This window comes from Pogona vitticeps, chromosome 3 (genome assembly GCF_051106095.1).
Source record: "Pogona vitticeps strain Pit_001003342236 chromosome 3, PviZW2.1, whole genome shotgun sequence".
NCBI classification, from domain to species: domain Eukaryota; kingdom Metazoa; phylum Chordata; class Lepidosauria; order Squamata; family Agamidae; genus Pogona; species Pogona vitticeps.
This window is the reverse complement of record NC_135785.1, coordinates 254,678,745-255,198,544: the sequence shown is the minus strand read 5'-3', so window position 1 is coordinate 255,198,544 and position 519,800 is coordinate 254,678,745. Positions and strand designations below refer to the sequence as shown.

Sequence of the window (519,800 nt, the reverse complement as noted above, 5' to 3'; positions counted from 1 at the left end):
TTTTTTTTCTTTGACCCAAAACAGTCAGCTTCTTTGGGGACCTTTCATTTACTCTGTTCATTTTCTGGTGCTAAAGTCTCAAAAGAACCTTTCTTTTCCTGCCACAATATCCCTAAATCAGGGCTGGGCAACCTGCAGCCGAAGTTTTTGCCACCAGTACCCTTCAGGGGCCAGACAAAGCACTCACTCTAAATGTGATGAAGCAAAACTACAGTTTTGTGGTTTTGAAAAACTGGGTCTGTTTGGTTTTATAGTGAATACAGAGGAGGCTGGAGGAGGCTCTTGAGAGTCCCCTGGAATGCAAGGAGAACAAACCTATCCATTCTGAAGGAAATCAACCCTGAGTGCTCCCTGGAAGGACAGATCCTGAAGCTGAGGCTCCAATACTTTGGCCATCTCATGAGAAGAGAGGACTCCCTGGAAAAGACCTTAATGTTGGGAAAGTATGAAAGCAAGAGGAGAAGGGGACTAAGGATAAGATGGATGGCCAGTGTCACCGAAGCAACCAACATGAATTTAACCCAACTCCGGGAGGCAGTGGAAGACAGGAGGGCCTGGCGTGCTCTGGTCCATGGGGTCACGAAGAGTCAGACATGACTAAACGTCAGTAAGGGTTGGGGAAGGCTGAAACCTGTTTAAGAAGTGAATCATTGTTCTTTCAGGCTTCCAGATTCACAATATTGCTTTCTTTCTTTCTTTTCTTATTTATTATCTCCATTAAAAAGGATTCAATGCTGCTTACATCATTGCAATATTTAAAGCTGTAAACAATTAGTAAACAAGGGTGATTTCCATCATTAAAAGACAATACTTAAAAGTAAGAACAATGAGCATAAAGAGGCAGCTTACATCATTACAAGACAATGTTAAAGCTAAAAACAATAAGTATACAGATATTTAAAAAAGAACCAACAAAGGGCACTCTGGGAAATGGTGAATACAAGTAGAACAAAAAATCCAGTTAATGCAGTAATGCATAAAAATCCAGTCCAAGCAATAATGAATAACAATCCATCTGAAAACCCCACTCAGGCAGGCAGTCACTGAGGGTGGCCTCCTGTGGGAGGGAGTTCCAAAGTCTGGAAGCAGCCACTGCGAAGACCCTTTCCTGTATCCCCATCAGATATGCCTCCGAAGGTGGTTAGGAAGATCATTTTCTGGTGGAAGGATGGGAAATTCGGATGGGGCTGCAAAAAACAGCTGGCGTGGGGGCACAAACAGTCACAGGGCAACACTGCCCCTCATCTTTGCCCTAAATGGAATAGTTAAGGAAGAGTTCGGCCCTGTCCCACTGAACCCCCAGTGTGAGAAGACATTTCTGCTATTCACTAGCACTAAGACTTGCATTATAAATATCCAGGAATCTAAATCCGAGTAAGACCCTTGGGTGATTCTAATGTAGGGAAAGAGTTAGCACAGAAGGAGGCTGTTCAATCCAACAAACAGCAACAGAGCACGGACAGAGTTCCTACTCCAGTCCTCTGAAGATGCCGGCCACAGAGACTGGCGAAACGTCAGGAAGAACAACCTTCAGAACACGGCCAAAGAGCCCGGAAAACCCACAACAACCACGTTCAATAGTTCTTTGTCTCTCCTTGATGGAAATCCCCCACACTGGACAAAGAAGGAAAGACTGGCTATGAGGGGCAGGAATCCCTCCTTCTGGCTGATGCCAAAGGTGTGTGTGCAGGCGTCACAACTGACAAGACACACTTCCTATCCAATCTCAGACAAGGCCCATATCCAACTGATACAGTGGAGCTTGGTTTTATGGAGGCAGTGGATCTCCTCTTAGTCTGGACTTGACAGGAGCGAACACCCTAATTTCTTTGTTCAGTATGACTGCCAGGCTTCTTCTTTGATTATAATAATAATAATAATAAAAACTGCAGAGCTGGAAGAGACCCTAGGGATCCCTGAATCCAGCTCCTATCAAGGAGGCAGAGTGGGGAACTGAACTCCTAACTTCTGGCTCTGTGACCAGTTGTCTAAACCGCTGAGCTCTCCAGAAATTGTGGCGACGAAGTACCCCCGTTTTCCTTCACCAGTGGGAAGTAAATGAGCACAGTTGGAAGGAAAACGCCCACCAAGAAAACTGGCTTCACATCAGCCCCTACCTGATCCCCAGGATTTCACTTGCCGAAGCGGCTTTCATTATTTCTCTGTAATTGCTTCATGTTAGGAGACTGCAAGGGATTTCTGGACTGAACCGCTAATCCGTGGAAATTGCAGAGGAAGGAGCTGTGATCCTTCCCAGCTCCTTCTTTGAGAACACTTTTCCTTCGACGTATTTGAAGACTAGTCAATAGATGAGCAGGGGAAATAATTAGGCTGAACTGCTCTGGCTCTTCCACCCTGTGTTCTTGGATTACCCAGAAAAGCCTCATAAAAAGATACCCTGGCCACTCTAAACATAGATTTAGCATTCAAAACAATGGGAACTAAATGGAATGATATCTTTTAAAAAACAACAACAAACAAACCAAAGAATGAAACTGCCGGCAGTAATGCCTTCTGTAATCATATCTGGAATATGTTATACAGTGGGGTCTTGACTTAAGAACGGCTCGAGTTAAGAACATTTTGACTTAAGAACCGCTCTCATAGGAAAATATTGACTTGACTTACGTACTTAGATTTGAGTTAAGAACTAAAAAAAACCCACGTGGGAGGCAGGGAAAGTGCAAAATTTGAACTGTCAGTTAACTGTTGGCCAGTGAAAAGGGTGCCTGTCTGCTTCCTCACTCCTCCCAGCGTTTAGAGAGTGGATTGGGAGACAGTCTTCGGACTGCCTGGTACTGGACTGCCTGGACTGTATTTTCCCTGCCTTCCCTGAACCTTTCTTGACCTAAGAAAAAAAAGAAACAAAATATCCCCCCCTAGTGGTCGAAGGCAGAATAGCAGCTTCCCATTAGTTTCTATGGACAGAAAAGAGCAGATACGGATCAAATGGTTTTCAATGCATTCCTATGGGAAATGCAGATTTGACCTGAGAACTTTTTGACTTGAGAACCGCCTTCCAATACGGATTAAGTTCTCAAGTCAAGACCCCACTGTATACCAGGGGGAGGTGTGAAGTGCTTCATCTTCATTTTCTCTGACCTGATGGCATCAATCCAGTCACTTGACTCACTGTTGTTGTATTCCCTCCCACTTCCCACTGTGGAAACGGCAACAAGATGCTTGCATCTCCTCTTCAGTGGAGCTCTACAATCTTCTAAATCACCAGCTGAGGAATCTTCTCCCAGGGGACCTTATTTAGCCTTGCTGAGATCCTCAGTCTGGCTCGGGGTGTGTGTGTGTGTGTGACTACATTACTACCCTCTCTCCCAGAAGCCCTGACTCCCTCAAGCAGGAGCTGTGAAATGGGTTCAAACAGACCAATCTACTCCTCCTGTTCATCCATTTCATCATCCTAAAACTGAAATGATGGAAGGGACCCTACGGATCATGAAGTCCAGCTCCTATCAAGGAAGCACAGTGGGGAAGTGAGCTTCCCATTTCTGGCTGTGCAGCCGGACACGTAAACCGCAGAGTTATCCGTCCATTTTCTGGTGCTGAGTATGCTGAGTCCTTATTCTGCTCTCTGTGAGGATTAGCATTGTTCCTGTAGTTCGTTTTTAAAGTCCTTTTGTACTTCTGCAAACTTTACACATTTTGGTGCCTCCCCAGTGATGTATGGCACTCGGCACCCTAAGCGGACAGCTGCCAATGCTCAACACCACCTCTTTATGACTTCTCTTCCCCTTATGTTGGTGGTGCCCACAGTTCCATTATTTTCCCATTATATTCCTTCCCAGTTGCTTTCTGATGCGTCTAAAGGGTGGAAGAGCAGAAAGACGTCTGTTACCAGTACCATGGAGTAGATTGGATATGTGGAGAAGGTAGTAGGATCCAAGACAGACAGCCTGTATCAGTCCGGAGCTGGTCTTGTAACTCCTCCTTTTGTGGCTCTGTTTTGCTGCTCTTTCCCAACTGCAGAGGTGGGAAAGAGTGAATGGGGAGGTTGAGAGAAAATAGGCAACTTGGCTGAGTCAAGTCAGGATGGGGCAACATTTGCTAGAGCAATGGTTTCCAGTCTTGGGAAAACCAGGTGTTCTTGGACTGCAATTCCCAGAAGCCTTCACCACCAGCTGTGCCATCCAAAGTTTCTGAAAGTTGCAGACCAACAACATCCGGGTTACCCAAGGCTGTTGAAGAGCCTTTAATAAGTAGTTTCTGATTGACAGATAGTTTAAAGTTTGCACTGAAGACTGGAGTGGGTACATGTGCCCCAGTGGCACTGGATTCCCAAGACTCCAGCAGGCCAGTCTTTTTGCTTAAATTAGTTTGAAAAGGCTGTCTAGGAGCCGCAGATCATGCCTCATTACAGGTATTTAGCCTGAGGTCATTTAGACCTCTGGATCTATATCTTCTGTTTCCTAATTGAAATTCTACCCACTAGCTAGCAAACGGCATTCTATAAGGAATGAGTAATACATAATCCAAGGTCATTTTTTTGGCTGCTGCATAAAATAACTTACTTGAAGTGTCACCCTGATTAGAAACATTTCACAAAGCACACATGTTCCCCTTCATGGCTATGATCTGTTAAATGAAGGACAGTTTGCTCCCATTGTCAAACACAGCCTGTCAGAGGCAAGGCAAGACTAAGGAGACGGCCATATAAGCCTCTGCAAATTCCCAAATGAGGAAGACAGCCAACAGAAGTTTGAAGAGCACAAGGTGGAGGAGACAGGCGTAGTCTCCTCTGGCAGACAAGAAGTGCTCTACAAATCTCTGTTGAGCTGAAAGGGGAATTAGCTCCTATATTTCCAAAGCACTGCTTGTATATTGTGTGCCATAGTTATCTGTTCTCAAGGAATCAACTCTATGTTGTTTCTATATGAAATGCTGTCTGTTTTTTCTTGCATATTGGAAGTCCCTCTTATACTGCTGAGAGCGATTTGTTTAATAGCTAGGGTCAGGTTAGGGAAAATGTGGCCTTCTAGATGTTTTTGGACTGAGGTTTCCATGCCAAGTGGAAAGTGTTGTGATAACAGCAATCTCACACTAACACTGGGCATAAGGGGATGGGCTTTACAGCCAAATTTGATTGTCCTTTGCCACTAAGTTGACTGGTAAAATTATTTTTCCCACCTTTGGCATTTGAGGCAAGCCCATGGTACCTCTTCCCATTTGTTTGTTTCCATTTTTGTTATTGTTGTTATTGATAGCCTTCTTCTTCCTCTGACCATCCTGCAGGCAGGAAACATACAGAGTCTCCGACATGCTGGAGACTCCAATTTTCCTCTTTTTCCTTCCTTCCGATTGTAACTATAAATGGTAACTGTAAGCAAAGATAATTTAAATGTTTCTTTTATCATGCAAAGTGCTAGTTTGTGTGCAAAAGAAACCAAGCAGGGTAGGGAATTATGAGATTGAGATGACATCTCCATGTTTTTGTGTTGTTTTTCTTTCTACCTTATGTTCTGTTAACTAAAAGGAAGAATCAAAATTCCCCAATAAAAAATAAGGCCAACCTTTTTGCAGGAGTTCCATGGTCCCAGAGCTGGCATACCAGTGCCACCAGAATGCCCAGCAGAATAACCTAGAGTCAGTGAAGATACATGCTTCTAGTCCAAGTACTTCCCCTGAAAATTCCTCCCATTCCTAGCCAGAAGCAAGAAGAAAGTTTTAGGTCCTCATCCTTGGATTGTAAATATTCACTTACCTCATCCTTGTCTGCAAAAAAGAGATAAGTGAATATATTTACATCCCCATCAGACATTGGCTGGATAATAGGTATCTGGTAGTGGAGCCAAAGGTTGGGAGTTTGATTCTGCATCAAACTCCCAACCTCTGTGTCTTGTGGGTGGAACAGCTGTCCTGCATAATACCATGATGGTCGCCCAAGAATAAGGGAATAGTTCATTCATTCATTCATTCATTCATTCATTCATTCATTCATTCATTCATTCATTTATTTATTTATTTATTTATTTATTTATTTATTTATTTATTTATTTATTTATTTAACTTATATGCCGCCCACACTACCCGAAGGTCTCTGGGCGGCTTACAGCATTTAAAATACAATAAAAAGGCAATTAATCACTTCTGTGTATTCTCTACCTAGAAAACCCTACAAAGGGTCACAATAAGTCAGCATCAACTTGTAGACACATATTCATCATCAGATGAAGCAGGGAAACTCTTGAGAGCTATCCATGGTCCTACATTTTTCTACCTTCTTGCCCTGTGGGTTCTCTGGTTCAGGCTGAACACAGTGCTGACTTTTCAGAATCCATTCTTCTAGTCAAATGGGTTGAATAGAACCATAAGAACCCATGCAATCTGGGAACATAGACCATCTAAACCAACCAAAATGATGGGATGCCTGGAAAGAATGAATCTTATGAGGAGAGTTTGAAGGAATTAGGTATGCTTTTCTTAGAGAAGAAGCAACTAATAGGAAATATAATAACCATCTTCAAATGTCTGAAGGACTATCATATGGATGTTGAAACAAGTTCATTTTATCTTGCTTCAGAGAGTGGGATTTGAACTCATTAATTCAAGTCCTAAGAGGAAAGTTCATAGGAAGAACTTTCTCATGGATGTTATTCAACAGTGGAAAAGACCAGCTCAGAAGACACGTGGGTCTCTTTCTTTGTCCGTCTTTAAGTTAATGGTTCCCAGCCTTGATTCCCCAGATGTTCTTGGGCCAAAACTCCCAGAAGCCTTCAGAACTAGCTGTGCTAACCAGGATTTCTGGGAGTTATAGTCCAAGAATATCTGAGGACCCACGGTTGGAAACCACTGTTCTAAGTGGACAACGGATGAACTGTGGGTGTGCTACCTCAATAGATTTCCTGTAGCAGCAATGTGTTGTCGTAAGCAAGATCCAAGATGCTGACAAAAACAAAGAGGTTCCTTCCAGATGCCACCTCCTCAGGATACCTTCAGTGTTGCAGCCTCTTTTAAGAGCATGGTGGTATTTCAAGAGCATGAAAGAAAAGTTACATGGGCATGATGCCAGCTATAACGAGATGTAATGCAATGATGTGAGCCAAGCACTCAGAGGTTATTTATAAAATGCAGTAGGAGGAGGGAACGAAACCCTGATAATGAGGTCTAGACTGATGAAGGCCATTAAACATGCGGGTGCAGGTGTCATGCACTTGCGAGTGTGGATGTCTTACCGTGATCCCTATGCTTGTACACACCCATGTGACTGTGTACAGTAGGGCATCACCATGCCCGTACATTTGTTCTGATGTCCATATTATTTTGGGCATGACAACCAAATCAATGGGATACTGCAAAGAAAATAGTACAGTTATTATGTGTTGGCAGCCGGTTTGTGGGTTGTAGTAATGTCAGAGAAGACGCTTTCATTATAAGTCCACTCTTCCTCCAATGAAAATTTCCAAGGCTTGTTTTCACCCCACATGGAGAGGGATAATTTAAAGAAAGGTGTTTACAGGCTTACATTTCTCGTTTCATTATGCTTTATTCCTGATCAATACTGCTTGTTTTTCTTTGGGTCAGGAACTGTCCTTTCCGCCCCCTCCCCCATATGGTAAGTCCTACGCTGTGTTCTTGTACCGCGCTCTCCTTCTGTTTCTGCGATGCCCTGTTATCTTCCTGTTCCAGTTCCTCTGTTCTAACATCTCCCAAATGTCCTCTTTCCTCTGTCCCCAATCACCCCCTACCATTAATTTTAAGTTCCCATCTAGCCTTCATATAGCCAAAGACAGGAATACATAATGTACACTGCCTCACAAAGGGTACACACATGTGCGCATGTACACACACACACACACACATATGCACATGTACACACACACACACACACACAGACACACACACACAGACACACAGACACACAGACACACAGACACACACACACACACACGTGCTGTAGCACTACTCTGGGTGGTTCACATTAAAATACATAGTCATAATAAAATAATAAAAAACCGTATCACGAACTAACCACACGAAGACAGAAGGCACCAGAACATATATGAAGCTAAGCAAAAGATAAACCATGACAATAAAAATAAAAGTAACAGTAACTGGAGGCAGAGGGACGATCAACCTCAGCTCAGTTAGGGTCGGAGTGGAAAGCTTCCCGGAAAAGCCATGTCTTTAGTTGCCTCTTAAAGGTCAGCAGGGAGGGAGCCAGGCACAGCTCCTCCAGGAGCTGGTTCCAGAACGATGGAGCCACCGTGAAGAAGGCCCTACCTCACCTAGAAGATTGATGGGCCTCCCTCAGAGTGGCTACCCAGAGGAGCCTCATCTGCGATGGGTTGGGCATTTGACATTGGGGAGAGATAGTCTGACAAGTAACATGGGCCCGAACTATGGAGAACTTTTTATGTGAAAGTAAGAACTTTGCACGTGATCTGAGACTCAACAGGCAACTAGTGGAGGTGAGCCAGAACTGGAGAGAAGCAATCAAATACGCTTACACCAACCACCAGTCTGGCTACTGTATTCTGGACCCACTGAAGTTTCTGGGCCATCTTCAAGGGACGCTCCATGTAGAGAGCATTGCAGTAGTTGATCCAGGAAATGACCAACAGCTACACCAAGATCCCGAGGGAACCATCATCTAAGTCCTATTTTATTATTTGTTTATTTCATACTGGGTGGTATTTATTATTTCTTTGTTCATTTCACCCCATTGTAGGAGTTGAAAAACGTGCCATGAAAATGATAGTAACAAGGATTCCTAAGGGTTTTGCATCCACAGGATTCCATATTTGCTCTGGCAATCTCTGACATGCCGTTGCACAAGCTGGACACCAACCCATTAAAAACAAGGCAGCTATACTTTGCAAAGGGTACAACATCCTGTACAAATGATGGCTGGATTTCCTTGGCGCATCGTGGAAAGAAGACCCACACATGGAATGCGACCGCAGAGTTTCCCTCAAACAAGATAATGGACAGTAAGTAATAAAACAAACACCTCATATAATAATGGAGTTGGAAGGGGCTTATAAGGCCATCGAGTCCAACCTCCTGATCAGTGCAGGAATCTGAACCAAAGCTACCAACATGAATTTGACCCAACTCTGGGAGGCAGTGGAAGACAGGAGGGCCTGGCATGCTCTGGTCCATGAGGTCATGAAGAGTCAGACATGACTTAACGACTAAACAACAAGGTCCACTGAATCACTGGGGATTTGATGAGTCAATTCCTCTATAAATTCCATTGATTCAAATGGGCCCACTCAAGGTGTGACTTATGAAGCTAAAGTAAATGAACAAACACAAATCAATTGAAAACAACAACAACAACAGTGTAGCACCTGAAATGTCAACGGGTCTGTTTCAGTCTGAATGTTTGCAGATTATAACCCAAATTCTCAACTACATGAATCATAGAAATTAGAGTGCAGCTTGAACTCAGAGACCACAGCCGTGGGGTGGAGATCAAGTGAGAAGGTGGTGGGACAGAGACAGTGACATTGGTGACTTCCAAAGTGGCAATGATATTCTTGACACCAGTAATGAACATTCAAAGTACCAGTTGTGCAAACATCATAGAATCATAGAATCGTCGTAGGGTTGGAAGGAACCTTGGAGGTCTTCTTGCCCAAGGCAGGAGACCTCATACCATTCCGGACAGATGGCTGTCCATCTTTTCTTGAAAACCTCCAAGATCTCTCAAAGATTTCATTCAATGGTTCTGAGATCACATCTGCCAGTTCTTTTAGTACCTTGGGATGTAAACCATCTAGTCCAGGAGATTTGAAATCCAAAGCAGCTAGGTTTCTTTTACCAGAAGTCTGGTGGAGCACAGTTGCGCAAATCCAACTCTATATTATATCATTTGGAAATTTACCTTTTTAAAAGCTATTGCTTACACTTCTAGTTCTGGGCACCATGTTTGCACATACATGTTGTGTGTGCCTATAGAGGGTTGTACACATCCATCACAGGATTAAGCAACTGAATAGAGTTATGGTCTTAGAAACAAAACACATAAGCAGCAATTATGTGAAATAATGAGCACAGAGTGCTGTCCTCTGAAGATGCCAGCCACAGAGACTGGTGAAACGTTAGGAAGAACAACCTTCAGAACACGGCCAAAGAGCCCGAAAAACCCACAACAACCATTATGTGAAATCTGTTTAAAGCTGAGTTGTACCAGATTATTTCTGATGCTTTTTTAAAAGATGTGTGTTTTTCTCTAAGCATGTACTGTACACATTGTATGTACATTGTTGCTTGCCGCCCTACTTCCCCAGAAGGGGAATGCATTTTTGGTGCAAATTGGAAATGTTCACACTTCTCTCCATGCACCCGTCAATTGTGTCTATTTTATAAACTATGCATGAAGCTCTCCAGCAATGTGTAGATTCCAGAAGGGAAGGGGTGTCAGTTCTGCATCTGGTCCAGGTGGACTGGAGGATGCTCATCTGAAAAGCCCATCAGAGCCCAATCTTCACACATCTCTAATCACACGGTCAGTTGCAATCCACAGCTCTGGTGGAGAGTCATTAATTCTCACCTGTAATGCCCTGTAGAGCAACTGCAGTATTAAGCTGAGCTACAGACAGGCTGTCCATCTACGTTAAAGAAGAACAGCTTCCCTTAGCAATGAATTTCACAGCCTGACGAGCATCACAGTTCCACAGAATGCCTCTGAGTTGGTGCTCTTGGATTTCCTGATTTCCCAGAGCAGCTGAGTGCTGAGCAGGAATGTTGACATCCTAAGTACTTTTTCCCCTTCAAACAGTGATGCAGATACCGTGTTTCCCTGAAAATAAGACAGGGTCTTATATTAAATTTTGCTCCAAAAAACACATTAGAGCTTATTTTCAGGGGATATTTTATTTTTTTTCATGTACAACAATCTACATTTATTCACATACAGTCCTGTCCTCTTCTTCTGGTTGCTGCAAAATGGTGGAGGATGGGGTTTCACTTAACTGGGGCTTATTTTTGGAGTAGGGTTTATATGACGAGCATCCTGAAAAATCATACTAGGGCTTATTTTCAGGTTAGGTCTTATTTTCAGGGAAACAAGGTAGTGGTGTGGGGGACAAAGAAGGAGCCTGTTTTGCACAATATCCGTGTACCCCTTTTCATGTGCAGATCCAAAAGTGACCTAAATGAATATGTAAAGAATATCAACAAAATATCAATGCATCTCCCTGGAGTGAGGAAGACGGTGCCCATGTCAGTTGAGGGGTAGGTGACTTCCCGTTCCATTTTTCACTTGTCTATTTTATTTCTAACACCACCGCCCTGTTCAGATGTGCAGTACAAGAAGTAATCTTAACCCATGTGCAAAGAGAGCAGGCTAGCCCCTCCACTCTCTGGGCTACCTCTTGTGGAATGAAGTTTATGTCAGGAGAGAGAAAAAGTTGTCACGCTCAGTAGAACTGTGTATTGGTTTGGGCCCAATCCGCAATCTCAGACCCATTTGCTTTCATCCAAGCCAATTTGTTTGGGGTCCAGATTGAACCACATGGGTGCACTTAGTGAAATGAAGACCATTCAGATGGATTCAGTGATCTGAACAACTGGAACGAAGAGAGAAAAACTAGTTTGCAGAGAAGAGTGATGTGAATGAGTCGCCAGGAAGGAAAGAGAAAGCTGAGCTTTGCTCTGTGACAGTGAAAACATGCAATCTAAAGCAGAAATTTCACTTCAATCACAGTGATAGCAAATGTCAAAGGTGTTCAGTGCACAACCCTCTAAAGCTACCTACATGAATTCTGGCACATTTGCTCCATTATTGTGTGGGCCACAGCAAACTATGGCCAGTTCTCGCTGCAATTGGTGACAGCAGCCACGAAATTAAAAGACGCCTGTCCTTCTAGTGATCACTCAGGGTTGATTTCCTTCAGAATGCATAGGTTTGTTCTCCTTGCAGTCCAGGGGACTCTCAAGAGTCTCCTCCAGCACCACAATTCAAAAGCATCAATTCTTTAGTAGTCAGCCTTCTTTATGGTCCAGCTCTCACTTCCATTCATCGCAACTCAAAAAACCATAGCTTTGACTACGTGGACTTTTGTCAGCAGGATGATGTCTCTGCTTTTGAAGATTATGTCTAGGTTTGTCACCACTCTCCTCCCAAGAAGCAGGCATCTTTTAATTTCATGGCTGCTGTCACCATCTGCAGTGATCATGGAGCCCAAGAAAGTAAAGTTTTCTTGGCAAAGATACGTTTAGTCGGAACTCTCCACTATGACCTGTCCGTCTTGGGTGTCCCTGCACGGCATACCCCATAGCTTCCCTGAGTTACTCAAGCCCCTTCGCCATGACAAGGCAGCAGTCCATGAAGGGGAAGAGTCCATTTACCACATGCCAATTCACCATCCATCCCAGACCACTGAATTGGCTTCCAAAATGAATCAGTGGAATCTGTGCACTTCCCTCGTGCTCAGTTCCCACTTTACTAGATTAAACCCATTGACTCCGTAACATTCAGCGACGGATTTAACGTTTCTGTAGATGAAACTAACAAAAGGATTCACATAAAATAGTAAAATTGTCAAAGTAAGCACAGTTTAGAAAAGCTATGGGATATCTTCCTTTGACATACCATGGGACCTAAATATATTTTTACCTGACCCTGCAGATGAGGCAAGGTTGTTGTTACGTTGAAAGGGTGGGTGGGGAGGTTACAGTGCTTACATTTTTATGCAGACATCTTTGTGTCTTGTATGTCAGTTTCTGTTCCTCTTTGCTAATCTCCCTGAGAACACTTGAAGGGCATGAGGCTGTGGGAAACAAGCCAAGATCATAAACTGCTGTTGGAAATTAGCTAGTTTCCCTTGAACAAAGAGGGAGGACTGTTGAAAGATATATTTCACAAAATACGTGAGGAGAATTCCAGAGCTTGGAACACCTCCTCCCTTTTTTGACCACAATTGTGCTAGCCTCTGCCAGACAGAACAACCATCCTAACGAAGAGTCATAATCCAAAAAGACTCAGAGAGTTTTCAATCAATCAATCAATCAATCAATCAATCAATCAATCAATCAATCAATCAATCAATCAATCAATCAATCAATCAATCAATCAATCAATCAATCTTTATTTGTGGTCTCCAACCCATTAGGATACATACATGTAATATTTAAAATAAATGGAGGCAATTAAAACATTTCAGAGAGTTTTAAATCCTAGCATGCCTCGGTGCTCATCCACCACAACACATTTAGAATGAAGGTGGCCACTTACACCATCACCAGAAAAGAGGTCAGCAGAGAACAATCATTTGCATAAAACCCTAAAGGCAAAATTATATGTCCAGGCACAGAATAAGAAATCATTTTTAAAAATTCAATACGATAGGACCATATCCGCAAGTAATTGGTCTTTTTCCTGTGGACATTTATATCTTTTTCTACAGCTTTTATTCAGCTGCCATCAGTTTTCTCCGTTTTTTGGTCATGTGATTGCTTAAGTTGACCTAACGAGGCATTTGTGGGTGTGTCCGATAGTACCAACATGAATTTTAAAAAACTGAAGCAAAATTAATCTTCTTCCTTCTGTAGCTGCACCCTCAGATTTGGACTGGACATCCCTTCAAACAGAGGCCACTATCAAGACTATTTCGTAGTAGCTGTTCAAACAGAGGATTTGCCCTTTGGCCCATGGCCTCTTTATGAGGAACAGGGAGGCAAACCACCACCCCCTCAACCACAGGTTACTCACTTCCACTCAACACACAAATTCAGGGTACTTGATCCCTAACTCAATTTTCTCTGGCACAGCGGCAAACTGCAAACAGTGAATTCAAAATTTAGCTACCATTGTCAACTATTGCATGACGGTGAGGGGTGATTAATTTTAGGGAAATGTGTGCTGTTGAAATTGTGATTGATTAGTGGCACTGAGGGTTAAATCACTGAAGCCTCTGTGCTGCAGGGTCAGAAGACCTGCAGTCGTAAGATCAAATCCACGCGACGGAGTGAGCCCTTGTCGCTTATCCCAGCTACCGCCAACCTAGCGGTTCGAAAGCATGCAAAATGCAAAAATGTGAGTAGATAAATAGGTACCACCTTGGTGGGAAGGTAAACGGTGTTCCGTGTCTAGTCATTCTGACCACGTGACCACGGAGGATTGTCTGTGGACAAACACTGGCTCTACGGCTTGGAGACGGGGATGAGCCCCGCCACCTAGGGTCAGACACGACTAGACAAATTCGCAAGGGGAACCTTTACCTTTTTATGTGTTCTCTGGCAAACCCCAGCATTGGGCAAAAATTACTGCTCTCCTCAAATATGGATCACCTTGAAGAGGACACATTTCTAATGAAGAGGCTTTATTTATTGGCCAAGGAAAGAATAATCTTTTAAAGAAAAGAAACACTTCCCCTTTAATGCAGAGTGGTGCCCTGGCATAAATTTTCTGTCTTCCAAATTACCAGCTGTGAATTCAGAATGCCCTAATATGTGAGGGATGTTTTCTTATCCTCTCATTTACCAAGCTAAGGTACCGTGATGTAATCCTTTCCCCCATTACTTAATACATCATTTTCTTCTTTCTTCTTCTTTTCCTCTACATTTTACTTTCCTGGAAGTTGTCATATTGACTAAAAGACCTTTAAGGTATGCCTGCGAGTGGCACACAAATGATATAACATTGTGAGGCTAATTGCCTTGAGTTAAGAAATCATGGTCGACGTTTAACTGTTGAATGACTCTGCAAAGAACAGATGAAATGAACAGCAATTTCTTAAGAGACGATTCCCAACTTGAGGCATGACTCGTCAAACAAAAATTGTTTCTTAGCTGTAGGCAATTTGCTTCCAAACATCATGCCATCTGCACTAGGCTGGCATGCAATCCCAAAAGGATCTTTGCCATTTTGTTATGCTTCTGTCATGCAAAGCTGACATATTAACAGCTATCAGCGATCTCTCTCTCTCTCTCTCTCTCTTATCTGCATCAAAGTGGGATATAACAGCTTTATAAAATGTTTTCCAGTAACCTCCAATTCTTGGGAGTTCCTGTTAAAGCAGTGGAGCCCCAGAAATCCTGGTGAGCACAGCTCGTGGTAAAGGCTTTTCGGGGATATAGTACAAGGCCATCTAGGAATCCAAGGTTAGGAACCATTGTGTTAAAGGAATACAAACAGTCTGAAACGGGAGCTTGGAATGCATTTCAGACCAGGAAGAGTGCCTAGTTCCAATCATGAGGAAGGAGAAATGGTGCATTTTATTTTTCTCCCATTCCCTTAAAATGAGCTTAGAAGTAGCTAATTATAACTATATCTAATTGGTTGTTGTGGGTTTTTTTGGGCTCTTTGGCCATGATCTGAAGGTTGTTCTTCCTGACGTTTCGCCAGTCTCTGTGGCCGGCAATCTTCAGAACAGAGGAGTCAGAACTCTGCCTGTGCTCTGGAGAAGTTTTTTTTGATAGTTTATTTTTAGCTGTGGGATCAACTTTTGTCCTTTTCAGGAGATTGGGTGATTATAGTGATCAGCATGTTTTTTTTGTTGTGGGTGTATTGTTTTGATAAGGGGGAGAGATGTTCCGTTACTGCAATTCATGGGTGTCGTTAGCTGGTCTTTTGTGTGCAGATTTCTATTTCTAATTTCCAATTCATTCCTTTTTCCAGCAACAAAGAAATAGCTAAATTGTACTGTCACTATAACTCAATGAAAGATACCTTCACTCCTTTCACTCCTTTTGCAGCAGCAGTATAACTTTAGTACTCCTCACAATTCTGGGAGATGGCCTCATTCAATGTTGGAGGAGGAAGATCACATGGTGCAAGTGCTAGCTGATACAGTGCCTCGTGCCTTTGTCTTATGTTGTCTTGCAGATGCAACAGCAAGAGAGATGTGATGCAAGTTTGTGTTGTACCTTGGGCTAAGCCCATTTTTAGTCCTGATTGAAAAGTCGCATTTATTTTCCAAATATTGCGAATTGCATCTGATTGGCAAGTTACACTTCTGTGAGTGAAATCATGAAAGTTATGGTAGCAAATTGTCATCAATGAATGATATCCTGGGTGTATTCCTGGGTGTGTGCTTCTTACACCAACTGCATATGCCCAGGAATACAACCACTACTTTGCTAATTACAGCAGTTTGCCAAAGCAAATTACACAATTCATTTATTGAAATGTAAATGCCCAGTTGCATACTGGCTAATATAAATTTGTTGACTAAGATCCATTCATTCCAACTCTTCAACACTATAAAAGATTATGGACTTATAAAATTTGCTGCTGTCCTTCTCCAGAGCTGCAGATTTTTGGTTGAATTTCAAAGGAGACAAAGCCACTGAAGGAATCAAAAGAATAGCTGACCTCAGGGCAGTGTGTCATCCCCACCTCTTTTTAATATATACCTGAATGACCAACCTATAACCTCAAAGACAAAAAGCATTATCTATCATCATTGATCTAGCTCTTTGAGCTCAGAGTCACGATTTCAAAGATGTGGAATGCTTACTTAGTGTTGCTGTAGGAATTCTTCGGGTGTACTGGAGGGACATTCAAACATAATCCCTTAAAAACTCAGTTTTAAGTTTTTCACTTAAATAATAGAGAAATTGCAAATAAATTGCAATTTGTGCGTGTTTGTGTGCACAAGGGCATGAGCGCATTCAGCTATAGCATTGTTACTCTGTGAAACCTAACATGGACCAATGAAACACATTGCTTAAACATCAAACATAAAGTCACTCTCAGGAATAATTTAAAATATGCTGCTTATATTGTACCTCAGTGCTTAAAGCTCTTTTTGGGCAGTTTACAATTTAATTATGTAGGGTATACTCTGCCCTCCACCCAGCAAGCTGGGTACTCAATTTAGCAACCTTGGAAGGATGGGAGGCTGGATTGAACTCAGATCGTGAGCAAAGTCTCTACAGCAGTTCTGCAGTTTAACCACTATGCCACGAGGCTCAGTGGGTCTACTAAGAAAACTTCCTGGAACTAGTCAGACCCAATCCTTGTGAATGTGTATTTTTATGCTCCTGAATATGCTTGTCTTGTTGTTGTATAGTCGTTAAGTTGTGTCCAACTCTTTGTGACCCCATGGATCAGAGCATGCCAGGCTCTCCTGTCTTTCACTGCCTCCTGGAGTTGGGTCAAATTCATGTTGGTAGACATCGCATCCTCTGTCATCCCCTTCTCCTCTTGCCTTCGCACTTTCCCAACATCAGGGTCTTTTCCAGGGAGTCTTCGCTTCTCATGAGATGGCCAAAGTATTGGAGCCTCAGCTTCAGGATCTGTCCTTCCAGTGAGCACTCAGGGTTGATTTCCTTCAGAATGGATAGGTTTGTTCTCCTTGCAGTCCACAGGACTCTCAGGAGTCTCCTCCAGCACCACAATTCAAAAGCATCAATTCTTTGGTGGTCAGCCTTCTTTATGGTCCAGCTCTCACTTCCATACATCGCCACTGGAAAAACCATGCTTGTCTAGTGCGGTATAAATCTGTGGGTGCTAAACATCCAGGCACAGCAGTGAGTGAGATATATAGACTTATTCCTGAGTGTATGGAAGCAACCCCTGTAGATAAGATATGCTTTCTCTCTGGCAAGCTTGGTCCTTCCAAAGTATGACAGGAAGTGACCTAGCAAATGATGAACGAAGTAAGGCAGCACCTCATCTTTCATCTGAGCTACAACTTCCAGACACAAGACTGAAATCAGGGAAGAGCTACTTAGCCACTGCTACAGCACTTAACCATTTGACCAGGAAGTCAAGCTACGTCTATGGACGGCTAGAGCCACCCACCCAGTAGAATGTAGGAACCAACTGAGCAGATAATGTGATACAGGATGGAACGCGTGGAAGCCTCTGTCCCTAAAATCGTGTCAGATGATCCAAGAACAATTCAGAAGTACAGAAATACAGAAATGTCCAGGCACATTTTGTGGTAGTCGTTGCATCAAAAAGAAAGAATCATGTGTCACCATAAGAATGGCATAATCTTTTCATGGGCTGCAGCCCAAGGGAGATGTGAATGTTTATGATGAAGGTAATACTATCTACAGCACCACTGGAAGGAAGGAAGGAAGGAAGGAAGGAAGGAAGGAAGGAAGGAAGGAAGGAAGGAAGGAAGGAAGGAAGGAAGGAAGGAAGGAAGGAAGGAAGGAAGGAAGGAAGGAATTTAGACCCTAAAAAGTCTAATCAAAATATATATCATCCAAAACTCAGAATAGAAAACATAACAATGCTCCAGGCTCTGAGGTCTTCAATATTTAAAAAAGGGGGTGGAAGATCTCCATAGCAACTCTTTTCTGGAATAGAAATAGAAAAAGCCAATATTACACAAAGATGAAACCATGTGACAGGAGGAGAGAAAGAGTATAATTTCTTTTTAGGCCACTGGTGTTTTATGTTGAAGAAACTAAACACAGATTTGCAGAGAATAATCATAATGCTGAAGGACCTCTGCACTTTCTTCGGGTCTTGTTGTCCGATTAGCCCAATTTGCAAAAACAAAGCCCTTTCTCCTCTTGTTCTGATTTGGAAGCGTTAGTTACAAACTCAGGATTCTTCTGGCACATGTTACGTGTCTACAGGGCCTTTCAAATGTTGTGCTTAGGAAAACAAACTCAATGCCAAGGAAATGCAGAACCTCTCCAAAAACTAGTTCCATTTTCCAATGTCCTTAGGACGTCTCCAAAGTTGCCATGGTGCTAATTACAACACAGTATCCTGTGGCTGGCAGACAAAGCTTTGGTAGGCAAGCCTTGAGGGAGTCAAAGGCTCATTTGCAAAAGTCATTAAGGGAGACAATTGGTGAAACACTGGTTACCAAAAAAAGGCAAGTGTGATTTTAGACTGCACTAACAGAAATCAACCCTGAGTGCTCACTTGAAGGACAGATCCTGAAGCTGAGGCTCCAATACTTCGGCCATCTCATGAGAAGAGAAGACTCCCTGGAAAAGACCCTGATGTTAGGACAATGTGAAGGCAAGAGGAGAAGGGGACGTCAGAGGATGAAATGGTTGGACAGGGTCACTGAATTTGACCCAACTCCAGGAGGCAGAGGAAGACAGGAGGGCCTGGTGTGCTCTGGCCCATGGGCTCACAGAGAGTCGGACACAACTTAATGACTAAACAACAACAACAATAACAAAAGAAATAGAGTCTCCAAACCGCATGAGGTACTACTCACCCTCTATTCAGCACTGGTTAGGCCTAATCTAGAGTACTGTGTCCAGTTCTGGACACCACACTTTAAGAAGGATGCCAAAAAACTAACCAAGCCCTATGAGGAAAGACTGAAGGAACCGGGCATGTTTAGCCTTGAGGAAAAAAAAAAAGACCGAGGGGAGATAGGATAGCACTTTTCAAACACTTGAAAAGTGGACATACAGAGGAGGGGTAGAACCTATTCTGGATCATCCCACACTGCAGGACACGTAACAATAGGCTCAAGCTACAGGAAGCCAGATTTAGGCTGAATGTCAGGGAAAAACCTCTTAACTGTTAGAGCAGTATGACAATGGAACCAATGACTTTGAGCGGTGGTGAGGCCTTATAGGCCTCTTCCAACTCAATTTTGTAACAGGTGTAAACCCCAAGCATCCTGCACATTAATATTTAACTGACTGAATATAGAAAGAGCAGGTGTGGGACTTTAAATTCTTTGACCATAGGAAAATCCAAACTCCCCCCCCCCCCATAGCATGGACATGAAATGGTTCCTCATCATTTAAGGAGAAAGCTGGTGACAGTCAGATCCAGGGAAATGATTGGTGAGATACAGGCCAAAATCTCATTGCACAACTTGAGTAGTTGCACTAGCACTGAAGCAGAAGTGCTATCCCTAAGACACTTCTTCTGGCACATTGCACAACTGGTCATGCCAAGGGCGTATGTCCCGTTGTCTAATTGCACAGCACAGTTCCTTATGTCGAGGCACAGCTGGGCATAATGCCTGCAGCATAACTTTATGTTATGCCAGCATGAACAGGATACTGCCCCCCTGGCTATTAAATTTCATCACAATTGAAGTGGTAAGTGCTGTGGTCACTTATCAGAGGAATTCACTGATCAACCTTCATGCACCAAGATGGAATATTTTACTGCTCTTGAAACCAGATGCTGTTGCATAACCCAGGCAGAACTAGATGCTGGTCTAGGCATTTTTCATGGCATTGCCACCTCAAGAGTTTGGAACAAGGCCCCAATTGCATCTTCAGTGAAATTAAAAACAAACCACCGTAGTTTATGAATGCCTATTAGAAAAGTACTAAAGGTGATGTTGGTGGCATGAGAATAGACTGTAACAAGGAACTGGATGGTCTAGTGCAAATTAACCAACAGAAATGTGCCCTACTTTCAATACCTAACATCTCTTTAGATCTAAAAGCATTCTTGGTTCAGCAAAATGGATGTTTGGGGCATAATGGACACCACTTTATTTACAAAGAAATTGGCCATGCTAGCTAAATCTTGTTGCTGCAGCAGAGCCTGGAGGCCTATGATGTGGTCATATTCAATGTATTGCATCCAATAAATATTGCATTAGAGACATCCTTTACATTCTAAACCATGTTCCTGAATTTTGGGATTTAACTGGAGGCTAGCACGGTTTAGGAGCAGTTACCACCATCAAGAAACTTACACTTCAAGGCAAGAGAAATGATCTACACGATCAATCATTAAGTGCTCAGAAGAGCTCATGAATTTAGTTCCATATGGATGTCTGTGCTTCCAACACCAGTTCCAAATAAAATATTTTTGGACATATACAGTGGACCCTCGACTTACAGACGGCTCGACTTACAGACTTTTCGAGTTACAGACTTCTCTGGCTGCAAAATTTAGATTCGACTTGCAGCCGGAGAATCGACTTACAGACCAGAAAAAAACCAAAATGGAACAAAAATAGAATAAAAACTGCCAGTTGTGGGATTAATCAGTTTTCAATGCATTGTAGGTCAATGGAGATTCGACCTACAGACTTTTCAACTTACAGCCACCATTCCAATACGGATTAATTCCTTAAGTAGAGGGTCCACTGTACTCAGCTTACATTTATTGCTTATATTTTGTTTATTCCTCCCTTGCACTGCTCCTTCCATTTTTTCTTTTGATTTAATTATTTTTTTTAAAAAAATTAAATACACAACAAATAAACAAACAAAAAAGCCCACATTTTACACTTCAGCTGCTTTCCTTTTAAAATTATAAAAACCAGGTAGGAGGAAAATTAAATCTATTGCATTTTGTCACCTTTTCAGACATGATGGCTACTATTATTATTCACAAACCATGCCAGTTTTCACATTCTTATTCCTAAATCAATATTTTCATATTTTTGACTCTAGTACTCTTTTCTAGGAGTATGTACCATGTGATGTCTGCAGTATTTATATTTAGCACTATGCCTGAACAACTTGTGCTGAGGCGTCCACAATTTCATTCTGTATCTATGGAGAATGCTCCCTCGAATTTCCTGGAGTGTATTTAATTTTTACATTGTTTTTCATCATTTTTGAGAGTTTCCAAACTGTATTCCAATGCAATTTTGAGTAAGTTGGGTTTTTCATTGTGGTCTGTTCTATGCATAGTTAGCTCTTTGATACTTATAAAGGACATAACATCAACAACTGCTTTTTAAATAGTATCTGTTTAAATAAAACTGTAGTATTCATGAAAGTGGACACAGAGCTTGCCTAAGACTTGCTTTTGTTTCTTGTACTACATAGAGATTGCTGAAATATGGATCATCAATTAAATAAAAGTATAAAACATTCTTGATTTTCAAAGTTTTTTTTCTCAAAACCTTGAGTAGGAAAGAAGGAAGGAAGGGAAAGAGAGGTCAAAGGAGTACAGCTTCACCTTCCAAAATCAAACTACAGCATGGATCTGCTTTATATTTTATAAGTCTCTTTGGGTAACTATGAATTAATGTCATGTTCTTTGGGAACCTAATGAAAATAGGCAGTTAATGGATTCTATACCTGAACAAAGAGGCCTCATTGATTCTGAGGTCAAATAAAAGCTGGAAACCATTAGTATTTTTTTTTTACTAAAACTCTCAAGAATATGCCAGTCGATGGCAAATGCTGGCCAAAAAATTCTGGGATTCTGTCATTAAAAAAAACCCTGCTTCAAAGTTCTGAGTCAAACAAATTCAGATGAACGAGCAATGAGAAAATAGCAGAAGAATCATTGTGATCTGTGGATTAAGTGCCAAACAAAGAATAATAGATTTCCAAGGCTCTTTTTTTAAATTAATAGCTCTAGTCAATAGCTGGCAGACTGGAGAGAGTACTTTATATACACATCCGCTGTTCCACACAGGGACAATGCATTTTATTCAGCTGAAACTCTCCCTCTGTAATGCTCAATTCTTTTCCTCAATAAATGGCGCTTGGTTATGCAATCTCATGTAGCCAGCTTGTTTGCTTTTGATAGTTTAGATTGAAATCCACATTTGGAAACTCACCATGACAGTTTACCCAAGTACACATGTCTATCAAACATTGTTACCAGGGGGAAAAAAACATTGCCACCACACTGGAGTCAAATCTTCATTTTGCTGTCTATGACTGGGTAGGAAGTGAACGCAGAGTATAAATCTATGATGAACAGCCAGTTGTGCTGTTAGGTAATGATAGCCTCTGGACTGAGTGGTTTTTATGGGAGAGTCCATTTCAAAAGGTGGTATATATTCATGTGATAACCCAGAACTGTGAGCCTGCCCCATTCATGCTTGTGTGATACATATTCATCTAGTACTCATGGGGTGACTCAGATAGCCCGGTGGGTACCTTCATACTAATGGTTGTTGTGGGTTTTTCGGGCTCTTTGGCCGTGTTCTGAAGGTTGTTCTTCCTAGTCTCTTGCTAGTCTCTGTGGCCGGCAACTTCAGAGAACAGCACTATGTGCTCTGGTGTAGTTGGCTTGGGAGTGCAGTATTTATGGCTGTGAGATAGGCTTTTGTCTTTTTCTGAAGATGGGCGATTAGTGTGTCTTATTGTGGGTGTATTGTTGTGCTAAGGAGAAGAGATTATCTGTCACTGTGGTTGATGGGTGTCACTAGCTGGTCTTCTGTGTGTAGTAATCCCCTGTCCTTGTGGGTGGGTAGAGTTTTGATTTGATCTGGAATAGATCAAATCCACGCAATGGAGGGAGCTCCCATCGCTTGTCCCAGCTCCTGCCAACCTAGCCGTTCGAAAGCATGTAAAAATGTGAGTAGATAAATAGGTACCACCTCGGTGGGAAGGACCACAGTGACAGATAAGCTCTTCTCCATAACAACCATTAGATCCCGGCCATGAAAGCCTTCGTGAATACCTTCATACTAAGTTTACTAAGTGGAAAAGGGCTTTCCTCCAGGTCTCAAAGCAGTTATCACTGTGTCACTCACTAAGGAGCATGCAAGGAAGGGTATGGTTGGTTCATACCTTGCATATGAGCGTCCTGTAGGCCATCAAGGTTGATCCCAGTCTGGGGAGAAAGGTGGGAGAAAACTAAAATAAATAAATCATAAATAAACCAGTTGCCCATCATGATGCTGGGCTGAACTAATTTTTGGTCTGTTCAAGCAGTTATGGGGGGATTGTTTTTGGGTCTGGAGACCAGGTTATCTAAGGAGGTTTTGGGGGCAACACTAGGTCCCCTGGAGGTGTTGTGACCTATAAGCTGCATTTTGCCCCCCTCTGCTTTAGTATGACATGGCTTTAAGACACAGAGTGTCTACAACAGTTTGGAACAGACAGGCAAGCAGACAGAATCTTAGAAATACCCACAGTGCCCTTTCCCCCTCCAGCTTCGACAACTACTATCAGGTCACAGGAAATATATTTTTGAAATTTCTGAAACGTGTGGAAGTGTAACTTCTATGCTAATAGAACAATTATGTGGTGATGGTTATTAGAAAAAATCTGCTGAGGTGCATGACTGATGACATGTTTCACTGCCTTAACAACCCCTTCTTACTCAGAAATCTCCATTTTTCATGGGTGATGGGACACAAGGCGCTGAAATTAACGTTGAAAAGGAGCACCATAAGAGAATAAATTAGAAATATATAGTGATGAAGCTGACATGAATCTGCCACAGCCCAAACTATTTTTGGATACAGTCCTGAAAGCAAGCTTAAGCTCAGCTGGTCTTACAGCTGCCTTCGGAAAAGTCCAACAGTTTGCTTCCATAAAACAGGGTTATTTAAAAAGGGGAGAGGCTTGATCCAAATTGCATTTTATTTTTAAGGGGGGGGGGTAATTGCTCATATTATTGGTTGGGCTTTGGGGTACACCAAAGACCTTCAGAAGAAAATTGGTTTGCACTTTATAGATGACGGAAAATCTCTTGTCTGTGTGGATAATGTAAAGATGTGAATCATTATAAAATAATGAAACATTAGATTATCTTGATGAATAATTTATATTCAGGATTAGGAAGCTACTATTGGAAGAGAATACAGTGCTACTGTGTGGTTTTGCATCACCCAAGGTTTCAGACAAGGGTGGATTCTATCTGTCTGTTCAGTCTATACACAGAACATATTATGCAAAAAGATGGGTTACAGATAATGGAATGGAAATTGGTGAACCAGATCATTTAATATCATCACATGATACTATATTCACCGGATTAGAGGCAGAAAATAGCAATGATTTGAAATGACTCCAGTTGGAGCTAAAAGAAGAAAGTGAATGAGCAGGATTACAGTTGAATATTAAGACTGAAGTAAAAAATACTGATTTCTTGTCTTCACTCTCTGTTTGGATTAAAGAGTGAACCTAGGTTTAGATGATATTTGACTATTTCGGTTTGTTCATTGTCAACATTAATTGTAAATTTCCAGTTTACTTTTACTCATACTTCTCACATTCCTTTTTCCAATTGTCTGTGTTGTGCAGCATTAGATTATCCTTTTACTTTTGTTCATATCAGCCACTGGATATCTTTTTGGTTTAAATTTAGTTGCATCATTAGCAACAGCGGTATGCATACTTGTTCTTTGCTCTTCCCCAGGTCATTGATTTAGTGCTTTCTGACTTGTGAGTCTCATCTTCCAGCACTGTCTCTTGTTCATTTTGGACTGTCTCATAACAGAGTTTTCAAGATAAGAAAGGTTTAGCAGTGGTTTACCATTGTCTTCTTTTGTGCAATACTAGCAAACGTTGGTGGTGGTGCTGCGGGTTAAACCACAGAAGCCTCTGTGCTGCAAGATTGGAAGGCCAGCTATCATAAGATCGAATCCACGCGAGGGAGTGAACTCCCGTCACTTGTCCCAACTCCTGCCAACCTAACTGTTCGAAAGCATGTACAAATGCAAGCAGTTAAATAGGTACCACCTCGGTGAGGAGGTAACAGTGTTCCGTCTCTAGTCGTGCTGGCCACGTGACCACAGAAACTGTCAACGGACAAATGCTGGCTCTACGGGTTGGAAACGGGGATGAGCACCGCACCCTAGAGTTGGACACGACTGGACTAAATGTCAAGGGGAACCTTTACCTTTACCTAAGAAAAGTTAGCTTCGGTGTCACTGTTGTGTTTGAAATAACCTCTCCCAGGGTCACCTTCAGCTGCTGTCCAGTAGCTGCCCTCCAGATGTTTCTTCACTCCCATCACTGTTGGAATTAACTATTCTGTTCTGTTGATGCAGCTGTTTCTCTTGATGAGGGTGGATGCCTCTGAGTCTGGTGTCTCAGTTGTGACCATTCTGACTCCTACACCGCTAGGAGTCCAGGCTCATCATGGAGTCCAGCTTCTTGATGGCTTTGCTCTCGGCTTCTCTGACACACTCAACACATCACCAGCACTACGTCTCTCATTCTGGTGCAGTTCACTGTGGATGGACAACTTCCAGATACCAAATCTCATAGAATCATGAAGTTGGAAGGGGTCTATCAGACCATCACGTCCAACCCCCTGCTCAAGGAAGGAATTCAAATCAAAGCAAATCTGATAGAGACGGGTGTCCACATTTCTCTCGAAGACCTCTAACACTGGAGTGCTCACCATCTCCCAAGGTAATTGGTTCCATTGTTGTACTGCTCTAACAGTTAAGAATTCCCCCCTGATATTCAGCTTAAATCTGGCTTCCTGTAACTTGAGCCCATTATTATATTTCTTGCACTCAGAGATTATTGAGAACAGATTCTGGCCCTCCTCTGCATAACTACTTTTCAAGTATTTGAAAGTGCTATCCTATCTTCCCTCAGTCTTCTTTTCTCAAGGCTAAATGTGCTGAGCTCTTTCAGACTCCCTCTTTGGGATCCCTTATCAAACTTCAACTGGATAGGCCACGAAACAGAAGACACTGTCAGAAAGAGGACCGCCCCCTGCCAGCCCTTAAATTGGACAATTGGGCTCCGAGAAAGAGAGCAAGGGACCCACCTGCATACTCTATAAAGGCATTTTCTTCTCTGTCAGTTTGGATTCCATGTGTTTTAGAGTAAAATGCAGTGTACCTGTAAGGAGTGTCCACTGTTGTTCTTCTGGCATGTGTAGACTGGAACCAGGAAAACTCAACAGGGCCCAAGGTCAATTTTTGAGATTCTTGAGTAGCTCAGGGGCTCCACACCCAAGCAAGCACAGCCAAAATAAGGCATATGTGGCCGAGCTGTCCAATCAGGGCTTTGAAAAATGCTAACTTATAGTGTTGTAAAATTCTTACTTAGGTAATAAATGATTTTAATAGACAGATAATTGTCCCATTGATGTTTGTGGAAGCTTTGTGCAGCTTACCGACTGTGGCTGATTGACGAGGTGCCAGGGTGTCTCTAACACATGCCTGGTCATGTGACTGGACAACCAAGGTGCATCCCAGTAACTCAACAATTAGCTGCAATTAGCTGTAGCAAGTTATTAAAAAAAATCAAAGACTAATAAGATTCTGGCCATACGATATGAATAATAAGATTATAATATTAAATTATTTAACAAGATTTAACCATGTATAATTAAATAACACAATATCCCATTTTAGTAGAATTTAGTATTATGAGTTCTGTTTCTTTTCTAGCAGTGGAGAAATCAGCACCGGCTGCTGTTTCCCAGATTCTTTCCATGCTTTGCAGTAGCAATTTACTGTTCATTTTATCTTATCTCAACTTTTCCAATAATTCAGCATGGTTTATCTCTTTTACTGTAGACCAGACCTGCACAAAGTGCGGTCCGAGGGCCACATACAGCCCGCGAGCCTCTCCTGTCTGGCCCACAGACAGTTTTGAACATCAAAACCTTTCATAGCTTTTTCTCTAAAGTTGATCAGTTGCTTATCTTCAACATACCTCAGAAAGCCTCTTTAGTATTTGTGAAGATTAACAAGTTTAAAATAAAAACAATCATAACATCCCTGTTTCGTTTTACTTTTAAGTAAAGTTGGTTTGGCCCCCGAACACAGTTCAGATTTTTCATGTGCCCCCCCATAGAAATTAATTGCCCATCCCTGCTGAAGACCCATCCTTTAAAACAGTGTTTCCCAACCTTGGGCCTCCAGAAGTTCTTGGACTACAACTACCATAAGCCTTCACCACCACCTCTGCTGGCCAGGATTTCTGGGAGTTGAAGTCCAAGAACATCTGGAGGCCCAAGGTTGGGGACCACTGCTTTAAAACACAATATGATTCTTGAGGAATTATTAAAAAGGGAACTTTCTTTGATTTTGTGCCCCACTTTAGACCAGGGCTCCTCTTCCGAGCTCAGATACTTCTGCTTTCTTCTTTATGAGAGTCGTAATCCAAAAAAATAACTCAACCAAGTTCAATCTGGGCAATTGCTAAGAAACTGGGCCATCCACCCACACCCTCTTAAAAAAACCTGGGCATTTTATTTGTGAAGTCTTGCACCTTTAATTAATCCTCTCAGCTCTTTGTAAGCTCTGTGTTCAGTGTACGTTCTCCAGGGTCTAATGATTTCCTAGTATAAAAATCCCCAAAGGACCTTGAGAAGGCCCTCATAAGACTGAAAGAGTTGATACAATTGTGCTGCGTAGACCACTAATTGCTGCAAAAGGGTTTTGAAGACACTCTTGGTTGCCAAGGGAATAGCATCCATAGCTTCCACCTTGGTTCATCCATACTAGGGAGAAATAATCAAAAGCATAACAATGCCTTAAGGGAAGAGTGGAGTGCTTCCAGTCAGACTTTGGTAAACAGTCGAAGTAAAGTCTTTTACAGAAGAAAGGAAAGAGAACCCTTCTTTATTCACACAGAACAAGCATCGTGTATAGTACAGGCTTACAAACGACCTGGATTAGCTTTGACAGTAACCTTAACATTCCATAGCCTTGGGCTCTATTGTGGGTAAGAGCTGTTCCTATAAAGCAACTTGGCGAGGTGCCGGCGGTTTCCATTCTGGTGGCTCTTCATTTGATTTGATTGTTGTGTTTGTCATTTTCTTTTTTGACTGGCTATCGTCTTATTTTCCCAGGTGCTTAGATTAGGCATGCTTCATTCTCGAGAGACTATGGTATCATGCTCTGCATGGAGGACTTGGAACAGCGTCTAGTGTGGCTGAGAAGGCCAATTCGAGTTGATGCCAGCCATCGAGTATAAGAGGAGAGCTCTAGCAGCATACAACGCCTGTCCTTCGAGCTGCTCGTAGCCAAGTCCAACAGGCTGCCAGGAAATGTTCCAACGATTATTGGTTTCAGCTCTGCTCTCAGATACAGATAGCAGCGGACACAGGTGACATCAAGGGAATGTATGAGGGTATCAAGCAGGCTTTAGGTCCAATACAGCCGAAATCTGCTCCCTTGAAGTCTGCTACAGGCCTGAACATCCAGGACCAAGCACAGCAGATGGACCACTGGGTGCAGCACTACTCTGAGCTCTATTCCAGAGAGAATGTAGTAACCGAAGAAGCATTAAATAACATTGAGTGCCTGCCTGTCTTGGAAGAGTTGGACAGCGAACCACTGTAGCTGTCAAGGTGAATACAAGCAATTATTGGGTTGCAGGAGTCAGCAGGGGCAGAGTGTAGTGACTGAACAAGGGTGTGCCATCAAATGGATTCTGACTCATGGTGGTTCTCCCAAGGTTTCCTTGGTCAGAAGTACTCAGACGTACTTTCCCAACCCATCGTTTGGTGGTACTCTGGGGCCATACAGATTGCCCAAGGCCACATAGGAGAGAGGGCAAGTAAGCCCAGCAGGCAAATGCTGTTCCCCAAGAGACCTTGACTGCCTACTGTCCTAGGAAGGACAGCGAGGATTCAAACTCAGTGTGGATTTGAACTCGTGGACCCTGGCTGAGCGGCTAGGTGCTCCGATCCACTAAAACGGACCTATTCTTAGTGGTGAATTAAATAGACTTCACTGCAGGAGCAGTTTGTAAGTTATTTCTAAGTTGGTTAAGTTATGGCAGCACTGAATGTTTGCAAAATTGGGTTCATATCCTCCAATGATGGAAAGACAGTCCCAGCACAGAAAGCAAGAGTGGACAATGAACAGCCTGTAGTAGGCCATATGTGGCTCTCAAGGCCATTTCTGAATCTTTCAGACCCTGGCCACACCGCTTTCACTCTAGAAGAGTTTTTTTTTTCTGAAAAGTTGAATGAACATTGTTTTTTTTTCCCACCCTTCCAGTGGTGGGTTTTGCTTTAGATAGGTTTGAAGGTCCACAAGCCCACCTGAACTGCAGGGGTGGAGGTGGGGAAACCCCTCAAAATCAAAAGTAGAAGTGGATGCTCAGGATGGTTGTTGTGGGTTTTTTGGGCTCTTTGTCCATGTTCTGAAGGTTGTTCTTCCTAATGTTTCGCCAGTCTCTGTGGCTGGCATCTTCAGAGGACAGGAGTAGCACTCTGTGCTCTGGTGCAGTTGGCTTGGGAGTTGAGTGTTTATGGCTGCGGGATCAGCTTTTGTCCTACAAAAGCCGAGATGCTCAGGATCTTTTTATTTCTGCATTGTCCACAAAATTGGGGTCATTTCTCATACTGGTACAGTTAGCGATGGAAGTTAGGGGTGACATTTTTGCCTGCCAAAATTGTCCACATCTGCTGCTTTCAGCTTTCCAGCAGTCAAACAACAGTTCTGTCATCTGTCACTCTTGGCTATGGTGGCTGGGACTGATGGGAGTTGTAGTCCAAACACAAATGGGCCAAAGCTTGCCCACCTCTGCATAATCCAAAAATCTGCAGATTTAAAAAAGAATCAGTGGATGTGAAGGGCATTTATTTATTTACAATATTTCTACCCCACTTTTCTCCTCAAGGGGAACCAACGCAGCGTAGGTACTTGTAAAATTTCACATTCTCAGCAGTTACCCCTGCTGAGACTTTGACCTGCGTCAGTTGGATTTCTTGGCATCCCTCTAAAATAAAACCACTCTCTCATTCCCCACCCTACCACATTTTGATTTATTTTTCACCCACTGTTTTGCATGGAAACCTGTCTTGATGCCCTTCCTGAGTGAATCTTGTGATGGAAAGATGCCAATCTTTTCAAGAAGGGTAGCAGCCCTGCATTGCTTGGTGTTTCCTCTGCCCTTTCTGGGTCAATCCTGTATAGGAATTATGCCAATGACTGAAATCCTGTTGTTTAGCATGCTAAGACATAGCTAGAGTTGGCCTCTTGAATCAGTGGGGATTTGGTGAGTCAACAACTTCCATGGATGCAAATAGATCTCATGGAGGAGTTGATTCACCAAATCCCCATTAATTCAAGAGGCCTACTTTAGTGCAATTTTTTGTGCTAAGCCGCAGGATTCCAGCTATTGTGTGCAAGAATTGCAATGATCTGGAGTGACTTCCAAATTTCCCATGAGAGAAGAATCTTGCACACAGAGAAATCTTGTTACAAGGGGAAATAAGACCCAGGCACCCAGTTTCTCTCTAGGAATAAAAGGGCATGAGATTAGCTGTGCCCAAGTGGAAAGAAAGGAATCCAGTTGCACTTCATGCTGTAGGTCACTCATTAGTGGAGATGGGCATGAACCTGAACAATGGTAGTTTGTGATGGTTCACGGTTAGAGGTTTGGTTTTCAGTTCATGCCCAGTGGTGTGTTTAGGCTACCTGCTCTTGTCGTAATGCCAGCAGTAGCATCGAGGCTTGCCTTCAAGGAGTCCAGGTGCTGCCTCTGTGCAGGTGCTCACTCTCCAGTCAATCGCTCTGATCAGGTGGGAGGCTGGCGCACGCGCAGAAGGCAGCAACCAGCTTCTCTGTAAGGAGCCCCGGGTGCAGCTTCTGCGCAGGCACCTGCCCTCCTGCTCATCACTCTGATCAGCTGGATGGAGGGTTGCATTGCACAGAGGCAGGAGGTCCACCTCTAGAAGGGAAGTCAGCCGGACTTCTTTGACCATAGCAGCAGCGGCAGGACCAAGGAGGGGAGGGCACGGGGCAGTGGGAAGAGGGCAGGTGGGCATCTGTTTTGCCAAACCAAAACAAAGCACTGAAGAGGGGGGAATAACTGCATTGTGAATTGAGCCACTTATTGCTGTTGTTTAATCCTTAAGTCATGTCCGACGCTTCGTGACTCCATGGACCAGAGCACGCCAGGCCCTCCTGTCTTTCGCTGCCTCCCGCAGTTGGGTCAAATTCATGTTGGTCGCTTCGATGACACTGTCCAACCAACTCGTCCTCTGTCATCCCCTTCTCCTCTTGCCTTCACACTTTCCCAACATCAGGGTCTTTTCCAGGGAATCTTCTCTTCTCATGAGATGGCCAAAGTACTGGAGCCTCAGCTTCAGGATCTGTCCTTCCAGTGAGCACTCAGGGTTGATTTCCTTTAGAATTGATAGGTTTGTTCTCCTTGCAGTCCAGGGGACTCTCAAGAGTCTCCTCCAGCACCACAATTGAACTGAACCACTAATTTGTCAGTTTTTCTGGTTTGTCCTTTGGTTCACTATCATCTCTACTCGTGAGTATTTTCCTGGTGAGTTCTATAGGGGTCTGGCTAGCAGTGCAGCTTTTTAAAAACACCTGACCATTCACATAGAGACGATATTAAAGAGATGCAGCCTGACACCACCGTGTACTTGGTATAATGCGTTTCTTTTAAAAAATTGAATCCAATCAAAGTAGGATTGCTTTTTTTTTAAACGAATGTAATCTGTATCCCATTCAGGATGAGGAGATGTTGGATTCCAGGCCTTTCTCCCCTTCTGCTAGAGAAAGTGTTATGTGCCTGGCTAGATGATGAAATTACCCTTATAAAAATTCATCTTTTAGTATGTATTCCTCGTATTTTGGAGGAATTACTTTTAAAGATCCTAGCTCCCAGAATCAGGTAACATAGCCATGTCATAGCTGTTGTTCGGAAGACATTTCTTTACAGAATTAGACTTTTAAGTACAGAACTTGGGAAAGTAAATTCTTCTGAACTATGGATTCCCAGATCCATCAGCGACCAGGCTGGCTGAGGAATGTTGAGAGACGTAGTCAGGAAAAAATAATAATAACTTTTCCAAAATCTGTTACTCCTGACTTTCAGCAGCTTGTGATCTTGGTACCTAGTCTTGCAACATGTCAGAAACAACAGAAGAGGGCACTCTTTGATTTTCCAACGTTTGGGATTTTAAAAAATGAACTCTTTCTCAAACAAGATTGGGAGAGAGATTCAAATTAACACCATCAGAAGTAGAAATTGAAAATTCTCCTTCTGACCTGAGTATTCACCGCCTCTATTCTGAAAGTTACTTTTAATTAAGGATCTTGGTCGGTACATCTGACCATGATTTTTGGAAATGTTTTGCGATTTCTGCGCCATCCACAGCTCTGTGGTGCCCATCCTGATGAAGAGCTGCCCGGAGTTGAAAGCCAGCTTATGATGATGATTTTCTTGGTGTTCCAATAAAGCTATCACCTACCTTTGCTTTTAGAAATGAACCGGGTGGCTGCTGGATGTAGACGCGGGCCCCATCTTAGTGGTGGTGTGGTGGGGAAGCATTTTATGAACCTGTCTCTCATTAGAATGAAATTGCCATGTTACTGCATTCTCATTAAATCTATTGCTTCCATGTCGGCAGGCCTTAATGTGTGCGCCGTCTGCTCCTTGCTCCCCTGCTCTAAACTGCAATGCTGCGCTCAGCCACTCAGCGGTGTGATTCTCATAAGCTCAACCAGTCTCCTGTTTTGTATTCTCATTATATGGTGAGAGCAATCTTGTTATTAAGGATTGGGGGGGGGCATTTACACAATCAGCTTTCTTGGGAGGGAATCATATTAATCACTCAACACCATTTGTAGTATCGGTACTTTTATGGGAATTTCCCCAAGAGAGGAAAAAAAACCCAAGATGTAGCATCTCAAGACAACTTGCAACAGTACAAAACCCAAGATGTAGCATCTCAAGACAACTTGCAACAGTACCACCTGCTGGTGGGAGGTGATTTTCTACAACCCACCTGTGGCACGTAGCACAGTGGTTAAATTGCAGTACTGCAGTCAAGACTCTGCTCACAACTGAATTCAGTCCCAAAGGGCTCAAGTAGCTGGCTAGAGGCTGACTCAGCCATCCATCATACCCAGGGTGGTAAATTAAGTATCCAGTTTTCTGTGGTGGAGGCAATATATAGCCTGCATAATTAAACTGTAAACCACCCAGAGAATGCGTTAAGCACTATGGGTTGGTATACAGTCGTGCCCCACTTTACGATTGCCCTGCATTACAACGAAACACATTACGACGACATTTTTGCGATCACAAAACAATGGTCTGGATAGGCTTTTTTCGCTTTGCAATGATTGGTTCCCTGCTTTGGGAACCGATTCTTTGCAAAAAGATGATTTTCCTACAGCTCATCGGTGGTTTCAAAATGGCCACCGGGTAAATAAAATGGCTCCCCGCTGTTTTCTGGGACGGATTCCTCGCAAGACAGCCACTGAAAATGGCTGCCCTATGGAGGATCTTCGCTGGACGTTCAGTTTTAAGCCCATTGGAACGCATTTAACAGGTTTTAATGTGTTTCAATGGGTTTTTTATTTTCGCATTACGATGTTTTCATTCTACAGCGATTTTGCTGGAACGAATTAACGTCATAATGCGAGGCACCACTGTATAAGCAGCACACTTTGCTTAGCTTTGTATAATGATTCCCATGGAATTACTCAGAAGAGGGCAACAAAGAATTATAGGACAGAAACAAGAGAAACTATAGTAGTATGTTAGTAATGTACTAGTAAACAATTACTTTATTTTTCCATGTATAAGACACCCCTGCACTTTTCTAACCCAAAATTAAGAAATCTAAGTGGGACTTAGCAAGTATAGGGGGAAAGAGATCAAAGCAATCCCACAACTGCATGATCGTTTTGATCCTCTTCCCCCTTATACAGCCACGGGATTGATTTGATTCTTTCCCCCCTCCTTTTGTTCAACCCCATGGGACTTAGCAGTAAAGGTAAAGGTAAAGGTTCCCCTTGACAATTTTTGTCCAGTCGTGTCCAACTCTAGGGGGCGGCGCTCATCCTGCTCTTCATCCTGCAGCGCTTTGATCCCTGCTTTCCTTTTGCTAAGGATTAGCAAGTGGAGGGGAAAGCAGGGATCAAAGCCCTGCAGGAACAATTTGATCCCTGCTTTCCCCTCCACTTGTTTTTGTACTCTCCTCAGCTTACTTCCATGTATAAGACAACCCTCAATTTGTAGTCTAAAATTTTTAGACAAAAGTATAGTCCTATACATGAAAAAAATACGGTACATGCTGTCTAATTGGAAAGTGTCATCAAGTTATAATGACACTTTCCATGATTTTCTAAGCAGAGAGTGCTCATAAATGAGTACTTCTTCTGGTGGGAGGTACTCAGGGACTAAGCAGCTTCGTGCCCAAGGCTACAGAGGCTGGCTTGTTTCCTGGTAGGCTCAGTGGGGAAACCAACACCCAAACTCTGGCTCCACAGCCAAAGACTCAACTTTCCCCAGATTGGGAGTAAGTGTATTATTGGTGTCATGAAGATTCTGTAGTTCAGCATGGGTTTAAAATACCGTCAATACACCCTAAGCAACAGAACTGTATGTGTAGTGCTTTGCTTTGCTCTACCTTACCTTGCTTTGCTTTGTAAGACATGGTATTATTCACTCATATTTCTTTCTTCAGGCTGCCTATCTGAGCGGAGAGATAAATAGAACTTTTCTGAAGCCAAACGGTTTTTTATAGAATCAGCATGATGGGAGCCATTGTCATCCCATCTCTTTAATTCAGCTCTACCTGTTCAGCATTGTATGAGAGCTGCTTATCCTTGCGAAATGTTCAAGCGGCAGATCCTTTTCATTTGAATAGCACATAAACTCACCGACTCCCGGCTGCAAGGATTCCCCAAAATTCTCTGAGTTGGAGGGTGACATGTGCACGTCCCCAGGCCTGATGAAGGTTTACAGAAAGGACACCATAACTGGCACCAGGAGGTGACCAAAGCAGAAGCAGGCAAAATGTGGCTTGCCGGGCCCCGAAGAACTTCCAGGGTCCTCTGGTATTTTTGTTGTTGCTTAGTCATCAAGTCATTTCCGACTCTTCATGACCCCATGGACCAGAGCACGCCAGGCCCTCCTGTCTTCCACTGCCTCCCGGAGCCATTCACAAAATGAAATAGCCTGACACTCCCCCTACAGGATGAAAAAGGCATTTTTTAAAAACGGCTTTTTGCATGGGGAGGAGAGAATCCTTCTGACCCTCATAGCTCCCAGGTTTCTAGAACTTGCTCACGCCTGCTCTAGGGGTGGTGAGAAAGATGCGCACTCCTTGAAAATTTGTTCTTGTTCAGTCATGTCTGACTCTTCATGACCCCCATGGACCAGAGCACGCCAGCCCTCCTGTCTTCCACTGCCTCCTGGAGTTTGCTCCTTGAAAATACTGAGCATTAATCCCGTAACTTGCCCCAGTTGTGTCTTGTAGTTTTATAGATAACACGTGATCCTGGCTCCCCTAATTAAGGTTGTAACCCTCCCTCCTCTCTCCCATCTTCTGGAGTCAGCCTCAAGTACATGTTGTACTAGTTGTTCATTGGGTATATTATTTTTTTCTAGGGAATCTGAATCTAAAAGGAGGGAAGGGACAAGAAAAAGCAAAGAAAAATTCACTTTCTTAAATTCTGTTTCTCATCTACCCTAGCAAATCTTGCTGAAGGTGCAGCATATGGGAACGGGTGTAGGAAAAGTTACTTATTAGACTACAACTCTCAGAAATCTACTAGTCGGCCAGGCCACAGTGCTATCTTGTTGATTCTGGGAGTCGTTGTCCAGTTATAATAACTTTATAATAACTATAGTAACTTATAGCAACTATAGTAACTTATAGTAACGTTGTCCAAAAAGTAACTTTTCCAAGGTCAAGGTGGAACTTGTATTTCATGAAAATATGGAGTGGTAGAGATTCTCCACAACTGCTCAAGAAAAGGCAAAAAATGCAGGCAGATAAATCAGTCCTTATCAATTGTGTTGTAAGATGCCATGGGTCCTTCTTAAGAGTGGAAGAGCAAGTCTTTTGTATTGTTAATGGCTCTTGTACATTCAAGATCAAACCACTCTTAAATACTTTGCATGACAGCAGGGATATCTTTATTTATTATCTTTTTGTTTGTTTTATTGATGAGCTGTCTTTCTTTCCATAAGGGGAGAAAACACCATTTTATTTATGGGAATATGCATTTGTGACCCAGCTACTATGAAGATAATAGCTAAGCCCACAGGGAGCAGAGAAGTCTGAGTAGGACGGTGGGTGATGTCAGAGTCTCTGATGATCAAAAAGTCCTGGGCCGTTGACCTTTTGCTCCCTGTGGGCCCTTGTTCCACTACATCACAGCATAAGGTGTTAAATCATGCAGACACCATGGACTAAATCCAGTTATTAATCCCAACTAACAAGACTCATGGGGCGTGTCATTAGGAATTAAGTCCCACTAAGACTCGTGGGATGTAAAGTCAATGGGACTTGCCTAAGTGCCCGCTTTAAAAAGTACCAGTGGGTCTCCTCCAGTAGAGGCTAATGTTCAAATTCAGCCTCATAACTTTGCCATCAAGTCTACCATCTCTCGGACGGCCTCCCCCATCTACATTCTGTAATATCATTTCTGATTAACAGGATCTAGAGATCAGGAAACCTACACCATGCTTTGACCTTTGAGTTGGCCTAATCAAGATATTACATGAATGCAGATTTTTGGAATATAGCAATATGCTGATTTTATGGTGCTTTCTCTCATTTACCACAATGAGGATGATTGAGTTCCTCTCTCCTCCACTTTTCTTCCCCCTTCTACAGTGAAAAAACCTCCCCTGAGAGTATATATCCTTCGTTGTACACCTTCTCTAAACTCATTAAAATCTTGATTCCTTGCCTTTTGAGCCCAAAATGCCTCTCTTTTATAGAGCGGATGGCCTTACCCTGCATATTTTGGCCTTTCAAGTGGAAGGCTCTGGGGAATAATATTATTCATATGTGGATAATCACAGTTCCCCCCCCCCACCTCAAAGCACAGCCCAGCCTGGGAGGGCATCCAGGTACACCTATCGTTTCAGAGAACGACTCTTCAAATCTTTTCATGAAGACCCAAGAAGATATATAGTAATTAACCTTCATTCCTGGGGTCTCCATAATTTTTTTCTTCCCCCTTTCTTTTCCGAGTGGTTTTTTTCTTGGCTTTCTCTCCCCTCTCAACTCCAGATGACCTTGCATCTTTACAGTGCCAAAAAGAGAGAGTCTCTTCCCTCTCCCCTTTTATTAGTTTTCATTATTAACACCCTGAGTCGAAAGAGAGAGTGAGAGCTAGTAAATATTTGAATACTAAGGGAGATTTCTGCAAACAGTGGTGTTTCTAACACCTTAGCAATTCCCAGCTTCTAAATATTTCATTATCAGGGAGAGTAAAAGAAATTCTCCCAAACAGCCAGCCAGCTGCCAAATTCCACTGAGACTGAACGGGACAGAAGAAAAGGCAGATCCAGAGTTTTAGTTCCTCTCTTCCTCAAAGCTGGCTGGATAGCAGAGTGGTTTAAACATCTCAGTGATTTAAGCTGTGTAGAGCTGGAGACAGGGAGTTCGATTCCCCACTATGCCTCCCGTGAGTTGAGCCAGCCTGTGTAGCCTTGGGCAAGCTGCACCATTCCAAGGCATTCCCAGAAGAAGGGAATGGTAAAGCACCATTCTATGTTCCACCTAGAAAACCCTAAAAAGGGGCACCGTAAGTCAGAATGGACTTGCCAGCAGGCACATTATTATTATTTATATTTATACTAGAACTTTAACAACAACCAAAATTCCATATATAGTGGTACCTCGCTTAACGAGCGCACCGTACAACGACGAAATCGCATAGCGATCCCTTTTTTGGGATCACTAATGAGATCGCTCAACGACATTTAGATAGGGCGAAACTCGCTTTGCAAAGATTGGCAAGCGTTTCGCTTACCGATCTTCACAAAACGAAGCCCCGACGATCAGCTGTTTGGCAGACAAAATGGCCGCTGGAAGCCCCGAAATGGCCGCGCGCAGCGTTTTCACCCCCTCCCCTCCCAGCGAAAATGGCTGCCGGCCATAGGAAGCATCGCTGAACTGTGAGTTTTTGGCCCATTTGGAATGCATTAAACGATGTTTAATGCGTTCCAATGGGTTTTTTTGATCCGTTCAGCGATGTTTCACTATAGCGAAGGTTAATCCAGAACGGATTAACCTCACTATACGAGGCACCACTGTAATGATTTTAGCTGAAAATGTTCTTTTTCTCAAGTCTTCTTCCTAAAGTAACTTTTCTTTTAGCAGTCTCAATGTCTAAATGAGTTGACTGGATAACTCAGTGTTTTAGGTATCTGGCTGCAGAGCCTGAGGTTCGATTCCCCACTGTGCATCGCAGAAGAGCCAGCCTATGTGGCCTTGGGCCAGCTGCATAGTCCCAGGATGCCCCCAGAAGAAGGGAATAGTAAATATTTCACTTTTCAGTACTCTGTCCACGGAGAACACTGAAAAGGGTCACCATAAGTCAGAACTGACTTAATGGCACACTGTGATTATTATTATTCCTCAAATCAAAAGTTCATAGAAGGGGAGAATCTTACTGAATGGATTTCCTTGCTTATTTATTGAAGCCTCATTAACCATAGCCTTAATGAGTGTCAGCGTTTCAAATATATTTGTCTTGCTTTGCAATTTGGTATTAGAGGGGGGAGATGGTTGGACTGTTTCACCAAAGCTGCCAACATGACTTTGACCCAACTCCGGGAGGCGGTGGAAGACAGGAGGGCCTGGCGTGCTCTGGTCCATGGGGTCATGAAGAGTCGGACACGAGTTAATGACTAAACAACAACAATGAGAGGGAGGCAGACAAATAATAAGAAACAGGACACAGTTTTTCTTTTTGATTTGATCTGAATTTAGTCTCCCAACCTCTGTGCTGTTTTCCTCCTATAACTTCCTGGAGCAGCTGGAAGTCTGTTTTAAAATAAATGATTGCAGCAAAACCGCCATAAAGCATAAATCTAACACATGACTGAAAATGCCTGGAGAAGTTATTTGGTGTTCAGAAGTTCATTGCCACTAGTGCATCAACAATACCCAACTCTATCTCTCTCTTTCATCAAATCCCAAGCAAGATTGGATAGTTTAAAAACAAGTGCCTCACGTCAACAATGGACTGGATGGGAACAAGCAAACAGAAGCATAATGCAGACAAGAAAGAGTTGCTCCTGGTCATACAGAAGACTGATGACGGGACGGGCATGCAACCTGTACTGAGCAGGATCACATTCATCTTGAAGGTGCTGGCTTACATGTGGATGTACCCCTGAACCTGGATGCTCCAATTACAGCTATGGTGAACACCTTGTTTTAAACCATGTACTTGAACAAGCCAGGAACTTGGGTGTTCATAGAGATTGATACAAAAGAGTGCTATATCAATCTACCCTGGTTTTAAGTTTTTTCAAGGGAGGATTTTGTTTCAATTGTGTCAACTTCAATGGTGGGGACACAGAAGCAGACCTTTGTACGAGAGGCCAGGTGGGCTTTCTCTTTGCTGTCCTTCTGCCAGTGGAGAATGGTCATTCTCTTTAATCTCTCTAGGTTGAGAGCAAAGACCAAAGTCCAACTGAAATGCAGGCGGGACTTCCTCTTTGCTGATGATGCAGCCATTGTTGCCCACTCTGCTGAAGACCTCCAACATGCATCGTTTTAGCAAGGCCTGCCAAGACTTTGGATTAACAATCAGCCTGAAGAAAACACAAGTCATGGGCCAGGGCGTGGACTCATCTCCCTCTATTACCATCTCCATGCAAGAATTGGAGGTTGTTCATTACTTTGAGTACCTTGGCTCAACAATCTTTGACACTCTCTCCCTAGATGTCGAGCTGGATCAACGCATTGGCAAAGCAGCTACCATGTTCTCAAGACTCACAAAGAGAGTATGGCTTAATAAGAAGCATACACCAAGATCCAGATCTATAGAGCCTGTGTCCTGAGCACACTCCTGTATTGCAGTGAATCCTGGACCCTTTGTGCATGGCAGGAGAGGAAGCTGAACACGTTCCATATGCATTTCTCCGACGCATATTTGGTATCACCTGGCAGGACAAAGTCCCAAATAGAGTAGTCCTAGAACGAGCTGGAATTTATAGCATGTATACATTACTGAAACAGCAATGTCTACGTTGACTTGAGCATGTCATGAGAATGGCTGACAGTCTGATTCCAAAAGATCTCCTATATGGAGAATTAGTGCAGGGAAATCACCCCAGAGAGAGATCACAGCTGCGATACAAGGATATCTGCAAGCAGGATCTGAAGGCCTTAGGAATGGACCTCAACAGATGGGAAACCCTGACATCTGAGCGTTCAGCCTGGAGGCAGGCAGTGCATCATGGCCTCTCCTAATTTGAAGAGACCCTTGTCCAGCAGGCCGAGGCAAAGAGGCAGTCATGAAAGCAGAAAAATCAGGGAGCTGGACAGAGGAGAGATTGTATTTGTCTTCATTGTGGAAGGGATTGTCACTCTCGAATTGGCCTTCTCAGCCACACTAGATGCTGTTCCAAGTCCTCCATACAGAGCATCATACCATAGTCTCTCGAGACTGAAGGATGCTTTATCTAATACATGAGACTACCATTGGGAGGGGAAACATACAATACATGATTCAAGCATAGCACCTGCACACCTGTTTGTCTTATTTTACAAACCACCAGGCAGCACTGTGTGTACTTTATTCTCTTTTCTCTGGATTAAGGACTGGTCAGATTATGAGAAAGTGTCTAGTCACGCTGGCCATGTGACCACGGAAACTGTCTTCGGACAAACGCTGGCTCTATGGCTTGGAAACGGGGATGAGCATTGCGCCCTAGAGTTGGACACGACTGGACAAACTGTCAAGGGGAACCTTTACCTTTACTAATACTGCAGATGGAGGATCACTGCAGATGGAGGATCACTGCAGATGGAGACAGCAGCCCTGAAATTAAAAGGCGCCTTCTTCTTGGGAGGAAAGCGATGACAAATCTTGACAGCATCTTGAAAAGCAGAGACATCACCTTGCCAACAAAAGTCTGAATAGTCAAAGCTATGGTTTTTCCTGTCGTGATGTATGGAAGTGAGAGCTGGACCATAAAGAAAGCAGACCGCCGAAGAATTGATGCCTTTGAATTGTGGTGCTGGAGGAGGCTCTTGAGAATCCCCTGGACTGCAAGGAGAACAAACCTATCAGTTCTAAAGGAAATCAACCCTGAATGCTCACTTGAAGGACAGATCCTGAAGCTGAGGCTCCAGTACTTTGGCCATCTCATGAGAAGAAAAGAGTCCTTGGAAAAAACCTTGATGTTAGGAAGGTGTGATGGCAAGAGGAGAAGGGGACGACCGAGGATGAGATGGCTGGACAGTGTCTGCGAAGCAACCAACATGAACCTGACACAACTCCGGGAGGCAGTAGAAGACAGGAGGGCCTGGCGTGCTCTGGTCCATGGGGTCACGAAGAGTCGGACACGACTAAACGACTAAACACACAATACTTACATTATTTTCATAACTTGACACCTATACACACCTTGGAATATGTCCAATGGAACTCAGTTGTGCTTACTTTAGAGTAGACATGCATAGTATTTTGGTAGAATAGCCATTATATTTTTTTAATAACCAAAGACGTTGAGTCATACCTGTTTTGGGCTACCAAAATGTTTTTAAAAGGAGAGAAAATCAAGCTTTTGTGTTGCACAGAAATCTTTACAAGCCTAGACATTCTGAAATGCTGTGGTGGAGGGAGGAAAAGTGCAAAATGACTACTAGCCATATGCTGTACACCAAGGAAGTGGCTGTTACTTAAGCCCCCAAAAGCAGATTTTGGTTTAGCTGGAAGAGTGGTCTCTTCATCTTGCGCCTTCAGGAATGTAAAATTAATCATCTGTCTCCATTTCTCTTGGTAAAGGACTTAACAGGGATGCAGCACTCTGTTTTGGAGAGAGACAGTACTTATTTACATCTATATTTTATTACTGAACCTAGGTACAGTAATCAAAAGGGGAAAAATCAGCTAAAATTACTGTAATTACACCGAGATTCAATTGCACATTCAGTCTCACTCAACGTTCTGAAAGCTAAGGTGCTTCTATGCTAGTTTACTTTCTAAAAAACAGCATTTATTTAGTTAGTCCTCGGTTTGAAGGGAAATCAATTTAAGGAAGGTAACAGAAGAAAAGTTCCTGTTTTCCAGAAAATTTTCAGGGGCACACATTAGTGTGTTTGGAGACAGGCTAATTCTAGAGTCGTGCATCAGATATGGATAAATCACACACTAGTAACCAGATTGGACTGATTCAAGCCAATTTATCAGGTCTAAGTTGTATAAGGTCAGATCCAAGTCAGATCCTGGGCACATATTAAATTGGATGGCACGCCAATTGCCCAACCAAATTTCAGCAACAATTCTTGTTCTGTAGGTTTGACGAAGAAGATTTACTACAGCACCTAATTAATGGCTTTCTATTAATGTCAGTAGTGTACTTCTGTGAAAAAGTCCAGGGGGGGGGCTTTTTGTGTTGTTGTTGTTGTTTTGGTCAGCCATACTGCATTTAAGATTCTTTGCTTCTGTACTTCAGGTCCTGTACTGATATAGGTAAAGGTAAAGGTTCCCTTTAACAAATGTCCAGTCTTGTCCGACTCTAGGCTGCAGTGCTCATCCCTGTCTCCAAGCCATAGAGCCAGCGTTTGTCCGAATACAGTTTCCGTGGTCACGTGGCCAGCGTGACTAGACACAGAACTTCCCATTGTGGTGGTACCTATTTATCTACTCGCATTTTACATGCTTTTAAACTGCTAGGTTGGCAGGAGCTGGGACAAGCGACAGGAGCTCACTCCGTCACGTGGATTCAATCTTACGACGGCTGGTCCTCCGACCTTGCAGCACAGAGGCTTCTGCAGTTCAACTCGCAGCAGCACCTCGTCCCTGTACTGACATACAATATGGTAAATTCTGTTGCTCTGTTATTTCTAAACATATTGATAAATTACTCACTCCATACCCTAATTTTACCCTTGTCATCCAACATTAAAGAATTCCCGTTATCTATCAGAGGTGGGCAGGGTCTTCTGAATAGGCTTGCTACCTCCTTGATCTTTTCTTGCCCATTAAAGAGGTTGTAAATCTCATTCCCGAATGCTGGTTGAACCAGCATTTCTCTAGGAGTTGCCAAATTTTTGATTCCAGCCATCTTATGGAATTCTAATGGGCCTTCACTGCCCACTCAGGAAGTTGCCACCCAAAATGTTTTGCTAAAGCTTGGAGGAAACAGAAGAAGGTGGCAGATGATGCTGTCATCCCAGCTGACCAATACGTCTGCAGTCCTCCTCCATGAGCGCCAGCAATGTCCCACCACTGCTGCAGAGGCATAAGAGAGAAAGCTCTGCTAGACTCCAACCAAGCTATTCCATATCCTGCGCTTTGTCACTTGGCCAAGCAAGTAAGATGGCAGCCAATACCTCTCACATCCTGGAGTTAAGCAAGTAAGGCTTCCAGTCAAAGAAATATAGAAGTCCAGCTGTGTGAAGCTGCAGCACATAATCAGGACCCATTGTGAGGTCCTGGAATATCGTTGCAATAGCACTAAATGAGATTCTCCCCCCCCCCTTCTGACAATAAAGTGCCAAGCAGAGGAAGGAAGGAAGGAAGGAAAAGTAATTTGGAATCAAGGACATTGAATCAGAGCATGATGTTGACAACTCTTGCCAACTATAATTTCCTTGTAATCTCAAATTCAACATAAAACATGTTTTGAAAAGAGTGTGTCACTAATTGATTTCCGGTCATTTCTCGTGCCAGTAAGAAATCATCCCAGAAACAACGTACTTCCAAAGGATGATATTCTTGTGATCCAGAGCAGCGTTGAGAAATAAAATGACCTTGTCGATGTTTCACACATCCTCCTAAAAACAGAATGGGCAGTCTTGGAAACGGACACCTCGAATATTTGTACTTCCATCCAAACGAGATTTGGACGCAGAGACTCAGTAACGCTCACAGACAGCTTTCAGGCCACGTCAACAGCGGCTGTTTGGGCGAACACAGGAATGAATTTGGACTTGCTCTTCCAGCAAGCAGCCAGCTTTCACACATACTGTTGACACACACACCCCTTTCTGTATGCCTAAGCCCTGGTATTGTGATCACATGGCTGCTATTTTTTAAAAAAATCCTAGGCATCTGGTCCAAACCTTGGCACTGAATCGTTTTGAGGCATAAGTCCTACACACCGCCTTTGCTCAGCCTTTGGGAATGTGCTTCTTCCATTGTATCATGTGGCCTATGTCCATCTCCTCCCATTGGTGTCTCATAAAGATCTTAGAAAATTCATTTTTGGGTTGCTGCTCTGAAAGGCACCCATACCTGCTGAGGCTTGATAGGGTTCTAAAAGGCAACTTGGTCAGACATTGGTTTCCCACCTGAGAAGAGCTGGTCTGAAGAGCTTTGAGCAGGTTTTGCGCAACCTCTTGAAAATCACAGAAACACACGCACCCAAAGGCACCAACACGCACCGGTTCCACTTTTCCTTTTCTTTCTTTTTCATTCTACGTGTAGCTCTGAGATTGGGGAAGGTTGTTTTTCTTGGAAAGCACACAAGCAGTGGTATAGAAGCAATGTTTTTTGGGGGTTCTCCTCTGCTCCTGTGGGGCTTCTACATTTTAAAACTGGAATGACTTCTTAAAGCAGTGCAACAATGGAACCAATGACCTTGGGAGGTAGCAAGCACTCTAATGCTGGAGGCATTCAAGAGAACATTGGACCACCATCTGTCAGATCTGCTCTGATTTGGATTCCTGCATTGACCAGGGGTTTGGACTCGATGGTTTTATAGGTCCCTTCTGACTCAATTATTTCATGATTCTATGATTTAAATGGGCTTTTTCTTATGTGTTTAGTTGTGACACATTCTTTTAAAGACAGGAGTTTGTGTGTGTGGCATTTCAGTGATGTAGGCAGTTGGGATGTGATGTTCAGGACTAAAAGAACATGGCCTCACATCCCTCTTCTTTCCCCAATCATCCTCTGAATTATATTTTAAAATTTCTTACATATATGAGATTTGCAGATCACCCTATCACCTTATCATTAGTTGTTGTTGTTGTTGTTGTTGTTGTTGTTGTTGTTGTTGTTGTTGCTTAGTCGTTAAGTCGTGTCCAACTCTTCGTGACCCCATGGACCAGAGCACGCCAGGCCCTCCTGTCTTCCACTGCCTCCTGGAGTTGGGTCAAATTCATGTTGGTTGCTTCGGTGACACTGTCCAACCATCTCGTCCTCTGTTGTCCCCTTCCCCTCTTGCCTTCACACTTTCCCAACATCAGGTTCTTTTCCAGGGAGATTCCTCTTCTCATGAGATGGTCAAAGTATTGGAGCTTCAGCTTCAGGATCTGTCTCACCAAACAGTGAGCACTCAGGCTTGATTTCCTTTAGAATGGATAGATTTGTTCTCCTTGAAGCCCAGGGGACTCTCAAGAGTCTCCTCCAGCACCACAATTCAAAAGCATCAATTCTTTAGTAGTCAGCCTTCTTTATGGTCCATCTCTCACTTCCAAACATCAGTATGGGAAAAACCATAGCTTTGACTATGCGAATCTTTGTCGGCAAGGTGAGGTCTCTGCTTTTTAAGATGCTGTTGAGGTTTGTCATCGCTTTCCTCCCAAGAAGCAGGGGTCTTTTAATTTCGTGGCTGCTGTCACCATCCGCAGTGATCATGGAGCCCAAGAAGTTAAAATCTGTCACATTATGATTATTATTTCCTCTATCTACACCCCCTTTAGTTCCCTGCCAGATCTGCAGAGGCAGGACCAGAACAGGGCAGGAAAGAAGCTCAGGCTATGGGCAAACTGCATCACATCCAATATGAACAGTAGAGTACCTGAATGAAACTGCAGCCTCTGTGTGACCACTGACTGCGATTTCAGATGCAATATGGGCATCAAATCGCAGCAAAACCAAATTGGAGCTTTCCAGTGTAGCTGCACCCTACGTTATGGAAACTTCCAGCAAACATCAGAAGAATTCCGGCCAATATTTGCACATTTTGGAAATTAGAAAAGGGAAAAGCAAAGAAAATTCTCACTTTGTAAGAGCAAAGTGTACAACAGGACCTCCCTATCTGCAGGGGATTGGTTCCTAGCCCCCTCCCCATGGATGCTGAAAAATGTGGATTATCATGAACTCCATACATAGCATGATTTCTAGCTCTCTCCAGTGTCCGTTTCTGGTAATGACATTCTAGCAAGTGCTATACATTGCACGGCTTGGGCCCTGGATACCTGAAGGACCGCCTCCTTCCATATGAGCCTACCCGGCAGTTAAGATCTAGCCAGGGGGCCCTTTTGAAAGAGCCGTCCCTCAAGGAGGTAAGAGGGACGGCTTGTAGACAAAGGGCCTTTTCGGCAGCTGCCCCCAGACTATGGAATGCCCTCCCGACTGAGATTCGTCTGGCGCCGACACTGATGACATTTCGGCGCCAGGTCAAAAGCTTCCTGTTCCAGAAGGCTTTTAACTGAAATAATATTAGCTGTGGGTCCGATGGCAATTTTATATATATTTTAATTGTATTTTAATTGTTACATAACTTTATTGTATTTTAAATGCTGTAAGCCGCCCAGAGACCTTTGGGTAGTGTGGGTGGCATATAAATTAAATAAATAAAATAAATAAAAATAAAATAATTGTACGGTCTATGTCTCCCTCTATCAGTCAGTTCTGGTAAATCCATCATTAAATATATACATACAGTATATTCTGTAATTTTTCTTTTAACAGTTTACGTATTTTCAGACTGTGGATAAGTGAATCAGTGGATACTGATCCTGTGGATAATGGGGTTCCACTGTACTTTGGAATGGAATCCAGCTTAAATCCTGAAAACCTGTGCCTTCCTCAGCTCTCAGAAATTTGGACAACATCTCAGGTAGACCGCCTTGTGATAGAGGAACTTTTGAACCGTTAAAAGAACTTTTGAACTGAATCAGCAGCAACTATGTCTGTCTGTCTGATGCTCTGTTAGCCACATTTCGCATCAGCAAAATGTGTGGTTCAAGCTCTTTGTCTTAAGATCTTGAACCAGACAGTGCTGGTCACTGGAAAGTCTCCAGTTTGTATTCTGAATAAATTCAGATGATTTCCACCTCCCCAGCGTTAGCTTCTCTGCTTGTATCAACAAATTATGCCTCCAAGTTCATAAAGGGAGACAACACATGTGATCTCCTAACTGAGACTTATGAGACTACTGGACATTTTGGGCTGTCTTCCAGAAAATGAGGTAGGTAAGAAATGGCTAATATCGCTCATAAAAGTCTTGCCCTTGGCTTCCAGATCTCCTGTCCTTTGGGCACCATAAATCCCCTTCTTGTTTTAATCATTTCCAGACTTCCTGTCTTATGGTCTGTTAGATTCCCGCCCCCACCCCACCCCGCCTTGTGCTTCTGTCCACCACGGGCCAATACTGAAAAATCCCACACCGTCTCTTTTGAAGGAGAACAGCCACGACTCGTAAAACTGGAGCCCATTATTTTGTGAGTCAAAGAGCATTAATCTCTACAATCGTAACAAGGTTAAAAAAACCCCAAGGCCTATTTTATCGCCATTGTGAAATCGGAGTATGGAAGCCAATGGAAGAATCAAGACCATGCTGGTTTTGACCCACATCAGTGATAAGCATAGTCCAGTTTGCCATTATGGACAGAATTTATCCCCGACGTATGGGATCCAGAGAAGCAAATAAACAAACAATGCTAGCTTGCTCTATGAATGAGTGATCTCCAAAATGTCCTTCAAGAAGAGCTCTGTCCAGCTATAGTTTCACTTACGGAGTCAATCCATCTCATACTGGGTCTTCTGCCTTTCCCAGCCTCATCGTCTTTTTCCAGAGAATTCTGCCTTCTCATGATGTGCCCAAAGTAGAACAGCTTAAGTCTCATCATTTTTACTTCCAGAAAAAGTTTGGGCTCAATTTGATCTAGGGACCACTCGTTCGTCTTTCTGGCAGTTTGGGGTATCGGCAAAGCTCTCCTCCAGCACCTTATTTCAAATGAATCCATTTTCTCATGGAGTGGCACTTGAACTAATTCTAGAAATGGGAAACTGAAGGACTGAGGTAAACGTGTCCAGAATCTGCCTAAACGCCTGAATCATCAGCTACTGTGACAACTCAAAGTCAAGGGGGGGTGGGGGAATCAGTAGCCTGGATGGTTTTACACATGACAAGTGGGAAGGTTTTCCAGCCTCTATGTTGCTAATCACCAGTCCACGAGGAGCTTTTTTTTTTTTTTTGCCCCCAGGGCCACTGAAACAAGAAGGGTCCCCAGTCATGATACTGAAACTCCACTCCCACAAGTGCAGGGCTGCCCAACATAAACTGACCCCATCCCACCCCAATCTATGTCAAAATGCACACAGTGTCCAAAGATGGCACTTGGGACAGAATATGATAGTTCTGAGATGCACAGGAAGAAAAACAGTCCAGGAGCCGGCAATAAGCCATTTCGATTGTTTCAAGCGATCGTTCTATTCATACACGTACAGCAGAAAACATAAATCCTGGGGCTGCTATGAATTATTGTACCTATGATTGTTTAGAACTCAGCCTTCTTCATGCAATATGCAATGAGCTTTACTCTCAGGTATGTGTGTGTGTAAGCCGGCTGGATAGTTCAGTGGGTCAAGTGGGAGTTCAGTTCTCCATTGTGCATCTTAGGGAAAGAGCCAGCCCGTGTGGCATTGGGCAAGCTGCACAGTTCCAGAGCTGCCCCCAGAAGAAGGGAAGGGTGAATCATGCCTGAGTATTTTCTACCTAGAAAATCCTGGAAATGGCTGCCACAAGTCAGAATAAGTCAGCACTCAGGGTTGATTTTCTTCAGAATGGATAGGTTTGTTCCCTTTGCAGTCCAGGGGATTCTCAAGAGCCTCCTCCAGCACCACAATTCAAAAGCATCAATTCTTCGGCGGTCAGCCTTCTTTATGGTCCAGCTCTCACTTCCATACATCACTACTGGAAAAACCATAGCCTGGACTATGCGGAGCTTTGTCGGCAAGGTGACGTCTCTGCTTTTTAAGATGCTGCCTAGGTTTGTTATCACTTTCCTCCCATCCTTCATGGGTAAAAGGTAAAAGGTAAAGGTTCTCCTTGACAATTTTTTGTCCAGTCGTGCTCGACTATAGGGGGCAGTGCTCATCCCCGTTTCCAAGCCATAGAGCCAGCGTTTTGTCCGAAGACAATCTTCCGTGGTCACATGGCCAGTGCGACTTAGACACGGAATGCTGTCACCTTCCCACTGAGGTGGTCCCTATTTATCTACTTGCATTTGCATGCTTTCAAACCGCTAGGTTGGCGGGAGCTGGGACAAGCGACAGGCGCTCACTCCGTAGCGTGGATTCGATCTTACGACTGTTTGGTCTTCTGACCCTGCAGCACAGAGGCTTCTGCGGTTTAGCCCACAGCGCCACCACGTCCCTCTTCCTTCATGGGTACCTATGTCAACTGTTGCTCTTGTTTATTAACAAGATCATTTCCTTTTCTATGTAGCTCATATGTTGAAACTGAGGCTGTCCTACCAGGGCAAGTAATGAGACGGCAGGATTTTCTGGAAAAGACAATAATGCTAGGAAAGGTGGAAGGCAACAGGAGAAAGAGGAAGACCAGATACAAGATGGGCTGACTCCCTAAAGGAAGTCAAAGGCGTGCGTTTACAAAAGCTGAGCAGGGCAGTTGAGGACAGGACAGCTTGAAGGCCTCTCATTCATACATAGGGTCACCATGAGTCCGAGGCAACTTGACAGCCCACAACAAGAACTGCAACAACAACTGGCATTGGAAGGAGCTGTTGAGATGGGAAGAGCCACAGAGCTTGCCCCATGATCTGCCTCATCAAGAAACCCCCCCCCCAAAAAAAGGAAGCAGAGGAAAAACGAGGAGGTAAGAAAAACTACATAATCTTGCTCTCTGGGGGACCTCTGTTTCCTTGGAGACGTGAGGAAGGACAAGAGAGAAGTTGAGATTCGCAGCCCTCTCTGAGGATGGCAAAGATCCGTCAGAATAGCTGTTTCTGGGGAGCGATTTGAAAGCAGAATGTGAGACAAGTGTTACTCCCGGCTGTCATCTGAAAGATGACCTTAGTTGAATCTGAAAGTAATTAAGTGATGTTGCTTGAAAAAGGATGCTTGAAAGGCGGCTTCTTTTGTTCTACTCCCCCACAGCCAGCCCTTGGCAGTTTCTCTCACAGCTGTCTCCCTTTCCAAACCCCTCACATTCATTTATTTTCTCTTTATTCTTACAAATGCTGTGGCATGTTATAAATATAAACCTTGCAGGTGTCCAAAGCTATGACACATCAAGTCGCTACCCTATTTGCAGGGCCTACAATCCTGCCTAATTATAACAGAATCCTGGCACATAAAAACTTAGCACATAGTTTTTTTTTTCCCCCATTCCTACTATGGGTGGGGAGAGGGGGAGAGAGATGTGGCCACATTTTCAGCCACTATGGGAAATGAATCTTATCTTTCAAAATCCAGCTGCTCCCCATTTTGCCATCGTGTCAGTCAAAATATTTATGTGAAAACTGCATACATCAGGAAAAACGGCAGGCGAAAATATGTATATTATTTAAAATCATGTTAAGACATGCACTTGGAAAGCTTTGGGTATATTGCATGTGGGGAAAAATATGTGTAGTAGTAGGAGGAGAAGAAAGTCCACAAAGATTTTGATGCAAATATTTTTTAAAAAAAATTCCCAGGATTTTGGGACAAAGTGACAGACTGAAAAATGATCAAAATTCAACACAAATAGAATTTAGGATTAGGACTGGGGGGAGGGGAAATGAGAAATTCTAAGTCCTTGAAAAGTGTTATCTTTCATTTAGTCGGGATTCTTAAGTAAGGACATCGTTTGTCCCTTTTCAGATTTCATATTTTCAGAAAGGTGTTTAAGAACACAGCAGTCTTGCTAGACCAAAGCCCAGTATCAGGGGTGGGCAACTTCAGACAGGCCCGGGGTCATTTTCTCCCAGGATTGAAACAATCTACAACTGTCCCCTTTTAAGACTCAGCCCTGCTGTGGAGAGTTTGGTCATGGTTCACCAGAAAGGCACAGAAATGGATTTGAGATGGAATCAAGCCTATACCTTCCCTAGAAGCCAAAATGACTATGTTGAGGCTATTTATTTTGGAAGTGTCATGAGAAGACAAGACTCGCTCAAAATGGCAATAATGCTAGGAAAAGTAGAAAGGGTGCTCTCAAGTACAGTGGTGCCTCGCAAGACGAATGTAATTCATTCCACGAGAATCGCTGTCTTGTGAAAAAAAATCATTTTGTGAGGTTCCCTATGGGAACCTCGCAAGACGAATGAAATTTATTCGTCTTGCAAGGCATCAGTCTAAAAAATAAGTCTTGCAAAGCAAGGCCATAGAAGAGACTGTCTTGCGAAGCACCATAGCGATTGCAAAAACCAATCGTCTTGCAGTTTTTTTTGTCCCGCGAGGCAATCATCTTGCGAGGCATCACTGTATTTTGTTACCAAACTTGTTTTTCCTGGTTGTGGTGTAGTCTAGAGTCACACTTCATTCACATTTGATCCATACAGCCTAGCATCTTGTTCTTCCCCAATTCCCTGTCCAATGTCAATGGAGTGGATAGCTCATTGGGAGTTTGATTCCCTTCTGTGCCTCCTGCATGTACAGCCAACCTGTGTTGTCTTGGGCAAGCTGCACAGTCCCAGGGCACCCCCCAGAAGAAGAGAATGGCAAAACTACTTTTGAGTATTCTCTACCTGGAAAACCGAGAAAAGGGCCGCCATAAGTTGGAATTGACTTGAAATCATGCAGTGATGATGATGGGAAATAGAGAATCAGCACAGAAAATAATCTATTCTGATTGCCGTGGCATAAACTAAACTAAACAAAACAAAAATAATTATTTTTTTAAAAAAATGCCCTATTCTATTTCTGGACAGAAAAAAAAACATTCAAGAGAAAAACTCAAAACAATTTCTTGCCATTACAATCCAGCACGAAGAAGAAATAACAATGAAGACTCCATTCTTGGCATTTTCAAATTTGGAGTGGACAGATCTGTAAGTTGCACATTCCCTTACATTCTTACTGTATTTCTAGAATCTCATATTCTTTCCATCCTGTTTCTGAAAGAATGTGTAAGCGCCGGGAAGTTGTCATCGAAAAGGAAACTAACAGAAAAAGCACCCATCGCCACCTGCTAAATTCAATTGGTATGGTGTTGGCAACCATACCAAGTAGCTGTTGTCATGTAGCTGTTGTTCATGCCTGTCACGTCGCTGCTGAGGAGGAGATATAAGAGTTGGCAATAAATATGTTAAACTTTAATTGCATCCGTGGCTTCAGTTCACATCAACCACAGCCTAAGAAAAAGACAGGCTGAAAAAGCAGCAGTAACACATAGGTGAAGGTGAGTTTTTGAATTCCCTTTCTGCAGAAGAGTGAAGTGCCAGGGTGGAAAATACACAAGGCCTGGCAACAACACGCACAAGATGAGTGAGGTGATGAATAAATGCCGCAACAGGAAAAGGGATGGCCCGGCTTCAACTCAAGCAGACGTTTCCAGTATGTCTGAAGTCTGCTTATGGGTTAAGAAGCCTCTCTTGGAAAGATGTGGGCATAGTTTTGATAACCAGAGCAGATGGTGTATGTTGGCTTTAGCAGCCTGGAAGCCAGGAAAAGCCAAAGATTCTATCTAGCTTTGTCCAACTTCAGTTCTCCTTAAAAACATATTTTATGGAACCGAGCACACCAATAGAACATTCTCCCTTCAACACCCTGTCCTATCCACTGGGTTGCCAGGTCTACAGCATCCCTTGAGATTTCAAGGACCAGAAAATCTGACACCTGCTCTGGTGATGTGTAATGCAATATTTCTCCTTGGGAATATACCTATATTGGCATCTGCCTGTCAAAATTTCTTAGTGCATCACTGATCCACTCAACCTATGACTATGTCTGGCTCTAAGCCACCATTTTTCTCAATTTCTAATGATGTAAAAATTCACAGTTATCCATACAAATGGATCCACATGAGCTTCAGACTATGGAACTGACTGCCACAAGAGGTGGTGATGCTGGCTGATTTGGGATGTAGGGAAATTCACAAAAGACAATTTATTACACTTGGACTAATACATTTTATTCTATGCACAATCAAGCATGTATTTATTTATTTAACATATTTTTACACACACACACCTTTCTTCTTGAAAAGGACCCAAGGTAGCTTACAACATTGACAATGTTTAAGACCGAAAACAATGAGTGTACAATGGTGGTTATCATTAAAAGAAAATATTTAAAGCTAAGAACAAGGAGTATAAAGAGGCAGCTTATATCATTAAAAGGCAATATTAAAGCTAAGAACAAAACTATACAAGTACCAAAAAGAAAAAAAAATGCCACTCTGATAAATGGAAAATACACATATACAAAGAAAACACAAGTAGTACTGAAAATCCAGTCAAGGCAGTAATGCATTTGAATCCACTAAAAATCTCACATAGGTTGCTAGTTACTGAGGGAAGGTTTATATATTCATATATGAATGATGGAGTTGTATAATTTACATATTAGAATTTCTGTAACCGATCAGAAGAAATATCAACAACCTCAGATATGCAGATGATACTACTCTGATGGCAGAAAGTGAGAAGGAATTAAAGAACCTCGTAATGAGGGTGAAAGAGGAGAGCGCCAAAAATGGTCTGAAGCTCAACATAAAAAAACCCCTAAGATCATGGCCACTGGTCCCATTACCTCCTGGCAAATAGAAGGGGAAGATATGGAGGCAGTGACAGATTTCACTTTCTTGGGCTCCATGATCTCTGCAGATGGAGACAGCAGCCACGAAATTAAAAGACGCCTGCTTCTTGGGAGGAAAGCGATGACAAACTTCGATAGCATCTTAAAAAGCAGAGACATCACCTTGCCAATAAAGGTCCGCATAGTCAAAGCTTTGGTTTTTCCAGTAGCAATGTATGGAAGCGAGAGCTGGAACATAAAGAAGGATGACCGCCAAAGAATTGATGCTTTTGAATTGTGGTGCTGGAGGAGACTCTTGAGGGTCCCCTGGACTGCAAGGAAAACAAACCTATCCATTTTGAAGAAAATCAACCTGGAGTGCTCACTGGAAGTGCTCACTGGAAGTGATCACACCGGGGTGCTCACTTTGGCTATCTCATGAGAAGAGAAGACTCCCTGGAAAGACCCTGATGTAGGGAAAATGTGAGGGCAAGAGGAGAAGGGAATGTCAGAGGATGAGATGGATGGACAGTGTCATCGAAGTGACCAACGTGAATTTGACCCAACTCCGGGAGGCAGTGGAAGACAGGAGGGCCTGGCATGCTCTGGTCCCTGGGGTTGGACATGACTTAACGATAAACAACAACAACAAATCCATCAGATTCTGTCTAGTGTTAGACAATAATTGTTAAAAGGTTTAACTGCCAGATAGATAAAAGTTGTCTGTTAGAGATATCTATTAGAAATATTTGAAAAAAGTCTGTTTGGTGCTCTCTGTTAGGAATCTGCTTATTATACCTGATAAAGAAAATCATATGAAACCATTATAAGCGGTTTCACTATTAAGGTGTTTCAGGTACAAATCTGTACCAGCCCAAATGTTTCAAGCACTGTTAGATTATTCTATATATATGTTTTGCAGTAAATGTTCTCAAAGTTTTTACCATGACCAAATGAATATTATTTCAATTGCTAGCACACATAAGGGAGAATACGATTCACAATCGATGTGGGTGTTTATACTATGTTTGAACTGTGTACTAACTCTCATCAATTATAGAATCATAGAATCATGAAGTTGGAAGGGGCCTATAAGGTCACCAACGCCTTGCTCGATGCAGGAATACAGATCAAAGGATATCAACCGGGTGGTTGTCTAAATTTCTCTTGAATGCCTCCAGTGTCGGAGCGCTCACCACCTCTCGAGGTAATTGGTTCTATTGTTGTACTGCTCTAACAGCTAGGAAGTTTTTCCTGATATTCATTCGAAATCTGGCTTCCTGTCACATGAGCCCATCGTTGTGTGCGTGCTCTACTCTGGGATGATGGAGAACAGATCCTTCCCTTCCTATGCATGACAGCCTTTCAGTTATTTAAAAAATGCTATCATATCTCCCCTCTGTCTCCTTTTTTCAAGGCTAAACATGCCCAGTTCTTTCAGCCTTTCCTCATGGGGCTTGGTTTCCAGTCCCCTGATCATCCTTGTTGTCCTCCTCTGAACTTCTTCTAGTTTTTTGGCATCCTTCTTGAAGTGTGGTGTCCAGAACTGGACAAAGTACTCTAGATGAAGCCTAACTATGGTGGTGCTGCGGGCTAAACCGCAGAAGCCTCTGTGCTACAGGGTCAGAAGACCAGCAGTCGTAAGATCGAATCCACATGACGGAGTGAGCTCCCGTTGCTTTGTCCCAGCGCCTTGCCAACCTACCAGTTCGAAAGCATGCAAATGCAAATAGATAAATAGGTACCACCTTGGTGGGAAGGTAAAATGCCGTTCCCTAGTCACGCTGGCCACATGACAACGGAAAGTGTCTTCGGACAAAACGCTGGCTCTATGGCTTGAAAACTGGATGAGCACCACCCCCTAGAGTTGGACACGACTGGACTAAAAATGTCAAGGGGAACCTTTACCTTTACCTTAGTACATCACAGGATTTGGAGACTATATTGTACATCTGTTAATGCAGCCTAAAATAGTATTTGCCTTTTTAGAAGCCATGTCACACTGTTAGCTCATATTCAGCCTATGATCTATAACAACTCCAACGCCTTCTTGCTCGTAGTATTGCTGCGCCAGGTATCCCTCATCTCGTAACTGTGATTACATCTTGTAACTATGATTAAGGTTATGAAACCTCCAGATGCAGAGATAGTATCTTGCATTCACATTTATTTGTTTGGATCAGTATGCTATTGCATGATAATTGCCGGGAAGCAACTGCAGGTGACGATGTCTTACCTGGAGGCTTCCGAAAGGCTTCTGTTTGGCCAGCATCAACAGCCAGACACTGGATTATCTGGACACAGGATTCTTGCTTTTACAAGAGGCAGAATACATTTCAGGAAAGCTTCAACTCAATCTTTTCTGTTGTTAAAAATCAGGAATCTACCATCAACCAGACCAGTACAGTTTGTTTTTTCACCCTATCTTTTCCATTTGAACATTATAAATACTTTTCACATACACGGATCTTTCTTGTTCTTGCATTCATTTTACAGCGGTTGTCGTAGCCTTCCCTTGAAACAACCTGAAAATCCCTTATCTTTTTTCTTTGGGTTAATAACACTAGACCTCTTTTAGAAAGTCAACATTTTTCCCATTGCTTTCCTGCGAGCAATACACTCAGCATTATCAGAAGCTGGCAGGGTGCTACAAGCCTCAGCAGAAAGACAGTGGCGTGTTTTCTTCAGCTGTTCCTCTGAATCATTATCTTTCAGAGGCTGTATATATTTTTTCCCACAGAAGGGAGATATCAGTCACTCCTCCAAAAATGTGGCCATACTGAGGATTCTCTCACTCTCCTGCAATCTCTTCAGCATGCTGTGACAACTTGTTTAAGGTAATTCAAACTAGCATGTTGCATCAATCAGTCTCAGGGAATATTAGAAACAAGGCTAGCTTCTTCAGTCCCTTGACAGCTCAAATAAGAGGCCCCATGATAACACAAAGCAGAATTCTTCCCTGAGAAACAAGGAGCTACTTAAGATGGAGCCATAACCCACTTCTAACGATCACTCGATAGCTAATACATCTTATAGGCAGGATAGGACACATGTCACCATCCTATGATTTAGTAAGATGCCTTAATTACATCCCTGCTGGATTACTGTAATATGCTCTGTGTGGGGCTGCCATTGGAAGGTGCTTGGAAACTTCAGTGAGTCTAAAACAGTGGTTCTTAACGTGGGCAATAATGCCCCCCAGGGGGCGATTTTATTTTTCAGGGGGGCAGTAAAACGAAAAGGGGCGGCATGGGGGCGCTGGAGCAGAAGGGGGGCGGTAGGGGGGGTGCTGGAGCAAGCCAAACCTGTGAAGATGGCTGCAGCCTTTTTACAGTGTGCATGAATATATATTTTCCTCCAATCTTAATTTAGTTTCAGAGTTTTCGTCTTGAAATTTTTAGTTCCTGCATTGCAGTTTGTTTTTATGCCCTTTTAATATTTCTTTTTGTGTCTTAAAATTCACTTGCAACTAAATCATTAAATGTTACTTTTGGGGGGCATTTCATTTTCTTGGAATTGAATTTTGTTTTCAGGGGTCATTGGATTTAAGTATCTTAAATAAATAAATAAATAAATAAATAAATAAATAAATAAATAAATAAATAAATAAATAAATAAATAAATATCAGTGCGGGGAGGGGGGCGATGATAACTTCCTCAATAGCTCAAGGGGGCGTTTCTTTCAAAAAGGTTAAGAACCACTGGTCTAAAACACTGCAGCCAGATTGTTAACTGGGGCCGAACACAAGGATCATACACGCTCCTGTTACAGCAGCTCCACTAACTACCATCTGGTTCCGGGCACAATTCAAAACACTGTGTTTTTTAAATCAGTCTTTAATAAGCTACTTGTTAGTAGCTGCCTCAGTAGTCATTGCTAAATTTTAGAGGCATTTTGGCTACTATTTGGTACAGCAAAATATGGCAGATTGTACTTCGGGGGGGGGGGAATTAACACATAAGTTTCAGGCAGCAAAAGGAATAAAACCTCCAGATTTATTTATTGAAGGGTAGCGAACAACCTTTCATAGATGTTATGAAGCGGAAGATAACATCAGTCTCCAAAAGTCCTCCAAAATAAAAATAAAAAATTGGGTGACAGGAATCATATTGAAATGTCACCTATTCTGAAATTGTTATATACCTTTGCTGCAGAGACTGAGGTGGGGGGTCAAAGAATTAAAAAAAGAGAGTTATGCCATACAAGGCTACTGGCAGTGACAAGTATGGCAAGCACTTGACAATATATTTTTAGAATACTGTGTATATTTTAATTGCATTTTAATTGTTTTGACTTTTTATGGTATTTTAAATGTTGTAAGCCGCCCAGAAACCTTTGGGTAATGTGGGCGGCATAGAAGTTAAATAAATAAATAAAAAAATAACTTAGTTATTTCTGCAGCTTTTATAAGATGGGCTTAATCTCTATAAATCTTCCTTTTCACCTCTCTCTGGTGCTCACCGTGTAGAGCCTAGTATCCATTTATCTGAGATGCAGACAGAAACCATGGGAGGACACGTATTTTCTCACCTAAGCGTGCAATTCCCTGCCTTTCTCTCTGCCAAGGTCTGTTGGCTTCTGAGCAGACCCAGCGACTGGATCTGATGTTAATGAGACATGACAGCTCCCCCCAATGCTTGGGCTCATGGCGGTTCCCGCAAGTGTCAGGAGCGCCGCGCATCACAGTGCGATCCCTTCAGCTTTGACAATAATGAGCAGCAAAGGCGGCTCGGATCCGATGAAGTGGTTGGGGCCGCATGTGGTACACACCAGGTTCTAATCTGACAGGACACACACCATCTTGCTGAAAGGAGCAAGGCCTTTCATGGTGCCTCATCCTCTAAGGACAAAGAGGTCCAGGGTCAGCAGCAGCGTGGCCATGCATGGACACTTAGAGACGGACAGTGGTGGAAGGCCTTGGAGGAGCAGTGAGACTAAGCTGCCAGCCCCATTGTCACCAGGAAAGCTGGCAGACAGAGCTGCGTCTCAGTAGGGGAAACCTACGAAACAGCATCAGAGAGAGAGCATGCTTGGAATTCATAAGTATTTCCCAGGGACCTTTCTGAGTTCAGTGGCTAACACTTTTTCTGTTTCATTCCAGAGTTAGGGGAAAAAAATCGGGAAAAAGCTGCATTGTGGTAGAAACTACACAAATGCAGGAACAGGCGATACCTTTAATTGACCATTAAGAATACAAAACAACAACAACAACAAAGCAGCAAGCTTTCAATGATAAATCATCTTCTTCAAGGCTGTGTATCAAGGTCTTGTGGGTAGTTCCAAACTTATATGCTGTTATTAATGCTCCAAATTCACACAGTGGATGGTATTGAGGCCAGGTTTGTTTCTGAGATGGAGGTGGCTGCAGGATACAAGTTAGTTTCAAGCTCCGCCTCAGCCAGCAGTTTGGAATTTATGACGTCTCTTAAAACAGAGGGCAGTCCATTTAAGCTAAATTAAGCCAAATAAATAGTTTTACCTAGTGGATGCGTTCTTTAGCATGCCGTATTGCTTGTTTGGTGTGAAGAGTCCAAGATGTTCAAGAACTCAAGAACTCACGTTAGTCTTCAGTTGATCAGCCATTCTATGGTATCTTACAGTTCAGGAAAAATCAGGAAAAGGCTGCTTGGTCATGGAAACAATACAAATGCAAGAACCGGCAATACCTTTAATTGACCCTTAAGTGTAAAACAAAAGGTTCGTTTTTGACATAAGAATTCCCAGAATCCCCCAGCCAGAGTTCTCCTGAGGTCTGATCCAGGCTGTCCAGCCTTTTCCCTGTGACATTGGGGGGGGGGGGGTAGAAGAAAGAAACGCTCACAAGTTGCAAACTGCACCCCAGCATCCCAACCATTCGTATCATGAAAACTTTTTCTCAGTCTCTTGAAAAGCTGTATTCAGTTTTTGTTGTTTAGTCGTGTCTGGCTCTTTGTGACCCCATGGACCAGAGCATGCCAGGCCCTCCTGTCTTCCACTGCCTCCCGGAGTTGGGTCAAATTCATGTTGGTCGCTTTGGTGATAAGTGCTCCTCCACTACTTTTATGGTACATTGGCTTTTATTTCCACTTGTGCCCCATAAGCCTGATGATGTCATCAGGTTTAATGGCTCTTGGAGATTACCGCTTTCCGATCCCATCATCTTCCTTGAAGATGCTTTGGGATCGCTTTCATTGTAGGGAAGCCATTGTAGGTTTTTCGTAGACTGGCCGTGTTCTGGAGGTTTTTCTTTTCGCCAGTGTCTGCAGCCAGCATCTTCAAAGGGCAGGAGTTAGAATGCTGTCTGTGTTCTTGTGTAGTGTGTGGGATAGTTCCTAGCACTGAAAAATACATCCTGCTAAAAGGTCAATGAACTTTACCCAGCCAGCAGAGTAGTGATCACTGCACACAAAAGACTAGCTAAAGACATCCATCAGTCACAGTGATAGATCATCTCCACCCTTATCACAATACACCTATAACAAAAAAACATCCTGATCACAATAATCAACCAATCTCCTGAAAAGGACAAAAAGCTGATCCCATTGCTGTAAATATTCAACTATCCCACACACTACACCAGAACACAGACAGAGTTCTAACTCCTGTCCTCTGAAGATGCCAACCACAGAGACTGGCAATACATTAGGAAGAAAAATCCTCCACAACACGGCCAAACAGCCCGAAAAACCTACAACAACCATTGGATCCCGGTCACGAAAGCCTTCGAGAATACAGAAAGGTCTTTGCTTGTGGAAGGAGCAAAGATGGGGCCAGCCTGATCTCTTGTGGGAGGGAGTTCCACAGTCTAGGAACAATGACAGAGATGTCCCTCTCCTGTGTCCCCACCAAACACACCTGTTTAGGTGCTGGGACTGAGGGAAATGCCTCTCCTGGTAATCTTAGTTCCCCTCCATACTTTTAATTCTAGGTGTATGGAAATCTGAACATTTACTCCAACTTCAGTGGATGCCGTCCAGTCCCTTCAGCGCTGCCTGGACACCGTACTGGAATGGATGCAGTCAAATGGATTGAGGCTGAACCCGGACAAGACGGAGGTCTTGAGGGTGGGTGGCCCTCCCGTCAGTGGCATAGGTGACTCCCTTTCTTTTGGAGGGACGACCCTTGCCACAAAGAGTGAGGTCCGCAGCTTGGGGATACATCTGGACCCGGCACTAACCATGGAAACCCAGGTGGCGTCCGTGGTCCGTTCTGCCTATTTTCATCTATGGCGGATTGCCCAGCTGCAGCCATATCTTGATCGGGGGGCCCTCACTACTCTAGTCCACGCGCTCGTAATCTCGAGACTAGACCATTGTAACGCACTCTACGTGGGGCTGCCTTTGAGGCTCTTGCGGAAACTCCAGATGGTCCAGAATGCAGCAGCCAGGCTTATTAGTGGGGTGAGAAAATATCAGCACATCTCCCCCACTCTGGCTGCGCTGCACTGGTTACCTATTCGTTTCCGCATTGACTTCAGTATTAATGATTACATATAAAGCCCTAAACGGTTTGGGACCTCAATATTTGGCAGATCGCCTCCTCCCACCCAGATCTACCCGAGTCACCCGACATAGCCAGCAGGGACGGCTGAGGGGACTGACGCCGAGGGAGGCCCGGAAGGAGAAAACAAGAAACCGGGCCTTCTCGGCAGTTGCCCCTCGGCTGTGGAACACACTTCCCACTGAAATTCGGCTGGCACCCTCGCTGGGTGTGTTCAAAAACCAACTAAAAACATGGTTATTCAGACAGGCCTTCCCCCCAGTCACCTAAGTTCCTTCCCCCTTTTTTCTGGTTCTTAATGTTGCCATCTTGGATAATATTAATTATAATAATTGCATTATGTTAGTTATTTTTCTACATTGTTTTAATGTGTTTTAATTTTTGTAAGCCGCCCCGAGTAGACGTTGTCTAGAGGGGCGGGGTAGAAATTGAATAAATAAATAAATAAATAAATAGCCTGAATCGGGGCCTGAACTACATCAGAGGAAGCCCAGACTGGGTTGGGTTTAATTGTGTCCGAATGCCACGTGCCAAATCAGCACCTTGTTTTGATTGAGGGACCTCTGAACAGCCCTTATTCCAACATATAACATTGAAACTCACCAGTCCTTGCTAAAAGGCCACCTTGTTGAATCGCTGTCATTGTTCAGACGTTTCAGTGGAGTCTGCCTTCCTGTAACTTAAGCCAATTAGATCTAATCCTGCCCTTGTTGTGTGGAGATGCAACCACAGAGAGAAGCTGCCGCAGTGTCACTTTGTGCAGAGGTTTAAATATATCTAAGGTGACTTTTTTCCCCCCTCATTTATCCAAAGACTTTGCTCTGCAAAACCGCATGCTTCTTCCGGCTGTAGGAGCTGTACTGTGTGAGAGCCACAATTTGCAAGAGAGGAACATGAGAAAGAGAGAGAGAGAGAGAGAGGTAACTAGCCATTTCCGATGCCAGAATGATTGCTGAAGCTAGCAGTTAGGATAGGGAGGGAGGGTTTCCACCACTTGGCTTCTGAAGCGGGCACAGCTGCAACAATTTACACCCTATCGTCACTGTGGATCCTCTCCACTTAGCCAAAGGAAATAGTGGGAACCAGTTCGTAGGAGCATGCAGGTTGCAGCCACCGTCTGGCCGATCACTAGGCAGCTGTTGCAGGATGTGAAAGATTGCCCAAGGTCATTTCACAGAAGCGGTGGGCGGCTGATCCAGTTTCCTGCCTTCTCATCAATTCAGTTTCATATCACCGTGTAAACTGAAAAAGGGCATGACAGGAGTCTGGCCGTGCTGCCAGGGTGGCTTCTCTATTTCCTGGTACAGAAATAAACAGAACAATCTCTCCTGTGATGAAGATGAAGAAGCGTCTGTCTTTTCTTTTTTGGACTGAGGATTTTGTCGGGCTTAGCTGAGGAGCCTCATGGTGCAGTGGTTCAACTGAAGTACTGCAGCCAAAACTCTGCTTACACAACCCGGGTTCAGTCCCAAGTAACTGGATTGAGGTTCACTCAGCCTTCCATCCCTCTGAGGTCAATAAATAGAATACCCATACACTGAGGGTGCAACATAAATTGTCCAGAGAGTGCTTTAAGCACTATGGCATAGTATATAAACAGCACACTATTTTTGCTTTTTAAATTGGCTGTAACACCAGAAACTTGAAAGGGGAAATAGAAATGAAAGAGGCTAAAAGATTCGGGCATTTTTGAGTTTACTGAAAGAGTCTTCACCTGAAATAACCTGAAACAGAAAGAGATTAAAATGAAAACAATAGGAAAGTTTCTCTCTTGCACATTCATAGTAGAGTACTGGGTCTTTCAGGTATCTGTGAACAGGACCATCTCAATGGCCGATCATGGGGGCTCACCTACTAAGACAGGTGGGGCTTTTCCCAGGGTTTGAAGTTGTCCCTATCGATTGCCACTGAGTGCCATATTTTTCTTTGGTCTTCTCTTTAGGGAAAGAAATCTTTCAGGATTTTAGGATGCCTCCCTTCTTGCTCAGGCTATTTTGAGAAGAGCCTTCCTCTGTGTTCTACAGAAGGATGCAGGATCTATGACTCACTGGCCCGGTCCTCTACATGTCTCCCATCCCAGCGTGGCTGACGGAGACAGATAATCAAGACAGAGCATTGTTTATCTCTTACTGCCAGAGGACACCCGAGCCACACTGACTGCCCACAAGTGGAGTTCATTAGCAAAGAATGAAAATGCACATCAGACCCAAGTACCTACAATGGATAGAGATAAGCCACCACTGGAAGCGCGACAGCCTTCCCTTTGAAATCCCCCTACTTCCTGAGGCTTCATTAGACACATGGCTACTGCCAATACTCAACACGGGAGATCTGCTTTGTGACTGTAATTAAGATGCACAAGAAGGTCAACGTCCCTTAACTAAAAGACGGCATTTTGAAGGATAGCACAATGATATGTTTCCTCTCAATCAATTCCAATGCATATCTAAGGCTGCCATATATGCACGTGTATGTATGTATGTATGTATGTATGTATGTATGTATGTATGTATGTATGTATGTATGTATGTATGTGTGTGTGTGTGTGTGTGTGTGTGTGTGTGTGTGTGTGTGTGTGTGTGTGTGTGTGTGTATGTATGTATGTATGTATGTATGTATGTATGTATGTATGTTATGCATCTTAAAAAGCAGAGACATCACCTTGCCAACAAAGCTCCGCATAGTCAAAACTATGGTTTTTCCAGTAGCGATGTATGGAAGTGAGAGCTGGACCATAAAGAAAGCAGACCGCCAAAGAATTGATGCTTTTGAATTGTGGTGTTGGAGGAGACTCCTGGACTGCAAAGGGAACAAACCTATCCATTTTGAAGGAAATCAACCTCGAGTGCTCACTGGAAGGACAGATCCTGAAGCTGAGGCTCCAGTACTTTGGCCATCTCATGAGAAGAGAAGACTCCCTGGAAAAGACGCTGATGTTGGGAAAGTGTGAAGGCAAGAGAAGAAGGGGACGACAGAGGATGAGATGGTTGGACAGTGTCTGCGAAGCAACCAACATGAATTTGACCCAACTCTGGGAGGCAGTGGAAGACAGGAGGGCCTGGCACGCTCTGGTCCATGGGGTCACGAAGAGTAGGACATGGCTTAACAACTAAACAACAACAACAACATGATATCTTCCCTTAGTCTTCCTTTCTCAAGGCTAAACATGCCCAGTTCTTTCAGTCTTTCCTCATAGGGCCTGTTGTTCTTGGACTACAGTCCCCATAAATCCTGGCCAGAACAGCTAGTGGTGAAGATTTCTGGGAGTTTCAGTCCAAGAACATCAGGGGACCCAAGGTTGGGAACCATTGATGCATAAAACACATGAATAGGTCCAGAGTAAGACCAGAATTTTTGCAGCAAAGCCCATTGTTGCGACTTTGAATTGAAGAATATTTTCCCCTAAAGCTCAGATGATCTTCCAGCCCTCCATGTGTTTGGACTTCAATACCCCCTCACCATTAGCCATGTTGGTCAGGGATGGTGGAACATCTGGAGGGCCAGACCAACATCCAAACCATCTGGAGGGCCAAAGGTTCCCTCTAGCTCAATAATTCTAAAATTTTGGTCCTCCAAGTCTTCTGTATTTCATCTCCTGGAAACCTCTGCAAGCAATTCTGAGAGTTACAGTCCAACAAAATCTGGTGATCCAAGGTTGTGAACCACTGCCTAGATGTTCTAAAGAGGTTATTTTGTAAAAGTGATCGCAAAAAAACAGGGCCCTCCTGCCGGGCCCTCCTGTCTTCCACTGCCTCCCGGAGTTGGGTTAAATTCATGTTGGTCGCTTCGATTACACTGTCCAACCATCTTGTCTTCTGTCGTCCCCTTCTCCTCTTGCCTTCACACTTTCCCAACTTCAGTGTCTTTTCCAGGGAGTCTTCTCTTCTCATGAGATGGCCAAAGTATTGGAGCCTCAGCTTCAGGATCTGTCCTTCCAGAGTTGATTTCTTTCAAATGGATAGGTTTGTTCTCTTTGCAGTCCAGGGGACTCTCAGGAGATATCATAGCACTTTTCAAATATTGAAAGGCTGTCATTCAGAGGTGGGGCAGGATCTGTTCTTGATCATCCAAGAGTGCAGGATACACAATAATGGGGTCAAGTCACAGAAAACCCAATTTTGCATGAATGTCAGGAAAACCTTCCCAGTGGTTAGAATAGTACAACAATGGAACCAATTACCTCAAGAGGCGGTGAGTCATCTAACACTGGAGGCATTCAAGAGAAATTTAGACAACTACCTGGCAGACATTCTTTGATTTGTTTTTATTCCTGCCTCAAGCAAGGGTTTAGACTCAATGGCCTTACAGGCTCCTTCCAACATAATTATTCTATGAATATTCTATGAACATATGGGGATTCGAGGTAGGGAACCACAGCTATAAATAGATAAAAGGGGGCAATTAAATGCATAAGGAGAAAAAAACCTATCAATTCTAAAGGAAATCAAGCCTGAGTGCTCACTGGAAGGACAGATCCTGAAGCTGAGGCGCCAATCCTTTGACCATCTCATGAGAAGAGAAGACTTTCTGGGAAAGACCCTGATGTTGGGAAAGTGTGAAGGCAAGAGGAGAAGGGGACGACAGAGGATAAGATGGTTGGACAGTGTCATCGAAGCAATCAACATGAATTTGACCCAACTCCGGGAGGCAGTAGAAGACAGGAGGGCCTGGCGTGCTCTGGTCCATGAGGCCACAAAGAGTCAGACATGACTAAACGACTAAACAACAACAAATGCATAAGGAGGGGGACTTTTGTCTGCAGTTGAATCTAAGGTGGAGGCTTTGGTTGCATCCAGTTCAGTACTTCCTAACTGGATATTTCAGTGTTTTAGGTATCTGGCTGCAGAGCCACAACTTAGGAGTTTGATTCCCCGCTCTCCCTCCAGATAGAAAAGCCAGCCTGTGTGACCTTGGGCAAGCTGCACAGTTCCAGGTTGCTCCCAGAAGAAAGGAATGGTAAACTACTTTTGAGTACCCTTTACCAAGAAAACCATGAAAAGGGTTACTAAAACTCAGAACTGATCTGATGACACACAATTGTTATATTTTATTTATTTATTTATTTAATTTATATGCCGCCCACTCTACCCAGATGTCTCTGGGCGGCTTACAACAATTAAAAGTCAATACAATAAGAGATAAAATGATTAAAAGACAATTAAAATACAATTAAAATTGCCATCCGGCAATATATGAATGCTTCATGAGAGAATTTGGAAGTCTTTTGGCTGGAAAATGAAATGGAAATACTGTATACGATCACATAATAAAGCATTTTGTATACTTGTCAGGTTGCATATTTCCTGGGCAACCCTACTGTCCCATCCTGTTTACACCTCTCCTTCCCCCCTTGCTATCAGTCTCTCCTTTTTATATATCCAGTGAGTAGTGGGTTGATCCCATTATATCGATTCAATTGACAAATGGCTGAATTTGAACACTATAACAGCAGTATTCATCAATGTAACCCAATGACTTCTTTTAGCATATTAGCCCTCTGGGAGATCCTTCATCAAATTAGAGGCTCATGGTAATCTCTTTCAAGCACTCAGTTCCGCTAAACTTTCTGCTACCAAAATAAATATTAATTTCTTTAGAAAACAATTATTTCCATTTAATGTAATCCCATTTTTAAAAGAACCATTACCCTGAATCCCAGAAAATTAGTATGGGTTGGAAAAGAATAGTTATACTTCCCCCCTAAAAAAAAAAAAACTTACAATGTGACAGGAAACTCATAACACGATATGATAGTGGATCCACAGACCGAGAATGCTGAACCTTCAGGTTCGTTGACATCTACCAATTTTTATTTAGCCCTACACCCAAAAACCCCACAAGCAACATCAAGACAGGTAAACAGATACTGAGACTGGCCATGTTAGTTGGGGTATTCTGGGATGTAGAACTCAAATAAGTAACTTTTCCAAACACTGGTTCAAACTGGAATGAACCACTCCTCTACGGACAGAGAACTTCCAGTCTGGAAGGTCTCTCCGTCTGGTATCTGAACATCTTGTGCTCTTATCTTAGATCCAGTCTGAGAGATAAGAAATTATTTAAAGCCAGAAAGGTATTCCATGGAAATGAGTTGTAGTTTGTAGCCCAGGAAAGTATGGCAAGGATCTGAACTCTGCTTTGCCATGTAGGAGGCTGTAGGCAAATTCTTGCACTGGGGTATATATCTGCATTGGAGATAGGCATGAATTTCAACCCTGGAAATCAAGCCTGAGTGTTCACTGGAAGGACAGATCCTGAAGCTGAGGCTCCGATACTTTGGCCATCTCATGAGAAAAAAAGAGTCCTTGGAAAAGATCCTGATGTTGGGAAAGAGTGAAGGCAAGAGGAGAAGGGGACGACAGAGGACGAGATGGTTGGACAGTGTCACTGAAGTTACCAGTATGAATTTGACCCAAATCTGGGAGGCAGTGGAAGACAGGAGGGCCTGGCCTGCTCTGGTCCATGGGGCCACAAAGAGTCGGACATGACTTAACGACTAAACAACAACAACAACAATGAATTCCATTGTTCCCCTCCTTGAGGAAATCCGTTGCAGAGCTCCACAGGATCTACACAGCCCTTCTCCCTACCAGCTGGGCCACTTACCGGTCATCATGCCTCAACAGGGTCCTTCTGCTCTGGCAGTGCACCAATCTGGGAAGGAGCCTGGCCAGGCTGGCCCCTCGATGGAGGGGTCAGCTGCCAGAGGATGCAGGGTTGAGCCAGGAGGGCTCCTCCCCAGATTGGTGCACCACTGGAGGAGAAGAACCCCAGTGATGGATAATGACCGGTAAGTGGCCCAGCTGGCCTGTAGGGTGGGGAGAAGGGCTGGACAGCACCTGTGGTACTGCACAACAAGTTTCATCAAGGTTTGGACAATGAAATTTGTGCCTATCTGAAATGTGAATCAGCATGCATTGACCTGCTTTGGATGTTTGGAGTAAAATGTCTTTCCCTTTGCTTTGGCCCCATCCTCTTCTCTTAGACCCATCCCGCAAGGTGTTAGTCCTCCTCTATTCAGCACTGGTTAGGCCTCACCTTCAGTATTGTGTCCAGTTCTGGACACCCCACTTCAAGAAGGATGCCGACAAATTGGAACAAGTTCACAGGAGGGCGACAAGGATGATCAGGAGGCTGGAAACCAAGCCTTATGAGGAAAAGCTGGAAGAATTGGGCATGTTTAGCCTTGAGAAAAGAAGACTGAGGGGTGATAGGATAGCACTTTTCAAAGATTTGAAAGGCTGTCATACAGAGGAGGGGCAAGATCTGTTCTTGATCATCCCGGAGTGCAGGAGATGCCACAATGGGTGCAAGTTAAAGAAAGCCAGATTTTGGTTGAATATCAGGAAAAACTTCCTAACTGTTAGAATAGTACAACAGTGGAACTAGTTACCTCGGGAGTTGGTGAGTGCTCCGACACTGGAGGCATTCAAGAGAAACTTAGATCATCCCCTGGTAGATATGCTTTGATTGTATTCCTGCACTGAGCAGGGGGTTGGACTTGAAGGCCTCGTAGGCCCCTTCCAACATCACTTTTCTATGATTCTATGATTGCTGAAATGTAACCCTAAATCGAACTTGGGTCCCTGAGCCAAATTTTCCGCATTCCTGTACTAAATCTTCCACTTTAGAAACCAAACAGTGGGTTAGATCCAACCATGGTAGTAGATCGAAGCATTGCAATCAGTGGAGTGTAAGGTGACAATCTATGTTCCATTCTTTTTAAAAAAAATCCCATCGTTTACAACATGAACTTTATGTGTGTACTCAAGCTTGCAAAGTTATTGTGTCTTAGAAATAGGCCTCTGTGAAAGGAAACCTTTCAAGAAAAATTATCTAGAGAATCAAATTAAAGTGCGAATGCAGTGTATTTTTCTGCTAGTAAAACAACTCTGCACATTTTATTTTTGGTATAATGAACCAGAAAGGATTAAGAGGTATCTGTACGGCAGTAGGGTTTTTTTTTCTACACTTGAGTAACCACCCTGCCTCGTCTGCTGTTGTAAAATTTAATGGATTCTTCCATGAATAAAGGAAGAATGATGTTCACATCAGTGTTTTGGCAGTGGTTATGTGCAGAACACACACAAAACAGCTGATAGCGTTAAGTGGTTTAACAAGTTGCATTTGAAACATAACAGCGTTAATTCTGCCTTCACTTTGAGAAACCTATGGGGAATCCTCTGCTTCTTCCTTTCTAAAAGACAACCCTTCTTATTAGAGCATTTAGTACACCCATTAGTTTCCCAAGTCTTCCTCCTTCAAAGTGTGACTGGCAATTCCCACCCGCTCAACTGTCTGCTTTTTATCACATATGTTGTTTCAGAACCAAAGGTAAGCAAGAGGGAACAACCTTCCAGATTTGTCTTCAAATATTTCGTTGCCGTGTATTTCCTGTATTCCTTTGGAAACAAGTTGAGCTCTTTATGTATAAGCAATGGATCTTTCCAATATCAGTCTGATATCTCAGTCCCCAAAACCACATTACAAGGTGTTTCATTTTCCTTCACCTTGAAATACAAGTGCGGGAGCAATGCTCCGATTTGAGACATTCATATTTTTGGATTACGGATCCCATAATTCTACATTCTGGCAGTTCTGCCTGACAGATGGACACCTTGTTGTTGTTTAGTCATTTAGTCGTGTCCATCTCTTTGTGACCCCATGGACCAGAGCATGCCAGGCCCTCCTGTCTTCTACTGCCTCCCGGAGTTGTGTCAAATTCATGTTAGTTTGTGTCGGAGTGCATCCATAGTGGATTCATGAATTTCAAACAATTCTGTTATTTCATTTTTGTCTCACTTTAAAATCAACTTGAACTTTGCTAATTCTACAAGCAGCTCCTGTGTTGGTGCTGTTGCCAAGGGCCTGTTTGCACAAATTGTAACATTTTGTTGTTATAATTGCTCAGGTTTTCTGTTATATAAATGCAAATAAGAAAATACTCATTTTGTGAAATTGTGTTTGCAGCATTAATCAAAAGTAAGCAAGTAGCCCCAAGCACACAGTAGTGCAAGAGGAAGAAAAATCATCATATGACCTATGACGGCACCCACATAGCCAGGTAGCACATTGATGCAGTCAGGAAGTATCCCTCTCTAGTCCCAAATCTGAAAGAAACAAACAAAAGAGTCCACCCCCAAATCAATCAAAATATATACCTTTAGCAAACTATTTGCTAATTTTTGAAAATAATATTTTTTTTAAAAAATCAGTAAAACAGGGAAAGAACACCTCCCCACACACAAAGTTTAAAAAGATAAATACAATATCCTCTCTGAAAAACCAAGAAAAGCTAGCAAGTACCAAGGGGGTTGTTATTGTTAGTCATTAAGTCATGTCTGACTCTTTGTGACCCCATGGACCAGAGCACGCCAGGCCTTCCTGTCTTCCACTGCCTCCCGGAGTTTGGTCAAATTCATGTTGGTTGCTTCAATGACCCTGTCCAACCATCTCGTCCTCTGTCGTCCCCTTCTCCTTTTGCCCTACATCAGGGTCTTTTCCAGGGAGTTTTCTCTTCTCATGAGATGGCCAAAGGATTTGGAGCCTCAGCTTCAGGATCTGTCCTTCCAGTGAGCACTCAGAGTTGATTTCCTTTAGAATGGATAGGTTTGTTCTCCTTGCAGTCCAGGGGACTCCAAGAGTCTCCTCCAGCACCACAATTCAAAAGCATCAATTCTTCGGTGGTCAGTCTTCTGTTCTCATGAGATGGCCAAAGTATTGGAGCCTCAGCTTCATGACCAAGGTGGTAGGGAAACACTATCAAAGCCTCCCCTTTCCACTAGAATATGGAGAGAAAGCTCTCTCCTCATCACCCCCTGACGCCTTCTTTTCTCTTATTTGAGTTCAGCAGGTGGTGACAGGCAGTCCAGGTAGGAAACAAAATTAATCCCAAAAGAAGAAAGAACTAAAGAAGGGAAAAACCCTCAAAGAAATTGTGGGTGGGATGAGAAATACATTCAAATATAGCTAACACATGTAAAGAGTGGGAGAAATCATTGTTTTTATTTCCATTGTAAGCAAATAGTTATTTAGTTCTAATGTAACCTCACAGTTAGTCTGATGTTGAAACAAGAGGGTGGAGAGGGAATAATAGTGTAAAAATTTCATGTACAGACCAGTGCCCAGACAACTGTCATAAAACATACAACCATTGGGTAGTAATACAAACAAATTTACATGGATGGGCTGATTAACATATATAAGGAGATAAAAAGCCCCTGTTCCTGTTCAAACCAAAGGAGTTGGGATTGCGTCACTTGAGACATTCTTGTTCAGCTGGTCCCTACCGGAATCTGCATTTGAAGTTCTCTTGTCCAAGGTTGGCCACCACATGATCAGGGAATGGGTGCTCAGAAAGCCTGTAGATGTCCTCGGTACCCATCAACAGTGTCTACTAAATTTCCTAGACTGTTTGTATTCTGCTTCCTTCCTCGTGTCTCCATAAATGTCTGCAGTCAACTGAGGCCACAGTGCTTTCCTCTGACAAAGTGGGTTATTGTAAAGAAGTGGGTTACTTTCACATCACTCTTTGTTCTTTTTGCTGAAACAGAGGAACACCCCTTGACAATGTATGTAGAGTGTGTGTATCAAGACGAAACAGTATAAAAACATGATCTTCTGGTTAGAGAAGAGACTCAGAAGTCTGTACTGTATATGAATCTATCGAATCAATCTTTTATTTAACCACTCATCTGGTCACCACTAGTGACCTGGAATTCCACATAGGCCATATATTTAATGCATGATGAATCTCAAGAGGAGGGTAATGTTTCAACAGGCACCAAAAACTATGAGTTAGCTAATACATTGTGACGCTTTGCTTTGCTTTGCTTTAATAACAAGGCAGCACTTTCTTTCTTCTTGAAATTGAGTACATATAACATCTTAACCACAAAAGCACCATATTGTTCAGTTGACAAAACAATTTCATTTAATATCCAGAAATATGATAGTAATAATGTGTTAATACATATGTTGTGGGAGTGCCTTCTGATTAAACTACTTGTGTTGAGTGGATGGCATTCAGTATTATTTTTGACAAGACTGGAACTAAACTGAGACTTAATCTCCTGATATTGCTGCATTGAAGGAAAAAGAGAGAGAAAATTTCTGATGTGGATAGCTATAAGGTTCTTATTGAGATTCTGTTAACAACGGCATAGATTGTTATGGCACAGCACTGAAAATTTAATGGGCCATCCATCGTACTTTAAGGAATAAACACATCTAGGGCTGAAACGGATAAGTTAACTGGATTAATGTGACTTCAAAGCAGAAATGGAAATTGTAATGAACTGCTTCACCAGTTTATGGATGTTAAAAAAATTATCTTACAGTGCTTTCAGTTTACAGTATATAATCGGGTATAATGGTAATAATAATAAAGTTTCTGCAAACAAAATTCAAAACAATTCTCTGCACTTTTTTTGCTTCTGTTAACTCTTGTGGATGTGATATATCTTTTGAAAGCTATGCTCCCAACATCTCTGTATGCAATTGGAAAAAAGAAACCTTATGGTACACGGCTCATATTACATCCTATTTTGCTAACAACTGTGGGTGCCATGGAAAATGGTGTTTGGTCTTAAAGTAGTGAGTAAAGGTACATGCATGCCTCTCTCAGATGTACCCAGTTTTTTGAAAGCCATGTATAGTGACAACATGGGCTAACTAAGAATAGAATGCTAAAGATATTTCTTCCCTAACTTATGTTGCATTGGCTGAAATTCAGTAGTCAGTCACAACTAGCATTGGCCCACAGAATCCAAACAGCTTGCAGGGGAGTTGACTCACCCAATCCTCACTGATTAAATGGGCCTACTCTAGTTGTGACTCACTACTAGATTTCAGCCATAGTCTGGCATTCATCCTTTTAAAGCCTCAAGTTCTTTGCCTTTGAAATTGTGGGTAGCTGGGTGGCTGGGAAATCATGCATTTGGGTGAACTCATCAAAAACAAGCGAAAGTGAAATTCTGCCTCACCTGCACCAGCCAAATTCAGTAGGTACAGCTATCCCTACTGGATATGAAATTCCATTTCAGAACACAGAAGTACTGGACAACACCAGCAATCATTATGTTAGACTACGCAGGGAAGCCATTGAAATCCGCAAACACCAACAGAGCTTCAACAAAAAAGAAGAAAGTCTAAAAGTCAACAAAGCCTGGTTCCCACCACTGAAAAATACAGCCTGCAAAAGGTCAACAAACTTTACCCAGCCACAGGGACCGGTGATCACTGCACCAAAAAAAAAAAAAACAAAAAAAAAAACAGCTAACAACACCCATCAATCATAGTGACAGATCATCTCCCCCCCATCACAACAATACACCCACAACAAAAAACACATTGATCACCATAATCACCCAACCTCCTAAAAAGGACAAAAAGCTAATCCCACAGCTATAAATACTGAACTATCCCACAAACTGTACCAGAGCACGGACAGAGTTCTGACTCCTGTCCTCTGAAGATTCTGGCCACAGAGACTGGCAAAATGTTAGGAAGAAAAACCTTAAGAACATGGCCAAACAGCCTGAAAAACCTACAACAACTATCCCTACTATTGCTAAGATTTCAGGGCCAAAACTGGAAAGCTGGGATAGGCCCCTATGATGACACAGGAAGCAGTCCCTTGCATTTCAAGTGCAAAATAACATGGGTGCCTTCCAAACAAATATTATGTTCGTAGTACACAAACACCATCATGCTGATCTTAGGAACCCTAGTGCAGGTGGCAGAAGGCAGTGCTGCTCATCCTGAAATTTGGCTCCTTACCTGAAGTCCCTGGGAAATGTAGCACTGAGACTTCAGCCATTGTCGTGAGATCGGGCAGTCTTGAATGTTGCACCTCTTTAGTACATAACCATTAAATTATGGTGAAGCTGCTTCCTTATTCTCAGTTCCCTGTTCCTGATTTAGATGACACTTCAAAATACAGCTCAGCCCTTCTGAAAGCTGGAAAAACTGCCTATGGTTCAATTATATTTAAAACTGAAAGCTGGAGTTCAGACCTTTGGGCATTTTTACAGCATTGCACATCTATACAGTGGGGTCTTGACTTGAGAACTTAATCCGTATTGGAAGGCGGTTCTCAAGTCAAAAAGTTCTCAGGTCAAATCTGCATTTCCCATAGGAATGCATTGAAAACCATTTGATCCGTATCTGCTCTTTTCTATCCATAGAAACTAATGGGAAGCTGCTATTCCGCCTTCGACCACTAGAGGGGGAATATTTTGTTTCTTTTTTTCTTAGGTCAAGAAAGGTTCAGGGAAGGCAGGGAAAATACAGTCCAGGCAGTACCAGGCAGTCTGAAGACTGTCTCCCAATCCACTCTCTAAACGCTGGGAGGAGTGAGGAAGGAGACAGGCACCCTTTTCACTGGCCAACAGTTAACTGAAAGTTCAAATTTTGCACTTTCCCTGCCTCCCACGTGGTTTTTTTTTTCAGTTCTTAACTCAAGTCTAAGTATGTAAGTCAAGTCAATATTTTCCTATGAGAGTGGTTCTTAAGTCAAAATGTTCTTAACTCGAGCCGTTCTTAAGTCAAGACCCCACTGTAATAGGTGTGGCTAGAAGGGATTTTTCTAGGCTGGGGTGACTGTCAATTTATCCAGCACTAACAATCATTTCTTCCCGCCTCTGAATTCAAAGAGAGCCCCGCCTCTCTACTCTGCGTCTCTTTCCCTCTGTTTTTTTTCCTTTTCGAGTCTCCTGATGATCTTAAAACTCAAGTAGGCTCATAAAGGGAGATGCGGTCCTTGAGATAGCTTAGACCAGTGGTGTCGAACTGTGGCCCTCCAGATGTTCTTGGCCTTCAACTCCCAGAAATCCTGGACAGCAGAGGTGGTGGTGAAGGCTTCTGGGAGTTGAAGTCCAAGAACATCTGGAGGGCCACAGTTCGACACCACTGGCTTAGACCCAAGCCATTTAGGGCTTTATGGGTTAGAATTTAAAGGTTAAAATTCAAAGCAGCTGCCAGCCAGCCAGCTATTCACACATCAATATCCCAGTTTCAAAAGTGCCAATGCCAAACATCTAATGGATAACAATGTTTGGATCTAGAGCAATGAATTTTTGTGAGCGCAGGATAGAAATTTGTCTAGCGGTAACACAGAGATCAATAAATCAGACAAAACCTTAAGAAACTGCATTCCAATGATACAAAAGGCATGTGATGGGAACACTGTCAATATAGCCCTTAATAATAGAGTTCATTCCCTCAGGATTATTCTGTCAGTCTTCCAGCCATGGCAAATAGTTCTGTAAATATTTAATGCAGTGCCTTCAGAAATGTTCTTTATATTGTGCCTCGAGTTGAATTACTGAAGACTGACGACTCAGGTTGCTGAACCACAAATTTGGTTCAGACCCTCATTTAAGGACTCAAAGAACAGGCTGCTTGATTCAATTTGCGCTTGAATCTAATGTTGATTTGCAAAGCCATTTTCCTTCTCCCCGTCAGATAACATTAAGGGGGAAAGAACAGCTATAATTTTTTTCTCTCTTCCCTAAAAATGGATGAAATATGAAGGCTTAGTTAGCACCTTAAGGGGGGGGGGTGACGAGAGGACTTCCGGTAGACATCGGAAGCCGCTGTTTTCTCCTGAGCTCCTTGCTCAGGGGGAGGATTTTTCTCTGGGCAGGGCTGTTACAAACAGCTATGATGTCACCTGTCCTTCAAGGTTTAGGCTGGAGTGTTAACATCCAATGGTGGTCGGAAGGCGGGACATCAGGGGGGAGGAGCTGGGATATATATATGGGTGTGTATGTGTGTGAGGGGCAGATCAGGATCTGGGGGTGTTGAGATGAGATAGTGATCAGATTGTGTGGAGATATGAGTCTGTGGAAGCTAGAGCCTTTCTTAATGTGATTACCTGATTTATTTGTTTTACCAATCTTAATTTACCAATCAATAAACTTTAGTTATTTTGTTTGAAATCCATTCTGGCCTGAAGATACTTATTGCAGGGAAGGGTTGGTGGCAGACTACCAGAAGAGTAACAGTGGAGTGACGTAGCGACCTTCTTTTGTGAGGTAGAAGGAGGCCGTTACAAGGGCGTCTCAGATGAGACCAAGGGCAGCCTGTTGGGCTGTTTGAAGAAAAGTATCTACCTTCGAGTCGTGGGACAAACTGACAACTTGTCCTGGCTTGATTCAGAGGTTATGCATGTTCTTGGACTGCAGCTCCCAGAAATCCTGGCCAGCACCACTAATGGTGAAGGCCTATGGGAGTTTAAGTTCAAGAACATCTGGGGATCTAAGGTTGGGAACCACTGTCCTAGCCTCCGTATGCATCTCATGCCTATTCTTGTCCTGCTGTCCTCCACATGGCAGCATCCAGACATGTTGGCATACAACTTCCATAACCCCCAGCGTGCACGAAATATTGGAAATTATAGTCCAACACATCTGGTGGGCACTAGAGCCTTGCTTATTCATTCAGTATACAGGTGAGCTAAATGTGCAAAGAGAGAAGGCACTTTGACATTTCGCTCACGTGGTGCGACTGATTTGAAGGAGGGGGACCCTTCAAACTGTGAAGGCTTCCCACCACACCCACAATTTTGATTTCCCTCTTCTCTGGTTCATATGGAGGAAGGAGAAGTCTCTTTTCAGACCTATCACTTCACACAAGCACAGCAAGGACACGGGGAAATGAGCTCGGTTCCCTTCCCCACGTGTTTATCCTATTCATATACCGAATGATGGAAGAGGGCTTGGGGTTGAGGAGACCTGTTCTGATCCAAGGGGATTTGCTTCCAAATAAAGCACATTTGGCACTGTCGCCTTTGATAGATGTTCCTGGAGACACTTTTTGGCAACGGTTGACTTGTCCTTGAGAATTCATTCATGGATTTCAGGAGGTGATCTTTGTAAAACTCATTACCTGAATGGAACTTGGATCGTCCCACCAGTTTGTCATAAACACTTCTTACTTTCAATACTGTGTGCCTTCTATTGTTCGGTTCAATGTCTCCATGAAGCGCTTGGCAACAACTCCTGTCATCCCTCCAGTTTTCTTATGATCCTGTAGTGCAATTCTTCTTCTATATTGAAATAGACATCATTTAGAAAATCAGGTTCTTTTTCATCCTCCACAAAGCCCCATTCTTTCTTGTCATCCCTTAGGCACCTTCCGAAAGCCTACCCCATAATATTCTAAGCGATATCCCATCTCTCCTATATATACGCCCTAATCTTCCCATCAAGGAAATGTTTACTAATCTCTGTTGTAGTCTTAACTCTTGTATCTTTTAACACATTTGAAAGGCATTTTGAAATGGCTTCTCTTATTTTATCCTTTCTAATTATAAATCCAAATAAGAAACACTGTCTTTTTTTCCCAGTTTCTTGGGAAGATGTACCCAAGCTATACTGTAAAACATTAACATAGATCGTTATGGTGGGGATTGGCTGTGTTGTGCTAATAATGGGTTATGCCAAGCTTAAAGGAATTTATCTGTTATGTGGATAGTGTCATTACACCTCTTTAGCCTCTAGGTGGCACTGAATTTATTTATACCTGGATGAAGTCAGATTATATTTTTTTTCTGGGTCTGTTGTGTTCCTGCTTAAGGAAAGCAAGAAAACGCAAACTGGCATCTTCTTTAGTATTTCCTGACAACTACTCGTTCAACAGTTCAGTCACTTCTGAATGAGATCCTTAGAAACAAAGAAGAAAAGGACAACTAAAACAGTGTGAAAAATAGAGGCTGAAATTTGAGTGCTAGGGTCAGCTGTAGTGAAATGTCAATAAGAATGCAAAGGCAATGGGTTGCAAGAATGTGCTCTTTGGAAGGCAAGGTAATTTTTTGTGTTGTTGACTCAACGTTTTCATGCAAATTACATAACTTGTGTAATTTGGCCCTGTGCACAAAGCATGCAAAACGAACATCACTGCCCTCTTGCTGTATGGATTTTGAAAAATTGGAATGGTTGGTTGCATCTATTTGTGACAATCAGCCAGACCTCCTGAGCTCAAAATGTGCTCTTATGCTCTTTGTTTCTTACAGGAAACACCAGGGCTACACAGAGACATAACACAAATTGCACAAATCTTCATGAAGAAAGGAAGCATTCTCCATGTTCCTGTCATTCTAGAAATGACAAAGCTTGCAAGACTTGGGCATTGAGGTATCACTGAGGTATCCCATCGTGTCCTAGGAGCCTAAATTTGGCATGGCTAAGGTTTTCTTCCCATCCTTCATTGTCAGGAGATAAGCCCTCTGCTGGAATTTGGATGGCCATGTTTGAGCTCCTTTAGTCCTTGGAAAGATAATGATCTTTGGCAACTGTGCAAAATAAGGTGAATAAGTTCATGCACAGTTCTGGCCAGCCTTCACTGGCTGCGTGTTGGTTCAAGGTATTGGTTCTTACTTACAAAGCCCTTCATGGTTTGGGACCTTGGTAACTGTAAGAGCACCTTTCCCTAAGAACTTCCACTTGTGCCACCCGATCCTCCCAAGTTGCCACGCTGAGACAGCCAGGAAGTCACCAAGCAAAAACAGGGCCTTCTCGGTCATGGCCCCTTTTGGAATGGGCTCCCAGTGGAGCCACACCTGACCTCCTCCCTCACCGTTTGTAAGAGGATGCTCAAAACAAGACTGCTTACTGAAGCCTTTGAAATCACCATCACTTAATGAAGCACGAATCGACCATTATTATGTTGCCTGTCCACTGTCAATTGAGTTTGATTCGTTAGTTGTGGGTTGCTTTGTTTGTTCACTTGTGGCATGAGTTTGTAGTAAATTATTTAAGATTTATTTTATGCCGTGTCTGTTTCATTATGGATGTAAATTGTCCAGAGTAGTGTTTACCGCTTATCAGTTTGGTATTGCTGGCTAATCTCAGAGAAGAGACAAAAATGAGTGTGAGAAAAGAAACACAAGTTACACCAGATCTGAATCTTCTTTAGCTGTTGTAGAGTTTTGAATTTCAGGCAAAATTCCTTTGTTGTATGGAATAAATGTACAGCGACTCACATAATAGCCAGAAGTTCCTCAGAGCCCACAGCTATCTCATCAACTGGCACTTACAGTCTCAATAATTCACTCTGACAATTAGTAAAAGAAAGAACAACTTACTTACAGTCGTGAAAAGATGAACAGCAAACTAACGGACCAACTGGCTTCAACATACTGAAGAGAGGGAAACAGATACAGAACATAGAGGCTGGAACAATTGGTTAATGCTGGACAGATTGACAGTCGTCCCAGTCCAGAGAGGTCCTTCCCAGCCAAAGCTGCTAAAGGCAGCATGAAGCTGCAAAAACTCCAACCATTACGGCAGCACAATTATGGTGGCGAAGATTGTCCAAAGTTATTTGTAGCATCCCATGGCTGTTCAGCACAGCTTTAGTTGACCTTGTGTTGCCTCCATCGGCCCTCATCCAATTGCTTCATTAGGACTGCACTCATCTCATCTGAAATCTTAAACTGCAACTTACTTGTTCTGGATACCACCCAAATGATATATATACAACAGCAAAGCACTAGCAATCATAATGTTCTTTTTTCAAGGGTTCTTCTCTGAGTGTATATATATATATATATATGCAACTTACTTGTTCTGGATACCACCCAAATTATTATTTATATATAAATAATTTGGGACAAGTAAGTATGTATGTATGTATGTATGTATGTATGTATGTATGTATGTATGTATGTATGTATGTATGTATGTATGTATGTGTATACATATACATATACATCTATATATACATACACACACATTTATATATATACATATACATATACATCTATATATATATATAAACTGGACATGCCTGTCGCTTGTTTTTCAGCTGTGTGATTTCTGTATTTCCCCTTTACAGGAAAGGCTGCAGAGTATCAAAGGATGATTGTAGGAGAGGCGGATTTTCAGAAACATGCTTTTAATCTTCATTTTGGAAACTGCCCAATCACACGGTGGAACTCTTAATTCTGAGTTATGCAGCATTCATTCAGGGATCGCAAAATGATCCTGGCATGCAGAAATGGCTAACTAACTACCCCAGTTCTGTGCATTTGTTTTATTGTAAGCTCACAACCAATTAGCAATCACTTACGTGGCATGAAAACTGACCATGCTGTCAAGGTGGGCCTGTGTGTGTGTGTGTGTGTGTGTGTGTGTGTGTGTGTGTGTGTGTGTGTGTGTGTGTGTGTGTGTGTGTGTGTGTGTGTGTGTGTGTGTGTGTGTGTGTGTGTGTGTGTGTGTGTGTGTGTGTGTGTGTGTGTGTGTGTGTGTGTGTGTGTAAAGAAAACTGTAGTTAGCTCAGTGGCTTAGGTCTCTGGCTGCAGAGCCTGAGGTTGGGAGCTTGATTTCCCTTCTGTGTGTCTTTGACAGGGCCTGGGATTTCCCTTCTGTGTGTCTTTGACAGGGCCTGGGCTCAATAATCCATCTGGTCCTTTCCAGCTCTGCAGTTCTATGATTAAAAGCTTTTAAAAAGAATCCTCAATGCCTCCATTTCTATGGCCTTATTCAAATGCTTAGTCGGAAACTGTGCAGGGCACAAAGCATACTTAACGTATCTCATATGGATAAAAGACCCAGACTTCAGCTCACTGAGCATGAAGAGCTGAAGGGGCTTGCCAGTGTCATAATCTGAACACACTTACGGTGCTCAAGTGGGAAGGAACCCTGCTTTTTTCCACTGCTTCTAATTCTATGCACACATTCACATGAGCGCACTTACACGCCCCACTTGAGCCCTTTGCAATCAATGCATAAGGATAAACACAGAGCCCCCTTCGAAGAATGTGAGGCCTGGGAACACACCTGAATTTCTCCTTGGCCATGAGAGATGGTCCTTCGAATCCAGAAGCACCCCTGGGTTGCTTCCTACATACTCATAGATGAAGAAAGGTTGAGTGATGACATGCCTGGGGCCTTTACTTCAAATTCAAATAATTTATTGTCATTGTAAGTATATACAGTGGTGCCTCGCTTAACGGCAATAATCCGTTCCAGGAAAATCGCCGTTAAGCGAAAACATCGTAAAGCAAAAATAAAAAGCCCATTGAAACGCATTGAAAACCTTTCAATGCATTCCAAGGGGCTTAAATCTCACCGTCCAGCAAAGATCCTCCATACGGCGGCCATTTTTGCTGCCTGTATAGTGAGGAATCCATCCCTAAACACAGCGGGGAGCCATTTTATTTACCCGGGGGCCATTTTGAAACCGCCAATCAGCTGTTGAAAAGTCATCGTTTTGCGAACAATCGGTTCTCGTAGCAGGGAACTGATCATCGCAAAGCGAAATTCTCCCATTTAGACCATCGTTTTGCAATTGCAATTGAGATTGCAAAAAGATCGTCGTAAAGTGGTTTCATCGTAATGCGGGGCAATCGTAAAGTGAGGCACCACTGTACATGGTATATCCATATAACGAAATTCACACAGGCACCCAGAGACCAGACCCACATGCACACATATTAAAAAAAAAATCCCCAAACACTCCCCACGCACTAAAAATCCCCCACTAAGAGTACAAACATCTACACCGCAGGCTGAGTAACACTGTCCAACTAACTAGTCACTACTGGTGATCTTTAAGCTCATTATTAAGTGCAATTATAGCTCTGGGATCAAAACGCCCCAAGTAGACGTTGTCTAGAGGGGCGGGGTAAAAACCGAATAAATAAATAAATAAAATAAACTATTCAGAAAACGTGTGGTCCACATCTTTATTGTTCTGTATCTTCTGCCAGATGGCAACAATTCAAAAAAAAAGTTGTAAGCAGGATGGGAAGAGTCTCTCAGGATACTGTGTGACTTCCTCAGACAGTGGGGTGTGAAGATGTCATCCAGGGTTGATAGCTGGAGCCCAATTATATTATGGGCAATTTTAATATTTCTCTGCAGAACTTTTTCGTCCACTACAGGGCTACTCCCAAACCATGCCAGAATGCCATAGGTTAGGACACTCTCAATGGTGCTACGATAGTATGACAGAAGTAAATGCTGAGATAAATTTAACTTGCCAAGCATTCTCAGGAAATACAGCCTCTTCTGTGCCTTCTTCATTAGCATGTCAGCATTTATAGTTCATGAGAGGTCCTCTGAGATGTAAGTGCCCAGAAATTTAAAACTACCAACCCTCTCCACTTCCTCGCCATTTATGTACAGTGGTAAATGTACATTTCTCTTCCTCCTAAAATCAATTATGAGTTCTTTAGGGTTTTTTTATGTTAAGTGTAAAATTATTTTCTTTACACCAGAGTACCAACCCTTGTACTTCCTTTCTTCCTTACTGTATCCTCACATTTCCATAACAGTTTCAAACTACAGGGCTTTAGTGCAAGTTTCAGATTCAAAGAACACCCCCCCCTTTTTTTTAAACATTCAGCAACAGAACCATCACCATCATCTTAATTCTATGGATCATCGTGTCCAGCCCCTGTCAAAGAGGGACACTCCCAACTTCTGGCTCCACAGCCAGAGACCTAAACCACTGAGCCGTCCACTCGTGCAGTGGTTTACAGGGACGCGACCCCATTGACCCCAACCTTGCAGGGAAACAATTGTATTTAACCAGGATTCACCTTTGCATTCCAATGGATCAAGGATAAGGATGGACCCCTCAACACTCACATACCTTGACATTGAGGAGCCTTGTGTGTGCAGACTGGCAAATGAATGAGGGATTTTCTCATAGTCACATGGCAGTGTTTTTCCCTTTCCTGCCTCTGGGGGCGCTGTGGGACTGTGCAGCTTGCCCAAGGCTACACAGGCTGGCTCTACTCACAGGAGGCACCATGGAGAATTGAGTTCCCAACCTCTGGCTCTGCGGGCAGATACCTACACCCCATAACTATCCAGCCTTGAAACCCGGAATAAAGACACACATTTTGTGGGCACTGCAGCAGCCTTACCGAGCCCCGTTGATTCAATTGGGCTCCTCTAGTTGAAAGTAACAATTAATGGTGTGTGTGTGTGTGTCTGTGAGTAATAAACAAGATGCAACATGATTAGGAAAAAAATTGTTTATTTCTTTGGGCCCATGGACGAATGTTTCTATACAAGAAACACAGAGAGCTTTATTTCAAGAAGCACACTATCAAGCTATCTAAGGCCATTTGTAATCACATTAAATAACATGATTACACGGGACTTCTTCTGTTGCAATCTTAGCCTTAAAAGCTCCAATACATTTCAGAGCAGAAAGCCCCGGACCTCTCTATGACCTGTTGAGCCAAGGATTATAATTGTTGGTTACCAAACCAGGGGAAAAACGAAGGGGGAAGCATTAAGCATTAATCCTAGACACACTCTTTACTTCAGTAGAAATACGATATTTTGAACTCTGTGGCCAAAATCATATTAGTTTTTTTTTTCTATAGACCTATTAGTGCAGTCAAAGAAGTTGCAGAAGCGAATTGAAGTTAATTAATAAGATGTTTGCATACCTGGCTGTGTGCCCTGTCATATAACTGGGCACACTAGTTGTGCGACTGGCACATTGTTTAATTAGCCTCCGTGTGCTGTTGTGATTTCTGCAACAGTGTTCATGGCACCCTGAAAAAAATGAACCCAACAGGATCTGGGTCTCCAAAGTCTACATCTGAGCAATGCATAGGCTGTGACTCCCTCAAGAAGTTAATGCAAGTCAGTGAAACCAGGGTGTGGGAGGTCTAAGGATTCATGCCCTGCACAGGCACTTTCTGTAGGCATCTAGTTGGTCACTCAGGGAGACAAAGAACGTGGACTACTAAGTCTCTAAACAGGCTGCAATCTCAGCATGATTACTTGGTTACTTTTTAACAGGCCCTATCCACAGAGCCACACTGAAGGTCTAAATAATGGTACAGTGGTGCCTCGCAAGACAAATGCCTTGCAGAACAAAAAACCCGCAAGACAAATGGCTTTGGCAATGGGGTTGATGACTTGCAAGACAAATGTTCCTATGGCCGTGCTTCACAAGACGAATGTTTTCTGCTTTTTTTGTTCCTGCCTCATGTTTGCTGATTTTTAAATGTTTTTCTATGATGTTTAAAAAGTTAAAGTTTTTTGATTGAAATTTTTTAAATCATCTGCACAATATGTATGGCTTTAAAGAGCACTTAATAAACCCTTTGTAAACCAAATTTGACTTTGTTCTGACTTTTTTCCCCCCATAGGAACACATTAATTAGATTTCAATGCATTCCTATGGGAAAACGCATTTCGCAAGATGAATTTTCTGCAAGATGTTAACCGTGGAACGAATTATATTCATCTTGTGAGGCACCACTGGACTTAGTACCAGGCTGATTGTGAGAAACATATAGTATGGCTTCATTTTCCTTTAACACAGTATTCTTGAACTTGGCAACCTGCAGGGGGACTGGACGACAATTCCCACAATGCCAAGCTACTCTAGTGAAGGAATGATGGATGTTGTAGTTGGAACCACCCAAAGGATGCTTGCTGGGTTAAGGAAGGGTGCTTACAAGTCAGGTGGGAGGCAAATTTTTGCAAAGGTTTGTCTCCCCCGCTGTGTGTGCGCGCTTTCAAACAAGGGACCTTTCCAGAGATATGGCACGTCCTATTGATCTTTTCAGTGGTGCTCATATTCTTTGTATGCAAAAAGATAAAGGAGCGGCCAGTTCTAGTCATCTCCATATTATATCAAACACACGCCCAGAAATAATGCTCAATGCCTAGTTCTGTATGAGGTAGTCAACCTGTGTAAGGGGTGTGGGTCATCAAACCATAGAAGGCCTACATGAACACTTCTTCTGCAATGGAGAATTCTCAGTGCCTCCATTTCTATGGCCTTACTAATTCTGTATGGAGAAGTAATCACAGAAACGTAAGTGGCAGTTCAAAGTAATAAGAAACCTATCGTATTTACTATCTCCTCAGCATAAACAAAGCCCCATTATGGCAGAATCATGCTCATTCTTTCTTACAAAGGTCCATCATGTGGGCAGCCGGATGGTTTCCAAGCTTGTGCAGGAAGATAGCCAACAATATACTTCTAAAACTGCCCACCTCGTTGCATGGATGAATTGTTGTAAAAGCCAAAGGAATGGACAAGATTTTGCCCTCAGATTCAGCTCAGAATTCATGCCAAACTATGGTGTGGTGTCACACGGGACCAGCTGCTATCTGAACAGATGCCTCTTCTCAAACACAGCAGGGTGTGCTGCCTCTTCTAAACTTTAGGTTGAACACAATGTTGATCCAATGTTTCCTGTCTTTGTCAAATCGCCTTCCCCTCAAGTACTCCCTTGCTTGCTAATGTCCAAGTCGTGGGGCAAACTACGGTTTATTGTGGCACTCACAATGGCAAATCATGGTTTGCATATATCTGCACACACACACACACACACAAACTAGGTAATATGTGCCTCATTTTTTTTTCCTTTGCAGAGAAGCTCTAGTTTTCTCACAACAGGCCATTTTCTCCACCTCTGTAGCTTGCATTTAGTGTGTTTTGTGATTGGTCCTTTGTATATAAACATAGACTCCACTTGCAAGGCGGGTTGCTGAGGAACATACCTTTCAGAAAATTCTGTCGGGGGATGGGGAATGGTTTAATGGTTGAAAATACAGTTGTATCTCGCTAAACGACGACCCCGCTAAATGACAAATCCACATAACAATGACTTTTTAGCGATTCGTAAAACAGTCATTCCAATGGGGGATTTTCGCTGGATGTCAATTAGGTCCGTGCTTTGCGAACTATTTGTTCGCAAGACGACAATTTTTTCGGCTTCACAAAATGGCTGCCCTGTGTTTTCCGGACCCATGCTTCACAGGGCAGCCATTTTTACAGCTGATTGGTGCTCGCAAAATGGCTTCCCTATGGGCAATCTTCATTGGACGAGGAGGTATTTTCCCCATTGGAACGCATTAAACCGTGTTTCAATGCATTCCAATGGGGAAAGGGTTTTCTCATGACGACGATTTCACTAAACAGCGATTTTCACGGGATGGATTATCGTCGTCATGCAGGGCACCACTGTACATAATCCTTTTAAAACTGTAGTCTGACTATGAGGTGCCTCTGCAGAACATTTCCAGACTCTCTAGAGCCTTTTTTAAAAAAATAATGGTTATCACAGCTTTTCTTTAGGGAAAGAAAAGCAAAAATAATACCTTGGCTGAACTACAAGGATTTAACTCAGTGCTTCCCCTCCTTGGGTCCCCAGATGTTTTCAAACTACATCTCCCAGAAATCCTGGTCAGCACAGCTAGTGATGAAAGTTTTTGGGAGTTTTAGTTCAAGAATGTCTAGTGACCCAAGGCTGGGAACAATTGATTTAACTGAAATAATCCCACACACTGTATTGCTGGATGACTCTGAAAACTACCCACAGAAGAATGACAACCATGAACAACAGCAATAGCAATAATAAAAAAAAACTTTGGATTTTCTTCTTTGAAGTTACATGTTTGGAAAATACATCCCATTCATGCTTCTGGAGTTCAGGAGCAGCAAAATGCATTGATTCCAGGGCCTGAAGGTATTTTTCCCTCCGAGTCATTGTTTGGCCGGTTGTACGGCGCAGAAACCGCTTAAAGACTGCTTAGGATCTGAAGCAACTTGAACAGCTGGTGGGCTTGGAGGAATTCAAGTGTGGCTTAACGACATCGGCTTCAACCGGCTGCACCGGGTCACTCTCGCTGGCAATGATGTGCCTCACTAAACACCTGGAGGCTTCGTCAATGTTGATGTTTTCCTGCAGGTGCAAGGACGGAGGGACAGAACATAAACAGGTTTAGAAATAAATGGCAAAGATTCTCCAGTCTTACTGAAAAGCAGGGGCAGGCATAGTGTAGCTGGGGGGGAGGGATTTCAGGAAGCAACATTTTGGTTTGAGATCAGGGATGTGGAGTCGCAATTCGCACCCAAACCCAACTCTGGGGTTTTGGGGGGGGATGCAGCTCTCCACTCAGCCCCATTTGTCCAAGGCACGGCGTCGAGTCCCTATGGGCCTATCTGATGCCAGCCTCTTCAAAGTCAGCAGGCCTGGCTTCCTTTCCAGGGGACAGCTGCTATCTCTGCCCATGCATGTGCTGCCCAGCTGATAGGCCAGCGCATGGGCACAGGCCAGCTCCAGGAACAGAAGGCAGACTGGCTTCTCTGTGCATGCATCAGCCTCAGCTGGGTGGTGCACATGCAGTCCAGGTCCTGAGTCTGATGCCTCCGTGGCAGAGCGAAAGGACTCAAGAAACTCCGACTTGGGACTCTGGTGCCAAGACTTGCCAACGTCCATGCTAGAGATGCATGTAGAAAACATTCCCTCAATTTTAGCCATCATCTAGAGCAGACTTCAACTCCCAGAAATCCTGGCCAGCAAAGGTGTTGCTGAAAGCTCCTGGGAGTTGTAGTCCAAGAACATCTGGAGGCCGAAGATTGGGGACCACTGGATCTAGAGGGTTGGCATCCATGAAGGGGATAGGATGGGTTCCATATTACCTTATTTCATGCATTGTTTATTAACACCTCTTGACGTACTTCTGGAGGGGGCAATGCCAAATAGCGACACAGTAATAATAACTGTGCTTGTGCCAGGAGAGCATTAAAGCATTAAAGTCTTAGAAGTGAACAGCTTAGAGGCTGGCACTGAAAGGCAAGGAGGCACCAACAATTTATGGCCACCGAGAGTGGTAAGTCGGTCATGCGACATTCTGAGCACTCCTGCAAATTCCTTGGGTTTGCAAGAAGTTATTTTCAGGATGCTGTGAAATGTCCCTCAAGCAAACAAGCCAAGCTTTTGAAATGCCTTTAAAACCCTGTCTAGAATGCCAGAGAGAAAAGAGATAGAATCACCGTGGTGCAGAAGGTTGGCATCCCACACCATCAGCTCTGGCAGCTGCTTGGGGCAAAACTTTGGTCCTCCCTGTTGGCTCAAAGCTGTCCATCCCTGTCTCCACAGTTACAAGCTACAGTGGTACCTCGATTTACGAATGTCCCTACTTGCAAATGATTCGAGTTACGAACAGCTCCATTCGCAAAAAGTTGCTTCGACCTACGAACGGAGCCTCGGCTTATGAACCAAAAAAGAGGGGGGAAACCCTTTCCTGACCATTTTTTGACCTAAGTGCACCTTAGGTCAAAAGAAGAAAAAAATTTAAAAATTCACCCCTAGTGGTAGAGTATGGATTAACCGGTTTTGCACTGGTTCCTGTGGGAACTAATGCCTCTACCTACGAACAGCACCTCGACCTACAAACGGAAAACAGCAGATACGAATTAAATGGTTTTCAATGCATTCCTATGGGAAAGTTTGACCCAACATGAACTTTTTGACATACAAACTTAATTCCAATACGGATTAAGTTCTTAAGTCGAGGTACCACTGTACCAATGGGGATTCTGAACAGCTGATCCGACAACCGCCTGAGAATTGGTGTCAACTGCATATGTCAGCATTGCAAATGATGAACTGGCCACAGGAATCATGAACACAACAGCAGTGTGAAACTGTTGAGATAATTGGAGGTGGGATCACTCGTACCGATCAATGCATGAATTTTCATGAGCATGGGGAGAAAGGTGGCATATTCCTGCCAAGAAAGGATGACTGCAGGTAGGGATGTTCATGTTAGATTGTTTTGGACAACAAATCCCAACATTCTCTTTTCTGGGAGTCCCCTTTGCAGGCTTAACAGATACGGAATTGTGCTCACCTGGAGGCACAGCTGACCAGCTTCATGCCTTGGAGAGGCCTAACTTCCTGTTTGAAAAGGAAGCTGCCCCAATGTTTGCTGCGAAGCTTTCCTTCCAAACAGGACAAGTCTGGCAGGTGGGACTCACAGAAAGGAGAATTGTGGGATTTGTAGTCCAAAGAATCCAAAATGCACATTCCTAAATTGCAGGATTGCCCTGACTTTTTAAAAAATTCTCTGAGCCAACCAAAATGTAAGTTTCATTTTCTGCACTATGCCATGGAGAACACCCGCCAGACCATCCTGAACGACTACATCACCTCCCAGCAGATGGAGGTCAACCTGTGGCTAGATGTAGCCTGAGGATACTCTCCCTGGGAGCAGATGCTCACCCTGCCCTACACAGTAGCCTGAGAAATAATCACACTAGTATTTTGCACCCCCCAATCTTTCATTTATATTTGTCAGTTGAAAAGCTGTCCAATTTGAACCATATATACTTGAAAGGAACAGAGAAACTGAAGGGAGGGGCCATTTCCTCTGCATCCCTCTCATCAAAGACCTTCCTCTTCAGGCAGGCTCTTAAGGAGGAAGTTGTCTCAGGAATGCACTGGTTATTAACCCACAGATTTCTAAATGCTTTTAATTTTTTTAAAAAATCTTGGTTTTAATCCTGATATACATGCAATTGTATTTTAATCTCTCTTGATCGATCGATTGATTGATTGATGAATAGCTATATGTATGTATGTATGTATGTATGTATGTATGTATGTATGTATGTATGTATGTATGTATGTATGTATGTATGTATGTACGGGCGGGCGGGCGGACGGAGGGAGGGACGGAGGGAGGGACGGAGGGACGGACGGAGGGACGGAGGGACGGACGGAGGGACGGAGGGACGGAGGGACGGACGGACAGACAGACAGACAGACAGACAGACAGACAGACAGACAGATAGATAGATAGATAGATAGATAGATAGATAGATAGATAGATAGATAGATAGATAGATAGATAGATAGATAGATAGATAGATAGATAGATAGATAGATAGACAGATAATTTTTAAAACTGTTGGATCACTTAATAGTTTTAGTTGTTGGAAGCTGCCTCGGGTCCCCTAAAGGCAATATATAAATAATATAAACACGCATACACTCACTCACGTATACACACTGCTCTCCCACTGTACGTTTTTCTGAAAACCAGTTAAAAAAATTAGAGAACGGACTTTTGAAAAGAGGATCATTTGAAAATCAGATCAAAACAGACTTGATTGTGGAACCATCAGATCTAGGACCTGGCCACTAGAAAGGAAAACTGCAACATGACAAATCGTGGTTGTAGTCTACAGTGTCATTTCTGCAAACAGGACTGTACGGAGGGAATATAAGTCAGCATGCCACAGAGTGGAAATAGACTAGTATGTACATTCCTAAGCTAGCAGCAAGGTAAATATACAGTTTACTAACACATCTCCAGGCAGTCTCCAGAAACACCTCAGAATCACGATGCTACCTGCATTTTTCATTTTCCCGCAGTGCAAAAGCACAACATCAAACTTTCATAGTTCTCAGTCTTAATGGTAGAATAAATCCTTTAAAATTAGGATAGCTGGCTTTCTTTGCTGACATAATGTACTTTTATTACATTTTATGGCCCCTTTCCCACTTCCAAATGAAACGTTTTTATGATTTTCCATGTAAATCTCTTAAGGTTTACAGTTCTTGTGGTTTCAAGGATGTAAAGCTGCTTCTCAGTTTATACAATCAAGTAGTTTTAATTTATGTGAAATGTTGCAGCATGCGAAACAGAAAAGGAAGAGAACGGATTTTAATTATTTGGTGATATCCAAAATTGGTACTCCACTAGGATGAATCCATACTATCACCAATGCAACTTGAACTGGGTTGCATTCCCCCAATAGATCGTCTTCTGTAGGTTGTCATTAAGGATGTATTATAGTCCCCAGTGGATCCATCCATGTCTGACTAAGGGCCCACATATTGGTGACTTCCCTGTACTCTTTTAAAGACACTCCAACCTAACCTTTGCATGTGCCAGGATTTGTACACTTCTGGATCCCTGGGAAGAGAACTGTTCCCATAAATTGGGAAACACAAACAGCTATGACAAGGGGTGGGGAGTTACATGCCATCACAGTTAGTTCTGGCTGAATTATTTGCTCACCTTGAGCCCAGAGAACACAAGTAAAAGTGAAGAAGGAGATAACTTTTATGAACTTTGGCAGTGGTACAGCGGCACTACCAGACCATGGTAGAGAAGGGGCAAAACACAGACCCCCAGGATCCTAAAGGGAAATTCTGACCTTGCCACTCAAACCCCATACAAGAATGCAGGCATTCATCCACACACAAACACATTCAAACCCAGTAGTTCTTAAGAGGAAGGTGGCTCGGGCATGTTGTGAGAATGGCTGATGGTCGGATTACGAAAACTCTCCTGTATGGAGTATTAGTGCAGGGAAAGCGCCCCAGAGGGAGACCACAGCTGCAATACAAGGAGATCTGCTAGCGGGATCTGAAGGCCTTAGGAATGGACCTCAACAGATGGGAAAACTTGATATCTGAGCGTTCAGCCTGGAGGCAGGCACTGCATCACGGCCTCTCCCAATTTGAAGAGACCCTTGTCCAGCAGGCTGAGGCAAAGAGGAAGTTGTAAAAGCAGCAAAATGGGGACAGATTGTATTTGTCTTCAGTGTGGAAGGAATGGTCACTCTCGAATTGGCCTTCTCAGCCACACTAGATGCTGTTCCAAGTCCTCCATGCAGAGCATGATACCATAGTATCTCGAGACTGAAGAATTCCTAATCTAAATGATGATGATGATGATGATGATGATGATGATGATGATGATGATGGTTATTATATAGCAGATATATGTTTTAAAATAAAACTTTAAAATCTGTTAAATATCAGCGCGGTATATATGCTATTTCACAACATTGTCATTTTTTTCGTAACTCTGATGATGTTAGAGTGGGCCTTCTAATGAAAGAGGGCCTTCTCTGTGGCTGCTCCCAGACTCTGGAACTCCTCCCACGGGAAGCCAGCCTGGCTCCATCTTTGGTGTCCTTCCGCAGGCAGGCAAAGGCTTTTCCTTAGTGAATGGCAGTCCGAAAGGGGTTTCCAGATGAATGGTTGTGTTCTGTTGTTTTAAATGTCTTTTACTATTGATTGATTACTGTTTTTAATCTAATACTTGTTTAATTCTTTTTAAATATTTATATATCTACTGTTTGTAGCTTCTGCATGTTGTCTTTTTAATGACGTAAACCACCTTGGCTTCTTTTAAAGGAGAAAGGCGGGTAAAAGAATATTTAAATAAAGAAATAAATAATTTATGATCATCATCATCGTTATCATTATGCAGAAGTACTTTATTTTGTCTATCTCAAACTAGCCCAGTCTCATCATACCAGTGACAGGCAGGCTCAGAGAACTGAACGCCAAGAAAGGGAAGAAAAAAAAAAATAAGGCTGGTCCCCTATCCATCGCAAGAGAGTTCCCCAGCTCTGAAGCTGCTGGGATCACAACGCTATCAGCCAAAGCACACCAGGGGGACCTGATACAGTTATTTAAAAACTTGATGTGATTAAAATTTCAGAAATTATTGTAGTTAATTTGCAGGCTCATTCTCGTCAAGTCTGGAAGCACGTCTGCAAGTATGAACACAGAGAGAGAGAGAGAGAGAGAGAGAGAGAGAGAGAGAGAGAGAGAGAGAGAGAGAGAGAGAGAGAGAGAGAGAGAGAGAGAGAGAGAGAGAGAGAGAGAGGCATGTACTCTTTGGCTCCATTCTGGCTGGCTAGATCATTCTAAATGTGGAAAGCTAATCCTGAATGTCGTTATGTGCCTTGCTGCTTATATTCTGCCCCTGGCTAAACAGCACCGAGACAGTGACTGCAAACTAATTTGTTCAGAAAGCGTTATAGTCCATGACTGGGAAAGGGGGAAAAATAAGTATAGCATTAACAGGTCCAATCTAAGTATACTGGAGTTATAATTTGGACTGGAAGTCAATGGAGTGCATTGGTTAGCATTCTAAAAATGAAACTTGGGAATTCCATGATCTAGTTTCCAATGGGCCACATGGAAATTACTGCAACCAACTTTGAGCCTGTTATTCTCTCTTTGTTGTCATGATAATGGAAGATTTATAGAGCTACATAATATGCTTACTGCCAAAACATGGGATATAAACATAGCTAATAAATATATCTGAGGGATAAGGTCTGATTATTCTTAGCACTGAAAATAAGTATCAACTCTCTACATCGGCCCTGCATGTGCATCACCCAGTTATAGGTTGAAGGGACAAAAATAAGTTACGGTAATTATAATTAGATATATTTAAAAAGATACATTCCCATGGCTCAACAATAAGTAAAATGCTACCCTCTCTTTTTTAGTTACACGGTGGTGGTGGGGAATCTGAATGCTACAAGCTTCTTGTTACAGTGGTTGAACTGCAGTACTGCAGAGAAGACTCTCCTCACAACCTGAGTCTGATCCCAACTGACTCCGCCTTCCATCCTTCTGAGGTCAGTTCATTGAGTACCCAGCTCTGTTGGGAATGGAGCAATTTGTAACCTGCATAATTAAATTGTATACTGCCTGGTGAGTGGTTTAAGGCTTCTGGGGCAATCTATAAGCAGTACACTTTATACTTAGTGATTGCTCCGTTGAGCGAAGAAATCGCTTAGCGATGGACTTTTTGCTATCGCAAAAGGGATTGCTTAGCGATGGTCCCTATGGGGAAAATTCGCTTTGTGATGATCGCGGGGAAGCGATCATGGCAAAGCGACCCTTTTTAACAGCTGATTGGCGGTTTCAAAATGGCCGCTGGAAAAACAAAATGGTCGCCCGCTGTTTTGCCTCGCTTAAGAGGCAGCGAAAATTGGAGGATTTTCACTGAAAGGTAAGTTTTTAAGCCCATAGGAACGCATTAAACACGTTTTAATGCGTTTCTATGGGCTTTTTAAAATCGCTTAGTGATGAAAGGGATTAACGTCGCTAAGCGAGGCACCACTGTACTTTTTTGCTTTGCTAAGGCCTCTGTACAAAACACACACTCCCCTCATCTACCTTGCTGTTGCCTCCTCACTCACGATGAAAGTGAACCATGCGATATCCCTCCTCCACCCTTTAGGGTGGCCACACCCCTTGTAGCTACAGAAGGAACTGAAGAGTCACAGTTACCATGACAGAATCTGCCCCATCCCCCTTTAAAGGCATCTAGGCCAGATGCCATCACCACCAAATCCCTTCTACAAACACCACATTGAAGGCACTCCTTCATACTAGTTGGAATCCTGTTGCATAAGAAAGAATGGGGCACTGGACTAGGCCTACTGAATCAGTTGGTGAGTCTTTTCCTCTTTATTCAAATAGACCTATTCTAGTTGGGACTACTATGGTAAGCAACAGGATTTCAGCCCAGATAGGCACAGCGAGTCACCACGACCCAGCACACACTTCCATATATTTTCTCTGTAACATCTCATCCACCTACTTCATCAAAGATTCTCTCTGTGATTTTGGAGCCTATCTTGAACAGGAAAAAAAAATGAGAGGAAGCCTCCACGTGATTTTCCATTCCTCATAGCTCCCTACCTCTTGCCTGAAACTAACCTCTAGGTTACTTATGGGTTTTGCGGATTATTTATAAGGTGACTGGATTGGGGGGGGGGGGGAAATCACACACACACACACACACACACACACACACACAAATGGGGGGGGGGTTACAGCCCATGGAAATTCTCCAATGGGCAAAACTGGCCCCTAAAGAACTACACCTTACTCTACATAATTGAAATTCTAGATTATGTTCCACGCATAAATTGGGTGAAAATCGATGCTGGTCTCGAAGGTCTCCCAAAACTGTTGTTTTTGTTGTAAAATGCCTTCACATAGAGATGGGCATGAACTGGACTGGTGAGCAAAACAGAATGCTGAGCTATCACATCCAGCCTCACATCCTAGCCCTTCAGAAGAGCAAGAACAGGTACCTTAGCCGACGTTTCGAACCACCCCACAAAGCCCTTCTCCTGGCAGAACTGCTCCATCTTGATGCCGTTGTTCACCAGAACCTCATTGGTTTGGTCACATTTGTTTGCCAAGAGAATTGTAGGCACCGGTTTCCCACTGGGAAGCGTCAGCTTCGCATCCAGATCCTCCTTCCATTTGGTTACTGCTTCAAATGTCGCCGGCCTTGTCACATCAAAAACAATGAACGCTCCCATGGCTTCTCGGTAATAGACTCGGGTCATGTTCCCAAATCTTTCCTGACCTGCAATCATAATAAATAAATATATAAACAACATTTGTAAAACCGTGGCCGCGTACACAAAAGGCAGCCTCCTGTGGTGACCAATTTCAAAAGCTGATGTTTTGAAAAAAACTTTCAGTCCAAGCATTTCCTGGGTTCAGACTGAAAGCCAAATGATTGGCTTTGCTTGAGAACCAGCACTTGGAAATACTGACATTTTTACTACTATTTTTTTGACATTCTAAAAACTTTAATCCATAAAAGCAAGTTTCATGCTCTGCTGAGAATTTATAGTGACTATAAAAGGTAAAGGTAAAGGTTCCCCTTGACATTTAGTCCAGTCGTGTTCAACTCTAGGGCGCAATGCTCATCCCTGTTTCCAAGCCGTAGAGCCAGCGTTTGTCTGTAGACAGTTTCTGTTGTCACATGGCCAGTGCGACTAGACACGAAATGCCATTACCTTCCCACCGAGGTGGTACCTATTTATCTACTTGCATTTGTACATGCTTTCAAACTGCTAGGTTGTCAGGAGCTGGGACAAGTGATGGGCGCTCACTCCGTCACGTGGACTCGATCTTACAACTGCTTGGTCTTCTGACCTTGCAGCACAGAGGCTTCTGTGGTTTAGCCCGCAGCGCCACCACGTCCCTAAACTATATTCAAATATTGTTATATTGAAGCAGACCTTTTCTCCCTAAACTTAATGGCCTCAATGCACCTGGCAGTCTCAGCTAGAGTGTGTATCCTGTGCCCTCAAATCAGCAACCCTAAAAGTGCTTTCAGGGTTATATTTAAGGAGTGGTTTTACCTGTGAGATATTTAAGGAGTGGTTTTGCCTGTTCCCCTCCCAGTGAGCTTCTGTGACCAAGTGGAGATTCGAATCCTGTGCTCCAGAGGCCTAGTCCATCACTCTATCCACTACACCACACTGGGAATAACCCCAGCTAGAATAGACACACTGGATTGATGGAGTTTACACAAATATTGACTCATCACTCATCAGCTGATTCAATGGGACTACTCTGTCTCAGACAAACAGCTGCATTTAGGCCCATCTTTTTAATTGTTTCTTACTTAATCATTAAATTTAGATCTAGCAGTGATGGTCCAGGTGAACTCACACTTTTTTTTTAATTCCAGAGGTTAAGGATTAAATGGCTACCTATTCCACATTCAAAAGCAAACTGGACTTGTGAACTTTTCTTTTAAACACAACTTGTATATAACAACTGAAATAGCTGTTTACAACATACTTTGGGGGGCAAGGATGTACTGGAGGCTGACAGCTTACTGTGCTTTGAGTTTTAGTGTGAACGTTATAAGAAGTATCCAAAGTGCTGAATCTATTGTAGACTTTCGATTCAGTACACCGGACAGCTCCTGTGAAGTCTAGACTAAAAGCCAGAGAGTAATTGCACTGCTTCCATATAATCAGCATCGCAAGCATTCACTGCAATGAGTTGCTTTAAACAAATGTTGATGTTAATGGCAATGATTTCCAAAGCAGTACAACAAGTCACGGAGATAGGTGACTTTTTAAAAGTAACTCCCCACAGTATCGTTTTTTAAGTCCCAATCTAAATCACTATGTAGAAACCATTTTGACCAAAATGATTCTACCGCTAATAATAGTACTTATTGTGAAGAATATAAATTAAAGATGTAGCAAACAGGGATGCATTGTTTGGCATGGGGAAATCATGTCATTAAACATGCCAAAGCGTGCACATTCAGAGATGAGCAAAAAAGTCACTTCACTTATACAAAGTTGCAGAGGGGGGACAACAGCTATGACTGCCACTCTGGAGGAATCAGAGTCACGTAAGACAAGCACTGCAAACAATCTTAGAGATGTCCGTAAGATCTCTCAGAATTGTCAGTGTTACATCGTGTTGAGATTTTTTAAAAAAATAAATCTCCAGCATTTGGAAAATGGAGCTGTTCTGGTCTGCTCTTTTTGCTGGGGAAAGAGGCGCCAGCTGAGCATTGAGGTGGTGGTGGGCAAAAACAACCTGGAGGCCATACAGTGATGCCTCGTAAGATGAAAATAATTTGTTCCGTGAGTCGTTTCATATTGCGAAAATTTCATCTTGCGAAGGGCAGTTTCCCATAGGAATGATAATTAATGTGTTCCTATTCGTCTTGCAAAGCACAGCAATAGAAAAATTTGTCTTGCGAGACACACACACACAAAATCGCGGAACGCTTTCATCTTGCAAGTTTTTCGTTGTGCGAGGCATTCGTCTTGCGAGGCATCACTGTATTTTGCCTGCCCTTGACATTGGACTCTGGGTGGGAAAACAGCAGAGATTGTTCCTCTCTCCCCCACCCCTGTTCCTACTGCCTGATGCAATCACTTCAATCTGTCCCATGGCAGAGCCAACACATATTCGGGGAGCTGTGGTGACTCCAGGTTCAGGGGTATTGCTAATCTACTGTTCCTATTTGTAGAAGAGAGTTCAGAACCTTGGACAGCTCATACAGATTACAGACTAAAACCCAAAAGGGATTCATAGCACTCGCAAATCTGAAATTATCAGTTGCCCCTGGGCTTTGGGCCCATGAAACTCCACTTCAGAAAAATCTAGCAGCAGTTGTTTGTATGCACAGATATATTTCATCTCTGAGTTCTTCTTGCACAAAGCAAAGCTTGCTTTAACACTTGCACCACAGGCCAGAGAACAATGAGAATGGGTGGACTCCTGGCACTCAGATTTCTTTGGATCTTGCCCATGGCCCCTATAGAACTTGAGACTCACAAAGGGAAATTGGATCACTCCATGAACCTGTAAAATAATGCAACATGGTAGAACATGCTGGGAGATAGGAAGTGAGGGGAAAGATACAGAAAACAAGAACAAACTCATCAAAGCACAAACATGTCCCATCTTGAAGCGGCAAATTATTGTGATGTGGCCAGGTTTGATCACCCGGCAGATCAAGCTGTGAACAGACATTCACTCTAAAACAGATCGCTGAAAAAGCTATTACTTGGCAAACCTCATCTTAAAATCAATTCTATTGCTTGATTTTTTCTTCTTCTATAAAGCAAATGAACCCATCAACAAAGTTTCTTGGTGAAAGAACGGTAGGCGCACCGAAACACTGATAAAAATGAATCAATGCTTTTTATGAGGGAAACAAAGGTAAATAGTAAGTGCTGGCGTGTGGTAGGATGCAGCAACTGGAATGGGAGGGGCTCAACTGGGTGGTCCCAAGAGCATCTGCCCTGGCAATGTTGGCGTCCCGGGTCAAAGTCTGAGTCTTTGGTACCAAGTGCCAAGTCCCTATTAAAAACAAGCTTTTTCCCCCAGGAAAAAAAGGGAGAGGTAGGTGGATTCCAAGTTGCGAGTAGGATCTGAGTCAATGAACAACAGCAACTAAACAAGTTGAGTCCGAGTCAAGTTGCTGATGCAACTTAAATCCAACTTGATTGTGAGTCTTGTGACTTAAGTCTCCATCACTGGAAGACTTAAGTCTCCATAAACTGGAAGCAGCCATTAAAGCAGTAATCCAGTACTGCCAAGCACCTTGGGAGAAGAGTTAAAATCAATCCTTAACGCGCTTGATACGTACAGATCATAGGCCAGACTCAAGCCATAACTTGTGGTCATCTGACAGGCAAACCATGACACACTACAAACAGGCAGCCACTAAAAGGAGAAAACACTGAATTGCTTCAGTCATGAAATCCCTTCCTAGCATCATGTCCTCAAGGCGCAAATTAAGCTGGTTTTCAATCCCTGTTGATCAGTCAAGAAAACAAAGTGCCTAATCTGCAAAATAAGGGAGATCAGAAGGATCAGTATCAAATGGATTTAACATTCTAGGATAGGATAGGAATGGATAGGATAGGATACAACTGTACAGCTGGAAGGGACTCCAGCCGGGGTCATTTAGTTCTGGTCACTGCACCTCAAAAAAGATAGCATGGAACTGGAAAATGTGCAAAAGAGAGTGACAAAAATGATGACTGGTCTGGGGCACCTCCCTTATGAGGAAAGGCTACAGCGTTTAGGGCTCGTTAGTCTAGAGAAAGAAGGCAACTGAGGGGAGACATGATGGACATGTATAAAACTCTGAAGGGAATGGATAAAGTGGACAGAGGGAAGCTCTTTTTCCTCTCACACAACACCAGAACCAGGGGACATCCACTCCAATGGAGTGTTGGGAAAGTGAGAACAGGCCAAAGAAAATCTTTCTTGGCTCAGAGTGTTGTTAGTCTGTGGAACTCCTTGCCACGGGATGTGGTGATGGCATCTGGCCTAAATGCTTTTAAAAGGGGATTGGACAGATTGATGGAGGAAAAGTCCATCACAGGTGACAAGCCATGATGGGGATGTGTAATCTCCAGTCTTAAAAGGAAGGGACCTCCAAAAGCCAGATGCAGGAGAGGGGAATCGGGCAACTGTTATATCTAGTTGTCACGCGTGCTCCCAGAGGCATCTGGTGGGGCCATGGTGAGATACAAGAAGCTGGACTAGAAGATAGAGCAGCACTCTTCTTATGTTCTTATGTCCATTTAGTACATCCTGAACCTGGAAATCCACAGCTGGAGCATCTCTGAAAGGTGGCCACCTAACATCTGTTTTAAAACTTCCAATGAATAGAGATGCGCACTTACTGTGGTTCAATGTGGTTCCGTCAATCAGGTCCACAGGTTTTCTGCAAGTGTCCTGGATCCCATGGCAAGTGAGACAGAGAAGGAAGGAATATGCATCTTTGGCACAGCTACTCCAACAAAATGGAATCTCATATAGATGGCTAACACCAGAAGGGCTATTTTTTCGAATTGATACACAGAGATACAACATAACATCCTTGATGAAAGCACAAAACTTCATAGAAAAAAAATGAGAAGAAGCTAAAAAAAACTGACAAAAAGGAATCAGAAGAAAGATCTCGAGAGGAACAAAGCCAATTATCACAAGCAGAATCAGAAACAGAGACAGGAGAACAAGAAGCAATAGAGCCAAGATGTACTAGAAGCATGATGAAGAAAAACCAAAAGGATAGTAATTTAAATCAAGATGACTAGAAAAGAACTGAAGATTTTATCAGTAAACGTAAACGGCCTAAACTCACCCCAAAAGCGAAAAAAGATCTTTCTACAACTGCAGAAACAGAAATCTGATGTTATATGTCATGGGTTTGGAGGGAAAGTTCCATCCTATGGGGAGTGGAAGGCGGGACATCAGGAGGAGGGGCTGTACTGTATATATATGGGGATCCTGTGTGGAGAAGTTTAGAAGCTGGAGGAGAGCTGAGAGAAGAAGCTGGTGTGGGAGTCTGTGTGTCAGACAGGGTACTACTGTGTGTCAGTCAGGGCCAACCTGATAGGTTCAGGTGTCTGTATGGTTAGCCAGAACTGATAGGTTCAGGGTCTGTGCTTTATTTAAAAGGTGTTCTGTGTGAACCAACCTGGTGTATGTATGATTGAGACTAAGCCACGTTACGGTATCTTATTCACTTGATCATTTTATTTTCCCTGTGTGTTATGTAAATAAACCTTATTCCTTTATTTGTTAAAAATCCATTCCTGGTCTGTGTGACTCCTTACAGGGAATGGTTGGTGGCAGCTTAGTGAAACTGTGGTATATCCCAGTAGGTCTGGGGTTGTCACATTGATTGGTGTCCAGCGTGTGGGATACGACTGGTCCAGTTGTCCAGTGGTCCAGCAAAGCCTTGGCAAGTGTGCCCAGAGCAAGTGGGGTCTAGTCAGGGACAATCTGAGAGCGCGTAGGTAATCTTCTAGGCTTACCTCACGGGGAGGTACGCTAGTGGAAGAACGTGTAACCTCAGATTGGGGACCAGATTAGGGAGCTCTGAGGCAACCTGTTTTGGCGGGAAAAGCTGAGGCAAAGCTGAGTGAAGTAGCAGTGATCTAGCTTGTCTGCTGAGAGGCCTAGCAGAGGGGGGTAGACTCTGGCTGGCAACAGTTGCAAGTTAGTGCTGAAGAACAGCAGCAATCTATAGAAGGCTGGTTCTGAGGCAAAAGAAAAAAAAAGTGGTCGCTTTATTTTGAGGCTTGACTTTTGAAGGCAGCCTGTTCTGGGGGGGATTATGCCCTTGACTCGAAGCCAAATGGCAGAAATGGGTGAAGCGAGGGAACCCCAGGTAGACCAAGGTTCTGAGGATGAATTTGGCTCAGTGCAGGATGAGAGCACGGGAGAACAGAACCCAGAACTCAGAAAAATGGTCCTAGCCCAACAGCATGAACTGAGGATGAGGGAAATAGACAGGGAAGAGAAACAGAGGCAATTGGAAATGGAGGAAAGATTAGAGAGAGAAAGAATGCAGGAAAGGGAGAGGCAAAGACAATTTGAACTGGAGAGAGAGAAAATGGCGTTTGAGTTAAGAAAATTGGAACTGATGAATCAGAACAATAATAACAATAGGGATTCTGAGGTAGGCCAATTGTCTAAAACTGACCTGAAGAAATTCCCTGTATACCACAAGGGAGATTGCCCTGAGGTGTTCTTTTCCCTCGTGGAAAGAGCGTTTGTGGACTTCTCAGTAAGGGAAACTGAGAAGATGACCATCATGCGATCTTTAATCAGTGGCAGCCTGGCAGAAGTCTACGCAGAGATGCCAGAGGAGCTACTAAAAGATTTCGCAGAGTTTAAAAAACTGGTGTTTGCCAGACATGGGATAAATGCGGAACAGCTGAGGCAGAGATTCAGGTCACTCACCAAGAAACCAGAGCAGACTTTTACCCAAGTGGGGGCCCAACTGGTGAGGCTGCTAGAGAAATGGCTATCTCAGGAGGGAACAGAGACCTTCCAGCAGCTCAAAGACCTGATAGCGCTGGAACAGTTTTATTCAGTCCTGCATGGGGAACTGAAGTTCCAGGTGAGGGAAAGGAAACCGAAATCTGTGGCCGAAGCGGCCGAAATCGCAGATTTTATTTCCCAAATAAAAAAGCCCTTAGGTGAGGGGAAATCTATAGGTAAACCTAAAGAAACCTACAGCAAGTACTCTCAGGGACCAGGGAAAAACCAGCAAGTGGGAGGGGCCCATGGTGAAGGGAAGCCCTCAGACATGAAACAAAGACCTCAGATTTTGGAGGGAAAACCAAAACAAGATGAGAAAGACTCAAAATACAGCAGAAAATGTTATTTCTGTCAAGGAAAGGGCCATCTAATCTCAGAGTGTGAGAAATTAAAGCAGCTAAAAGGAAATGTGCCTCATGATTTGAGTGGAACCAAGCCAAAAGCTGTGTTCTGTGTCCAGAAAGAGCAAAGCTCCTTGTCACTGAGGGAGCCTGTTGCCATGGCTACTCAATCTGGAACAGTTACATTTGCTGATCAGGCTGAGGAAAATGGTCCTCTTGTGGAGGTCAAGCGCTGCTTACTAGTGAGAACAGATTCGCAGTTGTTTGAAACCGCAGGGGTGGACGTAGGAATACTTGACCATCAGTATAGGGGGCTGAGGGATACTTGTTCCCAGGTGACCCTGTGCCATCCAGATATTATTCCTAGGGAGTATATAATCCCGAATGAGAGCATAAAGGTGGCAGGGATTGAGGGACAGGTGATCTCGCTGCCAGTAGCTGAGGTACCTATGAACTTTCAAGGCTGGAGGGGAGTTTGGCGGCTAGCAATGTCATCGACTCTGCCAGCAGCCGTGCTCGTGGGAAATGACCTGGCTGAACATGTGAAACGGGTGCTAGTGATTACACGCTCACAAGCTAACACAGGGACAGTTCAAGGGGGTACTGATGAGCCCGAGACGGAAGCAGAGGGGAGTTCCGAAGCTGTGGTGGAAACCTTAACCACAGACAGCCGATTTGGCCAAGAGCAAAAGGCAGACGCCACTCTCCAAAAGTGTTTTGAACAGGTGACAGACGCTCAGCTAACACCTGAAACCCCAGTGAGATTTCGCGAGGAAAAGGGAATTTTATATAGAGAGACCCTCAGGAATATCTCAAAAGGGGGAGATGAGATCAGAAGTCAGCTAGTGGTACCTGAAAAGTATCGCCCCATGATCTTAAAAAGGGGGCACTCTGACATGTTTGCTGCGCACTTAGGGGTGAACAAAACACAGCAGAGAATCACACAGAATTTTTACTGGCCTGAAATAGGGAAGCAGATCAAGGAGTTCTGTAAACAATGTGATGTGTGTCAGAGGCAGGGAAATAACCGTGACAGGACCAAAGCAAAGTGGTGCCCTTTGCCTGTGATTGACACTCCGTTCAAATGCGTAGGGGTGGATATTGTGGGACCTTTGCCCAAGGCCACAAAGAGGGGGAACCGGTTCATTCTCACCATTGTGGACCATGCCACAAGGTACCCTGAAGCCATTCCCTTGACTAACATTGAAACTAACACAGTGGCAGATGCCTTGGTGGGGTATATGTCCAGGATGGGATTTGCCTCAGAAATAATCACAGATTTGGGCGCATCGTTCACATCGAAGCTCATGAAACGCTTATGGCAAATCAGTGGAATTAAACACAAGGAAACCACTGCCTATCACCCTGAAAGTAATGGGTTAACGGAGAAGTTCAATGGGACTCTAATGCGCATGATTAGGGCTTACTTGGCAGAGAATCCAAACAATTGGGACCAGAAGCTGCAATCCCTTTTGTTTGCTTATCGATCAGTGCCACAAGCCAGTACCGGGTTCAGTCCGTTTGAACTCTTGTTTGGGAGAAGGGTGAAAGGGCCCCTTGATTTAATCAAACAAAATTGGGAGCAGATCACCCAGGATGACCCACAAGACGTTGTGACATATATAGACTCTTTAATGACTGACCTGAAGAGAAACCTAGAGCTAGCAGCAGAGAACCTGCAAGCTCAGAAGGTTAGACAGAAAACCAGGGAGAGGCACTTTAACCCAGGGGAGGAAGTGCTTTGGCCTAGGCCCTGCAAAGAGAACAAACTGCAGCTGGGTAGCCCAGAAATAAAATACTTGGGTCACATAGTAGGGGGAGGAGTGATCAAACCCCTAGAGGCCAAGATAGAAGCCGTTCGTGATTGGCCCAGACCCAACACCAAGAAAAAGGTCAAATCATTTCTTGGGTTGGTGGGCTACTACAGAAGGTTCATCCCGAGGTTTAGCGAGATGGCGACTCCGCTGACCGATCTGACGCGGAAGAAGACTGATGACCGCATCCCGTGGACCAGCGACGGTGAGGAGGCGTTCCAGAGGTTGAAGGAGGCCCTCATCAACTATCCAGTGCTGCGTGCTCCAGACTTCGACCGGGAGTTCATCATCTACACCGATGCGTCTAACAGCGGGGTAGGAGCAGTTCTTTGCCAGGAGGATGAGAATGGTGACCAGCATCCAGTGTCCTACCTGAGTAGGAAACTCCAGAAAGGTGAGAGACATTTGGCAACCGTGGAAAAGGAGTGCCTGGCCATAGTATACGTGATCCGGAAGGCCAAGCCTTACATCTGGGGAAGACATTTTATTCTGTGCACTGACCATTCACCACTGCAATGGTTAAAGACAATGAAAACCCACAATAGTAAATTTATGAGGTGGGCTTTAAACCTGCAGGACTATGACTTTGAAGTGAAGGTGGTCAGAGGGTCAGTGAACTGTGTTGCTGACGCCTTATCAAGAAGACCTGAAGAATGAAGACGGTGAAAGAACATGGACTATGTATATATTTTGGTGACCAAAGGTTAAATGTACTTGTTTATTAAACATGTTTGGTTTGTATGAATAAAGGTAACTTGATGTATTGTAAATGGTAAATGTTTAAATGCCTAATAGATATGGTTATCCTAGTGTAAGTATAAGTAAGTATGGTATTGTATGTTATTGTATAAATGTTTTTGTATGTTTTGGATCCAGGTTGTTTTTTGGAGAAAAGCACTTTTAGCTTTCCCCCTACAAAACAACTTATAAAGAGGGGAGGTGTTACATACAGCACTGATGTTACCTGTCTGTCATGGGTTTGGAGGGAAAGTTCCATCCTATGGGGAGTGGAAGGCGGGACATCAGGAGGAGGGGCTGTACTGTATATATATGGGAATCCTGTGTGGAGAAGTTTAGAAGCTGGAGGAGAGCTGAGAGAAGAAGCTGGTGTGGGAGTCTGTGTGTCAGACAGGGTACTACTGTGTGTCAGTCAGGGCCAACCTGATAGGTTCAGGTGTCTGTATGGTTAGCCAGAACTGATAGGTTCAGGGTCTGTGCTTTATTTAAAAGGTGTTCTGTGTGAAGCAACCTGGTGTATGTATGATTGAGACTAAGCCACGTTACGGTATCTTATTCACTTGATCATTTTATTTTCCCTGTGTGTTATGTAAATAAACCTTATTCCTTTATTTGTTAAAAATCCATTCCTGGTCTGTGTGACTCCTTACAGGGAATGGTTGGTGGCAGCTTAGTGAAACTGTGGTATATCCCAGTAGGTCTGGGGTTGTCACAGTGGCCACCTAACATCTGTTTTAAAACTTCCAATGAATAGAGATGAGCACTTACTGTGGTTCAATGTGGTTCCGTCAATCAGGTCCACAGGTTTTCTGCAAGTGTCCTGGATCCCATGGCAAGTGAGACAGAGAAGAAAGGAATATGCATCTTTGGCACAGCTACTCCAACAAAATGGAATCTCATATAGATGGCTAACACCAGAAGGGCTATTTTTTCGGATTGATACACAGAGATACAACATAACATCCCTGATGAAAGCACAAAACTTCATAGAAAAAAATGAGAAGAAGCTAAAAAAAACTGACAACAAGGAATCAGAAGAAAGATCTCGAGAGGAACAAAGCCAATTATCACAAGCAGAATCAGAAACAGAGACAGGAGAACAAGAAGCAATAGAGCCAAGATGTACTAGAAGCATGATGAAGAAAAACCAAAAGGATAGTAATTTAAATCAAGATGACTAGAAAAGAACTGAAGATTTTATCAGTAAACGTAAACGGCCTAAACTCACCCCAAAAGCGAAAAAAGATCTTTCTACAACTGCAGAAACAGAAATCTGATGTTATATGCATTCAAGAAACGCATGTGAAAAGAAAGGATTTGAAATTATTAGAATGGCCAAGATTAGGAAAACTATTTGCGGCTTCAGATGTGAGCAAAAAGAAGAAAGGAGTAGCTATTTTTATTAAGAAGGAATGGGAACCCTCCCTGATTTTTGCCTCAGAGGATGGAAGGATAGTAATGGTGGAAATCCAAAGAGAATCTAAGAAATTCCTAATAGTCAATATTTATGCACCAAATGGAAATCAAGAAAACTTTTATAAACAATTGCAGCGAGAATTGGCAAATAAAGAGTATGATCATTACTGCATAATTGGAGATTATAATGCTGTTTTCGACAGAGAACTAGACACAAAAACAGAAAAATCTAGTAGAAAGAAGAGAAGCACAATTCCAAGAAATTTCCTACAATTAGCAGAAGAATTAAATATTGTGGATGCATGGAGAACATGTAATCCAAAGACAAGGGATTACACTTTCTACTCTAACAGGCATAAATCGTGGTCAAGGATTGATACATGTTGGATATCAACAAACCTAATGAAAGAGTTGGAACAAATACATATCTTACCCAATACATTTGCAGACCATAACCCAATTTTGTTACAAATAGGAAGTAGAACAAGAGAATTCACTTGGAAGCTGAATATATTACATCTAAAAAATGAAAAATTTAAGAAACAAGTAAAAGAAGAAATGGACTTTTTCTTTAAACAGAATATGAGACCAGATATCTCAATGTTTATGATATGGGAGGCAAGTAAGGCTTTTTTAAGAGGAATAGCCATAAGATTTGCAGCTAAACGAAAAAGAGAAAGACAGAAAAAATATGAGACTCTGGAAAGTAGATTAGCCATAGAGGAGAGGCAGTTGAAACAAAACCCAACAAACAAAGAACTTATAGAGAAGATAAAACTTACACAACATCAGATAAATATATTGCTCACTGAAGAAACCGCAAAGAAGTTCAAATTTGCAAAGCAAAATTTTTTTGAGAATGCAAATAAACCGGGAAGATGGTTAGCATACAAATTAAGGAAAGAGAAGGAGAAGACAATAATCCGAACTTTGAAAGACGAAAAGGGAACAGAAATATTCAAACAGAAAGAAATAAAGAAAATTGCTGAAGATTTTTATAGGAAGTTATATGAGAAAAAAAGAAGTGGACAGAGAAGCCCAGGAAGAATATCTGTTGAAGCACAATAAAATGAAATTGACTAAAGAACAAATTCAGTCCTTAAATGAGCCTATAACGTATGCAGAAATTACAGAAGCCCTTAAAAAACAAAAAAATGGGAAAGCACCAGGCCCAGATGGACTACCAGCAGAATACTACAAAGAACTGGAAGAGGTGCTTCTCCAGCCATTTAAAAAGCTTCTAGAATGCATTGAAGAAGAAGGGAAAATACCAGCAACATGGACTGAAGCGACAATTTCTCTTATACATAAGGAAAACACGGAAGGTAAAGAAATACAAAATTATAGGCCGATTTCATTGTTGAATGTGGACTACAAAATATATGCGACTATCCTGCCAACTAGATTGAAAAGAATTTTAACCCACTTGATACATCAAGATCAGTCTGGGTTTCTCCCTAAAAGACAGATGAAGAATAATATAAGGATAGTTTTAAATGCCCTGGAATACTATGAAGCACACCTGGAGAAACAGATAGCTATGATATTCTTGGATGCGGAAAAAGCATTTGATAATCTTGACTGGAATTTTATGATGCACACATTGAAAACACTGCAGGTTGGAGAAAGATTTATGAAACTAATTAAAGCAATATATACGGAGCAAAAGGCAAAAGTAAAAATTAATGGCGAACTATCAAAAGAAATCCAAATACAGAAAGGTACTAGACAGGGGTGCCCACTCTCCCCACTCCTGTTTATTTTGACTCTGGAAATACTAAACGAACAAATTAGAAACAAAAAAGAATTGAAAGGATTAAAAGCGAAAGGTCAAGTCTACAAACTCCAGGCCTTTGCGGATGATTTAGTTATCATATTGGAAGAACCATTGGATTCAATAGAGGACCTGATGACAAAGTTAAGAATTTTTGGTGACTTGGCAGGAATGAGAATAAACCAAAAGAAGACTAAATTACTGACCAAAAACATGAGAGAACATGAAAGACAAGAGCTAATAGAGAAGACGAACTTTCATGAGGAGAAGAAAATTTGATATTTAGGAATACAAATTACAAAGAAGACAAGTACATTATTCAAAGATAACTACATGAAACTAATGAAGGAGATACAGAACAATTTGGAGAAATGGGACAAATTACAACTATCGTTGTTGGGAAGAATTGCAGCAATTAAAATGACTATTTTACCAAAAATCCTATTCTTATTTCAGTCAATCCCTATAATATTAAAACAGTCATTTTTCAAAGAATTTAATAAGATAATCATGAGATTTATATGGCAAGGTAAAAAGCCAAGAATTAAAATTAAGGCAATGCAAGATGCTAAGCAGAGGGGTGGCTTTGGTCTTCCTGACTGGGTTCTGTATTATAGAGCCTGTATTCTAGATTGGATAAAAGAATGGATAACTCTAGAAAACGATAGATTACTTAGCTTGGAGGGACATGATTTGCAATTAGGCTGGCATGCCTATTTATGGTATAAAAAGGACAAAGAACAAAATTTTTTTAATTCACATATGATAAGAAGAGCTTTACTGGGAATGTGGAGGAAAATTGTACAACAAATTTATTATAAAATACCTGTATGGGTGTCACCGTTAGAGGCCTTTATCCAACCCAGTCTTATGACAAAAACAAACTTTTTAAAATATCAAGATCTATTAAAAAAGGATGGTGAACTAAAGTCTAAAGAAGAGCTAGAGTCACAGAATATATATATAGAGTGGTGGCCTAGAGCACAGCTAGAATCTAGATATACAAAAGATAAAATAGAAGGCTTCTACTTAGAGCAAACGATTTTTGACAAACTTTTATTAGGTTCAAAAGAACAACCTGTTAAGAAAATGTATAATTATATGTTGGAAATTAAGATGCAAGATGAAATGGTTAAGGAATGTATGATTAAGTGGGCACAAAATATAGGGCATAACATTGATATTGATCAATGGCTGAAAATATGGCAAAATAATATAAAGCTTACAAGATCGGTGAACTTTAAAGAGAATATATATAAGATGTTTTATAGATGGCACATGACCCCAGAAAAATTGTCAAAGATGTATACAGATGTATCAAATAAGTGTTGGAAATGTGAATCACAAGTGGGAAGCTATTATCATATGTGGTGGTCATGTGGAGTAGCGAAACAATATTGGAAAAGAGTGCATGTAATGTTGGAACAAATATTGCTCTGTAAAGTGCCATTAACCCCAGAACTGTTTTTATTGAGTATGATACCTGAAAATATAGATAAGTCAAAGAATTATATAGTTATATACTTAGTTACGGCAGCTAGAATTTTATATGCTAAAAATTGGAAAAGATCAACGGTACCGAAACAAGAAGATCTTATTGAAAAGATACGGGAAATAGCCGAAATGGACATTTTATCAGAAGTCATGAAGGACTATCCCTTGCAAAAGGCAACAGAAAGATGGGATCTATTTAACAAGTGCACAGCTGGAGCATCTCTGAAAGGTGGCCACCTAACATCTGTTTTAAAACTTCCAAAGAATAGAGATGAGCACTTACTGTGGTTCAATGTGGTTCCGTCAATCAGGTCCACAGGTTTTCTGCAAGTGTCCTGGATTCCATGCCCCTCCTCTTCCCATCAGAAGCAGGCTTCCTTACCTCACCTCGTCCTCTGAGTGGGCACCCATGGGAGGAGGTGGGGGCAAAATCCAGGGTGCCTGGGCAACATCTGAGTGCCCGATTGGCTGGACCATACCAAGCCACCAAACCACAGTAAATGTCCATCTCTGAAGGAGAGTCATTGGAAGCAGTCAAGAAGCTCTGCCCAAGGTTAAGTCAAGTTCTCCTTTCGTGTAATTTAAGTCTGCTACTTTGAGTCCTAACTTCAGCATGGCACATAAAAAGTGCACACCGTCTTTTGAAGATGGCTTTCATACTGCTTCTCCACCTCCACCAGGCTCTCTCGGACCTTCCTCAGAAAGCGTGGTTTCCAGACCTTTCCAGAACTGGTTGCCTTCCTCTGGATGGGTTCTAGCTTGTTGAAATCCTTCTTAGACTGTTATAGGTGGCAACAAAATAAAAATGTAAAATGTAAAAAAAAAAAAGACAAAAACATGGTGACACCTTAAGGACTAACTTTTATGTTTGTTTTTTTTAATGTGAGCTTTCGTGGACCTGTCCACTTCATCAGACATAAGAGAAGGAGATACAACATGGCAAATATTTATACATGGCATCAAGGTATAAATAGCAAAATACAGAGATTGTGGTTGGTTGGTGAGAAAGTCAGTGGGTGTTAAACATTGTGATGATAGTGTCTTTAGTAGAAACCTGTGCTGTGAAGAATGTGAGAACCTCTGCCATAAGTTAACGATGGTAAAATAATAATGCTATCAATCACAATGTTTAACACCCTCTCCCAAGGTAATTGGTTCCATTGCCCTAACAGTTAACAAGTTTTTTTCCTGATATTCAGCTGGCTTCCTGTATTATTATGTCTCTTGCACCTTATTCTGTTCCTGAACTCCGGGTTGACCGAGAACATATCCTGACCCTTCTCTGTATGACTACATTTCAAGTATTTGAAAAGTGCTATCCTATCTCCACTCAGCCTTCTTTTCTCAAAGCTAAGCAGGCCCAGATATTTCCATCTTTCCTCCTAGGGCATGGTTTCCAGCCCCATGATCATCCTTCTTGCCCATCTCTGAAATTGCTTCAGTTTGTTGGCACCCTTCTTAAAATGTGGTATCTAGAACTTGACACAGTACTCAAGATGAGCTCTAACCAGTGCCAGTCAAGATAGTTCGCATTAATGATGCAAAACTATTCATCTTCAGCAAGAGAACAAGATAAAGAATGTTTATTTCTCCCTTAGGATATCTAAAATTTCTCTGTACAAACCTGGGAACCAAAACACACACATATGGTAAGCGCAGAAGAGATGGCTGATGGATCAGAAAGAGGCATATCATCTAAATATGTTTAGTAGGGCAATATGGTTTATGTAGTCAGAATTATATGCTAGATGGATATGGAAATTATCATCCCATGTATATTTGTGTTTGTCTTGTATGTCTGTGTTTATAATTAAAAAGAAAAAAGAAAGAGGCATACCATCCACTTCACACTTCCAGTTTCCAAAGTCACTGCAACATTCCACTACTTGCTATTATTTGTCCCAACTCGAAGAAGCTGCACAGTTGGTTCACTTTATATAGTTCTATGTAGTGGGCATCCTTCAGTCTCAAGAGACCATGGTAATGTGCTCTGTATGGAGGATCTAGTGTGGCTGAGGAGGCAATTAGAGAGTGGCCATCCCTTCCACACTGAAGACAAATACAATCTTACCCCTGTCCAGCTCCCTGATTTTGCTGCTTTTGGGACTTCCTCTTTGCCTTGCCCTGCTGAATGAATGTCTCTTCAAATTGGGAGAGGCCATGATGCAACGCCTGTCTCCAGGCTGAATGCTCAGCTGTCAGGGTTTCCCATCTGTTGAGGTCCAATCCTAAGGCCTTTAAATCCCGCTTGCAGATCTCCTTGTATCGCAGCTGTGGTCTCCCTCTGGGGCACTTTCCCTGCACTAATTCTCCATACAGGAGATCTTTCGGAATCCGACCATCAGCCATTCTCACGACATGCCTGAGCCAGAATAAATGTCACTGTTTCAGTAATATATACATGCAAAAAATTCCTGCCGTGCACAAAGGGTCCAGGACTCACTGCAGTACAGAGGTGTACTCAGGACACAGGCTCTATAGACCTGGATCTTGGTATATGTCATCAGCTTCTTATTGAGCCCTACTCTCTTTGTGAGTCTAAAGAACATGGTAGCTGCTTTGCCAATGCGGTTATCCAGCTTGACATCTAAGGAGAGTGTGTCAGAGATCGTTGACACAAAATCATGAACAACTTCCAGTTCTTTGTGAAGAGATGGTAATAGAGGGAGGTGAGTCCACGCCCTGGCCCATGACTTATGTTTTCCTCAGGCTGATTGTTAATCTGAAATCTTGGCAGGCCTTACTAAAATGGTTCATATGTTGTTGAAGGTGTTCAGCAGAATGGGCAACAACAACTGCATCACCGGTGAAAAGGAAATTCTATGAGACATCTTTCATTAAAAATTTACATGAAAAACATTGGCATTCTACGGATGTTTGCAGACAATTTATTTTCCTTGCTGTGGCTCACTGCAGCTTGTTGACAAGGTGCTAGGATGTGTTTCTGTTGTACAGTCAGGTGCATGACCAAGCATCCAACCACAACATGCTCTGGCACCTCATCCTTTAGCCACATTTAGGTGCAGCAAGTTACACCACCCTTACAGAAACACCAATCAGATTCTGGGCACACTTGAAGAATTATTCCAATGTCCTTTTGTGGAGGACATTAGAATACATTTCACCATCTTGCAGGTGAGAATTTTTTTTGAAAAAAGTTATCACTTTCCTAAGCAAGGTGGATTTGATTTAAACCACAATTTCAATCACAATTTAAATTAAAAACTGGATTTATTTTACTATTTAAATTTTAAAAGCAAGAGTGAGATAAAGAAGGACCATCATTTATGATGCAAGATCTAAGCCAGCTGAGTTCCATCGACTGAGTTAGTTTTCCCAGTACAGTCGTGCCCCGCTGGACGATTACCCCACTCTATGACAAATCCGCATTAAGTCGACGTTTTTGCAATTGCTTTTGTGATCGCAAAACGATGTTTTAAATGGTGGATTTTCGCTTCCCGTTGATCGGTTCCCTGTTTCGGGAACCGATTTTTCACTTTACAATGATCAGCAAACTGTTTTCTAGGATGGATTCCTCGCCTTACAGGCACCGAAAATGGCCGCCGTATGGAGGATCTTCACTGGACGAGCAGGTATTCAGCCCACGGGAACGCATTAACCAGGTTTTAATGCATTTCAATGGGTTTTTAAATTTCGTTTGATGATGTTTTCGCTGGAATGAATTAACATTGTCAGGCGAGGCATCACTGTATAGTCAATTTGAAAACAGGATTGAGATTAAGCACCAAGATGAGCCAATGGAAAGGCACCAGGGAGACAACAATTCAGGAACACAGATGGACTGTACCTCATTCTACCTGCCGTCCATTCCCCTCCCACATTTTAAAACGCACGCCAGGCTACTCATTACGCAAACAATACTACCAGTTTTCAAGCTTTTGTTAAATAGGACTGCCTTTCTTTGCTTTTCATATTTTTTTAACAAGGGAGAAATTAGTCCACATGATTCGGAAACCGGAGGAGTGACTTCCTTCTGTGCGATACACACTGCTGTCCATTGATAATACTAGACTTGAGCCTATTATTTGGGTCATTGAAATGACAGATGATTTCCTGTAAAAATGCCTTATGATCTGTCTCAACAGACTAATCAGATGAGCAGCTGCGTCATGCGTTATTCAATCGTCTCCTTGTTGAGGCTTCTTTGTGTGCCAGTCTACCTCTATTGGAAAAAAACTCAATGAGTTTTCAGAGCAGTTGTTCAAAAGGAGATGTCCTTAAAACTTATTTCAGTAACATTCCAACGCAATTTAGTTTAGCCACAAGTAAGTCCAACTAGTTCACCGATAATTATTCCCAGATAAATGTTTATAGCAGCAGCGTGATAAAGGTAGACTTTGATGTACAGAGACAACTGGGTGATTTGCAGTAGTAGTAGTAGTAGTAGTAGTAGTAGTAGTTGTTGTAGTTGTAGTTGTAGTTGTAGTTGTAGTTGTAGTTGTAGTTGTAGTTGTAGTTGTAGTAGTTGTAGCAGTAGCAGTAGCAGTAGCAGTAGCAGCAGCAGCTTTATTGGCATAAAGAGAGTAAAGTATAACCAAACTGGTTCAATAAGTGCCCCACACATACAAAATCCAGGAGGGATGAAAGCAGAAGACCAAACCCCTTAAAAAAAATTAATTAAAAGTGAGGCTTTGCTTTCTCACAATTGAACTGATGAAATCTGCAATTCTTTCCAGGATGCCGGGCACCTCTGCAGATAACATAAGACGGACTTTATCCGCATCAGATTTTCCCTCCAATTTTAACAGGACCGGTGCCACAAATTTGGAACGATCACTCTGGTGGAATGGACGGTGCAGAAACATGTGAGCAAGCGTTTCCAAGGCACCCTGCTCACATGAGCAATGTCTTTCGAGGTATGGAATTCCTTTGAACCTACCATATAGTAAAGCGGCATGCATGAAATTACATCTGGCTAGGGAGAATGCCCTGCGTTTTTGTGGAGACATAAACAGGGAAAGGAAGGCGCCTGATTTTTCAATCTTACAGAGGATATGGGAAAACAGTAGTGAAGAGGTCTTACTGGCTGTGTTCTATAGATCCTGGAATTCAGTGTCCAAATTTCTTCTTTTGATCATCTGGAAAGCTTGCCCTTGATTTAGAGTCACTATCTAAGCCATTGAGAAGAGAGGACTCCCTGGAAAAGACCTTAATGTTGGGAAAGTGTGAAGGCAAGAGGAGAAGGGGACGACAGAGGATGAGATGGTTGGACAGTGTCACTGAAGCAACCAACATGAATCTGACCCAACTCCGGGAGGCAGTGGAAGATAGGAGGGCCTGGCGTGCTCTGGTCCATGGGGTCACGAAGAGTTGGACACGACTAAATGACTAAACGAACGAAACTATCTAAGCCAATCCATTTCAGTTTCTTTAAAAGGGCAGTAGTCCCAAAGGGAGGTTTGGAGTCCAGCAATAGTTGGTATGATAAACTATCTGGGGCAGAGTTATAGAAAAGTTTTAGCCAGAATTTAAATGATCTCAGCCAAGCCATCATTTCCAAAGAGGAAAATCCGGTCTCTAGACAAAGCACTAAGAAGGGAGCACAGACTGCTGTCCTCTGAAGATGCCGGCCACAGAGACTGGTGAAACATTAGGAAGAACAACCTTCAGAACATGGCCAAAGAGCCCGTAAAACCCACAACAACCATCAGATCCCTGCCGTGAAAGCGTTCGCGAATACAGCTTGGTAACCTTAGCACTTTACATAAGAATTGGGATTGTATCTGTTCAATTGACTTATCCATGGCATTTAACCAGATTGGGATGCCATACAAAATTTGTGGGATAATTTTGGATTTAAAAACCTGTAAAGCTGCCAGAATGTAACAATTGCCAGAATTATAATAGAAACAAAGTATTGCCTGACCAGTCAATCTAACTACATTTATAACCATTTTGTGATGTTCGTGATTTGCAAAGATTCCTTTCCTGCACAGTGTCACAATGTGGCTGTGGAGACAGAGGTTGGGACTTTGATTCCCTACAGCAGCGGTCCCCAACCTTCTTAACCCCGGGGACTAGTTGAGGAAGGTGGGGCACTCCCCGCGCTGGTGTGCATGCGAAAAGGAGCAAGCACACTCGTGCGCATGCATGAAGGAGCGGGAGGGTGCGCGTGCGGGTGCATGCATGCGCAAAGGGTGCTTGGGGGGCACTCATGCTCATGCGCTAAGGGGTGGGGGAGCACTTGTGTGGGTGCAGGCACATGTGTGCATGCGCAAAGGGGCTGTGTGAGGTAAGTGCAGGCAGGGGTGGGGGGGAAGGTTTATCTCCACGACCTGGTGTAACTTAGGCCATGGACCAGCACCGGGCTGCAGACCAGGGGTTGGGGACCTCTGTCCTACAGCACATCTAGAGAGAAGTGCCATCCTGTGTAGCCTTGGGTCAGCTGCACACCCCCAGAAGAAGGAAATGGGAAACCACTGTGTGTCAAAATTGATGACACACAACAACAACAACGATGATGATGATATTTGACTATAGCAATAGTTTCACCCCACTGTAAACCATACACCCCTGGTCAAACTGGGAGTGGGTTTTCTGTGCATAAGGATTATGAGTTCTGATTAGCACTGGTACTCAAAATGAGTATATTGGATTAGAATTATTGAATCTGAAGTGAGTATCCTTTTTGCAACAGCCTCCAGTCAGTGGATCTTAGCATTATAAGAAAAAACAACAACAAATGCAGACCAAAAGTCTCCCTGCCCCTGGTGTATAACTGTGGTTCACCACCTGTCACTTCTGATTTTCTCACCAAGTTGTTCCCCAGTATTTTAATACCAATATGCAAAAAACCTCAGGAATACATGACCCATGGCAGGTAGGGTAAGTGGAATACAGTGTTCCATACCAACAATGAGCCATGGGTTTTGACACACAAAATCCCTAACAGTTGTTAGGAAAACGTTGTGTGCCATGTAGACTGCTTTTCTGTGCCATGTGTCAAGAACCATTGATGTACAAGATGGTAATATAAATGCTGGAATCCCTATATGGAGGATAACTAAAGATATCACTTTCAGCAATCAGAGCTGAACAATAAGAGTAACAGGAATAGGTAACAGGAACAGGAACAAGAACAAGACAATAATAATAGACACCTTGAACATAACGTACCAGACATAGTAATGATAGAATGAAGAAATGTCTGGATCATTGACATTGCAATTCCAGAAGATGCCAGAGTTCAAAATAAAGAATTGGAAAAACTAACGAAATACAGAGACCTGGAAATCGGAACATCTCGCTTGTGGGCATGAAACATACTTCAGAGGTCCCTGTAGCCATCAGGGATTTGGGAACAATATCAAGAAATTTCACACATTATCATAAGCAATTGCAGATCTCAGAAATAAGAACATCTGAGCTACAAAAAAACAGCAAAATTAGGAACAGCATACATACTGTGCTGATATTTAATAGATACTAAGGATTTGGGTTAAAACTTGTATCTGTTAAATAATACCAGCCAATATTTCTATAATTTTGATGGTCTGTGCCTGGTATTCTTTTTAATAATAGTAATAATGTGCCATCAAGTCAATTCTGACTTCTGTTGATCCTTTCCAGGGTTTTACAGGTAGACAATACTCAGAAATTGTTTACTATTCTCTTCTACTGGGAGCAATTCTGGGATTGAGGAGCTTGCCCAAGGCTACCCAGGCTGGCTCTTCTCCCCAGAAGGCACTGTGGGGAACTGAACTCCCAACCTTTGGCTCCACAGCCAAATACCTAAAACACTGAGCTATCCAGCCAAATCAATAACACTATTATTGTTAATGAAGCCTCCCAAATTCCACGATCTGTAACTCACGCATACAAGCAAAGAGGGCTCTGTATAATTCCTCGGTGGGGATGCTAATCCTTGCTCATCTCATTTTCATGCACGAGAGAACAAGAAATGGCAAAAGTTTTATCCTCAACAGTGAGAGGAAAGATATTTCTGTCACTTCATATGATGTCAGTCTCAACAAATGTTTTTGCATTTGCAGAAATAATTTTTGGGCAAATTTCACAAACGTGCTCAAAACTGCTGTTGATTTGTTTTGTGTACTTTTAAGGATCAGAAGTATGGGAAGAGTGAAGGAAGAATTGGCCAGTCTTTCTGTACTTGGTGTGTGTGTGTGTGTGTGTGTGAGAGAGAGAGAGGGGGGGGGGAGAGGGAGAGGGAGAGGCTCCAATAATAACAAATTGTTTGTTTGTTTGTTTGTTTGTTTGTTTGTGTGTGTGTGTGTGTGTGTGTGTGTGTGTGTGTGTGTGTGTGTGTGTGTTGCTTCTCAAAGGAAGAAGGACTCAAGTTTTTTTTAGAGCCATTCTGTAGAGGGCACAGCCCTTTGTGTCAACTTTATATCAGATGCAACACATCTCATAGGGCTTCAAAATTCCATGCTGATGTATCGCTGTGTCCAGACAGTCTAAACTAATATAAGTGAGGAATTTAGCAGGCATTTGTCACACACCTACGATGGATGAGATATTTGTATCTTTTTGAACCACAACACCCAGATGTCTTCTAGAATTCTGAGGGCTTTACTCCCTCTCCCCCCCCAAAAAAAACCCCCTCACATGTTTGATATAATACAGAGCTGGTACATCATTGTGGGGGATCTCTCCATTTCTGAGTTCTGAGGCAGAGAAACTGGTTAGGTGGGACTAAGCATTGTGGCATTAGGGGAATTCTAGTATCTCTGCCCACTGTATAGAATGCCTATCTGGAAACTAAAGGAAAGTTGTTCTTAACTTGGAAGGAATTCGCGTTACAGGAAATAAAAGTCTGATTGAAGACCTCCTTATACAATTAAGCCAATGAATGTACAGGAAAGCAATTTTAAACAAAGTGAAAAGGAGTAAACAATGCTATATTACTATACAGGTTAAAATAACTTGAAATAAACATTAAACAGCAGCCAGAAATCTGAAGAAGTAGCCAGTGAGCCACCGCACGTGATTTCTGGAGACAGATCGCATTGCTGATTTTCAACAGCTTTTTTAAAACTCTGTATACGTGAGCAATTTTCAGCAGCTGCAAAAAGCAGCTCAAGAGGTTTTCGGTGATTTTCATTGATTTTCAGAGGTTTTTTTTTTCTTCCCAGCATTTCAGGGGCAGTGCAGTTCCCAAGCTGCTGGGCAAAATGAAACTTGGCCCTCTGCCCCTCAAAGATGAGCCCATCCCAGTACAGAATAAGGCTGAAAGAATACTAAGTGAAGCCGAGTGTTACACACCCACTCCATCAATAAACGTCTTTATGGCCCTTAAGGCACTGCGAGACTCACCATCACAGTTAAAAACACTTACAACAGAAGAGAACATGGAAATATCCAGGGCTGCAACAATAACTGCATCATTAAGACTAATGTAGTATTTACAGTGCACTTCATGGGTACCTTGCTTTTCACATACAGTACTATGAATTGTCAGATAGAAAAAAATAGGTGAATGCTAAATCACATCAAGCCACATCAAAAATGACCAAACTGAGGCTACTATATTTTGGACACATTATCAGATGACAAGACTCACCGGGAAAGACAATATTGTTGGGAAAAGCTGGAGGCAGGAGGAAAAGAGGAAAACATGAGAGGGTTTGACTCAAAGGATGCAACAGCTTTTTGTTTGCAAGACTTAGCCAGGGATGTTGAGGGCAGAGCCTTTTATTTCTTTTCTTTTTTTTTAATTTATTATTAGACTTTTACCCCACCCGCCCTGGACAATGTCTACTCGGGGCGGCTTACATGGATTAAAAACACAACAATATGACAAATATAAAAATCATCTAAGGCACAGGTTTTTTGGAGGCTTCAGAGGCTTTGCAAAGAACTGCTCTCTCTTTTTAGCAACGACTCTCAGGAGCATCTAATTATATGAATAAATAGATCAGAATCCTGTAGTATAAAACTATATGACACAGACCGGGGATGGTTGAAACAGAAGTTTCTTAATTGCAGAAAAACGCCTGATTGTCACAGCACAGATTTTTCTACACCTCTTACAGTTTGCAAACTACTTGCTTTGCTTTGTGATTGGTCATTTGGGAGAGTAAACACAAGTTTTCTCGGTCATTGACTGCTCCCACTGGCGCAGGTTCTGAAAGAATCAGGCAGGAATTTACCTGGATGTGTCATGGATTGAATCTGAGACCTCAACACAAAACATGCTCTGCACACCGAAGTACAGATCTTCTCATTTTGTTGTTTGGCCACTACAGTTTTAGCTGCATTCCTGCAATCAAAGGGTAAGAAGGAAAATTCTCCTCTTACAAATGATCTGGTTTATTGCTGAGGGAACAAAGCCTAGAAACCACCATGATAGTTTTGCTTCTGCATGCAAATCCAGTTTGCATTCCAGCAAGAGTGTGCTCTATCAATTATACTCAGCACTGGAACCTAATACTCATATTTTTTACAGCTTTTAAACTGCTTGAATAGTATATCCAGGTTCATGAAAGACTGTGTTTCTAAGAGAGAACTGGCAGGCATGGAAAATGAATCTATCCATTCATTACAGCTGCTGTCTTCAGTGTGAAATGCAGAGTTCAGAATATTGTTGCAAAAAATGGAAAAAATAAAGAAGATATTGCCAAAATTCAACTAAGAGTATACTTGGTAGTAATTAGGGTTCTAACTCAACCTAAGCTCCTCCTAAGTTCCCCTGGACTGCAAAGAGAAAAAGCTATCCATTCTAAAGGAAATCAACCCTGAGTGCTCACTGGAAGGACAGATCCTGAAGCTGAGGCTCCAATACTCTGGCCATCTCATGAGAAGAGAAGACACCCTGGAAAAGACCTTGATGTTGGGAAAGTGTGAAGGCAAGAGGAGAAGGGGACGACAGAGGACAAGATGGTTGGACAGTGCCATTGAAGCCACCAACATGAATTTGACTAAACTCTGGGAGGCCATGGAAGACAAGAGGGCCTGGCTTGCTCTGGTCCATGGGGTCACGAAGAGTCGGACATGACTTAACAACTAAACAACAAGCTTCTGAAATGACTCCACGATCCGCCCATATGAGCATCACTGAAAAACTCTTCCTGTATGTTTAGATTTCCCCAAGGCGGCTCCAGAATTGGATTACAATTTCTATCTTCCCTAGCTTGACACTAGAAGTGGAGATAGAACTATAGCTACGATGTGATACTCTAGTTAATCTGCCACAAACAGTAGTTGGCCATTTCATTTCAATCAACTATTCCTGACTTTGTTTGGCCAACCCATTTCCAACTGTAATCGATCATTTCAGACATCACTTTAAACTACGGTTATATTTCTTCAACAATAATTCAGCATGGGGTCTAAATGAAGCTACTGACGCAAGAAACGTGGCAGGGATGTGGTGTCCAATGAGGCCAGATATTCTGAGCATTTTTCAGCACTGTGAGGGGAGCATGCTGATAAATTAGCGAAAGCTCGAAGCAGCAGAATAATCAGATAAAAAAAATTGAAGTACTAATATATGATACAAAACTAAAATGTCTTCCAGGCATCTATCAAGATGCAAGATTTAATCTAAGAATCAGAGCCCTCTGGGACCCCGCCTCTTTCCTACAAGCTAATATTGAAAAATGAAAGTAAGATTGCTCTTTTACTCTAGGAGTTCCCATTCCTGTCGACATCTTCCAGAGGAGCCCCACATTATCTGATCCAAAGAACCACTTGGATGTGTTGCAAGGAACCTTGAAAATATCCTAGCAGACATGTTTGGCTCATGTGAGCTAATCTGCCTGCTTCACTTTACAGTGGTGCCTCGCTTAACGCCGATAATCCGTTCCAGGAAAATCATTGTTAAGCAAAAACATCGTACAGTGAAAATAAAAACTCCATTGAAACGCATTGAAACCTGTTCAATGCGTTCCAATGGGGTAAAAACTCACCATCCAGTGAAGATACTCCATACGGTGGCTATTTTCACTGCCTGTATAGTGAGGAATCTGTCCCTAAACACAGCGGAGAGCCATTTTAATCACCCGGCTGCCATTTTGAAACCGCCGATCAGCTGTTCAAAAAACGTCGTTTTGTGAAGAATCAGTTCCCGAAGCAGGGAACCGATCATCGCAAAGTGAAATTCCCCCATTCAGACCATCATTTTGCGATCACAATTGCAATCACAGAAACATTGTCGTTAAGCGTTTTCATCATAATGTGGGGCAATCGTAAAGTGAGGCACCACTGTAGACCTAAGGGATGGGTGGGCATGGCTGGTCTTCAGCCATATGCGCATCCCTGAACCTTGGAAGATAGCCTCTTCCTGTATCCATGATTTCCCTTACCAAAATTCTAGGAGGCTATGGGAGAGGGGGTAATCGTGTGATTCATCTCTTCCGAACTAGTTTTGGAAGAGATCCTGGAAGTTGTAGTCAAGATATATAACATTTTGAATCTCTATCTGTAGTGGAGCTAAAATGAAGGTGTCCCAAGTGACGGTTTGGCTGTCCCCCAAAGTGATCCCTACCCAAGTAAATCTTTAGAGGGTTGCTTCCTCATAATAGCCAAAGACCCCCCAACCTATGTTTTCTTGACTTAGGAGCATAGGATAACTTATACTGAGGTTGGGTCATTAGTCCACCTGGCTGCAACTCTACAGTCTAATAGAGGCTATGATTTCATGATAAAGTCTTTCCTAGCCCTAGAAGAGACATCACCTTGCCAACAAAAGTCCGAATAGTCAAAGCTATGGTTTTTCCTGTAGTGATTTATGGAAGTGAGAACTTGACCATAAAGAAGGCTGACCATCGAAGAACTGATGCTTTTGAATTATGGTGCTGGAGGAGACTCTTGAGAGTCCCCTGGACTGCAAGGAGAACAAACCTATCAATTCTAAAGGAAATCCAGCCTGAGTGGTCACTGGAAGGACAGATCCTGAAGCTGAGGCTCCAGTACTTTGGCCATCTCATGAGAAGAGAAGACTCCCTGGAAGAGACCCAGATGTTGGGAAAGTGTGAAGGCAAGAGGAGAAGGGGACGACAGAGAACGAGATGGTTGGACAGTGTCATCGAAGCTACCAACATCAATTTGACCCAACTCCAGGAGGCAACGGAAGTCAGGAGGGCCTGGCGTGCTCTGGTCCATGGGGTCACGAAGAGTCGGACACGACTAAACGACTAAACAACAACAGCCCTATTTGGGAAGGACAGATGCCAGGAACCAAACCTAAAATCTTCTGCATGTTAATCTCAGTGCTTTAAGTCTCTGGCTACAGAGCCAGAGGTTCAGAGTTCGATTCCACCTCTGTGCCTTTGGACAGGGGCTGAATTCAATATGATCTACAGGGTCCCTTCCAGTTCTGCAGTTCTGAGATTCTCTAAGTACTTTGCTTTCAAAATCTTATGATCCTTCCCTCCTGAAATAGTGTCCTTCCTTTCCAGGATGAGATCTGATTAAGAGATGAGAGCATCTTTTGCCTATCTGTAAAACAGAACTGTCTCCGTAGGTCTCAACCCAAAAGTATCTTTCCTTTGCTACTGATCTGCATCGATCATGGCTTTGGAAGACTTTGTCCTAGTAAAAACAGTAAAGCCATTCTCTCTTCCCTGTGGCATAATTCAGCAGTTATGTTACTCATTAAAACCCACCACTTTGGGGGTAATTACTTCCAAATCTTCAACAGTCTGCCTGAAAGCTACATCATATGATCTTACAGCACATGATTTGTGATATAACTTTTCCTCATCCTAGAATGTTTGTGACATGATGGTGCTGTTCTTTTACACACTGCCCAACTTAAGAACAAACGAATCAAGAATTAGGAAAACTTGTGCTTCAATGATTTCTAGACACTGCCTCTTTGCTACTCTTCCTCAGCACAGCAAGCATTAATAATTATGCTTATTATAAAGTTGTTGCTGTGTGATGTCAAATCAGAAATGACTTACAGTGACCTTCATAGGGCTTTCAAGGCAAGTGAGATATTTAACTGGTTTTACCAGTTCTGCACCCCCAGGAAGCTTCCATGGCTGAGCGGGGATTCGACACCACATTGGGTATCCGTTATAAAAATCAGAGTGTTTTTTTTTAAAATATCATAGCAAATTAAAATGGTTGTCCTCTACTTTGTCATGCAGAAATAACTGCAAGTCTCCATTTACTTTATACTAGAAGTATGGAAGCTAGCAGTGTGGCAACACTCTTCTTTATGAAAATCATAGAATAACTTAGCTGGAAGGCGCCTATAAATCCATCCCCTGCTCAGTGCAGGAATCGAAATTAAAGTATATCCGACAGATGTTTGTCCACTTGAATGCCTCCAGCACTGGAGCGCTCACCACCTCCCAAGCTAAGTAGTTCCATTGTCGTATTGCTCTAACAGTTAGGAAGTTTTTTTTCCTGATATTCAGCCAAAATTCTTTCACAGCTGCAGAGAAGGACCCTTAAGATATGAGGGAGGAGCTTCAGAACATGAATAGACACTGTCTAGATGGCCGGGTTACAAGTCCAATCAATTAACCAACCAACCAACCAACCAACCAACCAACCAACCAACCAACCAACCAACCAACCAACCAATCAATCAATGTAGTATACAAGTTTCTTGTAGAATGTGAACAAAAAAGCGTCTATGTGAGTTCCTCATACATGAGCTGAGATTTTTGTTAACTCAGTGCGATTTATGAAGGAGTGCCAAGGTATTGCCTGCCATGCTACCAGTGTAACAAAATAAGGCCAAGGTCTTTTAACATCTTCTGAGTAGTACCAGCAGAGGATTCTGGAGCTGTACCAGCAGTTTAATCAGCTACAAGTTTTTATGAAATACAAAGACATTTTTTGCATGGTACTAGCGTCAGCTCTGCCAAATACATAGTCCAAGCATCCAAAATCTCTTAATTCCAAAAGAGTCTGAGGAATTTTATTCCCCTGGTCTCATTTTATGTAATTCACAAAAGAGAGAAATCAGTAATAGTCGAGTTACAAATTAAGTTTTAAAAAAATATTTCACATACGTTTTGTCTCAGGAACATCAATATACTGTAGATGCAATTAATGCACGTTTAGTGGCAAAAGAGAAAAAGATCTAATGGTTGTTGTGGGCTCTTTGGGCTCTTTGGCCGTGTTCTGAAGGTTGTTCTTCCTAACGTTTTGCCAGTCTGTGTGGCCGGCATCTTCAGAGGACAGCACTCTGTCCTCTGAAGATGCCGGCCACAGAGACTGGCGAAATGTTAGGAAGAACAACCTTCAGAACACGGCCAAAGAGCCCGAAAAACCCACAACAACCATTAGATCCCGGCCATGAAAGCCTTCGCGAATACACAACAACCATTAGATCCCGGCCATGAAAGCCTTCGCGAATACACAGAAAAAGATCTAGCATGTGTTTTGTCTTATAACTCATAAAAAGCAAGAGCTGATATTTAATTAAAAATTGTCGGTGAGGTATGAGTGAAAGAATGTAAAAATAAATGAGCAAGTAGCCTACTAAAAAAGCTGAAATTGCAATCTGTATCTATATTAAAGGTTTTTTTTGAAAAACTGATCTTCCTTCCTTCCTTCCTTCCTTCCTTCCTTCCTTCCTTCCTTCCTTCCTTCCTTCCTTCCTTCCTTCCTTCCTTCCTTCATTGTGTTCCAGGCTCCCTGTGGATGCTGAAAACTGGAGAAGTAGCAAATGCTATAACCTCTATGGTCTCTCTAGTCGCCAGTTCTCATAAATACATCCTAGAAATACATATATATTTTTAAAATTGTTTTTGATATTCTGTAAGCCGCCCAGAGTGGTAGAATATACCAGATGGGCGGGATATAAATCGAACAAATAAAATAGAATAAATAAATATAAATCAGTATTTCTGTGTTTTAGCATTTTCAGGCAGTGCATAAGTGAATTAGTGGATACTGATCCTGTGGATGGGAGAGGTCTTACTGTATATTGATTTGGCTCTTATTAATAACTGGATAGTACAAGGAGGTTAGGTTTGCGGCTGTGGGGCCAGAAGTTGGGAGTTTGATTCTCTGCTGTGCCTTTTAGGGAACAGCCAGCCTGTGTGGCCTTGGGCTTTTAAGGTTTCCTAGTAAAGAATACTTAGAAGTATTCTAAGTATTCTTTACTAGGAAACCTTAAAGGGGTCGCCGTAAGTCAGAATTGACTTGGCAGCACATGATGATTCATAACAACACTGCTCTACTATCATTATTAAAAAGGAAATAAATCCACATAATTTGGCAGGCCATTCTTGGCATAAGCATGCATTCAAAGGAAGCCATTCTTTTTTTAAAAAAAAACTCACCTTATTTCTACCATTAGATAGGGGGGGAAATGGATGATACGGGAATCAGAAACTCATTCCAAAAGAGGACAAGATTTAAACGGTTTGGTTTTTAACCTAATTCACTTTAGCAATTGATGTTTAATTTTTAAAAAGAAGTCGGGTAGATCCCGCTAAAGTTAAGCTGCTCTAAACCCGGCTAGTTTTTCTGGAAGAGCTTCAACTGAGCTGCAACAGTTCGAGGTGTTCAGTAATCACTCTTTTTTTAAAGCAATTCAAAAGAATGGGTGGAATGATGGCTCATGTTAAACGCTTTTAAGTACTGCTTTGAAAGAGTTTTCCAGGATTTTTGTTACAAATAAGTGTGTGTGTGTATGGGAGGGGAGCAAGAGGAGAAACAAGGAAGAAGTTTAACACACCCAAGGGGCAATCAAGTGAACATCAAGAACTGAGCAGCTATGGGAGTGGGGGCACAAATTTTTTTATTTCCACCAAAATTTGTGCCTTCTCAGCATGAGCCCTTTACCTGCAAGAGGCTACATAAAACTGTGCTTTTTAAAAGAACATTTTAGTGGCATTGTTCAATGTGTTTGCCAAAACTGTCCTGTCTCCGTTCTTAGGGTGTTGTTTTACTGTATTCTGTTTTAATAATCTTAATAAATAATAACAATCTGGAGGCATGATAGCAAAAGGGATATCACGCGGCTATAATTCTGTAATGTAGATACACCCACCAGCACAATTATGTGCAATCTGTGTACTAATTGATTTTAATTGATTTGATTTAAATTAAATCCACTCCACTTACAAGGCACAACAGACAAGGATCCGCGTGAATATCCGTATTGTCTAGATTTCCATCTTCTATTTTTTGGGGGGTGTTTTTTTGCATACAGAAAAGGGAATACAGCCTACAAGCGGATCACACAAGATAACTCTACAAATACGGATTCTAGTTCAACAGCTTCACTTTTCAAGCCTATGTGAAGGGAATGATAGTAATAAATTGTGTGGCATCAAGCTGATTCCAGTTTTCCCAGCATTTTCTAGGTAAAGAATACTCAGAAGTAGTTACCATTCCCTTCTTCTGGGGTTCCCTGGGACTGTGCAGCTGGCCCAAGGCCACCCAGGCTGGCTTTTCTCCCAGAAGGCACAGTGGGGAATCCAACGCCCAAACTCTGGCTCCGTAGCCAGAAACCTAAACCACTCAGCTATCCATTTACATGCACTCAATTGCAGGATTCACATTCAGCTTATACAGTGGACCCTCTACTTACGGAATTAATCCGTATTGGAACGGTTGAAAAGTCTGTAGGTCGAGTCTCCATTGACCTACAGTGCATTGAAAACTGATTAATCCCGTAACTGGCAGTTTTTGTTCCATTTTTGTTCCATTTTGGGTTTTTTTTTCCTGGTCTGTAGGTCAATTCTCAGGCTGCAAGTCCAACCTAAATTTTGCGGCCAGAGAAGTCTGTAACTCAAAAAGTCTGTAAATCGAGCCGTCTGTAAGTCGAGGGGCCACTGTAACTCTTTCACTGAAATTCAGAGATGTGCTTAACACTGCAGTGCTATACCTACCTGCTTGAAGTAATCGCCACTGTATTCCATTGACTTCTGCCACTATAACTTTGTTTTCATTACACTCAGAGTTGAGAAGAGTTTTTTCATAGCTTCTGAAAACGCTTAAAACTGCAATTCCATGGCACACACATTAGGATAAATCTTCCTGGTATGACTCGGATTTCCATGGAAGCATGGATGAGATTGTGTAGTACAATTCAGAAACTAGCTTCTGAGTGAGCCTCCCTTCGGACTATACATTGGAACAGAACCACATTACACTGCTTTGGGCTGCCAAGAAAACTTGTTCCAATCCGCCACAATTTCGCCTAGATTGCACTCCTAATCTGGAACATGTCTCCTGAGTGAGATTTAAAGTGAAGTCTTATACAACTCTCACATGGCATCAAAAAGCCCCCGTGAAAAGTAATGGGATGCCAAATAAACACGCTTTAAGCATCCCTTCCTGGAGTCTGAACAAAGCTTCTGAACAGAGATACCTTACTTTTAAAGACTCTTGGACTTAATCCCGTTTCAGTCCCAATTAGAATAGGACTCATTCTGAAATGAATGGGATCGACTTGTCATCACTCACCCAAATTCCTCTGCTTCTGATGGGTCTACTCAAGCCAGAAGAACATTTTGATTAAACCCTTATTATATTAAATTGTCTGGTGTGTGAATAAATAAAAAAAATCACTACTTTAAAACAACAGGCATATTAAGCACATGTTCTGCAAATACCTAAAATGTACATTACTTTAAAAAGGTACGGTTTTATTGAAATGTGTGTGTTTTAACCTACAGAGAGAGAAATATTTATGTACAACTACAAATACCATCGGAATATATCAAAAGTACCGAAGAGTCTTGGGGACTAGTAACTTTAATGGAAGTTTTTAAAGAGGGCAGCCCACTATTTCAGATGCGTTTCGCCACAGCAGACTGCAGACGCTTCTGCCTCTTCGGAAAGTGATGTTAAGACACGGAGGCAATACATGGAAAATCGGAGCCCCCGTGGCCATTTGGGGGTCGGGGGCTCCTTTCTGAAGGCAGTAAAAGGGACGTATCCTGCCTTTCCCCGTCCCTTTCTGCCCTTGGATCAGTCCCCCCCCCCCGCTCCCCATCGCCAGCCCGCTCACCCGCAATGTCCCACAGCTGGAGCCGCACCACCGTCTCGGGGTCCCAGCTGAGCACCTTGAGGGCGAAATCCACCCCGATGGTGGCCCGGTAGTGGGGCGAGAAGTTCTGGTGCACGTAGCGCTTGATGAGGCTCGTCTTGCCCACGCCCAGGTCGCCGATCACCAGCAGCTTGTAGAGGCGCTCCTTCGGGCCGGGCGGCGGCGCGGGTGGCGCGGGCGGCGGCGGCGGCGGGAGCGGCATCCTCGCCCTCGCCCCTCTCCGCGCGCCTCGGCCGCCCGCCGGCTCCCTGGGCGCCCCGGGAAGCCCAAGCCGAAAGGGAGGGAGGGAGGGCGGCCGCGGAAGGGAACGAGGAGGGAGGGAGGCGGGCCCCCGGCCGGGGAGGGGAGGGGAGGGGGTGTCCGAGGCGCTCCCTCCCTCGCCAACCAGCGCGCAAAACAGCGGGCGGCGCGTGCAAGACTGTGTGTCTGTCCGGCCGGCTGTCGGTCTTCCTTCCTTCCCTCTCCTTCCTTCCTTCCCTTCTTCTTCTTTCTCTGTTTCCTTCCTTCTTCTTTCTCTCTCTACTTCCTTCCTTCCTTCTTTCCTTCTTCTCTCTCTCTTATTTCCTTCCTTCTTTTTCTCTCACTATTTTCTACCTTCCTTCCTTCTTTCTCTCCTTCGTTCCTTTTCTTCTTCTCTCTATTTCCTTCCTTCCTCTTCTCTCTCTATTTCCTTCCTTCTTTCTTTTTTTCTCTCTCTATTTTCTTCCTTACTTCCTTCTTCCTCTTTATCTCTCCTTCCTTCCTTCCTTCCTTCCTTCCTTCCTTCCTTCCTTCCTTCCTTCCTTCCTTCCTTCCTTCCTTCCTTCCTTCCTTCCTTCTTCTCTATCTCTATTTCCTTCCTTCTTCTCTATCTCTATTTCCTTCCTTCTTTCCTCCCCCCAGCCCCTTTCTGAAAAGGGATAAAGACTTGGAAACAATTCATTTCGGACTCTCATCCCAAACCAGGACAAAAAGTAGCCATTGGTGGGGGAAGGGGGGTTGCAAAAGTTTATTTCTTGAACTACAGTTCCCAGAATTCCCAGCCAGCATGGGGGTTGGAGTCAATGGGGGATAAACTTTTGGATACCCTACAAAATGGAAAGGTTGCTCCTGGACAAACAATTCTGCATCCATCTCTGCAATTTAGGTGGCTGTATAGCTCCATGCTTTAGGTCTCTGGCTGTGGAGCCAGAAGGTGGGAGTTGGATTCCCCCACTGTGCATCTTGTGAAACAGAGCCAACCTATGTGGCCTTGGGCAAGCTGTGCAGTCCCAGGGCACCCACAGAACAAGAGAATGTTAAACTACGGCTGTATATTCTGTCTGCCTAGAAAACACTGCGAAGGGTCACCATAAGTTAGAACTGACTTGACAGCACATGATGATGATGATGATTAATCCCCTTGGTCAGAAGTACAGAGACCAAGTAAAGGGAAGTTAATAGCAGCAGTCCATTCTGTGTTGAACAGACCTTACCTTCTGGGCAATATACAGAAGAACTCCCTTATCCACAAGATCAGGTATCTGCTGATTCACATATCCATGGTCTGAAAATATTAAAAACAGTAAAAGAAAAATCACAGAAATATATATTTCTCAATGTGAAGTTACCAAAACTGGCTACTAGAGGGAGAAAGATCATGCTATGTATAGTGTTCACCATTAAAATAGTGTTCACTCTAATCGATATTTTCCAGTATCTGTGGGAGGGAACTGATACTCTGTGGAGATATAGGGTCCTTACTGTACTCTAAGAAGTACAGCTAACTGGTATGTATTCAGAGCAGAGAGACCTACAAAGGCCCTATGGATCTTAGCTGAGGGATCTGGGCACATTTAGCCTGGAGAAGACTTGAGAAGCAATATGAGAACCGATCTCAAAAATCGGAAGGGCTGGTGTGTGGAAAAGGCAGCAAGCTTAAATTCTGCAGCTCCTGAAGTGGTGGATTACAGGAAGGGAGATTTCAACTCAAGGTTAGGAAGAACGTCTTGACTGTAAGAGCTTCTTGACAACTGGGCTGCCTCTGAAGGGGGTGAGTTCTCTTTCATGGCAGGTTTTTAGATGGCCGTCTTGTCAGAGATGCTTCAGCTGTGGATTTCCAGCTTCTGCAAGGAGCTAGACCTGATGACCAGCTCTACGAGTCTATCATTCCATGAACCAGTCCTCCGAAAGAGAGAGAGAGAAAAAGATACCTGTACATTTCTTTCAAGTCTGCCAAGAAACAATAACATTATCAGAAGTTCCTTCCGGGAGGCCCGGAAGGAAAGAACACATAATCGGGCCTTCTCGGCGGTGGCTCCTCTCCTCTGGAATAACCTTCCTCCAGTGATTTGTGCGGCCCCTACGCTGGGCATATTTAAGAATCAACTAAAAACATGGTTATATGTTCAGGCCTTCCCTCCTGTCAATACTTAATTTCTTTTCTCCTTCTATTTATTATTTGTTTTATTATATGTGCTGTTGTTTAATTTGTAATTTTATGGGTGATTGTATATTGTATACTTTTATGGAAGCCGCTCAGAGTGGTCGATTTGATCAGATGAGCGGGATATAAATCAAATAAATAAATAAATAAATAAATAAATAAATAAATAAATAAATAAATAAATAAATAAATAAATAAATAAATAAAATTTAATTGCAGACAACACACAAAAAATCCTTGCACCTATTTGTCTGGAAATTGTCAGTGTCACACTCCCCTCTGAAGGGGCTGATGTTCCTGTAATTTTCATCCAACCCTATTATTGTCCCAGGCCTTTTAGATCTTTACTAGTTTAGTATCAGCTACTTGTTGATGGGTTTATCCAGTGCGTTCCTGCTCAGCTAGTTTTATCTCATTGTTACTATACTTCATTGATTTGGCTTTGCATCATATTTATATCACGTTGGCTTTGAGGTCTATATCTGTGCTTTTATGGTGTTTTTTAAGATCCTGTATTTTTGTTCTGTTTATTTTAAAATAGATATGCCGTGCCTGCTAGCTGGAATGCTCAGCAGAGCCTAAGATTGGAAGTTCAATTCTTCAGCATGCCTCTTGGGGGGGGGGGGGGGGAGGCAGCCTGTATGACCTTGGGCAAGCTGCATTCTTCCAGGATGCCCCATGAAGAAGGGACTACTAGACCCCTGTTGAATCTTCTACTCTAGAAAACCCTGGAAAGGGTCACTATAAGTCAGAACTGACCTGATGGCACTTATTTGATGATGGTGGTGGTGTTGATTCAATGCCTAGAAGATTTATCAACAACATACAAATACTAATGATCAATATATAACTTAAGTCATATTTATTTCAGTGGGACCATGCTGTCTTACTTAGACCTTTCTCCCGTATGCATAAGACAGCAGGTTTTCATGTAACAAAGGTGTAGTGGTTATAGCATCACACTAGGTTTTGGAGACATTCCAGTTCAAATCCATGCTGAGCCACAAATCTCATCAGGTAAGCTCAGGCTATTCGTTGTCTTTTAGCCTCGTTGTACAAGCTCAGCCTAACGAACTTCATAAGCTTGATATTGGAAGGTTAAAGCAAGGGAGGAAGCCCATGGACATTACATTGAGCTTCTTGGTAGAACAAGGAGATATACATGCAATGCATAAATATGCAGCAGGAGAATTCTTAAAGAACTGCCTGGACCAGACCTAATATGGGTTGGAAGCAAGATACTTCAGTCTTACTCTGTGTACCAATAGGATGTGTGGTGGCTTGTTTTTGTCATGTATGGCTGATATCAGCACCAGTCCTGGAAGGCCAAGAGATGTATGTACCAAGTCGTCCGTTCTCTTTAAGCAGTGGGCAGCTAGTTAAAAGAATCTGTGGTGACCTAAATTGTTTCACATGATGTTCTACAGACTGTGTCCATTCCTGTTGTTCTTCCTCTCTCTCCAGGCACGGAAGGTGAATGAAGGAATGAGATGAGGAGGCGGAAAACAGCCTGCTGCTAAAAGTCTGGCAGGGTTCTGGTGACAAATCCCCAACACTGTCCAGCTATTGTTCTGGCAAGCAGGACAAGCTTCGTTCTGCAGCGGTGGACTTCACAAGAAGCAGTCTGGATCTTTAACGTTTCGAAGAGCACTTCCACACCTTTCTACTCCCATGATGTTTAAGCCCTGACGGGGTCGTCTCTGGGTTGAGTTCAAACAGCAATAATATGCCCGTTCCCAGTTCCCCATTCTTTATTTGTCCCAAATGGGGAAACTGAGTCAATCATTCCGCTGAATCCCAAATTCAAGTTATAATTATTATTATTAGTTTCATTTATTTATATGCTGCATTTCTCCCAGTCACATAAGGTTTGCTCAAGAAGAGCTTTTAGGAAGAAGAGATAAACGGCGAATTTCTTAAGCCAAGCAGCTATTTTATAAATAATTCAGCATAAAGGTAAGCAGCTGATAGAACCGAGACATCTTTGCACTTAAAACAAACCATGATTACTGATTTTTTATTTTTTTTAAAAAAATAATCTTTTTAGATGTATAAAGAACATTGGATCACGACCTTTGGAGGGTGATTACAGTTTTGCTTAACAGTTTGGCCTGCCTGATAAATCTTGATCAGAATGTGTACGGTCCAAGGCCAGGAATCCATCATTCACCTCATTTATATAACGTTCATCATGTATTAATGGATTTTTGAAATTTTCAGGATGCAGCCCACATGACTTCTGGCTGCGAAAGCTGTCTTAAATAAGCTTCTTGTGGAGGAAACCCATTGGAGGGAGACAGAAAAGCAATTTGTACAGAAAGTAGTCTAGAGTTTCTATAAGACAAAAGGATATTGTCCAAAATCTGTATTCAGATACTGATTTTACTGGTAAGCTGACCACACCTCCTCTTTTAGGCAGGATAGTCATCTGAAGTGTCCACCATTGGAAGAGCTAACTACTCCCACTCTGAAATCCTGTATGAGAAAAGATAACCTTTTTTTGCATCTCTTTAGCTTTGTTGTTGTTGTTTATTTGTTTAGTCGTGTCCGACTCTTCATGCCCCCATGGACCAAAGCATGCCAGGCCCTCCTGTCTTCCACTGCCCCCCGGAGTTTGGTCAAATTCATGTTGGTAGCTTCGATGACACTGTCCAACCATCTCGTCCTCTGTTGTCCCCTTCTCCTCTTGCCCTCACACTTTCCCAACATCAGGGTCTTTTCCAGGGAGTCTTCTCTTCTCATGAGATGGCCAAAGGATTGGAGCCTCAGCTTCAGGATCTGTCCTTTCAGTGAGCACTCAGGGTTGATTTCCTTCAGAACGGATAGGTTTGTTCTCCTTGCAGTCCAGGGGACTCTCAAGAGTCTCCTCCAGCACCACAATTCAAAAGCATCAGCGGTCAGCTTTCTTTATAGTCCAGCTCTCACTTCCATACATCACTGCAGGAAAAAACCATAGCTTTGACTATGTGGACCTTTGTCAGCAAGGCGATGTCTCTGCTTTTTAAGATGTTGTCTAGGTTTCTCATCACTTTCCTCCCAAGAAGCAGGAGTCTTTTAATTTCGAGGCTTCTGTCCCCATCTGCAATGATCATGGAACCCAAGAAAGTAAAATCTGTCACTGCCTCCACATCTTCCCCTTCTCCATATCTTCCCACCTCCCCAGGTGATGTCTCTGCTTTTTAAGATGCTGTTGAGGTTGGAAAGGGATAATTACAAGAGAAATTGGTAAAGGTTTATAAAAATACAGTAGGAACCCTGTATCCATGGGGGATCACTTCCAAGCCGCCTGTGGATGCTGAAAAATGCAGATTATAGCAAACACTATTTTAATAGTGAACCCTATACATGACATAGTCTCTGACTCCCTCCAGTAGCTAGCTCTGGTGGCTTCATCATTAGAAATATTTGCAGGGAGGATTTTTATTTTAATATTTTTGGTAGCTCCAGACTGAGGATAATCAGTGGATACTGATCTCAAGATAAGGGGGTTTTACCTGTATACATCAGATGAAGAAAGTGAGTAAAGTTTTTCTCCTCCGTCACTATACTGGAAACTGGGGTCATCTGAAGTTGAAAGGTAGGAGAGCTGGAACCTGATTATGACCATGAATGACCATGATGATGATTTCTGTTTGTCATCTGTTCTGTTTCCTGTTGATGACTTGAGGAGGAGGGAAAGAATGTTGGTGTGATGGTAAACGTGAACTTTAAAGTACTGTTAGTGCCTGCACTGATCTGATCATGATGGACCTTTCGGAGGTCTTTAATGCATGGCGTGGTCATATGTCAGAAACAGTGTGCAGCTTGCTGGCCTTTGCATCCATACTTCTCTTTAGGAAAACTCACTGCTTTTCTAATTTAAGAAAGCTATTCCTCTCTTTTAAAAAAATATTTAAGAAAGTCATCACTCTCTCTGTTTTTTTTTAAGTCCTGCATGCTAATTTAAAGCTTCTGATCAGAGCCTCTCAGCAAATAAGAAATGCAGATCAGACTCTAACCTCACGACCAAGCAATGCTGGAAATAAACCATGCATTCAGAAGGGATGGAAAGAGGCTGAAAATCACAGGAAATAAACAGTGGGTGAAGTAAGATAACAGAAACATCATCTGTTGGTGTTCTTTCAGCCTCGTATGCTGCCTTTAGTAGGTCTGACTGTGAGAGGGACCTTTCTGGGCTGAGGTGACTGTCAGGCAATCCAGCACTAACCAATTGTTCCTTCCCTGCCTCTGATTTTAAAGACAGCCATGTGTCTTTTCTTAAGTGCTTCTCCCTTCTCTTTTAGTCTGTTTTGCAGTTAGTGTGCAGTTACAGTGTAGTCTTCAGGAATCTGCTGGAAGCAGTCAGTGAGACTGTTGATATCTGTTGCTCAGAGCAGTCATTTTTGTACAGTGTGCTGTTTTTGATCTGTTCGACTGTGAGTAAATGAAACCTTTTATTCTTTCTTTTACCAATGTCTCAGAGTGAGTTGTCAAGACTGTAAGTGTCAGTTGATGAGTAAAAAGGGGTGGCCTGCTCTGCGGAATCTTGAAGCTAATTCTTCTCTGTAGGTCCATGCACTACTGCTGCACAGGTAGAGGAGTTTTAACCAAAATTCAAAACTCTGCAACATCATATTGATGTCGGGAAAAATACTGGTAAAGTAAGTACATTGTTTAGTATTTCAAGGAAAAAGAAATGTTCTATCCAGAACATCCCTGAAAGTTGCAAATTTCCTCATATATTGGATGGGGTCGGGGAGGGAAATAGGAATGTCTGGTTTCTTAAAAAATGGGTGGTGGAAAGAAAAAATATTTTGTGTAAACCTGCAGTTAATTTTTAAAAAGCCCCCCTCCAGCTTTTTAAAATTTGCTCAGGGAAATAGTGGAGGGAGAAAAGAAGAAGGGGAGAAGAGGAAGACATGGGTCCTTCTGTCACCTCAGCTTGCCTCTATAATGGCAATTCTTGGTTTACAACCCAACAAAGCCTGGCTCCCAGCACTGAAAAATACAGCCTACAAATGGTCAATGAACTCTACCCAGCCACAAGGACCAGTGATCACTGCACACAAAAGACCAGCTAATGACACCCATCAACCACAGGAACAGATCATCTCTCTCCCTTATCACAACAATACACCCACAACAAAAAAACACCATGATCACCATAATCACACACTCTCCTGAAAACGACAAAAAGCTGATCCCACAGCTATAAATACTCAACTGTCCCACAAACTGCACCAGAGCACAGACAGAGTTCTGACTCCTGTCCTCTGAAGATGCCGGGCATGGAGTCTGGCAAAATGTTAGGAAGAACAACCTTCAGAACATGGCCAAACAGCCCAAAAAACCTACAACAACCAACAATTCTTGGTTTATTGTGAAGTTCAAACATGGGTAGTTTATGGGACCCAGGCAAGGGCAATCCCCCTCATTATATAGGGCAAAGCAGACGTCTTCTGTTCAATGCACAAGTTGCCAGTGTCTGACTCTCACCTGATCCACAGCTTCCAAGATATCACCACTTCCAACACAATTCAGAAACATCATGACAGCTTTTCATGGTGCAGTGGTTAAACTGCAGCACTGCAGTGAAGACTCTGCTTGTGACCTGAGTTTGGTCCCAGGCCCTGGTAGACAGCTTGAGATTGATTCAACCTTCCATCCTTCCAAGGTAAGCAAACTGAGTACCCAGCTTGCTGGATTGAGGGGGTAATGTGTAGCCTGCAGAATTATTTTATAAACAGCCCAGGGAGTGCTTTCAGCACTATGGGGTGGTAAATAAGCAGCCCACATTACATTTTTTTTCCTTGCAGGAGAAAGACTAAGAAAGAAAGGGAGGATTTTGTACCTGTGGAGTTGATGGCTTTTTGATTCCTCCCTCTCTGCCCTGCAATGTGGAGCAAGAAGCAATTTAGTGCTTTTTTAATTCAGATATCTTTCAAGCACCTGCAGTTAAGTAAAAATAACCTCCCTGTGAGCTGTGTTTCGAACACGGATTATCTGTGCATTTGCTAGTGACACGAAGAAGACAGAAACTGGGGAAGAAGCTAACTGCTAATAAGGATCGGCGGACAATACCAAGCAGAAATAATTAAACCTCTCTTGCTGTAGTCTGGGAAGATATTCTCTCAGAAGTCATAAATGTTGTACAGGCAGGGAGTCAAGCAAGCGCAGGCTGTAGAACCAGTGGGGTGTGAGTGGTAGAACTTGGGAGATGTGGGTTAGTCACCACTGACCTATGAAACCCATCAAGTGACCTTGGGCCAACTACTGTCTTTTAGCCTGACCTTGGACCTGGGACATAACTCTGGGATTTTTGTTTTTCAATGATTCGGAGTCGACCCGTGGATTGGAACCCACCCACCCGTTTTTTTTCCTTTTGTGGGAAAAAGCTTGTTTTTAGAGATGGGCACGAACCGGTTCGTCCCACTCTGTCAAGGCAGCAGTAACAGGTGCTGCCGCTCCCTCTCCCACACCAATCGAGCCATTCCCCAGGCCCAACTTTTTGCTTTCTCCACTTCCTGGGCTAATCTCCCAGTCACCACTTCAGAGAAGCCTCAGCTCTTGCCGAGACTGGAAGATCAGTGGAAGATCATGGAGGCTGGGCCTGGCGAGGGGCTGATTGAGCCAGAGGAGGCAGGGGAAGGGAGCAGCTGTCACCTTTACACACTGGGACAAACACTGCTTAAGTTCATAGGAGGAAAGAGCATTTACAGTGGTGCCTTGCTTGACGATGTTAATTCGTTCCAGCGAAATCGCTGTAGAGCGAAAACATTTGTCAAGCGAAATGAAAAAATCCCACTGAAACGCATTGAAAACCCGTTCAAAGTGTTCCAATGGGCTGAAAAACGCACAGTCCAGCGAAGATCCTCCATACAGTGGCCATTTTCGGTGCCTGTATAGTGAGGAATCCGTTGGGGGGGCCATCTTGCAAGCCAGCAGCCATTTTGAAACCCGACGATCGTCGTAAAGCAAAAAATCGGTTCCCAAAACAGGGAACCCATCAATGTGAAGTGAAATTCCCCCATTTAAAACATCATTTCACAATCGCACAAGCGATCGCAAAAACATCGTTGTAATGTGGATTTGTCGTAGAGCGGGGTAATTGTCCAGCAGGGCACGACTGTAACTTTTAATGAATCAATTAACCAAACAAGTAACATTTGGGTTACACAGATGCTTATGACAATGTTGGAGGATATTTTTAAATGTGGTAAAGCAGCAGGTATTAAAAATATCCATAGGTGGCCTTTCATAATAAAGGGAAACAAAGTAGCTGACAAGGTCAAACCTCTGCAGGAAGAATGCCTATAAAATGTACAAGACAGAGCTTAGAAGTATCTAGTTACAAATATTCAGTTGTTTGGCAATTGGAGATGGGCACGAATTGGTTCGTCCCAGTTCATCGAGGTGGCAGCACAGGTACTGCTGCTCCCCTTCCCTGCCTCCTCTGGCTCAATCAACCACTCACAAGGCCCAGCCTCCATGATTGTCAACTGATCTTCCAGTCTTGGCAAGAGCTCAGGCTTCCCTGCCCCGCCCCCTTGGCTGATCTGTCACTCAGGCAAAAGGGCAGGGCAGAAAAGGCTGTGCTCTTGCTTGTGACCGGGAGATTAGTTTCTATTCCCAACTTCCATTAAAAAAAACATCTGTAGCTCTTGTAAAATGCCAATATATAAGCAAAAGAAGCACTGACTATTCTGATAAATTGTTTTGTGAGAAACCTGTCTGTCAATGTTACCTATTAGTCCACGAGTGAGGCCTCAGAGCTAGACTGACATTTTCCACATTTTATTATAGATCTATAAATTGAGAGTGATCCATCCCCATAATTCTCTGAGTCAATTTTGCAGTTTTATGGAAAAGACCTGGTCTTTTTGCCATCTTCAAATAGTTCATGGAAATCAATAAAACCATAGGAATCCATGAGAGAGGTTATACAATAAAACAACATGCACATTCAACATAAAGGTGTAAGCACCATAATAGACATATTAGTCTTAATGCGACATGAACTCTTTTTGCAGTACTGCAGATGGTGGCAGCAGCCACGAAATTAAAAGACGCCTGCTTCTTGGGAGGAAAGTGATGACAAACCTCGACAGCATCTTAAAAAGCAGAGACATCACCTTGCCAGCAAAAGTACGCATAGTCAAAGCTATGGTTTTTCCAGTAGCGATGTATGGAATTGAGAGCTGGACCATAAAGAAAGCTGACCACCGAAGAATTGATGGTTTTGAATTGTGGTGCTGGAGGAGGCTCTTGAGAGTCCCCTGGATTGCAAGGAGAACAAACCTATCCATTTTGAAGGAAATCAACCCTGAGTGCTCACTGGAAGGACAGATCCTGAAGCTGAGGCACCAATACTTTGACCATCTCATGAGAAGACTCCTTGGAAAAGACGTTGATGTTGGGAAAGTGTGAAGGCAAGAGGAGAAGGGGACGACAGAGGACGAGATGGTTGGACAGTGTCATCGAAGCTACCAACATGAATTTGGCCCAACTCCGGGAGGCAGTGGAAGACAGGAGGGTCTGGCTTGCTCAGGTCCATGGGGTCACAAAGAGTCGGACACGACTTAACAACTAGAATAGTACAGTGTTAAAAGTGGTGCATCAGAAGTTTAGATATCTCTATTGAATTTGCAGGATTCCCAGTGTGATATAGTGGATAGAGTGATGGACTAGGGCCCTGAAAACGAGGGTTCAAATCCCTACTCAGCCATGGAAGCTCACTGGGGGAGTAGAAATTCTCTAATTATTTAAAACTATTTTTTATATATATCTGCTTTTATATTTGTGTTGTAAGCCGCCTAGAGTGGTCGCAATGACCAGATAGGCGGGGTATAAATGGAATGAATGAATAAATGAATGAATGAATGAATGAATGAATGAATGAATGAATGAATGAACAAATAAATAAAACAAGCCACTCCTTAAATATCTGAGTTACCTCGAAAGCCCTTATAGGCTCACCCTAAGTTGGTTCTGACTCAATTACTCATAACATCAATTACACACGGACATTTTGCGCACATATTCTTCCAAATTCTTTGGGCAGGATCTGACCAGAGTGCATATTTCATTCCCTGGACTCACTGAATCCCACCAGAGCGCCGAGTCAGAAGCTGGTATGGTTTGAAGAACTCCAGACTAAGTGCTAATATAATTACAAACCGCTGCTGAATTTGTGTATGTGTGAGAGAAAGTGTGTGTTTTATTGTTATCTGAAAGAATAAAATCTGTATTTTTTCATTTGATGTTTACAGAGGCAGGCTGCTAATATTTGCAAAGCGTTAATCAGATCTATCACCACCACCCCTTCCTCATGCAATGAAATAAAAACTTTGAGAGAAAAGTGCTGTGTATCTAATATTTTATCCTCCCACCAATGAGGTTTAATATTTTTGATTTAGCCTTCCAGCCAAGTTGGTGTAATTGTTTTCTTTCCACAACTGGATACGCTTTCTTATTACCATTCTGCCTGAAGTTTAAACACGAGCCTATAAATCCCAAGGTTAGCGCACAGCCCTCGAGGATGAACGAAGCAGGAAATTACAATTGATTAGCAACAAAATTTGCAACATCAGCAGCCATGTTCATTTATTTATTTATTCAGAACGTTTTTATCCTGCCCTATCTCCGAGGGCATGGCTCAACAAAAGCAATGTAAACAATTGAACACGTTAAAATATATAGAATTATTTAAAAGAACATACAAGCACATAAAATAAAAACACTGACATTATTTCGAAACATTTGAAACCATACATAACAAAAAATATCACAATGTGTGTAAATGAAAACCCAAAGACGAGTGAACAGCTACATTTAACCCTAGTGTCAAAAGGAAATCAAAAATGGCCCCAATTCAGCCTTCAAGGAAAGAGCAAGTTTAGGCATCCTTCAGTCTCGAAAGACTATGGTAACGTGCTCTGTATGGAGGACTTGGAACAGCGTCTAGTGTGGCTGAGGAGGCCAATTCGAGAGTGACAATCCCTTCCACACTGAAGACAAATCCAATCTGTCCCCTGTCCAGCTCCCTGATTTTGCTGCTTTTGTGACTTCCTCTTTGCCTCAGCCTGCTGGGCAAGGGTCTCTTCAAATTGGGAGAGGCCGTGATGCAGTGCCTGCCTCCAGGCTGAACGCTCAGATGTCAAGGTTTCCCATCTGTTGAGGTCCATTCCTAAGACCTTCAGATCTCTCTTGCAGATGTTCTTGTATCGCAGCTGTGGTCTCCCTCTGGGGCGATTTCCCTGCACTAATTCTCCATACAGGAGATCCTTTGGAATCCGACCATCAGCCATTCTCACGACGTGCCCAAGCCAACGTTCTGTAAAAAAAGAGTCCTTGTTAGGAAGCTCATTGCCATCTATTCCACTTGCTTCAGCACCTATGATATCTTCAAGGACAAGTCCACATAGAGTGCATTGCAGTAGTCTAGCTAAGAGGTTACCATTAGGGATGGAATTTTTGGATTTCTTGGATTATAGATCCCATAATTCTGGGAGTTCTATCTAATGGACACGTTACTTTACAAACACATAAATACGGCTCACCTGGAAGAAGGGCCTAAAGCTGGAAGACTCTGAGGCTTAGCTAGGCCTAGTTCTGCTAAGGCTTCCTGTTTCTGCCCCAGCGCTAGCTAGGAGATTTCTTTCTGTACAAGAAGCTAGGCGGAGCGCACACTTATAAGCAGTTCTCTTTGAACAGTGTACATGGATATGCTTCTGTTCAAGAATAAGCCTCATTAAGTTTAGTAAGACTTCCTAAAGGTTAGTATATACAGGATTGTAGCCATCAATACTGGACTGCTAAAAAAACCCAACCCACAAGGCACACTTTGAATTTGTTTTAATATAATATTCAAACTACATTAAATACACCCTTTTGTATGAATATACTTTGAAAGTGTTCCATTGACTTTCTCCCCTCAACAAATATTTAAGTTAAAATATTCTAAGCTACTAGGGAACATGCAAGACTCTTTTATAGCAAAGAAAATTAACAAGGCACACTTTCCACCCCTTTAATTTTGCTTATTAAATAAAGTAAAAAAAAAGGAAATTGGGATCCCAGTCAATATAGACCAGGAAAGAGCTATCCTGTCCAGGCTGAGGGCCAAGTCCCAGTGAGTGATCGTCTGAGGGCTGTATCACCCAACTGCCTCCATAGCTGCCCTAAAAAAACTGAAAGGGGAAAAAAAAACCAACCCAGCATGACCCACAACTAAACTTAAGGCAGCGTGGCTTCCTGCCAATTTTCAGTCCCGTTTCAGTGTGAAAACCACAATCCAATGCTAGTCGAAAGCCAGGTCAGTGTCTACCACAGCCGGCAAGGGAGACCCAGAGGCAGAGCTGATTAAACTCACTTCTTTAAAAAGTGTCTTGAAAGATACAGGTGTGTGTTTGTATGTGTGTGTACACTTTTCTAGTCCTCTCTCCTGAGGCAGATATCTGTCAATCAATCCATCAGTAGCCAATTGTTCCATCCTCGCCTCAGATTTTGAAAGGAGCCACGCTTCAGGAATATCAGCAAGGCTTTGGCTCCAAGTCTCAAGTCTGAGTCCAGATCTTTGGTGCCAAGTCCTGAGTCCCAAGAACCCCATTTAAAAAAATCTCCAGAAAAAAAAAAGGACAAGGTGGGCGGGTTCTGAGTCTTGAGTTCTGTCAATCACTGGGGGAAAAAACCAGAGTGTGAGTCGAATTGTCAGCGTGACTTAATTCTGCCTTGACAGCGGGTCCCCATTCCTGGCCAATATGATTACAGGCGTACAGTGGTGCCTCACTTGATGACGTTAATTCGTTCCAGCAAAATCGCTGTAGAGCGAAAACGTCGTAAAGCGAAATAAAAAAGCCTATTGAAATGCATTGAAAACCGTTCAATGCGTTCCAATGAGCTGAAAACTCACCGTCCAGCGAAGATCCTCCATAGGGGCAGCCATTTTCCATGCCTGTGCAGCGAGGAATCCGTCCCTAAGCACAGCGGGGGGGGGGGGGGGGAGAGGCATTTTCTTCAGCCGGCAGCCATTTTGAAACACGACAATCAGCTGTTTTTGATAGTTGTAAAGCGAAAATTGGTTCCCGAAGCAGGGAACCGATCACCGCAAAGCGGAAAAACCCCATTCAAACCATTGTTTTGCGATCGCAAAAACCTCACTGTCAAGTGGATTCGTCGTTAAACGGGGTAATCGTAAAGCGGGGCACGACTGTACCTTGATTTTGAAAATTTAATGCGTTCTCCTGGACATTTCATATTGAGGGAAATTCGCAAACCAAAACACGGTTTTCCATAGGAATGCATGCACAGGGATGGCGCTATAAACCTCCCAGGCGCCATGCATCCTGGGGAAAGTGTGCTTCGCATTGCAGAAATTTTTTTTTTGCAAACTGAGGCATTAATTTCCATGGATTTTCTTTCGTAAACCAAAAATTATGTTAACCGAGGGTGTTCGCAAACCGAGGTACACTTGTACATCACTAGAGAGTTGCAACAGAGGAAACTTTTTGAGTTCTCTAGGCCACTTTATCACACACAAAAACTGTGTAAAATTTGCAGGCAAAAAAATGGGGACGAGTGTGATGTCTCTTGTTCTTGAAAACATTGTTCTTTACTTTTTGAAATAACACAGCTACTTGTTTCCCCTTTGCTGGAAGTTTCCACCTTTGAAGAAAAAGCACTTACTTACCTGGCAGTTGTGAAGGGATCACATTATCTAGTTCAGCCTTCAAGCTACAATTTCTAAACACAAACACAAGGGACCATGCCTCTCTGAACACCACGGCATTTGCTTCTGAAGAAACATAACTTGATTTTTCCCCCTCTCTCTTGCACTCTCTCTTTTTGCGATTCATAGGTGCCTGTTTCAGATGTGGGGCTTAAAACCACAGCATTTCGCTGGGGTGTTCCTGGCTTTCAAACAATCCATGCGAGAAGCCATTTTTTTTCTCCCCTTAAGGCTTGCTCAACAAGCCACGCTGCGCCGGGTGGCACTGTTACACATAATTTGCTGTTTGTAATAACAACATATCATGCCAAACCTTTCATAGAAAATTACATTTAAATCTGTAATTAGCAAATAGCTGTGCTGTGAAGATGCTAGTACAGGAGCTATGTGTGTTAGTGTGTGGCGTTTCATTTCACCCACTTCCAGACAAGCAGCCCCAGTTATACTCATGCACCAAAAATAAAATAAGAATCTTGTGGCAACTGAAAGACTAATATATTTATGAGGGAGTAATTAGAATGAATAGTGGAAATTGTTTCCAAAAGTGCTTGCCATCGTTAACTCGATAGCCTTCCAGTTACCGCAAATCCTCGTTACGTTTATCAATGGAGCAAAGCCACTGACTCCCTGCAGGATGATTAGGGATGAAAAATTGGCAGTACTATTTTCCGGTTAATGTATGAAAATGTCCCAAGTTGAAGAAAAGTGTTCTGCTTTTGGTTCACTGACAACCATTTCAGGTGCAGCGACGTAGATAACAATAATGATAGCGACGCTCCCAAGAGAATCACAAGTTCCTTGACATTTAAATATGGGATTTTCACCGTAATTGGATATGCAACATCTGTAGCCTGTTAAAAGAAGCTAGGGTGTCGCTTCACAGAACTCCCTGTTGAAATCTGACATTTTATCCTTCCCTGGAAAGCGGCTTAACTGCCCTTTTGAAAAGGAAGCTTTCCAACCAACATTACGCAGCTTCCTTTCCAAACAGGAAGTTAAGCGTGTCAAGGCAGAAAGCCTGCCAACTGGGCCTTCTCTCCAGGCGAGCACAATTTACGGGTTGTGTAAGCTCTGGGTCTTGCAGGTGGAGCTCCTAGTAAGGACAATTATGGGATTTGTGGTCCTAAATAAATCCAAAATGCACCTCCCTGGTAAGAAATGTAAAAGTTGGACACGGAAGCAAGAGGTCAGGAAAAACAACCAGTGTATTTGAAACACAGTGTTGGTGGAGTATTCTATATCTATGGACCGCGAGAAAGACAAGACGTAGGCGCTAGATCAAGTCAGGTCTGAACTTTCTATAGCTGTAAAAATGGCTGAATTGAGGGTACCGAACCTCAGGAACTTTCTAGGAAGACAGAAGTCCCTGGAAAAAGCACATTATATGGGGAAATTTAAGTAAGAGATAATCCCTAGAATTGCCATAATCAGAAGTGTGTTGATGGTACGTAACAATAGGATTAAAATTAGTTAGGACTTATTTTCAGAGGTATAATGGATTTTACTGAGGGCAGACTAAGAGTCTAATCCACTGGTGCCTCGACTTAACAAACTTAATTGGTTCCGGAACTCCAGTCGTAACTCGAAATGGTCGTAAATCGAAGCACCATTTCCCATAGGAATGCACTGAAATGCAATTAATCCATTCCAGCCAAAGGGGGGGAAAAACACCCACAGCAGGACCCATTGTAAACGTGATTAATCTGTTCTGGCTGAAGGGGGGAGGGGGTAAGAAAAGCAAACAAACCATGCAAGGCCCATCGGAAATGCAAAAAAAAAAGCAAAGCAGAAATCAAACAAACCATGCAAGACCCTTCAGAAATGCAAAAAAGCAAAGCTAAAAGCAAACAAACTTTGCAAGTCCCATCAGAAATGGGGGGGGGGACAAAAGACAAACAAACCCTGAAAGACCCATCACAGCATAGAGACATAATTCCACCACCCAGCCCAAAACCACACTGCAAACCCCACCCAGAACAGTTTTTAAAAAGGAGAAAGCAGCACTTTACCTTGCCAGGCAGTCCGAAGCCTCCTCCGATCGCACACTCTCTAACTGCTGGGGCGAAAGAGCTACAAAGAAGCAGCCTCGTCGCCTATCAACGGTTAGCAATTTGAATTCCCCACCTTTTTTCCTTGCCTTTTCCTCTTCGTAAGTGGAAGCTGCGGCCGCAAGTCGAAGCAAAATTTTTGGCCGGCGCTGGTCGTAACTCGAAATGGTCACAAGTCGGGATGTTCGTAAGTCTAGGCACCACTGTACACGATTCAGTCCCTCCATGATTTTAAAAGGCTGCAAGTTAGCTTGGCTGAAAAACTCTGACAGCAATCACGTATTGGGTGGGTTCTCTTTATTTCAGGATCACATACAAAACTGAAAACCATCAAAGCAAGCCACATTTGTTGGAGACAGGTAGTACAAAAAGTGAACATCGAACAGATGTTAATATAGGAGGTATTTTGCAATGAGAAAGAACCAGAGTTTCCCTTTTAAAAAGCCACAGCACAACCATATTTATGGTATATTTATATGGCTTTTAAAAATTCTTCATTTCCATCTTAAGGCACAATAGTCAGAAACAATAAAACCTGGATTAAAAAACATTCCTGCTATTAATCGAGTGTAGAAAGATTGTCGTAAAAAAACGATGAACGACCACAGTTATAGTAAATCCCAAATACTGTCGAATTCACAGGGATTGTAAACATCACACTTATTTTGTATCCCTTTCTCCAAAGTGCGCAGGATGCAATTATCTTGTCGTATCCGAACAATCTCACTAAGACAGGCTCAGTTCAAACCATGGTTTATGCTAACCCTAGTTTAGAACTCAAACCAGTTTGATCATCCAGATGAGCCTTCCGTCTGTGCACCTGTCTTAATGTCCCATCTGCTCAGCCCCTCCCTTTCACGGCAAATTAGCCTCGAGAGGTACAGCTCTTGCAAGCATAGTGTGTCAATACAAATTTAATTCATTCAAGTTCAATTCAAACATAAAACCAGAGCAATCACTCAGACCGTGAGCCAGCTTCAAACCATGGTTTCTGATTCTGGCTCGCCTAGCAAATCACATAAATCACAGTGAAGCTAAAATTCAGAGGGGCATCTAAGATGAATCACAGTTGCTGGTCAAGATCACCCAGTATGGGTGCCATGGCAGAGCAGCTGGAGACCTCAAATCTACCCGGTCTCAGGCTCTACCAAGAGCGGCCTTTACTTACAGTGCCACTTGAAAGGTGCATTATATATTTCATTTTCCTTAATTAAGGTGATTCTTTGAAGCTGTAAAAAGCAATGCAGAATAATCGACCAGGTGCAAGCTTATTTCCCACCCTTTTTTAGGATGGACACTTTGTTGCTTCCTGGCGCAGCTACATTTTGGGTATTTCGTCACACGAAATTCGGCCGCAACTACATTTTGGGTATTGGCATGGAAGCCACAGCTATGCTTTCTATGGCACACTCATCAGTACCCCTCCGGATTCGGAAGTAACCCTGCTCGCCCCAAGAGGTCCCCCAGCTGTTCTTCACTATCCAGTAGGGTTCTCCAGTGCTCGGATCGCTGTCGTAACCCACCAGCAAGACAGCGTGATTGGTCAGTTCGAAAGGGTTGAAGGGATCCGTCAGCCCCGTGTGATGGTAGATGCCTCCTCCGTAATGCAAGAAATCGTTATAGACTTCAAAGGCCACTGCCATTGGCCCGTGCTTGATGAGTTCAAGTTTCATCAGCGCTTCATTGCACCCCCCATAAAAGCCCCCGACGTAGTAATAGTCGGTGGCGTAGTAGTGGTAACAGCTGTGCTTAAAAGCGCAGGGGGAATCGGTGCCTGTGTAAGGGAAGCACGCCTCCTCAACCACGCCAAAATCCTGAACGTATTTGCCAGCAATGAGGTAAGGGAAGCCTCCGTCACAACCTAAAAGAGAAGCCAGGAGTTTTAGCTACATTAATGTGGAGATACAGTGGTGCCTCGCTAGACAGTTACCCCGCATGACAGTTTTTTGACTAGACATTGGCTTTTTGCGATCACTATAGTGATTCGCGAAACAGTGATTCCTTGGGGGAATTTCACTGGACAATGTTTGGTCCCTGCTTGACAAACTGATTTTCGCTAGACGGCGATTTTGACAGCTCCCTCCGTGCTTGCAAACAGGTGTTTTCGGGACCTAAGCTTCGCAAGACAGCGATTTAAACAGCTGATCGGTGGCTCACAAAGTGGCTTTCCTATGGCCGATCTTCGATAGAAAACGACGATTCTTCCCCATTGGAACGCATTAAACAGGTTTCAATGCATTCCAATGGGGAAATGCTTTTCGCTAGACAATGATTTCGCTAAACAGTGATTTCAGTGCAATGGATTATCATCGTCTAGTGAGGCACCACTTTACCTTGATGGCAGAGCTTGGAAAAAATAAATAAACCTTTTTGGGTGGATTACAATGCCCACAATACTCAGTTAAAATGGCCTGGCCAGGAAGGCTGGGGGATATTAGGTGCTATAATCCCCAAAGCTGGTTCAGTGAGTTAAGTATCTGGCTATGGAGCCAGAAGTTGGGAGTTTGATTCCCCACTGTGCCTTGTGTAATGAACTGAAGTATCCTGGGAATTGTAGTCATATTGGAGTCTGAGTTAAAAACAATGGAACGTGTGAGACTGTTTTTGCAGAATTACTTGTCTAGTACAGAGACAAGAAGGCAAGGCCGAAGACGCCTAGAAGACCAAACAATAATACCGCTTAATTGGAAGCAAGATAAGACGTCTGTGGATCTCATGTGAAATATGGGTGGAGAGTGGTGTTGAGCTTTCTTGCAATTAATTGATTGACAGCTCGAAAGTGTCGTAAAGAAGGAGGTCCCAGACATGCAGAAAAATGATTGATTGTGTATGTGAAATGATGGTTTGTGTATGCTGTATGTAGAAGGTGAGAGACAGAGATGTTTGCTTTTCTTTTCAAGAAGAAGGGGGAGTGGATAGCCCAGCTTAGAAGCCAAAATGAGTAGAGATTTAGTTGTTCTTATTTTATTTAGAAACAGGTCCTACCTTACAAGGATGTTGTGCTTCTAAGGAAGCACAAAGTCAATGCTTGGTTACTTGGAAAGTAAGCAAAGGTTTTCTTTTTAAGGTCAGGATAGTCACATGGGGCTTGTACTATGCACTTTTGTGGGCTAAAGGACCAACCTCGGGGATAAAGGTGGTGATTTTGCGTCCATAGTGACTCCCTATTCAAACATCATACAGTGGACCCTCGACTTACGGAATTAATCCGTATTGGAACGTTGGGTGCAGGTCGAAAAGTCTGTAGGTCGAGACTCCATTGACCTACAATGCATTGAAAACCGATTAATCAGTAACTGGCCGTTTTTGTTCCATTTTGTTTTTTTTTTCCCGGTCCGTAGGTCGATTCTCCGGCTGCAAGTCGAACCTAAATTTTGTGGCTGGAGAAGTCTGTAACTCCAAAAGTCTGTAAGCGGAGCCGTCTGTAAGTCGAGGGTCCACTGTACTCTCTTTAGGGAGAGATTGAAGATATAGGAGAAGAGCCGGCCTGGATAGTCTTGGGTGAGCTGCATTGTCCCACAGCACCCCCCAGAGGAAGGTAATGGTAAACCACTTCTGACACCTCTATAGGAAACCCTGAAAATGCTGCCATAAATTGGAATTGACTGGACAGCACATAATTATTGTTATAAATCACCCCCCCCCAAAAAGAGGATAAAGCAGCAATAACTTTTTTCTCTGTGTCTCCAAGCACTGCAGTTCCTGAAGAGGAAAATACATGATCGTTTACCATGTCTCCTACCTCTGCTGACAGGACATATCCTTTTCGAACTATTTTTAGCATTATGTTTGCATTCTTCCCTATTTCAAAGAGGTTGTGGCAGGTGGAAGGAGAAAGAAAGAAATGGCAGTTCAAAACCAAATGAAGGCCTTGTTGCTTACCTTGAGAGTACTCACTGCAAGAAACAACTTTCTGGGGGCTTAGTATAGGCGTCTGTGAATTGTTGGTGAGGATGCGAATCCTGGCTTCCAGCATTCCCATTGAAGCAAATGCGTAACAGCTGCCACAGGATGCTGAGTAATAGAGAAATAAAAAAGAAATAAATTAGCCAGCCACAAGGATGTCATAGACTAGACCCATTTCCTAAATTTGGGATAAGTCAGTTTCCATGCTGGGAGAGAACAACTGTGTCCTAAGAGAATGTGGGGAATCTCTCTGAGCTGACTGGATAGGTGAGCGGTTTTGGTATCTGGCTGCAGAGACAGGCTGGGAGTTCAATACCTGATTGTAACGTCTGGGAGAAGAGCCAGCCTGTGTAACCTTGGGTAAGCTGCACAGTCCCACAGTGCCCCCAGAGGATGGGAAGGGAAAACAACTTCTGTATATTCTCTACCTAGAAAACCCTGAAAAAGGTCAATATGTTAGAAGTGACTTGACAGCACACAATTATTGTTATCAGAGAGGTGCTGTGGCAACAGTTTGAACTGAATATGGAACAACGGATTGGTTCAAAATTGGGAAAGGAGTATGACAAGCTGTATATTGTCCCCCTGCTTATTTAACTTATATGCAGAATACATCATGCGAAAAGCTGGACTGGAGGAATCCCAAACTGGAATTAACATTGCCAGAAGAAATATCAACAACCTCCGATATGCAGATGATACCACTCTGATGGCAGAAAGTGAGGAGGAATTATATAACCTCTTAATGAGGGTGAAAGGTTCCCCTTGACATTTAGTCCAGTTATGCCCAACTCTAGGGGGCGGTGCTCATCCCCATTTCCAAGCCTTAGGGCCAGCATTTATCCGAAGACAGTTTCCGTGGTCACGTGGCCAGCGCGACTAGACACAGAATGCCATTACCTTCCTACCTAGGTGGTACCTATTCATCTACTTGCATTTTTACATGCTTTCGAACTGCTAGGTTGGCAGGAGCTGAGCCAAGCGATGGGAGCTCCCTCCGTCACATGGATTCAATCTTACGACTGCTGGTCTTTTGACCTTGCAGCACAGAAGCTTCTGCAGTTTAACCCGCAAAGAGAAGAGCGCAAAAAATTATTTGAAACTCAACATAAAAATAAAAAAACTAAGATCATGGCCACCGATCCCATCACCTCCTGGCAAACAGAAGGGGAAGATATGGAGGCAGTTACAGATTTTATTTTCCTGGGCTCCATGATCACTGCAGATGGTGACAGCAGCCACGAAATTAAAAGACACCTGCTTCTTGGGAGGAAACTGACGACAAACCTCGATAGCATCTTAAAAAGCAGAGACATCACCTTGCAAACAAAAGTCTGCATAGTCAAAGTTGTGGTTTTTCCAGCAGTGTTGTATGGAATTGAGAGCTGGACATAAACAAGTCTGACCGCTGAAGAATTGGTGCTTTTGAATTGTGGTGCTGGAGGAGACTCTTTAGAGTCCCCTGGACTGCAAGGAGAACAAACCTATACATACTAAAGGAAATCAACCCTGAGTGCTCACTGGAAGGACAGATCCTGAAGCTGAGGCTCCAGTACTTTGGCCATCTCATGAGAAGAGAAGACTGCCTGATGTTGGGAAAATGTGAGGGCAAGAAGAGAAGGGCATGACGGAGGACGAGATAGTTGGACAGGGTCATCAAAGTGACCAACATGAATTTGACCCAACTCTGGGAGGCAGTGGAAGACAGGAGGACCTGGCGTGATCTGGTCCATAGGGTCACGAAGAGTCGGACAGGACTTAATGACTAAACAACAACTAGTGTGACAATCAGGAAACCTGATGGGGACTGGGGAGATCCAGATTCTATGGCTCACTGAGTCATGAAGCTCCTGTGGCCCTACCCAAAGGATTGTTGTGAGGATAATGTGTAGGAAGGAGACCTACGTGGACTGCTTGAGTTCACGGGAGAAAAAGTGGGGTGTAGATATAACTAATCATAATACTGGTACCTAGAGTGGTATAGTGGAGTGACAGATTAGAACTCAGGAGACCTGGGTTTGAATCCTCAGTTGAGGAAACTCTCTGGTAGGGGTGGGAGTGGAAGTGGTAAAACCACTCTTTAAATATCTGACTTACCTTGAAGCCCTATTAGTTGCTATTAAGTCAGTTCACGTAACAATCACAATACTAGTCGCAATATTATAATACAAATTGTGATTATACTAAATGCCCCGTTAAAAGAGATAATTCTCTTCCGGTGCAAAATGGAGCCATCCTTCTGATTTCAGCTTTGGAAAAAAAGAAGCTATTCTCCCACTATTAGGAGCCTTAATCTGATGGAATAAAAAGCATTCCATGGCAACAGGTCTGATGATGCCATCTTACAGTCTGACCGTTTTCCATTTAAGCTGCTTATCGTTCACATCACAGTTCTAATTTGCAAAGTGCCTCCCTGTCTTTCCTGTCAGGCCCTTTTATTTCAACTTTACAGGGGAGAGAACTGGAGTTGCGAAACCAGCTGTCCCAGAATGGGAGGGGTAAACAGCCCTGTGGCGCAGTGGTTAAACCGTTGTGCTCACGACCCAGAGTTCAATCCCAGGTAGCCGGCTCAAGGCTGACTCAGCCTTCTATCCTTCTGAGGCTGGTAAAATGAGTACAGGAGGCTGGGGCAGTGTGTAGCCTGCATTATTAACTTGTAAATCACCCAGAGAGTGCTTTATAAGCAGTATATACTGCTTATATATATGGGCAGTATATAGGCAGCACACTTTGCTCTTTTTTTCAGTAGACCAAACTCCCAACTCTCCATCCAAAACCTTGAGGACTAGGAACAGGAGTTGAAGATTACAAAGAAAGCCACGGCTCTCCTCATTCCACTGGAATCCAGTCATCTAGGATTCCAACTGCATCATTTATTATTTATTTATTTATTTTATTTCTATCCCGCCTATCTGATCATATTAGACCACTCTAGGTGGCTTACACTTGTTCCTTTGATGGACTCAATCCTCGCTTTTAACTTTTCCACATATCTAAGAGATCCCAAGCCGGAATTAAGATTGCCGGAAGAAGTATCAACAACCAAGATGATACCACTTGGCAGAACATGAGGAAGAATTAAAGAATCTCTTAATTAGGGTGAAAGAGGAGAAGAACAGTATGCCGAAGAATTGATGCTTTTGAAATCTGGTGCTGGAGGAGACTCTTGAGAGTTCCCTGGACTGCAAGGAGAACAAACCTATCCATTCTGAAGGAAATCAACCCTGAGTGCTCACTGGAAGGACAGATCCTGAAGCTGAGGCTCCAATACTTTGGCCATCTCATGAGAAGAGAAGACTCCCTGGAAAAGACCGTGATGTTGGGAAAGAGTGAAGGCAAGAGGAGAAGGGAACGACAGAGAACGAGATGGTTGGACAGTGTCATCGAAGCGACCAACATGAATTTGACCCTACTCTGGGAGGCAGTGGAAGACAGGAGGGCCTGGCGTGCTCTGGTCCATGGGGTCACGAAGAGTCGGACACGACTAAACAACAAAAGCAACAAGAGATGGATGGATGTGACTTCAGAGCACAGAAGAAAACTGGGACTCAGAAGGGCAGCAATGAAGGAATTAGAAAATATAATCAATATAAAGGTGTGTCAGTGAAGACCAAGAGCAAGTATCACCCACACTCTTGTATTTCTAATTGTCATTAATGGCTGTGAAAGCTGGATAGTTAAGTCGACAGGAAAGAAATGTGGTGCTGGTGGAAAGCTTCGTGGATACCCCGAAGTGCCAGAAATATGAACAAGTAGATCCTAGACCAAATCAAGCCCGAAGTATCTCTGGAGGCAATAATGTTAAAACTGAGGCTGTCCTACTTTAGGCAGGATTCTCTGGAAAAGACAGTCATGCTAGGAAAGATTGAAGGCGAGGAAGAGAGGAAGACCAAATATGACCCTATGAATTAGCACTCTCCGAAATCTCCTGTCCTCAAGAGCCCAGCTCATCTTTTGTAAACGCAAGTCTGTGGCTTCTTTTAGGGAGTCAGTCCATCTCATACAGAGTCTTCCTCTTTTCCTGTTGCCTTCAACTCTTCCTACCATTATTGTGTTTTCTAGAGAATCCAGCCTTCTCAGGATGTGCCCAAAGGAAGACAGCCTCAGTTTCATGATTTTTGCTTCCAAAGATAGTTCAGGTTTGATTTGATCTAGGACCCCCTAAGGAAGTAATAGGATTATGGCCATCATTTACTACAGTGGCATGCAAAGTAAGGAGCTGGGAATGAGCAGCAAAAAGCCACCACTAGTCAGGAACTTTGGTGGAGTAACAAGGTAAAGTAACCATGTACACTTTTCCCAGTATATTTGCTTGCAATCTATTTTGCTTATCCTATATTTACATCACTAGACTTCCTTCCTTCGTATTTCAACTTTTCAAAAGTGCTTCATGTATTCAAAATGTAAACTGCTTAGAAAGAAGAAGCAGCCAGGAGGGTTGTGGGAGAAATGCTTCTTCCCTTTGTAACAACTTTTACACTGAAAAGATCACTCGGTCCCCTCTCCACTTGCCATTTTTTGAGAGAACTTTTAAACACAAAAGTTGAGCCTCTGAAGGCCATTTCATTCAATCTCTTTGTCATGCAAAGCCGTTTAATTCTACCACTGTCTCTAACAGATCCCAAGTATTTTGCCCATGGATTTGAAAGAAAGAAAGAGCAGTGTGATCTTGGAGGGGGCCTTCCGAAGCCAAACATCCTCTTTTCTCGTCAAAGCACATGTGGGTGGCCAGGAAGAAAGGCTTCCAGAAAAAGCATACAGCAGTTATTGCATCTGACTCTAACATTCTCACATAGGGGCTGTACTTACGGAAGTGTTTCATGCATGCTGGCCTCCAAGATAAAGGGGAAAAAATTAGGAATTAAACCAAATATATTTTTAAATATCTTCCAAGGATCTCTGAACTGCTGTATGTATTCCATCAGAATTTTCATAAGCATCCAAACCCTGGCACTGTCCTGGGTGTGCACCCCCCACATATACACAAAGTGAAGGAATTTAAGGCTACAGCTCTGAAAAGTTGCCTCTCTTTAGAGTGTGGATATCTGGCTGAATTCTGGGAGAAGGAGCAAGTTTGGGTCACTGCTATCGGACAGATTATACCTCCCCATACCAGCTCTCAGAAATATTAAGTTCCACAGGGGTGTGTGCTGCGGAACATATGTGCTGCAGAATCAACAGAAGGCTTTCTTTGCATCTGGTACCAGCCTATGTCTCTCCCCAATTTCCTTCTGCCACCAGCTTGAAAAAAAATACTCCTTTAGAGCGGCTTTTGGGGAGCCTGGAGGTAACTGACATGGGGAAATCTTTTTGGAACTGATTTATAGTCTTTAAATAATGCTGTTAATATATTACACTTTCAATTTTTAATTGGAACCTTTTTAATGATTTGTGAATTTTAAAGATTTTTTGTAGCTTGACAGGAAGAGAGGGAGAGACATCACCAGACATAAATGCTGAGAAGGCCAGGCTACAACAATGGATCAAAATGAAGAGAAAGTCCTTAGACCAGCTGTTCTCAGTATACTGTCGTTGTTTGGAAAATAAGAACTGTAATTGTTCAGTGATGAAGAATTGCTGGATAGTTCAGTGGCTTAGGCACCTGGCTACAGAGCCACCGCTTAGGACAGTGATGGTGAACCTATGGCACGCGTGCCACATCTTGCATGTGAAGCCCTTTCTTTTGGCACGCGAGTGAGTGGTCCACCCCCCCACCCTTGTGGAAACAAACTTTGAAGTGGCTGCAGCTGGGATTCCCCCTTTCTCTTCCTGTTCTGGGTCCTTCAATTTCCTGTCTGTCCCCATGATTCCCCCTTTAACTTCCTGTCCGACCCCATGATTCCCCCTTTAACTTCCTGTCCACCCCCATGATTCCCTCTGAAACTGCCACTTCCGGCCACCAGAACACCCAAAATGGCTGCCGGAGCACCCAAAATGGCCGCCGGAACATGGGAAAATATCGGAGAACGGTGAGTTTTGGGCCCATTTGGAACCCATTAAACGAAGTTTAATGCGTTCCAATGGGTTTCCCCGTTCTGCTTAACGATGTTTTCCCATAGCGAAGGTTAATCTGGAATGGATTAACCTCGCTATGTGGGGCACCACTGTACTTTCATGAGCACCAGAAGAGAATGCGTTAAACTGCTTGGAAGTTTTGGGACTTGGGAAATGTTTTTTTTTTTCAGACTACAACACCCAGCATCTCTTTTGGCCATGCTGACTGGGGATTCTGGAAATTCTAGGATAAACTATAATTTTCAAAGCTCTGAGGAAATTTCAGACTTCTCTCACCATCCAAACTACCTTGTCAACGGATCATATTCCACCAACTCATTTCCAGAAACAAACAAACCTGCCACACTAAGGGTTTTCTCATATCAACAAAATAAATTGCATGATGACATGTTTGATGGCTAACTAAGCAGCACTGACATGGACAGGCGGGGGTGGCATTAACGCCAGAGTTAACAGCAGCAATCTAAGATAATTTATGAATGCGATCGCTTTTCTATTCTTCCCCACAAATTCAATTGCAACCAAGTTTAAATTACATTAGAGATCTCATGCTCCGTGGACAAATAAGATCAGGGCACACCGCGAAGACTGATTAAAAGACACAAAGGAGTCTTCAAACGTGATGATTCAGGAAGTCAACTCTCTTCCTAACCAGCTTTATTTTCTACTAGAGGTCCCGAGGCTATTAGTTATGGTAATATGTAATAATTGCATGCTGTCAAGTTATTATGGTGACCCTCTTCAGAGTTTTCCAGGTTGACAAAACACACAGAACTGGTTCACCATTCCCTTGTTCTGGGGACATTCTGGGACTGTGCAGCTTGCCCAAGGCTACACAGGCTGGCTCTTTCCCTAGGAAGCATAATCGGGAATCAAACCCCCAACCTTTGACTCTGCTGAGCTATCCAGCCAGCTTTATGGTAAACCCAAGTGTTACAGTAACGTTGACATCACCTGTCCGTCACTGCTGAAGCTGTATGTCATCTGCTAATAGCGTGACGGAAGGTGGGACATAAGGGGTGGAGCTAGTGTATATAAGGGGAGTGAATTGTGTGAGTGCTTTAGATAGGGATTAGAGATAGGGACAAGATAGGGACATGATAGGGATTCGAGATAGGGCTGGTTAGGGACCAGATATTGTGAAGTAAGAACTGTGCTATCTAGTGAGGGTCTGTGAGAGAGTGTGTGTGAGTGTTACTTTATTATAGTGATTGCCTTATTATTTTTCTTCAAGTGATTTACCATTCCTTTTGTTGTACACAATAAACACAAGTTCTTTTATTTTAAAATCATACATTGGGAATGGTTGGTGGCAGCGTGAATTAAGTGTGAGTGAGTGTGAGGTAATAGCCCCTTTGTGACGTATGAGGAGGCCGTTACAATAAAACTGGTGTCCAGTGGCGGGATACGAGTAGTCCAGTAAAGCCTTGGCAGAAGTGATCAGAGCGAAGGTCTTCAGTTAGGGTCATCTGAAGTGGAGCGCATGGGTTACGTTCTAGGGCCTGACTCAAGGGGAGCAGAGCCTAGTAGAGGCGCGCTAAAACTTCAGAGTGAAAACTGAGTTTCCTTGTCCAGCTCTGGAGAGTCCATTTTGTGAGGGAGAGTGGCCCAAGGCAAAGGCTGTGGTGGTTTGGTCAGCGTGTCCAGAGTTTAGGGAAACTCTGAGGGGACATAGCAAAGACCAAGGGCAGCAAAGCTGAGGGATCTCCATTTAAAGCAGCAGAACCTAGGTTTAGGTAGAGCTGTGTTAATTTAAGAGTGGTGTCAGAGGCAAAATAATAAAGTAACCTTTGTTTGGCAAGAGGCCCAGCTTAAGGGGCAGAAGCCAAAGAAGCATAGTTACAGTTGCTAGCTGTGTGCTGGTGAAGGCTGCAACTATATATCACAGACCAATAGCACAGAAAAAAAGTGACTTTAAACAGAGGCTTGAAAATTGAGAGAAGAGCCTTTTGTGAATAAAATGCCCTTAACCCGTAGTAGAAAAACTGAACTTGAACCAAGATCTGCTGAGATGGCAGCTAGTTCAGATGAAGAGTTTAATGGAGGAGAGAAAAGATTTTCCTCAGCTCAAGAGGAAGAGTCCCCTAGAGAAGAGTTAACAGACCTCAGAAAGTTTGAGTTAGCGCAAGCACATGAATACAGAATGAAACAGCTAGAGATGGAGGAAAAAAGGAGACAGATTGAGGTAGAGAAAGAGAGAATGGACAGAGAGGCTGAAATAGAAAGGGAGAAGATTGCTCTAGAGAAAGAGCGTATGTCTTTTGAACTTGTGTGTGTGTGTGTGTGTGTTTAGTCGTTTAGTCGTGTCCGACTCTTCGTGACCCCATGGACCAGAGCACGCCAGGCCCCCCTTTTGAACTTAGGAGGCTAGAATTGTTAAATCAGAATAATAACAATAATAGAAACTCCAATTCAGAAGAAGGGCAGTTGTCAAAAGCAGATTTGAAGAAATTTCCTTCTTTTAAACAAGGAGACTCTCCAGAGGCATTTTTAACTCTTTTTGAAAGAGCGTGTGCTGATTTTTCTGTCAGAGAGTCGGAGAAAATGATAATTTTAAGATCTCAAATTAGTGGGTGTCTGGCTGAAGTCTATGCCGAAATACCAATCGAAATGATAAAAAATTATTCTGAATTTAAAAAGTTTTAATAGGCAAAACATCTTCGCATTGCGATGTTTTGGGAACAGCTGATCGGCGGTTCCAAAATGGCCGCCGGGCCAACAAAATGGCCACCCGCAGCATTTTCGTACCCTGCCCTCGCTTACCAGGTGGCGAAAATGGCAGCCAGATGGACGATTCCCCGCATAGCGGTGAGTTTTTCCCCAATAGGAACGCATTAAACGGAGTTTAATCCATTCTTATGGGGTTTTCCCCCTGCATAGCGACGAATCCGGATAGCGACGTTAATCCTGGAACGGATTAACGTCGCTATGCGGGGCACCACTGTATAACCAAAACTGTGCTGGTCAGACACAGGCAACTCAAGGGAGAAGTGTACTTATTTTTCTATTCAACACATTTTGCAGAATAAAAAGTGTTTTTGGAAAGGGTGTGCCATACCTTGGTTTCGCACTGGGCTGACGTAGTTGACTCCATTCACGTTCCTCCAGTCCCAGGATTTAGGGAGAATCGAAGCTTCATTAACTAGTTCTGCAGTCAGAGGAGCAGGCTTTGGCCTACAAACAACAACAACAACAACAACAACAACTTATACTCTGTATGTTGGAATCCATGCCAAGGACAAGAGGAACACTTAGAAGGAAGAGTTGTAATCTTTGGATTGCCTTTGCTTGTTCTTCTGTCCTTCTTTCATTTTTATTTCACCTCCCACAACTAAGACTCTCTGGCTAGAATCTTGTCACATCACATAATAATGGGCTCAAGTTACAGGAAGCCAGATTTTGGATGACTGTCAAGAAAAACTTCTTAACTGTTAAGAGTAGTGCGACAATGGAACCAATTACTTTGGGAGGTGGTGAGCACTCCAATGCTGGAGGCGTTCAAGGGAAAAGTGGACAACCCATCTGGCAGATCTGCTTTGATTTGGATTCCTGCACTGAGCAAGGGGTTGGACTCCATGGCCTTACAGGTACCTCCCAACTCCATTATTCTGTGATTCTATGATTTGCCCGGGGCAAGCCGGTAATCTGTGCTTCCGGCTGATCCCTGTATCCCCCGCTCCTGCTTTATTTCCAATTACAGTAAAAGGTCCATCCTTCCTGCCACTGAAACTTTTCTGTAGTCACATTCCAGAATCCTTCTACCTGACCCGACAAAACGGAATTCTCAAATGATGTTTAATATGCTGCGTCCCAGATCCTGCACCCTCTGCCATGTGAAATGTGCAAGAAGACAGCTGAGTATTTCATCAGAGAAATTTGTCTCCCACTTTTTTAGCAATCAATGTAACCTAGGCCGCTCCCTGGCCTGAGGCCCATCCCACCAATTCTCCATCTCCTCACATTTTCCTCAAAACAATCTTTTGAAGCAGGACAGGATGAGAGAGTGACCAGCCCAGGGTGACCCAGAAGCTTCAGGACTCAATGAAGAACAGATCTGGAATCTCAAAAACTTAGTCTTATCACTCTACGCTTAACACCACACCGGATGTGTCCCGTGTTCCTCTGCCTGGCATATTCCACCTAGCCTGGGAAGCAGAGACCCTTACCAACTTCAAATGACAAAAAAAATGCAGCTGAAGGTGGGGGGCATAGAGACCATGAGCGGGCTGGCATCATTAGAACCTGTAGCTCAGAGAACTTTTAGCTGCACAGAGAAAGCGTTAGTTTCCTTCTACATTTGAATGGACTCAGAAAAGACAGCATTGCTCTTCGGTTAGGTCTTTCCATGAACTTTGTGTTACTTCATTTAGTGTACATTTATTAATGCGAAGCACTTAGCCAATCTGTATAACCGGATTTAAACCATGACCAGTCATGGCTATTGAATTATCTGGAAATGTTGTGTTTCTATAAAAGATGTTGCTACAAGCCATTCCGTACATGGTTTTACCATGGAAAATGGTATACAAATGTGATGATGATTATAATGATGATGATGAAAGCTCATGTTCCAAGGCAGCCTGTTGAATATTTAAACCACCAGCTGGTGAGATTGCCTAGCAGCAGGTCCTACTGCTTTCATGTCCTGCTTGCAAGAAGCACTTGAGTGGCCGCTGTGTCATGTGTGGCACTGATCTGGATCGAGAATTGCATAGGTGTTTTGTGTTGTCAAGTTAGAACCGAGTTATAGCGATCCTAAGAGGGCTTTCAAGGTAAGCGAGATGTTTAAGGAATGGTTTTACCAGATCCACTCCCCCAGTCAGTTTCCATGGCTGAGCGGGAATTCGAACCCAGTTCTCCAAAGTCTTAGTCTGTTCCTCTATCCGCTATGCAACACAGGGAATCCACATTGGATCTACTGTTAGTCAGATCTAATAGAACCCGTCTAAGTGGTCTATTGACTAGATAGGCGGGATATAAATAAAATAATTAATTAATAATTATAATTAATTACATAGAGCAAAACCAGCCATTGCAAACATCCTACAACTATACTGACTTTGATTACTATGTTCTTTAAGGAACTTTTTCTTTTCAGAATGGAACAAAGACGGTTCCAAGATAGGAGATGAAAAACTAGATTTCACCCCGATTTAGAGGCTTAGTGAGGGCAGCTGGCCAGACAGTGCAGCCCCACTGCTTAGCACACGAATAGATGTGTCTGGAAGGAAAGAAGAAAAACTCGTGGATTTCTTTCCTTGTGGCGTTAAAATTCTACAACCATTGTAAACTCTCCACAAGTGCATGTGGGCACAGGATTTCTCGTTATGCCAAGGAAATAATAAAGTCACAGAAATCCTACACTGAGGAATATTTCTGCTTTGCCTTGCAATTCCTCAAGCAAGCACTTGCTTAGCAGAATAGCGGGGGGCATCTATCCTGCCGCTATCCTGATGCTATTTATACCAGATTCTCTTTCACATCCTATTTTCAAACCTTAACAGTGGGCCAGTATTGGGCTTTTCTGCAGTTTACCATAAAATTGTTTTTGGCAGCAGCTGCAATCCTACAGCAGACTACAGTGGTGCCTCACACAACGATGTTAATTGGTTCCAAAAAAATCAACGTTGTGTGAAACATCGTTCTGTGAAACACCATTTCACATAGGAATGCATTGAAAACCGGTTAATCCGTTCCAATTGGAACGGATTGCCATCGTTCAGTGAAAATCATAGGAAACATCGTTGAGTGAAACAATGTTTCCTATATTGGAATGTATTGAAGCCGACTCAATACATTTCAATGCCTTTGCGAAGTCCTTTTTCGCTCCTGTAAAAGTGTCTTACAATGTTTGGACGCTGTTTTAAATGATTGCAATGGTTAGTCCACCTCCTGAAACCTATGCAAACTGATTTTGGTGTTGTTCTGACACTTCGTTAATTTATGATGATTTTTTTGTTTTTTCTCCATAGGAAACCATTGGATGGTCTGTCTAATGGTTTCCAATGGAAAAAACCAAAAATCATCATAAATTAACGAAGTGTCAGAACAACACCAAAATCAGTTTGCATAGGTTTCAGGAGGTGGACTAACCATTGCAATCATTTAAAACAGCTTCCAAACATTGTAAGACACTTTTACAGGAGCGAAAAGGGAGATCGTTGTGTGAAAATCCCCCATAGGAAACATCGCTGTGTGAGGCAGCAAATTTAACAGAAAAAGGCATCGTTGTGTGAATTCATCGTTGTGCGAGGCACCACTGTACTGCTAAATTATACTTAATACTTCAGTCTTGTTGGCAAGGGGAAAGAAAGGAAACTCCATACCACTGCCTCTTTTGTAGGATGGGGTGGATTAGTGAATCATGGTTAATGAGGTCAAATTGAAAAATGTTTGTGCTTTAGATGCAAATATATGTCCAGTGGCAAATACATGTTGCATCTGGCAAAACATGCCACACTGTGTCTCTGCACAAACCCATCAAAATAATTCAATACAGGCACCAAAACAGCACGGCAGTGCGTGGTTTACAACCTGGCTCCTGATGCCCCCACCTCATGGCACAATGCAAAGATATGAAGAATTTTCAGTGCATTAAGAGCCTCATGGCGCGGTGGTTAAATTGCCATACTGCAAGCAAAACTGTGCTCATGTCCCAGGGTTCAATCCCAGGTAGCCGGCTCAAGGTTGACACAGCCTTCCATCCTTCCAAGATTGGTAAAATGAGTACCCAGAACACTACAGGAACGATAGCCTGCATAATTAACTTGTAAATTGCCCAGATAGTCTTTTAAGCACTCTAGGGCTGTATACAGTGGTGCCTCGCAAGACGATTGCCTCGCGGGACAATTAATCAGCAAGACAATTGGTTTTTGCGATCGCTGTTGCGCTTCACAAGATGATGTTTTCTATGGACGATTTTCGCAAGACAATTTTCCCCCATTGGAACGCATTAAATAGATTTCAATGCATTCCAATGGGGAACCACGTTTCGCAAGGTGATGTTTTCGCAAGACAGCGTTTTTTGCGAACGAATGAACATCATCTTGTGGGGCACCACTGTATAAGCCACACACCACTTTTTTTGTTCTCTATGATTTAGATTGCCTCGAATTTTCAAGCCTGTCCCCCAAGATTCCTCACCTCCAATATGAGAGGAAGGAAAGTTTTTTTTTTAAATCATCAAGGTCTCTACAATTTGCACAAAAGGCCCCTACAGAAGACCAGTGTGCTTTTTCTTTCTGCCGCCAAGCCCACACACACAAACAGCAAGCACAAAAGGACTGGCCAGTTAAGCAAAAAGAAACAAACAATCCGCCCCAGTCTCCTGATTTTTAAACGTCCGTGCAAAAAAGGCAGTGGCTACTGCAATTCTTGCCCCATCATGGCAGGCGTTTTTTACCTGGGCGCTCTGGATCTTGATCCACCTGCTCTCCGAACTAGGTCTTCCAGGGTGAGGGTTTCGTATTCCTTGTAGGCTGTGGCCTTCCATGATTTCTGGACAGCATTGATGGCTTTCACAAAGTCAAAGTTGTTCACATAGGGCTTCTGGAGACGTCTGAAGACAGGCAAGCGAGAATTTACAAAAGTCATAATGCCGCTTCAGCCAAGCACGGCTGTGCCAATTCAAAGCTTGCTCAAAACTATCCAAAATTCACCCCATCCTTGAAATTCTGGTGCAGCACCAAAGGGCTTTGTGATTAATACAGTGTCATCTTCTGTATTCCTAGGTTACAGAAGTGGTCCCCAACCTTGGGCCTCCAGATGTTCTTGAACTACAACTCCCAGAAGCCTTTGCCACCACCTCTGCTGGCCAGGATTTCTGGGAGTTGAAGTCCAAGAACATCTGGAGGCCCAAGGTTGGGGACCACTGCTAACAGCAGCATTAAACCCCTGCCCCAAGGAGTTTATAACTTTAGGGTCTTATACAGGAAGAATAACAGCATTATAGAGAACGGAAGCAGCGTGGCTTAAATTCAGCAGCTAGAATAGCTGAGAGATTTCAGTCAGCTTCCACGTCAGCAGCCTTCTTCTCCCTGGAAATGTTCAGATAGGGTGAACTACAAAACCTATCATCCCAGCCAACATGGCTGTTGGTGGCTGTGGATGATGGGAACTGTAACCCAACACATCAAGAGAGTGTCAGATGGGAGAAGAGAGGCGAAGGCTCTCCAGGTGTCCTTGGGCTGCAACTCTCAGTATTCATCGCCAGCTATACCGGCAGTGGTTGATGGGAGCTGTAGTCCAACAGTGAAGAAAAGAGTATGATCAGTATAATCAATATTATGTATGTCTCAATAAGTAAGTGAGACTCTGTGCTAGGCTTTATGACTAATGCTTTTTATATTGAGCTACTGTACATATTAGGTTCTGTATTCGTATCCAAGTCAAAAATAAATTAAAATGTTAAGATAATTAAGACTATTTTAGAACAGAAACAGGCTTACTTCAACAATGTTATTGTAGCCATTTGCTAGATATTTTTTCGTACATGTGGTGGGGCATAAATTGCATGCGTAGAAATGCCGTATTGATTGAATTTCCCCACAGTCACAGAAAAATTGTCCTGCATCCAAGTAGCTCCATTTTACTTGATTATTCTTTGGTCTTTCTGCTTTGCTTCCAAGCCTATTAAAGTAACTTCTAAATGGTCCAGCTAGATCTTGTCCTGCTGGACATATTAAGGTTGTTGTAGCAAACTCATCAAGGTTGAGGAAAGAGAATAAAAGAAACTACAGGATGTAACCTAGTGACAGAAAAATTCTGTGTTTCATTAGAAAAAAAGCAAACTATGTAATTTGTCTCTTCCTGTACATCTGTGCCTCTGTGTCTGAGACCCAGAACTTAAGTCCATTTCATGCATGATCTTATAATTTCCAAATAAACAAGACCTGTTGGAAAACAGGTTTGTTTTCTGATTCTCACACCTTCACGAGTTTACATATACATAATGTACCGCCCGTAGGTGCCCTGCAGGCAGAAAGTCTCTGGATCCTGGTGACATTACTACACAAGTGTGGGTGAAATAGAGAATTCGCTTGAGAGCCTGTCACTCACTTTCCATAGGATCTCTCGAGAGGCAGCTGGTTTACACGGACTCCAGAGTCTGAAGGCGCGATCTTCTGTCCTGTGAAACAAGCCCAGTTATGGCCTAACACGTCATGAACCCATCCTGGTAGAGTCTCATGACAGTAACTGGTTACGTTGGACCCTTCCTTTTTATACTGGGGAGGATAAGAGAGAGAGAGAGAGAGAGAGAGAGAGAGAGAGAGAGAGAGAGAGAGAGAGAGAGAGAGAGAGAGAGAGAGAGAGAGAATGTCTGTCAGATCTGATGGAGTTCACAGGTGCTCAAGCACACAGACGACCACGAAAGCTCCCCGATTCAACCCACAGCATCATCCACTGGAGCTGGGAAAAATCAGAACTTCGAAATGTTGTATTAGCCTGAACCCATTAATTTAAATTTGACCCAACTCTGGGAGGCAGTGGAGGACAGGAGGGCCTGGCGTGCTCTGGTCCATGGGGTCACGAAGAGTTGGACATGACTTGACTAAATAACATTACAGTGGTGCCTCGCTTAACGAGCGCACTGTATAACGACGAATCCGCATAGCAATCCCGTTTTTGGGGTCGCTAATGCGGAGGCATAGCGTCGGCCCCAATGGGCAAAACTCGCATAGCGAAGATCGGTAAGCGTTTCGCTTACCGATCTTCGCTTTGCAACGCCCGCAGATCAGCTGTTCGGCAGTTTCAAAATGGCTGCCGGACGCCCAAAATGGCCGAGCGCAGCGTTTTCGCGCCCTCCCCTCGCTTACCGAGGGCGCGAAAATGGCTGCCGGACCCTGGAAACTTCGCTAAACGGTGAGTTTTGTGCCCATTTGGAACTTCCCCGTTCCGTTTAGCGAAGTTTTCACATAGCGAAGGTTAATCCGGAACGGATTAACCTCACTATGCGGGCCACCACTGTAATTAAAAAAAACAAACAACAACACCATTAAGATGGTCTCATTCATTGACCCCGAAGCTCTCTTCACCTCTTCTTTTTTCTTCTTCTTTAGCCTACCTGGAAGTTGGATATTGTGAAAGTTCAGAAATTTTAATTGAGCCATTGACTTATTCATTTAACATTAAACTTATTCACTGAACATTAAACATTAAATAATTAAAACACCACTCACAATGACTTACACTGTACTTAGTTCAGAGTAGTGAACTGCCACTAGATGAGTGGGGCAGAAATCTGACAGACTAGACAGATTTGAGGAGAGGCATGGGTCATTTTTTAAAAAAAATATATGTAAAGTTATAACACCTATTTTTATTTGCACATAGTTAAGCTGAGCTCACTGAAATTGTTGCTTATTTCCTAAATTTATAAAAGCTTCAACTTCAGTGCTTCAAATGTAAAATGAAATGATCGGAGAAGGCCCGTTTCAAGAGGCGCATGAGATTTTTACATTTCTTAAAACGGGGGACCCTGCGATGTGTCCCATCATGTCAGCTGGTGAATACATAAGGCAGGGATTTCTCTGTAGCAATTCCTGAACTGTGGAACTCCCTTCCAAAGGAAGCCCATCTGTGAAGGGCAGCCAAAACTACCAAAACCCAAGAAGCTTTTGGTCTTTAAAAGTGACTTTGAACATTGTTTTTCATCTGCTTTTAAAGAACATTTCATCTCTTTTATTTCACCCCCATCATTCTGGGTGGCCTTGAGAGGAGAAAAATTGATCAATAAATATGTATTTAATATCCAATAAATACATAAAAGTTGAGAAACCCTGTTTCCAGTCAAGACATGAATGAGCAAGTAAAGAATAGCCATTTCTCCTCTACCGCTTCCAAGGGTTATACGTAGACAGATGCCAGGTGCAATTACAAATCATTTTGAAGAAGCAGCCACCATGTGCTGTTCGTGCTTCAAGTTATTAAAAAAAGGAGGGAGCTTCTATTGCCAACCTCATCATTCATCACGCTTGGGACCAGCAGGCAAAGAAAAGGGCCGAAGGCAGAGAAGAGAGGAGCTGTCGCATTTGATGTGGTTGCTTTCATGGTATGAAGTCCCAGGACGCCATTCCAAATGCACCACAGTTGATTGTGGCTCCAGTTTACAATTGTGAGCCTCCAGTGCCCCTTTAATGGCGGCCCTTGTCCTGCCTTTATCTGCTGTATACAGAAGAGGTCCCCAACCGCCGGTCCGCGGCCCGGTGCCGGTCCGTGGCCTGAGCCGGACTGGGCCGCGGAGACAGACCTCCCCCTCCACGCACTCCCCCCTGCATAGCCCATTTGTGCCTGCAAATGAACAGAACCACACGAGCGCTGTGCCACCATTTTCGCATGAAGCGCCCACCGCTCCTTTGCGCAAGTGCACGAATGCCTTCGCACATGCACATGCGTGCAGGGGGTGCCCTGCCTTCCCAGCCCGCTGGTTTATAGGATGCACTACAATGCATGGATTCAGGCATTCACAGCTAATTGTGAAGCATATCTCCCACATTCCTGATAAGGGTGGGCAGAGGGCAATATAAACGACGTGTGGGTGAGTTTTGGACAATGGCTTACATTATTTTCCTTGCAATAAAACTAATTTTAAAAGCTTCAAATAGGGGGGAAATAGCTAGCTTCTCATGAGATTGGGGCATGTGAGCCAATGGTGAAGCACATGAGATCCTCTGCACAAAACTATGGATGAGGCCCCATGTGGAAAAGTTACTCTTTTGGATTACAACTCCCCAAATCCACCAGCCGTTCTAGTTGGGAGACTTACGGGAGCCCTAGTCCAAACGAAGTAGCTTTTCTGGACTCCAAGATGCAGTTCAAACCTCTGCCCTTTTGCCTCACATGGAGGAGATAAGGGTTATCTCGACATTCAGTTGGTAGCTAGCACTGTCTCCAGGCCTCGCCTCTCATCCCAGTAAAGAACTTGCAAATTGTCTTCTATCTGTCACCTATCATCATTAAGTCCCTAAAGATAATGGTAGGCGCCCAAGAAAGATAGAAACAGGACTATCACGAAAGCTTAAGCTGTACTTTGACCGAGCTCCTAACAAATATGCTTGGACCTGAAAAAAACACTGAAGAGAAGAACAACTATCAGTTTTCACTACAGTTCCCAAGGTTTGGATCTTAATAGACCACGACACCTTCTAACTTTCTGGGTGGAAAAAAAACCTTTAATGGTATATTTTAATGGGTTTCAGCTCTTTCCGATTGTTTCTTTTTCTTTCTTTTTTTTTAAAGAAGAAGCTGGCTCAAATTTAAACAATTACAAGAAGCTGATGCTCGACACCATCTTTCGAAATAGCAGCTGTGGTCCTTCACTGCAAATGCTGAGTTCAATGCAGGTTTCCGAAGCAAAAAAGATCGCAGGAATACAGGAACACCTCATCTCAATACTGCCTAAACATGGTGCCCAAAACTTAATACAGTAGTGGGAAGCTGTGAGAGTACTGGGAATATAAATTCCCATCATTTCTGATCAATGATGAGGCATGAAACAGTAGTTATTCAACAGCTAAAAAAAGGCCAAATGTTCCCCATGTTCTCTGCCATACAAAAATCATCGCAAGCACTCTGATCTAGCCTGCAGTCTTGTACAGTGGGGTCTCTACTTAAGAACGTCTCTACTTAAGAACAATCCAACTTAAGAACACCTCCATTTGCTAAATTTTGCTTCTACTTGAGAACAGAAATCCAAGATAAGAAGAGGAAAAAAACCCTTTCCTGCTCTTTTTTTAACCTTAGGTCATCTTAGGTTAAAAAAAAATTCTCCCCCTAGTGGTAGAGTACGTATTAACCAGCTTTGCATTAGTTCCTATGGGAACTAATGCTTCAATGTACGAACGCACCTCTACATAACAAAAAAACAGCCAGAACGGATTAATTGGTTTTCAGTCCATTCCTATGGGAAATTTTGCTTCAACTTAAGAATGTTTCAACTTAAGAACACCATTCCAAAACGGATTAAGTTCTTAAGTAAAGGTTCCACTGTAGTTTCTATGGACGGAAAAGAGCAGATACGGATTAAATGGTTTTCAATGCATTCCTATGGGAAATGCAGATTCAACATAAGAACTTTTCAACTTGAGAACCACCTTCCAATACGGATTAAGTTCTTAAGTAGAGACCCCACTGTAGATGTGAACCTGGGCTTTCCTGCATTCTTCAATTGTTAAGACCTTTAATTGCTCAAATGCTGCAATTCAGTCAGTGCTCGTGTTATAAATATTTATGTCTTTTTTCCAAACCCTTCCTCCCATTTTTTCCTTTGCATCTTAGGAGGGGAAAAACACACAACTGTACAAAACAACTAGCCCTTGCGCCTGGAATGAGCTGGACTCTTAGCTGTCTCTGTAAGTTTCTAGACTCAAATGCAAGGATTATTCTGACCAGACCATTTTTGAATCATCAGGTGGGCACCGGCTGGATAGCTTACTGGTTTAGGTAGCCAGTTGTCGAGCCAGAGTTTGGGAGTTTACTTTCCCCACTGTGCCTCCTTGTGAGTAAAACCAACCTATGTAATCACAGGCGAGCTGCACAGGCCCAGAAAGGAATGGTAAAACCACATTTGAGTATTCTCTACCTGGAAAACTTTGAAAAAGGCTACCATAAGTCAGAACTGACTTGATGGTACATGATTATTTTATTTAGTGGGTGGAAGGGTGGGGTTCAGATTGAGCAAGGGAAAAAGAAGTTGAGCAATTTAAGAAAAACAGAAGTGAATCTTAAATCAGCAAAATAAAGCACTTGTTCAACTACAATAGAATGTGATGAATACCAAAGCAAATTTTGCTTCTATTTTCTGGGTCTTGCCATGCTGAGACTCTCCAACAAGATTCCCCCCCCCCCAGCAGTCTGAGTTCTCTGCTTCATACTGTACCAAGAGCCCAGTCCTATTCCACACATCCACCCCCCCTTTCCCAGTTTTTGCTTGCCGTTCTGCCCAGAAGATTGTCAAATCCTGCACTTTAATGCCCTTCCTCTCAATTCTGAGCAAGAAAGATGCCTTTCTCTGCAAGATCTGTAACAATCCTTTGGAGCTTGGTTTTCCTTCCAGGGGAAAAATAATAATAATTTCAAAAAATCCTATATTTCCAAGGAGGGGAAAGATCTCATGCCATGAAATTTCATTGCAAGGATAAAAGACTTTTTTTTCATCCTCTATATCTCTCCAAAAGCAAGAAGCTGCGAGACTCGCATCTATTTACGCTGCAAATTAGTAGAGCTCGGTGGTATAGTGTTTTGGTGTTAATGTTATTAGATGCAGAACCTACAATAAAATAGTGCAGTGTGGGTGCTTCGCTGTTAACTACTAGCATCCTATTCCACCTCCTCCACATGCATTGGCAAAAACAAGACAGTATAAAGGAAGCCCCAAAATCTAAACTGCATAATGTCTGTCTTGCAAAACCAGAAAGCAACAACACCCTTTGACTCAAAGAGTGAAGGCTCCGTTTTTGACCAGCTGGACCTTCAGGATCACTTGACCCTTCCAAAGTCATCAAGAGTTCTCTAAGGGAACGATCAGATTACAGACACATCGAAACACTTCCGCGACAGGCCGAGACTTTGCACTAGTTGCACTAGATCACGAGTTGCAACTTTCAGAGAGTCGTCCACACCATTCTTAGAAACCACAAAAGGCAAACAGGAGCTTACTCATCAAATGGGACTGCGAGCAGAAGAGAACTCAACCGCTAGAGGAAATTTTCCTGGTCTGCCCTAAGAGCCACTTTTACGGTGGAGAACGCCCATTTCAGAATGGTAGTGGGCTTTTTTAACAACAGCTCTTTCCAGATCTGAGTCAATCTGCTAAGGCTCCGATTACACCAAATTTCAGAGGGAAAAAGACAGTTCCCAAAGACACAAGGATTGTTATCTTTTTTTAAAAAAAATCTTAGTGTGCCTGGTTAAGAGCTTTCTTGGATATAGGCAGGGAGATTTTTATCTCAACGTCTCTGCACATTATTCTGACCATTGTGTAATATACGGATGCCCTACTGTGCGCATCAAAAACTAAGAAATGTTATATTTTTACACCAGTTCCTCAGCCAGCGCAGCTAGTTTCAAGGTTGGATGTGTATACATGCACACTGAAGCTTGCCGGGATTCATCACCGGGATATGGAGTACAATTAACAAAATAAATAAATAAACACAGGTAGGTAAATGTTATCCTTTAGGCCTGTATTCGAAATGGAGGGAGGACATGTTTAATGGCCTTCCTCAAGCCTGAGCTCATGACACAGACTACAACTCACATCATTCTAGTTGCCAACAGAAATGGTGGTCTTCAGCTCAGGAAGTCTGGTTAAGAGGTGACAGATTAGGGGAGGAAGATGGGGTGAGCTGAAGGGAGCACGAAGGGGTCAGCTGACAGCCGGAAGAGGATGGTGGTTGGAGGGACGAACTGATGAGGTTACTTATTCTAATCACACTCATCTCAAGACTTCAGTTTACTGTGAATTTGTTCTTCTTGTTCCTCCCACACATGCTTTGTGGTTAACAGTTGGCAAAACCTCTGCTTCAAGAGTTCAAACAAATGCAAACAAGAACATCCAATGAAATCTAATATATAATTTGCAAAGTTTCTGCACCTACAGAGACAGAATGAAGACGTTCTGCTTCACTAATGGTTAACTCGGGCATTACAAATTGGTGTCGATTCACCACGTATAGAAGGAAGAGTTCTCTACATCCACCCACTCCCCTCACTGACTCCCATTTCCAGTTTCACTACCCTCTCCTACACAAGGGAGGACAAGGAGAAAGAATAGAAAACTTGACAGGCACTGAACTTTACTGCCTTTCTTAATAGTAATAACTACATGCCATCAAGTCAATTCTGACTTAGGGAGACTCTTTCCAGGGTTTTCTATACAGTGGTGCCTCGCTTAATGACAATAATCCGTTCCAGGAAAATTGCTGTTAAGCGAAAGCATTGTAAAGCGGAATTAAAAAGCCCATTGAAACGCATTGAAAACCCTTCAATGCGTGCCAATGGGCTGAAAACTCACCGTCCAGCGAAGATCCTCCACATGGCGGCCATTTTTGGTACCTGTATAGCGAGGAATCCATCCCCAAGCACAGCGGGGAGCCATTTTAAGCACCCGGTGGCCATTCTGAAAACCTGATGATCAGCTGTTTTTGATCGTCGTAAAGTGAAAATTGGTTCCAGAAGCAGGGAACCGATCATCGCTAAGCGAAATTCCCCCATTTAAAACATCGTTTTGCGATCGCAAAAACATCGTCATAAAGCGGATTTGTTGTAATGCGGGGCAATCGTTAAGTGGGGCACAACTGTATAGAGAATACAGACATGTGGTTTATACCATTCCCATCTTCTGGGGGCATCCTGGGACTCTGCAGCTTGTCCAAAGCCATGCAGGCTGGATCTTCTCCTGAGAGGAACTGTGGGGAATTGAACACTCAGATTAACCTCCACTGGCACCAGCTAGCATGGCCTATGGCAGTGCCAGTGGGGACAGGAGCTGTGATCCAGTGCATCTAAAAAGCAGCAGCTGGAGGAAGGTTACTGCAATTCTGTTCAATCCTTCATGGCTAACCCATGAAGTCATCAGATTAAATCACCAGAACCACCAAATCAGGAACTGCATGGTGAGTAATTTATTATCCAATCAAATTGTTCCCCTCCCCCATACTCTAAAGATTAAATGCCAATTATTTATGTATTGCTCTTGATCATTTACCTAGATTTTTAATAAGAACAACTAAATATTTTAGAAGATGAAGCACCAACTGCTACTTGGCCCACTCTTCAAATACAACTGACAACAATACTGTATCTTTTTATTATTCCATAGGGGAAAAGACAAATCAACCTACTCAAGCAATACAGCAGCAATTCAAAGCCTCTATTTTAATCCCACCACGTTGTGGAGGAAACATGACAAGGAATGGGAAGTGGAAGTAGGAACACTTACCTTAAAAAACGCAAACCACTTGTAGTTGTTCAACACAACTTCAAAACCTTGGTTGTAAATTATCGTGAAGAAGCCATAGTTCCCTTGACTGTCCTGAGCAATGTCAACCTTCTGAAGGCTCACGATGACTTCTTTTTCCACAGGACCTAAAGAGAAGGCATAAAGTGAATGTTCATCCATAGGAGGTCAAGCACTCAATGTAGCAAGAAGAGCAGTAGCCGTGGCAATGTGTGTTAAAAAAAAAACTGGACACAGAACCAGTTCTGTATTCTCAGAAGGATGGAAGGCTGAGTCAACCTTGAGCCAGCTACCCGACACTGTTGGGATTGAACTCAGACCATGAATAGAGTCTCGACTGCAGTACTGCAGTCAAACCACTTTACTCACAGGGATTTGGCCCTAGGAAGATGAGATGCAGCCTAACCCTCTAAAGCTCTTTCCTTGAAATCAGTAGGCTTTAAAAGTACTTCACTAAGGTTTGCTCATTGAATAAAAAAGAATGTGCGCTTGTCCATCAGTTAGAGCCATAACTCCAGGCTGAGCACATTCCATAGTATTAAAAAGGCAACAGCAATTGGAAATGAGCATTTCAATCAATCCGTCGTCATCAACATTTCCAACTGGGCTCAGGTAAAGCCGGTGAAAAGAATATAGGAAGGTCTTTCCCTTGAAATCAAAACATGCTGGGCAAAATACCAAATCAGAGTAAAAATACTGTATTTTTCCACATATAAGACTATACTTTTGTCTAAAATCTTTAAAAATTGAGGGTCGTCTTATACACGGATGTAAGCTGAGGAGAGAACAAAAACAAGTGGAGGGGAAAACAGGGATCAAAGTGATCCTGCAGTGCTTTGATCCCTTTCCCCCTGCACTTGCTAAGCCCCACTTAGATTTCTTAATTTTGGATTAGAAAAGTGGGGGCGTCTTATACATGGAAATACGGTAAATCCACAACTGTCCTTAGGTATTTTGTCTGTCTTCAAGGAACAGTTACATCACATCCAATACACAGGAGTGTGGGACAGTGGAAAAAACGAGCAAAGAAAGAGACTGATGAAAAAGTAATGTGAATAAGGCTGGAAGGTGTAGCTTGTTTTATTTTCCTAACACTCAAGAATGGATTCGCCTCCAGATTTCAGAAGGGCACCCTCTAAATTTTGGCACCCTCAGCTGCCCAGGCTTAAATTTTATGACCTCACAGACAAGCCCAAAAGATATTTCTTGTTCTGCTACTTAAAACTACTAGAGGCTGAAAAAAGAATTTATTGTTTTTACATGACTGACTTCCTGACAATTCTCATGTGACACCCTGGAGGTGGGGAAATTCCAGGGCTGCTTTCTTAGCATTCTCTTCTAAACCCGTGACTGGAAGGGAAAAAGCAAAGTGCAAGTATTTTTTAAGGAAGTCACAGAGAAGAATCAGAGCATGTTAAACCAAACCACCACTGCTTCCATCCATATAAACACTCCTTTCCCTCTACTTCCCCCTTTTGCATTTCAGACTCAGCAGCCAACATCTGGAAGAACCCTCAAGAAGTGGTTCCCAACTTTGGGTCCCCAGATGTGCTTGGAGTAAAACTCTCAGAATCCTTCACTACTAGCTGTGCTGGTAAAGTCTTCTGGGAGCTGTAGTCCAAGAAGAACCGGTGCAAAAATCCGAAACTCCCCAAATGAACTAGATCTGCCCTAAAACTCTTCACTGCTGGCTACTGATGGAGGAGGCTGCAGTTCAGAAAGATCTGGGAAAGCCGGAAGCCCCTGCTCCATGCAAACAGGAGCGTGCGGATCAGAGAAAGGGATAGCCATACATTCGACTCAACGAACCCACCAAGATGTTTGTCTGCTAAACTCCATCAGAGGTTTATTGCTAACAAAGCTCTTATGCCACACCATGTATTTTGCTTTCCATTTTGGTTTGGTTTGACTGCAGAGATGCATGCACAGACTAACACAGCTACTTCTTTAAAAGCTGTGTTCCAGGCAGTGGCCTATATGGGGGAAAATTTATTGGTCATGAGTTTTCCCAGCCTTGCAGTATTGTAATAGAGGCCAAGTTTCCCCCATTAATCCTCTGTTCTATTTGGAACTGGATGAGATTACACTCCCATTGGGGGGAGGGGAAACCAGATGTGTAGCTTGGGGGTGCTCCTGGATTTATCTCCAAACCTAGATGCCCCGGGGTCTTATTTATTTAAGCTTATATGCCGCCTATTTAGACATAGTCTACTCTGGGCGGCTCACAAAACGCAGAATAAAAACTATTAATATGAAATAACAATGTTATTGGTGGGTGGTTCCTGACAATGGGTTCCCAGATGTTATTGGACTACAACTCCCAGAAATCTTAGCCAGCACATCTAGTGAGTGAAGGCTTCTGGGAGTTGCAGAAGGAAATTCTCATGCATTCAATTGAGATTTCAGAAGGATGGAACAGACCTGGAAGATTTGTTTTACTGTTTTAGAAAAAAAGAGAGAAGCTTCTAAAGGTGATTTGGAGAGAAAGTTCTGAGATAGGCTTCATTCACGGATGCCAGAGTACGTCAAAAGGTTTAAATAAAGACCCAGGATTCTTGCATACAGTATCTATACCAATTAGTTACAGTAGCTGATTCACAAAAATATACACAAAAATACAAGCCACTTTCTGGCTCAATAGGTTTACATTTCAAATACAGTGGTGCCTCACATAGCGATCGCTCCGCCTAGTGACGAAATCACTTTGCGATGGACTTTTCGCCATCGCAAAAGCGATCGCTTTGCGATAGTCCCTATGGGGTGTTTTCGCTTTGTGATGATCGCAGGGAAGCAATCATCGCAAAGCAACCCTTTTTGCACAACTGATAGGTGGTTTCAAAATGGCCACTGGCTGTTTTCAGGGACGGATTCCTTGTTTTAGAGGCACCGAAAATGGCAGCGCTATGGAGGATCTTTGCTTAAAGGTGAGTTTTAAGCCCATAGGAACACATTAATCGAGTTTTAATGTGTTTCTATGGGCTTTTTTATTTCGCTTAGCGATGTTATCGCTTAGCAGCGATTTTTTCTGCACGAATTAACATCACTAAGCGAGGCACCACTGTATACCTTATGCTAGACAAACTACTCTAGCTGGGCCGGTTGTGGGCCAACAACATTGTCTTCTCTTCTACTGGGACAAAACAAGATCACCTCTGGTGCAAGAGGACCACAAAACAGCAAGCCAGCTCTAGCTGATGTGTGATCTGTATGGCATGAAGATATTTGCATGCAGCCAAATGCAGAATAAAAAAAAGAAATCACAAGAGAAACACATGCTTTAATAGGCCTGGCTTTGACATTTACCATATGTCATGTGCAAAACAAGCAAAATGAACCGGAACCTGCAATTAGAATAGCTGCTTATCACATCTATAATATGCAAATAGAATTCACTACAAATTTCTGGATCTGATAAAATTGCAATAATAGTAATAAAAGAAGAAAAAGGAGGAGGAGGGAAAAGAGGGCAGCATGGTGTGGTTAAAGCACTGGACTGGGACTTGGGAAAACCACCCAAGAACCTTCTGAGTCACATGGGGGACCATGGGAAAATTACTCTTTCCACCTGGCCTACGTCACAGGGCTGTTCTGAGAACAAAATTGAGGACAGCCAAGGATGTTAGGCATACCTGCAGTAGCTTCAGAAAAAGTGGTGCCTATAAATCTGAACTAAGAAATGAATAAAAGAAATAAAAAGCTAGAGCCATGTCTATTAAGCACAAGACCGAAACATGCCTTCACAAACCGAGGCTGCAGAGGCAAAGCACCCAGCCCATGCAAGGCTGATAAAGAGTTGGTTTTAAATAGACTTTGAACCAGATTGAGAAAAGCAAACCGTTGTTTTTCTAGGGAGGCTGATTGAGAGAAAAGATTAGAATCTATCCGAATTTATCGACCTTTTAAGCCCTAATAAATTCAACACACTTTTAAAAAAATCCATGCAAAACTTTATCTTAAAATGTGCTTCCTTTTTTGGCTAGATCACATGTTATTTACCTACACCCCCCAGCCACCCCCCTTTTCCCCGTTGAAGCCTCTGCAATTAACCCTTTCTTAGAATTTGAAAACAGAGAGTCCGAAGTGACATTTGTTGTCACCGGGACTGTCTAGCTTGGAAAAGACAAGAGATGGGGGGAAATCACTTCTGGGACTACAACGACCAGAATCCCCTGCTCAGAGTGAGTGAGTGAGTGAGTGAGTGTGTGTGTGTGTGTGAGAGAGAGAGAGAGAGAGAGAGAGAGAGAGAGAGAGACTGTCTAGCTTGGAAAAGACAAGAGATGGGGGGGTCACTTCTGGGACTACAACGACCAGAATCCCCTGCTCAGAGAGAGAGAGAGAGAGAGGGAGAGAGAGAGAGAGAGAGAGAGAGAGAGAGAGAGAGAGACTGTCTAGCTTGGAAAAGACAAGATATGGGGAAAATCACTTCTGGGACTACAACACCCAGAATCCCCTGCTCTCTCTGTTTTTGTGTGTGTGTTTGTGTGTGTGTATGCGTGCGCGCGTTTAGCCTAAAGTAACTTTTCCAAATTCTGGAAAAGAGAGGAGGGGGTTGCTCCTAATAAGGCGGCTACAATCCTCTGCCCGGCTACGTAGATTTGCCCGCCCCCCAGATGTTCTTGGACTACAACTCCCAGAAATCCTGGCCAGTCATAGCTCGGGGGTGAAGGCTTCTGGGAGTTGGAGTCCAAGGACACTGGGAAGGGTTGGGAACCAGTACAAGGAAACCCACTGGGATTGCCTTCCCAGGCCTGGCGGGGTGCAATCCAGGTCGGAGTCGAAAACTGAAAGAGAAAAATCTTATTATTTTGTGATTTTAAAAAGGATCAGGCGCACGTGCGCGCGCACACACACACGCACGCCCCCTCGCTCGCCCACCCCACTTACCCACGTCGGTGCAGTTGATGTGGCGGTTCGGGGCTCCCCGGCCTTGGCCCACTTGGAACTTCCAGGTGCCCAGCAGGTCTTCAAACGTGCAGTTGGCCGGCGTGTCGGCCCCGATCCGCCGGCCCTGGAGGAGGAGGAGGCAGAGGCAGAAGACCACCGGCCCGGGGGACAGGCGCTGCGCCCAAGTCCGCATAGCTGCGCACAGGGAGGGGATCCCCAAAAACGCCTGGCGCCGGAGGAGAGGAGAGGAAAGGAGGGGGCGAGAGAGAAAGAGAAAGAGCCCTCGGGCGACCGGCTTAAAATCCGCCCCCGGAACAACGGGGCCCGGGCGCAGGACCGCCCTCGCGTGTCACGTGTGAAAAGGGCAGGCTTGCTTGCTTGCTTGCTGGGGTTTCCCTCTCCGACCCGCTGCGCGAAGGGAACACCGCGCAGTGCCTTCTTCTCCCCCCTCCCCGGCTGCCTCCTCTTGTTTTCTTGCGATCCCGGCGGGTCTACTCGGGAGTCAAGGGGCGCTGTGCTGGGTTTCCGGACACCGCCACCCCCTCCCCTCAGCAAGGCATACGTGCTTAATTAAGGATTATGTGCAAATCTTCTCTTGGCTCCCTTGCTTAGTTAAGCATTTACTCCTGTTGCATCCGAATTTGCATCCGACTTATGGCGACGCCAGTAGGGTCTCCAAGGCCTGCGAGATATTTAAGGAACGGCTTGAACATTTTTCTTCCCCCCCACACTTGAGTTTCCCTGGTCAAGTGGGATTTGAATTCAGGACCTCCTGCCTCATAGTCCAATCAGTCGCACCACACGGGTTGGCTAAGTAACTGTTGTTCATGCCACTCTTGGAATGATTCATGAAACTCCCAGAGTGCAGTGGAAAGGGAAGGAACAAAGTGTAAACAACAACAACAACAACAACAACAACAACAACCATCCTTTTATTCACATAAATTGCATGCAATGCGTGTCGAGCCCTTAAGGTATTTTGTCTGCAGCAATGCCCATTAACTCCCAGCGCAATGTACGTCTCCCCAGTAAAGGAATAGGGCACCATCTTGTGTTGCTTCTTCCCATGTTCTTTCTTACTCTTCAGGGTGATCCGGATTCAAGACAGAGAGTGAATTATCATTTATTTATTCTTTGCATTTTTATCTCACCTTTCCTCTGGTGTACATGGTGGCGGGCTCCCAACTTTGCCTGCACAACAAACCTGTGAAGTCCATCAGGCTGAGGCACTATTGCTGGACCCCACTTGGTAGGTTCCGTGACTGAACGGGAGGATCTGCACCCGGGTCTTCTGCTCTGTAGCCCTAAACTCTGCCCATTCCATGAAACAGATTAAAGGATAGAGTTCATTGCCACAAGACAGGCTGACGCTCATCCACTTGAATTGTTTTAAAAGGGCATTTGACAAATGTGTGGAAGACCGTTCTCAAATCAAGATGGCTGTCAAGAGAGCCCTAAAAGCACCATTTTACCTCATGAGATGGATTGACTCCTTCAAGGAAGCTTTAATGTATCTTTTACATGAACGGAGGGAAGACTAAACCTCAGCCACAGAGTGCATATCCTCCACATTACTCTGCTGTGAGAACTGATGAGCATTCCTTCTGCCTCACCATTAGTTATACAGTCGTGCCTCGCTAGACAGTTACCCCGCATGACCGTTTTTTTCGCTAGACATTGGCTTTTTGCAATCGCTATAGCGATTTGCGAAACAGTGATTCCTATGGGGGAATTTAGCTGGACAATGCTTGGTCCCTGCTTCGCAAACCGATTTTCGCTAGACGACGATTTTGACAGCTCCCTCCGTGCTCGCAAACAGGTGTTTTTGGGACCTAAGCTTCGCAAGACAGCGATTTAAAAAGCTGATTGGCGGTTCGCAAAGCAGCTTTCCTATGGCCGATCTTCGCTAGACAACGACGATTCTTCCCCATTGGAACACACTAAACAGGTTTCAATGCATTCCAATGGGGAAATGCTTTTCGCTAGACAATGATTTCGCTAAACAGCGATTTCAGTGGAACGGATTATCATCGTCTAGCGAGGCACCACTGTATCTATTTCTGTAGTCAGCATCACCTATGCCTTGTCTATCTGGCGATCTCATTTCCATTAAACAATCCCCTACTTCTGCTTCCATAAAGTTGCTTGCTTGTGAAGCAACTCCTCTAATTCAGATATAGGAAATATATTAACATTTTTTTTATTGAGACCACTTATTTATTGAAGACAGCCTAAGTGCAGAATAATATCTTGGTACTTACTAAAGCTTATGATCATGAGAATTAAAACTCAACATGTAATACAGTCCAAGCAAATAGCTTGCCTCTCTAGGATAGCAAGATTAAAAGTACTGGGAATATAAAACATCATTTAATTCACCGGCATTATGTTTAATGTTTGCTTCAGTAACAATAGAATAGCTTCTTTTCCCACCAGATAGGAGCGACGAGGAATAACTATAATCTTTGGTGTCTCTGAAAAAAACAAAAAGCACAAATACATTAACTGCAACTTCTGTTTCTTCAACCCATTGCTGACTAAAACTAAACAATGTCAGGATATTTTATTTGCTTGTCAGCACAGATTGCAGAAAGCACATTATTTTATTCAGTAGGTCTACTAAAGTGTACTGGAGTCATTTGACCCATACAAATATGCAAAGCCCATCAATACAAAAGGGGAAAAACACAGGAAAAAAAAAAAGAAAAACCACATACAGAATTCAGGCATCCATCTGCAAGGAATGCAGCCCCTTTCACATATTGCAGCTAAAAAGAAACTAGAATTCGAGCCCGTTATATGAGAGCTCTGGTCTGACAGGCAGGACAAGGCCAGCCACTTATCGGAGCAACCTTGAAATTTACGCATTGGGGACTCTGCATGTGTTTGAAAAATTAATGTAAACGTGTATGTGATAAAAATTCGGAGGGGCCTTCTCCACATGGACAATGTCTTTCTTGACATGGGATGCCCTGAACATTACCTTGGAGGAAGTCCAAGGGTAGGGCATTAAATTTGACTAGATAGATAGATAGATAGATAGATAGATAGATAGATAGATAGATAGATAGATAGATAGATAGATAGACAGACAGACAGACAGACAGACAGACAGACAGACAGACAGACAGATGATAGATAGATCAAGTCAATTCAGACTTTTCAGGGTTTTTGTCAGGAATTTGGCGACAGTAGAAATACGCAGAGTTATTGAAGACACAAGTTCTTTGTTGCAAGACGGTTGTATTTACAAGTATTTACAGTTATTTACAGGCAGGCATCTCAACAGCATGGCTGGAACTCTTTATACAAACGGGCATAATGCATGGCAGCAAGTGGTGGAAGAGGAAGAGAAAGACACAAAGACACAGTCCACTTATATACATGTACATGGCATATTTTGTCCAATCAGAAGACAGATGGCTTCATCCTTGCACCTGGTCTTCTTCTGGTTTCAAGACATTGCATCATCTCCAGAGTGATTCAGCATTCTCACATCTGTGCACAATGGCAGCTCGTTAATGATACACTTATACATGTTCAGGCCTACAAAATTTCTATATTCTGACAGTTTTCCAGGTAGAGAGTACTCAGAAGTGGTTTCCTAATCCCTTCTTTTTGGCGTGTGTGAGGGGGTGCTCTGGGGCTGTGCAGCTTGCCCAAAGCTACACCGGCTGGCTGTGCTCACAATAATAATTAACAACATATTCATGTCAGTTAGTCTGTGTGATGTATAAATTGAAGCATTGAGAAGACAGTCAGACTTGCAGTAACTCATTTCTAAAATATGCTTGCTTACTCCCTCAAGTTCCCGTTGGTATCATTTTGGTATACTTTTGGTATACACACACACATACACACACACACACACACACACACACACCAGAGAGAGAGAGAGAGAGAGAGATGAACACATGCATGCACGGGCCTCAAAAGAAGCCTGACTGCTTGGACATCACTCTGTTACCAAACTCCGTTTATGTTCTCAGTGCTGCTTATCTCCCTGAATTGGTAAACAACTCTATTCAGAGGCACAAGGTTAAAAGAGCAGCTGCTGGCTTTTGTGCCCAGCCCTGTTTGGTTGTTCCTCTAGCAAAGAAATAGAACAAGCCATTTTGAAAGGTTTTACATGAACAAATCTATATTTGACAGAAAGGAAAGAAATAAATAAAAGCAGAACTGCTGGAGATCTCAGAGGCTGACGAGAGGCTGGGAGTTTGGTTTCCCCACTGGGCCTCCTTGAGCCGGGCTGAACTCAATAAGCCATAGGGTCCCTTCCAACTCTGCAGTTCAAAGATGATTTTTATTATTAATTATTAATTATTAATTATTAATTATTAATTATTAATTATTATGGCTCTATGGCTTGAAGAGCGGGATGAGCGCCGCCCCCTAGAGTCGGACACGACTGGACAAAAATTGTCAAGGGGAACCTTTACCTTTACCTATTATTATTATTATTATTATTATTATTATTATTATTATTATTATTATTATTATTATTATTATTATTATTATTATTATTATTATTATTATTATTATTATTATTATTATTATTATTATTAACAAGGAACCTGAACAGGAAGAGGGGATGAATCGATAGATAGCTAGTGAGGTGGGTAGAGATGCCTTGTCCCTTTTTTCCTTTCCTAATTATGTGCTGTCCAGTAGCGATGTATGGAAATAAGAGCTGGACCATAAAGAAGGCTGACCGCCGAAGAATTGATGGTTTTGAATTGTGGTGCTGGAGGAGACTCTTGAGAGTCCCCTGGACTGCAAGGAAAACAAACCTATCCATTCTAAAGGAAATCAACCCTGAGTGCTCACTGGAAGGACAGATCCTGAAGCTGAGGTTTCAATACTGTACTTTGGCCATCTCATGAGAAGAGAAGACTCCCTGGAAAAGACCCTAATATTAGGAAAGTGTGAAGGCAAGAGGAGAAGGGGACGACAGAGGATGAGATGGTTGGACAGTGTCACCGAAGCTACCAACATGAATTTGACCTGACTCTGGGAGGCAGTGGAAGACAGGAGGGCCTGGCGTGCTCTGGTCCATGGGGTCACAAAGAGTCGGACATGACTGAATGACTAAACAACAACATGTGCTGTCAAGTCACCTCCGACTTGTGGAGACTCTACTTAATGAGCAATCTCCAAAATGCCTGTCCTCAATTGCCCTCCTCATTCCTTCCCAACTCAAGCCCATGGTTTCCTTTAGGGAGTCAACTCATCTCATATCTGGGCTTCCTCTTTTCCTGCTGCCTTCCACTTTTCCTAGCATTGTTTGGTTATATAGAAACTGGTTGATTCCCCCCACCCCCCACTTCTGGGAAGCTTGTTAATTGTTCTTCCCTTTCTCAGAGGGAAATAGCCCCACATGGGGCCTCATCCAGAAAGGCTATCAGCCTGACCCCTTTACATTACTTTAGCACCTTCTGGAACCAGGGTTAAGTCCTGCCCTTCAGCACGATCTCTAAATGGATTTCCTGCAGCCGTAAAAAAATGGATTTCCTGAAGCCGTACCAGTTTCTTCTGTTTTTTAGCCATATATGCTCATCACTAACTCACTCCACTCTATTATTATCCTTAAAATCAGAACAGGAGTAACTGAAGCAATACATTAAAACCAATTCTTTTCAAGATTGATCCGTGCCCAGAGGGTTCATGGCATTGTGCTTCAAGCTCTGAATGATCACTTTTATAATTCTGATCCACAGACATTTCCTCCCACAGAGGGTAGAGGAAGGAAAATGGTTTCAGTAGAAAATGAAGAGTCTGGAACCATGTGTGGTTAATGAACATAACAGATACAATTAGGCGGTATCAGAGTTTGCCATTTCTTGCAAATCCCATGGTGTAGCAATTAGTGTTAATTAGAATAAACACAGTTAAATTAGGCAAGGGAGGGAAATGTCTGGATTTTCCCAGGTAAACAGCATTGGATCAGCAGGGATTTAATGAGAAATACATGCTGATGATCAGAACAGGAAAGGCCTGGAAAATCTTCCTTAAAGGGAATCATGAGATACGCAACAGAAATGTAAAACTAGCTTTGAAAATGCACATCATATAAACCCATTCTGCTTCAGGGAATCATGGACTTTAAACATAAGCAGAAAGATAGAATAATAATGTATGTATGATAGGACGCTAAGAACTTCCAGAACAGAAGCATGACCGATTATTACATACTATGTGGAATGAATAAGGATCAAGAAATCGTAAAACACTGCGGAAGTCTGGAATATTTTGATCACATAATGAGGAATGAAAAGTACAGTGTGTTACAGCTGATTTGTTGGAAGTCCAATAAATGGGAAATAAGTATATTATCTGAACAATCTGGGTGACTAGCTTGGGTGCAATATATCCCATTCAGAGTTTCCTTTTCCAAAGTTGAGAAAGCCTTAATGATGTCAGACCTCACTGAGGAGGAGGAGGAGGAGAGAGAGGAAGAGGAAAAAAGACAATTTGCTGACATGGAGTTAATGTTATTTGTGCATTTCCCATCCCCATATATTTGGAAGACATTGATAATGAAAGAAATCATCTGCAGAGATTTGTAATATACCCAGGGTGGTGTAGTGGATAGAGTAGTATTGTTCTTTTCCTTCCCTTTTATTGCCCCCGTAGTTTAAGGACAACTGTAGGTGGAATTTCCACTGCCACCACAACGTGAATCTACCCACGCCTCATTCTGCGATAAATACGGGGCTACTCGTCATTTATACTCTCAGGCAGCGTTAGCTTGACGGTTGGGCGAAATCGTTAAGGGCGGCTTTGGAGGCACAAACCGCTTGACTGCGGAGGGAATTGTCGGCGAGGAGAGCTAAAGCAACCATTTACCTTCTGAAAAACGCCCACTGCGCCTTAGGAGCCCTCACACAAGTCATTGGCGTGCGAGAAGCTGCCATTATTGCCCAGCAGTTAACTGGGACAGTGTGCTATTAAGTGAGTATTTTCTGCCTTGTGTGGGTGGACGCACGGAGGACAATAGATCTTTCATTATTCCTAAGCAGCAACAAGCTTGCTAAGAGCTGGGTCTGTTTCAGCACCGTTTCTTCCCCTCACGTCCACCACAACCCTCCACCTTTGCCGTACATTTGGTGAGAGGATGCGGAAAGTGTGGGAAGAGGCCAGAACAATATTATCGCTTCCAACCCTCTCAGTTTGCTTTGCACAAACTCTTCCCACCTTCTATTTTATTTTAATTTTTTTGAAAAAAAAATATATATATATGCTGTGCAGCCGGTCTCGGTTGGGACGTTGCATCAAGGATCCACTTGGAGAGAACTTGTTTTTAGGTTTAGAAACAGAGAGGAAAGAGTGGGTGATGATGGAATGAGGAAGCAGAGATAGAACCAGTTGGGAGGTGGTTTTAAAGAGCAGGAGGAACAGATGGACCCTCAGATCCTAGCAAGCCAGCAGAATGATGTAAGGCAGGGGTCTCAAACATGCAGTCCGGGGGCCATTTGCGGCCCACCAGATGATAGTTTGTGGCCCCCGCCTTGCCTCCCACCACGAAGCACCCATGCATCCTCTGCTGTCAAGAGTAAAAAAAAAAAGCCTCGCCTCGCTCGCCGGCTCTCTCCCAAGACAGCGCCTCTTGCACCCTCCATCCGAAACTGCAGCCTGCCAGCCAGCCCACCTGTCTGCCGGCTGGCAGGCTGCAGTTTGGGATGGAGAGTGCAAGAGGCGCTGTCTTGGGGGAGAGCCAATGAGTGTGGTGCACTGCCGGCTCTTTTCCCCGAGCGCCTGAGCTGCCGCCGAGCGATGCCTGAGAGCGGAGCTCGCTCCCATCCTGTCCTCGAAGAGCGCCTCCAACAGCACCATCAACAGCAGCTGCCGCTGCCACCTCTTCTAGGGAAGCGGCTCTCTGGCTCTCTTTCTCTCTCGGCACCCCAGCATCAGCCCAGCCAACGGCCGCCTCAGCACCCAGTGGTGCTCCCTCCTCCTCCTCCTCCTCCTCTTTGTAGGGCCCCCCCAATTCTGTTTAATTTCATGGGTACCGATGGGGGCTTTCCTCCTTTGGCAAGGCGATTCTGTGAGGGCTGTTTTATAAATTTTATGTCGTGCCCTCCCCCCCCCCCAGGCGCTTGCTGGTGCTCCCTCCCTTCTCTGCTTCTTCATCCTGCTTCTGCACTGGTGGTAGTGAAGAAGGAGCCAGAGGGGTCGTGGCCGGCAACGAGGGCTCGCGCGCCCCTCCTCCTCCTCCTCCTCCTCCTCCTCCTCCTCCTCGGAGCCCCAGCCGGGCTAAAGAAACTCCTGGGCAGCTTCCTTGGGCTCTTGCTCCACTTGGCGGAAAACCTGATGCGGCCCAGCCTCACCCAGACTCTGCCTCCAGCGGCCCCCAGGTAAATTGAGTTTGAGACCCCTGCTGTAAGGTAAACAGGAAGTCATGTCTGGGGATCGGCAAGGGGAAGGAAGGTCAAAAGGAGGGTGTCTAGTTACTCTTCTACAGAATCATGGAATAATGAAGTTGGAAGTATGAAGCCATCGAATCCAATTCCAGATAGATAGATAGATAGATAGATAGATAGATAGATAGATAGATAGATAGATAGATAGATAGATAGATAGATAGATAGATAGATAGATAGATAGATAGATAGACAGATAGATAGATAGATAGATAGATAGATAGATAGATAGATAGATATTGAAACAATTATTTGAATCAATGATTACATTAGGTTTATGTCTATCTGTGGATCTGGATATTTATTAAGTTTATTTCTATTCCTCCTTTGGAACAAAAAAGGGTCATCAATCCAGCTAATAACAGGGACATAACTAGAGAAAAAGATGGCAGGTGGATTTATGCTATCCTTCAGTCACCCATGACTCTCAGCATTCTGCAGGGGGCATATTTGTCTTTTTGCAGGCCCAAAACACAATTCCACACACCGCTAACACCCTTCAAATCGAAGGTGCCTTGGGATGAAGATTACTACAGCATTCTCCACACCACACATTCCATGTGTTTTGCATTGCAACTTACATCATCCCGGATCATTAGCTAGGCTGGCTAGAGCTGATGGGGCTTGTAGTCCAATATATCCAGAAGACACTTCTTTTGGAAAGGCAGCTCCATTGGACAGGTTACCCAAACCAGCTTTGGATTTAAATAAATTTCTCTTTGCTTTCTTTGTTCTTTTCATTTAGATGCCACTCCTCTCTCCAAAGAGACCCAGAATAGCGCACAAAGCAAAAACAACACATACAACATACATAACATTAAAATACAGTGCTGCCTCGCTTAACGAGCGCACCATTTAACGACGAATCCGCATAGTGACCCATTTTTTGCGGTCGCTAATGCGACCGCATTGCGATGTTTAGATAGGCTAAACATTGCATTGTGATCATTTCTGCACCCGGCGGCCATTTTGGGAACAACTGATCGGCGGTTCCAAAATGGCCGCCAGGTGCAGAAAATGGCTGCCCGCTCCATTTTCGCCCCCTGCCCTCGCTTACCGAGGGCGCGAAAATGGTGGCGCTATGGAGAAACTTCGCAGAATGGTGAGTTTAAGAGCCATAGGAACGCATTAAACTAAGTTTAATGCGTTTCTATGGTGTTTTCCATTCCATATAGTGATGTTTCCCCATAGCGACGGTTAATCCGGAACTGATTAACCTCGCTATGCGGGGCACCACTGTACTCCATATAAATGATAAAAAGCAATAAAACCTACCAACAATCTTAACCATTTTATTTTATATACACTGATATATAAAAATGCTTGACAGATAATTAATGGGATGTAGTTCTGATTGGAAAAGTGTCAACATTATTGTGGCTTCTACCTACACAGTGGATAAAAAAGTTCAGGGACCCACGGAGCGGAATTAGCTCCAAGTCTCTCTCCTCAACAGACCCCTTAATAGGCATCAACTGGCACTTACTGTCTCAATAACTCACTCAGAGACCCTGATAAAAGAAAAAATTAAAAATTTCTGTTTTGCCCATAGTTCTGGATAGATAAAAAACCCCAGCATATTAAAGAAAAATAATGGCAGTTTGCATAAACAGAGCTTAACTGAGGAATTAGCTGCATACTGAATAACTACATGGCTTGCTAACTGTCCACAGGTTACATAGCACTAACAGCCCACTGACTGACTGAGAAACAGAGGAAATAACTCTTGAGGAGAGAGGCATGCCTCTCTTCAAAATTCTGAGGCAGAGAGGGAACAATGGGTTCCTGCTGGGTTGATTGACCTTCACCCCAGGCCAGAAAGGTTCCTCCCAACCAAAACCTCTTAAAAGAATCATACATTGGTTGCAACATTTCCAACAGTTCCTAGCTTCCAAAGGCCTGCTCAAACAATTCCACCTTACAACCCCTCCTGAATCTCTACAGGGATGTTACACTTCACAGGAACTCACAAGAGAATTCCAGAGCATGGGAATGACAAAAGACCTTTTCCAAATACATTTAAGCTTTGAAGGCTGGCACCATTAGAAGGGCTGTTCTGGATGGCGTCAGCTAACATGGGGACTCATATGAGGCAAGGCGGTGCAGTCAATCTCTGGGTCCCATGCTGTGTAGAGGACTTTAAAGAGAATAACCAACACCTTGAATTGAACCTGAAAAACCAAGGGCAACCAATGCAACTTGGACAATATTGGTGGCATAGGATCACCGTAGAAGGCACCGTTTAATACTCTACTGGCTGCCTCGGTGGCTAGAGCCGTAGTTCCCCCACCTTGGGTCCCCAGATGTTCTTGGACTACATCTCCCAGAAATCCTGGCCAGCAGAGTTTGTGCTGAAGGTTTCTGGGAGTTTTGGTTCAAGAACATCTGGGTACCCAAGTTTGGGTCTTACTGGACTAGAGTAGGAGAAAGCTTAGCTTGGGGTTGTCCCCAGGCACTTGCAATATTATATATCAATTTGATTTTTTTTTTGATAGCTAAAGGTTAATTAGGCATCCTTCAGTCTAAAGAGACTATTGATTGATTGATTGATTGATTGATTGATTGATTGATTTGATTTGATTTATATACCGCCCATCTGGTATATTCTACCACTCTGGACTATGGTAACATGCTCTGCATGGAGGACTTGGAACAGCATCTAGTGTGGCTGAGAAGGCCAATTTGAGAGCGGCAATCCCTTTCCGTGTTGTTTCGACGCTGTATGCGAAGCTGGAGTGTCCTCTTCAGAGCATGAAGCCTGGGTAAAATAATATGGAGGATACGCTGTGACCCAACAAGCAAATCCCCCCTCTCCACGTCACTGAAATAGTCCAATGGAAAGGCAAGAGCCAATACAGCTGGTTTCAGCGACGTCACAGGAGTTGGCAGAACGACACGAACTGCCTCCGGGACTTCAGCTCCGGATTTTGCCTCGAGGTTGATTCCTGAAGCCTTTTCCATCAGTGGATATAGCCACAAGGCAGTGGAGGTTTGAAATCGGAGTTTTCCTTCTCCTAGATGGGCTGCCTTCCAGGGCTGACGAGCCCCACCTACCCGGTAGCTGAAGGTGAATGGCTCCTTAATTGTCACTGTGTTCCTTAAACAGCCCTAAGTCTGTTTTCATTCCATGCTAATGTAAAAGTTAATGAAACATGGTTGTTTTCCCAAGCCTTCTGCACAGCTCTAGCTACTGTAGGGATATCGCTTACAACTTGTTCACTTGAAAAATTAGACAATTACCCTTATGCATCCATAGCGTAATGAAGAGAGAAGGAAAAAAACAGAAAGAACACAAGCAGGAAATAGAGAGTTCAGTGCTTATTAAAATAGCTTCCACAAATCTACATTTGCTCTCTTGGAGTTTTAACAATCTTGCATGCTGCCTTTAATAGGTCTGTCTGGGAGGGGCCTTTCTGGGCTCAGGTGACTGTCAATCTATCCAGCAATAACCAAGCATTCCTTACCTGCTTCTGAATCCAAGAAGAGCCCCGCTTCTGTGCTTTGGAGCCTCTTTCCATCTGTTTTGTCTAAGTAGTAAGTCTGCCAACGTCTGTTGCTGAGAGCAGTCATGTTTGCCATTTTGCTGTTTGATGTGTTCATTTGTAAGTAAGGACAACTTTTATTCCCTCTCCTTAAGTTTCAGAGTGAGTTATTGAGATTGTAAGTGCCAGCTAATGGGAAAAGGAGTGGATTACTCTGGGAAACTTGAAGTTACATATTCTGCTCCATGAATTCTAGCACTTTTGCTGTGCAGCTACAGGAATTTAACTAGAAATTTTAAAATTCTGCAACAGAAGATGTAATGAACAGACTGGTCTTTTCCAGACTCTTCAGCATTTTCACGTTTTCTCAAAATTAAAGGAAGCGTACTCCAAAGAACGTTCCCATCATTACTGGCCTTCTTATTAACTATCTATGGATCGCCTTCATTCAGATGTGGTATCTGCATTCCAAATACTATTAAAATGTCTTTGGAGGGCACAGAATGATTTATGTTCCGGTGCAGCTTGCCACCAGGAAACAAACAAAGAGCCACCACTAGGCTGTCTATTGTACTACCTGTGGGCAGAGCTTAGAAAACAGCAACATATCATTATATTACCTGATAACACGTTGATCACCATAATCACCCATCTCCTGAAAAGACAAAAACTGATCCAACAGCTATAAATACTCAACTCCCAAACAAACTGCACCAGAGCACAGAGTTCTGACTCCTGTCCTCTAAAGATGCCGGCCACAGAGACTGGCAAAACGTTAGGAAGAACAATCTTCAGAACATGGCCAAAGAGCCCAAAAAAACCCACAACAACCATATTACCTGATTATTTATTGGCTATTTAATTTTTGGCTATTTATTTTTAAGAAGAGGAGAAGGGGACGACAGAGGATGAGATGGTTGGACAGTGTCATTGAAGCGACCAACATGAATTTGACCCAACTCCAGGAGGCAGTGGAAGAGAGGAAGGCCTGGCGTGCTCTGGTCCATGGGGTCACGAAAAGTTGGATACGACTAAACGACTAAACAACAAAAATTAATTTTTGTGTGTGCTTGTTTGCTTGTTCCACTAAAGAACAGCCCCCAGGACAGCTTGCAAGCGTCTTTAAAACATAACCACTTAAAACAAAACATATCCAACAATTAAACCATTCTGCCCCTGTTCGTTTATGGACGGCTTTAGTACGCCATCCAGGTCTTCTTAGAAGATGGTTTTGGAAGCAGAAGGGCAGGTCTTCAAAACAGCACCGGGATCTTCCTGACAGAGGGGATGCTCTGGGTGTTTGGATGGTACAAATCCCCCAGTACCTTTCTCATGCTGTGGAGGGTAGTAGCAAACCAGGTTCCAGTCTTGGTTGTGGTCTAAAAATGCCTCTTTGCATAATTTGCTGTTTTTTCCCCCTTTTGCTTGGTTTTCCTATAGTACCCCACCAGCTTTCCCATAACATCCCCCCCAGGACATTGTTCACTTCAAATCCTATTTGCTGAAGTCGGTATGTTTTTAATTTGCCTCTGTATTTGCATGGGAGCTTGGCTTCCTTTATACAGCTGAGCCTCGTCCTGCTGAGACCTTCATTGCCATTCCTGTTGTTGTCCTTGGCTGCTTTTTAATTATCTGTGTTCTACAGTACTTTTGGTGATGTGCTAATATTATTGCATTGATTCGTTCTGTGCCGGAAAGCCCGAGTGGAAATCTTTTCTTTTTCTGATTTTCAAAACTAGTTAAATAATAGACAGAAACAGGTCTCGGTGACAAGTGAGGCCAGATAACTCCATTGAATACATTTAATCAATATACTGTACGCATGTCCCTATACGTTTGGAACAGAGGACTAAATAGCAGACCTTTGAATAGTACTTTTAAAAAGCAACTTGTTACTCTTTTGAAAGGTACATCATTAGCGCTGCTGATTAACATGATGCTGATCCTGAGCTGTTAAGTAGCACATCATCTTTTGTTTACTATTTTAACCCTTAAAAATGATAAATTGACTCCATCACAAATCTAGATGCCCTCACATCTATCCTATGCCATCATCATATCTATCCTATGCCATCAAGTGCCTCAACAATACCATCAGAAGTCTATTTACTTGTTCATCTTCCAAAGAGACAGTGGTGCCTCACCAGACAGTTACCCTGCATGACAGTTTTTTCACTAGACATGACTTTTTGCAATCGCTATAGTGATTCGCAAAACAGTGATTCCTGTGGGGGAATTTTGCTGGACAATGTTTGGTCCCTGCTGCGCTAACCGATTTTCGCTAGATGACAATTTTGACAGCTCCCTCCGCACTTGCAAAACAGGTGTTTTCGGGACCTAGGCTTCGCAAGACAGCGATTTAAACAGCTGATCGCAAAGTGGCTTTCCTATGGAAACAGGTTTCAATGCATTCCAATGGGGAAATGCTTTTTGCTAGACAACGATTTCGCTAAACAGTGATTTCAGTGGAATGGATTATCATCGTCTAGCGAGGCACCACTGTATATTTTCTTCTTCCAGCCCCACCCCTTTGCTTTCTATTTAGGACAATCAGAACAATTCCTATGCAAAAGAATGAATGGATACATCAATACTAGAAATACAGAAAAACCGATTTTAGAACACCATCAGCCATGTGAACTTGGGACATTAATACAGCATATAGGTTTGCAACTACCCATGAGAACTTATTGCACAGGACACTCTCTGGTGGTTCTCCAAGTAACAATTGTGGGGGGGGGGAAAGAAGGATCATAAAAGGAGACTTGAGAGGGAGTCTGTCGGAATTGGCTACATAAACAAGTTCCAGTCCATCTCTAGGGACTTAAACAAAGATCAAGGCATCTTAGCATACTATGTATATTAATAGCACAGCTTTATGTAATAGCTTGTGAATCTAAACTAGTTGTCTCCCTTGACAGACAAACTTCTGTATTTCTGCTTACAAACATTAGTTATCACTTGGCTAGGACCTGCAGCCTCCATTCATTGTTTCCTGTGCTGATGAACTATGTCTATTACATGCATTCTCACCTAGTTATGAGGCCTAGCAGCATGGGGAGATTGATAAACACAAAAAAGACACAGTATTTACATTCATTGGCTCTTGCTTACTTATACTGGCATAACCCAAATGGAAGAATTTTTGGAAGCAAATTGCCTTAAGCTAAGAAATCACCGTAGATGTTTGCAGTTGCAACTGACATTGTCTGCAGGATTTGTTGTTGTGTGCTGTCAAACTTATGGTGACCCTATAAATGAGTGCTCTCCAAAATCTCCGGTCCTCAACAGCCCTGTTCAGCTCCTGTAAATCTAACCTTTCCACCTTTCCCTGCATGGTTTCCCACATAATCCTGTCTTCTCATAACATCTCTGAAAAAAGACAGCCTCTGTTTCAACAATTTTGCCTCCAGAGATAGTTCAGGCTTGATTTGATCCAGGACCCACTTGTTCAATGTTCTGGCAGCCCAAGGTAACTTAGGGCAATTTACCTCCAATGGTTAGCAGCATTTGCATAGCTAAAAAAAGAATATTTCAGCCATTGTTTCTGAAAAAATGGCTTTCGATTCACAGAAGCTCATACTGAAACTAACGTATTAATCTTTAAAGTGCTACAGTATTCTGTCTTTGTTTTCTATCTTTTTTTTCTTCCCCTTTAATTTTGCCAATATGTTGAGACAAACTAATACAGCCGTTTCTTGGGGGAAACCAAAATAATACTTCCTTTGCCATTTGATAAGAGAATTGCCAAAAACCCAGGAAATTTCTGACAAAATGCCTCTATACAGACTTTTAAATGCCTTTGAAATAGCATAAAATTAATTAGAAAATGTTGCCTGTTAACCTAAGAATAACTTTGTAATAACTTTTCTACTAAGTTGACTGTAACTTTGTAACTTCTTTATATAATTTATTATATTAAAAGTAACTAATTACTAGTAACTATGCTGCTTTCAACTGATTACTTCTGAACTCTGGCTAGTGCTCCAAATAGTCATGGGATACTGGATGCAACTACTGTTTCTATTTTTCCATAATTCTTCAGAGTAATATGAGCTCAGGTAACCTCATGGGAAATTAAAATGTGGCTTAGTGTTATGCTCCTCAGGGAGGCTAGCTGGAAATAAAAGTGTGTTTCTGTGTGCATATATATTTCAAACAAACAAAATCTCAACTATGCCAACATGCTATTGGATTACAAGAGGGGTGACTCATAAAAACAGAGAAAGCTCATAACAATGCATTGATACTAGAAAAACTAATTCTCAACTAATCAACAACTGTGACGATCACAAGTAATCTTTGAGTCAGATGACATTTTGGTGCAAATGTGTATTTCTTCATATAAAATTATCCCTCACGGGAACACAAATTTTTCAGTCTTACATGCCTAAGACATTAAATAGCCCTAGACTTATCTTTGTCATTGGGTGACTGCCTCAAGAATTGACCATGTAAAGCCCCAAATTACCAGTGTGATGTAGTAGATAAGAGTGCTGGTCAATAATTCAAGAGACCTGGGTTCAAAGTCCTGCTTGGCCATGGAAGGTCACTTGAGATGATAGCAGTGATAAACCACTCTTGAATCCCTGCAATATATCGCTTGAATCTAAGTTACAAATGTGGAGACCTGCATTTTGCTGTGTGGTTTGGCCCATCACATCTGCTGTAGCTACACCAGTGTTGCTTCTGCATTTCCAAGTAAGCCGCATAAAATATGAAAGAAGAATATGTCTCCTGTGAGCTAGGAACTAAAAATCTGCTAAAAACCATTATGGTGCAGGGATTACAGCTGCGATACAAGGATATCTGCAAGCGGGATCTGAAGGCCTTAGGAATAGACCTCAACAGATGGGAAACCCTGACATCTGAGCGTTCAGCCTGGAGGCAGGCAGTGCATCACGGCCTCTCCCAATTTGAAGAGTCCCTTGTCCAGCAGGCCAAGGCAAAGAGGCAGTCCCGAAAGCAGCCAAATCAGGGAGCTGGACAGGGGACAGATTGGATTTGTCTTCAGTGTGGAAGAGATTGTCACTCTCGAATTGGCCTCTTCAGCCACACTAGACGCTGTTCCAAGTCCTCCATACAGAGCATGTCACCATAGTCTTTCGAGACTGAAGGATGTCTAACTAACTAGCAGGGACCAAAGCTTTAGATTAAGACCAGGAAGATGCCAAGGTTCAGATTCTGTCCTGTCACTGGACAACAGCCTGCTTTACAAAGTTGTTGTGAAGACAAGGGCTTGTTTGTGGTAGGAGAAGTCTTGAGTTCCTTGAGGGAGGGTAGCGAATAAAATGTAATGGGCAGTAAAAACTAAAAAACAAATTATGTCCACTATCCTATCACTAGTCCCAACTAGAGTAGACCCATGGATTCTATGAGATTTATATGAGTGTTGACTTTCCATTCAATAATAGATTCAATGGGTCCGTGTTAAGGTGGGACTAGCAGTAGGACACTGGGCTTTGTGTCCTGTGGTGAAGAACTGATTTTTACACAATACATTTCACCCAAAGTAACAGCTGACTGCAGCACCCATATACTGTAACTCATGCATAAAGAGAGTAGCCCGTGAATAAAGAAGAGAATGAAAGAGAGATATTTTTGGAGAATATTATCCATCACCTCTTTACAGTACATTGCTTCTCTATTCTTCTTTTTCGGTCCCAGTCTCCTCTGAAATGGCTTAGCTCTCACTGTGACCTTGAGGGAACAGGCTCACAGAGGACACTAGACAAAAGGGAACAGATAAACTTGAGAGAATGAGAGCTACACACACACACACACACACACACACACACACACACACACACACACACACACACACACACACACACACACACACACACACACACACACACACACACACACACACACAGAGCGAGAGAGAGAGAGAGAGAGAGAGCGAGCACATATTGCTTTTCTTCAGCATTTTGCTTTTTCTAAAGACATGCTATCTCTCTCTCTCTCTCTCCTCCTTTAACAAGCAAATCAAACAATATTGCCCGATAGGCTAGCACAGACTAACAGGGCCATCTCTTCTAAAACAAACAATATTGGGCCATTTTCTGACTTAAAATGGAGTCGCAAAAGAAATATGAGTCTGTTCCGTTGAGAATACTGGTGCTAAACCAGCCCGTCATATTTTGCTGCCTGGGTTGAAGGACGAAGCGATTGCTCCTCTCTGGTTGTGTAGTGGCACGTTTGGATGTGCAGGCACTAATCATACGTAGCAGTTTCCATAGCACACCATTCTCATAAGGAGAGCCAAAAACTAAAGGTAAGTGGATCAATTCATTGCATCATACCAAGGATACTGGCCTTTAAAAGACCTTCGTACATCTAAGGGCTCTTAATCACCTATTCAGGACCAAACCATATTTGGATACTTCATATTGCAATAGAAATAGCTTGCAAGTATATATCGTTCTTGGAAATATATCTTCCTCTGTCAGCTACTACGGAGATTGCAGCTAAGCTTGGTGGGAATAGGAAGCTAGCATGGGGTGTATGCGGTTGTGTATGTGTGACAGATGATACCATATAGTTGTTGTTGTTGCATGCCAGAAAGTCTTGGGGGTTCCACCTTGTCAGTCTCAGCTCTGCTACACTGCTGCTGCTCCTCCACACTCCACACACCGACCAGGTTTGAAGCTGAATCTTAGTGCACTGGTCATAGGACAGTGTCTTCTACTCCACCAGAGGGCAGCAGGTTACCTCCATGGTCCCATGTCAGGTCTTGCTACTTGAGGAGTGCATAATGTTCAAGAGTTCCATGGTGGTTGCTTCCAGGATTATCCCATCAGCATTTGATGTGACAAATTCGCCCCTGGCTGATCCTAGAATCATGCAGTTGGGAGGAGCCTATAATGGCCATCAAGCCAACCTCCTGATCAGTGCAGAAATCCAAATCAAAGCAGATCTGACAAGAGGGTTCCCCAATTTTCTCTTCAATGCCTCCAGTGTTGGAATGCAATGGAGCCTGCCCTGATATTGTGCTGGCAGTGAGGGGTTCAAACTTCCTCTTTCTTTGCCATTTTATAGATCTGAATGCTGAAACGAGGCCACAGTTACCGGACGTTATTATTTGGGACTAAAAATCTCAGAATCCTCCACCTATTGAGGAGTTAGCACCCCACAAGAAGAGGCAGCTTGTGGACTGAGCAGATGGGAGGTTTCGACTTTTATTTTTCAGACAGGGAGTACCCCCACAGAATAAGAAGAATGTGGCCTGGTCCCTGTATACAATGCAAAATTAAGGGATAGCAATATCTTTATTGTGAGATATCTAAGAAGTGGTTTTACCAGTTATACTCTCACAATGACTTCCCACAGCCAAATGGGGATTTGAACCCAGAGTCCTAGTCTGTCACTATCCACTACACTACACTGGACTAAAATCTGACAAAAAGACACTTTTGAGTCCTGCAGGACTGAAGGCTCAGGTGCAGAAGACACAGAGAAGTAACTGGGTGAAAATCAGCTTGCACTCAAGATGTACTGCAGATTAAAAGCTGAATATGAGCTAACAGTCTGATGTGGCTGCAAAAAAAAAAAGGTACCGTATTTTTCGCACCATAAGACACACTTTTTTCCCCACAAAATGGGGGTGTGTGGAAAGTCTGTGCGTCTTATGGAGCGAAGAAAACAGATTATATTTTCCTGTTTTCTTCTCCTAAAAAATTGGTACATCTTATGGAAAGGTGCGTCTTATGGAGCAAAAAATACGGTAAATGCCATCTTAGGATGCATTAATAGAAGAATAGTCTCCAAATCCTATTCAGCACTGGTTAGGCCTCATCTAGAATACTGTGTTCAGTTCTGGACACCGCATTTGAAAAAGGATACCAACAAACTGGAGCAAATTCAGAGGAAGGCAACAAGGATGGTCGGGACTGGAAACCAAGCCCTACAAGGGAAGACTGAAAGAAGTGGGCATGTTTAGCTTTGAGAAAAGAAGGCTGAGGGGAGATAGGATAACACTTTTTAAATACTTGAAAGGCTGTCATACAGAGGAGGGGGCAGGATCTGTTCTCCACCATCCCGGAATGCAGGACATGCAACAATGGGCTCAAGTTACAGGAAGCCAGATTTTGGTTGAATATCAGGAAAAACTTCCTAACTGTTAGAGCACTTTACTTTTTGAATAACAACCCCCACGAATCTTCCAGGCCTGCTTGATCACTCCAGCACCAGAGGCACTCGAGAGGAACTTAGACAGCCACCTGGCAGATATGCTTTGATCTGTATTCCTGCATCAAGTAGACATTGTCTAGAGGGGTGGGGTAAAAATCTAATAAATAAATAAAATAAATAAATCAAGCAAAGGGTTGGATTTGACAGCCCTATAAGCCCCTTCCAATTTCACGATTCTATGATTCTATGTGTATACAGGAATGTATGAATTGTGGAATTTACATATTGGAACTTATGTAACCCATCAGATTCTGTTTGGTGTTTAGCCAATGGGCGTTAAGTGGGTTATCTGCCAGAGAGAGAGAAAAACAAATGACACTTATTATTCTGTTAGAAGCAGTCCATTAGGAGTCTGCTTGTACTGTTAATCTGACAACTTGTCTGTTACTATGTCTGAGAAGAATATGTTATGAAACAGTTGTCTGTCAAGCACACAAGTCTGTATCACGTTCAAATGTTTTTGAGCACTTCTAGTTTATTCTGCATGTATGTTATACTGCATGTATGTTACCTTCTTGGGCTCCATAATCACTGCAGATGGAGACAGCAGCCATGAAATTAAAAGACGCCTGCTTCTTGGGAGGAAACGGATGACAAACTTTGACAGCATCTTAAAAAGCAGAGGCATCACCTTGCCAACAAAAGTCCAAAGAGTCAAAGCTATGGTTTTTCCTGTAGTGATGTATGGAAGTGAGAGCTGGACCATAAAGAAAGCTGACTAAACGAAACGAAACAATGTTATACAGTATGCATTCTTAAAGTTTTACCAAGATTCGGCAAATATTATTTCAACAGCTGGCACACACAAGGAGAATACCATTCACAGTTGGTGTGGTTTTTTTAATATTACGCTTGAACCGCTGTGTGAAAATTCCCAGTCCACTCAACAGAAGGATCATTGAGTCCAACCCCTGTCAGGGGGAATCGAATCTTCAAACCTAAACCACTGAGCTATCCAGCATCCAGTTGTATGTCCTAACTAGAGTAGACCTATGGAATCAATGGGACACATGTATGTATTGACTTATTAAAGTCACTTTGATCTGGGGGGTCTACTCTAGCTGAGTTGCACAATTGTATTTAAACCATGTTCCCCCTCCCTTCCTTTTCTGCAGGCAGCAACATGACTTAATTCAACCCTAATACATTTGGGACTTTACCTTGACTTGCGCTTTAGTGCCCCCAAGGAACCTTGTAAATACTGTCAGGTGCAGAATTTAAAAGCTCATTTCCTACCCACTCTCAGCATTCTTCATTCTATTTACTGCCCCCTCCCCAATGCTTCTTGGTAAGAAAATCAATTGATTGCCATGATCATATGTAGTCAATGAATCAGCATCTCATCTGAAGCACTGCATTCAACAGAATTATCTGTGACGGGTCCCCCCCATCACCTAATTAAGAGCTGCCAAGCTGCCGTCTGAGCCTGATTCTCAGCTAGTGTGAACACATTTCCAGTATAGAATCTGGATGAAATATCTGGTTTGATCTTTTTATAGTGTTGAATCTCAATGATAGTGAAAAACCAATTAATCTTCACAGGAAATTTTCTGGCCTATGAACTGAAAGCAGACTTGCCTTAGCAGTGCAGGATGTTAAAAAAAAATAAGGGCAGGGGGGCTTCCAACTTGTTTTGTCTGTCTAACATTTAATACCTAATTATTATGCTAGAACCAGAGGGGCAGACTCTTAAGAGTTATGGATGCATAAATTCCTTGATGTGTGGCATAAATGTATGAAACTAAGCCATAACCTTGATATTGTACTAGCTCAGCATTACTGGCATTTTCCTTACTGGAAGAGGAATGTGTGTGATCTGGGGAGTTATATGATTCTGGAAGAACCAAATAAAGACAGAAGACTGATCTGGCTTCTGTCTGAGCTTGTAATTTATCTGTCAAACAATTTTCATTAAGAAAATAATTAATAGGATGGTTATTGCACAGCTTGTGCATACTGTCTTGCCAAGGAATAAGGAACTTGTAACCCAATTTTGTCAGTCTTCAGGGACAGAGGAAGACCAAATATGAGAAAGACAAGCTCCCTAAAGGAAACCACAAGTTTCAGTTTACAAGACCTGAGCAGGGCAGTTGAGGACAGAACCTTTTGGGGATTGCTCATTCATAGGGGTTGCCATGGTGGCGCGTAACAACAAGGTTAAGCAATTTGGACATTTTGTTCAAATTTTGAACTGGGCATTTTGAACTTTCCTAGTCTCCGAAACGTTGTTTATCTTGTTTCGGGCTTTTGAGAGTTGTACTCAAAACCACCTGAATGTCACCACATTGCTTACTCCTTGCCCTGCCTCAGAGATACCCGCTCTCCCCCACGATCTTCTCTTGAGAATGGATTCGCGCAGCCTAGGCTGGGTCCTCCAGAATGGCTACGTGTTCCTTCCCCCCACATTGCCATGGTGGCAATTTAACACCCTGGAGCGGAGGCTTGAAATCAGGTTTGAGAAAGGAGCCATTTGAACATGTGGTAGATGGAAGATTTGGGAAACTCTAATCACAGAGGGTAACTTTCCTGAATTGTGGGTCACGCTGAATTCCCTCTGGAAAGTCTCTCATTCTGCGACTCTCTGGTTCTGTAACACTGAATTCAGAACAGTTGCCTCCGTTTGTGTTTTCTGCGTCGGTTACACCACACCACTTCAGATCAAAGAAGAGACTGCCTCCAACTTAGCAAGGGTAGATGCCTGACAGATTTCGCTAACGAAGATACACTGTATTAATCCAGTAAATACTCTCTGCTGGGCTCCCTAGTTTTCTCTCTGTTTTGATCGTGGCCACAAAAGGAAATGTTTGCATGTTTGTCAACATTACAGAAGGCAGTGAACTGTGGGTGCCTTCGTTCCCTGAGAGAAGGAGAGAAACCTCCCTATTTTGGTTTTCGCTTAACACAACATGGGTAATTGCTTTGCTGTTCATCTGGTTACAAACTTGGAGGAACTGCACTGAAGCAAAATACCTCTGGTATTTTTTTCGGGTGTACCAGAGGTGAAAAGTGCTGTGTAGAACTCACTTTCATCACAAAATTTACTTTCAATAATTGCATGGTCATGCTAAGTGTAGAATTCTGGGATTTATAATCCAACAAGTTACTTTTATAACCTCTGGTAGCTGTGAGCAGTGGCCAGAAAAGACTTCATTCACACTCAGCCTTTGCTTGTCTGCTGTATAGTCTGAATTTATTTAATTAAAACATTTATAACCTGTTGTTCAGCTGCAAGGTTCCCAGGGCGACTTACCGATCAATAGCTACAAGACAGTCTTTAATGTGACTGCATTAACCAGTAAATACAAGATAACCTCCTGTACCATTTGTATTGATGGACGTTGGTGGCCCTAAAGTCAATAGTACGATGTATCCGCTCTGGATTTTAGTCCAAACCTATCCAGTTACAGAGCATGAATGCCATGGCACAGTGACAACTTGCGGAGCCAGCCTTTTGAAATGCACAATGATTACCCAAACACACATCTCCCTTTGTAAAGGAATCATGTCCGCACTTCTCTCTAACAAAATGAGATAGCTCGTGTTTATTGGAGAAATACTCTTGAGATAGGAAAGGTGATAGAAGTCCTAGTTCTAGCTAACAAAGCTGAAGATTTGAGGTGCCACGGCTTCCCTTGTCATCTCTAGAGAAAAACAGCAAGAATCTCCTTCTGGAAGGGACAAGAGAGAGGTGTGAGAGGGACAGAAGTGAAATCAGCTACCCCAAGAATAGCAAATTGAAGGAAGGTCAGCACAGGTCATGGCGGGTAAAAGACAGTCTAGGAATCTAGAGGAGGTCTTCTCACTACTCTTCCCCAATGAAAATTATTGAGTATAAGATGAGCTCCACTCAGTCACTTCTAACGTATCCTAGCTGCTGAATTTCATTTCCCCAAATTGGTCCAGCATTCATTTGAAGTTTGGGGGGGGGGGACCCAGTGGAGATTCACGATTCTTTCCCCAACACTGGAACAACCATGTAAGCCTCCAAAAGCAAAGTTCTTCTCATAAACCACATGAACACCGTCTGTATAAACCAAAGGTTCTTTGGCTACCTGGTTATTTTTCCAGGAGCTACTCAAAATGGTGATCCTGATCCTTTATGGCTTAGGACCAGGCTATCTGAAAGACTGGGTCTCCCTGTATGAACACCCTCCCCATCCTCTGTGGAGCGCCTCCTCTTGGTCATAGAATCATGGAGTTGGAAGCCCCCTGTGGATGCTGAAAAAAAATGCAGATTATAGCAAACGCCCTCCCGCATCCTCACCACTTCTCTGGAAGGTGAAGACAAGCCCGTGGGGGACGAACAAGCTTGTAGGAACCTTAACCCTCGCTCCAATCCATGCAAACCTGACGGGAAAGCTGAGCACGGAGGCTACTGCTCACCTGCATGCTGAGCTGCTTACCAAACCCAACTGGCCCTAAAGGATGCACAGATTGTCCAGCTGAAGCTTTCAAACCCCCCTGACTGTTTTTGTTTCTTTAATGTAAAAAAGGTAAAGGTTCCCCTTGACCATGTGCCCAGTCGTACAGTATCCGACTCTAGGGGCCGGTGCTCATCTCAGTTTCCAACCCATAGAGCTAGTGTTTGTCCGAAGACAATCTTCCGTGGTCTCGTAGGCACGAGTCAGCGTGACTCAGCACAGTACCCCATTACCTTCCCACCATGGTGGTACCTATTTATCTACTCGCATTTTGCATGCTTTTGAACTGCTAGGTTGGCGGAAGCTGGGACAAGCGACAGGGGGGGGGGCTCACTCCATCACGTGGATTCGATCTTACGACTGCAGGTCTTCTGACCTTGCAGCACAGAGGCTTCCCACGTTTCTTTAATTCTGGGTAAACCAGCAAGTTGGAGGAGGGGGAGCTGCTGCCACCTCCCACCGCCCGGGAAAAAGCTGGCAAGACAAGAGGCTTTAAGCAGCCCAAGGAGATGCTATGTATGTATTCTTCATGGGATGTCCTCTGTCTCCTCTGTGGTCAGTTCTGGTCATGCACGTGAAAATAATTTTCCCCCCAGAATTTTTAAAAATATATATTTAATATCAGTGAATCAGCAGATACAGATCCCGTGGATAAGGGGGTCCAGCTGTACTGGTGACTCCTCTGCTGGATTTGGGAATATCTGACATGAACAGTAATGGCACATATTTTACTTACTGTAAAGTACAACTCAAACGGCACTCAGGTCTTGCATTGTGGAAATCGGCTTTTTGGAAACCTTCAGCTTTTAAGATGTTTTCAAAGGATGGGATGTAAGGACAGGTAAAGCAGGCCTGTCGGCCCACTTTATTCTTTGTTCTGACAAAAAGAAGAACCACCTCTTTTCTCTCACTCTTTTTATTTCCTGGAGAGCAAAGCTGCAAATATAATGTCTGCTTTTAAAGTTACTATATTTTGTTGAACTCAAAGGGTAACCGTCTGCGGTTTTAATGGCTGCTGACAGTTTTCTTCAGAATTCCCCACAATAAACTCCACAGAATACAAGCGGACTCTCTGTTGCACTGAAAGCTTTTTTTACCACCACCACCCCTTTAACTTTTCTGAGATTCTCCAACAGGTCTCTGTGGCTGGTTTAGGATGAATGAACACATTACAGGCTAAGTGCAAGGAACAATAATGCAACCTTTGAATCCCATGGCCTTCTTTCTGAAGTTCTTCTCCTGCTGACTACAAATGGGAAGCCCGTGTTGTTTAGAACAGCCTGGTTTAGAATTTTCCCCTATGGATTTGCACCAGAAATGGGTCCAGCTGTAAATACAGGCAAGTACTCTGTTGTAGAAAAAAATATCTTTTCTTCTAAAATTGTAAGCAATGGTTGCCAGGGGAAAAATACCTCCTAAACATGACTTGGCTGAAAGTTGATTATTTTATTCACATCTCCACCCTTCCGGGTTTAGCGTTTAAAAAACCCTCAGGCACTTGTTTTCTCCATGTTCTCTTTTACTAGCCAAGCCAAATGACTACCAACCCCAAATTCATCTTAAAACGCATCCCTTTTGGCTTACATCATTTTCAGAATGGAGTCACATGTCCCCGCAGAACCAATCCAGGTGGGTCAGCACAAATTACCTCAGATGGATTTGAGGGGGGGCAATTAGATTAATCAGAAATGGACCCTTCAGGGATTTATTTTTCCATACATCTTTTTTTTTCTTCCTAGTGGTCCATGTGGCTTTCAGGATTCTAAATCTTTCCCAACCGCTCCACAACAGGATCATGGGTTCATATGGAAATTATATGACCTCCTTTTCACAGAAAATTATTCCCACCTTCCTACTTTTTCGGTTGAATATCAGGAAAAACCTTCCCCAAACTGTACTGTTTGAGCAGTACGACAGTGGAAACAATCGCCCTGAGGGGTGGTGAGCGCTCCAACACTGGAGGCATTCAAGCGAAATTTAGACCACCACTGGCGGATATAATTGGATTTGTATTCCTGCACTGAGGAGGAGGTTAGACTTGATGGCCTTATAAGTCCCCTCCAACTTCATCATTCTATGATTCTTGCCATGTTACAATATTTGTTATTCCAAAACATTTATTTTCCAAAAACAAATCTCATTACAAATTAGAAGACAAGAACTCATCTCTGTTAAAAGCAGTCATGCCAGCTACCCTCCATGGGCCCTGTCAAGTTGATGGGGTGCTGGCAGAAGCCCAATGATATTGGTCACTTAACTTCACACTTGTGGATGATGCATCACAGAAGAATGGCTTTGTGTACTCCTTTGTATTTGTTTAGGAGATGCCCGTGATGACCCAGAACCGTGGGAGAAGAACTATTCTGGGGCCGTACCTCGTATCTGTGGCGGTTTCTTCCATTTCTCCCCGGGGCTTGGGTCCTGCATGGTTTTGTCTACAGTTCACATGACATGTGGAGAAAGTCTTGCAAGCTCCTGCTGGGACTTGAGGAGAAAGGCTGGCCTTGGGCCTCAACGTTGTGTGAAACACAAAGCCTGCTGACTCGCTCCACTTTCTGTACTGCTCCAAAGTGCTTGAAGGGCCACAGTGTATGAACCCACCAGTTCCGTCTCCAGTTCTCTCTCCAGTCTGGGGCACCATCTTTGCACAAACACCACACACCTACAAGCAGGGATGGGGACCCGAGTCGCAGGACTCATGATCAAGTTGGACTTAATCAGTCCAACAGGTGACTTTTTTTCCCAGTGACTCATATTCAACTCACCCACCCTCTTCCCCCCCCCGGGGGGGGAAAGTTTGTTTTTAAAGAGTGCCTCGGAATTGGGACTTGGTACTAAAGACTTCCTATCCATTCCGAAGGAAATCAACCCTGAGTGCTCACTGGAAGGACAGATCCTGAAGCTGAGGCTCTAATATCTTGGCCATCTCATGAGAAGAGAAGACTCCCTGGAAAAGACCCTGATGTTGGGAAAATGTGAAGGCAAGAGGAGAAGGGGACGACCGAGGATGAGATGGTTGGACAGTGTCATCAAAGCAACCAACATGAATTTGACCCAACTCCAGGAGGCAGTGGAAGACAGGAGGGCCTGGTGTGCTCTGGTCCATGGGGCCAGGAAGAGTCGGACATGACTAAACGACTAAATAACAATAACTAAAGACTTGAACTTGGGACTCAGAGCCAAAGACCTGCCAACATCTCTGCCTACAAGGACCTTACACTGGAGTTAATGAGCACCGGTGCCAGTTGAGAAAGGGTAGAGATGGATGGTCAGACTTTAAGCCCACCTCTTCTATGAAAAACCAAACTTGCTCGTCTCCTAGTTCTGCTCACACTGAGATTTGTTTCCTTGCCTGGAGACCTGGGGAAGCACAGCCATTTACAAAACCCCCTACCCAAAACCTAGTGACATTATTAGCATTGCACAGCTTATTCTTAAAAATCTTGTTGGAAACTTCTATGTTATTCTTTTGTAGCTGATTCTTATGTTTATCTGACATGGCCAATTTTCCAGATAATATTGTGACTGTTGTTTTTATATGTTGTCCCGTTGCCTGTGGGTTATGGCAACCGTAGGGATGAGTGATCTCCAACATGTCCAGGCCTCCACTGCCCTGCTCAGCTCTTGCGAACGCAAGGCAGTGGCTTCCTTTAGGGAATCAGTCCATCGCATATCCAATCTTCCTCTTTTCCTGCTGCCTTCCATCTTTCCCAGCGTTATTGCTTTCTCCAGAGAATCTTGCCTTGTTATTGGCTGACACAGCAATACGGTTAATAAGAAAACTATTTTAAATAAAGACTGGTTGACAATGATCCACTGTGAAGAAGAAATAAAAATGAGGAGGGGGGAATATTCAAAAGAACAATGCAAGCTGAATTCAGACCACAGTTTTTGTTTTAATACTTTTTCCAAAAGTTCCTGACTCTACATTAACACCAACTCTAACATGATGTAGTCGGCAACCAAGAAACAAGCAGATGTATAAGATCTTAAAAGGCTCAAAATACATTTCTTTACAAGTAAGAAAGCAGAAACACAGCTGATAGAAAGGTTAAAGTTCTGTTTTGTTTTTAATGAAAAAAATCAGTCTTGGTTCACATCAAAAGAATAACTTTACATTCTCTATGGTTTTTAATAGTTTTAAAGCGGCAACAACTTTTTTCTTAAAATAACTTAAAAATAAAATAAAATAACCCCAAAACACTCACAGAATGTTCCAAAACCAAGTTACCATAATAAGTTATTAGCAAAATAAAAATAAGTACAAGCACTTGTAGCCCACACGATATTGTTTAGAATTGGCACCGTCTCTCTAAAAACGTCTATACACCCTAGATAGATTTCTAATTATACAAAAATCACCAGCAGCTGCCATTGAATCCTATTAATACACCTAATATACATAGTATATTTGTTCACATTTGGCAGATCAGAGCATGGAGCGGGCGGTGCTGCCTCTGATATTGGACGCTCTCTGTATTTGGACAAGACAGACTTGGTCATGCAGACTGATTCCTCACCAACATGAAATATATATATTTATATATAATATATCTGCTTTAGTTCCTTTTGCTGATCCGGAACATTTGTTTGAACTACATAGAGCAACTGTATATATGTTTCTGTTTTACAGTACAAAATAGAATAGACTGGGATAGTTTGGGTGCCGATTAAAAAAAAAAATCCCTCTGCGAATTCAAAGGAAAGTTGCACAAGTCAAATCAAAGCCTTCAGCTGCAAGAAAGGGGTTTCCCTCAGTAGATACGGTGTAAGTGCTGAGGAGCAGATGGAAACTCCTCGTTCATTCATCCGGGAATTGCAATAAAACCAAGAGCAGCCTCTCGGAGGCTTTTCGAGAGATAAGTATTGGTTGAGCATTCTGGCACACAATCAAACATGCACAAAGCCCAAGACTCTTTCAAATTGCCCGCCCCCTTGGAGAACATGGGGAGCAAGAGGGATGAACTGGTCATGGAGTCCTTTTCCAGTCTCTTAGCTTCGTGGCCAGCAGACTGAATGGCCCTCAGTATTTCCAAGACAAACCGGCCAGGCTTGATGTTGAACACATGTGCTAATTCAAAACTCACCTCTTCAAGATGAATGCTTATTTCAGTGAACATTGGTGGGTATCACACTAGTAGTAAGAATACCTAGCCCTCATTGCTCACACTTCCCTTTCCTACAACATACTCCATCATTGGCCTCCTTTCTTTCCTTCCGCAGCCTCAGGAACTCAGAAAACTCTAGAGAAAAGAACGAACGGAGAGACAGAACGTACGGATAGTCTATGAGTTGTCTATCCTACAGCACAGTCTCTGATACTGTGGACTAAATTTTTGGTAGAGGGAGCAGAAATGGACCAAGTTTATGGCTGTCTTGTCTGCACTGATGCTGACGGAAGTCGACTGTGGGTAAAAAATTGCGCCCGTTGGAAAAATCTGCCATATATCACTTGCTTTCCATGCCAAGAAGGAAGTATGAAATTCAAGACCTTGAGAATTCACAACTCTGAAGGGAAAGAAGCTATATTCTCATTCAAAATTTCTACATTCAAAACTCAGGCATCAACCAAGTGTGTTTCTTAGCAACATTCGTATAACATTTGGAATCACTCCTTTTAGGAGGACATGGGTCAGAGATCTTAGTGATACACAACCTTTGCTGTTTGTGCAAAATTAATGTGACATCCCGTGTGTTTCCTTTTTGCATTCATGACACTAAACAAATCCACATCCAGAAAATTCTACATTCAAACAACTGCCATTTGAAATCGGCATTGCTGAGCTGATTTTGAAATCCAAGGTGATTTAACCTTTGCTGATCCCGGGAATTCCAACCCCACACGTAGAAACCTACGCCTCCAGTTTGCACATAAAACCACTAGGTAATGATAAGGAATCTAGTATGTTGGTAATCATGTTTCCTCTTTCTTGGACACATAGAGTTTCCTAACACATATCAAATGGCAGGAACCACATGTGCATGGAAAAGAAAGCACACTTCTCCAGCATCTCTACAGATGCACTGGAACAGACTGGGAGACTGATGTTAGGACACTGGTTTGCAAGCTAGTTTGCATATGCTTATTCATCATTTAGTAGTTACAGAATCAACTAGTGGTGTGTGTGTGTGAGAGAGAGTGGAATGGGGGAGTATGTGAATGAGCCACTATCATCACTCTCCAGAAATTTCTAAGGGTGTGGCCAAGTTTGTCTGTTGCAGCAGAAGCAACAGAGAGACTGGTAGCACCATATGACCTTCAAACCTCTCTTAACAACCATCTTAAGATCAGAATTCACCAGCTACAAAGGACTGTTAACAACCCTTAATGACTTTTGGTAGAACCATCACCATACTAACTGCTGGACAGCTCAGATGTTTCAGTATCTGGTTGCGAGTTCAGTTCCCCACTGTGCCTGGCAGGGGCTGGACTGGATGATTTACGGGGTCTCTTCCAGCCCTGCAGTTCTAAGATTACTATACAGGAGTTGCTGCATTTCTGTTAAGTCTCACAGTCCTCCTCCTATGTGGGACGGTATCTGTCTGCTGAGTCTAGGCCCCACGGATCTGAAGAATGGGCTGCAGTCAACGAAAGCTTATGCCTACTAAAATGTGTTAGTCTTTAAGGTGTCACAAGGCTCTCTGTTGTTTCCCATCACATTTCAAACACTCTGGGTAAACATTTCATCATAAAACTACTCTAGTGTCATCTCCCGCACAACGTTTCCCAATATTGAATAAAACACATCCCTTTGTAAACCATCTAAAAGAGACCTGTTGTATTGTAAGATCCTCTCACACATGCAAAGTTAAAATAATGCCCTTTATTTGGAAGTTTCGCATTAAGACAAGGAAATGTGGGTACTTGAAAACAGGATTACATTGTTTTCTGATGCACCAGCCTCTGATAAACCAGCGTCTGATAGGAACGCTGTGCTCCAACGTGAGGAACAGACAGAAGGAACTCATAACCGAACCACCCACTTTTGCTTCCATTAGAACACTAATATAACTGCAAGCCATCAAGTCAATCCTGACTTATGGCGACCCTTCCCAGGGTTTTCTAGGTACAAAATACACAAAAGTGGTTTTACCATTCCCTTTTTCCGAGGGTGCCCTGGGACTGTGCAGCTTGCCCAAGGCCACACAAGCTGGCTCTTTTCCCAGGAAGCACAGTGAGGAATCGAACTGCCCACTTCGACCTAAACCACCGAGCTACCCAAACATTACTGTGAGCTAAATCTAATTGAAGCCCCCAAAGAAACAGGCTAGTGGTAAACTTGGGAACTGCTGAGAAGAACTGAGCTGGTTCTTGCACTCTCCTACTTGAATAACCAGTCACAGATGTGACGATGTTCTCAAGACACATCCAAGAACTGGGTTGGGTCGTTTGCTACCAGCAGTAATTATACATGTGGGGTGTCATGCAGAATAGCATTCATCAGCAAAGACTGGCCATCGGCAGCTTTGGACCTATCACATTGAATCTTAACTTTGATGAACTGGATCATGTACAGCAGTAGTCTCAGCCTTTCCTATATTACATCCGACCAATCGCTGCCACCAAAAAACTCAGGTCTGACCAGGATATATGCAAAAAAGCCTACTTTGTCCAAGAAGGAGAGTGATAGGCTTAAAGGCATTCTTGTCATTGTCTTTGTCACTGATAGAGGTGAATGGGGAGGAGCAGAGAAGGAAGAAGCATCCAGAGTTACCACTGGCATGCCAAAAGATCACAGCTGGTTTATCTGTGACAGGTAGTAGGATTGTTAAGAGGGGACTTGTCACACTTCTAAGGGGCCACTGGGGCAGTCCCAACTAGGAATGATCCACTGGTTGAGAAATGATGATATATAGGAAGGTTTTTTAAGCCTTCCATGTTCAGAAAATTCTCTCCACAGAACCTGTCTGCTGAGGAACATCTGCCCTTGAACCCTCTACATCAGTGGTCCCCAACCTTGGGCCTCCAGATGTTGTTGGACTACAACTCCCAGAAGCCTTTGCCACCACCTCATCTGGCCAGGATTTCTGGGAGGTGAAGTCCAAGAACATCTGGAGGCCCAAGGTTGGGGACCACTTGCTCTACACTGCAGAAGAGTCTCTGATATCTTTTAGGCTGGAGACTCCATTCCCACTGACCAAGTCTGGTAAGCCTTGCTATCATCATCATCTTTCATCAATTAAAAGTGTGCCCCAACCTTTCCTTGGACCTCTGGATGTTAAAAAAAAATGAGGATGAAATCAAAGGTTGTTTCATCAACGTGTAACATCCTCTGGTAAGGAACTGAAATCCCAGAGCTTTCCTAAAGAGATTAGAGATACTGTACTTCAATCTTTGCAATGTTCTCCTTAGGGTGGGATAAGGGTACTTGTGGGGTTATTTTAAGTCACAACTTTTATTGCTGACAGTCCACTGAAGTCCTGTTCTGACAGTGACCTGATTACTGAAGAGGATTATTGGAGAGGCCAGAGAAACATGGTTTACTATGCCTCTCTCTCCCCCTCTCTTTAGTGTTATTATTGCATTTGCTGTGAACAATGGCTCTGATCTGGTGAAAGTCAATCAGGCTTCTGTTCCACTAAAATCAATGGAATACATTCATGAGAACACCCTTCAACTCAATTGATTTCAGCAGGCTTGAAGCATGCATCGGGTCTCGTGTTTGCTAGGGGTTGTACTCAGTATTTAGAGAAGCCGTCTGTCTTCCATTTTGATTCGCTGCCCTCCATTTTGTGTAGCTAAAGCTGCTCCAACGTTCCAATTATTCAGAGATGAACAGAAGACAAGCAAGCTGTGTATTCGCGAAGGCTTTCACGGCCGAGATCTAATGGTTGTTGTGGGTTTTTCGGGCTCTTTGGCTGTGTTCTGAAGGTTGTTCTTCCTGATGTTTCGCCAGTCTCTGTGGCTGGCATCTTCAGAGGACTGAAGACTCCATCTTGGCTAGGACAGAGTTACTATTCCAGTCCTCTGAAGATGCCGGCCACAGAGACTGGTGAAACGTCAGGAAGAACAACCTTCAGAACATGGCCAAAGAGCCCGAAAAACCCACAACCACCACAAGCAAGCTGCATTAGGTTTTGGGAACACAAATGGAGCTGGAGGCAGATGTTGCTTATGGTAGGCCACTAACAAGCTTGTTAACTTCAGCTGTGCATACCTGAGCTTATCATGGCAGGATACTGGGTATAGGAGTAGTGCACATGCCAGTCTCCCTCTTCAAAGCATAATGTAGTAATGATGTATTTACCCAGCTGCAACTTATTACTGTAATCAGCCAGAAATGTATAAAGATTATTTGCTCTACTCAAGGGGTGCTGGGACTTCTTGCACTGGCTTGTGGGTCATTCTGATGTCCATTTCCATCCATTGGGTACACTTATGTGTTGTAAGCTACCCAATAAACCTGTCTCCTTGTACGTAAGCTTGGAGCTTGTCTATCATTTCCTGGGGATCGCTTCAAATCCTGCTCCCATGTCCAGGGAGTTTTCCACAGAGCGGTCACTCTGACTCTTTCCACAAGTCTCTGACCTATGACCAAGAGTGCGGCATATTCAGCTTCTCATTGCTCAAGTTTGATAAAATACGTCACGACTCCCATCTTGGCTAGGACAAGAAAAGAGAGACTCCAGGCTTTGGGCCCTTATTGCTTAGTTCAATTCTTGAGCTTTACCTGCCAGATGTGGCAGATGTGAAATGGTAGATCAAGAGGTGGAGCTAATTACAAACTGCATTCCCTAAGCAGGGAGGGAAAGAGTACTTGCTAATTTTCTCATTCTTGTTGATTTAAGGCTATCTCAATGGGATGAGATGCCCTAATAAGAAACTTTAAAGCCCAGTGAGATTCTTCACCTCCAGCTGAGAGAAAGAGAAAGTACTCTGCTTTGGCCTTCAAGATTTACTGTATTTTTCGCTCCATAAGACGCACCTCTCCATAAGACGCACCAAATTTTTAGGCAAAGAAAACAGGAAAAAATAATCTGGGAATTTCGCTCCATAAGACGCACACACTTTTTCCCCAATGTTTTTTTTGGAAAAAAAAAGTGTGTCTTATGGTGCGAAAAATACAGCATATAACCATAATGAAATAGCTCTATTGTCCTTTCGGTTTCAGGCATAAACTATAAATACAAATAGCAAGCACCGAAGGATTGCTGGATTGTTCAGAAAGACACAAATAACCCACCCAGTGCTTCATTTTCCTAAAAAAAGGGAAAAAAAAAGAAAATTCAGTCAGCCCTGTTTTGGGCAATTTCACTCCAAACATCATTCTCACGAGAGTGAGAACTCTAGCAAGAATTCCAGAATATTCCTTGCCCGTCTCTAAGGAGAAAAACATTAATGTTTGTCATCGTACTTGAGAACAACTCTAGCAAAGATTTCCATCCTTATATATGAGCCATACACTGGCATAACAAATATAGACATTGATACCTGAGTATCCATCAGTGAAGGATTTGAATTCAAAATGGTCAGGCGAAATTAATTGAACCTAGGCAATTAATTAAATTACATATTTGACAAAGGAGGTACACAATGAGAGACAGGAAAGAAATTAGAACAAGTTTTGGATGTGGCAATAAAAATACATATTTTAACTCATAATTTTACTTATCATTAATTTCTTGGGCATCAAAAACCCTTGGTGGTCCATTACCAATAGACCTATATCTACTTTCTACCTGCTTCTTGCTTTGGAGGCCATTGAAGTAATTTATGATAGAAGGAAAAACTATTCTGTTTTTTTGCAGCATTGATAAATGTTTTGTACTTTGAGCGGTTCTGCCTTTAAAGCAAACCAAGGACGTTGCAGTTCCCACTACTATAATTTACTGCAATTGCTACTGAAATTTTACACTGCCACCTGAAGACCCTTTCGAGATACGCTTTGCTCTGCCTCTTTGTAGGCGTCTGTGGTGCAAGAGGTCGCTCTGAGACTCCTCTGTACCATATACAGTGGTGCCTCGCTAGACAGTTATCCCGCATAACAGTTTTTTTGCTAGACATTGACTTTTTGCAATCGCTATAGCGATTCGCGAAACAGTGATTCCTATGGGGGAATTTCGCTGGACAAAGTTTGGTCCCTGCTTCGCAAAGCGATTTTTGCTAGACTACAATTTTGAAAGCTTCCTCCGCGCTCGCAAAACAGGTGTTTTCGGGACCTAAGCTTCGCAAGACAGCGATTTAAACAGCTGATTGGCGGTTTGCAAAGTGGCTTTCCTATGGCTGATCTTCGCTAGACAACGACGATTCTTCCCCATTGGAACACATTAACCAGGTTTCAATGCATTCCAATGGGGAAATGCTTTTCGCTAGACAATGATTTCGCTAAACAGCGATTTCAGTGGAATGGATTATCATCGTCTAGCGAGGCACCACTGTAGTAATTTTGTTATTTGTTCTGAACTTTAGTGGCCAACGTGACTGGTATTCCTGCCCAAGTCAAGAAGCTACCCACGATGCTACAGTCAGGGCTAAAGGTTGTTCTGCTCTAGGGCAGAAATATCACACCTTCCACCTGCAGAGTCTACTGTGTGGGTTAGTCACCAATTATCTACTGGGATTAATCCCCCTTCAGACCACTGACAATTTGGCCTCATTGCTATTGACTCCATTGGGTTCTTTCCCCTTCTTCTTTTTCGCAGTGTCTCAAAGGCAGAGGAAAGTCTGGGTTGAAAAATCAGTCAAATGCAAAAGGTATTATTTTAGCACCTATGTCTAGAGCAGTGGATCTCAACCTTAATGTTCTTGGACTGCAGCTCCTGGAAGCTGTTGCCAGCGTAGCTGGTAGTGAAGGCTTCTGGCATTTATAGTCCAGAGACCTCTGGGGCCCCACAGGTTGGGAACCACTCCTCAAGAGTAACTGCTTGGGACCCTCCAAGGTCTTATGCGTTGATTCTAGACCCTCCTACATGTGAAATCTGTACTCTACCATAAAAGCAGATACAACTTCTGCCAGAGTCTGAAGCCATTTTCAGCTATGAAACCTCTTTTAAACGGCACTTCTCTGCTCCTTATTTCTATCAAAGAGATTTACTGTTATTCTGCCTGTCTTTCCCAGCAGCTTTTCGTCAGGAGAATGTTAATGCTGACACTGTCTGACAGTAAACGCCTCTTAGCATTTTTTAGAGACAAGGAACAATAACAACTCTAACCAAGGAATTACAAAACATGGCTGCCGGGCTCAGAGATTATGCGCTGAAAAGAGGCTGCTACTTCTCTGACAAGCACAATTAAATACTTTGGGAGCCAGCTTGTCTGTGGAGCATTGCTTAGACTACTAACTCACATTCCATGGCTCACAGATGTTCTTCCCTCTAAGCTGCACAGCCATGTAGTGCTACATCACCGTTGTGCACATGCAGCCATTGTTGCTGTTTGGTTCCAGTCGTGGCAAGAACTTTGTGTGAGAGAGGTGGGGTTTCTGCTAGTGGACAAGGAATGTAATCAAAGAGCAACAAATTGCTGTTCTTTAACTACATTTAGATTTTTCACTAGCTCTGAGTGGTAACCCCACAGTCCGAACCAAATGGGCAGCAACATGGACCGTGGGTGCATGGCACCGATGTAGTGTTGTGTGGCCACCCGACCGCACAGCTTAGAGGGAATGTTGAGATTCCCAACACACGGTCATGCAATCTCCTGGATTCAAAGTCAAGATGCGGTGGCCTGCTGAGACACTGGAGACCCAGCTGGGACATTTTAATAGCAGCATTCCCATGCTGCTTCATGCCAGACCTGCATCCATGAGCATGCCAACATGGCACGGTTATAGCAGTTTGATACCACGTCATCTGTCATGGCTTCATCCTACCCAATCCTGGGATTAGGAGTTTGCTGAGGTACAAAGACTTTTTTTTTTTGCTAAGGCGCTCTGATTCACATCCCTGAACTACAGCCATTGTAATAAAACACATTAGATTTCCCTCCAACATCATTATTAAAGACTAGGAAATTTCCCCATGTGGGTAACAAACTTTAGAAGGCTGGAAAGAAGGGGGATAGAGAAACTCTTGAAAAATGGCTGCAGCATTTGAAGCTGGAGGTGGGTGAATAGGTGGGGGGCCATTGCTGATCCTGAGTGTAGCTCATCTATTCTAAGTATTATGGGGTTTATTAAGAACACCATCTGACTCTGTAGGCATTATTTGCAGGCATTGGATTCACTCCTTGGTCACATGTCAGAGACAGAAGTTTAAAAAGACACACACACACACACTCCACACGGACAGCAGTATTTGTCTGTGTATATTTGGGTGTATATGCACACAAAGTTAAAAAGCAAATTGTATTGAAAAAGCAAAAGAGGGCTTTATCCATTTACAAGAACGTCCCTTCCATCCATCCAGATCTGCTACAAAAAAAAGACAATTTCTATAAAGTTGACCTGCTAATAATTTTCTTGCATTTCAACCACACACACACCCCAAAAGGTCAAATGAATGGCATAATTGAAAAGCCAGGAAAGAACATGTGTTTTTTTTCCCCCAAAAAAGATCCAAATGTAACTTCTCGTGCAGTGAACTATGACTTCAAATTCTCATCATTAAAAATAGGAAGGAAAAAAATAATTTTCTTTTAAATTGCAAGAATATGAGTTGCTATAGAATAATAAGATTTTTTGAACATACAGTAGTATCTCCATATCCTTTCAGTTCCAAGCCACTCCCATGGATGCTGAAAAACACAGATTATAGTGAGTGCTATTTTAGTAACAAACACTATACACTAAACACTATGGTCTCTGCCTTCCTCTAGTGGCCAGTTCTGATAATGTCATTGTTAGAAATATATATTTCTAGGATTTTTCTTTTAATATTTGTAATATTTTCAGACTGTGGATAACTGAATCAGTGGATATTAATCCCACAGATAAGGGGGTCCTAGTGCCTGTAAAGCAATTTTCTCTCTCTTTCCCCCTCCTTTTCAATTTTACAAGGCTTTCTTATACTGTATCAGGCAGTCTTCAAGTAAGGTAATGCCCACCTTCTCTTGAAAACTGCACTGTTGTTTCACAGAATTAACCCAAAGTTTGGTCCCTGTGGACAGCTTTTTGGTTGAAAGAATATCAATGTGCATCCAGCGTTTCAATTACAGCATTATTATTTTGCCCATATATGACTTGATTTCTATGGACTATTTTCATCATTCCCCATCCACCCTGCAATTTAAAAAATGCATACATTAAAAACATGTCAATACAGCAGAGACACCATTATATCCAAGTGGACCCAGGCTTGAAAAAAACAAAAGGGGTACAAAATGCTCGTCGTCTGTTTTCCTGGAACATATCGTATGTTGCTCGTAAAAGAAAGGTGTGTGTTTGTGGAAGGAGGTTTCATTGTTCTCCACTGCACAGTTTTGTTGTTGTTGTTGTTGTTGCTGCTGCTGCTGCTGCTGCTGTTGTTGTTTGTCTTAGGGCTTTTTCTGCATTACTTTGAAAAATTTCCACCATTGCAAAGCAATAATGGGTAAAATACAGTCCTAAATTGTTGAGCATAAAAGAATAGCAAACGTTGGTCAATGGACAATAAAGAGTGCAAAAACTGCAAAGCATCCTACTGGAGAACAAACTCATCTCAAGATGCTGTAAAATGATGAGAGTCTTCCAGTGAGATAATAGCCTTTTCCTGACTTATCCACTTGCCAGTAAGCTGTGCTAGAGATGTGTTGGGCATTTGAATAATAAACACTGCTTTGCAGTGTCTTGAAAAACATATGTGGCTATACACATTTCTCCTATACATGGGTCAATGGTGATAGCCATTTAACCTCCCTCTCCCTTTCTCTCTCTCTTTCTCTCTTTCCTTTCCTCTCCTGTCTGGGAAGGGTAGATCCTAAGTTGTGCTTAGGATCTACCTAAGCATAACTTAGGATCTCATCTCTCCTCAGGCACATACAAAATCTGTTGTGTTTCACTTTCTCCCCCCACTTTGGAATCATATTAGTAGCAGTGTGGCAAAAGCTGTACTTTAAAAAACAAAATGCCACTGCTTTGCCCTGAGCTACAGTGTTGACGATAGGGGTTCAAGAGAACCAAGAACTAGAATGGTGTGAGAGCCGTATGTGCTCAATTTTAAACCATTTCGCTTCCATTTTAATTCTACCCTTGCTTCTCGCATTGATTACAGCCAATGCAACCCCATCTGTAATATCATATCACACATTCAACATGGGATCATAAAGGCCCTCTTTGATCTGACCAAAAGTTTGCCCTAATCCTGCATTTCTGGTTCCTGTAGTTAGTTGACAACCAGATGCCTTCTGAGAAGCTCACAACGGCTCTAAGGTGGCGTGGAATGTACCAAAAATGCCCCCGCAGCCCCCAAGCCTATGAGTTGTCCTCCAACTTCATTAGCGACAGTGCAAAGTTCTGCCTCAAAAAGGGTAGCCTTTCAGACACAATGAAATAAAACACCAAAAAAGAGGTTGGGTGAAAGTTTTCTCCCTGAAGTGCTAACTTTTTTTTGCTTGCAGGCATTTCCTTTTTCATGCAACTGGAAGTAAGGACGGTCAGTTCCACAGCACTCAACTCTAGATCACTTGCCCCTTTCACTCTTTCGGCCTCCCATATCGAATAGCCTCTGGTTATGTCCTGACAGCCATGTCTTAGCTGAAAACATGAAAGAGGCCCCATACACGAAATAGTTGCAAAAGCACAGGAGAGTCTTCCATGCTGTCCATCACATGCATTGATTCTGGGGTGCAGGGAGTACACTATCAGCGTCTTCAAACTCTCTCAAAGGGAATCCTTTTTTTTTTGAGGCAGAGCTCATAAAAGATACTTTTTTGGACTTCAGAATCGCCCAGCTAACTGGGTGATTCTGAATCAAAAAGATTTGATTTTTTTTAAAAAAAAATTACCCTTTCTAGTTAACTAAGAGCAGCCTCGCTGTGCAACAGAGGGGAGTCATTTCTGCCTTAAATTAGATGGAAAAACTTGCCTTTTTCCATGTGCTGGAAAAACGGAACTTCAGGAATCAGTATTGTATGTCTTGGTCTCACATTGCCCATTTACAGCGTTGGGGGTTAGAAACTTATTTTTTTATGACTTCCAGAATTTCCAGCTAGCATAGCCAATCACCATGGAGACTGGAGGATCTGGGTAGGATCTGGTCCTCCCCAAAAGTAAATTTACAGGCCTCAGGGTTCCACCTATCTAGTAACTCAGAGAGAATGGATTCGGCTTGGCAACCCACCACGCAATCAACTCCCACTTCTTGAGACCTGTAGCAGGTGGTACAGGCAAGGCAGATCGCTGCGTAAAGCCATCCTGAGGCTGAGCGGATTTCAAGCAGATCCCAGAGGATGCTTGTTTTCCGAGGTGGACTGTAACAGAACAACATGAAGAAGATGGAAGGAGGAAAGAGGGGACAAACCATATAGCAAGCCAATGACCTGTGTTCACTTCCTGGAGGAAAAAAAAAGGCATACACATGTATGTCAGGAGAAAGATTAACATCTCAAAGGTTTTTTTTACAATTCCCTATGAAAAATGGAATGGTTGCCACCAGTAACTTTCTGGGACTGCAATATCTAGAATCTCCAGTCAAAGGACAGAATGATAGAATCTTAGACTTGAATTATACAACAGTAGAGTTGAAAGAGATTCTAAGAATCATGAACTCTTAATTCCATCCTAATGCTGGAAACAACAACTAAACTATCCCTCGCAGATGATCCTCTAATCTCTGTTTAGAAACCAACTATGGAGGAGAGTCCACCATCATCCAAAGGAGTTTTTTTCCACTGCTGCTCATCATCAAGATGTTCTCCCTGTTTTTCAGAATCTCCCTTCCATTTTCCCTTTCCCGGCTGGTGAGGGTGGGTGGGAACTGTGAGCCCGGGAATCATTTTTGTCCAAAAAGAAGCATTTCCAAGATCTGGTTGGCCAACGTGTCCCTACAACTGTGGAATTTGCTCAGAGAAATTAGGCAGGCTCTGGTATTGCAATGTCCTCTGTTTGACAGAGGATGGGCAGTAGGCTGACTCTCCGATTTCCCAATCAAAAGGCCTAGGGGGAGGGAATAGAAAGGAAAGAGCTCACACCTGATCCAACCGCTATCCTCCTCTCCCTTCAGAGACCCGCCTCATTATTTAAGGGCAACAACAGCTCCTGGAGAACTTGACCAAACAGCTGCCCTCTTTCATAGGATTAAAAGATGGTTGAGCCTGACAGAAGTCAGGAGCTGGCCACGTTACCGGAAGAATGTCCATAAAAACACGTGGGTTTCACCTGGGAACACAGCTACGCTCTAGCCCCACAACATTGCTAGAATTTTTTTTTTACCTCAACATTTGTCCTGATAAGGGAATTACAAAACAGTACTCCAGAAAATATTATTGTTATTGTTATTATTGTTGTTGTAGATGTCATTGTTTGCTCTCTCTCTCTTTTTTTGCTACTCCTTTATTAGTTGGCAACACGGTGAAATAGTCAGGAGATCCTCCTTGAATTTTGGAGCTCTGGAAGAGAATCCAATGTTAAAGAAAAATTTAGATACTTAACTGAAGAGATTTTTTTTTCTCCCCCTCGTAAACAAATCTGTCGGATGAAGAGTCACGTGGAAAGCCCTCTGCGAATGCAGTCGCTAGCTGCAGTGCAGCCATGCACGTTTACCGACATGAGGCGTAGTGCCACGTACATCATCTATTTTAGCCAAAAAGTTTAGTAGTTACAGAATAAGTTAACTAATTGGTCGAGATCTTCCTTAAAAAACAAACAAACACCTTCGACTGAAACAAAAAAGAAAAGGAGCTGGATTGCTTGGTCCCAGGTCTTAAGTCTGTTAGAAAATGTACATTCAATGTTTTGGTCTTCCATGTCTTGACAAAAGATCAAGGTTCACTTATGGGTTAAGGAATCCAGGTAAAGAAGCACTGGACAGCTGCTTTACTTCCAACTTCTTTTTCTCACCCCTTGGTACATATGGAGGGCTCATTGTTATAGACTAATGCAAAGCACTTGGTACGTAAGTAACTTAAGAGACTTCTTACAAGCCCTAAGAAAATGGGTGCAGTGTATGTGTGTCTGTAATTTTTTTTTCCATTGAAAAGCCCATGTTTTTAAGGCCACAGAATTCTGCTAAAAGTTTTATTCAGTGTGTTTCGACGAGCTTAATCCATCTGTCCTTTTCATTTCTCCCTGCCATGCTTTTTCCCCCTCCCAAGATGACACATCACTGTGTTTGTAAACACTGGAGATGCCCGGAAGCCTGGCCTCCCCTCCTGGTAGATTCGAAGCTGTCAACATCCACAATGGAATTTCAGTTACATTCACAAAGAAGAAGAACTTTGAGTATAATCTCTTATAATAAGCGAGTCATATTTCGGTGAAGAGGGGACACAAAGGGCAGATTCGGAGGCCGGGGAGCTGGGCGAAGCGCTCCCTGAATCTACAGAGTCCCTGAAAGGAGAGGGCGGCGTCAATGCCACCAACTCTTCAAGCTCAGGCTTGGCCACTTTTGAGGTTTCTACCGTAGGGCCTTCTTTGACGCTCCCGCAGGATGGTTTCCGGGCCGACTGGGAGGCTCCGTTGACCTCAATGGCAGGGAGTGGTTGGATCTCTGCAAAAGTCGTCATGGTGGTAGGAAGCTGTATCTCTCTCGGGATCAGGTAGGAAGAGCACAGGGGCGTCGTCACGCCTGCCGTGGGAGTGGAGAGCATCATGGAGTTTAGCTCGCTGATATTGGCTGTGAAGCGGGTCACCACGCTGCTGATCTGTTCCATCAGAGAACCTTGGGAGGAACTGCTTCTCTGGGCTTGCTCCGACTGAAACGTTGGGACGTCGTCTTCGGTCCGGCTCAGCGAGGCAGTCCTCTGGCTCACGGTACTGATGGGGGAAGGGTTCTGAGCCCGGTACTGGGCCGGATAGTGTTCCTCTGCTTCGGAGACATCGTAAAGTGTCTTGGCACTGGGCTCGGGAAAAGAAGGGGTGGATGTAATGATGGTGGCGGCGGTAGAGGCGGTGGCTGCACTGCCGTGACGGTTGCTCTCTGTGCTTTTGGAGAAAGGCTTGATGACAGCCGTTTGGTTGGGATTTTCTTTTTTGTTGATGTGTACAGAAAGCCGTTGCCAGAGGTGGGCGCCCCTACTGGTGCTTTTCTCGTTCTGGGCCCACGTCACCGATTTTCCATTGGAACTGCAAAATAGGACAGAGAGAGAAAGAGGGGGGGGGAGAGAAAGAGAGGGAGAGGGAGAGACAGGATTTAACTTTTCGGTCTACACAACTGATTTAAAAAAGGTGAATCAAGAATGCTAAAGACATTCTGTGTATCTTTCCTGCAAAGCTGACTATAAAAATGTGTTGACTGCTATCAGATTTAAGAGGTATCAACACACAAGTGTACAAATCACTATTAGACTTATTTATATATACAATAATGGCACCTATATGAAACCACGTGGCTATCAATTGTTTGCATATCATTTCAGAGAAAATGAAGACTTTGGTATTTTGGACGTCCTCAAGTTGGAGAGGCGTGTTGGAGTCCAACCCTGTGCTCAACGTAAATGATCCAAAGCTTAAGCCTCCTCACAGATGGCTACCTCACCTTTTTTTTTGAAGACCACAAATGAGAGAGAAGCCCCCTACTATCTTGACAATTGGTCCAGAGATGGGAAGATTTATTAGAAATTCCAGAATTCCAAAGCCAACATGATCCATGGCCAAACCAGCTGGAAGAATTCTGGGAACTGTAGTTTGAAAACTAACAGCTTCCCTGTTTCTGAATTGGTTCAACTGTTGCACTGCTCTTTGACACCAGAAGGCTTCTCTTAATGTTCAACTAAAATTTATTATTTCGTAACTTTCTCTCATTCGATATAAGTCATGTCCTTCGGTGCAGCAAACTATCAGACTTTATCTTGTATATGATGGCCCTTCCAACATTTGAAGAGCACCAACTGTCTCTTCATTGGTAAGTATGGAAATCATGCCTAATTCACACATGGTACAATGTTTCTGGGTCCATTCACATGGAAAACAGGAATAAGAAATGCTCCAGTTAGTAGAGAGAGACTTAATATAACAGTAAGTGCACTACTGTCCTCTGGCTTATGCCCATATTTTTATGCCTGTTTTAATATCCAGTTTCCATATGCATTTTCTCTTTAAAATCAGGATTCTAGATGCTGCTATGCACCATACTGATATACAACTCTAAGCTTTCTCCCTCACTAGGGACAAACAGTACATTAGACAGCCCATTAAATTCTGGAAGATTCCCTGTTGAGCTTTGAGAGGATGCGGAGAAACTTCCCATGAGGGTGATGGGCTATTAGTCATTAAAGAAGGCCTGCACACAGACAATACCAGCACAGGGTAATCTTATTTATTTATTCTCTATTTCCCAATACATTGACAAGCCTCCAGATATCAGAAGGAAACTAAAATTCCTTCCTTCCTTCCTTCCTTCCTTCCTTCCTTCCTTCTTTCCTTCCTTCCTTCCTTCCTTCCTTCCTTCCTTCCTTCCTTCCTTCCTTCCTTCCTTCCTTCCTTCCTTCCTTCCTTCAGTCACACCTTCTAAACTGAGGAAACGTGAACATTGTTTCTGGGCAAAATAGCTTTTCATATTCTTAGTTTGGCTCCCTGCCCTCTTTCATCACAGCTTTCTCATTTTCTCTGTTGGTAAATTATCTAGAGATGTTTTCTTCCCTTTTTCTTTGCTTTTAACCGTGGTCAGCACCAGCAGAGGAAGCTCAGAAGTTGTCACCAAGAACTGATGACGTACCAGTCACGGGTCGCATGCAACCAGCATGTCACTGGCCATAAATATAGGGGAGCAAGCTAAGAATTCTCTCAAGGTAGGGCCAGGATTCTTTCAGGCCTATAACTTTTTTTAAAAAAAGTCTATGTTAGTCTAAACATTAAGCCATGAGTAACTTCAGAAGTTTATTCCCTTTCCTCCTTGCTTTTTGCATGTGTTTGTTTGTACGTACCTTTCTTCCGCTTAAAGGCATTCTGTGATCATACATACTCTCAATAACCTTCTTTTAAACAATGCAGTCCTAAACACACCTATCCCCCAAATAAGACCCACTGAGGTCAATGGAGCTTGCTCCTAGGCAATGACAGCTCGTTACTGGAGCACCTTGAAATTTTGAAGTGAGCCAAACCTACCATAGCCATATATTTTAGAGACGCGGCTGCATTATGTGGTCAGCACCTGGCTCAAGGGGCAGATTTCGATGGACACACAAGGGTAGTGTGATGACAGAGGGTGGAGGGCTTTGCCATACATCCTGCCCTGCACTCCTTAATTGGAGCTGGGAGAGCTTCTACATGGATGACAACCCCCAAATTCCACCACCAGCATGCAGCAGGAGATTCCGGGAATTGCAGTCAAACAGAATCCTGCTGCTTGCTGCTCTCAAATCTTATGCCCTGGGGGAAGAAAGGTCCTGGATGCCATAAACATAGTTAACCAGGTAATTTGATGCTGGTCGTAGTGAGGCCATTGCCTCCAACGGGAGGTGGCGAGGGGCAGGGAGCGTGCTGTTGTGATGCTGCAACACACACAGTCTCCCTCTGTATGCTTCCCAAAACAGCCTGCTATCCCCTGAGGCAAAGGAGCAGATGACCCACGGCTGATGTCCCTTTGCCAGCTCTGTGTCCGGTCAGCTCCTGCATCCTCAAGCAGACAGATGTCTTGGGTTGACCCTGTTGGCATTCTCTCTGTCCAGACACACACAAGGGGCTCCCAGGTAGGAGGCGAGGCCTTCAGCCTCTTTTGATTCTCCCCCCCCCCGCCCAGATTAAAGAGAGAGAACATCTCCCCATGTTTTGGATAGGCAATCCTTTTACACAATTATTGCTCTCATGCAATTGCAGCCCAGGATGTTGAATGGAGAGAAATTCAGGATGCTTCAACATCTGGTCTTGCTGGAAGTTGATGGTTATTACAGACTACCTGCCGCAACATAAAAGTAGGCTATTTAATAACGGGGGAGTGGGCGGAGTGGGGAGGGGAGGCAAAGTGGAGTCTCCAGTCAGAAATCATAACCAAAATCCTGGGCCTTTTGCCATGTGAATATATATATATATATATAGAATCATGTGGCAATCTGCTTTTAGAGCAGAAACTCCTGTCACATTTATGTAGCACATTAAACTTCCGTGCTCTCCAGAATGTGTTGGTTGTGAAAAACAAAACGAAACGGAACAGTGACAGTTCCAGGAAATGGAAGGAGAAGGCTGTTTTTTTGGATGCCCTTTTTCTCCTGCCCTGGGGGGTGCCTTGAGACGCCTGTGTCACTGATGCTACCCACGCAGAAGGTTTAACTGAGAGGCAGTCCGATCATTTTACAGGCTTTCTTTTCGAGGGGAAGAAAAAACCCCAGAAGTGACAGACACCAAAACCATCACACTTCCTCAAAGGCCAGTGCTAGTTACTTAGCCATCACTAAAAGGAGAAAATAATGCAAGTGAAACAATGAGGGAACATTGGAAGCTGCTGGTTTGTGTAAGATCTGGCCACGCTGATTTCTATGTACAGGTTCAAATTTAGAAATACTTGGGGCTCATCCAGATATAAGATTTGTACTGGGTTTTATCATGATGTTTCTCCTCATTTGTACAACATAAGGCTTGTCTCGCTTAGCTCAGTGTTTTTTTCCCCCCACGACTGTCCATGCTTTTCCATCGCTCCTTTCTGCATGATTTGTTTAGTTCCAGCAGAAAGGAGTTTAGTGCCACGGTGTCAGAACCTCCCAACCGGAAATGTTCAATTTGAGTGTCAATTTGCACACAAAAAAACCAACAATGTTCCGGAAGAGAAGCCCCGGGGAATGGGATTTCTTAAATATTTCTAAAGGATTTTAAAGAATCTCTAAAGAGAAGTGGTTTTCATACATGCATCTTTTTAAAGGAAAGTTTGGGTCGGGAGTGACGGAGAAGAGAGAAAGGGGCGTTAGTTAAACTTTTGCACTTTCTGGAAGATATTGTAATTTTAACAGAAATACACTGTATTTATGATCATAAGAAATGCTGACAAGTTATGTCTGCTGCTAACTTGACTGGCCGTTTCGAGGCCCTCGCTTCTCTCCTTTCATAACAGTTCTTTATTGTTGAAGTTAGAGGGAGGACTGTCTTCAGTGAGCTAAGCCGCACACTTGCCATATGAAAGATGGAAGGCAGGTTTCCACCAAACATAGCCACAACACTCTGGTCAACATCCTTCCCAAATTTGTCCATGTATTCTCTCCTCTGCTCCTCTGAGCACTGCAGTAGACATCTTCCTCACAGAGGAGGGAAACAATTTGCTGATGTTCTCCTCGGGAGGCCCCTCTTGGCTCTCGAATCTGCTTTCTTTCTTTCTTTCTTTCTTTCTTTCTTTCTTTCTTTCTTTCTTTCTTTCTTTCTTTCTTTCTTTCTTTATTTATTTATTTATTTATTTATTTATTTGATTTATTTGATTTATTTGATTTGTATCCCGCCTATCTGGGCCACCGGCCCACTCTAGGCGGCTTCCAACACAAAATAAAACGATAAAATGCAAAATGTACATAATCATTCAATAACAGTCATAATAAATAAAATAGAAAAGGGTTAAAAGAAAACTCAGGAATTAGCTGGAGGGAAGGCCTGGGTGTAGAGCCAAGTTTTTAATTGGGTTTTAAAGGTACCCAGCGTAGAGGCCGCTCAAATCACCGAAGGGAGGTCATTCCAGAAGTGAGGAGCCACCGCCGAGAAGGTCCGGTTTCATGTCTTCCCCTTCCAGGCTTCTCTCAGCGTCAGGCTCCTCAGCCTCACCTCCTGACTCGCACAGATGATCCGGGTAGATCTTGATTCATAGAATTATAGTAAAATGAAGTTGGAAGGGGCCTACAAGGCCATCAAGTCCAACCCCCTGCTCAGTGCAGGAATACAAATCAAAGGATATCTGCCAGGTGGTTATCTAAGTTTTTCTTGAATGCCTCCAGTGTTGGAGGGACGTGGTGGCGCTGTGGGCTAAATCGCAGAAGCCTGTGCTGCAAGGTTGGAAGACCAGCCGTCGTAAGATCGAATCCATGCAACGGAGTGAGCTTCCGTCGCTTGTTCCAGCTCCTGCCAACCTAGCCGTTCGAAAGCATGTAAAAATGCAAGTAGATAAATAGGTACCACCTTGGTGGGAAGGTCACGGTGTTCTGTGTCTAGTCGTGCCAGCCACGTGACCACGGAAACTGTCTATGGACAAACGCTGGCTCTACGGCTTGGAGACGGAGATGAGCAGCGCCCCCCAGAGTCAGACATGACTGGACTAAATGTCAAGGGGAACCCTTACCTTTATCTATACATAGCATGGTCTCTCGCTCCCTCTAGTGGCTGCTTCCAGTAACATCAATGATCATTATTTAAAAATATACATTTGGGGGATTTTTCTTTTATAATACTGTATCCAGATGGTGGATAAGTGAATCATCAGATAGTGATCCCGTGGTTAAGGGGATCCTACTGTGCTTCCTGTGCTGAATCATGGTGTCTTTCCTTTATCTTTCATTGCTATGCCTCCTTATCAGAATTGTTGTGCCTGAATCACACTGATGCAGCAATTTGGGAGCAGGAAATCAAAGAACTGTGCTAGAAATCAACCTACGTATCTGTCCTGGAAAGTGAAAGCTTTGGCCTTTAAAAAGCAGCCACCTCCAGACTGAGTCTAGCATTACCGTTTCTACTGCAACCAAATGCAGCAAGAAACATTTTGGAGCTGATTCTCTCCTTATGAGACATGTGGACTGCTAATCTTATAAAAATGTAGCAAATGTAGCAAATTGTTTATCTTACAGTCATCTTGAAATGAACATTAAGAGATTCATACATGCAAAATTATGAGAAGGATTTGGGTGAGTTGGTGAGGATACAGGTGTTGGCCAATCTACCACCTACAGACTATCCTGTGAGGCTTCCATCTAGATTATGCTGAAAAACTGCAGGGTTTCTTCCTTCAGATCATAACCTAGAACAAGATGGGTGATTTCAGCAAGGGCAAGTGATGCTTTGAAGATTTACCAACAACTTGAGAACCATATTCCCAAGGGCTAAAGGGTATAGATGTGGACATAGAGATAAATCTTCATATCTTTCTTCTTCTTCTTCTTCTTCTTCTTCTTCTTCTTCTTCTTCTTCTTCTTCTTCTGATTATTATTATTATTATTATTATTATTATTATTATTATTATTATTATTATTATTATTATTATTATTATTATTATTATTATTATTATTATTATTATTATTATTATTATTAAATGCAGCAGTTATGTACTATAAAGTTAACTAAAAAGTATTTTTGCTGACCAATAAATGGGTTTATCTTTAACACACTTAAAAATAAACCCTGAAAAATCCCATTGTACCCTCTAGTGGCTTTTTTTTTAAAAGTAGGGGTAGAATGGTGAAGCCTCTCAAAACATGTACCTTTTTCTGCTCCTAGGCAAAAGTACATCAGCACCCTTTATGTACCACAAAAACAGATGCACTTTAACCAGCCAGCCATCCTTAATATGAATTTCAACAACCCACAATCCAGTCTCTTGCATCTTTATTTTGGCAGTAAGTCCCATCCTATTACTTCCTATAAGACAGAAGTGCAACGCATGGCAGCTTTATTATCTAGCTCTTACTGAGAGCCACTGGGGTGTAATGGACAGTTTCCTGGATTACCGCTCAAGAGTCTTGAGTTCAAATCCCCAGTTGGCCATGAATGAAATTCACTTTGGGTTGGCCATGGGAAGCCACTCCACAAACATCACATACCTTGTTAGGGCAGCCGTAAGTCAGGAGAGACTTGACCGCAAACAGCAACTAAATAACTCCCCCATTTCTTAATTTAAAATGAGTAAAGGATCAGGATAAATTGACCTTTCTGGCTCTTGAGAGAGACATCATTATTCATGAGCCCATCTTCCTTTTTGACTTTGTCCTAAGAGACTTGCATTCAGTGCCAACTGCAATTCGGTAAGAAGGAAATCTCCCTGACAGCAATCCAATTGAATAGAATAAGATTGTAATGTAATATTATAAAAACCTAGATCAATATCAGAAATGTGGGGTATGACTCTTAGTAGTGGAATATAATGAGAGCTTTGTTAAAAAAAACATACGTTTTGCATTACAACAATATCAGAATCCCCCAGATCAAGACCTCTGAAAATTCTGATCCCACCTCTGGATACCTAAGATGTGTGTGTGTGTGTGTGTGTGTGTGTGTGTGTGTGTGTGTGTTGATGGTGGTACCAGTGGATAGGCGACACTGGGTGGGAATTTTAACAAGCTTCTTTTCTGGATGGCAACCATCCCAAGGCTGATGACAATTGGGTTAGATCAGTTGGGATCTGACCTAGTGCCTCCCCCTCCAATATTTTGGACGATAACGCCCATCATTCCTAAATATCAACTGGAACTCATGGGAGTCCCAACGATCGGAAGCATTTCATACTGGGGAAGGCTGATCTGGATGGATCAGCAGCTGCAACATAAACCAGTTTCCTAAATAGTGCCTGGAAAAGGTTACTTTTTGAGTCTATAGTTTTTACACTTGACCAAGCAACATTTTGGTTGGAAAATGATAGCCATTGTAATTTTATATGAGCTGTGGGCTAGATGGACCAATGATGTAATCAGTTTTTTATTTATGCATTATACTATTTCTACTATATCAACAGCTCCCAGGGCGAGTACAATCTGTAAATAAGTTCATGTGTTCATTCTTCAGTGGACTGCAGACTTTAGACTACAGGTAACAAGCGAAATGTTGCCCTCCACTTTGGAAACGGCCCTGTTCGACTCTATTGTTCATGCTTTAAAACTGGTGGAGTGAACTTTATTGCCCCCCTTCTGGTGGGCCTTTGGAAATGCACCCCTGGTGAGTGTCATGTCCAAGGACCACCCAGCTTTCCCCTCCTTTTCTGGTTGGACTATGAAGAGATACCAGGAATAGCTGACTAGGGTACCTTTTACAAGCAAATGTGGACATTTCACATTGCCCAAGCAGGCCTACAAACTGCACACAACATAGCCCTCTAATCACTGGATACGACTGATCATTTGGCGGCATTTGGTTCACCTTGGGTGTAGACGGAAGTTCATCTCAACTTCGCTGATGTGAGGTTGCCACTCTTCTATGTGCCTCTATCCTCAGCCCAAAAGGAGCCTTGTGTTTCAGTATAGGGTAATACGCTGGAGTGGGGCTGAATGACCGACAACCCTTCGTCTATCGAGATTAGGGGAGACATTCCAATCCACACCACCAGTGGCGGACTCTCATACTTGGACCTCTGACTTGTGTTTGCAGCACCCATTTCGAAACTTATTTTTAATGAAGGAACCCCACTGTGCACACCTGCCATGATTTTCAGAATCGTGAGTTTTGGAATTTGCCCAAGCTGACGAAGACCTATGTCTTGAATTCTTTTTAGCAGTCTAATAAAGGTATCACCCACCCTTGCCTTCAGATTGGGTTACCAATGATATCCTCAAATAGTGGTTCACATCTTTGGGTAACTCAGACGTTCTTGGACTGCAACTCCCAGAAACCTCAGCCAGCACAGCCAGCTGTGAAGGCTTCCAGGAGTTTTAGTCTGAGAACATCTGGGGACCCAAGGTTGAGAATCACTGTCCTAAAGCAGTGGTCCTCAACCTTGGGCCTCCAGATGTTCTTGGACTACAACTCCCAGAAGCCTTCACCACCATCTCTGCCGGCTAGGATTTCTGGGAGTTGAAGTCCAAGAACATCTGGAGGCCCAAGCTTGGGGACCACTGTCCTAAAGGGAACCAGTCTGTTTGGGCAGTGGAACAACTGGGACCTGCCACCCTGAATTACTATGGCTTCGTAACACATTTGTAGTATTCCATTATGTCATAAAACTGGGCCAGAAGCAGGATTCTCCCACAACTTTCTTTAAAAGGTCGCCTCTGACATTTCTTTAAAAGGCTTTCCATGCGAATGGCAAAGGAAAACAGCCAACGATGAAAACCTGGAGGGGACACTTCGGCAATTTTCTTCCCTGACATTGGCTGTTTGCAAGACGCTTTGGTAGCTGCAAAAAGTCAAGCTCTTGCCCGCCTACTAATTGCTTTCCTTTCCATCATCTAAAATCAATTCCGCAATGGGATGCTTTATGAGGCTGTCAAAACAAAGATGCCTTGGTAGCACTGCAAGTGATTTCAGCCTGAAATTACTGACTTAATTAAATGCAACAAATAAGCAACTGATTAATAATGCATGCCGGAGTCACCCATCACCCACGTTCTCGATGAGGCATTGTGTCTGTGAGGCTTATAAGCGGGTGGAGTTGTACCCCTCAAATTATCCCCATGGCATACATACGACGGGAAATAACTGGAACACTCTGAGTCAGATTTTGACTCCATAGTCAAAAAGAGCTAAGTTTTATACTCTTTTTCTGGCCTCACTTCCTAGAGTTATTGTGTTTTCCTTACATAAAGGAACCTCTGGCCTGCCAGCTGTTTTGAACAACAACTCTTACCACGCCCAACGGTAAGGAACTCTGTGAGCTGTGAAACGTCAGATTCTACCAAATCTCTTTGGTAGAAGAAATGAAACATCAGATTCTACTAAATCTCTTTGGTAGAAGAAATGGCATTAAGTGGAGCCTCTTGGCGGTGAAACATCAGATTCTACCAAATCTCTTTCTGAAACATTAGATTCTACCAAACCTCTTGGCTCCACGTAATGCCATTTCTTCTACCAAAGAGATTTGGGAACCACAGTGATTCTGATGATTATCAAGTTTATTTACCGTCTGTGCAAGTTTAGAAGTGCACTGGATTGGTTTCTAAGGTCTTTTTTTTTTTTTTTGCACATTAGCCATTATCATTGTAGATCAGGAATGTTCATCTGAAAATATCAGCATTTCACAGACCAGTCATATTGTCATAAAGCAGAGGTTCCAAACCTTGGGTCCCTAGATATTCTAGGACCAAAATGTCCAGAAACCTTCACCACCTGCTGTGCTGGTCAGGGTTTCTGGGAGTTGTAGTCCAAGGACATCTGGGGATTCAAGGTTGGGAACTACTGTCATAGAAGGTGTAAGGACACACCATGGGCTTATGCCCCACATCCTGTTTGAACCTGGTACTGTATCGCTCTAAACTCGACCTGCTAACTCAGATGTGTCCATGAACACAAAAGAAAGAGAAGTGTCCATTCAATTAAGCTTGCATGATTATGTCATTAAAATTCCATTTTAAGTCATCCTCCAAGTTTTAGAATGAACTGTCATCCTATCAAACTCTCATGCATACGTTTCTTGGAGATAAGCTCCCTGAGTTCTATCAAGTTTACTACAATAAAGGTGGAATTCTCCGAATCCCGGAGATGAAATGCATATTTATTTTGAGCTGTATCTCCCAAAGTGCCACAACCCACAAGGCAGGGCAGTAGAATTCTTGGAGCTGAAAGAAAGAAAAAGAAAGAAAGAAAGAAAGAAAGAAAGAAAGAAAGAAAGAAAGAAAGAAAGAAAGAAAGAAAGAAAGAAAGAAAGAAAGGGAAGAGAGGAGAAATGCTTCCCATCTCTGCCTAATGTTGCTCACGCAATAACATTTCTAGCCAAATAATTTAGGACACCTTCCTCAACAGTATGCTATGTATCAGCTGTACTGAAATAGAATTTATCATGTTACAGAGTGAACATCGACTCTTCTTTGAGAGAAAACACCTATACAAGATGATGACTGCTTATATAATAAAAGGGGAAAACCTTTTACCGTCAAAAGTACAGAATGACACATCAGTAATTGATATTTACATGTATTTTTCTTTCCCACTAACTCACGCCATGTTCATCAGCTGAATTGCATTCCCCCCCACTCCCCCCCCCAAAAAATTAATCTAGCTGAAGGTAGCAATGACAAGAGACTGCTGCATGGAGCCTCAAGAGGTTGACAAACACATAGGACCCAAGATGCGTGAACAAGATGGACTGTGGCTGACAACACTGGTCCAATAAAGCCAGAGAGCAAATAGGACAGATAACCTGAACAAACCAGAGATGACCAAGAAAGGAACATATTCTCCATAAACAAGGATCCTGATTATTTTCTAAATTAATCTTGGTAGATTAAGCATCCTAGGAAAGTCAGCATGGCGTTGGGTTCGGCCTGGGATGATCTGGGATCAAAGCTACAAATGTCATTGGATGACCTTCAGTATCTCTCAGGCTAACCTACCTTATAAAGGTGTTGTGGGGATAAAAATGGGGAGGAAGACCTATACTCTTTAGAGTTCTTTGAGTATGAGAAAAGGAGGAAAGTCTGGATGCAGAAAGCCAGGGTGGTGCAATGTTTGGGTACTGGACTTGGAAACATGCTGGTTCTCATTGCCACTGAGCCATGAAACTGACCAGGAGACTTCAGACCTTGCTCAGCCTAACCTATGTTAACAGGTTTGTCACTGTAAGGACAAAATGGGGAGAAAGAAGACAACTAGGTGTACCGCCTTGAGCTCTTTGGATCAAAAGCAGGACAGAAATATAAGGAATAAAAGAAAGAATGAATAGAAATGCAACAAATAAAGATGAGAGGTAAATATGACGGTGGTGGGGGGCATTCTTTTACTTTCTCTGAAGACAGATTTGTTCAGCCTTGGGGTAAACTGAGCCATAAAGGTAAAGGTTCCCTTCCAGAACTGACACCAAAGAAAGATGTTCTTGTCATTATAAGGGACAGGAATGCTAAAGTAGGGAGTCAAGATATAAAAGGAACAACAGGAAAGTTTGGCCTTGGAGTTCAGAACGAAGCAGGGCAAAGAATAATAGAGTTTTGTCAAGAGAACAAGCTGGTCATCACAAACACTCTTTTCCAACAACACAAGAGGCGACTCTACACATGGACATCACCAGATGGGCAACATCGAAATCAGATTGACTATATTCTCTGCAGCCAAAGATGGAGAAGCTCTGTACAGTCAGCAAAAACAAGATCTGGAGCTCATTGTGGCTCTGATCATCAGCTTCTCATAGGAAAACTCAAGCTTAAACTGAAGAAAGTAGGAAAAACCACTGGGCTAGTCAGGTATAATCTAAACCAAATCCCTTAAGAATACACAGTGGAACTGAAGAACAGATTTAAGGAACTACATATGGTTGGCAGAGTGCCTGAGGAACTATGGATGGAGGCTCATAACATTGTACAGGAGGCAGCAACAAAAAACATCCCAAAGAAAAGGAAATGCAAGAAAGCACAGTGGCTGTCCAAAATGCAAGGGAGTTAGGGAAAGTTACAAAGAATTGAATGCAGACTTCCAATGAATAGCAAGGAGAGACAAGAGGGCCTTCTTAAATGAACAGTGCAAAGATATAGAGGAAAACAATAGAAAGGGAAAAACCAGAGGTCTGTTCAAGAAGAGATATTAAAGGAACCTTTTGTGCAAAGATGGACATGATAAAGGACAAAAATGGTAGGGACCTAACAGAAGCAGAAGACATCAAGAAGAGGTGGCAAACTGTTAAGGTGCTACGCTCAATATGCCAGCAAGTTTAGAAAACTCAGCAGTGGCCAGAGGACTGGAAAAGATCAGTTTACATCTCATTCCCAAAGAACAGCAGTGCCAATGAATGCTCCAACTACCGTACAATTGCACTTATTTCACATGCTAGCAAGGTTATGCTCAAAATCCTACAAGGTAGGCTTCAGAAGTATGTGGACTGAGAACTCCCAGAAGTACAAGCTGGATATCAAAGGGGCAGAGGAACCAGAGACCAAATTGCTAACATGCACTGGATTATGGAAAAAGCCAGAGAGTTCCAGAAAAACATCTAGTTCTGCTTCATTGACTACACAAAAGCCTTTGACTGTGTCGAGCACAGCAAACTATGGCCAGTTCTCACTGCAGATGGTGACAGCAGCCACAAAATTAAAAGACACCTGCTTCTTGGGAGGAAAGCGATGACAAACCTAGACAGCATCTTAAAAAGCAGAGACATCACCTTGCCGACAAAGGTCTGCATAGTCAAAGCAACGGTTTTTCCAGTAGCGATGTATGGAAGTGAGAGTTGGACCATAAAGAAGGCTGACCACTGAAGAATTGATGCTTTTGAATTGTGGTGCTGGAGGAGACTCTTGAGAGTTCCCTGGACTGCTAGGAGGACAAACCTATCCATTCTAAAGGAAATCAAGCCTGAGTGCTCACTGGAAGGACAGATCCTGAAGCTGAGGCTCCAATACTTTGACCATCTCATGAGAAGAGAAGACTCCCTGGAAAAGCCCCTGATGTTGGGAAAGTGTGAAAGCAAGAGGAGAAGGGGACGACAGAGGACGAGATGGCTGGACAGTGTCATTGAAGCTACCAACATGAATTTGACCAAACTCTGGGAGGAAGTAGAAGACAGGAGGGCCTGGCGTGCTTTGGTCCATGGGGTCACGAAGAGTCGGACATCACTTAATGACTAAACAACAACAAAGGTTCCCCTTGACATTTAGTCCAGTCGTGTCCGACTCTAGGGGGCAGTGCTCATCCCCGTTTCCAAGCAATAGAGCCAGTGTTTGTCCAAAGACAGTTTCAGAACTTAGCCATACCAAGACGTTTAAGATATGTCAGGCCTAAGAGGTGCCATAGCAACAGCAACTGATGAGTCCAGTTTTGGGGTGTGTGCTGTGGATTCATGCCAGATTTCCATCTACACATTACAGGAGTTATCCAAGGTTCTGAATTCGATTGCCAAAATAGACCGGGTATTTTGGATAACTCTTGTACTGTGTAGACTAAAGGCAGACTAAAACCTGGAATCATCATCGTCATCAGCTACCACCTCACAGCATTATTTTTAAAATGTGTATTATTCTAGCACTAAAGTAACTGACATAGTTTGTGCAGCAATCTAGCTCTGGTTGGCTTTTAGAGCAATTCTATTTACTCTCATTTTAATTGCTCTAGCATTGCTTATAGTTGTGAAACACCTTAAGAGGCCTTTATGGGGAAGGAATGGTGGCAAATACAAATATAAATATGGAGAACAGCTTACCAAAACATCTCAAAGAGAAGGGATTAAAATTATCTATATCATTGGCAGTCATCTGAAATACGTAGTGACTCTTATGTTTAATACAATAAACACATGACTATTTCTGTGCCCAGTTGGTAGCATCACTGACATACATAAACAGGGAAGACGGTCCTTCAATGCCAGTCTCTGGTTGTTCAGTTATCACACAAGCTTGAAGACATGCATCTTCTTGGGCTGTCATCGCAGTCTATACATGCCTGAGCATAGTTTAGTAATGCTAAGAGTGCTCCAGAAGCCCTTACAACACATTCTTAGTTTTTCTTTCTTTCTTTCAAGAGTGAAGCCAATGAAATATTTGTAACAAACACACAATCTGTACAGCTGAAAGCTACACATGCTGGACTGGAGACTGACAAACACAGATCCGCCTTGCTAATGGGGTTGCGCAAAATATATCCAGCAGGGTATAGTGCCTTGTTATGAATGATCCCCTGATCGAGGGCACGGTATTGTAATGAATAATGGGCAAAGCACTTCAAGCCACTGGAAACAAACAAACAAACAAAAAAATCAAGAGCAGTCCATTTTTGCAGAGCAGGTTGCCACCTTTTGAAATACCTCACCCTTGCTCATGTGGCATGAAGATCAGCTTGATTCATAAACATTTAGGTGACAATGCTTATATTTTACAGTCAATCCAGAGCTTTACCAGCTGCAAGCCAAGCTGATGTAAAGTTTCACCTGCTATAAATCAAGTTTTTGTAGGGACAAGAATGGGCCGGGCTCATTTAGGTACACCGTTCACAGATCTGACCACATTACATATACCGTGTTTTTTTCTGTGTATAAGACTATACTTTTGTCTAAAATCTTTAGACTAAAAATTGAGGGTCATCTTATACACGGAAGTAAGCTGAGGAGAGAACAAAAACAAGTGGAGGGGAAAGCAGGGATCAAAGCGATCCTGCAGGGCTTTGATCCCTTTCCCCCTACACTTGCTAAGCCCCACTTAGATTTCTTAATTTTGGATCAGAAAAGTGGGAGCGTCTTATACATGGGGGCATCTTATACATGGAAAAATACGGTATATCTATATATCAAGCTCCTAGAGATATATTGAAAGTGATATACAGTGACCACACCCTGTGGAAGTATGCTATACATTGCTCCCAGGGTGCTTCTCTGGCTGACAGAAATCTCACAAAGCCCTCTTGAGGAGGGAACATGTACCACTCATGCGTTGGCTTACCTGCTCATGGTCGCTCGCCCACCATTTCCCACACTCCCTTTTGGAGTGAAACACTCTATTTCCGACTTGTGCTGGGCCAGCTTCCTGCCTTTGTACCTAACATAGCATGACACGGACAGGAGCAACAAAAACAGAGAGAAGTGATTGTGGGCTCGGGCGTTCCCCTATCACACAGCACTGGTGCAGGGAAAGGAGGGTCAGGCACATGCGTAGGTTGTGGGGAACCGCTTGAAAAAACACCCCACAGGGCACTATCGTAAATCCTCAGGTCCCGTGGGCTCGATCTGACTACTCTTGGGTGAACTGGACCACAAAGAGTAGCTCATTACCGTTATCATGTGTGGAAGTCCCACATGGGAGGAAGGGGAACAGCCCTGTTTGTTACTGAATCAAAATAGCAGTACTTATCCAAGTTTTCGGGTAGGATTCTTTCCCATGCCTTTGTGGACATGTTAGGAATTGAACTCGAGACCTTCTGCATCCACGGTTATGTGGTCTACCACTGAGCTATAGCCTCCCTGGTGATCTTACCTTCAAAGCACCAAGCAAATACAAACTTGCTTCACTTCCAAAAGCCCATGAGTTTGGATGTGTTCAGGGTGGCGTGGTTTTGCAAAGCAACTTAGCATTATAGAAACAAAGAATAATTGAGTTTGAAGGGGTCTATAAGGCCACTGAGTCCAAACCCACCCACCCCACTGGATGCAGGAATACAAGTCGAGGCAGATCCAACAGATTATCTAATTTTCTCTTGAAACCCCCCGGCGTTGGATAGCTCACTATCCCAATGCTGGAGGTATTAAAGAGAAAATTGGACATTGAAAATTGAACTTGAGAAGCAACTGGAGTGAACGCTGTGAGAGAAAGCCCTGGAAAAAAGATCAACCATCACACCCTATCACACAGCTCCTTTAGTGTAAAATATTCCCTTATAAAGCATATTTTGCTGATAAGAAGGTCCTATTTGGGTTTGTATGGTACATGGCAGTGGTTCCCAACCTTGGGTCCCAGATTTTCTTGGATTGCAACTACCAGAAGCTTTCACCACTAGCTGTGCTGGCAAGGGCTTCTGGGAGTTGTGGTCCAAGAACATCTGGGGACACAAGGCTGGGAACCACTTGTATATGGCATGTAGTTTAACACGCCACACTCAATACCTGATTGGAGTATTCCATACAGGGACATTGTTCCCACTGAAAAGTTTTTTTTTTTAAGGCACATAACCTTTTTATTTACATTAATAATTGTTAAGTAACACAGTGTCATAGTCGTATGCCTCATGTGGTGACTATTAATTAAAAAGAGGAACAATCGGATAGCAATAGACAATCATACTTCAGGATGATGTTTCGTGATAACAGAGCACACCAGGTGTTCATGACAGCTATATTCAGTTAATTAGAAAAGGGTTAACTTCTCTGTCACTCTCATAACACAGAATGTTTTGGATTTGTAAAGCAGCTGGAGCATTCGTTAGAATTTTGGCTTAGTTACCATTGCTTAAAAAAATCTATGTTCCTTGCCAAGATTGTAGATTATAAATGAGAACTGTACATAATAAATAGACACAAAACAGGTAGACATTAGAGATGCACTCAAGTCTGTGAACCTGGTCCATGCCGAAATATGGGTACACAGATTGATGCCCAACCTGCCTTTTCTTTTCTTTTCTTTTTAGTGGTGCCAGGAGAAAGCCTGGAGTGGTGCACTCGCTAAGAAGGGAGTGAGTGGCATGCTTTAAAGGGGCCATGGACAAGGAATGCTCTTTGATCCCTTCTTAAAAGGGTAACGCAAGCTGTTCTGTACACCCTCTGTCCTAGCTCTCCCTGTTCCCTGGACCTGAAATTAGGTGTGCTGTGGCCACAAGATTTTGATGATTTTATCCATGACTTTACAGCAGGAAAAGGCCAGGCAAGTTCATTTCTATGGTAAGGAGCATAATTGGATTGCACCATACGTATTGATCTTTACTCAGAAAGAGGGAGAGAAATAAAGGCATCAGAAAAGAAATAAATCGTGCTTAAAGAGGAAAAGGTGAGACTGCGACACCCTCCAAAATCAGAGGTCTAGATTGTCAGAAAAGATGCCACATGTAGTCGAAAATTTCCCCTTTAGACATTTTCGCTTAAGATATGATGAAAGCAATATGGAAGCAGAAGAACTAGCACTTTCTCCCTTCAGATTAACCCTTTCATGGATGCCCGGATGGTGCAGCTGTGTCACAGCAAACAAAATGGTGAGTACGGAGGACGCTGACCATAACGCGGTCCTTGAAGAGGACCCACCAAATATCTGGAGTATCCAAGATGCTCATTCTGCAGCCAAACACATCCAGAGCAATGGAAACAAACAGCTGAGCAGCAAGGTTGAGAACGCACGTCACAGTGACATTTGTGAAATAGCTAGAGCATCCATAAGTATTTCAGACTGGGTACCATTTCAAAAAAAAAAAAGCTGTGTTCTGTGCAAAATTGTGCCAAGATTGCAGATTATAAATGACAACCATGCAGGATACAGAAAGGTAGATAGGCAAACATACTACTGGAAGTTGGTTCCTACTATGAATGAAAAAGCAGGAGGGCTTGGGAAGCGGCTGAAATCACTGAAAGATACAAAGGAAGTCAAATGGGATCATGTGAATCTGGACAAATCTGGACAGCATCTTGAAAAGCAGAGACATCACCTTGCCAACAAAAGTCCGAATAGTCAAAGCTATGGTTTTTCCTGTCGTGATGTATGGAAGTGAGAGCTGGACCATAAAGAAAGCAGACCGCCGAAGAATTGATGCCTTTGAATTGTGGTGCTGGAGGAGACTCTTGCGAGTCCCCTGGACTGCAAGGAGAACAAACCTATCAGTTCTAAAGGAAATCAACCCTGAGTGCTCACTGGAAGGACAGATCCTGAAGCTGAGGCTCCAGTACTTTGGCCATCTAATGAGAAGAAAAGACTCCCTGGAAAAGACCCTGATGTTGGGAAAGTGTGATGGCAAGAGGAGAAGGGGACGACCGAGGATGAGATGGCTGGACAGTGTCTGCGAAGCAACCAACATGAACCTGACACAACTCCGGGAGGCAGTAGAAGACAGGAGGGCCTGGCGTGCTCTGGTCCATGGGGTCACGAAGAGTCGGACACGACTAAACGACTAAACGAACGAAACGAATCTTTTATCACTACGAAGTAATCTTCACTTGAAAGAAATGAGGGAAACAAAGACATTGAAGAAGAAAGTAACCAAGAAAGCTTAACAGATCTTGTCTTTGTGGTGAAGCCAATCAGAGATCCTGTCACATCCTGAAAACGGATGCAGCCAACATCTCGTTTATCGGATGCATAACTTTGATGTATCCTTAGAGATAACTATAACCAGAGCTAGGGGCATTCTTCACAGCTGGGACAAGAACATTTAACACGCAAGATTTTATAACTGTGGCAGGAGTATTTATCCTGAGAAATTCTGCTACCAGTTGAAATCACTAATCCATTGGGTCTCTACAGATGCCCCAAAGATCACAGTGATACACGGCATACATAACTTATTTTTCTATTTTTTTCTATTATTTTGTTGAAAAATACTAGTATCCAATCTCCATCTTTTAGCATCTCTACAGTTACACTGAGTTTTAATCTTCATATTTAATAAAGCATGATCTGTTACTTTTATAAGATCAATGTCCATTTTAATTACTGTCAAAGTCAGGCTGTAAAATACAGATATATAATTTATTCTGGAGCAAATTTTATGAGCGGATGAATAGAACATGAATTTCTTTTCCTCTCCATGTATTACTCTCCAAATATCTTCCAAAGTGGCCCTCCTTATCATTCTATTCAGAACCATAATACTATGATGCTTTTCACTAATTCGGGGGGAAACAAATGTCAGATATAAATGAATAAATAAATATTATTTTTCTCAGTTTTAGTGGGATTTGACTTATCCTTCTCTTTATCCACAATGACATTAAAATCCCCTGCCATTATTACAAACCCTTTCCTTAGTTCTTCCAATCTTTAAACACTTCTTTTAAAAACTTAGTTTGGTTTCCATTCGAGAAGTAAACATTGATTACAACACATTTCTCTCCTCCCATTACTTCTTGTAACATGTCTTTTCTGTTACTATTTTTTCTTCCTTTCATGTTTCTTACAGATTATGGTTGAAACCCCTCTTGACATTGAATTCTCATAGGCTTTTTCATAAATATCAGGCCAATTCTATTTAATTTCTTTCACACCTTTTTTTAAACTTGATGAGTTTCCTGTAAAAATATCATTTCTGCTTCATTCTTATTTAATAATGCCTCTATCCATTCCCTCTTTATAACAGTTTCCAGGCATTTCACATATAAAGTCAATATTTTAAAATTATTAACCATAATTATTTACATCCATTTCTCCCTTTTGGTTCAGATTGTGAAAATCCCTCTAAATATCCACAACAAAGTAACAAACAATACCCTATACTTATATAAAATAACCAATACTGTCCCCCCAACCCAACCCATCACAATATTTACTTCCTGTTTATCCACACCAGAATTCTACTATCCCATCTACTGTTTGTCCCGAAGCCAATGGGGCTGGGGGTCCAATTTTTTGGAGTGGGAGGCTTAGGGAGAGCCTCCCCAACCCTCCCACTCCCCAAAAAAATTGGAGCCAGAGGTTAGAAGTTCAATTCCCCACTGGGCCTTCTGGGTGAAGAGCCAGCCTATGTTTCCTTGGGCAAGCTGCACAGTTCCAGGGAACCCCCAGAAGAAAAGAATGGCAAATCACATCAGAATACTCCCTATCTAAAAGGGTAACTGTAAGGCAAAATCAACTTGATGGTAAGTAATCATTAATTAATTAGACCCTGATGTTGGGGAAGTGTGAAGGCAAGACGAGAAAGGGACGACAGAGGATGAGATGGTTGGACAGTGTCATCGAAGCAACCAACGTGAATTTGACCAGACTCTGGGAGGCAGTGTAAGACAGGAGGGCCTGGCATGCTCTGGTCCATGGGGTCACGAAGAGATGGACATGACTTAATGACTAAAGAACAACAAACAAAATCATTAATGAGCAAACATATGGGGGAAGAGGTTGAACCATTTGTGGACATATTTGGTATGCTGCTAAATCCAATCCTAACCAATGAAAGATTGCTTAAGCAAAACTCAGAAAACTGCTGATTCAAACTGCTGGGCATTGTCTATAAAGTTCTGTCTTTGTAGTACTGTATTTGGAGCATTATTCTCCATCAATAAGTTCCATAGATTTTTATCTTGCTAGAAAGAATCGATTTAGCTTCCTGTTTGCTACATTTCGTTGATCCATCCCTTATTTTCTTCTTCAAAGAGAGAGAGAGTGAATCATGTTTCTCTTACCGGAGGGCCTTCATTTTACCCTGAGATAACTGCTCTCCCTTCTTCCGTACAGAAAATCGGAACTGAATTATCTGCCAGTAAAGTATTTCTGGTACCTGTTGAGTATTTTCTAGTCAAGGATTAGAATGTGTGCATGTTATAGAGATAAATTGATTTTAGCAATCATTTGCTCCAGTGTGTTCTGGAAACTGTGGCACTATGAGAAACATCTGAAATCTTGAACAGAAGACACTCAGCAATCACATGAAACGATTTATTAGTCACCTCCTCCCTTTATTAATTGGTATGAACAACCCCCTGCTCACTGATTTGTATTCCTGCACTGAGCAAGGGGTTGGACTTGATGGCCTTATAGGTTCTTTCCAATTTCATGATTCTATGATTAATCAATAATTTATTATTTACATCCTGCTTTTCCTCCAGTGAGCCCCAGGTGGCAAACATAGGTCTCTTCCTCATTTTATCCTCATGACAACCCTGTGAGGTAGATCATGCTGAGGATAACTGGGTCATCGCCACTATGGGAGTATTATGCTCCAGTGGGCACCTTGATTTCCCAAATCTCAGCCCAACGTGCTAAACACCGCATCCCATTGGCCGAGGAGTCTTTGGCAAGAAGCCATGACGAGCATGAAGAGTTAGAGTGGCTACAGTGATATATGTCTTAGTTACATCCTGCTTGGATTATGCAGCTGCCTTTGAAGATGGTTCGGAAACTTCAGCTGGAAGAAAATGCAGCAGCCAGATTACTCACTGGGACCAGTTCTAGGAAGCATATAATGCCCCTATTACAACAAATGCACTGGCTATCAGTATGTTTCCGGGCCCCATTCAGACTGCTGGTTATTGTCTATAAAGCCCTAAACAGCTTGGCTCCATGCGACCAGAAGGACCATATCTCCCCATATGAGCCTTCTTGGTACATAAGATAATCAGGGAGTCCCTCTTCTAGGTCCCAGCGCCAGTGCAGGCACGACTGATGGGGACATGAGAGAGGGCCTTCTCTGTGGCAGCTCCCAGGCTATGGAATGTTGTTCCTTTTATCCCTCAACCAACAGCTAAAGAGCCATCTTTTCAGGAAGGCATTTAACAATCATGATTGAGTCCTTGATTGCCTTTTAAAAATTAAGATAGTTTTTTTAAAAAAAAACTTTAATCTTTCTTGCACTTAAAAAAGAAATTATAAAAAATAAGTAAATAATTATCACAACATCAGCACATATAGTAACCAAAATAACTTTCTATTATCTCTTTTGCAAAATTGCAAGTCTTTAACATTTTTACTTCCTTATTTTCCACCAGACATTTATTTTCTTCGCAATCACCCTTCTTGATTCTTATTTTATATCCATATTAACAATATGCTTTACTTTGGTTTTAATTCTGTTGTGGAGCAGTTCTGCTTCTAATTTAAGCCCGAATCACTTGGTACAGGTTTGGAATCTTTCTTCCATTTCTCTCTAAGATAATTCTTTACTTTCCTTGATTGAGATTCGTGCTCCGTTCTACTCTTTCCTTTCAACGAGTCTGTTAGTTTGTCCATTAATATTAGTTCCTGTAATTTTATGAAACAATCCTTCACCAAAGGTTCCTCCTTGTCTTTCCATTGTTTTGTCACTTGAATTCTGGCTGCACCTAACATGTATAAACAAATTTTTGTCTCTTGTCTCGAGTTTAACTTTACCATATTGAACAAATAAGTTTCAGGTTTCATTTACATTTTTATTTTTAGATCTATGGTGATTATTTTTTTTCCAAAATTTCCTAATAAGTTTACACCCCCACCACATATAGGGTTCCTTTTATTGTCTTACATCTCCAACATTTATCTTCCTCATTTTTCTTCACCTTTGCCAATTTCTCTGGTGTCATATACCATCTATATAATATTTTCATATAGTTTTCTTTCAAATCTCAGCTTATTAATAGTTTTTGGCTATAATTCCATGCTCCAAACCAATCCTCAATTTGAATTGTTCTACCTAATTCCTGCATCCATTTTATCATATTTTCTTTATTTACTTCCTGTTCCATATTTCTTTCCTATAATAGTTTATACAACTTTTCAATTTGGTGATTTTCCCCCCCCATATTATCTGTAAGTTCGTTAACCAATCCTATTAATTTATTATCCATTTAAATTCTTTCTGATAGCCGTCTGTGTGGAAACCACTGGCGTATTATTCCTTCTTGATTCATTTCTTGTCTTTTTTTAAATCTTAGTTGTCCATAATCTTCCTCTATGAGTAGATCTTTATATGTTAACCATTTATCATTCTTTATGTCAACTTCCTTTGAGAGAGCTTCATGGGGGGGACATCCACATTGGAAATCCATGATAAAATTTCCCTTTATATTTCTTGCATAGTCTTATTAATGCTTTTCTTATTATATTATTATCAAAAGTTTTGTTCACTTTCTTTTTTCCATACCATAAGTAAGCATGAAGTCCATATTTTAAATCTTTGCTTTCTAGTATTAATATTTTTCATCTTCCAGTCTTATTCACTCTCTTAACCATTGTAGTACTGCAGCCTCATAATATAATTGGAGGTCTGGAAGACCCCATCCTCCTCTCTTCTTGTCGTCTTGCAAGTACTGTATTTCACTTTTATTCTTGGTTTTCTCCCCTGCCAAATAAAATTTAAGAGTTGTTTTCTCCACAAATGAAATGGTTTGTTATTTATTATTATCGGGATATTCTGAAATAGGAATATGAATATAGGTAATACCATCATTTTGATAATTGGTATTTTGCTCATCAATGAGATATTTAAGTGTTTCCATCTCTCTAAATTTTTCTAAATTTCTTTCCCTTTCTTCTCATAATTTTGTTCAAATAAGTCCTTTGTCTTCTAAGTTATTGTTATATCCAGGTATCTTACTTTATAACCTGTTTTAATTTCTAATTCTTTCTCTTCTTTCCCTGTCATATTTTTGTAAGTATATTAGTTTTTCCTTCATTTATAATTAAACGTGCTCATTCTCCAAAGTCACTGATTATTTCTTTAAGTCTCATAATACTACGTGATGGGTCTTCCAGAAAGATTACCATTTCATCCGTGAAGGCTCTGACTTTAAAGTGTTGCTTCTCAATTTTTTAAACTTTTAATTTGTTTCTCTTCTCTTGTTTTCCTTAATAGTACCTCCAAAGTTGTTATAAACAACAAAAGTTAAGACAGTTTTTAATGTTTACTTGCATTTAATTATTTAATCAGATTTTAATCAGAGTACAATTTAATTGTTTTTTAAATATTATCTTTTTAATTCTGTTCTTTTAATATTGTGAGCCGCCTTGGGTCTCCTTATCGGAAGAAAGGCAGCTTATAAACCAACCAACCATTCATTTCCACGTCAACTTCAAAGTCCTAATGCTTGCTTACAAGGCCCTAAATGCTTTAGGACCTCGATATTTGACGGAACGCCTGCTTCCACCAAGATCTACCCGAATCACCTGTGCGCAGTCAGGAGGTAAGGCTGAGGAGCCTGACGCCAAGTGAGGCCCGGAAGGAGAAGACACGAAACTGGGTCTTCTCGGCGGTGGCTCCTCGCCTCTGGAATAACCTCCCTTTGGTGATTCGTGTGGCCCCTAGGCTGGGTACCTTTAAAACCCAATTAAAAACTTGGCTCTACACCCAGGCCTTCCCTTCAGTTAATTCCTGACTTTTCTTTTAACCCTTTTCTATTTTATTTCTTATAACTGTTATTGAATGATTATGTACATTTTGCGTTTTATTGTTTTATTTTGTGTTGGAAGCCGCCTAGAGTGGGCCGGTGGCCCAGATAGGCGAGATGCAAATCAAATCAAATCAAATCAAATCAAATCAGTCAATCAATCAATCAATCAATCAATCAATCAATCAATCAATCAATCAATCAATCAATCAATCAATCAATCAATCAATCAATCAATCAATCAATCAATCAATCAATCATAACCAACCAATCAATCAATCAATCAATCAATCAATGTGGTATAAATAAATCCCAAGGATAAATGGCTGGAGGTAGGAAGCCTCTTCCCCTCTCCATGTTCATGGATTGCCATCCCCACTATCCCCTGCCTGTTGACCATGCTAGCTGAAGCTGATGGGAATTGGAGTCCTTCATTATCCAGAGGGCCACAGTTTCCTCTGCCTTAAAGGCCAAACTACCTTACAAAAATCAAATTTCAGATGCAGCCAGTAATGTAACTCTTTAAATTTGCTTTGCACGCAGCTCTCAAAACATTCATGGCAATAACTGATGAGTGAAAGCATTTCATTTTACACTCCCATTGCTGAAAGACAGGGAGAAATAACAGCCCACAATTCTATTATGGCACAATGGATTTTGCTTCTCAAAGCAAGTTAGCTCCTCCTGATGGAACTGAACAACATTGTCTCTGGTTTATTAACACCGTGTTGGATCCAGATGTAGTCATGTTACTGGAGGGGAGGGCTGGTGATGATGAGCCCTGTGGTGTTCCACTTAAGAAGGCATGAATGCCACTGGGCCCAACCTCAGTGGTGCTTGCAGCTGCAGGATCTCCCAATAATAACTCCATGGGCTCCAGGTTGTAATGATAAACAGTAACAGCCTTTATCTGTACAGGTAGGCAAACAGAAACGTTGGCGTTAACTCCTTCCATGAGTTCCTGGAGGACTGAGTTCTCTATAAATCCTTACACTAATCCCTAGAGGATGTCCTTTCAAGAGCTTCCCCTCCACACACGCACCCCGCCTCACTAATGCCACAGGATGTCCTGAGACTCCCAGCCTTGAAAAATGGGAAGAAAGAGTCCTGGATGAAGTCCTTCCAATGATGGTCAGTCAAGCTAGGATCTGCGTTTTACTTCCTCCTGGAGCCCCCTCTGCCTCTTGAAGGCTGGTAAAGAGACTTGTCTCTGGGGAAGCTCCAACGGCGGTGAGGTCTTTGATGACAGAGACGAATAATGAGAAATAACTGCTTTGGAAAACTGTCGTGGTGAAAAGCAGGCACACGGCAGTGGTGGTAATTAGAGGCGCTGCGCAGAAATGGCCTCTTGAAATCCTCTCTACTGTTGGTCGCAAGAGAAATTAGGAGACTATTAGGGTTGTTTTTCCGCCCCATCCAAAGGAAAAGAGAAATTCTCCAACGGTGTCTTAAAGGAGAGGCTCGACATTAGCACAGCTTTCTTATCTGCCTGAGGATTTGGCCCTGACAACTAGCGAGAAGGCTAACTCGGGATGCCGGGACGTCTCTATTTCTCCGCAGGACTCCCAAGGAAGCCAGGCATTCTCTTAAGGATCTGACAGGGACGCCATTTCGCGTCTCCCACAGCCTTTCTCTGAGTTGTCTTGCTAAGATATTCTGAGGCTGAGGCCAGGAAGCATCCATCGAAAACAACAGATAGATTTTGGAGAAAGGTCTACACAAAATGGCTTTCTATTTCTAGAGCAGTAAAACAAAGAAAAATCTGAGGAAGTTTCTAAAGGGGAAAAAAAGTATTTTGAGAAATTCCAGCACAGGACTAATCTTTGTTCTTCTGAGTTCAGCGTTTTCCCCAGAGCCTCCTATATATGAGTTTGGAAGAGCTGCTGTAGATATAGTTTTGTCTCTGTAGCCAAAGTTGTCTACAATAAAACTCTATTTTTTTTTTTTTTGTAGTAAAAGCCTTCTAGGAGGGAAAGCAGTGTTGTGCCCAGGTCCAGGAAAAAGGACAAACTAGCACAATGTTATCATACCTTCCAGTTTCTCAAGTTTTATTTCCCTGTTGGGGGGAAAAAATCCATCTTTCTCGCACATTCTCAGGACCTTTTCAAAATTCTTTTGGTGACACTCCTGAGCTTACTTTAACACTGCAAGGTGGCTGAGGATGTTGTATTTCTTCCCCTTTCTATTATATTACAGAAGGAAATAAAAATAAAAATAAAAATGAATGCAGCGTTTTCTCCACCTCTTGCTCTTATAATACACTAGCTCAACAATCTAGAGGCAGAGCCATAGACTGGTAGGGATTAAGGAAGATGATTGAGGACAGGATTATGTTGGAGATTGGTCATTCATAGGGTCACTGTAAGTTGGAGGCAACTTGATGGGTACAATTATATGACACATTTATCATTTTGCAACTTCTGTGGCTATTCATATTCTCTCCCTTGAGAAAGCTTTTGTGGAAGGAGTTACCTCAATGCTTCTGCCTATCACAGAGATGGTTGAGCAATCAAAAATGGGATATTTATGTACATTTTCAGCTATTTTCATAAGTAGCACAAAAATACTTAAAACCTATTAACCAATTTTAAAGGACTCCTCCCCGTCTTCATTGCCTGCGGCCTCCCCAAAAGCTTGCTTAAAGGGGCACGTTTTCAGTTACTGGTGGAAGACAAGGAGGTAAACGTTTAAGGGCACCTTCGAAGGAAGGGAATTTCATCGTCTTGAAGCAGCCAGAGGAAAAAAAAAAGCCCTCCTAGAAGCACAACTGATAAACTGGCTTTAAGTCTACAGAGCAGATATAGCCCCAGAGAGCTCTCTTTGAAGCAGCAGCACATCAAACTCTTTCCCCCAAGGAAGGTAAGCTTTAAATTAAAATGTATTGGGTTTCTTAACAAGATGATTTATTTAGCACACACAGCTGCTTGCTGTTCGTGTATACCACTAGCATGAATGCTTGGCTCTGCAGAAGTAGTGACATTTCAATATACAGTAGAACTAAAAGAAAAGAAAGAGAAATAAGAAACAAAGATAGTAATTGCAACAGTCGCCCTCCAGATGCTGTTGGACGACCACTTTCACCATCCCATACCCATTGTCAACCATGCAGGGTTTGGAGAGTTGCCACCCAACATCTGGAGAACTTCTACTGCCTGCATCCAAATTAAAGCCTTCTCCAAGGGAAAATGACCCCCAGGCATGCTGAACACGAATGAGGAGAACAGACTGAGCCTAGGGACAAGGCTTTAGACCAGTGATTCCAACCTTGGGTCCCCAGATGTTCTTGGACTACAACTCTTAAGACACCTTCACCACTAGCTGTGCTAGCCAGGATTTCTGGGAGTTGATTAGTTAGAGTAGCCCTATAAAGCTTCAATAATAGACTTCTTTACGGGCACCAACACCATCACCACTTGGGAACACCATAAAGCAAATCAATGAATGCAGTACAATCACTTAAGGAATGTCACGTTGGACTCTTTGAGGGAGCCTTGATGCAGCACCCCCCCAGAACATCTGGAGCATCGCTGTTCAAATTGCTCCTGTTGCTGTTCTTGTCTGCAAGAGCTGACCTTTGGATAGGGTAAGGAAATTTGGTCGGTGAGCATTTTGGCTCAGTTGACCTAGTTAAAATATACAGAAACAGGACTGGTGTTAGCCCCAGAGAGACAGTTGCCTCCAGGTTGGGAGAGCAAGCACTGCTATGCACCATCTTCCGGATCTTATGCCTGGAAAGCACATATGCAGAGGAAAGTGTGTTTCTCTCCCAAGGACCAATAATTGAAAGCACAAAAAGAAACAAAAAAAAAAACCACACAAGCTAATGTGAAGATTGAGGGCAGCTCCAGGCTTTTTGTTTGTTTGTTTTTTGTGGCAGGGGAACAGTCTTTTAACTTTTACAGGAGCTCTGTTTTTAATAACATGGTAACTGTACTGCCTAGTTCAGTCCTGTGTTTCCATGGATTTCAATAAGGCCAGAATGACAGTTATACTCCCATTCCTCATAAGCATTACACAGAAGATATAGTGTTTCCCACAATAGTACAGTATCAACAGAGTCAATTTAAAGCAAAGCTTACTATTTCATTATTTTGCTATTTAGTTGCATCTGTGGGAGTAATCTTTTAAAAATAAAGCTATTGTAATTAGACAATCACATGTAATTGCAGCCAGTGCTTTACACAAGCATAAAGGAATCTGCACACAGTGGTAATCTTACAGACTTTTAGAAAGGTGTGTCTGGATGCTGGATAAGAGGAGACTGACACAGTCTCACATTTATCTTCTCCAAACAGAGACGCTTTCGACAAGGTAGTTTATAAATTCTATTCATAGGGGATCAGAACAGGCATTGAACTAGCCTTCCACGGCCATGGCCTGCTTTGAATCCAGCATCATCAGAACGTATTTCTCGCAGTGAACATGCTGTGCAGTTTTTGACAGACGCTGTTGCTCTTTGAAACAGAAGTGCAACTGCAGTGGCATTTGACCAACAAAATAAAGGGGTGCGCATCCAAGCATCAGTGGAGTAAAGCCTTTTATATGAGAAACCCAAGTTTCAAAAGAGTCGGCAAACTTGATAGACCTCTACTTCAAACGTGATTCTTTGATAGAGCAGGAAAGGGAGGGGGAAAACCTCTGAACAGCCCAGCATGGACCCTGTGGCATTTTCAGAAATGCTGAAAATGTAAATTCAAAATTAAAATATAAACTTTTTGTTCATCATGACTCAAAAGATTTTATGTGCAGGACAGGACAGATCTATAAGCCATGTAGTGTTTAGAGTGTAGGCATAAGACTCAGGAGATGTGAGTTCAAATCCTGACCCGGCTGCAAAGTCTATGAGGAAGACTATTATGCATCTGGCTTGTAGCTCACTGGAGGAAAAACAGGATATAAATAAAACAAACACATGAGTGAATGAGCAACTACATCAGTAATATGTGTGGGGAGAGGGAGGGCAGATCTTATATGTTTGTACTTGGTATAAAACGGACTCTTGGGTCCTCATTAGTCAAGCCAACATTGTTGACTGCCAACCACAACTTCCCCTCAATATCTACTCACCGGCTCTTACATGGACCCTGTAATCATTTAACAACTTAACACCTATGTAAAAGGACATGTTTTAATGTTTTAATCTTCCAGAGGCTCACTTTGTTACAGCATGGATAGAGGACTACACCGATTGGGTAGTAGACAACACTTGTAAACACTGTCCTCGAGTTTTAGTTATTTGTTTTTTTAGTTTGAAAACACACACACACACACACACACACCACAACACAACACACCACACACACACACACACACACACACACACACACACACAGCGGTGACTGGAACAAATCCTCCCAATACATCCCATGATTTTTTTTCCATTTTTAGTAAACCACGATGCCAAGAAACGAAAGTGAAATATTCTGGTTGTCATTGGCTCCACTGAGAGAGAGAGAGAGAGAGGAGAATGCTAGAATTCCAGTCACTTTTTTAAAAAAGGCAAATGCTATTCTAGGCTGCATTAATAGAAGTACAATTTCCAAATTCCGTGAGGTGCTAGTCCCCCTCTATTCAGAACCGGTTAGGCCTCACCTTGAATATTGTATCCAATTCTGGACACCACACTTCAAGAAGGATGCTGCCAAATTAGAACAAGTTCAGAGGAGGGCGGCAAGGATGATCAGGGAGCTTGGAACCAAGGAAAGGCTGAAAGAAGTGGGCATGTTTAGCCTTGAGAAAAGAAGACCGAGGGGTGATCGGATAGCACTTTTCAAATATTTGAAAGGCTGTCCATACAGAGGAGGGGCAAGATCTGTTCTCGATCATTTCAGAGTGCAGGACACGCAACAATGGGCTCAAGTTAAAGGAAGCCAGATTTCGGTTGAATATCAGGAAAAACTTCCTGACTGTTAGAGCAGTGCGACAGCGGAACCAGTTACCCAGGGAGATGATGAGTGTTCCAACACTGGAGGCATTCAAGAAAAACTTAAATAATCACCTGACATATATGCTTTGATTGTATTCCTGTGTTGAGCAGGGGGTTGGACTTGATGGCCTTGTAGGCCCCTTCCAACTTCATTTTACTATAATTCTATGAATCACAAAATATGCATATGTAACTCAAACTGAGGAATGTGCATTTTGGAGTTTCTGGACTACAGATCTCATTATATTGGTTTCTGGTAGTCCCATCTGCAGGACCTGAACCATACAGATACATAAACTGTGCTCACCAGGAGATAAGGCCCAGTTGGCAAGCTTCCTGGCTTGGATAGACCTAACTTCCTGTTTGACAAAAAGAAGCTTCCTTATCAAACAGGAAGTTAGGCCTATCCAAGGCAGGAAGCTTGCCAACTAGGCCTTGTCTCCTGGTGATTACCATTTAAGTGTCTGTAAGGTCTGGGCCTGGTAGGTGGGATGTATTTAAAATACAGTATGGTTAAGAAATAATGTGTAAGAAGCACCTTAAATGATAAAATGCTTCAGATGCTAATACTGTTTTGATTTAAAAACCAAACCAAACATTTCCGAACATGGTTTGGAAACAACATGCTCCATTCATGCAAGCAAACAATTGGTTTATCACTCCGTCAAGACCACTTTAATCAAACTGGTGCTACAGAATATCCCCCAAAGAAAACTCTAGCTTTGTAGGAAGATTCAAATCCACTGTAATCAGTGTGTACAAGAAGCTCAATTCATTGTAAGATGGAGGCTTCTTTTTTTTAAGAAAGGAAACAATTTATCAAAATTGTTCAAATCTAATCTGCTTCACAGAATTTCACAAAGATGTCCCAGTTTTCCCTTTGCAACCTATAACCGTTAATTAATCACATTATCAAACTTGCCCACAGAGGTCCCTTAAATACATTATTGAACAAATGAGTCAGAGCATCCGTCTATCATGTTTTGTGATAGGAAAGCTATCTGCAGGGAGGAAAAGCATGCAAATTATGGCTCTGAAACATCAGTCGTCCTAAAAAGGAATGCGAGAAGGAGAGGTCGAAATCCAAGCCCTTGATCCTGCTCAAGTTATAGTCAGTTAAATGCATATTAACAGACAAAGGCCTGGCAGATGCTACAGAGAGCCACTTACTGTAGAAGAAATATCCAATTAATCCAGGGGGCTTTACTTGGGTCTCAAGGGAACTCTAAAATACCAATGATGATCAAAATCAGAGCTTGGAAAGTTACTTTTCAAAAGCAGCTATTTACACTTAAAGTTCCAAAGCTCCTAACTAGTTATTTACAACTTAGTTACAATTTTTGAAAAATAATCTGTACCTTCCAGTTCCTCAAAATGAATGGTCATTGTTCTGTTTTTAGTTTACCTTGACACCGGGTCCCTCACCACTGTGGTAGATGCATTGGTGGTCTAGAGATTAGATTACTGCAATGCTCTCTACGTGGGGCTGCCCATGATGAGGCTGCTATGGAAACTTCAGCAGGTCCAGAACATGATGGCCAGACTATTGAGTGGTGTAAAGAAATACCATCATATCTCCTCTACTTTGGCCGCCTTGCACTGGTTACCTGTTCATTTCTGTGCCAGTTTCCAGGTGATGATGCTGACATACAAAGCCCTAAACACTTTTGGGACCTTTATACCTGGCAGAATGCCTCCTTCCAACAAGATCTGTCCTACACAATTTTCCCAGGCTGGGCGGTTGAGAATATTGACTCAGAGAGGGGCCCAGAAAGAGAAGACTAAAAACCAGGCCTTCTTAGGGGTTGCTCCCCATCTTTGGAATAATCTGCCACCCGAAATCTGCACTGGGAACTTTTTAACGATTGCTGAAAACATGGCTTTTCAGATGGACCTTATAACGTCTTAGCACAGAGGATGTTTCAACCTTTATATTATCCGTTCTTCTGGCTTACCTTTATCCTACTTTAATTATATTTAGTTAATTTTATGATAGTTGTGCATGTGTTTTTTCATTTCTATAGTTATTACGCCCACTGTTTTTATATTGCTGTTTATCATGTTATATTAAATAATAATGTTGTAAACCACCCAGAGTGGCCTTGGCAGCTAGATGGGCAGTAAAAACAACAACAGATGAATAAATGAATAAGTGAACAAACAAACAAATGAACAAACAAACAAACAAACAGTTGCCTCAGTAAGTTAATAAATACACCTGAATGAGGATTGTCAGGGGCACAGCATCCCGTTTCTTAAGATTTCAGGGTGAAAAACAGAGACAAAGGGTCAGGTTCTTGAGACATCACAGGGGAGGCAAAGGCTGAAAGAAAAGGAAGCAGAGCATGCATGCAAATTCCTTTGGAGGGATCTAGTGAGCTTCAGTGCCAGCTGGGAATGGGCAGAGATGAAAGCCGCCTCCCATATAAAAATCAAATGTTCTCATCCTCCAGTGATATTCATTGAAACATCTTTCTCCTCACTTTGAGACCTGGAGAATCGCAGCAATTCCTTCAGGCTTCATCTGATGCCCTAAAACCTAGCAGCAACCTTAATCCGAATGCTACGTAGAATCATTGGAGTTTTATTTGCAACCTCGCATGCTGCCTGTGGTTTATGTGACTGGGAAGAACTTTTCTGGTGCCGGGGCGATTGTTTATCTAGCACCAACCAATAGTTCCTTCCAGCCTTTGATTTCAAAGAGAGCCCTCCCTCTCCACTGATTGCTTTTTTTCCCTCTCTTTTGACAGTTGGTGGCCATTGTTTGTTTACTGTTGATTCGTTCAAGTGGTTGCTAAGTATATGTTGAGTAAAGAAAGCTGCATACAAGTCCGCAAACTTCAAGTAATTATAAGTACAGTGGGGTCTTGACTTGAGAACTTAATCCGTATTGGAAGGCGGTTCTCAAGTCAAAAAGTTCTCAAGTCAAATCTGCATTTCCCATAGGAATGCATTGAAAACCATTTGATCCGTATCTGCTCTTTTCCGTCCATAGAAACTAATGGGAAGCTGCTATTCCGCCTTCGACCACTAGAGGGGGATATTTTGTTTCTTTTTTTCTTAGGTCAAGAAAGGTTCAGGGAAGGCAGGGAAAATACAGTCCAGGCAGTCCGGTACCAGGCAGTCTGAAGACTGTCTCCCAATCCACTCTCTAAACACTGGGAGGAGTGAGGAAGCAGACAGGCACCCTCTTCACTGGCCAACAGTTAACCGAAAGTTCACATTTTGCACTTTCCCTGCCTCCCACGTGGTTTTTTTTCAGTTCTTAACTCAAATCTAAGTACTTAAGTCAAGTCAATATTTTCCTATGAGAGCGGTTCTTAAGTCAAAATGTTCTTAACTCAAGTCGTTCTTAAGTCAAGACCCCACTGTAATGAAATGTTTTTATTCTTTCTCCTACAAATATCTCAGAGCAAGTTATTGAGATTTAAAGTGTTCATTAATGAGAAAGGGCTGGACGCTGGGGAACGTGTAGCTATTCTCCTTTGTGAGCCTGTAATTCTGCTATGTAGGCAAAAGGAATTTTTCCAGAAATTCAAATCTCTGCAACAAGGCGTTGCCACAAAATGCCTTCTCCTCCTGTCCACATCACCATTGCGATGATACCTACTATGAAGCAGAACACACAATAATGAACTAGTGCTTGAACGATGTGATCTCTATCATTTAGTAAGGCCTCATGTCCCAATAACGAAAATGTTACAGTTGCACCTCCAAAGAACTACATGCATGTGAGGTTTCTGCCAGCAAAAGGGAGGGATCAATTTTTTGGATCCTCTGTTTGGCTGCAGCCCCTTTCCCCTCTGAAAATCTCCCCCCCCCCAGATATCTGGGGAACCCTCTAGGACAGGCAGAGAAGAGGGAATAATCAAAACAATGTCTCTTCCATTGCACGAGGCAATACTGTACCTTGGACCCATGCATTTGAAGAAAAATAGTCCAGGGTCCAGGCCCATATTTTCTGAACGTCCTTTGTTTCACACAATGCTTGCATGCTCAGAAACCTCACCATCAGCACCATCTGCCCATAAAAAAATTAAGGATGATGGTCACAACTGGTTTGTTTCCATGACATACTGCCCCCAAGTCTTTACAGATGGAGGGGTTTGTAGGTCTTGTCAATGACAGTTGCCTATCTATGATTACGTTTTACCAAGACTCTGTTTTTAAATAGATACTGGCATATACAGTGGTGACTCGCTAGATGATGACAATCCGTTCCACTGAAATCGCTGTTTCGCGAAATCATTGTCTAGCAAAAAGCATTTCCCCATTGGAATGCATTGAAACCTGTTTAATGCGTTCCAATGGGGAAGAATCATCATTGTCTAGCGAAGACCAGCCATAGGAAAGCCACTTTGCGAATCACCGATCAGCTGTTTAAATCGCTGTCTTGTGAAGCTTAGGTCCCGAAAACACCTGTTTTGCGAGCACGGAGGAAGCTGTCAAAATCGTCGTCTAGCAAAAATCGGTTTGCGAAGTAGGGACCAAACATTGTCCAGTGAAATCCCCCCATAGGAATCACTGTTTGCGAATCGCTATAGCGCTCACAAAAAGTCAATGTCTAGCAAAAAAACTGTTATGCGGGGTAACTGTCTAGTGAGGCACCACTGTAGTGGAACACCAGGGTGGACAATAAAGAAAGCTGACCACCAAAGAATTGATGCTTTTGAATTGTGGTGCTGGAGGAGACTCTTGAGAATCTCCTGGAAGATCAAACCTATCCATTCTGAAGGAAATCAACCCTGAGTGCTCACTGGAAGGACATATCCTGAAGCTGAGGCTCCAATACTTTGGCCATCTCATGAGAAGAGAAGTCTCCCTGGAAAAGACCCTGATGTTGGGAAAGTGTGAAGGCAAGAGGAGAAGGGGACAACAGAGGACGAGATGGCTGGACAGGGTCATCGAAGCGACCAACATGAATTTGACCCAACTCTGGGAGGCAGTGGAAGACAGGAGGGCCTGGCGTGCTCTGGTCCATGGGGTCACGAAGAGTCAGACACGGCTTAAATGACTAGACAACAACAACCACTCCCTTTGTTGTGTACGTATGCTGTGCATCCTTCGATATTCTGTAGCCCATGATGCAAAGCATTGAATGGGCTTGAGTGGATCGTTTAATTTTAGTTAGCACATCAGCAAAAAAAAACAACAACAACAATACAGTTTGATAGAAGACCTTTGCTTTTTAGCTGACACATATATAGGCTGCTTGCAAAGGAATTCTAGGTGGCGAATGAGGGGACAAGATCCTGATTATTTCAAGGAAGGATTTGTAATCATCTTATTTGAGGTACATTCAAAGGGACATGGGGTGCTTGTTACCCGGGACAACCCTTCTTTTCTTTTCCTTCATACTTTTCTTTATTTCAGAGCTTGGAAACAATTTGTTATAAACTAATTTACCGTACAAATTTGGGAAATGTCCCAGCCATGAATCTAAAATTCATTATGCTAATTGTCAAAATGCCAAATTATGCTCCTCTGACATTTCTCACTGCATTAACTCACTCTAGTCATCTCCAGCCATTCCGAATGGCCTTGCAAAGTTTCATGACTCATTAATTAATAACAGATTGATTAACAAATTAACCAACCAACCAATTTTCTTCAGAGTGAAGATCAATGCATTAATTTACTCCTCGTGCAATATCCCTAACATTTCTAGAGCTCGGAGTGCGGTGGTTGCGCTTTTCTCCTGCTTTATCTCCTTGGTGATATATATACACGTGACTCTCCTCTTTTCCACATTGACCTCACACCGACCTTGTGAGGTAGGTCTGGCCAAAAGAAAGCGCCTGGTCCAAAATTACCTACCAGTGACTAGAAGAACCTGAATCTCCCAAGTCAAGTCCAGCTCTCACCATGACACTGCTCTGGCTGTAACAAGCGCAGCTGGCAATGGGTACAAACTGGAAAACCAAAGGTTCATGGCTACCTATGAACCACAAACATAAGCACCCCCTAAAAATGAACCAGTTTGCGTGCCCCCTTTGTGGTGTTCCTGTTGCCTCCCCACCCGGTTCTGCCATTGCCACCGTTATCAGAGACAGCAAGCCAGCTTCCCTTCCAGGGAAGGGGCATGCGCAGAGGTAGCCACCAGCTCCAGGAAGGGCCACCAGTCTCTGCGCATGCACATGCCTACCAGTCGGGCAGTGGGTGTATGCACAGAAGCAGTAACTCAGCTACCCAGCCACTGTTTCTGCGCATGCACCTCTTGCCCAGCTGACATGCGCAGAGGCAGCAGGCCCTTCCCTGGAGGTCTCTGACCATGAAGCTTCTGTTTACCAATCACAGAGCAAAGCAAGACAATTCGCCAGATATGTGAGATGTGAAAAGCAACTGCTTTGAGACCCAAATGCTTTTAGCAATTAAGGAATTCCCTCTTCTAGCGACATGTTATCTGTAAGGCCTACATCAGTCCTCTGATGTGAAAATCACTTCACCTCCCACTTCATGTAGCCCTTTCTGTGCCTTCATCTTCAGCTATTTGGAGTCCTGGCTTATCTTTTCTCCCCATACTCTTTATGCTAAATGAGGATCCCGTGTGGTAGTATTGTAAGGTCGAAACCCGGAGATTCACACTATACCTCTTAAGGATATCATGATCATTGTGGTTAAAGACATAGTACCATCTATACAAACCCCACTCATTGGAAAGCCTGAGATGGCCTTCAAAAATTTAATACAACAAATGGAGACTTGGTCTGTTCAATCTCAAAGTTATGGAATAGTTGTACAAGAAATAGAAAAGGAATGCAGATTACTATGCAAAAGACAATAATAACAGGGTTTCAGCAAGTGAATGAAGGTCTTAACAAAATAAAAGATCTGATGAAAGTGATGAAAGAGGGGACATCAGATGCCAAACAACAGTGAAATGAATTTGCACAAACTTCAGAACCGTCTTTATTGGGTACGACACCAGGTAACATAGATGGGATAAAGAGTTATCCAGTGACCTATGCAGCTCCCAAAATTAAAAAGTATTACGTTAAAAAGCTTAAGAAAGCAGAGATACTGAAACAAGAGAAATTTATTGTGAAAATATGGGAAGTGACAAAAATGGATATCCTGTCAGATGGGCTGAAAGACTGTTCAACTCAAAAGGAAACTGAACGCTGGGATGTATTGTATAAATGGCTGCAGTTATCAGACAGTGTTGGAGTAACATAGAATTAAACTAAAATTAAATTATAAGATGAAAGCAGGAGGGTAATCAAACTGTGAAAAAGCAAAAAGTTAGTTATTCTAATATGAATTGATCGGATGATTGTATACTCTGAGCTCTCCTATCCCCTTAACCCTTTTTTCCCTTTTCCCTTTTCTCCTTTACTTTTTGTATACCCTACCCTGTCCTTAAATAAATACTCAAAAAAAAAAAAAAAGATATCATGAAAGATGAGGCGGCTGAACGGTTTCTTCTACCCATTCTGTCTGCTTGTTAATCTTTCGCCCCCTACCTGCTGTGAACCCGTCTTGTAGTCTTGCTTGCCATAACAGGCTAGGAAGAGACAAGAGAAAGAGATCTAGGATGGAGGGAGGTTGAAAAAAACAACACAGAGTCTCCATTCTGCAGCTAAATTGGAGGATTTAAAGGCATTGTACAAAACTCTGGATCTTGGCAGCCCTCCCAGAAGGTTTCAAGAAGGGTAAAAATATACAAAATAGGGGAGCTTCCAAAAGAGAGAAGCTACCCTGCCCAGGGGGAGTTTCAAAAAAGTGGCATAGAAAATATTAGTAAAATTGCTGCCTCTACCGCCTATGCCAGTATTGTTTTAAAAAATCAATCACCATTCATTCTGAGTTCATAACATGCCTTGATTTCAGTTGTGCCAACCCCAGCTAGGGATGGATTAGATTTTTTTATTTTTTCCTTACCACTTACCAAAAAAAATGTGCAAGTTTCGTCCTAAGATTTGCAGGGGTTTGATTTTTGTTTCTAAAATCCCCACCAAATGGGGGAAGAAAGTCGGTCCAAGCAGAGAGCTAAAAGCATTCAGGTCTTCAAATGTTTCACTACCTGTTAATCATGATGTTTACCTCTTTCTACCTCTTCTAAGAGGTTCCTCATTGGTCACATTTCATGGCCAGGACACATGGCATAATCCTAGCCAGCCTAGGTACAGCTGGATCTATGTACGTATTATGGCTTGTTTAGATGGGTCACTCACAATTGACTCATTTGGAAAAAATAAAGTTGGAAGTAGCTTACCCATATGGGCCGATTTTCTCCATAATCAGCAGGAAGAGAAATTGGAATTTAAAAAAAAATTAAGAGAGACAATAGTAAAATTACAGATCCCTGTATCTGTAACTCTATCTAAGGTGAGAAAACCTGCTGTGCCAATACATCTGGAGCAAGGCAAACAAACAAAAGAAAGCACAATTCACCTGCAAAACTCTTGCACTCCTTTGTGTCTTCAGAGGTATCCTTCCGCCCTAAACTATTCACTTCAGTAGATCTCCCCCACTGAAATCAATGGAAATACAAGGTCTCCATGGATTTCAATAGGTGCAGTAGCTTTTTGCAGGCCTTTATTTTCCGAGATAACTTACTTTTTGGGACTACATCTCTGAGAGTCCCTCAGCCAGTTTCTAGAGGTACTCGTCCAAATTGCAGGATTCTAGAAGTCCCAGGGCAAAAATGGCCATTTGCCACGTTCCAAGATTAGTCATAAAACCAGTGTTTGCAAACCCATGGAGGAAATGCCCATGAGTCTCCTCTTTTTTTAAAGCTGGACATGGAATCTGCAAATTGTAATGGGAATTTTTGCTTGCGCAAATCTCTCAGTACTGTTGGGTTAGGGGCTTTAACAGGAAGAATCGCTGGTGCCCTCCCACACCTGCTAGGGACTAATATCTACCTGGTTATGTTGATCTAGAGGTTTTCGGATAGCCAGTGTGGTGTACTGGATAGATGATGTTCTAGGACTCAGGAGATCTGGATTCAAATCCCCATGGAGATGTGGAAACTCACTGAGGGCATGGAATTGATAAAACCAACTCCTTAAATATTTCACTGACTTCGAAAGCCCTATTTAGGTTGCTTTACATTGGTTCTGACTTGACGGCACATAGCAATAATTTTTCATTTTATTTTTTCATAAGATTAGTGCATTTGACAGGACGCTACACACACACACACACACACACACACACACACACACACACACACACACACACACACACACACACACACACACACACACACACACAAAGAGAAGGGGGGGAAAGAGGGTGGCTGTGGAAAGGAGACCGTCCAGTATAAAGTTTGCTGCCTAGCTTTTGTTCTTTCTCTTTTGTGAAGCTGACAACTCAGAAAGTTTTTGAATGAAGCCCTGACAGCTATCTATTTGACAGGCTTCTGAGGCAACATGGCAGGGCCATCAATTAGCATCAAAAGAGCGCAGCATTGATGATAAGAACCCTTCTGTGCTCTGGCATGACTTAAACACCATGTTTCTTTAAGAACTGCCATGACTCACTTCCATGCAACATTCTGTACCATCTAAATATAACCCCATCGTTCCAATTCAAATAACTTCTCTTTTTTTCACATGGCTTTGTTTTGGCTTCCAGTTACTTCAGTGTTGGCTTGAATAGATTCATGAGCCGGCTGCCAAACAGGAAGCAGAGTTGAGGATTTGTCCTTTGGTGTGGGCCGTTTTTATATTCGTTAAACACACAGTAGTCTCATAAATTGGCTTTAATAAGGTATACAGCAATATTTAAAAACAATAGATCAGTGGTTCCCAACCTTGGGTAACCCAGGTGTTCTTAGACTGCAGCTTCCAGAAACCTGGGTCAGTGGTGAAGAGTTCTAGCAGCTGCAGTCCAAACATACCTAGGTTACCCAAGGCTGGGAACCACTACAAAGAGCACTAGACTGTATGTGAATTCTAGGATCAGTGGAGGTGAGTTGGAGGCACTAGGGGCAGTGAATCCAACCTGAATTTTCGTCCAAATGATAACGCTGAAATCCAAGGCAAGGAACCCATTTTGGGTACAGGAGTCAGCATCCTGGCAAAAGACAGAGTTCTCCCCAAAGGTGGAACCACCAAAACCTCATCAAAAGGGAGTCTAGTGGGTTCCAGGTTACTCAAGATTCCTGGGCTTGACACTGTAACTCTTTTTTCAGTGCCATGGTTTAATCTGGACAGTGGCAGCAAGAGATTTTTATCTGGTTTTCTTGGCTCATAGCAGTTCTTCAAGGTAAGTGCGATCTTTAAGGATAGAGATTCTAACCCTGGTCTCCTGATCTTTTACGAGGGATACTTTTTTCTGGTCACTACTGTGTTGCCCTCCAAAGACTTAACAAATACTCATTGTTTGTACTTTAAGCCAGACTTTTACGGTATTTTATTTTATTGGTTTTGTGCTGCCCGTAATGTGGTTTGCTATGCTAAGCAATAGGATTTTGGCAATGGTTTCTTCTGTCCACATAATTATCCTTGGTGGCAACGTTCACTGTTCTTCCTCTACCACCGAATCTGGAAGACATTTTCTGGCTCTCTAAAGAACTCATACTCTTTATTTTCTTGAATGTCTAAAGCTCCTTCCTTCAAACTCACCATTCCAAGCCTTACAGCTGCTACCAAGCTCTTAACTTCTTAACCTCTCTGACCTTCATTTACAATGGTGAAGAAGATGGTATGCAAGGAAAAGCTATGACTTGCTTTGAACCTTGACTTCATTTTGAACCTCCTATCCTTCTTGTAGATGCAGGTTGCTTACAAAAGCATTGCCTTCTGATATTGACAGTGGAATGACAGGTAGCAAATCCCAAGGTCAGTCCTACCATTAGGCAGAGTGATGCCGTGAACTTTGTCAGCTGATTTGGGATGCCATGAAAGAACAGCCACTTATTATTTAATCAGACATTCAGGGGATCTTCTGCTTCTAATGCCAAAGTAACTTGGCCAGCCTTAGGTGCTGTGCATCATAACTGGGTGAGGGTGGCATTCCATTTGTTTTCTCAGCAGAATAATATCCTGGGCCACACTTGACAAGTATGGAAGCTGTTGGGCCACAGGACATGCTTTGTTGGTAAGTCAGTCTGCTTGTTAGTTTGCTGCTGATCTGTTCACAAGTATAAGTAATGAAACATATATATTCTTTTTCCTACAAATGTGTCAGAGTGAGTTATCGAGATTGTAAGTGCCAGATGATGAGATGGGGTGGACTCTGGGGTACTTGAAGCTATTCTCCTCTGTGAGTCTCTGTATTTCTACTGAGTAACAAGAGGAATTTTAACCAGAACATTTGGAACTTGGCAGAAAATAACCAATCAGATCAAGCAACAGCTAACTAAGAAAGAAGAAAGAGTAGGAAGAAGGACATTAGAAAAACAAAATTTACTCCAGTTGAATCGCTCGGAAAACTTCCATGGAATTTCCAAACATAGCTTGTAATGATCCCATCCTATTGACTAAATGATCAATGATTAATTTCGAGTTATGAAGCAATTATGTTGTCTTTTTGCTCCATAGAGATATTCAGCAAACCCAGAGTGGATTTGACTATCAGGAGAAAGAGGAAGAGTTTTAGATTAAACTGCTTCAAAGATATGCAATTTGTACCTCTTGTTTTGGATAAACTCTTTTATTTATTTATTTATTTATTTATTTATTTATTTATTTATTTATTTATTTATTTATTTATTTATTTATTTATTTATTTCCTCTACAAGCATGCACTATATTAGGGACTAGGCTGGAAAGATGACCATTTCCCCTCTACACCTGGTCACACATCTGCAGCTGTTGTGCGGTGAGCTTTTGCATGGTAAAGAGGACACAAAGCCTATGAGCCCACCAGTGGAAGGGGCCCAGATGTTCCAAGCCCTGGCAGTTGTAGAGTGTGCATGAATAACAAAAACACAGGACTCAGCCACTCGGTTTTCATGCAGCCTTTGAGCTCGATGTTGCTCCCAGAACTCCGCCTGCCTGCCAGGAGCCCGAACTCCATTTTTAAATTTTGCAGATCAGCCCAAATGCAGTCCTAGAAATGGATGCCTGCCAGCACCATCATCCACCCAAATTGTAAATTAAAAAAAAGTTTCATAAGTTTCTATGTACTCTCCAGGAGGGTGGAGGTGAAGCTCACCATTCTTTCTTCAGCTCCAAGGTCTCCCAAGCACACATCAAAATGTAAGTTTTATTTTAAAATAAACTTGGCCACTACAGCGGGGAAGAGATCTTTTTCAATTAAAAATATTGTATGAAAAAAAATTAGGGAAGAAGGGTCATGGGATGGAGGTGTGCACCTAGCAGACCCTCTGAGGTTACCCACCTTAAGCTTAGACCAATCGTCCATCCTCAAGTGGGGCAGAGAACACTATCTGGCTACCAGTCTTGGCAGAAGATTCAACTTCTAGTCCTATTGCTTGTTTTTGTGAAGAGCACTGGGGGCAGATGCTTTCCTTTGTCTCAAGCCATATAATATCCTGGGACAGCCCTGAGTCAGAAAGACATGTGCAATTGGTCCCGCCCATGGACACACATTCATTCATGCTACATAAAAATGGTCCACAGAGAATTGTCTCCCACTACATTTACTGTAATGAAACAAGTTGCCACTTGATAAATGGCAGTCGACATACACCCCGTGTTTTAGATATTCCAGCCAACTGCTTTCAACCAATGGGCCGAGGCCCATGACCGCTCCTGATCTGACCTTGCATGGGGTATATCAGTTGGTTGAGAGAAGAGGAAAGGCTCTCTCTGTATGTGTGCATGTGGAGCAGAGAGAGAGAGAGAGACAGAGAAACATAAAGAGGGAGAGAGAAGGTGAAAGAAGCAGAATGGGAAAAATGAATGAAAAGGACAGATCTACATATGTATATACGCCAAGTCATAGTTCAGAAGATGCTTAATTATAGTTTTCATGTTGTATGCTGGGTTAAAAAAAAATGAGTCAGAATATCAAATATCATCCTTGGTAAGATGTATGGTTGCATAGAAAAGTTCACCTCGGTCCTCTTACTTCCCCCCCTGCTAGCACAGGAGAATCCAAAACTTTATAACATTCTTTATGGGCAAACATTACCTCAAAGTCTCCCCGGATGATCCCCTTCTTTTCCACAGGTTGACCAAACTGCTGGAACGACTGGTCGCCGAAGAGGACTTCCCATCTCCGACGTGCATGCGAACCACCGTTGAGGTGGTGAATGCGCTGCGTACGTTCCTCTCTGGCTTAGCAAGGATGATGTACACCTTTGGGACGAACATGCAGCCGAGAGCCACAGTGGCGCTCAGGCTGACCGAAAAACACATGGTGATAATTTTGTAGTTGCTCCCGAAATAAATGGGCACAAAGGCCAGCCAGATGATGCACGTGGTGTACATGGTGAAAGCGATGTACTTGGCCTCGTTGAAGTTGGCTGGGACGTTCCTGGTCTTGAATGCGTAGAAGGTGCAGCTTAAGATGAGCAAGCCATTGTATCCAAGGGGAGTCACAACCCCTAGGTTGGTGGTGTTGCATATCAGATACACTTCGCGGATACTTGGATAATCGTGCTTTATATTTGGGGGCTCCATGATGAAAAGGGCAACAATGATGCCCAGCTGGACGCAGATCAAGAGGAACGCGATGACCAACTGGGCACAGGCGCTCATGAAACGAGGTTTCTTGGTGCAAATTTTCTTCTTGCTGCCGGCAAGGATCCTCGCAATCCGGTTCGTTTTGGTCACCAGGGCAGAGTAACTCATAGCTGGGGAGAGGCCAATGCCAATCCGTTGAAGGTAACAGTAGATCTGTTGAGGCTTGGCAATGAGGCAGAAAGTACACAGGTAACCCAAAAATATACCAGCTAAGATGATGTAGCAGAGCTCCCGGCTTGATGATTTGACGACCGGTGTGTCGCGGTAGATGATGAAGATGGCAGTAACAAACATGGTGGCCAGGAGACCCAAGCAGGCAAAGACGACAGCTGCAATGGGCTCGGGGTCACCCCATCGGAGGTACTGGACTGGGATTAAATCACAGCCTGGTAAGGAGAAAAAGAAAGGAAAAAGAAATCAATAACTTTATGAGCAGCTGTTCTGTGCAGCAGTGAGGAAGGGGCTGGTGTTGCATTGCACAAGGGTCAAACTAGACAATACATATAGCACATTTTCAGAAGTTTGATTGACTGATTGATTTAAATTACCTTATTTTTCCATGTATAAGACACCCCCATGTATAAGACCCCCCCCCACTTTTCTAACCCAAAATTAAGAAATGTAAGTGGGGCTTAGCAAGTGTAGGGGGATAGGGATCAAAGCACTGCAGGATCGCTTTGATCCCTGCATTTTCCCTTCATACTAAGCCCCATGGGGGTTAGCAAAAAGAGGGGGAAAGCTATACCGTGACTGCATAATTGTTTTGATCCCTGTCCCCCTTATACAGCCATGGGATTGCTTTGAGCCTTTCCCCCTCCTTTTGCTAAGCTCCATGGGACTTAGTAAGCAGAGGGGAAAGCAAGAATCAACGTCATCCTGCAGCGCTTTGATCCTTGCTTTCCTTTTGCTAAGGCTTATCAAGTGGAGGGGAAAACAGGGATCAAAGCCCTGCAAGATCATGTTGATCCCTGCTTTTCCCTCCACTTGTTTTTTTCTCTCCTCAGCTTACTTCCATGTATAAGACGACCCTCAATTTTTAGTCTAAAGATTTTAGACAAAAGTATAGTCTAATACATGGAAAAATATGGTGCTGCCTTTCTCCCCATAGTGGAAGACACTTGTTTGTCATAGCACATGATTTTCCTCCTCTTTCCCATAATTAATTTCACAGGCTTTATTCAGTGCTTGACCACTGAAAGGTAAACAGAAGAAAGGTTTAATTCACATGTCTTAGTGCTGAGCCGTGCATCCTTCAAGAAATGCTATTATGGGAGGGTGACTGGTTGAAACATAGAGATGCACCTCCTCTTAATGTCTAGTTTGACCCTTAGAAATTAAAGACTGTCTTAATTTAAAGCTGATATGCAGAAAGCAGAGACTTGCTGACTGAGCCTGTTAAAAAAAGAAAACAAACAGGTTACACTATTGAGAAAAGATGGTGACAAATATTATAACAATTAAGTACTAAACCACTATGAAGGCTGAAGCTGTAGAACAGTACACTAAATTTCAAATACTGTAAGAACAGTTGTCAAATTGTTATCTTCATTGTCAGTTGAAAACACCTTCTGACCCCTTGTATATCTTGTGGTTATATTTGAATGCACTGCTTCCAAGTTTACATTCCCTGAGTCGGACACCTTGAGATGTATAAATCCATCTCACCCAGTCCTTCTCAGATTAACAGCTAGCTAAAAGTTCTTTTAAAAGATTCCTCCAAATTACTGACCTCTAACTTTGTACATACTTTTTCCAGAAGAGTTACGGTGTCTCCAGGGCAAATGTTTTATGTGAATCACTGGAGTCTTTTCTAATTTATTGAAGATTTTCCATTCCGACAGCCTTCCTTCCCCAAGACAATGGAACAACCTAATAACTCCTTAATAGTTACTCTGTGGATGACATCTGATAACTTGCTTGGGCCTTAAAGTTGCCTCTGGTTTGCCCACACCCCCAAAATGCCCAGTTATCGGTCTGGATAAACTGCCTGGCATTGAGTTTCTCTGAAAGTTAAAATTCTCAATCACTAACAACACATGAAGCTCCTCGAAAAATATTACCGCTGCACTCACATTCCATTTGATGACTTTTCCAGTATAATTTGTAGCAGTGTGCCAATCATGTCTTCCTCTTAATTACTAAAACTGACACATATTTTTCTAATTAAGCTTGCCACTATGATTAGGATGAGATTCTTCATTAATAACTGACTTTTGCTCATCCACCCTTATGGAAAGAGGGGGACCCTTTGGCTGCTTACATGATTCTTAAATTGATTGTACTTCTCCTTCTTCCTCGTCTACTGCTGTTGTGTTCGTGCATTTATGTAGGTAGCACTTTCAAGCGCTTGAAGCTGAAGAAGTAAATCTGAACGCAGATGAGAAATCAATGTTCCAATTTCCAAACCAGCCAGATACTTAAACCACTAAGCTATTCAGCCAGCTTGATTACCAATAGCGGCAACAGAACAATGTCTTCTCTGATGCCTACATTCTATGGCTGACATGAAGAAAGCATAGGCCAACTCCATATAGATTCGTGAGCTCTATTCAGTCCTGGTACTGATGACAAAGACTCCAAAACTGTTTTTTAATTCTAAGTGTATTTCAACTATTCACTAGATTTGGTGGTTTCAGCAAATCTGAAAAAGAACAGAGGGGACCCCACAAATCTGAAGTCCGCCCAGCTTCGCACTAACTGTTACACTGGCCTAGGTCTTTCCTTTGGTTTTACGCTGTTTATACCAGTAGGCACGAACTCTTGTATCCAATTCACAGTATTAAAAAAGACAAGAAAGGAAAATGTTGAGGAACAAAGACAATGCCAGTCATGCAGCAAAGAACAGCGGCTCAAAGCCTGTCTGACACCGAAGAGCTGGGGTTTCATTATCCGAGAACTGTGAATTCTAATTGCCGATTGGGAGGGTCGGCCATCGGGTTTTCAGACTTCTTCAGAAGTGCTCTGCATTCTCTAGAGTGAAATTATAAAGCTGACAATGTAACACTGAAAGGTAGATATATATTTTTGATAGTAATATAGAGACAGGACAGGAGCTACATATGTTCCCTGCTCTAGTCTATTAAAGCAGGCTCGTCCAACCCGCGGCCCGAGTGCCGCATGCGGCCCAGGTCAGCTCGTAATGCGGCCCAGGGCATTTTTTTTATTTTTAAAGAAATTCCAAAGTTGCCGGCGCTTGCGGCCAGAATGTGGCCGGGGCATGTCACAACAGTAGAGGGGGAGAGAGGGAAGGAAGGAAGGAGTGGGAGGGGAGGGGACAGGGGGGCTGCATGACTGCATTGCGCCATCCCCGTCAATAGGTGGACCCCCTCCCGGCCCCATAAAGCCGCCGGAGTGGAAGCTGGCAGCCTCTGCTGTCTGAGATTGCAGCTGCCGGTAAGCGGGCTTGGAGCGGGGCTGCGGAGGACGGCTAGGGCTGCCCCCTCCCCCCCATGCGGCCCAAACCAAATGTATGTGCGGCCCAAACCAGATTTTCGTCTTCTAATGTGGCCCAGGGAAGGCGAAAGGTTGGACACCCCTGTATTAAAGTATGATCAGGAAGGCAGTGCTTAACACATCCTATATTCAAGCAGAACATGTGATAAAGGTTTGGGCTGACTCAGTCCCACTGATATCAATTGATTATGTGCTGTAGGGAAGAATCTAGAGATAAATAAAGGCGTCCCTGTGGTTTTCAAAGATTCCGTAATTTTGCTAGTTAGGAGGGAATCGATAAATACCATGGACTCATGGAAAGAAAAAGAATAGGTCCAGAAATAGGTCCTATGAGCAAAAATTTGGCCAAATCATGATAAGGCAGGATTTGCTAGAAAAGACAATAAAACACTAGGAGAAGTTGAAGCCAGCAAGGGGGGGGGGGGAAGGAACACCAAAGATGAGATAAATTGGTTCAATAAAGGAAGCACATCCTTGAGCACTCAAGACTTGAGCAGGTCTATTAACGGTAGGGCCTTTTGGGAATCACTGATTCATAGGGTGCTTATGAGTCGGAAGCAACTTGGCAGCAAATAAGAACAGCGGTTTGATAATCTATGCATCTGGGGGGAAATGGGCGATGGTGCACAAAAGCTTATACAAAATAAAACATGGTTGCCTTTAAAGTGCTACAGGTAGAGATGGGAAATTTATATTCGTCTCCTGGGAGAGACAAACACAAATATCGCTACCATAGGTAGCTGGGTCAAGTGGAAACACACACACCCCTAGAAGAAGGCCATCTGCTTATTTATTGCGGTGCGGTAGGCATAGCCCGTCACTGTTCAAACATGGAAGTAGCTTGGCCAGGGATTTCCCGCCTCCCTGCGCTGCGGACCAACCCAGTGAAGAGGTGGGATGTTGAGTCTCCCCACTCCGCTGCTGAGCGGTCAACAGCACAGAGAGGCAGGGAAGCCCCGGACGGGCTACTTCTCCGATGGGCGCAGTGCAAATGATGAAGGGCCACGTGCACCATCCTGCAAGCGGTAAGCGGATGGCCTGGTTCCTGGAGGAGGGTCCAATCAGCCTGGCCCCCTGTGGTGGATATACTCATATTCATCTCCCCTGGGAGACAAATACGGCTATCCCCTCTCTAGCTACAAGAGTCTTTATTGGTTTCTTTGCAACTAATAGAATAATTTCCTTAGAATCTGCTTATATCTGTTCCTCTTTAAGGATAACTCTGGGTCTTCCCACATATTGAGTTGAATCACATGCATTCTTGCTTCTCCTAGAGCTGTGGTTCCCAACCTTGGGTAACCCTAGTGTTTTGGGATTGCAGCTCCCAGAAACCTCATCCAGTGGTGAAGGCTTTTGGGAACTGCAGTCAAAGAACAACTGGGTTATGCAAGGTTGGGAACCACTGTCCTAGATGAAGCCTTCTCTAGTGGGAAGAGGCTTCCTTTGACAAAAAAAAAAAAACCTAAATCTATCCATCAGAGGTAGAGGAAACTTAAGGATACGACCCACTTGCAGAAAAGCAAACTCATTGTGCTCAGGACAATGGGCACATCCTGAGAACCAGCAAAGAGGCCAGCCAGACACTAACGCTTGGCATTAGCAATTAGCAATTGGGTGAATGTTTCTTTCTCCAGTATAGTTTGCAGTCTGGCATGATGTGTGGGTGAGAGGTAGGCTTTTCAGACTTTTCTTCCCCCTGCAGCTTTGACTTTTCAAAAGATATTCACAGGATCATTCTCTACCTTGGCCCCAACTTTCATTGAAATCAATGGCTGAAGTTTGTCAAGGGCAATGTGCAGGAAATGAGATCCAGCCAAAACCTTGACAAAACCGTGAAAAACCTAAGCTCCACAGATGGACCTGGAAAAGTAGGAAACAAATCAAAATGGAATGAAATATATATAAAAGAGATTTATTTTATTCCAGGCAGGAGGGAACAGATAAGAAAATATTCTCTATTTCATTCCACCCCATTTGATTTGCCAGATCCCAGTTTTTGTGTGTGTTGTGAGTCCCAGCACAACTTGTGACCATCCTAAGTTCCAGTTACTTCAGAAGGAAGAACTCAGCATGGTCAGCTTTTCTAGAATATGGCCACTATATGTCAGCAAATTCCAGATGTTTTGCTACAGAGACCGATCCATAAATGGTATGTGTCTCCATCTCAAGAGAAGCATTGTCTAAAGTCAAAGTTATTTTAGCCCTACAAAGCAGAATACAGTGGTGCCTCGCTAGACAGTTACCCCGCATGACAGTTTTTTCGCTAGACATTGACTATTTGCGAGCGCTATAGCAATTCACAAAACAGTGATTACTATGGGGGGATTTTGCTGGACAATGTTTGATGCCTGCTTTGCAAACCGATTTTCGGTAGACGACGATTTTGACAGATCCCTCCACGCTCGCAAAACAGGTGTTTTCGGGACCTAAGCTTCGCAAGACCGTGATTTAAACAGCTGATTGGCAGTTCGCAAAGTGGCTTTCCTATGGCCGATCTTTGCTAGACAACGACGATTCTTCCCCATTGGAACCCATTAAACAGGTTTCAATGTATTCTAATGGGGAAATGCTTTTCGCTAGACAATGATTTTGCTAAACAGCGATTTCAGTGGAACGGATTATCATCGTCTAATGAGGCACCACTGTATCCTGCAAGCTGTTCTTCCCCCACTGATAGTAAAGATATAATATTACCAAAATAAACAACAAACAACTTTCTGCCCTTTTATAACACCCCAAATTTGCTACCTGAGGTTGCTGCTTCATTCTTCCTAATAGAGGGTTTGGCAATTTTGATCCTACAGAGGTTGTAGATTGCAGGCTCTCATAATCCCTCAGTATTCATTATGTTGTACTTTTTATAGAGGAAGTTTAGGGGGAGCACAACATGATCCAAGCACTCATTCTTGCAACTAGAAAAATCAGCCAAGACAGTATCTCATTGGTATGCAGAAAGTTCGCCTCCCCTGGCCTTTTTCCAGGGAACATCATTCTACCTTACAACGTGAAAGGTCTGGACTGTAATCCAGGAGGCAGAGGAGAAGGTGAAACTCTGAAGCCAGGATGTCCTTAATTTACTCCAAAAGATCAATTCATCACTTCTTTCTTAATCACATTGAAATGTACATTTCAAAGGTGCAGGCGTCACATAAAGCATTTAAGGAGTATCGTGAACTGTAAGATTCCCTGCTTCCTAGTTCTCCCCGCTGGAAAAAAAATCAAACCACTTGCATATGTAGAGGACATTAAGAAAGGAAAAAAAGCCTGAATTTATATCCAAGATGGTGGGGATGGGAGGGTTAACAGCATTTCCACTCCCTCCCTCCATCTGAAGCCGCAGAAACTACCCTTTGATACAGCACAGCTGATTGCCTGCTTGAATGTAAGGATAAATTCATGGTGGAAATGTGGCTATATATGGAAACTCTCCCCTCCTATGTCTCCCGCACCTGGACATTGGCTAGATCTGTGAGCACGTAGGTGGACTTTGCAAGCTCCTGTAATAAGACATAGGAGAGCTGAATGTAAAATGTTCAGTCAAATGCATTTATATCTGTAAAGCCCTAAATGGTTTGAATCCAATCTATATCAAGGACTACACCTCCCTTTATGAGGCTGCTCGAGTGTTAAAATTATCAGGAGAAGCTTTTCTCTTGGTGCCGCCATCCTCCCAGCTGAGTTCGATAGGGATACAGGAGAGGACCTCTCTGATGCTGCTTCCAGACTTTGGAACTCCCTCCCACAGGAGGCCAGCCTGGCCCCATCTTTGCTGTCCTTCTGCAAGTAGGCAAAGACCTTTCTCTTCTGGCAAGCTTTCCTTCAGTGAACGGCTGTCAAGTGGAGTTCCTCTTTATTCAGCACTGGTTAGGCCTCACCTTGAGTACTGTGTCCAGTTCTGGACACCACACTTCAAGAAAGATGCTGACAAATTGGAATAAGTGTAGAGAAGAACAACAAGGATGATCAGGGGGCTGGGAACCAAGCCCTGTGAGGAAAGATTGAAAGAACTGGGCATGTTTAGCCTTGAAAAAAGAAGACAGGATAACACTTTTCAAATATTTGAAAGGCTGTCATAGAGTGGAGGGGCAGGATCTGTTCTTGATCATTCCTGAGTGCAGGACATACAATAATGGGCTCAAGTTACAGGAAGCCAGATTAAGAGGTGGTGAATACTCCAACACTGGAGGCACTCAGGAAAACTGGTTGTTGTGGGTTTTTTGGGCACTCAAGAAAAACATAGACAACCACTTGGCAGATATCCTTTGATTTGTATTCTGCATCGAGCAGGGGGTTGGACTTGATGGCCTTATGAGCCCCTTCCAACTTCACTATTCTATGATTCTACGAATACTTTCTCAAGTAGAAACCTGCAGTTGAATCTGAATGGGGATTGATAACTTCTGAATTCCTGAATAAGGGAAAGCAGAAAGCTTTTTTTTTTTTTTTAAAGCCTGGCAATACATCAACCTGGAACCTCTCTCAATGAATCATGCCCATGGTGCCCTACACATGAAAAATCAATCTTAACCAACGAGCTCAAGAAAAAGACAAGATAGAATTGAATAAACAAGCAAGGAAACAAAGAAACACGCCACGCCGGCGATGCCCTGGAACAGTTTTCTAAACAATACTGCATAGACTGTTATGTGCCATCAAATCGGAACCAATTTCTAACAACCCTAACAGGGCTTTCAAGATAAATTAGATATATTTAAGGATTGTTTCTTTCCGGTTCTAGTCTCCCAGTGAGTGTCCACTGCCAAGTGGGCATTCGAACCCTGACTGTGTCCTAGTGTGCCACTCAATCCACTACGCCACACTGGGTACCCCTGCGTATGCTGTATCTTATTTAAAAGGACATTTTCTGGTGTCGGCATTAAAAAGATTTTATCTTCTCTGCATATCCTGCTCCAGTTGAGGATATCAGCCCCACTGAAGGATCCAGCTTGCCTGTTTTTAACATTTTTCAAAAATAACATCGGAAGAACGATCGGGGAATAAGAAGAGAGAAAGAGCAGCGCCCGATAGGCTTTGCGTGTAAAGCCTCATATTGTTATTGTTCCCCGTGCAGCAGCTTTATCTTTCAGCAAGCAGGAGAAAGTGGCTGTCTGCCTTTATGGCAATATTCACCAGGAGGGCATTTCAAGGGCAAGTCTTATGAAACCAACCACGGGGGCCCTTATTTTTCATTCAGGTCCATTCCTAACACTCATTGCGAGCAAGTAAATCATGACAGGCGTCTTTTCCGAAGCTCTTCCAATTGGTGCCTTTCAAAGTCAGCCGAAACCTTTGCAGCCAATGGGGAAACAGCTCCCATCTGTATGCATCCAACACACACACACACACACACACACACACACACACACACACACACACACACACACACACACACACACACACACACACACACACACACACACACACAGAGTCCTAAAACCATGAAAGCATATGCTACACTTAAAGCCGTTTTAAAGGCTGTTAATGTCTCTGTGTCTTAGCGGACATATCTGATTTGTTTACAGAGAGGCTTAAGAACCTTACTCATGTCAGGAAGCTGACGCAACCAGCTTGTCTGGAAGCCTGTTACCAATGTGAGCAATATTCCTGCCCTTCTCTGTAGCCTAATTCAGTTTGATTTCATCTCCACCACTATACACACGCTGCCTATATTTCTGATCTTCAGTATTGCATTCCATTTATCTAAGAAAATGGATTATAATCCATGAATGTTCATGCTAGAACCAATGTGTTAGTCACAAGGTACCACAAGACTAATTAGGGGTGGACTTTTCATATGTTTTTTTAAAAAGTAACACTGAATGTCAGACCAAGAAAAGGCCCTTCCAGGTGTTTGATATAATTTACAGCTGGTGTATGGAAGTGGGAGCTGGACCATAAAGAAGGCTGACCGCCAAATAATTGATGCTTTTGAACTGTGGTGCTGGAGGAGGCTCTTGAGAGTCCCCTGGACTGCAAGGAGAACAAACCTATCCATTTTGAAGGAAATCAACCCTGAGTGCTCACTGGAAGGACAGATCCTGGAGCTGAGGCTCCAATCCCTTGGCCATCTCATGAGAAGAGAAGACTCCCTGGAAAAGACCCTGAAGTTGGGAAAGAGTGAAGGCAAGAAGAGAAGGGGACGACAGAGGATGAGATGGTTGGACAGTGTCATAGAAGCGACCAACATGACTTTGATCCAACTCTGGGAGGCAGTGGAAGACAGGAGGGCCTGGTGTGCTCTGGTCCATGGGGGTCACGAAGAGTCGGACACAACTTAATGACTAAACAACAACAACAGCTGTTGTGCATCCATGAGAGAAAAACAGCTCCATTTTTAGTTCCAAGGCAGAGAAAGTTATTGGACAGGCTTGATCTTTCAGGTATTGCAAAACATTGGTGGTCTCCCTGCCTATTATGCTCCATACACAGTGCCTATCAGGAAACTACAACATCCACCATGCTTTGCAGTACCACTGAGTTTAGCCCCACCCAGCCAGTTCCTCTGATTCAGAACTCAGACAAGCGTTGACTTTTTTTTCTTATTTATTGACCAGTCATGCCTATGAGGGCAAGCACCTGTGAAAATTTTAAATGAGTCAATTCTAGCAGATTTAGAATCATGGAAGCATAGATTAATGGAGTTGGCCATCGAGTCAAACCCCCTGTTCAGCGCAGGAATCCAACTCAAAGCAGATCTGACAGATGTTTGTCCAAGTTTCTCTTGAATATTTCCAGCCTTGCCAAGCTCCCCACCTCTCCAGGTCATTGGTTCCACTGTCATACTGCTCTAACAATTAAGAACTTTTTCCTGATATTCAGCCGAAATCTGGCTTCCTGCAGCTTGAGCCCATTGTGACATGTCTTGCACTCTGGACCAATCAAGAACAAATCCTCGGCACTGTAGTTTGAAAAACATGAAAACGCCATCTCTAAGACTCATTTTTGTCTTTTTCTGTTATGCCACTACAGGTGGATTACACAGAACGCTTCCCATGTGTTTTGCCATAACAGCAAAACATCATACATCTCAGTAGACAGCAAATGAAACTTACACTTACCTTTGGAGAATTACCTGACAGCTAAAGTCTCAAAAAAGCATTTAAATGCAATGTGTAAAAAGCAGGGAAATATATATATATATATATTTGTCGTGTGTGAAAGCACAGAAAGAGCAAAAACATGAAACACTATCATTTCGTTATTCTCCAGAGCTTTATAATTGAGCCAGGTACTTCCTTAGTCAGCCCATAGCTTTTCTAAGCACAGGCCATTGGGGTTTGTCAGACTGTACTGCAGGTCGGACTGGCAAGAGTGTGGCACACCTACCCGTCAGGTCATCATTGGGCCATGAACCCAGGTCACAGGCTTTGCATGTATATTCATCAGAAACAAATTCGTTTTCCTTGCACCGGGTACAAGTCCAGCAGCAACTCACTTCCCCTTTGCGGATAACCTAAAGAGAAGAGGTGACAACATTTAACTTTCGGGGTAAATAATTTGCTTCATTCTGCTCCCTCTTTCTTTCTTCGTTTTAAAAAATCTATCCCTATTTTGTACACCGCCATCCTGTTCCGAGAACACTCCTTTGGAACTGGATGGAGGTCTGCAAAGCCTTTTAAGAATTGTGTGAAACTCCGTTTTGCATCCTCGTTTTTGCAATAATCATCACAGGTAGTGTGTGTCATAGAGCCAGCCATTGCAGGGCTAAAGTCCCAGGACTTTTGGAGTAGAAGGAACCAGGACATCATCTGCCATTTCCCCAGGTCTTCCCTGTTTCCTATGGACTTAGATGCAATTCTTTGGATCAATATACTGTTCTAATGCAATCTAATTGAGGTGGTGTGGTCTTGAGTAGGTGATTAAGAATCATTAGCTTTACAAAAGACCTGCTCCTCCTTTCTTGATATAGCCACCTAATCCAGCTGCCTGCATCTTATGGGAGTTGGCTGGGGGAGGGCGGTCATTACAAGCACCTGCACTTTTAAATTTACTACTACACCCACTGGTACCTATGGGAGAATACGAGGATGGTGGGATACAATAGCCCCCTGCTCAGATATCATCATTAGCCATCAATGCACAAGAACTTGACTTACATCTGAGTGCATTGTGACATTTGGAAGCCAGATCATGCACTCATGTTCCCAGTTTGAGCTCTTTGTACAAATAGAAGAACCCCCAAATAAAGTTACTATCAGACCATTCATCCATCTGTCACCAACAATAACTGGCATCTCAGACACTATCTTTTCCTAGCCATAAATGGAGATGTTGTGGATTGAATTTGGATGCTTTACATGTAAACCATGCACATTATCTGTAAGATCAAGCCATATCCCAATGTATCTAATAGCCACAGAAGTGGGCGCCCAACAGTAATGAAGTGAAACAGTATTATCAGAACTTAAAAGTAACTAACTAGAAATGACTAATTTCTTGTAATTAATTAATTCCTTTTTCTAATAAAGATAGGTATAATTACTTTACACTGCAACCACAATTTAGCAAGCGATACCATCATCCTGTTTGCAATCTCTCAGATTTTAGTTACTTAGGGTTTGTAGGTTCTTCACTTTAGTTACTCAGGGTTTGTAGGTCTGAAGAAGAATATTGAACCATTTAAGAGGAGGCTGTTAATCCTGTGCCTTTTAACTCTTCTGTTGAGTTCTGGTACGGTGCCAAAATGACTCTAAGGTGGACTGAAGCACCATGCTTTCTGGACCAAGATCCAGCAATATACAAAATTCAGATTCCTCCCCCAAGTGAACAAAATAGTTTATCCTTGCAAAGGAAACTATTCAGTTATTCTTGAACGGGAAATTGAAGACATCACTTTTGAAAACCGGTAACGATGATGATCACTAACTACTTTGGGCCTCATGGTATTATAGCTGTAACTAATTATTTGTTAAAAAATAACTTGCCAAGCTCTGGAGATAACGGGTACTGGTAATCAAGTGACAGGGAATCGGTGGAGGTGTTCATTGCGAAACCAACTCCAAAGGAAAATTTGTTACCTTGATTTCCCCTTTCTCGCATGGTTCGCTGCAAACAGATCGGATGAGGATGCTTTTCTTAGACCATATTTCATCATCATCCATTTTCAATTCACCATTGTCCCAACTCCCAACGTTGATATAGTCGTAGTAGTCCTTTCCCATTTCCTTAAAATTCATGATTTCATACCTTTCAGATGGAAAAAGACGAATCATTAGGTTGTGCTTAACACAGAAACAGAAGCCAATTCGGTTGCAGAAACGTTAAGTACGCAGATAGTAGATTGTGATCCTAAACACACTAACTCCCCTACAAAACTGATCGATGGAATGTTGTACATTCTTGGATCCCAAACTCCAAGAAAAGAGGGTCAGATGCAAATTTAACTATACAGCAGGCTCTCTAAAATTAGTGGGATCCCTTTTTGAGTCATATCTAACTTACAGTGCAATACAACTGAAAGATGGCTGGCTATAGTGGGTTTGGAATGAGACCTCTCTGATGTCAACACAACTGCTGTTGTGCTGGTTGATCTCAGGTCCACTGGGACACCTGCTTTTGGCAGCACAATTGCTGTGCTGTACGAGATTGGCTGGAAAAAGAGCAAAAGAGGGATGGTGAAAGGGAGGTGCAGGGAAGGACCTGAGCAGCCCCAGATCCAAACCCCTCTTTGCCCAGATTTGAAGCCATCAAGCTGCTACATGGTGCAAGGCCAGGATTAAGACAGTCCTAATGTTGTGAGCCACTTGTTGGGAGAAATGTGGCATATAACTACAACAACTACTACTAATCACAATCATAATCATAATCATAATCATAATCATAATCATAATCAATCAATCAATCAATCAATGGCTATATGGTTAGAGCATTCAAAGGGTGAGGATCAGATCGAAATTTCCTGGCCAAAAATAAGTGTCTTGTGACTTCATAATTTTTATTTCTATTCTATTTCTTTTCTACCTTTCTCCCAATACTGAGATGCAAGGTGGCTCATAACATAATTAAGAAAAAAAGATATAAATGAAAACAAAGTAAATTATAATACTGAAACATAATTAAACTAATCCTCATGTTAAAGCAACAAACTGATTAAAACAATTTGAAACCTTTTAAAAGCATATCAGGTTGGGGGGGGGATAGAGAAGGTGCTTCCTCCTTCCATATCAGCCAGTTGGGAGTCTAATCACACATTACTGGGAATGTATATTTTTAAATCAGTAGAAATGTTTTCCTTCTAAGTATGTAGATCCTTCAAACCTCCATGTCTAAGCAATCAACCTGGAAATGAAGCCTATGCTTTTTTTTCTCAATGACCAATCTGAAAACAAAAGGAAGCTCATTTTCAATATATGAAATGAAAGGTTGTGCTAGTTTTTTTTAAAGTCCTTTTCTTTTTAAAACAGCTCCACATCTAATGCCACACTGTTTCATTCCATTCTCTCTTTAGCTTCCAAAAGCCCGCCTGAATTAAAAAAAAGTCCTTGGCTTGCCCGTAGAAGGACAGCAGAGAAGAAGCTACATAAGCACCACTGAACAAGGTCCTTGGACCTTAGAAATATTAGCATTTGCACTACTGCTATAAAGTCACACTGTTAAATAAAATGACTTGGCTGATATTGAAATGCGGAGAGAAATTAAAAACAATAATTAGTTTGGTAATCAATTCATTAAACTGTCTAACAGTCCACATTAAAAAATGTTTAAAATGATTTTTAAAAAATCCCACTGCTCATCTATGGGTGGAGGCCAATCACTTTCCTGTACCCTTAAAAGGGTGGTTTCATTCAGCCCTGATTACAAGGATACATTGGCACAGCTGAATGGTCTTGGCTAGGAGCCACCATGATTTCATCGCCTCCATGGATTTGCCAAATCCTTTTATGAGCTTCGGAGACCGCAGGCATTTAAAGGAGTTTATTAAAACTGTAATCTCAATGCACCAAATAATTGCTGGTTTAAGTGGCTGTTTCAAGGCCTGCTGCTCACTAAGCACCTGTGCCACAAACTGAAATACAGTGGATTAAGCACTAGTAAGTTGCTCTTGGAAGCTTTCTCACTTCTCCATCTACCTCTCTGAAAATGAAGAGGTAGCTCAGTTAAAAACCTGGGTTCAAAGTAAGCGTTACAGTTAGCACAACATTAGACACATGTGTTTTGCCATAACAGCAAGACACAGAGCTAAGTAAGAGGTGAAAGACGTTGGTTTATTCTACCGTGAGCTTTCCTCATCTCCTTCTGTTGCAAATTAGCTTGCTTTTATGTTACAATTGGTCGGTGAGAGGTATACACAGCGTCCATTTGCAAAGCTGATGGCTCAGGTTTTCAAGGAACTACCTGCAATTTCTGTGAAGCTGATGTGTATGACTTGTTGGGCCCTTGGCATGAAGTCCTCTTTGTCCTTAACCACATATAGAATTGCCGCTTATGGGTTTGGTTACAATCTCCTCACTGCTTGTGAGAGGGGTTCTTCACGTAACTCTTGTGCAAACGGAAAGCTCCAAAGCTTCTCATGGGATGATCTATTTTAGGATGCATTAACAGAAGTATAGTCTCCCAGTCTTGTGAGGTACTACTTCCCCTCTATTCAGTGCTGGTTAAGCCTCATCTAGAGTACTGTGCCCAGATCTGGACACCGTATTTGAAGAAGGATACCAACAAACCAAAGCAAGTTCGGAGGAGGGCAACAAGGATGGTCAGGGGACTGGAAATCAAGCCCTAGGGGGAAAGTCTGAAAGAACTGGGCATGTTTAGCCTTGAGAAAAGAAGATTAAGGGAGAAGTATCGCAGTTGTCAAATACTTGAAAGGTAGTCATACAGAGGACGGGCAGGATCTGTTCTCAATCAACCCAGAGTGCAGGATGCATAATCATGGCTTAAAACTACAGGAAGCCAGATTTTGGATGACTATCAGGATAAAACGTCCTAACTGTTAGAGCAGTGTGACAATGGAACCAATTACCTCAGGAGGGTAAAACTGGACAATCACCTGTCAGATATGCTTTGGCTTTGTTGGACAACCACTATCTCAGTTAGTTCTTTGACTCAATTATCCTATAATTCTACAATCCCTGGCTTGCAGAACTGCAAGAGAGAGATCACTAGAAACACTATGCCCGTGAAGGCATTGCCCTTTGTAAGTGGAAAGCAGAAAGATGGAGAGGGAGAGGGAGAGAGAGAGATTCAGAAGAGGGATTTGGCACCAAGCTTCACATTCACAAAGGCCCTCATATTTAAATTTTCACATTACCTCCAAATGAAATTACATGCACAGTCTCAGAGGTACCTGGACAAGACTGAAATAAAAGGATGTTTAAGATACACCACATTTTTTTCTGACCCTCTTTTGCATTTCTTCATTTTTCAACATACTGGGAGCTTCCAAGAAATAATTATAAGAATAAAAAAGGAAGTGACCCAGGCTTTTTTCAACCTCTCAGAGACTCTAATGGCTCTAGAGTATACATGCAAATAATTCTGTCTCTCATGAGTACACACAGGCACACATGCATGCACACAGAGACAAAGAGAGAGAGAGAGATAAATAAGTCATGTGGTCTGAAAAATATTAATTCTCCCAATGAGGCTAATTTGAGAGACCTTTTCCTGAGCATTCGAAGTGGAGAGAAAGACAGAAGCAAGGAGAGAAACGACTTGACTTCCTGCCAAGGAGAAAGTACTTAAGCTTAAGGCTTTTGATGTCCTCTTAACATGATCTGAAGCATTTCCTGACAGAGGTTCTCTGTCAACCAGTAATTTATATTCAAGTTCCAAAAAATGTAAAGGATGATTTATACCCCTGGATAAATTCCAGGAAAGCCTATCAACTCAATCCATTGGGGCCCCTCTTCTCGACGGACGCTCAATGGTAAGGTGCTGAGCACTGCTTCTGAGTATCAATTGAAGTAAGTGCTTGCCTCTTTTTCCCCACAGGAGAAGGAATGTATTTTCAGCCATCTATCAAGGAAGATGCTTTGATCGAGTGTGTATTCAGCTTTAGCCTCCTGATGCAGTGGTTAATCTGCAGTACTGCAGTCAAGAGGCTATCTATGCTCTTGACCTGAGTTTGCTCCCAGTGGATTTAGGTAGCTGACTCAAGGTTGACTTGGCCTTTCATCCTTCCAAGGTCGGTAAATTGAGAACTCGGCTTGCTGCTGGGGAATAATGTGTAGCCTGCATAATTATGTCTGATCTGGCTACAGAGACAAATGCCCCTCGCTACATCCCATTTGGATTAGTGAAACATGCTCTAAGTAGGGCTGTTCCTGGAAAGTGTTTGGAAACTTCAATGGGTTCAAAAGGCCTCAGCCAGACAACTGGAGGTGGCTCCCCGGGATCACATAACTCCCCTGTCAGAACAAGGTTTCCTTCCTCAACTTGTTAATAATTGTGTGCCTTCAAGTTACCGGTAATTCTTTTTTCAACAGAGAGAAGCTATGCTCTCCATTTCTAATCTAGAAGAAGAAGAAGAAGAAGAAGAAGAAGAAGAAGAAGAAGAGTTTTGCCCAGAGAGAGAGAGGTTTTGTCAGAAGGAGTGTGTGCACTGCTTTTTCTGCTTTCATCCTCTGTGTTGAGTTTCAGTCTTCACGTCAGCTGGGATGGCAGTGGGGAGCGGGATTTTCTTATCCACACGGTTATCTACAATCCCAGTTTAGCCGTAAGTATTTTTGGGTGGCTCGGTTTTGAATAGGCAATTTAAGCTACTTAACTTTATGAAAGATCTGGTAGAGATGGAAACTGTCAGAACACGTTTGCCAATATCAAAACAGTTGGCTGCTATTAATAGAGTTAAGATAGGACTGGAACCTCAACGTTTGCTACTGCACCACAGCTGATGCATAAAAACTGCATTGAAAGAAATCCTGAATTCTCAAAAGCTTTCACAGCTGGGATCTGATGGTTGTTGTGGGTTTTTCGGGCTTTTTGGCCGTGTTCTGGAGTAGGAACTCTGTCCATGCTCTGTTGCTATTTGTTGGATAGTTGAGTATTTATAGCGGTGGGAACAGCTATTGTCCTTTCTCAGGAGATAGGGTGACGATGGTGATCAGCGTGTTTTTGTTGTGGAAGGCTGGTATGGTTTTTGTGTCTCTGCAGAGTAGTAGAAATGTTAAGGGACATAGTTCCTACTCCAGCCCTCTGAAGATGCCGGCCACAGAGACTGGCAAAACGCCAGGAAGAACAACCTTCAGAACACAGCCAAATAACCTGAAAAACCCACAACAACCATCAAATTCTGAATTGCTAACTGAATCAGGCTGACTGAGGCCAGTTTTTGTGAAGTCTAGATCAAAATAGCCAGCTTCAGTTCTGGAGTAGAATGAAGCAAATTTACAAATTGTCTGGTGTCCAGCATACAAATCAAATATGATGGGGCATAAATTATTTTTGCTCTTTCCTTCTTTTCTTCCTTGAAGAGAGCAAAATTTAAAGGTGCCAAGTACAGAAGCCCCTGCAAGTGAAATATGGTATGTTTACTCTTCTTTTTAAAGTCTTCCATATTTTCACATTTCAGGTACATCTGTGCCAAAAAAAAAAAAAAAGCTACAGCCATTTTAGTTTTCCATTGTGAGTTAATGAAGAGCCTAAAAAATGATTTGGGCCCAGAGCACTGATGAAAAAAAAATGTAAACAAATATTTTAAATCAATCAAGCAATAAATAAAATGAAATTGGATTGTACAAAGGCAACTCCAGACTAAATCAGTACACATCCCATAAGCCCTGAACTTGGCTCCAAATCGGACTGAGGGACCATGTGAAGCTATACCAATGTGCATTATGTCATGAGTGTATGCCATTGTGTATTATTTAAGTTATAAAACACCAGCCCATTCAATTATAAATTGCCCAAAGGGCACCAAAGCTCGTTGTGTTGATGAGGGATTCAAGCACTCTTTTACACACCTATTTCCTTACACTCCCGACAAAGAAGAAGATGGGAGCAACGATATTCTTGTGAATAATTGAGCATAATCACACCAAATAACAGGTCAACACAAAGAATGCACCTTGCATGAGATGATCAAAATGTTGCTGTTAGGTTGTAAGAGGGCAATTTGCTTCTTTTAACATAACCAGTCAGTTGTTCTGGGCTAGCTCTGTGTGTTCTTAAAGAGTCTTAATTTTATGCAGAGACCATTGAGGAAAAAATAGTCGTTGTTGCCTCCCCTTTGCTTTGCACGGATTTCACAGGGCTTGGAAATTCTCACTTCATCTCATCTATCAATTATGTGGTTATTTGATTTTTATCACGCCTTTGAAGGAATAGCTTTCATGTGTTGTTCCCATTTCTTCCCACTGCCCCTGGGAACATCCATTTCACTGTTGAGACCCACACAATTTCATCCCAGGAATATACAGTACCTCCAATTCAAACATTACATCCATGCAGGAGTGGGCTGAGTCCATAGATGCAGTCTAGTTTTTTTGAGCAGATTATAAAGCTATACCCTGACAGCCATGATGAAAACTTTGAGTCATTAACAATATAATACATTCTATGTTCTTTCAATTAATAAATTTTTACAGTACCTTCCTGGTGAGTCTCCATTCTCATCAAAGGAGATCATGTCCCCAGAAACCCCAGTGAAGTTGGACTTCATTAGAGAATCCAGGAGTTTCCGCCCATCTATTGGTTTCATAGCGTCACAAAGACCTGCGTAGCCCGGGCACAGCGACATCTGCATGTTATGGAGGCCATATGCCATGGAGTATATTGCATTAATCACAAAGCCCATTTTGGAATCTTGCACGTGTTGCGTTCTCAAGGTTAAGTTACCTGTTGGGACACAATGAAAGTGGGTCTTGTGAGCATCCTTGAGTCCACAGAGTAGACTTTTAAGTTCATATTTATTTATTTCTCAGATTTCTAACCTGCTTTTCTTCCTGTAGAACAGTGGCTTTCTACCTTGGGTTCCCAGATGTTTTTGGACTAAAATTCCCCAAAGTTTTCACCCTGAGCTGTGTTGATCAGGATTTCTGGAAGTTGTAGTTCAACATCTGGGGACCTAAGGATTGGAAGTTCTGCCCTACGGTAACAAAAAGCATATGGGAGCTACCATTAAACCACATTTGGAAGACTTCATTTTGCTTATCCCTGCTCCAAAAATAACATGGGTGTTCTCTAGAGCAAAGGGTTTTGCAATGACAAAGCAGCGTTCATCCCTATTTGGACTATTACATCTTTATTCCAAAAGCAGATTTCAGGGAGTTGCAATCCACAAATATCTGGAGGTCCATGGTTGGGAACCACTGCCCTAGAGAGAGCCTTTATTACACTTCCTGTTCCGCCCCATCTTTGCTACAACTTTGGAGTAAATTAAAATATATTTTAGCAATGCTGTAGGTACTCTCTGACTCTAGGAGACCAACATTTCCTCTTCCATCAGGTCAGGAGCAGCAAAATGACATTCTTTTCATAGAAGTCATCCCACGGGCTTCTCAGATAAGTGGCTGCAAACCAAGCTGTTGGCATCTCAACAAAGAAGCTCGTTAAAAAGAACAGTCAGGAGAAAATGTTCCCTGGCATATTAGCCTGTGAAGAACCATGAAATTTCCCTGCAACCCAAGATATTGCCATGACAACGAAATATTGTGTGGTGGCCCAAAGTGGCAAGCCAAAGCCAAAACACGTGTTTTGTGAGTGTGTGTTTTGGTGTGGTTTTTTGGTGTGGTTTTTTTTGTCAGGGGGGATGTCCGACTGTGTTGCAGCTTGAAAGGTGTTTGAGCACAAACAGCTTCTGTTGAAATCAGCGGGAGCTCTTGAGTTCAGAAGGACCTTTCGGGGACAATGGCCATTTACAAGTCATTCCAAATGGAACGCACCCACACCTTCCACTGGAAGTTAATGAATAGTGTTCAGCTGGGAAGGAAACTGTTGGGCTTTGTTTTGCCAAAGATGCTATTTATGCCCCACAATCATCCTGGGGAAAAAAAGTATAAGCACTTTATATAACACTGCGTCAGACTATGCAGCTTTTCCATATGCTCTATCCATATACAGAGTAGGGGCAGGATCTGTTCTCAATAATCTCTGAGTGCAACAGTGGGCTTAAGTTATAGGAAGGTAGATTTCGGCTGAATAACAGGACAAATATCTTAACTGTTAGAGCAGTACAACAATGGATCTAATTACCTTGACAGGTGGCGAGAGATCCAACATTGGAGTCATTCAAGAGAATGGCAGACACCCATTGATTTGTATTCCTGCATTGAGCAGGGTGTTGGACTCAATGGCCTTATAGGCCCCTTCCTACTTCATTATTCTATGATACTGCATTTACCTTGAAGGCACCTTTCCACAGAAAGAACCTGTTCCTACTTTTGCCTTTTGGGGGAGACTTCTGAATCATTTTTGACCATGAATGTCCTGTTGTTCAAGATCCATCATCAATGGATGGAAGTCATGCACCCTGAATGCATGACTTCCATCTGAAGCTAAGCACAGTCAGGCTGGTTATTGGGAAGGGGAAATACCAAGGAATAAGAAGGATTTCCAGGAAGAACTAGAAAAGAGCCCTGCCTGCCTGAAACCCATGACTATCAGTCACAGCTGACATTACTGGACTAAGATGGACCAAATTATCTGGTTCAATGCAAGATAATTTCCTTTGTTCCTGTCTTCAAGATTCATCTTCCTCAACAGGTTCTCTAGAGTCGTGGTTTGTATTGGAGGTGCTGCAGAGCACAGCTGTCTGGGGAATTCTGGGACTCGGAGTCCAAAAATACAACTCTGCATACCTCCAGTTCGTATCTTACATTTTTTCAGTCACTCTCTCAAAGGTCTTTCGAACCATGATAGGAAAAAAAACAACCCTGTGCTTTCCAAGGTGGGCATTTTTGTTTCAGGGCTTCCTCTGATGGTAGCACAAGGGAAGAGACACACACAGTGGGCAACCCTTATGGCACAACAACAACATTCACAAGTGTGAAGGCAGAAGAGAGGGTTCGGAAAAACAATGGGCACCATTGGAAGTATGTTTGGCCAAGAGACAGCAGCCATGGCTGTGCATCAACACCAATATCTCAGACTATCATAGTTTTTAAGGCACTGTGTGTCAAAGCGGAGAATGGCACCCGCCACAAAAACCAGCAGAGAATATTCAAGGGAAATTTTGCAGTTCTTTCTTTTTCCTATACAAGTAAAATCCCTCATCTTTTTTCCCCGCAGAAAAACTTTTGTAATTTAGATATAACTTATTTCAGCGGGTTGCCATGCCTGGCTGCTGAGCCAAGAGCTGGAAATACTTCAGTGCCTCCCATTGAGAGTACCAGCTGAAATTACGTGGAGTGTGTGTGGCTGATGGGGTGAAGTGCCCCTCCACCTAAAGCAGCCTTGGGGAAATTACACAATTCCAGAGTGTGAAAAGAAGCGACTGGCAAACCATTTCTGAGCACTTTATACTTAGGGAGGGTCACCATAAATTGAAATTAAAGGGATAGAACCTCCTTCTCCTAGCTCAGCTGCAGTATGAGGTTCAGAGCACAACCTCAATGATCTACCACCTTAGGTAAAAGGTAATGGTTCCCCTTGGCATTTAGTCCAGTCATGCTCATCCCCGTTTCCAAGCCGTAGAGCCAGGATTTGTCCGAAGACAGTTTCCATGGACACGTGGCCAGTGCAACTAGACATGGAATGCTGTTACCTTCCCACCGAGGTGGTACCTATTTATCTACTTGCAATTTTTTACATGCTTTCGAACTGCTACGTTGGCAGGAGCTGGGACAAATGATGGGAGCTCACTCCGTCGCGTGGATTTGATCTTACGACTGCTGGTCTTCTGACCCTGCAGCACAGAGGCTTCTGCGGTTTAACCCACAGCGCCACCACGTACCTCTACCACCTTACTTCCTCCTCATCTTGCTGTACGTGTGGACACAGCTTTATGTTCTGATTGAAACCCAGTGTCACTCAGTCCATCTTGCAGCAACTTGCTATCTCACCCTATCTAACTCTTTGAGGAGTATCCCACAGCCTAAATGTGGAACAACCCACTCCAAGAGGCTCCCTGTCATATGCACATTATTGCACGGACAGTGAGAGTGGGCACACAATAGACAGCCTGAGGCAGAGGGATTGACACTTATGTAGTTGCCCTGCTCTTCCTCAATTAGGCCATAGGATACCAGCATTCATTCCTTCTTCTTACAATCTCTCTCTCATAGCTTTTTTTCTTGCTTTCTATCCTCAAAAGGTATTCACAAAATGCAGGGCAGCATATTCCATTTTATGTTCTCAAAGCAGACGTTTAATACCGTCACATTTTGGGAACCATTAACGGAACATTTCTCCGAAATAACAGTGGTAGAACTGCTGCTTTGTCACATTAGCATTTTCTTTTTGAAGGGGAGAACGGGCCCGTCGGCGTTAGCAACAAGCAGTGGCATAAATGTGACAACCAACTGCCGGAAGCATTTATGGAAGCAATCCAATCAAATGGTTTTTTTTTTTTAAAGGAAAGTTGTAGGGAGTGGAGAGTGATGATATAAATCCTCCAGGCTATTAAAAGCCTGAAAAGGATTGCCATTAGGGATGGGTGTGAACCACTTGGTTTGGCGGTTCATGCCATTTTTTTTTTTTTTGGCTAAACAGTGTTTCCAGCCCCGCCTCCTCCAGTGGGCAACCACTCAGAGGGAGCGCCCAACCTTCCCTGCTCCGCCTACTCCAGAAGCTGCCTCTTAGTGGACGCCTGCCAGAGGGGGTGGGGCTGGGAAACACTAAATACTCGTTCAGCGGAAAAATAAACTGCCACTGATGGTTGTTGTGGGTTTTTCAGGCTCTTTGGCCGTGTTCTGAAGGTTGTTCTTCCTGACGTTTTGCCAGTCTCTGTGGCCGGCATCTTCAGAGGACTGGAGTAGGAACTCTGTCCATGCTCTGTTGCTGTTGGTTGAATAGTTGAGTATTTATAGCTGTGGGAACAGTTTTTGTCCTTTTTTCAGGAGACAGGGTGATCAACGTGTTTTTGTTGTGATAAGAGGGGAGAGATTATCTGTTACTGTGACTGATGGGTGTTGTTAGCTGGTCTTTTTTGTGCAATGATCCCTGGCTCCCTGGCCCTTGTGGCTGGGTAGAGTTCATTGATCTTTTACAGGCTGTATTTTTCAATATTGGGAGCCAGGCTGTGTTTAGTTTTGGCACTGAGTTTCACAGAATGCTTCAAGGCTGTACATGGACTGTAGGGATATAAATTCCCAGTGGTCTTGTCCTTGCACAGGAAGATGTGTAAGTGCAATATTCTCCTCCTCAAGATTGAAGATAATGAGAAATTGTTTGGTATTTTCAACAGATTTATCACCTTTGCAAGAATGACATTTTGCAAAACTTCCCCCCCTTTTTTTGTGCATTCAATTTCTTCTTTTTTTTTCTTGCCATATTTGTGCAATTCAAGCAATTGCACAAATTTCCCAACAACAACTTAGAACTGCAGAGCTGAACGGGACCCTAGGGATCGAGTCTAGCCCTTGTCAAGGAGGCACCAAGGGGGATTGAACTCTCTACCTCTGAGTCTATAGTCAGACATCTACATCGTTGAGCTAGCTATCCAACAGTTTAAACACTGTCTTGATTTCAGCTTGTGTGATTATCTACATCAGTCCTTTGGAGCAGCTGCTGGGCATGTTCAGATAATATCATTGCAGGTGTGCAGAAGAGGGCTCAGTGTGGGACTGGGCCCTGCGCCTTTTGATTTCCTTCACACTGCTAAGGACTAGAACTGCAATGTGATTTGGAAAGAAAATTTACTTTAAAAATGATTTTCCCCTAATTTAGCGCTATAGCTGATACAGCGCTAATGCAAACACTTACTATGTCTTGTCAGCTCAGCACTATTTCACTTGCTAAACACTTAAAAATGGATTTAAATGCAGGGAAAGGGGTGGTAAGAGGGTGGTGACAATGGGAGAGATGGATGAGGAAGGAACAGGAATATGAGGCATTTGAACAGTTTAAATGTACTTTCAGTTTCTGAAGACATTTCCTTTATTTTGAATTGAAAAAGAATGCCTGAAATCATGACAGGAGAAATTTTTGGCACACCTTGGTTACTGATAACTCTTAGGGCATCTGTTCACTTATATTCCAAGATGTTCTTCGGTCTCGCTTCACATCTCATTTTGCCATTATTCAACTTTCTCTGATTTTTTTAAAAAATTAGTCCCACTAAATTTTAGCCCTTCTGCTACTTCTCTTTCAATTCCAAAGGTTTTAATTCTCTTTATGCAGTTCAGCACCTCAGATGCAGTTGCCAGGCAATCTCCAAGTACATTCTCCCCGCCCCTCAGTTTTTTTCTCTTTTTCCTTTTTTCTTTGTACAAGAATACTTTGGTGACTGACAATACAGGATGGTAGAAATGTAGCCACATTCACGCTGATTCAACTTAAAAAAATTAATTTTGGAACACTCTGCTGCATAAAATGAACAAACACCCTGCAAATAGAAAGCTAGTTCCACAAGGAGAAAATATTCAGTCTAGGCCAACATATTGCTATTAGTACTATTTTTCCGTTTCCGGGCAATTGATAAGACAGAATAACATTCAAAAATATGCTTGTCTAACATGGACTTGATGAAAGGACAGTGAAGCTTGCTAGGGTCAGACTCAAGATCAGCTTTCAGAACTCTTAAATCGGAAACTTCAGAATTAACAAAACAAGCCAAAGAAGAACTATACTGAATAGCTCTTAGGAGGAACTATATTTCCCAAGGAAAGTTGTACCCTTCATCCATCACTTGCTACCAGCATGTCAGAGAGACTGGGAGGCTGGAGGTCCACCCACAGTTGCTGGCCCTGGTAAAGTGAGTCTTGATTAGACAGCATCAAGCACAAAAGGACAGGAGGCAGTGGAAAGTAGGAGGGCCTGGCGTGCTCTGGTCCATGGGGGTCACGAAGCGTTGGACATGACTTAACGACTAAATAACAACAGTCTGTAGTCAGCTGGCTAGATAGTGGTTTAGATACTTGGCTACGGAGCCAGAAGTTGGGAGTTTGTGCCTTCTGCAAACACAGCCAGCCTGTGTAGCCTTGGGCAAATTGTCCCAGGATGCCTCCAGAAGAAGGGGATGATAATCAACTTCTGTATATTCTCTACCTAGAAAACCTTATAAAGGGTCGCCATAAGTCAGAACTGACTTGACAACATGCAATTATTATATTATTATCGTCAGTAATCAGATGGTGCATTTCAGATATTCCACTGTTTTTGGAAAATTACAGAATCATAGAATAAATGACTTGGAAGGGGGCCCTATTAAGGCCATTGGGTCCAACCACCTGCTCAATAAAGGCATCCAGATCAAAGCATATCTGACAGATGGTTGTCCAATTTTCTTTTCAATGCCTCTAGCATTAGGGCACTCACCATCTTCCAAGGTCTCAATCCCATTGTCATACTGCTCTAACAGCTAGGAACTTTTTCCTGATATTCAACAGAAATATGGCTTCCTGTAGCTTGAGACCATTGTTCTGTGTCATGCAGTCTGGAATGGTGGAGAACAGATCCTGCCCCTCCTCTGTATGACTGCCTTTCAAGTATTTGAAAAGTGCTATCCTATCTCCCTTCAGTCTTCTTTTCTGACGGCTAAACATGCCCAGTTCTTTCAGTCTTTCCTAACAGGGCTTGGTTTCCAGTCTCCTGATCATCCTCATTGCCCTCCTCTGAACTTGCTTTGGTTTGTTGGCATCCTTATTGAAGTTTGGTGGCCAGAATTGGATGCAGTACTCTAGATGAGGCCTAAGGTAAAGGTAAAGGTTCCCCTTGATATTTTTTGTCCAGTCGTGTCCGACTTGAGCGGGCAGTGCTCATCCCCGTTTCCAAGCCATAGAGCCAGCGTTTTATTTATTTATTTATTTATTTATTTACAATATTTTTTAGCCGCACCATTGCCAGTGGCTTCTGGGCGGCATACAACATTAAAACTTAAAAACATTAAAAACATTTTAAGAAACAGTATAAAATAGCATATATTAAAATATTTCTTAAAACCTCAAAATTAATTAATTAAAATGCTGGGTGAACAGAAAGGTCTTTGCCTGGCGCCAAAAGGCCAAGAGTGTCGGAGCCAGGCGGATCTCTCTAGGGAGGGTGTTCCAAAGTTGGGGGCAACAACCGAGAAGGCCCTATTCCGACATGCCATCCCCTTCACCTCTTTCAGGGATGGCACCTTCAGAAGGGCCTCCTGGCCTGATCTTAGAGGACGGGCAGGCACATATGGAAGAAGGCGGTCCTTTAGGTAACCAGGTCCTAAGCCGTTTAGGGCTTTATATGTCAAAGTAAGCACTTTGAATTGGGCCCGAGCAGCAACCGGCAGCCAGTGTAAATTTTTCAGAACCGGCGTGATATGAGTCCGTGCGGCGGCACCACTTACCAGCCGCGCAGCCCGGTTCTGTGCCAGTTGCAGTCGTCGGACCGTCTTCAAAGGCTGCCCCACATATAGCGCATTGCAGTAATCCAGTCTGGTTGTTACCAGTGCATGAGTGACTGCTGCCAGGCTCCGCTCATCCAGGTAAGGGCGAAGTTGATATATTCTCCGCAGCTGTAAGAAGGCACCCCTGGACACCGCGTCCACCTGGGCTTCCAAGGTCAGACTGGGGTCAAGGAGCACCCCCAAGCTGCGGACCCTATCCTTTAGGGGGAGTATAATCCCGTCTAAGGTAAGGAGATGGCCTTTTAACCTATCTGGCGGGGCACCTACCAGCAGCACTTTAGACTTGTCTGGATTGAGCCTCAGTTTATTGACCCTCATCCAGACCATTATCGAGTCCAGGCACGAGTTCAGAACGGTGACTGCCACACCTGGATTGGTAGAAAATGAGAGGTAGAGCTGGGTGTCGTCAGCATATTGCTGACTCCTCAGCCCAAACCTCCTAACAACCTCCCCCAGGGGTTTCATGTAGATATTGAACAGCATGGGGGACAGTATAGAGCCCTGAGGAACCCCATGACGCAACCGCCATGGGTCAGAGCTACTCTCCCCCAGCACCACCTTCTGGACTTGATCAGCCAGGTAGGAACGGAACCACTGTAAAACAGTGCCTCCAATTCCCATCCCAGCCAGTCTGTCCAGAAGGACACCATGGTCGATGGTGTTGAAAGCCGCTGAGAGGTCCAGGAGAATCAACAGGGATGCATTACCCCTGTCTTTCTCCCGGCAAAGGTCGTCAAATAGGGCGACCAAGGCAGTTTCCGTCCCATAACCCGGCCTGAAACCCGATTGAAATGGATCTAGATAATCCGTTTCATCCAGGAGAACCTGGAGCTGTTCAGCCACCACACGTTCCAACACCTTGCCCAGAAAAGGGAGGTTTGCTATTGGACGATAGTTGTTCACTAGACCTGGATCCAGATTAGGTTTTTTTAGGAGTGGGTGAATCACTGCCTCCTTTAATGGGGCAGGAACCACTCCCTCTCTTAACGAGGAGTTGATGACCTCCAGGATCCAGGTGCAAACTCCCCTGGCACATTTCTTTACTAGCCATGATGGGCAAGGGTCGAGTTGTGTAGTGGTGGCACGAACCGATCCAAGCACCCTGTCCACATCCTCAGGTCGCAACAACTGAAACTCATCCAATAAATTATGACATAAGTCTGGAGCACTGGACACAACCATGGGCTCTGCATCAACAGTGGAGTCCAAATTTTTGCGAATCTGAGCAATTTTCCCCTCAAAGTGTGTAACAAATTCATTACAGCGAGCCACTGAGGAGTCCAGGACCTCCACCGAACCATTAGGTTGAAGAAGGTCCCGGACCACTCGAAATAGCTCTGCTGGACAACACACCGAGGAAGCGATACGGCTGGAGAAATACTGGCGTTTTGCCAGCCGTATTGCCACAGAGTAGGCCCGATAATGGGCTCTAAGCTGTGTTTGGTCATAGTCGCAGCGATATTTCCTCCATCTGCGCTCAAGCCGTCTCCCCAACCGTTTCATGGCCAAAAGCTCCTCTGTGTACCATGGAGCCTTATAGGCTCTGCGGGCAGGGAGAGGGCGCCTAGGTGCGATCGTGTCAACCGCCCGGGCCATCTCCTTGTACCACAAGGCGACCTGGGCTTCGACAGGAGCGCCGACCATATCAGCTGGAAACTCCCCTAGAGCATTCAGGAATCCTTCAGGATCCATAAGTCTCCGGGGGCGGATCATTTTAATTGATCCCCCACCCCTGCAGAGGGTAGTAGTGGCTGAGAGTCTAAATTTTACCAGGAAATGGTCCGACCATGACAACGGAGTCAAAGATAAATCCACCACATCCGGACCACCATCCTCCTGTCCCGTAGAGAATACTAGGTCAAGTGTATGGCCTTTCATGAGTCGGGCCGATGACATGTTGAGACAGCCCCATGGTTGTCATGGCGGCCATGAAGTCCTGAGCTGCCCCTGATAAAGTGGCCTCGGCATGGAGATTGAGGTCCCCCAGTACCAAAAGTCTGGGGGTCCTCACCACCAGATCCGAGATCACCTCCGTCAGCTCAGGTAGGGAGACTGTTGGTAAGCAGCAGGGTGGGCAGTACACCAGCAGAATCCCTAGTCTGTCTCGCAAGCCCAACACACAATACAGGCCCTCTAGACCATTTCCCAAGGGGACAGGGAGCTTGGAAAAATGGAAGCAATCCTTGTAGACTATTGCCACACCTCCTCCCCGCCCCTCCGGGCAACCCTGGTTTTGGACCAAGTACCCAGGGGGACATAACTGAGATAGAGGAACTCCTCCTTCTTCTCCCACCCAGGTCTCACTAATGCATGCCAGGTCGGCCCCCTCATCCAAAATTAGGTCATGGATGAGGGCAGTCTTGTTTTTTGCCGACCTGGCATTTAGCAACAATACCATGTGGCCCGGGGGGTGGCTGATATGGTCACCTGGTACCGTTTGGCTGGGAGTAGAGCTAGAAAGGGGGATAGGTGTAAGGTAGCTAACCTCCTTTCTCCTACGCGGGCATGCTCTACTCCCACCGCCATATCTTCCCCTGCCGTATATTGTCTCTATTGATTGCCCCAGAGACCCCTCAGACCCCCCTGTTTCCCAGCTTGTTCCCCAGCCAGTTCCTTCAGGGAATCTGGCAGCCGGTGGGAGCCCAGCCATAGTCCCACCATCTCTCACTCGGTGAGCTGCGGAAGGCAGTTGAAATTCGGCTCCCCCGAGCGCAGGAGTGCAGATCTGAAAGGGCCCCAGAAGCAGCTCCGACTTAAAAGCCTTCTTTTCCCCTTGAGCCAGGTGGCTGATGTAGGGAAGGGGAGGAGGCAGCCAAGAAGTGACAGGGCCCAATCCTGCAGAGCAAGGGTGACTTAGCCAGTTCCCTTGGCAAAAGGCTGGCAGCCGGCCAACCACAAACCCACCGTCTCTCACTCGGTGAGCTGCGGAAGGCGGATGAAATTCGGCTCCCCCGAGCGCAGGAATGCTGATCTGCATTGTCTGAAGACAATCTTCCGTGGTCACATGGCCAGTGCGACTTAGACACGGAACGCTGTTACCTTCCCACCGAGGGTGGTCCCTATTGATCTATTTGCATTTGCATGCTTTCGAACCGCTAGGTTGGCGGGAGCTGGGACAAGCGACGGGAGCTCACTCCGTTGCGTGGATTCGATCTTACGACTGCTTGGTCTTCTGACCCTGCAGCACAGGCTTCTGCGGTTTAGCCCACAGCGCCACCACGTCCCAAGAAGATACATATAGTGACCCTAACAGGACTTAAAATACAAGTGAGATAATTAAGGAGTGCTTTTACCAGTTCAACCCTTCATGAGCTTTAGTGGCCGAGTAGGAATTTGAACTCAGATCTCCTGAGTCTTAGTCTGCCCATTATACCATTCTGGGTATCACTCTTGTAAGATTTCTTCCCAATTTGAAATAGTCAGCATGGTAGGTACGAAGAAAGATTACACAGAAATATTCATTTTGATGGAAATTAAACGAAACACTTTGCAGGGGATTATGCTGCGATATGCACCATTTTAAGAACATATTCATTCTCCAAATTAAGTGTGCACATGCTGTGTAATTAACTATACGAGTCACTCAACAGAAATGTAACTTGCTTAAGCAGCAACAAAGCTGTTCTTTCTGAACAAAAAAAAAGCATCTGTCTTATTATGTACTGTCCTTTTTCTTTTTAAGTGCCGGACGATCTTGATCCAGGGGGATTTGTGCTGTGTTATATGGCAGATGTCCTGATGCTAACTTACGTGGGAGATAATTTTGGATCAAGTGAATAGAAGTTAAATTGAGATGGGATTTGTTTCACACTTAACTTCACGGAAGCCATTCCTACGAGAATAGCAAGGAGGAGGGAAACATGGAGGGATTTAACTGAAATGAAACCTATGCTTTTCAATACCAGGGAAATTGTTTATTTGTTAAGCCATCTAATAAACAAAGAAATGCGTCTAGGATGACATTATTGCTAATAAGCCAGGATTTGACCCAAAGTGGTTCCACTGTCCACATGTATATTCTGTTTTTAGTTTGATCCTTCTGCAAAACTACACACAGAGTACCTGTATGTCTTGTGTTATGGAGAATAGGCCTCCACTTAATGGCTATCAAAGATCAGTTCTCTATTTGAAGGCAGAGTCTGCTTGTAAAGCAGGACAATCCAAAGGTAATTAAAGATGAGGAAGTAATGACCAAGAAATAAGAACTAGGCTTTCATCAAGCACCAGAATTGCTCAGTTTTAGCCCCCACCCAAAGATGGCTGATCACTTTATTTGAGGGGAAGGGAATCTGCAGCCTGTGGGAAGGATGTTTCCCCCCCCCCCTTAGACTACAAACCCATGATTCCCCATTCTGGGAGTTCTATCTGACAGACACACATTTTACAGCCACCTAAATGTGGCTCACCTGGGACAAAAGGCCTAAACTACAAGGCCCAAGTTTGGTTCTTCCTAACTTCCTTTTCATTAAGAAAGCTCCCAGCTAGCACTGGGGCAGGAACAGGAAACTTTGGTGGAACTAGGTCTAGTTAGTTACATTTCAAAGCCTTCCAGTTTAAGCCTTTTCTACCAGGTAAGCCACATGAATTGAATTGTGGTGCTGGAGGAGACTCTTGAGAGTCCCCTGGACTGCAAAGAGAACAAACCTATCCATTCTGAAGGAAATCAACCCTGAGTGCTCGCTGGAAGGATAGATCCTGAAGCTGAGGCTCCAATACTTTGGCCATCTCATGAGAAGAGAAGACTCCCTGGAAAAGACCCTGATGTTGGGAAAGTGTGAAGGCAAGAGGAGAAGGGGATGACAGAGGATGAGATGGTTGGACAGTGTCATCAAAGCTACCAACATGAATTTGATCCAGCTCTGGGAGGCCGTGGAAGACAGGAGGGCCTGGCATGCTCTGGTCCATGGGGTCACGAAGAGTCGGACACGACTAAATTACTAAACAACAACAAAAGCCACATGTAGATCAACATAATGTGGTAAAACTCCCAGAATGGGGAATTATGGAATGTGTAGTCCAGGAAATATAAAAATCCTGTCCCTAGCTGGTGGACTTAATCTGGCTCTCAGAAGATTCCCATCTGTCTCATAAACTGCTGGATAGCTCTGTGGTTTAGGTAGGTTGAGAGTTCAATTCCCCACTCAGCCTCCTTGACAGGGGCTGGATTCAATATTTTTTATTTTTTTATTAAATTTATACCTCTCCCATCTAGACACAAGTCTACTCTGGGCGGCTAACAATAAAAATAGAATAGAAATAGAATAAAAACCATATAATAAAATAAAAAGCAACAATAGTAATATGGTTCATGATGGGGGAAAATAAAAATAATCACGTGATGACAGGAGGGAATCCTGCCCAAAGAACCAGTAGTCTATAGGGTCATATTCAGCTCTGAAGTTCTAAGATTATTATTATAATAAGGGAGAGATAGGCTAAGTGGCATCATCTGCCAATCATGAAGGCACTTTTCAGAGAAACAGATGGAAGGGAATCAGGTTCCTCTGCAAAAAAGAGAAAGTGTATGTTTTTCTTTACAAAATGGAAAAAAAAATTAAGTGTTGGGAAGTGTTGTTTATCTTCCTGACATTCACTGCTAGATTTTAGTGCCCTCTAAAAGTTCGTGCCCTGGGGCAAACCCCCAGTTGCTTGACCTTAATTACAGCCTTGGCAACGCTTTAAACGCACAAATCGTTCTTCCTGGTTGAAGAGCTTCTTTTTCCGTTTCTTCCACTTTCTCCCCTACAAGAGACAAGTGTCTGTGTTTTTATTTAAAGAAATTAATCTTCCTTTTGTAACTCAAGGCAGCTCATTCCAGTCCTCTTGTGACAGGGAACTGAAAGCACCGAGAATCAAGTTGGATAACTCTGAAAATGTTACACTTGCGGCGAGGTTTCAGCCGGGCAGAAAATCAATCCCCTCGGCTGAGGTAGCAGCAAGTGTTTGGATTAAGTGCGATGAAAATGTCTAGCCAGAAGCGAGCTGGATGTTTTAATTTTAACCTCACCATGGAATGAAGGACAAGGAAGCTTTGACAACTTCCCTCTTGTCGTTGTCATTGTTGTTGTTTTTACTGCAAACCAGGATGAACCAGTTCGTGCCCATCTCTAATGAGGTTAAGTGGTTGAGTATTTGAAACAGGGCTTTCTCCATAGCAGCCCCTCAAATTGTAGTCCCACTCTTACGCCTGAGGAAGGGGACTTATCCATGAAAGCTCACATTAAAACACATTCCTCAAGGTGCCACAATGTTTTTGTCGTCTTTCATTTTTTAATTTTTCTTTTGTTTTTTTGCTTGGTTTACTGGGATGGACTCCCAAGAGAGGTCATGCTGTCATCATCTTTGTTGTGCTTCTGCTGGGCTGCCAAAACTATATTATTCGTCAAGACCTTCACTATTTAAAACTGGTTTTAAAATGGACTTTTATTGTTTTTGAGTTGTTCTTTCAAGAAGCTGTAGAACTGTAGAGATGGAAAAGACCTGGGAGGTCTCTGAATCTAAGCCCTTGATGATGCAGAAAATCAACTACAAGAGCAACGCTGATGGATGGCCATCTGACAACCATTTGAAAATCTCCCATGAAGGAAAGTCTATCATTTTCTCCATTGTCAAACAACAACTACTATCCTACATGGTTTCGTCAGTGTCTCCCTTCTTGTAGTCTGAATCTACTACTTCAGGCCCTCCCCTCTGAAGCTTTCTTCCCTATGACAGCCCTTCAGACGACTTCTAAAGAATGTTTTTAGTCTATTTTATTATACTTCATTTTACTGTGAGGAGACAAGTGAAACACTTTCGGTATATAAACACACAACAAATAACGGCCCAAATCCTGTTGCTTAGTGTAGTAAAGCATGCTTAGAGTAGGGTCATTGAATTGTAAACTCTGCCCTCTTCAGACTGTGCTTCCCATGGAGAAAGTGACAGTGACATGGAGGAGGCAGAACTAGAATGCTTTTCTCACTCAAACGTTCAAATTCATCTTTCTTAAAATGGCTGAATAGAGCTATAATTCAGATTTTTCTAAGGGAGATAAGATAGATAGATAGATAGATAGATAGATAGATAGATAGATAGATAGATAGATAGATAGATAGATAGATAGATAGATAGATAGATAGATAGATAGATAGATAGATAGATAGATAGATAGATATTCGCGAAGGCTTTCACAGCCGGGATCTAATGGTTGTTGAGGGTTTTTTGGGCTTTTTGGCCGTGTTCTGAAGGTTGTTCTTCCTGACGTTTCACCGGCCACAGAGACATCAGGAAGAACAACCTTCAGAACACACCCAAAAAGCCCGAAAAACCCTCAACAACCATTACATAGATGGGGGGGGGAACGTTCTGCATTGGTATCTTTGATGCTGATACTTTCTACTTAACTGTTCTGGGAGTGTCTCAGGAAACATTAAAAGTTCCTTTTAAGAAAAAAAAATATGTAACTCATTCCAAAGCCCCTCCCTCCCCCAATTACTTTACTGCCGTCATCTTTATAAGCATTTTGGTAACTTGGTGCATTGGCTGTGTATATCTGGCCAATAACTCACTTTAAGAGTTCTTAGGAGCCATATGCTCCCCCGGAGTTCTGCTCTGCTTCTGCATTTTTCTTTGCCTTTTTTTCTGAAATGGAATGCCTAAAAAATTTGAGCCAATGGACTAAATTTTTGGAGGGCTGGGGAGACAGACTCCTCAAAATGCTTCAGGAAAAGACCTTTAGCCCTTCCACATCAATCATGGGGGAAAAGTTACATGTAAGCATTACTCTTTATGTCTGGGAAAGTAATAGCACTGCCAGTTTTTTTTAAAAGGAACATTGTTAGGCCAGTATTTTCCCCCCAGAATGTGTTACAATGTGTGGTGTAATGCTGCTTTTTCAGCTGTTGTAGTTGCTGTTACTACTGCTCCTGTTACTATTATTGATCCATGTGCTGCGCCTTCCTCAACAGCAAGAATGACATGGGCTTGAGGTAGAAGCTTCTAACTTTCCAGAAATACCATCCTATGGAAAACATTTAAAATCAGCACAACTTCACCCCAACAGTCTGTCCTCTAATGCTTATTGATGTATAAGAACTTTTAGACATAATTTGTTTTAACTGTGCAAACACAGAGGAATAAAGATACTCACTGCTGCAGGTCTTATTGAATTTGGGATTCTCCTGAGGGGATCCTTTCAGCCGGCACTGGAATCGGTGCTGCCAAAATTCTTGAAACCATGGGTTTCGGTGATTGGTGTCTGGCTGAAGCTGCAGGTAATAATCATCAAACCATTTCACATCGGGAGACTGGAGCTTGATTGTGATCCCACCAGCGGCTTCACGCTGGTAGCCGTCTGTCACGTCATACCTGTCTGCCCAGCCGTCACTGAAAAGAGGAAATAAAAAGGGAAACTCTGGGTGAGAACATGGGTGCTAAGGACCACTAAAGTGAGTTATTGGCAGGTTCCTAACTACCGTATTTTTTGCACCATAAGACGCACTTTTCCCCCACAAAACAGGGGGGGAAGTCTGTGCGTCTTATGGAGCGAAGAAAACAGATTATATTTTCCTGTTTTCTTCTCCTAAAAATTGGTGCATCTTATGGAAAGGTGCGTTTTATGGAGCGAAAAATATGGTAATTTAGTTGTCTTTCTTTTTACACTTACATGTATGACAAGATATGGGGTTTCCTTTGGCTTCCACCCACTCTGTCACCCTTCTGGGAGTATCAAGGTTTAACCAGAGCTCTGGAAAATTTCTTTTTTGAGTACAATTCCCAGTATCCCTCAGGCCTTGTTGCCTGTAAATTCTAGGAATTATAGCTCCCCAAAAGAAGGTTTTCCAACCTCTACTCTTGATCCTCATCCAGAGAAGCTGCCTCATTCTGACACAGGGAAAAGCTGCCAGTTAAATCAGAAAGACTAGTAGTCATCTGCAGAAATTCATAATCAGGAGTCAAATGATGGATTATAGACAGCATGTTACTAGAAATTAGTCTTTCTGATTTTGTGTCCAAAGAATCATACTTACAAATGAAGCCCCTGTTTACCTCCCAGATGACCAATCACAAAAGAAATCAAACTATTTGGCAAACCATGGGAGGTGTGAAAAACTCCTGGTGTGACAGGTTTCTTTCAACACTAAAAGAATTATCTCTTCTAATGGTGTGCCATTACCTATAGTCTGTATTTCGAATGTAAGACCCATAATGCTACATCTGGGAGTTCTTCAGACACAGTTCCCCAAATGAGGACACCAAAGGATAACACCTTCTGGGCAAAACTCCCAGCTAAAAGAGCATTTCCTCAGAAAGCAACTTGGACCAGGGATAAGCCATCTGGCCAAAGAAAGACAGAAGACCTTAGTTGAACCAGAGTGCTGCCAGGAGCTGTCCGTGGTGCTACAATTCCAGCACTCAAGCAGCTAAAGCATACTCAGGGGTTGATCATCAATAGGTTCATGCAAGTAGGAGAGCAAGGGTTTCCTAGATGTGGGAGCATGGTACTCAGGATAAACTTGTAACACACGGATCTGCTATTGCATCCACAGATCTCAAATACCAGTCTGAAAAATGTTTGTATGATCTTTTCTGATTGTTATGCAAAAGCCAATAAAATTATCCCTACACCCCAGAACTCAGGTTGGTCGCAAATGCAGCCAGAACCTGTGCCCAGGTTATGAAGGATTAAGGCAGGACTACCTTATGTCATACATATGCAAGACATTGATGATTAAGGTGACCATGAGGATGAGGATGACTGTGAGAATGGAGCTGATGAATGACGACCGTGATGAAGATGACTATCTATTGGTTTCATTCTGTTACGTCAATTGGTCCTTCTGGATAACACTGTAGTACAAAAAACAAAACAAAACAATATTTAACAACAAGTTGTGTGCAACTGTGTAATTTAAACAACATGCTAACAGATCATTCATGGGGTGATGCTTGAAAGACATGGATTCTTCTTGTAATAAAATGTGGAGAAGCAGAAGCTGTTTCACTGGAAATCCTTGCTGTCTTACCCACACCCAGCACACCTCTGGCTTCCTCCTCACCAAGGGTGGAGATTCAGAAGCTGAGTTCCTTTTCTGGTGACCTCCTAGCTATAATATAGCAGAGGAAGGGAACGTGTGGAGAGAAGGAAAATAAAATAAAATGAATGAATGAATGAATGAATGAATGAATGAATGAATGAATGAATGAATGAATGAATGAATGAATGAATGAATGAATGAATGAGTGAGTGAGTGAGTGAGTGAGTGAGTGAGTGAGTGAGTGAGTGAGTGAGTGAGTGAGTGAGTGAGTGTATAGGTTAACACTGTGATATTGAAACCAGGCATAGGAAAGCAAACATAAGGTAGAAACCTTCCTCATTCATGAGAAATACTCATTTTCCTGCTTCTGAGTTGTGAATGAATGTCTAAATGACTCAAGGTTTCTGAATCAGTGCATGCAAGCACAGGTTACCTTTAACTTTGGCTTTGCCCAGCCTTGGCTGGTATGCCTTTTACCCTATCAGACCCAATGGCTGCCATTTGCCATCGATGTGGAATTATCAGTTGTAGGACTCTGAAGACCATTCCCAGCTGAACTGAATTCATGTTCAAAATTGGTCCTTTGGAGAAAGAAGCTGGTTTCATCAATTCATGGCGGCGTCCCTCATCAACCAATAAATTGCAGCCTGACCGTCCATTCCTCATGGAGTCTCAGAGCCATCAATTAAACCTTAACAGCCAAGTACAGTGGCACAGGAAACAACTGTGCACTAAAACCATCCATTACCAGCAATATCATATGTATGTGAGGATGCTGATGAGAACTTTCCTCCTGTTGCAAATAGCAAGCATGGAGAGGATTAAGACTGCTGTGGGGTTAGGTAAAGTGTTAAAGACCCAGATCAAGACCATTACCTAGCTCCTCTTCTTTTCTTTCAATGCTGAAACACAAGGATTAAAGGCATGAGAATAGATCTAACTTGATCCTTAGTGTATAATCTACCAATAAGAACCAGGAAAGGAATGCAACTGGGGCAGAATCCTTGTCTCAGAGTCTCACAAGAGTTGGTTTTAGGCACAAAACAACTTGGGTCAAAGCCATTTAAAAGACTCTATTCCCCTCCCCCCACTCCAGCTTGCCCAAGCTTTGAGGTGTCCAAGGGAGGTCATCTCACTGCCACTGCTGGCAGACACAATGGATGGCAACTTTGTCAGTAGCCACTTTTAAGTTCCGAAGCTCCTCTGCCTGAGGAGGAGGAGACGATGACGGCAACGGGCTTTGGACAGTTCAGCACTGGCGGAGGATGGGGGTGTTCTTTATGACTTATAATAATCATGTGCTATCAAGTCAGTTCTGATTTATGGTCCTCCTCTTCAGGTTTTCCCAGGTAGAGAATACTCAGAAGTGGTTTCTCATTCCTTTCTCCTGGAAGTGTCTCAGATTGTGTCATTTTTGCCCAAGGCCACCCAGGCTGGCTTTACTTGCAAGAGGCACCGTGGGGAGTGCATCACTCAATCTCTGGCTCTCCGGCTATATACCTAAACCACCAAGCTATCCAGCCAGCTTTTATTATGGCTTCGTGGACATGTTTTAAATTATTCTGTTACTTTAGCCAACTTTGCACCGTTGTCCATGTTCTGCCTCTAACAGAAACCTGCTTTTACTTAATATTGCTGTGACCTATCTCAGCTCTGTTTTCAGGGAGAAGAAGTGGACACAGAGTGACAGGATGGAATCAAAACAGAAGAGAATGTTTAGAAACGGAGGGCTCATATCTCCCTCTTTTTCTTACATGGAGTCACACAGACTCATAAAGGCAGTGAATGCGGGACAAGCTGATTAGCTACATTTCTGGTCTGTATTATTGAGCAGGGCCAAAATTGTGGTTTTAAATATACCTCTCACCACAGTTACAATAATTGCGTCTGCAAGGAATAGCAAGCACTGTGCTCTCATTCTTCTCAATTGTCTGCACTTTGCTTTGCAATGTCTGTTGAAATATCTTGGCAAACAAAGTGCACCACAAAGGTGGGAAATGGGTTGCTAGACTATTATTACCTCTGAAACCAAATCAAGCTTGGATCAAGGCAACTGTGCGGTTTGTGGGCATTTCCCCCACGGCACACATTCCAATATGTAAAAAGGGAAAACAGAGGTGAGAAACAATTGTATATACACGCCATAGCACCCCAACCATAAACAATGTTTGTTGCTTATGTATCTGCAAATGCCTAAGAATTCTGCATTAACAATGGGGGGGGGGAAAGAGAAGCTCTTTCCATGGCATCGCAGGATAATTAAAACAGTGGACGTTTTAGCAAGCCAATGGTGACACAGAATGGATTCTATAGATCTGTCATAGAATTACAGAACTGTGGACCAGGGATGGATTGCAAGAATCATCAACCCCCTACCGATGCAGGAAACACACTGCTAGAGCACCCACACCTGACAGATAGCCAACCAAGGTGTGCTTAGTAGGGATGTAGCCAGGTCTTTGGAGTCCAAGTCCCAAGTCTAAGCTCCTATTAAAAATAAGCTTCCCCAGAAGAAAGGGGAGTGGGGTCAGTGGGTTCTGAGTTGCAAGTCAAGTTCAAATCATTGAAAAAAAAAATCTGTGTCCAAGTCAAGTCCAACTTGAGTCCAACTTGACAGCGAGCCCATGACTTGAGTCCCCATCCCTGCTGCCTAGTCATCACCAAGAGGAGGAGACTCACCACTTTCTACAATACTCCGTGCCACTGTTGAACAACTCATGCCATCAGTAAGTTCTTCCTAATATTTAGTCAAAATCTCCTTTCTTCTGATTTTAATCTGGGACCTACCACCTGGAGAAACAGAAAATAAGCTTGCTCCACCTTGGCTTCATTACCTTCCATTGAAAGAGCCCTTCATGTCTCGAAGACGGTTATCAAATCAACTCTCAGATTAATTTTCTCCAGGCTAAGCATATATACGCATACTAAATAATTCATTTTAAATATGGTGTTAGAGAAGAGCTTTGCGGATACCCCAGACTGCCAGAAAGACAAGCAAGTGGGTCCTAAAGCAAATCAAGCTTAAACTATCTCTGGAGGCAAAAAAAGGTTGAAGCTGATGCTGTCTTACTTTGGCCACATCATGAGAAAACAGGATTCTCTAGAAAAGTCAACCATGCTGGGAAAGGTGGAATGCAACACGAAAAGAGGAAGAGGAGGGTCCATGGGGTCACGAAGAGTCAGACATGACTAAACAACAACAACAAATATGAGATGGTACGATTCCCTAGGAAACACAGTCTTCAGTTTACAAGAGATGAGCAGGGCTGTTAAGGACAGGACATGTGGAGATTGCTCGTTCATAGAGATGGCATAAGTGAGGGCCTACTTGACAGCACACAACAACAACAAAGAGCGATGTTATGTATTATTTTGCAAATATACCCTTGAGACCCATGGAGGATTAGAACTGCTGCCAGAGTTTGGGCTCTTAAATTTGCAAACAAGAATGAATGAACTCTGGCAGATTCTCCCGTTCTCTTTCATTAGAAATCTACTGATCAGCCCCAGGGATCTGCAGAGGACAAGAAGTTGAAATACAGAAACTGCCTAAAAATGCTGAGTGCATTCAAAATATTTATTTTGATAGTTTTCCAGGTTGATTCCCATTATATAGAAGCACTCTCAGAGGGGGTACAGAGCAAAATGCTTTCGCATAGTGTTGTTGTTGTTGTTTCGTCGTTAAGTGGTGTCTGACTCTTCGTGACCCCATGGACCAGAGCACACCAGGCCCTCCTGTCTTCCACTGCCTCCCAGAGTTGTGTCAAATTCATGTTGGTCACTTTGATTACACTGTCCAACCATCTCGTCCTCTGTCGTCCCCCTTTCCTCTTGCCCTCACACTTTCCCAACATCAGGGTCTTTTCCAGGGTGTCTTCTCTTCTCATGAGATGGCCAAAGTATTGGAGCCTCAGCTTCAGGATCTGTCCTTCCATTGAGCACTCAGGGAAGTGTGCTCACTGGAAGTTTAGGAAGCTCACTCACAGTTTAGGAAGCTTAATTGTGTGAGTATCATAATAATGAGAGACTGAAAAATAAATTATGAGGTGCATAAAATGCATTTAAAACATTTTTACATGCCATTTAAAGGATTTCGTGTAGGCGAAAGCATAGATCTTGTCAACAAAATTTTTGACTTTGGCTTAAGAAGGGAAAGTACTGTTCACAAATTTATTATAAAACTCTAAAATATTACACACATTTGCTGATATACGTACATTCCTACCATTCTTAGACAAAGAAAGAAAGAACGTAATTGTATTTATATGAAGGTGTGGCTTTAAAGACCTATATGAAAAAATAGTTCAGTACTGTGCGATTTTCTTCAATTGTAAACAAGAACATGAAGAGACTCTTGTAATTACTATCACGACTATTGACACCAGGTAGGTTCTACCATCATAGCAGGATGAGGTGTATTTTGCAAGGCAGTATATGCAATTTACCAACAATTTTCAACTGGTTGGAGAGGTCAGATACACCATTCAGCGGGTTTCATGGTGCAGTAGTTAAACTGCAGTCCTGCAGTCAAGCCTCTGCTCACGACCTGAGTTTGAACACAACAGGCTCAGATAGCTGACTCAAGGTTGACTCAGCCTTCCATCCTTCTGAGGTCAGTGAAACGAGCAGCCAGCTTGTTGGGGCATCAAAGTTGCTGTTTGAATAATTAAGTTGTAAATTGCCTAGAGAGTGTTCTAGCACTATGAGAGATTATATAAGTCAAAACAACAACAGCAGCAGCAGCAATGATGATACTAATGACTGCTCAAGCATCCCATCTATGTTTATGATTATAATTAGCATTGAAATCTCGCCCTCCCCCCCCCCCCCGTGAGCTCAAGATACACTGCACTTCTTCCCATTTCATCCTCACAAGGATCCTCTGATGCGAGACAGGGTTATTGTCCCTGGCTTATGGTCACCCAGTAAACTGCATGGCTGAGCAGGAATTTCAAGCCACAACTCCTTACTCATAGCCCAGCCCTCCAACCTCTACACTAGACTGGTCCCACTGAAAGAATTTCTCAACTTCACTTGTAAAAGCATACATGATAATCCCATTTTAGCCTCGCAACTGGCTTTTGAGGTAGATGAAACTCAACAAAGGGACACAAGCAACATTGGTGGGTGATTTTAATGGGTAGATTGGGACTAAATACAGCCCTCTCTAGCGCAGGGGTCTCCAAACTACGGCCTGCAGGCCACATTCGGTTCACCTTGCCCATTCCCTTCAGCCCATGTGCGGGTGGGCGTCCGTGTGTGTGTGTGTGTGTATGGGTGCATCCACACACATTCCTTCATCCCTCAACAATGTTGAAAATATACAATGTGGCCCTCATGTTCAAAAGTTTGGAGACCCCTGCTCTACTGCAACAGCAGTATTCTCGTCACTCTGTTGGTTTGCAGCTGTTTTGAAAAGGAAGCTTTACAGAAAATATCTGACTGAACATGTAAGTTATCTCACCCCCAGATCACTGCAGTATAATTTCTAATACTGTTTTACAACCACGATTGCCGAAATATACCAACATTTACAGAACACTAACAGGTAACCATGACTACTAAGTGTGCAGATGACATCTTTTTTTAAAAAAAAAATTATATGGCTTCTTTATTGTTGCTGTAAAAAAGTAGTGGGGGTGTAAACCTGAATGCTTTAGTACTAAGTGTTGAAAAATATGTATACAGCCGCCACCAGCACATGGCTTTGTATTATTTTCCATTTCACCACCCACTTGGAAAGAATGTGCCAATTAGTGTTACGTAAGAACTTAAACTCAGGATGGCAGCATTCAACAGAGTGCATATAACTGCAAGCCACACTACCTGCTGTTTTGATGAAGGGCCTCAATGTACATTACAGAAGCAAATAGAACCCAACCTTGATGACCTTTCTATTTACGGGTGGGGGACAATTTAGGAATGGAATGATTTGAAAAGGAGAAGTGTCAGCAGAAGCTTGACCCTTTTTCTATACACTGCTTCTCTGTTTCAAAAACCAGTTGCCGATATACTTTCTTTCCCCTGTGGGATTCCAAAACACATGTTTAGAAGCGTAATACATGTTGTGGTGGAAAACTCTCTTGCTGTTATTAGGTGTCGTCAACCTGCCCCTGACTTCTGGTGAAGTTCCAAATGAGTGAGTTCCAAAATGTTCTATCTTCAATAGCCCTACTCAAATCTTGTAAACTCAAGGTTGTATTTCTCTTATGAGGTCAATCCACCCCATATTTGCCTTTCCTCTTTTCCTGCTGTCTTCAATTTTTCCTAGCATTATTTCCTTTTCCAGCAGGTTTAGTCTTCTCATGTTGTGCCCAAAATAAGACAACCTCAGTTTCATCATTGTTGCTTCAGGGAGGAGGCACAAGGATAAAATCCCACAATGCCTTGTATGTTGGGGGGAGGCGGGTGGGCAATGCTTTGGAATAGAGGGAGAACAGGAAGAAAAACCCAGTCTTCAGTCCATTGGTATCCTATTTCTTTATGTTGATTTTAAATGCTTCTCCATGGTTTCCACTGTTCCTTCATCCCTACCTGAACATGTCTGGAATTCAGCCCGACACGTTTTGCAAGCAAATGCTATTAAGCCCTTACTCAGGACAGATATGAACTGCGCACGATCCAATTACAATTTCCTGAAGGGTTTCCATTTACTGTAATTTCAGGATATCCACCATTACAAATTGCCATGAAAAACTTCAAGTTATTTTCCAGACCTTCCCAATTTCATCTTACATATAGGCTATCAAAAGCTATTTGCAGCAGGCATAGTTTAGATGGAAGCCGCTATTTGTGTTGCAGAACATCACACTGCTTCTGGATATTAGACCAGTGTCAGAAGCTATTCCGAAACATAATTTTTTAATCTTAGAATGATCACCACACTGACCTCAATCATCTCACTTGTTTTTGAAAGCTCAAGTAGGGTCAAGACTGGTTAATACTTTGATGAGAGCCAGCTAGGGAAAACCAATTATCTACAGGAAAGACTAGGGGAGGATCCTTGAAATCCAGAAATCCAGCTCTACTGCCAGTCAGAGCTGGCAATACAGGTCAATGGTATGATTCAGTATAAGGCGGCTTTTTATGTTCATGGGTTATCAATTCCACTGCACTGTATATTATATCACTGCTAGCAAAGTCAGCTGAGATGAAAAACATGATAGTGCCCCTTCCCTTGACCACATACTGGAGCTGTATGGGCAAATACTTAAATCTCATTATGCTATTGTAAAAAGCTATGGTTTTTCCAGTAGCGACATATGGAAGTGAGAGTTGGACCATAAAGAAGGCTGACTGCCGAAGAATTGATGCTATTGAGCTGTGGTGCTGGGGGATACTCTTGAGAATCCCCTGGACTGAAAGGAGAACAAACCTATCCATTTTGAAGGAAATCAACCCTCAGTGCTCACTGGAAGCACAGATCCTGAAGCTGAGGCTCCAATATTTTGGCCATCTCATGAGAAGACTCCCTGGAAAAGACTCTGATGTTGAGAAAGTGTGAGGGCAAGAGGAGAAGGGGACGACAGAGGATGAGATGGTTGGACAGTGTCATTGAAGCAACCAACATGAATTTGACCCAACTCCGAGAGGCAGTGGAAGACAGGAGGGCCTGGCGTGCTCTGGTCCACGGGGTCACGAAGAGTTGGACACGACTTAATGACTAAACAACAACAAAATGCTATTGTAATGAGTGAGCACTGATTTATGCACACTTTGTTCTTTGAATCAGCCTATTAGCTTCATCATAGATATGATTTCTCAATGCACAGATAGGTTTCTTTTGTAACAAATCTTGAGCGGTGTGCAATGCCTACTTTCACCAAGACTGTTGAATCCAGCCAAATCATTTTTCCTTTCTTACTAGAAAGATGTCATAGTTGGCCTCTGCTAACATTTGCAGTCTGAAGCATACACTAGAGGATTTTCTGAACTATCTTAATTCTCCATTTTGGGAGTCCTACCCAGTTTGTAGGTACTTTTAAAACACTGAGCGTGGTGCACCTGAGACTAAGAGTCAAGTTAGAAGGCTCAGAGGCTGAGCTAGGCCTAGTTCTGCCCAGATCTCCTCTTGAGAAAGAAAGGTCCCAGCTAGCACTGGGGCAGGAACAGGAAGCTTGAGCAGATCTAGGCCTAGCTCAGTCCCAACACCTTCTAATCTAGGCCTTTCTTCTGGGTGAACCACATCCAGGAGTTTTTAAGGTGACTGTAACATAGGTAGGGCTCCTAGAATGGAAAGTTGTGGAATTTGTAGTCCAAAATTCCTGTCCCTGGCAGACACCTTCTTCTGCCTAGGGACAAGGCCGGCTCTGCTGCTAGAAAGGAATTGGAAATGAACGTTCTGGAAGCACACAGAGAAGTAAACCTTCCAGAGCCTAGGATTGGTGGGCTCCTATCACACGGTCCAAGAGTCTTTGATATCTGCATGCCATGCTTCCTTGCTTAAATTGCTCCAAGACAAGAAATGCCATAGTTCATTCATACACCAGAGTACACAATTTGTTCCATTTTTCTGCGACATGCCCATAACTATTCTTTTGGTGCCATTTTTCTAGCACTGATTAACTTTACATCTGCTTGATGGATGGGCTGGTTCCTTCGCATTATGTCTGTCAGGGAGGGAAAGACAGGGGGATGGGGGAGAAGATGGCTAACATTTAATTGGTTTTCTGTTGGCTTGAAGATTTACAGCAGCTGCCATCTGCAGAATGATTTTCCATTAGACAGCCAAACATAGTTCTTACAGATAAGCTCCGTGACTTTAGGCCATACATTCCTGTGTATTTACTATAATAAAGAGATGCCACAGACAGATCTGAATTAGAGCTTGGATGGGCACCATGAAATAGAATATGCCGTTTAGCTGAAAACAAGGAATTTGTTTCATGGCTCATAGAATGGAGCCAGAATTTTCGTTTTGACATGTTTTAAACAAGAGGTGCGGAAACGGTATTAATGGTATTCATCAACCACTGTCATTAGTAACGGTGTGTGTGTGTGTGTGTGTGTGTGTGTGTGTGTGTGTGTGTGTGTGTGTGAGAGAGAGAGAGAGAGAGAGAGAGAGAGAGAGAGAGAGAGAGAGAGAGATGTGCCATCAAGTCAGTGACCTTAATAGGGTTTTCAAGGTTTGTTCTACATCAGGAAAACTTGGGGCCCACAAAAATATGACACATCCCATTCCTTAGGTTCCTCACTTCCATCTCAGATTGTGGGAAACTCACTTTTTTTTAAAACATGGCAGTTGTTAGAAACCTGCCACCTGCATGACTACTGGCTACGCCAGCAGTATGGAATAGAGATGGGCATGAAAAATGGTTCTTCATGATGGTCCGTGGTTTGCCACAAATATATGAACCACGAATCACCGCAAACCAATTAGAAAACCAAACTGGTTCATGGCTCAGTTTTTGGTTTGTGCCTGGTGGGGGAAGTTATCTGCTCCTGTTGCACTTCTGCCCCTCCATCACCACTGCCACCCCACTACTGGCACCATATTCAAAGACAGTGGGCCAGCTGTCTTGGCGCATTTGCCTGCCTATCAGCTAACAGGTGAGCACATGCACAGAGACCACGGACTCAGTCAAGATTGTTGTTTTCCATCATCAGCAATGCCAGAGACCAGAATTTATAAATATTACTTTTTTCAAAATACAACTTGCAGCCCCCTGTCCCCTCCCCACAACCAACAGCAGCATTTTGAAGGATTCTTAGCATTGTAATCCAGAAAGCAACTACCAAATTCTGCAAATTTCGAACTAGAGAGCCAAACTGCATTCATATATTTTCTGCACTAGGATCAATAGCAACTGCTGTCCAAAAGAATAAAGACCACTATTTGAGCAGTATTCAGCAGAGTAACTAAGCTAGACATGTCAAATACTGCTCTTTCTAATAAAGAAGAAAATGAGAAAGCATGATTATAGTTGAACATTAAATAGACAGCTGATTACAGAAGGATTACACTGCCTATACTCTAAGATCAGGCCAGGAGGCCCTTCTGAAGGTGCAATCCCTGAAAGAGGTGAGGGGAGTGGCATGCCAAAACAGGGCCTTCTCAGCTTTGCCCCCAACTTTGGAATGCCCTCCCGCCTGTCTCCAACACTTTTGGCTTTTTTTGGCACCAGGCAAAGACCTTTCTGTTTAGCCAGCTTTGTAATTAAATTGCAATTATTGCTGCTTATGGCCATATAAGCAGCAGGATTTATTAATATTAATGTTTTAATGGCTGTTTTTAATATAGGGCATTATAATAATATTGCCTATTTTTAATGGTTTTAATGTTTTTAAAGTTTTAATATTGTTGTATGCCGCTCAGAGACCATTGGTAATGGCACGGCTTTAAAAAAAATCTTGTAAATAAATAAATAACTTTCATAAGACTAAATCAAAATGGTTATTTTCTATACTTGGCACATCGTCAATCAAAAATAGCTCTAAATTAAAAAGGAGATTGAATTGAGGAAGGCAGCTGTGAAGGAATAAGAAAAAAATCCATGTGAGTGTGGAGGAATGTGGTGCTATAGGTCAGGTCCTATCCCCAGCTGCTATGTATGGATGTGAAAGTTGTATAATTTATTTATTTTAGTTGAACACGACTAAACGACAATGATCATACAGTCATGGCCAAAAAATATTGGCACCCTTGCTATTCTGTCAGAAAATGTAACCCTTCTCTCAGAAAATGGTTGCCATCTGAATGAAAAGGGACGCTATGTTAGCAGACCCAGGAGGACACCACTGCTGACACAAAGGCATAAAAAAGTAAGACTGGCGTATGCCAAAACTTACGTGACAAAACCACAGAGAACATAGAGCTTATTGGTCAAGGACATAATGGCACTGTTTACAGGAAAAGAAATGAGCCATTCAAAGAAAAGAACACAGTCCCTACAGTCAAACATGGTGGAGGTTCAAAGATGTTTCGGGGTGCTTTGCTGCTTCTGGCATTGGATGCCTTGACTGCATGAACGGTATTATGAAATCTGATGATTACCAAATAATTTGGGGGCGCAACATAGTGGCCAGTGTCAGAAAGCTGCGTCTCTACCAGAGGTCATGGGTCTTCCAGCAGGACAATGATCCAAAACACACTTCAAAAACACTCAGAAATGGTTACAAAGCAAGCACTGGAGAATTCTGAAATGGCCAGCAATGAGTCCAGGTCTGGATCCCATAGAACACTTGTGGAGAGATCTCAAAACAGCAGTTGGGAGAAGGCATCCTTCAAATCTGAAGGCCCTGGAGCAGTTTGTCCAAAATTCCAGTAGAGAGGTGTAAGAAACTCGTTCATGGTTACAGGAAGCGATTGATTTCAGTTATTTTTTCCAAAGGGGGTGCTACCAAATATTAAGTTAAGGGTGCCAATAATTTTGGCCAGTGCATTTTTGGGTTTCTGTGTGGGATGGTATCAGATTTGACTTTTCCTCTGTTTTTTTTGTGTTGTTCCAACGCAAACCAAAGAAATGAACATGCGCGTACCATAACATTTGCAACTGCAACAATTTTCTGAGAGAAGGATTGCATTTTCTGACAGAATTGCAGGGGTGCTAATATTTTTGGCCATGACCGTATATCCCCTTAGTCTTCTTTTCTCTAGGCTAATCATGTCCAGTTCTTCTTTAATATTTGAATAACTCACTGTTTTTCAATTATGTAAGCCATCTTGGTTTCTTCTTTCAAGGAAAAAAGGAAGGATTAAAAATATTTCAAATAAATACATGAATGAAAGGTGAATGGGAGAGGCAGCTACATAGAAACACAGAAAGACAGACAGACAGAAGAAGGAAGGAAGGAAGGAAGGAAGGAAGGAAGGAAGGAAGGAAGGAAGGAAGGAAGGAAGGAAGGAAGGAAGGAAGGAAGGAAGGAAGGAAGGAAGGAAGGAAGGAAGGAAGGAAGGAAGGAAGGAAGATGTTTTTAAGTTTGTAAGTGAGGAGAGAAAGGGAGAAAGCAAGGAAGATGAATTTTTAAAAAGTCTTCCTGTGCAAAAGTATTTTTGCGACATGGTCTTGTTTTTAAGTAATAAAAAGTGATGGCAAAATAATAGGCTATTATTGTTCTGCTAATGGTGTTCGAGGAAGGTGTTGATGACAATCCTAAGATGGATGGTTCTTTTGCAGTTCAGTAATGCAGTGTTAACTTTATTCAGCCAAACCATATTCCCATCCCCTTTCTCTCCAAATAGATTACTGATATAAACGATACAAAATCAGTGGGGCAAACAGATTCATAAGTAATAGAAAACCTATATTGCAAAACCAAGGACCCAGTTTCTTCCAGCAATATTGCTTGTTTGATACATTACCCAGGTTCTGCACCAGTGTTTGATATATGCCTATCATCAACTCACTTCTCTGCACAGTACAAAGAGCTGCACTGTTTAGTTTAATCTGAATTTCCACAATAACAGCATCAACAATGGAAAATCATTCTGCCTGGATTGCTTCCACAACAACCCGTAGGACAACCTAATACAATACTGCTCATCATGATGTCTTGTGCTAAATTATTAATGGATTCATATCGCAGAATCCCTCTCTGGCGGCTAAATAACATACATTTTACCAGAACGTAAGGCATTTAAAACTTGTATTATTTTCCTCATGAAAACACAGCAAGCTTTACCAACCTGGACTGAATTACATCGCTCTTTCACTTGCAAAATAGGTATAACTCAGTGGTGGAACATCTGCTTTACCACCAAAACATTATGAGTTCAATCTTTGTCATTTCTGAACAGAGCCATGTCAAATCTCCATCAACAACTCTGGAGAGTTACCACTGCTTAAGGGAGACAACAGTGAGACTCATGGCCTGTCTCCGTTGACATATAGATATACTATATGGCTCACTGATGACATAGTTGGTCTCAGAAAAAAGACCCTGTTTGCAAGTGTTTCTACTTATAATTATCCATCCTGCCCTATTAAGAACTATCCCACACATTTCTGGCTGAGTGGCAGAGCATGCATTCTTTTTGGCATGCTCGCTGTTTAGCCTGTTTAAGTAGTAGCCTCAGTTTTCAACTGCCATTATGGCTGCAGATTCGGAGTCAGGGTGTCAGAAAGTGGGTAAAGAATGATGGGAAGGAGAAAACAAAATAGCACAGAGAGGAGGAGAGGAATAATGTAAAAAAAAAATCACTTCCCCTGACCCTCTGCAGGAGATCAGGGGAAGTGCTAAAATGACAGCTGATCAGGCTACAAGGGCTGGTTTGCTGTTTGGAGAGGAGGAGCACACCCAATGGCACATTGCTCCCCCCACAACTTCAACAGACCCTTTTTAGCTCAATCCACCCCACAACCAAAATAGCCAATTGGGACAGGCCCTCAATTTAGAAGACAGTTTGCTATGTAAAAAATTAAAGTTGTATTTAATGTTTGAGGTTTTTAAAATGTATTGAGGGAGTCTGATCTTTCTATTCCTCTGACCTTTTAAACATTTCAGTTATGTAATTTCCATAGGATTGTGCACAGATCCTCTGATTGGATCTAGAGGTCAAAAATGGCATTTTCTGATGGCACGAAAAGTAAGAAACAAGGATGCTGGGTCATGATTGCTAAAGTGTGATTTACCAGACTAGGTGCTGAATATTCAGAATAGTACAGTTGCAGTTGCTACATCCTAAAATGGGAAAATGTGGTTATTTGGGATTAGAACCTCTAGTCCAAAACAACTAAATTTCCCAATGTCTGTCTGTCTAATAATATTTTTACCCTGTTTTTCTCCATAAATAAGGAGTCAAGGTGATTTACATCATTAACATTCAGTACATAAAGCTAACAACAATAAGTATACAATACTGAAGGATCAAGCAAATACCACAATAAAAATGGTAAACAAAAGCAACACTAAAACATATTCAACGTAGTAAAGCACAACAATCAATCCAGTCTAAAAACTCCACTCAGGCAGCCAGTCACTCAGGGAAAATGTGCATGAAGAGAAAGTTCTTTGTCTGTCTGTGGAAGGATAGCAAAGATGGGGCCAGCTTGGCCTCTTGTGGGAGGGAGTTCCAAAGGGATCATCAACAGAGAAGGCCTTCTCGATGGGCCTGTGAGGGTGATGGGGCCGAGAGAAAAGCCTCCCCTGGTGATCTTAACTCCCAGGCAGGCTCAGAAAGGGAGAGGCGTTCCTTGAGATAGCTTGGATCCAAGCTGTTTAGAGGTTTATAAGTTAGAATCATCACTTTAATATCTGCCTGGGAACAGATTGTCATGCAGTGGGGTCAAAGTCCTACTTGTTAGGACTGTCAAGAAGGATGCAGTCAAATACGTGTGTATTATATTCCATCCTTGAAGCAGAACCAGGGAATAAATCTAAGTAAATCTGAGGCTTGAAAATTTCAGTAGCAACAGAAAAGATGTTAGATGGATCAGATCTTTCAAGGACCGGAGGGGGGAGGGGGAGGCGGGAGGCAACCAGGAGAGTGTTGATTACTCTGTTCAGTATATTTGAAAGCTGCGAAGAAAATGAATGGATGATTATCCCTTTTAGCTACTTTTCAGTCCTACACTCTTCAGCAGGGCAAAAAAATAAAATAAAAAAGTATACCTCTTTACACAATTACAGTAACGGGGTATGCCAGGGGTAGCAAGCTCTGTATTCTGATCTTTCTCAATTGCCTGTTCCTCCTTTTGCAAATCCTGTTGAAATATCTTGGAAAACAAACTGAGTCACCAAGGGCTGAAATGGGTTGCTAGGTTGTTGCTACTCCACCCAAACAAAATCATGTTTTGATCAAAGAAATTGTGGGGCATATTCTCCTCTGCCCTTTCTTCAACATGAAGCAAGGGAAAATAGGGGAGAGATATAACTGGCCACAGGAACCCTCATCTTGTAGCTTTTGTACAACACTTTCAACTCTCAGATGCTAGGAATCTCGTGGTGTGGTGGTTAAACTGCAATGCTTCAGTCAAGCCTCTGCTGAGGACCTGAATTTTATCACAACAGGTTCAGTGATCAGGCAGCTGGCTTAAGGTTGACTCAGCCTCCCATCCTTCTGAGGTCAATAAACTGTGAACCCAGTTGGCAGGGCAGAGGCTGAGTAACTAATTGTAAACTGCCCAGAAAGTACTTTAGCAATATGGTGTGTTAATCCACGCGACGGAGTGAGCTCCCGTCGCTTGTCCCAGCTTCCGCCAACCGAGGGGTTCGAAAGCATGCAAATGCAAGAGATACCGTAAATAGGGACCACTTCGGTGGGAAGGTAACAGCGTTCTGTGTCTAAGTCGCACTGGCCATGTGACCATGGAAGATTGTCTTCGGACAAAATGCTGGCTCTGTGGCTTGGAAACGGGGATGAGCACCGCCCCCTAGAGTCGAACACGACTGGACAAAAATTGTCAAGGGGAACCTTTACCTTTAGCTTTATAAGCATACATAACTTCGTGCTATATAACTTTGTGTATATAACTTCATGTACCTTGGCTCAACAATCTCTGACACTCTCTCCCTAGATGTGGAGCTGGCTAAAATCATTGGGAAAGCAGCTACCATGTTCTCAAGACTCACAAAGAGAGTATGGCTCAATAAGAAGCTGACAACACATATCAAGATCCAGGTCTATAGAGCCTGTGTCCTGAGCACACTCCTGTACTGCAGCGAGTCCTGGACCCTTTGCTCACAGCATGAGAGAAAGTTGAGCATGTTCCATATGCGTTGTCTCCGATGCGTTTTTGGCATCAGCTGGCAGGACAAAGTTCCAAATAGAGTAGTCCTAGAACGAGCTGGAATTTTTAGCATGTATACATTACTGAAACAGCAATGTCTACATTGGCTTGGTCATGTTGCGAGAATGGCTGATGGTCGGATTCCAAAAGATCTCCGGTATGGAGAATTAGTGCAGGAATTACCATATTTTTCCTCGTATAAAACAACACTATTTCCTTAAATAATTCGAGAAAAAAATTGAAGGTCATTTTATACATGGAATGCAGCTCTTTACCACTGCCTTTTGCGAAGGTACGGGGCTTAGCAAAAAGGAAGGGGAGGCTTTGCTTCCTTCCTTTTCACTAAGCTCCGTGCCTTTTTAAAAGGCAAGGGCACATGTGCAGGGCTCAGTAAAAGGGAAGGTGAGCCATTGCTCCCTTCCTTTTTGCTAAGCTTCCTGCCTTCTCAAAAGGTGAGGAAAAGCAGCAATCATTTTGACAGCCACTTTCCTTGCATTTTTGCCAAGGCACGGGGCTTAGCAAAAGGGGAGGCATTTGATTCCTGCTTTTTCTAATTTGGGGTCAGAAAAGGGGGGGTCATCTCATACTTTGGGTCACCGTGTAAATGGAAAAATATGGTAGTGCAGAGAAATCGCCCCAGAGGGAGCCCACAGATGTGATACAAGGATATTTGCAAGCGGGAAGGCCTTAGGAATAGACCTCAATAGATGGGAAACCCTGACATCTGAGCGTTCAGCCTGGAGGCAGGGGGTGCATCACGGCCTCTCCCAATTTGAAGAGACCCTTGTCCAGCAGGCTGAGGCAAAGAGCCAGTCCAGAAACCAGCCAAATCAGGGAGCTGGACAGGGGACAGATTGTATTTGTCTTTAGTGTGGAAGGGACTGTCACTCTCGAATTGGCCTTCTCAGCCACGTTAGACGCTGTTTCAAGACCTCTATTCAGAGCATGTTACCATAGTCTCTCGACACTGAAGGATGCCTACAACATAAGCCATAGACTTCGCTTTTTGAGTTTTGGCAGTGAAAGAAAAATCTCTCACACTGTAGCACTCTAGTAAATAGAGGTGGTGTTAAAGCAAGTAACAATATTGTGGAACATGCAGTTCTGTAGAAATACAAGAAACCTACCGCATCCCTGATACATGATCCTCTAATCTTTGTTTAAAAGTTCCAATGAAGAAGATCCCATCCTATTCCAAGTCAACTCATTCCACTACTGAAGAACTCCAGCCATCACAAACTTCTTCCTAAATGTAGTTCATAATCTTTTTTCTAAGTAGAATCTAGTGATCTGGGACTTACTTGCTGGAGATGCAGAAAATAGGTTTGCACCACCATTGTTCCATCTTTTATATGACAGCCCGTCAAATATTTGAAGAAAGCTATCCTATCACCTCTCAGTCTTCTGTTCTCAGAGTGAAATGATTCTCTCAACCACTGTCCGTAGAAGTGGGTTCCAAGACCCTTTCATCCTAAATTGATCGGTAGGTAATGTTGAACAAATCTCATTGCTTTCAGAGCAGAACTGCTCTGAGTTAAAAAAAAAATCCGCCATAGACATTATGAGCTGCATACCTGGTTGTATGACTCAGCAGGAACTGATAATGTCTACGTTGATTTGAGATAATCTGCCTCCCAAACTTCCATCATCTGTGGTAGTTCCGCAAGAGGGTTTTGGCCACCAGATGGCTTCAAGCCATTTGTATAGGCTCAGCTGACCTCTATCTTATGCAGTTGCCATGACAATAAAGTGAGGAGGAGGAGAGCCACACACACATTGCCTTTTGCTCACTGGAGAAAAGGCAGACTATAAATGTGATAAACAGCCAAATAAATATTGGTTCCCTTGTGATGAGAAGAGTCTCTGAAATGTCAGAAGGCTCTAAACAGCACAAGATTTACAAACAAACGAAGCAAGCTGCAGTTTTAGCGTTGGATTATGGCTCCTTTTTAAAACGCAAACACAAAAGGTCCAAACAATCACAGTAAAATTTTGAGTCCTTTGAAGAATATGATTCTTGAGGAGAGGGGAAGGTTATCAGGCCTCCTAACTCAATACAGCTGAAGTTTTAACATGCTCACCAAAGCTCTAGTTATCTCCTGCTACAAAACCCTCTTTCTCTCTTTCTGTCCTGCTCCTCTTACCCTGCCTGCATTTTGAGGTGCAGCACAAATGTTGCTTTGTTGCTTTATAAATGCTTGTTGTTGTTGTTTAGTCGTGTCCGACTCTTCGTGACCCCATGGACCAGAGCATGCCAGGCCCTCCTGTCTTCCACTGCCTCCCGGAGTTTGGTCAAACAGCAAATAGCATTATAAATGCTATTGAGGCACAACTACGAGTAGTACCACTGCTTTGCTCCTGAAGTATTTTGCTGAGCACTTGTGTGCAAAACAATAGTGTATCCTTGTTCACTCTTCCTCGTGCCACATGGGCATCTCCCGTTTGACTCACTTCCCTGTTCTCACAGATGCTTTGCTCCCGCTAATTTTATACCAAGGGCTGAATGTCACAGGAGAAACATTCAAAAGCAGAACTCAGAAAGGTAAAGACAGCTGGAAAATTTGTATGTGTCATCTCCCACCCCTTCATGCTTTCTTTAAGGAAGCACCTGAGGTACGTTCTGCCAGGTGTTAGTTAATAGCAATAGATGGGGCTTTTGGACTACAAAGTGCCTAATTCTCCCTTCTGGGAGTCCTACTTGATGGATACCTTACAGACATCTAAATGTGGTTCACCTGGGAAAAAAGGCTTACACTGGAAGGCTTTGAGCTTTAGCTAGGCCTAGCTTCTTATTTAGAAAGAAAGTTCCCAGCTAGCACTTGTACAGGAACAGGAAGCTTAGGCAGAGCTAGACTTAGCTAGGCCTCAAACCCTTTCAGTTGAGGCATTTCTCCCAGGTGAGCCACATTTAGATGTATATAAAGGATCGGTCAGTTAGATGTCCCAGAATGGAGAAGGTGAAGTGCTAGTTCCCCTCTATTCAGCACTGGTTAAGTCCCACCTTGAGTACTTTGTCCAGTTCTGAACACCACATTTCAAGAAAGATGCTGACAAATTGAAACAAGTTCAGAGGAAGGCGACAAGGATGATCAGGGGACTGTAAACCAAGTACCATGAAGGAAGACTGAAAGAACTGGGCATATTTAGCCTTGAGAAAAGAAGAATCAGGGGCAGGATCTGTTCTCTATCATCCCAGAGTGCAGGACACACAACAATGGGTCAAGTTATAGGAAGCCAGATTTTGGTTGAATATCAGGAAAAACTTCCTAACTGTTAGAGCAGTACAACAGTGGAACCAATTACCTCAAGAGGTGGTGAATGCTCTAACACTGGGGGGATTCAAGAGCAACTCAGACAACCACCTAGCCGATATCCTTTGATTTGGATTCCTGCATTGAGCAGGGGTTTGGACTTGATGGCTTTATAGGCCCCTTCCAACTTCACTATTCTAGGATTCTATAATTCAATAAGATAGCCATTTTTAAAGAATCTGAAAATATAGTTAATAACATCTACTTAGTTAATATCATTTACAGTACGAAGATTTTGTACTGGGGTTCTCAAGTCAGCAGCAACTTACTCCCAGATATTTCAGGACCAAACCTGAGTGGGTCCTTGTTATGTAATGTGACCTAGCTCTCATGATATTTTGGGGGAGGCAATATTTGGGAAAGGGGCTGGAACTGTTGGCTATCGGGACAGACATGAAGAGAAGTTGTGGGAAGGAGTCTAGAATCCAGTTGACGCAAAGCTAATACAGATTAGCTGGGTGATATATCAGTCTCCAACTGTGGAGAAAATAACATCTTTTAGCGACAAGAAAGGTGGCAGAGAGGGTCCCATCTGATAACAATTAGCCTATATGAGATAAGAGGTCAGAGTGTGGAGATTCCGTATATTTCATGATTTGTAGCTGACTCAGAGGTGAGGAAAGCTTATTTTCCTATTCCCTTCCCTGAGTTTGGACTATATTTCCCCAAATCCTGAACAAATCTGTTCAACCTTCCTGTTTTTAATCATTGATCCCATCCTTTAGCTGACCTTAGATATTGACTTCCTATTTTCAGATGCACATCTTTGAATCAAATTATGTGTGGTGTACTCTCAAGTTAATTTTGACTTAGGTGATCCTTTTGAGAGTTTTCTAAGTAGAGAATACACAAAAGTGGTTTATACCATTCTCTTCCTTTAGCGGCATCTTAGAACTGTTCCACTTGCCCAAGGCCATATAGGCTGGCTCTTCTTCTGGGAGACACAGTGCACGATTGAACTCCCTACTTCTCGCTCTGCAAAGGGATGCCTGTCTCACTGAGATAGATCCCTCTATTTTGTAGGATGGAGGCATAATAGTTAAAGACACATCAAATTTAACTGAGCCACATTGACCAACATTCCCGCTAATTCTCCAGAGCTCTGCTCAGAGACCTCGCCCCTGGCTGCAAAAAGAAGCAAATAGGTGGCTACACTCACACAGCTGCGTGCACCTGATGCAGCTGCATGCGCCCACTCGTCCACACATCCTAGAGAGAGCATTGATAGACGCGTAGGTGGTAGTTGGCCAAATAGCTCTGTGAGTTGGGTACTCCTGTGTAGGTAGAGATTGGGAATTGAAGTCCTCCCTCTGTCTCCTGAGAGAAGAACCAACCTGTGTAACCTTGGGCAGCCTTCACAATCCCAGAGCATCCTCAGAAGAAGGAGTTAATATACCACTTCTGATAACTATATATCTCCAAAACACTCGTGACAATCACCATAAGTCAGAATTGACTGGATGGCATGTTGCTGTTGTTGTTGCTGCTGTTGCTGTTGCTGTTGCTGTTGCTGTTGTTGTTGCTGTTGTTGTTGTTGTTGTTGTTATTGTTATTGTTATTGTTATTGTTGTTGTTGTTATTATTATTATTATTATTATTATTATTATTATTATTATTATTATTATTATTATTATTATTATTATTATTATTATTAAACACAGTTAGCAGAGAACTCATTCTAAGGAACCAGGCTGGATCTCAACTACTCTTGACGCCACATGAGGTGTTTTGGGGAGTCACAAATAACCCTCATACCTCATGAATTTGATCACTCCCAACATCACCAGGTCCTTGGGCAGACAATTATACCTGCAAGTTCTATGTCGTTTGTGCATCCTGGTTCCAAGCCTCTCTCTAAAGTTTCTGCAAATCAAACCATTTCAAGATACCCTTTGCGGTTAAATATGGAAATGATGCCTCATTTATAAAATATGAAATTGGAAACATTTTTTTTTAAAATGACAACAGAGGTCCTGTGGTTCTTTTCTTTTCTTTTTCCCCCTTAGGAAAGTTATTATTTGTAACGGAAATTGACTGGAGGTTTGTTTCTCACCCTTTATCTGAAAGGGTTCTCATACATTTTTATACTGTAGGTTATGCCGTTGACAGCTTGGTCAAGAAATAAATGAGATTTTCAAGCATTCATTAGCAGACGAGATGCAGACGAAACACTGATATAATAACGGTGCACAAGAGTTTCTAACAGAAAAAAAATGAAACCTCTTGGTGAACACTACCTTCCCCAATATATTTTTTAAAAAGGCAGGGAAAAATATGTATTCTTGAAGGCTTTCACTGCCGGGATCCAATGGTTGTTGTGGGTTTTTCGGGCCTTGTTCTGAAGGTTTTTCTTCCTAACATTTCGCCAGTTTCTGTGGCCGGCATCTTCAGAGGGCAGGAGTTAGTCTGTGTTCCGGTGTAGAGTGCTGAAGTGCAGAACACAGACAGAGTTCTAGCTCCTGTCCTCTGAAGATGCCAGCCACAGAGACTAGCGAAACATTAGGAAGACAAACCTCCAGAACACGGCCAAACAGCCCAAAAAACCCACAACAACCATTGCAGGAAAAATAGTTTGCAGTGAGATAGCTGAATTGATTAGAAATAATTCCCAAAATATATTGGGCTGTTGATAACAACCATAAGCATGCAAAAAGCCCAAGAAGCTATCAAAAATTTATATTGTTTGCCACATTAAATGCCTGAAACAGCTACATGGAATGATGTAACACAGTGGTTCCCAAACGTTTTCAGCCGTGGCTCCCCCAATAGGATACTCTGGGTGGAGGGGAAGAAGGGAGAGGTGGGAGAAGCTCGTTCTGAGTAGTACTTTCAAGTATTCTGTGGTGCCCCTGGGTAGGTTTGGCAACAGCCGAGATGCTGCGGTGCACAGTTGGGGGGGGAAAATACACTAATTTTGACTGGATATAAATTCTGTGCAAATTATACTTTGCGCAAGTAGCAGAAATCATGGTGGAATAAAGTCCATTTAGTGACACAGTCTTGTGCTGAAACAGTATTTTCAATATACTGTTTCAGCATACTGAGATGGTCAGTCTCAGCTAGAATCTCACCAATGGGGAGATTTCTTCATGTCCACAGTCTGATTAGGGAGATAAAGATGTGCAAAAATTCTTTATTTTCTTTATTTTCACCCATCTTTTTCAGTTGATCTACTCCCCCCCCCCCTTCCCAGCCATGGCTTCATTTGTGTAAGACTGGCATTCTGACCCTCTAAGAAGCAATCTGTACACACAGACACACCAAACATTATAATGGTGGGTTGTTTTAAAAGTTCCATTGGATACTTCCAGCCTATACAACAATACCATAAGTAGCTATTTCATTTAGTGCAATTACTATGATTCACATTAATCGGTTATTTTGCTTCATTGGAATATTTGTGGTTTTTTTAAAATCTTCTTTACTTATCCACAGTATAGATCTCATCCTATCATGGGGTGAAATAATTTTGCAGTTGAGATAGCCAGAAAGGAAGGTCAGATTGTGATATGAAAAGGGACTCCCACTCTTTTTAAAAAAGCAAAGGCACATTTAAATATTTCCCCCGAAAAATGAAGAGGGCAATTATGGCTATGATAAAAGAGCTCATCACTCCAGCCCACGGGCAATGTTCAATGCATTTTTGAACAGATTATCCCAATGACTCAGGATAGCTATAGAAATATTCATTTTAATATCCTCATTTTAAAATAACACAGCAAACTCCCTAAGTGTTATGTAAACAGCTATGTTTAATTAAAATGTTATCATATTCATGACTGATTGATGTTAGCTGCCAGTATCTTAATGATACAGATTCTATCCTTCTAATTCACAGAATGCGTCACGAGTACACGCAAGCCACCTAGGCTGACTGTAATGGGGATAATAAGGTGCACATGGATGAGTCCAGGTTTTAAAATATATATCCGTGTCTGCATAAGGCATAAGAATTCTGGATGCCCTATTTAGAAGTGGATGAAGTGTAGCCTTCAGGCTGCACAGAGTACCCCACCCAAACCTTTCTTATGCCTCCAGCACACTCCCTGTGAAATTAAAATATCTGCTGCTGAAAATCAGCCATGCAATTTGCAGCCAAAAAGCAGGCCACCAAAATTTGGGAGTACGCTGAAAGTATTACTTTAGATTTCTTACTGGAATGAAGAGATTGTACCCCTTCTGATTAGTTGCTTCCTCCATGATTAATTGGAATGTATTTCTCTAATCAACTGTAGTGTCTTATAATTGTATACATTCTAGTCTGACCTCACTTCCGTTCATAGAATCATAAAGTCGGAAAGGGCTTAAAAAGGCATTGGGTCCAACCTTCCGGCTCAAGGCAGGAATCAACTCACAGCAGATCTGACAGATGGTTGTCTAATTTTCTCTTGAATGCCTCCAGTGTTGGAGTGCTCATCACCTCCTGAGGAAATTGGTTCTATTGTTGTACTGCTCTAACAGTTAAGAGGTTTTTTTTCTGATATTCAGCCTTAATCTAGCTTCCTGTAGCTTGAGCTACACATCTATCTATCCAGCGCTAACCAATGATTCCTTCCAGCCTTTAAGACACCCCCAACTTTCTACTGAGTGTTCTGTCCTTCTCTTGTTGGTTGATGGCTTTTATTTGTTGCTGTTGATCTGTTCTGTTGGTTGCTAGTATGTGTGCAGTAAAGAGGGAAGTATATGCAGGTCTGTAATTTTAAGCAACCATTGGAAGGATGACTCTCAATAATGGAACCACGAACCTTCAGGGTTTTTCAGTTTAATTCCAATAGTAGTCTTAGTACTTCAGTTAAGTGGGCTGTGTGGGGGAAGACTCATTTGCTGGCCCCGAGAGGATCAAGAGGTACACAGGAAACAACTAAACCAAGAACTGTAGAAAACTCTATAGACAGGTTAAACAGTGCCTATCATGGTTGCACTGGCATTCCAACTTGCTGAACCACTTGGCAAGATAAATTAATATTTCATACTGTCAAGTCAATCCTATGGTGACCCTCTTTCGGGGTTTATTGGGTAAGTATTCAGAACTCGCTCGCCATTCCCTTCTTCTGAGGGTGTTCTGAGGGTGTTCACCTTGCCTAAGGCTGAACAGTCTGGATGGTGGTAAGACAGGGAAGAGACAAAAAGGTGGAGCGGTTACTAGAGATGGGCATGAAGGGCTCGATGCTACCACATGTTTCTTTCCCCCACATCCCTTGCCTGCACCTCCACTCACCAGCCAGTACATGCTGCTCTGTGCCTCCCCATTACATGATCATCCAGTCTGGGCAGGATCCCTGCCCCACCTCCTTGTGTGAGTGGCCAGCTGCTGGAGGAGGTGGAGAAGAGAAGTCTGGGCTCTTGCCCAGACTGGACGATTGCACAACGGAGAGGGACGGAGCAGTGCGTGCCGGCTGGCGGATAGAGGTGTTGGCAAGAGAGGTGGGAGAAAGGAACACATAGCCCTTAAGACGAAGGAGCACAAGGTACTTAGCACCAATCTCTAGCAGTTACTTTTCTGGACTACAATCCACAGAATGCTCCAGCCAAGATAGTCTGAGAACTGTGGTCCATATAAATAATTTTCCCATGCTCTGACAGGTTCCTACATTTATTTGAGGCTTTTAAAAAGCCTGTTTAAAAGAATTAAATGCCAGCGGGTCTCTCCAGCCAGAAGCAATTTTCACCCTGGCTTGTCCTCTTCTGCCTTTTGGCTTGGCTTTTTTGCTCCGTCTGGCCACAAACAAACTACCCTGAGCACCTCATGTTTGTTTTCCAAGCATGGCCACTGGAAAGCTCAATCAGAAGAGCCTGAATTGGAAAAACGCCTTCTTCTTTTTTCCGGTTGGCAAACGAAGAGGCACAGCAAACATCTCTGTTTTGCACTACAACACCCCACCTCCTTTGTAGGTTTCTGCATACCAATCAGGGAGCCTGGCTGTACCGACCTACAACAGCCTCTTGCACGCGGTGTAAAGGAAGGGCATTGTGCTTTGCATTGTGATGTATAATATCCACTGAAACAACCCATTATACAACATTAAGACACCAGTTCTGTGGGGGAAGAGAATGTTCCTTGCTTGCCCTGAAACAGCTTTGCATATTTTGCTGGGGATATTATGGGATAACCGAGTGCAATGCCTGTAGCAAAACAGCTTCAGCAGTTCCTGGCCTATTTCCAAGGGACAGTTTCAAGGCACTTGTCTTGCATATATGAAACTCCTTAAGATGTTGACGATGACAACAACGATGAAGATGATGATAATCATCATCACTACATCAATATTTAACAGATACATTAGTTTTTGACTAAAACTTGTATCTGTTATAAAATACCAGGCAACGGTTTTATAATTTTGATTGACTGTGCCTGGAATTTTTGAATAATAATAATAATATGAAATTTCTCACAGTATTACAAGCAGTTGCAGATTTCAGAAATAACATAATCAGAGCTACAAAAATGACAATACTAGGAACAGCAGGCACATTGTGTTTTAACAGATGCTTAGGTTTTAAGTTAAAACTTGTGTCTCTTGTATATACTAGTCAATATTTTTATAATTTTCACTGACTGTATTTCGTATTTTATAATAATAATAATTTCAAAGTCATCTGCAGTGCAGTCATAAACATGTCCACTCAGAAGTAAGACTGTGGGATACAATTCAAGATAAGTGTGGCTTGGTGCCAGTGTTATTGATTAATAAATGAAAGTGTCAAACCCACCTAATCTTTCTCTCTTTTTTTATTTATTTTCTGTCTTTTTGCCATCTTGGAGAATTTATTTCTTATTGTTCATTCTTTATAATTTGATGCTTATTCTTGTATATTTTTATTTTGTTATATGTATATGTTATACGTATTTTACCTGTCTGGAAGCCGCCTAGAGTGGTCGTATTGACCAGATAGGCTTGGTACAAATACAATAAATTAAAAATAAATAAATAAATAAATAAATAAATAAATAAATAAATAAATAAATAAATAAATAAAATAAAATAAAATAAAATAAAATAAAATAAAATAAAATAAAATAAAATAAAATAAAATAAAATAAAATAAATAAATATCATGCGCCCGCAAGTCAATTCTGATTTCTGGTGGGTGGCTGGATAGCTCAGTGACTTAGTTTTCTTGCTGAAGAGACAGAGGCTGGGAATTTGATTACCCACCGGGCCTCCTGCGATCAAAGCCAGCCTGTGTGCTCTTAGGCAAACTGTACAATCCCAGGGCACCCCCTGAAGAAGGGAGTGGTAAACCACTTCTTATTGTCTACCTAAAAAGCCCTGAAAAGGGTTGCCAGAAGTCAAAACTGACTATAATGCACATTATTATTAAATCAATGTGTCAGATTTATTGATTGATTCAATGATGGATTTATTGATTTTGTGCTGCTCGTTCTTATTCTGTATTAAGCAGAGGGCTGGACTTGATGGCCTTATAGGCCCCTTCCAACTCAATTATTCTATGACTGTATGAATCTGATGCTTTTCTTTCTGACTAGGGTGGTCTGAAAGATGCAAGGTGTTGCTGGCCACTAAATATTGCTGGATCCGGGAAGGTCTGTGACAGTCTCTCTCCACTTTGGTACCCCATGAAAATGCAATGGATCATCTCCTGTTTGCACGGGAGCCTTTTACATTTCACTCTGGCACAATTATTTCAGTTCCATCAGTGTCCCAGGGAAATTGTTCTCCGGCAAACACCATTTTCTCCCTTTGCTCCTCATGGAGGCTATTGCAATTATCCTTTAGGAGCGACACAAGCACATAAAGCGTGCGGTGGCTTCCTCTTGATGAGCTCTCTCTTTCTTTCTAATCAAAAGGCACCACTTTCTCAGTAGCAAGCTAATTACCATGAAAGAGGAATCTGGGTGCTGAGAACAATGACAGTGTGGAATTAACTTTAATGGATATAGCACAGCATATGGAAGATAGGAGCCACATTAAGCAATTGCACAGAAGATGAGGACATACCTGAAGAGGCAATTCCGCACAATGGAGCTAATGCCATATTATTCATAGAAGAAATGGGTCAGTTATTTTATTTTATTTTACTTTAATTTTTGGTTTCAGGTGCTTCCTTGTAGGTAATAGAGCACCCTGAGGCCCAGGAAACATTGGGAGAAAAGAGGAGTATAAATTATAGGGCATCTTCAGTCACTATATTGTTTGTTTATTTATTTAATCCTGCCTTTATCCATAAAAACAACCAAAGGTAGCTAGTTGTTGGTTAAAGGTTTCCGTGCCGTGTCTCTCACAGAAATGAATGATGGAGACCACGGCTGAAATCCTGTTGCACAACATTGTGTGTGCAAAGGTTATAATGTCATCACCGGCAGCAAACTGCTGATGATTAAAAGCAATTTTCGAGGGTGTGTTGGAAAAGCAACAAACTCATCTCCACCCTGAATTTGCCAATCAGTGGCAATTTGCTGCTGCTGGCATCGTCATTGTGCACAGGAAGCGGCACAATAGAATTTTAGTCTATGAAGTCCCCTCTTCCACTTTTGGGTAATCTTTTTATGATAGCTATTATTTACCGAAGATCAAGTTCTGTCTCTCCATCCCATCATCTTTTGAAAGCTTGAACCCTCGTTTGTGCCTTTTCCCTAAGTGGATAATAGAGAGCGGTAATCATGGGGTGAAAACAGTGGTTGTCTAATTTCTCTCCTCCTTCAGTAAGACAAACCTTTGGTGGAACTAATCTGATATTGGAATATTTCCTGGGGAAAACCTTTGAGCAGCACCCCAACATCCTATGGGAGGCAGGTTTATGAGCAACATTTTGTAATGCGCAGGACTCATGTCCTTAAAAGACAGATATAAATAGCAACTCCCTGTCCATTGTGAGTGTGTGCGGTTTCCTTAGATCCATCCAGAACTGTGGGAGAAGTTGGTTCACTTCCTGTATGTTCATTCTGTATGCAGAACACATCATATAAAAAGCTGGACGAGATGCAAACAAAAGAGGATTGAATACTGGTGAGTGGAAGAAATATCAGTAATTTAAAATATGCAAGTGATACCATATTACTGACAAAAAAAAACCCTCCTCCAACAACTTAGAACAACTTCTTGGGTGTTGCTTTGCTATTATTAGAGATGGACACTGAGTGGATTGGGCCCACAGGTGTTGCATGGATGCTCCAGATTCCACACCCTGCCTCTTCCCGTTGGCCCCTACTCAGAGGAGGAAAATAGCAGGGGAACCTATGGCAAGGTGGCTGTGGGAGGAGGTGGGGTGCAGAATCCAGGGTGCCCACCAAACCGCTCCATACTATGGTAAGTGCTCATCTCTAGCTATAACTGTGATATAAAGCATTAAGGGCTCATCCACCCATTCTATTTGCTCCTTTTAAAGCTTGGTTCTTATGGGGCATGCCCAGTTCAAATTCCCCATCACTTGTGCTGTGATGTCAACTGTGGGAGTGTTTTACATCTGCCTCCCCCAGCAACAGTGAAAGGGAGAAGGGTGAAGACTGGGGGAGGCAAGGAGAGGAAGAGAAGGGGATGCCTTATGGCAGGGATGATGAACTTTTGGCACTCCTAATGTTTTTCACTATGACCTCCCCCAACATCATCCGTTTTTTGATGGCAGTACAGGCTGAGGATTCTGGGAGCTGAAATCCAAAACATCTAGAGTACTAAATGTTCTCCACTCTGTATTTGCGAAGGCTTTCATGGCCGGGATCTAATGGTTGTTGTGGGTTTTTTGGGCTCTTTGGCCGTGTTCTGAAGGTGGTTCCTCCTGACGTTTCGCCAATCTCTGTGGCCGGCATCTTCAGAGGACTGGAGTAGGAACTTCTCCACTCTGTCTTAGGGTAGGAATTCAAATTAAAAGAATCTGGATAATTTTGAAGGAAAAGTTGTATCAGTTAGGGAAGCTTGGAGTGAGCATTCCGGATCTATGAGGAAAAGAGAGGGTTCCTTCAGCTCACCTCAGTCTGAGCCACACACTTTGTGGGGAGAGCCCTAACAGGCTTATAGGAGACGGTTTGGTTTGTTTTCCCATCACTATAGGGTTCTTCTCTTGCTCCCACCTCCTTCACCGGCACATCTGGTAGGGACACAAGAAGTTCACTGTTTGCTCCTCTGCTATGGAACCCCCTTCTCAGGGAGCTAGGCTTCCTGTTATTCTTCCATCTGTCAATACAGACTTTCTCTTCAGAAACTGACAACAGAAACAGGATGTGGAGAACGGAACTTTTCATGGGCCTCCTGTATTTTTCTAATTTTTTTAAAAAAATTTCTTAACATGTCCTAACTTGCTTTACATTGTTTTGAATCAGTAGCTATTTTAATATGAAAATACGTTTAGGTAGGTTTTAATATTATGAGGTGCTTTGGTTTTAAGCTGTATTGTTTTTTTACTAACTGTGATCTGCCTTAGGTTTGTACGGGGAGAAAGGAAGGATCTAATATAAACACACAGTGGAATAAATAAATCTTTTGCCTTGGGTAGTCAAACAGCTTGGGTCAGCCCTGGCTGTGGGTGAGGGTCTTCTTATGGCTTCTTTTCTCCTCAGGATTCATTTTGTTCCCTTTCTGAGAGGCTTCTGCCAGCATTTGAACAATGAATGCTTCCACTATTCCACACAAGGACTTAAACATTATTTGTTTACCTCTTGCCGATATGTGGTTTTACCATTCTCAGTTTATCACTGGAATGGATGAAAATGCTATACATTTCAGGGGGCAACATACAAAAGTATACAGAGATCCATGTTGGACACACTGGGCCACTTAATTTGGAAACACAGTTCATATTTTTTTTGCCAGTAGCCCTTCATTAATTTCTATTCCTTTTAAGAAGATTAGATGGGGGTCATACCACATGCTTCATCAGTGCTCAAGATGGAGTTATCTCTGTCAGGACACAGTGGTGAGAAGCCTGTGTTTTGCTCAATAGACTTTTCTAAAATTAGCAGTGCTCTGAGGAAAATCTTGAATGTCTTGCTTATATTGAGCATATTGTTCCAGAACAGTGACAATAAAGAAGAAGAGTTAGCTCATAAATACTGACAGTCAAACCAAAGTGGCAATTAATTCATGATGATATTTAGCTTGATTATATTCTCCAAGTAGCTCTAATTCTGCATAGTAACGGGGTCTGCTGGAGCACTGGACAGTCTTCTGAATACAATATACCTTTCCTTGTGTTTGTATGTAGTGCAATTTGTTCAATGGTTCACCAGTAGAGATGGGCACAGAGCAGACAACCAGTGGTTCCTGATGGTTCGTGGTTAACCATGAACTACAAACCACAAACCACAATGAACCCCTGGAAAAATGAATAGCACAGACCTGAGATAGAATCAATACTACATACAGTGCAAATATTTGTAAAAGTATTCAGGTAAAATTTGGACTTGAAATATGTGCAGTTCTCTCCATGCATAGCAAGATCCAAAACCTGAATGGAATAGAGCTAGAAAATGGGGATATTATAAAATCATTATCAAATGATGACAATTATAAATGAAATACTAGATGCAGATAATCTGCATACAAAAGATAAAGATGTAACACAAAGTACATCAAAACACTATATAATTAAAAAAACATAATTAAATGGTGGAAATACAATCAAAGCCATAAATACATGCACAGTTCCACTAATTAGATACATAACCAGAATAATAAATTGAACCTAAATTGAATTAGAAAAATTGGTTCCAAAAATGCAGAAATTAATGAACTTGCATCATGCACTGAATCCAAAAAATGATGTGGATAGATTAAATTTAATATGGAAAACTGGAGGTTGTGGATACAACAGGTAATAGAGGTAGAAAAAAGAAGCCTAAATGATTATATTAATAGAGAAAACTACTTAAAGCAGTAAACACAGAAAATATCTTGAAAATAACAGAAATGAAGGTAAAATATAAGAAACAACAATTTGAAAATAAATTAGCTGGGGAAAAATAAACCACTACATGGACAATATCTGAGAAACATTGATGGAAGACATCGTAATAATTTAACTTGGGCATGGCTAAATCTGGGGGCTGTCAAGAAGGAAATCAAGGCTAGGTTGTTCTTGCTGCACCAGAACAAGCACACCAAACCAATGTGATGAAAGCTAAGATCCAAGGAATTAGTGCTAACAGCAAATGTCAACTTTGTCTGGAAAAAGATGTCAGTGAAGCTACCAACATGAATTTGACCAAACTCTGGGAGGCAGTGGAAGACAGGAGAGCCTGGCGTGCTCTGGTCCATGGGGTCACAAAGAGTCGGACACAGCTTAACGACTAAGCAACAAAAATGTCACACCTCTTCTGTGAATGTTCAAAGACTGCAAAGCTAGATACGATAAGAGTTGCAAAATTACACACCAGTAATTATGTTAAAAATATATATAATCTGCCCGCATCCAAGGATCCATGGGAACATGGATAGAGAAAGTTTTGGAAAAAAACCAAATTAAGATCTTGTGGAACTTTCGGATTCAAACAGGCAGACACTTTTAGCATAATACACCAGACATAACAGTAAAAAAATGAAGAAATGGCTAGATCATTGACGCTGCAGCTTCAGGGGATGGTGGAGTTTAAGATAAAGAATTGGACAAATTAACAAAGTACAGACATCTGGCAGTAGAAATTATTCCCTTGTGGATGAAACACATTAGAGTGGTCCTCATAGTCACCCAGGCATTCGCAACAATGTCATGGAATTTTATAAAATACTGCAATCAGCTGCAGATCTCTGAAATAACACTGTCAGAGCTGCAAAAAAAAAATTGGCAATATTAGGAACAGCATACCTACTACACTGATATTTGACTGACTTAGTTTTCTGGTTAAAATCTGTATGCTATATAATACCAGTCATAATCTGTGTCTTGTATTTTATAATGATGATGATGATAATGATGATGACGACAACAACAACAACAACATTAATGACAAAACATGACTATTACTTATTTCCACTGTGTGCGAGAATATAATATAGATATCCTGCAATGTTATTAGAGTTTGTCAACTGTATCGGAGAATGTAATACCGCTCTTTAAAGTCTCCACAGGGCCGTTTGGACAACAATAACGTATGGAGCTGGCTGGATGGCAGAGGGTGTATATCAACATTATGGCATCCTCTGAGTGTTTTAAAAGGAGCAACTTAAATCATAAAAAATAAAGAAGATGAATGGGCAGCTCCTAATGCTGTCCTCCAAGCAAAAATGCATATTTTAAAAATGAAGACATATGTATGGCATTCAAAAGCAAAAGTTATGTTTTAAAAATACACAGGCACACTGTCACAAAGCAAAGCCAGATGAGCTGGCGCACAGCTCCCATTATCCCCAGCTAGTGATGGGTGCCTGCCTAGGGATAATGGGAGTTGTGGTCCCAGCAATGGGTTGGGGAAAGGACAACTGTGCTGCATTATAGGGCATTGGTGTGATGCTCAGAATTTTTTCACAGGATCGGACTGGTTCCCACTGTCTTATGCAAGGAGAAGAAAATTAGAAGGTCCTCGTTGCTCTCATTCCATTTGGCACGGAAGGCAATCAGAGCTATTGGAAAACAGCAGAAAACAAAGCAAATCTCTTTTAAAGTCAGACTGTGAAACCTTGAAGAGGGATCTCCACTTTTCCCCCAAATGCCTGGGATGTCACCCCCTGAGATCATAGAATTGCTCCCAAAATTAAATTACGTTATTATGCACCATCAAGTCGCCTTGACTTATGGCTACACTATGAATGAGGAACTTCCAAAATGTCATGAATAGTGCTGCTCAGCTCTTGCGAATGTGAGGCTGTTGCTTCCTTTATAGGATCAAGCCATCTCATATTTGGTCTTCCTCTATTCCTGCTAACTTAGATCCTCTGTAGGACATCAAGGGTTCCCCCCCAGCTGCAAATGTGGGCCCTCCACCCCTCAGAGAGTGCTGGCTGAATTCCCTACCTGCAGCTCACCTGTGGACTGGGGTGTTGGCGAAGGGGAGCCAGACAATGCTCTTGAAGCTGCAAGCTTTGCTGTGGCTGGACTTAAGGGGGCATGAGAGATAGGGGAGGGGGACTGCTGGATGGATGGATGGATGGATGGATGGATGGATGGATGGATGGATGGATTGGGAGGAGTGTTGAGGCACAGGAGGTACTGTTGCTACTGGAGAAATCAAAAGATGAATGGGAGACAATCCACAGACATGATCCTGAGAATGGCTACTAAGCTGAGCTGCTTGTCCTCCTGGAGGAAGCTGCCTGGGTCTGTCGGGACCAAGCAAAGCATCCAGAGGCTCAGAAGCTTGAGAACCAGTGTGGCTTTGCTGCCAGTAGAGAAAGCCCCCTGGCCATCCTCTTCCTGGCTCTATGAAAGTCATCCTCTTGCTCCTCCCTGCCCTCTGATCAAAAAGGATTAGTAGGTAAAGATGCCTAGAGTGGTCTTAAGTGACTAGATAGGTGGGATATAAATAAAATAAATAAATAAATAAATAAAATGTTCCTATAAATATGATTGGTAGCAGACAGGAGACAAAGGGAAACATTGAGTTTCTCATGTTGACATCATCACAAACCAAGGATGGTGCATGAAATGGGTAGTTTGGCAGCAAGCTTTTTTTTTTTTTTTTAGTCGTGGCCAACTGCCAAACAAAGCCAAGAAGCCCCATGTCCAATAAAGTCAAGACAAATCAAATCACTTTGTGTCACATTACCGGAAATTGAACCGAAGAAGCACACACTGCACAGCAAAAGACCTCTTGATTGTTCCATCCAGCCGGCAGAGGGATGATCAGAAATGACGGGCCACAAGCAAGGGTTAGATCTTTAATGACAATATCTGCCGCTAAATGGCCATTTTGACATCTGCTGCAATGACTTCACCAGAGGAATGGGAAAAATTGCTCTGATCCCATCGCCTACCAAAGAGCAGGAAAGTGCTTTGTTACTTAAGAATAAGTTTTATAAATTCCACAGAAGTGGAACACACTCTGATATATTTTTGCTCACTCTCTCTGTGGGTATCGGTGGAAGAATATGTCAGGATGTTTGAAAAAGTGAAGCAAGAATTGATCGCTGATCTTCACCTGGCTGGTTAGGACTTGGATATTCATACCAGGGATCTCCAGGTAGAGCTTGGAAAGGATTCTGCCCTGAACGCTGCTTTCGCCACTCAAGAGCTGACCATATTGGGCTAGCTCAATGGTTCCCAACCTTGAGTCCGCAGATGTTCTTGGACAAAAACTCCCATAAGCCTTCACCGCTAGCTTTGTTGACCAGGATTTCTGAGAGAACGGTTTGGAACCACTGCACCAAATGGGCCTATGGTGTGGCTCAGTGAAAATCATCCCCCACCTATCATACACCCAACCTTTCCTCCAGGCTGAGGAAGAAAGAAGGAAAGGACCAAAGCTTTAATTTTTTGGACGGTGAATCTTAGGGTTCATCTAGAGGTCACCATGGAGTCATAATACAGAAAAAAATCAATGTTTTCAAGTTCTGAGAACAGCAGAGTTATTATTGGTTCTCCAGAGATGACATCTCCATCCCCAACTGTCATCCAGCAGCCATTCCACTAGACTGAATAACCTCATTAGGACTGTGAGCATCGGTATTTTTCTGACTTCCTTTCTTTTTCCTCTCCTTCCCTTCTTTTTATGTCAAGCCTTTTTTATTATTATAAGCACAAGAAGAGGTGCTTGCTAGTCTTTCATATTTATATATAAGACACTCTGTCAGCCTTTCCAGCTGAGGAATAAGGCATCAGTGGTAAAAAATAAACAACTGCAGCCACTCTAATTTGAATGTTCACTGTTTTTTACCTTCCCTTTGTTGTTGTTTAATTGTTAAGTCATGTCTGACTCTTTGTGACCCCATGGACCAGAGCACGCCAGGCCCTCCTGCCTCCCAGAGTTGGGTCAAATTAATGTTGGTTGCTTCAATGACACTGTCCAACCATCTCACCCTCTGTCATCCCCTTCTCCTTTTGCCTTCACATTTTCCCAACATCAGGGTCTTTTCCAGGGAGTCTTCTCTTCTCATGAGATGGCCAAAGGTTTGGAGCCTCAGCTTCAGGATCTGTCCTTCCAGTGAACACCCAGGGTTGATTTCCTTCAAAATGGATAGGTTGTATCTCAACCATACAATGAGACAAAGTTTTGGGTGTCTGTCCTTACTAGGGAAGGGATTTCTTGTTTCAGGGCAACTGAATGGTCAACTGTTTCTCCTCCTCCTTCTTCATTGATGGTGAACATGCTTGCTGAGAACCCCTCTCCCTGCCTTCTGAGAACTGCTCCCACAAAATTCTATCTCTCCCACTGGCCAATATGCTGTTGTGTCAGTTATGCCTGTGGAAGAATGATGACATATCTAACAAGGGGAGATTTTTTAATAACTTATTTATTTCATCCTGGGGCTCCCACTGCTTGCATGCAATGAAGTTGATTCCATGGGACAAGCTGCAGGACACAAGGAGGAAGTCTTTAATAAGAAAAACTCTCCCCTGGCCATCCTTCTGCAGATATACCTGATACAACAAGATGTTGACCATATCACATTAAAATCAAGCATGCTTGCTTGTCATGTATGTGAAAGAAATTCAGCATAATGTTAAACACTGCAGGACAGATACTTTATTGCACTTAATTCCAAAGAAAATCAATTTAGACCTTGAACGGCACCAATTTTGGTCCTTCAAATAAAAGGGGAGATAATAAAATGTTTTTAAAGCAGTAGAAAGGAAAAGAACCTATCCAAGACAATAGGTTGCACCTCCTCCAGGCCAGTCCTTCATCCTCTTGAGTCCCTGAGTCATATCATTAAACCCTGTCTGTGCAGACTAAAGTAAATTATGTGATTCCCCATAACTGGTAAAGAGAATTCATTTGTGAACAAAGCAGAAAAGGAGACAATAAGGTAACACACCAAGAGAACAGAAAGTAAAGTCTGAAAATTCTAAGAACAGAGGGTTTTCTTTGGGGGGGTGCATTTTATTCTTCCCTAGTGCTCACACAAGAGACACACACAATTGTGAGTGGCAAAGCAGAAAGAAGAGTGCACCAAGTCCACAAACAATATATTAAGCATGGAAACCAAAAGCCACCACTTTTGGCATATCTTGTCAGACTTACATCAAGTGATCCAAAGAGCATGCAGCTCATCCGACATTAATTCATGTCATTTCCAGTGTTCCTCAGATTTTATTGGTATTACTGGAAACATGGCAAACCCTCTCACATCAGGGCGTTTTAACCCTTACCCTGCACCTAGGTAGCACAGGCCAATTTGTTCTGCTGCACAGGGGACAGGGGACCATCTGAGTTTTCCCATTTATGAAACAATGAAATCACTCTGGATGTTCCACCCTTTCTTCTACCTTCCAGTTTTCCCAAAATCCCTTCAAATCATTGCTGTTGGATTTCTGGCGGCCATGCAGGTGACATGTCTTATCAACAGATGGCATAGTAGCATGGCGATGGGGTACCACAGCAACATATTACTGAAGCCATATGTACGGTTCTCAGGGCCAGGGAAAAGAAGCAGGGCTAGGAGGCTTGTAATCCAGGAGAACTGAAGGTCTTTGAACCCATGTCTGTATATTTGCTACCTTAGAAAATCTTAGACTCAGGGAAAGTGGGGATGCAACAACTCCTTGCAAATTGTACATAGAGATGTCTAAATTTTGCCAAGGACATGGTGTTTGCTTTGTAGGAAAACTGATACTGTAATTAAAATAACACTTGTTTCTCAGGGTGCTTATCTAAATTCCCATGTTTAGTTTGAGTATTTATAAATACACCAATGATACAAAAAGGCCTCTCATACATTACTTCTTAATGCCACCATAGGAATCTTCGCTCATGCAAGGAAGAGGGAAACACAGCATGTATAATACATCGAAGAAAGGAAATGCTGTGATATATGCGGAGCAGCCTTACCTTGCCATACTTTCTTGGATAGTACGTGCAAGGTATGATATGGGAACTAAAGCTAACCAGACACAATTTGTAAGAAAATTACATACAAAGGCAAATAAAAGCAAGGCTCCAATCCCAAATACAGTGGTGCCTTGCTAGACGATGATAATCCATTCCACTGAAATCGCTGTTTAGCGAAATCATTGTCTAGCGAAAAGCATTTCCCCATTGGAATGCATTGAAACCTGTTTAATGTGTTCCAATAGGGAAGAATTGTCGTTGTCTAGCGAAGATCGGCCATAGGAAAGCTGTTTTGCAAACTGCCGATCAGCTGTTCAAATCACTGTCTTGCAAAGCTTAGGTCCCGAAAACACCTGTTTTGCGAGCGCGGAGGAAGCTATCAAAATCGTTGTCTAGCGAAAATCGGTTTGCGAAGTAGGGACCAAACATTGTCCAGCGAAATTCCCCCATAGGAATTGCTGTTTTGCGAATCGCTATAGCGATCGCAAAAAGTCAATGTCTAGCAAAAAAAACCTGTCATGCGGGGTAACTAGCGAGGCACCACTGTACATTGACTTGAGAGAAAGGTAAACACACTGAACAGAGGGTTGGACTTGATGGGCTTGTAGCCTCTTTTAAACTCATGATTCTGATTCTATGGAAGCCCCACTGAACTCAGTAGGATTTAGTTTTGAGTAATGTGGCTAGCATCACGCTGTAAAACAGCCATCTTCTGTAAACAGACTACACAGGATAAAGTTACCAATAATCCATGGCAAGGCGGGTGAAGAGAAATTGAGGAAAGTGATTTGATACAGTTTGTATCTGCCAGGCCTTAAATCTTCTAAAGCTCTTGGTTCCCTGAAGTATCAACTGGCCGCAACCTTGAACACATACCCATAAGCCTTATCTATTGATTTTCTCATTAACTACAAGTTCGCTTCTCTGAAATTTTTGGAGTTCTCAGGAAGCTTCCCAATAAGTGAGCGTGTGTGAGCCGTATTCTTGAGAAGAGCCCTCAAGGGAGAATGTAATCACTGCCAATAAAAAACTTTCAAGCCAGAAATATAATAAAAGGATAAGGATGCTTAAACTGCAGAAGCCTCTGTGGTGCAAGACCAGCAGCCGTAAGATCGAATCCGTGCGATGGAGTGAGCTCCTGTCGCTCGTCCCAGCTCCTGCCAACCTAGCCGTTTGAAAGCATTAAAAATGGGAGTAGATAAATAGGTACCACCTTGGTGGGAAGGTAACACCGTTCCGTGTCTAGTTGCGCTGGCCACGGAATCTATCTTCGGACAAACGCTGGCTCTACGGCTTGGAGATGGGGATGAGCACCGCCCCCTAGAGTCGGACACAACTGGACATTTGTCAACGGGAACCTTTACCTTTACCTAAGGATGCTTGATAATTTAGAAAAGAGTGGCACAGCAAAGTTTGAAAGCGATATGAGCCCAGAACCTGTGGAGAGCAAGCAAATACTAGCTGTGCATTTGGGAGCAGAAGTCAAGGGTGCAAAGTGTATACACACACACACACACACACACACACACACACACACACACACACACACACACACACACACACACACACACACACACACACACACACACACCCCTTTCTCAGGTCACTTCATGGAGATGAAGAGCAGCACAGTATTTACTGAATTTATAAATAAATAAATAAATAAATAAATAAATAAATAAATAAATAAATAAATAAATAAATATTCCCAAAACCGTGCTTCTCAGATCTGTGCAATTCAAGGAGGAAATGCAGCTGCAAGTAACATTTATCTGTAACGAGTTACTTTGGGGTAACAAGCAATGTCGTAAGAATGTACAAAGTTACTTTTCAAGTGCAAGAATTATTAAATTGCATCTAGTTTCTTTCACAAGTTATTTCCAAAGGGCATTTTTACAGGAATTTTTCAGATTTTACACCATTATTTCACCAGCCCTACATGGCAAAGGAAGTATTCTTTGTTTTTTGTCTTTTGTACTTTTAGAACTACAGTGGTGCCTCGTACAACGAGTGCCCCGTTTAACGATGAATTCGCATAGCGATGGCATTTTTGCCATCGCTTTTGCGATCGTATAATGATGTTGCCTATGGGGAAAAATCGCTTTGTGATGTTTTCACCATAGGCACCATTTTTCCCCAGCTGAGCGGCGGGAGCCTCCGAAGGAGTGCTCCCGCAGCTCAGCTGGGGGAAAATGCCTGCGGTGGCCTCGGAAGGACCCTTCCGAAGGGTCCTTCCGAGGCCACCGCTGGGATTCCCCTTCCCCGCGGCCGGCTTCCCCGGCCATGGTCGGACTCTCAGGAGTCCGACCATGCATGGGGTAGCCTGCCGCGGGACGGATCCAAGCCGCGGGGAGAGGGTGGGGGGATCCGGATGGATCCCAACACCCCACCCCCGCGGCCTGAGGAGGGTGGGAGCCATGGCCGGACCCCCGCGGCCTGAGGAGGGTGGGAGGCATGGCCGGACTCTTTGGCAGCCACCGCGGCTCGGATCCGAGCCGCGGCAGCTGCCGAGGAGTCCGGCCATGCCTCCCACCCCCCCACCTCCTGCGGCTTGAGAAGGGTGGGAGGCATGGCCGGACTCCTCGGCAGGCACCGCGGCTCGGATCCGATCCGAGCCGCGGTGCCTGCCAAGGAGTCCGGCCATGCCTCCCACCCCCACCTCCTGCGGCTTGAGAAGGGTGGGAGGCATGGCCGGACTCCTCGGCAGGCACCGCGGCTCGGATCCGATCCGAGCCGCGGTGCCTGCCAAGGAGTCTGGCTATGCCTCCCACCCCCCCACCTCCTGCGGCTTGAGAAGGGTGGGAGGCATGGCCGGACTCCTCGGCAGGCACCGCGGCTCGGATCCGATCCGAGGTGCCTGCCAAGGAGTCCGGCCATGCCTCCCACCCCCACCCCCACCTCCTGCGGCTTGAGAAGGGTGGGAGGCATGGCCGGACTCCTCGGCAGGCACCGCGGCTCGGATCCGATCGGAGCCGCGGTGCCTGCCAAGGAGTCCGGCCATGCCTCCCACCCCCACCCCCACCTCCTGCGGCTTGAGAAGGGTGGGAGGCATGGCCGGACTCCTCGGCAGGCACCGCGGCTCGGATCCGATCGGAGCCGCGGTGCCTGCCAAGGAGTCCGGCTATGCCTCCCACCCACCACCCACCTCCTGCAGCTTGAGAAGGGTGGGAGGCATGGCCGACTGTGCTTGCAGCAGCGGAAGAGGTGCCCGGTGGAGGAGAAGGCAGGAGCTGATCTGTCATTTCTCCTCCACCGGGCACCTCTTCCGCTGCTGCAAGCAACTTCGGGGCAGTCCTTTGGGAGAAGCCGGGCTGCTCTGAAGAAAGGCAGAAGCCCATCCGATCTCCCCCCCCTCCACACCGGGCAGCTTCTCCCGCTGCTCCCGATGGTTGGGAGGGGAGATCGGATGGGCTTCTCCCTTTCTTCTCCACAGCCCGGCTCCTCCCAAAGGGCTGCCCCGAAGTTGCTTGCAGCAGTGGAGGAGGTGCCCGGTGGAGGAGAAATGACAGATCGGCTCCTGCCTTCTCCTCCACCGGGCACCTCTTCCGCTGCTGCAAGCACAGTCGGGGCAGCCCTTTGGGAGAAGCCAGGTGGTGGGGGAGAAGGCAGGAGCCGATGCCGTCTTCCCTTCCTCCCCCGAGGCTTCTCCCAAAGGGCTGCGCCCGATAGTGGGGGAGAAAACCGGATAATCCGTTCCTATTGGAACGGATTATCCGGTTTTCAATGCATCTCTATGGGAAAACACGTTTCACTTAACAATGTTTTCCCATAGCGATGTTTTTTTTGGAACCAATTAACCTCGCTATGCAAGGCACCACTGTATTTCCAAGGTGCAATGTCAAATGTGGTCCGTAAAAGAGCCAGAGAGCATTCCCCTGTATTTTTCTTGCCTGCTGGTAATGACAGTGCTTTGTCAAAGCCTAAGACAAATATTTACTTGTGTTCTCACAGCAAGGATCACTGCCATCTCTCTGCTGACAAATAATGAACAGCACAACAACCATGTGGAACTGTAATGTTTGGAGCTCTTTGGAGTCAAAGTCATAGATTGCAACTTAGCAGCTCATAAGCATCACCTTGGTCTGGCCCTTTCATTAGACAAAAGGAGGCAATTACCATGGGTAACAGATGCCAGCTGGTGTGGACAGCTGTTTTCTCTACTGGAAGAAACAGCTGTGAATTGCAGAATATTTGCATTGTCTGATATTTTTGCTAGTAGATTGCAATATCCAAATGCTGAGCTTGCGGTGAATGAAGAGGAATAATCACTCTGAGGACTGGTAGTTAAGGCAGAACAACAGCACTATTGCCAAACCAATCATCGCTCATCTTATATCTGTTACTCTGCTTTATCTGTTGGTATTTGGCCAAAATCTAGAACTTTGCATTTTTACCCATTGAAAATCATTTTTTTGGCTTTGGCCGAGTTCTCCGATTTGTTTAGGTCATCTTGAATCTGCCTTCTGAAGTGTGAGCTATTTCGGAAGCCTTGCTAAAGTCAAGATATACTACTTCCACAGCATTCCCTTAATCTACTAAACTTGTGACTCTATAAATCTTAAAAAAGGTAAGATTAATCTGGCATGACTTGTTTTCAAGAAACCCATGGTGGGTCTTACAAATCACTGGTCATGGGCTGACTGTTTAATTATCTGTTCTAGAAATTTTCCTACTATTTTTGGTGTCAAGCTGACAAGTCCATCATCGAAGCTCCTTTTTTTTCCTCGTTTTTGAAGATGGGAATGAAATCTGCCAGGGGCCAAAGACCTCATCTGTTTTCAAGCATTATGCACAGAGGCTCCAGGATTGCATCTTGACGTTTCTTTAACACTCTTCGATGCAGTTTATTGGGTGCAAGAGACTTGAATTCATTCAAAGTCTCTAGATGTTCCTTTATCTATCTTGGGCAGCAACTTCATCCCTTTCGCCTTTCTCCTACCTACGGTTCTCCTTTTGAGTAGATGTTCAGCAGTTCTGTTTTCTCTTTGTCACTCATTAATATTTCTCCAACCACTCCAGGCAGGGAAACCACTGCCTCCCTGTTCTTTCTCTTGCTTTGAGTATCATTTAAGAACTCTGGTTCATTGTTTTTATTCTCATAAATCTGAGCTCATGTTGACCTCTAGCCGTCCATAATTTCTCTTTACAACTATAGGCTCCTTATTTGTACTCTTCCCCAGTGATTTGCCCCATTTTGATCTCCCAGGGACAGAATGTATTTAAATTTAGTTGAGGATAAAAAAAATGTTTTGTCAGAGCTCATCTCACTCAGTTTTTTACAAGGAGAGCTTTAACACTCATGTTCCAGCTTTCTGGAAATCAGCCCCAATGCTTCTGATAGGATCTACTTGTTTAAAAAATGGCATATTGGATTGTAGCCTGAATTATGAACATTCTATGTAATTTGAGACATGGATTGCAAATAAGGCTTGGCCGCAATGGAGGCCATTTCTCTTCCTTTGTTTCCATGTCTCATTCATAAAGAGACAACATAAATATCCGGTCCAGCTTCTCACTGGCAGAGATCATTGATCAACAGGAACAACAGCATGCATCTTTTGCTAGCTTAAACAAACAGAGAAGTAGCAGGAAAAGCTGGCTCCATTCACCTATAGGATCATCTTATGAAGGCAGTTTGGGGAGAAATGTATTAGTGCTAGAAATATACCAACTGGGTCTCTCTCCGCCCTTCTGAATCCATCCTGCTAATTCATCTCCAGATGTGGTCAGACCTGGATTTTGTCCACTGTGAGGCCACACCACTTCAATGTGGACCTTTTGTGATCCTGATAGAAATCAGGCCAATTCTTTTCTAGATTCACCATTAATCAAATTTGAAACACATATTGAATGGTTTACTATAACAGACGAATATGAACACAGTGGGTGGACAGTGGAAGCTATGGAAGTAGTGATTTCCCTTCTTTTCCATACAGACTTCGATATTGTTGCATGTTTAAAACACTTGCACATGCCTGAACGCTTGAAGGGGGAGAACTTTCTCATTGCAACCAGCTATTGTGTTAAAGCCAGTTGCAAGAATACTAGTGCATTGCCAAGAAGGGGAGAAAACCAAGCCAGTACAGAACTCCGAGGGGACACACAGCTCTGAAAAGATCTGAATGGGGGCCTTTTCTTCTTCTTGGCTAGGCTGCTCTCCCAGGATCCACCCCTTCATAAAAACAAGAAGACCTAAAGTGTGTATGTGTGGGGGGGCAAATGTGGGTTATACAGTATGTGGTGCTCAAAGAAGCCTTCAAACACCCAACATCTTCTGCATCTCAACCATGACAGTTGAGTCAGACGTGTTTCAGATGGAATGATGGATCGTGCTGTTAGGATCGCATGATAAAATCTCTTACTGAATCAAACCATAAACCAGTGGTTCTTAACCTTTGTTACTCGGATGTTTTTGAACTGCAACTCCCAGAAACCCCAGCCAGCACAGTTGGTGGTGAAGGCTTCTGGGATTTGCAGTCCAAAACTCCTGAGTAACCCAAGGTTAAGAACCAGTGCCATAAACCATGGCTATGCCTTCCACAATGTTTTTGACATTCTACACTTTAGCTTTCCCCATGTCCATTTCATCATCTGCCTTTTAAAAATCAAATAATGTATTTCCTTTTCTTTGAATCACTGCATCACCACCCCCCCCCCCAAAAAGAGGAAGCCACTTACTCAAATCTCATGAGACATTTCCAGAGGGGAGACAAAGAAAACAAGGTTATGCCCCTTGCAAAGAAGAAGGAGATTATTTAGTGTTCTTGCTGAATTGAAACAAAACAAAATGAGGGGAGGGGGTGATCAACCCTCTTCACAGTGGCAGTAATTAAATATGAATCATGTAAACGCTAAACTAGAATGGCTTTTCTATCATAATTAAATCAGTTGTGCAAGTGGCAATAAACAGATGTTATTGCACATAATTACAAATATCACAGTTTTAAAGCATTTTCATTATTTTCAGGAACATTTTAGTAGAAGAAGGCAAGGAAGAGATGGGAAATCTTTGGTGTTCTTTCCCCCCCAGGCACTGAAGGGCTGATAAACTGTTAATAGTTTTCCACACACTTCTCTCTCTGTCTCCTACCTAGTTAGGGGACTTGGTGCACAGCTGAGATAACATGCACACATTTTTATTTATTAAGCTTGCTTTGGAGCCTTGTGCCACAGTGGTTAAACTGCAGTACTATACCCAAAACTATGCTCACGACCCAGGTTCAAACTAGGTAGCCGGCTCGAGGTTCGCTCAGCCTTCCATCCTCCCAAGCTTGGTAGTTTGAGTACCCAGGTTGCTGGGGTGTGTGTGTGTGTGTGTGTGTGTGTGTGTGTGTGTGTGTGTGTGTGTGTGCGCGCGCGCGTGTGTGTGTGTGTGCGTGCGTGCGTGCGCACGCGCAATGTGTACATAATTAAATTGTAAATGGAGCAGAGACTGTTTTAAGTGCTATGGGGTGGTATATAAGCAACAGACTTTATTTTTGCTTTTCTCCACCCAAATGCTTTACTCACCACCCCATCCCAGTCCACCTCTATTCTACTTCTTTTCACACATTAACCTAACATTACTTCCTGAATGTAAGACTACTTAATAAGCAGGGTAAGAGGAGATGCTAGAGGAAAAGAAAATCAGACCAGCAAATATCACAGTGCGCTCTGGGGTGGAAAAGAAATTTAGTGCTTTATATTTTTTTTCTTCTTTTAATTGCGCCCTCTCACAATCATTTGAGCCTTGCAATTTATAACTTCTAAGCTCTGCTTCTCAACATTCTTCAACAGCTGAAAAGGTCCGGTGAGCCTACAGCCTCATGACACAGTGGTTAAACTGCAGGACTGCAGTCAAGACTCTGCTAACAACCTGAGTTCAATCCCAGGCTCAGGTATCCGGTGACTCCACCTTTCATCTTCCAAAGTTGGAAAATAGTGTACCCAGTTCACAGGGAGGGGGCAATTTGTAGCCTGCATAATTCAATTATAAACCACCCAGAGAATTCCTTCAGCACAATGGGGCGGTATATAAGGAAGCACCACTAAGGCATTTCCCTTTTCCTTCAGGATGTATGCCTCAGAGCTTGGAAGAAAGGCCTGTTGCAGGTGAGTGAAATGTAGGTGTGTGTCTGTGGACAAGAACTCTCTGAATTCTGCCCATGGAATGCTTGGAGGATTCTGGGATTTGCAGTCAAAGGATGGAAAGAAAGTAAAGCCCCATTGCAAGTGATCTCATAGTAGCTTTTTCTCACTACTGCTGTTTGCTTTATTGCTTGCTCACTCCTGTTCCAGAGCAACAGCTTGGCTGAAATGGGGACAAGAACATCAGACAAGCTCTACAGGATCAAGCCAACAATTTCCTAAGGTAAGACCATCAGTATCATATGAATACAAATTCAATAACTGCCTCCAGTACTGGGGGACGACCTATAATTATCCTGACTAGTGACCATTGATGGCACTAAACCAGTGGTTCTCGACGTTGGTTCCTCAGATGCTCTTGGACCTAAACTCCCAGAAATCTTCACGACTAGCTCTGCTGGCCAGGATTTCTAAGAGTTGCAGTCCAAGATCACCTGGGGACCACTGCACTAAACTTAAAAATCCAATCCAGTTCCTTTTTTGAGCCACCTAAGTTGGTAGCTATCACTCTTTCCTGTGGTAGTGATGGCCACAATTATTCTAAGTGATGGGTAAAGAAGTCGTAGACCTTTAACTGATCAGCTGCAGTGGACGATCCTGGGTTGTAGGATTGTGAGAAGAAGAGGAACATTTCTCACAATCAACTTCTTTCACAGCGTGCTTGATTTAATAAACTTCCATTTTGCTCACATCTTTACTTGATTTGTTTCCTAAGCTTAAACAGTGCCAAACATAGATTTTTCAGCATCGGGGGAGTGGATGCAGACCATTGATCACTCCTGTCATTTCTGCATCCTTTGAGCTCTGGAGAATGGCGAAGAGCAGAACTTTAAAGCAATGAGTTACAAGGATCAATGAACAGAGCCACTAACTTATACGATGCAAAGAAAAGCAGGGTGGATTTGATTTAAACAGCACTCAAATCGTGATTTAGGTCGTGATTTCAATTTTTAAAACCAGATTTTATTCACAATTGAAAATTTAAAAAACCCATTTTTTAAATTTTAATTGTGATTTTGAAATCAATGGGATTTTTAAAAATCCTTGATTTTTATCCACCCTGCTTATATTGCCGTACCTTAAAAGTTTCTTTCTCGAGCAATGAGTAAGCTAATTTGGCCATTCTCTTATATATATTTTTTCTTTCAAAACAAAAATAACAAGCATCATAATAGGCAATATAGTGATTTACCAACATTTGGGGAGGGGAGCAATGTTTGACAACTTTTTTTAAAAAGTAAAGTAGGGTGGGAGCACTGTGATGAGCTGTGTAGTAAATTAGTTTTAAAGTCCTCTCCAAAGATCAAAGAAGGAAGAGATTAAGGCAATATTGACGGTAGGAAGCTTGATCAAGATTGCACCTTTGGCTGTTGCTATGCCAAGCCACTTTTTGATGGCTGCTCATTCCCTGTCTCACCTTGCTGACAAAGATCCCTATAGTCAAGGCTATGGTTTTTCCAGTAGCGATGTATGGAAGTGAGAGCTGGACCATAAAGAAGATTGATCGCCCAAAGAGTTGACACTTTTGAATTGTGGTGCTGGAGGAGACTCTTGAGAGTCCCCTTGACTACAAGGAGAAAAAACCTATCCATTCTGAAGGAAATCAACCCCGAGTGCTCACTTGAAAGACAGATCCTGAAGCTGAGGCTCCAGTACTTTGGCCATCTCATGAGAAGAGAAGACTCCCTAGAAAAGACGCTGATGTTGGGAAAGTGTGAAGGCAAGAGGAGAAGGGGGCGACAGAGGATGAGATGGTTGGACAGTGTCATCGATGCAACCAACATGAATTTGACCCAACTCCGGGAGGCAGTGGAAGACAGGAGGGCCTGGCCTGCTCTGGTCCATGGGGCCACAAAGAGTCGGACACGACTTAATGACTAAACAACAACAACAACAACGACAATATTCCCTGGAAAAAGAATGCTGCCCATGTGTCATCACTCTCCCCTTCTTTAGTTGTGAGTATCAAGTGCTTATATGTGGTCTCCTGCCCTCACGTGCGAATCATTGTCTGATGACTTCAGTTGCTCAGAGTGGAATATGCATGCAGGTCCTCATCTTTGGAATCAGAGCTATAACAGAAAGAATGGTTTAAATCTGCATAGTCTAGTTGGCAGCTGTACAAAGCTCTTACAGCCTTCCTTACACACTTCTATTAAAAATTATCCCACGTGTCTTACATTGACCCTGAACGAAACAGAAAGGATGCAAACAGAAGGCCCTTCCCCAATTAACCAGACAATCTTGAGGGCATATTTGTCCTATAATTCCAACAATAGTATTCAGCAAGACTGATAGTTCGGGAACTGCTCACGTACAGTAATTACAACAGTTCAGATTTTCTAGACTGAATAACCCAGTCTTGTGACCCGAACAGTTTCAACCAGCTCTTAAAACATTAACTTTGTTTCTACTCATCAGAGTTTGCTCTTTAAAGCAAATATACCACTGTCTCTGACAACCTGCGCACACATTTGGATTCTGCAGCTGTTGCCTGCTGTCTCACTGGTTTATTTCCCAAAGATTCTGCCAACCCAAGACAGATATGGTTACTGATGGACTGGCAATTCAATCTTGTTAAAATATAACACCAGCATATACAGCAAGTGATCTGAATTTGGGGGGGGGGGGGGAGAAGACAAGAGGAAGATAGACACACCAGATGTTTCCTTCGATTATCTTTTCTTGATCTGCACACTAGACTGGAACTCTTAGGCTTACTTCTTTCCTTCTTTCTCTAAAGCCATTTCTTTTTGTTTTTCCCTCTTAGCTAGACAGAGCAAATAGGAAAGCCAGTTCTAACTTTTTTTTAAAATCCCTCTTCCCTGTTATCTTGCCGTTGGCTTTACATCCTAAAAGTATGATATATTTGCTGTCCTTTTTGAGATCCTGAAGAACTGACTGCTAATGATAAGGCTCGTAGTCCAGAGCAGGGAGGCAGTTTGTCCTTTTGTCATCCTGAATAGATTCTCTGCTTCAGTCAGGAGGCAAAGATAAACTGAAGTAATGTCATGACCTAATAAAAGTGAAATCTACAGGCCAAGCCCGCTGCTGGTGTCTCATGCAGATGACAAAATGTCAAGAGATATAACAAGGGTTTTTTTTGAAAAAAAAATAAAATCCTTGAGGAAAACTATTCCTGGTAGATGATGATGCTAAAGCTGTGTGTCACAGTGAAGGGCAAGTGCATCTCCTTCTGGCTGAGCTTTGATAAAATACAGTTCCAGCTTTCGTCATTGTAGTGATCAGAAATTTGGCCTAAAAGCAAAATAGCAAAATGTGATGCTTATATAGTGGCCCATAGTGCTTAAAGCACTCCCTGAGTGGTTTACAATGTAATTATGCAGGTTATATGTTGCCCCCCCATCCCTACGCAAGCTGGGTTCTCAATTTGTTGTTGTTGTTTAGTCATTAAGTCGTGTCCGATTCTTCATGACCACATAGACCAGAGCATGCCAGGCCCTCCTGTCTTCCACTGCCTCCCACAGTTTGGTCAAATTCATGTTGGTAGCTTCAATGACACCATCCAACCATCTCGTCCTCTGACGTCCCCTTCTCCTTTTGCCTTCACACTTTCCCAACATCAGGGTCTTTTCCAGGGAGTCTTCTCTGCTCATGAGATGGCCAAAGTATTGGAGCTTAATTTTTCTCATTTTACTAACCTCAATTCACTAACCTCAAAAGGGTGGAAGAGTGGGTGAACTTCAAGCCAGTCACCTGAAACCACAGGATCAAACTCAGCTTGTGAACAGAATCTTGACTGCAGTACTGCAGTGTAACCATAGCGCCACACGACTTACAATATATTTTGGGAGAGCAGACACTGGAACCTTTTGTTTAACTACCATCCCCAGAAACCTGCAGAGGATTCCAGGAACTGCAGTTAAAAAAACAAGAGTAAGTTTTTAAAAGAAAATTCATTCATTTCCTCACTCTCATCTGTTTAAATCTTCTCAACCCAGTGAGTCACCTAGGCAGGGAACTGTGAAACCCTGCAAGATTCCAGGCCAACTAGACAAAGAATTCTCATTATATCCTCGGGGTCTCTGTAATTTGTGGGAAATGTCTTTGCAACAGGTGTCCGCAAAGCACAGGAAAGCACAGCACAGCAAAACACAGCACAACAGGACTGGGTGACTGGTAAGAAGGATGCAAGCAACCCATCCTGTGTTCCTTTTTCTTGTCAATTCAGGTCGTTTCAACAAAGTGACACACACTGATGAGGAATCTTCAGATTCACTGGGTTGTTCTCTGCATCATGAGATCAAGAGAAGATGCTCTCCCTGGTGGCCCCTCCACAATTTGCACAAAGTGTCCCCAAGCAAAACGGGTGTTCTGTCTCTTTGAAAACCAGACTCCATACACACAAGAATGGGCTAGTTTTTCCAAGAATTTATTTATTTATTTATTAAATTTATACCCCGCCCATCTAGATCGAAGTCTACTAACTAAGAAGACACTAACATCCCTTCGACTGCTTTAAATTCATTTTTTAAAATCTGTGCCAGAATGCAGGAGCCCTCTTCAGTTTTGTGTGAGGGCTCCATTTGCATAAAATTCTTTCTCACTGATGTGAAAACTTGCTAGCAGCAGAAAATATATCACCCTCCCCTGGGCAAGGGGAAAAGATTTGCAATTCCTCAACCTTGCCCATCAGGAGAAAATAAGCAAGCATTTGCATCCTCACTTCTAGCAGAAGAGTATTTTGCATTTCCAGGCCAGACTGCAGATTAGGAGAAGAGATTTCCCAGGCTTCAAACTGGGGACAGAGAGTTCATAAAGGAGGATGGGGTGCAGGGTGGGGGTGCGGGTGGGGAACCAGTGCCCTTTTGATGTCATACAAGCTACCCATCTAATCTCTTGCTCACTTGGCACCTGCAATCATAATCTCAATGCATCCATCGAGCCAAGAGACATGGGCCACATTACCAGGCGAACAAATGGGGAAGCTGCCTGCTGCCAAGAGGCCATCTGTGAGAATCAAATCTGTTCGCTCATGGCGCAAAGCCCAGCCAAGGCTCAGCTTGTGTGTTTAGTCGTTTAGTCGTGTCCGACTCTTCGTGACCCCATGGACCAGAGCACGCCAGGCCCTCCTGTCTTCTACTGCCTCCCGGAGTTGTGTCAGGTTCATGTTGGTTGCTTCGCAGACACTGTCCAGCCATCTCATCCTTGGTCGTCCCCTTCTCCTCTTGCCATCACACCTTCCTAACATCAAGGTTTTTTCCAAGGACTCTTTTCTTCTCATGAGATGGCCAAAGTACTGGAGCCTCAGCTTCAGGATCTGTCCTTCAGGCTCAGCTTACCGGGAGGGAAATAACCCATTGTATTCTGAGCATCAACGCGCCTTTTCTCTCCTCATTCTCTCCTCTCTCTCTCTCTCTCTCTCTGTGTGTGTGTGTGTGCGTGTGCGTGTGCGTGTGCATGCGTGTGTGTGTTCACACAGCAGTGGAAAACTATAGTCACACTTCTGAGATGATGGAAGGCCAAGCTTCTCAAACCACTTGCAAATTTGAGATCGAAGATGGACAGCTCTTTTGCAATCATACCCAATTCAAATTTCCAACTTAAATCACAAACCAAGATGGGCACAAATTGAACCACAAACCAGAAAAACCAACAAACTGGGCTGGTTTGTGACTCAATTCGGGGATCCTGTTTGCCAAAGCAAAAATGGAGCATGCAACTTTTTCCCCCTTGGTGCTTCATTCTGCTTTGGGAAAATGGACGCCTGCCTGTCCCTTTCCCACTGCCCTCCCTACCTAGTCCTGCCACTGGCAGCATCAGAGACCCTGGGAGGAAAGTTGGCCCATTGTCCCTGAGGATGGTGGTGGTGGAAGAGATGGCAGGACTGGATAGGGAGAGGATGGAGGCAGTGGGAAGGGGGCCTGTGGGCAGATGATTCTGCCTCTGGCACAAATCTGAAAAATGAACTTTGGAGAGAGTTCATGATTAGAGATAGGGGCTTCATATTTGTATACGAAGCAGCCATGCCGATTATCTCCCACTTCACCCCCCAGACCTTGCTGGACCACTTACCGTGCGTTGCGCATTGCAAGTGGCCAGCATCATCATCATCGCTGTGCCAATTGCGGCAGTAGCTCAGCTTCCATAGCCCCGCCTCCCTGCTCAACCAGCCACTCGGGCAAGGGGGTGGGAAGACGAGTCTCCCTGCTCAGCTGTGGAGCGGCTAGGCAAGCAAAGAGGCGGAGCTGTGGCAGCCGAGCTATTACTGCAATCAGTATGGTGATGATGATGCCAGCTGTAACGTTCAGCCCTGCCCTCACCTGTCTGTCACAGCTGGGCAGTGAATCATCAGCCAATGGTGTGACGGAGGGTGGAACTGAAGGGGAGGAGCTGGTATAAAAAGGGGGGTGAAGAGTGTGTGTGGGAGAGATTTATAGAGTGTTAGAGTGAGATCTGGAGAGATCTAGAGTGTGAGAGAAAGAGGCCTGCGTGCCTGAGTGTCAGTGAGGGAAAGTCTGTGTGAGTTAGTGTTTTAGTAACCGTGATTGACAACTTGATTCTATACCAGTGATTTACTCCTTTTATTTTGTACAAATCAATAAATACTTTATTTTGTTTGAATAAACCCTTGTCCTTTTTGATTTAAAGGAAAGGTTGGTGGCAGCAAGAGTGTTTAGTGGCGTGGTGGGCATTCTGAGAGGTCTGAGTAGAAGGTGACCTCAGAGTGGCTCATTACACCAGCCATGTGCAGGAAGTGGTCCAGCAGGGTCTGGGAGTGGGAGAGAACCAGGGTGGCCACCTGTGCCGGGGGGGGGAGACTTTGTATTCATATGCCAAGCCCCCATCTCTAGCCAGGAGTCTTTACGCATGAATCATGATCATTTGTGGTTCGTGGATAGCCACGAACCACAAACCATCAAGCCCCACCAGATTTCTGGTTTCTGCCCATCTCTTGCCATAAATAATCTTAAAAGTTCTATTACTGAACTTCTTTTTTTATTGCATGTCTGCTGCCGTCCAGGTCTACCCGCTTCCAAAACTGTTTCCCTAGCTTCCTTCCCCCATCCTCGTTCCAACCCCTTCCGTTAGGATCGCCTAGCTACATCTCGCCAAAAAAGGCTGCAACGCCTCTCTGAAGGACAAAGCAAATGAAAAGGGAAATTCTCATAAATTGACTGATGCTAATTGTACACACCGAAATGAATATTTGGCAGTAATTACTATAATTTATGAAGAAAGGCCATCCATCTCACCCTAATGAGGAAAACAGGGACAAGCTGAAATGTCGGTCTACCACTCAGTCATAATAGCCAAGTATTGTTAACTGTAAATAGGCCAAAGTCCCGGATCAGCGCTGTCCTTCCGAGTAAACCTTTCAGATGGGGGCCTGTCCTTTGTGAAGCAGGACACAGAGCTGGCCTCCTTTGGTCAGACTTGCTGACTCAAACCTTAATCAGCAACGGAACATGCAGAGCTTCCAAAAGTTACTTTTTGAATACCAGTTTCCAGTTTTCCCTCTAGTGAGCCAAGGAAAAATGCAGGTGCTATCACCCAAATAGTAACTTTTCTCCACTCCGCTCTATACTCTTTCCCCTCCCTCCCCATTGCAGCAAGACTACACAGATTTGTCGAACTCTCCAGCGAACTCTGGACCCTATCCCTATGTCAACTTGCTTCTACTCTCTTCCCTTCTCTTTCTGCTTACTCTGTGTTGCTGGATACCATCCACTGAGAACAAAGAGCATACAAAGGCACTTTACACCAACGTAGACTCTACGTCCATCTAAGCCTTTCTCCAAAGTTCCTTTCCCATCATCTGGTTTATGATCCTTTTAATTCAAGGATAAGGAACACACAGCCCATGTGCCACATGCAATCTCCAGACCATTTTTGGCAGCTCCCCATGACAATCCCTGAACAAGAAATTGGGGTGGGGGGAGGGAGAGATGTACAGATTTGAAGCAAGCCTTTTCATTGTTTATACAGCTTGCAGAAATTTGGCACTGAATTTGGCAACCAAGGAAAGATACCTCATGCCAAGCAAGCAAAATTTTTCCTTTCAATGGAATTCTCCTCAGATACCCCCCCCAACTGGAGATAGAATTGCACTGGAGAGTGAAACCCATGTGAGGCCAACAAGGCTGTTTGTTTGACCCACAAATGTTGTTCACTTCTCTTTAAACAGATCTTGCCAGGGACGGAGTCCGGAACCTTTTGCTCCCAAAGCATGTACTCTGCCACTAAGCAACCGCTTTTCTTCAAAAAAAGAACAAACAGTTTTCTGGGCACTTGGTCCATACATATAACAGAGGTATCCTGGGAAACGTACTTTTCCCAAGGGATCCTGCCTTCCGAGCTGCTGCTTCTGATGCCAGCAAAATTGTCAACGAGTGTAGGACACATAATAATGTTACAGGAAGCCAGATTTAGGCTGAATATCGGTGGGTGGGTGGGGGGAGGACTCTGAATTGTCAGAGCAGTACAACAATGGAACCAATTACACTGGGAGGTGGCGAGCGCTCCAATGTTGGAGGCATTCAAGAGATTTGATCTAGATTCTTGCATTGAGCAGGAGGTTGAATTCAACAGCCATAGAGGCTCCTTCCAACTCAACTGTTCTACGATTCTGTGAAAAGCCCAGGTTGCATAATAATCTAAATAAACCAAAGAAGAATCTGTTAGAGGGCATGCAAGAACTTATTTTATACTTGCAAATGCACCTGGCTTGACCTGAGTTAGAAGCCCACCCGTTCCACCCTCGCCCCGTTCTCTCTGTCTCGTTTCTCCCCAACCCAATCCCTGCCCTCACACAGCTCCTCCCGCTACCCACGCAGAACTCTCGCTCCGTTGCATTCACATGGAAGTTGACCTCCTCGTTTAGCAGTCTGGGAATACTGTTTACATGGTTATGTTCTTCAGATTGTTATAGTTAAAAGAATAGTACTTTAACCATATTTGTTTGCAAAGGCTTTTGTTTCGGGTTTTTTGCTACCATGGCGTATCATCACCCAAAGGCAACCGTTTGAAGCTTTGATTATAATACATATTGTTGTGTGATAAAAGAAAAGAGAGTGATTTGACAGAAGCCTATAGGACAATAGACAATCTATTTAGTTTGTAGCTAGAGGAAAATGGACTCATGGTTTATATGAAATGATTCACGAAAGGACCCATCAAATGATTATGATCAAGTGCTCCTAAACCCTAATATGAAGAGGACCAGTTGGTGCACTGAGGGAACTCATTTAGAGAGACAACAGTTAATAAAGTAGTATGGATACTACTAAAGCATCAGGAGTATCCATACAAAGTCTCCTCTTTTTAACTCTTACCATTCTGGAGATCTTTTAGGATACAGTAAAGAACTGATGAAAATATTTATAAGTTAGTTCAGTCATGATTTACGAATTCCTCTTCTGAAGCAGGAGTGTTGTTTTTGCTCTTAGCTGAGCTGGCGTTATCCCAGGTCCCTCCTTTCAGTCTCAGAGTCAGCCTGGATCTATTCACAGAACCTTCCGTTCCCAGGATTTTGGCATGCCTGCTTCAATATGCTACGTATTTGCAGGAGTTCCATATTGCTCTGGATGCTCAAGGCCATTGTGTGAGTCCACACAGGGAAGCCGTGTGATCCTGGCTGGCTCTGTTGTGGCAGATTATTAAGGCTGTAACTCATGTCAATCAGGTGGCTTTTTATCCCTACTTTTATTCCTATGATTTCTTCTATAGTAGGAACAGAACGCATATATACTTGTGCTGGATCCTTATCAACTGGTATCTGTTTTCTCAGTCTGATCTCAGTGCATAGCCTGGTTCCATGTGGTCACTCAGTGGATTGGGCATCTGGCTACATAGCCAGATGTTAGGAGTTCAATTCCCCATTGTGACTTATTGACAGGGGCTAGACGCAATGATCCAAAGGGTCCCTACCAGTTTGCAGCTCTAAGATGATGATGATGGATGGGTAATAGTAGTAGCAGCAGTAAACACCAGGCAGAGCCAATCAAAATTATAAAAACATTGACTGGTATTACAGAACAGATACAAGTTTTAACCAAAAAACCTAAGTAACCGTTAAATATCAACTCAGTATGTATGCTGTTCCTAATATCGCCAGTTTTTGTAGCTCTGATGATGTTATTTCTGAAATATGCAACTGCTTATAATATTGTGTGAAATTTCTTGATATTGTACCCAAAGCCCTGATGATGATGGGTACCACTGAGGTGGTGGTAGTGGTTATTTGTATTGGTGGGCGGGGGAGGAGTGTTCAGGAGACTGTCTTTTCAATCTGCTTGATACAGAGACATTTAGCAAAAAACGACACTGAAACTGGTTGTTGCGGGGTTTTGGGGCTCTTCGGCTGTGTTCTGAAGGTTGTTCTTCCTAACGTTTCACCAGTCTCTGTGCTACTCCTGTCCTCTGAAGATGCCAGCCACAGAGACTGGTGAAATGTTAGGAAGAACAACCTTCAGAACATGGCCAAAGAGCCTCAAAAAACCCACAACAACCATTAGAACCCGGCTGTGAAAGCCTTCGCAAAAACACTGAAAGTACTTCCAGTATTTCATCACTGGGTGAGATGGTGGTGAGGAGGTAGCTTCTTTTACGTTAGGGGCAGGAGGGGATTACGCAAGTAGAAGAGATGAATCTAACAAGGGATGCTATAACAATGACCAAAGGAGATCAATAAAGAAGTTGGAGAGATGTCAGGGGCAAGAGGGAGTACAAGGAAGATGACTGATTCCCATTACACTGCGGAATCCAGGGCGCTCCTTTGACAAAGTCAAACATAAGCCTGGAATCAAGGAACCAAAGAGATGGTTAGAGGAAACAGTGATTAATAGAAGGGAAGTAGGCAAAGAATCTCTAACTGTGTGACCTGCTAACCTCAAGGTGTAACTACACTGCAGTTTACCCCACAATTTCTGATGGAGTTGGCATGGTTAAAATTTGATTAATTTTTCCTTTAACTACACATTCATGATCTACCGTATATTTTAGAAGTGTCTTATTTCAGAGTTTGTATCATTAAATGACCATCATGCAGAATATGTTGATGCAAGTAAGCCCAGTCTTTTTTTCTTTCTTCTTTCTTTTTTTCCCCATTTGTTCCTTTTCATCAAGGCAGCAATTTTTGCTTAGCATCTTACCCCTTTGCACCCTTATGTTGTCCCACACAGCTTGTGACCACCCCCATGTAACCCACCAGCCATACATTATGGTCCGTCAACTGCTTGATTTCCCCACTATCACCAACACATACACTGCTGGCCTAATTTAAGTACTGGTATTTAGAGATATTAAGGAATGTTTGGATCTGCTTATAAAGAATGCCTGAATCTGTTGGAAGAATGGTTTTAATCTGTTTTTAATAATTTTAATCTATTGTAAATCACTTTGGGAGCCCTGCAGAGCAGCAAGGCAATAAACAAGTGGCTTTAACAAAATAAAAATTTAAGTAAAAGAAATAAATTAGATCTGCCCACAGGCTATGCTTCCTAGACAAATCTACATAGGTCTGGAATACATCTAATAAATTTAGACGTACCCTTTAGGAATGGTTTCTATAATTCAATTAGAAATATAGTATTGTTCACCCTAACAGGAACATAATGATTGAGCTGTGTGTGGCTTCTCGTGTTGCTAGGGTTAAGCGTGAATAGGTAATCCCAAGGCTCCTGTTATTACCTTTTGTTCTAATTCAGTATGTTGAAACTAGAGATAGGCACGAATCCAAAAACGAACCAGGAATTTCATCAAAATTTGCTGGTTCATTGAATTCAGTTGTTTGGGGTTCATCCAAACTGGAGAACCCAAACTTTCCATAATCAATGAACTTTTCTGCCATTGAACGAGCTCCCTGGTTTGTTTTCCCCACCCCCACAACCTGCCCCTTCCCCCTTCCCACTGCCTCCTTGCCTCCCTACCTTGTCTGGGCACTGTGGCTGCCGCTGCTGCAACCCTTCTGAAAGCCAGGCCTGCTATCTCTGTGCATGCCCCTGCCTCTCAGCTAATGTGCAGAAATAGCAGGGCCCGCTCCCAGAAGAGAAGATGGGCCACTATCTCTCAAGATGGTGGTGGTGGTGGTGGCAGGACAAGGTAGGGCAGCAAGAGGGCCAGTGGGAAGGGGCCAGGGGGTAGGCTATGTGGGTGGGGAGGCAGTTGGGCTTTTGTTTTTTAACTAGCCACTGGGCTATCTAAAATAAAACTGGTCTGAACGAACCAAGAAACCAATTTGTGGTTTGTTCAGGAAAATTTGTAAATTCATGGTTAGTGGACTTCCGCGAACCAAGACAAACCACCCTTTTGCTGGTTTGGGCCCATCTCTAGTTGAAAGTCAGTTGAGCATCCCTTCAAATTGTGGACATTTTGTGGACTGTTCTCTGACAGCCTTTCAAACTGAGAACTACTCCCAGCAAAGTAGGGCAACTGGCTGTCCTACCACTCAGCTGACTCTGTCACTAAGTTTTCAGTGGTCTGGTTCAGGCATTAATGACCTAACTATGACAAATCCAGTGATGCAGTAGTAAGCGGGTGCGCCATAGCCAGCTCCCTACTCCCTGCAATGATCCAGGGAATTGGTTCAGTCCCTATCAACAGATATGGAACAGATATTTTGCAAAGTAAATGGCTCTGGATTGTGCATTCAAATTCAAGTTGTCCCATATGTTTTTCATTATAAAAGGGATAGTTTGCAACCATACACTGTCCCTTGGAAAATCCATTTCTTTCCCAGCTCTTAGGAGGACTGCTGCTAAGTTTAGACAGAAAAGGAAACCTGAGGTTGTTGGCAATTGGTGTCATAATCCCTCCTATTCTGAAGATCTTGGGTCTTTGACCCTATGAGCCCTGGTTCCACTACACAACTGTACAAACATTTTATCAACGCAAGAATCCTCCTAGTCTCTCCTACCTCCTTTCTCTTCATGCCTCCACTTTGAAGACGTTACTACGGGTTGCTAACCCACAGTTTCTTAGGCCTTCTGAAAAATAGCTTCATTAAATTTTAAGTTTCTAGTGGGGCTAAGATTGCATATCTCTGTCCACCTCTTGGCCCCCAACTTTCCTTGGTGGATCTATGTAAAAAAAAACCGAGAAGAAATTGGAACTATCTTCTGGTTGAACAAGGTTACATTTGTGATTCTTCTTAGTAGCTCAGATTGTCTGCCTCACTCTCTCACAAGCACCCAAAGATTATTTTACAATTGTTACACAAAAGGTCTCTCCCATGACATCACACATGCCCCCCTCTTGTGACATCAGAAGCTCTGATATCACATTTTGGCCCTGAGATCTCAGGGAATGGGAGATGATTGATCTGCTATCCCTAATCCAGCCATTCTCAACCTTTCTTTCTTCCTCTCTTTTGGCCATGGCGATAAACACAACATTGAAGAAATACAGGTTGAATCAGGATTCTATAAATGGCATAATGAACCTTATAAGGTGGTGTGTGAAGAACTGTTTCCACTCTATGACCCCTTTCAGGGGGCCATTAATGCTTTGCACTAATGGGATGGAATATATATGAAAGAAAATATACTGTATGGTCCCTGCTGAGAATGGCTGGCTGAGGTGGCTCTTATAAATGCTCTGTGGAATTGCAGGCAAAGGCAACTACAGAGCATGGGCAGAGTGGATTCAGAGATCAAGAGATGTTCAAAATGGTTCAGCACGGTAGAGTTGGAAGACTGGAGCAAAACCACGTTGGGGTCTTTTTTGCTGTTATGTGCTGTTTTCGACTTACTGCCGCCCAGAGTAGACCTTTGGTCTAAATGGGTGGGGTAGAAATTTTAAATCAATCAATCAATTATGGCACCCCTATGAACTAATGACACAGGAAAAAGTCTAATAGCACTGATCAGGTCTATCTACAGGTCATGATTTCCTTTACTGAGCCAGTTCACCCTCATGCTTGGCATTCCTCTTTTCCTACTACTTTCATTTCTATCTTTTCCTGTAAATCTGGATTTCCTATATATGTCCAAAGTGCAAAAGCTTCATTTAGTAATTTTAACAAGACTTCAGGCTGGATCTGATCTTTGTTATGTGCTATCAAGTCACATCCAACATTTTGTTGTTGTTTAGTTGTTTAGTTGTGTCCGACTCTTTGTGGCCCCATGGACCAGAGCACGCCAGGCCCTCCTGTCTTCCACTCCCTCCTGGAGTTGGGTCATGTTGGTAGCTTCGGTGACCCTGTCCAACCATCTCATCCTCTGTCGTCCCCTTCTCCTCTTGCCTTCACCCTTTCCCAACATCAGGGCCTTTTCCACTGAGTCTTCTCAGGGAGTCATCCAACATACAGGAACCCTAATAGATTTTTCAAAGTTTGTGAGATATTTAAGAAGTGGTTTACCACAGCTACACCTCCAGCAGTGAGTTCTCCACAACTAAGCAGGGATGTGAACTTAGGTTTCTTGAGTACTAGTCTGTTGTCTATCCCAGTGGTTCCCAACCTTGGGCTCCCAGGTGTTCTTGGACTAAAACTCCCAGAAGCTTTCACCACTAGCTGTGCTGGCCAGGACCTCTGGGAATTGTAGTCCAAGAACACCACTTGGGGAACCAAGGTTTGGGGAACCACTGGTCTATCTACTATGCCACACTGGCTCTAGAATCCACTTACTTGTCTTTTTAGTGGTCTGTGGTATCAATATGGTTCTCCTGCAATGCCAGATTTCAAATAACCTATTTTTTAAAAAAACTACAGCTTTTTTTTCATTGAGCTGCTTTTGCATCCTGACACAGCAAACATGACTTCAGAGCAGAAAGACAGTGGAGAAAATTGTGGATGGCTTTGACAGCGAGGTCAAGGAACATATATTGGAGCAGAGGTAGCAGAGGATAATTTATGCTTGGCTACTAGAGATGACACTAGAAATAGGTAGCATTAATTTCCAGCTGTCATGCTAGACACCACTCGCCCCCTACGTGACTGACCCCGTCCCGATGGGGTGGGTGATGATGGAAGTGGCAGTCAAAATATCTTGTCCACAATGGCAAGCTATTCTACTGAATTCAGTAGGACTTCTTTACTGAGTAAATATATATTAGATTGCACTGTAAAGATCACACATACATGAGAAAGAGATTCCAGTTTACAGCACCTGCATTCTTTATAGCTGGCTTCATCTTCCTTTTCCTTCTATTATTTCATTTCTCCTTGTCGTTTTATGATGGCATCAGAGTTGCATTTTATATTTTAAACACACGGTATACCTCCCAGGGAATTCTGGTGATTCAGTGATACAAGACAAGTGGAATAAAGAGAAACAACGGATATATTGATAAAACTATTCTCCTGCAGCTCAATCCATGGTTCAGTTCATTGGTTGTTTATTTGAAGATGTTTTTGAACTGAAAGGGGATTTTTAAAAAGTCAAAGGAAAGTTGTTTGGCTTGTTTTTGGAAAAACACAAACTATTTCTCTCTCTCTCTCTTTCTCACTTTGACACACATATCTTTGCTTCCAGAGGAGGGTCACCAAGATTCTGCCAAGATTTACGAGGCTTTCTCCAGCTCCAGTGAGTGGATTGAGGTTTCGAGGTCTTTGGTATTTCATCCACGTTATCAGTCGCCTTCAGCTTTAACCTCAGGAGACACATGACAAACGATCCGTCAGTCAGATGGAGGGAGGATGTGTTTGCTTTGCTATTTGCTGCTCTGTCGTTTTAATCCTGTCGTGGAGAAATTAATCACACCTCCGGTTTTATAAATCAGACTTTGGCCTGATTTCTGATCAACTTCCCTTCACAGTACAGTGCAGTGGTTAGAACATCTGGCTGGGATTAAGGGAGACCCATTTTCAAAACCCCAGTCAAGGTCACCATGCAGCTCACCGGTGAGCCTCATTCTGTCATGATCTGTCAATCTAACCTACCTTGTTGGGATGTTATGAAGGCAAAATACACTGTTGTGAAAGTATTTAAGGAGTGCTATCCTATCTCCCCTCAGCCTTTTCCCCCCATCAGTGCTAATTATGCCCAATTATTTCAGTCTTTCCTCAGAGGGCTTGGTTTCCAGTCCACTGATCATCCTTGTTACCCCATTCTGAACTTGCTCCAATTTGTTGACACCCTTCTTAAAGTTTGGAGTCCAGAACTGAACACAGTACTCTAGATGAAGCCTAACCAGTGCCAAAAAGAGGGAGACTAGTACCTCCGTATTATCCTCCTGTTTATCCAAATTCATTATTTTTGGCTCCAACTACGGTTAAGGATAATCTATACATTGAATAAGTGGGTTCTAGGTCAGAACAAGCCAGAACTCTCACTAGATGCTACAAGATCAAAAACTATTGTGCTTTGGACATACAGTATATCACAGAAGTGAGTACACTCCTTTAATATTTCATAAACATTTTAGTATATCTTTTCATGTGACAACACTGAAGAAATGGCGCTTGGCTACAATGTAAAGCAGTGAGTATACAGCTTGTAAAGGTAAAGGTAAAGGTTCCCCTTGACAATTTTTGTCCAGTCGTGTTCGACTCTAGGGGGCGGTGCTCATCCCCATTTCCAAGCCATAGAGCCAGCGTTATGTCCGAAGACAATCTTCCATGGTCACAGGGCCAGTGCGACTTAGACACGGAACGCTGTTACCTTCCCAGCAAGGTGGTACCTATTTATCTACTCGCATTTGCATGCTTTTGAACCGCTAGGTTGGCGGGAGCTGGGACAAAGCGACGGGTGCTCACTCTGTCGCGTGGATTCGATCTTACGACTGCTGGTCTTCTGACCCTGCAGCACAGAGGGTTCTGCGGTTTAGCCCGCAGTGCCACCAAGTATAACAGTGTAAATGTGCTCCAAATAACACAACACACAGTCATTAATGTCTAAACTGCTGGCAACAAAAGTGAATACACCCCTAAGTGACAATATCCAAACTGGGCCTAAGTAGATGTTTTCTCTCCCTGGTGTTACGAGACCTGTTAGTGTCACAAGTCTCAGGTGTCCAAATTGGGCACCAAGCATCAATATTTTGTGTGGCCACCATTATTTTCCAGCACTGCCTTCATCCTCTTGGGCATAGAGTTCACCAGAATAGAGTTTACTCTATTACCTCCAAACCGCAAAGCTGTCAGACCTGGCTCTTTGGGTCTATTCTAACGCCTCATCTTACTGAATGTATCCATGCAGAACAATGTGTGGGGAAAGAATGCTTTAACTGTCCCATTAGTTTCCGTTGTTAAAAAATCCTTCATTTTGTTAACTCATTCATCAGAACCACAGTAGTTTCATTAAAGATACATAAATAGTTCATTCTCCTCTAAGTTCCATTCATTTTCATCTGCCCCTTTAGTGGGAGAACTAGCCAGTCTTCTGATGTGTTGTCAGTCCAAGTACTTTGAAAATTATAGAGACCGTACTAGCCCATCAAAGCCTCACACCTGTCACAGGTCAAAGCACTAGAATGAAGGGTCACCGTTTCATGTGCAATAAAACACACACACTGCACTTCCTCTCTTGCTTCTTTGCTTCTTGGTGCAACCTTTAGCCTTTTTACGAGCTGTCTTCACTTTCCCAGCTGGGCTACAGTCAACATGACAAATAAGTAAAAAAGAAATCAAACTTGTGGGGGAGGGGGCAAAAGATTTTCAGTGCATTTTTTTCCAAAACCAGACCGATATTTCTTAATATTTGGAGGGAGGGAATGGTATTTCAAAACCTAAATACGGGAGAAAGTGAAATTCAGAGCCAAAAAAGTTAGGTTTTTTTAAAAAGTACTTCCTTATGCAAGTTGTCACAAAAAGAAAGGAGCAATTGACATAGATGGTACATCTCCTATAAGCTACTGATTCCATAATGGCTCCTTATAGAATATTAACAATTACTTTGCTCTTACTTTTTCATGCCTTTTTTCCCCTGGGAGGAACAAACCTTAGGGCTGATAAGAGAAGGAGATGAAACTTGAAGAATTTCACTGTAAATGCCTCTAACCCCTCCTAAGAAGTAACTAGAAGTCATCACCCGCATTATAACAACAAAAAAAGTAATGTCATTGTATTCGCGAAGGCTTTCACTGCCGGGATTTAATGGTTGTTGTGAGTTTTTCGGGCTCTTTGGCACAACCTTCAGAACATGGCCAAAGAGCCTGAAAAACCCACAACAACCAGTAATGTCATTATTTTTCATGATGTTATTTCTGAAACGGAAGTTTGAGACATTCTCATTACCCGAAGAAATAATTAGTTACAGAGAGCTAAATTACCTGCAACTTGTTACTTATAACCCTGAGTGAAATTGACAGCCCAACCCTCTTCTCCAGCGCCTTGTGTTGTGTAGCGTTCGCAGCTACCCTGCTGTGGCTTCACCCATGTCCTCAAGACTCAGTTGTGAGTATAAGCAGGAGAGTCAGCTATGCTGTATCACGTGGGAGCGGAACGTATATCTGGTCCACGCCATAAATAGCCATTTGATAGCACTTTGTCATGCCCCCATCCTTATGGGACTTTGGGGTTTGTAGTTTGATGACAGAATGGTCTGCTGGTGCTCGGAGGCATGCTCTAGAATGCTAAGTCTCTTTCCAAACTACTGATCCCAAAATCCAATAGGATTCAACCAACTATATAATACAGTAGACTCTTCAGGAGCTAGTAAGCTCTGAATCAAGCTTCACAGCCAAATGTGAATGATAATCTAGTTGGCCTTTCTCCTGTTTAGACACGTTAAATACTTCGCCAGTTTTGTTGACTATGTGGTCCACTGCATTAACAGCAGCTGAGCTGCCTGTGAAAGGGGGTCTGGATTGAAAATGTCTCCTTTAAGACATTTATATATCATTTTAAAGAAAAGGAATCCTCACTACCGATTCTTGCTTTAAAAGTGACGACGACACTGCTACCAAGTCCTTCTGGCTGCCATCTTGTCAGAGCTCACCATGTTGCCTACGCTACAGTCTTTGCAACCTTGAATGCTGCCTTTAGTAGGTTTGTCTGGGAGAGAACTTTCTGGGCTGGAGTGACTGTCAATCTATCTGGACCTAACCAATTGTTCCCTCTGCCTCTGAATTCAAAGAGAGCCCCACCTCTCTGCTTAGGGCCCTCTCTAGAGTCTGTTGCCAAAAGCAGTCATGTTTGTCAGTTTGTGGTTTGCTCTGTTCGATTGTAAGTAATGGAACCTTTGATTCTTTCTATTATAAATATCTCAGTTGTTGAGACTGTAAGTGCCAGTTAATGAGGAAAGGTGTGGTCTGGGGAAGTTGAACCTATCCTGCTCTGTGAATCCCTGCACTTCTACTGCGCAGCTATAAAAAAATTTTTAGTCCAATTCCAAAACTCTGCGACAGCCTCGTGAGGCCACCATACTGCCGACATGTCCTGCTTGAGGCAGCTTTGTGTCAGTGACATAGCGTTGTTCCAGTGGCATGTGTGTGAGGGATAGAAACAGCCTTCACTGGCCTGTGGAGAGGATATAGTTTTTGCCCCCAGGATCCTTTTCGAGTAGCACCAAATTCCTAGGATTTCTCTCTCCCACTGAAAGCACTAGCCTTTCAGTTTTCATCTAAAAGGTTCTTTCCAAAGCATTTGATCAAGTGTTACTTGAAAGTGACAAGATTACATGGCTGATGGCTAAGATTATTAGGTCTGTACTGGTTGTGTTGTGCGGGCTCTGTCTTGATGTTTTGTTTCTTTGGAGGGTATGTCTTCCTCTTCAGAGAACTGTTTTGAGAGCTATTCAAATCCTCCCAGCAATTCTTGTCATCTTTTGTTTCATTCCAGGGCTGCTCATACTTTCTAGCACACTGAGATATTCTTTTGTTTTATTTTTAAAGGTGCCATGCGGAATCTCATTCCCCCACCCCTCCCATGCTAGCTGAAACCCTCTGGACCGATTCTGCAGATGAAATCTTGATATTGCTATGTGGTGATGGAATGGGGTTGGTGTTGTCACAGGCTAGAGCTTTCTGTTCTGATTTCCACGTCACATAAAATATTGTATTGCAAGGAATGCTAATCAGATTTGAGGGTGACACTTAATTGGGTGGAACTGCTAACATCTTGGGAGGCAGAAACAAAATTCAAAAAGATATGGATAAGGTTGTGCACTGGGCTGAAAACAACAGAATGAAATTGAACACCGTTTAAGCGAAAAGTTCTAAACCTAAGGAAAAAACAAACACATGCATATTTACAAGATGTGGAAACTTTGGCACAGTATCACTGCGAGGGAGAAGGATATTGGAATTGTTGTATATTACAAGCTGAATATGAGCTAACAGTGTGATGTAGCTACAAAAATGGCAAATGCTATTTTTAGGCTGCATTATAGTTTCTAAATTCCACGAGGTACTAGTTCCCCTCTATTCAGCACTGGCTAGGCTCATCTTGAGTTCTGGGTTCAGTTCTGAACACCGCACTTTAAGAAGGATGCTGACAAACATGTTCAGAGGGCAGCAAGGATGATCAGGGGACTGGAAACCAAGCCCTGTGAGGAAAGACTGAAATTGCTTGGCAAGTTAACCTTGAGAAAAGAAGACTAAGGGGAGTTCTTGTTGTTTTCAAATAGTTGAAAGGTAGTCATAAGCAGGATCTGTTCTCAATCATCCCAGAGTGTAAGACACATAATGATGGGCCCAAGCTACAGGAAGCCAAATTTTGGCTGAGTATCAGGAAAAAAAACTCCTTAACTGTTAGAGCAGTAAGATAACGGAACCAATTATCTTAGGAGGTGGTGAGTACTCTAACGCTGGATGCATTCAAAAGAAAATTGGACAATCATCTGTCAGACCTGCTTTGACTTGGATTCCTGCATTAAACATGGCAGTTGGGCTTGATGGCCTTATAGGCTCCTTCTAACTCCATTATTCTATGATTCTATTCCCTAGCAAGAAAGTAAAAAGTATCTGGGCCTTAGCATTTGGAAGCAAGAACTAAGGAGCAACAGGGTACTGTTTATAATGAAAATTTTATACGACCTTATCCATGACTCTCACATACCCAACTGGTTTAAACTAGTAGATGCCAAGCTTTCTACCCTTGACCTATCCCCTGAAATCCTGGCTGACCTCGACCTTCCTAAAGCCCACCTTATTATTAAGTCTAAATTACTGGAACAAGAAACCCGTACCCTCTTATCAAACCTCAATCCCACTTGTTCACCATCCTATTTCGGGCTCCCCCCCTTACTGGGCCGCCCAGCCAGTTACCTCTTTCACCTGACAGACCCAAGGAAAAGGAGGGTCTTCCTCCTCGCTTGTTTAAACATCTTCCCATCTGCCTTTCATCTTGGTAGATACTCCAACATCCCCCGACCAAACAGACTATGTACATTCTGCCTCCGTGAACCAGACACAGTAGCCCACATCCTACTTCGCTGCCCATCTCACTCCACCCTTAGATCTTCCCTACTAAACCCCCTTCTCCAAACCCTCCCTCCCTCCCTCTCTGATCCCCTCCCAATCCTCCTTAGTGATTCCTTTTCAACCACTACCAATCTCGTCGCGGAATTTCTGTTAACCATTCTTATGAGCAACCGCAACCCCCATCCCTCCCAATTTTAGTTCTAACCTGTACCTTATATTCTCTACCTAGCAACTTGTTTATTTCTCTTTAATGTAATCAAATGCCAATAAAGGTCTATGTATGTATGTAATGAAAATTGTGAGGGAAGGTATTATTTGGGTTGTTTTTTTATTCCCTTTCCTTTTTATATAGACTTTCAAGGTGCAGAATATGAATTACCCACTTTGAGGGATGAGAGATTTTTTTTCTGTAATTTTTTCATTTGTTGGTAAGGCAGAAAAATGCAGTGGTGACACACAACACAGCAAAGTGCATGTGGCACAGGAACAACAGTAACAATAATGGCAACCTGTATGTATATATTTATTTAAAAGCCCACGAAGAATTTCAATTCAGATTTAAAACAGATGCTTTCAGAACCCAAGGTGTAAAAGGAAATTGTTCCAATATTAAGTGATAAGAATTCAGAGTTCTCCGTTTTTTGGCAGCATTAAGGCCAAGTATAAAATGAAATGAGAAATATCTCAGTGACTGATAGAGTTTGGATTCCAGAACGGTGTAATTTGCCCAGCTAACAAGAAATAAAACTCATTATCTTTAACTCAATTAGTACTTCCCTGATTTCTTTAGCAGTATGTTCACAAGGCAGCCAAAATTGTTTCAGGAAATCTGTTCCCTGGTGTCTATCCAGGAGAAGACACAGGTACGGTTAACTCCACTTGGGTGAATCTGAGGAATGATCTGAATCACTGGTGTAGGTGCGCTCAGCTGTGTGTCTGTCTGTTTATCATGTAATATAATTGTATGGTTAAAGTAGTAGATAATGTATCTTTTTGCAGCTGAAATTCAGTCAAGCCACCTTTTCAGGCAAGAGGGAATCCAATTCCACTGAGGCACTGGAGGTAAACATTTGCTGAGCACTGAAAATGTTGTCTGTGAGCTGTGAATGCCCTACAGCTCTGTTGTCAGTTGCACAACATCTGTATTTAATCTCCAACTAGTACTGGTCTAGAGCAGTGGTTCTTAACCTTTGTTACTCGGATGTTTTTGAACTACAACTCCCAGAAACCCCAGTCAGCACAGCTGGTGGTGAAGGCTTCTGGGAGTTGCAGTCCAAAACTCCTGAGTAACCCAAGGTTAAGTGGTCTAGAGAACTAGTGTGGTGTAGTGGATCGAGTGGCTGACTAGGACTTGGGAGGCCTGGGTTCGAATCCCCACTCAGCCATGAAAACCCAATGGGGGGGAATGTGACAATTTTTCCTGAATATTTCACATACATTGATAACTCTATTAAGATTGTCAAACATTTGAAGAGATTTAACAGAACACAACACACCGAAAGCACTACCATGAATGCACAAGGTCCAAACAGGTCCCGTAGGAAGCATTTAGCTCTCACTGAAACAAAGCCAGAGCTTAGGAAAGTTACGGTAATGCTTTGGACTGCAACTTCCAGAATATCACAGTCAATGGGTCCATTGGTTTGTTCCTACCATTACATTGACTTCAGTCCAATTGCTTGCTTCTCCAACTTCCTTTAGCCCAGTCTTTTCCAATCTTGGTTCCCCTTGCATCAGACTACAACCCCCATCATGCTTCATCTGACGTTGCTATCTGGGGCTAAAAGGAGTTTTAGTCAAGCAGCATCCAGAGACTCCAGTTTAAAGAAAGAAGTATTAGCAAGGTTCAATCAGAATTGCTTTCTCAGAATCTTTTTCCCCCATTGGCCCGGTGGTTGCTCCTTGGCCATGGGAAGAACTCCCCCCTGCAATTCGCTTGACCCCTTCACTGGTGATTGTAAAAAATTCAATACAATCCTGCTCATTTAGGTGGGCACTCAAAAATGCTATCCCCGCTAACTCAGCTGAGGTTAGCTAGTCTACCTGATCAATGCCTACCACCTTAAATGTTTGGAATGTTTTATGTCAATATATATTTATGCTTTAATAGTATTGTTTATTTGTATTTTATTATTTTTCTTCTCTGTTCTGTTTATTGTTTTTTAGTCATATGGTTCTATATATTGTAAATTGCCCAGAGTGGCTTTTGGCCAGATGAGGTATGTATGTATGTATGTATGTATGTATGTATGTATGTATGTATGTATGTATGTATGTATGTATGTACGTACGTACGTACGTACGTACGTACGTACGTACGAACGTACGAACGAACGAACGAACGAACGAACGAACGTACGAACGAACGAACGAACGAACGAACGAACGAACGAACGTACGAACGAACGAACGAACGAACGAACGAACGAACGAACGAACGAACGAATGAATGACCAGCCGTGCTTGAAGCTCCAGCCGGAAACAGTCTGGCTGGATTCCCAGCTTTTGTGTTCCCCCTTGTTCTGTATTATAACGTCTGCAAAACAGCTGATCCCGTGAGCAGCTGCCAGGAGGAGGTGGAGACAGCTCAGCTCCATCTCCCATACAGTGTGAAGTCAGGAGAAGTTCTATGTCTAATAAGCCCACTTGAGCCTAGGCGCCTGGTGCTGATTCTTGCAATGTGTGTAAATAGCCTCTAGAAATTGTCTCCCCTATTTGTGGGCAGAGAAGCGAAGGAATGAATGAAGCATCACGAGGGGCTGGAGGAGACATTCCCAGAGGTGGGTCCCATCTTTATTAGTGGCAGCAACACTCTTTGCTTTTCTCCACTGGGTTTTATGGTTGTTTGCCTCTTTTATGTTTGATTCTGCTCTGTGTGGCAACAGCGAATAGCATCTGTGTTGGGAGCCTAATCATCATTTCTCATCTTCCACATAGACTTCCATGTGGAAGATAGAAAATGTTTGTTTCCTGGTGCTTCAGAGGCAAGACTGAGAATAATGGATTCAAGTTACAGTATATGAAATGGGATTCCAATTAAAACATTAGAACTTGCTGATGACGAGAAGCTGCTGAACAGTGGAACAAGCTGCCTCAAACGGTGGTGAACTTCATTCAAAGGGTTTAAACAAAATTTGACCAGTCATTAATCAGGGAAACTTTAGTTTGGAGCTCCTACTTTGGACTAAATTGCCTTTGGTGTCCCTTCAAATTCTGTGATTCTTCATGACAGCCTATCTGCTTTTCTTAGCCTTTCTGTGTAGCACAGGTGATATTGAAAGTGTGGAGGATGGTGTAGGATGCATGTGTTCCTAGTTTGGTTGGGGTGGTTTCTAGGTTGAACAAACAAATGAAATCAAAACAAAGAAAGGTTTCTCTGTATAGATGTTCAGAGGTCAAGCTTACTCTTCAGTGGCAACCCCATGCATGGTTGCTTGCAAGCTTCATGGCATAACAGCAGATCAGCTACATCAGCCCAGAGGTCCACCAAATTCACCATTGTGTTTCCAGCCACTGTGGCTTCCAGATTCCTCTGGGAAACACAGAAGTGGTACATGAAAACAACAAGCATTCTCTATAATGGAATCCCATCAAAGGTGAGTGCCAGTTCTCTCCAGAAACATGAACATTCCATTTAGCTCTCTTAATGGGGGCTTGCCACGGTGATGTTGCAGTGTGGGATACTCCTGCTAAGGATGCCAGCCAGCCATTTTCTATGGCAGCTTATGTAATCCTTTCTTCTAGTTGTCTAGTACTGCTCCCCTGCTTCCCCAGTAATCAGCAGTCTGTGTTGACTGAGCATGGTTGGTTCTTATAGTGCCATTTTCAATTCTTTCACTTTGAACCCCCACCAAGATTTATTTCTTGGTGAGAGCACAGAGTGTTGTCCTCTGAAGATGCCGGCCACAGAGACTGGTGAAACGTTAGGAAGAACAACCTTCAGAACACGGCCAAAGAGCCCGAAAAACCCACAACAACCATTCATTTCTTGGATTGCTCCAAGATTTGCTCTTGAACGTAGGTGGTTCCACTTTGTCTATCTCCAGATCCATCAATGGAAAACAAGTTTGCTGTTCCTGTGAGATGCTTAAGAGCCATCGCTTTAGAATTACCCTCGGCAAATGTGTCTGGTCCACTGTTAAAGCAGTCTAAGCTAGTGGCCATCATGATGCCTTAAGCTGCAGTCTTTAAAAACAATTAGCCCTGGAGGAACATCTTGTCCATCTTCTAAAATTAATCAGAGAAAAGTGTTGCTTCATATGTTGTATATTCTATATCTTAGTAAGTATATTTTAACAAGAAAGAAGCTGTCCTATGGGATATTACAATTCATTGAAAATCGGGATATATATTTTAAATGCTTTTTGCCCAATCAAATTTATTCTTTGTCATAATAACAATAGTCCTCTAGCTTTTTTCACCCTAGCTTTTGATTCCATAAAGATAACAAGCAACTCCAGATCAGATGCAAATATTTCATGTTCCCATTAAATTTATTATAAAAGAAAGAAGAGAAAACAAAGGCCCCAGCTCAACTCTGTTGATATACAGATATTTATGACCCCTACCATATGAGCAGACACATCCAACCAATTTAACGGGACTCAAATGAACATCACAGCTCTCATATTTCCTGGAGAATTCTGGGATTTGCAGTCCAATCAAAGTCATTTTTCCAATTTCTGGATGTGGGTGATGGGTTTGCATCTGCTTTTGTAGGAATATTATACATCTGATACCATTTAAAAGTCTACTCTAATGCAATATTGAATGGATCCAACTTTTATTGAGCAATGGCTTCAACGGAGTAATTTCTTTTGATCACTAAAGATGGTTCTTTGAATTAATTGGTCAGCAAATTTTATTTTTACACCCCTTTAAGTGAAAGTACTTATAGCCAAAGGAAGGCAGTGAGTCCCATAAGAGACGAGACATTTTTTCTTTTTCTCTCACACAAGAAGGTATGCCTCTTCCTTCTTCTTTGGATAAAACAGGTGTTCAGCAATGAAAAAGCAAAGCAAGTCAGTTTTAAATAGATGCATGTCCATCAACTGATTGAGCGACATAAGAGTTATTCAACAATTCAGGGCAAGAGAAACAGACTCCATTGCAATGTTCTTTTCCATTATTAGAAAGATGTTAATGATTCATAGAGGTACTCACCTGCCTAACAGCAAGAACTCTCCAGCCAGCCCTAAGCGTCTCATCGCCATCAGCAGCCCACGCACGGTCATGCCCTCGCAGAAGCACGCCACAACTCTTGCCTTGGGTAAGTGGCTTCTTAGCTTCTCCAGAAGCTTGTCAAAGCTCTGTTCCCCTGCGTTGCTGTAGATCTTGTAGGAATGGGCAATGCAGATTCCCTCCTTGGCTGACATGTCCTTGAAGGCTTCCATGCCACTTTCACCATAGTTTCCTAAGTGGGAACAAACATGTACAAGAATGTAAGCATTTGGATTGTGGGCACAGAAAGGTTCTCATCATGGAGATGACAGGGATTTCAACCCTCATGGGCCAGTGTAAGACACTGTAGGTAAAGGTTCCCCTTGACATTTAGTCTAATCGTATCTGACTCTAGGGCGTGGTGCTCCTCCCCGTTTCCAAGCCATAGAGCCAGCGTTTGTCTGAAGACAGTTTCCATGATCACGTGGCCAGTGGGACTAGACATGGAATGTTATTACCTTCCCACCGAAGTGGTATCTATTTATCTACTCGCATTTACATGCTTTCGAATTGCTAAGTTGGTGAGGAGCTGGGACAAAGCAACGGGAGCTCACTCCATCGCGTGGATTCAATCTTACGACTGCAGGTCTATTGACCTTGCAGCACAGAGGCTTCTGTGGTTTAACCCGCAGCGCCACCACATCCCTTGGCAAGACATTGTGGTCCTCCGGAATCGTGTGTGGTTTGGGGGCAGAATCCACAAAGAAGTAGACCTACCAGGCAGGCAATGTAGACAATTGCCATGTACAGATTTTTCTTCATAAACAAAAATTGTATGTATTACTTTGTACTATAAAAAAATGTATTACTTTTTGAGACTGGCATAGTGGGAATCGATGAAGACATGAAACTGTCCTTTAGATCTTTGAACTTTCTAAAGTCTTATTAGAAGTAGCTTTCCGCAGCTTCAGAAGGAATCCTTTCCAAGCCCTGCTTTTGAGGTCCTTCAAGATTTAACCTAAAAAAAATTTCTTATGCCATTCTTTTATCAATTCTGAATAGCTGGCTGGATAGTTCAGTGGTTTAGGTGGGCATTTGCTTCCCACAGCCCATTCCCCCAGAGTGATGGACAAGCTGCGCAGTCCCAAGGCGCCCTCTAGAGGAAGGGAGGGGTGAACTACTTCTGAGTATTCTCTACCTGGAAAACCCTGAAAAGGATTGCCTTGAGCGAGAATTGGATTGATGCCACATGATTACTAGTAGTATTATTTATCAGTCCTATACGGGAAAGGAAGCACTGTTCAATGTTATCATTTATTTTTTATAACCATTTTCTAAGATGCAATATTAGAACAGTACACACTCTCATTAAGGTGGGTGGGAGAGTAACACAGGCAAAAATATGGCCAACCATAAACAGAAGTGTTCCTGAGCCTTCATTTCTGTGTGCACAATCCCAATGCCACCCACCAGTAGGGCAACAAAGAGTTTTCAGTTTCTTTTAATATGTGAAATTGTGCAGAAGTGAGAATTTCAGCTAATGCTGCTTACTATCCAGGCTGGATTAGTAAATCTTCACAATCAATGAATTTCCCACATTTGGACATTGTTCCCGCACACCCAGCTTTCACAACTCAAAGCAGGCAAAGTGTTATTCAGTTATGAACTGTCCTTAGCATCTAAGCGCAGGAATCTGTAGCCATTTTCCGAGTACTCAACCGCTGGAATGTCTTCAGTGTTGGATAAGAGGTGGCTGTTATTCTCAAAGGCTTTCATGGACGGGATGCAATGGTTGTTGTAGGTTTTTCGGGCTGTTTGGCCAGGCTCTGGAGGTTTTTCTTCTTGTTGTTGTTGAAGATGCGCTGGTGTTTGTGGATTTCAATGGCTTCCCTGTGTAGTCTAATATAATGATTGCTGGTGTTGTCCAGTACTTCTGTATTTTGAAATAGGATGCCCATGAAATCCTATTTCAAAATACAGAAGTGCTGGACAACACCAGCAATCATTATGCTAGACTATATAGGGAAGCCATTGAAATCCACAAATACCAGCACAGCTTCAATAAAAAAGAAGTCTATAACTCAACAAAGCTTGGCTTCCAGTACTGAAAAATACAGCCTGCAAAAAGGTCAACGAACTCTACTCAGGCACAAGGACCGGTGATCACTGCACACAATAGACTAGCTAACGACACCCATCAATCACAGTCACAGATTATCTCCTCCCTTATCACAACAATACACCCATAACAAAAAAAACCCTGTTCACCATAATCACCTTATCTCATGAAAAGGGCAAAAAGCTGATCCCACAGCTACAAATACTCAACTATCTGCACCAGAACACAGACAGAGTTCTAACTCCTGTCCTCCGAAGATGCCGGTCACAGAGACTGGTGAAATGTTAGGAAGAAAAACCTCCAGAACATAGCCAAACAGCCTGAAAAACCTACAACAACCAACAGGCAGCTGTTACCTCAGAAGTGCCAAATGGCCAGACGCTTAGTCATTTTTTGTATACGCTACGATAACTAATGCCATCTCCTATACACTGAAAATAATGACACCTTGCTAGCTTGGGCAGTTTGATTTAAGTATGGAAGCCAAGCACTTCCTAACCCTTCTATAAATTGTATTCTATGATACTGCCTGCCATTTAAGTTATTAATAAACAGACACACAGGAACTGTCTATTTCTTTCTCTTTTTTCAACTGCATGTCTACCAGTTTCCAAGTGCAGAATTATTTTCCAACTTAACATTTGTGTTCACTGCATGCTAATGCACTCCCCTCCCAAATGGAGAGAAGCAACTCACATCCATACTGCAAAAGTTTCAGTTTTGTTTTCCACTCCTAACCCAAGAATTCATGTACTGTAGTTTAAATGAAATTACCGAGTTTTTCCACGTATAAAATGACACATTTGCTTTAAATTATTTGAGAGAAAAATTGAGGGTTGTTTCACACACAGAAGGCAGCTCTTTACCACTGCCTTTTGCGAAGGCACAGGGCTTAGCAAAAAGGAAGGGGAGGCATTGCTCCCTTCCTTTTTACTAAGTGTGCCTTCTCAAAAGGCGAGAGGCGTTGCTCCCTTCCTTTTTACTAAGCTCCGTGTCTTCTCAAAAGGTGAGAGGCGTTGCTCCCTTCCTTTTTCCTAAGCTCCATGCCTTCTCAAAAGGCAAGGAAAAGCAGCAGTCACTTTGACAGCTGCTTTCCTTGCCTTTTGCCAAGGCATGGGGCTTTGCAAAAAGGGAGCACTTTGATCTGTGCTTTTTCTAATTTGGGGTTAGAAAAGGGGGAGTCGTCTTATAAATGGAAAAATACAGTAATGAAGAACCATCCGATTCAGTTTTGACTCAGAGTCATACCTTTAAAATCCTGTGCTTCAAAAGAATAAGCTAAATTGCAGAGCCTTCTGTTCCTACCCAATTACGAGATGATAGCTGGTCAATAAAGAAAACTTCTCATCTCCAGAAGAAGGAAATACAATGTGAGCAGCAAGGTAACTCAAATTGTTTTCATATTTCACTTGTTCTGTTAATGGGATCCATGAACCTAAAATGCCATCAGTCACCTTGATGGTTTTAAATCAGTGGTATATCTGTCCTGAGCCAAAAGCACACCGTCAGACGAGGCTGATGCTATGGAACAAAGCTATCAAAATAATGGGAAGTCAGTCACCTTACATAACGATTTCATGGGCAGCCAGGGTGGCAGGGGGAGAAAAGGTTCAAAACAAGTCGAAAAAGCGAATGCTATTTTTCTTTGCCCAATGACAACACAAACTGTCCCAAATGATCCTCTCTTTTATCCTGGAAAGCAAAATTTGGTTTTATAGAGAGGAAACAGCTGAACATGCATCATCAGTAGATGGGGACAAATAAAAAAAATGGCGATTCGTTCTGATCCGTTAATTGTCAAGGTTAATGGATCAATGAATACGAATATACGAATATTCTTTGACAAATCAACAGGATCAATCCATTGATTTGTCTGCACTTTAAATGGCTATAACACTGGTCCCCAAACACTTAGAGACACCAAATTTGCAGGGAAGCTTCCTCAGACACTTTTCTACAACTCCTGAAATTTGGTGAATGGACCCCCGAGTTATATAGTCACAAAGAGGACACCCCTTCTTTTTTTTCTAGGTTATTAAGGTTCTAGTCCTTTAATTAAACAAGAACTGGACACACTCCTTCCAGTTCTTGCATTTTGACTTCTCCTATTCACGTTTGTCTGGCACTCATCCAAAAGCCCTTAAAGAACCATTCAAATAATGACAAAAAAGCAGGGGCAAGGAGGCAAGAGAATCAATTCAAAATTGCTAAAGAATCCTTTAAAAAACCACTTCAAAAAAGCAGAGGCAAAGTAGGAAATTCACAGTAAATTAACCAAATTACATAATTAAAAAAAAATCTATCTAACAGGAAACACACACACACACACACACACACACACACACACACTACCACCTTCCAAAACTCAAGAAAAACAAGGAGGTATTTAATAGCAAAAAAAAACAACAAAAAAATCCTCAAAGCATTCCCAACGAAAATGACTAGAATATTGGGGGGGGGGGGTTTCCCCTCCCCTCACCATTGGTTTCTTCTTTTTCTTGATTCCACCACCAGCACACATCAGCATGTAGCAAAATTAATCTAATAAAGGAAAGAGGAGAGGGGAAATAATTCTCAAGAAATATGAGGAGGAAGGATTCTGAAATAATTTGAATGAGGCATCCTGGAACCACAGGCAGGCTTCCCCATACCCTGTTTCCCCGAAAATAAGACCTAACCTGATAATAAGCCCTAGTATGATTTTTAGGATGATCATAATATAATATACGGTAGGCCCAGTTAAGTGAACCCCACCCTCCACCATTGCGCAGCAACCAGAAGAAGATGGCATGACTGTATTTGAATAAATGTAGATTGTTGTACATGAAAAAAATAAAACATCCCTAAAAATAAGCCCTAATACATTTTGGGGGGAAATGTCTTAATTTTGGGGAAACATGGTAGGAGGAGCAAGCATAACCCTGAAAAGCAGGGAGGGAATCCCTCCAAACATCAGGAGAGAAAAAACAGCGACAAAGAGAATTCAGAGGCACAGATGGATAGGACAGTCAAGTTGGAGAGCCGCGTGCAACTTGGCAGCACACAGATCTCACCAACTGTCACGTTTCCAGGGGATACAGCAGGTGAAAAGTCCAATAAGTCAGTCCAAAGTCAGAAGTCCAGGGGATACAAAGCAGATGCCAAATTGCCAAAGCCAAAACACAAACCGTAGTCAGAAGTCAGAGTCCAAGAGCCAAGGGTCAAGTAAGCAAGGTTAAAGATAGCAGGATCATGGACGCGAGCCAGAGAATGGACTTGTTGCTTCCACAAGCTTCCAACCCTCTGGGTGCATATTTTATAGCAGCAGTAGTCATCTAAACACTTCATCCTGCTAAAAGTCACAGCTGGTCGACCTGATGTTCCTATGGGAAGCATTCATGCGAGCCTCAGTCCTTTGTGTCATGAGTCTTGCTGAAGCTTATCCCTCACTCTGAGTACTGGGCGACGAGAATCTGGTGGCGATTCAGCTGTCTGCGATTCTGATTGCCCAGCATTTTCCTCAGCTGTAATTAACCCCTCAGATTCCAGATCTTCTTCGGCTGAACTCATGACACCGACAAGGTAAGATTGAAGCAAAGAATATTCTTCATTGTGTTCCAACCAATCCAGGCCTTTCTACAGCTCAAAATTTCATGTTGCTCTTTGATTAAACATTTCCTGGGCAATTTGATAGAAGTGAATGAAGGCTCAAACAAAAGATCGAAATTACATTAAGCTTTTATGCCCTTCTCTTTCATTAAAATGAAGCATTCGGATTTAAGAGGCTTTTTATGGGAATCAGGGTAAGAGACACTTTCATACTTTTCCCCATTGGAGTTAAACAAAAATCCCATCCCTGCCAAACTATCAGAAACATATGTTGACCTAGAAGCTAGAATGATAGAATCATGAACTTGGAAGACACCTATACAACCATTGAGTCCAACCTTCTGCTCAATGCAGGAATATAAATCAAAGCAGATCTCAGGTGGATGTCTAAATGCCTCTTGAATGCCTCCAGTGCTGGAGCACTCACCACCTCTAGAGGTAATTGGTTCCATTGCTGTACTGCTCTAACAGGTGGTTTTTTCCTGATAGTCAACCAAAATATTCAACTTATGTTCAACTAACTACTCCTGGGCCAGCCTAGCTTCTTGTTATGCATGACTAGTGCAAGGCCAGGCTGAGAATAGCCGTTTAACTAAGGCAAACTAGTCTGACAGCTGGCAAGAGAGGAACATGTATACATATTTGATGGTTTTGTCTTGTCATGCCAGCAGGTTCATCCATGTCATCAGGCAGCAACATATGTCAAAAACCCTAATGTTTCTGTTACAAGTTTGCAACAGATTTAACTGGAGCATTTGGAGAGTGTTAACGCCTAAAGACAAGTAGTGTGATGTCAATGGTGATGCTCTTGGTGACTCACAGGTATCAGCTGATGCCTCAAAGGTTTTAATCAATCAGGTTCATTGAGGGATTTTCAAATGGCCAAGTAGAAGCTTCCTTTCCCTCTTCCCTGCTCCTCTTCAGCTGGCCATTAGGGGCAATGGATCCCAGGACAATGGAGGAGATGTGCTTAGATGCCGGGAGTAGAATAAAGGCAGTAATGAGTTAGTCACACAGGGCTCAGAAATGCCTGCATGTGTTTCTTTGCTCTTTGTACCTTTTTAAAAAGCTTCTTAACTCTGTGCCCAGAGATCTCCCTCTGTTATTTTTTCCACCTTGCAGTAATGTTTGTTTTGATTATGTAGTAATTATTTCCCTTTAAGATAAAATACAGTTCCTTCTTAGAAATAACTCAGCAGACAGGTGATCTTGCTATCTTTTTGGGCCCCTTTTTTGAAAAGCCTGTGTGGATTTTTAAAAATATATAACTCCAGTCTGGTCACACAGTGGGATAAAAGTAATATACATTACTAGATAGTAACGTGTTATTAATCCATTACTTTAACATTGCTTTTTAAAAAGCAAGACCCTTAACATGTTGAAAATGGCCAGAAAATGACCTGAAATGGCCTCCAGAACCAGAGGAGTTACACATTGGGGTTAACACATAAGCATTATGGGTAATATGAACAAAATTGAACTTTACTACCCCAACATTAGATACAAAAGTAACCAGTAACACCATTATTTGTAGTGTGTTACTTCCAAGCTGTGGCTCTCGCCACCTTTAAAAACTCTTGTGGAGCTGTAACATAGTGAGATTTGATATTGATCAACCTGATTTGCCTCTCCAGAACCAAAGTGTCAACTGGAATTTAGTTACCCACCAGTTTACATCTAACCCAAATGTTCCAACACATTTCTTAGCTAAAGGAAAACATATCAAAATACATTCTCTTGAGAGAAACTATATACATAAATTTGGGTTCTGTGAGAAAACAAAAGTGAATAATCTAAAATCAAAGCAAACAGCCCTACCGAATTGGACTGATTTGTGTGTGGTCTGTATACATGCTCTGGGATGAGAAATGGCCAGATTTACATTCTTTTCTATTGATCACACAATGTAAAAATTATGCAAATTAGCCTGCAGGTTTTCCCCTCTGCCACTGGGGCTTCTACTTTTTTTTAATCAAATGCATTTGCATCTGTTGATAATCTGTGAATGCTTCAGCAGTTGTGGAGAGATTTGTAACTATTCTATCTGAATTCCTTCCAGTTGGCTACAGAAGCAGTAAGAGAGGCCAGGTAGTGGGAAAACTGGCTTCCATTTGAATTCTTTCCTCCCTACACCTGGCACATAAGTCTGTTTCTTTCTCCGTTCCTTCCTTCCTTCCTTTTAAAGGCTTGCTGCCCTACTGCTAGGTCAGCTATGTGACCAAAGTGGGGAGAGGGAGAGCAAGGAATCTGCAGAGAGAGGGGGGGAGGACGTTTTCAGTCAGCCTTATTTCCACCTTGTTAAGGTAGCTTTGCTGTTGCTATCCAGATTTGCAGAAGGCACAGTTAGAGCTACCTTTACAAGTTGGAGACAAGGATGACTGAAAACTTCCTCCTCCTCCTCTCTCTGTGTGCATATTCTTTTCTTTTCTCTTCAGACAGGAAGCTGTCTCAGTGCTAGGACGGTAAGCGGAAGGAAGGAGACCCAAGCAACAGATATGAGAATGGGATGATTTAAATGGCTAACAAGCTGCAAACAAGGTTGAGTGCTAATTTCCTCCCCCCCTCTACTGTGTCATCAGCTGAAGTGAATTAACTCAGGAAAACTGACTTCATGGGTGCAATTTCACAGTGGATCCATTCTCATTTCCCCCCACTGTGTCACACTCAGAGAGAGATTAAAGTGGAAACAGGACAGAACAGACTTTTGAATGAGCACATACAAAAGGAATATGGGCCCAAAATAGATTGATTCACCCATCTGTTCTTTTAGCATTTTAGCTTCCAGCTCAAACCCTACCATTGGCCACAACTTCACTTGTCCAAATCTAATATCTGACTCTCATATCCTGATACAGTTCTTACTGAAGCAACTACTTCCTGTTCTAACAACTGTCAACAGATATATGTTGTTAGCCGCCTAGAGTGGTCCTGACACAACCAGATAGGCGGGATATAAATAAAATAAATAAATAAATAAATAAATAAATAAACATGGCTGCTGGGACTGGGGCTGGGGGAATGGGATCCATCCTGAATGGTTTTGAAGATGAGGGTACCAGCATCCTTATTCAAGCCTGAACAATCACCCTCATCAATGCTAACAGAAACAGCTTTTTAAATTACACGAATCTTGTGAAATTGCTGAAATCCCTAGAATTATATTAAATAGAAAGTGTGGTGGGTGGGAAGAGCTGCTGGATAGCTCAGTGGTTTAAGGCATCTGGCTACAGACCCAGAGGCTTGGGAGTTCAATTCCCCATTGTGCCTCCTTGACAGGGACCCCATAGGGTCTCTTCCAGCTCTGCAGTTCTTGATGATGATGTGGATGAGGATAATCATCATCTACATGATTCCCCTTACTAGATGGCCTCAATAATTCTAGCTCCCTTTAAAGACAGAGAGACCTGCTCAGCTATGCACAGCAAGGAGCACAAGTGCCAAATTGAGTGATGCTGGGTGGCTGTTTTGCAAATTAGCAACTGGGTGGCAGAAAGGCAATTATTTACAGCTCTTTCCCCTTTACAAAACCTCTACACGCCACGTTTTTCCAAAGGCATGTCAGTTCACAGCCTCCCCTCTTAATTGCCTGGAGAAAATGAGAGTCACACTTCCACTATTTAATGAGCACTTTCAGAGCATGGCCAGTTCTGGTTATTCTGCCTTGATCTGGACAGTATTAAGAGCAGACGGCACAGCGCTGGGTCTGCGTGGAACTGCCGCACATGCGAGGTGACAATGGGATGTGAGGACTCAAATGGGTCAGCACTGAGCAGCAGGGCAAGTTGGAAGGTTTCTAAAGGAGACTAATGGGTGTGGATGTGTGTGTGTGTGTGTGTGTGTGTGTGTGTGTGTGTGTGTGTGTGTGTGTGTGTGTGTGTGTGTGTGTGTGTGTGTGTGTGTGTGTGTGTGTGTGTGTGTGTGTGAGAGAGAGAGAGAGAGAGAGAGAGAGAGAGAGAGAGAGAGATCATGGGAAATATTAGCAGCACCCCAGGGAAACAATTTTGAGGCTCTCCTTTACATGCCCTATTCTTTAGCAACGTAATGCCTGTGATGATTTCTGAAATGGGCATCTCTCCTCCCAGGCATTCCATATCAACTTAGGATAGATTGGCTTAGCCATTTGTATTTGATGACTCATAGCAGCCCAGGGTCAGGAGGCAGAATGTCATGACTGGTCTATCCTGCAAAAAAGGAGCTGCAACTTATTCCTACGAAGCCAAGCTGGAAACTTCACAAGCAGCAGCAGCTAAACATCTAAGGGCCTGATCACACCAGGCAAATGTTCCCCATTCAGTACCTCTGTTGTACTGAATCATGGTCACATGGTGTATATACCAGGGCAATCATTCCCATTTCTTTTAATATTACTGATTCATTTCTTTCTATTTGGAACATTGTGGCTGGCTACACTGTGGAATTGATTTATTGTCTGTCTTGTCTTATGGGGCAGTGCAGCCTCTCACTTTATATATACAGTGGTGCCTTGCTTAACGATTACCTCATTAAACGACAAATCTGCTTGACTATGAGGTTTTTGCAATCGCTATAGCGATCACAAAACAATATTTTAATGCGATTTTTCGCTTAACGATGGTTTAAAAACAGCTGATCGGCACCTCTCAAAATGGCCTCCTGCTGTGCAAAATGGCTCTCCACTGTTTTTAGGACAGATTTTTCGCAAGACAGGCACCGGAAAATGGCTGCCCTATGGAGGATCTTCGCTGGACGATTAGGTATTTAGCCCACTGGAACGCACTGAGCGGTTTTCAATGCATTTCAATGGGTTTTTTCCCCCCACTTGATGATGATTTCGCTCTACAGTGATTTCGCTGGAACGGATTAACGTCATTAAGCAAGGCACCACTGTATAGTATAGAATCATAGAATCACAGAGTTGGAAGAGACCACAGGGGCCATCAAGTCCAACCCCCTGCCATGCAGGACCTCCATCAAAGCACTCCCGACAGATGGCCATCCAGCCTCTGCTTAAAAACCTCCAGAGAAGGAGACTCCACCACACTCCGAGGCAGCCTATTCCACTGCCGACCAGCTCTGACAGTCAGGAAGTTCCTCCTGAGATTCAGGTGGAATCTCTTTTCCTGTCGTTTGAAACCATTCCTCGGTGTCCTAGTATCTGAAGCCGTGGAAAACAAACCTGTCCCTTCCTTGACACGACATCCCTTCAAATATTTAAACACGGCTATCATGCCCCCTCTTAACCTTCTTTCTGTAAGGCTAAACATTCCTAGCTCCCTAAGCCGTTCCTCATAGGACATGGCTCCCAGACCTTTGGCCATTTTGGTTTCCCTCCTCTGGACATATTCCAGGTTGTCAGCATCCTTCTTGAATTGACTTGCCCAGAACCGGGCACAGTGCTCCAGGTGAGGTCTGAGCAAAGCAGAATAGAGTGGTAGTATCACTTCCCTTGATCTAGACACTCCTATTGATGCAACCAAGAATTGCATTGGCTTTCTTGGCAGCCGCATCACACTGCTCTCTTATGTTCAGCTTGTGGTCTACCAAGACTCCTAGATCCCTTTCACAGGTACTGTTGTCTAGCCAGGTGTCTTCCATCCTATATCTGTGCAGTTCATTTTTTTCTGCCTAGGTGTGGGACCTTACATTTCTCCCTGTTGAAATTTATTTTGTTAGTTTTGGCCCAGGACTCCAATCTGTCAAGGTCATTTTGAATTTTAATCCTGTCCTCTGGAGAATTAGCAACCCCTCCGAATTTGGTAACATCTGCACATTTAATCAGCATACTCTCCATTCCTTCATCCAAGTCATTGATAAAGATGCTGAATAGCACAGGGCCCAGAACAGAACCCCGAGGCACCCCACTAGTTACCTCTCTCCAGAATAAAGAGAAGCCATTGGTGAGCACCCTTTTATCTAAAAGGCACATTGTCTGTACATTTTGCAGAGCAGATGAGAAACATCAGAGTTCATCTGGTAACCATTGATATCTGCAGCTGCATCGTGCATTTCCCATTCAAATCACGGATGGTGGCGCAATTAGGAAGGATTGCTGCACATTGCAGGCCCAGCAGATTGAATGACAGACCAGGCTTCCCAGTGGCAAGCAGAGACAGCTGCGTAAAAGGATCTTTGGGTGGACCCTAAGTCCTGCTTGCGAGCCACCTGCTTCTTCTTTACCCTTGCAATCCAGTGGCATCTCCAAAAGCACAGAGATGCTATTATTGCATAGATCATCTCAGTGTTTGTCTTCATCGCTGCACTTAGTTTACCTTCCAAAAGGAAGGGCAATAGTTTAAATAAATCCTGATCCCAAAGGATTTCTATCCCCTCCTTGTTCAACATGTGTGCATTATTAATCTACAATTGTGCATCTAGCCTCTTATTCAAAACCCCAGATATCAGAACAGACCTGAATCACCATTGCACATGAGCATACAATGGGGTTTACTGCGCAACCACTATGAGATTGGAGCATCACAATTCATAGTGCCAACAACAGCAACCTCACTCCATTTTGTTAATCCAGAGCATCTGGATAATCCTCTGCTGGGAGTGGGGTAGATGTTGGAGTTTTTAAAATCTCTCATGCTACCTGTGGCTTGTTGGACCAGGAGGGACTTTCCTGGGCCTGGGTGATTGTCCATCTATTTAGCACTGCTCAGTCATTCCCTCCCACTTCTGAATTCAAAGAGTGCCCTGCCTTTTGCTGAGCGCTCCTTTCCCTCTCTTTAGTCTGTTAGGAGCAGTCGGGTTTTTTAGTTTGCTGTTGACCTGCTCACAACTGTAAGAAATGAAACATTTTAAAATTATTTCTTTTACTAAAGTCTCAGAGTGAGTTACTGAGACTGTAACTGCAGTTAATGAGAAAGGGGTGGACTATCTGGGGGAACTTGAAGATATTCTCTGTGAGTACTTGCATAGCACAAAGGAATTTTTTTACCAGAAATTCAAAATTCTGCAAGAGGAAGTGGATATGGTTTTAGAAGTGCAGCTGTCGGCTACTGAATCAGTGTATCTTGTTAAATATAAGTTCTTACTTTGATTTGCAGTGGATTTCCAAGTAAGTAATAGAATCATAAAATCATTGATGGGCTGGAAGGGACCTTGGAGGTCTTCTAGTCCAACCCACTGGCCAAGGCAGGATACCTCATACCATCCCCAGTATGTTCCTTCCCTGTCCTATGTTCATTCCCAGTTCATTCTCAGTCCTATGAAGCAAAGATTGCAGAGGTAGAAGCTTAGTACAGTAGGACCCCCGTATCCACTGGGGATTGCTTCCAAGCCCCCTCTATACTAAAACTGCAGATAATATGAAAGATATATGTATAGCATAATAACCAGAAAAAATATTTTCACATGAATTACCAGAAATGGCCACTAGAGAGGACCAGAGACCACACTGTGTATTCTTCACTAACAAGTATTCATAGCAAGGTCTCTGGTTCCCTCTAGTGGCCCATTCTAGTAATACATATGGAAATAGTTTTTTCTGGATTAAAAATATTTTTAATACTTTCAAACTGTGGATAACTGAATCAGTGGATATTGGCCCTGTGAATAAGAGAGTCCTTCTCTACTTACATGTAAAAATATGCATGTTTCTGGCATTCCGTAGATTCTTTTGGCTAGCAAGGAACATAACTGTTGGGAAAACCAACTTGCATACCCTGCTCTGTTAAATTTTTAAAGCTGTACAGGCAAGCTGCCAGTGCAACACCCTGTGATGATGGCATGCTTACTGTGCCATGAGTAATACTTACTCCTGCTGCTTCCTGCTTGTTGAGTAGCACCATCATGATAGTACATCATGATGGGCTCTCATAGAGCCCATACTTATACAGGCTTGAAGAATTAGTTCCATGTGTGTTCTGACGCAAAGTTAGTCATCCACTGGATTTTTCAGTTCCCAAACATCCTGGTGCCATTCTTGGCTCAAAAATCACATCAAAGATGTTGGGGGAAAAGCCTATTTTGAGAGACAATATGTTAGAAGTACCTATTTTGAGGAAGTTATATTTGAAAACATGTGTGCCTAGAGAACATGTGTTTAAAACCTATATTTAAATCTAAAATATCTATCTGTAGAAGAATGATTGTGTACATATCTGAGGGTTTTTTTTTAAGGTAAATGATTGTGGAAAGGAGGCAAAGCAGATTTCGAGATGAACACGTGTGAAAGTCAGAGGGACCAGGGTCGGAAGCCGTTGTTGGTGCCTGTTGCCAGCATTTGATCAGACAAGCTTGGTGCTATTTTCATCCCTTTGATTCAACGATGAGACTCTGCTTGAAGGAAAATCCCTGCAGCAAAAATGCCATGTGTTGACTCTGTGGTCGCACATGACCTGATGCATTATCTCCTGATCACATATTTCAGTTTGCATCACTCTGCACACAACAGCAGAAGCCATTGCCAGAGCTTTGACATTTCTGGCACGGCAGATGAACTGCTGCTCCAAGGCCTCACTCTAAGATGGTCGGTCACATTTCATCAGACCCGAGTCCACACGCACCATGTCTGTTCTCTGCTAGAGCCAAGGATATGGCTACTAATATGGCAACAGAAGGGGGCAGATTTATTTCTTGAATCCTCGCCCCTCTCTTGTCCCTAAAAAGCCCGGAGGGGATATGACTGAGCAAACAATTACAGATGGCAGTGCAGGAAATGCTTCTGCCCACTTGTCCAAAAGGATGGCTGCAATTCTTTGGAAATCGTTACAGACAAGTTTGAAACGAATCACTGTGCAAGTCTCGAAGAGATGCAAAATAAGATATGGATTAACTGATTATTTTGCACATGGTAAACACTGCTTGAAGTGCAACTGATGGTAATTTCCGTTTTTCCATTTCATTACAAACATCTCTCTCTCTCTCTCTCTCTCTCTCTCACACACACACACACACACACACACACACACACACACACACACACGTTCGTGTTAGACATGTAAAGCTCTGCTTGTGACAACCTTGTGGTGTTCTCCTTGTCTATAAAATAGCAGGATTTTTACTGTCGATCTCAAGAACCGTTTTAGTAATTGCGAGACCAAGGGGCACACAAATGACCTCAATTTCACATGGACTTAGAAAAAAATGAAAGCAGTGGATGGGTTGTCTGTAACTCAACCTGTCCTTTTGCGCTTTGCTGGGAGAGTGTTTTGCTCAACAAATGTTTCACAAAGAGAAGAGGGGCCAAGTTTTTGCAGAGATGCTTTACAGAAAAGGAGGAAGAGTCAATGATCAAAAGGTTTCTTGTCTTGTTCTCATACAGAAATAACAAACTCTTCTGGATAATTTCTTCACAGGCTGTCTCACATAATAAATTATTTATTGGTGACAGTTCTTCCGATTTCCTGGATATAGGGGGAGGGGGGGGGCTTTCCAGAAGGAGCATATGTTCAACAGTGTGATGTGGCTACAAAAAAGGGCAAATGCTATTTTAGGCTCCATTAATAGAAATATAGTTTTCAAATACCACGAGGTTCTACTCCCCCTCTATTCAGAACCAGTTAGGCCTCACCTTGAGTATTGTGTCCAGTTCTGGACACCACACTTCAGGAAGGATGCTGACAAATTGGAACAAGTTCAGAGTAGGGCGACAAGGACGATCAAGAGGCTGGAAACCAAGCCTTATGAAGAAGGGCTGAAAGAACTGGGCACGTTTAGCCTTGGGAAAATAAGACTCACGGGTGGTATGATAGCACTTTTCAAATATTTGAAAGGCTGCCATACAGAGGAGGGGCAAGATCTGTTCTTGGTTATTCCAGAATGCAGGACGCACAACAATGGGCTCAAGTTAAAGAAAGCCAGATTTCAGTTGAATATCAGGAAAAAATGTCCTGTTAGAGCAGTACGACAGTGGAACCAGTTAACTTGGGAGTTGGTGAGTTCTCTAACACTGGAGGCATTCAAGAAAAGCTTAGATAAGCACCTGGCAGATATGCTTTTATTGTATTCCTTCATTGAGCAAGGGGTTGGACTTGATGGCCTTGTAGGCCCCTTCCAACTTCACTTTTCTATTATTCTATGTTCTCCTTAATGAAATTGGTTCTGCATCATGCTATTGCTGTAACATACGTACCACATTTCTCTTGTCTTTGGTAGTACAATGAAATCATCAATGGTTTTCAGTGCTTTTTCATCCCTTGCCCCCGCACTGCCCCGCCAAAGACATTAGTTTCGGCTTGTTCCGGGAAAGAGTTTAGCAACGTGACACTTCCTATTTAAGTTCATTTATGCAGTCAGAGGCTCCCAGTATGAAGCTTTTAATTAGTTTTCAATTAGTGCATATACACACAGAAATACAGACACACCAATCCCTCCAGAAAAGAAGCTCCAGCATGAAAGTGGATTTCATATTTTTAAAAGGATTTCCTAAAGAGAAACCGTTCTCAGAAAAGTGACTGCTTAAAGTGACATTTGGGTGTGAATCTTGGCAAGCCCCAATTTCCTTTGCAACCAAGTGGGGAAGGGGAGATGGAATTTTGCCCCATCTGGAAGATCCTCATGTAATGGATTTATAAATTAGGACAGAAGCATACACACACTTTCACATCTTCTGCGCCCCAATCACAGCAATAGCTTGGCTGCCACAGCCCCGCCTCCCTGCTTGCTCAGCCACTCTGGTCTGGGGGCGGAGGAACGAGTCTCCCTGCTCAGCTGTGGAGTGGCTGGGTGAGCAGGGAGGTGAGGCTGTGGCAGCCGAGCTACTGCTGCGATTGGGGCACAGAAGATGACACCAGCCACACATGCCCCGCAGTAGTTTGGCAGGGTCTGAGATGGGTCTTCATCAAGCCAGCCACCCGTGGTAGTGGGCTTCAGATTTGTATATGAATACGAAGTCCCCATTTTAGTGGTTACTTTCATCTAAAATGCTGTTTACTGAAATGATACTCCCGGTTAGACTCTAGTCAAAACATTCCGTTGGGATCATCTCGTTTCCTGGTGGGATGCCAAACGTTGTGATCATTGCCTGAAATAGACACTTTCTGTGCAGTTGTTGTTGATTAGGCATCCTTCAGTCTTGAGAGACTAGGGTATCGTGCTCTGTATGGAGGACTTGGAACAGCGTCTAGTGTGGCTGATGAGGCCAATTCGAGAGTGGCAATCTCTTCCACACTGAAGACAAACACAATCTGTCCCCTGTCCAGCTCCCTGGTTTTGCTGCTTTTGGGACTGCCTCTTTGCTTCGGCCTGCTGGACAAGGGTCTCTTCAAATTGGGAGGGGCCGTGATGCACCGCTAAGGGCAAATCTGAGCACCAAAAATACCATCAAGTTGCATACCCTACAGTATAGCGTAGATAAAAATAGAGACATGCTTGTACAGCCCCCTTTTTGCATAGGAAAGTTGGATGCTGAGGTCTCTGCTCAGTCCTTTCAGATGCAGGGATGGGGGCGGTGAAGAAGGGAATATGCTTCCAGGAAACATTAGCCCAGTGGGTGGAGAACAGGTAGCCCTACATATGTTGTTGAGCTGCTACCTGCTTACAGAGCCATGGAAAAGCCACCCACAAGAAGGCAAGGCTATAATTGGCTGTAAAGATATTTGACAAGGTTGCCCTCTGGAGCAATTATGTTTTCAGTCCTGGGTTCTGAAATGTTCTTGGACTACAACAGCCAGAAATCCTGGCCAGCACAGCTAGTAGTAAAGGCTTCTGGGAGTTTTAGTCTGAGAACATCCATGGGCCCAGGGTTGGGAACCACTGTTCTAGAACTTAACTCCACATGAACATAAATAGGTTAATAGCAGGACATCTGTTTTCCATCTGTCTCTATATAGGTTTGTCTGTGCTTGTTAAGAGGCTCGAACCTCTTTTATTTTATACCAGTGGTGTTCAGGACTGCCTGGTTCTTCAGAGATGTATAAATTCAGCTGCCAGATTAAGCTAGAAGTGCAAATCAGAGAGACAGACATTTAAAATGTTTAAACAAAGCCAGACATTTTTGGAAAGCTGAAGAGCTGCAAGTAGTTTTTCAACACAAATAAGCCCTCTTGGGAAGCGGGAGCTGTATTATGTGTGGTCTACGTGCAGCATCTTAAAAAGCAGAGACCTCACCTTGCCAACAAAGGTCTGCACAGTCAAAGCTATGGTTTTTCCAGTAGCGATGTATAGAAGTGCCTAGCCACTTTCTCCATCTTCATCATGTCTGTGAGAAGTCACTGCTTCTCAGCTGAAAGTGATAACAGACACCTGCTTTTTGAGGGCCAAAGCCCCCAGTAATCTGGCTAGGGAAATTCCTGAAGACCTCTGGAGGCTTTTGCCCACAAGTTCTGAATATCCCATACCTAAAACTGACCACCCTTGTCCCGTATTGCTAGCAATCTGCAAATCCATACTCAATTGTAGTTGAATCTTGGATTCACGCTTCTCCCCAGTTTCATCATCCGTTCCCAATGATCCAGGTTTGTTAGTAAATGGAATCATCTCTAAAAGCTACCTTCTCTCAAGAAAAGAATGTATTAAGATGAAATGAATTCTTGCTGGAGAAAGGGGAAAAATGGGGTCTCCTGCACTTAGCTGCATGACTAAGAGAGAGAGAGAATGGCAGGTGTGGGAGGAAGTGAAGATAAGCCTGAGAATATCAGTCTTGAAGCACCATAGCAGACAAGATAAAGATGAAATGCTGTAGGTTGCCTTGGCTTTGAGATTTCTGGGTCAGTTGGAACCATGTCTTCATGTGGAAGATGTTTACCTCTCTTTGTACTCATTCAGCCAGTTCCCATCTCCCATGATTATTATTGTTTTTGTTTTGAATCTGGAAGAGCAATGATCCAGCACACACTTGATGGGCCCCACCTCTCAAAGGATCCTGCCACATTATCTGGCCATACAAAGTGAAAGTATTTGATCTTGGACAAGCAGGAGCCAAACCATCTAAGGGAATTACATCAGTGGTGTCCAACTCATAACAAATCCGAGCAATCTTACCTGCAAAGTGTCTTGCAAATTGTTTACAGCAGGCTGTTGAGTAGTCTACTTTCTCTTATCCTAGGGCAGAGCATAATAGGCCCTTGACTGCTCCAGACAGCTCTGCTTAATGGCTCTCAGCTGATGCAGTCCTGGCAGAGAAAAAAATGCTTTCTCTGCTGCCAGTGGAATATGACTTCTTTTGAGTTCTAGCCTGCATTCAATCGGATTCATTCAGAATTTTCCACCGTTATTGCTCTGATCACTGAACAGCTCATTTCATTGCTACCTACCATCTGGCAAACCAAGGGCTAGCTTTGCTCTACTCCATGGTATTTGATGGTCAAGAGTGATTGCATCCGCCTGGCTCTTTCCCCAGAGCTGCCTGCTGAGGCAACATAAAACTCTCTAAAAGCCCATCGGGAAACCATCTGGATTCATCAGCCTCCTGGAGTGAGCCAGTTTAATGGGAGCCCCATCCCAAGGCTTTGAGTCCCAGTGAATCTAAACCCTATATCTCTATAATAACAGGAAGTACAGAGAGAGTTCCTCCTTGGACAGGGGAATGTGTCTTTCAGCATGACTGCGACCAGGTAGCACTAGAGACAGACCCATAGACATCAAAGAGGATATGAAGTCCTGAGCTCCTTGGGAAGACTTGGCCCAGATATTGAAGTCTCTCTACACAATAAGCCAAGGGGACAACAGCAACACCCCTACAATCAGCTGTACTAGATCAGGAAGAGCAACTCTTGAGCAGTGAGTTGAGTGATACACCGAGAGGATCCCTATACGGCCAAGCCATCCATCTTCAGTTGAACCGACTGTGACTCTACCTCTACAATACAGCCCAGATTGACATATGCATTCAGGATCAGATCCTGTTGTTTTCTTATTTATCAACCCAGCATTTAGGGGCAGCATTTGGAAACTATAAGATATATTACCTCAACTATCCAAGCTGTTTGAAGTGGGAAAGGATTTAGAGAATTATCTCCTCACACAGTCTAATTGCTCCCACCCTGCGCCATGTCACCCCCTAGTGGCACGTAATCCCTTGCACATGTGTATGGTTGTGCAATTCATTGCTTCCACCAGTTGTTGGATCCACAAACTAATCCGAATTCACCGCAAGAGACAAAATGTCTGCCATTTAGCACCATGCCTGTATTAGACACAGCATCCGGGGTCAATCTTGGAGGCCATCTACTGAGGGACACAGTGCCTAGCTCTAGAGATCCGTGGCCCATGGGTCCTTCTGCTTGCTTTATCCCAGGGCCATCCAAAAAGCTGGAGAGAAAGCCTGCAAGATTCCTGCCCCAGCAGGATTGCATGATTTCCACATGCTCCTTCCTTTGAACAATTTGCCACTGCTGCCTGTCATGTACTTAACGCACTCGAGAAATTAGTTTGCCTTAGCATGACTGAGAGTTCTGTTATGGGAAGGCGCTCAAGCAAAGTGGGGGGGAAATGTGTTGCTTTTCACCTATCCTTGGAACTCAAAATGCTGCAGGACAAGGAATTGTGTGGGCATAAAGGAGGCTGTGATTGGCGCACTAGCCTTTTGGGTTTTCCAGACAAAGAGGCTCCTTGACAGAGCTAAAGAAGCATGTCCGTTGTCAGCTGAATTAGAAGTGACTGAAGATGAAGGCGCTCAAGCATATTTTCAGAAGGACCTGCTCTGGAGAGTGTTACGCTGAAATGAGTTGTAGGTTTGATGAAATCAGATCTTAGCGGGCAAGTCACTGCCTCAACAAAACAAGGTTTAACTCGGTGGTTTGGCATTCTGCTGGTTTCGACCTACAAGTCTACACTACACAGTGGCACCAGTTCAATACTTGCCCTGGCTCTACTCCAGCCAGTCTCAACAGAAGGCCTCTGGAGGGCCTGGGATATTTGGAGGGGGGGAGGGTCCCAGATTGGAAATATTTCTTCACACACCACCTCATAAGGGTTGTTATGTGATTCATACAAATCCTGGTTCAGCCTATATTTCTTTCATATTGTGTTTATCGCTGTGGCCAAAAAAAGGTTGGGAATGGTTGCTATCAGAGTGCACAGTAAAAGAATCGGATGATCTTGTTACTGCTGTACTACTGACTAGAAAATGGATCAGATCAGACACAAAGATACAGAAAGGACCGTGTGCATTGAATCTCAGCTGAATTTTCATCCATCCTGTTATTATCACTTCCCCAAAATCAATAGATGGAACCCAGTCAAAGGTTCATTTTAGCCAGCTGGGAAGAGGAAACGAGACTATTTTTCCAAAGGTGTGAAGTCACCATCAAATGATATGAAAAATGACTCAAAATCAGTGGGTTCTAAAACATGAAAGCAGCAGGATATGGTTTATGCCCTGTAGGACAGAGTTAAATCCTCATTATTAGTTATTGTTATTGTCTACCTTAAAGTTAATCTTCCTTTCCAGATTAATTTGGGGGAGGAGATCGGTTACTGGAGTGGGGGTGGTGGAATTAGTCCAGTTTTCCAAATCCATTTTCAAAATGTTATCACATTCTCTCATACAGCATTTCATGTCAAATGTTTGTCCTTTTGTTCAATTTAGTTATTTGCTGAAATTGCAGAAGGCAGGAGGTCAAAGTAAATGGTGTTGGGGATGGTGGAAAGAGAGAGGGAGGGGAAAAAAGTACAGGAAGAGAGAAACATTATTTCAGAGAGTATAAATTGCCATTTTGTTCTCTAGAAAAATCTCTTCTGCTAAGTCATCTAGATACTATAAACAAATCATCTCTTGGGTCTTCATAAATGTAGAATGTCCTGCCCCTTAAAGGTTTGTCCATCTGCAGAGGCTGTATTTGAATAAAATCCTGTATAAATTGCAGTGTTACCGCACTGAAAGAATTAGAAAAGATCTTCAAGTGTAAGGATGTGTCACAGGAGACCAAGACCAAGATAATCCACACACTCGTATTTCTGATGACCACGGATGAGTGTGAAAGAAGGACAGGACAGAACGCTGACAGGGGGAAAAATTGATTTGTTTGAAATGTGGTGCTGGAGGAGAGCTTTATGGATTATCTGGACTTTCAGAAAGACAAACAAATGGGTCCTAGACCAAATCAAGCCTGAACCATATCTAGAAGCAAAAAATGTTGGATCTGTGGATGTCCTACTTTGGGCACATCATGAGAAGGCAGAATTCTCTGGAAAAGACAATAAAGATGGGAAAGGCAGAAAGCAGCAGGAAAAGAGGAAGACCAAATATGAGACGGATTGATTCCTTTGAGATTGCCCAGACGTAGAGTCGACAGAGGTTGGTGGCGACTTGATGGCAAATAATAGCAACAATTCCAATGTGAATGCTTCATGAGCCAAAGATGACAGATACCATCCCCATGGAAAGGGGGAGAGACAAGAAAGCTTGAGGGAAACCAAAGTAGAACGAATGTAAGCGAAAAGATTCTGTAGGAACACCTCGTACAAACATCTGATAAATACAGTATGTCCCATGGGTAAGGAGTGCTAATTACTGGCAGCAGGAGACAAAAGAGAAAAGGAAAGGGGCAGTGAAATGGAGTATCCTGGGTGCCAGCCAACCATTCCACACGGTAACAGCATTCCTATTGTTCTTTTACTCCAACAAGCCATACTTCTGTATTTCATATAAGAAAAAATGAACTAGTGCAACACAATACTCTTGTATACTACCTCCAAGGCAATAAGGCAGGATTCTAACTGGTAAGGCCTTAGAGCAGTGAGGTTCAAACTGTTTCTGCTGGTTTTCCTTCTCGTAATTCTCGTAATTCGTCATTTCATATGCAAAGAGTCCTCAAATTCAAACTGAATTGGAATGCTTCTGCTATCTCTGTATTTTATGCCAATACATCTTTCCATTCTTGTTTCCATCTGGCACATTTTCTAAGCTTTATACTGTAAGTATGCTAATGCTGTGGAGAAATCAGGGCCCACAGAGTTAATTTTTTTTTAATTTGACAAAGATTATGTCTCTCTTTCACACACACACACACACACACACACACACACACAAAGGTAGCTGCAATCCTCACAGTGTGAAGAAGTCCTGAGGCACTGCTATTGTGTCAAGAACAATATATTGCTGAGAGCAGTCTCCACTGAATACGAAGTATTCTGGAAAGGGAGATTACTTGGTCATGACTGGACAGTTGAGATCCATTAAAAGATGTCATTCTAATAGGTGAAACCTATGAGGACTGGTTTGTTGACATGCATCAATCTTTTGGCCTCTCCTTAGGGACATGGCTACTGAGGCCATCATGAATGTTTGCCCTTCAAGAGTGATGACCCTACCGCTGATTCTGTTAAAGTTCTTAGCTTATTTCCGTGTTTGTTCCCCATGGACTTTTGAATTGTTGGCTTCCACGTTCTGGACAATATGCCATTGTTTTCTTTTGTTTTGACTATGACATATACTGCATTCATTTTGCAATGTAAATTGAGAGTCAATACAGTCTGTGTTGGTAACTTTTGTACTGGAACAATTGCCAAGATAATGCAATTTATTCTTTAAAGATTTGATCTGAGAGGATATCAATATCTTGGAGCCAGGATCACAGTCTGGACGCTAGTCATTATGCAGGCATAACTAGTGATGTCTCATGGACCTCTTCTGTGATTACATTTTTTTCAATACCAAGCTCCTTATTTTTCAAATATTTGAAAGGAATATGTAAACCTTTGGTTAATATGAACCAGACTTCTGGATAGACATTTAGCCCATCGTACATATAGAGTTTGTTACTAACTAGTAGAAATTCTGCTTACTTGGTGGTAATTAATGCACATCCTAGTTGATTGTGAATAATTCCTTTTTCCAAAAACAGGTTTGGTAACCAAGACCTGCAAGGAAACTGAATTTCATAGCCAAGATTCAACAAGCAACACAGCAGGGATCCATATCCCTTGTACCAGGAATGGGGACTCAAATCACATGACTCACGGCTGAGTCGGATTTTTGTTGCACCGACAACTCAAATTCAACTCAGATTATTTTTTTCCCAGTAGTTCAGACTTGACACGCGACTCAGGGTCCATTTTTCCAAGCCACTTTTCTCAGTCCCTATTCTTTTAATGAAGGACACCATAAACCTATAAGACATTTTGCAACACTCAACAGAAGACATAGGAGAGGCAGGCAAATGGAGGAGGAGGAGCCAGTGATGGGGAGGGATGGTTTTCGAGAGAGTGGAGGGGTGCGAGAAGGCGAGGCAGGCTGAGTGTTTTTCTCATATTGGCCATGACTTGAAACACAAGGATGGGTTGAGAAAGGGAAGCAGGGAGGAGGAACCCATCCACAATGCCCTTTTTTTTCTGGGGAGAAAGAGCTTGTTTTTTAATAGGGATTCAGGCTTGGGGCTTGGGACTTGGTATCAACAACTTGGACTTGGGACTTGATACTAAAGACTCAGACTTCGATTTGGGACTTCGTACGAAAGACTTGCCAACATCCCTGCCTCGCACTGCTTTGTAAACTGTGGTATGCCCTGCCTCATACTGCTTTGTAAACCGTGGTATGCCCTGCCTCATACTGCTTTGTAAACCGTGGTATGCCCTGCCTCATACTGCTTTGTAAACCGTAGTATGCCCTGCCTCATACTGCTTTGTAAACTGTGGTATGTCCTGCCTCATACTGCTTTGTAAACCATGGTATGCCCTGCCTCATACTGCTTTGTAAACCGTAGTATGCCCTGCCTCATACTGCTTTGTAAACCGTGGTATGTCCTGTCTCATACTGCTTTGTAAACCGTACTATGCCCTGCCTCATTCTGCTTTGTAAACCATGGTATGCCCTGCCTCATACTGCTTTGTAAACCGTGGTATGCCCTGCCTCATACTGCTTTGTAAACCGTGGTATGCCCTGCCTCATACTGCTTTGTAAACCGTGGTATGCCCTGCCTCATACTGCTTTGTAAACCGTAGTATGCCCTGCCTCATACTGCTTTGTAAACTGTGGTATTTCCTGCCTCATACTGCTTTGTAAACCATGGTATGCCCTGCCTCATACTGCTTTGTAAACTGTAGTATGCCCTGCCTCATTCTGCTTTGTAAGCCATGGTATGCCCTGCCTCATACTGCTTTGTAAACTGTGGTATGTCCTGCCTCATACTGCTTTGTAAACCGTGGTATGTCCTGCCTCATACTGCTTTGTAAACCGTGGTATATCCTGCCTCATACTGCTTTGTAAACCATGGTATGCCCTGCCTCATACTGCTTTGTAAACCGTAGTATGCCCTGCCTCATACTGCTTTGTAAACCGTGGTATGTCCTGTCTCATACTGCTTTGTAAACCGTACTATGCCCTGCCTCATTCTGCTTTGTAAACCATGGTATGCCCTGCCTCATACTGCTTTGTAAACTGTGGTATGCCCTGCCTCATACTGCTTTGTAAACCGTGGTATGCCCTGCCTCATACTGCTTTGTAAACCGTGGTATGCCCTGCCTCATACTGCTTTGTAAACCGTAGTATGCCCTGCCTCATACTGCTTTGTAAACTGTGGTATGTTCTGCCTCATACTGCTTTGTAAACCATGGTATGTCCTGTCTCATACTGCTTTGTAAACCGTAGTATGCCCTGCCTCATACTGCTTTGTAAACCATGGTATGTCCTGTCTCATACTGCTTTGTAAACCGTACTATGCCCTGCCTCATTCTGCTTTGTAAGCCATGGTATGCCCTGCCTCATACTGCTTTGTAAACTGTGGTATGTCCTGCCTCATACTGCTTTGTAAACCGTGGTATGTCCTGCCTCATACTGCTTTGTAAACAGTGGTATGCCCTGTCTCATACTGCTTTGTAAACCATGGTATGTCCTTATGCTGCAGTATAAATTTTAAAAAAGGGAGTGAAAATAAAAATGTAGGCCAAAAACATGTCTGAACAATTAATCTGGAAACTGATGGATTCATAACCCACCCACCATGAAAACATAAATGTTTGCAGTCCAATGCTGGGCTTCCCTCATTGTGACAGTCATTTTGTGGTGGTGTTTGCAATTCCTTCTCAAAATTCAAAATGTGCTCACCAAAAAGATGTATATGCATAACTGGGAAAAAAAAGTCAGAAAGGAGCCAGTGACTTGCTGAGAATCACATATGGTATTTTATGTGTACGGATTCAAAATTAGAGATTGTTTTCTTAATTCAAACAAGGATGAGAAAATATAGTCAAGAGGGGGGAAGAAAGCGTGACAGTTCTACACTGCATTAAATAGTGCTCTCCGGGTATTAACTGTGGATGATTAGCTTTACATTTCTGGTTTCCTTCCTTACAATTCATTGGCCAGATTCCTGTTGGAGAAACATGGGGTGGAAAAGCAAATGCCAAAACGGTTCCCTCCTTCTGGCAGAACTGTCCTTCGCACGCCCAGTTGAGGGTTGTTTGTGAAATAGGTCCACAACCAGCCACCCAGCAAAGTGCAGAAAGAACAACCTGTAGAAGGGGAGAAACCACTGCATGTTTCCCCTTGGAGAAATGTGTGGGGTTTTGGGGGGGTGTGGGTGGTAGTGGTGGCAATATTTATTTATTTAGAATATTTTTACCCTGCCTTTCTCTTTAAAAGGGACCCAAGCTGGCTTACATCATCAAAAGACAATACTTAAAGCTAAAAACAAATATTGGAAAGGATCAAACAAGTAGGACGTGAAAAAAATCGAAACAGGAAGAATGTCGAAACACATTTAAAGCATTAAGGCACAACAGTCCACTTAAGAACCCCGCTCAGGCAGCCATCCATTAAAGGAAAGCTTGCTTGAAGAAAAAGGTATCTGCCTCTTCGAGAAAAGACAACAAAGATGGGGCCAGCCTGGCCTCCTGAGGGAGAGAGTTCCAAAGTCTGAGGGCAGCCACAGAGAAGGCCCTCTTCCGTGTACCCAGCAAATGTACGTGTGAAGGTGGTGGGATCAAAAGCAAGGCCTCTCCTGATGCTCTTAATACCCAGGCAGACTCATAAAGGGAGATGGAGCCCTGGAGATAGTTTGGGGCCAAGCTGTTTAGGACTTGATAAGTTAGAACCAGCACTCTGAATTGTGCCTGGAAATGGATCGGCAGCCAGTGGAGCTGTCATAACAGTGGGGTTATGTGATCCCTTTGACCAGCACCAGTTAGCAGTCTCGTTGCTGCATTTTGGACTCGCAAAGTTTCCAAACACATTCCAGAGGTAGGCTCACCTACAGCATGTTACAGCAACCCAGCCAGGATGTCACTAAGACATGTGTCCCAATGCCCAGATCAGAGCTCTCCAGGAATATGATGTTGGCCTTTCTGTTTGAGCTGGACTTGGGTTGGAAAGAGCTTCAAATGGAGAACACCTTCAAAAGAAGGATTGTTTTTCCTCACCTACTGTATAGCAACCCTAGACTGTGGACTCAACCACCGGCCAACCTGGACAGCCTTTAGAATCTGGATTACAGTGGTGCCTCGCTAGGCAGTTACCCCGCATGACAGTTTTTTCACTAGACATTGACTTTTTGCGATCGCTATAGCGATTCACAAAACAGTGATTCCTATGGGGGAATTTTGCTGGACAATGTTTGGTCCCTGCTTCACAAACCGATTTTCGCTAGACAACGATTTTGACAGCTCCCTCCGCGCTCGCAAAACGGTTGTTTTTGGGACCTAAGCTTCACAAGACAGCGATTTAAACAGCTGATCGGCGGTTCGCAAAGCGGCTTTCCTATGGCCGATCTTCGCTAGACAACAACGATTCTTCCCCATTGGAACGCATTAAACAGGTTTCAATGCATTCAAAATGGGAAATGCTTTTTGCTAGACAATGATTTCGCTAAACAGTGATTTCAGTGAAACGGATTATCATCGTCTAGCGAGGCACCACTGTACTTATGGACTTTTGTGGTCTCCCCAGCTATATCTGTCTGCCTTTTCTTTCCTACCTGAACTCTAGAGATGAAAAAGAAAAATAGTAAGGCTACTTGCAGACTTGAAAAGGCCTGTAGGTTATCAACAGTGAGATTTCCTTAATGGGTTAGTCTTTCATTTACATATTAATACCTTTAAAGCTTTTGAAAAGCTAATGAAGCAAGGAGGTGCTGCTCAGCTGCTTTAAAAGGAAAAGTATAAAATAAAAGAAGAAGATTCTGGCAATTACCTTGCAACATTGTTCTTGAGGCTTCTTTCTTCTCCTTTATTATACATTATTGGTGTGACTATAGTAAGGACTTCATGTAAAAATAATCCGGCATTGTGTTAATGAGGCATTCAAAAAGAGGCAAGGAAGTTTTATTCATGATTCAACAGATGGAGAAGAGGAGAAGAACTTTTTCCCCTGGATATAAATTATGTAAAATGAAAAGACAGTTAAATTTTATATGCATTTTTTTGCCCCTTTTATCACTTCTACAGAATTGATAAGCTAAAATGTTTAGTAATAGAAAGGTATAGCTTTCAGTTTCCAACCTGGCTGAAAAGCACATGCTGTTTGTTTTACACAGAGGAAACTCAGATTTTCCTTTGTAATCCTCTGTTGTCTTTTGTGATTGTATTTTAAATCATGTTCTCCGGACAATTTACTATAAGCTCTTTCCATAGGCGCTGTTCTGCTTTGCTTTGACTGACACTTGACAACTTTTCAACATGCACAGAGTACATTACCTCTTGGGCAGCGATGGCCTTATTAACACACCTCCAAGCTTGTCTAAAGAAGTGTCTGTTTTTTCAAGGAAAAAAGAAGAAAAAGAAGCCAGGAAGAAGCATAGTTATCCAGGCTACTAAAACATTCAAAGAGGTCAGTCCAGTTCTGCTTTTTTGCTTGGGTGTGCCCCTGACAGCAAAAGATGTAAAACAATAAACTTTACAGTATAAACAAGTAAAGTCAGCATAAGACATGTGGCTCATTTCGAGAAACAAAGAAGAGCTGACGAAAGACAGGCTGTATTAGATACCTCTAAAGAGCAAGACGTGGTGGCGCTGCGGGTTAAACCGCAAAGCCTCTGAGCTGCAAGGCCGTAAGATCAGCAGTTCGAATCCACGCGACGGAGTGAGCTCCCGTCGCTTGTCCCAGCTCCTGCCAACCTAGCAGTTCGAAAGCATGTAAAATGCAAGTAGATAAATAGGGACCGCCACGGGGGGAAGGTAATGGCGTTCCATGTCTAGTCACACTGGCCACGTGACCACGGAAAGTGTCTATGGACAAACGCTGGCTCTATGGCTTGGAAATGAGGATGAGCACTGCGCCCTATAGTTGGACACGACTGGACTAAATGTCAAAGGGAACTTTTACCTTTACCTAAAGGGCAAGACCCTGATGTTGGGAAAGTGTGAAGGCAAGAGGAGAAGGGGACGACAGAGGATGAGATGGTTGGACAGTGTCATTGAAGCGACCAACATGAATTTGACCCAACTCCGGGAGGCAGTGGAAGACGGGGCCTGGCATGCTCTGGTCCATGGGGTCACAAAGAGTCGGACACGACTTAGTGACTAAACAACAACATAAAAAGAGCAAGATCAGTATGTTGGACCTCTACTTGGTGCAACAGGGTGAATGTCTTCACAACCCAAGTGTAGGATGAGAGCACATAGGATGAGAGCAGTCTACCAAGAGAAGGGAACCAAGATGGAGATATCGAGGCTGTTAAACTGGCAGAGGCACCACTGTCACAACACATTCCAGAGCCAACCATCAGATGCTCATCGCGACCAAGCAAAGGTAAGCCATCCTTCTTGCCCGACCTCCCTCGCAAGTTCAGGGCTGATTGCATAGGCATCCTTCAGTCTCAAGAGACTGTGGTAACATGCTTTGAATGGAGGACTTGGAGCAGCATCTAGTGTGGCTGAGAAGGCCAATTCGAGAGTGACCATCCCTTCCACAATGAAGACAAATACAATCTGTCCCCTGTCCAGCTCCCTTGTTTTGCTGGTTTCGGGACTGCCTCTTTGCCTCGGCCTGCTGGACAAGGGTCTCTTCAAATTGGGAGAGGCCATGATGCAATGCCTGCCTCCAGGCTGAGTGCTCAGATGTCAAGGTTTCCAATCTGTTGAGGTCCATTCCTAAGGCCTTCAGATCCCACTTGCAGATGTCCTTGTAATGCAGCTGTGGTCTCCCTCAGGGGCGATTTCCCTGCTCTAATTCTCCATACAGGAGATCTTTTGGAATCCGACCGTCAGCCATTCTCACAAGAGGGCTGATGAATGAACCCTTTATATGTGCTAGTCACTGTGAAATGGGTTGGTGGTGATGAAATTGGGTTGATCTCTCTGTGTTTCTTGCTCTGTTAACTAAATTTGTTTGCTCGTTTGATTGATTGATTGGTTGTTCCATATTTACCCCACCCATCTGGATCCGGGAATCTACTCTGGGTGGCTTAAAAAAATATAAAGATAACAACAGCATTCATATAACATTCATTATTAGGAACATTTAAAATTAATATAAAGAAAACAGGATCAAGATGGGAAAAGGAAGCTATGTAATGGGAGGAGGGAATGAATGGGAATGAATCAAAATTTTCCAACATTGCAAACTTACCATAAAAGTGCAGAATCAAGGGAAGACTTGTTTAACATGCAAACAAAATGGTGGAACTAGAGAAGGGCATGAACTGCTGGTTCATTTTGTGTGGTGCTTCCTTGCCCCACCCCCTCTGGACACTGCTTCTGATTGGGCACCTGCCAAAAAGAGGTGGGGCCGGGAAGTGCCGAACACTTTGTTCAACCACAAAACAAATTGGCCTGGAATGGTAATTTCAAAATGAAGTGGTGCATCTCATATTATGAATGGTATGTCTCCTGTTAAAAGCTGAGGAAGTGGGGACATAATGGACAAAGATGTGATAATATGAGGCTTAGGTCTCCTGTTTCAAGAGAAGCCAATGGTGCATCACCACGTCAAAAATCTACAGCAGTCATTTTTAATTTTTTTTTTAAAATCAAAACCATGCATTTGATTAGAGAGAAATGACCATTGACAGATGCTGAGGAAGATGGAGTGGCTTTCTGGATTGTCTGCTCACCTCTGTTTGGTGTTTGAAGAGGAAAGCATAAACCAATGAGCCTTAGGATCAAGCCATTTTTAATGAGCAATTCATACTATTGATCTATAAACATCAAAAGGTTTTTCTCCCCTTCAAACATGTGAAGTAAAAACTGTGTTGACGGTAGCAAAATCTCGAACTAAGGCAGTGACATAAACAGGCCGCCATCCTGAAACTGGCCACACACTGTCAAGGGTTCTGTTACAGAGTTTTGAATCTTGGTTAAATTCCTTTTAGCTGCACAACAGAAGTGCACAGGGATTCACAGAGCAGAATAGCTTCACATGGCCCCGATTCGTCCAACCCCCCTTTTCTCATCAACTGGCACTTGCAGTCCCAATAACTCATTCTGAGGCATTTGCAGCAGAAAGAACCAAAAAGGTTTCATTACTTGCAATTGAAAAGATCAAACAGCAAGCTGACCAACATGACCGCTTTCAACAACAGACTTACTGAAATACAACAGACTACAAAGGAAGGAAGGAAGGAAGGAAGGAAGGAAGGAAGGAAGGAAGGAAGGAAGGAAGGAAGGAAGGAAGAAGAAAGCAGAGAGGCCAGGTTCTCTATGAATTCACAGGAAGTAAAGGAATGATTGGTTAGTGCTGGATAGACTAACAGTCACTCCAGCCTAGAAAGGTTCCTCCCAGCTAAAACTGCGGCATGCAAGGATGTAAAAACTCCATATATATATATATATATATATCATATATTATTAACTCTGGTTTCTCATATATATATTTTATATATATATGAGAAACCAGAGTTAATAATATATGATAGGCTAACTTTTGGTGAAGAACCATTAAAGAGACATATACCTCTGCAAAACAATAATTAAATTACCGCACTTCGGTGGTTGTCTTTCAAACTTGACAAGAAGGTGGGCGGAAGGGTTATAGGCACATATTCAACAGAACCTCAGAGGACTTTTTCAAAGTGATGCTAAAAGCAGCTGCGTTACTAGAGGCATTTTCATGAATGTGGCTTCCAGCAATTGATACTTCAGTTGCTGGCCGGCCCTTGGCAGGAAGGGCACCTGCATCGCAGAATGGCCCACTTTCGCTTTCCAAGCTGCATTAATCATCACACATTTACACAACTAGGAAGAGCCAACGGGAATTCACATGTCATAGGTGAAGACGATCCAAGAAAATTTATTATGCACCTATCCAAAGAATGGGGGGGGGAGAGAAGAAAACAAGAACAAAGAAATTGAAGGCATACTAAAACTATTCCAAAGCTACTAGACAAAGGCTGGAGAGATCCTCAGTTCTTAAAACTACTGACTTTAGCAGAAGCACATAGGTCCAATATTGCCTTGGAGCAGAGGTGCACGGTAAGTTGGCAACCCCCAAATCAGCAAAATACACTGGACAGACCAGTCAACTCTGATTTTCAACTTGCACATCGACCACATGGGATAAGTGTCTTTTTCTTTTTTTTAATTTGCTTGCAAAATACCACAAACAGTCACTCAAGGCAAGATCTATCTCTGGCAGAAGGAGGCTTACCATCGTTCAAGCGGGCCTACACTTGCATGGAAGAGTGTAGCTTCCTCCAACCAGTAGGTACCACTCATAGTTATAACCTAGTACCTCTTTCTACTTACTACTCCATCAAAGTTTAATCTCCAGCGTTGCTGAGATTGGGAGTGCCATGTTATGTGGTGCTTCTGCTCCCAAGAAACATGGGAGACAGGTGCTTGGAATAAAAGCAATGAGTAGTTCACAGACTGTCTGTCCATCGTTTCCCTATAGAGCAGTGGTGGTGGTTGTTTAGTCGTTAAGTCGTGTCCGACTCTTCGTGACCCCATGGACCAGAGCATGCCAGGCCCTCCTGTCTTCCATGGCCTCCCGGAGTTGGGTCAAAATAGAGCAGTGGTAACTGGCACCTATTGTGACTGGTGACCCAGAAGGTTGCTGGTGGTAGAGATCGGCAGCTCTGAAGTGAGTATTCATACACACCTACCTGTCCACACAAAGTTAGGCACACACTGCCTGATTCCCAGTCTGAGAATTTAGCTGAGGAACAGAAAAAGACATCTATTCCCTATCCTATAGGACCCCTGTATCCACGGGATCAGTATCTGTGGTTTCACTTTTCCGCCGTCTGAAAAATATTAAAAGGAAAAAAAACAGAATGTATTTACCAGTACTGGCCACTAGAGGATGCCAGAGACTATGCGATGTATTCTTCTTGTTGGAATCAACAGCATGGCCTTGGAATCCTTCTAGTGGCCAGTTCTGGTAAAACATGGTGAAAAGACTTTTTTCTGGATTTTTCTTTTCTTTTACGATGCTATGTATAGTATTCACTATTATCTGAGATTCTTTGTATCTGTGGGAGAGGCTTAGAATCCATCCCCCATGGATACAGGAGTCCTACTCTATGTAAAATGATGTGAGTAAGCCATTTTCTCATTTTCTTTCTCCTCCCCACCAGTGGGCCAAGTCTGGGGTGTCGTCGGGAGGAGAGCAGTGATGGAGTCCTACAGCTCCTTCTGAGACAGAAAGCAGGGAGGAGCAGGCTGGCTGAGAGCCGTGTGGGCTTAATGTGGGGCAGCGCCACCTTTGCTCTGGTGGACCAGCTGCCAATGTTATAAAGACAAAAAAAAAATTCAATCCATTCCCTGTTTAGATTTGACTTCTCACTCCCCCTCCACTTTACGATAAATCCTACAACTTTTCCCGCATTTTGCATATTGCCCCAATATCTTCTCTAGCAGACGTACTGTGGAACATTTAGCTGGGCATGACCTTGCCAGCTTCCTTGATCTGACTGGTCACCTCCTGCTTTTCATCACAACTGACCTGTCTGTCCACCTTAGCCTCCACTTACCTCCTGTCACCCTCATTTTACCCTCTTGATTGTGCCACCTCAGCTTCCCATCACAAACAGCCTCTTCCCTCGCCTTGTGACAGCATTCTGGATGGACTCATACACATGCCAGAGGGCTGGGAGCGCACTTGACATCCATTAAAGCAGGTTCTCAAAAAGGTCAGGAGGATGGCGCTGTCTGTGTTGCCATTAACCTTGGGCCAGTTCAAGGGCAGAGAGATGGCCGTTCCCCCACTTTTGCACCACGAAAAATTGAGCAGAAAGGATTTCCAGCGAGGAAAGCGTTTTGTAGAACAAAAACTGGAAACAGATGTCCAGCCATTTCTGTCCTGTTTTGTGGGATCAGCAGTCGGGCCTTTTTCATGCCCTGGGGTGAGCGCAACCCCCTCCTACCAACTGTACCCCAAGACATGGGCACAAGGCCTTCCATGAAAAAGTAAGAGAACCCAATGCCCTGCCTCCCCAGAAAAGAGAAATTATTTGCTTTCAGATTTGTTGATTTGTAACCCGCCTAGAGTGGTCGAATAAGACCAGATAGGCGGGATAGAAATAAAATAAATAAAATAAATAAATAAAAAGGAAATAAAGGCTCTTTATTTTCCATTCACCAGTTATTAGCACCTAGATTTCAGGGCCTTCTAAACCTGTTGGAGGTTTATTTGCAACCCTGCATGCTGTCTGTAGTTTGAGTGACTGGGAGAGACTTGTTCTTTTTCTAGACTGTGGTGATTGTATCTATCCAACACTAACCAATACAGTGGTGCCCCGCATAGCGACGTTAATCCGTTCCAGATTAATTGTCACTATCTGGAAACATCACTAAACGAAACTAAAAACCCCATAGGAACACATTAAACTTTGTTTAATGCGTTCCTATGGGGCGAAAACTCACCATTCAGCGAAGAACCTCCATAGCGCCACCATTTTCGCCGCCTCGGTAAGCGAGGAAACCGCCCGAAAATGCTTGCGGCGGCCATTTTGGAACCGCCAATCAGCTGTTCTAAAAACATTGCAATGCGAAGATCGGTAAGAGAAACACTTACTGATCATCGCGATGCAATGTTTTCCCATTCAAAACATCGCAATTCGATCACATTAGCAATCACAAAAAATAGATCTTTATGCGGATTCTTCGTTAAACGGTGCACACGTTATGCAAGGCACCACTGTATTTCCTTTCAGCCTCTGAATTCAAAGAGAGCCCTGCCTCTTTCAAGGAACAGATCAAATGTGGATGGGATGGCGGACAGGTGAAGCACACTAGAGATTACAAGTGAGAGAAGAAAGGAACTGCCTTTCATGGGCTAGTTTGGTGTACTCGTTGTCAGAGAGCAGAAGTAGTTTACCAGCAAGCATTATGTTAGATTGCACAGGGAAACAACTGAAATCCATAAACATCAGCATAGCTTCAACAAAAAAGAAGAAAGTCTGAAACTGAACAAGGCTTGGCTTCCAGCACTGGAAAACACAGCCTGCAGAAGGTCAACGAACTCTACCCAGCCACAAGGGCCAGGGATCATTGCACAAAAAAGACCAGCTAAAGACACTAATCACAGTGACAGATAATCTCTCGCCCCCTTATTACAACAATACATCCACAACAAAAACACATTGATCACCATCATCACCCTTCTCCAAAAAAGGACAAAAGCTGTCCCCACAGCTATAAATATTCAACTATCCAACAAACAGCAACAGAGCATGGACAGAGTTCCTACTCCAGTCCCCTGAAGATGCCGGCCACAGAGACCAGTGAAACATCAGGAAGAACAACCTTCAGAACGTGGCCAAAGAGCCCAAAAAACCCACAACAACCATCAGATCCCGGCCGTGAAAGCCTTTGAGAACACAGTTTACTATTCCCTTCTTTTAGGAGCATCCTGGGATTGTACAGTTTGCCCAAGGCTACACAGGCTGGCTCTTTCCTTGGGGCTCACAGTGGTGAGTTAACACCCAACCTCTGGCTCCCCAGCCGTGTATTCAACTTACTGAGATATCCAGGCAGACTGAATTTTTCTGAATAACATAATATTTGAGGACAAAGCAGTTTGACCTGACCAGTCATATCTTTTCATTTTAGGTTTTTCTCCCCATAGCTGGGGAGTTCTGGGAAAAGTAGTCCAAAACCCAGATCTTCCCACCTCTAGTTGAACTGCATGTCCTAAAGCTAAGTTGCTGGCAGTTGAGAGCTTTGGGGTAGGAAATGCTGATGGTTCAGCTTCCACCCTTTTCTCTTCAGACCTGGCCATCACCAGTAGGCGCTTCAGAACTTCTCCGAGGGGAAATTTGGCCCTCAGGCCAAAAGAGGTCCCCACTCTTTCTCTAGAACAAGGGCTCCCAACCTTACCTCCCCAGATCTTTTAGGACTACAACTCCCAGAATTCCTGGCCAGCACACCTAGTGGTGAAGTTGACTGGGAGATTTAGATCAAGAACATCTGGAGACCCTCTTCTCTATACAGATGTGCTGCAATTTCATCTAGTCTCTAGTTTTCATTCAGTCTCTAGCATAAGCAATGGCCAGAATCCTATTGGGATCTCAGTCCAGAGTAAGTGAAATTGCTTAAATTACAGCAACAAACTGCAGCTAATTAACAAGGTGTCAGTCAAATGTCTCATCACATTGCCACTAAGGCAGCCGAGTGTGTTCATCTTATTGCAATTCATCACTGAAAGTTGCACAGTTTAACATACAGTTATTTCTCCTCTACAAACAAAAAATGTTTATTGGCTGGAGTTTTCATATAAGGTCTTTGTCACTTTGAGCATTCTGTTATGTGCAGAATACTCCTCCTTACAATGGCAGACATCAGCAGTTACGGCTGCAGTTTTTAATGCTGTCCCACCCCCTTACAAGGGGAACTGCATAGACAGCAATTGATTTGCAAGCTAATTTCATGCAAAGGTCCCCACGCAACACTGGGGAAGGTGGTTCAACCCAACTTCGTGTGTTGGGAGTTTGGGATCCAGAGAATTTTCAACAGGAAGCCATAAGACCGGGTCAGGGAATCACACTGCCACGTTAATGATTATTTTTTCGAACACGCACACTTCTAAATTTTGTGACACAGCCCTGAACTCAAACAGTGCATCAACACGCACGGTTGAAACACTTATTGTAACAGAAAATGTGCATTATAAAAATAGGTACATATCTATTTCTACAAGAAATACGAATTTTGGAAACAGTTGCACATTAATGCACAGCAAAGCTATGAGCACACTTATATGAAGTTTGTCATGGCCCAGAAATAGACTGATCCATCCATGCCTGTGCGCAGCCAGATGTGTCACATGCTGCCACCACTGCCAACATCTATTTCGAAGCACTAATCATCTTTTTCAAAGGGAATCATGTTTTGCAGTCTATTTTATTTTTCTACCAAAAGAACAGCCACTCTCTTGACTTGTAAATCATTTCAGGAGAGGAACAGGGTCTTCCCATTCTTTGCAACACACTTTCTCCCATTGCTCGTTGCACAGGGGAGGCTGGCGGAAAGCAAGGACAGGACTTGGATTTCCACCGGGGTAGATCTTGGAATGCTGTATCCCCAATGCCTGTGCAGTATGCATGCTTTGCATACAAAAAAAAAAAGTTTCGGGTTGAATTCCTGGCGCCTTCCGATTACGCTGTGTCGTCCAAAACCCTGGACTCCTGCTGCCAGTAGCTCACGTAACTTCCTAGATGCCTATGAACACAGGAGTCCCCACTCTCCCTTCGCAGTTCACATGTACACCCGGATAAAGCCCTGCAAATTCTTGTCTGCCTTCCTTCCTCAATATGGGCATATCTTATTGCAGATTTTTGCATAAAGATTCCTTTTGTGCAGCGTTTAACCTAAAACATAGGAAATAGAGATGTGCAGGAACAGAATTGCAAATTCGGGGGGGGGGGGGGAGACGAATTGAGCTCAGTTCGTGGTTCGGTTTGTGCAACCGAACCACGAACTGATCCCAATGAAACAAAGTGCCAAGCTTTTTTCTGCTCAGTGCTTCGTTTGGCTCCGGCAAAACGGACACCCACCTGCCCCTTCCTCGCTACCCTGGTTGCCTCCCTATTGCCATCTTCAGTGACAGTGGCCTGGCTTCCCCTCCAGGAGCTAGGCCCCTTGTCTCTGCGCACATACATCCCTTCTCTAGAAGCACCAACCCGAAAAATGACTGCCAACCGGTGGGTGGGTTCATTCACTGAAAATATTTTTACCCCCACCTTTCTCCTTAGTAACAGCATTCCGTGTCTAGTCGCGCTGGCCACGTGACCACGGAAACTATCTTCAGACAAATGCTGGCTCTACGGCTTGGAGACGGGGATGAGTCGGACACGACTGGACAAAATGTCAAGGAGAACCTTTTACCTTCTCCTTAGAAAAGGTCCCAAGGTGACTTACAGCATTTAAAGACAATACTTAAGAACCAAACCATGAGTATACAAAGGTGGTGTTTACATCATTAAAAGGCAATTTGTTGTTTAGTCATTAAGTCATGTCCGACTCTTCGTGACCCCACGGACCAGAGCACGCCAGGCCCTCCTGTCTTCCACTGCCTCCCAGAGTTGGGTCAAATTAAAAGGCAATACTTAAAGCTAAAAACACTAAGTATAGAAATATTTAAACGGAGCAAACAAAATACCCCTCTTGGAAACGGGGAACACAAGGAATACTAAAAACACAGTCAAAGCCGTGGTGCATAACAATCCATCTAAAAAGATCACACTCAGGCAGCCCATCACTCGGGGGGGGGGGGGAGTTTGCCTGCAGAGAAAGGCTGTCCCCTGCAGCAAAAGTGGGATCAGACAAACCTTGTGTGGGAAGGACTTCCAGAGTCTTGGCAGCCGCCACAGAGAAGGCCCTCTCCTGTGTCCCCATCAGACACACCCGTGAGGGTGGTGGGACTGCCATGTAGCCATTAACCACAAATATGCCCAATTGGTCATTGTTCTGGTTTCTGGCCATCTCTAGTAGGGAATGTTTTTTTCCTTCAGTTTCTGTTCCAAGAAAGCACCCACCCCAGCTGGTATATGATATTCTGGGAATCTAAAGCGAGCAAGCAAACAAACAGACAGTCTTGTGAAGCTTTAAAGAAAAACAAGAAGGATTCCCCCCCCCCCCTTTCTGGTCTACACCTTCTGAGACTACTGCTCATTGCTTCAAGTGCATACAGGGAAGCCGCAGGGGAGAGACATATTACCTACTCGTAGCAGAAGGGGACATGAAATGTAATGAAGTAGAAATGCCAAAGGTGCCAGCACTGTGGCTGTCTTATCAGTAGTCCTCAAGAAAAGTAAGTTTTCCAAGCTTTGCTTTCACCGATCTTCAGCTGAACGCTGGCACAGTGGTCAAACACTTCACAAAGCAAAAGCAAAACTTAATTTAAGGATCGGGGTGTATAGTCAAAGCATGATTAAGGAGTTGTTTTGTTTCATTCTCCTCCATTTTGTTTTATGCACAGCATCTACTGCATCTCAGTGCCACCATAAGATTGTTGCAGTGTTTTCTCCTTCGATAACACAAGGATGTGTTAAAAATGAGAAAAGGGGAGAGATCTCCATAGAGTAACTCTAGGAAACTCCAATTTCATGGGACCCCACTTCAGAAGTAGACAGAGAAATTCTGGAAACATCCACAGAATTGATCAGTTTGTCTTGCAGACTTTGCCCTCCCGTTCCCCCACACCCCAAATAAATACAGTAGGATCACTTCCAAAGCCCTCCCCCCACCGATGGATGCCAAAAAATGCAGAAGTAGCAAATGCTATACATTACATGTCTCTGGCACGCTCTAGTGGCCAATTCTGGCAAATTTATCCTGTAAATATACTGTATATGCGTACATATTTCTGTGGTTTTTTTTGTTTAGTGTTTCAGGCAGCAAATGAATCAGTGGATACCGATCCCACAGATACAAGGGATCCTACTGTAATTGTGGAGAAGATATTGTCCATTTCTGCTGCAGAAGACTCTGGGTTTTTAACACACAGTGTTACAGTAATCTCTGGTTAGGACAGAAGACGAATGTAAGTCATCAAAAGTCCCTCTCATTTACATGCAGACCCATAATAATTGCAGTGAGGCACTGGTTCTTAAGGTGTCTATTTCCTTGTCTCATAAGTAAAGTTCCCTTCTAATTATCTCGTATGTACGTCACATCAAACTGATGGACTTAGCTTTTTGTGTTCCTTTTATTTTCTGCTCCTTTTTGTATGTGTTCCCTTGGATATTTCTGTGTGTTCTATTTTAATTATACACATGCAGAGTTCCTGAAAGTCAGCTTGCTTAACAATCTTCTGCTTCCCGTGGATGTCTTTGATGTTGGTCTTCTAATTTGTGCATATTTTTAACAATAACATGTTGCACCCCTGTAGTTCTTTTTTTAAAAAAACAAATCTGAAAAGAGAGGTTGGCAGATTGGCTTTTTTTGGTTACAGTAATCCCAGTCATGAAAAAGCAATTTATTATTTGTTGCATGTTACTTTCTAAAGACATAATTAATTAAAGTTCATTGTTACTTCTTGTCTAATAAGTAGCCTATAAGTAATGGGTTACACTCAAGTGCTCCTTCTTAGTTCCATGAAAATTAATTTTTTAAAAAATGCATTTAACAGTGCTAATGAGTGCCTCTAGATGGCTAAAAACTGGATGACCTCCATCTCTCAGATTATTCTGCCCCCAAGCAAAAGGTCTTAGAAGTAACTTGTAGTCTGGAGAGCAGACCATTATAACCTTTGAATGACCTTTGAACTGCAAAGCTGTAAAAAAGGACTCTATGCATCTTTGAGTCTAAGGAGGCAAAGTGGAGAATTGAACTCCCAACCTCTGGATCTGTAGAGACTGAGCAACTGAGCTATCCAGAAGTTATATATATATATATAAGCAAATCCCAGACTTTGGATCTGCAAAATACAAGATTTTGCTATCAAGCATATGTGTGTGTATACTATACAACAGAGAGCAGCCCGGGTAGGTGGGACCCGTTAGCCATGGAAGGCAGCCCATCTAGGAGAAGGAAAGCTCTGATTTTAAACCTCCACTGCCTTGTGGCTATATCTACAGATGGAAAAGGCTTCAGGAGTCAACCTCGAGGCAAAATCCGGAGCTGGAGTCCCGGAGGCAGTTCATGTCGTTCTGGCAACTCCTATGATGTTGCTGGAACCAGTTGTATTGGCTCTTGCCTTTCCATTGGACTATTTCAGTGACATGGAGAGGGGAGATTTGCTGCTTGGGTAACAGCGTATCCTCCATATTATTTTACCCAGGCTTCATGCTCTGGAGAGGACACTCCAGCTTCGCATACAGCGTCCAAGTTCTCCATACAGAGCATGTTACCGAAGTCTCTTGAGACTGAAGGATGTCTATGACTATACAGTGGTGCCCCGCATAGTGACATTAATCCGTTCCAGGATTAACGTCACTATCCTGAAACATCGCTAAACGAAACTGAAAACCCCATAAGAACACATTAAACTCCATTTAATGCATTCCTATGGGGGATAAACTCACCGTTAAGCGAAGATTCCCCATACGGCCGCCATTTTCTCCGCCTTGGTAAGCAAGGAATCGGCGCGAAAACGCTGCGGGCGGCCATTTTCTTCTTCTGGTGGCCATTTTGGAACCGCCGATCAGCTGTTTCCCAAACATCTCAATGTGAAGATGGTTAAGCGAAACACTTACCAATCATCACAATGTGATGTTTTCCCTATCCAAAACATCACAATGCGATCGCATTAGCGATTGCAAAAAATGCGTCGCTATGCGGATTCATCGTTAAATGGTGCTCTCATTAAGCAAGGCACCACTGTATAATATTCCCATTTGAAAATTAATTTTAAAAATGAAGGGAATCAAATGGCAGTGGGTGAGGGAGGTGGGACTCCATGCCAGATGTATAGGAAATGAAGCGGGTCTGGAGTACACACTCAATGGGAGGTTGTACTGTGCAATGGAATGTGGAACAAATATACCTAGTATTAGCCTCCCAATGGGCTGGATTTGATGTGGAGATAGCACAGAGGGAGAAGCAAAGGAAATGGTAATGTCCGTGTGTCATCTGACCCCCCACCACCAAAAAAAGAGGTTGAAATTCACGAGGAGTAACTTGGAAACATTTTGCTGGTCTGAGTGCAGACTCTTATTGAAGAATTCCCAATCTCTGTGAGTTTCCTTGCCTCCAGGTCCCCATAACGTCTGTAAAACATCTGAGCAAAATGTGTGTCCTTTCCTCTTGAGGACCAAAGTGGGCACATGTGTCCCTGTTAGGGGTTTTGACTGCATCTAGCCAGCTCAAGATTGACTCAGCCTTCCATCCTCCTGAGGTTGGTCAACTGGGTACCTAGATTGCTCGGGAGCAATGTGTAGCCTGCGTAATTAAATTGTAAGCTGCCCAGAGAGTGCTTTAAGAAGCACTCTTTGCTCTGCTTTTCCCACCAGGGGCCACATATGTCTGGAGGGCAATGGTTCCCAAACTTGGGTCCCCAGCTGTTCTGAGACGAAAATGTCCAACAGCTGTTCACCCCTAGCTGTGCCAGATGGGATTTCTCGGACTTTTAGTCCAAGAACATCTGGAGAACCAAGGCTGGTAAACACTGCTCTAGAGGGACTGGGATGATACACAAGTCCTAGAAGTAGCGAATCCACATCTGCTGCAACCTGAGATCCAGCAAGGATTTGGGACCGTTTTGGACTCCAGAATCCACAGGTGACCCTAACTAGTCATGTTAAATTATGGATTCTGTGAGTTGTAGTTGGGAAAAAAAACACGTAACTCTTCCAAGCTTTGAGTGAGCTCAAAATGAGAGAACGGCGGTGTGACAAACCCAGACCTACTGGGATCTATCACACAGTTACTAAGCTGCCACCAACCATTCCCTATAATAAGTCACACAGACCAGGGATGGATTTTTAAACAACAAAAGAATAAGGTTTATTTTAAATACAAACAGGGTAAATAAAACAATCAGGTGAATAAAATAAAGTAACGTGGCTTATTCTCACACATACATACACACAGTTTGGTTCACACAGAACCTTAACTTAAAGCACAGACCCTGAACCTATCAGTTCTGGCTAACCCACAGACACCTGAACCTATCAGGTTGGTACTCTGACACACAGTAGTACCCTGTCAGACACCCAGACTCCCACAACAGCTTCTTCTTCCCCAGCTGCTGCTTCGTCCCAACCCAGTGTCTCACAGTCTGTCTCAGCATCTCCTCTTCACCACACAGGCATCACATATTTATACAGTACAGCCCCTCCTCCTGATGTCCCGCCTTCCACTCCCCATAGGATGGAACTTTCCCTCCAAACCCATGACAGACAGGTAACATCAGTGCTGTTATGTAACACCTCCCCTCTTTAAAAGTTGTTTTGTAGGGGGAAAGCTAAAAGTGCTTTTCACCAAAAAACAACCTGCATAAAATACACAACAACATTTATACATACCATATAATACTTACATATACTTACACTCCAAGTTAACCATAGCAAATATGCATTTAAACATTTTACCATATACAGTACATCAATTTACCTTTATTAATACCAACCAAATTCAAAACCAGGTACATTTTAACTTTTTGTTTTCATTATATACATATAGTCCATGTTCTTTCGCCGTCTTCAGTCTTCAGGTCTTCTTGATAAGGCGTCAGCAACACAGTTCACTGACCCTCTGACCACCTTCACTTCAAAGTCATAGTCCTGTAAGTTCAAAGCCCACCTCATAAGTTTGCTATTGTGGCTTTTCATTGTCTTTAACCATTGCAATGGTGAATGGTCAGTACACAGAATAAAATGTCTTCCCCAGATGTAAGGCTTGGCCTTCTGGATCGCGTAGACTATGGCCAAACACTCCTTCTCCACGGTTGCCAAATGTCTCTCACCTTTTTGAAGTTTCCTACTCAGGTAGGACACTGGATGCTGGTCACCATTCTCATCCTCCTGGCACAGAACTGCTCCTACCCCGCTGTTAGACGCGTCGGTGTAGATGATAAACTCCCGGTCGAAGTCTGGAGCACGCAGGACAGGATAGTTGATTAACGCCTCCTTCAACCTCTGGAACGCCGCCTCACAGTCGCTGGTCCACGGGATGCTGTCATCAGTCTTCTTCCTCGTCAGATCGGTCAGCGGAGCCGCAATCTCGCCAAACCTCGGGATGAACTTTCTGTAGTAGCCCACCAACCCAAGAAATGATTTGATTTTTTTCTTGGTGTTGGGTCTGGGCCAATCACGAACAGCTTCTATTTTGGCCTCCAGGGGTTTTATCACTCCTCCCCCTACCTTGTGACCCAAGTATTTTCTTTCTGGGATACCCAGCTGCAGTTTGCTCTCTCTGCAGAGCCTAGGCCAAAGCACTTCCTCCCCTGGGTTAAAGCGCCTCTCCCTGCCTTCCTGGTCATCCCAAGCTTTCTTTCTGACCTTTTGAGCTGGCAGGGTCTCTGCTGCTAGCTCTAGGTTTCTCCTTAGGTCATTCATCAAGGTGTCTATGTAAGTCACAACGTCTTGTGGGTCACCCTGGGCGATCTGCCCCCAACCCTGCTCGATCAAATCAAGGGGCCCCTTCACCCCTTTCCCAAATAAAAGTTCAAATGGACTGAACCCGGTACTGGCTTGTGGCACTGCTCGATAAGCAAACAAAAGGGATTGCAGCTTCTGGTCCCAATTGTTTGGATTCTCTGCCAAGTAAGCCCTAATCATGCGCATTAGAGTCCCATTGAACTTCTCAGTTAACCCATTACTTTCCGGATGATAGGCAGTGGTTTCCTTGTGCTTAATTCCACAGATTTGCCATAAGCGTTTCATGAGCTTTGACGTGAACGATGTGCCCAAATCTGTGATTACCTCTGAGGCAAATCCCATCCTGGACATGTACCCCACCAAAGCATCGGCCACTGTGTTAGTTTCAATGTTAGTCAGGGGTATGGCTTCAGGATACCTTGTGGCATGGTCCACAATTGTTAGGATGAACCTGTTCCCCCTCTTTGTGGCCTTGGGCAAAGGTCCCACAATATCCACCCCTATGCATTTAAACGGAGTGTCAATCACAGGCAAAGGGCACAACTTTGCTTTGGTCCTATCGCGGTTATTCCCCTGCCTTTGACACACATCGCATTGTTTACAGAACTCCCTGATCTGCTTCCCTATGTCAGGCCAGTAGAAATTCTGTGTGATTCTCTGCTGTGTTTTGTTGACCCCTAAGTGTGCAGCAAACATGTCAGAGTGCCCCCTTTGTAAGATCATGGGGCGATACTTTTCAGGTACCACCAGTTGACTTCTGATCCCATCTCCCCCTTTTGAGATGTTCCTCAAGGTCTCTCTATATAAAATCCCCTTTTTCTCCAGAAATCTCACTGGGGTTTCAGGTGTTAGCTGGGCGTCAGTCACCTGTTCAAAACACTTTTGGAGAGTGGCGTCTGCCTTTTGCTCCTGTCCAAATCTGCTGTCTGTGGTTAAGGTTTCCACCACAGCTTCTGAACTCCCCTCTGCTTCCGCCTCTGGCTCATCATTACCCCCCTGAACTGTCCCCGTGGTGGCTTGTGAGCGTGTAATCACTAGCACCCTTTTCACATGTTCAGCCAGGTCATTTCCCACGAGCACGGCTGCTGGCAGAGTAGATGAAATCGCTATCCGCCAATCTCCCCTCCAGCCTTGAAAGTTGACAGGTACCTCTGCTACTGGCAGAGAGATTACCTGCCCCTCAATACCTGCTACCTTTATGCTCTCATTTGGGATTATAAACTCCCGGGGAATGATATCGGGATGGCACAGGGTTACCTGGGAACAAGTGTCCCGCAGCCCCCTATACTGACGGTCAAGTATTCCTACGTCCACCCCTGCTGTCTCAAACAACTGAGAATCTGTTTTCACCAGCAAGCAGCGCTTTACCTCTATAAGAGGACCATTTTCCTCAGCCTGATCAGCAGAGGTAGCTGTAGCCATGGCAACAGGCTCCCTCTGTGACACTGAGCCTTGCTCTTTCTGGACACAGAACACAGCTTTTGGCTTGGTCCCACTAGAATTCTGAGGCACCATTCCTTTTAGCTGCTTTAATTTCTCACACTCTGAGATTAGATGACCCTTTCCCTGACAGAAATAGCATTTTCTGGTGTATTTTGATTCTCTCTCATCTTGTTTTGGTTTTCCCTCCAAAATCTGAGGTCTTAGTTTCATGTCTGAGGGCTTCCCTTCACCATGGGCCCCTCCCCCTTGCTGGCTTTTCCCTGTTATTCTCAAATCCAGCTCCTTTTGCTTGGCCTCAAACTCAGCCCTGATCTGTAAAATTTCTTCCTCAGCCCTAGCTTTTATCTCTTTTACTTTTTCTTCAGTCTTATCTCTGATTTCTTTTAAATTAATGTCTTTTTGCTGAGTATATTTTTCAAGATCTTGCTCACTTTGTCTGACCTGAGCCTCATACTTTTCCTTCTTTGACATTTCTTCCACTGATAAATTGTTAATAAACTTATTTAGGAACCTCAATTCCAATTGTACCAGTCTAATTTGGTGTTTCAGTTCCATCTCTTTTATCCTCATGGCCATTCCCCTTTTCTTGGCATCTGCCTCTGCCTGACAGATTTCAGCTCTTTCTTTTCTTCTGATTTCCATTTCCCTCACCCTCAGTTCATGCTGTTGGGCTAGGAGTATTTTTCTGAGTTCTGGGTTCTGCTCTCCTGTGCTGTCACCTTGCACTGAGCCAAATTCATCCTCAGAACCTTGGTCAATCTGGGGGTCTTTCACCTCACCCATGTCTGTTACTTGACTTCGAGTCAAGGGCATAATCCCCCCTCAGAACAGGCTGCTTTAAAAAGTCAAGCCTCAAAATAAAACGACCACTTTTTTCCTTCTTGCCTCAGAACCAGCTCTCCTAGAGATTGCTGCTGTTCTTCAGCACTAAATTTGCAACAGTATCGAGTCAGAGCCTACCCCCCTCTGCTGGGCCTCTCATCTGGCAAGCTAGCTCACTGTTGCTACGCAGTTTTGCCTCAGCGTTTTCCCGCCAAAATCAGGCTGCCTCAGAGCACCTTAATCTAAGTCTCCCCAGTTGGCACGTTCTTCTACTAGTGCACCTCCCCGTGAGGTACACCTAGAAGATTACCTACGCGCCTCAGACTGTCCCTGACTAGACCCCCCTTGCTCTGGGCACACTTGCCAAGGCTTTGCTGGACCGCTGGACAACTGGACCAGTCGTATCCCACACGCTGGACACCAATCAATGTGACAAACCCAGACCTACTGGGATCTATCACACAGTTACTAAGCTGCCACCAACCATTCCCTATAATAAGTCACACAGACCAGGGATGGATTTTTAAACAACAAAAGAATAAGGTTTATTTTAAATACAAACAGGGTAAATAAAACAATCAGGTGAATAAAATAAAGTAACGTGGCTTATTCTCACACATACATACACACAGTTTGGTTCACACAGAACCTTAACTTAAAGCACAGACCCTGAACCTATCAGTTCTGGCTAACCCACAGACACCTGAACCTATCAGGTTGGTACTCTGACACACAGTAGTACCCTGTCAGACACCCAGACTCCCACAACAGCTTCTTCTTCCCCAGCTGCTGCTTCGTCCCAACCCAGTGTCTCACAGTCTGTCTCAGCATCTCCTCTTCACCACACAGGCATCACATATTTATACAGTACAGCCCCTCCTCCTGATGTCCCGCCTTCCACTCCCCATAGGATGGAACTTTCCCTCCAAACCCATGACAGACAGGTAACATCAGTGCTGTTATGTAACAGGCGGTAGGCAGTGTTCCAAACATCCGTGTAAGAATTCGGAAGGTTGTGGTGCAATTAGCTGAAACCCTCTTCTGGTTTTCTCGGATCTCTTTTGCTTTCATCGGTTCACTGTCGTTTAGAAATGGACTCATCTGCTCCGGCGGTAATTTTCCATAGCTGATAACTTTTTTTTTAGAAAAATGGTAATGACTGCCCCAAGGAATCTAACTCAACGGCAAGGCCTTTCTGTGCACGAGGTTCTAGAGGTTTTTGATCATGGTAACCATTGACTGAATTAGGTTAAGAATCCTGCTGTTGAAAGTTACCATTTTCTTCCTTTTGCTTCCTACTGTCAAAGTTATTTTTTTTTCATAACTTAGCCTACATGGTATATTTAGTTTCTGACTCATCCTGTTACAGAATGAGTCAAGGCTTAAGATTTTTTTCCCCTGACTCATTTGGAATTATTATACAATTTTTATATCGCTAGGACAGATTTTCCCATTCCTTTGGTTTGTTTGTTTGTTTTGCCCCATCTGGAGAATGACTCAACTTCTGTAAGGTTCAGGGCACGTGAAATAATAATAATATGGAGGAGAATTGTTGATGTCAACCCGTAAACCACCTAGGTATGCTGTATTCTAATCCCTTTAAGCAAAATATATATCAGAATAGTGAATGAAATTTGTTGTGATTGGCCAGGGGGAAGAACTTCGTAAGTAGAGATCAGACATGTACAGATTTGTGCTTTTGAATCACAATTTCCAGAATACCCATAAGATGCCCGGGGAATTCTGGGACTTTTAGTTCAGAAACACAAGCTCTAGTGGGGATATAAATAGAGATGGGCATGAACCGGCACATCGCAGTTCGTCCCGGTTCGTCAAGGCGTCAGCACAAGCGCTGCTGCCCCCCTTCTCCAACTCCTCAGCAGATCAGCCGCTCACTAGACCAAGCTTGCTTGCTTTCTCCACCTCCTCAGCTAATCTCCCAGTCAGAAGCAAGAGCAGACTTCTCTGGCCCACCCTTTTCTCCGATTGGGAGATCAGCCAAGGGGGGTGGGGCAGAAGAAGGCTGAGCTGCTGCCGGGACTGGAGGATCAGTTGAGGAGGTGCAGGAAGCTACCATCTTTGGCATGTTGAGGAGCTGACTGAGCCATAGGAAGCAGGAGAGGGGAGTAGCAGAACTTGAGCTGTCACTTTTACAAACTGGGATGAACTGGGATGAACCAGTTCATGCCCATCTCTAGATGCAAATCTCTAGCATGGATGTGAATCCTCGCTTGTCTCATTTTCATGTGCAAGGGCCAGAAGCTAGAATACTGTGGTTGCTTAACAAGAAAAATACAGATGTTTACAGCTGATATTTGAGGTAAAATAAATAGTCAAAGGAACACAGAAAGGAGGGGAGCATGTTGGCTGAAACACCCCAGATAATGGTCTGAATGCTGCACAACATTGTTCGGAGCGATAACCATTATACTGTCCATCCTCTGGGACGAAAGGAATGAGAAGAAAAAATAAGATTACTCACCAAGATACAAATAACCTTTTCGGTGCTCCCACTTTCTAAAAGTCTGTGAAACGTCACATTCGTAGTTATTTTTTCTTTTTTTCATTTTGTGCAACCACACAATGAGACAAAGATGGGCCTTTCGACGCCATTGTTTACTGGCTCTCTGTGAGATTCCGCCAAAAGAAGGTCCACTTATAACAAGCAGAAAAAAAAAATAGATGTGATTTCCCGTTTAACCTGCAAGGGTTCCCGGTTGATTTACACGCCTGCTTGGAAGCAGAGTAATAAAGGTCTATTAGAGCCCCAATGTCAAGAGGCCACTGGCCACAATGTACATTCTTTGAGTGGACCTGAAGAAGTCCTTTTTCAGGCAACAAGTCCCACAACCCCACAGGCAGCATGGCCACTGGCAGGCTCTGGGAAGTATATGCCAGAAAAGTAATTCTGCTGAGCTCTGAGAAGCTGGCTGTGTGCAACAGCAAACCTGTATGCATGCCGAGCTAATTCACACCCTTGCTAAACATATATCTAGTAGAGTGTGTGATTATGAGGTACCCCTCCCACAGAAGGATGGGGGCCGAGCTGTTCCCCACAGCCTCACAACCTCCTCCTGTGTATTTTTAATGCGCAAGTAGGTTGATCTGAACTCTCGTTCAAAGAACAGCCTAGGAGGGCGGCTGCTGACAGGTTTGGGGAGAATAATGTGCTTTATGTTACTTACTAGTCACGTAGGCAGAACCAGCTGGTGCTTCTAAAAACGCTAATGTCATTCGCAGCTGCCACGCTTACAGTGCTGCAAGAGACAGCTGATCGGTTTAGCATGATGGCACACTGGTGTTCCCAGTATATATGCACATGAGCGAGGGCGCCTTCAGTTCTTCTGGATGGTTCAACAGTGAAGTTCACTGCTATGAGATGTAGTCGGGAGCTGCCATTTTGGCCAGCTTTGAAGAGAGAGACCCAAAAATCAGCGATGGATGTGGCTAGCCATGGCTACTCATCATGACAGATATATTTTTCCCTTGGAATACCAGTGTACAGTGTTCATCTGTATACTTATTCTGGGTAGAAATTGGTGCATTCTTGTTTTTTTTTAAAACTAATTCCATTAGTCTTGACTTCGGCTCTTTCAGATGGTAGCTATCATCGTAGTTGCCCCACACATTAAAATGGTCTGTTGCACTCTTTCATTAATCGTTGTGTTGTAAAAAGCAAAGTGCACTGCTTACACATTATCCCATAGCTTTTAAAGCATTATCTGGGCAGTTTACTATTTAATTATGCAGGCTACACATTGTCCCCCTCCCCCAGCAAGCTGGGCACAGAATTTACTGACTTTGAAAGGATGGAATGCTCAGCCAACCTCCACATCAACACATTGGGATCAAACTCAGGTCCTGAGCAGAGTTTTGACTGCAGTATTGAAATCTAACCACTGTGCCATGAAGCTTCTTATCAGCAGGTAATAAAAATACAGTGGTGCTTCACTTAACGATTACCCCGTTCCATGACAAAATCGCTTCACGACGATGTTTTTGCGATCGCTTTTGCGATCGCAAAACGATGTTTAAATAGGAAAAAAACACTTGACAATGATCGGTTCCCTGCTTCGAGAACCAATTTTTCGCTTAACGACAATTAGAAAACAGCTGATTATCGGGTTTCAAAATGGCTCCCCACTGTGCAAAATAGCTCTCCGCTGTGTTAAGGACAGATTCCTAGCATAACAGCCACCAGAAAACGGTCGCTTTATGGAGGATCTTCACTGGACGGTGAGGTATTTCGCCCATTTGAACGCATTAACCGGTTTTTAATGCATTCTAATGGGTCTTTTACTTTCGCTTGACAATGATTTTGTTGTACAGCGATTTTACTGGAATGGATTATCGTCATCAAGCAAGGCACCACTGTATAGGAAAATATGCTCTTTCTCATGGCCAATTCTGGTATTGCAGCTTGAGGGAAAAATGGAAAATATAAAAGACAAAATAAAAAGTTTTTTTTTTTTTGCTGCTGATGACTAATAAACACATGAAACTTGAAGAATTCATGCCAACATTTCTAAAGTTACTATTTATAGGCATTTAAAGCCATTTAGAAATGGCTTAAATGCCTATAAGTAGTAACTTTGGGAAATAAGTAGGAAAGAATACTCATTACAATCCATTGTAATTTCATAACTCCTTGCTGCGGGAATTTTGAATTGTGACTTAGTTCCAGTCTACCTACTCCTATACATGGGACAGGAAGCAACAGTTAGAACAGGATATGGAACACCAGCTTGGTTCAAAATTGGGAAAGGAGTACGACAAGGCTGTATATTGTCCCCTTGCTTATTCAACTTATATGCAGAATACATCATGAAAAAGGCTGGACTGGAGGAATCCCAAACCGGAATTAAGATTGCCGGAAGAAATTTCAACAACCTCCGATATGCAGATGATACTACTCTGATGGCAGAAAGTGTGGAGGAATTAAGGAACCTTGTAATGAGGGTGAAAGAGGAGACTGCAAAAAAAAAAAAAAAAGGTCTGAAGCTCAACATCAAAAAAACTAAGATCATGGCCACTGGTCCCATCACCTCCTGGGAAACAGAAGGGGAAGATATGGAGACAGTAACAGATTTTACTTTCCTGGGCAACATGATCACTGCAGATGGAGACAGCAGCCACGAAATTAATAGATGCCTGCTTCTTGGGAGGAAAGTGATGACAAACCTTGACAGCATCCTAAAAAGCAGAGACATCTCCTTGCCAACAAAAGTCCGAATAGTCAAAGCTATGATTTTCCCTGTAGTGATGTACGGAAGTGAGAGCTGGACCATAAAGAAAGCTGACCACCGAAGAATTGATGCTTTTGAATTGTGGTGCTGGAGGAGGCTCTTGAGACTCCCCTGGACTGCAAGGAGATCAAACCTATCCATTGTGAAGGAAATCAACCCTGACTGCTCACTGGAAGGACAGATCCTGAAGCTGAGGCTCCAATACTTTGGCCATCTCATGAGAAGAGGTGACTCCCTGGAAAAGACCCTGATGTTGGGAAAGTGTGAAGGCAAGAGGAGAAGGGGACGACAGAGGATGAGTTGGTTGGACAGTGTCATTGAAGCAACCAACATGAATTTGACCCTACTCCGGGAGGCACTGGAAGATAGGAGGGCCTGGCGTGCTCTGGTCCATGGAGTCACGAAGAGTCGGACACGACTAAACGACTAGATGAGGCAAGCTACTCCAAAAGCTAACTCACTTTGATTAAACTACTGTGCATGTACTGTAATGGGTTACTTCCAAGTTCTGTTTAAGAAGCAGGAGAAGCAGGGGATTGTCAGTCACTTATGCAAAGTGGAAGGAGGAGAGATGTGGTTAAGAAGTGAGAAAACAGCATGTGGCCTGCAGGAAAGACCACTGAACATTGCAGGCTTCCTGCAGCTTGTTCATTTGTGCTCCAGAACCTCGGTTCTTGACTTTGCATATCTCACATCCTATCAGTCACTTTGTCAAATACCCTGCTGGGTCCCGCTTTATTTCGTAAGGATTTGTATACAGGCATTTTGTTATGGCATTTAGCACGTCCAGTAAGTTTTTAGAATATTGATATTTACATCAGTATTCTTGGGAGGAAACAGGAATTAGCAAGGAGTAAGAATGCTAAGAATGCTGTTGAATACAAACGTCATTGTTAGGGTAGCTGTAAAACATAGATTTAAGAACAAGCACAGAACTGCAAAAAATGTGATTGAAGAAACAAAAGATTATTGTACATTAATGCCCCATATACTATTTCCAAGATGTGGAATAGAAGGGCAATTACGTAAGCAGACTTCCCATCGCACAATTAGTGAGTTGCATAATGAACCTCACAACCACATGCCAAGGAGCCTGTCAGAGTGGGTGGAATACTTACACAACTGCCCTTCTATTCTGCTTTAGGAAATAGAATGCCGGTCATTCTCATCTAAACTCGCATGTCATGATTCTCACTGGTGGGCAAGACGGAAACCACTGGGGGATCAAGAGAGTGTCCAAAATTCCTACAAGCATACCAAAAGATCGCAGGCAGGTAATCCATTGGAGGCAAGGTTGATACAAGTCAGGAAAGTGCAGACATGTAGGGGAAATGAATTCTTAGGGCAAAAAGAAATGAAACCGCAGCTTCATAATTAGACGTGGAACTGCCTTAAGAGATAAAGTATGTTTGCTTATCCTCCAGCATCGTTTCACAGCTTCACAAGTTCCAAATTGGCTTGTTTTTATTGGGTAACTAGTCATTAGGATACAAAGGATGGGCTTTGTTTCCATGTTTCTTATGGAAGCACAGCAGTTTGGAGAGAACACATTTCTGGAAGAACAGAGTCTTAACACTTTCTAACTGTGAAGCTTGTATTTCCTTGTCTTGGCTACTATAACTGCTATGAGAACCCAGATCTGACCTAGGTAATATCTGTAGCCTGCCAGTTGACCGCATAGAATCAGTGGAGAACTACAGCTTTCATTTTATGTGGCTATAATGACCTTTGGTGGCTACTTAAACCGCACTTACACTAATATCCATCTTTGTAAAGAAACGCCACCGAATCTCTCATGGAAACTGAGCCTGCATATTTGTCCCTAGAAGTCCTCACTCTTTAAAGTGTAGTGCATGTTATAATATATGTGAATTGCAGGGGATGTTCGTTTTTGTTAAGAATTGATGTTTTATTCATGCATTGAAAATATGCAGATTTAACTGACTGTCTGAAATGCATATATTAATCAACTAAGCTTTCTTTGAATTAGAAAGCTGCCCTACTAATCATATTTCAGAGGTAAAGTTACAATAATAAACACTGAGACCATCAGTTTGACTAGCTGAACAGCCGTGAATTGCAAAATAATCAAAAGTAGGCCATATTAGGAGCGTCTGAAGTAATTCGCAGGAATGTGGAAAGATAACTGGTGTGAATTGAGTAGAGAATGATTTGTACGGCCTCCAAAAGGGCACAGATTTCCTTTGAAATCCAGATGAATGCGGAGAAACAAAAATGCAGCAACAGTAACGCATCTCGGCATCAACAAGGGGAAAAAGAACCGCAGCACAAGGAACGGCTGTTAATTGCACGTGGATTCTCTTAACTCTAGCTGCATTTTAGTGCGTCCTTTGTTAAAAATCCTGGAGAATGCAGGGAAGCAATTATAAAGTTCTTATATAAGTGCCTCAGAAATACAGAGGGGGAAAAAACACAGGAGGGAGGAGGGAATCTTGTTCTGGCAGCAAAACATATTTCAACAGTAAATTTGAATCAGATGGAAAGGATCAACCCTGGTAGAAAAAAAAATCAGATGACCTAAAGGTAGTCAAAAGAAAAAAAAGGTACCCATTCAGTTCCAGATTTTGCTGGATTCTCACACAGTTTGCATTTGGCAAGGTTGAGGGGGATGTTTCAACAATTCTAGACTTAAATTGGTTAACCGACATTTTAAGTACATTATAAGAAGGTCAAAAGGGAACACCGGCATTTGTTTATTTAACATATTCAGTCCATTTTTATCCTACCCCCGCATCCCCATCAGTCTTTTCCAGTAGAAGCTCAAAGCAGTTAATAGGATCAACACAACAATCAAATTACAGTAAAATATATAAAAACTGGGTTAGATTCCGGTAGATCAGCTTTTCCGGCCGTTGGCATTTCCCTTGACCATTCTGCATTAGAAATAAAACCGGAAACAAGCAGCCAGCTTCTCCTGTGGTAGGGAAATATGTCCATTATGTTCTCTTCTGTATTCAAACATTTAAAGTATTATGTTCTTCCCAATCCACATAGCAATTCAAATTTCTAATGAATTCTTGAAAGGAAGGTAAAATTAAAAAATGAGGATACCTGTTGCTCCCACAAGGATAAATCTTCCTCTCTGTGACACCCAAATTTAAAGAACAGCCCCTTACACTGCTACACAGGTAGTACCACGCCCCACTACACCTCTTAATTAAAATTAAAATGTGGATGTTGGAGATAATGTGGTGATGCAGGTTCTTTTCCCGGACTTGTGTTCCAATTCACATGAATTTTTCTATATTTTCTCTATACTCTCAAACTGGAAACAAAATTGTATGGTAGACTGTATTAACATTAACTTACCAAACCAAATTGACAAGAACTACAATAGAGAGTGATTCCAACCCCCCCCCCTAATATTTGGATTCTTTTTATTAATTTTTCCAAAAAAGCAATAATACAACAACTGCTTCTCTAGCCACACACCAGGGCTTATGGTATGATGTACTGATAAAAAGACATAAGAAATTCAAGTTTATTATACAAAAAAATTACTACTTTATTCTGCCACTTTGCAACAGATAAATTTATGTATTGCATAAAGGGTGCCATCTTTGATAGTACAGTATTTATATCTGTTGCAAACGTTTTGTATTTTAATGTAAATAAATAACAATACTTATCTATCGATCTCAGATTCTCTCTCTCTCTCTCTCTCTCTCTCTCTCACACACACACACACACACACACACACACACACACACACACACACACACACACACAAATGTGGCCACGTCTGAAGAAATTTGCCAATTTTAATAAACCCTTTACTAAGGAATTTTAATAAATTCTTTATTAAAGAATTCAAGAAAATATATTTTCTTTGCTACCATGGAGGAAGGTATGTCAGAAATGATATAGCAAGTTCACTTCATTGATAGTGATATATATAAATAGGCTAAGTTGCCCCACCACATGATCTCATCTCAAATAAAATTTCATAGGTAGAGGAAAATGGTACTCGTTACGCTGGGAAAAAATGGCATTACCTACTGCTATATACTTTAGAGCAAATGAGCATTGTTTGGCCCTCATTACCTCCAAACGAAGCATGCTGCCAGTAATGCTACTCTTTGTAATGCACTATGTCCAAACTCTGGACTTTGAGCTGTTCGAGGTTTGCAAAATTTTGCTTAGCATCACACGAGAAAACAGCAAAGTTGTTTGACAAATGACAGCCTATGCTCTCATTGGCCAGTTATCAAACTAACTCAGTTGTCAATACCAAATACTCACACAATGTCACATGTTTCTGTTGGAGTTTTTACAACCTTGCATGCTACCTACAGTTTGTTTAACTGGGAGGGATCTTTCTGGGCTGGGGTGAATATCAATATATCCAGCGCTACCCAATCATTCTGTCCTGCCTCAGAATTCATAGAGAGATCCATCTCTCTGCTAAGAGTTCTCTTTTTCTCTCTTTTGTCTGTTGGAAGTTAGTCAGCAAGTTGGTTGTTAGGTTTGCTCTTATCTCTTCCCATCTGTAAGTAATGGAAGGTTTTTATTCTTTCTACTACTAATGTCTCAGAGTGAGGTATTAAGACTGCAAGTGCCAGTTAGTGAAAAAGGGGTGGACTGTCTAGGGAACTTGAAGCTACTCTCCTCCGCCTAACAATTCCCTAAATGGGAATTTAAACCAGAATTTCAAAATTCTGCAACAGCTTCCATGTTCAAACAGTATTAAGGCATTATTTGACAATGTTCTCAGAAAAGTATGATGAGGATTTTTGGAAATGGATCTATCTCCACCCTAAGCAAAAAAACAAAACAAAACAAAAAAACCAAAAAACCCACTCATCCATCTATATTTTATTAGTAGCCAAGTCTTAATAACACTCACATGTTTAATCACACGCCCCCTGCATAATTTGCAGCCACCTAGTGCTCCTACATTGCAGAGTCTGCCACCAGTTTCAGCTTTATGTAGTTAGCTTTGATGTGTGATGACTTCATTCACATTTGCTAACTCTGCTGTATTCGTTCAGACTCCAAGCAAGAAAGAGGAAAGGGAAAAGGGCACGCAGTTCAAAAAAATGACTTTGTAGATCAATAGTTCTGACTCATGTTTTTTAATGGAGAGATGTGTAATGCGAAGAATAAATTGCTACAGGGCAGACCGAATTCATTTCACTCCCATGATGAGAGAGGGAGAGTAACATGGGTAGTTAATTTTGCAAAAGCTTGTACTTATAATACACTTAAGTTTACAAAAGTTAACAAGTTGAACCAAGAGTCATCATAGAGGTACTTGAGGTCCATTTACCACTAGACCCTCATAAGACAACAGCTTCAAACCTTACTTTTATATATATCCTTATTAACGATGATGATTGTGTGCCTGCAATAAAGCAATAAAGAATACAGTTCCTGCTATATAAATTCCTATATCTATCTATCTATCTATCTATCTATCTATCTATCTATCTATCTATCTATCTATCTATCTATCTATCTATCTATCTATCTATCTATCTATCTATCTATCTATCTATCTGTCTATCTATCTATCTGTCTGTCTGTCTGTCTGTCTGTCTGTCTGTCTGTCTGTCTGTCTGTCTGTCTGTCTATAGGAATTTATATAGCAGGAACTGTATTCTTTATTGCTTTATCGCAGGCACACAGTCATCATCGTTATTAAGGATAAAAATTCCCCAAACCCTGTCCATGGCTGAATAAGGGGGCATAGCTTGGGGCCTGACATAGCCTATGCCTTTTTGAAGATACCATATTTTTCCATGTATAAAATGACACTTTTTCCTAAAATAATTAGAGGAAAAAATGAGGGTCATTTTATACATGGAAGTAAGGAGGGGGGAGGGATCAAAGCGCTTTGATCCCTGCTTTTCCCCTCCACATTTTGCAAAGAAAGTGGAGGGGGAAAGCAGCTTTATGCAAAGAAAGTGGAAGGGGAAAGCATTCTTCTCAAGAAAGTGGAGGGGAAAAGCAGGAATCAAAGAGCTTTGATCCCTGCCATCCCCCTCCACTTTCTTGCAATGAAAGAAATTTTGTGTTAGAAAAGAGGGTGTCTTATACATGGGAAAATGCACTGAAAAATATGGTACTCCTGGTGATCTTTGACCAGGCCTGTGCCAGTATTTATGTGCTTCCAGACCTCTGGGGAAAAATAAATTACGTTGACTTGGTGCTCCCCCTCCCCAGAGCCCTGCACTGCCTTCTTGTAAAAGCAGGCCACGCAACCTCATCCCCATCGGTTCACATAAGAAAATGTGCTCCTCATTGTACTTCTACCCAAGTGCTCTTGTTTTGGAGCTTCTAACAGCCAACCCAGGGAGAAATAAGGATGCGGTATGAAGACAGCCGGGCCAGACAAGGTTTTGCTCTGCGATACACTTACTTGGCCTCTAGGAGGCAGCACTGAGTCATTCCTCCAGCCCCCAAAGACATGCTCCTCTCCTCCTCTGATGGCTGGCCCCTTAAAGGGCCCACACCACATTCTACCATCCAGCTTCTTTTCCTGTAGGGGAGGGAAGGCGCTAAACAATATAACTGGATAATGGATGAGGATGATGCAACTTGATTTCATATACAACACTTTGGGTGAGGGGGGAGAAGGGAGGGAGAAGCCCACTCTGCATAATACTTCTGTGGATTCCGTGGCACCCTTAGCTGGGTTTGGCAGTGCCCTGGGGTAAGGCGGCACAGTTTGGGAACTACTGGCCTTGGCCATAATCGGAGGGTTGGTGTGAAGCTGTCTGTCTCATACCTTGGCACCAGCTCAGTATCTTCCTTACAAAGTATTGATAGCAAAGTTTATTATAGCCAAAGACAAGCACAGAAGATACAGATGTTTTTTAATTCCCCTTTCCCCACTTTTAATTGCACAGTGTCTTAATCGTAGACATGCCATATTTAAGATAGGGGAGCTGTTGGGGATGTTCTTCTTCCCCATGAATGCCCCTGGGCTCTTTGCTCATCCCCATGCTCACCTTGGGAATTCACAAATAGATTCTGTTTCCATTTAGGAGCCTCATGGTGCAATGGTTAAAGTGCATTACTGCAGTTTCAACTCTGCTCACAACCTGAGTTTGATCTGAACAGGCAGAGGTAGCCAGCTAATGGTTGGCTCAGCCTTCCATTCTTCTGAGGTTGTACCCAGCTTGTGGAGGATGGCAATGCATAGTCTGCATAATTAAATCATAAGCTACCCAGAGAGTGCTTTAAGTGCTATTTTTCCATGTATAAGATATACTTTTGTCTAAAATCTTCAGACAAAAATTGAGAGCTGTCTTATACACGGAGGTAAGCTGAGGAGAGGAAAAACAAGTGGAGGGGAAAGCAGGGATCAAAGTGACCCTGAAGGGCTTTGATCCCTGCTTTCCCTTCCACTTGCTAAGCCTTACCAAAAGGAAAGCAGGGATCAAAGTGCTGCAGGATGGCTTTGATCCTTCCTTTCCCCTCTGCTTACTAAGTCCCATGGGACTTAGCAAAAGGAGGGGGAAAGGCTCAAAGCAATCCCATGGCTGTATAAGGGGGAAAGGGATCAAAATGATCATGCAGTCATGGAATTGCTTTGATCCCTTTCCCCCTCCTTTTGCTAAGCCCCGTGGGGCTTAGCACAAAGGGAGAAAGCAGGGATCAAAGCGATCCTGCAGTGCTTTGATCTCTTTTCCCCTACACTTGCTAAGCCCCACTTAGATTTCTTGATTTTGGGTTAGAAAAGTGGGGGGTGTCTTATACATGGGGGCATCTTATACACAGAAAAATATGGTATATAAGCAGCACACTTGGCTTCACTTTAAATATTGGTCCAAAGACACTGCACGTCCCAAGTCATGATGTAGCTCTCAAAGTCAAATCCATTACTCTGAAATGGGACTAGAAATCCTCAATGAACAACATAACATTGTTCTGATGCAGTCCTACCATCTAGTCTGGGCTTATATTCTTTCAGGCCTATTCTTAATTACTTTAACTTTCTGGAGTTTCTCCAAAGGCAGCCCCATATAGACGGAGTTGCAGCAGTCCAAGTCATTTGTGCGAGGCTGCATGGGAAACTTGATGAGTGTGACATCTTCATGAAATAGGTAAGCATTGCCACATAATTTCCCTGAGGCTGATTCCAATCTGCATGGCACCTAACATTCAGAACTGCACACTTTCACATTTATATATTATATAGTCAAGACAGGTCTAATTTTTTTTGAATACTAAAAATTCAGAAGTATAATACTTATGACGAATATTGAAAGATCGGATTCCCGAGCATGTAAGGCACAATTGTAAGTAAGTAAGAAAAATATTGTATTGATTTTGGCAGGAAAGCTTCAGAATTTGCTACAATGCTGAGAGGAAATATTGAACAATACTTTTTACGACATTTCTCTTCACTAGATGTTTCAAGAACAGTGTTCCTGCTATATGCACTTTCCACCAGTAATTAAGTACTTAGAATGAATTCCATTTCCTTTTGGGGTTTTTTTCCTGAAGAAGTAGATTTTATCCACAAAAGCTCACATTAAAATACAACAGTTAGTCTTTAAGGTGCACAGTTCTGTCTTTTTTAATTTGTTCTATTTTAAATTTTCTTTCGGTTTTGCCTGCATTTTTTTTTAAGACTACAGTTTCCAGAATACCCCAGCCAGTATGGCAATATTGGTATAACTACTGGCCAGATCGTACTGGGCAAATTACATTTTATTTAGGCATCCTTCAGTCATAACAGACTATGGTAACGTGCTCTGTATGAGTGTCCTCTCCAGAGCACGAAGCCTGGGTAAAATAATATGGAGGATAGGCTGTTACCCAAGCAGCAAATCCCCCCTCTCCACATCACTGGAATAGTCCAATGGAAAGGCAAGAGCCAATACAACTGGTTCCAGTGACGTCGCAGCAGTTGCCAGAATGACATGAACTGCCTCCGGGACTCTGGCTCCAGATTTTGCCTCAAGGTTTACTCCTGAAGCCTTTTCCATCAGTGGATATGGCCACAAGGCAGTGGAGATTTAAAATCAGAGTTTTCCTTCTCCTAGATGGGCTGCCTTCCCAGGCTAACGAGTCCCACCTACCTGGACCAATGAAGATGTACTAAGGGAAATGAATAATGACCATGGCTTATCATGTCACCTGAACTGACCAGGTCTGGTTAATATTAGCTGTAGGTTGTTTCAAATAAACCAACATTTAATTATTAAGAGACCAACCCTAGCATCAAGTGAATGTTCTGGCAGCATTATATGCTTTACAGTCGCTTAAGGAAAACTGTGTCAGTCTTGGTGGATACTTGTAGCTCATTCAGATGGTGCTGGTTGTGTTCCTGGGAGTATGTCTGACTGCTCAGTCAGTCACATGACCAGGAACATAACCAGTAGCTGGTCAACAAATAGCAATCTGCTGCTGTCTTATATGACATCCTATATAGATGTGCAAATTGGCCATAGGAAATTAAGGATAATGAGGAGTGCCTTCACACAACACCGCTTAGTTTGCCACTTACGGCCTTTCTTTAGTTGACCTTACTTAGCCACTTAGTTCATTTATGCCTTAATTACACCATGTCTCAGCTAGTACAATGTACTCTAGGTGAGGATAACCTTGAAGACTGCCCGGAGTAGACTATCCTATTCTCCTTAACTGGCACTTAAATACTCAATAACTCACTCTGAAATATTTGTAAGAGAAATAGTAAGAGGATTCATTACTTACAAATCAACAGAGCAAATGGACAAACATGACTGCCTTCAACAACAAACCTAACATACTAAGGTGTGGGGGGGAGCTCAAAAGCAGAAAGGCAGGACTCTCTTCAAATTCAGAGGCAGAGAATGATTGGTTAGTTCTGGATAGATTGACAGTCATCTCAGTCCAGAAATGTATCTTCCAGCCAAACTTACCAAAGACAGCATGCGAGGTTGCAAAAACTACAACAATTCCTTGCCATTCATACCAGCAATGACTAAAACACTGCAGCTCCTTGTCCTTATGTGTGACAAAATGAAAAGTGAAGATTTATACTTCTAATTTTCAAGACGGGACATTAATAAATTAATTTTTAAAAACTGTAACAAGAACTTCCTCTACCGGGAGGGTATTGGAGCTATAACTGTAATGAACTTTTAAAACAATTGGCACATATCAATATATACACATAGGTCTGGCATAAGCTTGGAAAATTACTTTTTTAAAAGTAATTTTCCAAGCTTATGCCAGACCTATGTGTATATATTGATGTGTGTCAATTGTTTCAAGTAGTGCCTCTGCCATAAAAACTGGATATAAGCCCAGTTCACACAATAATATCATATGTATGTATGCAAATGGAAGAGGCGGAAGGAAGAATCAAAGTTATTTTTCATTCAAAGTGCCTGATCTGTAAGAGTGGATTAAAATGTCATGCGGCAAAACGTACAACACAAGAAACTGCTGCCTTCTGTAAAGCTTAATCCTCACGGAATCCCATAAAACATCCAAATAAGAAAATACGCTGAGGTGCTATGATAATGCCTCTGGAGCATTATAAAGAGGGGAAAATTTTGTACGATTTGAAAATGCTTAAATAAAATTTAGATATTTCCCCCCTTGCAATTTCTCTCCTCTCCACAAAAGAACAAAACAACCCAACCCCTTTAATATTGGCTAGTCATGATATCTAATTGTTTTGCTTTTATTTATTTAAAATATTTATTACCCTGCCTTCCTCCTTAAGAAGGACCCGTAGGCAGCTTACATCGCTAAAACGACAATATTTAACAACGAAAATGGATTATGTGAACACCCAGGCAGGGTCATAATAAAGAAGAGCAAGTTCTTGAGACGGCTTGGGCCCAAGCCATTGAACAATTTATAGGCTAAGACCAGCACTTTGCATCGTGCCTGGAAATGGATCAGCAGCATTTGGGTTGGAGGTTTTGGGTGGTTGGAAGTTCAAATCCCACTGTGCCTCCTAGGAGAGGCGGCTAGCTGAGATAACTGAAAGAATATACTGTATAAAGAGTATAAAGCCCTAAACGGATTTGCCCTGGATACCTGAAGGACCGCCTCCTTCCATGTGAACCTACCCGGCAGTTAAGATCTAGCCAGGGGGCCCTTTTGAAAGAGCCATCCCTTAAGGAGGTAAGAGGGATGGTTCGTAGACAAAGGGCCTTTTCGGCAGCTGCCCCCAGACTATGGAATGCCCTCCCGACTGAAATTCGTCTGGCTCCGACGCTGATGACATTTCGGCGCCAGGTCAAAACCTTCCTGTTCCAGAAGGCTTGTAATTGAAATAATATTAGCTGTGGGTCCGATGGCAATTTTTATATATGTTTTAATCATATTTTAAATGTTGAATTTTTATTGTATTTTAAATATTGTAAGCCGCCCAGAGACCTTTGGGTAGTGTGGGTGGCATATAAATAAATAAATAAATAAATAAATAAATAAATAAATAAATAAATAAATAAATAAATAAATAAATAAATAAATAAATAAATAAATAAGCAAGCTGCATGGCCACTGAGACCTACAAGAAAGGGCTGGTGAACTACCCTGGAGTACTTAGAAAACCCTTACAGGGTCAGCATAAATCTAAGTCAACTTGACGTCACATAGGTATTATTACTTATGTTTTATTTAGTCTTTTGCTTCTTAATTTTATGCTATAAAACGATCAGCACTCCCCGGAAAGGCTTTGACTCATTTTGCCAATTCCCTCCGGAATTTCGATGAGCAAATGCTAACTTTCAAACGAGTTGATGTTGCGTCCTTTGTGTTCCCTCTTTGCTGGATGGTACTGATGAGGTATGTCTCAAATCTCACTGTCGTCACTGAATTCCCAACCGTTCTACGTAGGTTGCAGTGGGACAAGCTCTTAACTACTGTTTACAGGAGGGTGTGACTGTGTGTGCGCCGTAGAATGCCATTCTTCCATTTATTTGATACGTGTTAATTTGGGAAGCTGATGATGCTTTGATTATAACCATTTGAGCTCATAATCATAGATCATGGGACTACAAACGGAAGCAATAGTGGCAATTAAGATGTATTTCTCAGTTCACATGGAGCGTGTAAACTTTCCTTAGTGTTGGATGAAATGTTAATTAGACTGGCTAATTAAATATATATCCAGTGTGGTGTCGAACTAGGACTCAGGAGGCCTGGATTCTAATCCCCGCTCAGCCACAGAAGCTCACTGGGGGTGTGGAATTGGTAAAACCACTCCTTAAATATCTCACTTAACTTGAGAATTCTATTAGGGTTGCTGTAAATCAGTTATGACTTTGATTGCAAATAACCACAGTCATTAAAAACAGTTAAACACAAACTACGGCTCGTCCAAACTTGAAAGGCCCTCCACCTTGAGACCCAGCTTGGTGGATTTCGAGGGCTGCAGCTCCCCTGTGGACTGGGGAGCTGAAGCGACAGTAGAGGAGACCAGTGGGGAGGGGGGCAGACCAAAGGATGAGACAGTAACACCCATGGCAGGAGGATATAAAGGGGAATCGGAACAGCGGAGAAAGCAGACTTGTAAGCAGTTGCCGGGGACTGGCAGGCACATGAGGTGAAACTTCAAGGTTTGGAGGCTGACAACAGCCAAAAGGGCAGTGTTGCACTTGACACGGAAATTGTGTCTGCTGGCAGCATTGTTGCTAGAGGTGTGGAGAAGATCTTGCTGGACCTGAGGGAACACCACCCAGAAGGGGCAGCTGTCAGCCGAAAGTCCTGTCCCCCAACCTAGCACAAACGGTCTGTGACTCAGACCCACGAGACCACATACAGCCATGGTTGATCTCGGGTTGTCCAGATTATAAATGAGAGACAACGTCTCAGGATGTAGAAAATAGAATCAAGCTCTTTATTCTGTATTTCTTAAATGGGTCGTTAGAACGCTCTGTCTCAAAATGTTTTGGCGAACCCTTCTTCAGGAGCTAAGCATAACACAAAACCACACATTAGATACTGAATCATTCACATTCACATTTCAAACCTGAGTGCTCCCTGGAAGGACAGATCCTGAAGCCGAGGCTCCAATACTTTGGCCATCTCATGAGAAGGGAAGACTCCCTGGAAAAGACCCTGATGTTGGGAAAGTGTGAAAGCAAGAGGAGAAGGGGACGACAGAGGATGAGATGGTTGGACAGGGTCATCGAAGCTACCAACATGAATTTGACCCAACTCCGGGAGGCAGTGGAAGACAGGAGGGCCTGGTGTGCTCTGGTCCCTGGGGTCATGAAGAGTCAGACACGATTAAACGACTAAACAACAACATAACAAGGCTGCTACAGTCTTGGATTTCTTTTATCACTTTTGCACCACAGTCCAAAAATGAAAGTGAAAAATAAAGTTAAACATTACTATTAGAAAACATCTTAGCCACAAGATTAAGGACTGAGAAGGTGGTGGGTGGGCAAAACAAGGAGGGAAAAAGAGAAGAGTGTGACTTCCTGACTAGATTACTACAACACACTCTTTGTAGGGCTGCCTTTGAAGACTGTTTGGAAATGTCAGCCACTACAAAATGGTGCAGCTGGACGGTTGACTGGTGCTGATTAAAGGGAACATATAACTTGCTTGTTACAACACCTACCCTGGCTGCTGGTCTATTTCCTATTTTCAATTCATGAGCCACCTTGAGACCTGTATTTGGAAAAATGGTGCCATAGAAGTATAGTGAATAAATAAAAGTGTTGCTGGCTACTATAACCCCTAAAGCCCCATAAGGCTTGGATCCAGACTGTGTTTCCTCATATAACGTTTCTCAGGGCCTGAGATCTTCTGGCGAGGCCCTCCTCTCTGTGCCATCAGTTTTACAGGATCAGTTAGCCTTAGGTGTCTCATGATTGCTGCTCTTACATCTTTTTAAATGTCTTTTTAATGTTTTTACATCTTCGAAATATTTTTTTTAATATTACTATGTATAATAGCTTTTTAATGGTTTCATGTTTTAATGATGTGTGAGCTGCTTTGGCTGCTTTCACCGAGAGAAAGGTGGAAAAACAACAACCCCAAATTAAACAAACATTAATTAATTGATTAATTAATTTAATGCATCAGTTTGCCTACCGCCCGATAGTGCAGACGCCTTCTCTGGGTGGTTTGCAACTCACAGAAACCCAGCAAATATCCCAAAATAAATACATTGAAAAAAAGATAAAGCCCTGTCCTAGCTAAAACCTAACATTAAATGAAATTAAACAAGTGAAACAAATTTGAACATCTTAGGTGGTTAATAAAAGGCAGCTTTGGATAATCTAGTTTTGATTTTAAATAAATAAACAAATAAATAAATACGGAAACCAAGTCCTATGAGGAAAGACTAGACATAATGGGCCTGTTTAGCCTTGATAAAAGAAGACTGAGGGGAGACATGATAGTATTATTATTTGAAAGGCAGTCATACAGAGGAGGGGCAGGATCTGTTCTTGATCATCCGACAGTGCAGGATGTATAATAATGGTCTCAAACTACAAGAAACCAGATTTGGTCAAGAAATACTTCTTAACTGTTAGAGCAGTATAACAGTGGAACCAATTACTTCAGGAGTTGGTGAGTACTCCAATACTGGAGGCATTCAAGAGAAAATTGTACAACCATCTTTCAGATGTACTTTGATTTGGATTCCTGCCTTGAGCAGGGGGTTGGACTTGATGGTCTTATAGGCCCCTTCCAACTCAATTATTCTATGAGCAGAATAAGTAGGTGGGGGGGAGAACTTAAAAGATAGAAGATGTTCCTGGTTCTGGTCTAACTCCCTCCTTCACCCCCTCTCTGTGTGTGTGTAGTGTGTTAGCACATTTGCACCATAGCACAGAAAAATTAGAAAGCATTGTGGTGGAAAAGGAGAAGGTTTGCGAATGGTGGGTAGGCAACACAACGAGGAAAGGAAAGACAGAGACAAGAAGGCAAGGAGAGATAAGTGAAGATGCGCTAAAGGGGAAAAGTAATCAAGTACAAGACATCAAGGAGTGATTCCAGATGTAGGTGGACAGGCATTACCAGTGCAATCCAGTTCCCCCCACTACACCCAGCAACAAACAGCATCCCCATGTGTGGACACCAATACTGGGATGATTTATTCAAATCTGCAATTTAAAAATGCCAGAACAACCAAGAAAAACCCCAGAACGACCAGGGAAAACACCAGGGAAAACTCCATCGCCTGGATTCGATCTTACGACGGCTGGTCTTCTGACCCTGCAGCACAGAGGCTTCTGTTGTTTAACCCGCAGTGCCGCCACATCCAGCTTGCTAAATGTCTTAACAGGAGAAGGGAGGAGAACACCAAGGAAATATGCCGCCGACTGATCTGTGTCATTAGCATCCTGCTGTTTGACCTAGATTGAGTTGAGGGGAATATTGATCAGTTTGAGCACTAGAACAGTTAAAAAAAGAGATTGAACTTGAATTCACAATCTATATGCCATTTGTACCTGTGAATTAAGGAGTGGTGTTTTTAAATGTAGCTTTGTCATTAGCTCTAATTAAATAATACAAAAGGGAAACATCTGTATTAGAATGGCCACACCCATGTGGAGCATGAGAAGAGAGGAACGGGTTACCTCACGAGTGCTTACTCCAGAGAGGGACCAAATACAGCCCCCAACTGATGCCTCCTTAGGTTCACAATGGGGATTTTGTTTCCCACACCAAGATTCCTGTCCCCCCTACTTCTGAAAATATCTGAGAGTGTTGGATTTTGTATTGGTTTGGGCACCGTCTCCCTAACCCACACACAAAATTTAAATGGGAAGTGGAAGTAAAATCAAAACCAATCAGTTTTATGTTTGATTTGAAAATATTAAAAATAAAAACTCTTCATGAGGGGAAGAACATTTTTGACAAAATCATTTTGCACAGTTATGCTGGTGGAAGGGAAATGGCGCAACTCCCAGAGGCAAATTGCCATTAATTAATGAGTCTCCATTTGGATTTCTCACTGTGCCAGTAGGATGGCTTGGTGCACAACAAAGAATCCAAGCAGAGAGTTGTTAATTAGCATCAATGTGCTGCTGCAAGTTACACCACTTCCCTTCTGCTGGCATAACTATTCGACAGGATTTTGGTCTTAACAAGAGAGGCCTTTGGCGACTGACCCACGAGGAAGTGTTGTTGTTAGTGCTGGTGTTTTCTTAAATGTTTTAAAATTTCTACTAATTTAATTTAAATGTTGTTTTAATGTGATGATCTAGTTACAGTAGGGCCCTGATATCTGCAGGATCAGTATCCACTGTTTCATTTATCCATGCTCTGAAAATATTAAATATTACATGGAAAACACACAGAGAGAAATATGTATTGCCATGATGTAATTATGAGAACTGGCCATTAGCAGGAGACCATATTATTTATACGGTTCACTATTATCTATTATTCACTGGAAGGACAGATCCTGAAGCTGAGGCTCCAATATTTTGGCTATCTCATGAGAAGAGAAGACTCCCTGGAAAAGAACCTGATGTTGGGAAAGTGTGAAGGCAAGAGGAGAAGGGGACGACAGAAGCCAAGATGGTTGGACAGTGTCATCCAAGCGACCAACATGAATTTGACCAAACTCCGGGAGGCAGTGGAAGGCAGGAGGGCCTGGCGTGCTCTGCTCCATGGGGTCACGAAGAGTGGGGTCATGACTTAACGACTAAACAACAACAACAAAAATTATCAGCAGTTTTCAGAATCCATGGGGGGGGCACTCAGAACTGGCCCCCACAGATACCACAGTCCTTCTGTAATTCATTTTAAATACTGTAATTTATTCTGGTGTGGTTTTTTTTAAACTTATGCCTGTGTTTTAAATTTGTGTTGTGAGACAACTTGGGTACAACAAGGAAGGAAGGCAGGGAATAAATTAAAGGAATGGACAAATGAATAAGTAAAATACTATATTTCTTGCAAATTTTGAGCATTTCCAGGTGCGGCGCAACCTGTATGCATGAAAAGATGATCCCCAGGTTTGATGAAGTTGGTCTTCCCTGCCTAACAGAAGCAGAATCAAGCACATACTAAAAGTGTTACCAAGGGAACAGTATTTAAATGACATGACTCAGAGTGGGGGGAAAAAAAGACACCCAAAATGCTGTGCACACTCTTTTGGATTAGATCCCAACGAAATAAGTAGGATTTATTTCCAAGTAAATATGCACCACCGCAGGCGACACGCAGGAAACCACTCAAAGTTAAGGCTGTCATTCCAGGTTCAAGTAGGACACGGAGATGACAAAGAAGGATTGGCATTAGCTTTTTTGTGCCTTCTTGAATGACTTCCTACAGCTCATGGGGTTTGGAACACTCGGCTGCAGAGCGAGAAGCCAAGAATTTGAATCCCCCCAATGTGCCAGCCAAGATCACACACTGTGTTTGTGTGTTTGATGAAGTTACAAGCCCGGCCATCTGTGTGGCTTTGGGCAAATGGAACAGTTTATTTATTTATTTATATTTATATTATTTATATGCCACCTTCCCCCATCCCCAGGGGACCCAAAATGCTGCAAGAAAGAGGGTAGATAAATCACTTTTGAGTGCTTTATACTCAGAAAACTCTGGGTGGATTGCCATAAGTCAGATCAATTTAACAGCATATCATTATTAGACATGGACACATCATAGCTGTATCCCCAGGATACAAATACAAAGTTCCCATGTCTTATCATTACAGATCTTCTCCCTGTTATTCCTCTATCAAAGGTTGGGGGTCACCATGGCCACTTTGATTCCGAATCAAATTCAAGAATTTAGCAATTCTAAACCATCATCCTGTTTGCACCCAACCTGTTTCCCAGCACTGTCCCTTCCAGTACATTTTCCGCCATTTATTTTACCACGAACAATTTGTTATTGTTACGTGCCATCAAATTGCTTCTGGCGTATGGCAATCCTATGAATGTACAATCTCCAAAATGTCCTGTCCTCAACAGCCCTGCTCAGCTCTTGCAGTCTCAAGCCTGTGGCTTTCTTTAGAGGGTCACTCTATCTCATATTTGGTCTTCCTCTTTTCCTGCTGCTTCCCACCTTTCCCAACATTATTGTCTTTTCCCAGAGAACCCTGCCTTCTCATGATGTGCCCAAAGCTGTAACAATCTGTGCTTCTAGTTTCTCATTATGTGATCAAAGGTATTTTACCTTTATGTATTTTATATTTTTGTTATTTCTTGGCCTATCTGCATTTGTGATAGTGCTTCACTGTTCACCTTCTCAGCCCAATAAATTGCCGGCATTCTGCAATAAATTTTTATTTCAAACGCTGCTCTCTTTATAAATAGTTGCTTGTGTTCAAATCAATGATTCCTTACAAACACTAAATTCTAGAGTTCATGGCACTAAACAGCATGCTGTCTCAATGTCAATTTTAAGTTTGTGTTGCTTATTACATTCTTCCTCATAAAGAAGCTGCTCGGGGCCGTGGTGCTCCTTATTTAGAAACTAAGCCCATAGTTATATTTAACCAATTCTCATACTTGAAATGGCAGCTTATATTGTTTGCTTTTTTTGTGCATTGCAGTATATTATCCCCTAAACCAATGGCTTGAAATATTAATTACACTATACCTTGTAAAATAAAATAATTAAAAGAAAAAGTAGACAGAAATCTACTGGATGTCGAATGCATAACTTAGGGCTTGTCCACACTGTGAAAATTGGAGCTTAAAAGGTCCTTATCTTCAGTGCCCCCTTCATGGATTGCTGCCTTGTCATGGCGAAGGAGCTTGAGTAATTCAGAGAAGATATGGGCTATGCCGTGCAGGGACACCCAAGATGGACAGGTCATAGTGGAGAGTTCTGACTGAACGCGATCCACCCGGAGCAGAAACTGGCAAGTCACTCCAGTATTCGCGAAGGCTTTCATGGCCAGGACCTAATGGTTGTTGTGGGTTTTTGGGGCTCTTTGGCCGTGTTCTGAAGGCTGTTCTTCCCAGTGTTTCGCCAGTCTCTGTGGTCGGCATCTTCAGAGGACAGCACTATCTCAAGATGCCGGCCACAGAGACTGGCGAAACGTTAGGAAGAATAACCTTCAGAACACGGATAAAGAGATCGAAAAACCCACAACAACCACTCCAGTATCTTTGCCAATAAAACTAGATGGACAGGGGGAAAAAAGGCTAAAAGACATGATGCTGGAAGATGAGCCCCTGAGGTCGGAAGGCATCCAACATGCTACTGAGGAAGAGCAGAGGACAAGTACAAGTAGCTCCAGAGCTAATGAAGTGGTTGGGCCAAAGCCGAAAGGGCGCTCAGCTGTGGACGTGCCTGGAAGTGAAAGGAAAATCCGATGCTGGAAAGAAAAATACTGCATAGGAACCTGGAATGTAAGATCTATGAACCTTGGGAAGCTGGAGGTGGTCAAACAGGAGATGGCAAGAATAAACATCGACATTCTGGGCATCAGTGAACTAAAATGGACAGGAATGGGCAGATTCTATTCAGACAATTATCATATCTACTATTATGGGCAAGAATCCCGTAGAAGAAATGGAGTAGCCCTCATAGTCAACAAAAGAGTGGGAAAAGCTGTAATGGGATACAATCTCAAAAACGAGGGAATGATTTCGATATGAATCCAAGTCAGACCTTTCAACATCACATTAATCCAAGTTTATGCACCAACCATAGATGCTGAAGAGGCTGAAATTGACAAATTCTATGAAGACTTACAATACTTTCTAGAACTGACACCAAAGAAAGATGTTCTTCTCATTCTAGGGGACTGGAATGCTAAAGTAGGGAGTCAAGAGATAAAAGAAACAACAGGGAAGTTTGACTTTGGAGTTCAAAACAAAGCAGGGCAAAGGCTAATAGAGTTTTGTCAAGAGAACAAGCTGGTCATCACAAACACTCTTTTCCAACAATCTAAGAGGTGACTCTACACATGGACATCACCAGATGGGCAATACCAAAATCAGATTGATTATGTTCTCTGCAGCCAAAGATGGAGAAGCTCTATAAAGTCAGCAAAAACAAGACCTGGCACTGATTGTAGCTCTGATCTTCAGCTTCTTATAGCAAAATTCAAGTTTAAACTGTAGAAAGTAGTAAAAACCACTGGGCTAGTCAGGTATAATCCAAACAAAATCCCTTATGAATACACAGTGGAAGTGAAGAACAGATTTAAGGAACTAGATTTGGTGGACAGAGTGCCTGAAGAACTATGGATGGAGGCTCACAACACTATACAGGAAGCAGCAACAAAAACCATCCCAAAGAAAAGGAAATGCAAGAAAGCAAAGTGGCTGTCCAATGAGACCTTACAAATACAGAGAAGAGAACAAAGTGCAAGGGAGATAGGGAAAGTTACAGAAAATTGAATGCAGACTTCCAAAGAATAGCAAGGAGAGACAAGAGGGCCTTCTTAAATGAACAATGCAAAGAAATAGAGGAAAATAACAGAAAAGGAAAAACCAGAGATCTGTTCAGGAAAATTGGAGATAGTAGAGGAACATTTTGTGCAAAGATGGACATGATAAAGGACAAAAATGGGAGGGACCTAACAGAAGCAGAAGACATCAAGAAGAGGTGGCAAGAATGCACAGAGGAATTATACCAGAAAGAGCTGGATGTCCTGGACAACCCTGATACTGCAGTTGCTGAGATTGAGCCAAACATCCTGGAGAGTGAAGTCAAGTGGACCCTAGAAAGCATGGCTAACTATAAGGCCAGTGGAGGTGATGGCATTCCAGTGGAACTATTTAAATTCTTTAAAGATGACGCTGTTAAGGAGCTACACTGAATATGCCAGCAAGTTTGGAAAACTCATTGGTGGCCAGAGAATTGGAAAAGATTTGTCTACATCCCAATCCCCAAAGAAGGGCAGTGCCAAAGAATGCTCCAACTACCGTACAATTGCACTCATTTCACATGCCAGCAAGGTTATGCTCAAAATCCTCCAAGGTAGGCTTCAGCGGTATGTGGGCCGAGAACTCCCAGAAGTACAAGTTGGATTTTGAAGGGGCAGAGGAAATAAAGATCAAATTGCTAACATACACTGGATTGTGGAGAAAGCCAGAGAGTTCCAGAAAAACATCTATTTCTGCTTCATTGACTACGCAAAAGCCTTTGAATGTGTGGACCACAACAAACTATGGCAAGTCCTTAAAAAAAAGGAGTGCCTGACCACCTTATCTATCTCTTGAGAAATCTATATGTGGGACAGGAAGCAACAGTTAGAACTAGATATGGAAAAACTGATTGGTTCAAAATTGGGAAAGGAGTACGACAAGGCTGTATATTGTCCCCCAGCTTATTTAACTTATATGAACAATACATCATGCGAAAGGCTGGACTGGAGGAATCCCCAGTGAGGGTGAAAAAGCTGAGCCCAAAAAATGGTCTGAAGTGAAACATCAACAAAACTAAGTTTATGGCCACTGGTCCCATCACCTGCTGATGTTGGGAAAGTGTGAAGGCAAGAGGAGAAGGCGATGACAGAGGACAAGATGGTTGGACAATGTCATTGAAGCTACGAACATCAATTTGACCAAACTCTGGGAGGCAGTGGAAGACACGAGGGCCTGGCGTGCTCTGGTCCATGGAGTTAATGACTAAACAATAACAAATCTTCAGTACACTTTATTTTAATTTTGGTTGCCCATTCACCAAAGCAGAACAAAGATCTATTCTGCATCTCAATGAATCATCCCAAAAATATTGCATGCTCTAGCCCTGTGCCAGAAAGATAACAGCTCTTAAAGGGGAAGGATGGATTGTTTTAAGTAGAAACAAGCAGATGAGATTCCCCCCATTCCACCATGCTAAAAAGTGCTATCAAGTAACCATGTATCATTATTACATGCCAGTGTGGATGGACTCTTAAGTTCGTTCATAGCCACAGGACTCTCACATCTGCAGTTTAAATAACATGCTTAACAGAAGAATCAATCAGATGGCCATGATAAGTTACATCTAAAGTCTAACCATCAATAAGCCTCACTGGAGACCTGAGTTTGAGATATAACCAACTCTTAATCTAAGTGAGAAGATCAGCAGCATCAGTGCAAAACTATGTTTTTCTGATTCTTAAGACTTTGGATATCTTACTGGATAAATAAATACACATGGAAAAGCATTTGCAAGAAATTAAATATAGCTGTGGAATGAAGGCTGCTCATGCCAAATGGTCATTAGAACTCTTTATTGTCTTACAAAGTTATTCAGCTTTCAGAAAGGGTACAATTAAAACAACAAAATAAACCACAGTGCTGTCATTCCAGAAAACATCTTACCTACTCTTTTTATATACTTTTTCTTGCCTTTGGTTGCCTCCAGAAGCATAGTTTGGATTTGAAGGCCTGAATTCCTGCAGCAGCCCAGGAGGGATGCTGAAAAAATCTTGGACCAAATCCTGTAGAATTATTCTACTCAGCTATTGAGCTTATGGGAATGTTGAATCTGTGGTCTGACCCATCCAGCCATCCAACAGGCGGAAGTGAAACTGACCATTTCCTTCTATGTATGGGTAAGAATTTTGCCTTATCGTTCCTTTTTCCAACCTGGATTTCACAACATCTTGCCCGCAACAGAGAAGTGAAAATGCCTGGGGGATTCTGGGCACTGTTGTCCAAAACAGCAATGTTTCAAAGATCTAGAAATGAGTATTATTATTGCATTCATATTATAGATGGAGGGACTCCAGATAGGGCAGGCAATTTTGGCTCAAACAACCTTTCCCAAGGAGGGCTCCCTCCAGATGTTTTGTGCTGCAGTTTTCATGAGACCCAGCCACTGGATGGGGAAACTAGCTCCAGCAACCCTATATATAATTTCTTGTACTCTCTCTCTCTCTCTCTCTCTCTCTCTCTCTCTCACACACACACACACACACACACACACACACACACACACAGAGAGAGAGAGAGAGAGAGAGAGAGAGAGAGAGAGAGAGAGAGAGAGAATAAACTAACATTTATCATATAATTTTACCGGATTTTCCTCTAATTTAGCAGTAATACATTGGGAATAATTTATATCTGTGGTTTGTAACCTTGAATCCCCAGATGTTCCTGCACTACAATTCCCAGAAGTTCTGACCAGCAAAGCTACTGATGAAAGCTTCTGGGAGTTTTAGTCTAAGAACATCTGGGGACCCAAACTTGGAACCACTAATTTATCTTCCCTTGACAACCAACCCCATCTTTCACCTGGTCTTCATGAACTGCGGTCACAACCTTTTGATACAGGACTGGGTAAGACCTTTGATCCAATTAGACTACTCTTGTCTGTGTTGACTGGTGGCAGCTCTCCAGAAAGATTCTTCCTTGGCTCTGTGGGATGAGTATCTGCTGATTCACTTATCCACAGTCTGAAAGTATTAAAAACATTAAAAGAAAAATCCCAGAAATATATATTTCTAAAGATGAAGTTACCAGAAACAGCCACCAGAAGAAGCCAGAGACCATGCTATTTATAGTATTTACTATTAAATAGTATTCATTACAATCTGCGTTTTTCAGTATCCATGGGAGGGACATGGCAATTGTGTTTGGGTGAGAAATGGTTAACTGATTAAAAAGGGAGTCAAGTTATGGGATTTTTTCCTTGCATGGTGTCTCTTGATAAATGGTAAGGAGCACAAGAGGGCATCTTGTAGACCATCTTGACCACTGCCATTGATGTTCTCAACAGCATCAATGTCCTTTGCTACATAAACCTTGCCATCCTTTTTCCTGTTGGCAATGCGGGCACGATATTATGCAGCAAGATTGGGTCATTTCCTGGTGTGTTTTTTTAATTGTTGGTACGGAAGCACAATATGCCATGTACACAAACCAGAGTTTTGTTTTTAAGTATTTAATGTAGTTCCTAATGGGTGACAGGATTTCTGCTTTCCCTTTCCAAAGCTCCCTCACTTTTCCCAGTTGCAATAAATAAATCTTCAAATAGAGGACTGTTCTTTGCAAAGACAAGGCATGTGGCCACTTTATAGTTGTATCTTATTTCTCACAGGTGATCTTATTTTTCTTGGGTGAATTTCTGTCCCCAAAGAGAGAGGCATTTCCTGTGCACACATTCAATACCTGCTGGCTGTCTCAAGGTCATAAACAAATTACACTTCATTAACAATGCTTAATGGTTTCCTCAGTATGCTTTTGTACTAGAGTGCACTCAGTGTGAACCAGCAATTTTCTCCTCACTTGTGAAGTCATGGCAATACTAAATGAGGTCCGCTGGACTATTTAAATTAAGTGGGGTGGACAGAGATCACAAAATGTCATTATCAGCCACAGAAACATGACTGTGTACATACTTGTGAAAGATGTTCTTTTTGCTACTCCAACCAATGCTTTCATATCAAGCTAAAGACAACAAAAACAACATCTATAGTAGAGTGCCCTCAGTCAATTCCTACTTACAGTGACCCTTCCCAAGGTTTCATAGGCATAGAGTACACAGAAAAGCACAATTCAGAGCCATTCTCTTCTTCCGGAAGCAGCTTGTGATTGTGCAACTTGCCCAAGGTCACACAGGCTGGCTGTTCCCCCCAGAAGACACAGTGGGGAATCAAACTCCAAACCTTTGGCTCTGCATCAGGATTTTTCAACTTGCCAAGCTAATTATTATTTAGCTAATAATAATTGCATACTGTCCAGTTTATTCCAATTTAGGGTAACCCTTCCCAGAGCTATGTCGATATAACGTTCTCAGAAGTGAATGCACCCCTCCTAGTGGGGGTGCTGTGAGGCCATGCAGCTTGCCCAAGGCTACACAGGCTGGCTCTTTCCCCAGGGAAGCCCAATGGAGGACAGAACATTTGACTTCTGGCTCCATAATCAGATTCACCGAGCTATCCACCCACCAAATATCTAGCTAGGGAAGGCAATTTGGACTGTCCTTCTAGTATCCCTAGGCCATTCTGTGAGATTGCAGGAGGAAAGGCTGAGACTAGGGTGGGGCCCACAATCAACAATTATAAAAGGAAATGTCTATGAAAGTCAGAAGATGTAGAAACTGAAGGACTTTCCCACCATTCCCTACCTCAGTGATCCACAACGTTGGGCCTCCAGATGTTGTTGAACTACAATTCCCAAAAGCCTTCGCCACCACCTCTGCTGGCCAGGATTTCTGGGAGTTGAAGTCCAAGAACATCTGGAGGCCTAAGGTTGGGGACCACTGCCCTACCCGATACATTCACCACACATAAAGCTGAGCTCTCCCTTTCTAATTGTGGAAAGTAAAAAGCCTGCATGGGAAACATTTCTGCTTGCTTGTAGACTCCGTGTGTGAGAACAAGCCTTAGACAATCATGTTCCTGTCCATGTGCAGAGCTTATGTGAAAACAGGAATGCTTCCTTGGCAAACCTGCTGCTTTACATGTGAAGAAAGCAAAAAAATGAGAGGACAGATGTTGATTGCTGGCATTCAAGCCTGGTGATATCAAGGTATCTGAGCAGAGAACAGCTGAATGGTCCTTATATGATTGATTTTGAAAGCCAGCATTGGGATAGAAAGCCAGTCAATTGGGCTACCAGAAAGAAGCAAACAGTAGAGTCCACTTCTAGCTGAAAATATAACTTTTCATGTGGGAATTAGGAAGGGCAGCTGGCCGGGTTCAGAGGGAACAGCCTGGGTCTCTATTAAAAGAGGCTGATTTATGCCAAATAAGACCATTAGTTTATCCTGCTTGGCATTGTCTATAGTTACGCAGAGCAGCTCTCCAGAGTTATGGACGGAACAGGAGAAGCTGCAGCTTTATAATGCACATAAGGTTTCCCAGACCTCAAGATGCTGGCTGAAATCTCAGGGAGTAGCGACATTTCTCTGTCCCTCCAGACAGAAAGGCAAAAGTTTGATTTTTGTATCTGAGGAGGCTTTAATGCCTGAGCCCTTCATCTCTACTCACTGCCACAACAAGCCATTTAGAGCAAAGCAAAGAATGGAGCATCAATGTCACAATTCGCAACCCTTGGCTGCTTCTCCCTGGCCCCCACCCTTGCCTGCTCTGCGTCTGTGACATAACATCTGGAATTGTTCCAGAAATCTCAGGATATTGGCTACTGTTGAGATGGCTGTTTTATTTTATTTGTATTTAAAATATTTTTCATCCAGCTTTTCTCTTTAAAAAGGACCCCAAATCATTAAAATACAGTGTTTAAAGCTAAAAACAATGAATATATGAAGATGTCTTACACCATTAAAAGGCAATATTTAAAACTAAAAACAATATGTAAACAAATATTAAAATGGACCAAACAGCTACCACTCTAAGAAATGGTAAACAAAAGTAATACCAAAAACACATTGAAAGCAATGAGGCATGACAATCCATCTAAAAACCCCACTCAGGCAGCCAGTCACTGAGAAAAAAAGCCCTCACCTGTGTGCAGAAGGACAGCAAAGATGGGGCCAGCCTGGCCTCTTGTGGGAGGGAGTTCCGCAGTCTGGAAGCAGCCACAGAGAAGGCCCTCTCCCGTGTCCCCACCAAACATAACTGTGAAGGTGGCGGGACTGAGAGAAAGGCCTCTCCTGAGGATCTTAACAGCTGAGCAGGAGAGATGGTCCTTGAGATAATTTGGATCCAACCTATTTGGGGCTTTATAGGTTAGAACCAGCACTTTGAATTGTGTCCAGAAATGGATCAGCAGGCAGTTACGTGGGTCCCTGCAATCCTAGTCAGCAATCTGTCCGCCCTGTTTTAGATCTGTGGAAGTTTCCTGACACTTTCCAGAGGCAGCCCCATGGACAGTGCATTACAGTCATCCAGATGAGATGCAATTAAGGCATGTGTCACCATGACCGGATCAGGCTGTTCCATGAATGTACGCATGCGAGATTATGCAGAAGACAAGGACATGTCTGAATACACTGAAAGAGTATGTCCCATGAAAATGTATTCCAAAATCTATGATTGTGAGGTGGGCAGCAGTCCATTTCCTGGAATGCCAGGTCCAAACCATAGACTTGGAGAAAGGGCCTCGAAATCCGAGCCTCAGGGTCAAAACCTGAGACCCAGCAATCCAATCCTCCAGATATGTTTATGGGGGTGATACTCTAACACAGTAGGCTGGGGGAGGCTGGAATAGGCTAAAAAAGAAAAGGGTGGTCCCATACCTGTTAGGTTTAGCTCCTCCCACTGTCAGGATGTAGCCCCTGAGCAATCATCTTTGACAGATGGCAAGGTTCCTCACTAAAATAAAGCAATCACATTGTTGTCTATTCTAGAATATTAACAAGAGGCACTGCATGAGATACGATCGTATCTCAAAGGCCTTCATTGAGTCCACTGATTGAATTTAGAAAAATAAATCACTTCATCATGACAATTAATTTACAGCTAGGTTCTGGAAGCACCAAAGGAATTCCATTCACGGCCGGCAATCGGCACAGACATAAAAACCCAGCAAGCTGGCAAGGCAACCTTACAAAATTAGAAGAATTTTCTGATTAGCACAGTTTTCCAGGATACAACTGTCTTTTAATGTAGGAGAATGGAATGATGCATTTAGGAAAGAAAGCGGGTCTCCACAGAGGAGCGACACACTATTTTTTAAAAATGGTTTTTTTGCTTAATTCTGTCATGCTTTGAAGTCTTTAAATTAAAAAGCACAGAACAAAGCAACTCTCTAGTAAACAGAACTTAGAAATTTGCTTTTTTTGGAATATGGATTCCACTTAGCCTTTAGATTTTAGTAGTTGTATTTAAAGGAACAAATCCTTTCTTAAAGTCTAGATTCTAAATACTGTAATTCCATGCAGACAATATCAGTGCATTTTCAGGCATACAAAATCAACAAAAATATACATTGATTTTCTGTGGAAATATATTTGCCTCTGGGGACCAGTTAACATAATCCATTTATGCAAATGGAATTTGTGTTTCTCATGGACATGAAAAAGATGCAATCCAAATGGACTGGGTAACAGTGCATGCTCAGCACTTCACCTCCTGAAGTCAAGATGATCTAAATTAGAGGCAGACCCTATTATTTCCTAGTAATGTGAAGTTCAGGGTCCAAGTAGCGATCCATAGGAAGCCAGAATGATACCTGCCACTCCCCAGAGGAAGGTACCAGTAGGCTCAGGAAAGTGGCAAGATTTGCAGAAATATGAAATTATTTGAAGGAAACTGATACAAGGTGGGGAAATTGGTGCAGTGAGGATGTGGAATTGAGGCAGTTATCAAGGGAGCAGGATATGGAAAATCAGTAATAAGAAGGAAAGAAACCTTGAAGAAGCGTGTTTCATGCTGTAACACTTTGTTGCAGCATCTACTGTACTTGCATTCCTCTAATGTTGTGTTATTAAATTATAGGATTTAAAATCTACAATTTTAGGAGCCAAGGCAGCTCATGGTAAGATTAACTCAAAAAGTACAGACTGAAACCATCAAGTTGCAATACGAAAACATCTTTAAGCTAATGACAACATTCAAACAGAATTGAATAGATTGTACACTAAAGGTATATTTGTAAACAAACAAACAAAAAAAAGTATAGCAGCCACCCCTTAACAGCCCTTTGCTCAGTGACTGATCAAATGGGGGGGAAAATAATTACATATAGGAATTTCCCTTCAACAATATTTTTCCTCAGAAATAGCAGAGTTGGGATGTAAGCCCTAAATAGTATATTTTCCCTCAGAAATGCAGCCAAACGAATCTCCCCCTCCCCCCCCTCAGAGTCACTCACTCAGCCAACCCTTTTCATTAATAGATGCTGTTCCATAAATATAAAATAAATCCACAGATTTCTCTTACGTCAGAGTTTGTTCCCTTTTCCTAATTTGTGGGAACAATAATTTGAGATTCCCAACAAACCTGATAAACTCCTTAACTGTTATAGTTGTTCATTTACTTGTATATTTTAAAAAGTTTTAAAAATCTTACAACTTCTTACTAATACGTGTTCCAAATAAGTGAGCCATACAAGATCTAAGATGACTTATTTTCAAGCCTTCCTCTTGGCTCTGATACCCTTCCATCTTCTTTACATTCCCCAATTTTTCCACCTTCCTTGGCCCACACTGCTGTGTAATCCTCTTGGCTGTGAGCATCTTGGTAAGGTGGTTTACGAGCACCCTTTTCATGTTGGTACCTCAGACACGTCACCTCATGGTGTCATGAGTGAAACTATCTGGCCCACGACCACAGCTGGAAACGTGAATCAGCCGAAGGGGGCAAAAGAGGCTGAGGGGAGCAAAAACGAGAAGAAAGGGAGGACCAAGAAAGCAACCTGGCAATGACACCTGCAGAACCTAAAGTAATGGTACTGTCTCACAAGCCAGAGGAAGAGACCAAAATACTGATGGTGTCAACACAATCTGCTAAAGTGAAACATAGAGGACTGCTTCAGACCAGCCATTCTCAATGGAAGCCATGTGCCTCCCCCTGGGGGGGGGGCTCTCCTGGCACATTTGAAGGGGACCACAGACTGAAATGCTCACCGGAAGGACAGATCCTGAAGCTGAGGCTCCCTGGAAAAGACCCTGATGTTGGGAAAGTGTGAGGGCAAGAGGAGAAGGGGATGACAGAGGATGAGATGGTTGGACAGTGTCACCGAAGCTACCAGCATGAATTTGACCGGAAGGCAGTGGAAGACAGGAGGGCCTGGCGTGCTCTGGTCCATGGAGTCACGAAGAGTCAGACAGGACTTAACGACTAAATGTCATGAGTGCTTCCGAAGACCTGGAACCCGAAGGGTTAACTGTGGCTGAAGAGAATGCGGAGAGATCAGAAACACCTGAACCACCTCCAGATTCTCCTTCCACAGCAGACAGGCTTCAGGGCAGGCTTCGGGAAAGACTTAGGACCAGAAGATCAGAGGATCACTCAAAGGCTATCCACAGAAACCTACGTGCATCTAGTCCTGAGTATTGACAGGATAGAAAGCTTTCCAGCAGCTCAAGGAGCTGTTTTACTATAAAACAGCTCCCAGTGAAGCCAGAAATTCTGTGGAAGCAAGGAGTCAAAACCTTGGCTTGCATCCACGTTTCTTGTATCGTGTTCCTGACCCTGGACTCTGCCCTTGAACTATGCCAGTATTGGACTTCGGACTCTGACTCTGGACTACGCTGTGTATCGGACTCTGGACTTTGACGCTGGACTTCCTTCTGTGAGTTGATTTATGGACATTGGCTTTGCATTCTTGGTATTCTTGACCCTGGACTGGTTTATCGGACTTCGGCTGTTGTAACCCCTGGGAACGTGACACTAAACAACAACAACAGACTGAAATATTTTCCATTCAGTTTTTCTACTCATCTGTTCATGTTGTATCCTTCTTTGACAGGGAACCCAGCAACCTGAGAAGAGCTCCTCAATGGTGTGTGGTTAAAAAAAATTGCTTGGGGATGGTTGCTTTAGACTTCATCAGACCCAAGGGATACTTGGGCCTGTTACAGTCAACAGAGACTGGCTACAGCCTTGCATTGTGTCAAGCAGGATGTTTCCTAGCCCTACTTGGAGATCCATGTGATTTTTTCATGGTCTCCCACTGAAGTAGCAACCAGGCCCAATTCCTCTTAGCTTCCAAGATGGGACACAAACAAGTATGTTCAGGGTGGTCTGGTAGAAAGTTTTCTGTTGAGCAGAGCGAGTGATGGAATGTGTGTGTGCACACCGGGAGGAAAAACACACATATATCTTGTTGTTGTTTTTTCTGGGCCACTGCAAATAATTCTGTAGTAATGCACATGAGTCTGAATTGTAAAGAGGTAATTTATATAATATGCTTCTGACTCTCTGGAGATTAATTCAGCAAGGCTTAGGAACAACATACACTTGAAAAACATACACATTATACTGGGTAAGTTGTTTGGTCTATCTAGCCCAACGTTGTCAACGGCCGAAAAGAGGAAGACCAAAGAGGATATGAGTTGTTTCAGTAATGGAAGAGAATGAAAGACCTGAGCAGGAAATGAACAGCACATCCTTTTGAAGGCCACTAATTCGTAAGGTTGGCCATCCATCCACAAATGACTTCCTGGTCCCTCTGCAATGCATACCACGATAAATGTAGCAAATGGAATGGAAAAACTAAGTCAGTTGCATGGCTTGTCCCTCCAGTTCCTTCTTCGTTCTCTCTCTCTCTTTTTTTTGAACAGAAACAGCCTAATGAAGTTCTGGGTTTGAATGCGCTGGGAGTTATGACTATCTACCATTTCTGATCCCTGGAAGGAGAAGATGCTAAAGGTTCTGAGCAGCAAAACCGACAAAAAGGAGAAGGGTTAAACCACCCCTTTCCTGCCTCTCATCTAGCTCACATCACAGACTCACAAGGACAAATGTTGGTGACCTTTTTCAAGTACTGTAAAGCATGTTCCTGATGCCTCTACCTCCCTCTGCTAGTGGTGTCATCTTTTAATAGATGGCTTTAGCGTCTACGTATCTTGGGTCTGTTCCCAATCTGACACTGGATATAGAGGATTACAGCAATACCATGCATTAGTAATAGGCTAGACTACTGTAATGTGCATTATGTTAAGGCTGCCTTTGAAAACTGTTCAGAAACTTCAGCTAGTGCAGAACAGGGTTGCTAGATTAATGATCTAGACTAGGCTATACCAGTGGTTCTTAACCTTTGTTACTCTGATGTTTTTGAACTGCAACTCCCAGAAACCCCAGTCAGGACAGCTGGGGGTGAAGGCTTCTGGGAGTTGCAGTCCAAAACTCCTGAGTAACCCAAGGTTAAGAACCAGTGGGCTATACAAACGCATCGTGCCTATTTTAAGCTGGCTGCACAGGCTCAGGGTACATTTTTGGGTCTAACTGATACAACCAGCTTGAATGCTGACCATTAAAACTCTTATTTATTTATTTATTTATTTATTTATTTATTTAACTTATATGCTGCCCACTCTACCCAAAGGTCTCTGGGCGGCTTACAAAAATTAAAATTCAATTAAAATACAATAAAAGATAAAATGATTAAAATACAATTAAAATTGCCATCAGGACCCACAGTTGATGTTATTTCAATTAAAAGCCTTCTGGAACAGGAAGGTTCTGACCTGGCGCTGAAATGTCATCAATGTCGGCGCCAGACGAATCTCAGTCAGGAGAGCATTCCATAGTCTGGGGGCAGCTGCCGAAAGGCCCTTTGTCTACCAGCCATCCCTCTTACCTCCTTGAGGTACGGCTCTTTCAAAAGGGCCCCCTGGCTAGATCTTAACTGCCGGGTAGGCTCATATGGAAGGAGGCGAAGTGACCAACATGAATTTGACCCAACTCCGGGAGGCAGTGGAAGACAGGAGGGCCTGGCATGCTCTGGTCCATGGGGTCATGAAGAGTCGGACACGACTTAATGACTGAACAACAGCAAGCTATATTTGAAAAGCTTCAATGGAGGGCACCTTATGTGTGCTTCCCACTAGCTTGAGATGAGGAAAGATGGGTATAAGAGAAAAGGTCTCCTAGGTGTCGCTGTGTTACCCCCATTGCAAAATATTCTACTGAAAGAAGTTTGCCTGATGTCTACCTTACTGTACTCAAAGGTAGGATAAATTATGTTTTTAGACTAGAACTCCCAGAATACTCTGGCCTGACAGGCCAGTAATAATTCTGGGCACTCTCCCAAAAATAGCATTATTATCTCTGATTGTAGGTTCAATGTCAGGCGTTGATCCTTTTGGTTTTTCCGAGCATTCTAGAAGCAATTTCAATCCTGTGGACTCCTTTCCGCGGCTTATATAATTCCGTGGCCTTTCTTTTATGTTATTTGTAAACGTCTTTACACTTTAACCAACTCTCCAGCTTCTGGTGACATTTTGCTAAAGTGGAATGTTTTTGCTGAAGGAGCCATTTTTGTCTCCAGGATATTCCGGCAGGTGGTTTCACTAGCCGTGCTCTCAGAAGCTTTACCCTTTCAGGTGAATAATCAGAAAGTGCATCAACTTGACATGGTCGCGAGCCGTTCGCCCCGCTGAGAAACAAGAGCTCCAGCTCATCCTGCCTTTCCTGTCCTTTGAACTGCACAAGAGGGAGATAATGAAGAAGCCATGAATAATTCAACAGCGCAGCCTGTGAGAACACTGCAGTATGTGTGTGTGTGTGTTTAAATGCTCAGATGCCAACCAAAGGAATGGGAGTGCAGAAAACCCAAGTCATGTGCATGGTGGTGATGCAGGGCTTCTGGGGCATCTGTCCGAATGGCCTGGCATAATTCCGGGAAGGAGAAGGAATTTGGAAGAGAAACAATTGCTACCTGTATGTTATTATCAGGGATTATAGCCCTTGGTCTAGAATCTATACAGAATAGAGTGGGTGAAATTTTCTTCTGGTTCCTGTTGTTTTTAAATACAAGATTCCAAAATGCGTGTGTTTTTCTTTTTTCAATTTTGCAGAAAGAACTTCGGATTTTAGAAACAGACACTAAAAATTCAAATTAGGCAAGAAAACGTAACGGACAGGTTCTCCCATCCAGAAAGTGTGGGGTGCTTTTTTTTTCTGGCTTCAAAGCCCTCTTTCTATGACCATGTTTGGGATGCTAAATTATACAAGTTGATGAATATTCACATAATGATAGCCTTTAAAAGATAACCTCTCAAGAATTGGTCAGCCTCTGTTGGTTCTCACTTCCATCACGGGAAGGACATAGGAAAAGGGGGAGGCCCTTCATCTGTGTTTTGCAGAGTTCCTACAAAATAGCTTGTGAAAAATTACTGTTCTTTTCGTTTGCAAAGCAAAACACACAGATGCATAGCAAACATAGCAGGGCTAACTGATTGATCAAAAAGATAAAAACAAATCCACCCAAGGCTATTAATTTTTTTGAAAAATGTGTGTGACAAGGACACTGCTTTTGTAGTTTTGAGCAATTTATTTATTTATTTATTTATTTAACTTATATGCCGTCCACACTACCCAAATGTCTCTGGGTGGCTTACAACAAATAAAATACAATAAAAAGTTAAGACAATTAAAATACAATTAAAAGATATATACTGTACTCTAAAAATTGCCATCAGGACCCACAGTTGATATTATTTCAATTAAAAATGGCTCTAGATTACCATTTTTCCACTATATTCTGTCTTCTCCATCACTTATCACTGGTTCTTCACCTTGGGTTACTCAGGAGTTTTGGACTGCAACTCCCAGAAGCCTTCACCACCAACTGTGCTGGCTGGGGTTTCTGGGAGTTGCAGTTCAAAAACATCCGAGTAACAAAGGTTAAGAACCACTGAGAGAAATTTATCTTTCTTGCCAGTATGGAAGCTCTTTTCTTAAGATTTTATTTTTTAACTTTACGCATTCACCTACCATCTGCATAACTATTTCATCCCCTCAGTTAACAATTTTAAGACGGGTGTAAATTAATTAACTACTAACTAATTAATTTGTAACCAACATACTAATCAATTAACATAATTAATTAGTATATGCATACATATCTGTAACATGAGGAATATACTTTACAAAAATTAACTTTTTCTGTTCCTGAGAGGGATGTATTTTTGTTAGGGAGGCAGGGAGGGCCCCAACAGCTATCCCCCCTGCATACCTCAATTAGCCATCTCAGCACTTCCAGGATTTTAAAAATCAATCAATCTCCCTTCCTTCCAGCCATTTCTGGACTTTCCGCAGCCTGTGCTGAGGATGCAAATTCAGCCCTTACACCTGCCAACATGACCGATCTCTGCTCGAAAGCTTGGGGCACCCGTTTTGAGGGCACAAAATTGTCCCTAGGGGTAAAACAGATCATAGAATCATGAAATCCTGAAGTTGGAAGAGGCCTATAAGGCCATTAAGTCTAACCCCCTGCTCAATGCAGGAATACAAATCAAAGGATATCTGCCGGGTGGTTGTCAAAGTTTCTCTTGAATTCCTCCAGTGTTGGAGCACTCCCCACCTCCTGAGGTAATTGGTTCCACTGTCATACTGCTCTAACAGGAGGTTTTTCCTGATACTCAACCAAAATCTGGCTTTCTGTAACTTGAGCCCATCGTTGCGTGTCCAGCACTCTAGAATGATCGAGAACAGATCCTGCCCCTCCTCTGTATGGACAGCCTTTCAAGTATTTAAAAAGTGCTATCATATCTCCTCTCAGTCTTCTCAAGGCTAAACATGCCCCGTTCTTTCAGTCTTTCCTCAGAGGGCTTGGTTTCCAGCCCCGTGATTCTCCTTGTCGCCCTCCTCTAAAGTTGTTCCAATTTGTGGGCATCTTTCTTGAATTGTGATGTCCAGAAATGGACACAGCACTCAAGATGAGGCCTAACCAATGCCGAACAGAGGGGAACTAGTACCTCACGGGATTTGGGGAATATACTTTTGATAAACAAATAGTGGCCAGTATCCTAGTGGTGTCTGAGTAAGGTTTGTGTACCATGCTCAGTTGGTGAGGCACCAAGGCATGTCTTGGTTGAGTGTCTGGTCATATATCTGATTTTCATCTTTGGTGAGATGAGGAAAGAATCAGAACACAGGGGGCTAGCTGAAGGTCCCAAGTTCAGTCTCCGACTTTTCTTGGAGAAAATTCCTGCTTTAGGCCCAGGAGAACATACAAACATAAGAAGAGCCCTGCTGGATCAGGCCAAGGGCCCCTCTAGGCCAGCTTCCTGTATCTCATAGTGGCCCCACCAGATGCCTCTGGGAGCACACGAGACTACAGTGGGGTCTTGACTTGAGAACTTAATCCGTATTGGAAGGCGGTTCTCAAGTCAAAAAGTTCTCAGGTCAAATCTGCATTTCCCATAGGAATGCATTGAAAACCATTTGATCCGTATCTGCTCTTTTCCGTCCATAGAAACTAATGGGAAGCTGCTATTCCGCCTTCGACCACTAGAGGGGGATATTTTGTTTCTTTTTTTCTTAGGTCAAGAAAGGTTCAGGGAAGGCAGGGAAAATACAGTCCAGGCAGGACAGTACCAGGCAGTCTGAAGACTGTCTCCCAGTCCACTCTCTAAACGCTGGGAGGAGTGAGGAAGCAGACAGGCACCCTTTTCACTGGCCAACAGTTAACTGAAAGGTCACATTTTGCACTTTCCCTGCCTCCCACGTGGGTTTTTTTCAGTTCTTAACTCAAATCTAAGTACTTAAGTCAAGTCAATATTTTCCTATGAGAGTGGTTCTTAAGTCAAAATGTTCTTAACTCGAGCCGTTCTTAAGTCAAGACCCCACTGTACTAGATACCTGTCTCCTGATACCCCTCCCCTGCATCTGGCATTTGGAAGTACCTTCCTTCTAAGGCTGGAGATTACAGTATATATTCCCATCATGGCTTGTAACCTGCAATGGACTTCTCCTCCAGCAATCTGTCCAATCCCCTTTTAAAGGCATCTAGGCCAGATGACATCACCACATCGCGTGGCAAGGAGTTCCATAGACTAACAACACAAGAGCAGGGGAGTGATGGAGAAGGCTCTGTCTTGAAATAAATGATTCCAAGAGAGAATCAATATTCTCCCAGTATGTGTATTTACTGACAAAATTGCCCATTGCATTTCAGAACATTTACAGTTCTTTCCTCTGGAACGTAGAGAATATTTGACTCACTAAATCCCCATTGATTCAATGGGCTTACTTTAGTGCACCTGATTGCCCTAGGCAATGGGATTTTTGTCATTATATGTTTGCATGATAACTGCCATTCACTCATTCTGCCCAGCTATGGCGAGGGTCACAGCTAAGCTCAGTGGAAATAGAGAGAGATAAGATAGGTGGAAGATGATGTAATTGTTCTTGCTGATCAAGGTTCTCAATCCTATTCAGAGTAGCCAGTCTCGGAGGAAAGACCTATACATGTTCCGAAAGGCATTGGACACACAATGAAATAATGTTTCTCTTTTGGGTTCTCTATTTCAAGATTCTGCTCTTGTCACTTGTCTGCTTTCTGTTGGGAGTTTTATTTACAACCTTGTATGCTGTCTGTAGTTTGAGGAACTGGGAGGAGCTTTTCTGGGCCAGGGTAATTGTCTATCTATCCAACATTAACCAATAACTGTAGTCCCTTCCAGCATTTGAAATTCAAAGACAGCCCTGCCTCTTTGCTAAGTGTTCTATCCCTCTGTTTCATTGGTTGGTGGCAGTTTGTTGCTGTTGATCTGTTTGGTTGGTTGCTAACATGCATGAAGTAAAGAAGGCTGTATACACATCTGTATTTTCAAGCAACTGTAAGTAAAGATTTTTTTTTATTCTTGCTCCTACAAGTGTCTCAGAATGAGCTATTGAGACCTGAAGTACCAGTTTATGGGAAAGGGAAGGACTCCAAGGAACTTGAAGCTATTCTCCTTTATGAATCTCTGTACTTCTACCATGTAGCAAAAAGAGCATTTTACCAGACATTCTAAAATTCTGCAACTACTTTCTTGCCCTGGATCTCAAGCAGGAATCATCTTCAACCTGCCCAGGGCAAGTTGGAAACGGGACTTGGGATCTTTAGCTAGCCAACTGTGTGCTCTACCATTAAGCTGTGATTCTTTCCTTCTCCCACCAGAGATAACTTGGAGCTGGATCCAAACATGCTAAAAATCAGACCCAATGAAATTTTATCTGGATTATCATCATGGTGACTAAGTGGTCTCCACTATTTCAGTGGGTCTTAATTTCAGCATTTGTACTCTGGGGAGCAAATTAATGCAAGCAAAGTATTGTCAACTGCATCATAGCAAACAAGAGAAAAATGTTTAATAACATTGGTTTGTCAAGCTTAGCATGGTCTGCAGAAAGTCTACAGGGGCCTATGATCTACCAGAGGCAACTGGACTACAATGTCCATGCAACGCTGTTCATCAGCTGTGCTGGCTGTGGTTGATGGGAGCTCACATCTACCCACTTCGGGAGGGTCACCAGCCCCATACAGTCTGCATTTGAAAACAGAGGATCTCCACAGTTTTAAACTGGGAATTTCCACCACTACTACCCAGATGAACTGGTGATGGGAACAGATTGAATCTTTCACGTCCAATGTACATGCTAACCCACTGAGCTATGGCCCTTCTCCATCATACCTCTAGGGCAGTGGTTCCAAATCTTGCGTCCCCAGATGTTCTTGGACTACAGCTCCCAGAAATCCTGGCCAGCACAGTTAGTGGTAGATGCTTCTGGAAGTTTTAGTCCACGAACATCTGAGGACCCAATGTTGGGAACCACTGTTCTAGGCCAATGAGAAATAGACATAAATTACAGAAATTTCGCACAAAGTTCTCCTCTAATGGCAAATATTTCTAGAATCTGGAAAAATGAAACTTTTGGGCCACAGCTGCGTGAATCCTCTAGCCAGTCTCACCTGATGTGAGTACCCTCCAAACTCCCAGCACCTCCCAAACATTATGTGGTATATGAGACATGCAATCCTGTCATTCAGTATGCAGACATTCATTAGCAATCAGTAGCTGAGGGTAACTGATAGCTGACTAGCAGTAGCGGACTGCATTTTACAGCATCATAGCAGTATCAAATTGATTTTTGACAGTTTGCACTAGGAGGTGGTAGCTATCAGAGGATGTTTTTTTTTTCATGCACTAGTCAGCAATTGATAATATATTCAAAGTTGACGCATAAGCTTATCTGTCAAAATGTGCTGTCAAGGTTTGACAGTTTCCATCACTGGCAGCTTGGGAAAAGGTACATTTTTGGACAATGCTGGGAGTGATAGTTTCCAGAAAAACGGCAGGCAAAATCCTGCTGCCTAACTGTGCCGGTGCAACCCAGAATTTTTAAATTTAATTTAAAACTTCCCCTCCTGCCTAAAGGTTTCCCCAAAGCTAAAAAGGAGATCAAAAAGGAAAGAGATGAGAAGCTTTTAATTACTACAAATTAAATGCTTCCGGCGCTTGATCTGGGTTATGCCACACAAAAAATTACACCAAAGGAATTTTGCCTGGTATTTCCGAATGCTGCAGCAACTTGTAACAGAATTTGGAACTTTAAAAAACAGGTCCTCCTTTGTTGGTTCACTCACTCATGCTGACCTCAGATTTCAGTTCCAGAAGCCGAGCGACACTGATAGGAAGGCAAATTATGGCTGAAAAACCTACATTTCAAATTTAGGAAAATAGACAAAGGTTGACACATTTCATGTCATATCTGTCACTGGCTCTCTTCCTGTGACACTGGAGTTACTGACAGGATTCCAGCCTTGGATGAATGTTTTCTCCAATTGCTCCTGGCAAGGTCACAAGTAGGGCAGACCAACTCTGACTTTCCCCCAGGGCAACAAAATTTAGCGGGTGCTGAAATCTAGAGGTGAAATCTACTGGTTCTCTCATAGGCATCCTTCAGCCTCGAGAGACTATGGTAACGTGCTCTGTATGGAGGAATATGACGCTGTATGCGAAGCTGGAGTGTCCTTTCCAGAGCACGAAGCCTGGGTAGAATAATACGGAGGATAGGCTATAACCCAAGCAGCAAATTTCCCCCTCTCCACATCACTGAACTAGTCCAATGCAAAGGCAAGAGCCAATACAACTGGTTCCAGCAATGTCGCAGGAGTTGGCAGAATGACACGAACTGCCTCCAGGACTCCAGCTCTGGATGTTTCCTCGAGGTTAACTCCTGAAGCCTTTTCCATCAGTGGACATAGCCACACGTCAGTGGAGGTTTGGAATCGGAGTTTTCCTTCTCCTAGATGGGCTACTTTCCAAAGCTGAATGAGTCCCACCTACCCGAGAATCTACTGGGTAAGCATTAGGGAAATAAATTGCAACACCTCCCAGTCTTACTCACTTCACCATTTTTTTAAAATAAAGAATTGTAGTGTTCATTCTAAGTTATGTAATCAGTTATGTATTATCCATTAGTTATATATGCTAATGTGGTTAAGAGGCGGGACCAAAAGAGATATTAAAAGGCGGAGCCTGAGCGAGGAAGAGTCTGAGTTCAGTTTGTGTTAGGAATTAGAGAGAGAAGGATAGTTTGGGGTCGGAGGAGTGATTTAGTCTGAGTGTGATAATCACTATAGGAAGATTAATACTGAAGCTGAATGAAACTTGAAGATGGTGCTTATGAATTGTTCCAGAAACCAACCGTAATCAATAAACCTGTTCTATTAAAAAGTCAATACTGACTGGATCTTCATCTTTTCTAAGTAAAGTAAATTGATAAGGAGATCAACTGGTGGCAGCGTGTCAAGAGGTGTTCTGGCTTGCCTTTGTGAGCTCTTGTGTTTCGTGAGACAAACAGGGGCCACGAGGGCGAACACCACAAGAAATAAATGTTCTCTTTCTTAGGGTGGCACATTTCCCTCCTCCTTTGTCCTGGGGATCTCATATCCATGCCTCAAGAGTGGCAGGAGACGGTGTCCCTTGCTAGTTTGGTTCCCAGGCACTGCTGCAGAGGTTCCATCCGCTTTCTCCATTTTGGGACAGATTTTTTAAGGCCCTGGCCGAAATCTTATTGCATAAGGTAGACAAAATTGTACGTTTTGATCCATTCCTCACTGCAATGTTGGGGCTCTTTATTTAGCCAGGAGTTACAGACTGACTTTGAAACTTTGCTTATATCCTTCCATAATAGGATTTGAACCAGTAAGAAACTGGCTGAGTGTTAAACTACTTGATCCATTGCATAGATATGGTGCAGGTTTAGGTTTTTGTTTGTTGGGTGGGTTGGTTTGGTTTGGTTATACTCTTTGGAAGGTAGATGTGGATTGGGAGCAACATGTGAAGATGGGGACTGCTTAAATATTCCTCCCTGAACTTGATTCTGGTTTCTGAAATCCAGTGAAGCCTTTAAAAATGGGGAGGGAATTATTTTATTTATTTATTTATTTATTTATTTATTTTATTTATATCCCGCCTATCTGGTTGTGTGAGGACCACTCTAGGCGGCTAACAACATAAAAGAAATACAATAATATACACAAAACCATTTTACGTAACAAAGAAAGAAAAAATATATATACTAAACAAAATGGGGAGCTATAGGAAAAGGGAGAAATCGTCAGGAGTTATCTGTTGGGAAGGCCTGCCCAAACATCCATGTTTTTAATTGTTTCTTGAAAATATAAATAATTAAGCTGGTGTTCCCATTTGGTGCTTTCAGTTAGCAACTGAGAAAAGAAGGGAAGGGATAAAACAAGAGTGACCAACTCTATAGACCACTACTGGTGCCCTTCTGTTCTGTGTTTGCCTTTCTGTTCTGTTCTCTATGACTTGGCCTTGATATTTGTTTTTTTCCCCCTTCAAAAGAATGGGATTGTCATTGAGAAAAGAAATGGGCATGAACCACCAATTCAGCCATTTGTGCTGGTTTGTTGTTTGGATGAACAGATGTTTGGCAGTTCCCAGCCCCAGTGGGTGGACCACTCAGAGGCAGCACCTAGAGGAGGTGGGGTAGGGAAACTGAAGGACTGGCTCTGAGGGGGTGTCCACTGGAGGAAGCGGGATTGGGAACTGCTGAACATCCATTTGTCTTAATGACGAACCAGCGCGAACCGACAAAGCAGTTCATGCCCATCTTTAATTGAGAAGCATGAAACAACAAACCAGCATGAACCGATGAACCAGCAATTCATGCCCAATTTTAATTGAGAAGCATGAACCAACAAACCAGCGTGAACCGACGAACCAGCAATTTGTGCCCACCTTTAATTGAGAAGCACGAACCAACAAATCAGCATGAACCAACGAACCAGCAGTTAGTGCTCATCTTTAATTGAGAAGCACGAACCAACAAACCAGCGCGAACCTACGAACCAGCAGTTCCTGCCCATCTTTAATTGAGACCAAAACTGCAGAAGAACCATCATGGATCTGAGCATTAAGAGGGTAATGGGCATGCTGCTCTTCGATTCCTTCTTGAAAGGTCAATGAAAGAAGCTTGTTCTTCTCTGTACTGTTTCCACCCTTTCTCTCCCCCACCCCGTTTCTTTTCCCCTAAAGCTGAAATTAGTGGTGCTGCAGCCAGAAGGCTTTGATGATTTAATCAATGACTTTGCAGCAGTGAAGGCAAGAAAGTTCATTTCTCAAATAAAGAGCTCACTCCTCTCCATTTTGCTGAGTTTTTCTTTCTCTTCCATTTTTCTAATCCTGGCATGGGGATGCTAGATTTAACCTGAAGTATCCATGGGGGTGCCGCTCCATGCCAATAATGCCTCTGGGCCCTTCATTCTACCCCATGGTGGCCTGAGAAACACAGAGGTACTCCTGGTTTTATACTCACACAGCTAAAATGAACTATAAAAGCCAGACTGTGGGAGGGGTCGGGGGAACGAGTGTTCAGGAAAGAAAGAGGAGAGCTGAGCATTAGAACCTGGGGTGAGAATTTCACTTCAATCACAATGCTTCCAGGAAGCAAACTTCAAAGATCCTAGCTGTCTGAAATTTGGCAGGTTAACTCCTCCTCTCTTTAGGGTCTATCGTGGCTCCAGATTTCATGCCCATCCATGTGAGAAAGAAAAACACGTTTATAGCCATGCTAGCTTTCCAATGAAAGCCTTGTGGTGCAGTGGCGAAAATGCAGCACTGCAGTGAAGACTATGCTAATGACCTCCATTTGATCCTGGGATCCGGTTGAGGTTGATTCAGTCTTCCATCCTTCCCAGGTCCGTAAAATGACTACCTAGCTTGTTGGGGAGCAAAGTGTTGTTTGCAGAATTATGTTGAAAACCGTCCAGAGAGTACAGATAGAGCTCTTTCTTTTTTTTGGTACAAATGTTTATTTTTTGCAATGAGAACTGCACAAAAAATTGTGAAAACTCTATGAATTCCCGTCTACAAATGTCTAAAGTGTTTAATACAAGTTTCAAATTCACTGACAGAATTATTTGCTGAGCGTTCCGTGCATTAAGTACAGTGGGATTGTACATTTCTCTTATTCATTTGTACAGGACTGAAGAAGGGAGGAAAAAAATAACATCATTTAGGCTAGATTCCTACATCTAATATCTTATTGTTATTCCAGTCCTCTGAAGATGCCAGCCACAGAGACTGGTGAAACGTTAGGAAGAACAGCCTTCAGAACACAGCCAAAGAGCCTGAAAAACCCACAACAACCAACATCCAAAGAGCGCTTTAAGCACTATGGAGCAGTATATAACCAGCACATTTTAGAAGTCAATGGGACAGAGGGGGAAATGGATTTACAAACTGATCAGGATCCAGGGCATAAATCAAACTGGGCAGGACCTAGATCACCACCGATCAAATCCAAAAGGTTTCTAAAGTACCACATTAGCTTCTGAAATGAAGCATGAGGCCTGTGTGCAGCCCTGAAATGTCAGGGGGGTGGGAACCCATTAAGGATTAAGGCCTCTGTCTCCTGGTTAGCAACTACTTTTTATGGATGTTTCCTGGCTCTCTCGTCATTCAGTTTGATTGGACAACCTCCCACGTCCTGGTATTCTAAAGGAGAGAAAAACTTCCATACTCAATTTTCAATACCTCTCTCGTGAACGATTCCGATTAACCTTTCAAACCTTTTTTTGAATAAAGCTGTGCCACGCTTTCTCGGCTCTCCTCTCTCTCTTTCCTTTGTAAGAACGGCTCGCGTTTTGTGTTCCTTTCCAAACAGATTTCATTCCTCATTGAAAAAACTTCATAATGGTAAACAAGCAGTTTATGAAGACGGGGAGTTCATAGCAGAACAAATGGCAGGGTGCACGTTTGTCACCTGCTCCATTTCCTGCCTGAGCGGAGGGCAAGGGAGACGTAATTGTTCTGGCATTCTCCAAAATCGAGGTCCCAGAAAATTACCCCGCCTCTCCTCACAGGTTTGCTTCTGTTCCCATTAGAGCAATGGGGTGTGCAAAGGACACAAAAATAGCTGAAAAGAAGGCTGGTAGCTGGTCTTTCTTAAGACCTTGGGGCAGAAAAGAGAGGAACCATAGAATTGGAAGAGGCGTATAAGGCCATCGAGTCCAATACCCTGCTCAATGCAGGAGTCCAAGTCAAAGCAGATCTGACAAATTGTTGCCCAATTTTCTCTTAAATGCCTCCAATGCTGGAGCGCTCACCACCTCCCGAGGCAACTGGTTCCACTGTTTTACTGCTCTTAACAGTTAAGATGTTTTCCCTGAACTACACTTACATGCCCTGCACTCTTCGATGATCGAGAACAGATCCCGCCCCTCCTGTGCATGGCTATCTCTCAAGTACATATTTGAAAAGCGCTATCATATCTCTCCACATTCTTCTTTTCTCAAGGCTAAACATGCACAGTTTTTTTTTCAGTCCTTCCTCACAGAAAGATAATAAAGGAAGATAGATTATCAAGTAGGTGGTAGAAGGGTTTGCAGAGCTGAAGGGCCTGGATGTTGTGATGAGGAAGGAAGATGACATCATCCTACTCCATCTTCAGACTTCTCTGCTTCATTTAAGCTTAGCTTCAGTCATTTTCTAATGTGGGCTGGGAGTGGATGTCCCCAGCAGCGGTATATTATTATGAAGTATCCCTATTCCAATGCATATTCTACGAGGGCAGCTTAAGCTTGAATGGGCAGCTTTACGGTCTCCGGAGAGAACTGATTACTAGCCTCTGTAAGAAAGGAACAGGACTTGGAGGGAAGGGAACAGAAATGGGCACTGCCAGCGAGTGCCATTGCCCAGAATCTGCTTCCTGAAGAGGTTGTCCTAGCTCGCCTTATAGTCAGGCCAGCTACAAGGACAAGAACACCAGAAAAGGAAACAAAAGAAGAATGGCAGCAAGAACAACGGGCAGGGGGTGTGTATGTTGCAGTAAAGGCCAATAATGTCTGGAAAATCATTTCAAGATACTATAAAAGAAGAACAGCTGGAATCCTAGACAGCAGACCCATTGAATCAATGGCTGAATGGTAGGCCAAGGCCTAGGGAAATCTCATTAAGTCAATGGATTGTTTGTATAATAGGACCCCCTCGCATATGTGTCGGGGAAAGGTTCCAAGTCCCCCACCCCGTGGATGCCGGAAACCGTGAATAGTACTGAACTATAGCAAAATCAGAAACAGAAGGCCTAGTGGTGAGTGGCAGGTGTGGAAGTCATTCAGTGCGCAGGCATTGCTGTTTGCCTTCTCAATGGCCTCTGACATGGCACATTCTACCTCAGTGTGTCAGGACTTGAGGTGTAGCCTATCTAATTAAATTGTAAACCGCCCAGAGAGTCCTGTAAATGCTAAGGGCAGTACATAAGCAGAAAGCTTTGCTTTGCTTTTGAGTGAGAGCAATGGGCGCTACTGCCGATTTGTGCTGAGGACCGAGGCACTGAGGAGTGTTTGAGCAGCCAGCAACCTGCCCCATTGGAGGAAATGCTTTGATTCAGCTCTGCCCCTTGAAAGGGACAATTCATTCCCTGGCCCGAACATGCAGATGGGGGAGACAATGAAGGAGCTGCCCTTCATTTTGGACTGTGGTCAACCATGATTAAATGAAACCACGGTAACTGAAACAGCAGATGCAGGGGTCCTACTGTACTTAGGAGGAGAAAAAGGGATACTAGCTGGCTCAAGTATTAAGATCATCAGGAGGGGCCTTTCTCTTGGTCCCATCACCTTCACAGGTGCATCTGGTGGGGACACAGGAGAGGGCCTTCCCTATGGCTGCTCCCAGACTCTGGAACTCCCTCCCACAGGAGGCCAGGCTGGCCCCATCTTTGTTGTCTTTTCAGAAGCAGGAAAATACTTTTCTCTTCAGGCAAGCTTTCCCTCTGTAACTAGCTACCTGTGTGTGATTTTTTTTTTAAAGGTAACCATTATTGCTTTGACTGGATTTTAATACTCCTTGTGTTTTCCACTTTTTGCATTTTTGATTTCGCAGAGTGGCTTTTTAAAAAGAAAAGCATATTTATATATTTCATTTTAATAATGTCGCCTCTTTACTCATTCTTCTTAGCTTTAAATATTATCTTTGATGTTAAGCACCGCTGTGTGCTCATCGTTTGCAACTTCAGATATTGTCTTTCAGTGCTGTAAGCTGCCTTGTGGTCCTTTTCAAGGAGAAAGGCGGGGTAAAAATATTTTTTAAAAATAATAAATAAGTGTGAAATGAGAACATCATTTGTAATATTGATAATAGCACAGTAATAGTACTTCGTTAGCAAAAGTGCTTTGGTACACAGCTCTGATCTATAAGTTCAAAGGCTCAGGAACGATCAATAGGGAACAGAAGCATTTCTTATTCCCTCTGGCACATTTCCCTGTGATCATTCGGGGCAACGATCTGTTTTAGAATGAGACATCTTGTAAGAACGGCTTGTGTTTTGGTCACCTTTCATGTATATTCAGAGGACACTTGGCACTGATTTTAGAAGCTATTTTTGGGATGCCTGACAAATCCGGTCTTGGTGAGTCCTGATATGAGCTGATGTGGTCTGTGCCTCTCAGACTGAAGTGCAACTCTGAACTCATCTATCTATCCAGTTTAATTCATCTCCATATTTTTCTGGTGGCACCGTTCTCAGCAATTAAAAGATTCCAAAATCTGTCTTAAGGGCAAAAAAGTGCACATTTGGAAATGTTTAAATATACATACACTACATATAAATTCCAGCAGAAACCTCCCTTAGGAAGAAAAACTGAGGGCTAGAGGATACCAGAAGATGAGCACATGATCCGTACTATGGTTGATGGAGAGGGAAGAAGTCAGAACAGCTGGGTTGTGGCTACATTGCCTCTGTGCCAAAATATTTTGAAGGCCTGTTTGGACATAATGAAATGGTGAAGCAAAGGTGTGAATCAGGCAAACCAATACAACAGAGAAGCATACACCCAGCCTTTATTTAACCTCTCAGGTCGACTAACGATGCTCTGTCCACTCTGCGGAATGCAGGCTAGAAAGCCATCTGCCAAGTATCAGCTTGCCTTTCCTTGAGTTAGGCAAGGTGAGGAAGGAAACCTATATCAGACCAGAAGCTCTACAAACACGTTGTGCGCATATTTTCCAAAATATGTCCCTTTGCCTTTGGAAATAAAAGAAAAAGGAAGAGGTAAGAGTTAGCAAAGAGTGTCACTGGAAACCAAGTCAAAATTATCCATACTGCATAAAAGAAAGGCAGCGAAGAAAGATAGGAACAAAAACTAACTCATTTAAAATTTGAAATCTAGTGATAGAGGAGAGCCATCCAGATATGAAAGACAGACAGAGAAACAGAAAAGCTAGTGCTTAATCAAGTCACATGTAAAAATTTTACTTTTACAAACTCATAACTCTAAAACCCTTGGCTAAATTCCTCCAAATTATGCAGATAATAAGAGCAGACTGACTGCTACAACTGTGCCAATTTCTATGAAAGTGGTTAGAGGATGTATCTTTATCCACTCTGTCCATTTGTACCAAATGAGTAGATGTGCCTTACGTTAGACTGTTTCCTATTCCTAATATGCAGGTTTAGTAATTTGAGATTCCCAACAATTAGAAAAAATGCTTGAGTTTCGTTGTTATAAGTTTACTGTTGAAGGGGCAGAGGAACTAGAGACCAAATTGCTAACATGCACTGGGTTATGGAGAAAGCTAGAGAGTTCCAGACAAACATTTACTTCTGCTTCAATGACTACGCAAAGCCTTTGATTGTGTCAACCACAGCAAACTATGGCAAGTCCTTAAAGAAATGGGAGTGCCTGACCATGTTATCTATCTCCTGAAAAATTTAGAACTGGATATGGAAACACTGATTGGTTCAAAATTGGGAAAGGAGTACGACAAGGCTGTGTCCCCCTGCTTATTTAACTTATATGCAGAATGCATCATGCGAAAGGCTGGACTGGATTAATCCTAAACCGGAATTAAGATTGCTGCAAGAAATATCAACAACCTCAGATATGCAGATGATACCACTCTGATGGCAGAAAGTGAGGAGGAATTAAAGAACCTTGTAATGAGGGTGAAAGAGGAGAGTGCCAAAATGGCCTGAAGCTCAACATAAAAAAAAAAACTAAGATCATGGCCACTGGTCCCATCCCCTCCTGGCAAATAGAAGGAGAAGATATGGAGGCAGTGATAGACTTTACTTTCTTGGGCTCCATGATCACTGCAGATGGTGACAGCAGCCATAAAATTCAAAGACGCCTGCTTCTTGGGAGGAAAGCAATGACAAGCCCAGACAGCATCTTAAAAAGCAGAGACCTCACCTTGCCAACAAAAGTCAAAGCTATGGTTTTTCCTGTAGTGATGTATGGAAGTGAGAGCTGGACCATAAAGAAAGCTGACCGCCGAAGAATGGATGCTTTTGAATTGTGGTGCTGGAGGAGACTCTTGAGAGTCCCCTGGACTGCAAGGAGATCAAACCTATCCATTTTGAAGGAAATCAACTCTGAGTGCTCACTGGTAGGACAGATCCTGAAGCTGAGGCTTCAATACTTTGGCCATCTCATGAGAAGTGAAGACTCCCTGGAAAAGCCCCTGAGGCTGGAAAAGTGTGATGGCAAGAGGAGAAGGGGATGACAGAGGACGAGATGGTTGGACAGTGTCATCGAAGCGACCAACATGAATTTCATCCAACTCCAAGAGGCAGTGGAAGACAGGAGGGCCTGGCGTGCTCTGGTCCATGGGGTAGGAGACATCTGATACATCCTCCACGTTGGTTTCACTTCCTATTCAGATCAGGGAGAAGTGAAACCAATGCATAGAATACACTTCCTTACACTGAAGAAGCTACTTGGAGGTGTAGTGAAATGTTTCAACCTAATAAGAAAGAAGTCCAGTTGCCATGACTCAACTTCCAGATAACCGCGCCTGGATGACTGAGAATCTTCACAGATATAATGCTGCCCTGCAGTTTACTGAAAGGAATAGGGAAAAGTTAGTCAATACTCTGGATTCAAAATGAAGAAAGTGATCTTTGTATCCTGTGTGGAAGAGGTCATCTGAGACCTGGTAGAACCACATCTCAAAATGATGTTTCCAAGAGAAGGAATTATCCTGCAGTGGTAGAGTGAACAGTCGAGAATGCTCTGCAACAAGAAGACAAGCACTACAGGGAACACACAAGAGTGACTGTGTGTTTGCTGAAGCACTGAGCTGATGGTTCGTCTTTTTCTCCCATGATGAAGGAAGGCACCTACTATTTGCAACAGTAAAGTGCATTTTACTATCTTCACAATTCTACCATCTTGGTGTACTGTGTGGTTAGATCAGCCCTTTGTCAGCTTAACAGCAACGGATATATTGAGCAAATATTAAGGCTGAGGGAGAAATTAGCCCCTTCAGCTTTTAATGTGAGCTTACGTAATTTACACTGAACCAATTCACATGCCAAAACTCAGTTATATTTCAAAATGTGCATCCTTCTGCAAGTTGCGATTCTGTAATTAAAAAACTTACCAAAAAGGCCCATAATGTGGTATTAGTGAAACCAATAATAAAATGCATTAGCTTAAAAAAAAGCTGCACGCCAAAATAAACGTATGAGAAAAGAGACAAGCAAAAAACAGAGTACCTCTATTAAGAGACACACACATGGAATTGTGTACAAGCAATTCTCAAATTGATGCAGAAAACAGGATGTTTATATTGCCTTCTTTAATAAGGTTTCATTAAAGATGACCTTGGCTGAATAGCTCAGTGGTTTATGTATATGGCTGTGGAGTCAGAGGATAAGAGTTCAATTCCCCACTGTGAGAGAGGAGAAGAACCAGCCTGTGTAGCCTTGGACAAGCTGCACAGTCCCAGGGCACCCCCAGGAGAAGGATAAACCACTTCTGAGTATGCTCTTCCTGGAAAACCTTGAAAAGGATTGCCCGAAGTGAGAATTGACCTGACAGTGAAAGAGGGGAACAGTAGGTGAAAAAAGTACTCTACTATATACTGTTAAGATCAGAAATACAGTGGTGCCTCGCTTAACGGCGATAATCCATTCCAGGAAAATCGTCGTTAAGTGAAAACATCGTAAAACGAAAAGAAAAAGCCCATTTCCAATGGGCTTAAAACTAACCGTCCAGCAAAGATCCTCCATATGGTGGCCATTTTTGCTGCCAGTATAGAAAGGAATCCGTTCCTAAACACAGCGGGGAGCCATTTTAGTTACCTGGTGGCCATTTTGAAACCGCCGATCAGCTATTTAAAAATCATCATTTTGCAAAGAATCGGTTCCCGAAGCAGGGAACTGATCATCGCAAAGCAAAATTCCGCCATTTAGACCATCGTTTTGCGATCGCAATTGCAATTGCAAAAAGATTGTCGTAAAGCAGATTCGTCGTAATGCAGAGCAATCATAAAGCGAGGCACCACATATAGCAGGTGGGACTGCCATCTGAACTGAAGAATCTAGGTGGTCAAGAGTCTCTGCCAAGTACTCTGCTGTTCTTTAGAAAGTTCATTATAAACTTAATTTCCTTTGATGAGAAAGGATGCAGCTGCTGAAGTGTGTCGCCTAGGATAAGGGAGTTAGCTGATGAAACATTTTGCTGCTAGAAGGCCTTTGGCTGACTCGGCTGTTGCTGGGGCTCATCGTGTTTTATTGCCGGTTGTTTTGTGTTTTTTTCCCGATGGTTATTGTCCACTTGTCCTGCTGAATTTTATGTGGCCTGGTTTGGATGCCAGCCAGGACACAAGCCGGCTAGCTGAAGGCAGGAGAAACATTTACTAAGATCTATGTAAATACAAAAGGGATGAGGGGGAACAGGTCAGATCCTCCCAGGCGCTAATTCCACTGAAATGAGTGGCAATTAATCCACACTGAACTCAATGGAGCTTAAAAGTTAATTTGTCCAACCAAGTAGCTTTTCCCAGGTTTGGCTCATTACCGTTTTGCCCCGTGCATTTTAGTTATGCACCTCTGAAGAGAGTTCTTTCTTCACATGATTTCTAGCTGTGTCAGTTATGAAAACCTGTTGTCCAGTGGAAAGAAAAGAAAACAGCCAACAGAGAGATCACAGCACAAGAACTGTTCTTGCACAGAACACAAGAAAGAAAGGATGATTTTTTTTTGATAGAATTTGGAAGCAAGGTACAGAATTCTAAATCCAGAAAATAGAACACACACACTCCAATATCATATTGGATGTGCATTTTTGGAAGTAACTGGGTAGATATGACTAGATATTTGGAATTAGTTCCTATTTGCAATAACTATGGTAACTGCATTACATTAAAATAGTAATTCAGAGATTGTCAGACAAAGCATTCATCCCTCTTTAATGTCTAGGTTGCTCATTGATCATACTGAATTTTTTTTCCTAACATTAAAATGATTGTCCTCTTTCTTTACTTCAAATAGGTTCCTTCCACCACCGTGATTTCCCACACTTTTTTTGTTCCTCTAACAACTGTGGGGTTTTTGTGTTCCACTTTGTAGCAATAAATTTTACATCAGCATTAGCATCTCCCTATCCATGTTGTTGCTGGGCGTGACCTCAAGAAAACATACAGTGATAAAGAGGATATAGGGTCACATGTTTGAAGGTGAAGTAAAGACTGGGTTTTCCAGGGAGTGACAGCCAAGGAAGCACTTGAAGGCATGCGCAATATCATAATCGGTTTCACTCAACAACCAAGGATGTCTGCCGGGAAGGGCAAATCCAGTTGTGACGTGACATCTTAAAGCGGCAAACACAGTACTGAAGCAGTTTAGCGCTAGATTGCTAACGGTAGCTTTTTTAAAAAAAAGATAGCCTATGTAAGTCTGGAAAAAGATTGTAGAATGTGGAAATAGAGACACAGCAGTGAGCAAACCAGTTACATTCCAATTGGACACTCATCAATAATTTCATTAATCACTAATATACATACATACATATACATACATATACATATACAGTACATACATACATACATGCATGCATGCATGCATACATACATACATACATACATACATACATACGCGTGCGCGCGCACACACACACATGCAATTCAGAACTAAGAATACATTACAATACAATAAAATACAATACAATAGTGATAATAGATCATACAGTATATATATTTGTGTGTGTATATATATATATACATATATATACACACACATATATATAGATATACATACATATACACACATACAGTATATACATATATATACACACACACATATACATATACATAAGCACGCTTTTATATATATGATGATCTGTTATCACTGTTATATTGTATTGTATTGTATTGTATTGTATTGTATTGTATTGTATTGTATTGTATTGTATTGTATTTTTAGTTCTGAATTGCATAAATCCAAAGGAGAAAATAAACAAAAGTCATTCACAAAACAAATAATTGGGCCCAGAAGAAGACAGGAGTTTAGGGTGAAACTTATGATATATGTATGAACTAATTAGTATACATTGCAAACTGATAGGGAGAATAGAGGGGTTAACGAGGCTGGAATCTTTGACTCCAAAGGGGGGTGGGGTGATCTCAAATAGAGGGGTCTACGAGTTTTTTCTTTCTGTAAAGGTAGTTGGCTCTTTCTTTTTGTTTTTGTCCTTTTTGTATCTTTTTTCTTTCTTAGTGCTCTATGGTCTTTTGTACGTCAGAAATTAACAATAAAAAAAACCAAAAAAAACCCCAAAACAAATAATTTAACATTGGTCAGAGCAGCAGTTAGAAGTGCTGCAGAGAAATTAAGCTCTTAACATGAAGATATTAGCCAGAATCCCATTGCTTTATGCATGCATAAGCTAAATTGTATAAGCTTTACTGGCCAATTACCACTTATTAATGAGGTGCTTGGTACATTCCTGGGCATGCACCCAATAGCACATCCATTATCACAGTCACACAATTATATCTTTCCAAAAGGATCCATAATGAGTTACAGGAATACAGACATGCCTGCTGTTATTCAGGCATCCAGTAAAGATGTGTCAGGTTTCACATTACGTGCCAATATTGAGGGGATCCTATTTGAAGCAGCTTTCCATTTGAAACCCAATGAGCCTTTGAATAGATCCATCAATGGAAATCCCAAATGCCACACATATTACAAACTCAACAACTGCACGCCATCTATATTGTGCTGATGTGATTTAACCATGGAGCCTGTCTGTAACTGGAACTCCTTAAAGGAAATCTAGTACTTTTGGTAAGCTTCAAAAGTAACGAATATGAGGTTAGACTCTGCCAGTTGGCATTTGCCATGGCTATGTCCCCATCCAATATTATACCTCGTGGCTGTCCAGTGTTTCCACCTGTTTTATTTTAAGCTGCCATTGATGTGTTGAATCTCCCAACTCTTGCTCTGTTAGGCTAATCAGCCAGACATTTTCAAAATGTCATCAAAAGGTCTTGTTGGGTTAAGCACTTTATTTGCATGGTATGTGATGTGGAAATGCTCTTCGCATCAACACAAAGCTTGACACACCTTATGCTTACTAGGAAAGTCACTCCAACAAGCAGCATCCACAGCTGTTTCTTCTTCCCCAAAGTACACAATGCTGCACCATGGAAGGCACAAAATCATAAGGAGAAATGGCATTCACTGATATTCTGGGAGGCCATTAAGAGGGACATGGAGATTCTCTGTGTAATTTTAGGAAATTAACAGGAATGATGCCCAGAGTAGCAGGGCATCACCACTCTGATCTGTTTCATCCCATCCTATGCCCAGTTATTATCTGTAAGCTCTTTAATCAGAGGAGCACAGCAAGATAAGCACGCCAGCGCTGGAGGCCTTCAAGAGAAAGCTAGACAGCCACCTGGCCGATATTGGTTTGTATTCCTGCATTGATCAGAGGGTTGGACTAGATGGTCTTATAGGTCCCTTCCAACTTCATGATTCTGTGATTCTAGGACTCATCTTATCGCTACTTGGAGGAAAGATATTGAACAACTAACCCCCAAGGGGAAATGAGAAGAGGGAATAAAATTATGCTTGTGCCAGCTTAAAGTAAAATAAATTTTAGTTATTATATGTGGACATGAAAAATGGGGATAATGGATTTAATTATGATCCACTGGTGATCCTTCTGAAAATATTGGAATAAATAAACAATAATGGTTCAAATAAAATCCATATACAGTATTACAATATGAGGTTCTGTAAAATAATTAGGAGCAGAAGAGATCGTGCTGACAGAAATCATCACTGTAAAAAGAAATGTATTCATAAGAGCTTAGAAGGTGTACTTTCAGTACAATTTGAGATCAACATATACTTAACGGGGTGTGTGGTCTCTCATATATATATTTCATGAAAAGCAGCATCAAAAAACAGAGAGAAGCAAAGAGGGAGATTGTAACCATAAAACCTTTTTTTGATTTCCCCTTTCCACACACTGTACAGAACATTTTGAGTATCAGATAAAATGGTGAAACTCATTTTATATTCCAATTCAATCCATGAAAATAGTATATAGTCTAGCACATTGTGCTCACCACAGTGTTGTGTTTCTATATGTATGTAGGCGCAGCAACAATAATCATAACAATGAAAATCGTAGCACATAGAAGGAACATTAAATTAATGCTACAACTCAAAGCTTAGCATATATTTTATATATAAACACTATGATCTGAAGCATCACCTTATCACATCAGAATGTCACACCTGGGGGGGAAAAAGACACAGTCTCCTTACCTTCAGTATGCACAGCAGACACGTACGTCCAGTTGTATCTCTTGACGATGTCCACCATAGCTCGAGCTTGTTGGGCATCTGAGGGCACCACTCTCATGAAATACTTGAACAGGGTCTTGTCACTTAAGTCCATGCTTGTGGCAGAGTAAGCAATCTGAGGTATGTTGAAAAGCTGCAACAAGTTTTGGACCTGGATGGCCACAGAACTGGAGCCCGGTCCAATGACACCGACGATGGGCTTCTTGGAGTGGAAAGAAGACGACGATCCATCCACACACTTCATCAACCCCTGCTCCTCTTCTGCCGAGATGAGGGAATCCCGGATGAACTCGATGCTCTGCTCCAGAGCTACGGCCGAATGCCAGCAGGAGTCCCTGATTTCGCAACCCAACGTGATGTTTGGCAAGATTGTCTGGTTTTGATTAATCCTGTCTAAAGTGTGGAGCATGGCTTCCACTCGCTGGATCCCATATTGCTCTCTCACCTCTCCACATTTCCTCTCGTGGACCTTGTCGACAGAGGGCTGGTGATGGACAGAGAATAAAGCCCCAATGACGATGTCTCCGGGCATGTAGGCCACCACCCGCCGTTCACTGGACTGTGCAGAAACCAGAAGACCAAAGTTCCCCCAGACATCTTCCTTCAATAACAAAATAAGAAGCAGAAGGAGCATTTTAGGAAATATTTTAAGCCAGTACAGGAACCATGGTGGGACAAGAAGGGGAAAGTGTGGCTAAAATGCAGGCATAGAGTCTTTTGGCGGAATCGAAGCCGAGAAGCTGAAGGGTGGGTGGGTGTTTCCAAACATTTTCTACGGTGTGGCTGGCTTCATCTTGTCCGTTCATCTGAGAAGGTGTAATCATAGTCTTCACAACCTTTCAGAGAAAGAAGATTGGTATCAGTATTTTATTTAAACAAGCAATCATTTCTAACGCCTTCCTTGTCCAGAGCAAGCACAGGCAGCTTTCAAGCTTGTTGCATTCCCTTTGCTTTTTGCTGGAACTCCAAAAGCTACCAAACGGGTACAAAAGACTTAATATTAGGGCTGGGCACTGGATTCAGACAAACCCCAACTTCCGAGGCAGGTGACTTTTGATAAATAGGTAAATAACAAACAAAATAAAGGGTATTTGTCCATTTCTGGGGTGACCACAGGGCAGAGCAAAGAGAAATGAGCAAGGTAAGCATCCTCCCCCATCTCTGGATTTTTTTTTCCATGTGAAATCAGGTATATACTGTATGCATTTTGACTGGAAGTGGGGAAAGGAAAAGAACTAAGGAAGATGGCAGTAACAGAGAAGGACACGGTGCCCTTTAGCTCACAAGGTACTCTTCTTGCCCTTTCTGCTGCAAAGCCATTGATTAAATCACTAAAGTCTATATTGTTGCTACAGCAGCATTAATTTCAGATACAGGGAAGGGGAAAGGCAGGAGGAAAGAGAAAGGATGAAAAATGTAGAAAATAGCAAGCTCCCTGCATAGGAGGGAGAACTCAAAAAGGAGACTGCCTGTCGCTTTCGTAAAGTTCCCCTCTCTTCTATCCTTGCCAGTGACTCGTTTAGGAAGCAACTTAGGGTTTTTTCCTGGCGGGGGGGGGGAAGGACGGGAAGAAATAAAAGTAAAACAGATCACCCAGCTCTGCAATTGCCATTGTCCTGAGGAGGAATCCTTCTGCCCTGCCTGCTCCGTACAGCCGATGACTTGGCCCTGCTGCTTGTGTTGGTTTATTTGTGTGAATTTTCTTTTTTGATACAGAAACTGGAAATGCACAAATACCATCATGGACCCAGAAAGGGCCAAGTCAAAGTGCCTCCACAAGGATGCACACCAGGTCAGGAAGCGATCTGGGTGCTCTTATTTTGGCAAATAGGTCATAAATACCGGAAACTAGCTGCCTGAAATTTGGCAAATTTGACAACCCTGTCTCCAAATTACATGCCCATCAGTGACAAAACAAAATAACTTAGAACTCTTGTTTGGGTGTTCCAGTACAAGTCAATGGAATCACTGCAAATTCACAGATCAATTCAGATCTGAGGCACGAATCAAATCAAATAGGATATAACACACTCCAGACCAATTCAGAACATAGTCCAAACCCCTGGATTTTGCCACTGAATCTAATCAGGGGACCCATACACAACTCTATTTATAATTAATATGAAGTAAACTTCCCTCACAAAAACATGTTATAACTAGCCAGGAAGCTGAAAATTGTTTGGGAAGGCATGGTTCCAGCAGCAGTTTGCCTTGAAAAAGTCCAAAGAATCCCACACTTAAGTCCTAAATATCAGTCATAAACCAAATCAAGCGAACGTGCAAATTACAGGAGGCAAGAGAAGCTTCTAGTATTGAGATCATAAACAAGTAAGGTACAATGTCTCTCTCAGCCCAGAATCTATGAATTCATGTTCAAAATCAGGGGGAAAAAACCTGTTGGAGTTTACAATCCTTCCATACGAAAGTTCAATCCTGATTTTGCCAAGCTTTCTCTATTTCAGACGCCTCTTTTGGATGGGAAAAAAATTGATTATTTATTTATTTAAAATATTTCTATTCCACCTTTCTCCTTAAAGAAGACCCAAGGCAGGATATCCATTTTCTGTTGGAACTATTAAACAATTAAGAATCGGAAAACTATGTCAATCCACAGTAAGTTAGCCAGATATCTCCTGTTGGGTCCTAGTCTACGTTCTAGAGTCAATATTTGGTCTAAAAAGCAACATTTGATGTGAATGGGGTGTGTGTGTTTTCTTTGAGGAACGTATTTAAGAAAAATATCTAAGGAGATTCAAGAAAGCAATTAAGAATGCCAATGAAATAGGCCAAATTTTTAGAAGACTGTCTAGATCCTAGAACCTATTGTCTGATTTCACTTGAGGCAAAATTATTTTAAGTATACCATGCTGCTTTTCTACACACTAAGAGGGGGGAAAAAACCAAGCAAAATAATCAATTGTAAAATAAATCACAATAAAAGGATGTAAAAGACGGAGGAGTCTCGGAAAATGTAAACTCTCATGCTCTAGGACATTATCTCCCAGTCTATGAGAACCATAATTTGCTTCAGAATATGTAGTGAACTAGATCTCTGAGGCAGTCATTTTATAACATGGTTAGCCCCTAGAATGAACCTGGTGAAGTTTTTACCATCTCACACATTGCCTGAAGATTTTTCTGGTCATCTCTTTTGCCCCCCTCTGTAGTCTGCTGAAGTTTCTTGTTGAAAGCAGCCATGTTTGTCAGTTTGCTGTTCAATTGTAAGTAATGAAACTTTTATTCTTTCTACTACTAATTTCTCAGAGTAAATATTGAGACTGAAAGTGCCAGTTTCTGAGAAAAGGGGTGTTCTACTCTGGAGAACTTGAAGCTATTCTGCTCTGTATACCCCTGCACTTCTATTGCACAGCTATAGGCATTTAATGAAAAATTGAAAACTCTGGAACAGAGCAAAATCCCCATCTTTCCTCTACCGGCAATGCATCATGCTGTTGACCATGGTAGCGTGTACATGTTGTGGTTGGTGGGACAGAGAACACAGTTTCCAACTGTGGATGGAGCCATATGTGACAGACAGTGTCAGCTTAGAAATGGGAATTTGTATAAATAACAAAAACAGACAAAAACCAGGAGGAAGAAAGATGGTTCCAACAAATCTGTTTTGTGTATTCTCGAAGCCCAGAGCGCAGACAGAGTTCTGATTCCAGTCCTCTGAAGATGCTGGCCAACGAGACTGGTGAAATTTTAGGAAGAAAAACCTTAAGAACATGGCCAAACAGCCCAGAAAACCCACAACCACTTGTTTTTCCCACTTGGGGAACGTTTCTATCCCAACCAGTGAATTATATCAGAATGAAGAAAAACAAGCAAACATCCTGCCATTCCATCTTCTTGCCCACTAAAACACAAACTAAGTCTTCCCGTGACCAATGTTTATGGTTTGTTATGACACGGAGATTTTATTAGCTATGCTGCTGGCCCTGCTTAGAGCAGGGCAAGAAACATTCGTCTGGATTTCGTGGCCATTCCCGAGCTTTTGAACTTCCTGTGAAAACCTGTCGCTTACAAAAAATGAATTTCCTGGCAACCCTTTCCTTTCATACAGGGCCCTTGATACCTCGAATTGGTTTGTTTTATTAATCACCTTGGCCTCCCTCAATTTGATGGTGTGGTGGTGTACCATACACACGACAAGATGCTTTCAGCACAGGACTGGACAGCCAGAAGCCCACCTCATTTACAGGCATGTTTGGCCCTTGGAAAGTAGCCACTCTAACGATTTTCAGGGCCTTCGCCGGCATCCGTAAAAGATTCTCAGTTGACTGCTCATAGCGTGCAGTTATTAGAAATCTGTACAAATGTACCTCCTATAAAAGCTCACTGAGGAACAGCCAGGCTTTGAAATTCAGCCATTCTTACCACGCTCTGCAAGGAAGACCTGCCGTTCGGGCTACGTCTTCTCCATTTAATTACCACCGCAATCTGTTTTCTTCTACGGCAGCTCGTAACTGCTTATTGTATGCCTCTAAAATCAGCTCAGTATCTCTGCAATGACTATGCACAGAAAGTGCTTCCCCTAAATTAATTGGCTTTAGTAAAGCCTTATACCTGAGTAGACCTTTCTTTCTTTCTTTCTTTCTTTCTTTCTTTCTTTCTTTCTTTCTTTCTTTCTTTCTTTCTTTCTTTCTTTCTTACCCACCCACCACAAGTGGATATTTTTTTCTCCTTTCTCTTCATCTAAAAAACTCACTACCTGGTTGCCCCAGCAATGAATGTAACATGTCCATCTACCTCAGTGGTTTCCAAACGCTTGAGTACCACACTATTTAATTTTTCAAAGAAATCCTCTGGAGTTCTCACTTCTCTTTTAACAGCATCAAACTTCCTTTTAACAACAACTGCTACAAATACCGATAATTTAAAATTAAAAATAAACAGGAAGGCATAACGAGAAACGAATTTGAAACAGAAAGGAAACACAAATATTCATTTTCTTGAGAAATGCTAAATTCTAGTCATGATCTCTAGAAACTCCTGGGTTTTTAAATGAAAATCTCACAGCCTTGTGTCCATCCTTGACATTTGTCCATGCCCTCTTGGAGAAGCACAACCCCCTTTCCCCAGTTTGCAGACCAATCATCTGTATCAGGACAGGGATGTGCTAACGCTCTAGCGCAGCCATTCTCAATGGGGGTCAAATGCCCCCCGGGGGGGTCCTGCACATTTGATGGGGGCCACAGATTCATCTGTTCATATCTGATATATTATTTATATACAGTATATCAAAAAAAGTGGAGGATTATTTTTGGTATTTGAAAAAAATACTGTAATTTACAAATGTCTGCATTTTTTAAATGGACAGGTATTTTAAAAAAAGGAGAGAATGTGGGATAAAAGAAAATCTGACCAGTTTTCTCATCCCTGCTTTTGGTGAATACACAATATGGGTAGTCCTATTTACGAATAGAAGAGTAAAGTGGATAGAGTAAGATTCTGGAGACCAGAGTTCAAATCCCCTCAGCCATGGAAACTCACAGAGGGTGTGTGGAACTGGTAAAAGCATTCCTTAAATACCTCACTTACCTTGAAAGTCCTATTAGGGTCCCTATACGTCAGATCCAACTTGACAGCACATAACTAATTACTATTCAGAAATAGTAGGAGCTCTGTGGTGCAGTGGTCAAACTGCAGTACTGCAGCCAAGACTCTGCTCACGGCCTGAGTTTAATCCTGATGGGCTTAAGTAGCCTGATCAAGGTTAACTCAGCCTTCCATCTTTCCAAAGCTGGTAAACTGCTGGGTGGGGGGACAACAATGTGTACCCTGCACAATTAAATTGCAAACTGCCTAGCGAGTGCTTTAAGTGCTATGGGTTAGCCGGTAAGCTGCACACTTTTACGGTGTGGCTGTACTCACTATGTGTGCAGGAGGAGTATCCTAGCCCTTCCCTCCCCATCTCCTTCTTCATCACCAAACCTATGGAAGGTGAAAAATCTGAGCAGGGTCTTCTGACCTTGCAGCACAGAGGCTTCTGTTGTTTAACCCGCAGCGCCACCATATCCCTTTTTTAGCATGTAGCATTACACAATATGTACAGCCTGAGCTATTGCTGGAGGCAAAAATGCTGAAGCTGAGGCTGTCCTATTTTGGACACATCATGAGAAGACAGGGTTCTCTGGAAAAGACCATAATGCCAGGAAAGGTGGAGGCAACAGGAAGAAAGGAAGACCAAATATGAGATGGATTGACTGCCTAAAAGAAACCACAGGGCTGAGTTTACAAAAGCCGAAGAACAGTTGAAAACAGGACCATTTGGAAATTAATCATTCATAGAGTTGCCGTGAGTTGGCAGCAGCTTGGTAGCACATGACAATAACAAAAAGTGTGTGGAGGACATGTGCAATTGGAAATTGATAGTGAAACCCTATCCCATTTTTTTCCCTGAGTTGATCTCTATTGGTTCCCAACTGCACCTTTTCTTCCCAACTTTGTACCCAACTTCATGCTTTGAAAAAATCTGCTGGCACACAGATCATGGGATTCTAGTTGCTGAATGCACCCAGAAGATTTTTATAAGATTATTAATTGCATTCACAGTTCTGTTTGCAAGGGAGTAAGAAGAAATTAAGATGGAACTTCTCTTTGCCTTATTAGAGGAAAACTATTGGCAGCTTCTCAAGCGAGAGGGTAAAGGCATTCTGTACCCTGGACTTAAATTAATCCCGTTCTGATGGAAACAGCAAGAAGTCTTTCGGCCCAGCACTTTAGAAACCAACACATTTAATACAACATAAGCGTTAATGCAGGTCTTTAAACAGTGTACGCTATTGTAACAGCGCCCACTAGTGGCATCAAATTACAAAAAAACACACAACATTCTACTTCTCCATAATATTTCATCTTTCACGTTCTTCGTCGCTCATGCCTAAACTAATTTAGCTATTGTTTGAAAACCAGAGAAGGAACAATCTTTTTCACATTGGACAAATGGGATGAGTAAATCAGTGTCTATAGTCTAGACGCTTTCAAAATGAAACATTCTCTTAGACTTGCAGCGGCGTCGAAACCTTACAGCATGACTTTTCTGGAACAGTACAGCTGTGATGGCACAGACTGTAGGACATGACCGAAGTACGACAAAGCCCCGGATTCAGCCAAATCTTGAATTACTAACCAAATTGGCCTGTAGAAGTGGAGCCTCCAGATTTGCAAAGCAATGTTTTAAAAAATGATGTGTTTCTGGGCCAGAAAGTGAATCAGAAAGGGCATAATTTGCCTTGAAATTCTCTTCTTTCTTTTAAAAAATCAACTGTTTAAAATGCTCAATATACATATTCGGGAGCTGCCTTTGTGATATTTGGCAAGTTCACTCCCTTCTCCAGGATCTATCATGTCTCCAAATTTCATGTACATTAATGCACAGACAAAAATGCCATCACTTTCTTAGTTTTTGCAGTGGAACTCAATGGACAATTGGCAGGTCTAATTCAGATGTGGGGCACAATCTGAACCAGATGGGGTAGAAATCATCCCTGACCCAATCAGGATCTATCTGAAAGTGCCATGTCGGCTTCAAATCAAATTAGGAAATCTTGCATATCCCTAGACCCATAACAAGTAGGGCATCATTTGAATGTACATGGGTATTTTGGGTTTATGTTCTAGCACACACATACTTAAAGCCCTCCTGGCAGTTGTCAACAGGAAATCACAATAGAAAGTACACACAGGGCTTGTCTAGACAGGGGATTTGGAGCGGTTTGGTTCACACTTAAAAGATTTGTATTTTATTTTATAATAGGCTGTCTTTCTTCCCATAAGGGGACCCAAGGCAGCTATATTCAGTGTAATCTATTTTTTCCTCTCGATAAAATTCTATTCTCCCCTGAGAAAGATCAATACAGATCTTAGGAATGCCTGAGCGAGGTTTATTTGTCAGGTTTACTCATGAGTAAAGAGGCAGCAGCAGCAACAGTAGCCAAGGACAGCGGCGATGCTAGAGGAAAACTTTGGGGTGAAACTGGGGGGGAGACAGAAGGCAGGCATCCCTTCCCTTTCCCCCACTCTCTCTTCAACCAGGGGTTTACAGAAGCTGCACTGCCTTGTGGGGGCAGAGCTTATCATGGAGTTGACATATCCCTTCCCTGCCCGTTCTCATGACTATCATTGAGCAGGCCACAATGCCTTTCCTAAGTGGCATAGCGAAACAGCAATGCTGAAACCTTCAATTGCACTGCATCAGTTAGGGAAATATTTTAAAAGAAGAAGAAAATAGAAGAGGAAGTTTTTAGTGTCACAACCCAGCTAATACATCACACAGTTGCCACCTCAGAGAACGCTTCTCAGAGCTCCATTTGAGTGCAATATAACCCTCTGCACAGGCTACAGAATGGAATAATTAAGAACACAATGAATCATACCAGAAAAACACGGAAGCCCCTAGCGCTGTGCCAGCAAGGAGCAGGACAATTCTTCAAAGGGCAGGATGGATCAGTCTAAATAGAAGCAGGTGCGGATGCCGTATCTTGGGTTGACCCAAACCATACCAACAAACAGCAGTCTATACACCCATCTGGACAGGCCCACAGATACACCACCACACAGTAAAAAAAATCTTGGAACTCTTAACAACAGTAGCAGCAATGACTAAGTTAGCCTCTGACTCCATTTGACAAGAGAACATAACGTCAGAGTGAAGGAGATTGTAGAGGTGTGTGTGTGTGTGTGTGTGTGTGTGTGTGTGTGTGTGTGTGTGTGTGTGTGTGTGTGTGTGTGTGTGCGCGCGCGTGCGCGCGTGTGCGTGCGTGCGTGTGTGCGTGCGTGTGCGTGCGTGTGTGTGTGTGTGTGTGTGAGAGAGAGAGAGAGAGAGAGAGAATGAGAGAGAGGTACTGCATCCAGAGAGAAAGAGATTAAAATCATTTACATCTCAATTTAGGCACAAATCAATTAATTTTTCTACAGTGGCTAAGACAGGTGATGGAATTACAGGTAGCACTGGGAAAGCTAACCGGTCGTGGAACCACAGGTAGCATTGGGAAAGCTCACAAAAAGTCACTTAGTTCAACCCCTTCCCAAACAGGAAGTTAGGTTCCTGGTTCAAGTTTTACCTCTGCTCTGGACTCTTGTTGATGGCATTCATAAATTTCATCGATGCCAGGCATTCATACCTTATTCCACCTATTTTGTGTGATTTAGGCTAGCTGTCTACAGATTTCATTACATTACTGAAATAGCGACATCTACGTTGGCTTGGGCATGTTGTGAGAATGGTTGATGGTTGGATTCCAAAAGATCTCCTATATGGAGAATTAGTGCAGGGAAATCGCCCGAGAGGGAGGCCACAGGTGCGATACAAGGAGATCTGCAAGCGGGATCTGAAGGCCTTAGGAATGGACCTCAACAGGTGGGAAACTTTGACATCTGAGCGTTCAGCCTGGAGGCAGGCAGTGCATCATGGCCTCTCCCAATTTGAAGAGACCCTTGTCCAGCAGGCCAAGGGAAAGAGGCCATCCCAAAACCAAGAAGATCAGGGAGCTGGACAGGGGACAGATTGTGTTTGTCTTCAGTGTGGAAGGGATTACTCTCGAATTGGCCTTCTCAGCCACACTAGATGCTGTTCCAAGTCCTCTATTCCGAGCACATTACCATAGTCTCTTAAGAGTGAAGGATGCCTAATCTAATCTAATCTAATCTAATCTAATCTATAGATTTCCCTGTCCAATTCAAAATACAAGTATTGTCCTCTAAAATCTTCAGCAATATGGAGCCAAGCCATTTCTTGGACAACCTGCATGTCTATGAGTGACAGGGCCTTTTCTCGGGTAGCCCCATATCTCTAGAATCGACCACAAAATATCATGATTGTAAGCACTGTTCATCTTTAAGGTGCAACAAAATCCCTTTGTTGTTCCTTCTTGCAACAAACAAATACAGCTAACCTCCTCAATATTTTAGTATTGTTCTTACTTACTGCTGCTATTTTTATCCAACGTCAATTTCTATGCTGATACTGTTTTTCTGTGTGATCTTGTTATGCATTTAATATGCCAGCCTGTTTTTCTTTGATCTTAATATGCTCCTCTCACTCACTGTTGTAAATTACTTTGGGGGGGGCATAATCTAGCATGAATGCAGTTCCAAAGTCCACAAAATAAAATAGAATAAATGAATAAAGCCAGTTTCCCCACGTCTCAGCACAAGCATCTCTGTAATTAAAAACACAGGTAGACTATTCTAGGGAACTTGTAGCTATTCTCCTCTGTGAATCCTTGGACTTCTGCTACACAGCTAGAGGAATTGAACCAGAAATTAAAAACTCTGCAACAGTAATAACAGTGAACTAACAACTGGCTGATATGGCTACACTTTTGAAAATATGTACAGGTTAATAATCATCAGCAGTTTTCTTAACCTCGGGAGTGCTATCTTCAATTATTCAAGGCTATAATTTTTGAATCTCTTGATATCAGGGTGTTTTTTTAACCTTTTAAGAAGTTCAGTAATGTTATGATCTTGCTCACATTTTAGGGAAGAGGCTAAGGGGATTTTTATCTTTTGATAAAACTGATGTGTTTTAAAAGCAGTCTTACTTTATGTCCTCCAGATATGTCACAGTATCACTTTCATTGCCTCCACCCCACTGCAGATAATTACAGTTGTGTTCCCCACATCTGGAGGGGAGCAGGTCGTTTCACGTATGGCAGTGCTTAGGTCTCTTGGCTTTGGTTTGGGAGAAAATATAAAGCTTCAGAAGAAGCCTGATTAAGTCTGAAGTGATATGTATCCTCTATGATCCTATTGGTGCCCCCAATCTGACTCATTTTGTAACTTCAGACCGTCGGTCTCCCATTGACTTGCACTGGAAGATCCAGAGAGGTCCAACTTTTTTTATTTTGGGACTGATATACAGTACATGAAACCTGGAGGCATGATAGACCCTAAGGAGGAGTGCATGCCGGTCAAGTTTCAGATGGCTAGCTTCAGATGGGCACCTCTGAAGTTTGCTTTCAAAAGATGTTGAACAACTAAGTCAGTGTCTTGGATCTGAACCGTTTCATCAATTTGCTTCCCAGTTCCCTGGATCTGGATCAGGCCCTTCTGGCTTAATCCAGACCTTATACAAATGGATCCAAATCAGACTATTTTGGTTAGCGAGTTGGGCTTCAGCCAAAACCATTGCATAGCTCAATGTATTCCTTCCTCTGACTCTGAATGCCATCTGGATGGCTAACAATGCATTATTAAGTCAGCATAACATTATTTTATCACCCTATATTTGCCCCATTTCTAAACTAGTAGTGAACCTCCCAGAGGGGGGAATTCACTAGAAATAGAGCGGACCAGCAGCTAAGAACCACATCAGAACATGCATCTGATATTTGAACTTATTGTGAAGAATAAATGAGGAGCATCCTAACTGATGGATTGTCATGGGACAAAGACTCAAGGTCTATGGAGGGGAATGAATGGGAAATGTGGCAGCATATATAGGTGTTCTTTGTGTGTCTTTACAAAAAGGAATGGTGCTGAACATCATCATAGGCATCCTTCAGTCTTGAGAGACTATGGTAACATGCTCTGTATGGAGGACTTGGAACAGCGTCTAGTGTTTTGATGCTGTATGCCAAGCTGGAGTGTCCTCTCCAGCGCGCGAAGCCTGGGTAAAATAATATGGAGGACAGGCTGTTACCCAACCAGCAAATCCCCCCTCTCCACGTCACTGAAAAAGCCAATACAACTGGTTCCAGCGACATTGCAGGAGTTGAGAGAATGACACAAACTGCCGGATGTTTCCCATAATAAGTCCCAATTAGGGACTTGCAGAGCAGGGCAGAATGAAAAACTCCTTGGTTTCCAATGATCAACACACACGTCTTTGCCCAATTTATGCTGGCCGTAGGAGGTCCGCCCCCCCCCCCACTGCACTTAAAAAAGGAAAGCTAACATTCCGCCTTTGCAAATGGTGTAAAATCCCAAGAATGATATAGCTGGTCTGAACTGTTTGCAGGAATAACACAATATACTGTATGTGAAACAGACAGATAAATGGATGCATGTCTGGAGTTCATTTTAAAACGGCAAACAGATTCACACAGCAAGGTTGCCTCTCTTCCAAAATATATCCCTTGGGTCCTTTTAAGGAGAAAGGCAGGGTGAGATATTTTAAATAAATGTAAATAAATAAATAAATCTCTTAAGGCAACTGCTTCATGCTGTTTTCTTGTAAGGACATTTGTACTGCTCCTGTGCACATCTCAACTTACTTTCTCTCTCTCTCTCTCTCTCTCTCTCTCTCTCTCTCTCTCTCTCTCTCTGTCTGTCTGTCTGTCTGTCTGTCTGTCTGTCTATCTATCTATCTATCTATCTATCTATCTATCTATCTATCTATCTATCTATCTATCTATCTATCTATCTATCTATCTATCTATCTATCTATCTATCTATCTAATTTTATTTTCTGTGCCACTTTCTCCCCATAGAGGGCAACGATTAAACTGTACAATAATCGAGGTTCAAAATAACATTGATTCTATATTTTTAAAAATCCAACACTATTCAACATTTACTGGTATTAAAACCAATGATTAAAACAATTATAAAAACATTTTTAAAAACATGTAAGAACATGTAAATTTTGTAAGCAGGCACTCTGGATGCCAAAGCATAGAAAATGTTAACAAGTGATTTTAACACACACACACACACACACAAACCCCATCAGCTTCTGGGTGCTGAGCACATGCTTTAATAAGGTTTAGATCAGACATCTATAAAGTGATCACATGACAGTATGAAAGAGGAATAGGTGGATGTAAACTGCTGCTTTGTTACACCAAGAAACTGATAAAGAAAACTGAAGCTGGCAAAGGGGCTACTTGAATATTTATTAGGAGCTGTAAATACTCTAATTCAAATTGTTAATTCACGGTAATAACTGTGCTCCTTTTCCATTATCTGCAATAAGTTTCAAGCATTATTATCTATGTCGTCTTTCTTATTTCCATCTTACATCCAGAGCTGACATCCCAGTATAAAGCTACCTGATGCAACCTCTAGAAAAACCCAAGATTGATGGCTATAATTGCTATTTAATCATTTTTTACTGATAGTCTAAGAACTAGTGCATTGCCTTCTAGTCCAAAATTCATCTCCAACATGCTCCTAAATTGCAAGGCAGTAAATGATTTACATAGTACCATATCAAGCCAACTAGGGGAAAAATGAATAATCACCTAGCATTCTCTGTATCACTGTTTTCTTATGAATCAAAACAAGTAAGCAAGCAAAAAAACAAAAACCCTCTAACGGGAATGCTATCGTGTTGCGTCAAGTGAGGTGATTTTCTCTCCAGGCTGGCACTAATGGTTAAATACATTTCCTCAACCACCACTGATGGCTAGAAGATGCTTTCTGAAATAAGCGTTTATAGCAGGTGGTTACTATCTATCAGACACTCTCCCACCTATTTCGGTGGAAACTAGAGGCAAAAAATTTAATGCCGAGGCAGTCCATGACCAGCAAACGTCACCCATCAGGTGAGACTTTATATGTCACAACAATCTATTTTTCAGAAAATCCCATTAAGGCAAACCTCCAAGACCTTTACTTTCTCCCTGGTTGTAAAAATGCAACAATAAGTATATTAACAACTAGCTATTTTCTGTCCTTTCATGACCCCCAGTTTGAGGGAGCTGCATCACGGTACGCCTCATAGTACATCCTTATTTAAACAGTGGGGACCTATTCAGTGGAAGAGAGAGACACTCGAGTTTGAGGTAACAAAAATGGTCTTTGGAGGTGGTAGCTAGAAGTGCTGGAACAACAGACACTATTAGGTTTCTTGCCTTTCATGTGACTTTCTGATTAAACAAGTATTTAATTTTTTATTTAAAAGAAGATATTTAGAAATGTCTGCCCCCTCGGATATGCGTACAGATCAGGGGAGCAAGGGAACACAAGAGGATACATTTAAACAAATCCATGACAGCAAGGAGATGCAACACCTGTTCAAGAGACCAAGACAGATGCGTGAGTCAACCAAACCAAATGGGAATTAAACCAGGAAGAACGCTTCGGCCCGCCCACATCCTCATCCCTGCACTGTTTTGTGCTTTAATACTTCTACTAGGGTGGCTACAGAATAATTCTTTCACCAGAAGGCTTTATTTTGCACCCCTTTCCTAAAGTGTCTCTTTTGCTACAATCAGAACAAGTCCGTGTTGTTCGAAGGCTTGAGCAAGTTCTGAGGGAGAGGAAGAGAATGCATGAGACAAAAGGTATCCAGTAATACTAGACACCTGGGCACTCCCAAGCCAACTACACCAGAGCACAGAGTGCTGTCCTCTGAAGATGTCGGCCATAGAGACTGGCAAAATGTTAGGAAGAACAACCTTCAGAATACATCCAAAGAGCCCGAAAAACCCACAACAACCATTAGATCCCGGCCATGAAAGCCTTCACGAATACATATCCAGTATTACTTCATTTTATCAAGAAAACCTAGGAGGTGTAATAGCAAGAGTTAGAACCAATGACTGAAGATGCTAGATTTAAATCCTGTTTCAGCCTACATTTGACAAAAGCTTCGCTCCTTAACAACAGCAATCATTCAGAAGGAGATTTCTGTATATGGCTGCTACCAAGACGTAGGGATTGAGAAGGGGGAATCCAGAGGACTTTGCACCAAAATTTGCCACTGAACGAGTAATCAAGCAGATGGATAATATTGAGGGTATAGGGAGAATTATTATAGACACAGACATACCCCAAGATGAAAGAGTGCTTTGGCAGGGCTGTTTTTCTAGAACAGAGACCTTTGAAGTCTTCGTAATGGTCAATTAGTATACTTCTGCAACATTTAGCCCACCCACACCATTCTAGGAAAGCTGCAACACACTTTTTCCTTGCATTCATGCAGTTGCCTGGTTTTAGGTGACGCTGGTCAGTTAAGTCTACATTCAGCATGCAGAGGAGTCTGCAACCACCTGGGGTAAATCGTGTCGAAGTTAAAATATATGATCCACTGTGCTCTGTTTTTCTGAGCATGGCACACTTGCTGATACAGAAGGAGATTTTGGTTGACAGAATTGTCAAGAGTGAGGGCCAGCCACTGTAATAATGGAGATCATTGCCTCCATTAAAAGCCTGATGCATCATTATGTTGTGACAAAAGGGAAAGGAAAGGAAGAAAAGAGAACAACCTAAACTCAAATTAGAAATGCAATCTAGAAGACTCCGAAAGCATTTTTTTAAAATATGCTTGAAAGCTCCATGTTAACTGATCTGGACTAACTTCCCATTTCAACCCCGAAGATGAGATTGTGGACTTTAAAGCAATCTCCACGTCCCCAGTAAGTACACACCGCCAAAGCCCCCATTCACTTCTTATTCCTTAGCCATCAGACAGCATGTGCCACGGGGGCGCATGTTCACCGCCACTTAACACAGATCAGACACTGCCATTTTCACAAGGAAGGCGATGTCAAACCAACAAACCCTGCAATGTACAGTCGATTCGCAGGAGCCTCATTGGTAAGGATGGAATTGGACGCCTGTGCGTGTTGTGGTGAAAGAGTGAACAAGGCGCACCAAAGTTCCAACCGGTGCATGCAAGAATCAGACAACGAAAGAACACAAGGAACCACTAAGCCCAAAATTATCTTATAGTTCAAGGTTCCGGCAGGGTACCATCTCCAGAGCTGGACTCGCCCTGGAGAAGGTCTATGTAAGGAGTTGGTTCCATCTCTCTGTAAGATCCTCTAATACGTTACTTACCTTATCACAGAACACTGGACAAACAAACTTGCAAAAACAACAACACCAAACCAAGCTCCTTCCCCCATCGTCCCCTTTTGATCTCTCAAGTTTACCCCTTCGAGAGCGCCTCGGGAGCTGTCCGCGGTGCTGAAAAACCGGCTAGCGATGAGACGAGGACGGAGGCAGAAAACGGAACTACCAGGGAAATGAAGCGTTCGGGGGGTGGGGGAGTGGAGGGCAGGATGCCGCTGGTTAGGGCATCCATGACAACGGCTGCGCCCCTAAGTGTGCCGGGGGGGGGGTTGGCACGGTTGACCGGGGGTCTCTTTGGACAGAGATTCAGCCTTGTAAACCTTCACTATAAGGCACACGGAACCCGTCTTCCCCCCCCCTTCGTATAAAACCCCATAATATTCTCCCCAGACATGAGACCGCCTGGCGTGTCAACAGCCTGCAAATCAGAAGTGTGGGCTAGGATTGGGGGGAGAAATCATCCTCATTTGGAGAAGGAACCTTGACGCCGTGGCGCGCCCCCTCCCGCCCCCTCCGCGCGCATTGGATCTGAGCGCTTTGCCCACCACCAAGGTCACGGGAAGGGGGTTGCCTGCCTCCTTGGGGAAGGTGACCCCCTTCTGCCCCCGGGCAGCTTTCGCCAAGCTCGCCTTCACCATCCTCGTCCCCACCACCGCCATCATCACCCCCCCCTCTTTCCCTACCGTGAGGGAAAGAGCAAGCCCACCTCCCCATCTCCCGTACCTGATAAGGCGCCTCGCCTTCCCTTGACATCTCAACTATGCCAGGATGCCCAGGTCCGCCTTCCCGTCACTTCCAGGAGCCCAAGGTAACTTCGGATGGATGGGTCCCTCCTCCTCTCCTCGCCCCGCAGCTCAGAGCCCTGCCTGGCATCGCCTCCTCCCGCAAGCTTCAAAAAGAGGGGCAGGCAGGAATCGGGGCGCCCGACACCGGCTGCCTCCGCCTCCTTCCCTCCCGGCATCCAGGCTCAGCTTTGGGCAAGACGAGCCCCGCATCTTCCCGCACCAAATACACTCACACACATGCACACCCTCCTCCTTCCCCTCCATCCCCCCTACCTTATCCCATTCCCGAATCCAGAGCCAGCAGCTCTTGGTCCCTTCGCTCCAGCTCCTCCTTCCTCGCTTCCCCGCGGCGGGGAGAGTCTGGCTCGCCGCGTCCAGACCAGCCGAGGAGGACGCTTCCGAAAGGAAGACGGACGGGGAGGGGAGGGGAGGGGAGGGGGACGCTAAAAAAAACAACAAACAAACGGGGAGACCAGCCGCGGGATCGCTTTCCAGCCGGGCTGCGGAATTCCTTCACTGCCGGGCAGAGCGAGAGAGCGGATGAGATGCCCTCCGCCTCCGGACGCGCCGCCTTGCCTGCTTGCTTTCCTTCTTCCTTGGCCAGATCGGCGAGGCTGGTCGCTTCGCCGGCGGTTTCGTCTTTTTCCCCTCTCCCTTCCAACCTCAACTGGCAGGAGAGCAGGGCTGGGAGGGAGGGAAGGAGGAAGGCACCTCCTCCTCCTCTTCCTCCTCCTCGGGCACCTCCTCTCCTTCCCTTTTTTCCCTTTCTTTCCTAGGGAACGTACATGGCAATCGCTCGCTTTCCTGCGTCCACTCTGGCCCTTCGCAGCCTCCTCCTTCTCGCTAGGTGACCGAGAGACGCAGCGGGTTCCCGGGTCTCTTTCCCGGGTCGCTCGGAAGTCTCTCTGAAAAACAAGCAGCAGCTTCTGCCTTCTTCTCTCCCCCCCACCTCTTCCGCCACTTGATCCGGGCCAGTCCCCCCCACCCCCACTTCCCTGTCTAGTCACTAAGCCAGGGAGGGAGGGAGGGAGGGAGGGAGTGCAGACTGGACTGGAAAAGTAGTAGGAGGGAGGCGGGGAAGATTCCTGGATGGTCCCACCACCCATCAGCCTTGGCTTCCTTGCGCAAAGATGGTGCATCCATCAGCCTCAGTTGCAGCAGCTTTAAAATGGGAAGAGAGACGCTGTAGCCCTTGGCTTACTGAATGGGGAAGATGGCCTCGATGTTGACCTCAGATCTTCAGGGGCTCCTTGTATTCTTTCACTGTCTGGTTCTTGCAGGCACCAGCCATAGCCATCACCAAGAGCTCTGCCTCACCTGGCTCAATGGGATGTACACTTCAGGTAAGTACAATGTGATGTTCTATGCAGAAGACGGGGGGGGGGGGAATCTGTATCCTAGAGGTGAACATCTCTGGCTCAGCTCCTCCCATCTCCATGAAAAGGATACCACTCTGATCTATCCTGCTTTTGGAAGCTAAGCAGGGTAATAATGCTTGGTCACTACTTGCAAGGGAGACCACCAAGAACCACCAAGGGTTTCCAGTTAGGGCTAGGTAAGAATCCTGCCTGAAATCCTGGAGTACTGCTGTGAGTGAGAGCTGACCAGACAGGCCTCGATTGTGCGAGTGGCCGGACTGCACAACTGGTTGCACAACTGCACCTGCAGAACCGCTTCCTGAGTATGACTTCCAAGAATTGAATGGGTTGCGCAACTTCAAGTTACACCGACATAACTGCTCAACAGGATTTTGGCCGTCGTCTGTATCCCTGGGAAAGGTTCCTGATTAAAATCCCAATTGCTGCCAGTCAGGGAAAGCAGAGTTAGGGTTAGATAGACAAACAGTCCCAGCAGGTGTGTAATGCAGCTTTCTGGAATGCTAACCAAATATGGGCTGGAATACAGAAGGACATTTACTCCCATCTTTTGAGAATGCTTTTGAAAGAAGAAACAATAACCCCGCTTGGCATGCAGCTCCTGGAGCTTTTCAAGCCAGTTCACAGACATTACCTCAGCAATCCTCACAACAACATAGGTTGGCCCATTTGCCCTCCTACTACAGAGGGGTGCTGAGAGATAAAGGCTTCACATGGATACCTACTCAGCAGACACTGTGGCAAGAGTTGAACTGGGGACTTGGCAGTTCATGCTCTATCTTGCCATTTCTTCTTCACCATCTTTTTTTGACAAGCTGTTGTCCTTGGCTCTCAACACAGCCAAATCTTTGGGCCTTTGGAAAAAAAGGGAACTTTGATATTCAACAGCGTAGGACTGAACCGAGTCATTTTGCTGCCTGAGGCAAAGATCAAAATGGAACACGTGCATGCACGCATGCACAACACACCATGTCCAAGCAGGGGGCCAGTGACTCATTTTGTGGGTGCAATACCTTTGCTCTGAATTTTGGTCCGAACTTTAAAAGAACTATCCAAGGCACTGCAGCCTACCTCTAAAATAGGTTCAGGACCTTAGACAGCTCCTGTAAAGTTTGCAGTGGGTTCATGACCCCTGGGACATTGGCGTCACCTCTACTGCTCTCCTACATGAAGGACGTGACTGAGTTGTGGCTTGAAAGGGGGCAATGGAAGAGCACCTTCCACCACACGTGAAGTCAAAAGACCAGTTTGCAGGAGTCAGACAAGCTAGGAGGCACATGTTATTCTGACTTCCAGCATAGCACATCACCTGACTCCTAGCATATGAAGCAATTATCTCACTTTACCTAATGACAGGACTGGCCCTTCAACGGCTGTAAATTTAGAAGTGACACATGTTAGGCACAAAGCTGCTTGATCACATCATGCTACTAAGTGGAAAGATGGAGGAGACTAAACCTGTTTAGGTTGCTCAAGTGGGAAAGAATGACAGAGTAAATCTTCTCTTTCCAAGCAAAACAAAGCAAAGCATGCTGCTCATATACAGGCCCATTGTGCTTAAAGCACGCTCTGGATGGTTTACAAATTAATTACACAGGTTACACATTGCCCCTGACCCCCAGCAAGCTGGGTCCTCTCAATCTACCAACCTCAGAAAGATGGAAGGCTGAATCAAGAGCGAGCTACGTAGGCTAGGACTTTGGTCGTGAGAAGAATCTGGGTTGCAGTACTGCAGTTTTACCACTGCATCATGAAGCCCAATCCAAAACACCTTATGAAACCTTGCTGATCTCCAGGATGATCAAGGATGATGAAAAAGATCTCCAGAGATGCAGTGAGTGAGTTAATTTTGTGCTGTCAAGGGAGAACTGACTTATTGCAATTCTAATAGTTCTTTCAAGATAAGTGAAATATTTAAGAAATGGTTTTACCAGTTCTACTCCCCCAGTGAATTTCCATGGCCAAGTGGGAATTTGAACCCAGGCCTCCTGAGTTCTAATCTGTCACTCTATTCACTACACCACACTATGTAAGAGAACCACAGAAGAGGTTTCTAAGATGCCAAGGTTATTCACCCGTTAAACACTCTCATAGTCAAAATATGAAGCTCAGAACACTCAAGAAGGAAATAACTGCACCATGGATATGTACATGCAGAGTGAAGGAATCCAGCTGAGATTTAGCATCACCAGCTATGTTATAATGCATAATATTCATTACCTTCTACGCTGAAGGAGCAATGGGAACAGTCAAAACATTAACATGAAGTGTTATTATCTATAGCAAAACCATTTCTATTCAAACTCTCCACCCAAAAGGAATATCGTTTGCAATAATCTGAACAGTGATATCATCCTAAAATCACTAGATATACATACAAAGGCACGGAGAAGCGAAAACATTACACAAGAAAGTAATGTGAGCCAAGAGTAAAAACAACAGCTCAAACTGTAATAATAATACTGAGAAGTTTGCTTTCGTGCATTTCTCTCTCTCCAGGCTTTGATTCCTAAAGAAAGTCAGCTCTTAGAGATCTGTGTTAGCTCTTATTTCCTTGCTTTCTCTCCCTCCTCCTTTCCTCTGGACAACAAAACTAGAAGACAAATCTTGATCACTAACATCTGGTGATTTTGCATGCCTGATATCCATTTCTCTGCCTCTCCGCCCATCCGTCCATCCCCATCTATCCATATGCTGCTTTGCTCCCAAACCAGGGACCCAAGACAAAATGGCATGTGAAATGATGTTATAATCTTAAATATTAAAAATACAGTTAAGCCTCCAGTGCTATTAAAACATCCATAGACTTACAATTTTTTTTAAAAGGCCACAAGGGAAAAAGAAAGATAATTTCAAAGAAATTAAGTGAAAAGGGCAACATCCTCTGTTAAAACCTATCTGGGAGACCTGATCAATGGCCTCCAGTCTGCTGCAAAAGAAAGTTTTTTCTTTGCCAGAAAAAGGCCAGATGGGAGGGAGTCACTCCACAACCACGGAGCAACCACTGAGAAGGCCCTCTGTTGAGTCCTCACCAAGCACGCCGGCTAAACAAGCCCATACATATGCATACAAACTTTCAGAACAGAGCCTTTTCAACATGCCTTTTACTCTGAATTTTTTGGGACAGCTTTTAGCAAACCTTTCATTCCTCCTCTTCTTCCTCTTTCTTCTTTTTCTTCTTCAAAGCTAGCTTCCACTTGACTTCTAATTACAGGACATACCTGCATATTAAACCACATCTTCCTGACTTGGTGTCCTCTCCAGATCAGTATTCTGAAAGGGAGTTTCAAGACACATGGATATGATGACATGTTCAAGCCTCCCATAACTGAGCAATGATATGGTGATATTTTGGGACCCAAAGCATCATCCTTCTACTATTCATTTATGAGCAGCTTTTGTTTCTTGTTATGTTCATTTTTCTCAAAAGTAACTTTCCAGCTTCAGCTCCAAATACAAAGGACTACAACTTCTATCGTCCCTAGCCACCACACCTAGACTATGTTGGCAAGAGATTATGGAAACTGCACTTCTTCATGTCTGGAGGGCACCAAGACACTTCATGTCTGGAGAGCCAACTTAAACAAAAAGAAGCTGATTTCTCCAGCATGGGTGTAACTACAATATGACTATAATCAGTGTCCAATTGTGTCATTCTTATAACACAAGTTCCTTTGCAGTGGATCAAAATTATGTGCAAAGGTGAAATCTGGCATGTGTATGTGTATGTGCACGCAGATGCTATTGAGTCAATTTTGACTTACGATGATCCTTTTTCAGGGTTTCCCAGGTAGAGAATACTCAGAAGTGGTTTATCGTTCCCTTCCAGGGGGCCATCCTGGAGCTGTGCAGTTTGTTCAAAGGCCACACAGGCTAGCTCTTCTGGAAAGCACAGTGGGGAATCAAACTCCCAACTACTAGCTACATGAGCAGATTCCTGACTCACTAAGCTACGCAGCCAGTTTGGCTCACTGATAGTGCTGAATACATTGCTTATCCCAGCTAGACCCACTGAATCAGTGCGGTTTACACAAATATTGGCTTAACATTCACCAATGGATTGAATGGGTTTATTCAAACTGGGTCTAGGAGGTGGAGAGACATGGGCACTTCATAGTGGTCGGCTGCATGGAGAGGTGGGGAAGGCCTAGCTGGGCTCCTTCCCAGATTGGAGCGTCAAGGGCTGTCGAAGGACCCCTGCACTGCACAGAGCCTGGTGAGTTCTGGGGGTGGTGGGAAATGGACCACCACGACATCTGTGATATAATGTGAAATATTGTCCATGTCTAGAGATGAGCGTAGGCCATAATTTCCAGTTGTGCAACTGGTAGCACAATCAGCAACACAAGAGGCAGCCTGCCTGGGGACCTCAAGAACAAAGGAGCTATTTGCCTGAGCACCTGAAAAACAGGTAGAATTTTGCTCACAATCTGTTTTCCTCCCATAACAGTACGTCAAATTTAGGTCTATGATACACTCTATGGTCTCAACAACAGGGAGTCTTATGCTGTCATATTATGAATGATGTATGTTTTACTATTAAATATATTTACCTTAATTTTTTTAAAGTGAATGTTTCTTTGAAATAAGCTTTCAGGAATAGCATTTGATTAAGTCAGCTTCAGGCCATGAAATATAGGCCAATATAAAATTAATTAGACTTTAAGGTGTGACATCACATCATCCTGTGCCATCAAGTCAATTCTAACTTAGAGTGACCCTTTTCAGGGTTTTCCAAGTAGGGAATACTCAGATGTGGTTTACCATCGCTGCCCCATCTTCTGGGGGTTTCCTGGGACTGTGCAGCTTGCCCAAGGCCACACAGGCTGGCTCTACATCTGAGAGGCACAGTGGGGAACAGATCTCCCAACCTCTGGCTCTGTAGCATAATATCTGAAGGTAAAGGTAAAGGTTCCCCTTGATAATTTTTGTCCAGTCGTGTTCAATTCTAGGGGGCGGTGGTCATCCCCGTTTCTAAGCCATAGAGCTAGCATTTTGTCCAAGGCAATCTTCCGTGGTCACATGGCCAGTGCGACTTAGACACGGAACACTGTTACCTTCCCACTGAGGTGGTCCCTATTTATCTACTTGTATTTGCATGCTTTCAAACTGCTAGGTTGGCGGGAGCTGGGACAAGCGACGGGCGCTCACTCTGTCACATGGATTTGATCTTATGACTGCTGGTCTTCTGACCCTGCAGCACAGAGGCTTCTGTGGTTTAGCCCGCAGTGCCACCACGTCCCTTAGCCTGATACCTAACCACTGTGCTATTCAGGTGTGACAAGCTCCTTTATTTGCTGCAACCAACGAACCCTCCTGCAAATATTTCTGATCTAGACAAGGAACCCCTTTTCGAACATGAAATCTCCACGTCTCATTGGCTGTGAGGTCCCTTGTGTACACAACAGGCTACAGAATGTACATAGATCGCCACAGAGATCTCCAGATCATTTTCCTTGTTTGTCTTCCACAGAATAAATATTCCTTGCAACCTGGGATCCATTTCCAGCTAGCTTTTTTTGGCACATGTTTGCCTCCGTAGGGGTGGTGGACTTGTGGTAAAGTGTATATTCAAGATAAAACAGCAGGAATATTTTGAGGGCAATGATGACTTTCAGCATGAGCATCTCAACAGGAAAGGGCCATAACTGAGTGACAGATACCATTCTTTGTCTGTGGATGAATCCCTGCCATCTCTTCTGATTCATTAGAGGAAGCCAGTGTCTGACTGACAGATGGTTTTCCCATTGTTGTTCTTCTTCCACTGAAGGCGGGGCATCATCGTGACAATCTTGATTGTAGATGCAGTAGCTCTGAACAATAATGATGTGCTACATCCAGAGCAACCTCCCAGCTTCCTCAAGCAATAATTCTTTATTTTTGCCCTTCTTGCTTTTATTTTATCTTGAAAAAATTAGCTGTAACAGCATGTACTTATTGTTTCTCTATGTGTGACTGAATATTTTAGCCTTCTGATTTTAGGTAGCTCATGATTTCATGGTCTACGTTCATTTGCTTCAGTCCTTTTTATTGGCCACCCTCTTGATCGAAGGAATCCTTACGATTTGGCACTAAATCTATATTACAAATGCCTGTGTCTTTCCTCGAGGCGGCTGTGTTAAAAGTCCACAATTCCATGGACTGCAGAAGGGAGAATATGTAGCACCACACAATTCTCAACAATGATTTTAAGTTTCTCTGGGCATATCACATTCTTCGTCTTAAGGAAGCTGATCTGGGCCATCTCTTTTTCTGAGTTTCATTGTGTGCTTATGGTCACATTGCTCATTCAACCAAATTTCAAGGTGCTGAATGGACTGGCAGTGTGAAAATAGATCAATATTCCTCACTAATGATGGGACCATCTTATTGTTCATGAATATCCACATGTGCTGTATAGATCTGCCACAAAAGCTGAAAGGGACCAGCCAAAAGACACCAACACTTCTAGAAACCAAACATAAATCAAGGCAGCCCACCATTCTCACCATAGCCAGCACAAATGCATTCATTCTTTAATTTTCCAGCCTCCCAACTGGAAGTGAACTTTGGTGAGAGTCTGTTTGAAATCTGGGCATTACACTGTTATCTGGAAGCTAAATAAACAGTTCTATTTAGTCATTGCTGCCTTTCCAACACATGCCACAGCAGTTTAGGAATCAGGGACAACTCACCTGAGCTGGGCCAAGGTATACACAATTTGATGCCTTCCCTCTGTTCTCCTCCCCTCTTCTCCAAAGACAGAGACAGTGGCTACCAATAGTAGCCATTGCATTTGGTCCTTATACAATAGCTAAGTAAGAAATGGAACCTGAATTGATTTGCTTGCCTGTTCTTCTCCATCTGCCTATCCAACAACCCCTAAACATTGTTATCAAGCTTCCCTAATGTGGTATCCTATATTTGAGGGTTATTTCCACCAATGTTACAGCATCTATGGTGTTCAGGTGGTGGAAATTTAGTCCATCAACATCTGGAGAGCCACAAATTCCTTGCTCCTGGTGCAGAAAATATTTATTTATTTATTTGATTTTTATCCCGCCTATCTACTAAACCAGAGGGATCAGCTGTTAGTGACACAGCTTCCTTCTGTTTTCCATAACTAGTAATTGCCCCATAATTGCCCCAGAACATTTTGTACATCTTCTCTACCAATGAACGACAGTCTTTTGTCTTGCATCCTTTGAACATTCAAAACAAGTGTGGTTGGTAAGTCCACATTTGTGTGGCTGGTAAATCCACTCTAGTTGTGAATCTAAATTTTACAAGACCTATCCAGTGGGTCTGGAACCACACACCTCAAATAGGTTCAAATACCATAGTTCCTGTAAAGCTCCAACTAAAACCAGAGAGAGCTCACTGCTCCCAAAAATCTAGAGTCACTCGTTGCCCCCATTCAACGTATTTCATGAACACCTTCACAGTACGTCTGCAACAGCACTTCCACCTTCTAACCACTGGAACACAGATAGACATCCCACTCATATTCTAAGGAGCTTGAGTTACCCAATCAAGATAAAAAGGACCACGACACACTTTAATGAACTTTTTACATAAAATAAATCTATCGGCAGCATAATCTGGTAGAGCACATTGGGTGTACTATGCATATTTCATGTTCATGTTCTTCATTTAGTTCTAACAACAAAGGTGGCCATATTGGTTCATGAGAACAAAATAAAATCCTCAGGTGGGCAATTACTTTATAAAGACAACCTCTAATAAGATGTTTTTAATACTGCCGTTCAGAGCCGAGAGAGAGAGAGAGAGAGAGAGAGAGAGAGAGAGAGAGCCATCTGATAGTGACATGCAGCAACATAAGATGGTCAAACAGCTTACAATTCCACTACAAAAAGCCAAGTTAACACACACAAAGGTTCTCTCTTGAAGACTCTTAGTGAGTCTTGGGCCAAGACAAAAAGAGAAGCCAGGACTGTTCCCAACTTCATACGTGACTCACTCTCCACTGCAAGTTCACATGACAGAGAACACATATTGAGACCATTGGCGCATCTGGACACGGGCTGGAATTCTACTTGGCCTGTATACCTAAGGTCATGGCTCATTGTGACTTATTGATAAGGCCCTGTGGTGTATCTCACTTGCACAAGTGAGCGCATGGACCAAGCGCAGTCTCATCAGCCCTTAGGGCTTCATAAATTAGACACTATTAATCAGGGCGCCTTAAACAAGCCTCATGTCAACCACAACCGAATTGTAGTCATCGACTGGCATCGTCTGTCCGGGCTTTCTTGCCTAGACTCATCTGGAAGATCCTGGAGGATTTCCTGGTGGTCTCCCATCCAAATAGCAACCAGGTCAGACCCTGCTTAGCTTCTGAACAGAGAGGACAGCGCTATGTACCAGGAAGTCCGAGTAGAACCAGCGCCGGTCTTTGTTCCATTGCGAAGATTCTGCACAGCAATTTAGCTTTACACACAAGCTGGGGCTGTTCAGAGGGAGCGCGCGGGGGATGCGCGCCTCTGTGTGCTTTTGTCCGCCTGCAAACCGCAGGTTGACAAGGATCTGGGGGTCCTGGTGGGCGAAAGCTGTTGCTGGGAAGCGTCTCCCACCGACACACATTTTAAAAAATTAAGGAAAAAAAATCTGTCTGATTGTAAGCTATTACATACACACACACAATTGCGTCCTCCTTTTAAGTAATAGCTGAGCTGGCATTTAGCAGGCAATTGGGGCTCTGCCCGCATTTCTACCCCCTCCGCCCCCACCCAGCCACCGCGCATTTGCAAAGAGAGGGGATTAGGCGTGGAAACCCATCCATTTTAGAGAATTAACAGACTTTTAGAGAAGCGGCGGCGGCGGCGCTTGGCCGTATTAGGGTGGATTCCGCTTAAAATCTTCGATTCCTCCCCCCCTCCCTATTTCCCTCTCAGTGGTCTCGCCTCCCCCATTTTCCCCCCCTTGGTGGGAAGAGGTGGGGGGATGACCCACATTTCTCCGAAAGTCTCCTGGTCCCCGAGAGGACCTTCCGAAGCCAAAGAGGCGGAGGGATGCTCGGTGGTGACCCTCCATCCGGAGGGAACCAGGAACGCGAGGCTTGACTTTCCCAAACTTGTAAAGGGACGGGGGGGGGGTTGCGTTTAATTATTATTTTTAAAATGATTGCTGTTTCTTTGGAGGTTGGGGAGGGCTTCGGGGTCAGATCCAGCATCCCTAGACATGGACCGCGGCATTCGTTCACACACCATCTTTGCGCGCTCCCCTTTGCCTCGAATGCGGGGTTTTCTAAGGCAATCTTACCTGTCCCGAGGAAAGCCGGGGAAAATTGGGGGGGGGGAGGGAGGTGGGTGTTTTCTCGCTCCCCTGAGATCCGATCGCCGCCCCCTTGCAAACCACCAGGGATCGCGGTCTCCCATCCAAATAGCAGCCACAGCTCGGCCGGCCCGCCTCCCTTTCCTCTTCACATCCTTGCCGACTCTTGCGCGCCCTCCTGCAGCAACGGCGGCGGCAGAGATTTGGGGTGGAAATCCCCCCCCACAAAACCACCGGTAGCCAAGCAGCGGCAAGCAGGGGGGCTCTCGCCGCCTCTCCCGACCCCCACCCCCCCAATGCAGGAGCCGCGCCTGAGCAGGGGAGTCGGCGTGTGCGGGCGCGTGTGTATGGGGTGGATGCGTGTGCGTGTGTGGACGGCACGTGTTTCCCGCAGCCGGCAAAGCTGGAGCGCAGCTGGGAGGCAAGGCGGCTGCTCCCCGCGCCAACCCGTCCGTTTCTGGTGGCTTTTTATCAGAAGAAGGCTTAAATAAATAAATAAATAAATAAATAAATAAATAAATAAATAAATAAATAAATAAATAAATAAATAAATAAATACCAAACGACAGGGTAAGGCAGCGCCCCCTGGTGACCAGATTGGGGCTCTCTCCCTTTCTGTCCCTTTTAATCCTTTCTTAATCCGAAGTCACTCCGGATTCCAGCCTGGTCGAGATGGCCACGTCTACACAACGGACAACGGGAGTGACTACGGATTCATAAAGGAGTAAAAGGGACGTGCAAATCTGATCTCTTTTCCGCTCTGACAGGTGCATGCAGGGCACAGGAGGGAACCAAGACCATCTCAGTGCAAACAGGAGCGTTTGCCACGCCTTCGTGGTTCTGATGCACCTTCAAGTTGATTCTGACCTTTGGCAACTTTATCAGAGCATCGCCTTCAACATGTCCTCTCCTTTACAGGCCTGCTCAGGTCTTGCAGATTCAAGGCGGAGGCTTCCTTTATGGAGCTGCCCCCCTCTCATGTGCTCTCTTCCCACTAAAAATCTTTATTGGGATCACCAGAATACAGTACCATGAACAAGTCAAGCTTCTAGGTTCTCCGGAGCCTGTCTTTATGACCAAATTTAGAAGATAGTAAAAGGAAAAGGGTTCTCAAAAAGAACCAGTGGTTTCCATCCTGGAGGCTGTGGATCCTCTGTCAAACAAACAGATGTCAAAACATTTTCTTTGAATAAAGAAAATTCTCTGCCATTTTGGAGATGGAAAAAAATAACCATGTAACCTGAGCTCCGGATGTCATCACAACTAGATAGGAGAGACCTTCCTCTTAGTCCCACCACCTTCAAAGATGTGTCTGATGGGGACACAGGAGACGGCCTTCTCTGTGGCTGCTCCCAGACTCTGGAACTCCCTCCCACAGGAGGCCAGACTGGCCCCATCTTTGCTGTCCTTCCACAAGCAAGTGAAGGACATTCAAGCTTTCCCTGAGCTGGCAAGCTCTCTGGCAAGCAGGTGAAGAACTTTCTCTTCAGGCAAGCTTTCCCTTAACAACTGGCTGCCTAAGGTTTTTTTTTAATGGATGGTTGTACCTTACTGCTTTGAATGTGTCTTTGATGTTGCTTTTGTTTACCATTTTTTAGTGTGACCTTTGTCTGATCCTTCTTAGTATTTATATACTTACTGTCGTCAGTTCCAAATATTGTCTTTTAATGGTGTGAGCCACCTTGGATCCTGTTTAAGGGGGAGGGCAGGGTTAAAAATATTACAACATCAATATTTGAGGGTCTCCTGAATTGGCTTAGAACAAGTGTTGCTGTTGCGGTCTTGATCTTTTTGCTGTCTGCAGCAATGCTAGCAGAGAATTTCCTAGAATTCGGAGGTGATGCATAAATAGATCTAACCTCAGACTAGAAGCCAGAAGGGCAGGTGGATAAATTTAGCCAAATGCAGATCAATGAAGGGAGGAGGACAGTTGAAGAAGAAGTCAAGTGATCCCCTTTCCAGGAAGGTTTACTGGAAGCCACGCAGGGAAGGAACAACACTGGGTTTTCCTACTGAGGAGAGATGGGGCTGAATTGGATGGCTCTCTGGTCTTTTAAATGTATGGTCTGTTGAACTGTGCTGTTAAAGTACACAGGTTTTATCCAGAGTCAAAGCTGAAGTGTAAAGATCCATCACTTGGAACCAAGACCTAATCCATACATGACATTCCTGGTTAGTTTGTATTGATGGGAGCATCAGACAGGGACAAAATTTGTCAGGGAAATGAATTAAACTCTTTACTCGAAATGCAGTGATGGAGTAGTGCTTTACAGCAGTGGTCTCCAACCTTGGGCCTCCAGATGTTCTTGGACTACAGCTCCCAGAAGCCTTCACCACCACCTCTGTGGCCGGGATTTCTAGGAGTTGAAGTCCAAGAACATCTGGAGGCCCAAGGCTGGGGACCACTGCTTTACAGATCTAGATTGACAGAAACAGACAAGTTCTAGACCAAATCAACACTGATCTTTTAGCTAGTGGCTAAACCGAGCTTTTATGTGTACTTTGAATTTACTAGGAGAAGACAAAACTCAGTGGAGAAGACCATAATGATAGGAAAACTGGAAAGCAGTAGGAAAACAGAAAACCCAAAATGAGATGGATTGACTGAGGGAAGGAAGCCATGGTCTTTAGATTGCAAGGTCTAAGCAGGCCCATTAAGGTCAGGAGCTTCTGGAAGTGATGCATGCCTAAGGTTTGTAATGTGTCAGGACATAAAAACTATGTTGCCCCTATCCCCAAAATTCCTCCATTTGATCATTCTTTCATCATTATATTTGCATCCATCTTTCCACTAAGAAGTAGCACTCAAGACAGATCAAAAACATGGGAACAGAAAGAAAATAAATTTCAGAACAGCTAATGACAGGTGAAAAACATATTAGACAACCTGCTAAAATGATAGTCATCAAAGCAATTAATTTCATCACAATAATCTAAGAGTTTTAAAGCAAGGTGTCTCCATGACTTTCCTAAAAGCAATAGGAGTGAGGATTGATCACAACTCTGGAATGCATTCCATAGTGTGAAAACAACACAAGGGAACACCCTCACCCATGTGTCTGATAAACAGGCTCCTGCAACTTACTATAGCATGATAAGGCACAACTAGAGTAGGCTGATTTGAATCCATAGATTTTACAGAGGAGCTGGCTCAACCAATCCCCACTGACTCAATTGGTGTAATGTAGACATTGACACAATTCGTATGTTGTCCAAACAGGTGTTCGGTACTTCCCGATCCTGCCTCCTCTGGTGGGTGCCCGCTCAGAGTCATCGCTCCAGCTTCCCTATCTTGCCTGGGCATTGTCTCTGAAGGCGTGCCCACTGGATGAGGCAGGGCTGGGAAGTGCCAAACACCTGTTTGGACGATGCACAAACCAGTAGTTTGTGCCCAACTCTAGTGTACTCTAATGCAGTGGTCCCCAACCTTGGGCCTCCAGATGTTCTTGAACTTCAACTCTCAGAAATCCTAGCCCGCAGAGGTGGTGGTGAAGGCTTCTGGGAGTTGTAGTCCAAGAACATCTGGAGGCCCAAGGTTGGGGACCACTGCTCTAATGCAACGTACTACACTTATTTATTTATTTATTTATTTATTTATTTATTTATTTATTTATTTATTTATTTATTTATTTATTTATTTATTTATTTATTTATTTATTTATTTATTTATTACATTTCTATCCCACCCATCTAGTTATTTTGACTACTCTGGGTAGCGTACATCAAATACAACAAAACAATTAAAATAATATCAGCATCCAAAAATAGAATAAATAATCGTTCAAGATGGAAAACAAAAATAAATCAAATAATGGCCAGAGGGAAGACTTGTCTAAACAGCCATTTAATTGACTTTAAAAAAAAAAGATTTCAGCCAATTTAAGACAGCATCCCATGCCAACAAAATATTCCATCCACACCTTGCATTCAGTTGCAGATACTCTGAACATATACACAGGGCTACTGTGTGCCAATGGAAGTGAGAGCTGGACCATAAAGAAGGCTGACCGCTGAAGAATGGATGCTGTTGAATTCTGGTGCTGGAGGAGATTCTTGACAGTCCCTTGGACTGCAAGGAGATCAAAACCTATCCATTTTGAAGGAAATCAACCCTGAGTGCTCACTAGAAGGACAGATCCTGAAGCTGAGGCGCCAATACTTTGGCCATCTCATGAGAAGAGAAGAATCCTTCGTTGTTGTTGTTATTGTTGTTGTTGTTGTTGTTGTTGTCGTCATCGTCGTCATCATCATCATCATCATCATCATCATCATCATCATCATCATCATCAGTGTCTTTCACCATCATCAAAAATCATTTTAAGCACCAGTGTTAATACTTTCCTAACTTCAAGGTCTTTTCCAAGGAGTCTTCTCAACTCATGAGAAGAGAAGACTCCCTGGAAAATACCCTGATGTTGGGAAATTGTGAAGGCAAGAGGAGAAGGGGGACGACAGAGGATGAGATGGTTGGACAGTGTCATCGAAGCCACCAACATGACTTTGACCCAAATCCGGGAGGCAGTGGAAGACAGGAGGGCCTGGCGTGCTTTGGTCCATGGGGTCACGAAGAGTCGGACATGACTTAATGACTAAACAACAACAAGTGGGTGCCAGCCATAATGTGTGGACGTCTTCACAAAGCCACGCCTAACTCTAAACAAACATTAGACACAAGAAGAACCCCAGACAGGATCAGAGCTACTGAGTCTGTGTCATCCTCTTTAGAGATTCCCCTCTGAGTGCCCCTGCCAGATGTTTCAGACAGCTGCACTGAAGATTAAAGCTTCACAAAAATCAAATGGCAGAGGAGAGCTCTGGCACTTGGCTACCTAATGGGTGTTATTAACTTTCTCATTCAGTGTCTTGCAAAATAAAATAAAACAATAATAATTTTAAAAAAGGAAAGCCGCTGACATTTGCTTTGTAGATGAAGGTGGAGCAGGAGGACAGGTGGGTGCTTGTTCAGCGTTACACTGTCGGAAAAGTGAGGCCCCTGACTTTTGAACTTGCAACTTTGTGAGAAGGACATCATCTTGCATCTAAAAAAGCACACACCTAGCGATTTCCATTTTGGCAATAAAAAAAAAAAGCAAAGCGTGCTGCTTATATACCGCCCCATAGTGCTTCAAGCACTCTCTGGGCGGTTTACAAGTTAATTATGCAGGCTACACATTGCCCCCCCCCCCCCCAGCGAGCTGGGTACTCATTTTACCGACCTCGGAAGGATAGAAGGCTGAGTCAACCTTGAGCCGCTACCTGGGATTGAACCCCAGGTTGTGAGCACAGTTTTAGCTGCAGTACAGCGGTTTAACCACTGTGCCACGAGGCTGAAACAACAGAAGCAACAGCAAAATGTTGATGTGTGTTGTGCTCTTTCCATTTTATTCCTCTCCTCCTATTTGTTTTCCCTCTCCCTGGGTTCTTCATCATCCAAGAATCAAGTTGGGCAGAGAGCTCAGTGAGTTGGATACTTGTCTGCAGAATTAGATTTTGGGAGTTCAGTTCCTTACTGTGCCTCCTAAGAAAAGAGCCATTGCCTTGGACAAGCTGCACAGTCCTAGAGCATCTCCCCCCCCCCCGAAGAAGGAAACTCTAAGCCACTTCTGAGTATTTTACATATAGAAAACCATGGAAAGGGTAGTAGTAAATCAGAATTGACTTAAAGGACCATAGGTACTGTATATGGCTAGTGAGTTAGGTATCTAGCTGTGGAGCCAGATTCCTCACCGTACGTTGTAGGAAAAGAGGCAGACTGGAATTGGAAAAGCTAGGCAGTCCCAGAAAGTCCACAGAAAAAGAGATGGGTAAACCACTTCTGAGTATTTTAGACTTTAAAAAAAATTAGAAAAGGATGTCATAAGTTGAAATTGACTTGAAAGCATGCTGTTGTTGTCGTCGTCAACATCCAAGAATCAACCAGCATCCCATATTCAATAAGAAAACCTAGTCTTTGTTTTTTCTATTCTTAAAAATGTATTCCCCCAAGATGGTATTTCTGTCTGGGGCTGTATTAACCACACAAGGATCTATGCTTGGAGAATAAGTTCCCCAATAATGTACAGAACATCAGAGGAAGGTTGTTCGGTGTAACATGTTGAATAATTGCAATTAAATTCCTGTGACAGCTATGTTTCCAAAGACCATAAATACACTATTCATTTGCAATTCTTAATTTTTGTTAAAGTCTGGATTGGTCTTTGGTATCAGGTTAACCAGTGTGCATTCAGAACAAGGCAAGTTTGCTATCAATTTGGATGTGCATGAATTAAGGAGGGCATCTATCACAATTCCTGAAAAGTTGATGGGTGGATCCAGATGTTCCTTTCCTAAGTAGTAATTTGTCATTGTGTGTAGATGTGTGGAAGTCTCCAGATTACTCTTTATCCAGACCTTCCAGGTACCCTTTATGAAACATTCTAACCATCTCTATGAGCTGTTAGCTTACCTGAATTACAAACGGGACACACCGAGACTACCTGTTTTTCCTCACTACCCGCCAGTGTGACCAAATCAACCACCAAAAATGCCAACAACCTTTCTCCAGTGTGGGATAGGCGAAAAATCCCCACATCCAAAAGCCAGTCAGGATGAAGGTCAAAAATTCCTATCCGGCCCCTAAAAGGAGACCAATAAAATCACACTAGAAATAGGGAGGGCGTGTGGGTGCCTGAACAGGAAAGAGGGCGATCAAGTGGGAGTGCTTCCTTAAATAACTGCACTCCCTCACCCAAACCAGTCATGTGACCCAGGATAGTCTCGTGCCCAACCAGGGTGGTGGGGCAAACACCAGCTATGCTGTTCCAGGGCGGCAGACCGCCCGTCCAGCGGCTGAGACCTTTGAGCTATGGGGTATTTTCTGATTCAAGGACAATTCCAGTATATTGAGGATTGGCGTTGCAACTGGAATTAGGGTTAAGGTCTCAGGGTTATACATCCTGACTATTTTGAAATGCTTAAGAATTCATATGTAACACCCCAATCCTATAAAAATTCCGCTTTTCATCACAGCAATTCATGAAAAAAGATAGGATTTTTTAAAGATTATATCGGCTGACACACAGAAGTGCCCAAGTGGCAAAATGCAATTGAATATGTAGTTGGAAAGACTTTTTAGGCCTGGCTGGTCTTCATTTGCTTTCCTTTTTTAAAAAAAGTATAAATGCTATGTGGCTGGAACCTGGACACACTGTGTAATGATTTTTGAGCGATGATGGCATAGAATGTCTACCCACTGAATCTCATGATGCAGTGGTTAAACTGCAGTACTGCAGTCAAGATTCTGCTCATGACTTGAGTTTAATCCTGATAGGCTCAGGTAGCTGGCTCGACCTTCCGTCCTTCCAAAGTCAGTAAACTGACTCTAATGCAACGTACTGTGGTCCCTGGTGGGGGCAATGTGTAACCTATGGAATTAAATTGTAAACTGCTTAGAGAATGCTTTAAGTGCTATGGGGAGGCATGTATATATGCAGCACAATTTGCTTTGCTTTACCTTGCCTGTGCAGCACTGGATAGATCCTGCAGCAAAAATAGGACTCTGGGAGAGTAAAACTTCCTGTGCTGCTACATGAGGTTTAATGTAAAAGAAGTCCGAAAACATAATGTTCATTCCCCACCCCCATTAATTTCCTTTCTTCTCTCTTGCCCAATCCACCTGAAAATTCAGCAATGGCCTTAAGTGAGCAGAACAATATCTCTAAACCTCATGCTGTTGGGTTTGGAAACTCCAAAAATGGGTTTGGAAACACCAAAGGCAGTAGAAGGCAGACTGGTTTTTCCACTGAAAGATGTTTAAAGATGTCACTGTATGACGTACAGGACAGAGTGAGTCAAGCATCTCAGTCTTGAGATTTTTTAGAGTCTTGTAGGGAGTAGCAAACTCTTTGGAGCATAATTGACCTGTCTAACTGACCTTACTATTGCTAACAACATGCTGTCTTTGAAAATACTGTAGTCTATGATCAATGAGAACAACAAGAAGAAGTGGGCCATGTCTAAGAAAGCTCATGCCAATGAAAGTGTGTTAGCTTTAACAATGTACAAGGCTGTTGGTGGCTTTTGTGGCACACTAGGCTAGCATGGCTAAAATTTCCTTGGAATTTTTGGGTCCTGCTGTTTTAAAAACGGGATGCCAAATTTTTAATTTTTTTGCAGACACTGCTCTACAAGTCTGTTAGAAAGCACAACTGATGGAGACAACAAGTTAAAAAAAGATGGGTTTCTTCATATTATACATTAATACACATACGTACTGCTTCAAGATGCACTGATCAGTTTAAATGGCCTGAAATAAGAGATTAGGCAAAAAATTGGGGAAATAACCATCTACTGGAGTCCAGATGTCACTTGGGAACTGGCTTTTCCAATGTGCTTCACTGTTCAGTAGAAACTAATCTGGTTGTTAAAGATATCATGAGAACAGCCCTTGGCTAGTTGATGCAGTAGCCAATGATGGCCCAAATCCCATATATGTATCTACCTCCTCTTTAAACCATATAGGTTGGCAGCTTTCACTACATCTCGTGACGGGGAATTTCAGAGTTCCGTTGGTCACTCAAAGAGTTCAAAGAAAGCTCTGAAAATGGCTCTGTTTTGCACTATGAAGATAACCAAGCAGGAAGTACTGAGCGGGATGGTGTGCTTGGCTGCAGAATGAGGATCTGGGTGTTTGGTTTCCTGCTGTACCTCCCAGGAGAGAAGCCAGCCTAGATCACCTGTGGAGTTTCTTCTCCACACAGTGATCAGTTAATTTACGAAATATACTGGGTCATGCAGCGATGGTTGCCAGCTCAGGTGGCTGCAGAATATGTTTCCTTAACTTGATGTCCTCTAGAGGCTTTGGATGACAATGTCACATGATCCTTGATCACTGGCCACACTAGTTAGGGCCAGTAAACACTGCAGTCACAAACACGAGGAAGACACCAGAGTAGGAAAGGTTGCTTTGAAAGGAGACAAGGTAAGTTCATCTTCTGTCAATTCCACATGGAGCCTTCAGACTGACAAGGTTCCATCTCCCCTTAGCAGGAGAAATAGGGATATATAAATAAAACAAATAATAAATAATAGTTGGTATGAGTTGTCTTGGAACATAACAATAGGAGAAGACTATTGTCTTTGTCAGATCATGGGTTTCCTAGAGGTATGAAATGGTCAAGGATGGCCAGGATGTTCAAGAGATGGTATTTCCCAAAGACCATGGAGTTTATATTATACTCAGCATCCACTAAGGGTAACCCCCCCACACTGATACACGATCAACATTGAGTGGTATAGTGATGGGAGGGGAAAAATCTTATAAAATGTTTAGAAAAAAGACATGCAAAGCTATTTCTTTGTTTTCAGGTAGTAGCATAGATGGCAGAGATGTCTTGGAAAGCTTGAAGAAACATCCAAAGGAACACAGGATACCAGAGGGCCACAAATTACCCTCCCATGGACCCTTTTCAGAATCTCTCTCCCCGCCCGCCCGCCCCAATGTTTGAGACTTCAGCTCAGTGAAGGCAGGTGACTCTGATTTCATTGGGGTTCAGCCCAACTTTTACAGGAGCTCTCCAAGGTGCTGAAGTGAGAGTCCTAAACAGGTTCTGCTACCTGTAGTGCTACTTCTTTAAAGTTCGGAGGACAACTACTGAGTTCACCAGCTCTGTGAAATTGGAGCCCTAAGTCTCCACTTAGGGCTCCAATTTCTGGAATCTCTTACCATGCTGAATTCCAAGATTTCTGTAGGACCAAATAATTGGGATAGAACATTGGTTTCCTCCATCAGGATTGCTTTGCGATTTTAGGTTTTCATTGTGTATTTGAGAACTGTCTGATCCCCACAATCAAAGGAACAAGGGATCAAAATAGGGATTGACTCTAGTCTCATTAAGTTGATTCTGCCATGCCAATAATATACACATTTGAGAAACAGGCTATTACAAGAGAAAGTAGGAGAAGAAAGATAAACAAAGAATATGGATTACATGGTCTCCAGACACTTACAGCTGGACTGTAGCTGTTGATATATGGCCGAAGGGGAAATAGAAACTTGCCAATGATGTCCTCATTATTACTTCTTTCCTTATTTGTGCACAGCACAATTTTGGCAGAAGAAGCTTCTCATTGATTTAATGGAAACCTACCAGCAGATCTCCAGTGGTTTCCCATGCCAGTTTCAATTGGGTTCTTTGTATACAGTTCTTCTTTATGCAAGGTACCTCTGGCCTTCTAATGAGGACTTTGTTCTCCTTTTCCCTTCATGAGTAATGCAGTTGCTTACTGTCCCCTTCCACCTGAGTTGGTATCAAAACCCACACTTAATAACCTCAGAACCACTGCTCTCTTAGTGCCCCCCATTTCTGGCTGCTGCTCGTGAGCTCTTCCTATGTATTCTTCATCTTCCCCTATAGCCTTAAGCATAGCCACTGGCTGCTCCAGTTCTTTAACTTTTTTTTCCCAACAGTGCTACCAGTTTGCACCCACTGCATGTGTACGCTGTGTTGTTCTCAAGCATGACAACATACATGGCACACTCCCTGTGGGTCACCGCCACTGAAGTGTCTCTTCCTTCCAAAATCTCTGTTACCTTTTTACCTTCGTGTGTTTGTCTGTAGTGTCCTTTCCTTTGTGTGGTCTGCTTGGGTGAATAATTGAAGCAAGTTCGCTCATAAACTGGACAAGATCAAGGCCTCCTTCTAGGTTTTCTTCTAAGCTTTCATTCTAGATTTTAAAAAAAGGAAAATACATTAAGTAACATAAGTAATAGGGATGGGACTTTCAGGTTAACCTGAATGGGGATGGACACAGACACAGACACAGACACAGACACAGACACAGACACAGACACACACACACACACACACACACACACACACACACACACACACAAAGAGGCACTTTCTTTAGTTTTCAGATTCTTTCATTGCTTTTCAACACAGAGCCTCTGAAATCCAAATGATTTGGTATTCCAAATCATTTGGATTTGGAATGCCTTCAGATTCCTTTATTTGGATTACTATCATCTATTCTTGAGTGCAACATAACCTCACTGATATTCCAGAAAACTGCGCCATGACAAGGGCTCTCAGCAGCCAATTAGGATTGAGAGAATATCCTGGAAGGGAAAGAACATGAAGTTTGAGTTTTTTTAAAAGACCTGGAAAACTGAAGTGGGTGCTCTTTAGCTGCGTGGTGGTGAATTGTTGCTATTGCTGCTGAGAGAGCTCCTCTAACCTCCATTGTGCATTGGGTTTACTTCTTGCTGGCTTGTTATTGCTGTTCCTCCATTGCAGCTTACATTTGTTGTTGTCGTCTATTTATTTATTTATTACCACCTTTCTGCTAATCCTCCACCTTTGGATTACTTTCTGGATCACTTATACCTTTTACATCTGCTTTTTTAAGCCTTTTTATTTTATTGATTTTTAAGAAGATCTCCCCACATTTCTTTTCAATTTGTTTCAAAATTTTCGACCTGGAATTGACTGACTGTATCGTCAACTAGATGGATGCTAGTGCTGCTGAACTAAAGTCATTGAAATTGTCATAGTAGGTGTTCAGAATTTCTTATCTATGGGGTTGAGATTGGAGGGTTAAAACAAACGTAGTGCTGCCATGTGTAGATCTGGGTGATGACGATGAAGATGATCTAACGTATCTGATGCTTCTTTTTTTTATCTGTACTATTTCCTGCTGATGAATGTGATATACATAATGCTGCAGACGTGATATGACCGTTGATGTGAAGGTCAGACACCGCTGTGGTGTGGCCTGCTTTTGGAGTGGATGATCACCCGTTGCCTTGACTCCACAATTCTGAAGCAGTTTTGAGGGTTCTGTAGGGCTTAACTCTTGAGAGTCCCCTGGACTGCAGAGAGAACAAACCTATCCTTTTTGCAGTAAATCAAGCCTGAGTGCTCACCGGAAGGACAGATCCTGAAGCTGAGGCTCCAATATTTTGACCATCTCATGAGAAGACTCCCTGGAAAAGACCCTGATGTTGGAAAAGTGTGAAGGCAAGAGGAGAAGGAGACAACAGAGGATGAGATGGCTGGAAAGTGTCACTGAGGCGACCAACATAAATTTGACACAACTCTGGGAGGCAGTGGAAGGCAGGAGGGCCTGGTGTGCTTTGGTCCATGGGGTCACGAAGAGTCGGACATGACTTAATGACTAAGCAACAACAGGGCTTAACTTGGGCTAGCATCACAGACCCAAATAGGAGAAACAAAAAAAGAAAGAGCCTCTTTTGATGTTAACCGAAAGACCCAAAAAATGAGGAGAAGCCCCTCCATGGAAAGACCTAAGCATCGTGGCCAGTAATCGGGGATGATGGGAGCTGCAGTCTAACAACCTCTGAGAGATAACAAGTTGCCAACCTGTGAAACAGAGGAACCTTCAAACAGGGAAGTGTGTTCTATCAGCTCCTCAAATTGAGGATTGATCTCTGTAAAACAGTACACTCAGCCAATTTACAACTTTACTATTCTTTCAGGCATTCAATGCCTCATCTTTCTGATATTCAAGGGGGGCTCTCAAAAGGATCTGGCTCTTTACTGGAGTAAGCATTTTTCTGCTTACTCGTCCATCTTAGTGCTTTGGCCACTCCTGAATGACTGGTGCCAATGGATTCCTCAGGATGAGATAGAAGTTAGATGTTTAGATATATGAACTAGGGGCCATTTAACTCTCCTTTAGTTCAACACCCGCCCAACCCCTTTAAGTAACCTGAGTAAGCATTTCAAGCCTGGTCTCTAAAATACCTCCAGGAAAGGGAAGTTAAAAAGATCTGGCCATTGCTAGCCCATGGTAAGCAGCGGGTGAGTACCGTATGGAGAAGGTTTTATTACGTTGACATCAGAACAATATATTAACATTGCTTAAGGAATGATTCTAAGTGTGGAGGCACGGAGGGTGAACAGCACCATGCTCAATGTTCTTGTTACCTAGGCAACGAGCAATTGCATCTTATTTTTGACAAAATCTTGTGGGTGTCCGGGAAGTTCTAAAGCGTGCCCACACACAGAGGGAAAGTGATCGCCAGCGCTACAAAATTGAGAGCAGTAAGTGGAAATATCATCTGCAGGCCAAAGGAAGGTGGTATAAGCATCAGCTCAACTTTACCCAAGTCGGTGGTATCTACATGTGTTGAGCTACATAATCCCATGGTGCTCCATCTGCTTTCTGTAGTCCAGGTGTTGATGGAGAAGGGCAAGGTCCTTGTTCTTCCTTTTTGTGTTTCTCTCTGTTTGTTTGTTTCATCTAGAAATGGATTGGATGGCCCTTCAAATGGAAGATGCTTTCAAACACTCATGCAAATGCTGACTTTGTCTAGAAGTCCAGAAAATACAGAAACTCTTCTTGTTGCCTGATGGTGAGAATTTTGTCATTGGTGTCAAAGAGATTTTGCATCTTGTCAGTCCTGTGTTTTGTACACTTTTGTAGAATGTGCAAAACAGACAAACGCATTGAGTGTTGCCCAGAACTTGGAAACATTACTTTTTGGACTACAACTCTCAGAATCCCCCAGCTAGTATAGCCTGCAGCTACAGTCGGGGAAAAAAATCCCTAGCTATATTGAAAACTTTTGAATGAAGTAGCAAAAGTAATAGCACTCGAGGGGCGTTTCTTGACCAGGTGTTTTTCTGATCAATCACCTTTTCCAT

General features: G+C 42.9%; 3 protein-coding genes and 1 long non-coding RNA gene across 9 annotated transcripts; all 4 read right to left on the bottom strand.

The window, feature by feature from the left end:
* Window positions 1-59,356: 59,356 nt before the first annotated feature.
* LOC144588090 (uncharacterized) lies at window positions 59,357-62,312 on the bottom strand. Its single transcript, XR_013543434.1, has 2 exons — window positions 62,167-62,312; window positions 59,357-59,677 (listed from the first exon to the last, which is right to left on the bottom strand). It is a non-coding gene; the product is annotated as an uncharacterized LOC144588090 (long non-coding RNA).
* A 24,590-nt stretch (window positions 62,313-86,902) lies between these two features.
* RAB38 (RAB38, member RAS oncogene family) lies at window positions 86,903-129,264 on the bottom strand. The gene is made up of 3 exons (XM_072993553.2): window positions 128,729-129,264; window positions 95,209-95,489; window positions 86,903-87,238 (listed from the first exon to the last, which is right to left on the bottom strand). The coding sequence occupies exons 1-3, from the start codon at window positions 128,967-128,969 to the stop codon at window positions 87,086-87,088; spliced, it is 675 nt and encodes a 224-aa protein (XP_072849654.2). The 5' UTR covers window positions 128,970-129,264; the 3' UTR covers window positions 86,903-87,085.
* A 16,941-nt stretch (window positions 129,265-146,205) lies between these two features.
* Window positions 146,206-178,003, bottom strand: CTSC (cathepsin C). Its single transcript, XM_020778804.3, has 7 exons — window positions 177,688-178,003; window positions 172,786-172,931; window positions 164,904-165,070; window positions 163,249-163,404; window positions 158,905-159,020; window positions 149,808-149,939; window positions 146,206-147,786 (listed from the first exon to the last, which is right to left on the bottom strand). The coding sequence occupies exons 1-7, from the start codon at window positions 177,878-177,880 to the stop codon at window positions 147,284-147,286; spliced, it is 1,413 nt and encodes a 470-aa protein (XP_020634463.3). The 5' UTR covers window positions 177,881-178,003; the 3' UTR covers window positions 146,206-147,283.
* A 38,940-nt stretch (window positions 178,004-216,943) lies between these two features.
* Window positions 216,944-506,474, bottom strand: GRM5 (glutamate metabotropic receptor 5). 6 transcript variants are annotated; one of them, XM_072993554.2, is made up of 10 exons: window positions 506,140-506,474; window positions 478,929-479,803; window positions 373,263-373,512; window positions 299,967-300,202; window positions 283,944-284,190; window positions 277,434-277,602; window positions 275,743-275,869; window positions 264,410-265,349; window positions 236,393-236,488; window positions 216,944-221,342 (listed from the first exon to the last, which is right to left on the bottom strand). In XM_072993554.2, the coding sequence occupies exons 2-10, from the start codon at window positions 479,599-479,601 to the stop codon at window positions 220,478-220,480; spliced, it is 3,603 nt and encodes a 1,200-aa protein (XP_072849655.2). In that variant the 5' UTR covers window positions 479,602-479,803; window positions 506,140-506,474; the 3' UTR covers window positions 216,944-220,477. The 6 variants fall into 6 exon arrangements, with proteins under 6 accessions (XP_072849655.2, XP_020666621.3, XP_078246265.1 ...); XM_020810962.3 differs by lacking the exon at window positions 506,140-506,474 and adding an exon at window positions 495,776-496,177; XM_078390139.1 differs by lacking the exon at window positions 506,140-506,474 and adding an exon at window positions 495,441-495,692.
* Window positions 506,475-519,800: the final 13,326 nt, after the last annotated feature.

What these genes read in the sequence shown, in the direction of transcription:
- CTSC (XM_020778804.3), bottom strand. Translation starts at nt 177,880, where the DNA reads ATGCGGACTTGGGCGCAGCGCCTGTCCCCCGGGCCGGTGGTCTTCTGC. An exon ending in CATCAACTGCACCGACGTGG is followed by an intron (nt 172,932 to 177,687) that starts GTAAGTGGGGTG and finishes CCTTCTCTTTAG; the next exon opens with GTCCTGTGGAAAAAGAAGTC. An exon ending in CAGCCCAGTGCGAAACCAAG is followed by an intron (nt 149,940 to 158,904) that starts GTATGGCACACC and finishes TCTATTACTCAG; the next exon opens with CATCCTGTGGCAGCTGTTAC.
- GRM5 (XM_072993554.2), bottom strand. Translation starts at nt 479,601, where the DNA reads ATGCTCCTTCTGCTTCTTATTTTGTTATTGAAGGAAGATGTCTGGGGG. An exon ending in GTCTGCTGTGCATACTGAAG is followed by an intron (nt 373,513 to 478,928) that starts GTAAGGAGACTG and finishes GTTCCCACTTAG; the next exon opens with GAAACTATGGTGAAAGTGGC. An exon ending in TCATCCGGGGAGACTTTGAG is followed by an intron (nt 236,489 to 264,409) that starts GTAATGTTTGCC and finishes ATGCTATGTTAG; the next exon opens with GTACAAAGGCAGGAAGCTGG.
- RAB38 (XM_072993553.2), bottom strand. Translation starts at nt 128,969, where the DNA reads ATGCCGCTCCCGCCGCCGCCGCCGCCCGCGCCACCCGCGCCGCCGCCC. An exon ending in CCAGCTGTGGGACATTGCGG is followed by an intron (nt 95,490 to 128,728) that starts GTGAGCGGGCTG and finishes TTATGATTGCAG; the next exon opens with GTCAGGAAAGATTTGGGAAC. An exon ending in GGTTCGAAACGTCGGCTAAG is followed by an intron (nt 87,239 to 95,208) that starts GTACCTGTTCTT and finishes TTGCACCTGCAG; the next exon opens with GAAAACATCAACATTGACGA.